General features: G+C 37.6%; 8 protein-coding genes, 1 long non-coding RNA gene and 1 pseudogene across 19 annotated transcripts; 5 read left to right on the top strand and 5 right to left on the bottom strand.

Annotated features, from left to right (window-relative positions):
* Positions 1 to 3,690: 3,690 nt before the first annotated feature.
* LOC145984245 (putative cytochrome P450 CYP44) lies at positions 3,691 to 33,668 on the bottom strand. Of its 2 annotated transcripts, none has more exons than XM_083117837.1 (10): positions 33,640 to 33,668; positions 23,373 to 23,611; positions 17,239 to 17,467; positions 15,474 to 15,664; positions 14,653 to 14,851; positions 12,480 to 12,651; positions 11,658 to 11,824; positions 11,013 to 11,091; positions 6,473 to 6,629; positions 3,691 to 5,433 (listed from the first exon to the last, which is right to left on the bottom strand). In XM_083117837.1, the coding sequence occupies exons 2-10, from the start codon at positions 23,569 to 23,571 to the stop codon at positions 5,279 to 5,281; spliced, it is 1,548 nt and encodes a 515-aa protein (XP_082973963.1). In that variant the 5' UTR covers positions 23,572 to 23,611; positions 33,640 to 33,668; the 3' UTR covers positions 3,691 to 5,278. The 2 variants fall into 2 exon arrangements, with proteins under 2 accessions (XP_082973963.1, XP_082973964.1); XM_083117838.1 differs by lacking the exon at positions 33,640 to 33,668 and adding an exon at positions 33,487 to 33,597.
* Positions 31,012 to 95,039, top strand: LOC145984246 (uncharacterized). 2 transcript variants are annotated; one of them, XR_014441293.1, is made up of 5 exons: positions 31,012 to 31,099; positions 71,092 to 71,178; positions 73,555 to 73,638; positions 85,207 to 85,270; positions 94,968 to 95,039. It is a non-coding gene; the product is annotated as an uncharacterized LOC145984246 (long non-coding RNA). The 2 variants fall into 2 exon arrangements; XR_014441292.1 differs by having other exon boundaries at positions 31,029 to 31,236.
* Positions 95,040 to 113,221: 18,182 nt separating this feature from the next.
* LOC145984243 (putative cytochrome P450 CYP44) lies at positions 113,222 to 169,404 on the bottom strand. 8 transcript variants are annotated; one of them, XM_083117832.1, is made up of 11 exons: positions 169,347 to 169,404; positions 162,009 to 162,129; positions 151,127 to 151,330; positions 148,530 to 148,758; positions 145,600 to 145,790; positions 144,340 to 144,538; positions 136,840 to 137,014; positions 135,332 to 135,498; positions 125,970 to 126,048; positions 119,623 to 119,782; positions 113,222 to 113,910 (listed from the first exon to the last, which is right to left on the bottom strand). In XM_083117832.1, the coding sequence occupies exons 3-11, from the start codon at positions 151,308 to 151,310 to the stop codon at positions 113,753 to 113,755; spliced, it is 1,542 nt and encodes a 513-aa protein (XP_082973958.1). In that variant the 5' UTR covers positions 151,311 to 151,330; positions 162,009 to 162,129; positions 169,347 to 169,404; the 3' UTR covers positions 113,222 to 113,752. The 8 variants fall into 8 exon arrangements, with proteins under 8 accessions (XP_082973958.1, XP_082973957.1, XP_082973955.1 ...); XM_083117831.1 differs by lacking the exon at positions 162,009 to 162,129 and having other exon boundaries at positions 169,347 to 169,398; XM_083117829.1 differs by lacking the exons at positions 162,009 to 162,129; positions 169,347 to 169,404 and adding an exon at positions 169,135 to 169,337.
* On the bottom strand, positions 161,014 to 161,442 carry LOC145983821 (uncharacterized). Its single transcript, XM_083116866.1, has one exon. It carries the CDS (start codon positions 161,440 to 161,442, stop codon positions 161,014 to 161,016), a length of 429 nt encoding a protein of 142 aa, XP_082972992.1.
* LOC145983820 (uncharacterized) lies at positions 168,417 to 234,939 on the top strand. The gene is made up of 4 exons (XM_083116865.1): positions 168,417 to 168,517; positions 195,667 to 195,995; positions 225,915 to 226,062; positions 234,798 to 234,939. The coding sequence occupies exons 2-4, from the start codon at positions 195,710 to 195,712 to the stop codon at positions 234,937 to 234,939; spliced, it is 576 nt and encodes a 191-aa protein (XP_082972991.1). The 5' UTR covers positions 168,417 to 168,517; positions 195,667 to 195,709.
* A 13,823-nt stretch (positions 234,940 to 248,762) lies between these two features.
* Positions 248,763 to 349,074, top strand: LOC145984242 (uncharacterized). The gene is made up of 20 exons (XM_083117828.1): positions 248,763 to 249,111; positions 255,139 to 255,240; positions 263,907 to 264,146; positions 265,801 to 265,905; positions 271,660 to 271,839; positions 280,611 to 280,771; positions 284,608 to 284,834; positions 292,471 to 292,647; positions 296,666 to 296,823; positions 302,227 to 303,139; positions 323,339 to 323,525; positions 328,210 to 328,345; positions 331,306 to 331,630; positions 333,166 to 333,334; positions 338,006 to 338,294; positions 338,872 to 339,374; positions 342,477 to 342,791; positions 344,319 to 344,482; positions 345,892 to 346,249; positions 348,590 to 349,074. Exons 1-20 carry the CDS (start codon positions 248,983 to 248,985, stop codon positions 348,783 to 348,785), a joined length of 5,034 nt encoding a protein of 1,677 aa, XP_082973954.1. The 5' UTR covers positions 248,763 to 248,982; the 3' UTR covers positions 348,786 to 349,074.
* Positions 349,075 to 367,556: 18,482 nt separating this feature from the next.
* On the bottom strand, positions 367,557 to 416,085 carry Spt-I (serine palmitoyltransferase subunit I). 2 transcript variants are annotated; one of them, XM_083117826.1, is made up of 10 exons: positions 415,564 to 416,085; positions 388,642 to 388,749; positions 385,799 to 385,897; positions 383,473 to 383,635; positions 379,511 to 379,643; positions 378,845 to 378,974; positions 378,046 to 378,243; positions 375,236 to 375,347; positions 374,324 to 374,577; positions 367,557 to 370,821 (listed from the first exon to the last, which is right to left on the bottom strand). In XM_083117826.1, exons 1-10 carry the CDS (start codon positions 415,609 to 415,611, stop codon positions 370,657 to 370,659), a joined length of 1,410 nt encoding a protein of 469 aa, XP_082973952.1. In that variant the 5' UTR covers positions 415,612 to 416,085; the 3' UTR covers positions 367,557 to 370,656. The 2 variants fall into 2 exon arrangements, with proteins under 2 accessions (XP_082973952.1, XP_082973953.1); XM_083117827.1 differs by having other exon boundaries at positions 385,799 to 385,894.
* A 25,012-nt stretch (positions 416,086 to 441,097) lies between these two features.
* On the top strand, positions 441,098 to 454,486 carry LOC145980942 (uncharacterized). Its single transcript, XM_083114028.1, has 2 exons — positions 441,098 to 441,212; positions 452,484 to 454,486. The coding sequence occupies exon 2, from the start codon at positions 452,493 to 452,495 to the stop codon at positions 453,444 to 453,446; it is 954 nt and encodes a 317-aa protein (XP_082970154.1). The 5' UTR covers positions 441,098 to 441,212; positions 452,484 to 452,492; the 3' UTR covers positions 453,447 to 454,486.
* Positions 454,487 to 491,665: 37,179 nt separating this feature from the next.
* LOC145983819 (uncharacterized) lies at positions 491,666 to 492,085 on the bottom strand. The gene has a single exon (XM_083116864.1). The coding sequence runs from the start codon at positions 492,083 to 492,085 to the stop codon at positions 491,666 to 491,668; it is 420 nt and encodes a 139-aa protein (XP_082972990.1).
* A 76,930-nt stretch (positions 492,086 to 569,015) lies between these two features.
* LOC145984587 (U2 spliceosomal RNA) lies at positions 569,016 to 569,187 on the top strand (annotated as a pseudogene).
* The last annotated feature ends 7,529 nt before the right edge of the window (positions 569,188 to 576,716 follow it).

The raw sequence follows: 576,716 nt of genomic DNA, 5'->3' as shown, positions 1-576,716 counted from the left end.
GGATTATTGTCGTGATTATTTTTTTTATTATTTAATTTGGCTGCCTCATTATAGGTATCTGACACCCTCGACTCAAGGTTTCTTTCCACCCCTTTCTTCATCTTCTTTGAAATTCATGCAAGTTAATCATAAGAACTGCATAACTGATCTTGAAAATTTATATGTTGGAAGAGAACTTGTAAATAGTGCTAGCCACTAATTACATCAGTTCAGTAATACTATAGATCTTTTCCAAACCTACAAAACAGTTACATTAAAATTTGGCCACCTCTGTATGGTAGTGATTGTGATTACTTGTCATTAATTAGAACAAATTAAAAATTGCAATTTTAGAAACATTGCATTATTTGAAGATGACAGTTATGTAAAAAAAACTGTGATAGAATAAAGAAAGTGACACATCAAATTACCTGTGGAGTGGTTATCGCAATGCGTTATGACCCCAAGGGTCCTGGATTTGAATCCCTGTCTCAGCATGGGTGTTTTTGTGAGTGTCCCTTCATCATTGCTATTAAGGCAAATAAGATGTTTTTTTTTTCTTTATTGTTTATTACTTTGATCAGGCTGAGATTTATGTGGAGGGCCGGTGCTGAAAATATCAAGAACTCACTCCCATCTATGCACAATTTCAGTTAGTCTATAGGCCTTTAGCCCAAGTTATGCCAGATGGTTAGTTATACTTTTTAAAATTCCATATTCCTAATATCTTTTTTTCTTATATGGCTGATTTCAAAGCAATTTTTCTCCATTGAAAGCTGGGAGCTGCAACCCTCCAAATCCTCCTAAAGCCTGATGAACTCTTCATCATATACACATACCTCATAATTGGGAATATCCAATGAAACTTACTAAGCCTGTTGATTGCTTCTAATCATAGCAGTGTTCATTAGATTACATTTTACAAAAAGAGTTCTGAGAGTTCCTTTAGCTTTCCAATGACAAAATTAAGGAAGTAGAAAGAAAAGCTTAAATTAATTTCATTCAACAAGATATTTTCTCTAATCTTCGTAAACTTACTTATTAGAGAAAAGTTAGCCAAATGACAGCAAAGCTTGGTATGGGATGAATTAAACTTGTGAACTTTCTAGTATCTACAATATTCACAAGTAAAATACACATGGAGTGAGGACCAAATTACAGAACCGTTTACATTTCTCTAATTGTATATATGTATTGAATTTGATTGGGTGGGCACAGGAATTTTTGGGTGGGTGCTTGCCCACCCATGCCCACCCCTGCCGCCGCCCATGGTCGATCCCCGGCGGGGAGATCTGGGATCTTTTGCACCTGTTCAAACTGTTCCAGCACCCACCCACCGTCGTATCAAGTGGGTACCTGGAGGAAACTTTGGGGAGTAAAGGTAGCCAGGAGCATGGTGCTGATCACATCACCCCCACCTTCTGCCGTGATCAATAAACTCCACACCCCCTAGATGCCTTGGCTTGGTGCTAAGCACAGGGAAGCACTTTACTTTTACTTTCACTTCCTCAAAAATCTGTTCCAACATATCAAACTGTCACGAAAATACGTAGACCATGTGACCTACAATTTAAAATATAAGTTTAAAACCACAATGGAAGTATTAAGTTTCGGTATATTTGCAGAAAAATGTTCTAAAACAAAAACGCGAATTTCTGGAAATGTAACACTAACAAGTAAAAAAAAAATGCCAATTTTTGGTGCCATAATATATCGGTATCTGTCACGTGAGATTGATTGATTTAAAATTTTTTGGTGCATCATCACTTATGGTCATTATGCAACCTTCAGTATATGCGGGGAAAATTCCATTATCTAAAACCCTTACCTTAAAATTAAAAAGATGGTATGGAACATAACTTTCCCAAAATAACTTCCAAGATATCAAACTCTCACGAAGAGGCATAGGCCATGTGACTTACAATTTGAAACAGTACTCTAAAAACACCATGAAGGTATAATTTCAGGTATTTGCCAGAAAATGCACTAAAATGGAAATATGAATTTTGGGGAAAATAACACTGAATAGTAAAAAATAAAAAATACAAAAATACACCAATTTGAAAAAGAGAGCAAAAAATCAAGGTTCCGACCGATTAGGTATAAATAAAACAAGAATATCAGTAGTAATTTATTGTATTAGTATCAGTGAGTCCTAACCTAATTTTCGGCATAATCATCACCGTTGTTCTGGCATTTGTCGTAGCATGGCACTAAATTTTGTATGCTCATGGCATATGTGTCTGACAGCAAAAACTGGAACTATCTCTACCGCAGTGTAGCTGTCAAATCCTTGTCCTGCCAGAAACCTCTTCAGTTGAACAAAGAGATGAAAGTCGGTACATGCAAGGCCAGGGCTGTACAGGGAGTGGTCCAAGATCTCTCACCTGAAGTGATGCAAAGGGCCCGCATGTATTCAGCTGTATGGGGTTGTGCACATTGGATTGGCCTTCTATGAATTGTCTGCACCATCGTCTGACCATACTATCACTCGTGACGTCCAGTCACACGATTGCTGGTGGCTCTGTGCCAAATTCTGAGCTTGCAAAAATCTGATTACTACACGTAGGCTACATCGAAGTCTGTGGGATACTGTATGAGAGCTCCAATCTTTAACCTAGAACTGTCCTAAAATGGCTGCATTGCAACTGTACCAGATTACAGCTACATGCCACTTGTTCCTGCCCGCATGTGTGTGTCGCTCTCCAGCCACTAGTGCTGCGTACAGTCACCATTGGAGCTTTTTTTAGGATGCCCCTCGTATTTGAGCTTTCAGATGCTATTATTAACAGAGTGCTCCTGTTTTAATGTTTGGTTAGCTAAATCAGTTACCTATACAATGCAATTCTATAAATTGCTTGCGTTAAATTTCTAATACCTACATACCTTTTCGTCAGCATTAATGGTATAACTGCATCTTGTCAGTTTCACAATACTTCACTTGGATATACTGTACTGTGGCAGAAATCCCATTGAAAATGTAAGGAAATATGACACTTTCTTTTGTACAATTCAATTGTTTCACTTATGCAAGAGTTAAGTTGTTTGCTTTACAGAGAAGAGAGAGGTAGCTTTATGCATCGAAAAATGAGTTCGCACTCATGGTTCTTGCAAGCAGAGGGTTTCAAACCTCAGTGAAAATATAAACATATAAATCCGAGAATGCATAAGGAGACTCATAAATTACAAAATGTATTTCTTAATCACTCTTCACTCTAATCTCATTTAGTTGTAACTTAAAAAATATTTTATTTTAAACTTACTGTGTATGATAAAATTCCGTAATCCTTCCCTAGCTTGTGAATTGTAATAATTTTCGAAATTCACTATTTTGCAGTTTGAATTCAAATCATAGAGAATAGAGAAATTAAGCCAATTTCATAGAAGATAATATTGGTACTTGACAAATCCATACCTGGATCTGTATGAGTTTAAAATTTCCATTTGCAAAAACATTGATTTATTTTAGTTTGTAATTGTCAGGGGAAAATGTTTATTTTGTCCTGGAAAACCTGGAAAAGTCAGGGAATTTCATTTCTGCTTATTTGTAGCCACCCTAAGTAAAGTAAGAGAATGATTCAATGGTATAGCAATGGCATGGTATGCCAAACACCTGACGAAGCCATATTTTTACTCAATTTCTGATTCAACTAGCATTATCATGTGAGGAAAAGGCAAATTTACAGTTAACTGAAGAGTAAAATTTGAAAATTACACTATAAAAATATATTTTATTTAAGAACTTGTTATGACAGATAAAGCTAAACATAAATATAAAAAATAATGTAATTTTGTACACTTCAGTGTCTCATTTTACATACCAATTCAGTCTTCTCTTGATACATCAATACATACATTCTCAAAGTGTGTAGGTGTAAAATGTCACTCCACATAAATAGTAAAGGTAAAAAAGGTAAAATAGTTCACATGTAAAATCTCATATCACATATTATACACATTGTAACTTTTAGTTAGCAAAATCTAACTTTAAAATATTAAATTGTTAAGTATTGTTTACAATAATGGAGGTTTTTCTATGATACAGAAAAGAGAATGAGAAAAAATTTATGGAGATTAAAAATGACCTTGCATTTGTAAATTTAGAAATCGAATGAAGTTTTGTACATTTATCAGGTCAAATGTAGCCCCTCTTAAAAAAAAAAATAATAATTTTGTATTCAAATTCACTTAATACACAAAAGTTACCACCAGTGGCATAGCGGCTTCCCCCGCAATGTGGGAGAGCCCCGAGTTGTAGGGGCCCCGCAATGTTTTGCACTCCTGAAATTTTATACAATTTCGGAAATTCAACCCATAGTGTCGATTATTTTTTTAAAATTCGAAATAGACAAAATGTAGATCAACAATGACAAAATTTGAACTGGAAATTCACTGAGGTGAGCACTAAACAGAAACACACGATCTGTGAACTTAGAATACATATCAACAGAGTTACTGAAATTTACGAGTCAGTGTACACCACAAATAACTTCATGACTGTTTTATTTATTTATTTTCATGTGGAAGGTGGTCAAGTAGGTTCCCAGGAACATATCATAAGACAATGTATGTGATAATAAACAGGGGCATACTGGCCCGATCAAAGAGGCCCTGGCAACGTAACCTGTGGGCCCTCAGAAATGCCATATTAATTTACTTGCTCGCAGATCACCTAAAATAGGGAAAAAATCCCTCATCTCACACCTTTATAGATATACCGTGTGTCGGAATCTTTTAGAGTATAAATTGTCTGCAGTTATGAATCCAGTAGGAAGATTCAGTTGCTCAGCGAGTCTGTTTTTGATTGCCACACAAATAAGGAAACTTGGTAATTTGAACTTTTACCACTAATATTAGTTTTATGTGTGGTATTTAAAATGTAACTTCCCACCAGATATTTTCAAAGGGGGGCCCAAGCCTTTTCATATTCAAATAGGAACAGACATATTTCCAACATGGTCCACACCTGTTAAATATTACAGATTATTTTCAATTTTTAGCAGTAGTGTAACAAGGTAGTTCAATTTTCTTTTAATTGTTAATTTTAATTGTAGCTAACTGTTGTACGTCTGTTAACCTCTGACGTCATTGATGATACATATACATTGTAGTATTTTCGTTATTTTTTTTTTTTACCAAGGGGCCCCAGTGCACTGCGCTACGCCACTGGCTACCACCCAATATATTTGAGTTGTATGATCAAGTTTGAACACACACATACATGGACAAGAAATATTGTTATTATTATTATTATTTACAATCATCCATGTTGAAGATGCCATCAGCTGTACACTTCGAGTTATCTTCTGATTAATTTGATTGTGACAGGCCTATCTGGGAACAGCAGTGTGTTGAAGGTTTGTCCTAGTTCTTGTTCTTTGGAACATGTCACTTGGTAATTTTGCAAAATACGAAGAAGACCAACATATATATTTTGAAGTGCAAAACGACGACCTGTTAAAGAAGAAAATAATTGTGGAATTATAATATTGTAGAACCCACTAGTTTACATAATAGTCATTTTGTGCTCATTCAAACAGAAATGCTATAAAAATTAGAAGGGTAGGTTAGAGTGGCATACAGGGGATACCAAAAGTTTTTGACAAGATATAATTCAATGATGTAGCTTAGTTGTTCTCTAATTTAGACTGGATGATATCCTATTGAGAGTTCCTAATTGATAGTAAAATAAACTGTTACTATACATTTTTTTATTGGGCCTCTCCAATGGTGCAGTGGTAACGTCATCACCTTGTAATCAAGGGGTTCCAGGTTCGATACCCAGTGGAGGCACTTAGTGGTTCGGATCCCACCTTAAACTGTATGTCCAGTCCTGATTACCCTTACTGTGCATAAAGTGGACTTAACACATCAACTCAATTAATTAATTAATCACTATACATTTTACTGGGACTATTGAAATAAATAACCGAAAGTACCATCTTGTTAGAAGACATAAACAAATAAAAATAAGGAAATTTATTTTTAGCACCGATTCCTTAAAATTTTAATGATAACCTTCCTCCTTGTGAACTTATTCTTTGGACTTTCGAAGTTCATTTTGCAAGTTTTCCCAGAAATTGACATTTTCATGATGCGAACATTGAGTTGCACCTGTTTGAAGTTTTAAGTCCACTTTATGCACATATAGGCTAATTGGGATTGGGCCTACATTTAAAGTGGGATCAGAACCACTGTGTAATGTGCCTCCACTGGATATCAACCCTTAGACCCCTTGATTACAAGGTGACGACGTTACCACTAAGCCATGGGAAAGCCTGAGCTCCTCTTGTCATCTCCAAAAGAAGTAACATTGAATCTGAATTGGAAAATGAAGAAGAGAGTAACGAAAGGGAATTTTGCTAGAAAAAAATCTCCATTTTCGAGTACTGACTTCAAAAAATTCAACACTTAAGTGGTTCAAGATCTAACATAAAATATTCAAGTGATTTCAAGTAACATGTTTCAAAAAAATCTTGCTTCTGATGCTTACCAACACACATCCTGCTTCCATGGCCAAATGGGGTAAGAATGAAACGATTCGTAGTGTCATCATCCTTACGAAGCCATCTGTCTGGTAGATACTGCAGTGGTTCTGGGAAATACTTCTCTGACTTCAGTTGACTTGAGTGATTTAAGTCTACACATGTCTAAAGTAAGAGAGAAATTCTAGTTAATGTCTAGTAAAAGCTTATAAATCTGAATATTATAGTGATCATATTCCATATATACATGGTAGCGTCAGACTACCATGTAAGAGACCTGGGTTTGATCACCGGCAGGGGAGAACCGGGAATTTTTCCACCTGTTCACCCACCCAGCATCGTATAAAGTGGGTACCTTGAGGAAATTCTGTGGGTAAAGACAGCCAGGGGTGTGTTGCTGATCACATCACCCCTACCTTCAGCGTGATCAAGAAAGTGTGGGGCCCTAACTCCACACCCCCTATACCTTCATGACGTGGTGCAAAGCACAGGGGAACACTTTACTTTTTACTTTTATATGACATATTACTTTCAAGCTTCCATAAGTTGTGGAAGCAACAATACTCTCTTGTAATAATATTAAAATCCACATCGGTTTAAGTTTAAAATTCTTATAAGCTAGCTATCAAGAATGCAGGCACGGCTCGTGCATTATTTTCCTGGGGCCTCACTGAAGCTATGTGACACATATTCACTTTCCACAAATAGACTTTTTTCGCCAAACAAAAGGATCGAAAAGTAGGGGGGGGGGGGTAGGGCTTAAAAGATTTGTACAGATTTTTTTCACCAGGGAGATTAAGGTTACATACTAGAGGTGTGCAAATAAATTTAGGGCTAAAACCAACTACAATAAATTGTGCCTGTATAAAAGAAATTTGACGTTTTATTTGAAAATCATGGACGTCCCCAGGATTTGTTCCAGGGAGGTACAAGCAAGATCATTTTTCCAGGGGGGGAAAAAAGGCACATTTTCCCTTGTAATAGTGCCTCAAAAAACACTCCTTCAGCTGATATTACCATGTCCCTGCAACGCCGTTATAATAATTACCATAAATTAGTGTGACTGAAATGACATTATATGTGTGTAATAAATAGTATTTGGTTTAGATTCATTTTCCAGGGGGGACTTGATCCCCCTTTTCCCCTTCCGAACGTTTTTACCAGCAATTAGAAAACAACTACTTAGAACTGGTCCTACAATTATTATTATTAAAGGAAAATGGCAAAGTTTGGTTATGTTGTTTAATTACGTTAATTATATGCATTTTTAGCTGCCATTTCTTACCTGCGCAGACAGCAACACCTACACTGTATGAAATGACGTATCATAGTCCATCCCTCGCTTCACTCACAGCATCATTTAATACTTTCCAACAACTATCGAAGCTCTTCAAAAAATAACAAACTTGATACATTGACACCGACAGGGTTGGTCACGTCTTCATTTCTTATCTAAGATCGCACCATTCTTTTACTTTGACATACCCAAAGTGTTTCCACCTTTAAGGAAAAAGTTTCAATGCATGTACGACCTATTTTGGTAATGTATCTCTTTAATTTTAATTCATCATATCTAATTCCAGCTTTCATTCATTACTACTCATCCTTCTCTGCAACAATTTTGTATTTATTCCAAGAAGTTTGGCACAAAAATGATACTAAGAGAAGATTGAATATGTAATGAATGTGCTTCAAATTTGAACCCCACAGAGTAACAATGAAAGGGAGGAAGCAGCAAGGGAGTCTCACTTGCAGTGAGGAAGGTGTCTTCTGCTGCAGGAGAGCATGAACTGCACATGTCCGTTTGCCTGATATGAAGGTTCAGCAGTATCCTCTTCCATGTATTTTGCCCATATAGCCACCCCAAGCTTCCGCCTGCCGCCAGAGCTTTCACTATGGCATGAGCTCCCGTGTAGGGGTTCAACTGAGGAAGCCGGCCGACTCACAGTTTCTCCTTCTCAGCAAAAGAGTTCGCCATGTTAGAGACACAAATATGTGTACTTATTGTGTAGAAATTATAGCGAAAAATTGTAAAAAAGTGTAGACATTGTCTATTGTTCATTTTCAAGGTGAATACCGTACATTACTGGGGGTTCACTGATCCCTGTGCACTATAAAGCCAACTGTGCCTGCAAGAATGTTAAAAAATTACTCATCCCTTGACTCTAAAATATATTACAGGTTATGTTAGAAATTTATATTTATGTAAGTGCATTTTCAACTTGTAGGTGTAGGATTCCCCACTGGATTTCAACTATACAAAATTATTTAAAGTCCACTTTAATATTATTACCTTATTTTAAATGGCAAACTTAAGGCTGTAGAAAAGCCATTTCTTCCACTCAACCATAGGCATAGTTAAAATTATACATGAATATATTAAACACAAATACACATATCACACTCATACTTGGCGAATTGGATCATGTCAGAATAGTACTACATACAAAATTTGACTGTAATGTGCATCCCCTTTAACAATGAAAGATGAAAGGCTGATGTAAGCATGTGTATCACAATATCCTTTCAACGACTGCTTCCAAGTAGCAATCATCCATCCTTACCCCAATCCATCAATATGGAAAATATGGCAGAGGGCCTACATATCAGACAAAAATGCAGCCCCACCCTCTGACTGAAACAAGGCTATTCAGTAACATTTCCAACCAACCCCCTCTCTACCCCTCAGCCCAATTCCCAACCCTCCATTCTTCTCCTCACACTACCCTCCCCAATCACACCCTGCCACTCACAGTTTTTAACAAGCCTGGCCAGAGAACCACATTTTTTCTGTACCAACTACATCTTTGATCTGGGCCTGGCAACTTTGCAGGTTGAACTTGCACTTCTGTTTCTGCCATCTTTCTTTCCTCTATGACTGAAGATGCAGCTTGCAACTGCGAAAATTTAAATGTTTCCAGTGTTTCCTTCTTATTTGTTATTACCAGTATATTTCCAGAATGACAACTGTCGCAACTGTTAAAAAATTATTTTTCTGCAGGTCTAGAATGCTCACAAGTGGCCAGTGAAGTAGGGTAGAAAACTAGACAAGGTGAAGTTGATTGATTGATTGATTTAGTTTATTTTACTTCGCGTTTTGTGCCTCTTAGCTAATTTGCGAAGATGGAGATGAGTGATGAAATGATGAAAATTGATGAATGGACATTCACAAACAACCAAGCCCGACCGGGATTCAAACCCAGGACCCTTGGCATCGCAGCGCGATGTGCTAACCACTCGGCCACAGGGTCAGGCAGACAAGGTGAATTGAATTTTAAAGTTCTTGTAAATGTATCCACAATAGTGCATAATGGTGCTCAAACTATGGCATCTGCACTAAAACACTTCCTTCTGCTGGATAGTCCATGTAACTACCAAGTTATATTAGCAGCAAAAATCTGGGTCTGTAGTAGTATTCAAACCTAGATCCACTCACACCCAACCAAAGATTCCCACATAGATTGTGGTTAACAGTGAAAGTAGCAACAGGTTTGAACCCTTGTAGGGGCATAGATTTTCACAAGCACATTAGGGATCTACTTGAAAAGAAGTAGTGAACAAAAGTTTGACAAAATTTATGTCAACTTTATGCTCAGATAAGCTAATTGGTTTTACAAGGAATAGAACTCAAGATCCCCTGGTTACAAGATGGCAGTATCAGCCACTAGGCTATAGGGAAGACCCATATCACCCAAAGAAAGGCAGCCTGGTAGACCTTGGCCCTAAATGAACTAATACAGACTATCTCTGTCCCCCATAACTAGTGTTGGGAGATATATCGTCCAGATGATATATTGCGATAATGAAAAAATATCATCCAGGCGATATCAATTAGATAATATATATTCACGACATTTTGGCGATATATATCATGTCAGCGACATATCATCACAATATTTGACAATATATTTCATGTCAGCGATATATCATCATGATATTTGGCAGTATAAATTGTGTTGGCAATATATCGTCATGATATTTAGTGATATATATCATGGAGATGATATATCGCCAATATCACGATAAGGAAAAAATATTGTATCGTATCATCTGTGATGATATTTCCTTGACGATATATCACGATATCAAATTTCCGATATCATCTATCCATACCCATAACCAGATGCCATGCAGTTCATCTTAGCAATATGTGGGATACAAAAATGGCATCAAAACTTGTTAGAGAATTCAAAGATGACAGCCATTTCATCCTCTTTGGAGGGAGGATTGATGTTTGGACTAGGCACATTCCATGAAGAACATTGCCACACTGAGTATGTGTGTATGTGTGTTGGGGGGGGGAGCAGAAATTCTTGGTCCTCCTTCCTTGATCACCTGTGTCATCAGTGCACCTCTGCCCAGCAACTGGATAGTACTTATGAAGTAATACGAACCAAGCATGCAATGTATTTCAGTTTGATGGTGTGTTTTGTATTATTAGCAAAAAATCTGTAACAGAGCTACATGAAATATTCCTAATGTTTATAAAACTTGCAAGGTAACTTAAAAATATCTATAAAACAAATAACTATATGCACTAGAACTAACCCCTGCAGGAATGTAGTATCCTCCAAGAACCATATCTTTTTGTAGAATCCGAGACACTTCAGTTCCAAGAGGAAACATCCTGGAAAAAATTACAATGCATTAAACAAGTTTCGATGCTGAAAAAAATTGATATTTAAATCAATATCAGAAAATGATATCATGTATCAGAGAAATCTTTCAAAAACTGTTATTACCAAATTACATCATGATCATATTTGTAACAAAAATCATTGATGTCAGAGTCATTGCAACTAGCATAACTCATGATGAATAATATATTCAGTTTAATAATTGTAAAGTTACATGAAAAAAAATTAAGTTTTCTATACTCTGTCTCTGGAATCTGTGAAGCAATCCATGTATAACGGAAGAGAAGGGGAGAAACCAAGTTGGTGGAGCAAAGCAGTGTGCACTGCTGCAAATTGCAAATGACTGGTAGCTGCACTCACAAGTTTATTGGTCAAGCCCTTTCGAATCACTACATGTGCAGAAACTTATTTTCGTTTGTTTGCTACAGAGTTTCCCAGGACAGAGTGTAACTGTCACATAATTGAAAATCATAACGTAATTAAATAGTTACATTAGTACAACATTGTTTGAATTTTGTGTTGATATCTACTCTTATCCTACTGATATACAACTAACCTGAAAGTTTCTTTTACAGCTGCTTTTAAATATGGCAATTTATTCAGCACATCAACAGTAACCGGGGAATTCCTATCAGCAGCTGCATCTATTTCCTCGTGTAACTTTTCTTGGACACGAGGATTCTTTGCTAGAGAATAAATGCTGTTTAGCATGACAGCTGGCACCTGAAAAAAAAGGGTAAGTTGATAACAATCATAACAGGTAACATACATTTTACTTCATTTTCTAATCTCCTGTTATTGTTATACTGATCAATATATTAACTTATCTAATTTTAATTTTTAAAATAAGCACCAAAAATTAAGATCATGTTCTGTTTTTTTCTGTAGCTTGAACTCCACATATTTCCAAACAACATTTATAATGCTTGGAAACTATAAAAGTTTAATATTGATATTGTATCTATATATAGGATGAACTGACTAATTTTCCGTCAGTAGTTTCGTCATAGTTATTACTCAACTTAATTAATCCATATTTTAGGTTTATGTTATGCAAAGAGAAGTATATAGTTTAGTTACTTCAATACAAGTTCAAGTAACATAAGCAATACAAAATCAAGAGTGCACACATGCTCATTCTTCAAACATATATATTAGTATGTATTTGCTTACTTAAAGAACAGAAAACATTTTTCACCAGAAATACAATACAAAACTACCAAATAATAATAGTTAAGATACACTGAATGCAAATATAGTGTAAATGGAAATAAAAATTCACAAATCTTCACAGTTGGTGTAGATTAACAATTTTGTATGCAATAATAATTCTTTCTGAAATACATATACTTATTAGCATCAAATGCAATTTACTTACCGTTGAGAGACCTTCAGATATCAGTGAGTGAGCCATAAAGGAAATGTCCTTAACAGTGAGATTCTCACATGACAACAGGTAGGACATAAATCTGTACTGTCCTTCAAGTTTGTTTGATTTGTTCAAGTTGTTGATCTTTGTTATTGTCCCCTTTATGTGTTCTCCAGCAGCTCTAAAAAGCAAATAAAAAGAATGATAATTAGATGTAATGAATGACGAAGTATTCACAAAGGAACACCTGAGATAGGCCAGGACATAACCTAGAACCTTCAGAAGCAAAAATATGAGTTGACCACACAACATGGCAGGTGCCCTGTTACATTAAATAACTCCATCACAATGAATTCTATGTACAGTGTATGTTTATCTAATGATACAAGGGGCATTCAATAAAGATTTCCCCTGACCCACTTGCACTGGGCTGTGCATTTAAATTAGAATTCCTTATTTAAACTTGTTATATTAACTTTAGTTGGCCAACGTTGGGCCAACCATACTAAAAATGGTTGGCCAAATGTAAGAACATACCATTGGGCAATGGTGATTTTGGCCGAGGTTCCAACTTTGGGCCAACAGGTGATTTTTACGTTGGGGCAAAGTACTGAAAACTAAAGTATATGTAGGTATGTGTTGTGATATACATAATTTATTGTGAGGTCAAATATAAACTTTAGTTCTACCTTCAAGTGATAGCACAAAACACTTTCTACACATTTTAGGGAATTTAGTCTGCCCGTAGCATTATTTATTTTATGCATATAGGTAATGGACCACTTTCACAAGAATATATGTAAGAATGTTCATGTTCTACTACAGCTAAACAGACAAATGATAAGCTAGTACCAAAACAGAAATATTTTTCATCCATAGTGGCTGACAAAGGACTGGTAAGTGACTACAAGTTATGAATAGCATCTACTTTCATTTAAAAAATATTATATATTTTCAGTATGTGCTGTGACTGAAATATTCGGAGAGAAACACTGTTACACGTAATTTATTTTACACTCTAGGATTTGCAACACACTATTCAATATGGTCTTAACAGGAGAAGGTAGTTTTTAAAACTATTTTTGACTCACTGTTCCATGGTTGGGTAAGCATTGACAACAACTGTTTTCAGGTTACTTGGGACAGTCAAAATATAGCCCTCAGAAGTTGAAAGATGTCACTTTTTGTAAAACCTTTGTACAGCTCACCGATCACGAGAAGATCCCCAAAGGAGGGGAGAGGGCATGCAGAGGGACAGGGGAAGACCGGATTATATTTGCAGATTTTAGGGGTAGCAGGAAGTCTTCCGCTGCGGTCATTGTCGTTGTGGAAGTGCTTGTGCGTGGGTGTTTAATTATGATTTCTTTGGGATTTTTCGTGGTTTTCGTGGTGTTGTAAGAGTTATGGTAGTTATACATTATTTAGCCGTGTTGTGTCGGAAACGTTCGAATAAAAGAAATGATCAACAGTGTCAATATGAAACAATCATCCCGAGAATTTTCATGTCAAACCTAGACCGACATTGTTGACATTTGTAGCTTTGCACATTGTAAGTGCAAATAAATGTTCTCCGCTTTCGTAATTCTTTTTATATTTTTTTCTTTGCCATTTGCTTAGAACGCCAGTACTGTAACAGCCAATTCCGTCGTTGAAAATATCTTAAACATTGTAGTTAGTACAATCGGCAGGCTCATCATTTAAAAAAAAAAATCAAAAAAAAAATCGGTGTACTCTGTCAAGAAATCAACACCAGATTGACGATGATCATACCTTTACCGCTAATGTGGATACCCCCTGACCGTGCGCGGACAGTGATTTGAGCGTAGATGTGAATCAGCGCTTGTTTCTGACCCAGGGTGCACACCCCCAACCCTAATAGTGGAGTCGCCTACCGCTACGTCATTTGACTTCCGTCAGGGATCTTCTCCTGAGCGGTGGGCTGTACTGGATTGGAAGAATTGGTGAAGTCATACAACCCCTTCCCATTTACTAAATTCCTGGTTGCACCATGGTATAGCTGCTGACATTATGTGAAATTTCTCTCATTAATTTGTTTGTTCCCACATATAGCTTTGAGTGGTGCACTTTCAAAAATGTTAAGCATGAACATACTACACTAGAGAGAAATTTCCACAAGTTATCTCCATAAACTTAACTTGCCTACTTCAACATGTGTACTTACTTGTGGAAGTACTCTTCTGCTTGTTCCAATCTTCTATAAGCCTTTACAGGAAAATACTTGTACAAGGGTGTAGCAACTTTGAGAATGGCATTATAGTAAAATATATTTTTGTTAGCTTCTATCCATCTCTGAGCTTTTTCTTCAGATTCACCAACATCCATACACCCTAATCTACTTTCGAACAAAATTTCTCCAGCACCTGAAAGTGGAAAAAGATTATTTATAACCATTTATTTTGTGTTTGATGAAGCTAGATTGTGGTGAAATATGATGAAACTACAATAAATCTTCTGCACTTGCTAAATTTAACAAAACAATAGAATCAGGAAGCAGCATATTGCCACTGGCTCCCTCCTCTCTCTACCTCCCCCTTTCCCTACCCAAGACATGCAATATTCTACAAACACCCATGGGTTACTAGTGATAATTCTGATGTTCAGAAAACGTTATCACATAATCTCAGGGTGTGTCACAGATTAATCAGTATTGTATCAATATTAGTCAATCTAGACATTTCAGTGTATCAATGCCAATAATTTTATGGATCTGACATTTCTGTAAATAACCTAGTGCAATATTCTGCCATTTTGTTATCATTTATAGATATAAATATATAATCCACATGACCTACTTTTTTATAAAAAGAAGTGGATAAATACACAACTTTTTTTTATATTTTATTTTTAAAATTTTAAAATTTCATATTAGTACAGCCTTAAAATATAGCAGTCTTGATACTTACTTTTCAGACATACTTTTTAACTATCTAATGTTAGAAATATTTTAAATCAGACAAAAAAAAGCATGAATGGTATAATTACATTCTAGAAACCATCTTGAAGCTCTGGTGTGGAAGTCTGTTATTTCTCCATTCTCCTGTCTACCTTCATTTGTGTATCTCACAAAATCGTTTGTAACTGAATCTACTTCTGATAAGTAGTGTTGTACTTCAAGAGGTTTGAGCATCATTTTTTGTACTGCACTCCGCATTGTGTACCATTCTTGTCCATTTCTGTAAAAATAATTTAAATATTATTTTGACACCAGACTTACATGACTACACTACATGTTAATAATGCTAATTCTATAATATAATAGTAGCTCTACTAAATTCAATAGCATTCATCGAAAAATGCAGGCTTGACCAGGACTTGAACCCGGGTCTATGACAGAGTATGGCAGAGACCCAGGTTCAAGTCCTGGTCGAGTGCATTTTTTGCTTAAATTTCTCCTGTGCGTGTCAAATCGTAGGTAAATTCAATAGATCTAATCTATAATCATACTTTATCATAAACTCAATTTTATTGCAGTCAACCTTAGAGTTCTTCTGTGTTGTCATGGTGATTTTAAACATGAAGAAATAATGCAAGAAATGCATAAAGGTGTACCCCCTCGAGAATTACGTTGATTTTTTTGTTAAATGACAGATTTTGATATTTTACATAATACCTAGGAATAAAATTGGTTCCAGTGTGCGGAAAACACAAATAACAGATATATTTGATCCCAAAGTATGGCCTGTGTAAGTAAAAACTTACCATTCCCATCTCAGAGTACTTTCGCTGCTTTTTATTAGTAAAAACTGGTTGTATGCACATTCAAAATAGTTAAAGAACACATGCAAAAGATCACACCATCCTAACTGAACAAAAACGTTGAAAATTGCTATCAACACCAAACCTAACAGTCCTACCAATAAATCTAACACTCCTAATGATAATTTCATTTCTATTTTGGTTTCATGCATTTTCGCGACTGGCCCCATGGCCAGTATAATTTTGTTTGTGTTGTCCTGTGTTTTGTCCTCATTTGTGCTGAGTGCTCCTTTACAGCCTCGGTTTTTAATGAAAGTCAGAAGATTTTAATATTTTATGATTTTAGTTCTGCAACGTTAGAGTTGTTATGTGTAACTATAAGGGGCTGGACCCTGTATAACGTGATGGGTGCAAAATAGCCTTAGTGCTGACGCACACAAAATTTTAAATTCAAATCAAAATCAAATCATGCATTTTCAGTCCTTCGTGTTTGATTTACTTTATTTTATAATACATTTATGAAACGGTAGGTAACATCCCAACTGCTGCTGTTGTGGAATGTTGTGTTGAGTACTATATTCACTGGCACGAAGCATTTGGGCTGTTCTGCTTCACACTAAGGAAACAGGTGTACTTCACTTCACAATAACACATTTCCGCGAGCAAAAAACAACTCAAAACGTTCAAAAACAGCATAATCTTCATAACCATGCAAAATATTTCACTTTCTTGAGGGGGTGCAGAGGGTCAAGGGTACCAAACCACATTGCACCTTGATGGCAAAATGGCTGCCATATTTAAACCACATGGTTGAACTACAGACCCAGAGTGTAATCACACACACAAAAGTTTTTAAAACAATGTTTAAGAAACAAATGTTGCAGTAATATCTCCACTCACCTCTCTAACATCACCCAAAATTGCTTCAACATCCCTTAAATTTTTTCATACAAAGGTCCAATTTTGGATTCTAAATTTACCCTTACACAGTCCAAATGGTTAGTAGCCTACTAACAAATAATTAATAGCATTTAGTAATTCAAACACTTACAGGTTTCCAAGTCCAACGGAATGATTCTTCTTCTGACGATATACAAAAGAGCCCTCCTGAATAGGTGGAACAGCAGGAGACTTTCCGGTATTATACAACACAGTTTTTACATCTTCCAAGTCAAAAATATGAATGACTTCTTGTCCTGCAAAATTTTGTCGAACAACTGGTCCATATTTCTTATGAAGATCTTGTAAAACTTTGTGATACTGTTTGACATCATAAGGACCTGTTAAAATATACCTTTGTGAGTTTCAAAAGTTAAGAAATCCGACTACAGTGGACTCTTTTTAATTCAAATTCCAAGGGGACATGGAAAGAATTTGAATTCTCACAGACATGTATCATTAAAGATGATTTCAAGGGGCATAAACTTCTGTTGGAATTATGAAGTAATTCGAATTATGCAAGTTAGAATTAAAAAGAGTCTGCTGTAATTTAAATTAAATTATCACCTAGCTACTTCAATTGCCAGAACATTGATACAAAATAGTAATATGCTGGATTTGAACACTGATCAATCCACATTGTTAACTCATTATGGTGTGAGTGAAGTGAGTGATAGTAGCAAAACTGTGCATAAGGGCAATGTAACCACAATAAAAGGTAATGGTGAAAATGAAGAAACAATTGAAAACAATAAAGGTACCCTTCGAAAATCTACGAGGGAGAAAAAAGTGCCAATAACACATGATAATACTTTTTTATGGGTAAAATAACTGGAACACTGGATGGTATGGTAAGCTCTAAAAAGTCAGAAACCTTGAACATATTTCATCAAAATGTTCAAGGCTTAAATACGGATAAGAAAATGATGTTAGAAATCCACCTATCAAATTTCTCAGAAAAAATAGATGCACTATGCCTCACAGAACATTGGCTAAAGAAAGAACAACTCAAATATATAAATATCCCATGTTATAATCTCATATGTAGTTATGCTAGGCCAACCATAAGTAGGGGAGGGTCATGTATATATGTGAAGAATGACATAGAGGCAAATGAGTGCACAAAATTTTTGCATCTAAATTTAGAAAAACATTTCGAAGCATGCGTAATGGAATTACCAAAACATAAACTGGTTATTGTATGTGTATATAGAACCCCAGACAGCGACTTAAAAATATTCATAAAACACCTGGATATCATCTTAAATTACTACCAACAGAGTAACAAACTTGTAGCGGTTATTGGCGATCTAAATATAGACTTTCTAAAAGGAAATCTCAACAATAATTTAAACACACTCCTTAACATGTATAATTTAGAACACATGGTCAAGCAACCCACAAGAATCACCAAATACACAGAAAGTGCACTTGACCAAATACTCATAAACCAACACCTATGTAACTGTGAGACATCTGTATTTGACGCAGGTTTCTCTGACCATCAAGCTCAAATGTTTTCTTTATCACCAACCACAGTGACTAATCCAAAACACAGTACCAAAAATGAAACACAAGTTGTAAGTAAAAGGTCATTCAGCAAACAAAATATTAATTATTTTCATTATTTATTAAGCAACGAAACGTGGAGTGATATTCATGAGTCCAATGATACAGATGAAGCATATAAATCATTTCTAAAAACGTTCACTTATTATTTCGAAATAGCTTTTCCCAAGAAACAAGTTAGAACTTCAGCAACCCAAAAGAACCACTGGATAACACCTGGAATTATTAAATCTAGTGAAAGAATGAGATATCTAAGCAGAATCAGAAAAAATGAAGATGCCACAGCTGATTTTGAAACATATTTCCACAAGTACAAGTCAATCTATAGGAAAATAATAAAAAAGGCTAAGCAAATGCACAATGAGAATACCATTATAAATTCCGAAAATAAATCTAAAACAATGTGGCAAATTTTAAACACAGAGCTACATGGAGGCAGCAAAAGAAAAGAAAATATTGCACTACAACATAATTCTGAGACTGTAAAGGAACCTCTCGAAGTTGCAACATTATTAAATGAATACTATGCAAATGTTGCGAAAATGTACTCCACCCCCAACACTAGTACCAGTCACAACACAAACAACTTAAAGAAATTAGGAACGTGCACCAAAACAATGTACTTGCATCCAGCAACTACTATGGAGGTTGAAAAAATCGTACAGAAACTCAGACCTACTTGGTCGTGTAGTGCAGATGAAATCCCCACTTATGTTGTCAAACAATGCAAATAATATATTGCAATCCCACTGTGCCACATAATCAATTTGTCCTTCACTGCAGGAGTTTTTCCACAAAAGCTGAAGGAAGCAAAAGTAATTCCAATATACAAGAAAGGAGATAGAAACAACTTAACCAACTACAGACCAATATCTCTCCTCTCCCCCTTCTCGAAAATTTTAGAAGCTACCATGAACAATCGAATTGTATCATTTTTAGAAAAACAACAACTTATTTCAAATACTCAGCATGGCTTCCGCAAAGGGAAATCAACTGAATCTGCTGTGTTTCAATATTTGGAATATATAAGAGAAACATTAGACAAAACGGGACAATGCACGGGACTCTTTCTAGATTTAACAAAAGCCTTCGACCTAGTACCCCATGAAAAACTATTACAAAAAATAAAACACTATGGCATAAGAGGCATCGCACATGATTGGCTCACATCCTATCTTAGCAGTCATATGCAAATAGTCGAGATTATCCACAGAAAGGATGACGGTGTGCAATCTAGCTTTGTCTCAAAACCCTGCACAATATCAAGTGGAGTTCCACAAGGTTCTATTATTGGACCATTACTCTTCTTAATATATATTAATGATTTGCCATTAAATTTAAATTCAGCAAAAACGACTCTTTATGCAGATGATACAAGTGTAGCCATCACCGGTGGTAAGGAACAAACCCTTAACTCTAATATCAAACATGTAACAATCAAACTCAGCAAATGGTTTTCTGACAATAATTTAGTATTAAACAGCAGCAAAACTGTGGCTGTCAATTTCCATCACACAAGGAACAAAATGATAAATGAACCAAATGTTACATTAGGTAATATGACAGTAAATCACGTTAAAACAGTCAAATTCCTGGGAGTATGGATTCACGAAAGCTTAAAATGGGACCCACACATAGATCACCTTTCCGCAAAACTAGGTAAAATTATATTTGCCATTAATACACTGAAAACAATATCAAACTTAGAAACATTGAAAATACTATATTACACTATGTTTCAATCTTTATTAACATACGGTATAATCTTCTGGGGAAATTCCACTAATAGTAATAAAATTTTTGTGCTGCAAAAGAAAATTGTCAGAATAATAGCAGGAGCTAAGAGAAATACACCCTGCAGAAGACTGTTTAAAAATTTAGGCATATTACCCTCACCATGCTTGTATATACTTCATCTGCTGATGTATGTAAAAACTGACTTAGACGATTCCTTCAAATGTAACAACTCCTCACATACATATTATACAAGGAATGGCAGCAACCTCACAATACCATCACACAACACCACATTATTTGAGAAAGGACCTAAATACATAGCTGTTCACTGTTTCAATAACCTTACAAGTGACATAAAAATAATACAATCCGCTACCTCATATAAAAAGCATGTAAAAAAATACCGTGCGTCCATTTCGATCTGCAGCCGAGAGATCGGAAGAAGCGTGGCGGGCGGCACTGACGGAGATGCCGACATTTGCGGCCTGAAATGCCCGCTTATTTTTATGGACATATGCAGACATTTATATAAATATTGCAAAACGAGCACTAACCTGTGTTATAAGAGTATGGTTTTAATTTTAGTAGCTTAGTGACTGTATGTGCCGATGATTTTGACACGCCCACCTCTTGTGAAACACGGCGTAGAGGTTTGTTTGGAGAACGTTCTAACGCTGCACCAATATCATCGAGTTTTGCTTCGGTTAGAATCCGTCGTTTTTGCTTAGGTGTTTTAAAATTTAACGATACAGTTTCTCGTAATTTAAGGACAAGATGTCTAACCGTATCTCTGTGTGGAGTTGAAACGCATGGGAATTTCTGTACAAATTACCTACACACATGGCCGTATTTAGAGGGGGGTTTCTAGGGTTCAAACCCCCCCCGAAACTTCTGACATGTTGGATTAATGGAAGTTCAGAAACCAAAATTGTAACAATTTTTTTTTTCCGAAGCATCACAAAAATACATGGAGACAACGTTGAAACGATCGAGCTAGAATTTTCATACATTTGGAATTCTGAAACTTGAGTGAAACAGGATTTATTCTCAGAATCGTAGCCCACCCGCGACCCCTCCATTTTCACTTCTGCTGCCATCTTTCCAGTGTTGCTCCTGCGTCACAAGGAATATAGACTGTAAATTCCCTTATGATTGTCCCAAAATTCCCTTTCCAGCTTTTAAATTACCTGTCCGATAAAGTTCAAACCTAGGATCTCCAGTTTTGTAGCGCATTACGTTCGCGATTGAGGTTACAAAAATTTTATTTTAAAGTCAAACAACAAAAACTTTATGACTAAAATTTCCATCTAACTTTTAAAGCTTTTCTCTTGAAGGTATCTAAAGTTTAATGACGAAGTATAATAATTGTCCATTTCAGTACACACTGTATAAAAAAAAAAAAAAAAAAAAATATTGTGCTGGATATTCACTCATCTGTTGGATTGAGTAAGCCCCCTCAAGAATATAACAATAATATAATAATTATTATTAGTAGTATTATTATTATGGAATAAAATTGTTTTATTATTATGAAATTTTAATTATTATTGTGCAATTATTGTTATTATTTCTATTATTCAAATTTCTGGCGACGCCCATGGGAACAATTATGAATGAACCCCCCCCGAAATTTTTTCCTGCCTACGGTCATGCCTACACACGTCTCGACACGAGTTTGTTTTCACGTAGGTACGTGTCATACATAAAAAAATCTTTGTTCTAACGTGAATCTTGCGGCTGGCATTCCAATCGTCTCACTGACACGTCACACATACACACTACAATAACACAAACAAGTAACTGCAAGTAACCAAGAATAACACTCTTGCGCACAGTACGAAATTAACACGCTCTTGGTTTACATTGCTCGCCACTATATTTACAACTCTGTCTTCATCTAGTCGCGAAGGAACAAAAAACTCGAGCTCGGAGATTTCGGATTGCAAGGAAGCTCACGAACACTATTGACTTTTAACGGTTTCTTCTACAGCGTATGATACAGTGTTACACATTCAAAACCTCCAAACGATCCCCATCGGCACAAAACTCTTTCAAGGATATAAACTTAAGCAGGACGTTACTGGTCAAAACTATGATTAAAATGTTTTATTATCTGTGGCTCTTAACATCGTTTCTAAAGCGTATTTATTTGTGCATATAAGAGCAGAACTTGGATGAATTACAGAAGAACTTTTGCGTGTTATAACACAGGTTAGTGATCGTTTTGCAATATTTATATAAATGTCTGCATATGTCTATAAAAATAAGCGGGCATTACAGGCCGCAAATGTCGGCATCTCCGTCAGCGCCGCCCGCCACGCTTCTCCCGATCTCTCGGCTGCAGATCGAAATGAACGCACTGTACCTATTAGATCATTGTTTTTATTCTGTTAAAGAGTACCTGACAATAAATTGCAAATTGTCACATCCTAAATGAACTCCTAGGACATGTATATGTATGTATTGATTTTATCTATTATATGTATGTAAATTAATGTAAACCTTGCAACTAACAGCATGAACAAGGAGAATCAATTATAATGTAATCAATGTTTTTAAATGTTATGTATAATATCTTCATACTTGTACCTATTTGAAAATAATTATTAACTGTAATGTGCTGACATGTTCCATACCATGTGTGGAAAACAACACCTGTACAATGGTCAAAGGAATGAAATAAATCATATCATATCATATCATTCTCTACATATAAAACATTTTTATGTGCAACAAAAATATATAGCTAAACAAAACTTCCTCTTGTTTTTAGATATTGCCTCCACATTATTTGACTTATTTTTATAGGATGGTTATTATGATGCAATCTTTATAATTTTCATGTCTTATTTCTAATTAAATCATATGTAAATTAAAACCAATGAACCATAACTAAATCTAACTCTATATTGATTTTATGGTTCCATATTGTATACATACCTAAATGATACAGATACGAGGTTCCAAAAATAGGGATTTTTGTAGGCCCTGGAATTTCATAGTAAGGTCTCACTTCATCATAACTTTTAGTAAACACCTCGTCATTTATTGGAATATCTGCTGCTAATGTGGAGCGATATTTCTGGATAATTTTCTTATAAAGCGTCCGTTGTATTAAATTCTTGGAAATTTCCTTCATTTCTTTCTTCAACGAATCTTTAGATACTTTTCACTTCAACCTATAAAATAAAATACATGTAAATTATTAATTAAATGTAGCTTTGGAACATGATCAATTTAGAGGAATTCATGTAATTTTGTTTTGGTCTGTTTCTCTGTGGCATAACGCAATGCTGAACTCGTTACAACTTGACATATAGAAAATGTTATCTTTGCAACTTCAGCTTCAGCAGAACATGTGTTTGCAGAGGATTGTAAAATAGAGAACATTTCATTGTTACAGTCCCTCTGTGGAGGCACATTGTGCTTCGGATCACACTTTAAACTGTAGATGGAGTCCCGATTAGCCTTTCTGTGCATACAGTGAACTTCAAACTAAACTTCATTACAGCCCAATAATATATTTCGTCTCGTGATCGACAGAAAAATCACCGAGGTATTTCAATTTGAAACAAACAAACAAACAACACTCATATTTATTAAAAAAAATCAACCCTACCATAATCTCATTATCAGTGAAAGGCGGTCATACCATGCCGCCCCATCGTGTTCTGGCCAACGCCGCAAGCAGGATTTTTCTCGGGGGAGTGGCAGCAGTGCTTATAGTGAGGGAAACGTAATTCTTTCTCCCAGTCTTTCACGGCACCCCTCTTCCATGTTTTCACGCTACAATTTCACTATTTGAATTATATGAAGTTTTTCCAGATATCTCCGGTGGGACAAGTGTCCCCTTTGTTCTGAAGTCACGAAAAATGCATTCGTTGTTATGTAGCCATTGAAATTTTCGTGACGTCACAAGTCGAAGGACGGAGCGATTTTCCTTCCAAAATTAAATCGAATTAGTTCATAGGTCATAAGCTGACGCTGAGAAACATTGTATTTCATTTTGGTAGAGGTGTGCGGGACAGAATTTTTTGGGTCGGGACGGGATCGGAACTGGAATTTTTTTAAATCCCGACATTCGGGACGGGAAAAATTCGCAATCGCATAACATCTTGTGTAATAAGTTGTAATATAGTGAGAAACCCTCCTAACGTTTTCGACTTTAGATGGCGCTGCTGATAAAGGATGAGCCCCCCTCCGCTTCGAAAAAAATCGTGGCTACGGGCCTGGAATAAAACCTACCAAGTGTTTTTTTCAATAGGTGACGGAATCGAGTCTCTTCGCCACCTCTTTTTAAAGTGGAGTGATTAGAGAGAATTCAGAGGAGAAATTTGATTGAAAGGATTATGCGCACGCGTGTGTATGTGTGGGAGAGAGGGGGAGAAGGGAGAAACATAGAGGAGAAAGGTAAGTAATGAAAAAATAAGAAAATGGAAACAAGCAAAAGGAAATGGGGAAAGAAATACAAACGAAGTCAGGGGAGAAGGGGAAGAAGGAGAGATAATGCATGTTTGTGAAACTCATCTATAATTTATATCTGCCCACCCTAATTTATCAATGGATCCTGCCCACCCGGTCAAAATTTTCTGGCGCCGCCCCTGGAGTAGCAATGGAAGAAACTCCCCAAATTATAAAGAAAACACATGTATTAAGTGCAGAAGCGCATGATACTTATGATTACACTATGCTATGCCCTAACTATGGCACTATGCCCTATCCGATAACTTAATGTTAACGCATGTTTTCTTTGTATTAAGCAGATATTTTCCCTTCGTATTTTTCGTTACAACAATTTTAAAATTATAATTCCTGTAAATAAGAAAGCCCTAGAGAGAGACATGAAATAGAAGATCAAATATTTTTTGCAATAACTATTCTTTTCGATAAATGTGTATATATAAAACAGAGGGCCATATTTACTAGCCATGTGGAAAAGTATGATATCACGTAAAAGAAAACAGTCACTTATTAAGAACAACTATAAAAATAAAACTATAGTCGCGCGGAATTATTATGTATTATTCTTTACCGGATTCACAACTATATAGCACTTAAATTGTGAAAATTGCAAGTGACGTTAACAAGTGCTGTGCAAATTTTAAGTTTTTTTTAGTTCCCATATCTTTTCTGTTGTTGACGATCGTCTTTTTAACAATCTTAGTTTTTTAGCACTGCTTATGCATCTATCATGTTCACACATAATTTCTGAGGTTAAGATTAAATTAAACTTGCACTTTAATGTAATAGCTGCATGTTCAGCATCAAATTCCCCATGTATTGAATTGGGAGAACAATTGCCCATCAAAAGCGTGAGGACACAACAGGAGTGCTGCCACATACAATACCTTGCTTTGACCAGGCCCATTCTGAACCAAGTTTGAAATTGTAGCGTGAAAACATGGACGAGGGATGCCGTGAAAGACAGCAGATTAAGGCTGTGTCCGAAAGCTGCAAGACCATACTTGAAGCGAGCATACTTCGAGAGCATACTCGCAGTACGGTCTTGAAGCCTGTAAGCGGAAAGCTTTCGAACTGCACTTCGACTGCAGCGCCAGCACAAGTGAGGAATGCAACAAAAGTTGCTTCGAAACTAAAATTATCAAACATCGACTGTATGTGCCACTCTTGTTTTCCGTGAACAACACACACATGACTCGGCGTGCAGTTTATATAACACAGCACGTTATTAATTATAGAAATATGAAAGAAATTTGCTCTTTCAAATTAATTTTCACAAATTCCGCAACATGGTTTACGATCGCGGAAAAAGAAATTGTTTTCTCACTTTTAAACACTTCTCACTATAGAAGAAAGAAACCACGCATATATGAATAAAACCAATAAATAAAATTACATAGTATTTTAAAAACTTGTTTACTTACATTTCCACACAATGGAAGAACTACAACTACCAGCTGATTGACTTCCGACGTCCATTTTTTTAACAAATGAAAAGCAAGCACAGATCGCAAGTGTGCACCGCTCGTGTGCTGCGTCCTCTGGTCTTGTACACTCGTTTGCTTGGCGCTTTCGAACTGCACTAGGTGACGTCACTTCCGTCAAGACTGTACTTCAAGTATGTACTTTGTACCTTTTGGACACAGCCTAAGTGCCTATGCAAATTATCCAAGTGCTGGGGATGCACCTTTCCCCACTTTAAACACTGCTGCCCCCTCCCCCGAGTAAAAATCCTGCGGGCGCTTCTGAACGTATGTACAAAATTATTAATCTTAGGTGAAAAGAGTTTATAATATTACATGCGTTTCCTTGTGATGTAAACACGCATCAACTCCCCCCGAGATCGAGAATGTGTGGGGCCCTACTCCCACATCCCCTAAATGTGCCTTCATGGCACGGAGCTATATGCACGGGGAACTTTACCTTTACGATGTGTGAAATATATAATTTCCTGTCGACATTTATTTTCCAGGTGCTGTGCCCCCCCCCCCACCGGGCGAACGTTTATGCGCACGCGCAAACACACACACACACACACGCACCCTGTCCCAGCTAACTGTAGAGCAGGGCCGCGCATATCGACAGAGGAGGAGGAGGAAAATCGAGTGGTGAAAGCGCAGCAGTCCGTACGCTAAATGCACGGCTTGTCAAAATTTGCTCCTGCAGTTTTATCCTTAATATTTCCCTAAGAAATTCTCAAACCAATCGTACGCACCTGGAGACAAACATACGGTCCGTTTGCCATGTGCGTTGTTCAAAAGTTTGCAACGCTGCATAGGAAATCGGGTAACTCCCGTCCGTCATTACACAACCCCGTTTCTCTCTCTGTTCATTGGTGGAGCCGTCTCGCGTCACTACTTCCGCAAAGACTTGTTCTCGTTCGGCTGGTCTACAGTTAGCTGGTACGGAGTTTAATATCACATCCTCCACGCTTTTCCTTCTACGTCGACAATGCCCCGCTGGTTTCAAATTACAAAAGTGGAGCAGTTCTGACAACTTCGTATCGAGATTGAATGGAAAATATATCCCATTTGAAAAGGGGGGGGGGGGGAACTGGACAAATATGCATCCCGAAAGTTACGGGGCACTGAGTTCATTTAATAAAAACCGGGATGTCTAGAAAACGTAATCACCAGGGAACGGTGTTGGATACATAAATGCATATTTACTTATTTTAATGAAAATATGGAATTAAATGTGGACTTGCAATTGTGAAAAATATCAACTTTCCTTAAGAAAGCAGCTCAGTTAGCTAAATAAAATGCATTAGACTTACATTAAATTCCTTGTAATGCGAAATTCAAAAATAAAATGTTACCACCAAAATAGTGGATTACCAAACTTTTATTGTAATGCGAAATTCAAAAAAAAAAATGTTACCAAAACAATGGCTTACCAAACATTTATTTAAGTGCTGAAATGTGAATCTTCTCCTGTTGTCGCTAATGACAGAATTTATATTGACTGAAAATGCCCACAATATTGCATGAAGTAATGGGAGTATAATTAAAATATGCAATCTGGCAATTAATTTCACCGCGAAAGTTGAGATTGCATTCTCTATTGTTGACAAGAAAGTTGGAGTAACAGATGTATTGTCTATTGTTAAGATTAAATATAAATAGATAATACAAAACGAACAGAATGCAGAAGAAGGAACATGTAGTAATAGCATGAATATGGAATGTTGGAAAACTTTTGAAATGTGGAAATATGTAAAAATAAATAAACTTTGTAAAATATGTGCTAAAAGCTAATATATATGTAAAAATATGGGGAGAAAATAACATTTTGGGGCTTATATACCACGATTAGCAAAGATAATACAAAATAACATTGATTTTAGCATCATATGAAGATATGTAGTCACATATAAATCTATTCCCTGCTCAACATACGCATTCAGGAAGGGAAACTAAGATAAAGAAATAATGGAACAAAGCGATAAAGGGATAATCGTGAAGAAAGAAAGAGGGAAGGGAAGACAGAAAACAGAAAGAAACAAGGGGAAAGGAAAGATAAACGAAAAATAGAGAGAAACGGAGGAAAGCAGGATAAAACTAGGGAAATGAGAAAGAAAGAAATAATCGTAGAAAGAAGGATACAGTAAAAATAGTAGAAAGAAAAGGGAAGAAGCCGTTAAAGAAAGAGAGAGTGGGAGAGAAAAAGAAAAAGAGAGAACGAGAAAAATAAAGAGCGTAAGAAAGACAGAGCGAGAAAGATAAAGACAAAAATAGGGAAACAGAGGAAGAGAAATGAAGAAGGGGAGAATCATGTCTTTTATCAAGAGAGCAAAGCCACAGAATATACAAATATATTTGTTCTGGGGCACTCGGCAGTACCTAAATCTGTAATGTGACGCTGTCCTACTGTGTAGTTGCATCCAAACAGATAAAGTATTGCTTTTATGCTTTTATTGTATAAAAATATGAACTATAGGCCTGTACCGTAACGGACATTTATGGCATAGAATGGTTTATTTTACTTCGCTTTTCTGCCACTTATGACTAAGCTCTTTTCAGTTCTTACGGCGTGCGCTCTAGAAGCTGGCAGGGGAAGTGGGGAGCGGGGAACAAACCGCTGACCAACCAGAGAACAGACCACCTAGCGGTGGAGCCGAGAGTTACGCAGTTGCGGGAGGAAGCTGCAGCGCTAACTTCGTTCTGTACATTGCTGTGTTGCCAATTCACCACTTTGCTGATGGTGTTTTGCCCCTGTGTTGATTCCTGTTTGTTATGAGCGGAATGTAGGAATAACATGCGTCGGAGTAATTGTTGTCGCGTCGTGTATTGCCTAACTGCTTGTTTCTTCGATAAACGTGTATGTGGCATGTGACGTGACGTTAATTTGTACTCTCGTTGTTCCATTGGGAGCTTTGTGTTTATCAACGCAGTAAGTAGGATGGCGAACAGGGAGGAGGTAGTTCGTAGCCAAGGCAGGAAAATAATCAGTAGGATTCATGAATATTTTTAAAAGGAAGCAGGAAACAGTGGTCCCTTGGTAAGTGTGCACATGTGCACAAAGTGCAACAGAGAGTGTCGGAAGCTTGTGAAGTGAGTAAGCGAACTGTGCAGCGTATTGTTAGGGAAGGCCAAGACAGTCTTGAGGCGTCGGGTTCCACGTCATTTGAATCACCGCACAAACGAATCAAAAGGAACAGTATCACAAAGGCAATCGACGGTTGCGATAAAGATATAATAAGTAGAATTATCCTCGGCTATTATGTAAAGGGTGAATATTCAACACTGAACAAGTTTTCGTTGATTTGCATACACAAATAAACTTTCAGTGGGGAGTTTCGTCGGTGTGGAGGATACTGAAGTCTATGGGGTTCAAGTACAAAAAGAGCAATTAGGGTAGATGATTTCTGATGGAGAGAGTCGATATAGATACAGCCAGAGTGACGTTTTTGCGAAAAATGCATCTTCTCAAAAATAAGGAACCTTTGCCCTATATAGATATTTTATTTAGATGAAACGTACATACATCAGAATTACGCTCCAACGAAAATCTGGCAAAATAAAGAGGGTACATGGGGTTTAAAGGGCCCGTGGGTAAAGGTGGGCGCATTATTGTTTGTCACGTAGGTTCCAGTCACACTGGTTTTCTACAGGAATGTAAATGAGTTTTTAGGCCAAAGGCAAAATCGACGTCTGATGACTACCATACTGATATGAACGCTAAAGTATTTACACAGTGGTTTCTGCAGTTTTTAGATACGCTTGACGAAAGGAACATCAAAGACGCAGTGATTGTAGTGGACAATGCTAGCTACCATTCGGTACAGTTTGAAAGAATTCCTACAACGTATACACTTGATATACACTTATCGGTATTCTACAGACAACAAGATGGGGATAATACGCATACTCAGGCCATACGCGAACCATGGGATGTCTGTATTTCATGGTTCTTTCGATTTCAACTCGCCTTTCCCGCTACTCTGACAATGCTGCAGTCTCCTCTCTAATCGGCCTGTCTCGTTGCGCTGGATAGGTCGTTTCCCCGCTCCCCACTTCCCCTGCCAGCTTCTAGAGCGCACGGCATAAGAACTGAAAAGAGCTATAATTGCGAAGACGGGGATGAGTGGCCATATGATGAAATTCATGAATTGACACTCACAAACATCCATGCCCAGGCCGGGATTCGAACCCGGGACCCCTGGCGTCGTAGCGCGATGTGCTAACCAATCCGCCACTGAAGCAGGCTTTCAATGTGATCGTTACATCCCAGAAGTGTTTGTGACTGTACATTAAAGGGGAAACAAATACAACATAAGTTATCATAGAATAATAGTATTTATCAAATTATATATATATTTGTTTTTGTTTTCGCATTTTATGGGGATGTAAGGAGTGACCTCGCTTCTGCGTAGTATACCCCGCCCCGATAATTCAATATTGCAGGCCAACGAGGCTCTGGCGCCTAGACTCACAGTCAAAAACTTATGTTGTGTTGTCCATGTATGTGCATGGTTATCCAATCAGCAATTTTCTCTTAGAGTGAAACACACGTATCTTTGCCGTTGCGCAGATAGCAATTTTCGTTTCGTCTCCCTCTCTCTCAGCATCACGTGTTCTACCCTGCTCGCCAACCTTCGTCATTGTTGCCAATTGTCATTCCATTACAGGACACACTCGCGCAAACATCATTGAAAACAATTGAATAGCGCTCCAGGTCGCGGTTCACAGCGTTCAACAGGGACGGTAATGTGGCAATATAGCATGACGTAGTGGTTGCTTCTTTTATGCAGTGCATGTTCATTGGCTAGCTAGTAACTAGTGTTGCTAACTGTATTAATGAAGCACTAATTATATCACGGAAGAAGAAAGGCAAAGTGGCGGTGAGTTTTGTTGGATTGGAAGCACCATATTTTTATTTTAAGTATTTGACTGGTTTGAAGTTGTGTGCGTGTATTGCTTGTGTGTATGTGAAAGTGTATGTGTTTGGTTAGTATACGTTAAATTCCATAATGCCCCCTGCACTACTATTGTTCATATTTCATCACTTTAGAATTGCTCCAACGAAATAAATTATGTGGATGCATGACAATTTCAACTCTCGGCTCCGGCATGTGTTCTTGTAGAAATTGTATGACGGAAGCTGTTATTTATGTTGCTAATGTGATGCATATTGCTTTCTTTGTTAAAATTGGCATGCTTTGATGAGTGACAAGTTTATAACAAAGGAAAAAGACGCGCGGCTTATTGTCTAGTGGCAATATATGAACTTCTTATTCTTGTTATTGTTGCGAAAGCCTGCATCGTTTGTAAATGTACAACTAAGGCAGCCGACTGCCGCCCATCACAGGCAATAATACTGCTTAAGGAGTGTTTGTGGTCCAATTGCCGCGGTTTAACACATTTGCAGGTTATTTGTTCTCAAACCAGTGGTAGTGTCAGTCGTGTATCAATCACATATCGCCTCCCCGATGGCGCAGTGGTAGCGTCGTCGCCTTGTATCCAAGGGGTCCCGGGTTCGATACCCGGTGGAGGCACAAGTGGTTCGGATCCCACTTTAAACTGTAGGTCCAGTCCCGATTAGCCTTACTGTGCATAAAGTGGACTTAAAACAACATATCAATCAATCAATCAATCAATCACATATCGTTGCAGTTCCAGTACCAGTGTGGACGGGCTTATTGGGAGTGAACAGTTAAAATGCCACCAGGTCAATTAATGCAATGGAAAAATATTTTTTTTTTACTTTATTTGAAATCACACAAATAATTAATCACTATGAAGACGTCTTTTTTGCATCATTTTGGGTAATTTTACGTATGTGTTAGTCCATATTTAGCGAAGTTTTAGTTCATATGTATGTACAGTCACGGACACTACTGGGTTGTAACGAATCCATTGAAAGTTAATGAGATTGTTACATTTCAGAACTGTCCGTGACTGTACATATCAATTCCAGCCCTGGTTATAATGCATGGCGTTCAAAACTCAACGTTAGATAGAGCTGATTTCTGTAACAGCTGTGCCTCGGCGCACTGTAGCGATTTTTCTATCGAACGGATTAGCAACACTGGTTCTCGCGGCAGAAACTCGTGGGTTACACTATAATACTATTCGTCCTCATCGTTGCGATTAGCCAAAAGTGGAAGAAATGCGACGTTGAATAAACTAAATCAATCAATGAATCTTATTTTACGGGTAATCGCGATGAATGATGATTAGATTAAATTGATAAAGAGCCTCTCGCATACGAACAGCTATGCCAGTACTCGAACCCGGAATTTTCGGTAACGAGCTGGTGAGCCGATTACTCAACGCCCTCGGCTACCGAGATGTCATATAATAGTCTCTATAGCTATAAACACTAACACTTTTGAAATTCTAGTTTAGTTTGAGTTTGTTTTTCTGATGTTTTTGTTTTTTTAAGTCCAATTTATGAGCAGATAGGCTAGTCAGGACTGGACTTTCAGTTTAAAGTGGGAACCGAACAACTATATGTCTCCACTGGGTATGGAAGGCAACGACGTTACCACTGCGCCATAGGGGAGGCCCTTTCACTTTAGAAAAGAAGTTCATATGGTGAAATTGATTCGCAACAAATTTTAATTAACACTATCTATTCTCTTTCTATATCAGAAATTCATGAATAAAACAAAGTTGTGTTATCAACGTCAGGACCTGTGCGCAGAAAGCCGTGAATATACATCCTCGACTGTCCGTTTCAAATGTTTCCTTTGCTTTATCATTCCCAACAGTTCTGCACACTTTTACGAGCAGGCTTTATTTGTTTATTTATTTATTTATTATATATTTATTAGGTAAATATTATTCGTCTATTTACTATGAAGTTGTTAAGTACAACAATTCTTTGCTGAGTTCATTGTCTTGAGTACTAAATTAATTTTTGTTAGACAATCAACTTTGCTATTAGAATGATGCATGAGTGCAGCAGCTGACCGTATTGACTTATTTCCACTGGCGCACGCACCTGTTTTATGTAAATAATATACATAGAAATCTATTTTTCATTTTCTTCTTTCGTCACATGCAGAAAGTTTGTTACAATACTATAAAATGTGTCAGTAAATTATTTTAAAATAATAGAAGCACTACTTTGTAAATCCAAAATGTACCTGAACACTCTTCCTTCAGTATAAATAATATCTTCATTTCTGAGGAAATATTAAAACTTAGAAAAAACACACGTAAAACAAACTAAACATAAAGAATATACACGTCTCGAATTGCACCAGTATAAGAAGCACTAATAATCACTTGCTACCTACCTACTAACACTTGGAAACTACTTATGAACGATGGGCGGGGTTTGAATGCTGTATAAAAGGGGATTTATTTATTTTTTATTTATTTCTTTTTTGGAAACATTATATTCTTGCGTCATGAAAAAAGGCACATTAAGACGTAGCCGTTTGCGTCACTATGCAATACGAACAAGAAGCAAACTATGCAAAGCCAATAAAAATTGAAAGCCTTATCACCTGAAATCTAAACTATATGGCGATGAGCAGTATCTATGCCGAAAGTTGGTAGTGGCCTTTGTAACATTTTGCAACAGGTGTTATCTTTGCTATGAGCTGACTTTTTCAACAGATCACAGTAGAGCGACCCTTGCATCATTTTAGCATTGAGGATAAAGTTTCGATAGAGAATTTTGCCTCAGATGAAATGAGAAAAGTCAGTCTAAAGTGATCTTATAACAGACAACTGGAAACCATTTCTTCATGCAAGGGGTGTAAGAAATGACCCTTACAGAAGACACCCAAATGTCAATCTGTCTTCCACGTAGTACTGCATTTTCCACACTGGCATGGCTCACGGCCAGTATAATCCTCCGTGGGGCTCACGTTGTGTGCTGTCCTGTGTTTGGATTGTTCTTTCCTCCATTTAATCTTATCACCCCTCATCCTCATCTTCGAGATTAGCCAAAAGTGGCAGAAAAGCGAGTAAAATAAACGAAATCAATCAATGTTCATGCAACATCAGTTCTGCAAACGAACACTGACGCTAACTTCAAGGGCGGGTGAGCGGGGTTTGAGGATATAGATTAAATGATTATATTTCTTTATAATTTACATATTATATATTACAATAATATCAATTAGTAGTATTTATTTTCTTCATATTGATACACTTTTGCTCTTTGTATGGTTGTTGTCTGGGGAAGACAAAAGTACGTTATTCTAACGTCGCTTATGTGTGGTATCATAATAGCCCATTAATCAAGGCAATTAGACGAGGCGTTCGTGGCCTTAATTAAAGATACAAACCCAGAATTCAACTGGAGTGTCTTAACAAAACCACAGGAAAGCTCGGTAGATATGGCCAGCTGCGGGATTTGAACTCTAAGGTCGTTTGGTGGTATTTTTTTTCTTCCCAGGAACCTGCCCCCGTGGCGGAGTGGTTAGCACATCGCGCTACGACGCCAGGAGTCCCGAATTCGAATCTCAGCCTAGGCATGGATGCTTGAGTGTCCATTCATGAATATCATCATGTCATCACTCATCCTCATCTTTGCAAATTAGCCAAAAGTGGCACAAAACCGAAGTAAAATAAAGCAAATGAATCAATCAATCAATTCTTCCCAGGGAATGGGGGTTACAATAATGAAATTTGAGCATGATTTGCTGCCTTGCTAATCAAATTGTTTGAATATGTGCATATGAACCACTCATGGCTAATTTTATACGTTAATTTAAGCTGCCACTTCCTTGTTTGGGAAGTTTACATTGGAAGATAAGATGCGATTGCGAATGGTGCAAACTCGCCCCAGTTCTTGTGGGGTCAGATTTGCACCGTTGCCAACTGGGATTTATAGCTTCTAAGATCATAAAAAAAAATCCCCTTCAAGGAGCTTTCTGGCCTCGAAGATATCTACCTCCAAATCAAGTTCCTCTGATGTAGACAATTGATTTTGATTGATTGATTTGGTTAATTTTACTTCGCTTTTCTGCCACTTGTGGCTAATCGCGAAGATGAGGATGAGTAATGATATAATGAACTGATGAAAGGACATTCACAAAGAACACCCATGCCCAGACCGAGTTTTGAACCGAGGACAATTGGCGTCGTAACGCTCTGTTCTAACTACTCCGCCCCGGAGGTCGGCTGCATTTATTTTGTTACCAATAAATGTACATCTCACTGCATGGAACTTGCTTACTATGTTATGCCCCGAGGGATTAATTAGCCTTTCCTTGACTCAGCTTATGTAAATCAGGTTCATCAACAAATCTCCAACCAATTAGCATGATAGTAAATGGCGGTCCTTTTCTTTGATGTATGAAATTAAGCAATGTCACTCCTCATTTCATCTAAGATGGATTGAAATTAAAATTGTGGGTGCGTCAAACCTCAGACGTTGCACTCGTCATATTATACTGGCCCCAGCCCCTTATTTAACTAAAATCAAACAGTTTTGTCTCTCAGGACTAAAAGCTCCTTAACCAGGTTAAAAACTGAGGCCGTAAAGGGGCACTCAGCACAAGGGCAATACACAACCCCGCAGAGGATTATACTGACTGTAGGTCCAGGCGCCAGAGCCTCGTTGGCCTACAAGACTGCAGTTACCGGGCGTGTACTACGGAAGTGAGGTTGACTTTTGTGTGTCTTACTAGAAGCGCCAGCCCCCGTGGTGGAGTGGTTAACACGTCCCGCTACGACGCCAGGGGTCTCGGGTTCGAATCCTGGCCTGGGCATGGATGTTTGTGAGTGTCTATTCATCAATTTCATCATATCATCACTTATCCCCATCTTCGCAAATTAGCCAAAAGTGGCACAAGAAGCGAAGTAAAATAAAGCAAATCATCATCATCTAATCATCATCTTACCAGAAGGCCACCTCTTACACCCCGCATCTCATCGTGTAGTAGTAGTAGTAGTAGTAGTAATACATTTACCTATTGTATTATATTATTTTATTTATATATTACATATTATTTAAATCTTATTAACCTATTGATTATATACGTTATTACAGTTCAGACCCCCCAGAAATATAATTTTTTCTATGTCTCTGGTATATTATAAGTCTTCATGTACAGAATTAACATTATTACAACAAATATAAACTGGAGAAAAACATTGATGTCCTAAAGTGCAATTAGAAATGAATTGCAACAGAGCGTGGATATTCTAAATTTAGCACGCAACGAAATCTATCTTCCTTGTCTTATAGTATAGTACATTTAGACCTAAATTTGGCTCGAAACGGAAATAAATATTAGAAAGCTAATTCCTTCTGAAATGCGTTCTTTAGGTCCGCCTGTACTTCCCTAGAAAAATCCCAAATAATCCTGGATGGGGAACACCCTTAAGTTTTGAATAAACGGCCGCCATCTTGGATTTTTCAAAAAATGCGATAACTCAGTAATGGACAATCATAGGGAGGTGCTGTTTTGCGCTAAAATGCATGGTTTGTGTAGTATAATCGATTATAACATGTATTTTCTAAAGAAAGTCCAGTTTACGGTAAAAATTTAATGAAATTAATAAGAATTTTGATAAAAAAATTGAATGTTCAGAAAAAAAAACGGCATTACCATTATTATTAATAGTTTTTCTTCTAGTCAGGTGTTAGTGATCGTATGCGGTTGTTGGAAAGCTGAAAAGAAGATGGAGGATTATCTGCGGTGAAGGCGGGATGGTGGACATTGACAGTCTCAATGTGACAAGAGGGTTACAGACTTTGGGGAATCTCAGTAGAGAAAAGATGGGATTGTGGGAAAAATTGAGGGCGTTAGTCATGTGCGAGTGCATGTACAGTGCAGAAAACGTTATACCAGACATGGAAATTACGTTCCTGTAGGAATAAATGCAAGAAAACCCCTCCTCAGAAGTGACCTACATCCCTTCGACTGTAAAACGTGCTGTCTTTATTGCGGGGAGACGGTTGATAAGGAAGCTTGCAACAAGCACCCACATCGCCACCCAAAAATATGCCAAGTGGAAACTACAAAAAATGTCAAGTATTCGGAGTATGTGCGCAAATAGGTGCGACAAGGGGGGGGGATAGTTCTAAATCGCATTAATAGCGAATGTGACTTGATTGCGGACGAAGCGTAATATCATAAATAGTGTGATGCACGATTTTCAAACGTTGGTTCAAGTATGCCAGGCGAGCCATCTGAAAATGTGGTCGGAAGACCTGTTGACGAATCCAAGTTAGAGGCTTTCAAAAATTTCCTCAAATCACTGGTATCTCGAGTCTGCCACGGTCTTGATAAAGAAATGTGCTGGTCGGAGGATTCACCTATCACTCCTGCGAAAGCTTCCACTGCTTCCATCACCTGGAGACTTCCTGGCATGGTGCAAATCCAATGCGCTACAACGCTAGCAGACATATTTCGGCCTTGTGTCAAGCCACCGCTAACCTTCATAGATCGCATTAAGAGCTGCTCTATGGTCATGTCCGTCCAAACGCCGCACCAAAACTTATCCGATTGCCGAACTGTAAAATAACCTTGACTGACAAAACGTTCAAACTCTTGATCCGACAAAGTAGTCTTAAGTTTAGACATATTCTGGAGGTAGAGGTGGGCTGATTTAGCGTAATGAATATGGCCAGCTGCATGGAGGAGAACTAACATGCGTTGAACGGAGAAGAGATGAAGGTTCCAGTCGCCTGTTCTTTCCGCTCTCACGAAGACATGCATTATAGAAACTTGCTTGAAATACTGCAGCCATAATTTAGCAGTACGACTTCTTTCTTCAAGTGTCTTCATCGCACTGGATACAGCACTCAGTAAAGGTTTGACTTTGAATAGGAAAGATTCTGCGGAGGAGGACAAGTTTAACACCTCACTGTGAATTCCCCTGAGAGTTTGGACGTCAGAGCTGATCAAAAGTCCGCCTTCCTCACAACATTCCAAAATCAAATGAGCGATAGCTGCCTGAGACAGCGAATGAGCTCGTAATGCTCTTGTGTAAGCATGCCCATTAGCCATGTGGACAACAGCGTTCTTGGCAAATACCTCACCCCACATTTCTTCCATACCACTGCCACCCATGATTTTGCCCACCGCACCCATGTAACCCATAAGCGGACGAAATCCACCTAATCTCACGATTACCTTGGACAGATCATCCGTTTCGTCTGCCTGGTAGACTATATCCATGGCCTTAATAAAAAGTGGCTGATCAAATGTAGCTATACACCTTTGTTGCCGCTTCCTGCATTCTTCTACCGCGAAACGAAGACAGGTGTTAATTGGGTTTGGTTAGAAGGTTGAAGATTGACGAAGGGCAAGGGTATCACTGCTGACTTTTCGTGGGATCTTTTTCCTGTGGCATTCTCCATGAAACCACTCCATCCCGTATGAGGTTCTTCAGATGACTCGGGACCCGCCATCCAAATCCATTGGTATCAGGTTCCGATTTCTGCATCCATCGGCCGCAATTCCAAGGAGAGGACGTCTTCTATTACCAGGCGATTCAATCCATGGTTCTTGGGCCGGTCGTGAGCGACGATTGGGATGAAGCCAAACTTTCCAACAACAGTTGCCGTTGGTATAATCTTCGGTCGTGGAACACGAGAACTCGTCTGAACAGCTGAAGAACGTGTCACACACTGCACTCCTCCCATCACATGAAAGGTTCCATGTCCATCCACAGTTCGAGTGTTATGATCAGCATTATCGAAGACAAACTGCACAAATCCATGTTTCTGAACTTCACTTGAAGTGTTCGTTGTCACGGAAGTTTCATACTTACAGATTTCACTGTAGGAAACAGAGCAGCCTAAATTATGCAGAAGGTTAATTAGATGTTATGATCGGAAACGCCTATGAAGAAACACTCCAATACCAACCTGCACAGCTGACACAAATGAACGTGGACGCACCGAAGAAATGATAGAGTGCGCAACACTCAACACCTTCTGGTTGCAAGGTGGACCTTTTACTGGATTCATTAGACCAGAAAGCAGATGAGTGAGCATCTCACCTACTTGATTTTCTCCACCTTTCGATATTTCTTCGTAGGTTGGATATGTCGCGCAATTATAAACTTTAGATCTTATCTCTTCTTGGAGAATGGTAATAGTCGCCTACCACAGCGTCTTTTTTTCTGTCGCTGTACCACTTGTCCGTTAAAATCCTCGATGCAACGGACCTAAAAGAAACAACAGTCCCGAAACATTTCTTGCTGGATGACATAAGAACAGTATTGCCGTAGCGTGCTGATAAAAGCTCCCGCAGACGCATTTCACTGTATAACTTGTCACTGTCGGTACTGAACTGTAAGAGCATCTCCATATGGTCAGACAGCAGGTACTGGCAGTCATCGTTGTCATCCAGAAAGTTGCATGATGTGCACGATTAGCAATGAATTGCCGGAAAACCCAAGGTATGTTCTCGACGGTGGAGATCTTTTGCACAGAGTACATTGGCCCCGTCCAGCAACGTATGGTGATGTGTGCAATGCCTACTTAGTTTACCGAAATTACGGAACAAATATCATCGTAGTATTTGACGGATATGAACCAAGTACGAAAGATGCAGTGCATATGCGACGAGCTGTAGGGAAATCAGCTGCGAGGGTTGATGTAACTCCATCCAACCCCGTGATAATTGCAAAAGAGAATTTCTTGTCAAACGTTGGGAATAGAAGAAGTTTTTTGAGACTCCTTAGCACAGAATTCCAGAAAGCAAAGTTCCCAGTTTTCCAGGCCCCTAGTGACGCGGATGTTTTGGTTGTTGAAACGGCGAGAAAAGAATCTGAGTCAGGACGATCAGCTGTTGTAGTTGGCGCGGACTCAGATCTACTTGTACTCATTGCTGCCTTGACGCAACCCCAAGGTGCCGTGTACATGTTAGTTCCGGGAAATTCTACAACCGTTAGAAAAGTTTACTGCAGAAGAGAGTTAGACGAAGGCCTTGGTAACAACACGAAACACCTACTTTTCCTACACGCTTTTATGGGATGCGACACCACCTCTGCTTTGTACAGAAGCGGTCCAATTTCAGGCTTCAACAAGCTGGAAAATAACCGTGAACTACAAACGCGTCGCAGGATTGTGTTGAAGCTGCAGGAGAGCAATTCTTTGTCCATTTGTACGGAGGTAAACGTTCAGAGGGACTTGACAAAACCACGTACAAGAAATATGTCCAGACCTTTGGTAAAAAACCTCCAGACTACGTTATGGATCTTGCGAGCCTTCCTCCTACTTCAGCTGCCGCCCGCTAGCATAGTCTGAGGGTATATAACCAAGTCCAGGCGTGGAAAGGTAACGTCTTTTCAGCTAAAGATTGGGACTGGACCGTCGAACAGGGACACCATAAGCCTGTCACATCCACTTTACCCCCGGCGCCAGACAACCTGCTGCATCTCGTGCGTTGTGTGTGCAAAGGAGACTGCTCCCGAAATTGTGAGTGCATGCGAAGTTGGCTGACATGCACCACTATGTGCAGCGAATGTGCGGGAGAGTCCTGCTTCAATCGGAATATTCTGGATTCCGAGGATGAAGACGATATCGAAGGCAACTGCGATACCGAGGATCATGTCGAAGCCAAACGTACCAGCGCCTCCACTAGAGAAGATTATGCAAAACGAAGACGAGTTTAATGAAAGACGGAAATTTGTCAGACATCAAGCACTACCTGTTTATGTATTCGTGTTCATTTTTCATTTTGAAATGTTTCCAAACAAATTCTACAATTCTTTACTGAAAAAATGATGTTTTTGTATGTTTTCAAACCTGTTTTATGCAATAATATGTTAATAAATTTATATCAGCTCTATATTTTACACTTTTGTTTGCAGTAATAAGTTCCTTCTTCCAAAACTGAAACGTTTGGCACCAACAGCATCTCCCTATGTTTGTCCATTACTGAGTTATCGCATTTTTTAAAAAATCCAAGATGGCGGCCGTTTATTCAAAATTTAAGGGTATTCCCCACGCAGGATTTTTTGGGATTTTTCTGGGGAATTACAGGGGGGCCTAAAGAACGTATTTCAGAAGGAATCAGCTTTCTAATAATTATTTCCGTCTCCAATCTTATTTTACCTATACTATTAGGCGATTCCACGATAATCCTTTCATCTTAGCATCAAGAAAAAGACATGTAGTTGGAAACAGGTTTACCAAAGTTCGCTATTCCCTCACGTTACAAAATTTCAAGTTAACACTTAAAGTATTGTAAAGTAACCGTAAAAGTATCTGTTGATAATGTTACTTGTATTGCAAAAATATTACAGTTATAGTTGCAGCTATGTACTATTAGAAGTAGCTAGTTAGAGTTAGAATTCTGTATCATACCTAGGAAAATATTGATAAGAAATACTACACTAAATTAATTTTAAATTTTATCATTTATTTTTTTTAGCCTCCCCGATGACACAATCGCCTTGTAATCGAGGGGTCCCGGGTTCGATACCCGGTGGAGGCACATAGTGGTTCGGATGCCACTTTAAACTGTAAGTGCAGTACCTATTAGGCTGTGTACACACAAAGTGGACTTAAAACAAAAATCCACGACCATTATTTTACCTTGGCATTACATTTCCCCTGTATCTTCTTTTCGTATCCACCGTTCATTTACATCGGAAACTATTGGGCACACTACATGGTATTCGAACCCAGGATCTCTGATTTGAGGATATCATGTGAACACCGCAGGGGCGGTGCCAGGGCTGTGTGAAGGGTGCTTTCGCACCCTGTCATTTTCTTCAGCACCCCCTTCAGCACTCCGTTTCAGAACCAACTTTCAACCGAAAACATTATTAACTCGTGAATTGCCACGTTACGTTATGGTAAAACTATGTCGTCATGGACGTCCGCAGGATTTTTTCCAGGGAGGAGCAAGGAAGGTATATTTTTCCAGGGGGGGCAAACAAGGCACATTTTCTCCAACAAAAGTGTTGTTCCCTAAAAAAATATTGCTTAAATTTGAATTTATGATGTTCATGCAATAATTAAAGCATATTATTGCGGCTAAAATGAAATTATTTGTGTGAAATACATAACTTTTGGTTGACTTTCATTTTCTAGGGTAGGCCACGGCCCACCTTGCCCCCCCCCCCTTTGGCACTAGGTTATCCTAGGCTATAACCTATAGGGGCCTGGATAAGCTTTGTTCCTCTCCAATTACAAAACTTGCTTCTTCTTCTTCTTGAGGCGCTACAACTTCATGTATTGAAAGTTTTGGCCTTCTCAACAACATCTCTCTACTTTTTCCTATTCTGGATGCTCTTCATCTAATTCTTTACTTTCATGTCTTTCAGATCTTGAATTATTTCATCTTCCCATCGTTTCTTTGGCCTGCCGAAGGCTCGTGTCCTAAGTGGTTTCCATTTATATATTTCTCTTACTAATCTTTCATCAGACATTCTATTTACGTGCCCAAACCATCTTAGTCTTTGTGATTTTATGAAATTTACGATGTTTTCATTCGTGATTAACTCGTTGAGTTCTTCGTTAGTTCGTATTCTCCAATTTCCATCAGGTTCTTTCAGAGGTCCATAAATTCTTTTTATGATTTTCCATTCAAATATTGAGAGTTTCTGTTTACAAGAGTCTTTGAGGGTCCAAGTTTTGCATGCATATGTGATTACAGGTCTTATTATGCTATGATAAAGTCTCAGTTTTGCAGATTTAGATATTAGTTTGCTCTTAAATAGAGCTAAGTTGGCAAAATAAGCTTTATTACCCAGAATAATTATCTCTCTAATTTCTTCTTCAATTGTGTTGTCGCCATTTACAACTGATCCAAGATATTTGAAAGATCTCAAATTCTTCTATTCTCTCTTCGCTTATAACTAGGTCTTGTAATCTGCTTTTACCTTTTACACATGTGAGATATTTCGTTTTCTGCATATTAATTACGAGACGCATTTTCAAAGCTTCACTTTTTAGCTGTTCAAATATTTCTATTAATGTATTTTTTGTCCTTGCTGTTAAAAGGATATCATCGGCATAAGCAATACATTGTTTTAATCTTGTTGATATGTTTCCTCTCAATTCCATCGTTTTAATACAGAGTGTATCACTATACTAAACAGAGTAACAGATAAAGGATCACCTGCTTAACTCCACATTCTACTTCGAATTCTTCACTTAGTTCCCTGTTTATTTTGACTCTTCCTTTATTGTTGTTAAGGTTAACATAATTAGTCTAATGAGCTTAGATGGTACTTCATATGCTTTTAAAGCATCTATTACTTTGTTCTTATGCACTGAGTCAAACGCATGGGCAAAGTCAATAAACAAGTTGTAGAGTCCAATATTATATTCATAGCTCCTTTCAAAAATCTGTCTTACTATGAATATATTATCTATAGTTGATCTGATGGCTCGGATTTCCATTTGATATTCGTCGAATTTGTATTCAGTGCTTTCCATTAGCCTTTTATTTAGTATTATAGCCAGTATTTTATATGCAATGTTTAAGTAATTGACCTGTTATTATCACAACTTAAGGGCATGCGATACAATTTCCACGGGAGTCTTCCCAAGCCCTTCCGTCCATGGCAGTGTGCCAACTTAGCTCTCTTGGAGCCAGATCTGGCTCTTTCGTGCACTCTAGCCGGACCCTGTGGCCGAGTGGTTAGCACATCGCGCTGCGACGGCAAGGGTCCCGGGTTCAAATCCCGCTCGGGCTTGGTTGTTTGCGAATGTCCATTCATCAATTTCATCACTCATCCCCATCTTCGCAAATTAGCCAAGAGGCACAAAACGCGAAGTAAAATGAACTAAATCAATCAATCAACCTTTCGTGCACTCGTTCGGCTGTGAACTGGGACGCCCACCCCCCGTGCCCCAGTATGATGCCATCTCTGGTTCCGACCCCCATAGACCACTTTTCGTCATAATTATACATTTTGCACGTGACGTGATATTGTTATATTGGCTGCGTCGCCCCACTCTATCTTATCTCTCCAGCTACTTCTTTATAGCGCAATGTTAGACGTGAAATTGACATAATATTCTCATTAGGGAATTCTTTACTTTCGATTTCATACCACCATCGGTGGATTATTGAGATGGGCGATGCCGCCGGATCTAGATGTTGAAAACTAAGAATAAATTGTCATCAATTTAGAGTTAACGATAATAGCAGTGCCCCACCCATTTGACAACTAACATTACCCTAGAAGGCACTTTATCCAGCCATCGTAAATCTAGCTCCATGAGAGTCAGTTTTAACTCCACTTAAGGTGAAATTTAGTTCTTTTATGCCCATCACGTTTGGCAACATTGCCAGGAGGCAAGGAAAAAATCATTGATCATATGGGAGTATGATTTGATTCATTCTCTTGTGAATATAAAACTTCCGATGGAATAGAAAGAGATGTCAACGGGAAGAGGGCAGTTTGAAGATGAATTTCACCAGCGGAAAAGTCGAAACTTCCATTTGATTAGCCGTAACTTGATGTTGAAGTTGATTCCCCATAAGGAATACATGGGATTCCGAAAATTATTATTCATCATATTTTTCAATCATCGTGTCCAGCTTAATAATCAACATAACAAAATGTTTGCACTTGCAACATGGAGAGAAATTCATACTCTTGGATACACCCAGGGTTTGTTTTAGTAGCAGTACCCATTCGGGCGATATTGAAATAAATGCACAATTGGTGCGTAATTGTATCTCCTCGCCTTAATCTATCTCCCTTTTTGAAAATTGGGCACACAATACCGTCATTCCATTGAGTTGGTAACTTTTCGTCATTCCATACACTTAATATCAGCTTGTGCAACTTCTGTTTCAATGTTCTCCCTCCATTTTTAATTAAATAATTCTGGAGAAATGTTGTCTGATCCTGCAGCTTTGTTTGTTTTTAGATTTTGTATTATGTGGCTTATTTATTTCATTCCACGACGGATGATGTAGTTCTTGTTGATAATTGTCGTTCTGTTCTATTGGTGCCTGCATACCTGTTGTTACATTATTGTTAAGAATCATTTTAAAGAATTTCTTCCATCTATTTAGGACTAGTGCTTTTTCTCAGATTATGTTACCTTCTGTATCTTTACGCATCATTGGCGGGGTAAGGGGTACCTTCCACGTAGGCGCCCAAAAGTCAACCTCACTTCCACGCAGTACACCCTGGACTGCATTTTGCAGACGAACGAGGCTCTGGCGACTGGCACTATGGCTAGTATAATTTTATGTGTTGTCACGTCCTGGGGTGAGAAAGAGGCATACAGGGGCGAGTACCTGTGTGGTGGGGATCGTCGGCCTGTCACTCTACTCTACCTAGCTTATCCATATACGGAGTTCACGGGAAGAGTAGGAGACATACCTTTCTCTGGTATGCCTACGGGCTAACCTTGCCTATTTTAGTACATAAAGTTATAAAGCTAGTGACTTCATTATAACAACGTTGACGGGGGAAAGTGTAAGTGCGAGAGGTATTCCTTAATGGAAAGACAAAAGAGATGGGAGTGTCTGTGTATGCGTGGGGTAATACTTACATTAAATATGATTATCCCAGACGTCTCTTTCTACTGTGGTGGCAGGGGTGCCTCCTGCATACGCACGACTGCTCCGGATATTCTTAGTGCTTAATCTTAGAATAAATCTTTAGTCTATTACCTTAATAACAGTCACTGTGGACTCATATGATATTGGTAATCATGGGGATAACAGATAAAGCAAAGTGTTGGATTTTATAGCTTTAATAAGCAACGAAACAAATAAAGAATAGAATTAGATGTAATACAAGGATCAAGACATACAAGCTTTTAAGGCGTAATCATGATTAAAAGATGATTACATTGACCCCTGGGGGTTTTGTGTTCAGTACATTTAAGACATTATGCTAACGGATATGAATCCTTCAGACTCTATAGTGTAAACAAGAATATAAGGGCAGGCGTACGAATATGGCCCTTCTGACATTAGTTCACTTGATACAAACATAGATCTCCTAATAACGGAGGTGTGTCATTATACCAATTAATCTACTGATTATAATCCTAACTAATTCTGGGTGTGTATGTTAGTGTAAATAATGGTGTATGTAAGTGTTGTAGTGTATGGGTAGAGGGTGTGCCATACTTGTAATATAGGGGAGTTTGTCCCCTGGAGGAGTAATCTATTTATCATACTAAGTACTAACTAAACATTTATAAAGATTATGCATGCATACCTTCGTTAGAAGAGGCTGTTACCACCGAAGAATCTCAGCGATCGTCTCTGGTGAGGGTGTCGATGAGGGTAACAGACTGAGCTCAAAAGCTTTAAGTATGACGTTTTAAAGTCAGATTATCAGCAAGTGGGAGGTTCCCTATTCTGTGCAGTGTTCGCCCACGGGTCAAAAGGAGGGAGGATAGTGGCGGAATGGAGGGCAGATCCACAAAAAAGGAAGAAAGGGGGATTTATGCCATATGTGCGTTGGTGTTCATGAAACTTAACACTGGCAACAATAACTAACAATAGCCAAACCGCTCACGATAAGCGCATGCACTCAGACGTTGTTGCCACATTTTCTTTACATTTCTTGTAGTTGCAAGGCCCTTCTCGTTATTTTTGCGCCATAACCACGTGCGGGGTTGATTTTTTTAACTAGTTGTGTTGTGTTATTTCTTTGTTGTGTTATGGTGCTGTTTTGTTGCTGTATTATAGTGTTGTGCTTTTAGTTTTTTCTTAGACTTTGCATAATGCAAGTTATCACTCACGGCTGCTAGTGAAAATCACAAGTATGAAGACAAAACTGCAGGATATTATTTCCTTCATGGAGAGCAGAGGTGCCCATCCCCCCCAAAAGCCAATGTCGCATTCCCCCAAAAAATCATGTCATGCGTCCCCCCAAATCATATCATGTGTCCCCCCAAAAAAACATCATTCGCGCTCTCAAACCATATCGTAATCCCCACAAAGTATTTAATTACGACAGCGTGTCTACCGAAAGTAACTTTTTTATTAGCTTTACAGAACACTTTACTTGATCTGCCCCTCCTCCCTAAACAGGGGTGCCCATCACTCAAGACCACCCCTAAAATCGTTCATCATAATCCCCCGAAAATAGTTTGGATGAATGTGTAATAGTTGATGTCTATTTGAATGAAATACCATGTAACATTGTCCATATTTTTTGATTGTTCGATTTTCGAAAAATATTAAAGCTAGCACATTGATTGGTTAAATGTAGTAAATTAAAATATGTAAATTTGTATATAAATACTATTTTTGAGTGGGTTTATAAAACTCAATTTGAGTATTTAACACAAATTGTTACACAACTTAAGATAAAGATAGAATAATTCAACCTTGGCAAACCAAATAATATGCTCCAGCCGTATGGCAGATTCAATTTGTTTCACGAGACATTACAGAACCCTAGCTAGAAATTCTTAACCTCAGGGCGATAATATAACAGGGTTCCTCTTTCAAAGCACTCAACCCCACCCCCTTTTCCTGGGACAAATATAATTATTTTAGTAACAAACCATAACCATTACAACAATTACTTGGATTTTATCTTCAGTGCAAATTTAAAATTTTCCGGTGACAAGTTAGAAATGCGAATTCGACATATTTTTGTTCCAAATGATGCACCTGCTTTAAATTAAGCAGTATACCAACACTACGCATTATATTTTAAGAAGTGATGTTATTAATGAATATCCAGAATATCGCTTATGTCTTGTAATGCAGGTATAGTTATAAAAGTTTACATTCACCTCACATTCATGATTGTGAGTGAATCGAGCAAGGAAAATGTTTACATCCATTTCTTTGCAGGCTTTCAAGAATATTAATTTAATGGGGTGTCAATACTTTCTTAAGATCCCGAGATATTTAGACTTTTCCAGCTTCTCTTTTGGCACGTTTGGGGTCGAAAACGTGTAGATACAATATCGCTAAATACAGTCTCCAAAATTTAATGTTCGAACTCTCTCTCCACTACAGAAATCTCTCGACAATTTAAGATTTAACACTTTATCAAGAGCTTCCTATTTCCTCCTTTAAATTTAATACTCAATCCTACCACCAAAATTTCCATGCTCATTTTAGACAGCATTACCTCCACCAAAAAAAAAATTAATTCTCAGTCTCCACACCACAATTTCCGCAACAGTCTAAGACAATAGTAATACACAAGAAATGGATACTTCCCTCAATTTAATGTTCAATCCCCCTCTAACTAAAATACCAGCCATAATGTAAGACCTAGAGTTGGATACTGCCCCCCCCCCCGTTTAATTCAGAATCCTCCCTGAACCCTCATGTCAATTAAGGCCTAATATGGAAGAGTTGGATATTTCTCTCCCCCCCCCCCTTTTCGATAATACCCTTAAACACTTCCTTTTTAATCTTTATCTGTATTTCTTTTCTCTATCCATATTCTTTAATTTTGTTTCTCTTTCTTTTTGTTTACCATTTCCTTCTGCTTTTCCTCTTTATCTCTTCTTCAATTTGGCAACATCGCTTTCCTACTCCAGTTTGTTTGCTTCTACTTCATGAGAAAACCGCCCACTTGGGTGTTTCTTTTAACAAAGTTAAGTCCCGATATGCGCAGATCGCTGCGGAGCACTTCCTATTACGTCATCATCCCCACCACTCTTCTACGTACTGGTCTGGCCTTGAGAGTACGAGTGGTGCCAACTCAGCAAAATTAAGCTAAAACAAATATGACAAACGATTTTTACTGAGTGGATTTACGGTGCCGGCTCATATTAGTTTATCAGTGGTTCATTTGATTTAATCCGGTCTTTGAAAATGCGTGCGGTGCACGGATCGTAAACTGTAGTATTACGCAAGCGCGTTAAGGTTTATAACGAAGAGAAACTTCTGGGCGAATGACTTCATTTTCTGAATGCGACATCGAGCAGTGGCCTGTTTTTTTTTTTTTTTTTAAAAAAAGCCGAGTGGGGTGGGGGTTCTTTTGTTTATCGTACAACAATCACTACGAGAAGGCAATCTGATAACACGCTTGCCTGTGTTCTTTTTTAAAGCATTAAAATGTTCTTGCTCTTTACTCTTGGCTGCATATTTTTGAAATGCAAAAATCAAATCATGCCGGGTCCAACGAAATCCACAATCTGCTCTGGAAAGCTCCTTATAGGACAGGCAAGATAAATTGTTTACAATGTTGCAACATATTTGCGAAATTAGAAGGAGTTACATAAACATAAGTATAATGTTGTCGAGTCCACAAGCGCCGCCACGGGAGTATCTAAATGGATGGTTTCTCAAGTTTTAAAAGAATTGGATTTGATTGCTTTGTTGTTTTAAGTCCACTTTATGCACAGTAAGGCTAATCTGGACTGGACGTACAGTTTAAAGTGGGATCCAAACCACTATGTGCCTCCACCGGGAATCGAACCCGGGACCCCTTGATTACAAGGCGACGACGCTACCACTGCGCCATCGGGGAGGCCAAGTTTTAAAAGAAGGAAAAGAGTCGTCGGCGAAAGGTGAGCTGAATTTCTGTACTCCTACAGGTAGAAAACAGCCCAGGAAAAAGCGAATACAAATTTCGTTGAAAATCCTCAGACCGTTCCGCTCCCTCCAGGTTGCAACACTGCGAACCAACGTCGCTGCAGAGAATGGAGAGGGGAAATGTTGTGCGAGATTCGCAACAGTTATTTGCAGCGTCTTGTTTTTAAATTGTCAAGGTATAGCAAGAAAGCTGCGGAACCAAAATGATATCCGGTTTCATCTGACTTGCATGTCTGGAGCGGTTAGACATCAACTAGCCTTTGACCTTGCCAGTATGATGCTGGCAAATAATGCCTTTACTCAAAGTTCGTATTACCACATGTGCACAGGCAGGGGTCTAACAGGGGTCCCATTATGATCACGATTCAGTTCCGAAGTTCTTATGAATTAAATATGGCATGCTCAAATATAAGTTGTAGGCCCTTAAAAAAAAGTCTACCTAGGGAGCGTACAGGGTGATCACTGCCAGAGAGGACTCGGTTTGAAATTTAAAAATAAAAAAAATAAAAGGAATGTCCGAATTTCTGGAGGTGACAGTGTGTTGTCCTGTTTTTTGTCCTTGTGTGTGCTGAGTGCCCGTTTACAGCCTCAGCTTTTAACAGAAGTCGGAATCTTTTAAGATTTTTAGTTATGCAACGTTACAGTTGTTATTTGTAATGGTAAGGGGCTGGCCCCCGTATAATGTGACGAGTGCAAGATAACCTAAGTGCTGACACACCCAAAATTTTAAATTCAAATCAAGACATCATTGGCGATTCTGTTTGCTGTTGTTTAAAGGATTGTATCTCTGAAAAATTTTCTTGTTTCATTTTTCTTATAATTTATTTCAATTTGTCTGATTTTATCATTCAACCATTTCTTTTTCCTATCTCTACACATTTTATTAGCTTCTTTCCTTTTTATATTATATATTTCTTGGCTGGCCCTGGCTTTTATTTGCATTGCTCTTTTTCTTGTTTTGATCTTTTCTTGAAAAATCCTTCTGCAATCTGCATTTTTGGGGATTTTTCTTTCTTTTTGTATAACTTCTTTAGCTGCTTCGTTTATCGCAGTGTGTATGTTACCCCATTCTTCATTAACATCTTTACTTTCCTGGAGATTTTTCATGTAATACTGCTCGATATTCCTTCATTTTTTCTGGTTTTGCAGGTTTGATTTATCCCATTTGCTATTTTGCGACGATTTTATCTTATACATTGCAGGGATAGTCTGTTTTAGGATAACTCGCACCAATATATGTTCAGAGTCAATATTTGTGTCTCTTAAAGATCTTACATCATTTATCAGATCCTATTTGATGCTGTTAATCAACACATGGTCTATCTGATTAATAGTGCTCTGGTCAGGTGATATCCACGTTCCTTTATGTAAGTTATTCGCTCATGCTGGAATTGGGTGCTCATAACTATCAGGTTATTTACAGCTGCCAATTCACACAATATTTCTCCATTCTTACTTGTTACATCACGTAATTTGTGCCTACCTGATATTTTACTATATGTTTGTTATTTTCCCAGCTTTGCATTAAAGTCACCTAATACAATCATTACATCACTTCTTGGAACATTGTCCACCATATTTTGAATATTTTCATAGAAGCTTTCTTCTTCTTCATCTTCAATTGGTGCGTATGTGTTGATTAGGGTTATATTGTTATACTTGCCCTTAATTCTCAGTTTACATAATCTTTCGTTGTAAGGTACAAATCCAATTATGTGGTTTTGTTTCTTTTGTTTACAATAATTGTACTTCCAGCCTGTCCTCTTTTATACTTTGCACCACTATAAAATACTGTGTAGTCCCTTTTATTTATTATACCATTTCCACTCCATCTGGTTTCTTGCAAAGCAACTATGTGAATTTGTATTTTCATTATTTGCTCAGACAATTCTTGCATCTTTCCTGGCTTCAGGAGTGTAACATATTCTTAGTCCTTTTCACATGCTTTCTTCGGCATCCATGAATCTGTCCGGCTTTTCCTTGATGAGAATTTTTAGCGGATGGTATTTTTATGGTGCTAGGGTGCTGGCTTTGTTTTGGTTTGAGTTGGTGTTTTAAGTCCACTTTATGCACAGTAAGGCTAATCGGGACTGGACCTACGGTTTAAAGTGAGATCCGAACCACTGTGCCATGTGCCTCCACCGGGTATCGAACCCGGGACCCCTTGACTACAAGGCGACGACGCTACCACTGCGTCATCGGGGAGGCCCGCTAGGGTGCTGGCCTCGCGCCCAACCCCCATACCTTGGAGGACCAGGAAATTTTTTAGGGTTATTTCAGGAAGATTGGCTTCTCTGCGCCTATTGAGCTCCTCCTGCCCTTTGGTTTTCTGTTAGGGTTTTCCTTCCCTTAGCCTTTGGGGATCCCTCCCCTCCCTGCAAGACAGCAGTAGCTGAGATTATTTAGTGGCAGCTCTTCTCGCCATATCGCAAGATTTTCTTCGGAGCCTTGCAGTATTTACCGAGATGCAGTTGCCACTCCACATCTCACTGCCTCCTCCAATCCTGCTGCTGCTTGTCCGCGACTGTTTCCAGCTAGCCAACATAGTATCTGCTCGCCGTTCCCCTATCCGCAAGGTGGGGACACGCCTGGTGGTATGCAGCTCTGCCTCTGGGAAGGTAACCCAGCCCAGGTTACAAAACATGCGCTTTAAGAAAAATTAAGCAAGTCACTATAGTAGTATTCAGTTACATTGGCATATTTATTTATCTATTTATTTACTTAAAGAATTCAGATACAGTACTGAAACACCATTGTATACTGAAATTGTAGCAAGAAGAAAAAATAAAAATAAAAACAACAAAACAAAGCAATACAAGATGGCAGAGGAAAAAAGAAAGTGTTACACGTACATTCTTAGCGATTGTCGGAAACTGTGTTCTGACAAGAAAATATCAATATTTACAATATTTTAATATCTATTATGTAAGTGGGTAAGCCTATAGTAAAGAGACCGCTGTAGAAGGGACAGCCTTGTAGCGGGAATGAGAAAGAGCATTACGTTACGGTTGCGGGTTAGCCTTCTCATAAAATCCTAGTAAAAGTTGATTGGTATTTGATGTAGTGGGTAAAGGTTGCATGCATGTTTCATGTTTTCTTCACTTTCAACTTCGCACCCCCAAAATTTCATCCCGCACCCCTCAGCATCCCTAAATAATTAAGGCTGGCGCCGCCCCTGGATCACCCTTAGGACACGGATACAAGGGGAAAAGTGAAAGTGGGAGTGAATGTCTTGGAAGGTGTGCCACATTTAAAATAACCCTAAATATCACATGCAAATGCATATTTCGGGTTAAAGTCTGTTGTGTGAGCGGTATGATTGATGAACTGTTCGATTTATCGCTCCCCTGACGTCGTCAATCCAAGGAGTCAGTGTTCATAAAACTAGATCCTTGAACATGGCTTTTTTTTTTCATCCATTGCATTTAGCTCTTATCTACGACAATTTGATAACACTGAAGAATAGCTAAAGGTTATCAGTGCAAAGTTCATTGTTCATCTACTACGCGTGTGGCGAAGTTCCACTGACATTATTGTGAAATGCGTAACATGACCTTGTAACGAACACTTCTAGTTATTTCCTCCTGAAAAAGGCGGACGTTTGCTGAAATGGAAGGAGATGTTTTTCATTAAACCAACATAGATGGCCTACATGATCTAACGGAAGAAAAGAAGAGCTATGATCCTATGAAAGACTGATTGATTGGTTGATTTTCTTCCACTTTTGGCTAATCACGAAGATGAAAATGAAGGGTGAAAAGATGAAATCGACGAGAGGACAATCACAAACACACATGGACAGCACACGACACAAGTCCCACTGGTCACGAGTTCAGACGTCAGAGCCTCGTCAGTCTGCAACAATGCAGTCCAGAGTGTAATACGTGGAAGTGAGATTGACATTTATACTCTGTCCCGGGTATATCTAAAGCAAGCAAATGAAAACAAGTAATGGCGCGAGACGGCTTCACCAATGAACAAGTGAGAGTTAATGGGATTGCGTGGAGGAGGGAAACGCGACTGCAGTTACCAGCCTTCGCAGCAGTATGTACTGCTTCGCTCTGCCCACTCGTCCCCCCCCCCCAATCTGTGCCGCTATGAGCGGCCTTGCTCCACAGATACCGGGAATAGAGTATAGATGCCATCAGAAAGGGTAACCCGTTACAAGGTATGAAAGAAGCAGAGAGAATGTGAGAAATATATGAAGGAAAATAAAGAAGTGTGTGTGAGAGAGAGAGAAGAGGGGAAGGGAGGGAGGGAGAACAGGCTAGAAAGAAGATACGAGAAAAGTAACTGATTGACTGATTTGTTTTTTCTTTTTACTTCGCTCTTTGCCCATTTCTTGGCTAATCGCGAAGATGAGGATGAGTGATGGTATGATGATATTAATGGAGGGACACACAATGAACACCCAGGCCGAAATGTGAACACGGGAATCCCGGCTTCGTAGCGCGCTGCGCTGAAAGTAAAACGAGTTACAAAAAAGGCAGAAGGGAAGACAGAATGACAAAGCGATTTATTTTAATTCTAAAGCTTTCCAGTTACACTTTTGAACCTCCGTGCGTCCAAAAGAGAAAAAAGAGAAAAGCTTCTCCTCAGTGAAGGCCCCCTTAGATGGGGCTCAGAGCTAATTGTTGCATCATAGAAGAAGGAGACGCAGGGGCTGCGCCAGGGGAGGAGGAGTGCTAAGAGGTGCTTGCGCACCCTTTAATTTTTTTCCGCACCTCCTTTTCAAAACCACAAAAACTCTTAACTCTTGCTGTGTCATATTGTAACTTTATAGCACCCTTCGTAACTTGTGTCTGAATGTTGTCCATGACGACTTTCTTGGAGTGTAACACACAATATACGTCATTGGACTGTTGCATTCAAATTTCCAAAATGGAAGTAAAACAACGTAAAGTAGCCCAATTCGAACAATCAAATTTCCAAAAATATGATTGTTGTGGTAAAATGAAGCAAAAATGAAGCAAGTCACTAATATTCTTCAGTTTCATTGGCTTATTTCGCATAGAAGCGTACTAAAAGTTTTTGGTATTTTATACAGTGACTAATGGTTCCTTTATTTTCAACATCGCACCCTCTAAATTTCATTCCGCACCTCTATATGATCAATCCTGGCGCCGCCGCTGAGGACAAGCCACGATTACTGAAAAAAGATTTGATTTTGAGCTAAATTGCTTGATATGTTTCAATATGGCTCTTGGATTAATCGCGATAATAAATTGACGTTGATTGATTTTATTGATACAATAATTTAATGCACGAGTCCCGAATTCACCCAGATTTGATAATAGAAGGGTGATGCTTGACGAAATGCTATACTCTGGAATGGATTAGAAAGCCTCTATCTCCTTTGTGAATCATACAGTTTAAAATACCTGTACAAACTTGTTCAAACTTGTTCAAACTTAGGGCCTCCCCGATGGCGCAGTGGTAACGTCGTCGCCTTGTAATCAAGGGGTCCCGGGTTCGATACTCGGTGGAGGCACAAGTGGTTCGAATCCCACTTTAAACTGTAGGTCCAGTCCCAATTAGCCTTACTGTGCATAAAGTGAACTTAAAACACCAAATCAACCAACCATTGTTCAAACTTACTCAAACATGAAATATTTCATGTGAATAGAGCACGATCAAATGCTGTGGACATTCACCTCTCTGGAAATTGAGTATGTTCTACTATAATGCCTCGGAAAAACGTAACAAAACATCTATATATGATCTATGCCAATTGTGAAATTTAAAAATCTCAGTTCAACTATCAAACAATAACACACAACGCTTATTAAACATAATAAATAACCAGCATAACACTTTGTTTTTGAATGCATTATATATCACTAATTCAAGTTGGTGTTTTAAGTCCACTTTATGCACAGTAAGTTTAATCGGGACTGGACCTACAGTTTAAAGTGAGATCCGAACCACTATATGCCTCCACCGGGTATCGAATCCGGGACCCCTTGATTACAAGGGGGCGACGCTACCACTGTGCCATCGGGGAGGCCTATATAGGACTAATTGTAACGCAAACTAATCATCAGCACATTGAGTTCGTCATCAATAAATAGAAAAGGGTGCAATCAAAACAGAGCCGCCGTGGTCCAGTCGATATAGAATCTGACTAGCATTCGGGAGCCCCGGTTTCGATCCCCGGGGTGGGTAATTTCAGGTGGGAATTTCCTCAGCAATGGCCCTGGCCCTGCATGGGACTGCTGGGGGATTCACTTCTAATGGACACCTAGGGGCAACCCTGGGGTGGGGTAAGGGAGGTCGGAGTGCACAAATGACGAAGACTGTGAATGTGTGGACCCTACCTTCACATACCCTCACATGCCTTCACGGAGTGCTGCAAAGTGTGCATGTGCGCACGACGGTGTAAGGGGAAGGCACCCAAATGTCAACCTTACTTCCATTCCACTGTACTGCATTTTGCAGACTAACGAGGCTCTGGCGTCTGCACTCAGTCAGTACAGGTACAGGAAGGGTCAAAAAGATGTGTACCACTTATATGGCAATTTGAATGGATGATGAGTTATATGTTTATATGCCTTGCAAGTGGACATGTTATATGGAAACTGTAGTTGATATGTAATTGATATGTGTTACTTGCTGGTGCTGTCATTACAGGTTTGAAAGTGTAGGTTGCAGGTATAATGGCATATGGCAACACGGTGGAGTCTGTAAGAGAGGAGGAAGGTGGCGGCTTGGGTGGTAGTATGGGTCAGTTGCTGTGGTGCGTAGGAAATTTCGGGACTGGTTTGAGAAGGGTCCTCCATCATGTCTGACTGTCCGTCGGATCTACACCTGTTCTGTTGCAGATGACTGCAGAGGAAACAGTGAACGGAGAAGAACTGTGCGTGTAGAGGAGAACATTGTGCGTGCCCAAGAGTCCATGGTACGGGGTCCCAACAGGTCAACCAGACGTCTGTCACTGGGGGTGGACATTTCACGCACCAGTACCCGACGAATCCTTCATTCCGATTTGGATATGAAGCAGTACCACCTGCAAATTGCAAACCTGGCATTGTCAGCAGAGAATAAGAAAGCTCGTGTGAAAGCGTTCCAGATTTTGGTTGAAATGACACGTTGCGATCCCGATGTTCTCTTCTTCTTTTCGGATGATGCTACGTTTCACGTCTCTGGCAACTTTAACAAGCATAACTCTGTGATATGGGCCACAGAACATCCGCACGAACTCCGAGAAAACGTACGGAATTCACCAAAAGTAAACGTCTGGTGTGGTATCTCTAAACTGCGCATCGTGGGTCCATTCTTTTTTGATGAAGTTACCGTTACTGGCAAAGGATGCCTCGCCATGCTGCGCACTTTCACGGAAGAAAACATTTCACTTAACATCTTGCAATCAGGTGTCTTCCAACAAGACGGTGCAGCAGCCCACTTTGTTCTGGTGGTTCGACGGTACCTGGATGACACATTTGGGGTACGATGAATTGAAACAGCTGGGCCCTTGATATGACCAGCACGGTCTCCCGAAGTCACGCCGTGTGACTTTTGGTTATGGAGGATGGTGAAGAACCTTGTTTATATTGTGAAACCGAGAGACCTCCACGACCTTCGTCAACGAATCACCAACGTGATTCAGTCCATTCCCGTCTCTATGTGCCACCGAGTTCTGGAGAGCACGATTCAACGGTAGCATGTGTGCATTGAGAAGGGTGGCATCCAGGTTGAACGTGTTTACTGAATGAACGGAACTGAACTGAACTGCACTGCACTGCACTTCATCCTTGAGATACACTGTGTACCATTCACATACCTACATACATACATACACATGTGTAAATTACAGTGAAAATAAATACCTAAAAATATTCTAACCGTAACCTCGACATATCCACTTCCGTGGTGGTAACATCTTTTTGGCCCTCCCTGTATAATCCTCTGTGGGACATTTTCTCTGTACTGATCAAGTGTATTTGTGGTTGTCTTTTCATCCATTTATCACCATTCATCTCCATCGCCGCGATTAGTCAAAAGTGGACGAAATGCAACTTTAAATATACCAAATCAATCTATTTCATAGCACTTAGAAAGTTGATATGGTAGTTTTCAATCCCAAAATGTTTCATTTTTGGTTCAATGCAGCTAACACCGTGAACAACAACGTTGTTCTTTGTAAAAGTTTCAAATACATCTTCCTGTAAGTGGAAGAAATATTTTTAATCAATTTAATCACCTTGGTATTGTTGTGATTATTATGATTAAATAAGACGGATATTAGAAAATGTTAATTTTATTACCATATCGTTATTTGAAGATGATACATAAAAAAATGTGATGAAATAAAAGAACACATCAAATTACCCATGTATTTCCTGGTATTCCCATGTAGGTCTAATTAGTCCTCAAGGCAATACCATGGTAATATACATCTCTTAGAGCACATTTTCTACTTTGATAAAATGACACATGAGATTTGTTCTGGATATTTTCTCTCCAATGGCATAACGCTATCATCTTGTAGCGAAGGGTTCCTGGATTGGATGTCCGGTGGAGGAACAACAAACTGTAGCTCTAGTTCACATAAGCCTGAGCATAAAACTGTACTTAAAAAACGAAAAGAAAGTATTTTGGATATTTTGTGACATAGCCTTTATAACACCATTAAGCCTTGTTTCCATGATTATGAAAAATTAAATATGCTGACCAAGGCAGTAATTTATTTTATTAAAAACATAAACTAATTATGTTTTTAATAAAATAAATTACTGCCTTGGTCAGCATATTTAGTTTTTCATAGCCTTTATATTTTTTTTTTACCTCAGCTGTATTTACAGATTCTGTTGAAGTCTTCGCCTGTATCTGATGCTCCTAGACTCTTTAATAGTCCCTCTGGTGCGTCTCAGATGGCCTTGACTGAACCACCCCTCTTTTTAATTCTATGCAAGTTATTTACAAGATAACCACATAATTTTGCAAATAATAAGAAACATTTAAGTGTAGAAAGAGAACTCCTACATTACGTATTTCGCTTTCCAATAGCAAAGTTAAGGAAATTGAGAGAAAATTTAAAATTAATTTCATTTAATAGGATATCTGCTACACTATCCATAAACTTTGGGCAGGTCATGTAGCACGAATGATAGAGGAAAGAAGAGTTTACAGAATTCTTTTTGGGAAACCATGGTAAGAGACCTGTAGGAAGGCCAAGACGAAGATGGAGGGATAACGTTGAGATGGACCTAAATGAAATTGTTAGGGATGGAAAATATTGAATTGATCTTGCTCAGGATGGAAGGCTTCTGTTGCTACAGCCTTAAACCTTCAGGTTTAACAATGCTAGAGAGTGAGTGAGTGATTCATAAACTTACTCAGTAAGCGGTAGTCTAGTCCGTCGTCTGACTGTCACGCTGGAGATCCGGGCTCAATTCCGAGGGTGGGGGGTGATCAAAGGTCGGAATTTGCCTGCCTTACCCCGCATAAAGTAGCTCTGGGAGTTCCCATCCTCAAATAATGGGTACCTGGGGGCAACCCGGGAGGTAAAGGCTGCCGGAGGTTAGTGCTGATCACATGATTTCGAAAAATTATTACCGAGATCGAGCATTTGTGGACCCTAACCCCACATCACCTCTATATGTGCCTTCATGGTGTGGTGCGAAGTGGAACTTTACCTTTACTCAGTGAACGATATTTCTCCAAATGACACGAAAGTTGTTATGGGATGATAATTGTAAACATTTCCAGTATGGACAATCACATTGTATTCAAGGGGTCCTGCGTTCGATACTCGGTGGACAGTGCCAGGGGGTTGCGAAGGGGTATTTGCGCTTGTGTGTGTGAAAGAGAGAGAGGGGGATAGAGAGGCAGATTGCCCCGAATTAAATCTCATCATCATTACTCACCCTCACCTTCGTGGTTAGCCAAAAGTGGCAGAAAAGCGAAGTAAAGTAAACCAAATCAATCAATCAATCATCATATCATCACTAATTCCAAAGTGGCAAAAAAGCGAGTCTAAATAACTAAAATCCGATCCAAGAAATTCAAATATAAAAGGCCGAGAACTTTCGTCCCGCGTGAAACAACTTCTCCTTCGCCCTTAATGAGGACTTGATGGAATGGTGAACATGATGAGCGGCTAGAGATAGCAACAGCAACTCGGAGAGATATGAGCTCTCATTTTCATGTGATTAAAAGTTGTCAAGTTATCAGAAACCGAGTAGGTGCTTCCATAAACACATACGCCTGCACGTCTCCTCGATGGTGTACAGTTGACTCCGTCGCTTTGTAATCAAGAGGTTCCGGGTTCGATATCCGGCCAGGACACATAGTGGTTCGGATCCCTTCTCAAACTATAGGTACAATTCCGATTAGCTTATCCATGTAAAAGTGGACATAAAAAGCAAACTTTACACTTTGCGAGTGTGTGTATGTGTATGTTGTCGTCAGGAAAAGAAATGCTTTCATTGGGGTAAGAAATACATCTGGATGAGGAGCGTGTTTTGCAGGACGCGGTTGACAAACAGACTTATTCGCTTGATTTGGTGTTTTAAGTCCACTTTTATGCACAGTAAGGCTAATTGGGACTGGACTTACAGTTTATAATGGGATCCGAACCACCATGTGCCTCCACCGTGCATCGAACCAGGGACATCTTGATTACAAGGCGACGACGATACTTATTCGATTTCTCTTGGAGTGGTATCACGGACCGTAGTATGTTGCCATGGGCGTACGGAAGGGGGGGGGGCAAGGGTGGGGCACGGCCTCCCTTGAAAATGAATGTCCTACAAAAAGTATATATTTCGCACATAATTTCATTTCAGTCAGTAATTTATGATAATTATTATAAAGGCGTTGAAGGAACATGATAATTTCAGACTGAAGCAGTGTTTTTTGAAGGGACATCACTATTATGGGGGAAAATATGCCTCCTTTGCACCCCCTTGGAAAAAAAATTGCCGTACTTGCCCCTCCCTGGAAAAAAATCCTGCGGACCCCATGGATATTGCCTTAAAAAAAAAGGACTGTCCTGCAATAATCAGAACTCTTTGTTATCCCCAAGCAGGGAAATCGGAACCACTCATCATGGAGGGAGGCAATATGGCATCAAATGAACATGGGCTGAAGTTTCCGCTAACAGCAAGAACAAGAAAAGAAGTACTTGACTGACAGATCGCTAAGCAGATTTGGAATGGCAGTTTCGTCTTTTCAAAGCAAGTGCAAACGTGAATTGTCCCTCGTAGGAATTTCCTCTTCCTGTTTCCAGTTCCATCAGGTTTTCTACAGATACACTCGCTCATAAATAGAGACCGGATGTTTAGGCACTAAAAACATATAAAATGGGCAGGCAAATAAGCACTTATAATTTTCAAAATAGGCAGTAAAATAGGCATTAAAATACAAATAGGCAATAAAAAGGCAATGAAATTTAACTCAAAATAATGAAGATAGACATACAAAAAGAAATAGGTGTTTAAAAAATATAAAAACATACCTTTACATTCTTTATAGTTGCTTAAAATAAACCAGGAGCTCATCATTAGAGACAGCAGTCCAATATTGTACTTAATAAATCACTGCAAACAGGAGTCACGTCAGCCCAAAATTTTCCAATACAGCGCCATCTATCACAAATCCAACAAAAAGTTTCAGACAAAACCTACGTATTTTTGTGTGGAGAATCCGAATCTGCAATAAAAAATGGGGGTTCCCATTTGAGATTTGAAAGTTGCCTCTCGCCCCACCCCCAGGAGGTGGGGTGGGGTGGAGTTTGGCATCATTGGATGAGCCCCTTCGAGACGAACAAATTTTATTCAGAACTTTTTTTTGATCAGATGCGTACTTTTCGAGATATTTCGTTGTGTCAAGCTAAAAAAACTCATGAAAAGAGATTTAGAAAAAAATGGTGGATTTATGAACTTGCCCCCCACCCCCACTCCGAAACAAGTTCCGACGTCCCTGCCCCCAAGTCAATGGTGGTGTTGTAACTCAGAAGTGTCCGTAACTGGGGTGTAAGACGTGACCTTTTGAGAAGGCACTCAAATGTCAACATGAGCCACCTAGTCGGTAGAGCGTTTGACTGCCATGCGGGAGACCCGGGTTCCATTCCCAGAGTGGATGATGTAAGGTCGGATTTTTTCCGGCCTTGCACCCGCATAAAGTGACTGTGGGGCTCACCCAGCCTCAAATCAATGGGGGTACCTGGTAGGGGGGTAAAGGCGGCCGTAGCTTGGTGCTGATCACATCACCTCTAAAATTTCCGAGATCGAGAATGTGGGGGGGGGGCTTCCCCCACATCCCCTTATGTGCCTACATGGCATGGTGGTAAATGCACGGGGAACTTTACCTTTTTTTATTTTATTATTTTTACCAAATGTCAACCTTACTTCCACGTAGTTAACCCCGGTAACTGCAATGTTGCAGGTCAACGAGGCTCTAGCGTCTTGATCTATGGCCAATGTAATAATCTGTAGAGCTGTGTGTTGTCCTTATGCGTGCTGAGTGCCCCTTTACAGCGTCATCTTTTAATTAGGCAAGGAGATTTTAATTCTCAGAGAGAGAGATGATGATTTTAGGTACGGTACGGTTAAGGGCTGGGCCCCGTATAATGTGACGGGTGCAAAATAGACTAACCGCTAACGCACCCATAATTTTAATTTCAGAGATTCAAGTGTCCGTAACTCTTCCTTAGGACAGTACAGTCAACGAAGTTAGTAATAAGTTGTGTTTTATACAGCGTATATTGATACACTTGAACGTTGAATTGCATCTTCTGCAAATATGCTGTATAAAGAAATAAACTGCCGTAGTACTAAGTCAGCTGAGTGTACAATGACCAATTTACAAATTTAGAATTTTTAAGTCAACAAGTGATGATAAACGTAATATTATTTGAATCGAGCATTCATAGTCTCACTTTCACGTTTCACAGTTTGCAAATACATATATCCTGAATAAGACAACTTTTTAATTCTTCACATTTATAAAACTCATCGGTAGTAAACGCGATATGAGTTTTATAAAACTCATCGTTACTAAACGCTTTGTATTCAAATGGATAAAAAAAATATGGATGCTTAATTATCATCTGCATTAATTAAAACGAATGTTCACATTACACTCTTTAATCTTTATTCACGAAAATTTACACTAGAAGAGGATACATGATTATTAGTTTACTAATTCCCATACCCGCCAATCGCGGCGCCACGGTAGTTTCTAATTTCTAATTGGAAGTTCACCCTCTTATTTGACATACATAAGCAGACAAATTTGACAGAGCAAAGATGGACAAGAGTGTGGTAAATTTAATAATTTTAATTGTAATATGTAATTAATATTAATGGTAAATGTCATTTTGTTTATTGCATCATCATTAGATAATTGCCGTGATCCTGTTAAATCCATTAATTGAAAAGGTATGAAGAATGATTAAATGTAGCTCGAATGTTTTGCTGCTGCCAATTCGACTTCATAAGAAAATACAATTATGGACGTTATTATTGATAATTTTCACATATGTTTGCATTGTCACGTTGAAATATATGTTTTGGATACTTCCGTGTATACTCAAATTTGATATAGTAACAGTGATATGGTATAGTTTGTGTTTTCAAAGAATTTTGTAACAGTTCGTGTTTAATCAAGATACCGGCTGAGCAGTTCATATAAAATATAAAGAAGTATATCTATCAACACTCGATATATGCCAATGAAACGTTTAATTATGTGAGAAAGGAAATATGTAGTAAGGTTTTTAAAAGTTGAAAGTTTTGATGTGTTATGCAACTTCCGAGAATGGAAAATGGGGTTAGTTTTTCAAATGAAGCCCACTGCCAGTACCGATGCCAGAATCATGTTACAAGTGGGAGCAGAATTGCAGATGGTATGAAATATTGAAAGTTGATCCACAACATTATCATTATTTATTAGTTCAGCACAGGATACATCTCCCAATTATGATGCAGTTTTTAATAATTCGTTCACTGTCCCTCTTTAGCTTCATTCCTGTGGATTGCATGATTTTTTTTTAGAAAAAAACTATTATTCTTGATAATATAACATTCTGTACTTGGGCCAAAACCCTAATCAAATTGAATATCATTAGAATTAGAAGAATTACATTCCCATGAGTAAATTTATGAACATGGAAAACGTTGATCAGACAGCCCTCGCCCCATGTAGGGCCACAACTAGGGAGGGGCAGGTGGGGCATGTGCCCCAGGTACCATGTTATGTATGGCATTTAGCAGTCTTGATGCCAGAAGAAATTAATCAGGAAAGTTGGAAGGGTGGGATGAACTAGTGCCTGGGAGCATTCATACTCTAGCCTTGCATCCTCTAGCATCCCCGCTAGTGCCGAGAGAAGGTATGGAATGTTGGTAGTGTGTGTGATGGAGGCATATACACCATGATGACATGCTCGGGTGAGTCAGCAGACACACATGGAGGGTGAAATTACTAAATACTGGCACATTTGAAATGTGATTCACTGTCTTGAGTTTTTGCATATGTGACTGGCGCATATATCTTGTGTTGCTAGTCCTTTTGCTATTTACATACTGCAGTGGTTCCCAAAGCGTGTGCCGAAGCTGGCTTACAGGAGCTTGCGAAATGTTCCAATGTTTTCATTGAAATGACACTTACTTGTTGGTCTACACATGGTTTTAGAACTTTTTACGTACAAAATGTTTCTGAATTGAAATATGTCCTTATTTTTTAACTTCCGGCAAGCAACCTAGCCACACAAACTATGTGCTGCATGTGTTAGGCCTACATTCTGACTTGGGTGTAGCAGAGAAATCTTGAAATGCTAAAGGTACTGTAAAATGAAAAACTTTGGGGAACAATTGACATAGTGGAATATATGTGAGCTTACGTCACACTACCATGCCCCTTTGCATAAACACATTGATTGACACAAGAAAGGACAAGTGGCCCTCACAAATTCAGGATAAATTCCTGATTTTAATTGCTGAAAAAGTAAGGCAAGACATATTGTACTATGAATTAGAGGCCAAATATTTTTCACTCATGTTTGATTGCAGAACTGATGTAAGTTATAATGAGCAAATGTCCATTCATTATGTTGAAAAACGTGAATCTGACCCAGAAATCTTAGAAAGCTTCATGGATACTTTATCATCACTGATGGGACACGTCTTGGACTTACAGAAGAAATTCTCAAAAATGCAGAAAGTGATGGACTAGATATGAAGAATCACCAAAGATAAAAATAAGGACTCTTCAGGAAAACAAGCTGACATATTTTGTTCCGAGTGCAACCCACTATCAACTTATACTGGGTGTCAGTGTAGGAACCGAGCACTTCAATGTTTCTTGGAATTTGGAGGTAGCGGCCTTTCCACCCCTCACAGGTCACCAACAGGCAGGGTTGGGTGTTGCTGTTGCACCCAAATTATATTTCCAGCTCGAGAAGTTTGTAACCAGATTGAAGAATGACCACTTGTGTGGTGGTAAACCACATATATGCAAGCAGTTACAAGTTGTCCCGAATCAGAGCGCAATACATGCTAAAATAAGTATAATGGTGACGGGATGGCTATGTAGATTATCATATCTCAGGACAAGTAGTATTATTTGAAGCAAATAACTATTCTACTATTGAGATAGCCTAAAACATGCAATGTGTTAAAAGTAATTATATTCACAAACTGTGATTTCTTGAATTGCACATTATTTTTCTCGATTTTGTGGAGACTGATTTTGAGAATCCTCCTTAGGAAACGATGCCCTCGCGATGGCGCAGTGGTAGCATAATTGCCTTGTAATCAAGGGGTCCCAGGTTCAATACCTGGTGAAGGCACATAGTGGTTCAGATCACACTTTAAACCATAGATTCAGTCCCGATTAGCCTTACTGTGCATAAAGTGGACTTAAATCTTGCCTCAACTCCTTAACAAACCTTTCGAAGAATAAAAAATTTAAACAAGTAAATACATTATTGTCATTTTAAGGTAAATTATCATTTTGGGCTATTTTTGGTTCATATGAATCTGCCTCGTCCTCCTCCATGGCCATGTGTTGTAAGGCACTGTGCTTTGGGCACTGACTGTGGGACAACATGGGTTCAAGTCCACCTGGGTTCTCGGCCTTTGTATAGAGCTGGTGGCAACCCACCATCATAAGGAAATTGGGGAGCTATGATTGAGTAGCATAACCCGATCATAAAAATCTCCAATAACGGCGGGGGGTTGACGTGCTGACCACACATCACCCCATTACCAGTTGAATATCTCCACACCTTTAGGTAGGATTGTGGGAGGAAGACTGGCAGTCTGGAGATAGGCCAAGAGCCATTGAGCCACGGGTTATTATTATTATTATTATGAATCTGCCTCGCTCAATAAGTTTATTTTATTAAGTCAAGCACAATAGCCAACTCTTGGAATGAGTCACTCGAAAGACATACATGTGTGGTTGCACACATATTTAAGCATCTAAAGAATAATTATATTCTTGTGGTAAGGGGTCGTTGTCATTTAACAAACTTTATTGACTTATTCTATCAGCATTTTTGAAAATATTGTGCCATGCTGAACTTAACAAAGGCACATTGATTGCTTAATGATTGCTTTGTGTTGCAAAGCAGGTTCAGTTTTTGGAGTATTACAAAGCTTTACACAGACCGTTCAATAAATTTTGAGAATATTGATGTTTTATCAGAGGAACCACCCCCAAATAAATTTTTTGCAGAGTTTGGAAATATTCCCTGTGGTACATTTGTATTTAGCCTAATTTCATAAACGTGTCATTACTATAACACTAGAAATTGTACTTTTCATCTCCTACCATTGATATCCCTTTACTCTACGTCTCTAACTTAGAATTCATCTTCCAAAACAAAGTGTTCACTCTTGCTCTGGTTTCCCATAATTCTTGGTCTTGTGTTTGCTACTGTAATATGTTTCTAGAGCAAGGTACTCACAAAACCAACTGAGTTAACCAAGTTCTTCAGTGACTGTTAATAAGTCAGTGAAAAATATTCATGGCCTTTTATTTTATTTTTAATATACGCAAGACAGTCATAGCCAAGATCATAGCCCAGAATAACAGCTACAAAGATGATATTAATGATGAGAAATTTCTCCAGGAAATGGAAAACATTAAAGTACTGTGCTTTAGAAGGTGACAAAAATTGAAAATTGCCTCGCCAGTACCCATCTTGAACCAGATTTATAAACACAATCTGGAAGAGGGATTTCCAAAAGTGACAGCAGCATTAAGAATAATTCTCACCCTTCCAGTGTCTGTTGCCTTTGGTAAAAGAAGTTTCTATAAACTAAATCTAATAATATTTTTTTAGAGAGAATCATCCCAAGTAACCAAAAGTGGTTGGGCCAAACGTACTGAAAATGGTTGGCCCAATGCAAAAACATACCGTTTGCCAATGGTAATTTTGGCCATGGTTCCGTTGGGTCAACATGTTGTTTTTACACTAGGCCAACTTATGGTTTTACTACGTTGGCCCAACATATGGTTTTACTATATTGGCCCAACATATGGTTTTACTATGTTGGCCCAACATATGGTTTTACTACGTTTGCCCAATGTATGGTTTTACTACGTTAGCCCAAAGTGCTAAAAACTAAAGAATGGATAGATTTGTTTTCTGATATACACATAATTTATTGTGAGGCCAAATGTAAACAATAGTTCAAGTTATTGATGAAAATAAAAAAATACACAGAACTTTCTCAGTCACATGGTATCATTGTTTTCAAGGCACCATACCTTCAAGTGGTAGCACAAAAACCTTCTAGAGACTTAGTTTTCCACTTTTCATGGAATTTCGTCTGCACATAACATTGCTTAACCACCTTCACAATAATACCTGTAAGAATGTTCTTGTTCTACTACAGCAAAAGAGACAAACAATAAGCAATTCCCAACACATCTTTCATGCATGGTGGCTGACAAAGGCTTGGTGAGTAACTGCAAGTTAAAAATAGCTTCTACTTTCATTAAAAATACATTATATTTCCAGTATGTGCTGTGACTGAAATATTCGAAAAGAAACATTGTTACATGTCACTTATTTTAAACTAGAATTTTCAGCATTCTCCTGAAAGTTGTCTTAGCATTAAAAAGTTGTTTATAAAACTAATTTTCACTCACGTTTCCATGGTTGGGCAAACGTTGGCAACCACCGTTGGCCCAAGGTAAGACCAACAGCAATTTGCCAACCAACGTAAAGCCAACCTTTCCCACATAAAAACTGATGTTGGCCCAACAGTGGTGGTTAGGGGAAAGTGGGGGAATTGCGACCACCTAAGGGAGATTTTAAAAATCTCAAAAACTGTACACAGTGAAACAAAAAGAAAATGTGGGCCTGAAAAAGCAATGGTTGTAGTACATCTCTGCGTATCACTTTACTCCCTGTCGTTAATAGTTATATCTGTAAACATCAAAAAGTAACAATGTGCGTGTGTCTATACAGAAACTATATCTTTAAGTACTTATATTTATTAATATGAAGATTCAAATTAAATTGAGCACAATTTTGCACAAAAATGCACACATGGGACGATTATTATGAGAAACGTGTTTGCACCCTTCATGTTCCCCATCACAAACAGCGTGAGCGTCATTACCCGATAAGCGCCATATTATGTTATTATTTTTTTCGTCTCATGAAGAACCTCAAATGTATACTTTATAATAATTAAGAAATAAACAGGAGATACTATTATTATATCTGTAAAATTTTCAAGACTCTAGCTTAAACGTTCCGTCTACTTACCTTTCACTTTTTCCTTCCTAATTTTATAAGAAAATATGACGAATTCGTTTTTCGCACCCTGCTTCTTAAAAGTCAACTCCACATGTGCCGCCTTTTGTTTGGTGCCTCGTAGTACTGGGTTCTAGATGTCAGCACAGGTTACTCTTCAATAACACCCTCCGTAACGACTACAGAGGGGTGAGCGCCATTCCCCCACCTTCCCCTACTTGGGATGGGGCAACAGAGACAAACAAATTTTAGTATAATCTCCATAGAAAATAAAGTGAGTATCCTCAATTCATTACAATGATAAAATAAAAATATTTGCTGCAAAGAAAGTTCACAAAGTAAAGCTCAGAAATGTTGTTGTTTCATGCTGGAAAAGTTTTATTTTGTTAATCCATGTACTAATCTCTCACATTATGTAGACAATGTTGAACCAAATTAAGATGCATACATATGCTGTATCTGACATAGCCATGCACATTCTTGGAATCAGGGTACGCTGTCAAAATGTCAGTTTGTACGGGGTGACAAAGAAGGATGCTGCAATGATGTCCCAAGCACCAGAAAGCCTAAGATGTGGGTTAGATATGTATTATGACCACATGAGGACCACAAACTACCAGATTTCCTCCAGCATCTGAATAATATTCATCTATCAATTATGTTTATTACTGAAAGGGAATAAGACAAATGCCCATCATTCCCAGATGTCTAAAGCTGTTTGTTCATGATCAAATAACTCACAAACAAGTCGTTGAATTGAACCCTTAAAAGGAAATGATGTCTGAGACCATGTCATTCTTCTTATTGGATGCAAGGTTAGGTCCAATAATTTCTATTTAGGAATGGTTCTAAATAACATCATCCAAGCCTTACTGTCAACCAATCAGGGCACATGCTATTGAAATAGATTATCGAAAAGAAGCATCGAGGTACAGAATCTTATTTATTTCTATCCTGTGGTGAAAAGAAATCGATGCAGAATGTGTAAACATGTGTTTGTGACTTGCGAGAGAGGAAAGGAAAGGTGGTGGAAAATTCTTGTCTGTATTTATTTCATCGCAATTGTGAACAACAAAGAATGATGTATATTTCTCAGCAGTGAGTAATGTGGTAATAAAATATATAACCAACCATAAAACAAAATATTTTGTGTTGATCTTAAATTGAAATTTAGATAAACACACAATGAAAAACAACTACCTGTATATCTGTGGAAAAGAGATTTTTATAAAATTACATTATTGTGCTCACATTGTTTTTCTGGTGCCTCAGATTACATTTTGGCTATTAATACTGAGAAAATACATCAACATCACACTTCTTTCGAGTTTCTAATATGCCCTACATCTTCCTTTGGAAAGAAAATTATTATCTTTCTTATGGCTAATCGCTAGTCTATGTATTTCTTTTCATGCCATACACACTGCCATGTTTTGGTAAAATGTGAATTGATTTGGTGTTTTAAGTCCACTTTATGCACAGTAAGGCTAATCGGGACTAGACCTACAGTTTAAAGTGGGGTCCGAATGACTATGTGCCTCCACCGGGTATCAAACCTAGGGCACCTTGATTACAAGGTGGTAAAATGTGAGCTTGTTCCAATTTTTATTTGATCATGTACATGTGCAATTTCAGACCATTCAAGTTTTCCAATAGGAATGCTGTTCAATGACTTTCAATTGCTGATTTCAGCTTTCAATTCAATGACTTGTTCAGGATTCATTTGATCGTGTGCAAACAGCTTTAGGGGATAGATCTGGAAATCAAATACTAACAGATGTGTATCAAAAGCCAACACACATTGGGAGATACCTACGCTGCAAATCAAACCACTCCCAAGAGTAAGACCATGACAAGCCAATGCCTAAGCCCAAGGGCCAGAGGAATCTACTCAAAACCAGCAACACTCAATATACTGTGGATACAATGAAAGTCAATTGTTATCCACCAACCACAACTAAGAGATCCATCAGCAGCCAAGCAGAAAAACAGCAGTATAAAAAGACTGACTCAAAAGGCACCATATGCATGTCACACCTCTTTGGATTATCAGAAAAAATTTGCAGCAGTGCTTCAAAATTCCATCTTAGGACAATATTCAGCAGTGTAGAAGACACTAAGAAGAAGAATATGAAACGCCAAACCAGAAAACCCCTTACAAGCTAGCAGAAAACTGCATGTTAAACATATCGTGTGAAGGTGGGCGAGCTTACATAACAGAATCTGGATGCCTTGTGGAGAAGAGAATAGATGAACACAAGTAGCACACATGCAAAGGTGAAATAGAGGTTGAAAATAGCCACACATGCATGGAATGAATCACATAGAATTCAGTGGAACAACATGACAGTACTGCACAAAGATGCAAATCAACCTTCCTAGCAACAATTGCATGATTTATCATTACAAACCAGTAATTTATCCAGTCATCCATAGATCCTTCAATTTTCTTTAAATACTTCCTTTAGTTTTCTTGAAAAATCTCAAACCTAAATTTGCATTTACACCCCCCCCCCCCCAGGAAAAAAATTATGCTCTCATATTGAAAATACAAATGCCTGTTTTAAAGTGCCTTTAATATACGAGATGTGTAATTTATTTAAATTATATTCCAGATGAATAGCACAAGCTCCAAACCTGAATCCCCTAACTCCAGTCTAGCAGAAGGTGACACCTTACCGTCCATCAGCGATACAGCCTGGGTAAGTGTTCCAATTTACTTTTTAAAATTTAATTAAAGAGCAGGTACAGCTTCAACTGTCACCATTTATTAACCTTGATCTAAATTCCTTCAGCATTCCTGGTGGGTGGATCACATTTAACATTTCCCTAAATACAAAAATGCATAATTCGACTAAAAGCAAATTTATTTGTGTCATTTTTCTACTTTCTGGGAAGAGGGAAGGGTGCGGACTGATCAACCAGGGGGTCATATGCCCCCTATCCCCTCTTGTTCCATCACTGTACGATCCCCAACACTTGTTTCACAGGTGCACATGAAACTAATAATTGTTTGCATGAACAAAAAAATATGAATAAATGTGTGCAAAATACAAATGAAATATAAGGAAAATCCTTCTATGTAGTTACCATTATTTTCCAAGCATAGTATCAAATACCATGGAACAAAATTTGTATACTCTCTGCATAAAATTTTGCCACGTGAGAATTCAGCCACTCCAGTACTGGCCCAAATTCTTCAAATAGCTGACGCACACAGGAGACCCGGATTCGATTCCCTGGGCAGGTGATTTTAGGTGCAGAAAGATGTGATAGTCACTAGATGCAAGGTCAGAACTGTAAGATAGAAGGGGGCATTTAGTTGTGAGGTAGGAGACAGTAGACTCTTAACCACAAATAATAAGTTACTGTATTTTGTCGTCTCCCTGCATGTTCGCAAAGTACACTAGTGTTCCAAACAAGTGTTCTTGGGTTACCAGCCAGCTTAAATCAGTGTTGGCTTCCAATGTTTCAAATGCATACATTGCTCCCACCATCAGGGAATGTAAAAAATGAGACCAGTGTAGGGTTATATACACAACTATGATGGGGTGGAGCTTGGACGCGGTCTTCCTATTGGCTCGTTCTGGATCCTGGTGTTCTTATTGGCTGGTGTTGTGTTTTTACCGAGGAGTTGGTTCCAGGCATGACTGACCTGGAGTCCCATATCCACAACTGCAGCTGAGTCACACCTGGAACTTCGAAATGTTGGAAGCTAATGCTGATTTAACCCGGCTGGTAACCCTAAAACACTTGTTCAAATCACATCACCAGGAAAGCTATAATTCCTATTTTAGACTAGTGTTTCTTCTTTGTGAACATGCGAGACTACAAAATACAGTGATAACTTCTTATTTGTGATTAAGTGTTTACTGTCTCCTACATCATATATATCTATATAAATCAAATAAGGATAAAGGAAACACTCACCAGACAGTGGAAAAAATTCGAATTTTCACTAACTATATCATAGCATCTTCAGTGTAGAAAGAAAGGTTCCGTCTCTTTCATCACGATGTGGATGAAAAATTAATTTCCCTTTCTCTGGTGGTGGTCCAAAAATACATGTGCTGCTGTCATTCTTTGTGATTTGTGAACAGACTGGGGGAAACAACTCAGGGATTGACATCACAGTTCCGACAATGATATGTTTATTGAAATATTAGGTAGCATGTAATCTGTTTGTTACCATGTGTATGTACTACATTCTTAGCCCAATCTCTTCTAATAAGTCTGTAATGATGATCTCTAAGATGCCATGCTACTAGTATAAAACTGCAATTTTACCTTGGACTGAACAGCAATCTGAGACAGCACATGCAGCACTTCTGCTCACACATGATGCCAATAATTTGAATTTCATAGTAAAAGTAGGTATTGTCTTAACCCCAGCTTGCATTGGGGGGGGGGGGGGGGAGCTGCAAGGTGCACCACCATTTGTTTTTTTTTATTTTTCAACAGCGAATATTTTCATAAAAAATGGAAAATAAATCCATTTCTTACCTAAGGTTTGCCAATGTTTATGTATTACTTTTGTCTACAAAATCATAAAAAAACAGGACATCTGTGATGGTATAGTGGTAATGTCATCAAGTCATCAACTTGTAATCAAGGGGTCCCAGGTTCAATATCCATTAGAGGCACATTGCACAGTGGTTCAGATCCCACTTTAAACTGTAGGTCCACTCCCAATTATCATGTATGTGCATAAAGTGGACTTAAAACAATTCAATCAGTCAGTCATAAAGGTGACATACATAGAACCCCCCCCCCAAATCGCCACCACTGTTTGTCTATACTAGGTCCCTTGGCTAAATTAAGTGTTAAGCACAACCAACTTTCTGCGTAATCAACCTTCACACGTGGAGGAAAATCAGTTCTATTTCTCATTCCACCTGCTGAGCAACAGGCAAGTGTCACTTCCCATAAGCTGTATAACAGTTCTTTCCTGACCTAGTGTTAGTTCTTGCCTAGCCAATGTCTATGAATTGTAGTATGCATCAACTACACATTACACTGTCAATTTCAAAAATAGCTTTAACATTTAAGAAGTGTAATTTACTGAAATCATATTCCAGAGTGAGGCTTCGATCATCACTTCAACACCGAAGGCGGTGAACAAGTTTGTAAATTCGAGCGAAAGTGCAGCAAGTTCATCTGAGGTAAGGAGTCCTTCTTGATAATGTTAACATTTAGCAGATAAGAGCTTAACCCATTAATGCCCAGTTTCCTCATTTGAGGACATTCACTCACTCACACACACACACACACACACACAAACTCACTTGAGGACCAACTGTGTTTACAAAGAACAGTACAAAAAATGATTTATTTGTGTATTCTATCTGATATACCTTATATAATATTTTTAGATAAGAAAACATTAAGTTTACTTAAATGAGGATGCTGGGCAGAACAGCTATAATAATATGCTGGAAGGATTTTTCCTTCTGTCTCATAAATCATGATTTGTTTTCCAACATTGTTTAGTCAAAAGTTGCAATTTCACTCCAAGGGAGATTTCTAGAGCTAAGCCGATACCACCATTTGCCGATACCGATACCATGACCGATTCCTACAGATACCGATACTTGTATAATTCCAGTATAATATAACAAAGGCTAGTTATCAAGTCATATTAACTCGTCACATCACTGGGCACATATCTAAAAATACATTTTGGGAGCCAGTGTGATTCAAGTGTCTCAGAAATATAATAATAAAAGTGTTTCTATTTAATATGTTAATATAATTATAGGTTGATTCATAATGATATGTAAATTAATTAATTAGTACTTAATTTCTCCAATGCGTATGGAGTATTTTCGTATGTAAGCACAGACTAAGAAAGACAACATTCATACCTATTTTGTTTGTTTCTTGACTAAAACATATTGTTATTACATAAATAGTAAAAAGACGCTACAAAATCAGAGATAAAACAGCAAATATTCATTATCTAGCTTACGTGTAGTAAAGACTGCTATAATTTGTGTAAAAACAACTGTCATGGCAAGGAAATTAATGTCAAACAAGTAAAAAATATTGAATATTTATTGAAAAACAAAAAGAATGATGGTACATCCATTTGCTGAAAAGTAAAGTTCCTGATAAATATTTTATGTACATTATTGTAATTACATAAAGGCCGCGTCTGCTGCCACGCACGTGTCAGCAGTAAGAATAAGCGTCAAATTTGCTGCTGCCACGTAATTCGTCTGCTAAGATGATGTTACAAATCTTAAGAACAGATTAAGACGAGAGAAATGCAAGTTTTTGATTAGTGGGAATGAATGTACAGGTAATTTAGAACCTTTATCTTTAGAAAACATTTAGCGATATTATTTTAATGCTAACAGAACTTAACCTAACTAGGTTTATTATTAGAAGAATGCTGAGGGACCTAATCTTAAAATATTTTTGTGAAAGTAATCGCTACAACTTCACAGTATGTGTTACAGACGTAATTGCATACATAGCATGATGAAATCACGATAAAACAATGACCGAGTCTACTGCCACGTGCATCTTTTTTGAGGTTCCAGCAGAAAAAGAACGTGGCAGCAGACACTGCCTTACATAAATCTTTAGAGGGGCCTCACCTTGTACTCAACAGATCCTGGGTTCGATACTCAGTGGAAGCACATAGTGGTTCGGGTCTCACTTTAAAATGTAGGTCCAACTCAATCTTCCTTAGTACTGTCATTCAAAGCTGTATGTTCCCAATCTAATCTCGGCGGAAATAAATAACCCTTATTAGCCGATACAAGCAGTCACACAAAAGATTGACACTGAAGGAAAGAGGAAAAGAAGAAAATGCTGAACGTAGATAAAACAAAGCTAATTTCACAGTGACCTTCATCCCTCTTTTCCAAGAACTCCGCAACTACCTGACCCGGCATTAGCATGGCAGGTGGTTTACAAACATCCACTTATCTTATCAAGCAAAAATTGGCAATGAATGATTTATCTCCCACAACCTTAACTAAGCAGTTACATGTCTTCATGGTCACATTTGGGTTCAGCTTTCACTTACCCATGCTTTTGATCTTGCCATCTGCTTCCCAGGAGGGTGGGGTTTTACCCAGTGTTTTTAGGGAAATCTATGAAACTTCCACTGCTGCTCTCCCAATCTGTCACAAGGAAGGGTGAACGAACTTTTAAAAAGGACAAATGTTGAGACGAGCTGTTGCCTTTTCCCGCTTTTGTAGCCACTGAATTTTTTTGGTATTGGTAAAAGAAAATCAACTGATACTCACTGTTGCCGATACCGCTGGTATCGGTATCTGGTCAGCCCTAGACATTTCACACCAAAGCAACAATTGTCAGGTAGTAAGTGACAGGCGACATTGAGATTTCACACTGAAGTGGAAATATCACAAAATAAGGAGCTTAAGCTTAAGAAGCCATCTTTAGATACTAATTTATATATTTGTCTTTTATGTTCAAAAGAGCTCCCTGCTTGCGGTTTGGTGAGAACTAACTCACCCACTTTCTCCCTGTCTGTAAATGTATAAACAGTGTGCTATTTGTTTTTCACATGTTATGTTCATCAATATGTTCCAATTGTTGACTTGTAGGTAAAAATTAGAAGGTGTACTTGAAACGAAACATTACGGAGACAGGATGTTCTCGTCAGTTTGGAATGCAGACCTTACAAATTCCATTACTTGCCTCATCCGTGGAAAGGTACCAGCCTGACAGACGGATATGAATCGACAGGTATTGGAATTTGTATAGCGAAGCAACTGAACCGATCTGAGAAGATCGGAAGGAAATTTCGGGATGAGTATTGGATTTGGTTTTGGTGTGTGAACATCGAGGAAGACAGCGCAGGACGGAGGCGTCTCTCCGAACATAGAATGGTCTGAGCCTTGTTACAAAACCTCGCTAGTACCTTTTCTTACTTACATCCCGGTAATAAAATAAGTAAAATAAGGGAAGGAACAAACATGGTTGGAGGTATGGGCCTTTTTTTGTAACATTTAGTTGTAGGTGCGAGTTCCTTATAGGAAATATGTGGTTCAGAACACGGGTTAGGAATGCTAAGGAAAAATGAACACGAATTAGAGTTATCTTTAACGAGGATTCAACAGCTGGCGGAACAAACGTTTCCGATTTCACCGTCTCGTCCAGTCACCAGGGCAAGGTCGCGATACATACAGCAGTTCTCCACCAACACTGCACATTCCACGGACTGTGCTGCCATTATTCCTTCCACCGTTGTCAAGAATACTGAAGTCATGGCATTGAACATACCAAATTTTATTCAACCTGAAAAGTTTTCAGGGGCAAAACCCTTAGAAGTTGATCAATTTTTCACAACTTTTGAAAATATGGCGGATGCATTAACTTGGACCCCTGCAAAAAGAAAAGATTTCTTGCCTTTATTCCTCACTGGAATCGCTTTAGATTTAATAACGGGAATAAAATCTCAACCAGATTATGCAAATAAGGAGTATCAAACACTAAAAACAGAAATTACCAACACTTTTAGGGACATTGGTCAACCTCTCCTGGTTGAAGATTTCTTAAAGGAACAAGTCCAACAAATTCAGCAAACCCCGCAAGCTTACATCTTGCGTAAGCATGCCTTGATTCAGAAATATCTCCCCCAAGCATCCATGAATCAGGTAATTTATTACATTGTGAGGGGATTACGTACGCAGTACCTTCAAGTAGCTTCCGACAAGAATTTTAATTCGGTGAATGAACTTCTACGGTTCATCAACAACTTACAAAGAAAACAAACCCTTTTGGAAGAGCAAGCATACAGAGAAGCTAGGGAATTAGCGGCGCTTAAATATACTCAAGGTCTAATTGCATCAACAAATCAGATAGGATTGCAAAACGTAGTAATCCAACCTCCCATAAAAGAACCTCAAACTAGCTCAAATAATCAACAGGAAATAAACAGTCAACTGCAAACAGAAAAAAACTTTGTAACACAAGATCAATTAAAAGATTTGGAAATTAAAATGAATGAACTCCAAATTAATCATTTTCAGAATAGTGCACAAACGTTCAGAAATAGATCACAGCCTACTAGAACTAATAATAGATTTCCTGCACGCCAAAGATATAACGGTCGGAATAGTTCACATTCCCAAAGAAGTAACAATATTTTTAGATCAAATAATTCAAACAATGGTTACCAACGTGGGAACAGGGGACGTTCAAATTACCATAGAGGAGGTTATAGGTCATTCCAGAAACAACACCCTCAACAAGCTCAGAGATGGCAACCCTGCCAAAACTGTTGCCCTCAAAGTGAACAACATACAGCCCAGCAATATAATCAACAAGTATATTACAATCAGACAGGTTCATCGGAACAACAATCACCTAATGCCTCTTTAAACTATTGAAACCCTATGAACGTGGGAACGGTCGTCAGGGGAAAAGTTCGCATACAGTTCCCATAATTAAACAGAATAATCTTAGTTTTCTAGAAGCAACAGTAAATAGGAAACCTTGTAAAGTACTTGTAGATATAGGTGCAAATTGTAGTATAATAAATGACAACTTGGTTCCAACAAATGCAAAAAGAATAAACATAAATTCAACCATAGCAGGCATAAGTGGAAATTCCATAACTGTCAGACAAATTGCCTTCATACGATTACGAATCGGTGGGAAATTTTACTGTCACCCGTTCAGAATAGCTAATACAAAATTCCAGTATGCAATTTTGGGCACAGATTTTTTAAATCTACATAAAGCAAATATATCGTTAGGAGATAATACGATCTCATTGCAGAGATTAGCGTATTCACCAAAATGGCAATTTTCCAGTGACGAAAGCAAAGTACACACCATTCCTGATCAAATATTTCAAATGTTAGATTTAAATCAAAGTTCAACATTTGTAGCAAAACATAAAATAACATTAAAACCAAAATCCTCAACTTACTAGGTCGTTCAAGTCAATCGGGGACTTTTTTTTAAAAAAAATAGAAGAACAAATTTCAAAGTGTGGTAACTGGATTTATTTTTCCACATAACCTCCTGCTACAGTTATACACTTATCCCAGCGTTTAACTAACGCCTGGAATGCTTCCGCATAGAAGGATTTATCATTACGGCGGAACCATTGTAGGACAGCATTCTTCACTTCATCATCAGTGTTGAAATGTTTTCCTCCAAGCAATTCCTTCAGGGGTCCAAACAGGTGAAAATCACTTGGCGCTAAGTCAGGACTATAGGGGGGGGTGGTAATATCTCCCAGCCGATTTCCTGGAATGTTTGGAATGTGTGTTGAGCGGTATGCGGTCGTGCATTGTCTTGCAAAAAGAGAACACCCTTTTTGATGAAACCCGGATGTTTCTTCCGTAAACTCTTATGCACATCACGCAGAACACGGCAGTAATACTCACTGTTGATAGTGACACCATGGGGTAAAAAATCAACGTGAACATTCCCCTGTTTATCCCAAAAGACACTTGCCATAACTTTACCAGCAGACGCAACTGTTCGAAATTTCTTGGGAGGTGGTGATTCCGTATGCTTCCACTGCATCGATGCTCTTTTGGATTCTGGAGTGAAATGGTGAACCCATGTTTCATCACATGTCATGATGCGATTCAGGAAATCCTGGCCTTCCATGTCATAGCGGTCCTTGAGTTCTCTGCAGACTTCAACTCTTCTGTGTCGGTCAAAAGCGGACAGCTGCTTTGGGACCCACCGTGCACTCACTTTTCGGAACAACAAATGATCATGAATTATTGTGTTCACTGTTCCTAACGACAGATTACACACCCTTGCAATTTCACGACAGGTTATGCGACGATTGTCCAGGATCAGCTGCTCCACGCGCAGAATGTTTCCAGGAATGATTGCCATGGGCTGTGATCCACCACGACCGGGATCGTCAGTAATAGAGATACGGCCATCTTTGAAGCGCTTACACCATTCAAATGTCTTACTGCGACAGAGTGTCTCATCACCGTACTGAGCCTGAATTCTTCTGTAAATTTCTGCAGGTTTTCTGTCCTCGTTCACTAAAAACTTCATCACAACACGCTGTTCCATGTAGACATTCACACTGTTGTCCGCCATCTTGAATAACGATCTATGCAGAAACGCGGGAAATGAGCGCCGCCTACCAGTAACAGCACACAGTTGCCAGTTCCTACTACATACAAAACCTCCAGCCTAGGCATCTATTTAAACCTGGAAGAAAAAAAAGTCCCCGATTGACTTGAACGGCCCACGTATGTAAAACTACGGCTAGAAAACATCCAGATTGGTACTAAATATAACACATTTGAACCGAATAAAGAATTGTTGGACTCATTAGATATTTTAGCACCTTATGCATTAGTTAATGAAGAAGAACCCCACATTTTGCTAACAAACACAAAAAATTATCCGTTAGTAATACAGAAAAACACTCCAATTGGTTCAGCAGGAAGTAACCAAATAATTTCTGAAATTTATGACACTAACGTCAATGCGAATGCAAATAGTGGTCATAAAGTACATCATTCACTCGAGCAAGGTGACGAAAATTTAGACCAAGAAACCTTAAAACGACTCACTAAACATAGGAAATTTTACGACGTTAAACAAATTGATATAAATCCAGAACTAACAGAACACCAAAAGCTCAAAATTCAAAATTTAATTTACAATTATGCAGATATCATGTATAGGAATCCTGAGTGCTTTTCTAAAACAAACACAATGGAAGCACACATAGATGTTGCTGAATGTGTTCCTCCATTTGCTAGGCAAATTCCCATACCCATAAATTTAAGGGAAAAAATGAAATAACAAGACTTCAAGAACAACAGATCATTGAACCTTGTGAAAACTCGCCATTTCGTCATCGCATATTCTTAGTTAAGAAACCAAATGGAACCTACAGACTAGTTTCAGACTTTTCAGAAATTAATAAAGTAATATACAATGTTTCATATCCCACTCCAGATTGCAATGATATTTTAGCACGTCTTGTAGGCAAATTTTTTTACACTACATTGGACATGGCTCAAGCTTATTTTCAAATTCCAATATCAGAAGAATCACGTCCAGTTACCAGCTTCGCAATTCCAGGTTGTGGTTCATTCCGTTATAAATGTTTACCTATGGGCATGAAGACATCCAGTAGTTTTATGAATAGACTAATGGACATTGTATTTAGTGGTCTTCCCGACAATCAAGTAGCCACCTATTTAGATGATTTGTGCATAGCAACTTCCACTTTTGAAGAGAATTTCTCCCTAATTCAACAAATATTTGATAGGATTAGGAAAGCAAACATGACAGTTGGAATAAAGAAATGTAAGTTCGCATTTTCAGAAACCATCGTTCCACGCTTCACCATCTTCCACATATGAAAATTTCAGGAAAAGATTTTACTTCCCAGGATTAAAACGATGGGTGTACATGAAATCAAAAAGTTGCCTCGAATGCCAGATGTCGAAGAGAGATTTCGGACCAAAGAAGCTCACCCTTCAGACGTTCGAACCGATCGCCACCCCAGCCAGGAAGTGGGTCATCGACACGTGTGGTCCACTGCAGGCCACAGCCAACCACGGACATCGCTACGTTCTCATCTGCGTTGATCAAGCGACCAGGTACATGGTAACGACATCTATACCTTCAGTTGACGCCGAAACGATCGCCAATGCATTAATGGAACAGATCATTTTGCGATTTGGTGTGCCAGACAACATCACTCTTGATCATGCACCAGCGCACACTTCAAAAATTATGGAACAATTGAGTCAAATATTGAACGTCAGACTCAGATTCGCAAATACAGACTTCCACGAAACAGTTGGCCTCGCCGAAAGACATATACAGAAATTAAAGCAAAGGCTGAGACCGTATGTAATGAAAAGATGTGCACAGTGGTATCTGTATCTCTCGGCCATAATGTTTGCGATAAATTCAGAAGTACACACAGGAACAAGATATTCTCCACATTACCTTATGTACGGTTACGAACCAAAGAATGCGATGGATTCATTGCTAGGAATAGATCCAAATTCGTTGCAGCACTCTAACAAGGAATGCCTAGACATATTGCAAGCGATGCGTGAACAAGCACAGGAAAATCTCCAGAAGAAATTTAAAACACAGAAAAAGTACTCAGACCAACACACACGGCATGTTGAATTTCAACCTGGACAAAAAGTGCTAATTTTAGACACAGTTCCGAAACGAAATGTACCTAAGCACTTCGCCAATTACTTCAAAATACATGGTACAGTTCTTGAAATGGAAAATGCGAACAGCATACGAATTAGCTACAAGGACGGCCGAGGAAAGGATAAAATTGACACATTTTCCATAACAAGAGTCAAACCCTTCTTCGAAGAAAAGGAGAAAATACAAGATGAAAATGATAATATCGACGAAATGTCTGTAGAACAGTCAGAAGTCAAAGGGACATAATTCCACAGAAAGTCAAATGGGAAAGGACGTTGTCATTCCATCATTTCATCGTCATCATCGCGATTAGTCAAAGGGGAAGAAAAGTGACTCTACAAAACAAGCAGTCCAATCGAAGCATCCATGTTTAATTAAAACCTAAATGCATTTATTTTGTTAAATCTTATCAAAATATACAGGAACTGTCCTCTTCAAAAATAGAATTTCGTGATAACCACGCCAAACTGTCCTTAGTTGAATAAACTGGTTTCTTTTCATGAAGATTGCAATACTCGCCTCCTCGACTTGGAAGAGAGCGATATCAACAAAACAGGTACATCTCCTATTGCAGCGATCAAGGAACGAAGTAGCGTGACGTCATCGTGAAAGTGACCTCAAACTAACAACAAGCAACTAGCAGAAGTGACAGAAGTTTCGCATGTAAGCAGTTTCTCCAAAACTCACATCATCTGCAATCGAAGATTACAGTGAAACACGATTATGCAAGAAACTTATATAATAGAGCCATTAGAACATTACGAGAATAACGAGCATTAAGATATTTAGTGTAAATTCTCTACAACAATATATACATACGTATATTGAAGAGTATACACTCCTGTTATAATTTAAATGAAATAGTGCACAAGTTATATTAATATACAGTATATATGAATTTACGCTCGCAATAATAATATTTCCCTTATGTGAAGTATAATGATGCTAGGGACAGGTTTTATCTTCATAGATAGCCATTTAAGTATAGTGTGCACTTGAGCGTATCTGATATCCCTTAGTACACAATTTCTGGAATTCTGGTGATTCCATATATATAACGAATTCCTCATAATACATATGAGTGAGAACAGTAAATGAATTAATTTTCATAAAGATTGATAATTCTTGTGTTTCATTGCAATAATAATCATCATAATAATAATGCACTGCCCTTCGAAACTGCGTCACATACAGCGACAGCGATACTTTAATAATTGTAGGGACTATCTTATTTTTATTAATTACGGCATGTTTTGTTCGTAAAATTAAAACCTGTTTTTGTTGTCGTCCCCTTGCACAACAAACAACCAGTCGACAAAAACCTACCCCTCAAGCTCCCAGAATAAATGTCACAAATGAAGAACAAATAATTCCTGTAAGAATAGCACAAAATAGACATATCAGACCATCAACGGCACCACCCCCTATTCCTTCTTCTTCCAAAGAGCTGGCTAAACAATGTTGTATCAATATCCCATCACATCACTTTGACAGTATCTGTTAAGGCACATCACCACCGACTTGCACTTAGCCAATGGATTAGACACCCTGTCCAGCAGGCAGACAGTGAACTTCTAAAGCTGCCCTACACTTGGCTGAGTACATGTCGATTGGTGTATGTCCAATATCCACTACATTCCTATCCTTATTTTCTCTTTCTCCTTCCTTTCAATGGCTCAGACCACCTCTAACAGGTACCTACAACACCAGAGCATCGTCAAAGATCGACAGAGGAAAACTCGAGGACCAACGCCGCCACATTGTCTTCCACCTTCTACAGCATACAACTCCACATTTAAATCCAATTTCGGAGCAAACCCCTCCCCCTCCCCCCCCCAGATTTTGATGGACGATGGACTTGCCGTATTGGAGAATAGAAAGATGAAAGACAAGTCAAGAAGAATGTTCCCGGAGGCTACACTTTGTTTGGACAGGGCAAAGAAGGAACAGCATTGATTGAATATGTGTCTATTACATTCAAATTGATACTGCTAAGACAGGACAATGCATCCAAGAAGAACCTTCTGTCTTAGTTGAGGAAGTTGGAGAAGAAGTGTAAGACGTTTCTCACCTAGGACAACATGTGATTCTTCCACTGTGATCTGATTCCCAGCTTACAACACCTTAGTATAACAGGCAAGTATTTCACGAACTTGGAAATCCTTCCCAGCAGGACCAATTAGTAGCATTACATGTTCCAAACACCAATTCACCAGAGCATCCCAGCTGCCCAGGATGTCATCAATCGTTACAAGTTGAAACAAGGTGTGAAAATGAAGAAGTTCGAAGAACTGGAAACGCCAAGTTCACCACTTCAGTCCCTATTGAAGTCCCAATAGACTACATAAAATACAGGAACTAGATTCGTCTCAATTGTGCTACGCAGTGAGATACATTTCTATGCATGGACAAACGTGAACAGTTCAGTACACGGGAAATCGAAATGATACTGATATGCAATCATTGCGTGAATTATTTTCGAAGAAACTGGTACCCTCAAGATGATAAACAAAGTGATTAAGTGAAAATAAACACAATGATACGAAATAATGTCGTATTGAACCCTTAAGGTTTGCACACAATGTGTTTAAACAGTGAATATTCTCTAAGTCATTACATAGTGTAATTATGGCATACAGTGTAAACTAGGCCTTATCAAAAGTGAATATTATTTCATTCAGATTTGTAAATAATTATAAACTTTGGTTCCAGGATTTGACTATTTGCGTGTATAGTGCATCATGATTTACGTTTTCATTGGCGATGCAAAGAACACCAGTGATAACGTAATATTAAAATAATCAATTTAAGGGACAAAAACATCGTAAAAAGAAACTATTGTGCTGGTAATGGTTATGGTTATGGTTATATATTATAATGAACTATACTAATTTTTATATTCATATGTTTAGTTAATCAACTTACTGCTATTTGGTTCTTAATGGGTATTTAGTTGTTTATGCATTATTTATGCATACTAATAAGTATTAGGAATGGGTACTGGTAAAATTTTTCTGCTTACCAGTCTTCATAGTTTCTTGATGTACTACTATATTGTTTCAAAGGAATTGCTAACATGTATGAACCAATAAATGATACACTCAGACAAGCGACCATCGGAGATGACGCTCCTTGACAGGGAGGTATGTTGACTTGTAGGTAAAAATTAGAAGGTGTACTTGAAACGAAACATTACAGAGACAGGATGTTCTCGTCGGTTTGGAATGCAGACCTTACAAATTCCATTACTTGCCTCATCCGTGGAAAGGTACCAGCCTGACAGACGGATATGAATCGACAGGTATTGGAATTTGTATAGCGAAGCAACTGAACCGATCTGAGAAGATCGGAAGGAAATTTCGGGATGAGTATTGGATTTGGTTTTGGTGTGTGAACATCGAGGAAGACAGCGCAGGACGGAGGCGTCTCTCCGAACATAGAATGGTCTGAGCCTTGTTACAAAACCTCTCGCTAGTACCTTTTCTTACTTACATCCCGGTAATAAAATAAGTAAAATAAGGGAAGGAACAAACACAATAGTACTTCTTCCATTCTTATATTATTTGTTTCAGATCAGTTTGAATTCAACCATTGAAGCAAGTGATCAGAATACTCTGAAAGGAGGGAATATGCAAGGTAACTTTAAATATATTTTCAATATATGCATGTACTCATACGAAAACATTTTTCACAAAGCATTATTTCAGTAAAATAAAATCTCTTTCATATTGAATAGTGCTCTGTTTTACACTTTTTAATTTTCAACTTTCTTTGCATGTAACTACAAATCTGTTGCACATGTCTCTCATGATTATTGATATTGCATGACCACCAGTGGCGTAGCGTTATAGTATGCCCATATGCCCAGCATTTCCAGATTTAAAATTTCAAAAATGCGTAAATGCTGTAAATATAAATTAAAACCTGACTAATTTCATACATGTTTGACCTTCATGGCATTATAATAGCTATTTTTCGCGATCCACTTGCAACGCTACACAAACAACACTCGTTCTAGCATTTTTTTTTTTCAATGCCTTTCCTGGCCGAACGCCGGGTAGATTTGGCATAAAGGACTTTATATTTCTTGCTGTCTATCTGGAGGAAAAGCTTGGATCTCTACAGCATGCGCACAATGCTCTCTTGAACGCCGGCGTATGGAGCAGAGAGTCACGTGATTGGTTCTATGGCTCATGTGACACTTCCTGCCTTTCTGAAGCAGATGAAAGATGCAGAATTCCTACTCATGCTGTGTGATGCTACAATACACAATATTGACTGACGTAACTTTACCAAACTCAAATATACCACTTCTTAATAACCACTGCATTGTATAGTTTATCACATGAGCAGCGATGTGCATTAAAAACTAAAAGATCAACACAGTTGTTTTTTTTTTTTGTTTTTTTCCAAATAAGTTGGTGAAGTCCTCATGGTAGAAGTTCAGCCTGTGGTTGTTCTACTACTTAACCCGCAAAACTATTCTTTTATTATTATTTTTTTTTCTATATCAAACTGCTTAATATTGTGTTTAGCATTCATTTGAAAACTATTAACGTCGAATGGTCTCTGGACAAAATTATTTTAAAATGTTTATCAGCACTCTCAAGATGCAATAAACAGTGGTCTGAATTACTAATCAGCACTGTTACATCAGTAGAGTGTACGATAGTTGGATCATCCATCCACCTCTGTGTCAGAGTGTTTTGCACAGCGCGCCAAGATGACAGAGGTCCCTGGTTCGAATCCCGGCATGAGCATGGGTGTTCTTTGTGAGTGTCCCTTCATCAATATCATCACTCATATTCATATTCATGATTAACCAAAAGTGGTAGAAAAGCAAAGTAAAGTAACCAAATCAATCAGTAGTTGGATCAGTAGCGCTTGTGATTCAGGTAGGTTTTTAATGACTTGCATCATGCCAAAAGGTACAAAACATTTGTTGCATAGTGAGGCATCTCATTTTCTAGCTAAAATATGTATGGATCATGTTTTATTGAAAACACCAGCTGACTTCAGGCAAATAAACAATACGTGTGGCGATGAATTCCATAAGTAAATTATTAAGTAAAAAAGGGGCGACCCTTCCTTCGGACTTGGTTCCCACCCGAAATGTCCATGCTACGCCACTGATGATCACATGAGTGTACAAGTCTTCTGATTATTGGGGGCAAAAGCCTTGATCAGAATTCAGTTGGGGAAAGAAAACCTCTTTCCATCTCAGTGTTTTATTGTATTGATGGATATGAAACAGGGTGTAGAGTGTGTCCGAACCCACCAAAAATGGCATTAGTGTAATTTTATGGTGCAATTTTATTTCTGTAGATTTGGAACTCATATTTACTTGCCAAGTAAAGGAAAGCCGAATTTAAACAAAATTCACGAGTCTTCTAAAACTTTTACTACCACTAAAATTTTCATAGCCCACCACCACCACACACACACACACATTTGTAAATAAAAGACACATATATTTACAAATATTGGATAGCATAAACACTGTTCACTCAACATCTGAATAAACTCCTGTAGCAAAATAATGATAAAGATCATAATCACACAACCAACACTCAAAAAACACAGATATGGGCCAATTTTGTGGATTTTTCTTGCCAAACTTGCAGATTATATTCACGTGACCAAATGTTTGCTCCAATTGGTTGTTACCACAGCATCAGGCAGAGAAGCAAGTTGTAATTAGAACACAGTATAGTTGCCAAAACCAGTCTGTCAGCCATCATTTCTAGCCTGGTAGACAGTCCAGTGCCAACAAGGGCATTCCAGTAGGAAATCCAGACCTGTGTGCTTCGGCCTTCTTTTGGTTGGTACAAGAGTTTTAAACACCTCCACTATGTCACTGATACAAGCCTGCACTGCAAGATTTTGTTCAACGTAAGGTAACATCAGATAATTTAAACGGGTATCTGATATTGTTGATTGTATCTAAGGGAACGTTCAGACCGAAGTGACATGCTACATGGCAATTTCACACCACAGCCAGCGGCAAGCAATACGTGGTATGGGCACCTTCAGTCTAAAGCAAAACATTCACCATGCATGCACGAACAACAGACCGAGGCAACATGAGCCACAGTATTGAGAAAACAGCTTAGTCCAAGTGACAAGGGGTACGTGCAGCTTGTCAGGTCCCTTCAGTTTGGAAAGTTGCATTTATTTCTGAATGGTCGGTTTCCAAGTGACTCGTGTCTCTTATCACTTTGGTCTGAAATCTCTCTTAGAGAACACTCTTTTACACAAACAACTTGTCACAGGTAAAACATAAAACATCTTCATTTCTTCAGCACTACAAAAATTTGTAATTGTTGCAGTTGAGGTAGTATCAGATCTCCTCATCCACCTAAGAAATTTCCTAGGAAGTAGATTATCACTTGCAGAGCTGTTTTGAGGAAGAGCCAGACCACCAGCTGTGATGGAATTATTCTACATTAGAAGATATCCAACTTCCGTGGTATCAATATTGTCTGCCCCCTTATATATCCCCTCTCTGTGGTTCATTCTAATTTACATGTAAAAATGATTTTATGCAGCAGATTATAAACAACTACACATAATTTATTAACTTCCAATATATTAGCAATTTATTCTTCAGTAACACGCAAATAACGCAACTAACAAATAAAGTATGTGGGAGTGATAATGACAAGCAATTTGCTGAAGAACGATTACATATCATATAATGCACCCTCTTATTTGATTGGGACTTTCCATTGGCTTGAAATTACATCAGTTTTCTTTAAGAGTTTAATATTGTTTTAACTGGTGCTACCTGCAGTCGGATCTGCCATGCTGTTACTCATGGGTGAGCATGGGGCTCACCCCCACGTATTGTCATATTTGTTTGCTAAATTTGACTCAGATCAGGAATGTTATGCTATACATGTGTATTTTGTTTATGAATAATACACATTTGAATGTAAATAAAATCCCATGGATGAGCACCATGCTCCCTTCCTGTCGTGCCTCCAACACAACTGAAACATAAGATGGCTCAGAAAGCATTAGCGATGACTCATATTTTGGATTATGGTATATTATTGAAGAGAATACTCGGAAAAGAAGGTAAAAAAGAGTTTGGCTCTCACACTTCACAAAGCTGGAATTCCAAGCATTTGAAAATTAAAATAAGCACAGCGCTCACCTGCGAGTAATGGTGGGTTAATACCCACGATAAGATTTCCTCTACACTAAATATCTAAGTGGAAGTATAAGGGGACAATCGTCAAGACTACTAGAAGGAGAGGCTGGGGCCAAACACGCTTCTTTTCGCAACTGGCGTGGGTGTGATGTCATCAGCGGAAGAAACCCAGATGAGGCTTTACCCCACACGGCTGACACATTTTGTTCTTTTCGCTCCTTTTTTCTTGTATTTCTATATTGTTGGGTTGTTGCCCTTTATAATGCCTTCAGAGTGAGGCATGAGACATGTGATCTGCGACGAAGAAAAGGAAACAGCAAGTGATAATATATAACTGAACTGAACGCACATAACGAGACTTGTTAGTGAATTGCGATACCAGTATACATCAGGATTCATACACTTCAATTGGGTTATATGAGTAATTATTAGGGGAAAAAATGAATATTGTAATTCATAATAAAGATTCTCACGAGTATATACCGAGTTCAGTTTTGGTTGGGAAGGTGGTCCTCAACAACATAACATCTTAATAGGGTCTGTGGTAAAAAGAGTACCCTGGAATTTTTAGGAAAATAGCGAATCAATATACAAATTTTACACCAAATTGCTAATTTTTCCCCATCAAAGTATAATGTTTGACCCTGCTACATTACAGAGGTCAATTGACCATGTAAGATCAGAGCTGCTGCATATCCCCCTCCCCCCGAATTTAATATCCAGTCCTCCACTAAAATTTCCATACCAATTTTAGGTTCACTGTTGGTATTGAAGAGTTAAATATCTACCTTGTCCAAATAATTTAATTCTCAATCTCCACACCAAACTAAGAGCAATAGTGATGTTCAAAACTTGGATATCTCCTAACCTAGATAGTCGAAGCAAAGTTACCAAATTGAAGATGTTAAAGTGGAAACAGCTCCTCTTTCACTCCTAAATATGTGCAATAGATAAGTTTTTCATTTCTGCATATTATACATATCCATAACTTTTGTTTTCTATAATTATTCGTTTAACAAAATGCATGGCCAGGCATATTAACTTCAATTTTACATGAAACTTTACGTTTCACTGAGAAATGTGATGACCTAAAAACAACCGATGCAATATAAATGTTGATAGCTGTGTAATCCAATTCTGAAGACATGCGTTACCTCAGATCCTAAGTGAATCTTTATATTCTGTCCCAACTAGCTTCTGGGCATAATGAAGGATCCTTTTTGTTCATAAGTTCTGCTTTGGTTCCGCTGTGAAACCAGACCGCAAAGCGATCTGTTCGCCAGGTGAAGTCATGCTTTCGTCAAGGACCACGTGATCAGGTATGGCCCCAGCCTTCTCCTTCTAATAGTCTTGGGAAATCGTATGAAGGAGAAGTGAAACTGAATGGAAAACTTCTTCTCTCATTTGAAAGGAAGAACAAAAACTGGGGCAAAATTATTCTGAGCAGTAAATTTCTTTACTAGAAACCAGAATGTCTGGCACCCCTACTTATAAAGCATATTTAATCAAAAGTAAAATAAACTTACTACTTACTTCTTACTTCTTCTTCCCCTTTGTGCTGTTGAGCGTTGGGGTCCTTCAGCCATCTGCTAAAACTCTTCCTATCTTGTACCATTCTCTTAACTTCCATTAGTGCCTTTCCTCTTTTAGTAACCATCTCTGACAGGTATTGCTCCCATTCTATGTGAGGTCTTCCTCTCCTTCCTTCTGGTCTCGCTTCCATTACTTGTTTCGGTTTTCTTTCTTCTCCCATTCTCATGACATGGCCATACCAGCCCCGTGTTCTTCTCTCTATTATCTCTTCAATTGATTCTACTTGTAGCTGTTCCCTGATTCTATCTCCTCTGTTTTTTCCTACGACACTTCTGAGGTATTTCATCTCTGTTGCTGTTAATCTACTTTTATGATTATTTTTTAGCATTAAGCTTTCTATGCCATAGAGCTTTGTTGGTATAATTATGGTTTTGTAAATCCTTAATTTACTATTTTCTTGTACCTCCTTTTTTCCTACTATTGTATTATTTATTTGGTAATATACAAGGGTTGGATAAAAAGTAATGGCAACACTGCTGTCCCGTGAAAGGGGTGAGTCACAGCACCACAAATGTTTTGTGGCTGATAAAGGAATGTCAGACAAGGAAGTATAGTGAGTGGGAGCGATCGTATGTTATTCAGTCAAAAACAGCAGTGCTTTGAAGCAGAGGACGAGAGTGCAAGCGCCCTAACAATATGTTTAGGCAAGAAGAACAACGTCTCTCAGGCAGACGGTCAACGCAGCCTACTACTGCACCTTCTTGTAATACCACCTTCATCTCGCATTAAGAAGGAAGCGACGGCAAGTTCTGGCATGGTGTCCCATCATCATGCTTGACAATGCAAGGTGTCACACTGCGAACACTGTAACGGTGCTCCTACATAACTGGTAGTGGGAGGTACTGGAACATCCACAGTATTCACCGGTATATGAGACCGTGTGATTACGACCTTTTTGCCAAAATGAAGGAACCATTGGGAGTGAAGCACTACGACACACGCGAAGCCATCATACGTGCTATAGGGCGGTCACTGCGGGGCATCAACAAAGATGGACTCGCTGATGGTGTACGACACTTTCCATACGTGTGGCAGAAGGTTGTAGAGATGGGGGGCGATTACATTGAAGGAATATAACACATGCTCCTCTGCCAATACAGTCAAGTACCAATTATACCATGCCATTACTTTTTATCCAACCCTTGTATTTTATTTGTTTTTTGAACCCTGCTATTTATTTTTTCTTCTACTTTTCCATCTGCTGATGTTCCCAAATATTCATATCTATTCACTTGTTCTAGCTGTTCTCCTTGCCATTTTATTTCCAATCTCTCTTCATTTCCATGCTTTGATATATGCATTACTTTACTCTTCTTTGGGTTCACTATCATTTCTGTATCTTGTATTGAGCTGGCCCATTCTATTACTGTATTTTGTAGTTCCTGTTTTGTGGCTGTTATTAATGCTATGTCATCAGCATACAGAAGTGATTGTACATAAACTGGTTTCAGTTTCCTATTTCCAACCTTACATTTTCGTGTTCTTCTTCTACTTTGTTTATGTATTTGATCCATTAGTATTATAAATAGTAAGGGGCTGAGGCTATCTCCTTGTTTAACTCCTTTGTTCATGTTAAATTCTTTTGATTTCTCCCCTCCTATTCTCAGTATTCCTTTAACTGTCTTGTAGACACTTTGTATTCTTCTTACTAATTTTTCTGAGCCTCCTATTTTCTGTAACGCTGACCATAGTTCCTGTCATGGTACTATATCAAAGGCTGCCTTTAAATCCAAAAAGGATACAAACAGTTCTTTTTCTCTGCTAAGAAATTTATCTATGGCTTGTTGTAGCGTGAAAATGTGAAAATCTTGCGTTTGTCTTCCTCTTCTGAAAGCTGCTTGTTCTTCTTCTAACTCCTCCTCTACTTCATCTCTTAGCCTTCTTTCTAAGATTCTTGTGTATATTTTTAGAGCTACTGAAGATAGACAGATTGCTCTATAGTTTTCACATTTTACAGTGCTACCCTTTTTGTGGATTGGTATGATCATGTTTCATTCCCACCTTTGGGTAATTTAATTCTCTTCCATGTTTCATTACAAATCTTCCACAACCATTGTACAACTTTCTTTCCTCCCATCTTTATTAGTTCTGGGTATACTCCATCTGCTCCTGCTGCTTTTCCTAATTTCACTCTCTTTATTGCATCCTCCACTTCTTGCATTTTTATTTCATCTCTTCCATCCTCTTCTACATTTGCACTCTCTATTGCATCTTCTTCATCCATCTACCCATTTCCATCTCTAAATGTGTTTTCGTAATACTTACTCCATGTCTTCAATATATCGTCAGTTTCTGTTTGGATCTTTCCTGATTCATCTTCTATGTTTCTTATTCTCTTCCCATATTTTCCTTTCATTGCTTTTACTGTCTGCCAGAACTTTCGACTATTCCCTTGATAGTTTTTCTCTATTTCTAACCCAAACTCTTCCCAGGATTCTTTCTTTGCTTGTCGGACTGCTTCTTTTGCTTCATTTCTCCTCTGAACATACTCATTCCATTTCTCCTGTTTTATTTTCCATGTACTTCTTCCATGCTTGTTTCTTCCTTTTAACTATTTCTTTAACCGAGCTATTCCACCATCTTGATCTTTTCTTTTGATCTCTTACAGTTGTTAAGCCACAAACGTCTGTAGCTGTTTTAATCAATACTCTTTTTAGAATATTCCATCTCTCTCCTAATTCTTCTTTATCTTGGTTCTGGATACTTAGCTCTCTCTCTTTGTTCAACTCTTCCTTCACTTGCCTTTTAAATTCCTTTTGCTTGCATTCTGTCCTTAGTTCTCCTATTTTAATTTTTGTGTGCTTTACTTTTTGTATTTGTTTAGGTTCCTGAAATCTTGTTTTCATTATTAGTAATTTATTTGTTTGTTTGGGTTGGTGTTTTAAATCCACTTTATGCACAGTAAGGCTAATCGGGACTGGACCTACAGTTTAAAGTGGGATCCAAACCACTTGTGCCTCCACCGGGTATCGAACCCGGGACCCCTTGATTACAAGGCAATGACGCTACCACTGCTCCATCGGGGAGGCCTATTAGTAATTTATGCTCGGTGCTTAGTTCTGCACTTCTGTACACTTTGACATCTTGTATTTTCTGTGTAAGTGAAATAATCTATTGCACTTCTTGCTCTTCTCCTTTCTGCTACAAATGATATTTTATGTATTGTTTTATGTGGAAAAAATGTATTTCCTATAAGCAAATTATTGTCTATACAATATTCAATCACTCTTTCTCCATTGCTATTTTTCACTGTTTCTGCTGTATGCTTTCCCATACAATCGTTCCCCTTCTCTGATTCATTTCCAATTCTGGCATTCCAGTCTCCCATGATGATCACATGTCTAGCAAAGTCCTTAGCCATATTCATAGTATCCTGTAGGTTGACATAGAAAATATATTTTTCACATTAATTTGCATCCTCTGTAGGTGCACAGATCTGAATAAATGATATCTTCTCCTACATTTCCATATCTACTCTTAATATTCTTGATGTAACTGGTTCCCAATTTACTATTTTCTTTGTTCATTCTTCTTCAAATATTATACCTACACCTTCTTTTGCTCTTGCTTTCTTATCTACTCCTGAGAATATTAAGGTATATCCCTTATTCATCAGCATCTCTCCTGCTCCTTTCCTTTTGGTCTCGCTTATGCCTAAGATTTTAATCTTGTATTTCTCCATTTCTTCTATTATCTCACATTCTTTTCCTGTCAGAGAGGTTATATTTCATGTTCCAATAATCATTTTCCTTTTCTTGCCTTGTCGTTTCCATTTGATCTGTTCGGCATCTACCTTATGTCTTCTCTGAATAAAATGAATTTCGATGCCACGTGGGTTATTAGCCCTACGGTGCGTCTAGCCGAATGAAGGGGCTGGCTTCTTATGGCTTTCCGGCCTGCCAGTTTGGAGGGTTTACTCCCTCGCAGTGTCACAGACATTCTGTTACTCCAACTCTGCCTGTAACTGTTTGGTTCTAGACTCTTTTGGACTGATGTCCTCATCCACTCTACGCCAGTACTGAAGAGGCCGCTGCCCCTCTTCAGGGATTTTTATCGACTTCCCAGTCTAGATCCACAGTGTTTAGCGAAATCAGGGTCACCTCGAGAAGAATGTGTTCATCGAACACTCACTGTGGGTTTTGGCAAGGGAGAGGTTATATGTTCACTTCACCTTACCCTGGGTCGTCCCTCGACCCCGTAAAATAAACATTAATTAGTAATCAATGGGCTGAGGGGTACCTTCCACTGATATCTGATTGACAGTGAAAGTGTGAACAGCACAAAATTACCTCCAGTCCTTCACATTTCAATCAAACTTTCAAAATGTGCATGTGACGCCATAACAATTTCAAAATGAATTAAACTACAGAGGTTGTTCTCATCTCACTTGAAAGTAAACAAAATGAAGAAACATACAAGGAACTGAGAAAGTAACGTTCACTTTTGAAAAACCCACTCAATTTGGAAACTGGATAGTTAAAACTTCCCTGGTTACCATGTAAGCAATTTTTGGTTGTACTGTTTGGAGTATAATGATTTTTGGTCTAAGAGCTGCAAAAAAAAATCTTGTATTTCTTCTTACAGCTTTTGCAGATAGCAGCACATGTGACTCCAGCAAGTAGATCATATCCTGTTGTTTCGAGAGGTAGAAGGCAGATATGGATTGTAAGTTATGACTGTGAATGTGTGTGTGTGTGTGTGTGCGTGCTTGGGATGGGACATTAATTGGGATTTTCTTGGCTAATAGTAAAGGCATGCCCATATATCATTTTAACAGAAAAATTTAATATAATCACACTGATCCAATATTTCTATAAATAATCTGTAATTGAGTGCATTCTTCTGTCATTTAAGTTTTTGTTTTTAACCTGAACTCAGTCACTCTCACTGGAAATCAAACCTGGGTCCAGTATCAACAAGATGAGAGCATTAACCATTCAACTATGAGGGAACCCTGTATTTTTTAATAAATGTAAAGTTCATAATTCATATACCATGATGTAAAATAAATATCTAACATAGTATTTCTTTCCCAAAAAGGAAAACCCACCAGTCCTACATTAGGACTGGAAAGGGGAGTAATAATTCAGATTCTTCACACAATATTTACCATGATATAAATGGTTATAACGAGGGAACAGATTATTTTTATGTAGTCAAAATGTGTTAAATACGTAAATACATATTTAATTACTTCACCAAAATACGGAGTTAAATATGGACTTATAAATTTACATTTTTAATAATAAAAGCTACATGAGCTACATAAAATACAATATCGGCATTGTAACTATTACCGTGGCTGTCTTGAAGAGAAACCAGAAGCGAATCCTGTACATGTGCCACAAAATCATTGCTTCTGGCAGTGCTGTCAGGTGTGCAACTAGTACTGAGGGTGGAGTTTGCAATGGGCTACTCAACTTGGGACTCTCTTCCAACATTGCCAAAATAACATTTGCAACAACCAGGGGCCAATGCTAGAGCCCTAATGCTCTATTGTTGACAACAATTGTAAATAAACAGGAATTTCAAGTGTTTTACAATAGCAAAAGCAAACAGTTAAGAGGTATAGAATTGAAAAAAGATAAACAAAATGCTATTGTTCGGATGGCAGAACTTGTAATTAACTCAATAAGAGGGTATTCAAAAAGGTCATAAACTTTCATTTGTTTAATGTTCCTTTGTACTTTGTCAGTTCAGTTATATGCAAGGAATTCACCAACTCTTTGAGTCACAAGGGGACATGTGCAGAAATGTTCTGAAATATGGAAATAATGCATAAATATAACTGAAATATGGAAATAATGTGTAAACATAACTGAAATATGTAAAATATGACCCAAAACATAATATATGTACAAATACTGAATATAAAAATTCAATTTTTCGCGTCTACATGCCATGATGTGCAAAGATAATACAAAATATAACTGATTTCAACTTCATACATGAATATGTATTTACATATAAATCTGTTCCGTGGTCATAACAGTATCAGATATCAGGGTTGATAAATTTTGCTCTTATTATACAGGTGTTTTCTCACCATTAGCATTTGTTATTAATGTATGAAAAATATATCCTCTTTTTCTATGTTTCATATGCTTAAATTTCTCACATAGTTACCAATTTTCTAGATACTAAGAAAAAACACACATTATTTCACCTTATTTTGCCTGTAATGCCTCCATTTTTCAATGATTATAAAAATTCATTGGTTGTATCCAATGCAGGGCTGAGCCAATACTGATGCAGATGAACCGGTATTGGCCAATAACAGAATACATCAGTTAGATTTTATTTACCAATCCCAGCCAATTCTTTTGTGGCATTTTAGTCTTTTGTGAAGTGTGCAAAAATGCTGCATAACACCTTCATGGAGTCTAATTATCCTGGAAATTATGCAGCATGCAAAGTATCAATTTATTTTGCTCCAATATTATGAGGGAAAACTGTATTTTGTGATTACTTAAGAGGTGTTTTAATATTCTGATGTAATCTTTGGATATTTTGAAGCAAAACTCTGATAAACTGGTTCTTGTAATTGGAGTGGAATATTCGCTCACTAATTTTAATCAGCATTTTGAACAAATTTTAATTGTTACAAGTTTCAAGCATCGGTATCAGTGAGAACTGGCAAGAGTATCAACATCGGTGTAGGTTCAAAGTGGTATAGGCTCAGCCCTAGTTCTATGCAACGTAATTTATATTTGATGCCATTTTGAGGTGGTCCAGTTGATAGTGCATATGACTGCCATGCATAAGATCTAGATTTGATTTTTTAATTAATTTTGAACTAACATTTTTTATTCTTCTTTCCTCAGGTTTTGTTTTTGATGATGATGTGTAGCGTTTTTCAGTTCTCCATGTTGTGCCTTCTACGTAAGACACTTGTAAAAGTAGGTGTTATGTAAACTATATATGCAAATTTTGTTTGATTACAGTTAACTTGTTGTTTTTTTCTTCATAGAAACTAATATGCCTTTTCAGATGGCAATTATACATGTGAGGTGGTAAATATAATATTCAATAAATAATCAAGGGAGATGATTTTATTTGATTTGCTTTCTTTTACTTCGCTTTTTGTGCCACTTTTGACTAATTTGCGAAGATGGAGATGAGTGATGATATGATAAAATTGATGAATGGACACTCACAAATATCCATGCCCAGGCCAGGATTCAAACCCAGGACTCCTAGCATCGTAGCACGATGTGCTAACCACTTCGCCACAAGGGGCTGGCTCAAGGGGAAGAGTATAAAAATGTGTTCACATGGTGAACTGTTATTATTCAGTGCAATGGCACCTGCAGGGGGGGGGACACTTACCCCCTTGAGATATGTGGAAAAAGATAATATAATTTGAATGGTGAAATTGTAGCAAGACCACCAGTGGGAGCACCAAAATATCAGTGCTGATCCAGCATCATATGAATTGGGGAGCTACTTGAAAGCAATGGACCATATTGGTGTAACGTCATGCTGGAAGATTGAGTCCAAACAAAGTGGTCACATGTTTTTCTCCTATTCAAAGCCATTGAATTTTCCATCGGAAGTGGTAGCTTTAACAATCGTGACAGCAGTTATGAAACAAAATTGTGATACATATCAGTATCAGATCAGCCCTACTTCTAAACTAATTAAGTAAAACTCCTGAAATAACTTTCAATTCACTTACAAGAACAGATGAGATTTTTTTGTGCATTGTGCTGTGGTACGGTGGCAAGTAGTACAAACCAAAGTGCAATGTTATGAATCACCCAAGTCACCTTGGCCTGCCTAGCTTCTCAGAACAATGCACAACATCTAGAACCAAATTTTTACATACATGCTTAGAAATGCCTCCCATCATTAATGCTGATATTGTTCAGTTCAGGATCTAGATGAAATTATCACCCCCTTAACATCAGAGAGACATTCGTGTAAAATTGAGGCTTAAAAAAACAAACAAAAAAGAATTAATTCCATGTCAAATCAATGAAAATGGCCAAATTTGCCACTATCCTCTCTGATTTTGACCATATTTTGCAGCATTTGTTGTCTCAGCTCCAGTGAGCATGCTAGTAATTTTTTCACAAAACAACCCATATATTTTACGTTAACAGGATTTTGAAAGCTTCAGTTTTTCTAAAATGACTTACATTTTTTCCAGAACTGTATCTCATTTGTGAGCAGAATCTAATATTTTGAAAAGGCTGAGTTAGAAAATGACATGTTCAGTAGAATTGAGTGAGCAAGTGCTACAATCTGATCACAATCAAAAGGGGTTGTGGCAAATTAGTCAATTTTTCATTGATTTTACATGAAATGACCCATGTGCCCATACTCCCATGTTTAATGACTTTCAATGGGAAAATTTAAGCTTAGATCAAAATTTATGCTATTTAAAATTCAAAAAGGGCTCCTACACATTCAAATGACTATTACTCTTGCCTTTGGTGCAAGCTGCTCGAGGTTCAATTCCTGGTGGAAGACCCCAACATTTCAGCATTGACCCAGAATCATCATGAGGACAATTGGGAAGCTATTTGTAAAAGAAAAAGTACCAGTATCCAGTTTTGAAAGTCTGAAAATAGTGGTGATGGGACTTGAGCTGATAACGGATCACCCAATGAAAATTTCCTCAAAGGGGAGAGTTTAGTTTTAGTTTTAGAATTAAAAAAATGATAATTTGTGCATTTGTTATGGTGATACAGCTAGGTAAAAACGACCAAAAATAGACATATGTGCCTTAGCTACAAGGGTGACGATAGTGCTCTGTAATGTATTTCCCTCCTGAAAAGTGTTCTGTAACTCAAAAAGTTTGGGAACCACTATTTCTAGTCTATAAAAATTACTCTTTTGATTGGAATTGATTATAAGTTCCTCCATTAAATTAGGAATGTATGATATTGAAATTTGATATCAGCGATATATAGTCTCCACGATATATATCATGAAATATCATGACAATCTATCACTGACACTATACGTATCACTAAAATATTGTGATGATATATCACCAAAATATCTTGATGATATATCACCAACACAATATATATCACCAAAATATCATGATGATATATCATGTAGTTGATATTGCCTGGACAACATTTTTTTCATTATCACAATATATCATCTGGATGGTATATCCCTCAACATTACATTAAATAGTACTCCTTTTGCAATTTCCCAAGGATGTCAACAGACCAAGTCCTCTGCACAAGTAGGGACTCGAAAGGGCTCGACCAATGAACATACGAGAAGGAAAGGGATTGCATGGATGAGTCAACATGGCTGCAGCTACCAGCCACTTGCAGAGGAGCAACACTGCCTTGCTCCATCCACTTGCTCCCCCCCCCCCCCCCACACATTTTTATCCTTATGGATGACATTGCTCCACAGACTTCTGGGATCTGCAAAATAATATAACAGTTATTTTTAGTGGTTTTTATTTTTCCTGCAATGTTTCACCCTGGTTTCCCAGAACTTTTATCAAGCTTACACCAAGATAAACACACACAACCTCACATGGCTAGTTCCTCTACACTTCTGGCGTGTGTTATACAGTCAATGGCAAAGATAATAGTAGGCAAATTATCCAGGGCTATTTTCATTCTTTTCTATTCTACATCCTGTGTTGTTTTAAAGAATGGAATTCTGTTGATGTGAGGCACATGATGTTCTCCTCTTATCGACATTTTTAGTTCATTTCACAATCATCAGATTTTGGAAAACAGGCTTGAGGGAAATGGTGATGGACTATATCATTTATTTTGCTGTTGGGTATACACACACACACACAGGTTGTGTGTGTTTATCTTGCGGTAAGCTTGAAAGTTCTGGAAAACCAGGACGAAAAGTCACAGGGAAAATAAAAATCACTCAAAATAACTATATTATATTATTTTGCATCTACGGAAAGTGTTATGCGAACCTTTAAGAATAACATAAGAATTTGCACCTAAGAATGTCAGGCACCCCACAGTCCTAAGCAGCAACTTATGCATTATCCTGATTGCTCATATTTATCTGCTGTCCATTGCACATGCAATAAAGTCACATAAGGGTGTAAACTAAAGCTGCACACCTTCTTGTTTAACTGTAACCCCACCCTTCCTTGGGGTTACCTCAAGTATTCAATAAGTCACTGATGCGGTGCTGGGTGAGCCTCAGGGACACTTATGTACAGCGTGTCCCGCTTATACGTATAATAAAAGAAAAATTCATAACTTCTAAACAAACTGTCAGAATGCTGTGATTGTTGTTTCATTTTAAAGAATGACTCAGAATTTTTTTTTAGCAACACATTAACTGGTAGTTCTGCATGCGTAGTAGCCAGAATGTCTTGAAAACTGATATTATCAGTTTCTCAGTAGCCATTTGTGATGTGGTCACCACAAGAAAAGGTGTTTTGTGTTCTAACGTTGTCTGAAGTGAAGTCTGTGACACTTGTGCAGAGACGATTTCGTGCACGTTATGGTTTGGGTGCTAAAGAAGTAGTTCCATCGTACATTTCAATAAAGAAATGGGAAAAACAGTTACGCGAAACCGGTTCATTTCTCAAATCTCGTTAGAGACTTCCTGGACGAGCATTTCAATGGAAAATGGATAGGAAGAGGTTCGGATTTTATTGAATGTCCCCCACGGTCACAAGATCTCACCGTGTGTGATTTTTTGTTGTGGGTGTGTGTTAAGGACAAAGTTTACTGTACACGGGTTAGAGATTTGCAAGACTTGCGTGAAAGAATTGTGGTTGCAGTAAGCAACATTACCCCGCACATGCTTCAAAACGTGTGGCTTGAGGCTGACAACCGGTTTGACATTTGCCGTGCCACTAACGTTTCACATGTGGAAGTGCGCTAGTTTTCTTGATTTGTAAAAAAAAATTTCTGAGTTGTTACATGTTTGTACAAAATTTGGACAAAAAATATTGGTAAATAAAAAAGTTGTGATTTTTTATTTTATTATATGTATAAGCAGGACACGCTGTAGTATGTACAGAAACTAACTATGTAATAAAAACTAAATTTTTTGTTTAATGGCATAGCAAACAAAAATACAAATACAATAATAATAATAATAATAATGAGCAAATCTTGTGCATTGAACATGCGATTTCCACTTCAAGTTCTTTGGGAGTCTTATCTTTTCTGGAAGTTATGTCAATTAAATCAAGAAGACAGGTGGACAGGCCATGTGGCATGAACGGGAGAGGAAAGAAGAGCTTACAGGATTCTTGTTGGGAAACCTAATGGTAAGAGACCTGTAGGAAGGCCAAGATGAAGATGGAGGGATAACGTTGAGATGAACCTAAAGGAAATTGGGAAGGATGGAAAAGATTGGATTGATCTTGCCCAGGATAGGGGCACATTAAAGGCTTGTGTTGCTGCAGCCACGAACCTTCAGGTTTAACAAGGCTAGGGTGAAGGAGTGGAGTAGTTCTTCCTTTGCGAAACGTCTGACTCCATTCCTTCATCAGTGACAGAGATAATCAAATAAACAATATTCCCCATACACTGCCGTTATTCGACGATGAATGTCTCGTGTACTAGCATCTTCTCCACCAGGAAATGCATGATTGCTTGCTGCTCTTCCATACTGTCCTCCATGATATGGCTCTCACACGCACTGCTACACACAAGCCTGCCATCTACCAGACGACAATAGAACCTGCTTCCAGTGGCAGGAGTTTTGTGGAGCCACGGCATCTACATGTCAAGATATACGAGCAGTCATTTATCCACATCCCCTAACACCCTCCCAAATTTTGACGAACACCTCCCTAAGCAGAAAAGTAGAACACCCCCCCTGTAGGGGTGTGGGGTGTGAATATGGATCTTTATATCAACAATAGAATGACAATACTTCAACATTAACAGAAACGAACCATTTGTATCTCTACAAGAAGCGTAGTCCAACGGACCTTTTGATCAACTAAAACCAAAGTGTCAAGGAAGGAGGGTGGAATGTGCAGAATGGCCACTTCCTGGAAACACTAGCTCCCTTGACAAGGCTTTGGTCAGCTCTAGGGAAGGGACATTGCCATCTGGAAAATGTCAAACTGACCTCTTGCCCTCTTTACAAGGAGCACATAGTGCACACAGTGTTGACAGTTTTGCGTATGAATATCTAAATAAATATTTCTTAAATATGTTACAGATTTGTAAATTCAACCCCTGAGTCAATAAAATTTACATTTTGTTGCATTTCCCTTTCGATTGGTTGATTTGGTGTTTTAAGTCCACTTTATGCACGGTAAGGCTAATTGGGACTGGACCTACAGTTTAAAGTGGAATCCGAACACTATGTGCCTCCACAGGGTATCGAACCCAGGACCCTTTGATTACAAGGTGACGACGCTACCACTGCGCCATTGGGGAGGCCCTTTTCCTTTCGATTCTTTCCTGTGAAAAATGTACAATAAAAGTAAGGGATGAAATTGAATGATACAGGTTTAACTCCTTGTAGTGAATTCTATTACTATGGTTAGCAACACTATTTTTCTGTAACTTGGGCGCGATAGATGATTTTGCAGTGGTAAAGAAGAGAACAGTCAAATGCCTAAGTGTAGTATCTCAGTTCATGTGTTGTCGGTCTGCTTAGTGTAATAATATCTCAAACTTTATTGCAAAACTGGCTGAAGAAAGTAGAGAAAATGAAACCAGACCGAAAGAAATCGAAAGTGGTGAGTAGAAAAGCAGTGACACTATATATAGGTATAATTTCTTCCAACGAATATTCATAAAGTACCAATATAAAATTCAGGGCCGTATCAAGGTTGGTGGAGGCCCATGGGCAAAATGTTTGGTGGGGGTCCCCATTTCTTAATTTTGTTTTACTAGTTGCTTTATTAGCTAAATATGTTAACCACCAATTTTCAGCAGTTGAAATGGTAGACCTGATTTTAGAATCAGTATTCATTCACAATCAAACGTATCGCAGATAGGTTTGCAGGGAGAATAGTGCAGTAAAATAAAGTTACAGGATGAAAATTATAGCGCTATAGCACCAGTAATATTCTGCGTCTAAATGTGGTTGTTTGTCATTCGTGTGCTTCAAGGCAACTCTTCCATTCGAGTCCTGCACTCATATCTACTGAGCGATAGGTACATGTAAAATTGTAATACTGATCTCTTTCCTACAACCACAGACTGTGCTACAACTTCCCCATAAAACACTTTAAAATAGTCTCAAAATCTCTTACTGAACTACTAGAGTAATAGGTATCAACATTTACACAAATATTTTCATGCAACATTTCAACATATACCCTGAAGCTAAGTGAATTTCAAGTAAAATGTTCACACGTCGCCACTAACAATCCATGACAATTCAACAGCAAGGGAACAAAAATTCAATAACCAAAATATTTCATTGATAGAGTAGCAGTATGTTTCATTATCGTTAGGAACTGGAACAGCATTGCCAACTTTTTACGATTATTTGTTATTTCCGTTATGTTATTCAACGTCACTGTTCTTCCTATTGAAGTTAATCGCGATGATGAGAATGAAAAGATGATAAAGCTCTGCTTAAAGTTAGTTGTCCCGTAGTTCACTGATGCACCGAGAGAGACCTCTAGTATCTCCACAATATTTTTCCCTAGAAAAACTCACAGTTCTAATACGATGTTATCACCAAAAGATAGTTGTGTACTGTGTACGATTATTTATTATCTTAATCGTATCTGAGAATTGATTGATTGAATAAATTTGCTTTATTTCCACATCACAGCCAAATCAATCCATGGTATAAAGTAGGGATGGCCAAACGGATCCGAAAAATCCGGATCCATTCGGATCCAGATCCAAAAGTTCTGGATCTGGATCCGGGTCTGAAAGTTCTGGATCTGGATCCAGATCCAAAAGTTCCGGATCTGGATCCGGATCCGAGAGTTCTGGATCTGGATCCGGGTCTGAAAGTTTGGGATCCGGAACCGGGTCCGAAAATTCCGGATTTTTTGGATCCGGATCCGAGAGTTTCGTATCTCAATCCCATTATAATATTACCACACCTTAAACGGTATTATGATCTTCGATTACACAGAAATTTTTCATTAGTTAGTCCTACAAGAATTTTTTCAAGTGTTGTTCCTAAAACACTTTGCTACGCATCGGCTGACACACACGTGCACAAAAATAATCTTACTTGTTTAACATAAAATGTCAGAGGTGATTTTGTAAATGCCATTGAAACGAATATGTATTCATTCGAATGTATTGGAAATGGAAACACGCATAAATGTGACACATTCCATTCCAGAATGAAACCTTTAACACATATAACAAAATAGAAATGTTATACAAAAATTATGCAATTGTTCTACACTTACAGTTTTACAAATTTAAATAAAACATTATAATATATGCAGTGTTATATAATTACAAAGTGTAAGACTAACAAGGGAGGTTATCTAAGTGTCCCCCTCCGATTTCCATTAAACTTGGCAGGCGTATAGTGGGGCCCAAAGGAAGAAATACGTGTTTTTTTTTTTGTTTCAGCTAAAAAACGGTTTTAGGGGGCAAAACCCCCTCAAATGTCAAGATTACGACAAATTGAAGTGAGGATCTGACCCCTGTGTCCCTCCGATTTCCATGAAACTTGGCAGGTCTATAGAGGGGCCCAATGGAGGAAATACGTTTTTTTTGTTTCAGCTAAAAAACGGTTTTAGGGGGCAAAACCCCCTCAAATGTCAAGATGAGGACAAATTGAAGTGAGGATCTGACCCCTGTGTCCCCTCCGATTTCCATGATACTTGGCAGGTGTGTGTATAAACGGGCCCAAATGAAGAAATACGTGTTTTTTTTTTGTTTCGGCTAAAAAACTGTTTTAGGAGGCAACCCCCCCCCACTCAAATGTCAATATGAGGACAAATTTAAGTGAGCATTTGACCTATGTGTCCCCCTCTGATTTCCATGAAACTTGGCAGGTGTATAGTGGGGCCCATGGAAGAAATACGTGGTTTTTTTTTTTTGTTTGTTTCAGCTAGAAAACGGTTTTACAGGGCAAAACTCACTCAATTGTCAAGATGAGGACAAATTGAAGTGCGGATTTGACCACTGTGTCCCCCTCCGATTTCCATGAAACTTGGCAGGTGTGTGTATAAACAGACCCAAATGAAGAAATACGTGCTTTTTTTTGTTTCGGCTAAAAATCTGTTCTAGGGGGCAACCTCCCCTGAAATGTCAAGATGAGGACAAATTGAAGTGGGGATCTGACCCCTGTGTTCCCTTCCGATTTCCATGAAACGTGTTAGGTGTATAGAGGGGCCCAAAGGAGGAAATACGTGTTTTTTTTGTTTCGGCTAAAAAAACTGTTTTAGGGGGCAAAACCAGCCTCAAATATCAAGATGAGTACAAATTGATGTGTGGATCATCTGACCCCTGTGTCCCCCTTCGATTTCCATTAAACTTGGCAGGTGTATAGAGGGGCCCAAAGGAAGAAATACGTGTTTTTTTGTTTCAGCTAAAAAACTGTTTTAGGGGGCAAAACCCCCTCAAATGTCAAGATGAGAACAAATTGAAGTGGGGATCTGACCCCTGTGTCCCCTTCCGATTTCCATGATACTTGGCAGGTGTGTGTATAAACGGGCCCAAATGAAGAAATACGTGTTTCTTTTTGTTTCGGCTAAAAAACTGTTTTAGGGGGGACCCCCCTCAAATGTCAATATGAGGACAAATTTAAGTGGGCATTTGATCTATGTGTCCCCCTTCGATTTCCATGAAACTTGGCAGGTGTATAGTGGGGCCCAAGGAAGAAATGCGTGTTTTTTTGTTTCAGTTAAAAAACGGTCTTACAGGGCAAAACCCACTCGTCAAGATGAGGACAAATTGAAGTGGGGATCTGACCCGTGTGTCCCCCTCTGATTTCCATGAAACTTGCCAGGTGTGTGTATAAACGGGCCCAAATGAAGAACTACATGTTTTTGTTTGTTTTTTTGTTTCGGCAAAAAATCTGTTCTAGGGGGCAACCTCCCCTCAAATGTCAAGATGAGGACAAATTGAAGTGGGGATCTGACCCCTGAGTTCCCCTCCGATTTCCATGAAACGTGGCAGGTGTATAGAGGGGCTCAAAGGAAGAAATACGTGTTTTGTGTTTCAGCTAAAAACTGTTTTAGGGGGCAAAATCCCCTCAAATGTCAAGATGAGGACAAATTGAAGTGGGAATCTGGCCCCTGTGTCCCCCTCCGATTTTCATGAAACTTCGCAGATGTATAGAGGGGCCCAAAGGAAGAAATACGTGTTTTTTTTGTTTCAGCTAAAAACTGTTTTAGGGGGCAAAACCCGCCTCAAATGTCAAGATGAGGACAAATTGACATGGGGATCATCTGACCCCTGTGTCCCCCTCCGATTCCCATGAAATTTGACAGGTGTATAGAGAGGCTATATGCCCCCTGTTTCTTCCTATGCCATATTTACGTGGTTTCGGGGTCAGATCCCCACTTCAATTTCTCCTCATCTTGACATTTGAGGAGGGGGGCTCTATACACCTTCCAAGTTTCATGGAAATCGGAGGGGGAGACTTTGACCTCCCTTGTAAGTGTATTAATTAATTACAAATCGCACACACACACCATATATATATATGTGTATGTATATTATATATATATGTGTATTAGCAGGTAACAATATGGTATAAGCACATTCTTACTTTCCAAAGAAGCGCATGTGGGATGGCAAAACGGATCCGGATCCGAAAATTTTTTGGATCCGGAACCAACCGGATCCGGATTTCGGATCCGCAAGGATCCGAATCTGGCCATCCCTAGTATAAAGTGTACTGAGCTTCAGATATCTAGAAACAGATCGACTGACAACTGTGTTAAAATTGGATCCAGAAGAGTGTAGACATACGACAATATTGAAGGTTTTTTTTTTTTTTAAATACAACTTCTTATGTAATTTTTCACAAGCATAGCCAGCTGGTTAAAAGATTTTTTTTTGGTGGAGGCCCTTCACAGCTTCCTTTTGGTGGGGGCCCCAGGGCAATTGCCCCAGTTGCCCATAGGTTAATCCGGCCCTGATAAAATTTACTGACTGAGTATTCGATATAAAACGGCAAGTATTTCATGAAGAACCTGTGTGATTCATTCACATCTACAGTTAATGTATGTGACCATTTTTGTGGCTCTAAGAGTTCTTACCTTTGTAAAATAAATTATGTGTATATTAAAAAGAGAGTTGTAAAAAGGATTAGGGGGAGGGGGTCTGGGGTGGTTGCCTGGACACTAAGGACAATTGGGGTGCCGAATAAGCAAAACAGATAAGAATAGAAAAGCGTTAATGTTGTAGTGTTTTGTGAAATAACTGACACCCAATTAAATTAAAGTTATTGTCAGTTTGCAAAAGATATAGATTTAGCAAAAATTGTCTTCCTCTTTTTATCTAGTTGGTTCCATGACATAATGACATATTTAAATTTTTTCAACTTTTCAGAAGAAACAAAGGAAGTATAATGAATTAAACATAAAAAGAAATTTAATTTACATTAAGTCCCAAATGTACACTGGTGTGCAAAACCTAAGGACAAAAGTAAGTTTCGCATGCTGTGTCAGTTACAAGCGGCATAGATCGGTGAAACTTGAACCATACATACAAAGTAATGTTACAGTATGATACAGGAAAGAACAGAGAAAAACACGTGATGATCAGAACAGAAAATGACATTTTTACGCATAGATCGGAAATTACACGGAAGGCACTGCGACTCATGATGGCACCGTGACATTACAGAAGTAATGAAATGGTCCTTAGAAGGGTGTGTGATCACCACGGACAGTGATGCATGCTCTGCAACGTGCTCCCATGCTGCTCACAAGGCTGGTAATGAGTTCTTGTGGTATAGTAGTCCATGCCTCCACCAGCACTGTTGTCAACTGTTGGATGGTTGTTGGTGCATATGGACATGCTGCAAGACGTCTCCCCATTGCATCCCACACGTGCTCGATGGGATTCAAGTCGGGGGAACGGGCAGGCCAGTCCATAAGCCGAATATCCTCTCGTTCCAAGAGCTCCGCCACTTGCGCTGTTCTATGCGGTCGCGCATTATCATCCATAAAGATGAATTCGGGGCCGACTGCATCTCTGAAAAGACGCACGTGGGGAAGGAGAACAGTGTCACAATAACGTTGACCGGTGACTGTACCGCGTTCAAAAATTTGGAGGTCGGTACGCGCACGCAACATTATGCCTCCCTACACAAGAACACCTGCACCACCAAAACGATCATGCTCGACAATGTTCCTAGGTTCATTGCGTGTTCCCACCTCTCGCCAGACGAGTGTACGTCCAGAATCACTACTCGAACTGAATCTGCTCTCGTCTGAGAAGAGAACGTGACCCCACTCCTCCTCAGTCCAGTCCTGATGTTCTTGGCACCACCGCAAATGGTGCCGCCGATGCGCGGGTGTCAACGGAACACAACGTAATGGCCGTCGGGCAAATAGACCACACCCATGCAGTCGACGTGTCACTGTGGATCGTGAGATTGGATGAATCGCGGTCCTGTTAAATGTGTTTGCAATTCCACCCGCTGTTTGACGTTGATCCCTGCATGCCTGTTGCACAATGTAGCGGTCGTCTGCTGCTGTAGTTGACCGTGGTCGACCACCACCTCTTCTTTGCACAGCAGTGCCTGTGGTTCGGAACGCTCTCCATGCACGTGAAACAATGCTGTGGGCAATCCCAAACTCCTGGGCCACACTCATCACACTTCGTCCTTCTTCCAGTTTCCCGATGATTCTTCCCCGTGTGAATGCATCCAAATGTTGTTTCCGGGTCATGTTGTTGTGAGTAACACCACCACAATGCACCTTAACAGCCCTCTGACTGACACACACTGTCTCGTCCCATTCATTCAACTGCTTCGTGTTGTTGGAGCTGACCCATTCGGCGCAATGGTCACGCTGGCGTCATGCCATGCAACTTCTTGGTCCCTGTGCATGTGTAGTCAACCTCTGGCAACATGCTGCCAGGCTTTCATTCATTTGCACCAACTACGAAATATTTTATGTTACTTTATCTATCTCGTCCTTAGGTTTTGCACACCAGTGTACATCTGACCATAGGCGCACCAGTGGGGGCACGATGGTGCTTGCCACTGCCTGCTGGAAAACGTGGAGAGAGAAATTTCGTTTGGTTCATTGTACTCTTTGTGTTGGAAAGTAAAAGAAATGCTATTCAATTTTTAAATAATTGAAAATAAAGCATTACCTTAATTTTGAAGTGGAAATTCCTTGCCTTCCCTTTGCAGTTAACATGCCATGCGTTTATTTACACATGGTATTTAAGTTTTCTTTTAAGGCAAAGAGGCACATGACTCCTAATTCCCTCTAGTCTCTTCTTCAGTATTTGAAAGATAAACTCTCAAAGCACCAAGCATATTTTCCAAATTTTTGTAAGGGTATAAGACTTCAATATGAAATTCCTTGACCGATTTCGTTCAAAAGCAATACCAGATATCTATCAAACGTGCATCCCAACTTCCCACTATATTTTAAAGTCTTCATGGCCATGCTCTAAATATATAGAGTTTCATCAGATATTTGAAAACAGCAGCAGAATTTGGAACTCACTCGCTACATAGAACTATTAAAATTATATATATATATGCATATTTTCTAACTGAAGCTAGAGCAGGAAGGAGCAGGGGCATGTGCTGACGTAAAGAGGACACTGAATGGCCAAAGCAAGATTGTAAAAAGTAAACATCGTGGAATACTGTTGCTATGTTTAATTAATAATATGCATAATCAGCTTGCAAAGAAATAGTTCTAGAAATTTTCTTGCTCGCTTTGCTCGCAGTGTGATAATTTACTAGGGATGGGCCAATATGATTTTTTTTGCTGATACCGATAAAGTACAGATATAAAATTTACCGATACCGATAACCGATATTTTCTACCAATCCAATATAAAATTAGAAATGGTCCATGAAGAACCTAAAATGATCATTGATCTCCTTAATAAATGTGTGTTTCGAGGTGACTGCAGTGCAAAGGAAGTTGAATATTTAGACAAATTACTTTTTTTTAAAAGTAGGGCATCAAGATTATCCATAAAACTTACAACAAAATGGCAGAATTTTACACTAAATTATAAGATATTTATCGATATATCAGATCGGTAAAATAATCGGTTATTTTACCGATAAACCGATACAACGATATGCCTATATCCACCGATACCGATAGAGTATCGATTCATCGGTCCCATCCCTATAATTTATTCAAGAGTCATATTATATCTGTACTTATTACTACTACTTCAGACAGGCAAGCAAGCGTGCATGCGCCCATTCACTGATATGAATTGGGCACCCCCCAAGATGAACTCTTTAGTTACACCTATGGCAAGAACCATATAAATACAATTAAAAATATTGTGCAAATGTTTCTAATTTCTTTATAACTAGCTTAAGAATTGCATAAAATGATTCCTGGTAATAATATGTTTAAATTTTGTGTTTTTCACTGTCATCCTTTGTGTTTTATCTAACGATTGATTAAGTCAAGTACTGACCATTATCGGAAAGCAACATTCAAAACTTTAGACTGAAATGTTAACATTATCACAAAAATCTATTTTCCATCTTTTCCTGCATTTGACATTTTTTCTTCTGAAATGTTCCGTGTGGGAAAAGGGGGGAGGGGTAATCTCTGGAAACATCTATGAACAAATTGTTTGGGCAAACATTTTAAAAACTGTCCAAAATATGCACTTAACATCCCCAAACTTACAACCCCCCCCCCCAAGGGAAAAATCCTGGATAAACCCTTGTATACAAGGTGGCCTGTTTTCCACTGACTGACCCGTACACATTCTTGAATGAAACAGACTTGCAACATTACGCATCAAACATGCATGCTTTGTGCTAAATGCTTCAAGAAATAAGATGTGTATACAGCCACCTGGTCCTGCACCATGGCATGTGATCTAAGGCATCATGCTTTGAGCTCCAGCTACGGGACGTGAACAGGTTCGAGTCTCCTGGGGGAGGCGGCTAACAACTTTTCCTCCGAGATTTCAGCCTGTATATGGGGCTGGTGGCCACCTACCATTATGAGGAAATTGGGGAGCTACATATGAGTAGCGTGACCCAGTCACAGAAACCTGCAACATAACTTGTTCAATGACTGGGGGATTGTCGTGATGACTACACATCATCCTGTAACTGGTTGGGTGATCTCCTGCCTCCACAGGTGGGAGTGGGGCCATGAGTCTGTAGGTAAGCCCTGGCTCTCACTGGCTGTTGGACCATGCAGTATTTTTATTATTTTATATAAAGCTACCCGACCTCAGTCAGAAGAGCATACCTACTTAATTTATTGGCTTGATGAGAACGTAATTGACATGAAAAAGTGTGAGCCCAAACTGAGCAGGAGAGTGACTACAAGCAAAATTGCTGGTGAAGAATGGAGGGAACTAGAAAGCAAACTGGCATGGGGACATTGATTTTTTGAAAGATATGTCATTGAATGAAGAAGTATACGAAAACTCATCACGTTACTTATGTTCCATGCGATACAGAAAAAGTTAAAAAATACGGATGTGGATTTACATATTTGCACACAGTGTCATGCTGCATATACTGATGTATTTTTACGAGTGCTGTAGTCTTTTGTGAATATGCTAAGCAATGAATTGAACTGAAGAGATGGAGTTAACTCTCCAAAGTCAGGTTCACTTCAAATGCACATAAAATTAGAACATGATGTTAAAAACTATAAGCTCTATATCATGCTTTCAATTATTATCAATCTGTGTGACAATCATCAGGAACAAAATGTGGCAACATTATAACACACAAAACAAAAGAGTAATTAAAAACTATTTTCTTTAATATTGTTAACGATTGCTTACATTAATTAATCAGGTCTACTACCAAGACACTCATATAACATTACTAACAGTTGGGCTGAAAAGTTCGTAGGCTGACTCATAGATGGCGTTACTAGAATTAAATCCATGTGATTTTTACTTAGTACTAACCTTCAAAAGATATGTGTATAAATATCACAGCTGCCGGATAATTAGTTCGTGAGATATAGCATTGTGAGTGAAGCAGCTTTTGTTATTGTGAAAAAATGGATAAAAAAAAGCATTTCGTGTGTTAATAAAGCATTGCTTTTTGGCGAAAAAAAATACTGTTGAAGCCAAGGCTTGGTTTGATAAACATTATTCGGACTCTGCACCAGGAAAATCAACCGTTGAGAAGTGGTTTGCTAAATTTAAACGAGGCGAAATGAGCATCGAAGACGATGCACGCAGTGGACACCCCAAAGAGGCTGTTACCGACGAAAACATCAAAAAAGTCCACAAAATAATTTTAAATGATCGTAAAGTGAAGTTGATCGAGATAGCTGAGACTTTAAAAATATCAAAGGAACGTGTTGGACATATTGTGCATGAATATTTGAACATGCGAAAGCTGTGTGCAAAATGGGTGCCGCGCGTGCTCACAATCGATCAAAAGCAACAACGTTTTGATGATTCGGAGCAATGTTTAGCGATATTCAACCGTCATAAAATTGCTTCCCCATCCACCATATTCTCCAGATCTGGCCCCCAGTGACTTTTTCCTGTTTGCAGACCTTAAAAGAATGCTCGCTGGAAAGAAATTTAGCACTGATGAAGAGGTAATCGCCTAAACTGAGGCCTATTTTGAGGCTAAAGAGAAATCGTACTATAAAAATGGCATCGAAAAATTGTATGACCGCTATAATCGTTGTATCGCCCTCGAAGGCAACTATATTGAATAATAAAATCGAATTTTGTCAAAAAAATATTTTTTACTATGTTAGCCTACGAACTTTTCAGCCCAACTGTTATGTCAATGAACAACAGAAACTCTACATATCAGTACATTAATCAACGTGTATATTTTTATTTGGGCAGATAATAATATTTAAACAATCTCAAAATGTTTTGAAAATGCATGATATCACTCGATGCAGTAATCAAAAACCAAATGATTAACAGAATATAACTATAGAATATGAAATATAAAATTTTCCAAAATATACTTACATCTGTTTCTACTACAGTTATTTTTCACTGTTACTACAGAGGACAGCAGTATATTTACACCATACATGCATATATCTATCCCACACCTCTATAAAGTATAATATAAAATTACAAACATTCATAATACATTTGATTTACATTTTCATTGAAGTGAAAGCTAAATTTTCTAACAGATTACAGTCTACTTTTAGAAAAGTAAAAATATGTACAAAAAGTGATGTATTTCTATCCAATCACAATTATAATCACAAGATGTGGCAAGCGTTTGAACACATTTCTTCAAAAATATCATGCCTATGACCTAACTTGAATCCAAAATGGGAAATTGCGGTGATGAAATAACAGGTGCGAACAAATAATTTATTCACGAGGTATAAACTGTATTCTCAATGGTTCTTCAGGAAATAGCAATGTGTCGTAAACCTGCTCCAGTGGCTTCAACTCTGAATAGCTTAGTCTGAAAGACTGCAGAATTCTGCACAAAACAATATACAAGTCTTGTTCAGCAAAACGTCGGCCTGTAGGAAAGAAGTATTCAACCATTAAACTTGCTACCTGTATATTTAATAATTATACATCTGCATTATGACTGAATAATGATCAGTTTGACCTTATGCCATTATGTTTGATTTGATTTTTGTAATTTAACATCAACATTCTCCCCTCTGACTAATCGCAACAATGATAATGAGTGATGATATGATGCAAGTACACTCCAAAAGAAAACACATGCTGAGACTAGGATTCAAACCTGGGACCCCTGGCATCATAGCACACTGTGCTAACCACTCTGCCATGGAGGTTGCCTACCATTAGGAAATGTGAGGCCCAGTGTGAACTAAATCCTTGAGGAATTTATGTTTTGAAAAGTGGAAAGATGCACAAGGTTTCGCCATTAACAGTTGAAAAAATTCAACACCGTATAGAGATCATGAAGGAACACAACTTTTGCTGGTTGAGGCACTGTTTCAGCACTACAGATGCTCGAGAAACATTTTATCATGTTTGTATGCAACAATGCACTACATATTCATTGTTGCCACTGACATTTATTGTCTCTGTCAGATAACATATTGGTACCCTATTGCAATGGGATCTTGAGTTGTTGTTGTTTTAAGTCCACTTCATGCACAGCTCCTTCTTTATAAATTCTTGTATCACTAGATTGTAGAAACCCCTCTTCATTTAGCATACTTTTCAGTTTAGCAGCTTCTCAATAGCAAGCCCAGAAAAGTTCGAGAGTTTTCTCTTCCTGGATGTTTCGCCAGTAACTGTGAATTCAACGAAGTACTGAATTAGCCGGAATCGTTGAAACCAACACATGTAACTGGTATTCTTCAAAATTTATTGTGCATAAATGCATAAGATAGTATGCAATAAAATGTAGATACTTAAACGTACTTGCATAAATGCATTTTAATGATAATAATAATGATGATCATGATAAAGTATCATTATTTAATCTATTTCTGAGAATGTATTTCAGTCTTCAAGTGCCTTGCTTAGTATGGATTTAGGAGTCAAATAGCGAGCTTGAGATTTCTTCACATTTTCTTTTGGCATTCTGGATTACTGTGTATGGGTCTCGATTAAAATTATGAACACATCATTTTGCAAAGTTTGCTTTAGTTTTTACACCCAGGTAATAATGGGTGTGGTAATATATCAGGCAATGGTCTACCACCAGAAAAATTTCCCTTTCTCTTCAAAACTTCTCAAGTTCAGGCCTTGGGCGAAGTGACCCCCCCCCCCCCCCCCGATTCCCTTCAAATCAATTGAACCACAGTAATTTTGTCCAACTGTTAAGTATGATTTTTAAACATATCTGTTTGATACAAATTTGACACAACACAAATGAAATTCACTGGAATAGCTTGCAGCCAAAAATTAATTGTAAAGCAAGAAAAAAACTTTACAATATAAACATTTTTAGGCCGATTTAGATTGAAGGAAAGTATGAGATCAAAATGAGTAGCTCAGATGCATTCCTGTTCCCGAAAACCTAGGGCATTGTTCCCGAAAACCTATGAAGCATGCCCGAGTGCTCCCTTTCCCGAAGTGTCACAAAACATGCCGAGCAGTAGCGGCATACTATGCCTCTGCTAGCAAGGCTGAGACACAGCTTGTGGCTTTTACAACAGCTCAAAGTATTAGAAGAAGACAAGCAACTTCATGCAAATAGTTAGAATAAAACTGTAAAAATAAACTGACCACATAAACATAGTTAATAAATTAGTGTTCTTTTTCTATTTTAAGTACTTTATTTTATTTTATTGTACTCATTCCCTTCATTACATGGAATAACCACCCATGGCTAATCGGGACTGGACCTATAGTTTAAAGTGGGATCCCAATCACTATGCACCTCTACCGGGTATCAAACCCAGGATCACTTGATACATCGTTACCACTATGCTACTGAGGTAGGCCCAAGGAATGAGATCTCTTTTCCCTAATTTCATGCATTGTAATGTTACTTGCACATAGTAAAATGTTGGAAAGCACCTTTCTGACTTTTGAAAAACACATCCTATTTGGTCCTCTTCTTCGCATTTTAGAATACCAATTCAAATTCACAATCCCTAGACATATATTGGAAGCGTGAGACTCCTCAAAGCACAAGGCCCTGTGATGGCACATGTTGCACATTCCTAACAGTGTCCCTACCCATCCATATTCCTGATGAATAAATTTTCAGGACATTTGGACTACATGAGTGTGTCTATCTGCATTTTGCTTACTTGTGGGAAATCTGAAAATGTATCAAGCCGATATTGGTAATTAATTATGACTGATACCTTGTGATATTTGTATCAGTGAGTCCTAATAAATTTTTAATTTGCTTAGAAACAGGGTGGCCATGATAAAATTTAAGTACAGAGTATCCAAAAAGTCACACAACTCAGATACCTTCCTGAGGGTTGCAGCACCGATATTATCAATTTCCTGTGTAATGTTTCGTTTCAGCTCCTCCAATGTTCTGGGTCTTGTTTGGTATACTTTCCCCTTTAAGTAACCCCACAGGAAAAATCTGCAGATGTTAAATCGGGCGAGTGACTGGGTCATAAATCCTTGGATATTAGATGATCACCAAAAATTTCTCTCAGCATACGAAGAGATTTATTAGATGTATGGCAAGTTGCTCCATCTTGTTGTAGCCAAGCATCATGTTCGTCTTCTTCCAGGAGAGCAACGAATTGCATTATGAGATCCTCGTACAAAGCGGTATCCACTGTTGTCTCAAAGAATAATGGTACCATAATAAGACATTGCAATATTCCACACCATACACCGATTTTCGGAGAGTGCAAGGGTAGTTCATGCAACTGATGTGGGTTTTCTGTCGCCCAATGCCTGGAATTTTGGCTGTTTACATACCCATCCAATTGAAACCAGGCTTCATCGCTAAAAAAACTTTATTCAGTACATTGACACCACTTTGTTGAACGAATGATTGAAACCAATGACAGTAACGCAACCGTGCCAGGACATCCACTGCTTTCAATTCATGAACAACACGAACTTTATACGGGTAAAATTTCAATTTCCGTATAGCCTTGTGAGCAGTTGGCTTGCGTAGGTCCAATTCTGAGGTGAGCTTCCGAACAGACTTTTGTGGCGACGTCACCATTCTTTGTTCAACATGCTGCAGAACATCAGCTCCTAACACGGCACCCTGAACGTTGCCTGTCATGTACTGACCCAGTTTGGCGAAACCTTTGCACAAGATGAAAAACTGATGACTTATCTGGAGAGGGAGTAGTTGGAAACTTGGCACTAAATGCTTCTCTTATGCCAGAATATGACGATGTTCGGATATATTCTTCAACAATAAACACACTTTCCTGTGTAGAATATGGCATTTTGAAAACACAAACACGTCAGCATAAGTAGACACAATCTGGAGTGCCGTTTGCGGCAAACAGCAACCACCTAAGGCACAGAAAACATAACAATTGATACATATTCTTCTGTACCCACATTTCAGGGTTGCAAGGTGTATGTAATTTATTGCATATGTTTGAGAATAACCAACTTTCTCCTTTGTCGTTAAAAGTGCCTTAGTGTGATAGCCTGAGGTGAAACAAGTCTGTTAGTGACACGTGACAGCAACAGTGTTGCCAGTGTCCATTGTAATATTGTGAAAACATCGATTTTTGGAACAGCCCATTTATTCTCTTGTGCAATGTTTTTGAAACTTCGTCAAAGTTCTTTTTGTGTCAAATTCAATAGATGGCCATCCAAATTGTTTGTTGGTATTGTGAAATGTTGCAATAATTTACCTCAGTGAGTTCTGTGCATCAATACACACGATCTGCAAAAAAATTTTCCTCCTTTGGCAACACTTTGCTTATTTGTTATTAAAACATGCATGTTCTTACATATGTTTGTCTCTCTAAATTTTCCCAATATACAGGGCATTCTCTTGGCAGAAAGCATTTCTTCTCATTCCATTTCGCTATTCCGTTATACGGTCGTAAACACCGGTTTATGTGACTTTTCGGACACACTGTATAATTCCTGGTTTTCAAGGCAAACTTTCCAAAATTTCAAGGGAACAAGCAGATGTTTCATCTATTTCAGCCTATATGTATTACTGCCTCTCACCACCCCTCACACATACACACAAATATTATTATCAATATAAAGGGTCTGTGGGATTTCAATTTATCCAAAAATTCTACTTCAATTATACATATTTGAAATATTTATTTTAAGATGAGAGTTTACATTTGCCACTTCACATCTCCCAAGACTAGAAATACATCTACAAACACAAGTCACAAATGTAATGGGATATATTAATCTACAAAAAATTGTTAGCTGAATACGAATTTCAAACTCAAATTTACCTAATAAATTCAAGATATCTGATCTTACAATAACCTTCTGTCTGTCATATAGATTGTTCTGCAAAGGACACTAACAAAGCAAACAGACTGAGATAATTCTGTTTTCTGCAAAGAACACTAACAAAGCAAACAGATTGAGAAAATTCTGTTTTCTGCAAAGGACACTAACAAAGCAGGCAGAAAATTCTGTTTTCTGCAAAGGACACTAACAAAGCAAATGGATTGAGATAATTCTGTATTATTTTCCATACAGTTTTATTTTCCTCTTTTGATAAAAATAAAAGCTAAACAGTGATAAACTGGCTTCAGGGCATTAATAAATGAGATTTGGATTAATAAAACTTGCAATTTTTCATGTGTATGGAGAAAAAATCACGTCAAATTCATGCATAATTTCCATAGCCAATAATTCACACAAAATTCCCAGAATTCAAGGCCCGGTGAGTAATCACCCTGAGAAAGTAACGGCATGTAGCTATTTAAGGGAGGGCAGGGATATAGGCTAAGGGAGCTTTAAGACCGAAGCAACAAGTGGCACACAGCAGGTGACAAGTGACACATGTCATTTGGACATGAACCCTAAGTAATAAAATCAATTTTTATAATCAAACTGACACAAGCTGTACATGCTGCACCTCAATTGCTGCTTTGGTCTGGAAGCTCCCTGAGTCCCACTCTGCAAAACTGAATCTCAGTTGAAAGAAAACTTCAGTAAATGTAATTTCAGTTCAATCCAAATTAATTTTTATCAAATATGCATTTTCCATAACTAAAAATTATTACTGTCTTATTTTGCCCTGACATTTATTGAAGACAAGACAAAGTAACCATCAGTTTGAAAATAAATTACAGAATGGTGATATTGTGTATATGTATATATTTTTTGGTAACATCAGTTTGAGGGTACCTACACACAAAACTAGATATAAGCAATATTTAGAAACTGAAGGAACCAGGACATAGATAGTTAAGAGTTTAGCAAGGTGCCAATACAAAATTAGCAAATAATTTGCTACTGAGTATATTATAGATATTTTGTTCAAATAATCTTATGTATTTTAGATTCATCATAATTAATTTTGAAGATTCTAGCTTACATTTGTACACATGCACCTATATTATTTTTTGCCACTCCAAGGCCTATAAATACATGAAAATATGATAAATGAATCACTTACTACTAAAAAAAATAATACATAACCCATCTTACATTTATTTACTCCTCCTCCAAAATTAACTGGCATATCACTCAATTTAATCACACTGTACACCACAAAATAATCTCAAGTTCAAATCATAGATACTCAACGGCAAGCAAATAAAATAAAAGGTGCATTTTATTTTGTTTCATGAAGCACATAACTTGCTAGACTTTACCTGCACATGTCCTTGTCCCATGTCCAAAGGGTATCAGCAGATAAGGATTTATGCCTACTGCGGCATCACCTCTGATCCATCTTTCTGGCTTGAATTCATGGGGATTTGGAAAATACTCTTCAGAGCAAAAGTGGACAGACTGATTTAAATCAACATGAGTCTGGAAAGAAAAGTAAACAAAATTAACAAACAAATAAACAAATATTTAATGTAAAAATATACCAAATAAAAAAATCAAGGATTTATCTAAAGTTTCGCGTTTGTATTTTTGTTATTTTACATCACCTTTTTTTGCCACTTTTTGCTAATTACAATGATAAATATGAATGATGCTTAGATAAAAGTGATAAAGGGACACTCACAAAGAAATGCCTATGCCAAAACTACAACCTGGAACCTTAACAATCTAAGTCACTGAGGCAAAATTTACATTTCCTAATATAGTACTATGACCACCATTTCTTTACATAAATTGTATGAAATAGGTCTATGCATTTTTATTACAGAGTGACTACCTTCTCCAAGTGATGAACCTAGCGTTTATGCTATCTTCACCATGTCTCATGTTTCCTCACTGTGTGGGGATTTCGTTTGTAAAACACACGTTCTTTTGAAAAAATATATCTTTTTGTGGTGCTTGTTAAGTGCTTAAGTTCCCTACATGGGCGACCAGAAGGGAGGGCAAGGGGGGCCACGCCCGCCCTGGAAAATGGATGTTACCATAAATGTATATATTGCACACATATATCTCACTTCAGTCATAGTAATTTATGTTAATTATTGAAAAAAATGTTGCAGGAATATGATAAAATTCAATCTGAAGAAGTGTTTTTTGCGGTGCCAACACTACTATGGGGGGAAATGTGTCTCGTTTGCCCCCCTGGGAAAAATTACCTTGCTTGCTTGCCCTTCCATAGAAAAAAAATCGTGTGGACGTCCATGGGTCCCTATTCTCCTCCTACTCCTATTATCATCATCATGATGCTGCTGGTGGTGGTAGTGGTGGTGTTCATCTTTCATTGTTATTGTGTTTGTGATATTGATTTAACTTAAAAGACATTTACAATGTATGCAATACAACAACATAATTACTTAGCCGGTGAAATAGCTTAATCTGCTAATCTTATCCCTGGAGACAGTAGTCACACCCTTCTTATTATATTTTATATAACCTAATCACACAACACAGATGCAATCATATTTTCTCACTCGAGGTGTCATGAAAAAATCCTGATATTATGGGTGCTATGAAATGAATCAGTTTGGAAATTGCTCATTTACTGTGTAAAGACTTGCCACTCCGCTGTCTCATGATGTTAATGAATCAGTACAATTAACTACTATTTGTATTCTTTATGGATGCACTGATATGTAATCTTTAAATACAAATGATGCATGGATATAAAATTTTAATACATCTGTCCAACTCTGGGGGGTAAAGACAGACCACACAACCCCACCTTTGGCTGTGATCAAGAAATTGTGAGGCCCTAACTCCACACCTCCTATATGCCTTCCTGGCATGGTGCAAAGCATGTACTTTACTTTTAATTTTAATGTCCAATATGAAATATGGCAAATATTGGGCACTGCGAGCCTAAATTACGTATTTGCTCATCTCCTTAACCAATGGATGTAATTAGATATGACTTTCGGCAACCTCCATGGCAGAACAGTTAGCACAGAGTGCTATTTGACTAGTAATGTAAGTTGCGACGTTGGGATAAAATACACAACCTCACAGCATATATCAAGAACTTGTGTTTAGCAACACGCAGTTCTCATTCCTGCCATCATGACAGCTTCAAGGAATCTTGCCACATGGTAGCAACTTCTACAACTAACTCTGTAGAGGAAATAGTCGTAAATTATCAGCGTCAGTTCGTGTTCAGATATCTGGGGAAAAACACGGTTACCTTCCTACAATTGCATCGCCTTGACCTGGTGCAGTCTCGTACACCTTGAGTTGTTCTCGATGTTTCAGAAGCGAGGATAAGATGCCATTGTGTATGGCAGATATCATCATGTGGTTGGAGAACTTTTGATTTTACTACAAGTGGTAATGCAACAACGATTACTAATTACCACCTAGGTGCAACATTTCAAGGTACATAGGGTTAACCAGTGACACAAGAACGACATGAATAATAAGTTTAATAACGGTGCATTTTCCTCACTTGCAATTATCGACATACCCTGTGACCTATTTGGTCTAGGAATTAATTTGTGCACCTGGACAAGAGATCGCGTAACGAGCATATCGTCCCACAGTTCCGTGTATCCACACATGCGTTGAAAACTCCTGTCAGCGCGCATCGTTCGTAGTATAGGGCAGTTGATTGATGCGTCAACAACAGCATTTTGTAGTCAACTGAACATGGCGCAGTTCGTGCCAGATAAAGTGTTTTTGCGGGGTGTTCTGCTTCATTACTTTAACATGCAGAAAAGTGATACCGAAAGTCATCGTATTTTGGTGGAAGTGTATGGTGACCATGTGCTAGCTGAGCGAATGTGTCAGAAGTGGTTTGCATGGTTTAGAAGTGGTGATTTCGGCCTGGAAGACCAAGAGCGAGGTGGACAGCCAAAAAAATTTGAAGACGAAGAATTGAGAACATTGCTCGATCAGGATTCGTGTCAAACGCAGGAAGAATTTGCAGAAGCATTAGGCGTTGATCAAACAACAGTTTCCAAATGCCTCAAAGCCATGGGAATGATTCAAAAGATGTCACATTGGGTTCCACATGAATTGAAAGACAGAGACGTTGAAAGACGAAAAACCATTTGCGAATTGCTGCTTCAAAGACAGAAAAGAAAGGGTTTTTTGCATCGCATTGTTACTAGCGATGAGAAGTGGATCCATTACGAGAACCCAAAACGAAAAAAGGCCTGGGTGAAGCCAGGTGAACCAGGTCCATCACAACCGAAACGAGATATTCACTGTGCAAAGGTTATGCTGTGCATATGGTGGGATATGAAAGGTGTGGTGTACTATGAGCTGCTGCAACCGGGTGAAACTATTAATGGAGAACGTTATCGATGACAATTAATGCATTTGAAGCAAGATCTGGCCAAGAAACGACCAGAATGGGAGAACAGACATGATAAACTTATTTTTCAACATGATAACGCTCGCCCACATGTTGCAAAACCGGTCAAAACCTATTTAGAAAATGTCGGATGGGAAGTTTTACCCCACCCACCGTATTCACCAGACGTTGCTCCTTCCGACTACTACTTGTTCAATTGCATGAATAACGATTTGATTGGACAGCAGTTCACTTCTTCAGAAGATATCGAAAAATGGGTCTCTGACTGGATCGCTTCAAAGGATGCGGACTTCTTTCGCCACGGAATCCGTAACTTGCCTGACAGATGGGCGAAAGTGGTGGCTCGCGATGGACAATATTTTTCTTAAGGTATTTATGTATTTTGTGTTTGAACTACAGCTTCAATGTGTGCGTAAAAACCACACGAATTAATTCCTAGACCAAATAGATATCAATGTTCAACAAAACTGTTAACATAAACGAACACGAGAACAATTGCACCTTGCTTAAGATTATTTCTGTGAACTATTTTCTTGTTGAACTTACTGATAATCAAGTGCATGAATTCTGAACTTTGATATTTATTTATTCACGAGAATGTTAACTAGAACAGAAAACGTGATGTAACAAAACTCCATAAATTAAGATTTGATGTGCCTCATTCCCGCAATTGCATGTGAACTAAAACTGTGATTGAACAGAGCGAAAAGCAAAAAACTGAGGTTGCTATCACGTAAATCAATTCCCCATTGATTTAACCTAAAATCCCCTTTGATTATTACATTTCCTTAAAGTAGCTTCAATTATTTAAGATTAATGAATTGTTATGGTACTATAGTTATTGCATAAAAAAGTCGTAGAAAGTATGCTTGAGTAAAAGTGCTTGCAATGAGCACGTTTTAGTGCAAGAGTATTTAAACTCGTTTCTGAATCACTCGCATTATGCAATGCATGTGCTTGTTTGTTGTAATTGTAACCTAATTATGCATTACCTCGCTGAGCGAATTTTGTTGTGTTTGCATGAATGCATGCGTTACAGCATATGAAATTATTGTTGTTATGAAGTGAGTGCATTTATTCTGCAATTGTAAACGTACAATACAGAATATTTTTTTTCAAATGTTGGTAATTTTTTTGTGTTAATAATGTCCTAGCTTCTGGCAGCTTTTCAGTTTACAGTTCTCCAGGAAGAGAACTTCGGCTATGATGAAACCATTGTCCTCCCATGTAAGTCATTCTCCCAATCTGTCTTGCCAGAGAATGCTCACAGGCACAGATTATTTGCTCATAAAGTGCATGCACATGGGAGGATCGCACCCTGCCAGATATCTCTCACTGTTAAAGCTATTTCATATTTCTGTAAAGTGGCCTGCAAACTTCACAACTGTTGCGTAAGAAAAAGTACAAAACTGATTAACAAACAATCTGTAAGCAATGAAATATCTGCAATTCAGACAATATAAAAGTAAAAGCTATATATAGATGCTAATATGATGTTTGTTCACTTGTGAATAATACACAAGGCAGTGCAGTGTCCATTTCGCCAGTACAAGCGGCTGCTTCTGGTTGTGATTCTTATCTCCTTTACAGGGTTGGTCTGCGTTCAACTACCATTTTAAACATGAAATATATAACTCCCTAATCATGCAAACTGTGTATTGTTAATTAAAAATGAATCTGAAATGCTTGCCATTACATACCCCAATAGTTACACAACCGTCAGTATCTGTTTGAATGGTCACCTTTTAAAAATCACATCAGGTAGATGTCCGTTGCGATTGTAACTCTGTGATTGAGGGATTGCATCACACACACAAGCATATTTCCCATAATTGCATGCACTTCTTTCCTGACTTCTTCGTTTTAATGTGGCAATGTGTGGTACTTCAAATATCACCAAAGAAAATAATCACACACAGATAGATCTGGTAAGCTGGAAGGCCAGTTAATCGGGATATCACACGGATTCCGAAAACACTCTGCAAACTAACCATGGACTGGCAAGACATGTGTGCTGTGGCTCCATCTTGCTGCATGTAGACCCTGGCGAGATCAACATTTAACTGCCGAAGACGTGGAAACACAAAGTTCTCCAGCATATGCACATATTGCTCTGAGGTTACTGTAACTGCACTGCCATGCTCATTCTCGAAGAAATATGGCCCTACGATCCTGAAAGTTGCGATGCCACGCCACACTGTAACTCTCTCACTGTGGAGGGGCTTTTGATGCAACTGTTCTGGATTTTGATCACTCCAATATCGCATGTTTTGTTTGTTCACAGCACCACACAGCTCAAAATGAGCTTCATCAGACATCATCAAATTAAAAACACTAAGTTGCTGACCAAGGCAGATTTATTAAGAAATATAAACACTTAACAAGTAACGTTTCAACCTTGTATCAGGGTCTTCCTTACTTCTTAAGTGTTTATATTTCTTAATAAATCTGCCTTGGTCAGCAACTTAATATGGAAACAAGGCTTAATTATATTATCATCAAATTATGCAAGAAATTCCTCTCTTGGTTTTGTAACCGCACAAAGTCTACACAGAACTGTTTAGTAAAATCACAATGACGTGCTGACAATTCCTGAACAACCTGTACCTTGTATGGGTGGTAATGGAGATCATCGTGCAAAATACGATGCTTCTTCGCAGACCGTCTTGGACTCTGGTCGATAGATCGCCTTACCCTCTCAATGTTTTTAGGGTTTCATACAGTTCTTTCACTTCAACCATGTTTACTGTTGGTTACTCAAGCGGTTTGTCTAAACTCATCAATCCATATCTTTATTGTGTGTCGATCAGGAACACGGCCATGACGGCCTACTCGAAAATGTTGCCTGAATTTCCCCTGTGTAACTACGACACTTTCACTATTTTTGAAATACGTTTCCACAGTATATGCATGGTGAGCTGCTGACCAACGCTCCATCTTGAAACAAATGGCATAGAATGGTACAACTGGCACTGTGAATGCAATCCTCATTGCAAAGGCCAGCAGAGATACCAACCTCAGAAAACGGTAGTTGAATGCTGCCCAACCCTGTATAACTGTTTAAAAATTGTTACATATATATCTTGCTGTTGCTTAAAACTCACCAGGTAAATGAGATTGCTTAAAACTGTTCTTATATACCATGTGTTTCTTCATTTAAACATAAAATGTATTTAATCATAAAATAAATAGCATCCAATTTACAATCTCAAGTAAACATAAAATTAAAAATAATGTGAGCACATCTTTCACAAAGAATGTATAAATTCTTATTTTGCAAGAATTAATCAAAACACTTACTCCTGCTGGAACATGGTAGCCAGCTAAAATCAGGTCTTTTTGGATTATTCTTGAGACTTCAGTCCCTATAGGGTACATTCTGAAAACAGTAAGCAAACCAAAATACTAACCATAAAAGAATTGAAATGATAGGGTAAATAAATGTTACATTTCTTAATCTAATTTAGTACAATTACAACAGAAACAATAAAAACTAAATCACCCAAAGTAAGTTTTCTGAACTGATATGTAATCTTAAAATACAAATGATGCATGGATATAAAGTTTGTTTTAAGTCTACTTTGTGCTCAGAAAGGATAATTAGGTTGAACCTCCAGTTCAAATTGGAATCCGAACCACTGTACAATGTATCTCTGCTAGGGAAGTAACACTGACACATTTTACCAGTATGCAGAAGACATCAAGGTTAACAACTTCTCTTGAAAATGTTTTGCTCACTGAAATATTTTGTTTTGATGCTATGAGCCACCCAAATGCTGCAAATGTTATCATCACAGATTAATGGCTATCACTGATAGTTATAATTTATTTCAGAAAACAGCAGACAGACTGTATAAGTAATCAACGCAAGATCTGACTTCTACAATTTGAATATTTCTGGACAAAATATACCAAGGAACTTCTTTAACCCTTAGATGCCAGGCAGTTTTCCATGGTTTTACCCCAACATCAAGGCAGTCTTCAGTGCAAATGGTGTACTAGTAATCAAAATAATTTTGTATTTCAAAAATTAATGTTAGTAGTTCATGGTGGGTGAAGTAAATGTGATTATAATATCACACAAGTGGTGTTTCGTATTTCTGTTGCAAATTTAATGTTCCTTTCAATTAATTTTGAGTGCCACTGCCTTCATTAACAAAGGTTACAGTGTCTGGGATGGAGATGGTAGTGCGTCATTGATTTGCTTGTTCCAGGGTGGTGGTAAGGTAAAGGTAAAAGGTAAAGTTCCCCGTGCCATGAAAGCACATTTTGGGGATGTGGGGGGTAGGGCACCACACATTCTCGATTTTTGCCATTTCGGAGGTGATGTGATCAGCACTATGCTCTGGCTGCCTTTACCCCCGTACCCATTGATTCGAGGCTACCCAGCCCAAGAGCTGTTATACGTGGGGCAAAATTCCGACCTTAGATCACCCAGCCTGGGAATCGAACCAGGGTCCCCCACATAGAAGTCAGATGCTGTACTGACTAGACCACTGCGGCATGCAAATAGAAAACATTCTAACGGTTAATATGATATTCATAATGGCACAAGTGAAACCATCAATCACCTGCAAATGTATTTAGATATGCTTCTTCTAGGTTAGCTGAAAGACAATTTCTTCATATAAATTCACAGGATTAAATATATAAATGTCCAGGGTGATGGTAGTTTCAGTTTCCCCAATCAATTGTGCTAGTGGGTGTTGATTGATTGATTTATTTAGTTTATTTTGTGCCTCTTGGCTAATTTGTGGGAGGAGTGATGAAATTGATGAATGGACATTCACAAACAACCAAGCCCGAGCGGGATTCGAATCCAGGACCCTTGGCGTCGCAGCGTGATGTGCTAACGACTCGGCCACAGGGTCCGGCTGCTAGTGGGTGTTGACTGCTGCAATTTCTGCTGGCAATTGTTCTGGTTTCCATCATCTAGAGGTTCCGGAGGGTGGTTATTGACAAGGTGGGTTGTCTGATGCATTGTGCTTCTTGGCTTGACATGATTCATATTCCTTGGACAGGTGGAAGGGGAGTTAAACAAGAGGTCTGTATCTTTTCTTGCTCTCTGGTATTATTTGAAGAACAGATTGACAGGTTGGGTGTGCTTGTCCACTGTCTAAGTTTAGCATTGCTTTCTGATCGATGATAGCATGCATTTCTTTGACAATGTTCTCCATGAGGGAGCCACGAGGGTGAAGTATGGATGTGGATAGTGTGACCAAACATCCCATTTTGACTGGGACAGTCCCGTTTCAGATGCATGTCCTGGTCATCCCATCGATATGATTAAAAAAAAACACTATTTGCCTCATTTTATAATAGTTTATGAGTTAGCTTAAAAACCAAACCTGAATTTGAGACATTTCATGCTAAAAAAAATGTTGATGTGGCAAAATAGCTGGACTGCAAATCAAGTACTTCATAACAATCAAAATGTCACACTGACATCGAGGACATTCAAACAGACAGCAGTTTACTGTTCAAGTTAGCTCACGTCACTGGTTGTATTGTTTTATCTCTGCTTGCACAGTACACCTACTATCTGTGACAAAAATATTGAGCCCTCTGTTTACGTGCTTGTAAAATTGTACTCCGTGGGAGGGAAAAAAAGTCAAATAGAATTCATTGGAAAGCTTCAAGTATCTACTTTTAGACAAAAGAAAGACAAATTGATTTTAGCTCTGTCTGTTCTCTGTTCAAACAAAAATGTTCGTAAAAGTGTAGTTTTTTCGTGTGTGTTTTATGTAAGTCGAATTCAATTGTGTGTAGCTTCTTGAAAAACAGTCGTAAAAATATGAAATTTCTTGTGATTGAAGCTTGTTTATGTGTAAATATTTCGGCCATATATAATGTTGCTATCATTTGTGGAACAGCCAATATTAATGTTTATTAACAGAGTTGCAATCTCGGTAATGGTCAGCCCAATGGTGATGCACAGCATATCTAAATAATGAGCATGGAATAAAATTCAATTTTTTTGGCTATCTTTTCATATTCTGCAAATTGAAAATGACAGACAGAATTGTTTCTCTTGGCAACCGGCTTGTCCGTTTTTAGTCTCATTGCAGCCCTTTAAACTTTGCGTTCAGCCAGCATCTTTGACACAGAAAGTAAGCTGAAAGTTTTGGTTGCAAAGCGAATTGTTGTGCACAGAGAAGCATTGTTCAGATGCTGTAATTGACAAATGCAGATTTTATTTTATCACTCTTGTGTTCCTACCATATATCCTGAACTCGCACACATACATAAGCTTCCTTACATGCACTTTTTCTTGCTGTTTTCCTTTGTTATGAAGTTGCTGTTGCTGTACATCGCAGGCACGTTATTTTTTATACAGAGGAGATTGCAAAGCCAGCAGTCACGGGTTCGAATATTTGGTAAAATATTTCATTGCCTTCATCAAATCAAGCTCATCATTGCACTTACTCTTTTTAAATGAGCGAGATAAAATATATGGAGAAAATGACGTTTGTATAAAGATTGGATAAAAGCTAGAAAATATAACAATAACTAAAGTATACATAGAAAATGTCTTTCATTCATAAAATGATACATTGTTTATTCATTATTTTACACTGCCACAATGTTTTGGATCAGACCAATGGAACGCAATTCCAGTATTCCCACAGCGTAGACCATGTAGCTGCAGCGAAGCGGCAACACTGTGCAAGTCACCTGCAGCCTGCATAGTCTGAGATTGGACGCATCTCGCCATACGTCATCCGCGCATTTACCATATTAGGAGTGATCAATAATAATTTATATCTGTGGTCATACTTGAGATACACATGTTAAACTTCTGGAGTTGGATCAAATGTGTCATATAAATGGCTTTTTACAATTTAATTGAATTTGCAATTACGCATTTCAAGATTGCATGTTTGCCTAAAATTTCAATTTTTGAAGCATCTAGTGAAGATCTGCATTTGACTTCTTCCACAGAGATGCATAAACAATCCGTCTTCACGTACAAAAAATCTCAATATTATATCAATTGTGGATTATGAATTGTATGATGTTAAGTTCCCCGTTCTTGCAAACTGGGAGAAAAAACTACACTTTTTAGTGAATTTTTCATTATAATACAAAAATGCAACGAAGAATAATTTTTAGATGATGCTTATAAAAAATAGATACTTGAAGCTTTCCAATGAGGTATATTTGACTTTTTTCCACCCACAGAGCACAATTTTACAAGCACACAAACAGAGGGCTCAATATATTTGTCACGGATAGTAGTTGGTCTGATCTACAAAACAGCATTTCCACAATTCCCAATGAATTAGTAAATTCTAATCAGTAGGGTTAGGATTTTGATGACCTTAAAATTGCCAAAAAATGACCTTAAAAAATGCATTTATGACCTAATACATGCAAGAAAACGCCCTATAAACTTAGAAAAATGACCTAAAAATTCTGAAAGATTTGTAGAACAAATTTATAAACTACCAAGAGAAATTCAAATTACAAATTAACATTACAGTATCTATCACATGTTCATTGCGTATGGTAGTACAAGTAAGAAAGTTCACTTTTTGTCATCTTTTACACTTTAAGTATTGAGTTGCAGTACACAATGAAAATCATATGCAAATTTTCAAAAATGAATGATTGTCAGTTGTCGGACAACATAGCCTTGTACATGGAAAAACTTCTCTCGACTTCCAATGAACTTGACTTGAAATGAACAATATCACTTGCTGTTAAGTCACTTTCAATTCCATGGAGAGCAAATTATTTCCCTGACAAAATGTCCGATACAGAGCACAAAACTTTGTACCCCTTGTTTTTTAACAATAATCCGTTCGGCGACAATGTATTTACTGATAGAGGGGGAAATCACATTGTTGAGCTGAATTGTTACACAACAGCTTGTATCAACAATACTGCACAGTATTTCTTTGCTTCTTCAAACACAGTCTTTCAGAACTGGGCTGAAGGTAATGAGACAAGAGTCGGGAACCTCTCTCCTTCAAAGGGTTACATTTGCATGTAAAATGCCCCCTTCTTTCACCAAAATGTAGAAAAATTAAGATGACTTTTAAAAGGCCGAAAAATGACCTAAACTGTTTAAAAAGTTTAAAAAATGACCTTAACTTCAAACAATATCCTAGCACTACTAATCAGGGTGTCTACTATTTTGTGAAAACAAAATTCCCTGACTTTTCCAGGTTTTCCAGACCAAGAACAAAAATGTTGCAGACCAAGTCATTAGGGCAATTAATGTAAATGGACATGTATGTACAGTAGCAGCGATTAGAGGAGTGTGTGGGGGGGATTGTCCCCCTACTTTTTACCCCATCAGTATGGTCTCTTAATGCTATCCCTTATCTACCAAGAAAAAAATAACTGTCCTTGCCCCAACTCCAAAGTTTTGGCACCCAAAGGCGATATATGTAAGAAAATCAGAGCACTTAGATGAAAATTCACACTTAATCACACTCAAGTTTAAAACCGTAAACTGTAGTATATCAGATTAATCTTTTCACCACAAAGCATACTTTATCCTCTTGTACCTGTATATATATGGGAATTTACGAATATACTAGCAAGCTTTCATTATCACATTATGTGAAATTATTGATGGCCTCCCTTCACCCCTTATAGCCATCCGATCCACCCACACATTATAAAATAATTGTCTTACCAAATTTTTGGAGTTAATTTATTTCCATAACAATTCAGTAGTCACAAGAAAAACAATATATGTGTTTATAAACTGAATGTAATTTTGTAAAATAGTTTTCTTCCTTTAAAATAAATGCACAATTTGAATACTTGAAATGTTTTTCTAACATATAGAATTGGTGTTCATTAACATGTGAAAGTTTCAAAAGAACACATTACTCCAAAAAACAAAACTACACTATTTTCTTCTTTAATGCTTTTATCTCTTCATCAAATTCTTGGATTTCCTTTGCAGATGTCTCAAGGATTTTAGCTTTCATTGTGCTCTGTTCTTTCAGTTGTGCCATACTTGTTTTCCTCTCTTCTAAATGAGTCTTCTGAGTTTTTGTTATATCATGCTTCCTTTTCAGTGCTTCCTTCCACTTTCCAATTGCATTCCTTGGTGCATGGATTAAAGATATTGTTATAGGGACTGCAATCACCTCGAAACACACATTTGTTAAGGAGACCAAGGAACATTTCATGTTCTTCAAGTACCATATCTAATTTTATATCGGATCGGTAGAATATCGGTTATCGGTATCGGTAAATATTATATCGGTACTTTATCGGTATCGGCCAAAATTTCATATCGGCCCATCCCTAATTAAAATTTTCTGGACAAACAGTATAAAGGCACAGTTGTTACAGTTTTCAAGAACTGTCATCCACATCTGATTTAGCCGATCAACAGCAATGTCAAAATTTTTAATTCTTGCAATCACACTGTCATTACTACATAAGTCAGTATAGAACCGTTTTATATGATCTGCAAAAGGGCCAGAAAAATGGTGCTTTTCAACTAGGACTTTGGTCTTCACCTACTTTTCCATCCAAAACAGATGCTGGAGAGAGACATGCTGCACCATATGTGAGCCTATATGTTAATGGTGATCTCATACATATCTTCTTACACAAACATTGTAATATTTTCAGACAATCTTCACGAAAATGTAACACCTGAACATCAGATAGTTTCACAGATCTAAATGCTGCTCGGGTTGCAAATCCAATGTCAACTTCTTTTGCAGAACACACACATTCTGGATAAATTAGATTTAGTTTCAAAAGATCTTCAGAACTTAGAGCTTCAAGCAGAATGGACTTCTTTATAAACCTGGACATAAGGGATTTCAGTAGCTTGAGCAAATGTTCATAAAGGAAAGGTACCATTGAAACTGAAACCTGACAAGAAAGGGTTCTATATCAGCTGCAAGAAAGAAGTCTGAAAGAAAGCTAGCCTGACTGGTAACACAGGATTCCTCACTTGTGACTTAATAGTTTTCACACCTTGGTTGTTCCTTGGTACCAGAAACTCTGTCAGTATAGGTTTTCAGAAATGGTAAAAGGTACTGTGCTTTTTCCACCACACTTCCATTGTCTAACCACCAAATTGGACAAAACTTTTTTGGAAAAACTTATGATCCTGTAATTCTTGTGAAATCTGCTCTTTGAGCTGGAACATTTCTAAATAAATTGTACACTGCTCTTAAGAATACCACTATGTTCCAACCAGAACTCTGAAAAAATGCTTCGAAAGCACCATGAAGAACATGAAGTCCGCAGCTTCCTATTTCCAGGAATGTTGTACTTTCTGGCTCATTAACAGCCACGTTTTCCTTGAAAAAGGTGAGAAATTTCCATTTAACTGCTGGTCCATCCATGGATATTTGCACTATGTTTTTCAAATTGATACCGTTTACACCTTCTTGAAATACCAGTAGCAAGTCACTAGCTTTGGTGTGGCCCAGAAACAAAAATACAATTTTTTCCAGAAAAATTGTAAATTTCCCTGACTTTTCCAGAAAAATAAAATTCCCTGACTTTTCCAGGTTTTTCAGACTGGTAGACACCCTGCTAATATATTTCCAGACCAGAAGATGAAACAAAACTGTTCAATTAGTGGCAATGTGCAAGAGAAATCGTAACACAGCTCCAAAATGACTGAAAAGAAAATAACGTTTGTTGGATATATGGGTACAGGTTTCGTTAAGTTGGAAACAGACCACATAAAGTGTGACGTCCTTCTGAAATTGACCTCATTTGGATGTCCCATTTGTGGGCCAAAAGATTAAGGTTACCCTAGATGGAGTGGTTTGTTGCATTGAGGTGTTGTCAGAGGCCTGATCTTGGTAATCCTTGTTTAGCACCTTTTAGGTGTTCTCCAATTTGTTCTTGTACAATACGGATAGTCTTGCTGATGTAGTGGCTGTGGCATTCAAATGTGGTCTTGCATACGTAATACCTCTCATTTTTCGAGTTATGCTTAGCCATGTAGCAGGCAGTAAACATCAAGGAATGTGTTAACTTCAGCATAATGCAATTTCCAGTTATTGCAGAGGTAAAGTGGGGTGAGATGGAAAAAGTAGGAGGAGCTTAGGTGGACAGGATGCAGGTTGAATCTTGAACAGGACAGTCGGGGTTTTAGAGTTTGGGAAGAGAGTGGTGGCTCTTGGATTTGGGAAGACGGTTGTCGATTTTGATTTGGAAAGAGAGGTGAGTGGGAGTCTTCAAGAAAGAGACAGGTTTAGAAGACAGTCTATCTGAGTGAGTGAGTGAGAGTGAGTGAGTGAGTGAGAGTGAGTGAGTGAGTGAGTGAGTGAGTGAGTGAGAGAGAGAGAGTGAGTGAGTGAGTGAGTGAGTGAGTGAGTGAGAGAGAGAAGAGAGAGAGTGAGTGAGTGAGTGAGTGAGTGAGAGTGTGAGTGTGTGTGTGTGTGTCTGTCTCAACTTTGGACTTATTGATCATCTCTTCAAGAACGAGACAGGTAATATGCTTTTCTCTCAAGACAAACATTGCCAATGCAGTCCTTAGGTCATTTTAACCTGAATATGTGTGAGTCGGCATTCATTAACAAGTTGTGTAGATTAAGTTTATCTAGGTACCTCTGCAGATGAAGGATACAGCAAAGCGAGTGCTTACGAGCTACCACTTCCCCAAAATGGTAAGATCCCCGAACCTGTAAGGTTAATTACGACCTGTAGAGGTCAATCTTTAAGGTTCTTTATGCGTACACCAGGGGGTGCTGGTTTTGGTGGGTAATATCTCTTCAAGTTTGGTAGGGGCTCTTCTGATTTGGGATTCGGATTTGTGTGCGTGTCTGATGTTGAATGGTTTGAGTGCCTTGGATAGTTTGCCTGACATAGTGGGGTGTTATGCCATTGTGTTTGGGTTCCTTGTTCAAGTCATCTCTGAGTTGTGGGTGTCGGAACTGGGTTACAGCTTTTGTATAGCTGACACACTGTGTATCCCACTGTTTAGTCCTATCTCTATGATGTGTGCTATTTCACCTTTAGGGACATCTTCCCACAACTTACAGACTATCAGTGGTGTATTCTCTATGTTTACTGGTAAACCAACTTTCTTCATACATATAGTAATTTCAAGAAAGTTTGAAGTTGTTGGGACTTCTATTTTCATTTTACTTGCATGGCTGTATTGGTGTTTCATTTCTATTATAACTAATTAATATAATAAATATATACAATAAATAAGAATTGTTGTGCTTGGTCCAGGCACATAGTGGTTTGGATCCCACTTTAAACTGTAGGTCCAGTCCCAATTAGCCCATAAAAGTGGTCATAAAACAAAATTCAAACTCAAGAATTGTTGAGGTAAACCAGGTCAAATTTTCTGAATATGCCACTGCAGCCTATACTGAAAAAAAAAAAACCTTGCATCACATATTGCCTTTGGATTTTTACCATTACCTAGCTTGTCTGACAAAGGGGAATATAAATTATACAATTTTTAGTTTTTTTAATGATTCAATAACAACACAAATTACATCCTTACTGTGCACAATACAGTGGAACGCAATTTAACATTCCCGGATTTTACATATTCCAGCATTATTAATTCAATCTTCATTGCATTAATATAGCAAAATGACAAAACATTCCTTGATTTTAGATTTTCCCACATTTTAAATTATTTCAGCTTGGTCCCCTGAAAAACATAAAACAGAGGTTCCACTAAAGCCCTATGGTAAGGTTACCTGAATGTTTCCTTCACAACAGCCTTCAAATATTGCAATTTGTTGAGTTTGTCCACTGTTATTGGCTCATCCTTGCCAACTACTTCTTCTATCTCCTCTAAAGCTCTATCTTGCACAGCAGGATTGTTTGCAAGGCAGTACAGATTAAACAGGAGGCTAGGTGTTGTCTAAAATGGAAAGAAACAATATAATCACAGAACTGTTTAACTGTAAAATATAAATGGACATGAAAGTAAACTTTTTAAAGCATAATTGTGCATTATATAGAAAAATTAGTTACTTTGTCCTGCAATTTCACAATAATGTTCAAACTTTATAAAACCTGCTTTTAACATGTTTCAATATATACAGAGTGAACAAAAAAACACTGTGCACCTACACTACACAGGGTAAAACTTATCTTTGTTCCCTTTCTTGGTGTTTATATTACTAATTATGATCTAAGTGACCCTAGACACAACAACCACCACCATCCATTCCCTTCCTTCCCACTCCACCACCTCTCCTCCCATGTATTAAGGAGGTCATTTTATATCAGTAGTTTATTGGTATCAGCCAAAATTTCATACCTGCACATCCTTACCTTATGTGTACTGAGTGCCCCTATACAATATCAACTTTTATCCAAGGTATGAAGATTTTAATCCTCAGAGATGTATTGGTTTTAATTGTGGTAGGGAGTTCATGACAAGAATTGAAAAAATGGGGAAACAGCTCTGAAAAGGCAGTGCACATCCAAACCACTATACAAGCTCCGAACACTGAGAGAAGGGCACCTCATGACTTGAGAAAGGAAACAAAAATGTTGGAAAAATTTGAACTTTAGATCACCCATCGTAGAAATGAACCCAAGTCTCCTGCATCGGGACTCCAGTTTTTAAAGTATACATTTGTAATTTCAGTAAAGCTTTAGAACATATTTATTTTTTGCATAGAACTCTTTATAATTAAAAGTATAATAAAGAAAGTTCTTTCTGTGTGTTTGCTCTTCGAAAGCAGCTATTCTTTAGGAAATAACAAGCTTTATTTTTTTAAAAAAAAAGATAGAGATGATTAATATAGTACACAAAATATTAAGATGCCGATACTCTTATCGATTCCCCCCCATAATGATACCAATACTGGAAAGTTGAAATAATTAAAAGTTGTTCAAAATCTTGATTAATATTAGTGAGTAAGTATGTATTCCATTCTAATTCTATGCATCAATTTACCAAGATTTTTACTTTAAAATATTCAAGAATCACATAAGAATATTAAATTACATGTTATGTTATCTCAAAATCCAGTTCCTTCACACAAAACTAGTGCAGAATAAAAAGAAACTTCAAGTTTTGCATAATTTAAAAAGTACAGCTTGAGCTTTGTATGTTTGATGACCCCCCCCTCCCCCGAAATGTTAGAAAGGTATCGGCCTGTATTGGTAAATAAATTCCAACTGATACTTTCAGCTCAGCCCTACAAAATATATCTTACACTGAGAAATAAGTGATATAATATATACATACTGTGCTTAATCCATCTCCAAACAGAGATAAAGTTAAGATGAATACATCTTTCCTTGTTAGCTCATTCCTTGACAGAAGATAAGACAAAAAGTTGTACTGACCATCCCGGAGAGCATTTGAACTGGTAAGGTCCATTATTTTCTTTATTGTGTTCTCAATATATTCCGTGGCTTGCCTTAAAGAGAGAAGAAAGTTGTGATAATATGGAGGTAAAAATGGACAATTTCAAAAGAAAAGTAAAGTGTTCCCCTGTGCTTAGCACCACGCCATGAAGGCGTATAGGGGGTGTGGGGGTAACGCCCCACACTTTCTTGATCCGGTCCTGAGTGGGGGTGATGTGATCAGCATTACGCCCCTGACCGCCTTTACCCCCCAGGGTTTCCCCCAGGTACCCATGTTATTCGACGCTGGGTGGGCACCGGGGCCGCTTTCACCGTTAGAAAAGTGAAATGGACAATTTCACATGATAGAAATTATAACTAGATTCTCCAAAGCATATTGTACGAAAAAGTAAATCAAAAGGGAAACTTGAATTCCAATACCAAAATCCCCATTCAATTATTATAGTACAATATTAAACTCAATCATACAAAGGTGTACAACATTAATAATGTACTCATTACATCCTCCATTCTAACATCCACGAGCACCCTCTAAATACTACAGGCATAGGCCTGGCCTACTGATATTTTTTTTACAGACATCAATAAAGTGCTGGTTAAAAATTTACTGCTAACAACAAGATGGTAGTTGATATCAATAATAAAAAAAACAACTTAAATAATATATGTGGCCATGAGTGTGATGAATTTTTGCATAAGGAAAATAAAATGTACATTTAGGAATTCGTTTGCAAAAACAGGGTAAGTGATCTTTGAAAACCTGTACATTTGCAAAGAGATTTGATACTACAATATATTTAAAGAAACTGACTTCATAGATAAATGAAAGAAGACAAACATTACTTGATAAGTCATTCATGGTTCCATGTGCTTTTTTCACCTGGTGAAAGTAGTTTGCTACTGTTCAAAAACCTATAAAACAGTGAGTGAGTAAGAATTAATACTTCAATCTGTCAATATCTGTATTCCTGTCAATAGTTAGTTTTAAGTCCACTTTATGCACAGATAGGCTAATTGGGACTGGACCTACAGTTTAAACTGTGTACTAAACTACTATGTGCCTCCACCAGCCATTAAACACAGGATCCCTTGATTCCAAGGTGAGGATGTTGCCACTAAGCTACAACGGTGGACCGGTTTAAAGTTGGATCTAGAGATGGAAAATTCCGATCATTTTTGGGATTCGTTCATTGTGAACTAGTTCAGCACTGGGATACGTTCAAAAGATTTGTTCGCAAACAAATTAGCTGACCCGGTCAGAAATAACCAGGAGCGGTGCCAGGGAGTTGCAAAGGGATGCTTGTTCATTGCACAACCCTTTTTCAAAAGCCATATTAAACCGGAAACACTATTAACTCTTAAAAGTGTCACATTACGTTATTACATTGTTGTTTTAAGTCCAATTTATGCACAGATAAGCTAATCCACGCTAGACCTACAGTTTAAAGTTGAATCCAAACCACTGTGTAATGTGCCTCCACCATGTATTGAACCCAAGACACCTTGAATTGAATTGTTGTTTTAAGTTCACTCTATGCATAGAAAGGAATCAGGACTGGACCTATAGTTTAAACCACTATGTGCCTCCACCAAGTATGGAACCCGGGGTCCTTGAATACAAGGTGACGCCATTACCACTACGACAACAGGCAGGCCTTCACATTACGTTATGGCTTGTTAAACCATGTCGTCATATTTAGCCTACAATGTTGTTAGGTTTTGAAGTGAGACAGCTATTATATTGCATACAACAGACAATGCATTGGTTCTAATCTGAAATCGAAGCTTCATTTACTTTACTGCAATGGCGGCAGTCGCTACACTGATCAACGACTGTTGTGTTTTGTCATTATTGTTGTAAGATGTTTCTTCCTTTCTTTATTCAGCTATCCATTTTGTGGTTTTCGATAATTGCCTACAGTTTGTAATGAGGCGAATCATGACTTGATCCTCTTTTATTATATATGTTTAATTAATTAATTTAATTGGATCCATCGGGTTTTAGTGTCATGTATTTTGGTAATGTTGTGGATGTCTATGTATTCATGTACATGCGTATTCTTGGCCATTGGGTAGTTAGGTGTGTCTCTGGACAGCCAACCAGCGGAAAGTTTCCAGTAACGGTTAGGTGATTAGCGGGGCCTATAAAAGGAAGGGAACGGAGCCGACTGCTCAGATGAAGCTTGTTCAATGGGGGACCACATCCCACCCTTCCTGCCAAGTGTCAAGAAGGCTACAACGAATCAAATTCTGCAGGTTGCTAGCTGGCAGAAGGTGGACGAGAACGTCGCCATCTGCATCAGCAGACTTGGTGGCAGCATCAGCTGCTTTGTTCCCCTTTATGCCCACGTGACTAGGGACCCAGCAGAAGTGGACATCAGCACTGGCAGATAAGGACATAAGCCATTGGAAGTTGTGCTGCACTACTGGATGCCGGGAGTTCGGTAAATCCAAAGTTTGCAACATGCTGGTCGAGTCACTGCAGACAAGGACTTTTGCAGGCCATTGAAATCAGCGAAGTCCAGTGACTTGGTGATGGCATACAACTCTGCCATATATATGGAACAAAAATATGCAGCCAAGAGTAGAGCAAGAACATTTCAATGCTTTAAAAAAGAACACAGGCAAGCATGTTATCAGATTGCCTTCTCGTAGCAATTGTTGTACGATAAACAAAAGAACCCCCACCCCACTCAGCTTTTTTTTTTAAAAAAAAAAAAACAGGCCACTGCTCGATGTCACATTCAGAAAATGAAGTCATTCGGCAACACTCTTCGTTATAAACCTTAACGCGCATGCGTAATACTGCAGTTTATGATCCGTGCACCGCATGCATTTTCAAAGACTGGATTAAATCAAATGAACCATTGATAAACTGATATGAGCCGGCATTGTCAATCTACGCAGTAAAAATAGTTAGTCATATTTGTTTTAGCTTAATTTTGCTGAGTTGGCACCACTCGTACCCTAAAGGCCAGACTAGTACGTAGAAGAGTGGTGGGGAGGATGACGTAATAGGAAGTGCTCTGCAGCAATCTGTGCATATCGGGACTTAACTTGTCAGGCTATAATAAGGGAGTTCTCCTCCAAAAACCAGATGAGATGCTTGTTGACTATGTGCTCCAATAGCTTGAACACAAAGCTAGTTAAGGTGATTGCCCTGTAACTAGAAGCGGTGGTGCATTCTTTGCCTAGTTTCAGGATAGGAACAAAAATTGCCTTCTTCCAGGATATGAGGAATAGATCCTCCAACCCAAGGCTGTTGAACACAGCGAGAACCGAAAACCAGATGAGACGCTTGTTGACTATGTGCTCCAATAGCTTGCACACAAAGCTAGTTAAGGTGATTGTCCTGTAACTAGAAGCTGTGGTGCATTCTTTGCCTAGTTTCAGGATAGGAACAAAAATTGCCTTCTTCCAGGATATGAGGAATAGATCCTCCAACCCAAGGCTGTTGAACACAGTGAGAAGAAAAATCATAGCTCTACTGGGCAGATGACGTAGCATCTCATAGTGCATCGATCCTGTCCACTCCAGGAGATGTATTCTTCGAATCCTGAAGAGCATTATCGAACTCCCATTCGGTGAATGGAGAGTTGTATGGCTCGGTGTTTTGACTTCGAAAACCTAGAGGTTCCTGACGGTCCGTCTGATGGCGGAAATGTGGTTCATAATTTTCAGAGCTCAAAGCTTCAGAAAACTGGATGGCCAAGATATTTACTGTCTCCAGAATCAGTGTACAACATCCCATCATGCTCTACTGCACTCAGGGGATAAGATGCACCCACCTGGATGTGGCACACTTTGTCCAAATGGCTTTCGATGAAGCCTGCTTCGTCAACTTCTTACTTTCTCGAACGAGCCGACGGGCATTCTTAATGTAGAACTGCTGAAGGTTTGTGGCAGCGTGGTTCCTGTTCAATCTATCTAGGGCATGATTGCAGTCTCTGATAGCTACACTGATCTCCGCAGTCCACCAGGGGACTGGATGTCATTTCACAGATCCAATGGGATGTGGAATCGAAGCATGTGCAGCATCAAGGATGTATGACACGAAGATATCTAGGGTGTCGATTGCTGGCAAATACGATGCAAGATCGATTTAAGGTCCAATACATGCCCAAATGTACACCAGTCAGCCCAGCCCGACTGAGATGCCAGTGAGGGGGTTGTTCAGGTGAGTGCTGAAGATGTTTGAAAGTGAGGGAAATGATCACTCCTACAGAGATCACTATGAATGCTCCAAGAGGTGATAGGAGCAAGGCTGGGACTGCAAAAGGACAAGTCCAATGCAGAGTATGTGCCTGAGGATGGACTGAAATATGTGGGAGCTCCATCATTCAGCACCATTAAACCAAACACCTCATGGAATTGATCTATAATCTGACCCCAGGGTTCTGTACGAACAGAGCCCCACAAACGATGATAAGAGTTGAAGTTGCCCAAAAGAACCAGAGGAGATGAAGTTGTTCGAATACAGAAAGGAGGTCTTCTAAAGAAAATTGCTCCTCTCTCATGATGTATATACAACACACGGTTATGGGCTGTGGCAGATGAACGCTCACAGCAACAGGTTGGAAGGGGGTGGTTAGAAAGTGTGGCATCGAGTAGATGGAATCATGAACACAGATTGCTACACCACCATGAGCACGATTACCCTCAGGAGCTTGTCCATGCGGTAAAGTGTATATCCATCCATTCAGTATTGCTGGTTCATTTGGGCAAAAATGTGTCTCTTGGAGACAAATGATGGCACGGTCAAATTCAGAGATTAGAAGTTGTAGTTCCTCAATGTGCATGTGGAAACCGTTAAGGTTCCATTGGAGACAAGTGGCCATGATGTAAGGATTAGCATGACCTTCTAAGGCGTACTCTATTTGATATCCCTGTCACCTTTGTAAATTCCTCATCCGCAGTGTCCTCCTCTATCATGTAATCAGGCCGAGACAGGGAAGGCAAAGGGGATGGGGAAGGGGAAGTGGTGGTGGGTGCTTTCAGCGTCCGCTTTGCAGATTTCAGCTGTGCTTTAAGGTTCAGGGTGGTGGCCACCCTGACTGGAGAGTTGGAGGACTTGAAAAAATATTATTTTGTGTCTATAGTTATTTAAAGTTTTTATCAGCCGAGTAAATAGGGGTTACAGGATTCCTTGAAGTGGGGCGAGTCACTTCGGGAAGCAGCGTAGTCTGTGTTGAAGTGTTACTGGTTTGGACACCTACACTGCAACGGGTGAGAGCAGCAGCGGTGGCAGAGAAAGGTAGTTAGTGGTGTGGGTATGCTTTCTCGGAGGTGACATTTAGCTTCTCCGGCGGAAATCTTTTCGGTAACGACAAACTCTCATAAATTGTTTTCTCCTCCTGGTAGGTGGGACGACAGTCTTGATGCCAAACAGGATGATCTCATTTGCAATTTACGCACTTTGGCCCTGATGGACATGGTTCTGTGCTATGATCAGGGTGACTGCATTTGCCACAGATGGTGGCATTTAAAGCATCGCATGGGGTTCGGTATGTACGGATGGACATTGAGGCTCCCGCTTCTTTCTTCATGGTAACCTTTTCCACTCATCTGTCTCCTCATGTACTTTATCGGAAGAGTGGTCACACCGAAAGTAAGAATGAGAGAAGAGGTTGGCACTAATTCACTGGACTTTCTGGTCTGAAAGTTCTTCTAAGATTTCTTCCTCAGTGGCGTAAAACAGATCCCAGTGATGTACAACACCTGTGCAGTTGTTCAGTTGATGGTGGGGTTCCACCTGAACAGCGAAGTCACCCAAGTTCTTAATTTCAAAAGATTATTTGTCTGGCAACCTGTGTTTGTCCTGATGAAGAGATTCCCCTTACGCAGTTTTTTAATCTCAGGGACATCACTACCAGCAACATGGTCTAGCTGTTTTTTGACGAGGAATAGTGACAGGTCTGTCCTTCAGTGTAGCAGCTCCATTCTTCTTCATGTTGTCTGAGGTGTTCGGACATTCTGTTTGCTCGACTAATAATAACAAGATAACGAGGCACAGTTGTGATGTTACTTGTCTGTTCCAAACTTATCAGGCTCAAAGACCATGCACATTTTGGGGGTTGTCCCCCATTTAAAGCTTTTGTAGTAACCATATACATATAGATTTTTAGAGGGGGGTCCATAAAATGTCACCTCGACATGCCCTCTATGCCGAGGAAGGCCTACCCCCAAAAATGAAGCTACTCAAGGACCAAGCCTAAATCCCTGAGGCAACGTTCGCGACTGCAACTACCTCTGCAGCCAACACTGTCCCATCCACACGTGCAACAAACACTTTGGGATAGGTTTTTTTAATCGAGGTTGTCTCCTCTAGTAGGACCCTTACTTATAGGGAGGTCAATGGGATGGAGATGAATGACATGATGGAATGGTGAAAATGTGAGATATGGATATGAAGAATGAATGAACTGATGATATGTTAATGGCCTCCCTACTAAGCCCCTCACCTCCACAAGGCAGTCCTACATGGAGGGGGGTTTCCTATTGGAAATTAAACTGGATCAGAGCTACTGAGAAAGAAAAAGGAAGCTGCTACTGAAATTACACTTGATGAATGCATGTCTTAAAGCCCCCATTGTATTTAACTCACAAGGAAAGTGCCTAAAGTGAAATATATGATCTGTCTGAGTAGTGTAACAAATATTCATTATTTTAAGTCACTTTTCTACCTGTGTCAAAAGAGAAATGTAGCTCCATATTAATAGGCTCAATATATCGACACAGCAAAAGTATTATCTCAACTATCCTTCTGACATGCTGCTGTGGATTATGAAAGTGATCCACAAGACTGTGATTAAAACATTTGATACTGTAACATCAAACGTAAGTCCCATTTCACCTGCATTTGTTAATTATAATCAGCATTATGGATGGTCCACTACTGAAGCCTTTTCAACGATGCATAATTTTTTGAGTTTTTTATAAGTCCACTTTAAGCACATATAGGTTAATTGGGACTGGACCTACAGTTTAAAGTGAAATCCAACCATCATGTGCTCAACTGGGTATCAAACGAACTTATTATTATTATTTAGCGTTGCTTTTCTGTCACTTTTGGCTAATCACAACAATGAAGATGAGTGATGAAAATGATGAGGGACACTCACAAACAATACCCATGCTGGGATTCGAACCCGGAACCCCCTGATGTCATAGCACACTGTGCTAACCACTGAACCATGAAGGCACCAGGATTACATTGTGGTGATGCCACCAGATGAAACTTGAACTATGCCAATTTCATAATTTCAGTGAAAGTGGGAAGGAGTAATAATATAGCAGAAATTGATGGTATTACAATAACATTGTATACACTCATTCAATAAGATATTTACAAATATTTCTATAAAAAGGTAACATGTACCTATAAAAAATGTCCTCAGATTCTACCAATTTCTTCCATTTTGGAGTGGTTATGTATCTATATATAGGAAGAGAAAACTTTAATAATCCAGAAAGATGAAAGATTTTTCTATTAGCTTCTATCATTGCTTGTGCCTTATCTTCTCCAAAGCCACCACTCATACAGCCCAATCTTGTTTCAAAGCACACCATTCCTGCAGCTAGAAAGCACATTCAACTAAAATCACTACAAAGTCAAAGCAAGATGATCAGAGGACAAGGTGCAATTTTACAAAAAAAATAGTTAAAATAGAAATGTGCCAATATAAAGTGTTTACTGATAGAGATTTCAATTTATTACACTAATAAATGATCTTGATACCTCCTTTGTAGATAAGTCAAGAGAAATTTCAAAGTGAAATTGCATATTTACGAAATTTCAACAAGAAATTGAAGATAAAACAGGAAATTAGGGATGGGACAGATTAATCGGTATTCTGTATGATATAGGCATATCAGTATACCAGTAAAATTACCAATCCGATGTATCTAAACATATCTTACAATTTAGGGCAATATTGTGCAAATTAATTACAACTTTTATGGATAGAAACATATAATCTACATTCTGTACTTTTTTTAAAGTTAATGTCTAAATATGCAGCTTTTTTTGCATTGCAAAAGCTTGGTTAATCTGATAACATATATTTATTAAGGAGGTTAACTAACTATCTGGAATTTTATATAGGATCGGGAGAATATTGGTTATCAGTATCGGTACTTTATTAGTATCAGTATAAATTTAATATTGGTCCATCTCTACACGAAATAAATAAATAAAAGAATCCAGTTCTTACTTATCAGGCAACAGCTAAAGCAAATCCAAAACAAATAAAAAAAACAAGAAACATGACATGAGATTCTGAACGAAATTTAAACTTGTAAATTGCACACGCATGAGATAGCATATGTTTTGCAGTTGAGGTAAAAATATTTGATCTAAAAGTACACCATGCACATATAAGCATTCACAGCTACAATGAACACAAATAATAGATAATCTATGAAGCTCACAAGAAAAGTTTTACTTGACAAATGCAGATTGAAAACTTCACTGATATTAAGTATCATCCAACATATCCTTGTGCTTTAAAAATTACTAAGCTTGCACTACATAACCAGAATTGCTACTACATAATAATTGAAAACCAAAAATAAGAAGAAAGATGTACATGTCACTATAATTTGTCAAATAAACAGTGTGAACATACAGAAAACTTACACTCTAGAGACCACTTGGCAGCTTCATTTCTCAAATTATCAACCATTCCAGTTCCATCATGCTTCTTTTTAATCCGTTCAACAAAATCAGTTGCAACTGACTCAGCAAAAGGCAAATAATACTGAACTTCCTTTGGTCTTAGCATCATTTTCTGCACAGCACTACGCAGTCTATACCACTCATCTCCATTTCTGCAAATAAATAAGAATAATAAGTCAAAATGTATACATACATACATACATACTCACAATAAGAAAAATACTAAAATTATTAATTTGTAACATGTAAACCCACAGAAGTAATATGTTTGCCATTGTGTTTTTTTTCAAGGTATTTATGAACCACTGAACTAACTGAAATTGTACAGGGTGTACACAAATGAATATCAGAGTTTTTAAGTGTTGAGCATGGTCATGCAAGTAACATCAGCCGGTTGTATCCTACATGTGATGAAAGAGCAACTGTGGAAGTTTCGATTCTACATGCCCAAATTTGTTTACTCACTCTGCCGCATGACAGAGCCAATTGTAACGATGGCCGTGAATCCTAGGCATACGGCTTTTTTTTTGTCTTGGAATTTGCAAATTGTGTAACTCAGTAATTACAGTCAACAGGTCTATCAGCAAAGATTTGGATGTGACATCAACAATAGTTAATCAATAGTTTAACCTTTTGCTGCCCAAGCATCTCGAACAAGATACCAAAAAGTAACCCTCACGGAACCAAGCGTCTCAATCGAGACGCTGTGTCAAGGTCGTAGTTTTTACGTTATAACTTTTCTATTTTTGGCTAGAATTTCGATTTTATTTTTTTATATTGTTCCTAACACATGTATTTAACAGAAATGTTTTTTTGCATTTTTTTATGTCTTCATGAAAATGGAGGGGGAAAGGCGGGAAAAGGGACTTCTCTTTTGCATCTCTTTTCAAGGTCAATTTTTTGCCGACAAAGGAAGATTGGCTTTGTTGTTCTAAAGCAATGCTTTTCACTCCCTCCTGCTAAGTGCATTCGAAGGAAGCTTGTTTATCAGTAGCCGATGTCAAAATGAAAGTTTTCCGTGAGGGCGCAAGCAGGGGTGGGGGGAGGGGGAAGACTGGTTGTTGAATCTGCATTGTGAGAATGGAATTTCGAAGCGCGCTGAAGGAAACCTTTGTTTTTTTTTAGCACAAGTGTCCAAAAGTGGCAACAGGGGTTACCCAGCATTGTCTAAAAATAGAATTTCAAGCAGCTGCAAGAATTGGCGCTCATTTTTTACTATGTTCTAGCTTTTCGTCCGTGAATGTTGTGCGTAGGTGTCGTTTTGTGCCCAAGTGCAAGGACATTTTTTGGGTAATGTGAGAATTTTTTACAATAATTTTTGGGGGTTTTCTCCTTTCCCCTCCATATATACACCAAATTTGTATAAATTTTGCATTTTGTGCATTTTGACATTTTTTTTCGGGGAGGGGGGGGCAGGGGGAAACACCATTTTTTTAAGAAAAGTATTTTTGAGGGGATTTCCCCCTTTCCCCCTCCATATGTACGCCGAATGTGCATGAATTATATATCGTCTGAATCTGTGATTCATTTTGCGTACAACGGTATATCTTTCATATCTCTAGGGCATTTAGTTTCTGAGCTATAGTCATTTCAAGTTACCACTGCATTTTGAAGCTTGAATCAGTGGCCATTCCTTTTGGAGGTACAACTCAAGTTACATTGGTCATACGACAATGATGCAAATATTTTTCTGTTTCTTACATGCCAGCAATAATTTTTATGTGCATTTTGAACTTTACATATCCTTTTTTTCGGTGGGCAGGGAGGGGGAGGCGAAACCCCATTTTTTTTAAAAAAAAAGTATTTTCAAGGGGATTTCCCCCCTTTCCCCCTCCATATATACGCCGAATGTGCATAAATTATATATCGTCTGAATCTGTGATTCATTCTGCGTACAACAGTATATCTTTTATATCTCTAGGGCATTTAGTTTCTGAGCTATAGTCATTTCAATTTACCACTGCATTTTGAAGCTTGAATCAGTGGCGTGCCGACCATTCCTTTTGGGGTACAACTCAAGTTACATTGGTCATATGATAATAATGCAAATATTTTTGTGTTCCTTACATGCCAGCGATCATTTCCATGTGCATGTCGACACTGTCATGTACTTTTTTCTTGGGGGGAGGGTGGGGGAACCAAATTTTTTTTTCCGAAATTTTGGAATTTTGAGAGTTAGCCCCCTCCCTTCCGCCACATATACGCCGAATTTGCAAAAATTTCATATAGTCTGAATCTCTGGTTCATTCCGCATACAACGGTATATCACTCATCTCTCTAGGGCAATTAGCCTCCTATCTACACACTCATTTAATTGAAACTCTGCATTTTGCTCAAAATCGGCTCGGGCAATAGAGGCTTACTTGTGAAAAAGGCCTTGGGCGGCAAAAGGTTAATAGACTTATGTAGCCATGAAACTATTGAGATTATCTACACAACAGCAAAAGAAAACCACATGAATGTTGTGGAAGGAATATGTAATTTTTCAGATTTATTTATTTATTGAGATTCTACACCAAAATGTATCTTAGCAGTTTTTCAAAAGGAGAGGAAAATTCGACAGCAGCTCCCCCTGTATCAGCTAAAGGTCCAGCCAAGCCATATCTTCAATGAAATGCCTCTAAATATCATCTACCAATGAAAACCATGAAAATAAGCATGATTCCAAGATATTAATCATTTTTTTTAAATTTCCATCTACAATAGTATTGTGTGTGCATACAGCACTTTAATACTTTAACACATAATGTTTTATGTGTGTATTGTAATTAGTCTTCTTATCAATTATAGTGGTTAATAATCTACGTAGTTAAGATGCAAAAATAAATTGTATATTCTTGAAAGCTAAGCTCAAAAAATATTATTTAAAAAATAAAATTAAAAGAACTTACATATTCCCAAGACCTGGGGAAAATTCCCGTTGTTGCCTATATAATTGAGTTGTTTCTTGAAGGGGTGGAATGTAAGGCATTTTTCCTTCATTTTGATACACAACTTTAACATCTTGTGGATCAAAAACATGTACAACTACTCGACCTCCTAAGTTTTCCTTGACTATAGGTCCATATGTATGATATAGGGTTTCCAAAACTTTATGGTATTTTGAAACATTAAAGTAGCCTGTTAAAATCAAAAGAAGAACGTGTGATATTTTTTTAAAATTTTAATACATAAAGATTAATGATAAATTACAAAATTCTTAATTTTATTAATAATATTTTGCTAGTTTTCTTAATTTAATTAGTACATTTTATTATATTTTAACATAAATTGAATCAGTGGTGAATCTCAACTTGAATGATTTCTGAGATTTTACAACTTGCACAGACAAGCAAGACATGCTATGAAAATTTTCTATTCACTTCAGTTTAATGTGGGGGGGCTGCAGGGGCTCACCAAAAAAGGGCTTCCTTGAGAAAATTCCTCTTTTCTCCTTCCACTAACAAGGCATGTTTCTCTTTCAGTTTCATTTAAATTATTATTGTCATTGGTTATACAGAAATTGGGTAAGATTTTATGTTCCTAACGATAAAAAAAAGGTAAAGTGCTCCCCTGTGCTTAGCACCATGCCATGAAGGCATATTGGGGGTGTGTGGGTAATGCCCCCCACATTCTTGATCCGGTCGTGAGTGGGGGTGATGTGATCAGCATCACACCCCTGACCACCTTTACCCCCCAGGGTTTCCCCCAGGTACCCATGTCATTCGATGCTGGGTGGGCAGCCACTTCCAACTTTACTTCCTGGATTTGAACCAGCCGGGGATCGAATCTAGGACCTTTAGCATGGTAGTCAGATGCGTTACTGACTGAGCCACTGAGGCCAATGATATTAGATATTATTATTAGTTATATCCTAATGATATTAGTTATCGAATTGTAAAGAAACAATTTCAAAAGAGTATATTTCCTTTCAGATATTAAAGCATTTTCTTTGAAAATCCGTGTGTACGAATAAGAATGTTACATACTGTATGTAACACTAGGCATATAAATATGTATTTATGGACATAATTACAATACACAGCCAAATACATATTTTATAGAATAACAAGTACAACTGTCACGAATAGTCTCTGTTCTTGCATACCCTAAGTGTAGTAGGCATACATAAGTTGTTAAATTAAAATCTGCCAGCCTCCATGGCAAAGTGGTTATCACAGTGTGATATGGGTCCCATGTTCGAATCCCAGCCTGAGCATAGGTGCTCCTTGAGAGTGTCCCTTCATAAATTTCATCCTATCATTATTCATCCTCATCTTCATGATTAGCCAAAAGTGGCAGAAAAGCAAAGTAAAATAAACCAAATCAATTAATCAATGATAAATGTCAATCTAATTGGCAGTGGGTCCTGAATATCGAGCAGTATGCCACTGTCTTCATCAGCTGAATTTTTGTTGGACTAAACATTTGGAACTGGTGGCTGTATACATCATCCTGGTCATCCTCAAGTGCTACAGTGATATCATGGACAGTCAGTACACTCAAACAATAGAGTGGTACTGAACTAAGTGGTGGAGTGGTTAGCACAGTGAGTGAGCTACAATGTCAGGGATCCAGGGTTTGAATCCAGGCCTGAGCATTGGTGTTATTTGTGAGTATTCCTTCATAAATTTTATCATATAGTTACTTATCCTCAACTTTGCAATTATCCAATGTGGCTAAAAAGCAAAGTAAAATAATCCAGATTAATCAATCAAAAGAATGGCAAATATACTGATTAGGGCTGAGCCAATACCACTTTAAACTGATACCAATGCCAATATTCTCACCGATACAGATACTTGAAAAATTCAATAATAAAAAAAATTGTTCAATATATTGATGATTCATATAAGTATAAATTTAGAAAGAAATTTGCTTAAGAATATTCAAGAATTGCATCAGAATATTAAAATAGATGTTATGTAATCAAAATATAGTTTTTAGTGCAAAATAAAATACAGTTCGAATTTTGCATAACTCCGGGAAAATGTTGCGGCATTTTTGAGAAGCCCGTGAAAGACCAAAATGGAGGAAAAGTATTGGCTGGTATCAGTAGATGAATTCAAACTGATACTTTCTGATACCGATACCACGGGTATTGTTCAGAAGAAAAAAAAACCTTTGTCATACAAATTATGACTCAAAGTAATGCTTTAGAAAACTCAATTTATTTCCATTTCTTGTCAAAGTGGCATAGCTCCCTCTCTTACTAGACCCCTCAATTGTGTGTAATAGAATAATTAATTGACTTTTATGCGACAAAATTTGTATTCATCTTGTTCATCAGTTGTTTTTTAACAATCCTACAACATCTATTACAGCTTCCAGTGAGCAGAAAGTGAACTAACAGATGGAAGAAGGTTGTAATTGAAACTAACAATTCAAATCAAATTATCAACATGTACAGTTTCACAAATATCATTACGCTATACCATGTGTTACACATATGTCACACTAGGCAGATTAGGGTTAATAGATCACTAGTAATAATAAGAACAAATCATACCAAATTTGTAGAGATGCAAGTTTCCCCACACTGGCAGCTTAATTGGTCCTGGAATGTCTCTGAAAGGTTTTCTTCGGCAAAATTCTCTATTGTTGTGAGCGTCCACTGCACTAACATTTGAATAAGGCAGGGTGCTCCATGCCTTCATGGGATGCAATCGAGGACATCCTAGCTTCAATGCCATCTTGGTTCTTCAGTGGTCTGCTATGTTAAATAAAATAAAGGTGTCAGGGTGCAACAAATGAAAAAGCAAACCAAAAATTTCTTGAAAGTCTACATCACTACAGGCTCTGATAAATTATTTTTTAATTGTCATGAAACACTTTAAATATTTGGTCCACTTGCCCCACCATCATGCTGACCCAATTACAGCACAGATTTCATGACACCTTAACATATGCTCTGTAGTATGTTCTTTATTAATGTATACCAGCCTACAGTTTCATAACACAAAATATCAGATGAAAGTAAAAAAAAATACAATAAATATTAAGAATTTTATATTAAAATGTAATGTAAAATAAAGTAAATCAAGAATGAAGACCTGAAAACTTACGAAACTTAGGAAGAAACAAAGCTATAATTAGGAATATTAAGATTTATTGGTGTTAATACCTTGTTAGGTTAGGAGTGCTAAGTTTGGTGGCATTAACGTTTGTATGGGTAACCTTTCCAAACGTTCGTAGTTTTTAGCATGTGGAAATGAGTTATGAGTGAGTAATTAGCTATGATTTTTTGCAAGTTTTTTTAGGAATATAGGATGTAATTTGAAATATTCGGAAAATTGTAAAATAAGTTCAAAGCTTGGAGAAACTAATTAAATTTGAAACTTCACAAAGTATTATTTACTGGAGGAATTACAATTTTAAGAGTTTGAACAGTTTGCTGGTGACCCTCCGTACACATGAGAGAAAGTGGCAAATGTTGCATCGTTTATCAAGATTGTCTCTCATACGAATATCTGTCCAAGTTTTTTGCTCATAGACATGGTTATAGCCAAGAAATTAGTGATTTTATGTGGTATCAGTTATGACATGATGATATTATTCTTCGAACAGGCACATGTGATAAAGTTGAAAATTTTGAGTGGTTTGGGGACGATTCTGTTTCAATGAACGTTCGTTGTTTTTAGCATGTGGAAATGAGTTATAAGAGATTAATTAGCTATGATTTATGACGTCAGCAACTCACCTGTGGCAGCTTATCGTAGAGGTAAAGGTCGTAAGTAGAAACTCTGCATTTTAAAAGTATGGATGTAAACTAATTTTTACCTTCTAGTTAGGTTAGGAGTAATTTTATGTTATTTTCTTAAAATCTGCACGTGCTTAAAGTGTAACAACATTTTCTTCAAAAACAAGTGGTGAAAGTAATGATTTTCAGTTCTTGTTAGGTTAGGAGTGTTAGTTTTCATGGAGATAGTAATTATACTCTACAATTTTCCTTGTGTTTTGTGCATGTATCACGAAAATTGCTTTTAAAAAATGGTGAAAGTTGTCCGGGATGCGAGGAATTGGATGTACCATGGTCACATTTCGGGGCTAAAAATGTATGTTATTTGTGGTTTCCACATGTTGAAATAACTTTAAGACATCATTGAACATTAAACTTTGTTGGTTTTTCAAAAAAAGTCGAAATTTTTGAGCGCGTATGGTTTGTCACCAGCCCCAAGTTGTTTACTTGAACTATTGCACTTTGCAGAAAGCCAGTGTTCTTGGTTTACAGTAATCTCAGACATACAATTACAGCAGATTTTTGCATAAGGCTCAAAGGGAATTTGGTGCTTGAGCCTAGATATTATGTGATCAGGAGTTGGAAGCATTTATGGGCATTATTTCAATGCAACCAAATATGAATTTAGGGATGTTTCATCAATGTTAAGAGCCCTAAACCTGACCTCCCTACCTTCACACTCCACGTACATGAAGTAGAAGCAGTAGCAGTCCATATAAAAAAAATGAAAAGCTGACTGTAAACAAAGAATCATAATAAATAGAAATCAAACAATACAAAAAATTAATGCAAACCATGATGAGTTCGGAATTAAACAATTGGAACTTGGGGACTTTGCATGTGTTTTTTTAGCTATTTGAGTGTGCGTACAATTTTATTTACAAAAATGGTTAAAGTACTCTGAGATAGGTTTCTTACTTATACAGGCAGGGACGGCGACAGGGGTGGGCATGGCTGGGCAAGCGCCCACCCAAAAATTCCTGTGCCCACCCGATTGCCCACCCAATCAAATTCAATAAGTACATATACTTGGGGATATATGAATGATTCAATAAATGAGTGTATTCTGGTGTTCATAACATGTATATTTTACTTGTGAATATTATCTATGATGAAGTGTTCATATATTATCAACCCATAAAAAGCCAATTTTGTCATTAAAAAGGGAAAGTAATTACTAGAGCTATTGAAACAAAAACTGTGATCAAATTAATACTTCCATGATTAAAAGCCGCTAGTAGGCTTAGGAGGCTCAAAATTATGCAGGGTATGATCAAAATTAGATCAGAATTTAGGTTGAACTTGAGGACTGCAGCTCCGGGCCTCCACATACGTATATAAATCCCTGCCTGGGTATCTTTAATAAATCTCCAAATAAACAAATAAAAACCTCATCTTAGCGTTACTTTCTTCAGCAACACAATAAATTATTTCGACTCTTTAATTATTATTATTAGAATAATTTAATCAAGAAGACTTAGATGGGCAGGCCATGTGACGTGAATGGCAGAGGAAAGAATAGTTTACAGGATTCTTGTTGGGAAACCTGATGGTAAGAGACCAGTAGGAAGGCCAAGACGAGGATGGAGGGATAACGTTGAGATGGACCTGAAAGAAATCGGTAAGGATGATAAAGATTACATTGATCTTGCCCCGTATAGGGACAGATGGAAGGCTTGTGTTGCTGCAGCCATAAACCTTCGGGTTTAAGTATGATAGAGAATATAATAAAAAGTAATGTAAAGTGCTCCCCTGTGCTCTGCACCACACCATGAAGGCATATAGGGTGTGTGGAATTAGGGCCCCATACTTTCTTGATCTTGGTCGAATCTGGAGGTGATGTGATCAGAGTATAATATAGTTTTAATTAGCTCTGCATTGAAATTCCAGAAGTGTCCCTTTTTTATTTCATTACAATTTTTATATACATGTCATCTTCATATATCAATATGGTATGCGAAATATCAACTTTATATTCGTTCTACTAATAAGTAGGAATCACAATAATCACTACAATACCTAAGTAAATAAATTTTAATAAACCATTTATGTGTGGAAAAAACTACAGAATTATTCAATTGCTAATGAGTGGCTTATCCTATTTAGAAATCCTCGTTCCACACATAAATTTTGCCATATGAATCAGCCGAAAATGTCAACAGAATCTGTAGATGCTGCTGAAGTAAAGAAAAATAAAGTTATGTCCCGAAGTATCCAGAAGACGATTTTGTTAAGTTTGTTTTTAAGCCCACTTTTATGCTCATATAGGCTAATCGGGACTAAACCTACAGTTTAACATGTAGTCCGAACCAGTGTGCATTGTGCTTCCACCAGAGGAGAGGGAGTCGAACACAGGACCTCTCTATTAAATATAACGACAGCGTTATGCCATTGGGAAGAAAATATATACAGAAAGAACTCGCACCAAACGTGTCATTTTATCACCACAGAAGATGCGTCCATTTTAAGAGGGTGATTGCCTGCAAATATTTGAGACTTTCGGAAAACGTCATTGTTCACGTAATTAGCTGCCTTGATCCACTAATGAAACGCTGTGCAATTGAAACTACCACCTCAACTTTCTAAGAGGTATTAACTAACGAAACTCCATTTTTGGAAGAGTAAGTTCTGGTTGATTTGTTTTATTTTAAGTCATTTTTCTGCTAATTTTGATAATGACGACGGTAAGGTTCAATGGTGATTAGATGAATGTAACGAAGGGGCGAAAACAAACACATGCTGACACTCAAAATACAAACCCTCATAAATTATTACTTTGACAGTGGTTCCAGGCACCAGGGACTCGTTGCCCTGAAAGAATTAAGTTTCCAAGGTATGCTGCACAGGATAGAGGTTGACATTCTAGTGTGTTCGAAATGGTCATGACATACCTACAACCCAAGACATCTATGAAAAATAGATGAATTATTACTGGCACGGTGATCAACTTCTATGAATTCCTTGTGTCCCAAATAATTTTGTTACCTCAAAAAATATGTTCATGTAACCATACGTGTATTGTTTCTCCCGCATTAGTAACACGACTGTTCAGAAAAGGAATAGCAACTTAGCTAATAATCTCTTCAATTCTGAACAGATTTTTCAATTTCTCCCGCATTAGTAACACGACTGTTCAGAAAAGGAATAGCAACTTAGCTAATAATCTCTTCAATTCTGAACAGATTTTTCAATCTTACTTGTTTATTACTTATGAGTGATATTTTGTCAAAATAGCCTTTCATTAGCCTAGGAATACTTCATGGAGAATGGACAAAGAATTGGTTTTCCGTGTGTGTTTTAAATCATTCCTAATAAGACGTTAATTTTAATCCAAACATTCAGTGGCGGCGATTAGGATGACCAGGAAGTGGGGAATGCAGTTCCCCGCCACATTTTGCCACTTTTTGCCCCTGCACTATGGCTTCTTTATGATAAGTCTTTTCTACCAAGAAAAAGTATATTGTCCTTGCCCCTCAAATGTTGGCACCCAATTGCCGCTACTACAAACATTCAGATATATTTGTCAGTTGTATAAACCTTGAATGCTAAGAAAAGTGACCCCCAAGGAGTAAGACCCAAGGAGTAAGAAAACTCTTTCAGTCAAAAACTCGTACGTACGATGAAAATACTATGCTCAGGAACATGCATTTAAATTACGAGAAACTTCACGATTGTCTACCATCGCACTTTCTATCATTGTCGCCGAATACATAAAATGAAGCATGTGCCTTGTATTTGCAACACAAGCCTAAACCTAATTCACATTTATTTCACTGTATTAACATGCATGGAAGAATGTGGTTAGAATGTATGGTTGCGCTTGGGTAAACACTTCCTTGAAATGATTGTGTCCATCAGAGACAAAGGAAATGGAACAAGATGCGAGAATAGATAAGAAAATAATAAAGAGGAAAACAAGAAAAGGAAAGGAAAAAGAAGTAAGAGGAAAATCGGGAGTGTAAGAGAGAAGGAGATACATACGTCTTATATACATATATATATATATATACTATATATGGTCTTACATTTATACTGCCCACCCTAATTTACCAATATGGAGCTTCTGCCCACCCGGTCGAAAATTTCTGGCGCCGCCCCTGTATACAGGCCCATATTCTGGGATCGAATATTTCACATATTTGTGGTTACCATGCCCTGACACATTAAACATTACATCAAATGTAGAAATCTATCGATTAAACAAAATCATTGTTAAATCTTGAGTGGATAGTCAGTAGAGTTGCAAAAAAGCTGGCTTTTTTCCGATAAAAAGCTGGCTTTTTTGGGGAAAAAACTGGAATTTTGGCTTTTTATCAATTAGAGCTAATCTATTTAACTTGAAGTTACTGTTATGAGTTTACAGGTTTACAACTAGCTAAAAGAAATTTACATGATTGACATATATTGCATAACGGTTCAGATACAATTTTAACCCTAGCTTACTGAGGGGGGGGGGGAGTTGCAGGCCCACCACCTCTATTTTTTAGATTTTTCAACTGTTTGAAAATAAATTACATTGTTTCCTAGGATGTTCCCAATATTTATGTATTACTTTTGTTCATAAAAACAAATGTAACGTAATTATGAGGCAAAATGCACTTGGTGGGTATATCAGGTGCCATCTTTGAATGTGTTTCATTCGACAGTGTCATCTTAGAAGTAAATGCAACCTTTCGAACTGAAGCACCATAAGCTGCAAGTGTCGCTTGTCACTTGGCCTGTACCGTTTTCTCAGGGAACCTTCAGACCGAAGCAACAAGTGACATGTGTCACTTGGAAAGACTGTTTATGTTTAGCTACAAATTTCATATTGTAAATTGTATTTTATATTTAGAAATTAGGTCTATTTTACATTAGGGAGATAAACAAAAACCATGGTAGAGGAAAAATTAAGACAACTCTTGTATTTTCATTGATTTCAGACACTTTTGTGAAAAAAGCCCAACCAAAAAAGCCGTGGAAAAATCCAGTTTTTTTCCCCAAAAAAGCCAGGTTTTTTCCGACCACTTCCAACTCAAATAGTCAGTCAAGGGAAACTTCTTGATTTTTTTTTTTTTTTCAATATACATGGAAATAAAATGCTTACCCTGCAGTCTAACTTTACTCATAGCCTAACCTACTCTCATGGGACATAAAAATTTGTTTTTCGTTTTTGGTAATGGTTCCAAATGTCTAATGATTTTTTCAAAGTTTCATAGGAGAAAGATGAATATAGGAATATACAGAAGTGAAAAATCAGCCCAAGTTCCTTTTGTTTTATTCCAATTTCATCATGCTACGAATGCAATTTTTACATGGTTACATTTCCATTTACATCTGTTAGCACATACTGCGGAGTTTTAGTGATTACTTAAGATTTTCTTCAATATATGCTTTCACAGTTAGGTTAGATGGATCAGGTCCCTGAATGCATTCTTTTTTACTTCTGCATTCATTTCCACTAATCTACGATACTCACTGTCTCTTCTATCAACAGAGAATACCTTGTTCATGGGAAAGATGCATGCTTGCTTAAGGTATATATAAGGTATATACCTAAGGTATATATATATATATATATATATATATATATATATATATATATATATATATATATATATATACAGGGTGTCCGGCTTAAAAGTATAATAAAAGAAAAATTAATAACTTGAGAAGTAATTGAGATATTTATTGGCGGTTTGCTTCTACAAGTATGTTAACTCAAAATGTTTTTTTGCATACCTAATACACCTCGATATGTGCACCATTAGTGGCGTGACAGACATCTAATCTGTATTCCACTTTTCTCCAAGTGTTTTGCAGCATTGCAGGCGTAACATTAGCGATAGCTGCACGAATGCGATGGTGTAGATCTGGTAGATCACGAACTGGTGTCTGGTACACTTGATTCTTGATAAACCCCACAGAAAAAATCAAGTGGCGTAATGTCTGGGCTTCTAGGGGGCCAAGCAATCCATGGACTACCTCTCCCAATCCAGCGATCTGGGAACTCATGATCCAAGAAATCCCTCACAATGTTCGCAAAATGGCATGGTGCGCCATCTTGTTGAAAGATCACTTCACGAGGAAGTTGTGGCACAACATACAGCTCCAACATGTCGATGTACGTTCTTGCATTAACTGTAGGCTCCGCGAAGAAGAATGGGCCTATAACCCTGTCCTTCAACAATCCACACCACACAGTCACTTTCGGAGAGTCACGTTCCCACTCCAACACTACGTGGGGGGTTCACTTCCCCATATGCGGCAATTGTGCGTATTTACCTTGCCGGAAGTGTGAAATGTAGCATCGTCCAAGAAACAGATGAAATCGAGGAATGCCTCGTTTTCATCAATTTTTGCCAGAATTGTCTCCGCGAAGTTCTTCCGTCGTGGCCTGTCCTCGGGCTTGATTTTGTGACGAACCTGCATTTTGTACGCCTGTAGGCACAACCTTTTATGGACGACATCGTGTACTGTCGAACGAGGTAACTGTAACTGCCTACTTGCTTGTCGGATTGACTTACGAGGGCTCTGCTGGAAGGACGCTCAGATTAATTCAACAGTAGCCTCTGGAACTGTGTGCTTTGGCATGGCGACCCGACATCGTAAGCAAACTTCCAGCTTCCCGAAGCTGCTTGTTCCACTTCTTGATTGAAATGTAACTGGGAACATCGTCGGTTGGTCGCAGTCCATATTCACGCCGAAAACGACGTTGAACCAGTGTAACAGACTTTATTTCCGCGAGAGAAAGCATACAGAACACCTTCTGCTGTGGAGTCCACATGGCTACTGACGCGCATGTTTACGTGAACAAAGCAGTTACGTGCAGTTTCGCGCATGCGCACGCGATACCAACTGCCGCAAGCACACGTAAGAAAATATTTTGAGTTAACATACTTGTAGAAGCAAACCGCCAATAAATATCTCAATTGCTTCTCAAGTTATTAATTTTTCTTTTATTATACTTTTAAGCCGGACACACTGTATATATATATATATATATATATTTTTAACATAAATAACTTCTTTTTCGAAATCCAAACAGTACTCATTACTTTAAGAAAGGTTCAAATTTCATGTGACAATAATTGCCAAAATTCTACGATAATTAGTCTTTTTGCTAGGAGAAAAAAGTAAAGCATTCCCCTGTGCTTTGCTTCATGCCATGAAGGCGTATAAGGAGTGTGGATTTGGTGCCCACACTTTCTTGATCATGGCCAAAGGTGGGGGTGATGTGATTAGCACCATGCCCCTGGCCGCCTTTACTCTCCAGAGTTTCCTCCAGGTACCCAGTTCACATGATGCTGGTTAGGCACCAGAGCCACTTGAACAGGTGGAAAAAATCCCGGTTCTCTCCCACCAGCCCAGATAGCACAGACAGCTTGCCGCAAGCATGAAGCAAGCTTACCATGGCAATCTAAGTAGCTAGCAGCAAGCTTGCCACAGCAAGCTAATAACTGGATGCAAGCTTGCATAAAGCAATCTAGTTACCACAAGTGGAAGTTGCAGCAAGCTTGCCAAGGCATGATTGCATCAAGCTTTTCATAACTAGCTGTAAGCTTACAGAATGCAATGCTCGAAGTAAGCCATAATGTGTATCTTTAAGCTAAATTTATATATATCTCTATATAAACATGGCTGTAATATACATTGTATACACATATATGCATAACAGCAAAACTAGAAAAAATATGATGATAAATGTGCAAAGTGTAAAAGATCTGTAAAAAATGGAATTCTGTGTGACATGTGTGATGAATGGTTACACTTTAAGTGCGGCAACTTGAATGCCGATGAAGAAATCGACCAAAACAGTGAATGGTTCTGTCCGCAATGTGAAAACGGAGAAAAAAGTGTTGAAAATGAGGAACTCGCGAATCTTTTGCTGGTAGTGAATCTACTGTAAAGTGATATAAAGGAGTTAAAAAATGAAAATGAAGCCCTGAAAAACAGATTAGAAAGGCAAAGGAAATAACAAATACTACATCCTCATGGACTCAAGTGGTTAGGAAATCAACTAAGAAAAAAACATCACATTGATAGCATAAATTTCGAGAGTAAAAACAGATTTTTTGCACTACAAGATTTCCAGACTGAAGAAATACACCCAGAAACTAATTCAAGAACGTACAGAAGAAATGTGAAGTCAAAAAACACAACCACAAACATCTCGAAAATTGAAAAATCGAGTGTTAGTCAACCAGAAGTGCTCATCTATGCTGATATTGGTTGTCCAGCGAAAAGAATAGACTGTTGGGTATATGAGAACAGCGTTGCCACTTGCCGCAGGGGCGAGTAACGGACCTGCTGGCAGTGAAAGTACAAGACCAAACAAACGTGCGTGGCGCTTGAATCGCGGGTACGTACAAATTGAAGAAATAAGTTCACGGTAAGCTATTATTAAAAACAAGAAATAAATTCACAAAATTACATAAACTGAAAGAATAATTCTTAATGAACTTACTTTTCTCTCACATGTCACTCCAGGGGGTTAATTCCTTCCATTGCAGAATAATCACCAGAATCATTTTCTTCTGTCAGATCATCACTCTCGCTGGAATCTTCACCCAAGTGGATTATTATCTGATCAACGTCATCCTGCAATTCATCTGCATTCCACATTTCCTTCTCTATGTCCATGACATGTTTTACGTAATTTTGCCAGTTTTCAACTGTTACTGTCTTAAATGATTCATGATTAAATTTTCAATGTCTTTAGTTTCGAATGTAGTGTTGTTACACCGCACATAATGCTTAACCTGTGACCACACAAGTTCAATCGGGTTCAGTTCGCAATGATATGGGGGCAAACGAAGCACCTTATGACCCATCTGTTTTGCCATCTCATCGATCTTATACTTACTTGACTTAATTTTATGAATATTTGTAAGTTCCAGAAGATCTCTCCGTAACATGTGGTCATCATAACGAATGCCATGAGATTTCAACCATTCTCTTAAATCATTCTTCTTGCAGGAGGTTGTCGGCATTGGCTCTTGCTTGCGGCTACGATAAGGGGCATTGTCAACAACAATAACAGATCCCGGAGGGAGATTGGCGAGCAACTGTTCCCGAAAATACATCTCGTACGTTTCTCCAACCATTTCATCATGGGCATCTGCTGTATTCTTTTTGCACTGAAACACAAGTTGGGCGTTTTGCAGAAAACCGCGTTCGTTACCCGCATGCACTAAAGCATATCGCGCTTCGCAAGATGTTGGATTTTTTAAACCAGTGGAAAGACCTGCTAGAAAAGCTTGTTTTGCAGTTGTAATTGTCTTGTCTTTCCATTCACAATTGACTGAGGTTCCGGTGTTCACCCAGGATTCATCAGTGTAAACAATATTTCTATTTTCATGCCTAAACTTCCTAATCTCTCTTAAATATTTATGGCGAAGAGAAATTAAATCTTCTCTTTCCATTAACATGGATTTGTTGCCCCTTTTCTCATACGAAAAGCCAAGTTCTTTGAGAAAGACATGAAACGTTGATCTTTTAAAATTCGGTAATGTGGAGTCAGAATTAACAGCAACAAGAACAGAATTAAGTGTTGGGGGTTTGTTTTTAAAAAAGAATTCGTGAACTTTACGTCGCACAGCACTTCTGACAAAATCATTATATTTTACATTTCTACTTGTAATTGGCGATCTTTTCCTGGGCCGTTTCTTACCTGGTGTTTCAAGAGGACCTTGAGAAACCTCACCCCGAATTTTATACACAGTAGCCCGAGAAACTCCAGTTGCTCTCGCCGTCCCGCTGGCTAACCAACTTACACTGCGATCCAGATTTTTCTGTTTTAAATAAACAAAAATATTCATTACTATTTGCCTTTCTTTACTTTTGAGAACCTCACCACGCCTTCTCTTCTTTACACTACTTTCGCTCATATTTCACTATTAAAACCAACGGTTTTTTACAGCACAACACAACCCAACGCACAGATCCGCCACAGTCATTCCTCGTCTAAACCAACGGTCAGTCACCCTCTCCTTCCGTGAAATTTTGTCTACCGAAGTACTGGCTGAGGGAGTGGGGGTGGAAAGCAGGCGACAAAGCTGGGCTCGCCGTTCCCCTCCGTTCACGTGCCCCTGCACAAACAAAATTAAAAACACGCGCTGCTGGAAGGAACTTTTGCTGGTCTGAAAGCTTAACCAGTTCCAGAATAGCGTTTTACATTCGAAAGGAAAGCAAGTGTGTTCACCTTTGCGCTCAGTAGTGAAAACAATATTTAAAAAGAGGGAGGATGTAGGGAAAGTAAAAGCCCATTTGAAGCAACAGTCTATTCTTTTCGCTGGACAATCTATAGTCATGGCAGAGGAATGGCAGAAAAAGTGAAGAGTCAGCTAGGCGATGTTTCAGTGTTAGGTATTGTAAAGTTAGGTGCAAAAATTGGGCAGGTTGTAAGTGACCTAAAACCTCAAAACAAAGAAATCAGCAGCTGTGTAGTAGTAATGGCAGGTGCAAACAATGTAGCATGCAATGAAGGTCACGATGTGATATATACATTGGAAAAGAAACTGCCTGAAATAAGAAACTCTAAAGTGATCGTAGTTAATATACCAACGAGATACGATCTCATACCAGAATCGTGTGTTAATGTGGCCATAAAAGAGACAAACAAGAATATCAGACACCTGTGCAAAAACTTTAGTAATGTCGGCATTGTTGATGTAAGCAGGCTAGAGAGAAACAATTTCACAAATCACGGCATGCATCTAAACCAATCTGGAAAAGAAAAGGTGTCAAAAGCAATAGGTACGGTGATAACTGAATACATTATAAACCAAAGAAGAAAGTGCAATCCTATTGAACTGAAATGGCACCCCATAAATAATCAGGGAAGTGAAGTGGTAAATGGAAAGAAATATAGTGATGTGGTAAATAGCGGAAAAGGCTGTCTTGTGATGAATGGCGAAAAATGCAGTAAAATGGTAAGTGATGAAAAAGGTATTGAAGAAAATGAACATTACAGTGAAGTGAGAAAAGATGAAGTCAATGAAGTGGAAAATGACAAAAGAGTTAATGTAAAACAAAAAGAACCATCTGCATGAACATCCGATAGAATAAGGAGTGTCCCGGGCAAATTTAAAGATGATTTTTTATTGTAGAATGTAAAAATGCAACAAATATTGTAAATGTTAAACCTAAGGAACAAGGTCTTACACCCAATAGTTTCTCTCAAATAAAGAAGAGAGTTATGCAATGCAATATTGTGCATCTAAACATTCAAGGTATTACAGGCAAAGTGTTAGATTTAGAAATGCTCCTAACCGATGAATATTTAGATGCACATGTACTGTGTGTTACTGAGCACTGGCTGTCCAAAGATGAAATTACTTACCTTCAAATTCCAAATTTCCACCTAGCTAGTTTCTCATCAAGGTCTCTAATAAAACGAGGGGGAACAGGCATATTTACAAAAAATTATATAATTGCCACACAAATTGTCCCCAAAACTATGAGACCCATAGAAAAACATTTTGAAGTTAGTGTTGTACGTCTTACACAATATAATTTAATAATAGCATGTTGCTACAGAACACCTGATGCAGACTATACAATATTCATAAAAAATCTGTCAGTATTGTTAGATGAATTAAAAAGTTATACATGTGAAATTGTGGTATGAGGGGACCTAAACATTGATTTTCTAAAAAATACAGGACAGAAACTGCACTTTGAAGCCACAATAAACACTTTTGGCCTAAAGCAAATTGTAACTACACCCACGCGCATAACGAAAGAGACACTCTCCCTCATAGACCACATGTTAATAAGTGTACACTCAAAAGAGTTTCAATGTGAAAACATATCAGTCCACTTCTCCGACCATGAAGCACAATTTTTATGTCTCACATGTAAAAGAGAAGATACTGAATATCATAGAAAGCCACTAAAAATGCAGAAACGTAAATATGATGAAGGTTCTATACTCATGTTTATTGGAAAACTAAACAGCGAAAATTGGGAAGATATTTATAATTTATAATCTCTTTCTGAACAAAATTATCTTGTTACACAATGAATGTTTTCCACCTAAACAAGTAAACATATCCACTGAGTGTAAACCATGGGTCACAAACGGAATCAGAATCTCAAGTAGAAAACTAACAATGCTCCATTCTGAAAGTAAGGTGAATCCCAATCCATCTTTTCTGAAATATTACAAGAGGTATAAGCAAATATATAAAAATATACTCCTCCAATCAAAAATTCATCATAATGACCATAAAATCAATAATTCAAACAATAAATGTAAAACAATGTGGGAAATTATAAGAAATGCATCAACAAAACACCAATCTTTACGTAATAATATACGCATTAATGGAAAAGAAGTCCAACATCCCCCTAATGTTGTGAATGCTTTCAATGAGTATTTTGTAAATGCAGTTCCAAATAGAAGGAATGGGCTTATGGCTGCTCCAGAAGAATGTTCTACACACATAACAGTAAATGACAAATCCTTGTTCATTTCCCCCATTACTGAACAGGAATTAAAGATAATCTTCAGGCGTATAAAAAACAAACGATCTTCCGGCATTGTTGAAATACCAGACTTCCTAATTAAGAAATGTTATAGTTCCCTATGTCAACCATTACTACATATAATAAACAATTCCATTGAACAGGGTATTTTCCCAGACAGGCTAAAGATAGCTGTTGTTAAACAATTACTGAAGAAAAATGACCCAAAGGATTTATCAAATTACTGGCCCATTTCGCAACTCTCAGTCTTCTAAAAAATTATTGATCATGCAATAATGATGAGAGTAGAAAATTTCTGTAGTAAACACTCAATCTTAAGCTTGTCGCAGCATGGTTTTAGGTCTGAACGAAGCACGAAAACAGCATTAGCAGACTTAGTAGAATGTGTCACACAATCGCTGAATAATTGTAATCACACGGTAGGAGTCTTTTGTGACCTATCAAAAGCTTTCGATTCTGTAAATCACAAGATATTGCTGTGGAAACTTAAAAAACTTGGTATTCGTGGACTACCACAAAAGTGGTTTCAATCTTACCTTACCAATAGAAAGCAAATTGTAGAAATCGCTCACACCACAGCAAAAGGTTATGTAACACATCAACACTCCACCATGAAAAGTGTAACATGTGGGGTGCCTCAGGGAAGTATTCTTGGCCCTCTTTTGTTTCTTATGTAGATAAATGATTTACCAAATGTTATACCCGAGGCAAATGAAATATTATATGCTGATGATACAAATATTATAGTAACAGACACTTCCAAAGATGCTCTACAATCTAAGGCTAATAATGTATTAAACAAATTAGATGACTGGTTTTTAAATAACAATCTACTCCTCAACAGCAAAAAAAAAAATTACATTACATTTTCTACAATCCAAACCAGAAACCAAATAAGCCTCAATCTAATATCTGGGAATACACAACTAGAGCCTAAAAAAATTCAAAATTTCTGGGTATCATTCTGGATGAACACCTTAGCTATACAGAACACACAAACACGCTACAATCAAAATTAAGTAGTGTGTGCTATGCCCTTTGAGAAATGGTAGACATCTCAAGCACCCAAACTGTAAAGTGCCTTTATATGGCAAACTTTGATGCTTTACTAAGATACGGTATTATGGTTTGGGGTAACAAGGGCCACTCCAATGTCCTTTCTATGCTTCAAAAAAGAGCTATAAGAATCATAGCTGGAGTAAAGAGAACTTATTCATGTAGAACTTAATGTGCTAACTCTCCCCTGCATATACCGTGCGTTCATTTCGATCTGCAGCCGAGAGATCGGGAGAAGCGTGGCGGGCGGCGCTGACGGAGATGCCGACATTTGCGGCCTGTAATGCCCGCCTATTTTTATAGACATATGCAGACATTTATATAAATATTGCAAAACGATCACTAACCTGTGTTATAACACGCAAAAGTTCTTCTGTAATTCATCCAAGTTCTGCTCTTATATACACAAAACGATGTTAAGAGCCCAGATAATAAAACATTTTAATCATAGTTTTGACCAGTAACATCCTGCTTAAGTTTATATCGTTGAAAGAGTTTTGTGCCGATGGGGATCGTTTGGAGGTTTTGAATGTGCAACACTGTATCAAGATTACGCTGTAGAAAAAACCGTTAAAAGTCAATAGCATTCGTGAGCTTCCTTGCAATCCGAAATCTCCGAGCTCGAGTTTTTTGTTCCTTCGCGACTAGATGAAGACAGAGTTGTAAATATAGTGGCGAGCAATGTAAACCAAGAGCGTGTTAATTTCGTACTGTGCGCAAGAGTGTTATTCTTGGTTACTTGCAGTTACTTGTTTGTGTTATTGTAGTGTGTATGTGTGACGTGTCAGTGAGACGATTGGAATGCCAGCCGCAAGATTCACGTTAGAACAAAGATTTTTTTATGTATGACACGTACCTACGTGAAAACAAACTCGTGTCGAGACGTGTGTAGGAAATTTGTACAGAAATTCCCATGCGTTTCAACTCCACACAGAGATACGGTTAGACATCTTGTCCTTAAATTACGAGAAACTGTATCGTTAAATTTTAAAACACCTAAGCAAAAACGACGGATTCTAACCGAAGCAAAACTCGATGATATTGGTGCAGCGTTAGAACGTTCTCCCAACAAACCTCTACGCCGTGTTTCACAAGAGGTGGGCGTGTCAAAATCATCGGCACATACAGTCACTAAGCTACTAAAATTAAAACCATACTCTTATAACACAGGTTAGTGCTCGTTTTGCAATATTTATATAAATGTCTGCATATGTCCATAAAAATAAGCGGGCAATTCAGGCCGCAAATGTCGGCATCTCCGTCAATGCCACCCGCCACGCTTCTCCCGATCTCTCGGCTGCAGATCGAAATGGACGCACGGTACATTTATGAATGCTTAATTTATGTTAAGCAAAATATTTCCAACTTTGCCACAAATGAGGAAATACATGGCCTAAACACAAGAAATAAAGACAAACTTCACATAAAACACTGCCGCCTTACCTTATGTAAGAAAGGTCCCTTAAACTCTTCCATAGATCTCTACAATAAACTACCACAAGATGTGAGGAAAGAACCAAAATTGATGATATTCAAGCACAAGATAATATCAATGCTTCTGAAGCATGTTTTTTATTCTATAGCTGAATACATGGAAGCGACTTTTACATAAGACAAATATACATAATGTAGTAAAATCACATACTATTCTTGTAAAATTAAATGTCAAATGAAAGTGGATAATTAGTATCACCTAGAAGTAGGCTGCAATGTTCTATATCTTCTCATGTTATATTTTTTTGTGATTTTGATATAATACCTGAGTAAGACCCAATTTTTTACAATTTTTGGCTATATATTGTGTATTTGTAAAATCTATTAATGTAATATTGTATTGTAATATAAGTATTGACATGTCCTATATTACCATGTACTGTAATGTGTACACACCGGTAGTTCTTGGATGCAAAATAAACTAAACTAAACTATACACTGGTAATAAATTTTTCTTTGCAGTACTTAGCTCCTGATTACATAGTCTGGGATAAAGATATTTATCATGGGAGTTTCACTTTTATTCACAACTTTTACTTTCTGATCTTCATTGCAACTTCAATATTCACACATCTTTCGAAAGATAATAAAACACATTTTTTCACTAATTACAATCAAAGTTATCCTTATTTATGTTACTAAAACTTATGTTTATTTTACATTTGAGTTGCACTACCATCTAGTGTATGCCGCAACAAATAAAAGCTTTGGTGCTTTATTCACACTGTAATTCATTCCACTGTATTTCAGTTTTATTTCATTTTGTCACTATTGTTTATGTTTAATAAGTATCTCTATTGTTACATTAAATGAGTGTGTCTATTGTTTTATTTTTTAAAAAATGCATCCTTATCACATGCATCAGGCTTACGTCGAGCTTGCCATGTCAAGCTTGCTTTGACAAGCTAAAAAGAAGCTATCGCAAGCTTGCCCCAAGCTTATGTGCTATCTGGAAGGGATCGAACTTGAGTCTCTCACATGGTAGTCAGATGCTCTTATGACTGAGCTACAAAAAAAAAAAGCTCCCCTGTGCATAGCACCACGCCATGAAGGCGACTGACTTTTTTCCTAGGAGAATTTGAAAAAAATCACAAAACAATTGGAACCATTACCGAAAAATCATTCTCAAGCAAAGACGCAGTAAGTAATCATTAAAATTCCAAAGTATGTATTAACAGAAATCGAATCATGCAAAAAAAAAAAAAATGCCTGTGTGCGATGATGAAATGGGAATTAAACAATCGGAACTTAGGCCCATATTTTGTTATGTGTATGTAGGAAACTTACGTGATGTAGAACTGGTGCAAATATAATTACTAGATTGGTATTTTACAATTAGAAGTTGGGCTGTCGAGGCTCTTTGAAGCATTCCTCACGTGAAACATTTTGTATATATAATAATACTAATAAATGTCTTTATTAACATGTGCAACAGTGGAAAGAAAGTGCAGTCATAATAACGTACTGAAAACATACATGTAGTAACACTGTAAGTACTTGTATTTTTGTTATTTAGCGTCGCACTTATTCTACTTTTGGCAAATCGCGATGATGAGGATCAGTGATCATACACTCCCTAAGAACACCCATGCGTAAGCCAGAACTCGAACCTGAGAACTTCGGTGGTGTGAACACGTTAAGAGTGTAACTGTTAATGTAAGAGCACCAAACGTGGCCAGCACAAAATATACGACATGTTTCTCTTTCATACTTGCACGTCAAACGAGTAACCTACATAGTGTTCAAAAATTTTCTACCTAAAATAAAGAACAGACTATGTTGTTCTCCGACAGTTTCATTTTATAACTTATGACGCACTTGAAAACTCGGACTTTTACCCGAAGTATAGGTTCAAACGTTCAAAGATCAACCCCAGTTAAAAAAACATGTAAAAAATAATGATGATAACTTTGACATAATAACAAAACCGGTAAAAGTATTAAATAACAATAATGCAAGTTGGTCATACTCCGATTATGTGCCCTACGACTTCTTTCAAAAAAACAGGTGGGCGTTCTTAATTCATTCGATGTTCCCATGTTGACCAACAGGAATACTTCGTTCAAGCTGCTGCAAACATGTTGCTACCTTCTCCACATTTAATCCGCCAACAGTTGTGCAGACTTTGCGCGCTTTGGATGTGCAACACCGTTCATCGGTCGTCCAGTCATGTCCGTAGCCAGGCAGGGGCCAGGGGGGGCTCAGTCCACTGGTACTGCCGCCAGCCCCCTTGACATTAGGTAAAACTATTTTGTATTCTAATTTGTTTGAGGTGAAGAATGAAAATGTAGACAGAATATATTATTTTGTTCACAACTTCGTTCGTTCATCTTGTTTATGAGCAGAAGTCCAAGCAGCGACAAGTGTTTAGAAGATTCTCTAGACTTTATAAAGTTCTTTCATAGGGAGCCTTCTTTATCTGTACCTTCCCTACCTCTGTTGCAGCCTCTCGTTTGACAGAAATCTGCGACTTTGATGTCATCATTCACGTTCCTTCCGCATCTGCGTCAAATGTCAACAGATCCCAAGTTTTGGGAACGAAGGGGAGTTTTATTGCCTCGACCGGGGGTGGAATGTACGGTAGGCACTATAATTGAAGTGAATATTGTACATTTTAACATGTATCATATAAATATCTGTATCATCAAAAATACTATGGAGTATGTATTAAGGGATGGTGTCAGTAGCAGTCATTAGCACTTCAAGAGATGTTTTAGAAGATATAGAAAAAAAGTGTAGTATTTATATGACATTTCTAAATTTTATATTATACATTAACTTAATGACCACCGACACACATAATTTACCTTCATTTAATACTGTTAAACTTTTGAAAAATGGACTTGGTTTATGAGGCCCCCCTGGAGATCAGTTTTATCTACGGGCCTGCGTCCAGTGTTCTAAAAATAATTAAAACTGCCCTCAGCCGTGGTGGTCTAGTCGATAGGGCGTCTGGCTGCCACGCGGGATACCCGAGTTCGAGTCCCTGGGTGGGTGATCTAAGTTCGGAAGGTCGCGTAAAGAGGCTCTGTGGCTCACCCAGACTCAAATTAATGGGTACCTGGGGGCAACCCTAAGGGGCGTAAAGGCGGCTGCAGTGGTGCTGATCACATCACCTCCAAATGGCCGAGATCGAGAATATGCCCTCAGATCTCCTAAAATTGCCTTCGTGGTACAGTCACGGTGGCATATGCACCGTGAACTTGACCTTACCCTTACCACAGGTCTGTGCCCCTACCTCAGAAATTCAGCGTCGGATTTAAAAACGACGCAGAAATACCTTGCTACCTTTGGTTCAACTTAAATGTGTGGGTTGTGTCGGTTTGAATTCGCTCCGTGTCTGTTACTGTAAGTGTTGCCAATACATAAAGTATCTCTAACTTCAGAAGCAGGTTGTCTTCTAATTGTGTTTCAAAATTTTAGAGTACTGCAGGTATTTTAATTTACGTAGGCTATGTTCACTGCCATATTTTTGTTTATCTATTTCTTTCATAGCCGTCGTGTATTTCGCTCGTCCATGTGTAAAAAAAATTCGGCATCAATATTACACTGTACAGTGTACACTGTACCGGCCAAATTATAATATATTCTGGGTTTGTTTAGTTTTCTCTTCACAATTTGATTTATTTTATAAGTGTACTAATACATGGGTTACTTTCTCCTGCCACAATAACATATACAGATACGATACTCTGAGTTTGAGTTTTTGAGTCCACTTTGTGCACAGAAAGGCTAATCGGGACTTGACCTAGAGTTTAAACTCCACCGGGTATCGAACCCGAGGCACTTATACTCTTGTAATCCAGAGCCCTTGAAGCTCAGATTATCAGTTGATGTTATTCTTTCTCGTTAGTCAATTATTTATAAATTTATCAAGTCTGTTATAAGTCCACTCTTATCCTCAGATAGGCTAATGCCCATTGGACCTACGGTTCAAAGTAGGAAAACCACTGTGCAATATGCCTCCAACGAGGATGAAACCCAGGACCCTTTAGTTAAAAGTAATTTATCATTCAAGTTTTGGGACTGAGTCCTGTTCAGTTCCCAAAACAATGTTAATGTATGTAATCTGAACGATCAGATTTGAAGAGTAAAATGCATAAACAAATACTTTTAAAAAAAACAATTCTGTCAAAAGGTCTCGGGTTGATCGATCCCCTTTCGAGGCCGATTGCACATTAGGATCCAAAATTAAATTGTAGGTCCAGTTCCGATTAATCTGAGCATAAAATGAACTTAAACTGTAAAAAAATATTCTCGAACAGTCTTCAAAATATTAGACATAGTAATAAATCCAAAAACCTGGTAGTTTGGAAGGGCAATCGCTCCTATTCACCCTCCCTGAATTCGGGCCTGTATATATGTCGCCAACAAAAAGTAAACGGGGAAGTAGCAAAGGCGCCGCAGGAATAAGGAAAAATACCCACTTATTCTTTCTTTTTTCCGTTTTATCTTATATTTCTTGTATCTTCTTTCTAATTTCCATTTCCCTTTATTCATTCCTATACTGCCTCTCTCTTGATCATTTTTTAGCATTCTCTCTTCCATTTTCTGCCACATTTCCTTCTCTATTTTCTCTATCTCTATATCTTCCTCTCTTCTACTCTCTCTTTCACCTTACTTCTCTCTGTGTCAATTCTTTACTTCTCTTTCGCTTCTTCTGTCTTTCCTCTAATTCTCTTTCTTCCTTCCATTGTGTCTTTCTATTCTTTGTTTCTCCCTGTGTTAATTCTTAATTCCTCTTTTGCTTCATCTCTCTCTCTCTCTTATATTTCTCTTTATTTCTTCCACTCTCTTTTTCTTCTCTGTGTAAATTCACTTAACTTATTTTCTCTCTTGTGAAAAATTTCTGCGGATACCCATAGAAGGTGGGATGAAGTATATTTTAGACAGGGGCGTATATAAATATACTAGGCAACAGCTTGGGGCGGCAGATTTGTAGTGTTGCCCACGAGACGAGACTTTGGCCTGTCTCGTCTCGTGGAGTCTCGTGGAAATGCTGTCTCGTCTCGAAAATATTCGTTTCTCTTATGACACATGGTCAATCTCGTCTCGTTTCGAATTTTTAAAAGCCTGTCCCGTCTCGTCCCGTGGGCAACACTACAGATTTGAGGAAGTTGGAAGCTTCTAAGCTTGGACGTTTCATCATCATGTCATTTTAAAATGTATTTCTTTTCGTAGGGGTTTAAAGGCAGGGGCATCCCTCCAAGGCCAATGGCGCGTCCATCCAAGATCATGTCATAATCCCAATAAATTATTTACTGTAATTACGACAACCTGTCTACTACTACTGCTGCTACTACTGAAAGTCATTGCTTTTTAGCTTTACTTGGTCGCCCCCAAATTATTCCTTTCCTTCATCTGACGGATAAATATGGTGTACCTAGTAGCAAAGATGACTTGTAACTAGCTAAAGAAATGCATTCTGATTCCCCCTCCCCCTCCTCATCACACATGTTGCAGCATAGTGCCAAGGTGTAAAGTTTTTATACATATATTTTAGAAATATATACATATACATATATATATATATATATATATATATATATATGTATGTATATCTACATAAGTACATGTTGAATTTTATATTAAGGAAGAAATCCCCCCTCAAATTGTGATGATGGTTCGTGCCATTATTCCCCCTACCTGTGGGCACCCCTGTATAAAGGATCTGGTGCTGTGCAAATCCAGCTGCTAACAGTCGCTAAAACTAATTGCTAAGAGCTCGAAACCTGGCCCTCCTAACATAACCACACATTCATTATTAGAAATAAGCGGAATTGTATAGGTTAGGCATTGTTAGGTTAGGAGCTCCAGGTTTTTAGAGCTCTTAGCATTTAGTTTTAGGACTGTTAGCAACTGGATGTGTCTCGCACCAGACCGTATAAGAGTATACGAAAGACGAACTCATGTTGGGAGATAATAATTACTTATAATCAAATGGGAGGTAATATACATAGAATAACATGGGCAACAGTAGAAACATGAAATGGATCTTTTCTACCGACAATAATGAAGACTTGTTAAATTTGATGCGTGTAATCGCGCCAAGCGACACTGCAATCTTTAGCGGCCAGGCTAAGACTATTCTGCTTAAATTATAACGTTAAAGAGTGTTGTTGAATGATTGTGTAGTTTTCAGTTTTGATTCGTGAAGAATGGGTGACGTCCGAAAAATAAAACCCTTAGCGGTTTTCAATACTGAAATTGGCGAAAGACTGGACGATAAAAATAAAAATCTGAGGTAGTGCGACAGAGTGTGCAGAAATGTAGGCTATGTGCTATTTAACAAACGAACAAAGCACGCCGTGAAACACTCCTTACTTTTCTAGTACTTGGTGACTTCAATATGCATATTCTAATATCATTAGGATTGATTGATAGGTTGGTTTGGTTTATTTTACTTCGCTTTTCTGCCATTTCTGGTTAATCGCGAAGATGAGGATGAGTGATGATATGATGATATTGATGAAGGGATATTCACAAAGAACACCAATGCGCAGGCCGGTTTGAACCCGAGACTACTGGCGTTGTACCGTTCTGTACTAACCACTCCGCCACGGATATCGGTCCTGTTGGAATATCTGAAGGAGTCGCGAGGACAAGGAAAGTTGTATCGTATTTCAATTTGTCAATAAAAGGGTATTTATTTAATGTTGAAACTGATATGCAATTGTTAAATATAATATCCCGGTATATGTTAATATTACAAAAATAGCAGTTCTACCTAAAATTTATATAGACTAAAATAACCCCACGATGAGTAGACCTAGTGTCCGGGTACCAAGTCATCAATTGGGGCTCGTGGGGCTCGATCGCCTTAATGGATTTCTCTCGTAAGGCGCAGTGTTGCCAACTCTTACCCGAAAAAAATCACCAAAGTTTTTGGTCTAACCTAACCTAAAACAAGGAGCTGGCAACCTTTTTCTCGCAGTGTTGCCAACACTACACCCGAAAGTAAAGCTCGGTGGGGCTCGCCTTGATGGTTTGCTCTTGTAAGGCATAAGCCCTATTTTCTCGCAGTGTTACCAACATCTTACTCGAAAAAATCACCAAGGTTTTTTTTGTCTAACCTAGCCTAAAGCAAGGAGCTGGCAATCTTGCTTGAGGCTTGTTTTACAGTGCATAAAGCAAGGTTGCCAACCTACTGGTATTTTTGCCATAGCCTTTTACAAAAAAAAAGAGAGAGGGAAGAGTTAAACAATCGACAGCCTACCTACAGCTTTTTTTTGTCTAACCTAACCTAAAGCAAGGAGCTGGCAACTTTGCTTGAGGTTTGTTTTACAGTGCATAAAGCAATTTTTGCCAACCTACATATACTGGGCAAGGAGAGCCGGCACTGCCGTAAAAGAGAGAGATGGATGGGTGGTAACACTGCACGGGTTCAACGTCATCAAATAAAAATCGCCTTAATGTTTTTTTTTCTTGTAAGGCATGAGCTCCATTTTCTCGCAGTGTTGCCAACATTTTACTCGAAAAAAATCACCAAGGTTTTTTTTTGTCTAACCTAGCCTAAAGCAAGGAGCTGGCAATCTTGCTTGAGGCTTGCCTTACAGTGCATAAAGCAAGGTTGCCAACCTACTGGTACTTTTGCCATGGCCTTTTACAAAAAAAAAAAAGAGAGAGGAGAGAGAGAGAGAGGGAAGAGTTAAACAACCGACAGCTGCCAACACTCACCTACAGCTTTTTTTGTCTAACCTAGCCTAAAGCAAGGTTGCCAGCTCCTTGCTTGAGGCTTGCCTTACAGTGCATAAAGCAATTTTTGCCAACCTACACACACTAAACAAGGAGAGCCAGCAACAAATATGTACTGCCGTAAAAGAGAGAGAGATGGGTGGATGGCAACACAGTATGTGTGTGCGTGTGTGCGTATAATATGTAGCATTATTAACTAGAGTGTGTTGGCAATTTACTTACAACTAAAAAAAAATAGAGATGCCAACGTTGCTGTAAGATGAAAAGAGAGAGAGAGAGAGATTTATGGCTGGCAACAGTGGTGAGCGATGTCCTCTCTCTCTTCTGTGCAATATGATATTATGATGTTACTGTAGTTTTTGACTGGGATTACGAGTTAACTAAAAAAAAAACCCTGCAACTAGAGAGAGTTGCCAACACACACACGCTATTGTAAGAGAGATGGATGACTGGGAGGGGCAGCATTTCTGGCTATTCACAGTAGACCCAAATGGAGAGTTCACAAACCGAAAGTGAGGCTCGGTGAGGCTCGCCTTAATGGTTTGCTCTTGTAAGGCATAAGCCTCATTTTCTCGCAGTGTTGCCAACACCTTACTCGAAAAAAATCACCAAGGTTTCTCTCCACGTTCCGCGCCTTATTTATTACGCTGACGATGTTTCACAGCGAAGAAAACAGCACCAAAACCTAAAAAAAAAACAAAAAAAACACATCTTTTCTCTATGTTCCGCGCCTTATTTATTACGCTGACACAGCGTGATGAGTAAATGAATGTACCTTATCATAATTTTTTTATCCAAGTCCGGGGGCCATGTTTATATATTGTGACCTTTGTAAACCTCTCTCGGGAACGATGTGCCACACACATACACACACGCGTGCGCGCCTGTATTGTGACGCAAGCAAACAAACAAAATAATAATTGTTTTTTTTTTTAGGATCCCTGGCCCCTATATAACCTCGCCAGGGGTGCGTGGTGCCCAACCAAAAAAGTAAAGGTTCTCTAACGGCTGCGTTTCCGTACGGCCTTCGAATGTAAAATTGGTTCATCTGACCGTACATGCTGTTCATCATCAACTTCGCTGTGTTTTGTTTTGCGTCTATTTCGAGCAGTTTGCCCGGCGGCAAGGTCTTCTTCTCCTTGCAATTCTTGACTTTTTTTGATTTTTTTTTTACGCAAGGCCATGATCTTGCGGATGCACGTGGCATTGAGCGTGCCCCGTGAGAAATATATGTGAAGATCAGCTTCCGTACAACCGGTTGGATTCGTAATGCCGCGATAAACATCAACTTCCGTGCCGGGCGGAACGTCCGCACGCGATTATACAACCGTTTTGTGTGTGTTAAATTGCTAGCAGCTTTTTGTAGGTAAGTTTTGTTTTTTTTTGTTATTTTTTTTGCATGTGTGTGTGTGTTAATAATAATTGCGAGTTGTGTTAGTGAACAGGAAGTGGTGTTTTGATTAAACATCGAAATTTACGCTAAACAAAAAAAAAATATGAGCATACATAACGTGCGCTTGAAAAAACTATTCTTCATTACGAATAACATAAAAGCGAGGTAATAATCGGAGGGAGGGGAGGGACGATGATTATGATCATGTTAGTTTACTCATGGTGGATGGTATTGACGCGTGTACTCTAAATTGGATTTGCTGTTTTATGCACAGTAAGGCTAAGCGAAACTGGACCTACAGTAAAATCCGCCGGGTATCGAACTTTGAGATTAAAATTATACATGTACATAGGGGGAAACTTTATTTTTTTGAATGTGTTGATACTCTAAATTGGATTTGTTTTTTTTTATGTCTACTTTATGCACAGTAAGGCTAATCGAAACTGGACCTACAGTCACCAAAAAAATCGACAAGGGGGGAGATTTTTCGATAACTCTCTCACTGTTTCCAACGTACTTAGGTTTTTTGATAGACGACAACGATGGAGTCATCAATGAGTAAACATCTGTGAACTCGGTGAACAAGTCAACTTTTTTTTTCAGTACGTCAATATTTTTTTTTTATTTCTTAGTGAATGGGTTATGGATGACTTGCAACGACGAAGGCCTTCTAGCAACACGTACTTAACTTATGCCTCTTCCACCGAACATTCAACACAAGAGGGCTGTGTTAAATATACAGAACAGCGATAACAAGTGTTTTTTTTTGTGTGTATATTGGCTGCACTGCATCCTGTTTATTGCAAAAATAATCCACAGTGGGTTGGATATTACAAACAATACGAGTCCGAGTTTTGAAAGTGTAATGTCTGGCATCGAATACCCAGTGACTATTTCTGATACATCAAAATTCGAAACACGAGCACGAGATGCAGAAGGAAAACGCTTAATTATCAACGTGTATTCCTATACGTTGGATAAACATGTCGTGCATCCCCGTCAGGATAAGCGATGTCGACGATGATGATGCTCGTGTGATTAATCTTCTTCTAATTTCAAACGACAGTGTTCACTATTACTGTCTCAGGAATGTTATGCTCTTCCTTTTTTCTCTATAAAAAAGAGAGATTTGTGTTGATTGTTTGGTTAAAAAGAATTTCCTAATTATTTGTTTTTTGTCACAAGAATTGTTTGAATTTCAAACATTCCTAAGTGTTTGCTTAAAGATTGATGCATTAACCTGTTAAGAATGTCACATTAATAATACCGGCTCGGAAATGTCATGTCCTCTTCCTCTATAGAAGGTCATATAAATGTGCTAATTGGTTGGTTAAGGGGGATTTTTTGATTAGTAAATTGAGGTTATAAATACGTACGTATAAAGGTTTTGCTAATATGGAATGCTAAAGCTTAGTACTTGGCTTTCTCAGAGATTCGAATTCTATTAGGTTAAACAGCATAGAAATTTCACAGCAAGAATTCTCATATTTACTGACGATATTCTTAACAACCTGTGTTTTGATTCCACTACAAAAACTGTATACAAAATATGCAGTCCCTAGAATGAGATGGATGAGGCTTATGAACCTCGACCTATACAGTTGTACAATCTGGCAATGAATAGATGTTGTTTTTTTATTAAGCATGGCAGAGTGTTTTCGCTTATTTTAATATCAGGCAACAATGTTAGAAAGTGGCCCCAAGAATAAAATTTAAAATCACTAATGTGATATGAACTTTTTTTACTTGTGTGTATTTGAATATGAAAGTGAGGTATTTTGAATAATTGAGGGGGACAATCACAAGTAAGCTTGCAATGGTATTGGGAGGTGTCACGAGTTCAAATTTTAGACGATTTCTGTTAATCTGCTAAGGCGATATCAGTACGAAAAAATTTGTAAAAAAGAAGAGGCTAATGGCAACGATGAGGATGAATAATGATAATTATGATGAAATTGATGTGTGGCACTTAGAAAACAAAAACTTTAAAGTGTATTGCACCAACAGCTACAATTGTCCCCCTCTCCCCAAAATACAAGACAGTTAACAGAGGTGTGTATATTTGTTGGTTTACGAGTCTGAGGGCTTAAGTTAGTATATTCACTATAGCTATACATATTAAAAAAATGAAATGACCTGAGCAATAAAATATAACAATACCGATTCTAACTTTTTTGTTGGATGACGTAGTGGTAACGTTTGTTGCAATCACACCTCTGATGGTGTATAAAACTTAAATGTTTTGCATAATATGAAATATTGTTAATGGGAATGTGTTGTTTCTAATGTTAAATATAGAAAGCAGATAACAAGAAAAAAGAAGAAAAGAAATAATGTTGCAGGTAGATACGGAGCCTCAGCCCAAACACATATATGATCAGACAGGATGTCAACGATGCATTCATAACTAACATGTGATTATTCAAAAATTGAAATAGTACAGTGGGAAACAACTAACTAACTAACTCTCTATGTTTTTTTTTTAAACCGGCACGAATGAGAAAGGAATAAAAGAGATTTTTACAGGAATCTTGTTGGGAAACCTGATGGTAAAGGACCAAAACGAACATGGAGATGAATCTAAAAGAAATCTGTAAAGATTGGAATAGAATATATATAAATTTTGCTCAGGATAAGTACAAATTGAACTGTAACTACGAATTTTCAGAATCAAGAGTGCTAGAGAATTAATTAATTAATTAATATTTAATATAATGAAGGTAGTAATATAGTATTCTTATTGAGAAGAGAATTTCTAAAAAACTTATTTTTCCTCGTACGTTTACTAATAGCAGTTACATTTGACATGTTTGACTAATCGCGAATCAACGTACGGAAGCCGTTGGAAGCAGTTTGAAGGCTGAAATGGCTATGGGAGGACACTTATTATAATGTTAATATCTTAGTATAATGTTTTGAGAATTGCTTCTCGATAATGTTTGGTATATAATTTAATCTGTTGTTAGATAAAATACATAATTATCAGAATTTAAGGATGGAAAATATGAAGAGCGAATGAATGATACGTTTGACTAATCGTGAAGATAAGTATCACAGTACGTTTTATCGTTTCTTATATAAACGTTTCAACGTTTAAGAACGTATAAGAACGTTTACTGAAACGTTTCAACGTTTGTTTTAGCAATTAATATTAATTCAAACTTTTTTTGTCGTTTATCAGTGCTAAATTTGCTTTGAACAGTCTGTTTAAAGTGAAAGGGGCACTTCTCAGTACACCTTCTAAAATACTCTCGACATGTACTAGAGCAATATTGTCGAAAACGATTGTATTTATTAAAAGATAAAAGAAATAAACGCTCACATGATACTTTGCCAGAATAAGAGCAAACCAAATTCTACTATGAAATGAGAGAACGGTGACCTTTTCAGTGGAACAGGTGGACATATTAACTAAGCTCTGAATATTATTAGCTGAACCAAGAATACTTTGAAAAAACAGAAAATTCACTTTGTGATCAGAAAGATAAATAATCGAACTGCATACTCGCTCTAAAGCGAGGACCAAACTAAAGTGTTCCACCATCCGAAGTCCTTGATTACAATGTGACAATGATAGCCACTACGTTATCGGTGAACACTCAAGAATGTTTTGAAGTTAATGATTTAATCCACTGAACGATCTGAAATCTGAATGATTTTCAAAGATCTTGTTGAAAATAAGACAGTGGAATGTTAAGAGTAGATAAAGTTGATTAACAGTATATTTCCATCAAAATAGTTAAAGAGATGCCCGGCTGGGTAAATATAGTACTACTGCGCCGCAATTGGTGCAAACTAATGCTTCCGTCTGTCACTATGGAAAGACCAGTACACCAATTTCCTTCGGGTCCATCTCAATATTGTCATTCCATCTTCATCTCTGCCTTCCTGGAAGTCTACTATCACCAATTTTCCCAGCAAGGATGTTTTAAACGTTTCTTAAATGCGTGATACATTAGCATGGTCAAATTTCCCAAAAGGTGAGAATTTAGCAAGTCCAGAAACTTTTCATCTTTTACTCCTGTCATTGTCACGACGTCCTGATGGAAAATGTCCAATAGATGATTCACTGCATTTGTGAACGTTGCCTCTCTCTCTCTCCCCCCTCCAGTTGTTTCGTGGCTCCATTCTTCATGGTTACGCACGGTTCAGCATTCGATAGCCTTAATAGAATTCGACTTAATAGTTAGGCCAGCCCTCTGCCAATACACTGTCAACTTCTCCAACTAGGCTAACGCCAAGTCTCCGACATTCTTTACACAGTACTTCACGAAGATCATTTTTTTTGTTAATTTTCAGTGTCAATCTTCATTAGGATGCTAAATTGTTGTTTACAATCTAATGTTTCTGCAATGAATATGTATTCTGACTTACTCGTGACTTTCTGCATACCTTTGAGCTCTAGTGAAGAAAGAAAAAACACAACAACTTTAAAGTGATCGGACCTTTGAGGGTCATAGATCACGATATACAGTCACGGACACTGCCGGGTTGTAATAAATACATTGATTTTCAATAGAATTGTTGCATCAACCTCGTTGACTTTCAATCGGATCGTTACAACCCAGAAGGGCCTCCCCGATGGAGCAGTGGTAGCGTCTCAAACTTCAGTCCACTGGCACCCAATTGGAGGAAGGGGTGAATTGCTTTACCCTTAACAAAACTGGAATTTTTGCAAATTTTGGACCAGGCTGGTGCTACATGGACTGCCCTCCGAAGTTTCCTTGATTTAGTTTCTGTAATATCAGATGAACACAGATTATGCAGCTCAGTTTTACATCACTGGATATATCGCATTTACCACATTCCCGCCTTGCAGCTCTACATGTTCGAGTTTTGGTTTTAAGTCCACTTTATGCACAGAAAGACTAATCAGGACTCTGGACCTACAGTTTAAAGTGGGATCCAAACCACTTGTGCCTCCAGCGTGTATTGAACCAAACCGGGACACCTTGGTTACAAGGCGACGACGATACCACTACGCTATCGGGGAGGCCCGGCAGCTCTAAATGTCTTTAATATCTTCGATTCCAGCCACTTTGATGGCGAGATCGAAAGTCGACCACTTGACGCTCTCGCCATCAAAGTTCCAGATTTCGGGTTCCGGCCTATGCATGGGTCGATTTCATATCATCATCATGCTTGCGATTAACCAAAAATAGCAGAAAAGCGACGTAAAATGCAAACACAATATCTTCGATTCTTAAAAAACCTTTCGCAATGTGCATACATAAAAAAGGTGCAGACATTCAATTTAAGACTGCAAAAGAACAGGTTCTGCCTGGGTTCGATACCGCACGCTTCCCATTCCTCTCTATTTCCTTTCCTTCCTTCTGCCTTCCCCACTGGTGTCCGATTCCCCTGACAATTCATTCCCAAATGCCCGCGCCGTGGGCTCTGCTGGGCCGTTACTTACGCCACTGCGTATTATCGGAAGCAACTGCGGGGAGCTTGGCCAACACGCTCTCTCTAGGAAGCGGGAAAATGAAAAACTGGCCAAAATAAATTCCTGGAAGCAAGGATATAAGAATATATAATGAAAAAAGTTGTGTTTTCAAGCGGAGCCGTGTTCCAGCAGCAGTTTTCTTCGGTGCGGGAACGACTCCGGCTGAAGACCTGCATTCGAATAAACTTTCTCGCTTTCTCAGAAAGTTTTCAAAAAACACATCCTAATTTCTGTTGCAACCGGTCAAAATTTCAGATGATGTACAGTCACATACACTTCTGGGTTGTACTGGTAGATTTGGAGTCTTTTACGTCCACTTTATGCACAGATAGGCCAATAGGGACTGGACCTAGAGTTTACAGTAAGATCCGAACCACTAGGTGCCTCCCCGGGTATCGAACCTGGGACTTCTTGATTACAAGGTAACAACGCTACCACTGCTCCATCGGGGAGGCCCTTCTGGGTTGTAACGATCCGATTGAAAGTCAACGAGGTTGATGCAACAATTCTATTGAAAATCAATGTATTTATTACAACCCGGCAGTGTCCGTGACTGTATATCGTGATCTATGACCCTCAAAGGTCCGATCACTTTAAAGTTGTTGTGTTTTTTCTTTCTTCACTAGAGCTCAAAGGTATGCAGAAAGTCACGAGTAAGTCAGAATACATATTCATTGCAGAAACATTAGATTGTAAACAACAATTTAGCATCCTAATGAAGATTGACACTGAAAATTAACAAAAAAATGATCTTCGTGAAGTACTGTGTAAAGAATGTCGGAGACTTGGCGTTAGCCTAGTTGGAGAAGTTGACAGTGTATTGGCAGAGGGCTGGCCTAACTATTAAGTCGAATTCTATTAAGGCTATCGAATGCTGAACCGTGCGTAACCATGAAGAATGGAGCCACGAAACAACTGGAGGGGGGAGAGAGAGAGAGGCAACGTTCACAAATGCAGTGAATCATCTATTGGACATTTTCCATCAGGACGTCGTGACAATGACAGGAGTAAAAGATGAAAAGTTTCTGGACTTGCTAAATTCTCACCTTTTGGGAAATTTGACCATGCTAATGTATCACGCATTTAAGAAACGTTTACAACATCCTTGCTGGGAAAATTGGTGATAGTAGACTTCCAGGAAGGCAGAGATGAAGATGGAATGACAATATTGAGATGGACCCGAAGGAAATTGGTGTACTGGTCTTTCCATAGTGACAGACGGAAGCATTAGTTTGCACCAATTGCAGCACAGTAGTACTATATTTACCCAGCCGGGCATCTCTTTAACTATTTTGATGGAAATATACTGTTAATCAACTTTATCTACTCTTAACATTCCACTGTCTTATTTTCAACAAGATCTTTGAGAATCATTCAGATTTCAGATCGTTCAGTGGATTAAATCATTAACTTCAAAACATTCTTGAGTGTTCACCGATAACGTAGTGGCTATCATTGTCACATTGTAATCAAGGACTTCGGATGGTGGAACACTTCAGTTTGGTCCTCGCTTTAGAGCGAGTATGCAGTTCGATTATTTATCTTTCTGATCACAAAGTGAATTTTCTGTTTTTTCAAAGTATTCTTGGTTCAGCTAATAATATTCAGAGCTTAGTTAATATGTCCACCTGTTCCACTGAAAAGGTCACCGTTCTCTCATTTCATAGTAGAATTTGGTTTGCTCTTATTCTGGCAAAGTATCATGTGAGCGTTTATTTCTTTTATCTTTTAATAAATACAATCGTTTTCGACAATATTGCTCTAGTACATGTCGAGAGTATTTTAGAAGGTGTACTGAGAAGTGCCCCTTTCACTTTAAACAGACTGTTCAAAGCAAATTTAGCACTGATAAACGACAAAAAAAGTTTGAATTAATATTAATTGCTAAAACAAACGTTGAAACGTTTCAGTAAACGTTCTTATACGTTCTTAAACGTTGAAACGTTTATATAAGAAACGATAAAACGTACTGTGATACTTATCTTCACGATTAGTCAAACGTATCATTCATTCGCTCTTCATATTTTCCATCCTTAAATTCTGATAATTATGTATTTTATCTAACAACAGATTAAATTATATACCAAACATTATCGAGAAGCAATTCTCAAAACATTATACTAAGATATTAACATTATAATAAGTGTCCTCCCATAGCCATTTCAGCCTTCAAACTGCTTCCAACGGCTTCCGTACGTTGATTCGCGATTAGTCAAACATGTCAAATGTAACTGCTATTAGTAAACGTACGAGGAAAAATAAGTTTTTTAGAAATTCTCTTCTCAATAAGAATACTATATTACTACCTTCATTATATTAAATATTAATTAATTAATTAATTCTCTAGCACTCTTGATTCTGAAAATTCGTAGTTACAGTTCAATTTGTACTTATCCTGAGCAAAATTTATATATATTCTATTCCAATCTTTACAGATTTCTTTTAGATTCATCTCCATGTTCGTTTTGGTCCTTTACCATCAGGTTTCCCAACAAGATTCCTGTAAAAATCTCTTTTATTCCTTTCTCATTCGTGCCGGTTTAAAAAAAAAACATAGAGAGTTAGTTAGTTAGTTGTTTCCCACTGTACTATTTCAATTTTTGAATAATCACATGTTAGTTATGAATGCATCGTTGACATCCTGTCTGATCATATATGTGTTTGGGCTGAGGCTCCGTATCTACCTGCAACATTATTTCTTTTCTTCTTTTTTCTTGTTATCTGCTTTCTATATTTAACATTAGAAACAACACATTCCCATTAACAATATTTCATATTATGCAAAACATTTAAGTTTTATACACCATCAGAGGTGTGATTGCAACAAACGTTACCACTACGTCATCCAACAAAAAAGTTAGAATCGGTATTGTTATATTTTATTGCTCAGGTCATTTCATTTTTTTAATATGTATAGCTATAGTGAATATACTAACTTAAGCCCTCAGACTCGTAAACCAACAAATATACACACCTCTGTTAACTGTCTTGTATTTTGGGGAGAGGGGGACAATTGTAGCTGTTGGTGCAATACACTTTAAAGTTTTTGTTTTCTAAGTGCCACACATCAATTTCATCATAATTATCATTATTCATCCTCATCGTTGCCATTAGCCTCTTCTTTTTTACAAATTTTTTCGTACTGATATCGCCTTAGCAGATTAACAGAAATCGTCTAAAATTTGAACTCGTGACACCTCCCAATACCATTGCAAGCTTACTTGTGATTGTCCCCCTCAATTATTCAAAATACCTCACTTTCATATTCAAATACACACAAGTAAAAAAAGTTCATATCACATTAGTGATTTTAAATTTTATTCTTGGGGCCACTTTCTAACATTGTTGCCTGATATTAAAATAAGCGAAAACACTCTGCTATGCTTAATAAAAAAACAACATCTATTCATTGCCAGATTGTACAACTGTATAGGTCGAGGTTCATAAGCCTCATCCATCTCATTCTAGGGACTGCATATTTTGTATACAGTTTTTGTAGTGGAATCAAAACACAGGTTGTTAAGAATATCGTCAGTAAATATGAGAATTCTTGCTGTGAAATTTCTATGCTGTTTAACCTAATAGAACTCGAATCTCTGAGAGAGCCAAGTACTAAGCTTTAGCATTCCATATTAGCAAAACCTTTATACGTACGTATTTATAACCTCAATTTACTAATCAAAAAATCCCCCTTAACCAACCAATTAGCACATTTATATGACCTTCTATAGAGGAAGAGGACATGACATTTCCGAGCCGGTATTATTAATGTGACATTCTTAACAGGTTAATGCATCAATCTTTAAGCAAACACTTAGGAATGTTTGAAATTCAAACAATTCTTGTGACAAAAAACAAATAATTAGGAAATTCTTTTTAACCAAACAATCAACACAAATCTCTCTTTTTTATAGAGAAAAAAGGAAGAGCATAACATTCCTGAGACAGTAATAGTGAACACTGTCGTTTGAAATTAGAAGAAGATTAATCACACGAGCATCATCATCGTCGACATCGCTTATCCTGACGGGGATGCACGACATGTTTATCCAACGTATAGGAATACACGTTGATAATTAAGCGTTTTCCTTCTGCATCTCGTGCTCGTGTTTCGAATTTTGATGTATCAGAAATAGTCACCGGGTATTCGATGCCAGACATTACACTTTCAAAACTCGGACTCGTATTGTTTGTAATATCCAACCCACTGTGGATTATTTTTGCAATAAACAGGATGCAGTGCAGCCAATATACACCAAAGAAAACACTTGTTATCGCTGTTCTGTATATTTAACACAGCCCTCTTGTGTTGAATGTTCGGTGGAAGAGACATAAGCTAAGTACGTGTTGCTAGAAGGCCTTCGTCGTTGCAAGTCATCCATAACCCATTCACTAAGAAATAAAAAAAAAATATTGACGTACTGAAAAAAAAAGTTGACTTGTTCACCGAGTTCACAGATGTTTACTCATTGATGACTCCATCGTTGTCGTCTATCAAAAAAACCTAAGTACGTTGGAAACAGTGAGAGAGTTATCGAAAAATCTCCCCCCTTGTCGATTTTTTTTGGTGACTGTAGGTCCAGTTTCGATTAGCCTTACTGTGCATAAAGTAGACATAAAAAAACAAATCCAAACCAGAGTATCAACAAATTAAAAAAAATAAAATTTCCCCTCTGTGTACTTGTATAATTTAAAACACCAAGTTCGATACCCGGCGGATTTTACTGTAGGTCCAGTTTCGCTTAGCCTTACTGTGCATAAAGTAGACTTAAAACAACAAATCCAATTTAGAGTACACGCGTCAATACCATCCACCATGAGTAAACTAACATGATCATAATCATCGTCCCTCCCCTCCCTCCGATTATTACCTCGCTTTTATGTTATTCGTAATGAAGAATAGTTTTTTCAAGCGCACGTTATGTATGCTCATATTCTTTTTTTGTTTAGCGTAAATTTCGATGTTTAATCAAAACACCACTTCCTGTTCACTAACACAACTCGCAATTATTATTAACACACACACACATGCAAAGAATATAACAAAAAAAAAACAAAACTTACCTACAAAAAGCTGCTAGCAATTTAACACACACAAAACGGTTGTATAATCGCGTGCGGACGTTCCGCCCGGCACGGAAGTTGATGTTTATCGCGGCATTACGAATCCAACCGGTTGTACGGAAGCTGATCTTCACATATATTTCTCACGGGGCACGCTCAATGCCACGTGCATCCGCAAGATCATGGCCTTGCGTAAAAAAAAAATCAAAAAAAGTCAAGAATTGCAAGGAGAAGAAGACCTTGCCGCCGGGCAAACTGCTCGAAATAGACGCAAAACAAAACACAGCGAAGTTGATGATGAACAGCATGTACGGTCAGATGAACCAATTTTACATTCGAAGGCCGTACGGAAACGCAGCCGTTAGAGAACCTTTACTTTTTTGGTTGGGCACCACGCACCCCTGGCGAGGTTATATAGGGGCCAGGGATCCTAAAAAAAAAAAACAATTATTATTTTGTTTGTTTGCTTGCGTCACAATACAGGCGCGCACGCGTGTGTGTATGTGTGTGGCACATCGTTCCCGAGAGAGGTTTACAAAGGTCACAATATATAAACATGGCCCCCGGACTTGGATAAAAAAATTATGATAAGGTACATTCATTTACTCATCACGCTGTGTCAGCGTAATAAATAAGGCGCGGAACATAGAGAAAAGATGTGTTTTTTTTGTTTTTTTTTTAGGTTTTGGTGCTGTTTTCTTCGCTGTGAAACATCGTCAGCGTAATAAATAAGGCGCGGAACGTGGAGAGAAACCTTGGTGATTTTTTTCGAGTAAGGTGTTGGCAACACTGCGAGAAAATGAGGCTTATGCCTTACAAGAGCAAACCATTAAGGCGAGCCTCACCGAGCCTCACTTTCGGTTTGTGAACTCTCCATTTGGGTCTACTGTGAATAGCCAGAAATGCTGCCCCTCCCAGTCATCCATCTCTCTTACAATAGCGTGTGTGTGTTGGCAACTCTCTCTAGTTGCAGGTTTTTTTTTTTAGTTAACTCGTAATCCCCGTCAAAAACTACAGTAACATCATAATATCATATTGCACAGAAGAGAGAGAGGACATCGCTCACCACTGTTGCCAGCCATAAATCTCTCTCTCTCTCTTTTCATCTTACAGCAACGTTGGCATCTCTATTTTTTTTTAGTTGTAAGTAAATTGCCAACACACTCTAGTTAATAATGCTACATATTATACGCACACACGCACACACATACTGTGTTGCCATCCACCCATCTCTCTCTCTTTTACGGCAGTACATATTTGTTGCTGGCTCTCCTTGTTTAGTGTGTGTAGGTTGGCAAAAATTGCTTTATGCACTGTAAGGCAAGCCTCAAGCAAGGAGCTGGCAACCTTGCTTTAGGCTAGGTTAGACAAAAAAAGCTGTAGGTGAGTGTTGGCAGCTGTCGGTTGTTTAACTCTTCCCTCTCTCTCTCTCTCCTCTCTCTTTTTTTTTGTAAAAGGCCATGGCAAAAGTACCAGTAGGTTGGCAACCTTGCTTTATGCACTATAAGGCAAGCCTCAAGCAAGATTGCCAGCTCCTTGCTTTAGGCTAGGTTAGACAAAAAAAAAACCTTGGTGATTTTTTTCGAGTAAAATGTTGGCAACACTGCGAGAAAATGGAGCTCATGCCTTACAAAAAAAAAAACATTAAGGCGATTTTTATTTGATGACGTTGAACCCGTGCAGTGTTACCACCCATCCATCTCTCTCTCTTTTACGGCAGTGCCGGCTCTCCTTGCCCAGTATATGTAGGTTGGCAAAAATTGCTTTATGCACTGTAAAACAAACCTCAAGCAAAGTTGCCAACTCCTTGCTTTAGGCTAGGTTAGACCAAGGGAAAAAAATGCTGTAGGTAGGCTGTCGGTTGTTTAACCCTTCCCTCTCTCTCTCTCCCCTCTCTCTTTTTTTTTTGTAAAAGGCTATGGCAAAAATACCAGTAGGTTGGCAACCTTGCTTTATGCACTGTAAAACAAGCCTCAAGCAAGATTGCCAGCTCCTTGCTTTAGGCTAGGTTAGACAAAAAACCTTGGTGATTTTTTCGAGTAAGATGTTGGTAACACTGCGAGAAAATAGGGCTTATGCCTTACAAGAGCAAACCATCAAGGCGAGCCCCACCAAGCTTTACTTTCGGGTGTAGTGTTGGCAACACTGCGAGAAAAAGGTTGCCAGCTCCTTGTTTTAGGTTAGGTTATACCAAAAACTTTGGTGATTTTTTTCGGGTAAGAGTTGGCAACACTGCGCCTTACGAGAGAAATCCATTAAGGCGATCGAGCCCCACGAGCCCCAATTGATGACTTGGTACCCGGACACTAAGTCTACTACGATGGGATTACTTTGCAGTGCGCAGGAGTGTCCACGTAGACTTTCTTTCTTTCTTTTTTACTGTGTTGCAGGCCATTAATAACATTGTGCTAGCAGAGAGCCATAACATGCATCACGGAAAAGGCGTCATTTCAGCTTCATGTCCTCAGCTGTACATAGGAATATTTTATTTTATTGGTTTACTTTGTTTATTTTACTTCGCTTTCTGCTACTTTTGGCTAATCGCGAAGAAGAGTGTGAGTGATGATATGAAATTGCTGAAAGGACTCTCACAAAGAACACCCTTGCCGTGATTCGAACCCGGGATTCCTGGCTTCGTAACGCAACCGAGTTAAACACTCCGCCACGATAGTAGGCTGTACATGGGGGAATTTATCAAAAAGCGGCCAAAGTATCCCCAGTTTAATCTATCCCTTTATTGGAGCCCTTACTACCTCTCTAATTTCTTTAGATATAGTTTCCTATCCATTTCAGCCTCTTCTCCTTTCTTTATTCTCCCCCCCTTCTCTCTCTCTCTCTTTCTCTCTCTGTCTTCCTACATTTATCTTACTTTCGTCTACTCCCTTCTACTTTTCTGCATTCATGCGTCGATTCAATACTTCTTTTCTTTTCCTTTGCTTCTCTCTCTCTCTCTCTCTCTCCTGTCTTCTCTTTCTTTCCCTTCTTTTGTCCCTCTCTTCTTTATTTCTCTTATACTTCCTTCTTCTATCATTCCCTGCACATGACTTATTTTTCTACGTTTCTCTCAATCTCTACAGCAGTTGTTCTCAACCTTCGTGAGGCTTTGATTGATTGTTCATTTGGTTTATTTTACTTCGCTTTTCTGACACTTTTTGGCTAATCGCGAAGATGAAGATGAGTGATAATACGATGACATTTATGAATGGACACTCATCAAGAACACCCACGCCCAGGCCAGTATTCGAACTCGAGACCTCTGCCGTCTTTCGTGAGGCGTGGTGCTAACGTCGTCGTCTTGTAATCAAGAGGCCCTGGTTTTGATTTGATACCCGGTGGAGACACATCGTGGTTTGGATCCCACTTTAGACTGTAGGTCCAGTCCCGATTAGCCTACATGTGCATAAAATGGACTTAAACTATAGATCCAGTCTGTAATTAGAATCTGTCAATGAAAGCTGACTTAAACGATCTCAACCTTCGCGAGACCGCGGACCCGTATATCCATTATTTTCAAACATCGATGTTCCGATTTCAACAATTTTATTAGTACAAACTTTTCTATTCTTTTAAATTTATGGATTAATTCATATGCACCCTTGAAATTAAATATTAATAAATAAAGAAGGACATAATCATAATAATGGTTTGGTTATGTCTAGGCTTGTTGACAAATATAGAATTAAGTTTAAATTGGGAGGAACGAGGCATCGTCTACGTCTACGGTATATCAAAGGCAACAGATCCCGTTGAGGTAGCACTAGAAGAGACGATTCCACACAGGTAAAACAGCGACAGCGAAAAATCAGGCGAAGCCAGACCGGCTTGGTAGCTCGGTGGTTGTCGGCCTCAGCGCGCTACGACGCAAGGGGTCCCGGATTCGAATCCCGGTTAGGACATGGATGTTTTTGTTTGTCCGGGAATACTACCGCATAGGGGTGTTGTTTTTAAAAAAAAAAAAAAAAAAAAAGAAGAAAAGTGCTAGAGAAATGGCACGGTATGCCAGAGACCCGGGTTCGAGTCCTGGTCGAGCCTGCATTTTTCGCTTAAAAATCTACGGAGTTTAAACTAGTTGTCAACCACTGTATGTAATGAAAATCTTGTAGTTTCCTCAAGCGAACATCATTAAATTAATTAGGAAGTGCTGCCTTTCACTTTAGCATGTTGCAATTTCAACAAAATTGCAATTAATATTAATTGAGAAATCGACGAGTATATTATTATACTCGGAAAACTGATAACTATATTATTAATTTGAATTTAATTATGTTGGTTGGAGAAAAACTGTTTCCGGATAATATCTCGCTGCCCAGCGATTGAGAAACTCTGCTCTACAGTTTCCTTCGTATATCTTATCTCCTCCCTCCTTTAAACATTACGTCCCTATATCCCACTCTCCCATGGACCATATTAGTGTGACGTCACTGAGCAAGATCGAGTCCAAACAAAACTCGTCACGTGGTTTTTCCCCTGTGCGATAGCATTCGAAAATCTATCCCAGGAGGCAACTTTAAAAATTGTGATCCCCTTGCAAAACGTTCTACTTATGCCCATGAGAGATAGGGTGGAGTATATTTGGAACACAATTAATTTCGTCTGTTTTGTCTGGTAAAAAGGGGGGGGGTAGGAAAACTAACCATTAAGCATCCGACCAGCACTATGGCATCCATAATGCTTAGATATGTTATATTATTTATCGAAGATTTTTTCACAAAGGGCCCGCATATTTTACTTACAGGGGCACCACAGCACTTTACACTACACCTCTGTAGAAATGTTCTGTCTAACCCCAGTGTTAGAAAGCCAGCCCCCGTGGCGGAGAGGTTAGCACAGGCCCGTAGCCAGGCAGGGGCCGGGGGGCTGATCCCCCCTGGAACTACCGTCAGTCCTACCTGACACTGGGGTCAGCCCCCTTGACATTAGGTAAAACTATTTTGTGTAATTTGTTTGCAGTGAAAAGTGAAAATGTAGACAGCAGATAGTATTTTGCTCACAACTTTGGTGAAGGATAAATTAAGGGAGCATGAACAGCAGCTATTACATTCGTTCATCTTATTTCTAAGAAGAAGTGAAAGTAGCGGCAAGTATTTAGGAGATTCTCTTCTCTAGACTTCAGAAAGTTTCTTCACAGGGAAGCTTCTTTATCTGTACCTTCGTTGCTCCTGTTGCAACCTCCCATTTATACAGAAATCTGTGAATTTGATGTCATTATTCAAATTACCTCCGCATCTGCGTCAAAGGTTAACAGCTCCCAAGTTTTGGGAACGAAGGGGAGTTTTATTGTTTCGGCCGGGGAGTGGAATGTACGGTAGGCACTACGATTGAACATTCTCCATCTTTTCTTGTGTAATATAAGTATCTGTATCATCAAACGTAGTATGGAGTGTATAGTAAGGGATGATTTCAGTAGCAGCCAATTAACACTTGAAGTGATATTTTAAAAGATATAGAAAAATGTAGTATTTGTGTGATACTTCTAAACTTTATGTAACTTAATGACCACCGACCCCCCCATACACATAATTTACCTTCATTTAACATTGTTAACCCTTTGAAAAATGGACTTGAATTACAAAGTCCCCCTGATAACCCGTGAGCCCCCCCTGGAGATCAATTTTGGCTGCGGGCCTGGGTTAGCACATCGCGCTACGACGCCAGGGGTCCCGGGTTTGAATCCTGGCCTGGGCATGGATTTTTGTGAGTGTCCATTCATCAATTTCATTATGTCATCACTCATCCCCATCTTCGCAAATTTGCCAAAAGTGACACAAAAAGCGAAGTAAAATAAAGCAAATCAAATCAAACCCAGTGTTAGAAAAATCGAAATTGTAATTAATTGATATTCTGACTTCGTTTTGTTGACATCATCAACCATAATTTTTAATTATGGAAACTGACATCGTATAATTGGCATTTTCATTATGTGTCCGATGGTTCTGACAAAATAACAAATGAGATATCAAGAACTTAACATGTTTCATTGCTAAGTTTTATTTTGACAAGAACGTTTTCAATTATCAGACTTGGTTTCCTAGGTCGAGGCAAGCTTTGTTGCACTCAGGAGACAGGCTAGAATGTTGAGAGTGAGTCGTTCTGATTAGTGAAAATTAACGCACATTTGGAGAATCCAGTCCGAGGTGCCCTAGCATAAGCCAAGCGTCCGCATACTAGAGCTGCAGGTAGACACAAACAAATTAAATCTGGAAAACGATTTGGGAGAGCTATGAAATCATGTAATTAATTAAGGCACGCACTCTCCCTACTGGGATGCTTACTTTAACTTGCCGTTGAAACTTCTTCCAAATTAACTGTATCCATTTGAATGGAGACGTAGTTATTTGTTTATTTACTTAAAGTCTTAGATACAGTACTGAAAGACCATTTTATACTGAAACTGTAGCAACAAGGAAAAAATAAAAATAACAACAACAAAACAAGACGACAGACGAAAAAAAAAAAAGAAATTGTTACATGTACATTCTTAGCAATTGTCGGAAACTGTTCTGACAAGAAAATATCAATATTTACAGGCAGGTTATTATATAAGTGGGGGAGCCTATAGTAAAGAAACGGCTGTAGAAGAGAGAGCATTGTAGTAGGAATATGAAAGAGCTTTACGTTGCGGGTTGGCCGTGCGTGTACTCGTAAATGAAAATGGTTGACTAGGAATTCGGTTTTAATTTTGCCATTAATGATTTTATGCAAAAAAAATTCACGTCTGCTAGTCCGTGACGAGTGTGTGGTGACTGGATATTCAAAATAGACATAATATCTGTCTTATGAAGGTGTCTGAGAGAAGGTATTCTATGGCGAACAATGGCAAGGAAAAAGCTGAGGACAGAATCAAGCCTGGAAAGATTAGTTTTAGAAGCCATAGTCCAGATGGGAGAGCAGTATTCAAGAATGGGAGAGATAAAGGATTTGAAAAATATGCTAATGGCTGATTGATTTTGGATTTCAGGGAACCTGTACAGAATACCAAGGAGACGCATGACTCGTTTAGTAGTATATGTTGATTTGATTTGATTTAGTTTATTTTACTTCGCGTTTTGTGCCTCTTGGCTAATTTGCGAAGATGGGGATGAGTGATGAGATGATGAAATTGATGAATGGACATTCACAAACAACCAAGCCCGACCGGGATTCGAACCCGGGACCCTTGGCGTCGCAGCGCGATGTGCTAACCACTCGGCCACAGGGACGGGCAGTAGTATATGTAGTATATGTAATGTGATCATTGCAGTTTAGCTTTTCGTCGATGGTAACACCAAAATCTTTTTGAGAGGAAACCTTTTTGATGGGACTTTTTTCGAGAGTATAAAGATAGATCACTTTGTTCCTTCTTAAGGAAATGGTGCGGTAGGAGCATTTCTGAGGATTCAATTCAAGTTTCCATAAGCGATACCACAAAAGTAGTTTTGTAAGAGCTTGTTGTAGAATTAGTGAATCGCGTTCAGATGAAATTTCTTTGAAGAGTTTACAGTCATCGGCAAAGAGAAGTACAATTATGGGAAGAGAAGACAGTCTGTCGGGCAGATCATCCGTGTACAGTAGGAACAAAAGTGGGTCTAAGACACTCCCCTGAGGTACACCAGACAGAACGGATAGAAAATTGGAAGAGGAGCTAGAAAGGATAACACGTTGCTCTCGTGCATGCAGATAGTCTTTTAGCAACGATAGAAGTTTATCATGGAAATCCGGATTGTAATTTATGTAGAAGGAGATCATGGTTAATTTTATCGAAGGCTTTTGAAATGTCCAAATAAATAACGTCAAGCTGGGCATTGTTTGAGATAGACTGAGTAGCATGAGCAAGTAATACCGATAGATTGGTCAAGCAAGAGCTGCCTGGAAGAAAATAATGTTCAAGACGAAACGACACACACATACATATATGAGGGCGCCTGAGTAGCCGAGCATGTTGGGTGATCGACTCACCCTCTCGCTACCGAAGGTTCCAGGTTCGAGTTTTAGCCTGGGTTAAGATTTGTTTTTGGTATTTTCTTCTTCATCAGTTTCATCTTATCATCATAACGCTCGTTGTCGCAATTAACCAAAAAGTCTGAAAGCAATTTAACATGAGAACTATACAAATACAAACTTTAGTGTGTGCACGTTCTCCTAGGAAAGTGAACACACATATGGGGGGTTCGGAACACAAGTGACGTAACTCCACTTTTCGTGAAAATTGATTGAGTTACACGTATAACTAATAACTGTGAAGTATCAACATTTCAGTGCTACAAGTAAGTATATCCTAAAAATTATTGCGCCTAGAAGCTCAACTTTGCTTGTGCTCCAACAGCTAAACACAGTACTAAATTATTTAAATATGCCTTTCTCTCAAATCTGTCTTGAATGGAGTTACGCCACTTGTGCTTTGAACTCCTCATGTGTGTGTGTGTGTGTGTTTGTGTATGTATGTAGTGTGGTATTTCCAAAATTTCCAGAGGGAGAAATTCCAGTAACTACTGTTGACCTAATCATCGGGATATTACAACACATAGTTTCCACCCCAAGAAACCAGAAAGTAGAATAACCCCTCCTTCTCCTTCAAGTACCATCCTGTATTCATACATAGAAACACACAAATGTTTTACTACGGCTGAGTAGAAAGCATATTTGCAGAAATTACTTTTTATTCTTGCAGTAATTATTTATTATTCTTGCAGTAATTATTTGTTATTCTTGCAGAATATATCGCTCACTTACCACCAAAGAGAGGCCATAGTATTCAATGTTGTGGTTTACCTTGCTTCTGTACTTTTCGTATGTAGATGGAAAAGCTACACAGTACCAGAAAATGGAGAACTTCCAGTGTCGGAGTACTTCTTATGAAATGTGGAATGTCATTTCATACATCCACTGCTCAAAACTGTGCTTAGAGCGGCAGTACTGTAAGGCATTCCAGGTGTCGAAGCCCTTGAAAACAAGCAACAACATGTGTAAAGTATGCCTAGATACTAAAACTGCACCCAATAACAGTAGTATTGTGTTCAAAGGTCCATCACCAACAATGCAGGGTAAGTGGTAGGTAATATATAACGAAACACGAGCAGAGCATCACCATCCAGTGTGTAACACATTCCCACCCCAATAGCTAAGACATTTTCAAAATCATTTAGAGTGGAGCAAGGATCATACACAGAGAGGGGTTGGCTTACGCAGGATTTTTTCGAAAGGAGATGGAATTGTAAAGGTGGATATCACAGAGCTGCGTTCTAAGTAGGGGCGAGATATACAATTAAATATTTGGTAATTATCAATTGATTGATTGATTTGGTTTTGTTTGCTTCGCATTTCTGCCGCTGTTTAGCTAATCGCGAAAATGAAGATGAGTGATGATATGATGAAATTGATGAACGGACACTCACAAAGAACATCCATGGCCAGGCCAGGATTCGAAGCGTCGTAGCGCCCTATGCTAACCACAATTTTCTTATTTTTTATACATATTTTATATTTTTTAATTATTTTTTTAAAGGAAGGCCCCTATGCGCTAGCCTACCCCACACATCAAACTCATGTCAATTAATCGCAATACTCCTTTTTTAATTCAGGACAGACGAAACAAACTTCCATGTCCGAATCGGAATTCGAACCCGGTCTCTTGCCTTTGTAGCGCGCTATGCTAACCACTCCGCCAGGGAGGCCGGCGTGATTACCATTTGTAACCTTCGTTTTAAAAGTTGAGAGACAATAATTGTAACAATAGTCGGGGGTCATTTTAAGGGGGATGCATTTATCACTTTGGGTTTTCCCTAGTTATTCACTGCTTTCATTTGAAAATTTTGTTTGTTTTCAAAATGTTGCGAGGGGTTCTAGCCCCATCCCCATCAGCTCCTTCCCTTGCGTACGCAGTGCAGAGAACGATAAAAACACAGCAAGAAAGAGAGAGGGAAGAAGTATAAGATATAAATAAAGAAAGAAGTTAACAAAGAGGAAGATAAACACGAGAAGAAGAAATAAGAAGAATGAAAGATAGTAACATATAAAGAAAGAGAGAAATAGGAGAATAAGAAAATTAGTAAGGAATATAGACACACCGAAAAAAGATAGAATGATAGGCAGACAAAAAGAAAGAGATAGAAAAACAGATGAAGGAAAGTTTGTAAGGAATATAGAAACATAGAAATAAAGAAAGAGGTAGGCAAAGAAGAATAGATAGAAAGAAACAGATAGAGAAAGTGAGGAAATAAGAATGACAGAGAGAGAGAGAGAGGGGGGGGCAGGGAATAAGAACAAGGGAAGGAGAGAAAGAATCTTTGTATCGATCATTACTGAAGCACATTACACCTGAATGAAAGTATTTAGCCCACCCTTGAGCCCAAGCATACGAAATCCTTTAACAACACTATGATTTGATTGATTTGGTTTATTTTACTCCACTTTTCAGTAATCGCGAAGATGAGGATGAGTGATGATATGATGAAATTGATGATTGGACACTCACAAACACCCATGCCCAGGCAGTGATTCGTGCCCGGGACCCAGTGACGGCGCCAGGGAAAAGTGATTGGGAGGGCGGAAGGGGGGTGACAAAATATTGTTGGGGGCAGTCACATTAAAACGTCCGAAAACACTATATATAAATTATATTATTATTATTATATTCATGTATGGTGTTTTGTGTTTGTCCTTTAATCAGAGTGGACGTTTACTGCCTAAATGAATTTCTTGATTACGGGTTTATCTTCATATAATTCACTTTAATTCTTTTTTTTATTCGTGGCCGCATGTTACGTTGTTTCTAGTGGCCTATTTCAGTATTGGAAGACATTTATAATCGTCTCTCTTGACATGAAACTACTGATATAAATATTCAAGTCATAAGTTAATAATATAAATGACGTAAAAAAATGTTTTGGAATAAATGAATTATCTTAAGTATTAGAAACAACAAAAGTCACTTAGTGAAGTGCAATTCTCCTGTAGTAGAATTCTGCTGTATTTGCTTTAGTGGCGCAACCGCAGGGTGGACAGGAGGACATTGCTGCCCCCTCAACCTTGGACGGAAATGAGTTCTAAGGGGGGGAGGGCAAACATTGACGGCCAAGTGTATCTGCAGGGACAATTACCGCCCACAACTTCAAATTTTATGCAAATATAAACACTAATCGTAAAATATTCTTGCTCGCTTCGCTCGCAATCCCTTCTCTTCTTAATCTTATCAAGTTCAGAACGGTAGTTAGGGAGCGGTGGGAGTCGGCCCTGGGCGCCGAACGATCTAAATGAAAACAAGTTGTAAAATTGATTGATTGATTTGTGGTTTTAATTCCACTTTACTTACAGAAAGGCTAATCGGGACTGGACCTACAGTTTAAAGTGGGATCCGAAGCACTGTGCCGTGTGCCTCCACCGGGTATAGAACCTGTGACTCCTTGATCACAAGGCGACGACGGCGATGTTACCACTACACCATCGGGGAGGCACAAAATTTATAAAAGAGAAGATGCCATGGCGTCCCGTGAAATTATTTGCGCTCTATTAAATCAATATTCATTTCAAAAAAATGGAAAAAATTGGATCCAAAAATGTTCTTGCTCGCTTCGCTTGTAATTTATCATTGTTCTCTGTAATGCAATGTAAATTCCCAGACAGAGAAATAACACTTGTCTTAATTCATTTTTGTCTTAAATGCATGAACAATTGTTTTGAGGAAAGGGAGCGTGCACATTTCAGAGACAATTTATGTAATTTTTGCTGTTGGTTTATTGTGAGATGGATGAATTGGTTGTGTAATGTATTTAAATAATATATGTTGTATATAATATGTATTAAAGAAATTTTGAATACCCACACAATTTAGTGTCCACGTCGCTCCATGCTGCATATGTGTGAAACATACAGGGTGGGCACAAAGTCGCTTTCCCCAATAAATAGGCATCCTCGATGGCGCAGTGGTAGCGTCATTGCCTTGTAATCAAGGGGTCACGGGTTCGATACCCGGTGGAGGCACATAGTGGTTCGGATCCCACTTTAAACTGTAGGTCCAGTCCCGATTAGCCTTAGTGTGCATAAAGTGGACTTAAAACACCAAATCAACCAATCCCCAAATAAATGAAGAAATCAAATAACCTAGAACCTAGGTGACTTAACGATCTTTATTGTACTTCAAAGTGTCGTTTGTACTTCAAATACTGTTTAAACTGTCCCCCACCATGTTCAATGCGCAAGGTACATCTCCTCAGCACTGATTTGCAAATATCATTACACAATTGAGGATTGTCATCCAATCTCTTGAATGATTGTTCGATTAGCTGTTACAGGTGAAATAAATCCTGCGGTTTCTCGGAAAACACTTCGTCTTTGACAATACCCCACATGGAGAAATCGCATGGTGTGAGGTCACATGAACGTGGTGGCCAATCTGTCGTACCACGACGACCAATCCATTCATCGAAATGTTGATCCAAGAACTCACAACAACACTAAAATGAGGCGGTGCTCCATCGTGTTGTCACGTGAACGGAATGTTTTCGTAACGAGGGTTATTGACAAGTTCTGAAATCACAACGTCCTGAAACATCTGAAGGTATGTGTCACCGGTAACAGTTCCTTCAAAAGAGAATGGTCCTACCAGGCGCGTGCCCAGGATTTTCGTAAGGGGGGGGGTTATGAATCTAACACATTTTCCAGTTCACAGGTCAAATTTCTTGTAATAAATTAGATAATTAATATACTTGGATTTTACCCCCAATGAACGCAATCAATGTATTTGCTATGGATGCTTCATGTTTTTATTGCATCATATAAAAGCACCTGCTTGAATATTTCCAAATTATTAATATTTTATATTTAATTTCTCAAATATAATTTTTAAACAAAAAGTATGTGCACTCAACATTGTAACAACATTAAAGAGATTAAGACTACTTGATGTCTTAAAGACAGTAATAAATAAGGTACCACAGTTCAACAATTTAAATTCTGAAATTTAGGCATCGAGGTTTCTGTGCGAGTTCTGACAGTATGTCGTCACAAGTAACTTTTACATCACGGTGAATGTTCAGAGCAGCTAACCCATTTAATCTTTCTTCGCAAATGGTATTTCGAAGATAGGTCTTCAACCGCCTCAAAGTTGAGCATGATTTCTCATTTGATGTTGTTGTTACCGGGATCGTACATAATATGAGCAAACGTGTGTTTACCCAGGGAAATATTACTTCACTGCACATATCAATTGCTTCAAGAGCATTTACTAGACGTCTTTGCATTGCTGTAAGATGACGATACCACAGTTTCATTTCAGTGTGAGCGTCGTCGCCTTGTAATCAAGGTGTCCCGGGTTCAATACCCGGTGAAGGCTAATAGTGGTTCGGATCTCACTTTAAACTTTAGGCCCAGTCCCGATTAGCCTTACTGTGCATAAAGTGGATTTAAAACATAAATTCAATCAACATTGTACTTGTTGTGGAGATGGTTTTGCTAAATATTGTGTACATTTTTGGCATTGTATTATTATATTATTGGTCAAAACATTTGTTTGACAGTCGACAAACAAATACGAACCGCTTCAGTAATTAACATTTTCTACTACAGTGTCATTAATGTGTCATATTCATTTTCATATTAGGTCTATGGAGAGGAATTTTGTATAATGTTAACGTTATGGAACTGCGAAACCAACTGTTGAAGGGGCCACTCCCCCCTTCCGCTCCGAAGCCCAGTACCGCACCACAGGATCTGTCACTGAGCCCGACAAAATCTTGCCAGACAGTGCTCGAAATGCAAATTCGTAGCCGAAAAGGGAGGGGATGTTTGATCGATTTTGGAAATACGAGGGGTACATCCTTGTATGGATCAACATGGAGACAATACAGTAGGTGGAGGATGCTCAATATGAAAATTATTCTAATTGGGGTATGATTTGTGAAACTTTCTTAACTGAAGGCAGCATCCCCTACTTCGACCACTGATGCCAGAAAAGATGCTTTCAGAAAATGAATTTATTACTGCACACGTATATTACTTATTGTATTTGTTGCGTTTGTACAAGAGAAATATTCAGAAGATTTGTAAGGAATCTTTACAGTTAATAGGATGCCTATCTAGTCTATCCCGTGTCGTAATACAAACTTTATCCCTTTCCTACAAAATAATAAAACTGTCCATGCCAACCGTGATTTTATAATGTGGTTGCATACATATACACTAGAGACATTAGTGCCACTGCTCCGACGCCAGGGTTTCAAATACCTTGGTGGATCTATAAGATAGGTAATATCGTTTTTCGAGGGTTCGTGAACAAAACAAAAAGTAAATGATTTTAAAGTCCATTTTATATTCAGATACGTTAATCGGGACTGGTCTTAAAGTTTAAATCGGGATACGTACCACTGTGCAATGCACCTTCACAGGGGATCAAACCCAGGACCTCTTTGATTACACCACCATCGGTGTGGACCCTGAAATCATTGAGGAAACTTGTTCATCATAATGTTCTCTCGCCCTGCGAAAGTTTATTGGTGATATAGGGTGACATCCTACGCACGTCTTCCAGACATACACACGCGGGCACACCCCTCCCCTGCACACACACGATTGTATGCTTACAGCACATGCTGTGCCCTCCCAGAAAAAACAATTCTAAATCCGCCTATGGATATATCTATCAAATAATGAACGTCACTTACCTCGACAGTTCCTTGACATAATTTTGCAACAAGGTTTGCAATATCTTCTGTTATGCCTTCTTGTTGAATATCAAGAGTCTGAAAGTTCGCACGTTTCACTCTCGCAATTCGGATGGAATTCCTCTGAACTTAAATCGACCTTTTCTGACGTTCTATTTGTGGAAGGTGAAGCTTCAACTTCCATTTTTTGTTTCTTTTTGAAATAATCTAATAATGTATTTCTCCTCTTTTTTCTATCCATCTTTAGTTCCACCTCAAAAATCTATTACACGTGCAGAAACGTAACACACAACACGACCACTTCGACTTGCTACCTTGCAGACTGCAACTCGCTACAACCCCAGTGAACACCAGGACTTGGGAGAAAGATACCGGGCGGTCGAATGTCTGAACCATGCATCCAGCTTGGTCCAGCTCAAATTACGTCACCAGTGTTGACAGCAACCAGTAGTGTCAGTGTCAGTAGTGTTGGCAACTGCTAAATTATTTACGCACAAATTCAAGCGAGATCTTTCACACATGTTACAAGAAAATTCAATAAACTGAAGGCTGGAAATTGGTTGCGAAAAAAATATCTAATTTGTAAAGAGCACAAGAGTAAAACGTATAATATTTTGGCATATTAATTGCTTTTATTTTGTTTATGAAACTGACTGGGCCAGTTGCGCTATATAACGCATCCCTCCCTTCCTCCCGGCATGCTATTGTACAAAACATCGATTGCCTACTTCGTAAAACCATGCCTCACTACTGCCTGCAACAATTATTATTATTATTATAATTATTGATATTTTGAAATAAATATGCATCCAGGTGCGAAATAAGATTTTGACTTACTTTGCTACTAATTGTAGTGATTCAAATCTCACAGAACTTTGCTCTGCTGGTATAAATGGTATAAGAAGGGGAAAGAAAGAAAAGGGAAGTTAGCAGCACTGTCGTAACAGGAAAGGGAGGGTCATTCTCCTAAGAGGGTCATCGTGGGTGAAAGAAAGGGGAGGAGGGATTCCTTCAGTTCGCATTCCAAGGGTTGCGGCTCTTTTCTTGACCATACTGAGAAGGAAGTTCTCCTTCCTTTTCAGTGATTAAGGAATGAATGAATGCTTGTGCATTGCTGTAACTCAACTCCAATATTATCAAAAGTAATTGAAGGAGCAATACATTTCTCATTGCCAAATGTAAACATTTTACAATATTGGCAATTTATGAAATAAAATGTATTTCTGCTTTGAATTTTTTTAAATGACGAAACCAATGGGGGGGTTTTAACCCCCACCAACCCCCCCTGGGCACGCCACTGGGTCCTACGACACCACCACTCCAAATACCACCCCAAACAGTGACACCAGGGACGTTTAACTCTTCCGTCATAATTTCGTGTGGATTGGTATCACTCCAATAAACACAATTGTGTCTGTTTACGCGACCGTTCATCTTGAATGAGGCCTCATCTGTCCAAAAAATTCGTTTCCGGAAGTCTCTGTCAGCTGTCAGTTCCGAATGAGACACCACTCGCAGAACTCAACACGTCGGTCTGGATCACATTCGTGTAACGCGTGCAGAAGCTTTGGCCGGTAAGGTTTCATCTTCAAATCCTTCAACATTTTTCCTTACAGAGGTACGTGACATTCCCAGGTCCTCTGTGCGTCTTCTGGTAGACTTCTTCGGGCTGGGTACACAACTCTGAGTAACCTGTGCAGTGTTTTCTTCATTTCGTACACTTCGGGGTCGTCCGCTTCGCTGTAGATCATGCACAGAACCTGTAGCCTCGAATCGTTGGTTCAGGTTTCTCATAGCTTGACGTGATGGTGGTTCCACACCTGGAAATCTTCTCCTGAATTCTGCTGTCACCACATTTGTGTTTAGGTTGTGTTTCCACCAACCTTGTAACACGAAAACACGTTGTTCCTTTGTTAATTTGCGATTCATATCAAGACCTGCAATGCAAGATAACAACTTCATTCAGTAAACAACTCTCTTCAACAAACAGTAAACAAAACACGTACGAAAACATGGTTACCAGTCCTAGAGACACAGTAGTGCCAGTCCTAGTACAGAAAAAACGCTCGCTGATACCTAACTTATTTCTTCTCTTTCCTTACTTGTTTTGGGGAAAGTGACTTTGTGCCCACCCTGTATATGCATGAAAGTTATACATGTTAATGTAAAAAGGAATTATATTCGGAATGCATTTATCAATAATTTTCTGTCTTTCAATAATAGTTTGTGTGCTTGTTTTCTATTATTAATGTGAAATTGAACATGTTGAAAAAATAATTCAAATAGTTTGTTCGAACACAAATGGTTTAGCACTAACTTCTACCCTCTTTTTGCATAATATACGAGGGTAATGACGTCTTTGATACTACTACTACTAATAATAATAATAATGTTGGTTCCGGGTTCGTATCCCGGCTTGGGCATGGATGTTTGTGAGTGTCCATTCATCAATTTCATCATATCATCCATCACTCATCCCCATCTTCGCAAATTAGCCAAAAGTGGCACATAAGCGAAGTAAAATAAAGCAAATCAATAATAATAATAATAATAATGTTATAATAATAACATTATTATTATTATTATTAGCATTATTATTATTATTATTATTATTATTATTATTATTATTATTATTATTGGTACATTTATCATAGTACTTGCCACCCCCAAACAAAAATTCGTGGTTGCGCTTCTGATGTGCTTTGGAGAACACATTGCACACCTTCGGTACGTCCAGGACTTGATATTTCTTCTTAATTGCAAGGACAGCCAAATGAGGCAGCTGGCATTCAGCATCCTGTTTCGAGCAAAGCTTTTCAAAGGTTTCAAACAAGAAGAGGCTCTTTCACACGCTGCATTGGAAACTGGGATTGTTACAGAGAATACAGCTAGAGTGTGAATCTTGTTAAATGGCAATTTATACTTTCCTAGGATTTCGAAGAAATCCATTAAGTGGAGTACTTTCGTTCCATCTTCTTAACGCTGAAGAGTTTTGGGCATAATCCACGTTTCGCCTTTCAGGGAAATGTTATCATAGGGGGGAAAAATATGAGAAAGGTTAGTGTTATCTCATAATTCAATAAATATTCTGACCCTGGTGCACCTATTATTCTACCACTCCAACGTATGTTTGTGCTACACAATTACAGGTACCTATGAAGTTCTTGGGAAGAGGTTCTTCGATTTTGATATGTACGAGAAAGAACGAACCTGCATCTATAGATTGAAGAGTGGCAAATCCTAAAAAGCGTGCTTTTGCCTGATCGCTATACAAATATCTGTCCTGTTTCTTCTCGCAATATCTTTTGTTTCATCTGACATCAGTGGGAATACTTTCGCCTCTTCCACTTCCTGGCTTATTTTGCTGAGAAAAATGTGGACATTTACGCAGTTTAATTTGCTTTGAATCGAATTTTGAGTGTAATTTGCATTTTAAGGTTCAAGTTCAATACATTTCTGAATAATATTCCCTCATTTTGAAATCAACTTCAAAACTATCGAAGAAATTCCCTTTGTTAAGGTTTGCCTCAGACTCATCATCTCGAAAATCAAGTCTCCGAATAGTAAGAAACCGCGATGCATCCACAACAACTGTCATGTAGTGTCGGTTTTCTTGGATCACCTTTGGTCCCGGGTTCGATATCCGGTGGAGGCACTTTAAACTGTAGGTCCAGTCTCGATTAGCCTTACTGTGTATAAAGTGGACTTGAAACACCAAATCAACCAACCAACCAAATCTTGAATCACCTTTGAATGTATTTTACTAATTAACGTTGTCACTAACGACCCACGCCACGATTAGAATAATCGCCCGCCCCCTTGACCCCCCTCTGGCGTCGTCACTGCCGGGACCCTTGGCATCGTAGCGCGATGTGCTAACCACTCCGCCACGAAGGCTACCGCAACACTACGGAACAAGAGATACGTGGGAGACCCAAAAGAAACAGGAATTTTGTAATAAGATTTGATTGATTGATTGATTTAGTTTATTTTACTTCGCGTTTTGTGCCTCTTGGCTAATTTGCGAAGATGGGGATGAGTGATGAAATGATGAAATTGATGAATGGACATTCACAAACAACCAAGCCCGACCGGGATTCTAACCCGGGACACATGGCGTCCCAGCGCGATGTGCTAACCACTCGGCCACAGGGTTGGGCATTTTGTAATAAGAAAATGTGTATTTATTTTTTGGTGTTACAAATTTAATTTCTTTCAAAGCACTGTCCATTTGATGCAATACATCGGTCTAAACGTGTTTTGCACTTTTCGAAGCAGTCCTGAAACTCTTGCAATGTGATGCGTTTTTAATTCCTCCGTCGTTTTTTCTTAACCTCTTCCACGTCCTCAAAATGTTTTCTTTTGAGGACTTTTTCATTCGAGAGAATAAAAAAAAAGTCGCACGGAGCCAGACCAGTTGAATATGGTGGTTGGATAAGCTGATTATGGTGTTTTTTTTTTTTTTTTTTTTTTTGTTGTTGTTGTTAAAAATTGTTTCACAATCAAGGTTTGTGCACTCTCCACTTTTCCCCAACTCGTGGCGTTGTAGTCTCATCCCCTGGCAGCAACTTCAGAACACACCGGACAAATCGACAACTTCGTCAATTGTTCTGTGACTGTTTTCCAAGACCAGTTCATGAATTATCGCAATGTTTGCATCCGTTCTGGAGATCGAGGGTCGTCCTGAGTGAGGTTGATCTGCAAGTGACAATTCACCATTCCTGAAGCGGAAAAACCACTCGTAAACTTGTATCTTCCACAGAGCAGCTTCCTTGTAAGCTGTTTAAGGCTTTACATCTATTTCCCCTGCCGTTTTCTCCAACAGAAAACAGAATTTCACAGCCGCACTTTGTACAAACTTTTCAGCCATCACAATAATCGACGAACAAGCGAAAGGCGCTTGACAAAAAAAAAATTACTACGTTGTCACGGTATCTAGTGACATGTGAAACGCAGTTCGATATAAATTATTTTTGTTTATTGATTCATTTATGTTCAAATATAAAAGTGTGAGGTTCTTTATTTTGTGGATAAATTTGTATCCGAGCCAGACGTCGGGAGTTGGGGACGGGTTTTTCTTGAGTGACAGCGGAACTGTCTTTTCGGCTTAGAACATGACATATTTGCACTAACACGGAGAAATAGAAAGGAATATTTTCGTCGAGACCGGGCTTCAAACCACAGCGGGGAGCGATCCCAGGTTTCACGGATGACCAGGAAAATCAGCTGGAGCCCAAGCCTGCAAGGATCGAAGACGCGCTGCCGACCGCGCGTTTCAAGACAATGGACAGAGGTCATTTCCACCCCCTCAGAAAGAGAAGCGAAGCCACCTTAGCGTCCTTCCCAACGGACAAATTCGAAAGTGACATATAAACAAGAGTACCACGATTCCAGACACAGTTTTGACCCGGATTTCATAGAGAGAGCAGCTCCGCGCTACACTCTCGCGTGATTATTGTTTTGTGTCCGTGAACTTTGTTTCCTTACGTACCGTGAGCGAATTGCAGATAGAGTGTGCGCCTTATTTTGGTGAAGATTACGCGGTGATTTGTTTTTGCCAAGCGTGGACTACATAATAATGGAGGGCTAAAGAAGATAGAGAAGGGAGTACGTCGACTCCCCTGACGCCTGCAACGACGCCGAAGCCAGTCAGACGACGCCAAAACCAAACACTGCCCAAAGCCCGAAGGAAGCTTCCAGATCGACGTTCCAACCAAAGCCCGAAGGACGTTTCCAGATCGACGTTCCAAGCGAAGCTCGTTACCAGAGAGAGAGAGAGGGAAGGACGATTCCAGAACGACGCCCAAACGAAGCCCGTCACCAGAGAGAGATGATTGCAGATCGACGTCCAATTGATGCCCGACACTGGAGAGATTCCTGACCGGCGCGTGACCACGTACATCCGACGCTAGTGACAAGAGGAACGTCCGAAGTACTAAGGAGGTGCAAGTACACCATATCGTCGCAATTGTTCTTCGTCGCGATCGACCACGGAGAACAATTTCGCCACAAAGGAACAATGTGCAAATCCCGCGTCCCGGAGAGATGAATGACCACGCCATGTAGCAGAGTCCGGTAGAGTATACTTCAGAGGGTCTATGTCAATGTAAACGTGCATTGTTAGTATCAACACCGTACTGTTAACGCCGAAGTCTCACTTATTTGCAAAGTTACTCAGGAAACCCCGAACCTAATTTCCGTGTCTGACAATTTTTGGTATTGTTGTAAAAAAGGGTTATTTCATGTTCAGATGTTCTAATTTAATTGTCTGCATTCAGCGTTAGAAGCTCCATTTCATTTCTTTAGTATTTAGTGTAAATTGTCAAAGTGTGCTCCATTTCTTGTGTAACCGACCGCCCCGTCGCGCCATTTAATTTGTCAATACTTGACTGATGAGTCCTTTTTAATTGTGGAAAGCGTATTTTTTATTGCAAGGTCGTGGGCATGAAGTAGTATTATTTGTTGCATAGTGGTTTTTGATGTAATTTTTGCTCGCGCCGACGATTGATTTGTGTATTTCCGGCAGCTGGAGCCAATTAAGTTTTTGCATCCCTATGTAATTGTGTAGTTCTCATTGGACGAGAGAGGCTTAAGTGTATTACCCCCGTCCGAGAAACTTGTTAAATGTCGTGTTTACGACTGGATGCATACGTTCATTAGAACGAAAGATTTAACCACGCCGACCCAATTGTCTTAGTTAACCGCTTTCCGAGGGCTGGCATTTAAGTTAATTTAAAAGAGCACAGGAGCTGGCAGACAAATGCCCTAAATTCACATTAAGGTTTAAAACAAAAAGGGAATGATATGTTAATGAGATCCGTGATTTGTATCTATACTTCATATGTAAAAATACCTCATGTGTGTGAAAGAGAGAAGAGTGAATGTTGTGAGCGTTTGTGGAGGCTTTGTAAACAGTTGTTGATTGCAATATTTTTTTTGTTGTTACAATATATATTCACTTTTTACCGTTCGTCAGTGTTGTTATTTGACGTTTTTCAGGTATCGGATAATAATAATAATTCCCTTTATTACATTATTACATTACATACTGAATTTGCATTATCATATAATTTAGACAATTATCAACTATAAACAACAATCATACACAAATATGCAGCTATTCAATACATGTAATAAGGGGGGGAACCCCCGAAGTAAGCCCGGCTCCTCCCGCCTACATTCGAGGGTATGGTCTTATTGTCCTGGTTCCTAAAAATATACCAGGACGTCAGTTGCTCCGAATTTGACGGTTCCCCCGACTTTATTTCCTCTATTTATTACTATTTGCATTTTAAAATAGGTATAATAATAATAAATTGTAATGTTATACAGGGAATATATACATGATATAATTGATGTATACAATACTTTATGTGATATTATTTCTGTTCTGGAATCCAGAACAGATGACATGACATTACATTACATAACAATATTAATAATATTATTTTAACAACATCATGAAGAACATCCTCAATAACATTCTCGATAACGTTTCCCTGGCAGTGAGACAAGCATGCATAATATTGGAGTCGCAGAAGATTCCGTTCCGGCATTCCAGAGCGGTTTGATGTACAAGATTATTTTCCTCATCAAACCCACAGAACCCAACTCACAAGTCCAGAACCCCAGTCTGGCATACCAGAGCAGGGAGCCCAAAGAAAGGCCGCATCCTGCGCCCACACTGATTGCTGTTCATTAATTAGAAAGATGAGATAAAATTAAAATTTTGGAGTGTGATATTTGTATTTGTATTTGAATTCTTTCGGGTCGTTACCGCCGCGTGCACAACTGCTGATCTGGCACACGTCCATGCAAGAGTGCAGCGCCTGCATTCCAGGGAGGGGACAAGGGATCACGACGGACAAGGAGCAATGTCCGTGTGAAGAACGATGCTTTATTGTCGTTGCTTCTCTACATTATAAAATGGCATCCTATCACGCCCGTCTCACTACCAGGGGTCATAACTTTTTGTTTTATTACATTATTATTTAATTATTTAATCAATGTAACGGGAGTGATTAATGTTTATGAAACTAAAAATATCCCTTTATTACCTTCACCTGTTAAAATTATATATGTTTAAAGTACAAGAAATATAAACATTAATATATTACATAAGAAAAATAGAATATGTTTAACCATGCTAAGCGTACAACTTGTGTAAGTTAATTGAACGAAATGAACATATTAGATGTTGTTAAATTATAATCTTAAATTGTAATTCTAATCTCAGTCCCGAGTTCAACTCCCAGGGAGTCCACTGGCTTCCAGCGGTGATTCATTTATTTGATCTAATTTGATCAGATAAGCTTTCTTAAGTAAATTAAAAATCTCCAGAAGGGAAGCTCCCGGGATTTCAGTTTCTTGTTTTGGGATTATTTTTTTTAATTATTTTTTTTTAATTTGTTTCTTTAGCATTTTTTGGTCCTCCCTGGGGATCGAGCTGAGATCATTTACTTAACACTGCTGTTCCTCCTAACGCCGTTCCATCCGTCTCATGTACTTCCTGTGTCGCTCCCCAGGCGTGCGGGGTGGGCGGATTCTTCTTCTCTCGGCCGCCTCCTTCGTCCAGCGGCGACATCGCAGCAGCGACGCCCCCACGCACCCTCCGGCGACTCCTCTTCGGGGAGGGGCTCGGGGGGGGGGGCGCAGGGATTCCTCTCCTCGGATTCCCTCTTGGTGTTTCGGCGAGGGCTGGGCGGGGCAGGGGGGCAAAAGGTCGCCGGCGATTATCTCGCATGAATATCTTCAGCTCCGCATCGGACACCGTGTCTGCCAGAGCATTTAGTTTATCAAAATATGGACTCCTTAGCAGATTGTAGACGTCCGTGTGCGGAAGTTCCCGCCTCGCTGCGATGATAATTTCGTCCGAAGCTTGGCAGAAAAATACCTTGTGCTCTGGGGTGTCGATTTCCGTCGTGCAGGACCTGCAGAGATCGTTGTCTCGTCTCTCCGTTTTTAAAAGATGGGTGCCGTATGGGCCGTGGCCCGTGAGAAAATGGATCAAGCCCCTTGAGAACCCCTTGTTTTTATGCACCAAAGGCTCGTTCGTGTTCGGCATGAACTGGTAGTCTCTCCTACCCTTCTCGGAAGAGCTCCATTCCCTCTGCCAATCCTCTCTTACTCTATGCTTTATGTCACGGAATGTTGGGTAGAAGTTTCCTAGCATCTCGGTTATCTTTCTTTCGTTGCCCTTCCTGAAAAAGTAGGAAAGGGCCCGGAGCTTTATAATGTAATCCAACGGCAAGGTGCCCGTTACTGTGAGCAAGGCTTCGGTAGATGTTGTTCTGAACGCCCCGGTTAGCCTGAGCAGAACCTTTCTCTGCGACGATCTGAGTCTATGCACGTATGTCGATTTCCCCAGGGATGTCGATGCCCACGCAGATGCACCATACGATACTATCGAGTCATAAATGGAGACCAAGTACGTTTTCCAGGTTGAGGGTGGCAGATGGAATTTGTTGGAGGCTATCGTGGCCACCTTGTTCATTATTAGTTCTGCTTTAGAGGTAATGGTTTCGATGTGCCTCTTGAAAAGCAGCCCCTCGTAGAGAGTGACTCCGAGATATTTTACTTCCTTCACTCTTTTGATGGAATTATTATTTATTTTAATTGTAGGGTTTCTGTTAAAACTTAATTTTCCTTTTAGTAAAACAAAGTTGGTTTTATTCGCAGAAAGATCCAATTTGGCTTTGTTACACCATTGCGTCAATCTATTAAGAGCAGTAGAAGTGCGTGATTCAATCTCCCGTCTGGAATTTCCAGTTATCACCAGCAATAAGTCATCTGCATACGCAATACACTTGTGTACTACCTGTAGGCCCTTCATGACTTGGAGACATGGTTCGAAATTAGCATTCCACAAGTGTGGACCGAGGACCGTTCCCTGTGGGCACCCTTTAGATATAAGTTTGTTGATTTTTCCTTCTGGAAGAGATAAAAACACTCTCCTGTCGGTGAGGTAGTCAAGTAAGATAGTGTACAGTGTCCCAGGACAGTCCAAGTTCCGCAAAGTTTAGAAGAGGTGGTGCCACCAGAGGTTGTCGAAGGCCCCCGATATATCCGCCAGCACCGCCACTGCATATTTCTCGTCAACCAAGCCAATCGTGTTTAATAGATTGTTTATAGCGTCTTCGGTAGATCTGCCTTTCGTGAAGCCGAATTGAATGTCTGAGCTGTTTGTTAAAGCTGTGAATTCCAAAAGTCTTTTAGTCAGTAATTTTTCGAATATTTTTCCCAATATGTTGATAAGACAGATCGGTCTGTACGACTTGGGGTGCGTTTCCTCTTTTTTCCCGTCTTTTTTAATAATAATAAGTTCAGATTCCTTCCAAATTTTCGGAAATTCCTTAACAATGAGACATTGATTGTACAGAGATGTTAGGAAAGGGGCGATTGCCGGGGTTGCCATTTTAATGATTTCGGCAGGAATTTTGTCTGGACCCGGCGATTTTTTGCTTCTTGTGGCCGTGATTACAGTTATGACCTCCTCCACACTGAAGGGAAGGAGGGGTCTGTTGTTTTTTTCTTTATAATTGCTTCTGATGTATTTATGGGTGTCGTTATCTTCATTTACGAGTAGTATAAAAGTATATACTACTGGGACGAGAAATGATGAACCCCCCTCAGGCAGATTTGACTACACTTAAAACTTGCTCAACATGTCCATATGAGCTTTTTGCTCAAGTGTGGTACTCCGTCTAATCCAAGATTTTTGTAAAAATGCCCTCGGGAAGTTCCTGTGAAATGATGAGCCCCTTCAGATTGATTTGTCCACACTTACAAAAGGCACTTCTGTCAGATTGTTGTCCATAAGCTTGTTAAAAATATGCCCCTCTTGATATTTTTTTTGCCCACACCTAAAACTAAGCTCTTGCATTATGTTATGCAACAAATTATGATGCAAGAGTTTTTGCATTGTGCAACAAATTATGATGCAAGAATTTTTGCATTGTGCAACAAATTATGATGCAAGAGCTTTTTGTATTACATATCAGTTAGTATTGTGAGAGTAGCTGAGGAGTACAGATGTGTTGTTGCAGTGCTCCTCTTATTTAAAAAAAAAAAAACACAAAAATATAGCAGATTTGTATAAATTGAATTATAGGTTTGTTTGATTCAATATATAGAATTTTCTAATATATTGAACAAAGGGTTTATATTTGCCCTAGTTTGTTATACAAGATCAATACATGACACATGGTATTAGGTCAATGCCTTTCCATGCACATCACGACATGCCTGTGCAGACATGCAATTGTGAAAGGTCAGTGCTTCAGTGGATCAATACTTATTCTATCTTTGTGCATGTAGGCTATCCTGTACAACCTGTCATAGGTTTATTAAGTATAGAGTTTTGATTTGAACCCCAAGAAATTTTATATAAATACCAAAGCCAAAAATATTAACACACATACACACACACACACACACACTAAGTATACAAAGCACACTGCTGAACCCCACTGATATTTTTTATTAAGCATAGAATTTTGATTTGAACCCCAAGAAATTTTATATAATAAACAACAAAAATGCCAAATCAAAAATATTGTAATCAATGCAATAAAAATATATCCAGCCCCAATTGGGCTAAGCACCAAAAAAATTGTAATCCAGACAAATGCAGAACTCCCACAAAAATATGCCCTAAATGCCATAGAAAATATAGCATGGAATACTTCACATATAAACATAAAGGTACTTGCTCTGCACAGTCATCAATATTGCCAAACAAAATTGATTGGAAATATTTGTGTGATTGCCCTGTATAACTTAGATTGCAAGGCCAATTTTTGTATTTTTTTAGACCAGGAGCTGGATCCTGTGCACCAGAAACAGGCCATAAGATGTTTATCCACTAATTATGTGAGCATCATGGAGCACACAATATACTTTACAATTTTAATCACAGAGGATGATGAAAAATACAGTGTTGTTCCCTTATTGCCCAAGCTGTGCTGCAAGTGCAACAACAAAATTAAATCATGTCTATTACCCAGACATGACAAATTATGAGAAATACATGCACCCTATAGATCCCAAAGATGAGTGGGTTATCACAGACAAGCTGGATGGATCTCACATATGCCTTGTGTATCAGGAGGGATCACCCACTGTGCTGTGCAGCAGGAACACATACAATGTGCAAAGCAATTTCTGTGGCCTGGAGGGCTATGCACAGAGCATTCACCCTGTAATGCAGAAACTGTTCAAAATTATTGATACAGATTTGGATGATACAATTGTTGTACATGGAGAAGTGATAGGGCCCAAGATCCAGAGCAACATATCTTACATACTTGATGGATCACAGGTTTATGTCTATGATATCTACAATGTAACAACAGGAATGTTTTTTAGGCCCTGCATGAGAATTCTTGATATGTTGAGAGAGGCTGGGTTCGAGAATACAATTGAGGGCAGAATAGTGCATTTAACTGATGATTTCTGGGCAAACATAGAATCTGAGAAATCAATATTGTTTCCCCACCTGGATCAGATAGAGGGATTTGTGTTTTGTCACAACACAGATTCTCCTGAAATTTCAAACGGCAAATTCAAGTATAGCATATTCAAATACAAAACCCAGTGGTACAAGAACAGGACACTGTCTGGAACACCTGCAAAAATAACAAAGGAGCACTGCAGCAGGTTTTTGGGAAAATATGACATAGTACAGCACCTAAAGAATACAGATGAAATTGTTAGAAACAAGTTTGTAGAAGATCTGCTGTTAAAATCCCTAAGAGATTACATGGATGAGTGCAACATAGATTCAAGCCAGGTTGCAGCTTTGAACAGTTACATGAATACATTCTTCAAACTGCTTGCTGACAACAAGTGTCTTGTTAAGAATCAGGAGAAGAAAATTCTGAAGCAATGGACAATTGCTCAGATACAGAACCCATATGTTGATTAGTGCTTGTTGTTATGTTTCTAAAATTAAAAAAATCAGAACAATCATATACAAGAATATTAAGACACTCTGTACAGTTGTATGCAGGGTAAGAATATATAGGATACAGTAAAATATTTATTATAGAACAAGCAGCTGCTTAATATATTTTCTGAGTCAAACCCCTGCATGTCTTTAATCAATATGCACTTAAGTTAAAAGGCATAGGATCAATTTATTAATTGAAAAGTATTGATGTTCTCTGAATAGGATTGTATTCTCTCTGATATTTATGCATGTTGTCTTATATTCAAATATTGTACAGTGCCTATATGCCTGTACAGTTTTAAGCAGGCATATGCCTTACAGTTTTAAGCAGTCATATGCTTATACAAGTGTAAAATATAATATTAAAAAAATTATAAGAATATATAGAATTGTATGTGCCTAACATCTAAAAGATTCCCTATAGTTTCTGAAATAATCAAACAAAAATTATTTTTCAAAAATGTGTATAATAGCCTAGGGTTCAAATCTCAAACCCACATGCATTAAATAGAATTATGTTTTTTTTGAAAAAATTATAGAGGCATAAAACATAGAGAATTGTATACTCATAACATCTGAAAAGATTCCAGGTTTCTATCACCTATTCTGAGATAATCAAACAAAACATGTATAACAGCCAGGAGGGTTCAAATCTCAAACCCCCGTGCCTGTCACATCATTATTCAAATATATGAATAGAATTATGTTTTTTTTTGAAAAAATATAGAGGCATAAAACACAGAGAATTGTATACTCATAACATCTGAAAAGATTCCAGGTTTATATCACTTATAATTTCTGAGATAATCAAACAAAACATGTATAACAGCCAGGAGGGTTCAAATCTTAAACCCCCGTACCTGTACAAGCATAAGTGCAACTGAACATACACAGGTACATATTCATAGGGATTCTTGCAATTGTACTCAGCCACATCTGCTTCTGACCCATATCCTGTGAATACACAACAATTGTACAGGCTCAAGATTATATGTGCCAGAAGCTTTGCTTGTACAGGTACAAGCATAAGTGTCTGTACATATACAGGCATATTTTCATAGGGCTTCTCACAACTGTACAGGCTATACATTCTCTGTGGCCCTACAGTCTTGTGCATTATTCTGTTTAAGAGCTTCTCACAACTATACGGGATATATATTCTCTGTGGCCCTACAGTCTTGTGCATTATTCTGTTTAAGAGCTTCTCACAACTATACGCGATATATATTCTCTGTGGCCCTACAGTTTTGTGCCTTGTTCTGTCTGGGATTCTCACAACTGTACAGGCTATACAAATTCTCTGTGGCCCTACAGTTTTGTGCCTTGTTCTATCTAAGAGCTTCTTACAACTGTACAGGATATATATTCTCTGTGGACCTACAGTTTTGTGCCTTGTTCTGTCTGGGATTATTACAACTGTACAGGCTATACATTTTCTGTGGCCCTACAGTTTTGTGCCTTGTTCTATCTAAGAGCTTGTTACAACTGTACAAGCTATACAAATTCTCTGTGGACCTACAGTTTTGTGCCTTGTTCTGTCTAAGGGATTCTTACAACTGTACGGGATATACATTCTCTGTGGCCCTACAGTTTTGTGCCTTGTTCTGTCTAAGGGATTCTTACAACTGTACAAGCTATACAAATTCTCTGTGGCCCTACAGTTTTGTGCTTTGTTCTATCTATAAGCTTCTCACAATTGTACAGGATATACATTCTCTGTGGCCCTACAGTTTTGTGCCTTGTTCTGTCTAAGGGATTCTTACAACTGTACAAGCTATACAAATTCTCTGTGGCCATACAGTTTTGTGCCTTGTTCTATCTAAGAGCTTCTCACAACTGTACAGGCTATGCAAATTCTCTGTGGCCCTACAGTTTTGTGCCTTGTTCTGTCTAAGAGCTTCTCACAATTGTACAGGATATACATTCTCTGTGGGCCTACAGTTTTGTGCCTTGTTCTGTCTAAGAGCTTCTCACAATTGTACAGGATATACATTCTCTGTGGCCCTACAGTTTTGTGCCTTAATTGATTCTGGGCCGCTTATACTTATGGGTGTGATCCAGCATAGGATACAGAACAACATACTTAAATTTTTAAAAAAATCAATAATTTTGTTTCTCTGATATCTCTGAAACTATTGATGCTAGAGACATGGGGCTTGGTGATTTCTCATATGCATGCCAAAATGCAACTTTTTGATCTCTACAATTTTTCAAAAAAATCTTGTTGTTTTCTAGATCCTGAATAACTTGCCTATTTTTCAAGATAGAGTCATGAAAGTTGTGTATTTCAACTCTGCATGATGTTTAGAAGTTTTGTGAAAAAATCGATAATTTTTTTGATTTTTGTGATTTCTCAAAAACTACAAGTGCTGGAGACCTGGAATTTTTTCAGGTTGATTCTGTGCATGATTCTCTATGTTTTAGGTCTCTATAATTTTTTTGATAGATGCAATATTTAAGCTGCAAATGTCCAATTTATGTGTGTTCTATAAATAGAATTTTATGAAAAGTGCAGTATTAACAGTATTTTGAGAACTATGCATTCTGGGCCACTCCAGCAAGGAGATATCAACTTGTGGTGCCTTACTGAACAACATACTCAAATTTTGAAAAAAATCAATAATTTTGTTTCTTTGATATCTCTGAAACTATTGATGCTAGAGACATGGGGCTTGGTGATTTTTCATGTGCATGCTAAAATGCAACTTTTTGATCTCTATATTTTTTCAAAAAATCTTGTTGTTCTCTAGATCCTGAATAACTTGCCTATTTTTCAAGATAGAGTCATGGGAGTTGTGTATTTCAACTCTGTATTATGTTTAGAAGTTTTTTGAAAAAATCGATAATTTTTTGATTTTGTGATTTCTCAAAAACTACAAGTGCTGGAGACCTGGAATCTTTTCAGGTGGATTCTGTGCATGATTCTCTATGTTTTAGGTCTCTACAATTTTTTTGATAGATGCAATATTTAGGCTGCAAATCCAGTTTTTAAGAATTGCATGTTGAATTTTTACATATGTTATGTCTGGAAATGCAAGTGATACTGCTTACAGCCTGTCTATTCATTGCTTGTACAAGTTTAAACATGACTACTGTACTTATATGTTTTCAAGAAACATAGGATTTTGTATCTCCGAAACGTTTCAACGTTGTTTTCGCAGCGAAAACAACGTTGAGAAACGTTTGAGAAACGTTTGAGAAATCACAAAATCAAAAAATTATCGATTTTTCAAAAAACTTCTAAACATAATACAGAGTTGAAATACACAACTCCCATGACTCTATCTTGAAAAATAGGCAAGTTATTCAGGATCTAGAGAACAACAAGATTTTTTGAAAAAATTATAGAGATCAAAAAGTTGCATTTTAGCATGCACATGAAAAATCACCAAGCCCCATGTCTCTAGCATCAATAGTTTCAGAGATATCAAAGAAACAAAATTATTGATTTTTTTCAAAATTTGAGTATGTTGTTCAGTAAGGCACCACAAGTTGATATCTCCTTGCTGGAGTGGCCCAGAATGCATAGTTCTCAAAATACTGTTCATACTGGACTTTTCATAAAATTCTATTTATAGAACACACATAAATTGGACATTTGCAGCTTAAATATTGCATCTATCAAAAAAATTATAGAGACCTAAAACATAGAGAATCATGCACAGAATCCACCTGAAAAAAATCCAGGTCTCCAGCACTTGTAGTTTTTGAGAAATCACAAAAATCAAAAAATTATCGATTTTTTCACAAAACTTCTAAACATCATGCAGAGTTGAAATACACAACTTTCATGACTCTATCTTGAAAAATAGGCAAGTTATTCAGGATCTAGAGAACATCAAGATTTTTGAAAAATTGTAGAGATCAAAAAGTTGCATTTTGGCATGCATATGAGAAATCACCAAGCCCCATGTCTCTAGCATCAATAGTTTCAGAGATATCAGAGAAACAAAATTATTGATTTTTTTCAAAATTTAAGTATGTTGTTCTGTATCCTATGCTGGATCACACCCATAAGTATAAGTGGAATCAATTAAGGCACAAAACTGTAGGGCCACAGAGAATGTATATCCTGTACAATTGTGAGAAGCTCTTAGACAGAATAAGGCACAAAACTGTAGGGCCACAGAGAATGTATATCCTGTACAATTGTGAGAAGCTCTTAGACAGAACAAGGCACAAAACTGTAGGGCCACAGAGAATTTGCATAGCCTGTACAGTTGTGAGAAGCTCTTAGATAGAACAAGGCACAAAACTGTATGGCCACAGAGAATTTGTATAGTGATTGTGATTTGGTGTTTTAAGTCCACTTTATGCACAGTAAGGCTAATCGGGACTGGACCTACAGTTTAAAGTGGGATCCGAACCACTTGTGCCTCCACCGGGTATCGAACCCGGGACCCCTCGATTACAAGGCAATGACGCTACCACTGCGCCATGTGGAAGGCCCTGAGAGAATTTGTATAGCTTGTACAGTTGTAAGAATCCCTTAGACAGAACAAGGCACAAAACTGTAGGGCCACAGAGAATGTATATCCTGTACAGTTGTAAGAAGCTCTTAGATAGAACAAGGCACAAAACTGTAGGGCCACAGAGAATGTATATCCTGTACAATTGTGAGAAGCTTATAGATAGAACAAAGCACAAAACTGTAGGGCCACAGAGAATTTGTATAGCTTGTACAGTTGTAAGAATCCCTTAGACAGAACAAGGCACAAAACTGTAGGGCCACAGAGAATGTATATCCCGTACAGTTGTAAGAATCCCTTAGACAGAACAAGGCATAAAACTGTAGGTCCACAGAGAATTTGTATAGCTTGTACAGTTGTAACAAGCTCTTAGATAGAACAAGGCACAAAACTGTAGGGCCACAGAAAATGTATAGCCTGTACAGTTGTAATAATCCCAGACAGAACAAGGCACAAAACTGTAGGTCCACAGAGAATATATATCCTGTACAGTTGTAAGAAGCTCTTAGATAGAACAAGGCACAAACTGTAGGGCCACAGAGAATTTGTATAGCCTGTACAGTTGTGAGAATCCCAGACAGAACAAGGCACAAAACTGTAGGGCCACAGAGAATATATATCGCGTATAGTTGTGAGAAGCTCTTAAACAGAATAATGCACAAGACTGTAGGGCCACAGAGAATATATATCCCGTATAGTTGTGAGAAGCTCTTAAACAGAATAATGCACAAGACTGTAGGGCCACAGAGAATGTATAGCCTGTACAGTTGTGAGAAGCCCTATGAAAATATGCCTGTATATGTACAGACACTTATGCTTGTACCTGTACAAGCAAAGCTTCTGGCACATATAATCTTGAGCCTGTACAATTGTTGTGTATTCACAGGATATGGGTCAGAAGCAGATGTGGCTGAGTACAATTGCAAGAATCCCTATGAATATGTACCTGTGTATGTTCAGTTGCACTTATGCTTGTACAGGTACGGGGGTTTAAGATTTGAACCCTCCTGGCTGTTATACATGTTTTGTTTGATTATCTCAGAAATTATAAGTGATATAAACCTGGAATCTTTTCAGATGTTATGAGTATACAATTCTCTGTGTTTTATGCCTCTATATTTTTTCAAAAAAACATAATTCTATTCATATATTTGAATAATGATGTGACAGGCACGGGGGTTTGAGATTTGAACCCTCCTGGCTGTTATACATGTTTTGTTTGATTATCTCAGAATAGGTGATAGAAACCTGGAATCTTTTCAGATGTTATGAGTATACAATTCTCTATGTTTTATGCCTCTATAATTTTTTCAAAAAAAACATAATTCTATTTAATGCATGTGGGTTTGAGATTTGAACCCTAGGCTATTATACACATTTTTGAAAAATAATTTTTGTTTGATTATTTCAGAAACTATAGGGAATCTTTTAGATGTTAGGCACATACAATTCTATATATTCTTATAATTTTTTTAATATTATATTTTACACTTGTATAAGCATATGACTGCTTAAAACTGTAAGGCATATGCCTGCTTAAAACTGTACAGGCATATAGGCACTGTACAATATTTGAATATAAGACAACATGCATAAATATCAGAGAGAATACAATCCTATTCAGAGAACATCAATACTTTTCAATTAATAAATTGATCCTATGCCTTTTAACTTAAGTGCATATTGATTAAAGACATGCAGGGGTTTGACTCAGAAAATATATTAAGCAGCTGCTTGTTCTATAATAAATATTTTACTGTATCCTATATATTCTTACCCTGCATACAACTGTACAGAGTGTCTTAATATTCTTGTATATGATTGTTCTGATTTTTTTAATTTTAGAAACATAACAACAAGCACTAATCAACATATGGGTTCTGTATCTGAGCAATTGTCCATTGCTTCAGAATTTTCTTCTCCTGATTCTTAACAAGACACTTGTTGTCAGCAAGCAGTTTGAAGAATGTATTCATGTAACTGTTCAAAGCTGCAACCTGGCTTGAATCTATGTTGCACTCATCCATGTAATCTCTTAGGGATTTTAACAGCAGATCTTCTACAAACTTGTTTCTAACAATTTCATCTGTATTCTTTAGGTGCTGTACTATGTCATATTTTCCCAAAAACCTGCTGCAGTGCTCCTTTGTTATTTTTGCAGGTGTTCCAGACAGTGTCCTGTTCTTGTACCACTGGGTTTTGTATTTGAATATGCTATACTTGAATTTGCCGTTTGAAATTTCAGGAGAATCTGTGTTGTGACAAAACACAAATCCCTCTATCTGATCCAGGTGGGGAAACAATATTGATTTCTCAGATTCTATGTTTGCCCAGAAATCATCAGTTAAATGCACTATTCTGCCCTCAATTGTATTCTCGAACCCAGCCTCTCTCAACATATCAAGAATTCTCATGTAGGGCCTAAAAAACATTCCTGTTGTTACATTGTAGATATCATAGACATAAACCTGTGATCCATCAAGTATGTAAGATATGTTGCTCTGGATCTTGGGCCCTATCACTTCTCCATGTACAACAATTGTATCATCCAAATCTGTATCAATAATTTTGAACAGTTTCTGCATTACAGGGTGAATGCTCTGTGCATAGCCCTCCAGGCCACAGAAATTGCTTTGCACATTGTATGTGTTCCTGCTGCACAGCACAGTGGGTGATCCCTCCTGATACACAAGGCATATGTGAGATCCATCCAGCTTGTCTGTGATAACCCACTCATCTTTGGGATCTATAGGGTGCATGTATTTCTCATAATTTGTCATGTCTGGGTAATAGACATGATTTAATTTTGTTGTTGCACTTGCAGCACAGCTTGGGCAATAAGGGAACAACACTGTATTTTTCATCATCCTCTGTGATTAAAATTGTAAAGTATATTGTGTGCTCCATGATGCTCACATAATTAGTGGATAAACATCTTATGGCCTGTTTCTGGTGCACAGGATCCAGCTCCTGGTCTAAAAAAATACAAAATTTGGCCTTGCAATCTAAGTTATACAGGGCAATCACACAAATATTTCCAATCAATTTTGTTTGGCAATATTGATGACTGTGCAGAGCAAGTACCTTTATGTTTATATGTGAAGTATTCCATGCTATATTTTCTATGGCATTTAGGGCATATTTTTGTGGGAGTTCTGCATTTGTCTGGATTACAATTTTTTTGGTGCTTAGCCCAATTTGGGCTGGATATATTTTTATTGCATTGATTACAATATTTTTGATTTGGCATTTTTGTTGTTTATTATATAAAATTTCTTGGGGTTCAAATCAAAATTCTATGCTTAATAAAAAATATCAGTTGGGTTCAGCAATGTGCTTTGTATACTTAGTGTGTGTGTGTGTGTGTGTATGTGTGTTAATATTTTTGGCTTTGGTATTTATATAAAATTTCTTGGGGTTCAAATCAAAACTCTATACTTAATAAACCTATGACAGGTTGTACAGGATAGCCTACATGCACAAAGATAGAATAAGTATTGATCCACTGAAGCACTGACCTTTCACAATTGCATGTCTGCACAGGCATGTCGTGATGTGCATGGAAAGGCATTGACCTAATACCATGTGTCATGTATTGATCTTGTATAACAAACTAGGGCAAATATAAACCCTTTGTTCAATATATTAGAAAATTCTATATATTGAATCAAACAAACCTATAATTCAATTTATACAAATCTGCTATATTTTTGTGTTGTTTTTTTTTTAAATAAGAGGAGCACTGCAACAACACATCTGTACTCCTCAGCCACTCTCACAATACTAACTGATATGTAATACAAAAAGCTCTTGCATCATAATTTGTTGCACAATGCAAAAATTCTTGCATCATAATTTGTTGCACAATGCAAAAACTCTTGCATCATAATTTGTTGCATAACATAATGCAAGAGCTTAGTTTTAGGTGTGGGCAAAAAAAATATCAAGAGGGGCATATTTTTAACAAGCTTATGGACAACAATCTGACAGAAGTGCCTTTTGTAAGTGTGGACAAATCAATCTGAAGGGGCTCATCATTTCACAGGAACTTCCCGAGGGCATTTTTACAAAAATCTTGGATTAGACGGAGTACCACACTTGAGCAAAAAGCTCATATGGGCATGTTGAGCAAGTTTTAAGTGTAGCCAAATCTGCCTGAGGGGGGTTCATCATTTCTCGTCCCAGTAGTATATACTTTTATACTACTTTTACGTTATCATCGGGAAGTAGAGTGTTAAGTAGCAATTCCGCTGTGTCTTGCAGGTCCTTGGTGTAGGTGCCGTCCTCTTTCTGCAGAGTTGTAAAACCAGTTCCAATCTTTATCTTGTCCATTGCAACCCTATAGGGGAGACCCCATTTGTCATTTTTTAATTTTGATTCGACAAAGCGTTTCCAGCTATTGGTTTTAAAGTTCTTCAGCTCGGCTTCGTATCTGCTCTTGGCCCTCCTGTAGAGATCTAAGTTTATTACCCTCAGAGCGTGTATTCGCGTCCTCTGGTACAGCTTACGCGCTTTCTTCATGACTTGCTTTAGGTTTTTAAGTTTTTTGGGCCAGAGCTTACCAGATTGTCTCCCGCTGGACGATAATTTCGGGGTTGATTGATCTATTGCATTTTTTAGTTCTTCTGTCACGTATTTTGCCCATTCATGCACGGTCTTCGTAAAGTCCACCTGCGGTGGGAGATTTATTGCTTGCATAAGAAGCCTATGATTAGTTTTTTTTCCAGTCGTACGTATTTTCGGCATTGCTTGTGGGTTCGTTGATGTCGGTTAATAAACAGAAGGTGATTATGTTATGGTCACTCGTGGTTTCCATGTCGAAGACCTTCCACTCTCGCACTTTTCCTGAGAGTTTGTTGTTTGATAAAGTGATGTCTATGTTGCTGGACGCCCCCGCTCTTCCCCTGTACGTTGGCGGATTTCCAGGAGCATTTTCGACAAAGAGGTTGTGGCTCGCAATAAAATCTTCCATCAACTCTCCGTTAGGATCCGTTGTGTCGCCGTGCCACCAAGGGGAGGAAGAGTTCGCATCCGCAGTTATCAGTAATTTGTGGATGTTGTAGGCATCGCATGCTTCCCCAATCTTGTCAAGAAAAATTTCGAGGTTAGTGCTGAATTGACAATAACTATTTATAAGGATGAACGTAAAGTTTTCTAGGGAGAGTTGTACACAATTAATGTGCGAGTTCGAAAATTGAGCTATTTTGGTTGGAATGATGTTCTTGTTCATTAAAATTATAGCAGCTTGTGGTTTCTCGCTGTCATGTAATACTTTTATTCCTGACGGTACGTATGGTATTTTACTATTAATAGTATACGGTTCTTGAATGGACAGAATATCAATTTTATTTATATTTGCGAATTCAAATATTTCCTGGGTAGCTAGTTTTGCACCATTGAGGTTGGCCTGTAAGACTCTTATTTGGCCGTTCATGGATGCCTGACGATCTGGTAACATTGCGGCCATTCTTTATGGTGGATAAACGCAACGCAGGTACCGGATATTATGCTATTAGTGTGTTATGATTGTTCGAATCTACATATCAAAGGTAAACAAAGCAGTGTAACATTTCAAGGTATTTATCCCCGCCTCGCAATAGTATGACAATAAACGACCGTCTCAGTACCGAACTTGAAAACTGGACCGTGAGTCACGACCGGATTCCCGTACACATAACGACGTTTGGCCCCGTGCCGGGGTATGATTGACACGTCATTTCGGGGACCGGGAGTGCACTCGTTACAACGTGGCACCAGGCAGACTGATGCAGAAGAGTCCCGAAAAAGGTATCTAACGGCCGAAGCATGTACTACAACGGACCTGCCCACCAGAGAACGATTCGGGTTTCTTTTGGGTCCCCCTACGTATAAGTACTTATTGACAATTCTGAAAAGTTACTGATTTGTGTTCAGCATTTCGCGACTTTTAAACGGCCCTTATACTACAAATTCAGTTAAGATTTAGGATGACAATATGGATAGACAGAAAGAGAGAGAAATAAATAAGAAGTTGGCATGAACGGTATAGAAACCCTGCAGATCCAAGATTGAGGTAAAATTTCATTCCATCGCCACGTTTCTTCTTATCTAGTTGGGATGGAGCTGGGGAGTAGTACACGACTGAGGGAAGAAGTCACCCTTGATCCCCCTGGTATCCTCAGTGGCATATTCCTATGATCACCAGCTACCATTATTTATGATGCCATTGTGACCAACAATTTAAATAATTATCGCAAGTTTAGTATCCAATTAATTGAATTACGATTTTTCATTACAGGTGTATATTTTATTGCATATTATATGTAATAATATATGTATAATAAGATAATTTATTCAAATAATTTGCTAACTACTTAAAAGGATATGTATATTTATAAAATAATCTTGCAATAGTATGTAAATTGCCTATCACCGTGTTCATTCACTTTGTTCTGCAAAATGCCAGGTTCAAGTATTAAATCAAAAGCATCTATAATATCCAGCTCAACATAAGCACAATTTTATTCCTTAGAAATATATAGAATGTAGAAAAAATAACGAAATTGGCCATGTTATCTTTGCAATCGATTGTGTAAAGTGATTTTTTTAAAAAAACATTGCCTAGTTAGATTTTAACTTCTGCAATGAATATGATAAAGTAAATGCAATTTATTTGTTGTCGACAGTTATTTGAAGACATTCAGTGAGTGTAGAAAGAAATAAACATAATACATAATGTTACAAAACAAACACAAATTTCCTATTTCATTTCCGAACTTGGCAACTATTTGAAATTGCTTTCATCACCTAGCTAATCATTGACACGTTCTAGCTAAAAACAAAGTTAATGTGAATGGATTTCGTTTATTATTATTTCATTGTTCTACAGAATATATTGTTTTCTTGCAGTTCGTGCTGAAGGTTGCTTTGTAGACGACGGCGACGAAAGGCTCTTGAATGGAAAGTCAAACTTTAAACCAAATATTACTAACACAATTGACCTCTGTAAAGATTTCTGTAAAAAGTACAATTACAAGGTCTTTGGAGTAGAGTACGGGTAAGATATAAGATATAAGATATAACATTGTCGGACCTTGTGGCCGAGTGGTAAGCACATCGCGCTGCAACGCCAGGGGTCCCGGGTTCAAATCCCGCTCGGGCTTGGTTGTTTGTGAATGTCCATTCATCAATTTCATCATTTCATCACTCATCCCCATCTTTGCAAATTAGCCAAGAGGCACAAAACGCGAAGTAAAATAAACTAAATCAATCAATCAATCAAGTACATCATTGTACTAAAAAGAAACGATATACAGGGTGATTCAAAAGTCCCTTAACACCCCGTATAAAATATAAAGGAGTCAGGCTGGGTACAAATGGTCATGGTAGAAATAGGTTAGGTCTATGGGGAACCATATTGGTGTGTTCCAAGAGAACGTCCGCTATATTGAATTCAACTCAAAATTTTTAAATGGGGGAGTGATATGATATTCCAATCAGGCTAGAATTCCACAAGAAATGCAATGGTGAAGGTTTTTCCAACCTATCTTTAATCAGGAAAAAGTTATGACAATATCTGACACTTACAAAACCTGCTCAATATGTTGTCCTTTTTCCTGAATGCATACTCGTAGGCGTCTCTCCCACGCACGCAGATTATTTTGCAACGTAGCAGGTGTGATAGCGTTGCAAGCAACAACTATGCGTTCTCGCAGATCATCAATATGACGGATTTTCACTGCATATACCATTACTTTCACATGTCCCCCACACAGGTAAAAGTCCGATGGCGTTAGGTCCGGGGAACGTGAAGGCCATTCAACAGGCCTCTGTCTGCCAATCCATCGTCCGGGAAATCGAGCATGAAGAAACTCTCTGACAATGTTGCCATATGGTGGTGGTCACAGATTAGAAATAGGTTATACAGATGGCACTCTTCCTATACCTGCCGTGGAAATTGTTTGTCGTCTGCTAGCGTGATTCCTCTGCCTGTCGTCGCAGCGCTAAGATCACCGAAAGCGTGATGTCACATGCTTTCGTCATGCCGTTACCATGGCAACGCACTGCATGCTCGGCATAGGCGTGCGCAGACCCTCTGATGGGGGGGGGGGGCAAAAGCATTGAAAGTTCAGTCAGGAAAAGGAAAACCTCATTTTATGTCACTGTTTTAGTTATATTACATTGATGGGTATATATGTGTGTGTGTGTGTACACACACACACACACACACACACACACACACACACACACACATATATATATATATATACATATATATATATACACACACATACATATATATATATATATATATATATATATATATATATATATATATAACATATCATTTAAATACATTACATAATCAATTCATCCTCCCCATAACAATGAACAGCAAAAATGATATAAATTGTCTCTGAAACGTGCACACTCCTTTTCCTCCAAACCAAACTGTTATAACAGCACCTGGCTAAAGTACTTATTTGTTCTTACTTCTCTCTGGTAATTTACAATAGATTAGAGAAAACATATTGCGATCGAAGCGAGCAAGAAAATTTTTCGATCCAAATTTTTGAAAATTAAAAACAGTATTGATTTAATAGGGCACAAAAACTCATGGGATGCCATGGCATTCCTTTCTACATTTTTTCTCATTCATATCGTTTGGCTGGTAGCGTCATTGCCTTGTAATCAAGGGGTCCCGGGTTCGATACCCGGTGGAGGCACATAGTGGTTCTGATCCCACTTTAAAAACTGTAGGTCCAGTCCCAATTAGCCTTACTGTGCATAAAATGGACATAAAACACCAAATCAATCAATCAATCAATATTGTTTGGCGCCCAGGGACAACTCCCGCCGCCCCGTAGCTACTGGTATGAACTTGACAAAACTGTAAGAAAAGCATATATTGCGAGCGAAGTGAGCAAGAAAATTTTACGAAATGTATTTTTATATGTATATAACTTGAAGTCGAAGGGGCAATTGCCTCTCTGTGCCCTCTCCAGTGCTCCTTGCCGTCTGGAAGAAATAATGCAAGAAAGACGTGAAAACTAATTCATTTTGAGTATCCTCTTGTCCTGCTACTCTCAGATTCTACTAGTCTTGCTTTCTTTTACTTCAATGTTCGCCCCCCCCCCCCTAGAATTGATTTCCGTCCAAGATTGGGAAAATGCAATGCCTCTCTGCTCCCTTGTAGTTGCGCCACTGCATCCCCTTCCCCCGTAGTTGCTTTGAACTTTCATCGGCTTGAAAATACTTCATTGTCTCCTGTAATATCGTTTAATACTCGTAACAGCGATAAGATTCCTCTACACTAAATTTCTAGGTGAAAGTATAATAATGTAGGGGCATGGAATTTTTGGAATGGGGGACAAGGATGGCAACACCTCCCCCTTCGAAAACGAATGTGAACCTAAAATTATATATTTCACACGTATAATTTGATTTCAGTCATAGCAATTTACATTAATTATTATATAATGGGGGGCGCAGGAATGCGATAATTTCACATACAACCTTGGTAAGGGTTGCCATATTTATCTTTTTGCCAATACAGGGCACACTGAACGGGTACATAAAAACCAGTTACACTAACACACAGGTGATATACTATTTCATACATTTAAATTCACATTACATATTACATTGAAATAATATATAATTTTCCACCGGAACAAAAAGAAATTGTACAATAAAGGATATTTGACAACCCTATCCAAGAGTATGCATTTCATAGTTTTGAATTTTTGTATGTGTATCTTCATAACACATGGTAGAAAAATAAAACTAACTAACTCTCTAGCCTTCTTATACCCGAAGGTTCATGGCTGCAGCAACACAGGCCTTCCATCTGTCCTGAGCAAGATCTATATACTCTTTTCCATCCCTACAGATTTCCTTTAGGTCCATCTCAACGTTATCCCTCCATCTTCGTCTTGGCCTTCCTACAGGTCTCTTACCATCAGGTTTCCCAAGAATTCTGTAAACTCTTCTTTCCTCTCCCATTCCTGCCTCATGGTCTGCCCACCTAAGTCTTCTTGATTTAATTATTATAATAATATCTGGACATGAATACAAATTATGTAGTTCTAAATTATGTAACCTTCTCCACTCACCTGTCTCCTCATCCCTATTAGGTCCAAAGATTTTCCTAAGGATCTTATTTTCAAAGACTCTCAATTTCTTTTCCTCTTTCAATGTAAGGGACCAAGTTTCGCATCCATATAATACTACAGGCAAAATTACTGTTTTGTATATTTTAACTTTTAGTTTCTTAGATATTAAACGAGAAGACAAAAGTTTATGAAGAGAGAAGTAACATGCATTTCCTGAATTAAGCCTACTTTTTATTTCCTTTTTAATATCATTTTCATTTGTTAGTATTACTCATAAGTACTTGAATTTCGAAACTGGTTCAAACGAGTTGTTATCAGTAATTAGATTTTGAATATTTTTAACACTTGGTTTCGGCCTGTAAGCATATATTTAGTTTTCTTCTTGCTAACTTCCAAACTTATCTCTTTAGCTGCTTTGAAAAATATTTTAGCATTATTCTTAAGTGTATTTATATCATCCCCTAATAAGTCTACATCATCTGCATATGCTAGCAACTGAGTCACACCGTTTAATTTTAGTCTTTCGTTAGTTTCTTTTACATTCGTAACAGCATATTCCAAGGCAAAATTAAAGAGCAATGGAGATAATGCATCTCCTTGTTTTAACCCATCATGATTTGTAAATTTGTCAGACACATTAATACCCACACAAATTTTACTTTCTGTTTCACTGGTGCATACGTTTATCATACTAACAAGCTTCTTAGGTATTCCAACTTGACTAATATTTTATATATAATTTATCTCTGTTAACCGAATCATATGCTTTTTCGAAATCACTGAATAAGCTGATGGACACTTTGGTTATATTCCCACTTTTTCTCAAGTGTCTGTCTGATGAGAAAAAAATTATCTGTAGTTGATCTGTTACGTTTAAATCCACATTGATAATCACCTATAATTTCATTAGCATATGGGGTTAGTCTTGTTAAAAGAATGTTAGATAATATTTTATATGTTGTTGAGAGTAGAGAAATTCCACGGTAATTATTGCAGTTCATTTTATCACCTTTCTTAAACACAGGAACAATTATGAATTCTTTCCACTGTTGGGTAGAAAAATAAAACCTACAACAAACTGTACAGACTATACAAGTATGTTTTCAGAACTGTACTGTAAAATAAAACATTTCAGGCTCCATTGCATTACGTTAGTAACAGAATGCAATTTCTGATCATATTAGTTGCAAAAACTAGCAGAATCTATCATGAAAAAATTACAGGCTTCAACAGGTGGGTTTCATGTGATGTCAGGATTTGCACAGCCACCATGTTCATGGCCAATTTTGTGTCATGTGCAAAAAAAAATAGTGAACTTCTGTTTGAACAACATTATATATAATGAATAATAATTACTATAATGGCAGAAAAGTGCATTGAATTCAGGATTCAAAAATGTGAATATTGCACGAAGTACATCATAAATAAGGTTCAAATCTCCAGCCCACTTGCTTGGTGCTCAATCCTGTTGAAAAACTCCGGAAAAGTACCATCCTCCGTAAGTAAGGATGGGAAAACTTTTTCACGTAACAACTCCAAGTAGCCCTCAACATTTAAGGTTCCGTCAATGAAAAATGGACCAATCATTCGCGTTCCGCAAGTTCCGAACGATTGATAGTTGACTATGACTAACACCACGTTGCGGCGTGTGCTACGGTCATAGGCGTAGTTAGGTAGGGGCTAGGGGGTGCTAAGCCCCCCAGAACAAGCCATTAGACCCGACCAACGCATGTGACATATTCATAAAATAATTAAGGAAAGAGAAGCTGCACAGAAATTAGGTAACTCTCATGAAACTTTCATGTGTTACTCTTGTGGTGTGGCAGTCACAGATATGGAAAGAATTTCAAGTTATGTCCTGATGTAGAATATAATAAAAGTTGAAGTGCATGTAACTTTTTACGGGGACCACATATTCCGAACAAGATTTCAAAGAAAATATATCACTGTTATTCCTTTTGATCTTCCACCTTGGATAGCTAGGCAAAGATTGTTACATTCAAACAATAGCGGCGTTGAATTACATAAATGAAGCCTTTGAACAATGAATTCCTACAATTGTTTTTTTTTCGAACATAAAAAAGAGAAGATATCATTGTAGAGACTTGAGTAGAATAGCAGTTAATAGGGAAATGGCGTCAGTTCAAAGAAGTGAATTTAGTTTCTGTTGATTTGTATTGCATGGAACATTTAAAGACGTACGTCTAAATGTCGCGTGAATGTATCGCGACCCTGAAGAAGCGATTCAATCATGCGTAATTGTTTTATTAAATGGTGATGATCACTAGAGTTATGTAGCGAAATCACTCTTTTCCAAGTCTTTCGTGTACGTTGCACCAATGTGTATGTAGATGAGCCGGTTGATTGGTTGAAATTGATGAATGGACACTCACAAACATCCATGCACAGGCCGAGATTCGAACCCTGGTATCGTAGCGCGATGTGCTAACCACTCCGCCACGGGACAGATTTGGCGGGATTATTTGGATTTTCCATTGCTCGAAGGTGGTGCAGTTGAACGTTGCGTTCAACTCTCTTCTGGTGACGGATGAATCTTGTGGATCACTTCTAGGGATGCTTGGAATCGCAGGTATCTCTTGGAGTCTCAGGATAGATTCATTCTTCTGGAGCTTGTTGTTTCAAATAACCCACAGAAAGATTATCGTGGAAGGATACATGCTTAGGCTGGTTAAGCAGCAAGAAATCTTAATCATCTTTTCGAGATTGGAAATTATCGGCAATCATTCTTTGATGTTGTGCTCATATATTTGTGAAATTAAGGCACAGATGAAAGAATGATCTAATAGAGAGTTTATTAATAGTAAAAGTCAGGTGTCGAGCAAACAAGCTTAGACTATTGAATTTCAGAAAGAAATTTAAAGAATGCATAGGCAAAGTGACGATCACATAAAAGAACCTGCTTTTAAAGTCAAAATCGGTTTTCTTTTGAAGTCACCTGGCCAGGGTTATAAAAAAGTTATTTGGTCGACGATCGTCATTTAAAAGCCTAGTTTTCAGGATAATTGAATAATATCTCGGGTATAGATAGCAACTTTTTGTGCCCTTCATGCCATCATTTATTAGTGCATATTCTTTGTTTTTATATTTTGTTTAATTCATCCCTTGTTTGCAGGCACTTATGTTAATTCTTTTAATAAAAAAATGAATTTAAGCCTACATAGAAATAGCGCACCTTTCGCGATAATTCAGCAACTTGCAAGGTTTTCAATTTTGTAATAGTCCGTAATTCTTCGTTTCCTTAATTCACTTCTTCAATAGACAATTTCTTCAGATCCGAAAGCGCCTTAATACTTAGTGTTACAGTTTAGTGTATTTAATTTTAGAGTCGCATATGTATCTACATATAAAAATACACATTATTTCGTTAAACATTTTTTTTATACCTTGCTGCTCATTAGAGGTTGGCAAAACTTATACGTTACTGTTCATTCTTATTTGCTTTACGATTTGCCAATAGGCGGTACTGGACTACAATCTGGATCAACGGAACTTAGAATGGCGTTGATTTCTGTTAGATTAGATCTTAAGCAATTAACATCCAATTATAAGCATGCATAGTATATTGGTAAAAAGAAGATCTGCATGCGAGGTTAAAATGAATGGAAACTAATTACAACCTACTAAATAGTATTCTATTCTGGGGAGCTCTTTGCAAACAACTATAAGATTTTTAACATTAATAGTGATTGACATAATTCTGAGATCAATGATTTTTATTTTTTTGGCAAACCAACTAAGTTCATTCCCTCTCATAAATTCATAAATCGAACCCTGGTTAGGTGTTCATTTTCAGATGACGTAGATGTATTACATACCTACGGAAAACTGCCAGTGTCTTCGGCTAGAGCTGCAATGAGAAGTATAAAAACATGGCTAAGGTCAACCATGGGCAAGTCAAATTTTCTTCCATATCACTGTTAAATATAGAAAGGGAAATTGTAGTTGACCAGACAATGATTTTTTCAGCAATTTATACTGATGAACAAAAAACAGTGCACTTCTATTGAAGTTTTATAAGACAAATACGTAATTGGTGTAATATCTTAAAGTTTTCTTCTGAAATCTAGTCGCAAGTGGTTCTCAGTTGTAGTAAAATTAGGAAAATGCTAAGTTTCGTTGCATAAACATGAAGGAAATTTAAATTTTTACAATTCCATTACCTATGTAGATTGTGCTATTAAATGCCTTGCAGAATTACACGTAATTTGCTCAGTACCACGAACACAGGATTACCCATTAATATTATCTCATATTAAAATTATACCTTCTTCATTCTAAAGAAAAAATGTGTTCTTTAATAAATTTGCAACCATCTATAATAACGTATTCATTCCTTTTAACGATTCAATTTCCTTTGGATAGGATGATGTGGGTGGGGATCACCTGTCTGTCTCCCAAGGAGAATGCCCGTGATGATTTTTGTAATGGATAAAAGCATGAATAAAGTTATCCCCAGCTAGCGCCCCAAAGCTGACGGGCAAAAATACGCCTATGGCTACGGTTTGGGGACTTTGCAAATTAAGCCAGGAAAGCTGTGATTGTTACTTCGTCGGTGGAAGTTCTGGAACGTCCTCATAATCGCCTGTCGCTGACTGATTCTATTTCCTGGAAGTTCGGAGCTGTCACATTCGACGATGGATCTCGTTGGGGGTGTCGTTGATTAAATCATTTGCAATGGCATGTGAACTTCTCTCCGCAAACAGCAGTACGATATCCATTCATTTCCCACTCGTTAGGAGCATTCTGGCACCGTTTTATCACACCTGGAAAATCATACATTTGTTACAATCATTCAGTCATTATTTTTACTGGTTAAAGATACGTCGAAAGAACATCACCATTGCATATCTCGTGAAATTCGAGCCTGTTATGATGTATCACATAACCCACTTCCCAATTAAAAATTTTGAGTTGAATTCAATATGGCGACCACCAATATGGCGGGCGTCTGCTTGGAACACACCAATATGGTTCCTCCTAGGCTTAACCTGTTTCTATCATGACCAATTGTACCCAGCCTGGCTCCTTTACATTTTATAGGGGTGTTAAGGGACTTTTGAATCACCCTGTATTCTTCTTTCTCTAACCCTTATGCATTTACAACGTAATGTTAAATGAAAAAACAATATTGGGATGGGCGTTGTTTTAAGTCCACTTTATGCACAGAAAGGTAAATCGGGACTGGCCCTACAGTTTAATGTTGGATCCAATAAAATTAGCGCATATCAAACTAATATTAATATTCAAATTGTATAGGGAGATTATTTTATTGGTTATAATTTTAAATTGTTTATTATTAATAAGTAATTATTAACAATTAACTTATAAAAATTAAAATTGTTCCATCCTTGGATTCCAGTAAGTTTAATCCCAGCCATTATTTCTGTATATATAACCTATGGTCATGGCTGAAAACCTAGAAAACCTGGAACTGTACACACACAAAAATGTGTTTTTAATAAATTACAGCTCTACAAATTTGCACGATAGATTATTTTAATATGTATTATTATGTATTGAATATACTTTTAAGCAAAGTTCAGAGGCTTCCGAGATTCAATTCCTAAAATGGATGTATTGAGATTTTACCCACCAACAAGTCAAGTTTCAATTATTATAAAATGCTTTGTGTGCATCTGTTATTTTTCCCCCACAGGTATCAGTGCTTCTGTGGTAACACCGTACCAAATATGATGTACAGGAAGACTGATTTTGAGTGCAACATGCCTTGTGAAGGGAACCGCAGGAATACATGCGGAAGCAGTTTTCGCATACAAGTTTACTCAATTTTGGATTAATACAACAATGGTGTTGTATTGGAATAAATGTCTTATGCAATCTAAAGTGCCTTTTCTTATTTTTGGATCTTCTATTGTTCTGAGGTTATGGGAATTATGTTGATTCTATTGGCCTATAGCCAGGAGTTTTTGTAAGGCGTCAGACGTTGATGTACAATTCATTACATATAATACTAATTCTAGTTAGTAATTGATTATTACTTTTCTGCCGCTATTCATGCCAAGAAGAAACTCGCATTTTTTTAACCTTTAGGGAAATCAGGTGATCTTAATACGTCTAAAGTCGGCCTCCGTTTCGGAGTAGTTAGCACAGCGTACTACGACACCAGGGGTCCTGGGTTCGAATCCCGGCCTGGGCATCATGTGTGTTCTTTGTGAGTGTCCCTTCATCAATTTCATCACATAATCACTCATCCTCATCTTCGCGATTAGCTAAAAGTGACCAGAAATCCCAAGTAAAATAAACCAAATCAACCAATCAATCGCCTGACCGGAACCTCAGAGATACATATATACGGGCCACACACCAGCTTCCGTGACGTCACAGGATTAGTCAATTATAGTTCATTTACAACATTTAACAAAGTGAATTATAAGAGTATAATATTTATTTTTCTGACTGAATCGCCCTTTCTTATTCGTTCAGAACGTTGCTTTCACCTCAAGAACATTTCAAATGTTATACGGCATTAGAAAATAAGTAATTATTTTGATAGAGTAAAATCCAATATTTGCCGTTCTGCATAATGTACCTTTATTTTTTAAATTACCAATGGAAAAAGGCGATAAAGATAAAATGTTATGCTACATTTGAAACTTACTCTAAATTCGTAAAGAATTATCATCGTTAGTATGTAATTGATATTGAATTGCTGCGGAATAAACACTCACATTTCAAGTTATGCATACAAAATAATTTTATAGAGTTTCGTACAGAAGGTTGATAAAAGAGCTCGTAAGATTGGAATTTCGTAGTAAATAAACTTTCTAACTTTGGAAACTCAATTCCCGTGTGTAATTTTAATACATTTTTAATTTTCTGGAAATCCGGGAAATATTTGGCTGCACAAGTTTGACTGGTTTGGTTGTAGGTTACATTTTTTTAAAATCCTTTCTCGTATTAAAAATTTTACATCAAGCAAAGAGAGGAAGTGTACACACACTAATGCAACAAGCGTACTAGCCTAACCTTTTCGAAATACCTGGATGCTAAGAACACTAACCTTATATGATCTAACAGTAATTCAAGCTTATGAAAAGGGATTTACGATCACACGGAAAGAGATAATATTAATGTAAGCAACTTACTTTAATTAAGAAGTCTAAAGAAAAAAGCAGGAAAGCACAACAAACCTCATGTTCTATCAGAAGAATATTGTTAGAAGATTGGATTGATTTGGTATTTTAAGTCCACTTTATGCACAGTAAGGCTAATTGGGACTGGACCTACTGTTTAAAGTGAGATCCGAACCACTATGTGCCTCCACCGGGTATCGAACCCGGTACCCCTTGATTACAAGGCAATGACGCTACTTCTGCGCCATCGGGGAGGCCCCTTTATTGTTAGAAGACTTTCGTATTCTATGTAATATCCTTATAATTATATCCCTTTCGGTAGACAAGCTAGATAAGGTAAAAATCAAGAGATAAGTAGTTTTTTCAGGATACGGTGTAAGTTTTAGGAATATCAGCGTGTGTTTCATTCATCCCAATCAACGACAATTTACTTGTAACTGTACCTGGACGTATATTGAAAACGTACCATGCAAACTTCGCTGACATGTAAGTTGATAATTATATTTTCCCCTCGTACTTGTGATATTTAGAACAGGTTGAGATAAAATCTCTCTCTCCTACTTTTACACAGAGCATAAATTTATATAAAGCAAATAGGTTACATGAAAAATCACAATGACTGACTGTGCAAGTGTACGAAACGAATCGTTATTCTTTTACTAGTAAATCTTCACTCTAGCAACTTGTCTACATATTTTCGTTCTACATTTCCAATTACCTTAAGCGTGGGTGACACAAGTACACATTTTTATATAGTTCGCTAACTACATCGCAATAATTATAAAGATCTTCCTGTTTTTGACAGAAATAATCGACAAAGGGAAAATATAACATCCATTAGCTACTGAGTACAAAGGTATAAAATTGTCCACAATGTATTTGTGAAATAGATTATTAAAATTGTACAAAGTCGTAAAATTCTATTGATGTACATTATATTTCTTTCACGTGATGTATACCATCAAGATCATAATTGTTGTAAACCGGAACATAGCTTGAAGAAGTAAGTGAATCCTGTACTGTGGCTAGAAAGTAAGTAAGATCTTTAAGACATGATTTTTGAACTTGGAACTACACAATTCAGTCAACTTATGAGCAATAATACGGACATATAAATAACTATCAACATTTTTCGTGTTAAAAAAAGGAATATAATTAGTAGTTACAAGTTTGGCATCCGTGTAAATAATATTACCATACACAAATTCTTAAATGTCGTACTTCGCACTGGTTGAACATACTTTTTTCTAATAACATGTAATTAAATGTTGTATTACATTCAATCGCATAAATTTACTTGTAACTGATCAGGACATAACTGTGTTAAATTTGCGACAATAATTATTATTCTTACTCTGAAATAAATACATTTACAGGAACTCTTTTTCGAACAACTCGCTCAGTCAAATGCATGTACGTACAGGTGTGGCCAAAGTCAGGACCGGGCTAAATATATTACAAACTGCCTACGGGTTTGATCTAAAGTCAAATGGTATCAATGTTGGGGAGGGGGAGAACGTTATGACGTGGTTGCAGTCGCCGTCCACCATCTTGGCGACGGCCATATTGGATCCAACTTTTGTTATTTCAAAAGGGTGATATATCAAATTACACCCTCTTTCAACGAGGAATCGAATGGTGCAGGTCACTTCACAATAACTGTAACGGTGTTGCACTTAGGAAAAATATTAGGGTCGGATTTGAACACCACAACAAACACATGCATAGCGAGGGAGAACAGCTGTGAACCACAAAAACAACAGACAATTACCATCACAAAACATGTTCCACATGGCCACCGTCAGTGACGTAGATAGGTTGATCAGTTCGGGGGGGCCCAAAACTTAAGATTTTTTTTCTATCAAGCCATTAAAAACTAACAAACTATTAATATACCATATAGCCATATAGGCCTACATAAGTATATGTACAGTGTATATATATATATATATATATATAAAATCTTGTTGGAAGAGAACATTATTTTCTCCTGTAGCCCCAATAAATTTACGGATATAGACTCGCAAAATCCACGGCCATTATTCGGGAATCTTAATGCAGAATAAACTTATTAACTTAATGGAATCTAGACAGTCTTTAAAAATCCATGTATTTGCTCTTATGTTAGATTTTTGAGACACCAAGAACAATGTCATTAGTCCTTACTCCTTAGTTTTGTAAATTTGCTCGAAGAAAATTGAGAAGTAGAGAAAACTCTCTTCCGTGGGTTTAGATATAAAAGGGTGCTGGTATCAGGTGTACGTACAAGTATGACAACGGTGCGAAAATGAAATGTTTGTGTAATGAGCTCAAGATAGGCATTCCATGTATATTGTTAATACCAGAATCGAATCCGGCGACCTTTAGTGCAAGGCGACACCCTTAAACACTATTCTATGGGACATGCACGAGTCTTTTGTGGCGTCGTACTGTACACATTGGAGAATGATGACGATATATATCAAATTTTATGCACATATCTAGTTTCTTAAAACAAACAAAATTCCCGCGCACTCAAATTATTGCGCTCTAGTCTTTCAAGGTTCGATCATCCCTGGTAGAAACTCCAAAATTTCTGTGATGGCCCAACATCATGAGGACAATTGGGAAGCTACTTGAAATCAATATGTAAGCGAATTCCACTCTCAAAACTAGATGGGACTCGATGTGATGACCACGCGTCACCGAATGGAAAAACACTTCGGAGGCTTTGTCCTTCAAAATTAATTTTACTGAATAACTGTACTTTTCTTTAGAGGACCTAAACATGGCTTTTTTGCACAGTACAATGTTGTTTTCTTTCACCCTACTTTTATAGTTTTTCATTCAAAGGATTCCACTCCCGAAGCATGAGCATGACGCACTACTAAACAAGAGGTCCAAGCTTCGGACCTTGGACAGGTGTGGTTGCATCATGTCTCGCATCGCTATTCCTTCGGATCATCATTCAGTCTCATCGTCGCATTTAACACAAGAGGTAGAAAAGCGGCGTAAAATAACAAAATAGAAACTATTGATTGATTTGGTTCATTTTACTTTACTTTTCTGACACTTTTGGCTAATCGTGAAGATGAGAATGAGTTAAGATTAACTTGATGAAAGGACCATCACAAAGAAGACACATTCTCAGGCCGGGATTCGAACACGGGACATTCTGCTTCGTAGCGTAACCTGCTAACCATTCCACCACGGAGTTGTCGGCCCAAATAGAAATGTAAATTAGAAAATGCCGTCTTGAATTTGCAGGAACCGAGTTCACCAGCAAGTGCAAAAGATTTTCGCTCCCACTAGGATAGGCAAATAACAGAAAATGCTTGATAAGTAATTTGGCTCTCCGTATTTCATGATGTTATTATGTAAGTAACTATTATTCGCTATATAACTTTGGATTAATTTTATTTGTATGCCTAGTCAACTTTCCCGCTTCAGCAGCCACAGCGTCTGCATTTGTGGGTGGAGGCCAGGGTTGATAAAGATCCAGGAATTTTAAATAAATTCAATTCCGGTCCAAGAGAGAAAATCAGCAAGCGTAAATGGGTTCTAGACCGTAATGAACCTTTTCATTTGTAAAGTTTTCAATTCGGTCCAGGAATATTCTTCCCAGGTGAATTTCAATTCGGTCGGGAACCTTATTTCTTGATGAATTTAAATACTGTCAACGAACATTTTTTTTTCGGATCAGTTTAAATAGGGTCAAAGTTCCGTATTGAAATGAAACAATTCGCAACTTGGTACGAATTTAGATTGTGCGAGAGAAAAGGTTCCGGCCCCATTACGGAATCCTATAGAACAAACTAGGATGTATGCGTTCCCTAATCTTTAACAATCCCAGGGTTGTTAATGGTCCAGGTATTGTAAATAAATTCATTTTCCATCCGGTTGAGAAAATCAACAAGTGTAAATGAGTTCTAGGCCTCAACTCGGTCCAGGAACCTTCTTTCCGTATGAGTTTAAATACGGTGCAGGAACACTTTTTTTCGGTAAAATTTAAATACGGTCCAGGAACCTTGTTTTGCGGCCGAATTTAAGCACTTTGTCCAAGAACCTTTTTTCCCGGATCAATTAAAATTCGGTGCAGGAATTTTTTCCGATTCAATTTAAATACGATCCAGGAACCTTTTTTTAATGGAACAATACACTACTAGGACCGAATTTAAATTGTGCGAGAAGAAAGGTTCCGGTCCTGCAACGGAACCCAATAAAACCCATAGAACTTATGGGTAGATGGACCTTTGACAACCCTGGTGGAGGCTAAATGAAGAAAAATCACAAAATATGCAGAATTTTGAAACATATTATTTCTAGAGCATGCACACTACTATATAAAGTTGACTACATACCTCGTTTCCTTCCTTAATTGAAATGTGACTTCATCACATGTGAGATCAACCGCTCTGGGAGTCAAACGCGGTGGTAGTCGGACACCAATTTAGAAAGTCAATGTGTTGGACATTTGGTCGATCAGTCGATCCTACTTCAATTTTTTCGAGAGGAAAACAAGCTGGCAGCTTCACACTCAAAATTTCACTTCGCCTACACCCGTGGCGGAGTGGTTAGCACATCGTGCTACGATACCAGGTGTGCCGGGTTCGAATTCCGGACTGAGTATGGGTGTTTGTTGTGTCCATTGATCAATTTAATCATATCATCATTCATCCCCATCTTCGCAATTAGCCAAATGTGGCAGAAGAGCAAAGTAAAATGAACTAAAGCAATCGAAATTTCACTCGCAATGCATGAAAATGAGATCTCAAGCAATCCGTGATCCTACCGGAATCTCACGTTTACAGAAGCTAACTATAAAACCACTTCTTGGATCAAACTGTTCTTCGAACTAGCTGACAGTCATCAATTGTCGACCAATCAACACAGTAGGGCAAAAGAAGCAGATGTTTCTTGAAAATGAGTGGAAAGTTACCAAGGGAGGAAATAAAGTTGGTACATTACAACCCTTCATTGCAGGTTATGAGCACAAGGGTTGAGTGTGGGAACCTGAAGGAACCGCGACATCTTTGTCATTCATCTCCCACCAGAAAAGGGACAAACAGTAGAATTTTGTCTCTTGCAATTTGAAAAGCCTATGTCCATGCTGAACCATAAAGTAATTAACCCAGAAAGTCCTAGCTACCTGCAGTGCGTTTCGGCGCGGCCGATAACCAGAGCCAGATGAAGAGAAGATTTTGTGGGAAGGGGTGACCTGGCTTAGGCCCCCTGGTGAGCATGAAGGGAAGTGTGTTTTCAAATGGTCCCCGACTTCCCAGAAAGGGACGGCCCATAAAATCACTGCATTTCCTACCAATGCATCCGTTTGTGTTCAACCAAAGTGCAAAGTGTATGTCACCGTAGGATCCGAGCGCTTCGAGTTCTGTCGGTTGCGGGACTTCTTGAGTCTTTTGTCAACATGGTGCCAATCAGAGTTTCTTTCTGCCAAGGTCGTTGCACCTATGAATCGGCTCTTGAGCTTGAGTGGCAAAAGACATGTTGTACGGAGGAAAGTTGCACCGGAAAAATTACCTTCTTAAATACGATGAAACATGTAAAACGATGAAACCTGTAAAACATCTACAAATATTTATTCGGGGGTGGTCCCTTTGACAAAACATCAATACTCTCAAAATTCTTCGAACGGACTGTGTAAAACATTGCAATACTCCAAAAACTGAACCTGCTCTGCAACACAAGGAAAATGCCTCATTTAGCAATCAATGTGCCTTTGTTAAGTTGGTAAGTTCAGTATGGCACTACGTTTTAAATAATGCTGATGGAATAAATCAATAAAGTTTGTTAAATGACAACGACTCCTTACCACAAAAATATAATTATTCTTTACGGATATCCCCTATAACGGTTGGGGGTTCGACGTGCTAACCTCACGTCACCCCATTACTGGTTAAAGATCTCCACACCTCTAAAATTTTAGGTAGGATTGTGGGAGGGACTGGCAGTCGGGAGATACACCAAGTCCCTTCCAGGGTTGTCGAACCACGGGTTATTATTTATTTATAGCTGCTTAAATATATGTGCAACCCCACAGTCTTTCCTGTGACTTATTGCAAGGGTTTGTTATTGTACATGACTCAACAAAATAAGCTTACTGTGTGAGGCAGATTCATACGAACCAAAAATACCCAAAATAACAATAATAATAATAATAATAATAATAATTTACTTCAAAATTACAAAAATGTATTTACTTGTTCTTGTTTAAATTTTCGATTCTTCGAAAAGTTTGTTAAGGAGTTGAGTTGAGTTGGTGTTTTTAAGTCCACTTTATGCACAGTAAGGCTAATCGGGACTGGACCTACAGTTTAATGTAAGATCCGGACCACTGTGTACCTCCATCCATGTATCGAATCCGGGACCCCTCGATTACAAGGCAACAACGCTATCACTGCGCAATCGGGGAGGCATCGTTGTTAAGGAGGATTCTCAAAATCGGTCTTCACGATATCGAGAAAAATATGCGACTCGAGAAATCGTACAGTTTGTGAAGATATTTACTTTTAACACGTTGCGTGTTTTAGACTGTTTCTGTAGACTGTTTAGACTGTAGAATAGATATTTGGTGCGAATAATACTACTTACCCGGAGATATGAGGCATCCTGTCACCATTATACTTATTTAGTGTATTGCGCTCTGATTCGGGACCAGTTGTAACTGTTTGCATATATGTGGTTTACCGCTGCACAAGCGGTCGTTCTTCAATCTGGTCACAAACTACTCAAGCTCAAAACATTCTTTGGACGCAACGTCAACACTCAACTCCCAACCCTGCCTGTTATTGACCTGCGACTGCTAGGGGTGGGAAGACCGCTCCCTCAAAATTTCGAGAAACAAAGAAGTTCTAGGTTCCTACACTGATATCCACTATAGCTAGAACCAGGAAAACTAGAAAGAAATGTGGTTTTGGGTTCGTGCCACTCAAATTAAGAACAGTGTTTCTAACTAAAAGAGAAAATTACTGAAAAACTATTTTGCAATATTTGTCATGAAAGTAAAATTTTCAGCAAATGTAGAACAGTTTGCCGGGGCCACTTGAACGTTTCGGGGGGCCAGTGCCCCCCCGTGCCCCCCGTGCCCCCCCTAACGACGTCCCTGGCCACCGTTCTCTTCTAAGCACTTCCGCAAACGTTTAACTCAATGGTCGTGCACCCTACGAAGCACGTCAGGTGCAGAGATGGCCATTTGACTTCGGTCTTGCGAGGCCCGACCTGCGAGTTGAATGTCGGTATCCGACCTCACACAGCCTCAGCCTCCGACCTCCAACTCGACCTCCGGCCTTACAGGGTCTCAGCCTCCGAACTCCAACTCGGCCTCGGACTCACACGGCCTCAGCCTCCGACCTCCAACTCGGCCTCAGCCTCCGAACTCCAACATAGCTTCCGGCCTCACATAGCCTCAGCCTCCGAACTCCAACTCGGCCTCGGTCTCACATGGCCTCAGCCTCACAAGGCTTCTGGAGACCGAGGCTGAAGCTGAAGCCGGGCCTCATGAGCCCCCCCCCCCCCCCGGAGGCTGGATATCTCTGGTTAGGTGATACTTGTGCACATGCCTCAGTGATTCTCCTTTTCAAGTGGGCAACACTATTAATTTTACACTGGTACACAATAGCCTTCTTGTGGTCTCCCCGATGGCGCAGTGGTAGCTTCGTCACCTTGTAATCAAGGGGTCCCAGGTTCGATACCCGGTGGAGGCACAAGTTGTTCGGATCCCACTTTAAACTGTAGGTCCAGTCCCGATTAGCCTTACTGTGCATAAAGTGGACTTAAAACAACAAATCAATCCAATCCAATCCAAAACATATGACTAATCCTTTGACGTCATCAGTCCTTTTAACATCACATGTTGTGAGCTGCGGCCCGTATACGGAGTAAGTATACGCATCTCGGAGGCCCTGGCCCTCAAGCGCCGTTGCCGTTGCGCCACGGGTTATTATTTATCCATCAATCATGCAAATGTATAGTCATTCTCATGTATAATTAGTGTAACCTTTACGAATTTCAATCAAGGGGTATCTTTAGAAAGTTTTGGTTTCTTTGTTAAGAGCCATTAATTTGTAATTCAGACAAAATGAGATAGTTGCATTATTTGTTTGGCTTGATTTTTATAGGCGTGGTACTGATCACATCACCCCCACATTTGGCAGTGATCAAGAAATTGTAGGGCCCTAACTCAACGCCCCCTATACGCCCTCATGGCGTGGTGTACGTACACAGGGGAGTACTTTACTTTATTTTACTTGATTTATTTACATGTTGAAGCAGATCATGAGAAATTTGAGCAATTTTGAGACCCTGAATATTTGTTCCCTCCCTGTAGAAAATGGTAAATTTCAAGGTAATACCGTCCATTTTTCATGAAAGGTGAAATATGAGTAAGTTTGGAGAGCTGTATCTTTGGAAAGCAACAACACCCCAAATTTCTATTTTCATATACTGTAATATAACCCTCCTTGCTTATGAACATTCACTTGTTTTGGTTGGGCATTATTGCTTTCCATTGTTAGGCGCCAACAAAGAGTGTCAAAAATGCAGGTTTTGACTGTTTTGGCCTTTAATATCGTGGTTAAGCAACAGTACCTCAAGATTTGTTTACTAGGCATTGAAGCTCACCATTAGGACAACTTAATTGAAATAGCACTTTACTTGGATATTGATGCTGTCAGCAGATATAACCCTTTAATACTCAACAACTGCAAAATTCGCAACTTATGAATTAGGATTATCTCAAAACAGCATCAGACAAGAAATATACTAAGTATGTTATATTGAAACTGAATATATGTACTAACACAAGGAAATGAAAAAGACACTGGGGCTTCGTCCCATTTTCGAGAAAGAAAATAAAATATTAAGAAATGTCAATGTAAATTATCACACTTCCTCCCCTATCAGAAAGTGGAACAGCCTTTTCTTCTCCATTTCTTTGTTCCAAATGGAAAAGTCCATATCTTGACAAGCTGTGGAACAGTTTTCGTTTTCCTTTCTTTGATTGATAGCGTAGTGGTAACGTCACCTCCTTGTAATCAAGGCGTCCCGGGTTTGATGCAAGGTGGAGGAATAAGTGGTTCGCATCCCACTTTAAACTACAAGTCGCCAGTCACGATTAGCCTTCCTTGCATAAAGCGGGCTTAAAAGCAAAGCTCTACCAAACTCTATATACAGCAGCGTACCAAGGATTTTCGAAAAGGGGAGGTACCTGCATTTTTTTAGTGGCCAGCCATAATTTTGCCATTTTTTCCTGCCTTTGACATGCTTTCCACTGGGCCAACGGAGAGGGATTATGACCCCCACCAACCCTCCTCTCTGGCAGATATGTGGCGTTCTTGAAGACTGTGACGGGGATTTTGAATGGTAGAACGAAGAAAAGAGGCTGGTGGATGAATCGATGGGTGGCAGTGGTGTGCCAGGATTTTCGAAGGGAGGGGGGTATGCATACTTTTTTAGTAGTCAGTCCTCATTTTGCCATCTTTTCCTGCCTTTGGCATTTCTTTTTAGGAATACTGGGCCAAATGGGTGGTTATGACACTCACGAACTTTCGTGTGCACTCCACTGTTGGGTGATGATATTGCTGATGAGTTGTGGACAAGAACAATTAGATACAAGAACCAACCTGAAAGAGATTAGTAGATTATTTATGAACGTCATTCCTAGGCACTATACCAAACACCGACATTTTACGTACGTCCTTCGACATTTCTTCTTATGCCATGTCTTTTTAATATAAAGCTTTGATTGGCGCCCTAGGCTTCAGCCCTCCTTGCACTTCACTACGGGCTTGCAATGTGTTCTATTGTGGTCGTGCCTTAAGATTCTATTCTCTTCTTCTGTATTTCTTTCTTCTGTTTATCTTTCTTCCTCTATCTCTTGCGCGTTCATCCTTCTCTCTCTCTCTCCTTTCTTTATTGCCGTCTTCTGTTTCTATCTTTTTCTACACTATATTCCTATTTCTGTAGCTCAACTAATCTGTGATATATATTTCTCCCGCTCTCTCATGGGTCTCCCTTATCGCACAAAACTTGAGCAATCTATCGGTTTGGTTTTATTAGCACAAATACACTGATTTTTTAAATTTATGTTAAGAGAACTAAACCTAGCTAGCATAACTTAACAACTTAGGCATTTAGCCTAAAATTAAAAGCATTCTCCCGTTATGTCGGAAGAGAACGCAAGGTTGCTCTAGTGTGGTGCGATGAGGGAGATCCCTCTATTACCCCTGTATGTGCGTGGTGCTGTGAATCTTGTTCTATTACTGTAAATGATTCTGGAAATATCTCGCGTAGACTATTTCCTATCTTCACCGAGAAGTGAAAAACACAAACTGCACGATTTGAAATATTATGCCGAAAAAACAACAACAGAAGAATATGAACTGTTTTGAGCATTTTTGCGGTTGTCTTTTTGCGTGAGCTCATGTAGAACTACCACCATGGTCGTATTTAGAGGGAGGGGGTTAGAGTTCAAATCCCACCCGAAACTTCTGGCATGTTGGATTAATGGATGTTCAGAGACCAAAATCTGTAACTCATTGTCAAAAATTTATTTGCAGCTTTACAAAAATACAACAGGGAGACAATGCTGAAACGATCGAGCTATAATGTCCAAACATTTGAAATTCTGACATTTGAGCCAAACATGTTTAATTCTCGGAATCGCAGCCCAACTGCGACCCCTCCACTTGCACTTCTGCTGTCCTTTTTCCAGTGTTGTTCCTGGGTCAGACTGAAAATTCTCTTATGATTGTCCCAAAATTACCGTTCCAACTTTTAACTTCTCTGTTTCATAAGGGGTTCAAATCTCCCTTGATAAGAGTTGAAACCTAGCATCTCCAGCTTCGTTGCAGTTTACGTTCACTATCCTTCACCCAGCGGTTGATATAATACGAGGCAGTCCTATAAAACACATACTTGTACGTATAGTGAGTGCATAGAGGTTGTAGCTAATGCTGTTTGCTAAGTATAGGTCTATAGGAACAATATGAGCGTCGGAAAGTGGGATCCAACCGGTCCAAAGGATCCAGTGGCGCAACCACAGGATGCAGGGGGTGCATTCACCCCGAACCTTGGACTGAAATGAGTTCTAGGGGGGCAAACATTGACGGCCAAGTGTACCTGCTGGGGGCAATTACCGCCCACAACTTCAAATTTTATGCAAATAAAAATACTTTTCGTAAAATTTTCTTGTAAGTTGTAAGACTGGTTTATTTATTTTTAGTTTTAAGTCGACTTTACGCACAGAAAGGCTAATCAGGACCGGACCTACAGTTTAAAGTGGGATCCGATTGTGCCATGTGCCTCCACCGGGTATCGAATCTGGGACACTTTGATCACAAGGCGACGAAGTTACCACTACACCATCGGGAAGGCACAAAAGTTGTTAAAGAGAGAATGCATTGGCGTCCCGTGAAAGTATTTGCGCCCTATTAAATCAATATATATTACAGCCTGCAAAAAAATTGGATCCAAAAATTTTCTTGCTCGCTTCGCTCACAATCTTTCACTGTTCTGTAAGGCATTGGAAATTTTCAGACAGAGAAATAACACTTGTCTTAATTGAGTTTGTTTTAAATGCATGAACAATTGTTTGGAGGAAAGGGAACGTGCACATTTCAGAGACAATTTATGTAATTCTTGCTGTTGGTTTATTGTGAGATGGATGAATTGGATGTGTAATGTATTTAAATAATATATGTTGTATATAATATGTATTAAAGAAACTTTGCACACGTACACAATTTAGTGCCCACGTTGCTCCATCTTGCATATGTGTGAAACATATATCGTGCATGAAAGTTATACATGTTATTGTAAAAAAAATGATATTTGGAATGCATTATCAAGCATTTTCTGTCTTTCAAATATAGTTTGTGCGCTTCGTTTCGATTATTCATGTGAGTGAAATTAAACGTGTTGAAAAAATATTCAAATCATTTGTTCGAACACAAATGCTTTAGCACCAACTTCTACCTCCCTTTTGCATAATTTATGAGGGTAATAACATATTTGATACTACTACTATTACTACTACTAATAATAATGTTGGTCCCTGGTTCGAATCCCGGCTTGGGCATGGATGTTTGTGAGTGTCCATTCATCAATTTCATCAATCATCACTCATCCCCATCTTCGCAAATTAGCCAAAAGTGGCACAAGAAGCGAAGTAAAATAAAGCAAATCAATAATAAATACTAATGTTTTAATAATAACATTATTATTGCGTATTAGCATTGTTATTATTAAAATTATTATTACTATTATTATTATTGGTACCTTTATCCTGGTACTTGGCCCCCCCAGACAAAAATTCGTGGTTGCGCCTCTGAAAGAATCACCCCCCCCCCCTTGGAATCGATATCATTTATTAAAAGTTATAAAATAGCAGATTGTTTGTTAGTTTTGTTGTTAATAAATAACGGTAAGAAAGTTCAGTTACCATACTTTACCATATTTTTGTCACAACTACAACAACAATAATAAAACTGACAGTAAAGCGGAAGTGTGTAGTCTGTGCACCAATGAGATTCCGGAGTTAACATTTGATGGTGTGGGTAGGTGTCGTTATGGGTGGAACTTTATGGATTTAGAAATGCGTTAAATTGGTGGTCTTATTGGAACTTCCATACGAAAATGGGGAGTTCAAGGGGAAGATAGTACAAACGGAACCATTTGCGTGTGGTACGTAATTGATATAGGATCTAAGGTCGCTGACCTTAGTTTGTCGTAGATGTGAAGTAAGGATCATTCAAGATGGCTACCAATGTAAATTCAACAAAATCACAGTCCCAGTCAACTCCAAGTAAATCGCCTCAGCATCAGCAACAGGGACAATCTTCAAATTTTGAGACTCTAGACAAATCGACAAGCAACACGTTAAAGGTAATGAATTTACTTACTTTCCAAGTAATTTTAGCGTGTGTATGGACCTTGAAAACTGTAAACATCAGTTGGCGATATATCGGTTTTGAGATTATTCAGAAGCATTAGTATTTAGGGTGTAGTGTATGATGTAAGTATTTTTATGAAGTCGTATGTGACGTACAAAAGTCTGCCTAAAATGTTCAGTGAAACTGAAAGAATATATATGTTCAAGTTTGCCGAATGATAGTACTACTACGTAATTTATTAATTGTGCTTAGTTTTGCAACTAATTTAAGTTATACAGATGAGTATTACTCATTTTCATGATAAATTAACATGTCAGTGTTTCAGGATCAATAATTTGCATAAATGTTTACCCCCCCCCCCCGCATATTAACATACCGGTACCATCATCGGTGTTGACTTTTTACATTGATTAACAACAAGGAGTTAAAGAAATTCGAATGTGATGATAGGTTATTCTTGTACGCATTAAACTGACGGTACTACTTCCGTATAGTGGAGACACCAGGAAATCGTTTATTTCACACTTTTTTACATTGCTAACATACAATTCTGCAGTGCGGAAAATTTCTTTAGGTGTAATAATGAATTTCTAACGGAAATAATGTCTATTTCTTCCATTTACGAGTCCTTTTCTTGGTTCTCTAACACGCAATATGTCGATAACGTACTGGTTCCTCACGCGATTTGGCAGTGTTTTGTCGATTTGGAGTGTGAATGCAGTGTTTCAACCTTATTCATCGAAAAATACCTAATTTTGTGGCAGAATTTAAAATTATGCTAATAGCCACAAACCATTGACGTTACCCCCACAAATCATTTCCAGTAAGGTTAGTTAGGTTCGATTAGGTTAGGCAAACATAGTTAAAAAAACTTCACGATGCATCCTAGACATGTCATATTCTTGCGAAAACACGGCGTTGTTTGCAACAGTTATTGGGGGTTGCATCATCTAAAACACGTGAACATCGTGTTCACGTGCAGAAAGCAAATGGCAGCAACAGCAATTCTGTGTCGGAAAGATATTTTCCCAGAATAAAACATGAATTGGCGTTGAAAAGGATAAAAACTACATTCCTGAACCTCAACAATGCTACAGAAAATGATTTTCGTAAGTACTTTCTTGTGTAAAAAGTAAGAAATCCGTCTCCACTATATGGAAGTGTTAACAAAGTAACAGATCGGCCCCACTTCCAAATGATACAGGATGTTATATCTTCAAAATAATAGTGGTGTGATATATTATTTATTAGGTACTTGTTTACTATCCTTCGGACAGATTTTGTACATAGCCCCACGAACCATTTCCGGTAAGGTTAGGTTAGGTAGGGCCACGCATAGGTTACAATAGTTAAAAATTGGTTTCGAAAAAAATATTCGTAGCCCCACACACCATTCTCACATAGCCCCACGAACCATTGACGCATAGCCCCACAGGTGTCCGAAGGATAGTAAACATTTACCATTTATTAAGTAAATTACCATAATGGCTCTGAATTAGGACGTATTGCTGGATGCTTTTGAGTAAGGTGGACTGGTTAGGTTTAGTGTTCGCAACATTTTTTACATTCAGAGTAGTGTTAAGCTACTTGGTTTTGAGTGCCTAATAATTTTCATACTTTCCATCCTCTTCTGTAAAGCAGGAAGTAATGAGGAGATCCATTTCTGTAAACAAGGATATATATATTGCATACCCATGGTTAGGGATAGGCTTGGGATCTTAAATTATTTTTTTTATAATGAATTATACACTACTGGCCCAGTCTAGTTCGCTGCATTTTTTTGACACACTGTGCAGTTCAGGTATATCCAGTGTCAGGGTGGTGAAAGGAAATGACGTTCGACCAACTAGACTGAAAGCAATTTTCAAGTTCAGAAGATTCAGCAAATGCCTGTCTGCTGCTTTAAACAGTCATTCGATTAGTTAGTACTCACCACGTTACCATACACCACACATACACTGACCCAGAATGTAGTGCAAATGGTGCAGACACCAAATACACTACTTGATTCCGAATCAACGAACAAGATAACTCTGTGTTGACCCGTGTAACCAACTAGACACTTCGATGCAAAGAGAGTCAAAAATTGCAGCGAAGTAGACAGGGCTATTATAACCACTTAGAACTTTGGTAGTCTATTATTGACAACAATATGTATTGTGCATAATGCACACACTTAGTGCCCATTCAACTATGCAATTGCAACACTTGTATTTTTCTAAATTTACAATATTAATTATATGTATAGTCAACCACTTTGTTTATTCTCGGAGCAAAGTTACAATAAGCAGGCTACATTCATACAAATATATTTGCTTTTGTAAAGCTGTTTCTCTGAGGCAATCCTTTATATATTCTTGCCAACCTCCATAATGGAGTGGTTAGCACGATGCACTACCATACCAGGGGGTTGGGATTCGAAATCTTACCTGGGCACTGGTGTTGTTTGCAAGTGTCCTTTCATCAGTTTATTTTTGAATATTTTCATATATAAAGCCCACCTATTGACTGGCGGCCTCACTCCCACCCGGGGTGGAAGATAGTGTGACCAGTTTTGTTAAAGTAAGATTAAAGGTCTGAAGAAGTAAACCTTGTTTTTTTTAGACACACTGATTTTTAACACTTTATGTCATGAAAAGTAAGTTTACCAAGTGACTCATTCATAAGTTGCCTCTGAAGTGTTCCTTTCTCAAGGAAAGTGTTTATTCATATGCATCAGATAAAGAAAACTACAAATTGAAATGCATTCAAACTTAACCTACTTCAATGGTTATCATATTTATGTGGTAAGGAGGCAGGAATGTAATTATAATGCCTTATCATACTCATACATAACTCGTGTATGAGGAACCGATGAAAAAAAAAACATTTTGCACAAAAAACACAACTTGTAGTTACAAAGCCTGTTCAGTATGTGCTTATAGAAGTTTATGGAATTAGATTCATGTAAAAACTGCAGGTGCATCATGATCTTACTGGAATTACACAACAGACACTTGAGCTGCCATTTAATTCTTGAACTAGGGCCTCCCTGATGGCACAGTGGTAGCGTCGCCGCCTTGTAATCAAGGGGTCCTGGGTTTGATTCCTGGTGGAGGCACATAGTGGTTTGGATCCCACTAAACTGTAGGTCCAGTCCCGATTAGCCTTACTGTGCATAAAGTGGACTTAAAACACAAATTCATACATTTAATTGTTGAAATTAAAAACAGTTTGATTTGCATTCAATGTTATTTTCATATATAATTTGGGACCCTTGACCCTCTGTACCCCCTAGAGAAAGTGAAATATTTTGCATGGTATTTGAAGATTTTGTTGTTTATGAAAGTTTTCAGTTTATTTTAGCTCTCGGAAATGTGTTATTGTGAAGTAAAGTACGTCTTCTGTTACCTTAGCGTGCTACTTTACCATGAAGAACAGCCCGAAGGCTTCGCGCAAGTGAATCTAGCACCCAAAATGATATTCCACAACAGCAACTATCACTTTACGTAGTTAGGTTAGGATTGCTATGTTTCATACCAATAGTTATTATTGACGTGTTCTTTCGCTATTTGAGTGTGCATACAGAAGGTTTTAATAATAAAAAGCAGCGAAAGCACTCCGAAATGGCAGGCTTACGCAGGTCATACTTTGTGATTAAATTATCCCTGCTATTTGTGTTTTCGGCACACTGGAACTAATTTTATATTACGTAAAACATCAAAATCTGTCTATTAATACAAATTTCAACGTAATTCTCTAGGGGGTACGGTGGGTAAGCCACCTCAAGAGTTTGAACCCAGGATCAGAATTTGTAAGTTACACATAAAGAGTTGTCCTAGGTGATGTGAAAAATATGCATGCCTAAAACATATTTAAAAAAATGCAGAACATTGTAGCAAACCAAAAATTCATAGTTTTTTCATTGAATGAATTTAGTAGAGCCTGCCTGATAGCATAGTGGTATCGTTGTCCACAATTAAGGAGTTTCGGGTTTGATCTGTGGAGGAAGCACATTGCCCAGTGCTTCGTATCCCATTTTAAATTTTAGGTGTAGTCCCAATTTGCGTAAGTGGACTTAATACAGACTTTGAATGAAGATGCATTCTACAATTGTGACTGTTTAAATTATTCTGTTGAAGTGAGTGAAAGGAGGCATATGAAAATGGTTTTTGTTTCTGTTGGTGTATGTTTTATGGTAAAAAAAATAGCAACACATTTAATGAAAAAAATAATTATTTTTCAATGTGGGCTGAGGATGCCAAGACTGCTTTGCATTTACAATCTAGTTTCTAATAATATTTACTCTCACGTTGAATTGACAGCTTCTGTAAGAAAGTAATGTGATAATCATATTCATCTCAGCCAAAGATTCCCATATCTCATTTGCTTTTTGACAGTTGCAGTGAATGTTGTTGAGATTGAAACAAACAGTGAATCCATGTAACATAGGATTTTTTATTTTTTAATAGAAATTCTGAAAATGTATTAGTTTGTGTGCCTGAACTATTCAATTACTGAAGATTGGAGTTAAAAATTTTGCAACAAATATTAAGAGAAGAAAAATTGTTTGTACTCGCAAATTCATCTTTCGGAAATGAATCCTGAAACCATGGAATTTTACTTGAATTTTTTTTCTAGTACTAATCATGTAATAATTTTCTGGTTTATATTACTTTGCCAATTATGATTTAACAGGGTATCTGCCAGTCTGGAAATCGTGGAAACTTCAGGGAATTTGCCTTTTCTGGAGATGTTAGGAAAATTTACTATGTTTCTGGAAAACTCAGCATTTTTGTAGTAGTACGCTAAATAAGTTTTTGAACAAAGAAAAAAATTGCAGCAAGAAGTTCTAAATTTGTTGTGGACAAACTGTACTTCAATTTGATACACTGAGTATTATCAGTAGTTAGATTAGAGATTCTATATTAAATATTCTGGGAAAAGGGATCATGTTTTGAACTATTTTCATCTAGAAAGCTACTATAGTAAGTGGCTATTGAAATTTCCCGCTTGGTTGTTGCAATTTTTTGGGTTGTGTTTTGTAGATATTGTTGGAATTTATACAGATTTTATTATTAATTTTACTGCATGTATTATTTATACTATAATTATGTTTTTTTTTTTTTAGTAAAAAGTATTGTTTGTTGACTGTAAGTCATCCTGCCATTACCACTTTTACATGTGAAGTGAGTAATCTAAAAACTTGGTTAAGTGGAGATTCTGTGTGTGGTGTTGCTAAAATGTAGTGACCTTCTTACAGACACCTTTAAATAGAGGGTAATTCAAAACGAATGGTGCAACTTTACACAGTTACTATGATGTTACTATTTATGATTGAAAATCAGATAAGGCATCAATATAAACAAAAACTCTGGAAGTTTTATTCCCACTTAACGGGCTTATTCTGCTTAGCTGATGCTCCACCAGGATTGCCAGTGTCGCAAAATGGCTAATGACCCATAGAAGGCATATTGTGTGTTGAAGCTATCAAGAACTGATTCAAGCACAATGGTGCAAAGACATTTCCGCAAGCTTTTCGGTAGTAATGCATATGTTTCACGGTTCTGAAAGATTTGCCTAAGTTACAACTGTGAATTGTTAGTGCCTTTGAAACTGTTCACAATGACTTGCTGTCTCGTGCATAGCAATTACTTGATTATCGTTTGGACCTTTTCCACATTGCACATGGTTCCCATGTTGAATCTTTATAATGTGAGTAAAACTTCCAGAGTTTTTCTTTATATTGATGCCTTGTCAGATTTTCTATCATAAATAGTAATGTCATAATATCTGTAAAGTTGCACCATTAATTTTGAATTACCCTGTATATAAATTTCTCTAATGGCTTTGGTCTGGATACATCAGGAAATTTTATTTTTACGAAATTGTAGACACCCTGTTTAACATCAGATTAACTTACGAAGAAATATGTGCAGAATATTACTGGTTACTTTCACTATCATGCATATAATTGTATTGCATTTGTTGACATCTTTCTTTCTATTTTACTGAATATGTTTTTGTTTATTTTTTACAGAGGAATCCTAAAATGGAACTCAGCAAAAATGATCTTTTGAAGCTTCTGAGCTATCTGGAGGGAGAATTGCAGGCCAGGGATGTAGTAATCGCAACTCTTAAGGTACGTCGGCTGTCTTCTGTTAGCATGCTAATGTATAGTGGAACCACGAGCAAAACAACCTGCGCAGACCTGCGACTCCTGTGCACCGTACTCCCGCGAGTAGAGGAGGGGGAGAGTGGACCATGCTTCCTTATGGCCCGAGGTGGAGGGAAGAAGGGAAAGCTGCACGGGGACTTTTCGTCCCAAGGTTTTTTTTCCTTGTGGTCGATCTATAGTAAGCAGATGTTGTAAGATCACTGTAATTTTGTGATGTTTGGCAGAGTATGTTAAAGTGGTAGAAAGTTCCAACCTAAGTTTAACTTAACTATTTCCTTCACATAACATAGGGTTACTAGGTATGTAAACTTAATGCTTTTGGTGAATTTGGAAAGACCTGGTTTATATCCAGCATGGTTCAGATTTTTCTTACTTTCTTAAGCAGAATTGTCGCTATCACCTCAAAACTTGTTGTTCATAATTCTGTCTCTGTTACCATTGTTACAGTTAATAAAAACAATTGAGATTTTTCGACACATCATATTTCTCGGTAGTCTCTTGTGGGTAAAAATGATGAATAAGGTTCTTCATTGATTGTGTCACATTGAAAAGAAATAATAATAAATGTGAAAAGACCAAATAGATCCTGAATTCACTGCTGTGCTTTACACAACACCCCTCCCCCCTTCTAATAAATGCGATACTCTTTGTAGAAACGCAAATACAAAAATTATGTCTGTTATTGTAATCACACTAGAGCTAATAAATTAATGATAATAATAAATGGGAGATTTGTGTTGGTGTTCTACATCTATAAAAACTGAATATATGATTTATAAATAATTTTCGAAGTTAAGAAATGCAGCAATCACAAATAGGTTTGCAAGGCTTAATTTTACAGTAATACCTTTCTTTGCAATAGGTCTAGTGGCAGAAACCTGCTAGACATTAACAGAGGTGAGCAGTATGACAGAATGCTATAAGTAGTATACACACAGTATAATAAGCTTTGATATATGTGCACAATGACTCAGTGTTGATAAAATGTACGATACTGCAAATTTAACGTAAATGTGTGTAAAGATTTAATATCTTATTGTTGCCTTATTAAATTTCCTAATTATTTGCAATATTTTCTTGTAAATTGGTATCCCACTCATGCTTACTGAAATTGGACTGCACTCAATTAGATATCACAAGGAGAAGTTACTCTGGACCTTGTGTTCTGATTTGGAGGCAATGAACATGACTGTGTGCATGTGTGTGTGGGAGCTTGGAATAGTTAACTTCTAGTTTGAACCAGATTTTTAGAATTTCATCAATTTGCCACTGAATAGACATTTTGTTTCAAAATGTTTTAAGTTGTCATTACTGCCAATCACATTAGTTCCTTGCCATAGATGCTGCTGTGGCAGTGTGTTGAGTAGTCTACTAATGATCTCTGTTTGTGGGAGTTTTTTCATGTGTGTTCATCATAATCATTATTGTGGGTAGTGTATAGAGGCAGGAGAGCCATGTGAAATAAGAAAAATATTAATGCGGGACCTGGAAAGGCCAAGGCTATATAAGGTATTGCTGCATTTCTGCATTTGGTAGTTGCCGCGTTAGCTCAGTTATTAAGACATCTGAGCCGGACCCCATGGCTGAGTGGTTAGCCCATCGTGCTGCGATGCCAGAAGTTCCAGGTTCGAATCCCACTCAGGCATGGGTGTTTGTAAATGTCCATTCATCAATTTCATCACTCATCCCCATCTTCGCAAATTAGCCAAGAGGCACAAACCACGAAGTAAAATAAAACAAATCAATCAATGAATTAAGACATCTGACTACCATGTGAGAGACCCAGGTTCGATCCTCGGTGGGGGAGAACCGGGAATTTTTCCATCTGTTCAAGCTGTCCCAGCACCCACCCAGCATGGTATAAAGTAGGTACCTGGGGGAAACTCTGGGGAGAAAAAGCAGCCAGGGGCATTGTGCTGATCACATCACCCCCACCTTTGGCCATGATCAAGAAAGTGTGGGGCCCTAACTCTACACCCCCATACACCTTCATGTCATGGTGCAAAGCACAGGGGAGCAATTTACTTTATTTATGCATTTGGTGAATAAGTATTTTTTCATATGTTTACAATGGGTTTGTATTTGAAAATGAAAATCTGTAAATGTGTGTCATTTGTTCCTAGGATGAGTGCTTTCATATTCTAAAAAATATTTCATGATCATGGTTTTAAGAAGTTAAAGCATTCCAGAACAGACTGGAGATGCATTTCAAAATGCCTGGAAAACTGAGAAATTTGATTTTACAAAATGGATGGGACCCTGAAATGCAAATCTTACTGTAATGTATGGGAAAAATCCTTAATGCAGATATGATAGATGTAAATCCTTAATGCAGATATGATAGATGTAAATCCTTAATGCAGATATGATAGATGTAAATGGAGTTGTTCACTTGGTTAATCTTCCACGAATCATGGCTGCTAATTGATATTCTTCCACTAGTAACCAGCGGTGTGCATTCTGGGTAGGCTAGGTATGCTACGCATACCCAGATACAATAACAATAAGTGAATGTGAGATTGTAACATGCATGAGTGATGTGAATAAAAGTTTTTCATTCTTGCTCTTTATGTTCTGTGAGGGTGGGCATGCCTCAAAAGCACAGCAGTCTCTTATCAGGCCAAAGGCCCCACAGCAAGTATAGGTTTATTGAATGTGCTGCTTTTGGGTCTTGCAGTGAGAGTACGAAAATGCTTAATCTAGTGGCATTGGTCTGCTGGCACAAGCATTGTGACTTGCTGTGCTTGGCCATTGAATGTATTCTACACACTGGTTTGTGGGATGGCGTGATTCCATGCACTCTTTACGTAGTTTTCACTTTCTGTGTGTTGTGAGAGATATTGTGCTGTGTGGCAGAAAGTGCGTGTGTTATTGAAGATGTGTTGTTGAAACCATTTAGTTGTCACACTTTCAGTGGTATTAATTTGATTTGGTTTATTTTACGTCACCTTTCTACCTCTTTTGGCTAATTGCAAAAATGAGGGTGAGTGATGATATGATAAAATTGACGAATGGACATTCTCTGCAGTAATATTTCACATTTTTGGAGAATGTATAGTAACTACGACCTATATAAATTGTTTTCATTCTTTAAATACTACATTATGACCGTGACCATTTCTTATAAGATTTTATGTTGCTTTTGTGTGTGCATGTGTGTAGTGCAATGCCTTTTTTTAATATGTACTTTCTACTGCTGTAAGTTCACTTTTCAGAGTTTCGGATGCCATTGATTGATGCCCGTCAGGATTGTCTTATGTGGAAAAGGTGCACATATAAAAAGTAGAATTGATTTATACGGTATTGCCTGATATTGTTTAATTTCCTTGTCATGATTCTCCCATAAGTTCTTAACCCTGAGGTCGATTTGCCCAAGTTATTGTATTCGGTTAAAAAAATTTACCCTCCCCCTCTTTTCCTTCTTTGGTTTTTACCTTGATAATGCACCCTAATGTAGTAATGTAATAAAGGGGTCCCTTGTTGATACCCGGAGGATGCACATAGTGGTTCAGATTCCACTTGAAACTGTACGTCTGGTCCCAATTAGCCTTTCTGTGCATCAAGTTGACTTAAAACACAAACTCAAACAAACAAATTAATGGAAGACTTGTCATGATATTACTTCGATTTTTCAGCGAAAAATGCAAACTCTACTAGGACTCGAACCAGGGTCTCTGGCATACCGTCCATTGCTCTACCACTGAGCTGGCCTGGTTTTGCCTGTGTGGAATCATCTCTTTTAGTGCTACCGCAATGGGATCTGTTGCCTGGTTCCTCCCAGCATAGAGATGTCAATACCTTAATTTAGGCACACACAGGAGATGTACACTGGAAAATGCAGGCTCGACCAGGTGTCTGGCTACCGAGTCGGCTGAGCTAATGGTCCTCATTTTTGTGTAACTTCCACAGTTCACATTGTTAGTGGTTTCTTTTATATTCTACATTTTGAGCGTGCATGTTATTTGTTCTTTTGGTTCTGTTTTTATAGCCAGTTTCCACAGGCTCCTCTGCCAGCAGTGTGTTTCCCGGGACAACTTCATTTCTTGTTCTTTGTATCCATTTGATTTATAACCTTCTGTGATTGAACCACAGTATTCCAGTCGTTTCCTTTCATCTTCAGCCACGTTCTGTGTTTCACATCAAGATAGTTCCATAATCCAAGTGAATGCCATCAAAAACGTTTTCCTTACAGCTATATTCATGATGGTAAATGATTGTTTCCTTTGGTGAAAGCTTTTCTTTGTGTATGCTACAATGGCGATCTCTTTCCTGCATGTTTACTATCATTCATTGTTGTCCTCCTAAGATACTTCCATGTAATTTCTATTCTGCCCTATTGTTATGTCTTTGGTGTTGAGGTTTCTTGCAGCATATCATAATCTTCGTCGTGTTTACATTTATTTCCCCTCTGGAGGACTTCTTCAATTTCATTTATCATCTGTAAAGTCGTGTTTCATCCTCGTGTATTAGTGATGTATTATCTGGAAATTGGAGTATACTAATTTCATTTCCTCGAATTCTAACCCCTTCAATATGTATCCTGAATAAACTTGGTTGTCAAACTCCAGTCAAGTATTTTTATCCTGAGTTCTGGTGTTTGTGGCAATGTTCAAACTCTTGTGTTTCTATCACAAAAGAACTTGTGTTAGCACTTTGGGTGTTCATATTTTCCTCGAGATGTCATTCAAAACATGGTAAAGTCCTTTTAGCATGTGTTTGGAGAACTGTGTCCTGGTGAAAATCTGCTGGTTAATCTCTGATAAATGTGTTGCATTTATAACTGCATAACTTTTGAAAATTGATGGTTTGAGTAATTCTGACGAAGCAGCAACTGACCAGGAACTAGACAGTAACTTACAAGAAGCAGGCAGTGATGATTCCATATCTCAGAGTAATTTTTGAGTCTTGTTTTATGGATAAAAAGCTTGTCCTTGCAACTTAAGAAATAATCACTCCACTGCATAGAAGGCCTGGCCATTCCACCAGTAAGATGTGAGAAGTGTCCCAGAAATCAGCATCCTTCTGCCTGATGGTATCACTTTGAAATTCTTACTGCGTTGCTTCAAAGGCACAACACCATTTCGTTACATGCTGCTTTGAGAATACACCTTCGCCATAAACTTCCACCAGTTCACTATAAATCCGGGCAGCTGAAACCTTTTTTGTCCACTAAAAACTAATAACAACCCCACTTACACCCTTCATCAATTTTCCAAATGTACATCCATTTTGAACAGTCAATGCACAGATATTTCCAGTCATAATGGGACATGCCTGTATGTGAAATGTGATATACACCAGTGCATGCACATATTAATTTGACTGCTACAACTACACTAAAATGTATGTCCCTTGTAACATGTTTCTTTATTTATTTATTAATGCCTTGTTTTAAATGGCGGAGTTTATGCAGTACAAAGCCTTTTCTTCCACTCAACCATACTCATAAAATTATAGATTACATTATTATATTGAACACAAAGTACATCAAGTTATCACATATGTCCACACACACACACACACACACACACACACACATTATACTCATAGACACAAGTCTTAACGCCCTGAATATAACACACAAAATACAAAATATATAATACTAAATATGGAATGAAAGAATGCAAAATTTAAAATCGTATTTAAGTAACTGCAAGGTATTTTAAGAATTCATTCACTTGCATATGCCCTTTAGTCTGCTTGACAGGGGAAGATGTAACGAGTACTCTGAAGAGAGTGGCGAACACATCTGCTAAAGGAAACAACGGAGCTTACTGTTCTATGCTTGCTGACAACTGATTCCGCAGTCTTACAGCTGATACGGTGAAAGAGTTGGAGAAGAAATTTGATCTGTGGATGGGGATAGAGAGAGATGAGGAGCTGCATGATCTGGTCTCATGATTGTGAAATTCGTGAAGAAATTGGAAGCGAGAGAGGAGATAGGAAGGTGACTTGAGGTTGAGAAGTTTGTAAAGTAAAATCAGAGTGTGTAGCGTTCATCTTTCTTGCATATGTAGCCACCCCAATTTGAGAAATAGGTGAGTGATATGTGGTCCCAATATTTTAAATTAAAAATGTATCGTACGCAGGCATTTTGAACACACTGCAGAAGTCTAGCTGATGTGGGGAGGAACTTACCAATGCATCTTATAGAATACAGAGATGCAAAGGCTTTCCTACATTGCAACTTGGAACTCATCGACTCGGTTAAAATTAAACTCGGCCATTTCTGTTTTGTGGTTTGCTATAGTTCTAATAGTAACATTATAGCATCATTGTTCATTGAATTAGAGATAGAGAAATGCATATTTAATTCATCAAGGGAAGAATCTCGAGTAGGATCTACGTTGTGTTTCACTCCTAGTCCTAAATTTCTTAATTTATTCCACAGCATTTGGGGGTTGCCTTGCATATTTAATAATTCATAAGAGAGCCTCCTCTTTGTGTTGCACACGACCTGATTACATCGATTTCTCAACATGCGGTAGTTATTAAAACTATTTAATGTATTTGGAGATTTGAGGTGCTTATCAGATTTAAACCTGCGGTGAGCCGAATCGTGCTCCGCCATAAGTGTGAGAATGCTGTCGGTCATCCAGGGGGATGCAGGCCGCGTGACGCATCTTTTCTTTAGTGGAGCATGTTTGTCAAAAAGGTGTAAGATTAGACTATTTAATTCATTAAGCTTATCGTTAATATTAGTGAAGCTGTGTATTGAATTGCATGGGGTTCTTGTAGCATCTTCATTTAGAGAAGCGAGTTTAATTTTCTTTATATCGCGGTATTCAATTATGTTTGGCTTGGATTTCTGAGCATTGAGTGAGTAAGCAAAGTAAATAACGTCTTGGAACGAGAGACCGCAGGCGCTCGTTTGGCGATTCGAGAGCAGTCTCCTGTTAAGATGACATCTAGCCATGAATGCGAGTTAGCCGTGTGGAAGGTAGGATCGAGCTTCAAAATATTTAGATTGTAAGTGGAGATAGCAGCTCGGAATTTATTTGCTTCAGGTTTGTCTGTTTCTAAATGAAAGTTCAGATTGCCCAGTAATAATACATGCGAGTACATGGGAATGAGTGTAGCCAGTTCCTAAACACACATGATTTGAACACATCACACACACAATTATTCATATACAGTGTATCATAAAAGAAGTCTCATATGCTCTTCATTACACTTCATACTCAGTTCGCACTGCACCCCATCTCAAGAGAGAATGTCAAGATCCTTGGGGGAAGATATAAGGTGGCGACGACCTCCGTGGGATACGAAAATGTGTTCGTCTTGGCTCCAGGCATTGCACGTCCCCACGCGATCCTTTGCTGCCTGCAAGACCCTCTGTCTGTAGGGGGTTAGTGACTCCGTAATTAATAGGGACGAGTTCTTTAACAGCTTCTTTGATTTCCACACCTCGTTCCTGGAGCAGTAACTTACGAATTTTACAATGATGGGGCATTTTTCCGAACTCAAGACTTCAGCAGATGATCTTTTCGGAGGGCCAAGCCTGTGGCACTGGTCAATGTGCTGGAACTGCAGCTTATTTTGAAATGTCTGGAGCACAATGCTGTCCACGTCTTTCTTGGGGGTTTCTTCTTTCTTTCCTTCCTTGATGTATAAGCAGTGATGACATAAAATCCATGTCTGACACCTTTCCTTGTGCATAGTCACTTACCTATTCATCCAATTTGATTATCACTTTCTGGTTTCTATGTGTAGGCTGTGGATACTTCTGTCCTTAAAGTCGATTCCTGTGTCCCCCACCCCTGTTTTTATTTTTTTTAAGAATGTAGGACATTATATTTTGTCCGTGTTGTCAGGTGCTTTTTCGAGACCTACAAAGGCTACAAATGTTTCCTTATCTTTCTTGATTCTTCCCTTGGTCAGGAGTTGTAGTGGAAGAACAACCTCTTGTGTCCCACCCTTCCTTCTTATTGTCACTATTATATGCTTTCAAGCTTGCCTCATGTTTCACATATTTTACAGATTATTTATTACAGTTCTATGTCTATTTCATATAACTGCTGCTGTGGTTATGGCCCTCTCCTGAAACCTTTACTTTATGCAACAGTGCTAATGCTTTGTCAAATGCTATTCTCAGTATACTGTCTCCTTCCTGATCCACCTCTATGGCATTTTCAAGAACAGATTGGATTAACATGTTCCCTGCCAGGGTGTTTCACCAAAGTGGGTATCGAATTTCATTTTGCAAATTTGCGAATTTCACTTTTTCCTGTAAAAAAATATAACAGCCAAAACACTTTATGAGCACTCAACTCCCCACACCTTGTCGGTCATGCCTTATGTGCATTATTGTTGTACTCATGACCCCATCATGCTAGGAAAACAAAGTTCAAGCCACACATTTCTGTCATAATGACCAACATGGTGTGGTTGGTGTGCACCAGTTTTTGTCGTTATAACCGACGTGGCAGAGAACGTGTTAAACTTATAAATTTCTGATTGGAAGCCTTTCAGTATATTTCTGTGAGCGTGTGGTTGGCATGGCACAGTACAACACCAGTGGTCCTAGGTTTGAATCCCAGCCTGGGCATGTGTGTCCCTTCATCAGTTTCATCAACATCATTAGCATCATGAACATTGTCATTAAGTTGAATTTTCTTTTCTATTTACAGTCTGAGAAAGTGAAGCAGCTCTTGCACCAGGGAAGGTACAGGTCAGTGTCTATAAATGACCCCCTGGCTGCATTGCAGCGAGACAGCTATGCAGCTTCTGAACCTCGGGTAGATGAAGCCCAGATCCGGGCTTTGGCAGATCATCAAATGGCTTCTCTTGAAAATTTAATACTTCAGCAGAGACGAGCTCAGATTAGAATGGCAAGAATTCTAAAAGATGCAGAAGACAGACACAAAAAGGTAAGTTCAGTTTGTTCTGTTGTACTTGAAACCTGTGTGAAATGTTATTGACATTGTAGGTGCCTTGGTATGCTCTTAACCTTTGTATACCTGATGATATTTCAGTTCTATAATTTTTGTTATTTCATATAGATGTTGTTCGTATGAGAACCAGAGGACCGTATCTCCAAAAATGCGTTTTTCAGGTTTGATTAAATAAAGGGCCCTATTTGGAGTCAGATCAACATATTTCCACTTCTAATCCTTAGCAGTAAGATTGAGTCTTGTATCTCCAGTTTACTGACACATTTTAAGAGTCAGACATATTCCTAAGGATGCATTATTTTTTCTCTCCTGTAAATTAGATAAATTGGAGTTACGTCCCTCTGGTTCTCATATGATGATATCAGGGTCCAACAAACTCAAACTGCAAAAGTGATGTAATGTGAGACGATCTAAATCAATAATTTTGTCATGTAGAGTACTATTTGTGTAAACATTATAATCAGGAACAATCTGCATCCATTGGAATCTCAGAATGACAGGGTGGTTATGAAAACCTTTGGTAATTTTTTTCTTGCTGCATTCATGTAAAATTGATCAAGGAAAATTTGATAAGCAACAAATATGTAGACAGTCTTCAGTTTTTGTGTAACCTTCTAATGGTTCATTGAAAAGTAATGCCACATTAAATTATTTAAATTTGCATGCTTGTCTTGGTGTTTTTTTTTAGAATTAAACTTTCACGTAATAATGAGATTAAAAGAGTGTAAGAGGTGACCTTTTGAGATTATATCCAAAAGTCAGCTTCACATAATACCCTGATAACTACAGGGTGCAGCTCTTGCACCAGGGAAGGTTCAGGTCAGTGTCTGTTCCATGTACTTCATCTTATAACCAATCATCACACGTAGCCAAAAGGGACATAAATGTAAAGTTAAATAAACTAAATCATTCAATCAAGAATGAGATGAAGAAATTTCTGCCATTCATCCCAAAGTATGATGATTATGAAGTTCAATGTAATTGAAAAGAATGGTGTATGATGTACTTGAGTTTGTTATCTTGAGAGTACTAGTAAAGCAAAGTCTGCCTCAGTGCCTGAGCACATTGTGTGTGATTTTACTCATCTCCACACTGAAGGTTCCAGGTTTGAGCCCTGGCATGGGCATTCCTTTGTAAATACCCCTTCATCAATTCTATCTAGTCATCATTCGTATTTATCATTAAGAGTTAGCGTAAAGAGGCAGAGGCATTACTTAAAAAAATACAGTTATAGCAAAGTGTTTGACAGTAGGACAGTAAGAAAATCTTCAACTCATCAGAATCAATCTTGAACACACTAGCAATTTAATGATGGGGGAATTTACATCTAAACTTAATGTAAAAAAATATATACAGTGGAACTTTGATTTTGTTTTACAGGGAATCAAGGAAACAAAGAGAATTAAAATTCAAAAAAATGTTATAACATTTTTCTCCTTTGGGACCATGAAGATTGAATGTATAACTCAAGAAAATGTAAAATCGGAGAATGTAATCATGAATAAAGTGCAATGGTTCACAAAAACAGTTGTTAATTAACTATTCTCAAGTTTTAATAAATCATATTAATCCGTGAGAATAGGTGTAATTTCGGTTGGTATGTTTTAGTATTGATTTTCTTTACTTACAGGTTGTTCAGGAATTAGAAGAGGAGAAGAGAAAACATGAACATGATACAGCTCAGGGTGATGACATCACATATGGTCTAGAGAAAGAGCGCACAAGATTGAAACAGGTAATCAACTCAAGAAGATAAGATTTTTTCTAGCAAAACTTTGAGTATGTTATTATTCTGCAGTAATAAAGAAATTCTTATATATAACATGAGACCAGAATATTCAAATTTTATAACAGTTTTCACAGTATAAAAAGTATAAAAAACTTATGTGTGTGAGTATAATAGTCGTAACACTCCTTCCAGATGACGTAATTTGATATACGTGATAATCGAATCTCTTAGTTTACTTGGCAATAAGTGTGGTCAAATTTATTGCAAATTGCCTCTACTTTAACCCCTTTCAGGGAATACATCTAATTACAGGTCACCCTGTCTTGCTCCCCCCCCCCCTCTCTCTCTCTCTCTCTGTGTGTGTGTGTGTGTGTGTGTGTGTGTGTGTGTGTGTGTGTGTGTGTGTGTGTGTGTGTGTGTGTGTGTGTGTGTGTGTGTGTGTGTGTACAGGGTGTTTCATAAGTTTATTTACAACGCTTGGGAGGTGATTGTACGAGTGAAAATAAGGTGGAAAGTTCATGTAATGAAGTTCCGGAAACGGCTTTGTTGCCGAGTTATTGACGTTTGAAAACGTGGGAAAATGATTTTCTGAAGTGAATAATGGCAAAACGGGTGGAGAGAAGTCGTTGGTGTTGGGCGGTCCACTAAGAAATTGGGTATGCTCTTGTCAAAGAATCATGTGGCAATGTTGTGCAATGTCGGCGCAAGGGATTCCCCAAAGGACACGAACGAAGATGTTGACGGGAGTGGGGTGGGTGTGCGTTCAGTGTGAGCTGGTATCGACGAAAATTGGCATGTGTTGAATGGCACCAAAAAACAAAGAAAATTTCCTGAGCGAAGGGCACCATGACGTAAAAACGAAAAAAATGAACAGTCATAGGTTGCATACCCTGAAGGGCAGATGGGTGTCCGTGTGATCTAACGTTAAGTACCACATTTCCCGCTAGGGGCGCCAACAGTGTAGGTTTCCTCATGAAGGAGCGCACGTGTCTGTGCAATTCGTGCTTCAGGTGCTGTGCCAGCAGCAGGTTGTTAAACATTCATGGTTGACGTGAGGTTCTTGGACAGTAGTTTTGGGCAAACATTTGACCTAGCAGTGTTACGTGTTAATTCTTAGCCACAGCCCATCGTGTTCTGTGAAGTGTACTAGTGTTAACGGCCATAAGCACTTGTAGCCCGGTGTAAGGAATGGCTGCATACACTTCCCAAGAGCTGGCGGACATGCATCTGATTTATGGGGAGGCTGGAGGTAATAGCCGTGCTGCAAGGTGTCTGTATTTGGCACGTTTACCAAATAGGGTGTACCATCGCACACCTTATTTCAAACTGTAGACACTCGACTTCGGGAAACAGGATCAGTGTTGCCACCTCGTCGAGAAGTTGGGCGAAGTGTGCGAACACGACAGTTTGTGTTAGTACAGTGATGGATCATCCAGGCACCAGTACGCGTGCACTAGCCCACGAACGAAACACCTCCCATGTGAATGTGTGGAGAGTCCTGGCAGAAGAGGGGATGCACCCGTACAAATTGAAGAAAGTGGAAGATCTTTTACCTCGGGACTTTGCCCCACGTGAGGACTTTTAATGGTTTGTTCATCAAATTGAAACTATCCCCAATTTTCAGAATACTGAACTATGGACTGATGAGGCTATCTTCACGAAAACTGGTGTGTAGTAAAACAGTCATGTGTGGGAACATGAAAATCCACATGCACTGCTAGTGGCACATCATCAACACAGATTTGCAGTGAATGTGTGGTGCGGGATACTGCATGACCATTTGATTGGACCGTACATTCTCCCTGTTCGCCTATGTGGACCCACTTATCAAGCATTTCTCAGTGAGGTTTTGCCTGAACTACTAGAGGATGTGCCCTTGGCACAGACAAAGACTGTGGTTTCAACATGACTGTGCACCCCCCACATTTCGATCGGAATGTGCGCTCAATACCGTATTCCACAACCAGTGCATTGGCAGGGGAGGGCCTGTGCCATGGCCACCTCGATCGCCTGATATCACGCCCCTGGTTTTCTTCCTCTGGGGAGAGATGAAATGCCTCGTTTACGAAACACCTGTCATGTCAGCTGAGGACCTCGTTGCCCATATCAATGTAGCTGCAGCATCGATAGCCGAAACGCCAGGGTTGTTGGGTTGCACTAGACAATCCTTGTTTCACTGTTGTCGCCTCTGCTTGGAAGTACATGGTGGACACTGAAAACCGTCTGTGATGTGGTTCCCTTCACATCTCCATTAAGCATACTGTGTGCCCTTCAGGGTATGCAACCTATGACTGTTCATTTTTTTCGTTTTTATGTCATGGTGCCCTTCGCTCAGGAAATTTTCTTTGTTTTTTGGTGCCATTCAACACATGCCAATTTTCGTCGATACCAGCTCACACTGAACGCACACCCACCCCACTCCCGTCAACATCTTCGTTCGCGTCCTTTGGGGAATCCCTTGCGCCGACATTGCACAATATTGCCGCATGATTTTTTGACAAGAGCATACCCAATTTCTTAGTGGACCACCCAACACCAACGACTTCTCTCCACCCGTTTTGCCATTATTCACTTCGGAAAATCATTTTCCCATGTTTTCAAACGTCAATAACTTGGCAACAAAGTCGTTTCCGGAATTCCTTTACATGAACTTTCCACCTTATTTTCACTCGTACAATCACCTCCCAAGTGTTGTAAACGAACTTACGAACACCCTGTATATACTAAAGATAAAAAACAACTGAAATATAGTGTATAGTTCTCAAGAAATGGCATGTTTTAATTGTGCAGGTCGAAATATCGACCATCTGGTGTTAAAGGGTATACATGTTGCAGTCAAATTTCCGACCATCAGGCAGCTAATGGTTAGTGCATTCTTGTGCATAATTTTCAATTCATTTCCAAAAAGTACTTCAGTAGATTAAAAATATTTTGTGCGCCTATGCTCTAGTAGTATAGGATATAAATTATAGCTGAGCTGATGCCAATGTATTGGTATTGGGTGATACCAGTGGTATCTGTATCAGAAAGTATTGGTTGGAATTTATTTACTGATACATAACTACCAATATGTTTCCAACATTTTGGTCTTTAACAAACTCTGCAAAAGTGCTGAGACACACTTTCGAGGTGTCTAATTCTAGGCTGTTCAGGAAGAATCACTCGTCACAAAATTCAATTTTACAGCATTCAGTTATTTGACTTCTTTTAATAGCAGTCATGATGTACATGTTGGATCATCACTGTGTAGATCTTTACATATGCCCAACATAAAATTATACTCACAAACTTTTACTCTGATAAGCTTACTTTCCATTTTTCTGTGCAAATTTTTCTTCGCGAATGATTTCGCCACCTGTCTGGTGGCTTCGTCAGGCATGTACTGTCTTGCTGCGGACGATATGGTTCCTTCTTCCGCGTGTGCTCATGGTGTTGCTAGTTGATGGGGTCCTTTCAGTTTCTGCCATTCTGGTGTGGGTGTAGTGCTTCCTTCTTTTGCTGTGCATGGGGATTTTGGCATTGTAGGTGTTGGTTCTCGGTCTTGTCGTCTGCTTCCATAGAACGGTTCATGCACAGGTGGGCTTTTTTTGCGAATTGTTTAAGTCCCGTGCTTGATTTCTTGTCTTGCGAGGGGAGCAGGTTGGGTGGGTGTGCATAACAGGTGTGCCGGTTAATAATTCTTAACGAGTGGTAGTCCGAAGGGGCTAAGTCTGGTGAGTATGGTGGGTGGGGCAAGAATTCCCAGCCAAGTGCAGAAATGGTGTGTCTCACGCCTTTCGCTGTGTGTGATGAGGCATTGTCGTGCTGCAAAATCACTTTTCCGTGTCTTGTCGCCCAATATGGGTGCTTTTCGATCGATGCATGGTTCAAATTGATGAGTTGTTGATGGTAGCGAACAACATTCATGGTTTCACCTGGTTTCAGAAGCTCATGGTACACCACACCCTTCTGATCCCACCAAATGAACAGCATTTTCTTCCTTCCGGGGGTGTCCTGATTCAACCCATGACTTTTTGCATTTTGGGTTCTCGAAGTACATCCATTTTTCGTCCCCAGTCACTATCCGATGCAAGAAAGACTTTCTTTCATGCCAAGAAAGCAACACTTCACACACAGTTTTTCACTATTTCATTTGTCTGTTGTTCAGATGATGTGGGACCCATTTTCCTGCCTTCTGAATCTTTCCCATGACATGAAGGCTATCAGATATGGTTTGGCGACCAACGTTTAACTTCTCTGCCAGTTGTTATTGTGTTTGCGTATCGTCTTCATCCAACAGTGCTTGCAATTCGGCATCTTGGAATTTTTTCAGCTGGCCCAGGCGATCTTTGTCTTTCAAGTCGAAATCACCACTTTTGAATCATCGAAACCAACGCACACACGCATCTTGCGTTAGGACATTGTCGCCATACGTTTCCACAAGGATACGATGGCTTTCACTCACATTTTTCTTTTGATTGAACAAGAAAAGCAGGACGTGCCACACATGCTCCTTATTTGGTTTGAAGGTCAACATGTTTCCCACACAAACCCAATATCACAATCACTCACACTCGGTTGCACATCCACGGCATTTTGACATATACTGTCCTGGCAACACACTGACGTAACAGTTGAGACTATGCACCAACCCTTGCTTCCAGCGCCATCCAGCGACGAAATTAAGAATTATTAACCGGCACACCTGGTATTTCTGACAGTGGGAAGCCAGGTTTTATTGAGGGCACTGGGGTTAGTGTTGAGGTTCTTTTGAGAACATTTCCAAGGTGGATTTGGCTTGCATCACTATTTTGGCAGAGTCTATGTTATGGTTTTCATCTATGAGATGGCAGGAAAGGCCTGTTCTTCTCCTCCTAAGTCGGTGGTCAGCATCATGCTCCTTGAGCCTATCATCAAGTCTGTGCTTTGTCATACCTACATACATGCTTCCACATGAGCAGGTGATCATGTAGATGCCACTTCTTGCATTAGTTTTGGTGTAATATAGTTTGAAATGGGATAGGTGGGATGCTATGGAAGGAGGGGATTGGTCTGCTATTTTGAAACTGTGCCTGGTTTGAACTTTCTTGAATTTTCTTGGTTAGACCAGGATGTCGGGAGAGGCCAAGGATGAAAGAAAAATTAAAAGTAAGCTTATCACAGTAAATTGCCTATCTCCATGTAACCGCCAAACAGATATCTTTAGATACAATTATAAAGTTTTGTTTAATCGATTCAGAGGGACTTGCAACAGAAACTCACAGTGTGTGACTTGTGCTTTTTCCTGAACACTGCAGAATTATCCAGGAAATTATACAAAATTTGAAGTTTATTTTTAATTTGCACTAGTTCTGTGTGAGAAACTGAATTTTGTGATAACATGTAATTTAATATTCTGATGTAATTCTCAAATATTTAAAGCAAAATTCCTGGTAACATGATGCTTGTAATTAGAGTGGAATATTTAAACAGTGCATGTAATTAGAGTAGAATATTTAAACAGTATAATATTAATCTATATTGTGAACAACTTCTAATTATTACAATTTTCAAGCACCGGTATTGATATTTGTGGGAATCGGTGAGATATCTGTATCAGTTCAAAGTGGTATGTATCAGCTCAGCCCATATATAAACGTATTATAATATAAGTGAGTGTCTGGATTGTGAAAACTTCAAAGTTAATATTTTAAAATGAAATTTAAATATTATATAGTTATCAGTAAGCATTCTTTGTATTTATTCATGCAGTAATAACTATCACTTGTAATTTTGTGTTAGGAACTCGAATTGGAGAAGCAAGGAAAGAAAAAACTAGAAAAGGAAGTGAAAAAAATTGCAGACACATTGGAAGAAGAAAGAAACAGGCAGAAACAAATAGTTTTATTGTTATTAGCAGAAAGGAAAAAGATAATAATGAAGTATGTTGAAGAAAGGAAACGGTCAGAAGATCTGGCTCAGGTATGGCATTCATTCCAATTACATGGTAATTTTTAATCAATAGCAATCATTTCTAAGCAGAAGAAAAAGTATGTACAGGGTCTGGCAGAGGAGTTAAGATGGTTTTGAAATGTGAATAACACACCTAATTTTCAAAGGTACAGAAATACAGGTTATTGTATGCCAATTGCCATGGCAGTTCTTTATGACTTGTGACTTCCATTTATGTGTACACACATTCAAAGCCTCTCCCATAAGGTGCGGACGGCCCGTTTCAATATTTCACCATCAATGTTTGCAATTTCATCTCTAATTGCAAGTTTCAGGTTGTCTAAGTGTGCGAGGTTTATTCACATACACTTTGGATTTGAGGAATCCCCACAGAAAAAATCACATTGTAAGGTCTGGTGAGCGAGGAGGTCGAGGTATGTCACCAAACCGGGAAATGACATGTCCTGGAAAAAGTTGACGAACAGCAGCTATAGAGGATCTAGATGTGCGAGCCGTTGCTCCATCTTGTTGGAACCATATGTCTTGCTGATTTATCCTATGCCGAAGCCGACAAAGTTCCGGTAAAACAAAAGTATTCATCATTGCGATATAGCATTTGGAGTTCAGTCACACAATCTCCATCTTCATCTTTGAAGAAATACGGGCCGATGACACCAAATGCAGCTACACCACACCATACCATTACTCGTGAACTGTGAAGCGGCTGTTCATGAAGCTCCTGCAGGTTTTCGTTTGACCAATATCTAAAGTTTTGCTTGTTTACAGATCCATTTAAATGGAAATGTGCCTCGTCACTCATAAGAATAATAGTTTCCTCGGACATTTGGAGCATCCTTTCAGCAAATCTTTTACGATTGACAAAGTCATCATCATGCAGCTCCTGCACAAGCATAATCTTGTAAGGGTGAAATTTTAGATCTAGATGTAACATTCGTCTTACAGTTCGATCTGAAATACCCTACGCTACAGCATGCTGGCTGGCAGACTGTCTTGGTCTCCTAACAATAGCTTCCCTTACTCATCCTGTGTTTTCTGGTGTCCTTACGGTTCGAACACAGCCAGGTGGTGACCTATTTATAGTTGATGCTGTCAATGTGAAGTTCTGCAACCACCTGAGGATAGTGTTGCGGCTTGGTACACGACCATGGCGTGCCACATGAAAATGACGTCAAAAAAGATGCTGCTTTTTCAATACAGATTCTCCAGTCTTGAAGAATCCCTCCACAACAAACGCTCGATGTTCCACATTCCAGGGCTCCATGCTTACTGGGCTGACAAACAGTTAAGCAGGCCACCAACTTCTCACTGGATCGCTGATTGTTGATTTGAATTTATTTCAATTGTTCAAACGGACAAAGCACTGACTCAAGATCTTACGTAGGTCATTTAAAAGGAAAGGAAAAAGGCATTCGAATGTGTATAGAAGTAAATTGAAGGCATCATTTTTTTTTACACGAACTGTCGTCGTAAATAAAAATGACATACAATAACCTGTATTTCTGTAGTAATACATTTCTGTACCTTTGAAAATTAAGTGTGTTATTCACATTTCAAAAACGTCTTAAGTCCTCTTCTGGACCATGTATAAATTCTTCTTTATAAGTTGTTCTAAATTTGTCATTATACTTATATATTATGGAGAAATATTGGAACATTTCCTAATTTTAGAAAATGTAACATTTAACACACTTGCTAACTTTCAAATAAATAAATATCCTAAATTTGATTTAACCATTCAATTTGAAAAAGATATATGTGAAATTAACTCAACTCATTTTCTGCACCTTAGAATGTATGGCTCAATTAAGTAAAAAGCATACTGCATTTACAAATGTCCATTAACTAAATGAAGTGAAGGTGTATGATGTCATGTGTGATTTGGAAATTCTGTAAGAGGCCTATTTTCACAACTATGATACATTATTGATGTGGAATTTGAAAATATATGGTAGAGCAGTGGATTGTGTTGCAACATAAGGAAGATTCAATTAAAACTTTACAAATGTAATAAATTAATTTCTCAATATTATTATATTATGTCATTCGTAAAGTAAGTTCCACTGATGAAAACCGTGGCGCTGCAAGTGGGGCAGTATGAAAGCGCATGTGCCTTGTGTAGCCACAACCGTGATGAAGTCTGAGGCAAGTTGGTCAGGAGAGTAGTGCGTTGTGGTTATGTTTCGGACAATCCAAACTCCCACCACGTGTGAGGTGTGGTCAGTTTTCTGGATGCACTTAATGTTCCAGCTGCGGAGATCCACAGTCAGATTTGTGAGGTGTATGGAGAAGGAATAATGAGTGCTTCAATGGTGAGAAGATGGGTGAGACAGTTTCGTGGTGGATGGGTTAGTGTTCAAGATGAAGAACGAAGTGGTCGACCATCTGTTGTCAATCCCAATTTGGTTCGTTTAGTGGAAGATCAGATTTGGAAGAACAAATCATTCACTTTGAGCTGTCATTAGAGTTTCCACAAATCTCCAGAACTGTGCTGTATGAAATTGTAACAGTGAATTTGAAATTTTGCAAATTGTGTAACCGTTGGGTCCCTCACCAGCTCTCTGAAAATGCCAAAAAGGAAAGAATGGGAAGTGCATTAGAGTTTTTGAAATGGTATAGTGAGGAGGGGAAGAGTTGTTGGATCGAATTGTGACTGGAGACGAGACATGGGTTTTGCATGAAACCCCAGAACAGAAACGAAGCACCATGGAGTGGGGGCATTCCGCGTCACCGTGGAAAACGCAACCAAAACCAAAGCTTACAAACCAAAAAATCATGTGCACTGTGTTTTGGGATAGGCATGGAGTATTGCTTGTGGAATTTGTGGAGTGTGGACAGCACATCAATGCTGAAACCTATTGTGTGACACTTCAAAACCTGTGTCGTGCAATACAAAACAAGCGACGAGGCATGCTCAGTTGGGGTGTCATTCTCCTCCATGACAATGCTCGTCCGCATGTGGCAAATACAACTCAGGAAATCCTGACTACTTTCCATTGGATAAAACTGCCACACCCTTTTACAGTCCTGATCTTGCCCCATCTGATTTTAATTTGTTCCTCCACCTTAAGGCATTCCTTGCTGGAAAACATTATGGTACTAACGAAGAACTGAAACGTGCAGTTTTCCAATGGTTGTCCATTCAAGCGGAAACTTTCTATGATAGGGTATAACGAACTTGGTATCTCTCTCTGTGATGCGTGCTTGAATTCTTATGGTGATTATGTGTGAATGTTGTACCATGTATATATTCTCACCCACATAAAGGCCATGATATTACTATTTATATGTTTCATTTTATTGCATGATGGAACTTACTTTCCGAACGACTTAATATTTCAAGAAGTTATCTTGAAATAAAGAAATTGTAATGTGCTAAATATCATTGGGAAACTGATAACATTACCAAAAATTGTAGTTTGAATGTTGGTTTCATTGTTCACTGAATGAAATCCAGAATGATGGCCCAAATTTTTGCATTTTATATAAAAATGTTTTAGATGAAATTTTCCCATATTGTTCCTGTCATCATAATTTACCAATGTTTGTCATATTTGCTTGGCTACATACAAAGGAAAAAATTGTAATTACATAAAAATCCAGGTGCTACTTAGTACAAAAATGTGGGTTTGGGGTGGGGGTCACATTTCCAATCAAGTTCAACTTTTCCTGCTTTTTGACCAAAGAAACTAGATCATGAGGCGTCAATGGCTGGTGATTGAGGTGGTTCTTTGTGATATTTGGACTTGAACTAAGTTTGAACAGATGTGGCTAATTGTGATTCACAGAACCACAATGATGATTGGTGAAATGAAATGCAGTGATATGACACAGTAAGTAGCATCATCAGAACCTAGACTGAGTTCTTCGCAGTCTCTTGACCAGCCCTGATGAGGACTCCGAGAGTCAAACCTTGGACAGCCTTTTAAAGTGTCTTGTAATGATTCTGTTTATTTGCTTTGCGTGTTTCTTAATAAGGATGCAGTGATGTCTGATCTGAATACAAAGAAGCTCTATGATAAATAACCATCTGTAACATAACATACTCTAGCAGATGTATATTGCACTTGAGTATTAAAGTTGGATTGTAGCTGCATACTTTTGTACAACTAATTTGCGAATGTCCTGTGTAACAGTAATGGTGTGACTTTATCACTAGAGACCGGATTTTAAGGGGGGAAATTTTCCTCTAAAAAGGGGAAAATTATGGAAGAAAAAAGGACTAGTTTTTTTGCACTCCACTAAAAATAACTATTTTAAATGAAAGCGCAATATATACCATTCATATATTGTGCTTTCATTTAAATATTTTTAGTGGAGTGCAAAAATAAACTATAGTCCTTTTTCATTTCCTTTTTTTTTGAAGGTAAAGAAAGTATAGCAAATAATCTTACCATCCATTTCAATGAAATCTTCCTTGCAACAGCTTTCCACATTCCATAGCTTCCTGCCACTTGTACCTGGCTTCGCCATTTCACTGACACCTAACTGTCGCAGTTAAGTTAAAACTATTCTAAGAAACTTCACAATAAAAGTCTAAATCTAGCAGATAAGTACACTTTCAACCCAACTGGCATGCTGTTTACAATACATTTGTTGCTGCGTAAGCCCAGATCACATTGTTTCAATAATTGCTGCAACGTTCTCCCAGCACTCATGGAGGGAAGGGAAGATAGAAGGAGCTTGTTTTTCCTTTCCTCTAAGCTGCACCAAATAGACAATTGTTTAATGTTTTGTTTCTAGAAAAGACAGTCATACAAAGTTTTTGTTATCTTGTCAATAAAGGGCCAAGGAAGATGTTTTTAAAAGGGAAAAAAAATGTATTTGAAAAAGGAAAAAAAGGTGAATGTAGGCTGAAAAAAAGGAAGTCAAAAACCATGTTAATCTTGTTAGTGAAAGATAATTACCGTATTTACGCGTGTATGGTGTGCGGGTGTGTATAATGCGCACTCTGGTTTTGGATGGGTAAAAGTGACAAAAAATTATATCTCATATATAATGCGCAGTACAATCCAGTTTCAAGAAATGGCTTCATTAGTTGTAGGTTGTAAATCTGTTGCTATGCTGATCAATATAAATCAATGTAAAAATATATACTTTTTCTTTCCATGACTAATGTATAAAGCCCGGATTTCTATGTAATTACATATTTTTTCTTTTATATGTACAAGCGTGGAATTAAAATATATTGACGAATTACGTCAGTAGAGATGTCACAGTGAAGTTTTATATTACATATTTTTACATATTTTACTAAATGTTATATATTCCTAAGATATGAAATATTTTTTACATAAAACAGTCCTTAAGAGGAAAATCCAATGAACTTTTGGCTTACTAGTTAAAAAAGTATCTTCTCACTTCCCCTCCCCATTTCCAGGTCTAAAAAAATATAGTAACTTAAAAGTGCGATTTGCCTTCGTTGTACGTACATAGCAGTTCGTTGATTCACCGCATTGTAACAATTACATCAAGATTCGACAGTGTTTCAGTTTCCAGTTTGTAACATGGAGCGGCAAGCAACACACAGCGAACGAAGAGAACCAACAATGGAAGGCGGCAAGTACAACGCTGAGAGGCACTTACCTTTCATCCGTACATTGTTGTAATCGTTTTGATTTTTGCAGCCGGCGGCGACAAATCTTGAATGAAGTATTGTTAACTCAACCGTAGAATTTCGTATATATATTTCGTCGCCTTTTCATTTTAACCATTGGAGTTTTAAGAAGAGCTTGCCTCAGTATTTAAACAGTGTTTTAGCTATAGAAAGCTGGAATGGCTCCGCCTACCTCCTCGTTATCTCAAAAGTTGCGATCTTGGATAGCAGTCGATGATGCATTTACTACGAATGGTAAAGTTATTTTTTGTCGAGTGTGCGATAAAAAAGTTGGGTGCACTATGAAGTCTCAATTAGATCAACATGTTCGCACTTCACTTCATGTGAAAAACAAACAACTACGGAGTGAAAAGAAGTAAGTTTTACTAACCCAGATGCAAGAGGATTCTTCATTCAGTGTGTTTTACAAGGAAATGTGCGAAGCAATGATTGCAGCAAACATCCCTTGGTATAAAATTCAAGTACCGAAGTTCCGGGATTTTCTGGAAAAATATTGTGGCCGTAAACTTCCTGACGAGTCAACCCTTCGAAAGCGACATCTTCCACATTCCTACAAAGAAACTTTAGAATCAATTAGGGCAGAAGTAGGCAGTTCCTATGTGTGGATTTCCATCGACGAAACAACTGATGCTTTGGGACGGTATGTAAGTAATTTCATTGTTGGAACGCTAATTGCTGATTCTCCATCTACACCACATCTCATTGCATGCAAAGTTCTAGAGCGTACTAATCATTCCACCATAGCACGATTTGTGAATGACAGTCTTAAATTGTTGTATCCGGATGGCGTACAAGAAGAGAGAGTTCTTCTCAAGTTCACAGACAGTGCGTCATACATGTTAAAAGCTGCTACGGCACTTAAAGTGTTTTATCCTAACTTGATCCACTTTACTTGCTTGGCACATGCTCTCCATCGCATTGATGAGGAGGTGAGAGGCAATTTCCCGGAAGTCAACCAACTTATTTCTTCCACGAAAAAGGTGTTTCTGAAGGCACCACAACGTGTGCAAGTTTACAAGGAACAATTGCCAGGTGTACCACTTCCTCCTGAACCTATTCTTACTAGATGGGGCACTTGGATCCGGGCAAGGAAGTTTTACAACGAACATTTTGAAGAAGTGAAATCTGTGCTCGACTCATTTTCGGCAGACTCAGCTGTATCGGTACGCACTGCTCAAAATCTCTTCAAGGACACCAAACTTGCTTGCGATATGGCATACATAAACAGCAATTTTGGTTGGATTGATACAAGCATAAAAAAACTTGAAACTGTTGGGCTTCCTCTCCTGGAAGCCATGGATATATATGAGGATGCAAGAAAGAAACTGTCTGCTGTTGGAGGAGATTGTGGGAGAGAAAGCTCGAAGAAAATTTGACGCAGTGACTGAAAGAAACCCAGGCTACGTCAGCTTATTTACAGTGAGCCGCATTCTCAATGGTGAAACAGTTAACCCTCCCAATGATATTTCTCCCGACCACATTCACCTCCTGAAGTACGCTCCGGTTACTTCTTGTGACGTGGAGAGAAGTTTCTCTGCGTACAAGAACATATTATCTGATCGGCAACAAACATTTACTTCTGAACATTTGGAAATGTACCTGGTAACATATTGTAAGTTAAATAATTAAATACAGTGCCTGCCCCAAGATCAAAGGTAACCTGAATTTTTGTAAGTGCTTTTTGAGTGAAAAATTTTGGGCAACGAAAATTTACTACTGAACATTTTGAATGGTACCTGGTGACATTGTATATTAAATATTGAATATATTCAAATTGTGGTTAATATTTTTGCTCTATAAGAACATAAAAAATACTTAATGTAAGCATTGTAATATTGTAACTTCAATTTTTGTAAGTCTTTTTGAAATAAAACATATCCCTTTGTGAGGAAAAAATGTAACAAAAATAGGAAGTAACGTTTGGAATAAATATTTATAGCACATATTTCATTATGAATTTACATATTTTTTACATATTTCAGACATTTTTATTACATATTTATGTACATATTTTAGGTGTTGATATTACATAAAAATCCGGGCTTTACTAATGTAACATTTATACGAGGCCCATTCAGGACCTTCCAAATAGCAGTTAGCTGCACAAGATTTCTTCCATTAAGGAATTTACACAATCCATGTATGTCATATTATTTGGCCAGTAATACATTTTAATTTTTATTATCTTTTTCCATATGTTGGACTTCCCTTTAAAAACCGGTCTCTACTTATTATCCATCCAAGGTATAATTTAGGTGCACCTTCTCTTGTATATTCATATTCATCATAAACAAAACTGAATATTTTTTTGACTTTACGTTTGTATATAATAAAAGCAGGTGGAGTTAGATAAACATTAGATATAGTTTATCATTCTCTTCACATGTTTTTTTGCTGAAAGTCTTATTGCCGAGTTTGCAAAATGTTGATGGTAAACTTATTGCAAATGATGTGTGTTCGCACATTTAAGCTGACCACTTCATATTTTTTCAGTGTGTAGGTATATTTTAAAATCTCTGTACTCTCATGAACAACCATGAAGCTGTTATATGTGGTGTGTGTTTTTTGTATGTAATGTGCTTTGTAGAGTGGGTAACATGCATAATAGGAATGAATAGGGAGAAACATTATGCAATACTATTTAGTATGGCTGAACTGTTACCGATATTGACTGATACTTTTCCTGCATTTTGGTCTTTCACAGGCTCCACAAAAATGCCTCTTGACACTTTCGCAGTGTCTAATTGTCCTAGAAATTATGCAAAATTCAAAGTTTCTCTTTCTCTTGCACAAGTTTTGTGCAAGTAACTTAATTTTTTGATGACATTACGTGTTACTTAGTATGCTAATGTAATTTTTGTGTATTTTAAAGCACAAATGTTGGTCAATTGATGCATATAATCTGAGTAGAATAGTTTCATACTATTGTTAATGAATATTTTGAATAACTTTTAATTATTACAATTTTAAAGTATCAGTATTGGTGGGAATCGGTGAGAGTATCAGCATTAGTTCCAAGTGGTATCGGCTCAGCCCTACTATTTAGCTTTAACATTGTTCTTGCTTCTTTATTTTATAGGTTGTATGTATCATATTTTATGTCATGTTTGTATAATTTTAATTGCAATCAGCATCTGAATGACACTTTTTTTTTGGTTCAAATTAGATTTTAACAGAAGAGAAGGGAAGAATAGACTCAATGGCAGAAGGCTTAGAGGAAGAAAGCAAAAAGTCTTTGCAAATGGAAGCAGAATTAGAAAAACAGCTTGCCCAGTTCGATATGGAAAGGCAGCAGCTAAAAGCAGCTTTCTGTAAGGAAGAGAAGAGGTATGTAGTTTCCATATTCAGAAATGTTTTTTCTTTTTTATTTACTGCAATTCATTTTCTTCTGTGTTATTTGAATGCATAAAGCTGAACTGAACTTACAGCATTGCCGCATCGCTGCACTGTCATGTGTTTGCTTCAGTCTGAATGTTCTCTATACGTAACAAGATTGTTAGCTACTTCATCAGAGATTTAAGATTTAATTTAGCCTGTGAATCACAGAACAAATTGCAAGTACTGTTGTTGGAAAAAGGCCGGCTTTTTGATAGAAGGTTCCTTTCATTATCATGAATGGGCTTCTGGAGTGGATTAAAGTAATGCTTTTGCCTTGTAATAAGAAGGGGTCTTGTAGCTCAATCCTCAGTGGAGTCAGAGTGCTTCGGATCTCATTTCAAACTAGCTCCAGATTTCTTAAATAGAATTTTTTTGCCATTTGCAGCCAATCTTATTTGCTTCAGCTTTAGTTTTAGGACCAGTGTTTTTCAACAGTGGGGCCTGAAAAAAGGTGCATTGCACCCAGGGTTGGCGACTAATTTAAATATAATTTTATATTTGACAGCAAGTCTATACATAATTGAACTATGATCATGCCACTGTTGATATATTAATATTAATTAAGGGTGCATATTAATTTCCATATAAACTTTAAAGATCAGAAAAGTATTTATGAGTGAAATTTTTGGGTTCAAGGCATCGATTTGTAAGAAATAAATTTACTGGGCTGTGGTCTTATAAATGTTGAGAACCACCGCAACAAGCAGCCAAAATACATCACTAGTTGCACTGTGTCCAGGTTTAGTGACAATTTGACCAAATTATACATGATGTACTGGAAAGCCAGAATACAAATATATTTTACTGAACACAAAATTTAATGTAAATATATTTGATACTAGATTTTCAAAAGGTAGAGCAGTATTTTATTTTTTGCTTGATGTACATGTTCGAATAACAAATTCAAACATTGAAAATCATATCATACTATTAGGTTCTATTAAAAATGCATACAAAACCACACTAGTTATGTGAATATGTTTATACTACATAGATATATCTAATAAGCCTACCGAAATATGAAGATGATAATTGGAATGAACCACCCATTCAAGAAAGCCAGCTTTTTTTGAAAACTCTGTTTATGTCTAGCTATGAATTTCATATTGTAAATTGTATATAGGGATATATAAGAATACCATGGAACAGGAATATTACTGCCAATTCCTGTATTTTCATTGATTGGAGACACTTGTGAAAAAAGCAGAAAAAAGCCATGGAAGAAACTCAGTTTTTTTTTCCAAAGAAGCCATATTTTTTCCGGCCACTTCCAACTCTTATTTTTTATACAATTAATTTTGCCTAGGTCAGCATTTGAATGTTTTATTAACATGAAAACAAGGCTTAACAGTGTTTATACTCTGTACTAGTGCAGAAGATGTTCAAATTTTAACAAGTGCAACCTATAGTTTTTCTCTTGGTACCGTATCAAAGGCTGCTCTCAGATCTAGGAAGGCCACACAAGCTTCTATTTCCTTATTTAATGCCTTTTCAATGACTTGCCACAGTGTAAATATATGATCCTGTGTCTGACGATTCTTTCTAAATGCAGCTTGCTCTTCTAGTCTGTTTTCCACTTCATTTCATAATTGAATTTCCAGAATTCTTGTGTAGACCTTAAAAGCTACTGAGGATAGGCATATAGCTCTGCAATTCTCACACTTGATTGTGCTACCCTTGTAAATTGGTATTATTATATTTTTCTCCCAGTGTGTTGGTACGTTGTTGTTCTCCCATGCTTCTTTACATATTCTCCACATCCACCGTATAACCTCCTTTCCTCCATATTTGATAAGCCTTGGGGATATTTCATCTGCACCTGCTGATTTTCCAAGCTTTATCTTTTCTATTGCCAGCTCTACTTCAAACAATTCTATTCTATTTCCATCTTGGCACCCACCCTGCTCTCTCTCTCTTCTTCATTACCTCTCTTCCTTTTCTTGGTTCTGTTTGAACATTTCTCCATAGTATTCACTCCATAGTTTTAGTACTTCCTCTTTTTCTGTTTTGATGTTCCCTTCTCTATCTTCTATATTCCTTATTCTCTAGCTTCCCCGATGGCGCAGTGGTAGCGTCATCGCCTTGTAATCAAGGGGTCCCGGGTTCGATACCCGGTGGAGGTACAAGTGGTTCGGATCCCACTTTAAACTGTAGGTCCAGTCCCGATTAGCCTTACTGTGCATAAAGTGGACTTAAAACAACAAATCAATCAATATATTCTTTATTCTCTTTTGATATTTCCCTTTAAGGTTTTTGACTGTTTGCCAGAATTGTTTAACATTTATTTTAGTTTCTCTTCAAAAATCTTCCCAAGCTTCCATCTTGGAATGTTTTACTGCCTGCTTGGCACTATTTCCTTTTGTACATATTCATTCCAGTTATTTTATGATTTATTTATGATATACTTTTTCCAAGCTTCTTTCTTCTTTTTAATTTCCTCTTTAACAGCATTGCGCCATCATTTTGTTCTTTTCTTTTGTCGTATTGTGGTAAGTCCAGACACACGTTCTGCTTTTTAAGCAGAGTTGTTAACACATTCCATCTCTTTTTCAATGTATTTTCCCCATTAATTTCTTCTTCTCTTATGCTCAGTTCTTCTTTCACACTTCTTCCAAATTCTGATCTATTCTCTGGGATTCGTAGTTGGGCTATTTTCATTTTTGTGTATCTTTCTGCTTTCTTGGTTCTTGAAATCTACTGTCTCTGGAGATTTGTGTAAAACTGGTGTTATTCAAATTCTTCTGCATCTTTGGTTGGGGCATATATTTGTATAAGTGCTACTTTCTCTTCTAGATCTAAATTTACTCTTATTATTCTGGAGCTCACTGGTTCCCAGTCTATCAACTTTGCTCTGTAATTTGTTTCTAGAATAATTCCTACTCCGTCCTTAGCCCTGTTTTTCTTACTTATTCCTGAGTAGAAAAGTGCGTAATTCTTATCCAGGATCTTCTCTACATTTCCTTTTTTCTTAGTTTCACTAACTCCTAGTACCTTCATTTTATATTTCTCCATTTCTCCAACTATTTCAGTTTCTTTGCCTGTTAAAGAAGTAATATTCTATGTTCCAAATGTTGTTGTCCTTTCCTTGCCTTGTTGCCTCCAATGAATCCATCCATATTCTTTCCATTGATTTCTCTGAATATTTATTTGTTGTTTCACTCTGAGTGGGTTATTGTCCTATGCCAGGCTAGCCTAATGGAGGGGCTGCCCCTCCTCTTGGCCTCTAGCTTTGCCAGATTTTCTTTTGGGGTTTCTTCTCCTAGCCTTTGAAGATCCCCCTTCCATCTGCAAGGCAGCAGATCCTCACTTTTAGACTCTAGTAAGTTGCCTCTTCTGCCGTCCGTGCTGAGAGAATTTGTTCTCTGCCACTTCCGCTGTTGAGGACTTCACCGTAACCCTGGCTAGGGACCCTTACAAGGTACTACCATCCGGAGCCAGATGGACCAAGTTTTTTTTAAAGAGGTATTACTCCTCTAGGTTCCTCTGCCTCATCCGTTGAGATGACCATCCATCTTCTTCCGCCTTTGGAGCCATTGATTGACCAGTAGGTTGCTTCTTAGTCTGGCTCTTCCCCCCTAGCCTGCCTGGCATGGGTGACCTTACTGGTAGCTAAGCTACCATTGGTAAAGCCTAGGGGATCATCAGAACATGCAAGCCCCACCACCAACTACAAGGTCATGCAACCCCAACTAAGTGGGGTCGTTGTACACATTTTTTTGTCATTAGTTTTCTCTGTTGGTAATATTAATATTTAATGATTCCATATTGTTTTTTTTTTTTTTCAGGTGTAAAGAATTTGAATCTGAAGTGGAGAAACTAAGAGGTGAAGTGGATAGTGTAAGGAAGCAACTAGCTGAAGCTCATCAAGTTGCTATGTTTCAGGCAGGAACCAATGTTAGTCCACCTAGAGTAATTTTACCTCGCACTGGCAGCACAGCTACTCCACCACAGCCACCAGCAAAACCATCTATTATTCCACCTCAAACATCCCCACGTCCTGGCCAGCCTTCAGGTAAATAGACCATATGATTTGAGGAATATTTAAAAAATATAAGTAGGGACACAAATTTCTGGTAAATAAAAACTGAGGAGAGCGGTAAAAGAAATGTTAGATCGGTGGTATATACCTGCGGTGAAATTTTTTTTTCAGTACTCTCTTTTGAATGGTGAGAGAATACAAGAAAAAACAACCTGTAAATTAAGTTTTGTGATCAGCATTTGCTTGTGCCTTATTGAAGAGAATACTATTGCAAATATGTTATATATTCTCAAGTCTAACAATGAATCTATTCAGAAAATGGTGAACACTCATTTAGTTGAATTTCAGACTCAAGCGACAGGTGAGACATGTCTCTTAGAAACAAATCTTCATAAATAAATGCAACATTTCAAACCAAAGTGACATGACAAGTTGCATGTGTTTCTCGGACTGAACCATTTTTTTATATGGTGCATGGTATCTCCTTGGTCTGAACCATTTTCTCAATATGGTGCATGGTATCTCCATGGTCTGTTTTGCTTTAGACTGAAGGGACCCTTGTCACATGAGTATATTACCAATCAGTTCAGGCCTGTGCAGGCTATCATACTACTATGGTGTGAAACATTGTTGTTGATTGGCTCAATCTTAACTGGCATGTGCCTGGTGTCACTTGCCACCTAAGTCTGTTGTTTGCGCATACTTATGAATAGGAACCTTGAATTATTCCAAATGTGACAACACCAAAAAATGTTAATTGCTGCAAAAAAAAAAAAAAAAAAAAAAAAAGTGTTGATGTATGTGCATTGCATGTTTGTGAGATCATTTTCATCCATTTGAAATCACGAAATAACACATTTATTTGGCATAAAATGCAAATTTAATCTTTTGTGAATATCAACACATTTTGTGCTTTAAAAACTAAAAATAACATGAAAATCCACCACTTGTGTTTTGTGTGCACGCCTACCATATTTACAGATGTGTAATTTGCTTGCTTTCCAACATTTTGTGCAAAGGAAAGTATGGTGTGTGTGTGATATGAAATAATACCAAATGCTACTTGAAACCACATGTAAAAGAGTTTTCCATGTTTTTACCTTATTTGGGAACATTTTGCACCATCTAGGAAAATGGCGAAGACCTGTGGGGAAATCGAATGTTCACTTACAGCCGACGGGAGCTGTAACTGGTAGTTACTTGGGATGGACGATATCGGAAATTTGATATCGCTACATATCAAGAAAATATCGTCACAGACTAAATTATATTTTTCTGTATCGTCAAATCGGTGATATATCGTCTCCACAATATATATTGCCAAAATATCGTGATGATATATCATCTAGTTGATATGGCCTGGTCAATATTATTTTCAATATCGTGATATATCGTCTTGATGATTTATCGCCAAACACCTGCGGGAGAAACATTTTACATCACCGAGTAAAGTGAGGCAGTTCTGACGGACATCGAGTGTGCATCTGCTGTCACTTGGAAGCCATAAATGGCATTTGTCGTTCGAGAAAAGTTTTGTTACCAAACGAAGTGGCGCAATTTGATCCGTCACTGTGGCTTTTACGTATTTTGGAAATCTGGATGTAAAGTTTCCTGTCCACACTGTACTTCCAATAGACTGTAATTATTGGTTGTATGACCAATCAGCATTGGGCATACATGCCCACACACAAATAACCACAGGCCAACCTAAGTACAAGGGCCATTAGGTTGGCATCCGGGAAAGCTTGTGAGAGCTATTTTCCCAGAAACTTATACCCCCCACCCCCAATTAGAATCATGGGTCATGTTTACCAACCAGTTGTCACTCATGGGAGGGGTAGAAATGCTTTATTTATAAAGAACCAACCATTGTTAGGCTAACAGTAGCCATTTTGGAGAACAAAAACCATGTGCTCCAAATCACATGTTTACTAAATCTTTTATTCTTTACTGAAAATCAGAGATAACACTCACCCATATGTAAAATAATGCCTAATTTATTAAAAGTAAACTCATTTGCAATTATCTGGCATAACTAAGCCAGAAAAGCTGAAAAAACACTTTTGTTTATGCTTTTTAAGCAATTGATAACTCTGCCATCTGGTGGGAGAAAGTGGCAATTCTCCCAAAGACAAGGAAAGATCTCAAAGGACTCCAGCTGGCCAATGAGAAGCCGTCAAGGCTGTGACATCACAGAGGAGACTTTCAGATGGCCTATTGTGTTCTGAGCTTGCTAGTCAAGCTCACTTGTATTACAGACCCACCTGAGAGCAGGTCACCTGGAAGTTGCTGGTAAAATCCAGTGTGTGAATGGCCACCTGTGCCAGCAACAAAGGTTACATGAAGGGAACAGGGATCTAAGGTCCTGTTACAGTAAACACAGGCCTAAGTGTGTGTGACCAAGTGGGATATTTTGTCCACAAGTGCATTTAAGGATCCCAGTGAAAATTCAGCAAAATAGCGAGTTTTGTGTCCCTCATCCCATGTGGAAATCCAGACCACATGGTCGGCAGAACTGACGCCATAGAAGCATCCATAGGATATCAGAGAATATCCAAGTTGTTCTTAGCCATCCATCCAAGAAAAGCCAGGAAAACTCATTTATCACTCCCCCAAAGCCTTTGTTACATCAAGGAAGCACATAATATTAAATTTTTAGTGTGGTGTACCCCAAAATTATCCATGTGTCGGGATGTGGCGATAAAGAGTGAAATAGTGTGTGTACGGCCCCAGGTATGATTGATATAGTGTGAAAACGGCTGATATGTAAGTACAAAATCTTTTGTATATCTTTTTTGTGTCTTGTACAGTGAAGTGCTCATGTTTGGTGGCAGCTATGCCACAAGCGGTGTTCTTTTCAATGAATAAATATGTCGTTTAAAGGTGTCTGACCTTCTATCATTTTAGTGAATCATAAGCCTATTAAGCCCTCCTCTAGTTACCGATTATTAAAGTTAGGCTAAAGTTCGTCTGTTGCTTAACAGATATCTCAGGGGATATCTGTTACTATACGGAACACCACACGTGGAATAGGGTCTGCGTGTGGCCGCGTAAAGCGTGGTTCTCTCTTGTTTTTGATATATTATATATTTAAAGTTAACCTTTTGTAAAACCAACTTTAAATCAACATAATATAAACAAGCACCAAAACCATCCCCTCTTAGTTGCTATTATTTCTCGCACCTTCCTTCTCCATTATTTGTGACCAGGACCAATTATAGACATTACAAGGCTGATATGACAACAACAACTCTGCAGGCATCTTTCCTGTAGCATGGCAAGGTGTAAACCTGGCTATTCTTATCGCACCTTCCACCGCTTCTCTGAAATTGAAACTTCTTCCCAGATGGCAATCTTCCAACCACCTCTTCCTCAGAGTGCTTTTAACGTTTTGTACCCACTTCTCAGCTAAACCATTACTGGGTAGATGATATGGTGGTGAATGAATAATTCGTATTCCTAAATTAGTGCAAAATTCTTGTATAAAAAAGGAAAGTTAAAAATTGTACTTACGTATGTCAGTATATTGTTCCTACTGTAGAACGACGTTTCAGAGATTGACTATCTCCTTCAGGTTCATTAAAAAAAAAAAAAAAAAAAAAAAAAAAACTAGGTACTTGGCATAGTACTGCGTCAAAAATGTAATATGAGGATTGTGGTTAAGGGTTGGTTTGGATACATTTAAAACATTATGTTTTTGCTATTAGAAGTACGTAAAAAGCATGTCGTTCCCTAAGAAAACTTGTACAATAGACCTATTCACAAGTAAAAAGTTAAAAATCTAAAAAACCTGCTTGAAAAAAATGCAACTTGCAGGTTTTTTAGATTTTTAACTTTTTACCTGTGAATAGGTCTATTGTACATGTTTTCTTAGGGAACGACATGCTTTTTACGTACTTCTAATAGCAAAAACATAATATTTTAAATGTATCCAAACCAACCCTTAACCACAATCCTCATATTACATTTTTGACGCAGTACTATGCCAAGTACCTAGTTTTTTTTTTTTTTTTATGAACCTGAAGAAGGAGATAGTCAATCTCTGAAACATCGTTCTATAGTAGGAACAATATACTCACATACGTAAGTACAATTTTTAACTTTCCTTTTTTATATTTTGGATTTGTGAGTAACACGCGACTAACCTACAAAATGGTATAAAATTCTTGTAGCTTCCTTCCCAAAAACGGTGGTCTATTATCACTTGTGATTGCACTAAGATTTCGAAACATTAATTAAGACATTTTATTGGTTTTTCGTTAGACGTAGACTTAACTTCCCAAACTTCTATCCATCGTGGGCATGAATCAACTAACAATAAACATGAGTGACCAGCGAAATGAAAGAAATTGAAATGAACTCCTTGAAATGGCTTATCTGTTTGTTTGCTCCCAAGGTACATATTTATTGTTCAGAGCACTGTTCTGAAGTGCTTGACACTGTTGACAGCTAATAACTTCTCTTTCCAAGTCAATATCGATTTCCGACCACCAATACATAGATCTGGCTAATTGTTGTAATTTCCACAAGCCTTGATGATTAGGGTGCAATTTTTTCAAGACTACATCATTTAATGATCTTGGAATAACTAACCTATTGCCCTATATCATGCATTCTTTTTCAATCACTATTTCATGTCTTCTTCGGAAAAAATGTGCAAATGGTGAAGCTTGTTGATCTTTGTTTAGCTTTACTGGCCATCCTTCAGTAAAACATAACTTTATCTGTTGCAAAAATAAGTCTTTTGCTGTTTCTTCCTGAATACTTTTCAACAAGATTGGTTCACATTCTAAGTGAAATATGTACTCATCTCCAGGTACATCATCTTCAGATACTTCCTTTAAGGGTAATCTTGATAATAGATCTGCTACTTCCACATGCTTAGTGTACTCAATTTTAAAATCATAGGTAGATAAAAGCAAAGATCATCTTTGACGTCTACTGTTATCCGTAGAAGGAATTTTAGCTTTCTACCCAAAAATATATTTCACAGGAAGAGAATCACTGGACATGGTAAATGGTCTTCCATACAAGTATTTGTGAAATTTCTTCATGCCATGTATAAGAGCTAAAGCTTCCCGCTCAAACTGACAATAGTTCTGAGCACCAGTTAATGTTGCTGAAGAACAATCTACCATGTGTAAATTACCTTTGTACATGTTACACAATTGACAACCTATTCCTACAGGACTTGCATCTGTAATTAGTACAACTTCTAAATTCGCATCGAAAGGAAAAGTAGCATCTGCTTTCTGCACCATTTCCTTTACTAACTCATATTCCTGTTGATGAATTTCAGTCCATTCCCACTTATGTCCTTTCTTTAGCAACTTCATGCAAATGAGGTATGCACATTGATAAGTTGGGTATATGCCTATGATAAAATGAAATACCTCCCAAGAATGACTTTAGTTGACTGACATTACAAGGTACAGCATATTTTAATATTTCTTCTAAGTTCTTTGCAGATGGTTTAATTCCTTCACCGGAAATGCAAAATCCTACATACTCAAATTCTGTAGCAGTAGAATTAGCCCAACAATATCTATGTTCTTACAGGTTCGCATAACCACTTTTTATAGATGCAAAATAATCTAACACGGTTACTTTTAGTAGTTTTTATTTTATTTTATCTGCGGCTTCTGTAAAGTGTAGAGTGACTAGTCATGTGCGGTTGTGTTATTGTATGTATATCTTAGTGTAGCTTCAAAAAGTTCTTGGAAACAAGAACGAAACGTCGCAGATAAAATAAATGAAAACCTCTAAAAATAACAGTGTTAGATTATTTTGCATCTAAAAGCAACAAGTTTTAAGTATTCCAGTAATAACATGAATGAATCTAGGAATATTTAATATATTTTTCAGTAACTTTTTATGATAAAACTTAATGTGTGTGCAGGTTGGAAATTTTCCATTGGGCTTGTCTAAAAATGCCCTCTTGTGTAATTCTCTTTGTTTAGCTTCGGCCCCACTGTTACAGAGCATGGGAAATGTTCTGCGCTGTGCCATGGTTTGGCATGGTACATGGCCTCAGAAAGGCACGTGGAATTTTCCACTTGGAGGTTCAGGGTGGCACGTTTCCAGCATCAGTGGGCGTTAAGCTTAATGTAGCATGGTTGTAATACAATACTTATGTTCCAACATTTATAACTAAACATTTTTATGGTTGATGAGGTAAACATGGTTTTAATTTCGTGTATACAAACTGCAACATGGAAATGTGGATCTTTACATACACAATAAACCATCCAAATTGCTACAATGTTCAAATATCAGTAATGACAGGTAATGCCAAGAGTATCAGCATAGCATCAAGTTCAACCCTAGTCGAAACATCAAATTTTGATCAGATAATATTAATTAGCTATGGATCAATATGAAATTTTGGAGCTACTGATAACCGATATTCTACTGATCAGATATAAAACTCCAAATGGCCCTTGAGGAACGTGAAAGATTCATTGATCTTACTAAATGTATGTTTCAAGGTGAGTGCAATGCAAACGAAGCTGTAGATTTAGACATTTACTTTTAAAAAAGGTAAAAGGAAGTAGTATGTTTCTATCCACAAAAGTTATGTTATTAATTAATTATACAAAATGACAGAGTAGTGCACTAAATTATAAGATATTTAAAGATATATTGATAAAATTGTCTGTAATTTTACTGATACGCCAATAGATAGCCGATACTGATAGATAGGGACATTGAATTTTCACGATGTGCGAAATCGCGAAATCTGAAAAAAAGATGCAATTTTGAACATGCTGCATGTAACTACACCCCCAATGATGAAATATGCATGAGTTTTATTTGCAAAGTAATGCGATATGTGTGCCTTTCCACGAAATGAATGCTTTTCTCGCGAAATAACCGTGAAATATCATCAAATTAAGTAGAATACACACACAACCCGGCAATCGAGGTTGTGCGCACAAACTATCTATTTGTAATGAAACATTTGCCTAAAGTTACCTACAACTTGCATCTGAAGAACGTTTTATCTTCGATCACATCAGGAAGATGCTGCAAATTGGGATTTCACATGCACATAATCTCAGTTCGAAACTTTGCTCCCTGTGAAGCTGCATTCCTTTCTTCCCCCGAATGTCTACTTCCAGTTTCATTGAACTTGCTAGCTGTAGCAGCGATAAGATTAGTCTGTTTCCCCACATCAAGGGAAACAATGGTGTCATTTGTGCTCCGTCATGAATGAATTTTGTTTATCATCATGTGATTTTCAACATGTGTTTGTGTATGTGCAGTAGTGATTATTTTATTTGTTGGACAGCAAGGATATCCTTTAAATACATACAATGAATAAATCACTTTAGATATGCAATTTAGAAATGAAGTGATTTTGTGTTGATGTTTTCTTTTTGGTTGGACAGCTAAGTACTTGTGTATGTGTACAGTATATAAAAATGAAGTAGTTTATCAATTTATAGCTCTTTTGTATGTTGTTTCCTCTCATAGTGAAAAAGTGCATGTCATTTTTTTTTCCACAGCTGGTATATACCACTGATGTAACATTTTATTTACCGCTCTCCTCAGTTTTCATTTACCATAAATTTGTCTCCCTACCGATAGAGTATGTATTAATCTGTCCTATCCCTAACATTAATGTAGTTCTCTCATTTGCACCTTCATCTTGCATTATTTTTATTAGGTCCTGGAGTTCCACTCACTCCACCCAAAGTAGGTCCCTGGGGCCAACCAGGGTCCCCTCGTCCTGATGGAAGCATTTCACCACCACCTCCGCCTGCTGGCACACCAATGATGAGCAGTGTTGCCAAAGTGGTTCAGCCAACAGCAACAGTATCCAGTGTTCCAGTTTGTGGTCCTAGTAAGTTTTACACACTTTTTAGGAGTAGTCAGACCCTGATTTTACGTTTTTCAGGGGCCCATTAATAAAAAAAACGTAAAAAGCGGGAAAGCATAAGGGAGGAGTGAAACTCGAGTGTCTGTAAGAAATGACTACACAATCGACTTTTTAGGGGGTATATTGTATCAAAGATTATTTAACAGTATGATAATGAATTTCTAAGGACAAGAGCAAGACATGCTGTGAAAGTCAATGACGGATTAACGGGACCCACTTTCGAGGGTAGGGACGGTAGATGACTGCTTCTAACTGCCGCCTATTAGGTTCGGTTTATGCATCTGATCGTGTTAGATCTCACTTTACTCTGTAAACTGGTAATTACTTGCTATTTTTAGAAGTCCCGGGTAATTTGAGGGGGGGTGATCATTTATAGCTGGATGCCAAGCATCTTTATATACTGTAATCAAAGTGTCCTGAAGACTTGCAAAATGGTTCAGATTCCACTTTGAGCTGCATATGTATTCAGTCCCGATCAGCCCAACAGCATGAAGTGAACAAAACAAGCTTGGTCAAACTTGTGCATTTTTAGATGTCGCAATAAATTATCAGTGACGTGTGCAGGATTTTCGAAAGGGGGAAGGGGGTTATGTGTACTTTTTATAGTAGTCAACCCTCACTTTGCAATCTTTTTTTTTTAAAAATACTGACCCCCCCCATCACCCCCTTTTGGCACACCACTGATTGTTGTTTACATCCATGTTAATTGACGATTTATTATTGGATTTAGTAGTCTTGCAGAGAGCAAACACCCCTTCCACCAATAGTTAACATTTTTCCTTTTTTTTTCTTTCTTATTTTATTTTGTCTTCTCGTCAACGTTTAATATTGCATGATTTGTTTTCAGCACGTGGATGGTTTAGATTCCCAAGGTGTTTATCAGAAGGCAGAAAAAAATATAGCTTTTCTTTTTCTAACTCCTCGCTTTGTGTCTGGTACTCATGTTTCCTAATCATCAAAACAAAACAACCTTGGGGGAGGAGATTCAAAACAATGCCATTTTTCTTCCCTTCAGATAGATCTATCTTCTACGTTGAAAATGCGACATATATTGTGAAATATAGAACTATTTCTCTTTGTGTGGTAAGTGTTTACCGTCTCCTTCATCATTTTATTTATCCACCCTTCTGGCACCTATTCTGATCCTATTCCTGCGTGTATGTATGTATATATATTTATACACACACACACACAAAAATGGCGTAGGAGACAGTAAACACTTATCACAATTGAAGAAAAGTTTGATATTTCGAGGTCATGACCTCATTTTCACAGTAGTTAGAAAGTATGGAGTACAAAAGCGTAGAGGCACAGAATACTGACGCCAGCGTCCGTCAGCACAGTGGTGCCAGAAACAAGTGATAGAAAAGATCCTTTCACCAGTGTTTACTGCGGGATGGATGGATGGATGGTGGGTGGGTGGGTGGATTGTGGTTGGGGTGGAATGGGAGAATACTTATTGGGTGGCTAGGTTGAGTCTGGGGGGTATGGTGGCGTGCATTCCTGAAATGTAGGTCCTTTTCCATCTCCTGTGGGTGGAGGTGTCAGTGTGCTGGGGTAATAGATGTAGCCATAATACACCTAACGTAAGATCAAGGTGAAAGCCCTATTATTAGGGGCATGCATATTTCGTTTTTGACGAAAAAACGAAATTTGAAAAAACACATTGTAGTGTTAATTTTTCATATTTTTGAAAGGTGTGAGATGCATTTTGTGACCATATTTTGTCACGAAATAATGCGAAATGAACTGCAAAAAGCGAAATTAACTCTTAAACACGAAATTCAGGGTTTATTCACCGACGCGACACCTTCTGGGGTCTGAATTATCCTGAGAGTTATGCAATTTCCGGAACATTGATTAATTCGTCTGTTAATATTGGAGAATCAAAATTGGACTCCTTTACACAGAAATAAACTCAATGCTATGATAACTACATAAATGTGCTATTAGAAGTGAAATGTTAATTCTGTGGAATAAGTGTAGTTTTTAAATCAAATTTAGGATTATATTCACAATTTTAAAACCAATGTGTCTTTTTATATACCACTTTTCATCCATTTTTTCACCGCTATAACACCGATATTTTATTTTATTTACCGCTTTTGAACCCGAAATTGATTGTTTTTGTACCGAAATTTTGCTTTTTTATTTACCAAAAATATGTGCCTCTACCTATTATTTAACACAGCCTTTTGCCGGGACCTGACTGGATGAACGTATTAAGTGGGAAAAAGTATAAAGCGGGAACGTAAAATTGGAATTTGACTGTAATTGAGCAATTTTTTTGAGCCTGCATAAATTTCTAAGCAGTCTTTTTAAATTTAATGCATTTTGCTCATGTTGCTGAATTGATATTTAATAATTCAAACCTCTTTTGACAATATACAGTGAAACCTCGATTTTAGGTTTTTCAGGGGACCAAGCTGAAAAAACTTAAAACTTGGGAAAATGTAAATTTTAGGAAAATTTGTAACATTTTGCTATGCTGGGACCATCAAGATTGAATGTATGATATGGGAAAATGAAAAATCTGCGATCATAAAATCAGGGTTCCACTGTATAATGAAAGAACTGCTGCCACTAGTATTAAAGCTTCTTCAACCAAAACATTTTGTGCTTTTCTTGCATTGAAATTACTCCATAGGTATCTTTGCATATTAGTGATATTTCAAATTTGATAACAATGAATGACAATTTCAGTGGAACTATGTGAAAGATTTACTTTACTGTAGAATATAATAATAATAATAATTGTTAGTTACAGCAGATAATTCATACTATTATAAACAGTTTGAATTGTAAATATTTAGCTTGGATTGACATGCACATAAAATTCAAATATGTGTATAACTACAGCACTTTCATTAATGCATATAGTGGAACCATAACTTTTTCAGAGGGTCAAGGTGATAAAACTTAAGATTGAATATATAATTCAGGTGAATGTAAAATTTGAAAACTTAAATTTGAGGTTCCATTGTACAGGGTTTCCACTGATTTGGAAAACATGTTGCTAAAATATAGGGCTGTGCCTATATCAATGCCAATCTGAAAGTATCAGTTGAATTTGTTTACTGATGCTAGCTGATACTTTGACATTTTGGTCTTTCGCAGGGTCTGCAAAAATGACGTGTCACACTTTCAAGAAGTCTAATTATCACTGAAATTATGCAGAATTTGTAGTGTCCATTTAACTTTGCACCAATATTGTATGAAAAACTTTCTTGTGATTATTATTATTATTATTATTTTATTTTGTTAATATTCTGGCATAATGCTCAATATTTTGAAGGAAACTTTCAGTGAATTGATGCTTATCTTTTGAATGGGATGCTCTCCCACTAATATTAATCAATATTGTGAACAACTTCTAATCATTACAATTTTCAAGCATCGGTATTGGTAAGCTATCGTCACAAGTATGGGCATCAGTTGAGTGATATCAACTCAGCCCTAATTCTCAAGTTAAAAGAAATACTTAATAATATGGTGTTCTCAACCTCATCTCAGGGTCATTTTCATTTGGAAAAGGACAGAAGAGATTGATGTTGACCCTGATATGGGTTCGATAACTTGGTTTTAAAGTACCTGCTTCAAGGTGTCAAGCATAAGTTAAAGTAAAGTAAAACATAAGAAATGGTATCCAAATTTATTTTAAGTTTCCCAGAAAAACCTGAAAAAGTCAGGGAATTTAAATCTTTGCAAATTTTTCTCAAAATTATTGGGAATCCTAGTGTATTTTAAATGTTCATCATTTTATCCAGTCCCTGTAGCTTGACATTTTGTGATATAGTGCTAACAGGAGAACTATTAACATAAGTGGTGAAATATCAACATCCTTTATCAGTCATCTTAACTTGGACTGACAGACATTGTAAGTTTGTAATGCACTGTAATCTTAAAAACAGAAGCAGCTTAATTATTTTCCTTGACTGTGACTTTAGACTATAGAGATTCTTAAAACTATTTTTCTTTGTAGCTACTGGAATTGCTAGATCGGTATCTCCAGGACAGGGTCTGAGAAATATAGCATATGCTCCAGCCACTGCTCAGGACGCTCGTACTGGAACTTCAGGTCGTGGAGAAACATCATCGTGGTCAGCAACTTCACAACCTTCAGAACAGCCTAGTCCTCAGGTGAGGTTTAGAAATGATCATATTCATAGATTTCTTAAATTCTTATATTTCTCTGAGAAAGCATGCAAGATTTATATATTTATAAAAGAGCCTAGAAATTTTAAAGATCATATGTATGGTTTAGGAACAATTCATTATTGCAACCTGGGTTCAATATGCAGTGGAGGCACATGGCACAGTGGTTCAGATCCCACTTTAAACTGTAGGTCCAGTCCCGAGTAGCTTTTATGTGCGTAAAGTGGACTCGAAACAATAATTCATTACTGCAACCATCTGGAAATAAATGTTAAAGAAAACTAAAGAATTGTGTGATATAACATTGACATCTGCCTGAAAAACATATCCAGACTTTTTTGATTAGTACAATATGCTGCAGAAATGTTGAAGGAATATTTTTTGACCTATCTCATTCATTTCAAGGAGGAACAACCAGTGGAAACTGGAGTATTACTATCAAACAATAATTAAATAAAAATATACAGGGTGGCTCAATAAGTCCCTTAACACCCCCGATACAAGGCTACTGCAGCGCTCCATGTGGAAATGATCACGACCAATCATTGCCAGGCCAAGGGGGAACCACATTGACACCACCCATCTTGATGTCCGCCATCTTGAATTCAACTTAAGAATTTTAAATGGGAAGGGGGTGATATGATATATCAAATCTGGCTAGAATTTCACGAGAAATGCAATGGTGAAGATGTTTTCGACGTATCTTCAACCAGCAAAAAGTTATGAGTGAATTCTTGTACCAATTTGCTCCCTTTCGAGGTGTCAGAAATTAACATTGAAATGTCTTTAGCGCTTTAGTAACGCATCGAGGTCAAAGTGACGTCTAGGGAGAGAAGTTTGCATGCCATTCTACATGATTTTAATCGGATACATCCTCGAAGAGCTGCGAATTATGAATGTTGTCTAGAACAATTACAGCTACTTCCGTTGAATGAAAAGTCCTCCACAGTGACAATGCTAATGTTTATCTTCATGGTGAAGTTAATAAACAGAATATGCGACACTTGTCATCTCATAACTAACGTTGGACAGAAACTGTCTCATAACGTTCGCATAGTGTTCTGGTGTTCCGCCTTACCGAAAAAGAAACTGTAAAAAGTACCTTCTTCCGTAAGCAAGGATGGAAAATCCTGTTCATTTAACAAAACCACGTAGTCCTAAGCATTTAAAGTTCCGTCGATGGAAAATGGACTAACCAATCGTGTTCCACACAGCATGCCACACCATTAACTTACCAGCACTAACCATTCGGCTGTGATCTATCCAAAATAGGTTTTCAGATAAAAAGAGTCTAATGTTCTGTTCATGGACTTCATTTTAAAATTAAAATGTAGCCTCGTCACTGTGAAGGACTTTTCATTCAATGGAAGCGTGACACTTTTAATTGTTCGAGGCAACTATTCGTAATGTGCAGCACTTCGAGGATGTATCCAATTAAAATCGTGTGCAATTGCATGTGAACTTCTCTCCCTAGATGTCACTTTGATCTCGATGCGTTACTGATGCGCTAAAAACATTTTAATGTTAATTTCTGACACTTCGAAAAGGAGCAAATTGGTACAAGAATTCAGTCATAACTTTTTACTGGTTGAAGATAAATCTAAAACATCTTCACCATTGCATTTCTCGTGAAATTCTAGCCTGATTTGATATATCATATCACCCCCTTCCCATTTAAAATTCTGGAGTTGAATTCAAGATGGTGGACATCAAGATGGCTGCCGACCACATGGGTGTTGTCAGTATGGTTCTCCCTTGGCCTGGCAACGATTGGTCATCACCATTTCCATGTTACGCACTGCAGTGACCTTGTACAGGGGGTGTTAAGGGACTTATTGAGCCACCCTGTATAATAAACACTTGCGTGAGTGAATGTCATTGTTAAAACAGTCTTGTAAACGACGTTTGGCAGAGCTATGCTCTGCTTCTTCAGGTTTCTTTTTTATCAGCACATAAAATACTTCGTCATGTGGACAAATCCAGGATTAGGTAAAAAGGTTTCGGATTAAAAGATGTAAAATTACATAACTGTTAAAAATGCCGTAAGGACTTGACAATACTTCTAGAGGAGCTTTGTTCCCATCCTACCTACACGGCTGACTAACTGCTGTTATGTACATGTGTTACATTCCTTCCAATGAGAGCTCTATCATTCCCGATGCGGTGTGAGTCACTTCTGGCATGACATGGAATTTCACAAACTCGTAATCGTTCTTACCCCATCGTTTAAACATTTTGATCCATTTTTCATGCAAGTTGCCGTCATCCCTATTTAATTTTCCCCCCTGTCTATACAAATGCATGCTGCCTCATGAACATTTCCATCGGGTTGTTTAAAAACTCTCTTTACCACTTCTCTTTTTCTAATTTTATGTTTCTTTTCTATAACATGCTCGGATAGCCCCATTTTCGGTACCAGTTGTTTAATATCCTTGTCATGCTCATCCCAGCGTATTCTCATGTTTCTTCCAGTTTGTCCTATGTATTCTTTATTACATGAACAAATTATCCTATATACGCCCTTCTCATCCCTGTCCTCGTTACATCCCTTACCATCCTTTTTGTATTCTGTAAAATACTTCTCAATATTTCAGGGTGCTCTCATTCCCCCTCTTAATCTGAAGTCTTTTAGGATTCTATCTTAACTTTTCTGACATCCCTTTTACATACGGAATTCCCACACATTTGTATTCTTCATCCCCTTTTTCTTTGATTTCACTTTCTACATTTCTATCTCCTTCTTTATTCAAAACTTTGTGGGCCCCCTTCTTTATTCTTCTCATTTCCTCGGTTTTATAACCATTTTCATTATCCAATTTTCTTCTTTCTCCCTTTCTTCCCTACAGTTACAAAGTCTACCAGCTCATATGTACAAATTCATAAAAAGATTATTCTTAATTTTGTTTGCATGTTCAGAATCTTTGTGTATATATCTATCCCCTGCCAGTACTTTGTGATAAACCCCAGTTAAAACTCCATCTTTAACTCGTTCAATCCTTAAATCCAAAAAGTTAATTACACCATCTTTCTCCTTCTCACTTGTGAATTTTATTCTACTATCCTGTTCCCCCAGAATTTCAAAAATACGATCCAAAATTTCTTTTTTCTGATAATCAAAATGTCATCAACATACCTACGAAAGTATTTAATATCATTATTAACTTCATCTAATGCATCCCTCTCAATGAAATGTAAGAATATACTGAAACTATTCCTGACACAGGGTTACCCATAGCTAATCCTTCTTTCTGTCTGTATATTTTCCCGTTGAAACTAAAACAATTGTATCCCGAAACAAGTTGGAACCATCTAAGAAACTCCCAGGCCGTAACAACATCAATCTCCTTATCCATAACCCAATGTTGAAGACAGTCTACAGCTTTATCTCGGGGAACACTGGGATATAAGTTAATGACATCAAAGCTCCGAATTTCATCCTCATTTATATTTATTTCATCTAATCCTTTCCTCACTTCCCAAGAGTTCTCAACGCTGCATTCAGTCTACCCCCCTAACTCCCTTAATCTCAATACTAAAGTTTTTGCCAATCTATACCCCGGGTGCGTGTACATTGGTATAATTGGTCTCTTTAATTATCCCTTCCTTATGCGTTTTTGGTATGCCAAGAAAAGAAACATAAAATTAGAAAAAGAGAAGTGATAGAGTTTTTAAACAACCCGATAGAAACGTTCATGAGGCAGCATGCATTTGTATAGACAAGGGGAAAAAAATAAATAGGGACGACGGCAACTTTAATGAAAAATGGATCAAAATATTTAAACGATGGGGTAAAAATGATGACTAGTCTGTGAAATTCCATGTCATGCCGGAAGTGACTCACACCGCATTGGAAACGATAAGAGTTCTCATTGGAAGGAATGTAACATATGTACGTAACAGCAGTTAGTCAGCCGTGTAGGTAGGATGGGAACACAGCTCCTCTAGAAGTATTGTCAAGTCCTTATGGGGCCTCCCCGATGGCGCAGTGGTAGCGTCGTCGCCTTGTAATCAAGGGGTCCTGGGTTCGATTCCCGGTGGAGACACATAGTGGTTCGGATCCCACTTTAAACTGTAGGTCCAGTCCCGATTAGCCTTACTGTGCATAAAGTGGACTTAAAACAACAAATCAATCCAAATCAATCAATCAAGTCCTTATGGCATTTTTAACAGTTATGTAATTTTACATCTTTTAATCCAAAAGTCAGTCGGTAACGCGTCTGACTACCATGCTCAAGGTCCCGGGTTCAATCCCCGGCCAGTTCAAATCTGGGAACTTTTCTAACAGTGGAAGCGGCCCCGGCGCCACCCAGCGTCGAATAACATGGGTACCTGGGGGAAACCCTGTGGGGGTAAAGGTGGTCAGGGGCGTGATGCTGATCACATCACCCCCACTCACGACCGGATCAAGAAAGTGTGGGGCGTTACCCCCACACCCCCTATATGCCTTCATGGCATGGTGCTATGCACAGGGGAACACTTTACCTTTTTTACCTTTTTAATCCAAAACCTTTTTACTTAATCCTGGATTTGCCCACATGACGAAGTATTTTATGTGCTGATTAAAAAGAAACCTGAAGAAGCGGAGCGTAGCTCTGCGAAACGTCGTTTACAAGATTGTTTTAACAACGATACTCACTCACGTAAGTGTTTGTTATACGTATATTTTTCTTTAATTATAATAAAGTGAGTAAACGCACTATCTTAAAATGTATATCAAGCAGCATTAAGAAATTCAGATGTATGTTAATAAGAGAGAAATGATATAGATATGGTGTAATAATTTCACAACCTTTGTCCTCATTAACTCTCTTTTAATTTCTATTGCCCCATTATTGAAAAAAGGCTTGCTTTTATGCTGCTCTACATCTGTTCTTCATTTTTGACACATGTTATTAGACAGAATTATTCCAAAGAGAGAACTTTTTTCTTAGCAATGCAGTAGTGAGATCTTTAAATTTGCTTTTTCAATAATTGTATGGTAGCACACAGATTTTTGATTTGCATAATATTTTATTCAATAAAATTGTAAAGCTGTCTCTTGTGCATTGCACTGTGTCATATAGGCATGCAAGGATTGTGGATTTAGTGCTGTGATATTTCTCTAATGCCACAATGGAAGGCTACATTCGATGAGACAGAAATTTAATGCTCATAGAATTTTTCCTAAAAGTGTCAGCATGAACTAATCAATTGATCTGGAGAATATTTAGTTACTATAGCATGCCTGAACTTTAAATTGGAGCCTATAAATTTTCTCTCTACACTATGACTTAATGCAAAATTATTGAATGTGATGTTTTTATTATTCAATAAGCTTGTATGTTATTCAACTCTCCTCCATGATATTTTAAAGCTACTTCCTGATAGTGTTGTTTGTCTGTACACTAGGTTCCTGTGGAAAAGTCTGTTGCCCGGATAGCACCAAGTGCAGAGAGAAGTCAGCCGCAAGTTGTGCAGGTCACACCACGTGTCAGTCTCTCTGCCTCTCCAGGCACCAAAGTTTTCACCACAACCCAGGGAGGCAAAGTCACGTTCCACGTTACAGCTAATGCTGCTGCTGCTTCCACAAGCATTCCTCCTCCATCACAACCGCCTGTTTTACCAGGACCTTCAAGTACCACGCAAACTGCTTCTACTACCGTTCCGCAGGCTCCCAAAAAACCGTTGCCCTTGGGAAGAGGTGTTCCTCCGCCTGTTCCTCCAAACAAACCTGTTGTGCCCCCAAAGAAAGAAGTGGTTTCTAGAACAGTTGTGCAGACTGGAAGACCCGACATAGCTGTGGATCCAAATCAACCCATCAGCTTTGAAGTGAAACCGCAAAAGGTCGGACCCCAGGGTGTCAAATTTGGAATAACTATATCGAAGGATAAGATACATATTACAAATCCTCAGGCCACTTCCTCCAATGACATTGTGGTCTCCCAGGGAGGGTTGGCTAATGCATCATTACCCAACCCGGGAACTACCAGTGCACTGGACAGCAATCAACCAATCAGACGGGACCCGCAGGTGGGTGCACCGAGCGGCGAAGTATCACAGTTGCCTCAGTCCCCGGTAGATATCCAGAGCACCAGTGTGGGTGCTAAATGTGAAACCCTTTCTCTCCCTGGCTCAGTGCCTACCCCATCATCCTGTCCTGCTAGCTCTAGTAAATCCAAAGCTACCAATGATGATGCTCGGAATGGCAGTGTTGTGGCACGCCGTGAGGTTGCACGCCCCGCCTTGCATGAGTCACCTGGTCTAGACATGCTTGGACAAGAGTTAGCCGATTTTCAAGAGATGTTGGTTAGCATGGCTACAGGTAAAAGGGCTTGTTATCTTCCACATTTTGACTATGCCAAAGATAGAAACCTGAAGCCATTGTTGTTTTATGTTTTTGTGTTGCTTTCAGCAGTTGGTGTTTGAAATTTAATGGCATTATTGAATGCTTTAGCTGAATGATTGTAAGCATGCAATATTTTTTATTTTTTAATTGTCAAGTGGCTTCAGATTTTTATTATTTTGCCATCATACTTGTAGTTTTTCATACATGCATAGTGTAATTAAATTTCTGCTTGATTGTAGTATTGCAATCAAATGTCTTGTAAGGTTATTGCTGTTTAAGTGTGGGCATGTGTGTATACACAAAGAGCATTGGGTCACTGCATGGTCATTAAATGTAAAGCACTGTCTCCAGATCAACTCCCATACTTTTCCACTGTAGTGTGGTGAAATTTTGAATTTTCTTAGATTGCTACATTATGAAATTTGACTTGCAATTAAATCACATCAGCACACTCCAGTGGTAATGTATTTTAGCTGAAGAGTTGCATGTTTAGTATGTGTGTGTGCGTAAGTGTGTGTGTGTGTGATTGTGGTCCAGTACAAATCATGACTGAGGAAAACTGTGTTGCACAGAATATTCTAACAACTCAGACAGGAAGAGAATTCTTAATGTCCTAGTTTCTAGTAACTTGTAAAGTTCAATGGAATCTCAATTATTGTTGTTTCAGGCTATTGTATTAAAAAGACAACTTCATGAAGAAAAATGATGAAGTTTGTGTGACTGCTCACATTCAGTTTTCATTTACATGACTGTAAGTAGTGATTTGTGAAATATGAACATTAATTAAATTCAAATAATGATACCTAATATTTACTCATCAATGTGAGGCACAGTTATCAGATTCTTCAGTAAGTTTGATTTTTGGATATTTCTTTAAGTGTAATCATTTTGCATGCAATTTGTATTAACTAATTAATTTTTTTCTTCTTTATTATGAGTTAAACTAGCAAATGTATTGCAGTTCTTATATCTGAAGTTTCCTTAACTGGATAGTTTTGTTCACATTTGTTTTACAAAATATTTAATACTGTTTGAGGTAGACAGTGGGGAATTATATTTCCTTGTACATGTTTTATTCTCTTCATGAATTTGTTAATTTCCAACATTCAATACCTTCATTGTTCTCAGATGAGGTGTAGTGGTCCTTAATAGGTTCATGATGAGAAAAGAAAACTTGTAAAAAGAACTTTTATTTCATCAGTGTGTTTTACACTACACCACACCACATTTCAAAGTTGTTTGTTTTAAGGCTCCGTAATACATAACATTGTAATTTCAATATTAATAATGGTAATTTTAGCAACCCATAATTGGTTTGGATTGGTATTTGACATATTTTAGAAATAACATTCTGCTAACTTACTAACATGTCCACTTTTCAAGTTAAAATTCACTATGCAAGAAGGAAATATTTTTTTCTATGTCATACTAATTTTGATGTCCTCTGCCTTCAGGTGTATGTACACACCATGTAAGCAGTGGGCATTGAAAATAATAAATTATGATGGAATATTAGCAAAAGTTAATACATTGGAGCCTTCATCTTATGCTCCCAAACTTTCCATTTTTTCCCCATATTATACGTTCAAGTTTCCTAGTCCCAATTCAATAAAATAATTATTAATTTCTTGGACTCTTAAGATATTTAGCCATGGTCCACTGAAGAGTGTAGGTTCCGCCATACTTTCTGCTTGTTTATTGGATTCTATTAGTTCAGGATATCTTAGAAACTCTAAGAAAGGATGTTTATGTATAAAGAAAATTATTTTTTGAAAATCAAGTATATCCCGGATACATTTAAAAGTGATGTTGTTTAAAATCAATTTTGTGGGGGGAATATTGGTATGAAAGCAATGTAAAGCAAGTTCCCCATGATCTAATAGTTGGCATAGTGTGTTGCCAAACCAGGAATTATTTTTCATTCATTGCATCCATTTTGTTAAATTAGCAGTATATTATATATACATTCTATGTTCAGTTGTGAAACCAAAGAAGCAGCATCATGAACACTATTATGAGGATACAGGATTACTTTCAGAAGCATGAAAATATGTAGGCATAGAAGTTAGTATAAGAAACAGTCTCATGTCCAAACCAGGTCGAACAATTATTTTACACTTACTTTCCTTGTGTTTATTGTTAGTTCCAGTTATTCGACATTGTACAATCAGCCGCAAGGCTTACAGTTCTCAAATTGTCCATCCCTATTTTTGTTATTTTTATCTTCTTCATTTTGTGTTTTTAGGGAATTCAACTGTAACTGTGCTGTACCAGAGGCTGTGCTCTGCTTATTTATGCTTTTTGTTTCAATTTTTGATTCTCACGTTGTGAAAGACAGAATGAATGAACTTTGTGAACTACATCTTTGGTGTCATTTAGTGCCAGCGCAAATAATTGGCATTTATCTCCTGTAGACTGTTATATGTAGCAAGTATGGCTCATTACCACTTGAAACAGCATCTGTGCTGGTTTCTTCTCCCCTTGTTTGAAAGTAAGGTATGGATGAACCTCTATAGCTCAAGTTGGAAGCATTGTATAACTGTTTTATTCTAGCTGCATGGTAGGATCCTTGCTTGTATCAGTGCCCTGTTGTTGGTTGTTGTCTTGTGATGATTTCTGCTGTTGTTTCCAATGTAGTTATCCTGTTGCATTCATGTTGTGTCTGAACTCTAGTTCAGCAACAGTTGGCAGTGTCAACATACTTTCAGTCCTGAGCCACAGAAAATGATCCATACCTACCTACTTGAAAGTTACAACTTAGGACTGATCCAATATCACTTTGACCCATACCCTGAGGTACTGATACTTGGTGTTCATACGTTTTTCAGAATGGTTATGTTAAAACATAGATATGGGTTGATGTGAAATGTTAACATTTACCGTTAAAGTGCCATTATAAACACACACACAGGAATAACATACATTCTATTGAACCTGTATAAAAGGGGCGGGACAGGTGATTTTGTACTCTATGCTATTGACCAACATTGGTGTATACAGTGGAATCCCGATTTTAAGTTCCCACATTTTACATTTTCCGGCATTATACATTCAATCTTCATGGTTCCAGTATATCGTTTTTTTCTTTTCTTTGGTTTTATTAGCGCAATTTTTATTCTGCCGTCGAACGTCAATAACACAAAAGAATACTAGCAGTAAATTTTTATATCTAAGTATTCATACACCACAAAATACAGTATTAATATTTATTAAAGGCCCAGGCACCTGATGTCTGTGGTTTACAAACGATTCCGGAATACACAGATTAGTCAGCTTCCGGTGTGAATTTGTTGAGATATTTGACCAAACTTAGTTCTTAGAGGTTATTTCACAGAGTACTTACGTCTTTGATGTAACTACTTAGGTATTCAATTCACTTGACGATAAACACGCTGAAAAACACTAACGGTGAACACTTAGGGGGAGTTGGGGGGAAAGCACAAATCTTGCTGATACCAAGTTCGACGTCTTCAATCTTCTAATCCTCCTGTCGTTGGTTCATAATAAACATGTAGCCTCTCTTCTCAGGTTCTGGTAGAGATACTGCACAGGCCGATAGTTCACTCCCAGTTTATTCTTTAGACACGATCTCTCTTTCCGGCAGAGATCATGACCGTTAGTTCACTTACAGTTCGTTCTTTAGACACTATCTCTCTTTCCGGCTGAGATCATGACCGTTAGTTCACTTACAGTTTTTCACAGCCCGCGAAACCAATAACCAACGTAACACTGATCCTAACTGTATCAATGCTTGACTCGGACTGTCTTCTCTGCAACGCACATCAACCGTTCCCCAGAAAAGACGTTAACGTCTCTTGCTGCCCTTTTTTCCCCAGCGAGGGCGGGTCAACTTTTATAAGGGGTGCGTCAAGATCGGTTACACCAGCATAGCAATATGTTATAAATCTTCCCTAGAATTTACATTTTCCCACATTTTAAGTTTTTTCAAGTTGGTCCTCTGAAAAATGTAAAATCGAGGTTCTACTGTATTACTTTGGCACCAATTTGCCTACATTGATTTTCCCCGCATTTATTTCTCAACAGCTGAAGACAAGAAAAAGCTTGTACCCCCATCCCCCTATGAAAGTATGAGCTAATAAAAAAATTGATCTACCAAAACCCCTGTTTCTAGTAAGTGGTAGGTCTGAAAAAAATTAATATAAAGTAGTACCAATATAGATGTAATGGTACTGATAACATAGTGCAGAAATCTCATGCATCACAACAAATCTGTACTTGTTAAAATCAACAAAAGAGAGACAAACAGCACAATAGAAAACACTTTTAATTAAAAGTTTTTCCAAGCTTTCGATTGCATCTCCGAATCATCATCAGGGATGGTCAAGTGACGACGAAGTGGACACGGTTGAAGTTCTGCACAGGCCAAAGGAAAAATAGAATGGGATGTTAAGGAAGGGGTGCACATGATCAAGAATGCAAATAAGTTCAAGGTCAATTTATGTGGAAATCTGTATTTATCATGGTACAAGACAGTCAAACTTGGAAACCCTTCTCCCTCAGCCACCAGCATCAACAAACAAGAAATTACCAACACTGCAAGACCACAACGACAGAGACAGCGAATAGCGCCAGCAGAACTTCAACCATGTCTACTTTGTCATCACTTGACCAGCCCTGATGATGATTCCGAGATGGAATCAAAAGCTTGAAAAAACTAGTGGTTTTTATCGTGCTGTTTGTGTGTTTTGTGTTGATTCTTAACAAGTATGTTGCCAGCACATGTTATTTACTGTCATAAAACAAACCTGTAGTTTGAATGTACTGTTCACCTTAGATAGGTTTAACTTACAAATTCAGTGCTCTCTTCCTTCATTGTTTAAGACTTGTAGTTCAGGTGTAAAATATCCCCACTTCCCCTTTCTTGTAAAGTGTTGAAATCCACCTGAAGGTACTAGTATGTTGTCTCATCATGTTGCAGTTTCACAGCTCTGTTCCAGATAAATAACAGAACCCATTTAAATCATTACTAGTGAGTTTCTATGAGAGTAGAAAACTTCTTACGTCACGTGCCGGCAACATATTTGTTAAAACACTAAAATAACAACAAACAGCACGATGAAAACACTTAGGAGTTCTTCCAAGCTTTCGACTCCTTCACGGAGTCATCTTCAGGGCTGGTCGAGGAAAGACTGAGTGGATGTGGTTGTAGTTACACTGTCGTTACTTGATGTGTCCATCGGCAGATGTCGTTGTGGTCTTGCAGTGTTGGTAAATCTTTGTATGTATGTATTGTTGGTTGGGGGAGATGGCTTCCTCATTATATATCAAGATGAAGAAATGTTTGAGATTACGTCAACAGCTGCAACCGGGTATGTGACTCCATTCAAGTTACCGCAGAAAAAAAACTGAACCTTAAATTTCCTCGACATCACCATATTCAGAGAAAACAATTGTTTCGCAACCAAAATCTACCGCAAACCCACAGCAGGATCCCAATTCATACATAAACATCCCAACCACCCACCCACCAGGTCAAAAAGACAACATGTGGAACAACTTCATCAGAAAAGCCGTGCACTAACAACAACAACAACAACAACCAAGTGCTACAAGAAGAATTGGACATTCTAAGACAACATGCCTCCCTTAATGGCTACAGTCCCAGTGTAATAGACCAGAACCTGCTAAAGGGGGGGGGGACAGAAAAAAGCCAGAAACCACCTTCCCACAGACAAAGAAGAGGATCCCCGACTATGGCTATGGATACCATTTGTGCCAGGCCTTTCCACCAAACTCCGACGCATTCTGGAAAAACGGAATTACAGAATAGCATATAAACCCGGCAAATCCATAGGACAAAACTTAGCAGGCTTCAAAACTTACGACAAAGACCCCTTAACAAACTCGGGCATCTACAACATCAAATGTGAATTCAACCAAAAATACATAGGACAATGCAAAAGACCCATCAAAGATCGTTTCGCCCACCACATAGGATACATATGCAGGAAAGAGAGTTCTGGTTTATCCACATTATAGAAACCAACCACCAACTTCCACAGGATTGCGTTTCCTTCATTGCACAGGCGAAAGGAAAAATAGAACGGGATGTTAAGGAAGGGGTACACATGATCAAAAACACAAATAATCTCAATGACAATTTATGTGGAAATCTTCGTGGTACAACACAGTAAAACTCAAAAATCCATCTCCCCAACCAACAATCCATACATACAAAGACTTACCAACACTTTAACGACATCTGCCGGCGGACACATCAAGTAACGCCAGAGTAACTACAACCGCGTCCACTCAGTCTTTCCTCGACCAGCCCTGAAGATGACTCCGTGAAGGAGTTTAAAGCTTTGAAGAACTCCTAAGCATTTTCATCGTGCTGTTTGTGTGTTATTTTAGTGTTTTAACGTTTTACAAATAGTGAGTTTATGTTGAATACAATCACTTGATGATGACATGCCAAAAGTTTGGAGTTGAAATCCCATCCAGGTCCTGGGCATTTCACTATTTATTTATTCTTTCAATCAATGACCCTTCATTCTAAAGTAGCTGATTGGTTTCTTAATACTTTCAGGTATTTTTAGTTAAGTTGTGTAATTTGAAAGTAAACTCGTAGAGACTAACATTGATTTATTTAATACTAATAAAATGTATTTGTGTGTACACTTTCCCTGCTTTCTTGATATAACTTTCAAATATTTAAAAATTGTTTCTTCTAATAGTAAGATGTAATGCAGGATACACATATTCACAGTTATTCAAGTTGTTGATTCTCATAGCCTAATTTCTTGTCAAATATATTTTTTTTCACATTACTATGCTTGAGTGGCTTCTTTTTAAACATTTTGGAGATGATAGCTAACACTGTGAAGTTTGTTTCTGTGTATTTATTGCAATACTTTGAAATTTATTTACAAAATTAACCATTTATGAAATTTATTGATCAGTGTCAATATTTTCAGTAAATGTTGGAATTATTTCCTTAATGCTTGTATGTTAGTAATATTGATAATTCTGTTCTACAAGATATTAATTTGTGCAAAAATTAAAAAGTGTAGGCAATTTCTTTAGTAAGCCTCAGGATTTGTGGCTACTTATTTGCTCATGGTACGTATGTACGCAGTGCAGAGAACGATAAAAACAGCAAGAAAGAGAGAGGGAAGAAGTATAAGATATAAATAAAGAAAGAAGTTGACAAAGAGGAAGATAAACACGAGAAGAAGAAATAAGAAGAATGAAATATAGTAACATATAAAGAAAGAGAGAAATAGGAGAATAAGAAAATTAGTAAGGAATATAGACACACTGAAAAAGATAGAATGATAGGCAGACAAAAAGAAAGAGATAGAAAAACAGATGAAGGAAAGTTTGTAAGGAATATAGAAACATAGAAATAAAGAAAGAGGTAGGCAAAGAAGAATAGATAGAAAGAAACAGATAGAGAAAGTGAGGAAATAAGAATGACAGAGAGAGAGAGAGAGAGGGGGGGAGAGTGAGTGAGTGAGTGCCATTCCTGGATTTTGCATATTCCCACAATGTCATAAAACTATCCCGTATTTTATGTGTTGTCATCCTGGTCCCTGAAAAATGTAAAATCCAGATTCCACTGTATATATTCAAGTTGTGTCCATGCTACAGTGTGTTTCAAAAGTCACGCAACCCAAATTTTGAAAATTTATATCACGGAAACTGTAAGATATATTTACACAGAGTTTTCTGCATTATAAAGCCTCATCCATGGAGATATTTTTCAATGCTTAACATTATCAATTTATTCCATACAGAAAGTTAAGTAAATTAATTACTGGCGGAAGGCAGCGTTAAAATTTCTCCAGAAATTCACTTTTGAGTGAAAAACTATGTAAGAAATTATCGAGTCATAATTAGACGTCTGGTGACTGATACCATGTCATCTGTCATTTGCATCTAATAATGATCATGTGCAGCATTTGATGGATTTATGACTTGCAATTTTACGGGTCGAGTGAAAAAGTGCCATTTTTGGGACTTATCTCCATAGCTGGCAACACTAGCAGGTCGAAATTTTGTCACCAGATGTACACAATAGGTGCCTAAGTATTGCCCATACATTTGCGTGAAAAATCAAAATCCTAATTTTGCACCGAAATTTTACTTTTAAGTGTAAATTTACACGCACCTGGCAACCCTGCCATCCAACACAGCTGACAAGAGCTTGTTAAGAAATGGTAAGAGTGAGTCATAAATCCGGCTACTACAGGTCTACTTCTTTATTATGATTATAATTTGGACATTAAGTGTTCCGATTAAATCAATTAACTAATCATGTAGGCTATCACTAGGTTAATAAATTTGTTATAATTTATCCAAATAGAAGCAATTACAATATTTTATAAACATTGTTAATTTGCTGAAAACATCTGAGAATTGATCTTCAACAGTAAATACCAACTCTTAATAATATATGGTATCATTTGTTATTGTTTAATATTATTGATTGTTATCAAGTCTGAGAACAGAAACAGTCTGACAACAATAGTAAATGCTGCGACTCTTCGATGATTTCTTACATAGCTTTTTCACTCAAAAGTGAATTTCTGGAAAAATTTTAACGCTGCCTTCCGCCAGTAATTAATTTATTTAATTTTCTGTATCGAATAAATTGATAATGTTAAGCATTGATAAATATCTCCATGGATGAGGCTTTATAATGCAGCAAACTTTGTGTAAATATCTCTTACAGTTTTCGTGATATAACTTTTCAAAATTTTGGTTGCGCAATTTTGAAACACACTGTAGAAAGCTACCTAGGGAAAGTTGAGTTAGGACCTCACACGTTGTTGATCTCAACCTTACCATGCAAAAGTGTGTAATATAGTTATGATGATATGAATTTTATGTTCGTGGAGAACTCCCCAATTAGAACACCCATTAAAATATCTATTCTACTCATAAAACTTGAGTAATTGTCAAGTTTATTGGCCAATAATAGAGTACCTGAATGAGAGGCTCCTTTTTTCAGTTATGCTTGCTTCTCAATCACCTTTTAATTCAGAAGACTGTTGACTCGTAAGTTGGTGCTTCTCAAAAACAGATGATATTGTTTGAGTTCACATTCATCTGGCAGGGGTCAGATATTTGCTTGTTGAAGGCTAGGCTCTGAACATGGGAAAGTGCTGTGTCACTTCAAGTAGCAAGAAAAAAGAAACAAACCACTGCCAGCCAACTGCAAATTCTGCAATGATGCAATACCACCTGCATTTGAGAAATAATCTGCATAAAGCAGAGGCACCGGTTCTCAGAAATTTATAGTTGATTATGAAAAGGAATGTCTGCTTCAGGTATGTTCAATCATGTTTCCCATGCTACATGAAATAATGGAATGTTGGTACATCAGATAAATTACCAATAATTTCACTGATCCAATATATATGTAAAACTAGTTAAATGAGACAGGGATCATATTAAATTTAACACAATTTTTTTAGTACCTAATACAGGGTGTTTGTTTCACTCTTTCGGCCCCTGATTTTTGCTTATAAAAATCAAACTATTGGTCATAATGTAATAAAATTTGCTACGGACATACCTTGGTGTAGAAGAAGAAGCAAGGTGATGTCAATGGAGCTGGTGCCAAAGTGTGTCTAGTCCTTGTGTGGGCATGTGTGTGCATCTGGGCAATTCTACCGTTAATTCCCAATTGTACGGACGTGTGTTTTCAGTCTGAGTTCTTGGCCAGTTGGATGATGAGGAACTCCATAATGGCTATTTTCAGCAGGATGGCACCACTTTCCACACTTCCAATGCCAGCATGCAAGAAATTGTGTCATTTGAAGATCAAGTCATTTCCTAAGAACTTTGGCCTGACCTGGATTTCTTCCTATGGTGCATGCTGAAAGGAAAGGTCTATCGCAACAAGGCACATACTATCGTGGAACTCCCAAGACAGCATTCGGAGGGAAATTGATGCTGTGACTCCAAATGTGTTGGTGGCTACCTTCTGTAACATGGGGAGGCATGTGTAGGCATGCATTGATGCTAATGGTGACCACTTCCAACACTCACTGTGACCACCATACTCCATACACCAAGGTATGTCCGTACCAAATTTCATTACATTATGATCAATAGTTTGGTTTATATAAGCGAAAATCAGGGGCAGATAGTGAGTGAAACACCCTGTACATTATCATGTGTTTTACAGTATTAGCATCCAGTAGCTACATGTATTATTTGGAAAAATGCAAAATTCAGGAATTATTTCTAAATATATTGATGTGAACAAAGATAATCTATTCTACACAACTTACTATTTTTTCTATTCATAAATTTGAAGCATAATTGATTTTGCTGCATATCTGGCAGCTTCCTCAGGTACATACTATTTGGTTGTGCACATGATGTTGTACCTGAGGAACCAACAAAGTGCCCACAGTCACCAGTACGTGCCTGAGAAAGTTACCAGAAAGGCAGTGAAATTGAATTTCACTTTTTCCACATGGAGCAATGAGTAGTTGTGTAGAGTAGAAAATCCAGGATTGTAAAATCATTGTACCACTGTAGTTGTGTCAAAGTAGCTTTATTTTTTTGTTAGAAATGTCTGCTTTGTGTTTATTGTCTCATTTCCATTGACAGTGTATTTTCATTCCGACAAAAGTGTGTTGCTGTGGAATAATAATTGCAGTGTCATTATAACACCTACTTAACTCTCTGATTCGTGGTAGTTGACTACCGCAGTTTCGCAAATAACATTAATTAATTTTGCTTTTACTTATTTTTCTTGGTGTAATGTTGAGTGAGTCACAGTTACTTCAGCATGGACTAAATAACATTGGGATAATTTGGCTTTTTCTGTGTATTAACTAAATAATTGAGGTTCCATGATATAAGTTAAGATTAGAATAGAGTATCATAATAACTAATGGCGTGCCTTACAGGTTCCACACATCTTATCTGCTTGGAGGCTTCTGAGGTAGCAGGAACTACTGTTTCATGTCCTTATGACAGGCCAGTTGTTGCATCTATGTTTAATAGTTAACATTATTTGGATCTAACAGTCAAGAGAGTTTGGCAAGCATACCCTTATTGGCTATAGCATAATTAGATAGCTAATGAATTTTATTGCAATTAAAAAAAGGACATGGTTTTGAAGCTTGAGTTTGAGAAGCATTTTGGTTTGATACTGCTTTGAATTCCAGCCCCATTATTTTGCATCAACCTCTTTGTCTTTTATTGTTTTCTAATGCTGCTATTGTTTTTATTAAGTTAATAATAAGAAAATATTGTTAGTTCAAGTAATTGAAAGCAATCCTATGTCCCAAGAGAGAGAAGATATAATACATTGTGTGAATTGAGTTGAGATCGAAAAAGTTTCACAGTGGAACATTGATTATGTTTCCAGATTTTACATTTTTGTGTCTTCATTGTTCTGATGGAGGAGAATGTTATAAAATTTTCCTATGTTTTAAGTTTTTCACCTTATTCCCTTAACAAAACATTAAAATCAACATTCCACTGTATTCTTTTCTCCAGTATTTGTTCTTAAAATTTCAAAATGTTAGCTGATTGATGTGCATTCATAATTGTGTATTTGTTTTACTGTTTATGGGTGTTTTTTATTAAGCTGAGTGGAGTTAAAATTGGGGTCTAATTACGTAGGACTGGAAATGAAGTATGCAAAGGTTCACCTGTGTAACCCTTAAGCACTGAGCATTGCAAATTTGGGAACATGCTGTGACTGATAATGTTCTGTTGATTCATGTTTCTACTGACGAACCTTTGTGTGTCATGACTGACTACATTGCTACCTTACATAGCCAGGTGATGTAATAGGGAGTGGTTTTTAACTGTACAACTGTTCTTATCTATGTCCAGGGTGGCTACTCACTGGGAATTCCAGGAATTCTGCGTGAATTATTTGATCTGGGAATTATGCGTGAATTCTGCTTGAATTTTTCTCTGTAGACGTGAAAAATTGCAACTTCTATTATTCCAAATCCCATTGAATTTATACGTATTTTAAAATTCTCTGATGCAAGATTTTCACAGTATAGGTTCTATTTTTATTGAAGAAGGAAAAGAATCAATCCATTTACTTTTTTAATGTCCTTTGCAGAACAGTCTATGTGACAGACGGAAGATTATTGCAAGATAAGTTCCCCTGAAGTTGAATAGACAAATTCGAGTTTGAAATTAACAATTTTTCGTAGATTAGGATATCCCGTAACATCTGTGATGTATTTAGAGTCTGAATATGTGAAATTGCAAATGTAAACTCCGTACCTTAAAGTAAATATTTTAAATATATATATATATATATATATATATATATATATAAATCAAATAAGGTAAAAGGAAACACTCACCGGACAGTAGGAAAATTCAAAATTTTCGCTAATTTATAGCATCATCGGTGTGAGAAGAAACAGAAGACGGAACCGGAAGTTGGGGTCCTGCAGAGTTGCCAGGTCCCCATTGAAGAAGAAGCGGTGCGTAGAACGAAAAAAACACTGTTTCGTCACTGTTTTTTTCGTTCTACGCACCGCTTCTTCTTCAATGGGGACCTGGCAACTCTGCAGGACCCCAACTTCCGGTTCCGTCTTCTGTTTCTTCTCACACCGATGATGCTATAAATTAGCGAAAATTTTGAATTTTCCTACTGTCCGGTGAGTGTTTCCTTTTACCTTATTTGATTTTTACTTAGCCCTTTTGGCCCTCCTTGCTTTTATCCATAATATATATATATATATATATATATATATATATATATACCATTTAATTGAAATGATTTAGAATTTTTGGATACATTGGAATCACACAAACCCTTTATATTATTAATATATTTGTGTGTGTTTGTGTGGTGGTGAAAGTCGTAATACGTTGAAATAGAGAAAACGTTTGTTTGTTTGTACCATTGAATTTTTGGAAAGTTCACCTTGAAAACTGGGAATTATACTTGAATTTTATCATGGTCCTAGAGTGGCCACCCTGTATCAGAAGTTTTGCAAGTGAAAAGAAATTAGGAATTTTTAGAAGCATGAAGCAGCTAATATTTATGTAGGGTTTGTAACTTTCAAGTTCCGGCATTGTATATGGGGAAGCAGAGGAAACTTTTTCTAATAGCTGATATGTGTGGATCTTTATGATTCATAATTCTGCCATTCTTAGTTTCAGAGATAATAAATTTTGTTTAGGGTAGTGACAGTCACTATGCATGAGAAGTGAAGTTCTGTTTTTCAGAATTGAAAGTGACAAGTGTTCCATTCTTCATAAGAGTGTGAATAATATAGCATCCAATACCTTGTACTATTTCCAACGTAACATCCCAGGATTGTCAAAGGGGTATTATGGTGGGGAGGGGGTTAAAGTTAATAAAACAAAATTGTTTTCTCATAATATTTTCTTCTAATTGCTCAAACATATGGGCACTACAGGATTATTTGTCTGCGTGCGCTGAATAAAATTATATATGATTCACAGGCATCGTGATAACTTGATTGCCTTGTAATCAAGGGGTCACGAGTTTGATGCCTATGGTGGTTCAAATTCCTCTTGAAATTGTAAGTGCACTCCTGATTAGCCTATCTGTGCAACCATTCAGTTTGTGGAGGCATTCAATTTTAGTTAGACTAGAAAATAATTTCAAATTTTGCCCTGAAAACAGCCCTGGCATTACAAATCAGCATCTAAGGGTTCAATTAAAAAGGATAATAGGTGGTTCAGCACAATATTGGTCTTGTACATTGTGATCTAGAGCTTCTCAGAGCATAAGATAATGCCACCATGAGCAGAAATGGGTTGGAGTATGCAGAGCAGGAAGGAAATGTAAACTTGCAATTTGAACAAATCGCTAACTAAGCCTTAGTGAGGTATGATGGTCCAGACAGTAGGACATCTGATTGCAATGCAGTTGTTGCACGTTTCGTTGCAGTTAGCCATCAATAACCAGCTGAAATACACTTTCGAATTATTCGGTTAACACACAATTCACAAAGCTGAATTATGTTACCAAATCTGTGAGTTTGAGTCCTGGTTGAGCCTGCGTTTGTGTGCCGACATTTCTACATGATACATCTCCTGCATGTGCCAAATTAAAAGGTAATGTAGGGAATGAGCAGCGTGAGTTTTCCCACACCCTTGACTACTTAACATGCAACTTTCTAGGTTGTAAATAACTTACATTATGATGTATACATAATAATAATCTGTGGTGCTACAACCCATTAAGGGGCCCAGGCATACCTACTGACTGCTGGCCTCACTCCCACCTGATCCTACTTAATCGCTCATCCAAGGTGGGAGATTGACTAACCAGTTATGGGGTGAACCCCCAGTCATTGTAGGTTTTCATGACCGAGTTATGCTCATTCGTAGCTCCCCAATTTCCTCATGGTGGTGGGTGGCTACCGATCCCATACACAATCTAAAATCTCAGGAGAAAAGTTGTTAGGCTCTCCCCAGGAGAGACGACCCTGCACGCATCCCATAGCCGGAGCCCAAAACATGACACCTTGAAGCACACAGCCACAGTGCGGGATGTGATCTATACGTATTGAGGTTTGTAAGAAGCTGCCACAAATTTCCTAGAGGAGGAGGAATTTGTGTTGGCCCAAATTCTAAATAAAGTTTAGAATTTAGAAGATTTTCTTAGTTCCTTGTAGGAGGGCTGCCACAGAACCACCATTCTCAGGGGAACTTCCCTACTCTGTCCTCCCTGTGGTGTCTTTTTTTCTTTGTTCCTAAACTGGAAGTAATTATACAGCTGACTTGTGATGTTTGAAAAAAGATTTGCCATACTTCACAAAATCTAAGAAGACGTTTGGTCTTTAGTAAGAAGAAATGCTTAAAATTATGTTTCTTGCAACAAGAAATTCCACTCAAAAAAATTTATACTGCAAACAAAGTTACTTTGAAGTCAGGACAGTACAGAGTGGTCTGAAAATTTATTTAAAAATATCTTCAAAACATTGAAAAGTCTGAGAGTGTGCTTTGGAAAATTGAGCAGGAACCCTAAACATTAAAACAGAGGGTGCATGTTCTTAAATTTAGTGTGGTTGAAAAATATGCACTTATGAAACAAATTGTTAACTTTTTTCTCATTTTAACACACATGCTTTAACAAATGTAAGAACACCTCTTGTGAATATCTGTATGAGCTTTTGTCAAGTCCTTACCCAATAGATATTTACAATGTATTTTTCTCAAATTAGAGAATTTTATTTCAGCAATTTTGTAGACCAATAAGGCGAGAGGGAAGTATTGGGATGCAAGAGTATTGATGAGAACATTATTATGCCTCGTTTCTATAAGAAAGTTGAAGCAGTGTGGAATATGCTTGATATTACACAGATCTTACTGTTTAGTCTATATTTTTATGAACATTCCTTAGTTCCTTCGCATGAGCATTTGAAATATGTTTTGAAATTCCTTTTGTTCCTTTCCAGCATTATTATGTAGCTTCCTTTTTATTCATTCTGTTTCATAAGAGACTTAATTTTATCCTTTTCTTGTACCAAAATAACTTTTTTTTGTTCAGATTATATTTGCATGTCGATGTATTAGCAGTACTGTTTATCTTATATATTTTGTAATTAGCTTGAAAATCAATCTTCGGGATTGTTTTCTTAGTTTCCAATGGATGGAAGAAAATTGAATGACAAAAAGGTAAAATGTTTATAAGAAGTTTAGTGCACACTTTAGCATGATAAGAAAAGCAATGAACACCCCATGTAACCAGGTGCCGGTGGTAGAGTTTATGAAATCAGAAAAAACATATTTGGTAATTTTTTCCAATGTAGCATTTCCATAGTTAAACAAAAGTTCCTGCAGTTTTGAATTGCTTATAATGTTTATGTAAAAATTTGTGTATGCTATGCATTGTCAGCATCATTACACTAATTGAGACAAGAGTCAAATTCCATTTGTTATCCAGGTTTTCAGATCAATGGAATACTTCTGAAATGGAAAAGTAGCTAGCAGAACATGGTAAATGGCAGAGAGAATAGACCCAAGATTGCATCAGCAAAATGGAGTGGTCAACCATTTCCTGATGTTCTAAGAAGTGAAGCAGTTGCATTGTTTGTCCGTTGGAACTTCCTTCAGTTTCAGATTTAAACTGCATCTAACATCACATGGATATTATTTCCTTTCAGATTAAAAATATATATTTGTGGTCTCAACTAACATTTGTGTTGCACTTCCCTTTAACGATAATAATGAACATTTTATTTTTGTGCAGCTTCTTTTATCTTGTGTTCTACGAATGAGTTATAATTACTTTATTTTCCATGTCTTTATTTCTGTGATATATTTTGATCATATGTGCAACTAGTGCAAACGTGTTTTTTCCTTCCCTCCTAATATATCAGACATTTTAAGTTGTTTGCTGACCACCTTGGCAGAGTGTCAGGGATCCTGAGTTTGAATCCTGTCTTGGACATGGACGTTCTTTGTGAGTGCCCCTATAAAAATGCTTGAGAGAGAAGATAATGATATCATCTCCAGGTTTTATTGCCATTTGGGTATGGTATTTTATGTAGATTTTCTCATTTTATGTGCTTATCCTGGTATAAAGAAGAGGAATCCTATCTTTATTTTACTTTCATTATCACCTTTTTTTAAAAAATTTAAATCAATATGTTAGCTTCTGATAACTTTCTTGTACAACTTTCTTGTACTTGATTCTTTTCATTCCCATTTGTTATATATCAAAATATCAGTTCTGGCAGGTACATGGAGGAAGATACTCTATTAAACAACTTATTCATTGTTTCACATAAAGCACAAACCAAGAGAGTTATAAAAGCAAGAACAAATGATCTTGTCAGATGCATTATGAGAAAATAGAAAAATATGTGCTGGCTACACATTATTGATTGAAAGTTATCACAAAATTAAGAATGTGAATAAAATAAGTAAGATGTTTCCATCATCATGGAACGTAGTATAAAAAAAAGTATTACGTATTCGAAAATGAAACTAAAAACATAATTAATGATACGGGAAGTACAGTACATAAATGTTGGTTATGTCTGTAGATATAAATTTTATAAAGTGATGTCAGATGCAGACAAATCTGCAAGTTACCAAAAGAAAGAAGAAGAATAAAACTCAAATTGTATGGATGATGCGGTTGCTTCATTTTGTAGACGATGAAATGAATGGTCACTCCACTGCTGAGATCTTTGGATCTAGTTTCTGTACCTTCCAACCTAATATTCATGTCATCATCTTTTACCATTCCTAATTACCTTTCCATCCTGGAAGAGAGGTTGCGATTGATCTGAAAATTTTTGGATAATGAAAGAATGGTATGTGTTTTAAATATTGTCTGAATTAATGTCAAAATGCTTAGTTATCGCACATAATAAAATTGGTTTTCTTACAGTTTGTTTAAAGATGCTTGGAAACCTGTATGAGCTTCTCCAAATTCCATAACATTAAGTGCACAAAAATGCTTCTGACGCCTAATTTCATGTACTTTCTAGTACTATAGATTTTCCATCTTCTGCCTGTATTTTTTAGTACTTTCTGTGGTATTTAATGAACCTAGACAGTATTTTTTTTACCCACATCTGAAAGTAGCTAACCTCTTGCAACAAGTGGCACTCATATCCAAGTATTTCCAAAGAAAAAAATAATTGCTATGATGCAAATTGTATCTGCAAGTACTTGTTCTTTAAATACTGAATGTGATTACTACATACATACCATTGGACAGTGAAAATAGAACACTTATGATCCACAAGGATATGATCACAGCAACTTCATAAAATCAGAATTGCACTGTACGAGATTGTATCCAATGAGTTGTGCATGCATAGTTACATCACAATGCTGCTTCTGCATTTCAAAATCCCAATGCACATTAAGTTCAGAAATTGAAGACATTAAATGTAAGCTTATTTTGCATGAAAATATTTTCCAGGTCATTGCACATAGATGCAGGCTTATTCATTGCATCTTGTTTCGGCCCAAAACATCGCAAATGTAGTAGTTTGTATTGGTTTCTTTTTCATGTGTATAGTTTTATTTTCTAAGATTTACAAAAAAAAAGCTTTATATGTTATGAAGTTCAGAATCCTGTTTGCATTTTCAACTATACTACATAAGCATCATTGTAATTCAATCAACAATCAAACCTAACTTTAGTTTAATCATAGCAATTGTGTTCTGAGATGGGGACTTCTAGAAAGCGAACTTTTGCAGCAGCTGACGACGATGAAATAAGACAGGTGAAGACAATGATGAAATGAGATAAGGATTGTGTCTTCTATTGCTTCAGTGGACTACATACAAACACTTGATTTATAGTGATCATACACCATAAAGGGCCAAATCATATGCAAGAATGTTCCTCTGTTCACTCCATAACAGACTCTCAAAATTAATAACCAAATATAAAATTGAAAGAAAATTTCATGAGGGAAGACATTTTTTTTTTCATTGCAAGTGAACAAGTTGTAATGATCAAATTATTATTCCAACATGTTGAATATTATATTCCAGTGAAAATAGTGCCTTTTCTACAAAAGAGATGATACTTAATGCATTGCATGTCTGGATCCTTTTAAAAGTATTAAGAAGTTACAGGATGGTGTGATATGTGGGATATATTTGCATGGAACATTTCAATTGTACATGGAAGAAACTCCAGCCAAGAAGAAACTTCAATTCCTTTGTATTCCCCCTTTCCCATCTTGTTCCCAAACAACAGGAATTCAGTGGACATATGTTGCATGTAAGTACACACACATTCAGTAGGCAAATGATGAATTTTAATATATACAAATTATAAATTGTGTGTCGAGAAAAGAGATGAAAGTTCAAAGAAATGTCATTTTTTATTTTGTTTGTTTTTGATGGGATTGAATATCATGCTAACCTCCTGCTTTGTAAATATAAAATGTTTTTAAAATGCCACTTTCTATACATGTCCTCAGATACACTTGCTTTATCTTCCTAACAACAAAATTTATTGTCACAGATTGGGAAACAATAGTAATTTACGAAACAATAAATGTAGAATTTTTCTTTTTTTATGGCTCTTATTTTTAAATGTGCTGAGTAGTATTATCCATATGTAATATATGTTAAATATTTCCAACTAGGGTCATTGGCAGTCTTTTCAGGATCATCATATGGAGGCTGAAGTGTTGCGATTCTGGTGAAAAATGAAATGTACTAGTGCTCATTGACTTCATTTGCAGCACCTTGTCCATTCTTCATCCTGACTAAAAAAGTGTATAATTTGAATGTACATTTCAAGCTGCTATATTAGTTCTAGCTATGTAACTTTAAACTGATTTAAGTGTACGATATTTTGCTCTTCTGTGGATGTATATATTGTGATATATAGTGCAGGAACTAACAAGCCAACAATTTGAATTGATGCAATTTTCTTTCAGGCACACCTTATATTCAGGGCACTCGTTAAATTCAAACCTCTTTGGGATTGTTATATGATATTATGTAGTTTGTACTGGTACTAATTAAGCACATTGAGTTCCGAAGTACATTCTTGTGGGTAGTTTCCAATTGGTATTTTTCTAATTTCTTGCCAATATCTAGTGTGTAAGTAGTGAGAGAGTGGATGTAATATTTTTTCAAAGGGAAGTCTCTAGCATCATGTAAGGTATGGTGACACTGTCAATTTTCATGTGTAGTGTATAAAACCTGTCTGAAACTCGCATAGAAGGGATATTGGTGGAGGATATTGGACCAAATTTTCAGAGGGAAATGTAATAGTCTCTTACTTAAAATATACTTGTAAAGAGAAAATTTTCAGGTCCGTGTGTTTGTCAGGTGGAGGCTTTTGCACGATTTCCAAGGGATAAGTGCTTTTGGCAGAGGCCAGTGCAGAGATTTGATGCAGTCAAAAGTGCTCCACAGTTGTGTATATATACACACCACATAGAATGTTATGAATAAGATTTTCTAAACTTAATTCAAAGAGATTTAGTGTAATATTCACTTTAAAAATTCTGCATCTTATGATGAGCATTCAATGGAAATATGTATTTCTACTATCTTTACTAGTCATAATTGTACAATAAAACTTAGGGAAGTTCTGGACAGTAGCCCTATTGCTTGCATTTGCCCGTGCATGAGTACACGAGTGCAATGAAAATATTGTATTGAATACTAGTTTGTTGGTTATCTGTAGATTAAGAAGACAGGAAAGGCTTTGTTGTGTGATTGTGTATTCTTTTTCTGTGCTAGGTTCCTCTGACATAGCTGCATCCAGTACAAACCCCTTCCCTGCTCAAGCTGCCAGCTCTGTAGATGATTCCATTTCCCCCTGTGTGTCCACCACATCTGCTGCTATTACCGATGATGAAAAGAAAGAAAAATTGATGAATTGCTGTGTTTCTGTTAAATGTCCTGTCCAAGACGACTCAGCTAAAACGTAAGTACATAATTTAATAATGTTCTTTGCATCTGGTATAGATTGTTTTTGTTAGTTATTTTCTGTTGTAAAAGTCAGGATTTTTTTCTATAAGTGTGTGTGAAAACCAATACAAATATTTTACTCTGTGTTTTACAGATTTGCCAGTCTGTCTGCAGTTTTTAACACCAAACTACCAATATTGAATTCAAATGTAAATTTTAGGGATGGGACAGATTAATTGGTACACTATTGGTATCAGCCGATATAGGCATATCGGTGTATAGATAAAACTACTGATTATTTTACCGATCCGGTATATCTATAAATATGTTGTAGTTTAGTGCAAAATTCTACCATTTTGTTGTAATTTCTATGGATAATCTCCATGCCCAACTTTTTAAAAAAGTAAATCTGTAAATATGCAACTTCTTTTGTGCTGCAGTAACCTCAAAACATGCATTTATTAAAAATGTCAACAAACCATTCAGGTTCTTCAAGGACTATTTGAATTTATATCGGATAAGTAGAATATCAGTATCAGGCAAAATTTCATATCGGCCCATCTCTAGTAAATTTTCAGTATTTTTTTAAAAATTACATCAACATTTTCACAGGAATGACCAAAATATTTGGATGCAAGAGAAAAAGCATATTATGACACACATGCACAGTAAAGAACTTTGCAGACTTAAGCTTGTTCTGGAACATTAGCACATTTCCTCTTTTTTAGTGATACACAGGTAGGTGTATATTAACAGAGTAGATCATTAAAACAGAATATCACAGATTATAGTAGTATTTTAGAATATGAAATGTTTTAGAAGCCTACTCTTTGAGGGGTCTTAACAACCAATACAGAAATGTGTTGAAATGTTGAACTTCCAATCACTGTTTTTAGTTTCCATATGTACCTTCATTTCAGAGATGCTCTGCATCCTAAGGATGGTATATTTGTTTCTATCTAGTAATCTGTGAAGAGTCCCCAAACAGGATATGTTTGGGGAAGGTGTTGTATGCTTGGTTATAGTGCAAAGTAGGATTGCCTAGCAGGATTATTATCTGTGTCCTAGGCTATGTCTGAATTGGCAAGTGTTCCATCCCGTTCTCTCCCATTGATTTTGTGTGCCGTCGAAGTCATCTGAATCTACATGTCCCCTTGCAGTATGGTTGGCACTTTTTCCGCCAGGTGTCAACCCAAACATTACCCACTGCACTCTAGGGTGTAGGTGCACAGTGTGGAAGCAGAAGGCTGATGCCAACCACACATTACAATGATTTCCATCTATTTACTACTCATATTGAAAATTTGACATGTGATTTCTTCAATTATAATTTTTATCGATAAAATGTCCCAGTATCTCAGAGTTTTACATAGTCTTTTCAGTAAATGTTGTCTCTGCAAAGTGAAAGTTGGAATATGGCTGCCAAGTGCAGGGTCACAGCAAGTTGAAGCATGCATCCATGTTTCCCCTCCAACTCCAGGTGTGCTGCCAATTCAGACAACGGAGGTAGGCTGATTCCCCAGATGGAACTGTGCTCTGGGCAACATCTGCTTCCAATTCAGATGCAGCCCTAATCTCCACCTTGTCTAGTTGTCTAGGCAAGACCTGTTTTTGGGCGTGTGGACAATTTTTAATTTTGATTTTACAGGAAGCAAAGTAAGGGCTAGGGAGGGTTATCTTTGCAGTGGCTAAGAGTTGTTTGGGGTTGACACTTGGAGTAATAACTTCAACTTCAGGGACTAATGACAGGTGACAAGATAGATACAAATATGTACACCATCCTGAGGATGGAGACTGAACCTGATTCTGAAATGTAGGTACACAGTGTTTAAAAGTTCAACAGTTCAACATAAATCAGAGTCACCAATGACCAGCTGGAGAGAACAACACAAATGTGTTTAACATTAATATCCTCTTCAGTTTATGTGGCCTAAGGTAATAAAGAGAAGCCCAGTTGAACTGGTAATTGAGCTTGTAGAATTTTGTTGATTTTTTTTTATTTCTTCTTTTTTGCATCTACTTATTACACAATTTTAATTGTAAGTTTTCCAAATTTTACAAAATTTCCAGGATATTTGCACTTGCTCACATGTCTCTCTCAGCATTTTGCTCACATGTCTCTCTCAGCATTTTGCATTCCTGCAGGATACCCAGCATGGAATATTATCAGCTAGTATCAGTGATATTAAACCACTGACTTTGGTTGGTACCAAAATGCAGGGTGATTTAGAAGCAATGGTACAAACTGTAAAAGCTGAAAATATGCATTAGAAATAGCAAAAGAGTCACACTTACACTCTGTTCTGGGAATCTCGGGAGTGAGCAAACTAATAAAAGTCTCTGCACAAATAGTGACTTGAGAGGGCTCGACCAATTAACATGCAAGAGGGAATGGGATTGCATGGAGTGGGGGAAAGCTAGCAGCCATTTCCAGAAGCATGTACTGCTTCACTCTGCCCACTCGCTTTCTCCCATTCTCTACGGTTATGCATGACCTTGCTCCAGAGATTCCCAGGATAGAGTTTAACATAAGTTTGTGAAACTAGGAGATGTATGAATGTATTGTCGTGATCTGTCACTGGCGTACTTGGTGAAGCCCATGCTGTTCCCCTTGCACATGTGTTCACTAGCTGCCATCCAACTTTTGCACTTTTCTTTGCAAGAAGCAAGTAGCATTGCAGAGAGGTAGTGGAGTATGCCTTATATACTGTGTGTTTAGTAATCACTTTGTAAGTAAGGACTACATTTTTTTATATATGATTCTCTACTAGTACTGCCACCTAGTATGTGCACTAGTGGACAACTGTTCAAGGAGAACAGCACACGTTGAGCATGGGTATCAGCAAGTACATCAATCGGTATCTGATCAGAGCATGGTGCTGATCACATCGCCTACACAATGGTTGATACCGTGAATGTGTGGAAGCCCTATATACACATCCCCCTATGTGCCTTAATAGTATGTTGCAGTGTGTTGGGGAAAGCTATATATTTTCCGAAGATGTGGCAATTATGTATGTATAATACTGTGGTTAGCATTTTCTTGCTGTGAGGTGGTCATGAGAAACTTGTTCATTTATGAAAGAAAAATAAAACATTATTCTGTACAATATGCACAAGAACAGTCATAATTAGAAATAAATTTCAAGACAAAGACGAAGTGACATTATTGATGGATTAGTTGGTAGAAATTTTCCAACAACTTTTTAGTTTGTACTTTGAATTCCTTGGTGCATCAAAAGTTATTCTTAATGTTTTGCCAGGAGCTTCGTATTTATTTAGTAGTTTATTTACAGTGGTTAAAAGGTGGAAAAAGTGTTGACTTGATAGCGTAGTTGATTGAGCACTGTTCTCTAGTAAAGTGGGGCATAGGAGAGACACTAACATTCAGAGACAATCATGGTTGGATTCCTCAGAAGAAATATGACATGGTATGAGTGATGAATTGGAAGTTGGAGAACGAAATTAGCTGTAGTTAGAAGAAATAAGATATTAGAAGATAAGAGATTAAATAAGATATTGAAATTCCTTTGTTTCTCATTCTAAAAAATATATATTACATTAAATACAACCAGACTTGGTCACCAGAATACATATGCATTAGCAAAATTATAAGATAAAACTGTAATTAAAAGATAAGAAAGAAAGAAACAAACAAAAGAAGTTGCAAAATTTCATGATAGGTCATTAGGCCCTACATTAAATGGGGCAATGGGTTGTAATTAATTTGCTATTTAAAGGAAAAATCAATTGCCTTTTGCAGATTCACTTACCCTCAAACAAAAGTGTTATTTTGGTGGATCATAATGACATATGGAGGTGAAATTTTGAGGTGCAAAGGCAATTTTTTTCTTATTGTAGTAATCATTATTTTTGGCCCACCCTAATATGTGTAAACTCTTCTCAAGCTTCTTAAAGCGGAATAACTCAAAATATTTTGGTGCACTCTTAAACTTAATTTATGTTGAGACATTTCATTTAATGGATGTTTGGAATGATATTCTATTTACTCTGTGAAATCAAGTTTAAAGGGTTTTAATGTGCAAGATGAAGCTAAATGACTTTTCATTTTGCTAAATGACATTTTTCATTGAAGAGATCATCTTCTTTTACCACTTTACGTAAGTGTCTAGTTTTAAATTCAACAGTCTTTCCGAAATGTTAGTTCTGACGGGGCATGGACAGTTTTTGTGTGTGTTCAGAAGTCAACAGATGGTGAATTTCTTCCCTTCTAAATTACTAATTGTTGCCTTCAGAACTATTGAGAATGAAGAGAATGTGGTGCTATACTTAATCTTCAATAACTTGGCACAGTTTTGTATTTACTCTAATACTGATTGTTGAAATGGTTCAAAAATTACCATTGTACTCTTTTTACATCTTGACACAATATGAAGAAACTATCTTCCTTCTTCTGCTAACATTTCATTTGTCTTGATCGTTTTATTTGTAGTGTTTTAATAAATAAATTTTTGAGCAGTAGACAACAAAGGTTGCACAACCTTAAAAATATTTTTTTGATTGGGGTTTGTAATTTGATCCCAATGTTAATATGTGCTTATTGTATGGCATATATTAGCATAATAAATTGCTTCAGAAATTTTAAGAGCAACTATATTTATCTTGTAACTTTTTTTTTTTGCACTATGCTATTATGACAATATGACTTGTGGAATGAAAAGTAATTTTACTGCTTTCAGCTCCCAGCATTGCATAAACTTAAATGAACAGGATTCTTTAGGCCGAAATCCTCTTTATTATGCACTTCTTCATGGCAATGAGGCAGCAGCTGCGTTCCTCATAAAACAAGGAGCAACACTTGGAATTATCACAAAAGTGAGTTTTAGGAATGTGCATGACACTTATCTTAGGAATTGCAACGATTTTGTATGTAGGAGAGGCAAAAGTTTTCCAAAAAATCAATAGCGGTAGTGAAGCAATTTCTAGAAAGTGAATGTTTATGTATTCTTCCTCTTGTCTTGCATAACAAACAAAATGGGGATTCTCTCAGTGTTGTATCACCTATTCATAATTCATGAGCTTATTCTGAACCATACACTAGTTATGGATGTAATACCTGTTCTGAGGATTTTAATCACCAGATTATCTGATTGTGAATTATTCAGTGTGTGATTACTGAACTGCATGCTTTCCACAGGTGTTTACAGTTGCGGTCACTTCTGGCTTGTAAAAGTCACATTGTGAATCATTGGTTAGTTTCAACCCAGAAGTGTCAGCAACTGTACATATATGTTTAAAACTAGACTATGCTAATGGTAATGTAAGTAATGTACATTATATATGTGTGTATATTTTCTTAACCGTTCTACAGCTGATCTTCATGGCGAAGTGGTTGTGGTTAGCAGTGTGTGCTACAATGCTAGGGGTCCTGGGTTCGCAACCCAGTATTGATGTATTTTGCAAGTTTCCATCAAATCATCACTCATTCTCATCATCTCAATTAGCCAAAATTGGCAGAAAAGCAACATAAAATAACCTAGTTGAATCAATTAACCATTCTACTCTATCCACAAATAATATCATGCAGAAGAGGGAAGGTTCATCATTTTGATTGCCTTCTCTACAAAATCAAAATCGTTTTATCATCCTAACAGTAGAAGGTAAAAATATTTGTGTAGATGAACTTCAGTGCATTATCAGTGTTTTCGCATGGTGAAAGAACTGCAAAGATTATTTTTACTCTTCCATCAGATGAAAACTAAAAAGGCAAAAGAAAATATTAAGTAACAAAATTATTGTTATAAAATCACCATAGGTTGCCGTGCAAATGCTATATTGTTTGAAAGGAAAGCAGATGGAATGTTTAGTTGTAGCTATTGCATCATAAATAGTTATTTAAAGTACAGTGGAACCCCGATTTTACGTTCCCTCATTATATGTTTTCCTGCTTAATATGTTCATCCAGTCATTCCCCGGCAAAAGGCCATGTTAAATAATAGGATGTTCACCTCAATCTTACATTCGTTCTAACTCCCGTTTTCCGAGCTGTGGCGATGTCTTAAAATTTGGCAAAAACCTGTTCTGTTGACCATGCGAGTTATCCCTCCTTTTTCTTGCTTTCGAAGCTGTCCAATAGTGAATAAGAACTGCACTTCTTTAACACTCAGTGGTGTGCCCAAGGGGGGATGATGGGGTCATAACACCCCCCCCCCCTTTTGGCCAGTATTTCTGAAGAAAAAAAGAAGAACGTCATAGGCAGGAAAAGATAGCAAAGTGAGGGTTGACTACTATAAAAAGTATACATAACCCCATCAACCCTTTCGAAAATCCTGCACGCGTCACTGGTAAATTCTTGTGACATCTAAAAATGCGTAAGTTTGACAAATCTTGTTTTATTCACTTTATGCTTCATGTAAATGGAGATCCTGCACAATCAAATGCATCAACTGAATATAATAGGCGGCAGTTAGAAGCAGTCTTCCACCATCCCTACCCTATGAAAGTGGGTCCCATTAATCCACCATTGACTTCCACAGCAGGTCTTGCTTTTTTCTTAGAAATTCATAATCGTATTTCTATCCTGTTGTTAAACAATTTTTGACATAATATACCCCTATAAAGTTGATTGTGTAGTCATTTCTTACTGACACTTGAGTTTCACCCCTCCCATAGGCTTTCCTGCTTTTTAAGTTTCCCGCATTTTAAGTTTTTTTATTTAGGGGCCCCTGAAAAACGTAAAATCGGGGTTTGACTGTATTATTAAAATAAAGAAAAACAAAGATTTATAGGAATTTATTGTTTATTGCCTAACTTCTACTTGTAGTTAATTGATAATAAGAGCTATTCAATTTGTAGAGGCATATGTTGTTTTGTGTATAGATTCATTAAACAACAAAGTGCATATTTGCCACACACTTTTGTATCTAAGCCAAACTATTTTCCATGTTAGATGAATACCCATAGTGTGTGTAATAAAACAAGAAACAGAATCCTTATTATATGCCAGTCACATGGTTAGTCATCTGTCGTATGCATATATTTATACATGGACATCAACCATGGCTCAAACCTGGGTCTTAGGCTTATCATGTCATTTCCGTACCAACTGAGCTACCAAGCCAGCCGTGGTTTTGCCTGTGTGGAATTGTCTCGGTGCTATTGCAGTGGGCTCTGTTACATTTGAAACACTGTTCATATCGATGGGGTCTAGTTTCTCCCAGTGCAGATATGTAAATTACCTTTCTCTTTGTCATACACATGATATGTCTTTGTAGCAGTGTATTTGAACATCATGTGCTTCAAACTTAACCCTTAAGTACTGTAGACACTGATAATCTCACAACTAACATGGAGGGGCATGTCAGACCTCTTGTTTTGATTTTTAACTGTGAACTCACTGTTTTCGATTTCTGATACATGTCACATGACCTAGGTCAATTTTCAATGACAGTTAAACAAACTTAATGTAATTTGGGAAGGGGTGCGAGAAATTAAAAAAAAGATTTATTGATTTGGTTTATTTTACTTCACTTTTCTTCCACTTTTGGCTAATCACAAAGATTGAGATGACATGATGAAATTGATGAATTGACACTCACAAACACCCATGCCCAGACTGGGATTCGAACCTGGGACTCCTTGCATCATAGCACGATGTGCTGACCATTTTGCCATGGACGCCAGCTAAAGTAAGAGAATCAGGTTGGTCAGAGAGATGGTCCATAGTAGTTAAGGGTTAAAGAGCCAACAGGCACAGGAATAATTTTAATATTTGTTCTAAATAATATTTTCCTTTGTGTGCAGCTATTTGATGTAACCTTTCTCTTCTTCTGTAGGATAACTCTACAATCCTTCATGCAGCAGTAATGTCTGGCAATGTTCAATGTGTGCAAGTAGTATTAGAAGCATTAGCTAAGCAACTTAATCATTCCTCCCAAAATTCACCATGCAGTGCAAAGGAATTTTCAAATTTATTTACACGAAAGGATGATCATGGAAAGACACCACTGCATTTAGCGGCAGTATTGGATCATGATGATTGCCTGCAGCTACTTTTGTCTTACTTCTCAGATTGTTTTCTTGATGTTCGAGACAATGATGGCAGAACAGTGTATGATGTAGCATCAAAAACCTGCAAAGCACTCTTGTATTCATTGCACGGTAAGTAATTAAGGAATGTTAAAAAATTATATTGTTATTAATAGAGACCGGATGTTAGGCACCACTAAAAATGTTCAAAATAAGCAGGCAAAAAGGCACTTAAATAGCCACTAAAAAATTGCTACCAAATTAAATGCATTGTTGAACCATGTCCTATTCAATTAGGACAACACACATGAGTAGACGTGTGAATTTACAATTCATATAATGGAGCTGAATCCAAAGAAAATAATACATGCTTGACATTCTGATCAGAGCACTATATCATTGTTACATGATAGCTCTTGGCAGTCATTAGGAAATAGTCGTTGATCACACATGACAACACATTTTTCAGTACTGAAAATGATCTCTCCATGTCTGCTGGTGACTGGAGTGTATTTAAATAGCATAGTGTTTCGATCAATATCGGTTGCAACCTTGTTTTCATCTGTAATTCCTGCATCTTTTAACCAATGAAAATCCCAATTATCAGCAAGAATCTGCTGACATTTTTGTGGTATACCTGCAACACTGGGAACCACTTAAATGACGCATTGAGAAAATATTGGCTACTGTACATTGGAATTACTTTAATGCCATGCCAAGTTAATTTTGAAAATCAGGTAAATAGGTGTCATAGGCACTGTACATTAAAATAGGCAAAATAAACTTTTGTATGTGAAATCTTAATTCCTCGACATGAACTTACATTTAAATGATATTTATGAAATCTGTAACAATAAAAAATAGGCATTTTGCCTAACATCCAGTCTCTAGTTATTAATCTATCTTATCTCAACTTTCAGTAATTTTTTTCAAAATGTATTTCACATTAGGCAGACACTGCAGAAATGTGATTGTAATGATCGAGTAAGGGGGAAGTTAACATACAAATGTGCTCAAAAATGTTGAAATAAGAATTAACGGATAATCATGTGGCAGAAAATTCAAATATTTACTTTGCTTAAGAATGGAAGGTCATATAACTTAGATGTATACAGGATATCCTCAATAATATGAAATTCAAGGAACAAGAAATGTCAACTTTGAATTACCCAGACTCTTCAATGCAATGTCTGTTTTTCAGGTGAAACTAAATGACTATACACTACTCCCAACATTGCTGCCTTTCCATGTCGGAGTGGTTAGCACATCGCGCTAGAATGTTCTGGGTCCTAATCCTGGCCTGAGCATGAATGTTTGTGAGTGTCCATTCATCTATTTCATCATATTATCACTAATCCTTATCTTTTCAAATTAGCCAAAAGTGGCACAAAGAGCAAAGTAAAATAAAGCAAATCAATCAATTACTCCCAACATCGAATTTTTTGTAATTGGCAAGAGCTCACAAAATAAACACTATGGGCATAGAGCTTCTAGCTTGATGTAAAAGTCATTTGTACTTGGAGTTATGCACAGAATGATGATTTGGGGGGGGGGGCATGAACAAGAGTGGTGTATCACATTTTTTATTTGATAATTTTGAGTTATTTTAATTTTTAATTACTTTTTCTTATTTTTATTTCTGTAAATTATTTTTTCTGTTCTTTAAGGTGACCATGAAAATGGTGGTGGGCATTATTGCTCTGTATTAATGTGTCCAGAAAGACATGGCAGTCAGTACCAAATAGGTTGTCTTACTGTCGACAGGGAGATGACGTGGCAAGCTCTAACCAAGAAGTTAATTGGACTTGCTTCCAATCATTGGGAGATAATCTCAAAGTAATTATACTTACAATTCTTTCTAAATTTCAAAAAAAGAATGCCTTATGGTTTAGTTCTTCAACTGTTGTTATCATATGTTGGTAGCTTATAGTGTGGTTTATTGTGCCAAGGTGCATAAAGTGGACTCAGACTCACCATGTAAGGTTCTCGTTTTAGTTCTTGCCTAGTTGTTCCTTTGCGAGTCTCCCTTCATCAATTTTATCTAATCATCATTTATTTGTGGCAGGGCCAGCACTAGGTGTGTGCGGGAGTTGGGCATATTGCAATCAATGAACAACAAAAGTATATCTATGTTCTTCTAGAACGTAGTATATCTAGAATGTGGTGGATGTACAAGCAAATATGTAGGAGAGACGGGGAGAAGCATCAACGAGAGAATTAAAGAACATAGGAGAGACATTAAAGAGGAAGATCCAAGAACAGCATTGAATGAGCATATGTTGGCATATGGGCACAGGATTAAGAAAGTACAAATGAAGGAGAAGAGGGAAAATTAAATAGAGAGAAAAGTGGTGGAGACAAAGCACATATGCATAAAAAGGGGAGAGAAAATGAACAAAACAAAGGGGAAATTGGAATGAAATGGGTGGAACTGATGAAAAAGCAAATTGGTAAAGTTTCCAGAGCCACCTTCAATTTTCTGCACAAAAATGGAAGATTTCAACTTGCCAGATGAGTTAAAGGAGAAAGGGAGGGTCAGTGCCACCAGATGGAGGAGGGGAGGGAACACAAGAAGAGTAGGTTACAGGATGGAGGGGAGGCAGAGAAACACCTGCAACGAGGAAAAAACAGTTTACCTAGGAGGAAATAAAGAGAGAAGGTATTCATTCCTTCAAAGTGTAGAGTGACTAGCCATGTGAGGTTGTGTTGTTGTATGTACATCTTAGTGTAGCTTGAAAAAGTTCTGGGAAACAGAACAAAACATCGCAGATAAAATAAAATAAAAACTACTAAAAATAACTGTTAGATTATTTTGCATCAACAAATGTATATATTTCGTTTTATTATCTAAGAGCAATAAGCACATTGAAGGTTAAAACCAAGAATTTTTGCAGGCTAATAAAAGTTTCTAAATTAGTGTTTATTTTCATTTCAGGCATGCCACTGGTGTGATGTTAATTATATTTAATTCCAAACCTGGGCATGTTCAATATCAATCAAACTATTATTTTACCTATCAAAGTGGTAATTTTTAATCATATCCAATAATCTTCTCTATCATAATTCTCTTTTATTTACTTCTCTATGAATTTTAATACTGTAGTGAATTTGTTGTTTTTGTTGTTTCATGTAACATAATATTTTCAGTTAATGATTTCATTCTAAAATTTAACGGATAGTGCATATTATTGAAATATTTGAACATGGCTTTTATGCATTACTACTTTGTTTAGAATTTGATTTCAGTAATTTTTTATATTTTTAAGTGTGTCAAAACTCAAAACAATCCACGAGGCCAAGAAAAATAAATTAGTTGCATAATTGGAAGCACGAGCATCCTATAAGCTCATAATCAATCATACATGAACAATTCTTTTTATCTGGTGGGACTCCCCTGAAATGCCGGTTCTCAGGCCAGTGCCAGAATTGCCCTCCCTAGGGCTCGCTCTGATCCAGGGGTCCAGGGTTCAAATCCTGGCCTGGGAATCCTTATTATTTGTGAGTGTCCCTTCATCAATTTCATCGCATCATCACTCCTGATCTTCACGATTAGCCAAAAGTGTCATAAAAGTGAAGTACTTGTAAAATAAACACATTAATCAATCATCATTTATCCTCACCACCAAGTTCAATCAAAGTTGCAGAATAGTAACACAAAATAAGAAAAATACTAATGGAAACTAAATTTTTTCACGTAAATTTTAGTGTTTCATAAATTCCATTTCTTTGCTTTGAGTGATTGAATGAGTGGGTTCTAATGGATTAATGAAAATTCCCATTCAACTCTTCCTGTAGACATGTTAACCTGTCTTTTTTTTTATCAAAGACTCCTTGACCTGAAGTTTGGTCTAATAACACATGCTACCTTCTGTATAATGTACGAGGGGATATCAAAAAGGAATTGAGTAAAAATTTTACAGCCAAACTGAAATATACATTTTGAAGGTTGAACATTACTCTGCTTTTCCACATACATTCACATTTATACATTTGTCCCACTGTGACGAAAATTTTTCGATGCCCATGAGGTAGAAATTGTTCAGCTGAACGCGTAACCAACAACACACGGCTGTCACAACTTCCATGTCGCAGCTGAAGTGTTTGCCAGCAAGGTGTTCCTTCAGTGGGCTAAAGAGGTGAAAGTCTGATGGGACCAAGTCTGGACTGTATGCTTGAGAATTTCCCAATGCCAGGAATTGACTTTTTGTGTCACTGATGCAGTCACATGGGGACAAGCATTGTCATGGAGAATGTTGAACTCCTTCAGAGATTTTGTTGGAAGTTTATGGTGCAGAGCACCTCATAGATGATCCAGTGTGGCACAATATGCAGTAGCATTTACTAGCATTTACAATTGCTTCTTTTACCCGCAAGTTTGTGTTTCCCTACCATACTCTGTTGCTTTCATTCAGGGGTGTAATGTAAAACCCACGATTCGTCCCCAGTAACAATATGGTCGAGGAATGCATTTCCAGCCATATGGTACCGGAGCAAATGCTCAAGACTATCCCATACGGTCCTCTATATGCTGTGGTGTAAGCTATCTGGGGACCCATCTCGCTGACAGTTTGCGATACCCAATTATCTTCATGGATATGGTGTATGCACTGCCATATGAAATGCCCATTGCATCCACTATTGTTCGGATTGTTGACCACCGGTCCTCCTGAATCAATGCCTCCACAGCGTCAACATTGCTGTGTGTTGGATGTGCGAGGCAGTCCAGAACGGGGTTTCATGGAAGACATTTACATGCCCTGCATTGAACTTTGCACACCAGTTACAGACATTTGTGAATGTCATGCACGTGTCACCATACACTGCACACAACTCACGATAGATTTCAGGTGGTTTCTATCCCTTGGACCACAGAAACCGAATCTCACACTGCCTCTTGGCTTGTGTGAGGTGCACACACCTGCCATCTCATGGAAAGATGGCGAAATACATGTTCTTCCAAATGTAAATTTCAGTTTTTGTGAATACATTTCCATTTGGCTGTAAAAAATTTACTCAAATTACTTTTTGATATCTCCTCGTAATTAGTAGAAGAAAAAAAGTTCTTAAATGAAAAATGTAGTTGGTGGCATAAATTGTTGAAGTCTTGATCTAGAACTCAGAACTGTTGTGTGTTGAGAAATAGTGCTGTCAAACTGCTAGTTAAGTGAATGGGTCATAATTAGGGCTGAGTTGATACCTCTTTGAACCAATACTGTTACAGATGCCTGAAAATTGGAACAAATAAAATTTGTTCAAAATATTAGTTAATATTTGTGTGTGAGTATTCCACTCCAACTATGAGCATCAATTTCCAGAGTTTTGCTTTAAAATATTTAAAAATTACATCGGCATGTAAAAAATACCTGTTATGTAATAACAAAATACAGTTTTTTTTCACATAATAATAATAATACTAACCGGTGGTGCAACAGCCCATTAGGGTCAGGGCCTACCTACAGACTGCTGGCCTCACTCCCACCTGCCAAGGACTCCAACCAACTAGTTACAGGGTGACATGTGGTCAGCACTATGAACCCCCAGTTGTTGTTGTTGTAAGTTGTTGTACTCACCGATAATTTTAGAAACCGATACCGATATTTAACAGATTCCAATACATAAGATTATTAAATAGAAATGGGATGTTATTTTCTGCATGACAAAAATACATTTGGTATGTTCATTTCTTTCTATTGCATATCATATGTATATACATACATATTCTCAAGAGATGTGAATGTACATTTGCATCTAGAAAAGGTTATGTGAACCTAGAGATTTAACATTAGTACACAAGCTGTTTTTTGAAATGCAAAATGAATCCCTGTTCTGCTTGATTCAACTTCAGAAATACGAGATTTGGAAGCACTTCAGGAAGTAACATACTTCTTCTCTTATCGCAAATCTGTTCAGCAACACTGAACACTCAATCACTGAATACTGATGCAGCAAGTATGCCCAAGTATTTTCTCAGCACTTGCTTCAGGTTTGAATACTCATTTTTGAATTTCCTATACAACCGCAGATCCTGGTTCAGCAATGTACTGTTTTATTTCCGATTTATAGTTAGGTTCATCCTCTGAATGAGAATTTGCAATAATTTTATTACAAAAACTCTACAATAATGGCGAATCATAACCAAATTTTCAATAAATCTTACAAAACTAAAATATAAAACTTATTAGAAGGTAAAACTCTAGTATAATCTGTACCGGTTTAAATATCGGATTTTTGTAGATTCCGATACCGATATGTCAATTTCGGCCGATTTTCATACATCTGTAATCGGCTTCGGCACATCCCTACTGGAAATTATCGATCGCTATTGGTAAATAAAATCCAACCTATAGTTTCCAATAGTGATACTATTGTTATCGGCCAATACCAATACATCGGCATTAGCTCAGCCCTAATCATAATGTATACACATTCTTAGATACACAATTGTAATATGTTTATGTGTGTATTGATGTACATTCTGATGCATGTAAAATGGTTTTATCTTTTTAGAGGGCTTGAATTAACAAAGAAAGAGAAGAGGAGAGGCCATTGTAGCGCCAGTGACAATAAATTAAATCAAGAATTGGGTCTTTCTGCAAAAAGTATTCTGAGATTTGAAATAGGTGACCACCATTGGATTGAAAAGGCAGTAGATGATAATGAGTTACTTCCATGTGAAGTAATATCTAATACGGCAAAGAAAGAAATAAGAATAATTTTATCATGCAAATCACAACTGGATGGACTGGCATATGAAATATTAGTACCCATCTCTTTGTTGCAGAATTATACTAGACTGGTAAGACTTCAATTACAACCTTTATTTTGTTTGTAGGTGTCACTCTAGGTTCATTTAAAATGTTGAATGAAACTTCCATTTCATCGTCATTTCACATAAATGGATACTCTTTGTCTGTAATAAATATATACAAAGGGGTTTCCCTGATAGCATAGTGACTTACATTGTCACATTGTAATCAAGGTTTCCCAGGTTTGATACAGAGTGGGGGCACAATGCAGTGCTTGGACCCTCCTTTAAATTTTATATCTAGGCCCAAGTAGCTTATCTTAGCATAAAATGCTTGAATTGAAAAATCTGAAAACTGTACAAAGTTGCATATTTAATGAAATCTGCATTATTTTGTAATTAGAAGTAGAACTACTGAAAAGTATAAAGATAGTATGTAACTATTTGATATTCAGTGACTGATCTAGTTCCAGTTTTTTTCACAACTGTGATATTACTAAATTGTTTTCCATATTTTACTTCCTTCAATGCATATGTTGATTTTTAAATTTGTGGATAATATGAATACCATTGCACATAACATTTTGAAGTGCAAATATTTATTGGTAATTGGTGTTTTATTTTTCAGATTGAACAATATAAGAACTTGGTTTTTTATGGACCCAGACTAGTAGGTAAAACGAGGCTAGCCACTAGGTTGGTTGAGCACTTGTTGTGGAAACATCGTTCGGAGAAGAGAAGAATGATTGTGTGTTTCCTGGAATTCAAGAAATGCAATTTGGATGAGACAGAAAGAGTTCCAAATGGTTTGAAGTCAAATATGGATGTTGGGCATGAGAGTGCCCCAATAGAAGTGGTACTGAATCATAAAACAAGATTGAAACTGAATGAGGTCACCGGTGCTTTGGTAGAGTGTGGATTGTTACTGACTGCACCCACAACAGAAGAAGCCAACATTCCTGTTGTTGTTTTGGATAATATTTGCAAGGATGTCTGCACCTCAGATATAGGAATTTTAATTACTGGATTAGATAAATGTGGAGCCACAAATCCTTTGAAACTTGGAGAACAGCAGAATGTCTACTATGTAAACCCATCATCATACATTATTGGGACGATGGATACTGCCGGGTGAGTATTACAAAGTGTTTCACACAAATGTTTCTATATATATACACAAGGGTCATTCAGAAAGTATAGAACGTTTTGCCATACAAGGATATTTATTAGGACTGAGCTGATGCTGATGTATCGGCATCGGCAAATACCCGTGGTATCGGTTGGAATTTACCGATACTGGCTGATACTCGTCCAGCATTTTGGTCTATCGTGGGCTCTGCAAGAAAGCTGCATTGTACTTTCAGTGTGTGTCATTATCCTGGAAATTATGCAAAATTCGAAGTTTGTTTTAATTTTCCACCAGTTTTGTGTGAAAAAAAACAACTAAATTATGTGATAACATAACTGTAATTTAATATTCTGATGTAATTTTTGAATATTTTAAAGCAAAAATCTTGGTAAATTGATGCATATAATTGTTGTGGAATATTCACCCATTAATATTAATCAATATTTTGAACAACTTTTAATTATCACAATTTTCAAGCAACAATATCTGTATTGGTGGGAATCAATAATATCGGTTCAAGGTGGTATCGGCTCAGCCCTAATATTTATAGCAGAAACAGAAGATACAAGTTTTGCCACATACCTTTACCTACTTCTCCACGTAGTCGCCTGAAGCACTTGTACCTCAACACCTGTTTAACTATTCCTCCCTCATACCATGTGGCTGCCTACTGATTCAACCAGTCCATGACAGCCTCCTGTAGGTCCTCGTCACCTGCAAAGTGTTTACTTGCAAGGCGCTCCTTCATCTTCCAAGAAAAGGTAAGAGTCCAAAGTTGCGTCGATTCTCTTGAATTATGTGGTCTACCTTTCGTTTCGATGCATCCATGATGACAGATGATTACCCTGATCACTCCGTGTCACGAACATCTCTTAGCCCATTCTTATACATTTTCCACCATTTCCGAGTACTTGCCACGTTCATAACTCCTTTGCCATGGATTGCATTGAGTCTCCAATGAATGCTGCGGGGTTTTAACACTTTCTGCCTGCAAACAAGAATCGCCACACACCTTATGGTCCATGAGATGTGCAATTGGTATATTCATTGTTACAGCTCATTACATACTCAACCACATGATCATGTCAGCATCACCAACTGCACCAGACAACAACTTACACCACAGTGAATGAATGAATGAATGACTGGCTGCAATGAAACAGTTGTGTGGACTATGTACGCAAAACATTCTTTACTTTCCGAATGGCCTACGTATGTACCAGATGACCCAAAACCCAGTGTTACAATAGTTGTACATTCAGGAGAGAATTGCCTTTGTTAGGAATTTATACTGAAAAACACACTGGAAGTCCTACAACTTACATCCCTGTATTGCTTCTTGCCAGTCTCTGTAGCAGAATGGTTAGCACACTGTGCTAGAATGCCAGTGGTCCCGGGTTTGAATCCTGGCCTGGGCATTTTTGTGTGTGTCCCTTCATCAATCATATCATCCATCACTCATCCTCATCTTTGCGATTAGCCAAAATTTGCAGATATGTAAAGTAAATTATACTCAATCAATCAATGTATTGCCTCTTAATTTTTACCATTATCTGGCTTTATAATGCAGGTGTGTGTTAATGATTCCATATAACAGTGGCAATATTTTCCTGCCTGTACCCAACTGGCCTCTTAAAGATTATTCCAAGATACCATCAAAATAACTGTCTAGAGAAACTTTAATAAGTTTTCATAACTATTACTTTATTTCATTTTTATTTTGCAATGTGCATTCATGTTTTTGGGATGCTTATTGTGTGTTACCATAGCCATTGTTTATTAAATTAAAAGTAACATACCTTCTGTGCATATCCTCTTCCACATGGATGATATTTCAGCACTGTTGACTAGTGCCTTTCTCTCAACAAAGATCCAAAAGGGAAAGAAAGGTTAGGAGTTCAAATCTTGCATGTCACACACAGTAAAATTTCACAATACATAGTGTGTTATAACTGTTGGCTTCCTGTCAATAAGTCCAACTTATCCACAGTTAGGCTATTTGGGACTGGACCTACAGTTTAAAGTTGTATCAGAACCACAATGTCCTCCCCGATGGAGTAATTGTAATGTCACCTTGTACTTAAGGTATCCCAGGTTTAATGCCTGGTGGAGGCACATAGTGGTTCGGATCCCACTCTTAACTGCATGTCCAGTTCCAATTAGCCTAACTGTGCATAAAGTGGACTTATAAAAGATCACATGGATGCTGTTGCTGATGCACTCACATCTACTCTTGTAGCAGGAAGGCAATGGCGTTTTGCCTCTTAACCCTACAAAGGGTTCCTCATGCACATTTGTTTTCTTATACCAGGCTGGATTACTCATTTGAACAGACATTGCCAGATGTTTCCAATGCCAATCAGAGGACTTGTACATCAGTGCCTATCATGCTTTCCCTCTACATTCGTCATTCTGGGGCTTCATCCAGTTGTTAAACTTTGACCAGCCTCCATGGTAGAGTGGTTAGCACAGCATGTTATGAAGCAAGGGGTCTCAGGTTCGAATCCGGGCCTGGGCGTAGGTGTTCTTTGTGAGTGTCCGTTCATCAGTTTCATCATATCATTACTCATCCTCATCTTAACTTTGCCCCTATTCCAATTTCATTTCCACCTTTAGTTGTATGTCCCTGGCCTCACACATCTTCTGAATGGTCTTGCATGCTGTTATGTTGTTGCAGTGGAAAAGGATATCACAGAATGTACATAGTAGGGATGAGCTGATATGAAATTTTGGCTGATACCGATAAAGTACCAATATAAAATTTACCGATACTGATAACCAATATTCTATCGATCCATTATAAAATTTCAAATGGTTCTTGAAGAACCTGAATGGTTTGTTGACCTTAATAAATGTATGTTACCAGATGACTACAATACAAAAGAAGTTGCATATTTAGACATTTATATTTTTAAAAAGTAAGGCATGGAGATTATTCATAAAAATTACAACAAAATGACATAATTTTGCACTAAATTATAAGATATTTATAGATAACAGATCTGTAAATTATCAGTAATTTTGATAATTCTGATAAGAGTACCATCCCTAGTACATAGCTTTATTTTCATATAATAATTAATTAATGCTTTTTCTATTCACAGTGCAATTGGTATTGATCTAAATCTGTACCAGAATCTGCGTTGGGTCCATCTTCGTTGGGATGTTGAACCAGTTTGTGGAATGCTAAACCATACATTAGCAAGAGAGTTGTTACATGCAAATGGAGGAATCCTGCCACCACCGTATGATTCTTCATACAAGCTATTGCAGTGGATTACTTCTGTGTGGGTACGGATGAATGAAAGCTTTGTTGGTCTTGGATTGCCAGATTCTATATTGGGTCCCCATCTGCTGTCAGGATGCTTTCAGTCTGACGAGCATTGTGCACCAATCTCAAGGCAGCACTCAGTCTTGAGGTAATTGTTTTTTAGTATTACTTTAAAAGTATATGCATCAGAAAACTCGTGAAGTAAGGACATGATAAATTGCACATGTGAATTTTGCAAAAGTTAAAAATTATACGGCTGACATATACCACTTTGAACCAAAACTGATTTCAATGCCGATACTCGTACCGATTCCCACTGGTACCAATTTTTCAACATTATAACAATTTCAAGTTATACACAATATTTATAATGTTAATATATTTAAGTATTTCATTGTAACTATTACTAGAATTTTGCTTTATAATATTCATAGGTTCACATATTAAATAATGAACATAATATAATTTGCTGTCATTTATTACCTTTACCACACAATGTTGGTGCAAAATTAATAAAAATTTTACATTTTTACATGATTTCCAGGATATTTATACTGTGAAAGTGTTGCAAGTTATTTTGCTAAGTCAAGAATACTTTTATGCCAGAGAAGTATTGGCTGGAATCAGTAATTAAATGTGAACTGATTCATTCTGCTATCTGTATCAGCTTAGCTCTAACATTCTTTTTTGGTGCTTAACCCTTTCCAGACGATCTTGAAAGTATGGGTTTTTTCCCAGTAGTTTGTTGTTTTTCTGAAAATCACAGAAAATATGTTAAGTGTGTTATTTATAGGGGCATGCATATTTCGTTTTTGACGAAAAAACGAAATGTGAAAAAACACATTGTAGTGTTAATTTTTCATGTTTTTGAAAGGTGTGAGATGCATTTTGTGACCATGTTTTGTCACGAAATAGTGCGAAATGAACTGCAAAAAGCGAAATTAACTCTTAAACACGAAATTTAGGGTTTATTCACCGCTGCGACACCTTCCGAGGTCTGAATTATCCTGAGAGTTATGCAATTCCCGGAAAATGGATTAATTCTGCTGTTAATATTGGAGAAGTAAAAATGGACTCCGTTACACAGAAATAAACTTAATACTCTGATAACTACATAAATGTGCTGTTAGAAGTGAAATGTTAATTCACTGGAATAAGTGCAGTTTTTAAATCAAATTTAGGATTATATTCACAATTTTAAAACCAAAATGTCTTTTTATATACCACTTTTCATCCAATTTTTCACCGCTATAACACCGATATTTTATTTTATTTACCGCTTTTGAACCTGAAATTGACTCAGTTTTTGTACCGAAATTTTGCTTTTTTATTTACCAAAAATATGTGCCTCTAGTTATTTATTAACATTTTTTTTTCTGAAATCTACATGAGGTCCTGTTTCAACAGATATTTAACATATCACATTTTTTATACGACACCAGGGGTCCCAGGTTCGAATCCTGGCCTGGGCATGGATGTTTGTGAGTGTTCAGCCTTATGCATTTATCTCATCTATTTCATCAGTTACAGTTTGACTACCAACAATATTATCATTCTTTGTATGATTTCCTCCAATTCCATCTTATTCTTCAAATATTGCTCTCTCTAATTGGTCCATATGTTTCCCTTCATATTTTATATTGAATTTAGTTTTCAATGTTGATTCATTTGACAGGTTCATCCAGAATGTTTGGAATTCTCATGTTGTCAGTGAAGTACGAAGGAAAATATTTGCGACACCACATTCATCAGCAGAACAGCAAGAAAAAGTATTATCTGTTGCACTTGGGGTAATGTTACTACGTGTTGTGGTTCCAAATGCACCTCTTTCAGTAACAGGTTGGTATATTTGCATGTTACAATAAAATCATTTATATTTGTTAGTAGTGGGGTTATAGAATGTTGGCAATTTTACTGTAAATATTCTTTGGGTTCATTAGTCTGCCATTTTGTTATTTTTTTTTAAAAAAAATATAAAGTGCACACATTTAAATGTAATTGTCATTGACTCTTAATTGATAAGTAACTAAATATATGTGGTTTAAATGTTTCTTCGTTGTAAGTTTGGAGCTGCAGTGGTGTAGTCAGTAGGGTGTCTTGACTGTCACATTGGAAACCTAAGTTCAATTCCCAGAGTGGGTGATTTAATGTCAAAAATTTTTCCAGCCTATTCCTTGCATAAAGTAGCTTTGGGGTTCACCAAACCTCCAATAGATGGGTGCCTGGGGACAACCATTGGGGGTAAAGGCAGCCAGAGAATAGGGCTGATCACATCTCCTGTACAAATGGCAGATATGGCCATTTTGAGGCCCTGCCTTCATGGCATGGTTCAATGTGTACAGGGAAGTTTACATGCACTGAACCATATTGCAGGTTTCATGGGGCGGGAAAATCAGTAATTACATTTATACTTAGATTAACGGGGGAGTATGTGGACGAACTATAGTAATTAGACTTAATTATTTTCAGTTTATTAGGGCATTATTACTAGGGCTGAACAGTTACTCTTACCAATTCCCACTGATATCGATACTTGACGTCGTTGCCTTGTAATCAAGGGGTCCCAGGTTTGATACCTGGTGGAGGCACTAGTGGTTCGGATCCCACTTTAAATTGTACGTCCAGTCCCGATTAGCCTTACTGTGCATAAAGTGAACTTAAAACACCAAATCAACAAATAATTGCAATAATTAAAATTTGTTCAAAATATTGATCTATATTGGTGTGTAAATATTCTTCTCCAATTATATGCCTCAATTTACCAAGAAATTTACTTCAGAAAATTCAAGAATTACATCAGAATGTTAAAATAGATGTTACGTAATCACAAAATATAGTTTTACATGGAAAATTGGTGCATAATAAAAAGAAAGTTGGAGTTCCTGTGGAAGTGTCGCACAACATTTTTGTGAGCCCCATGAAAGAACAATATTCTGGAAAATATCTGCTGGTATCTGTACATGAATTCCAATCCATATTTTCCGATACCAATACACCGGCCTCGTATCAGCCCTAATTATTACCCATTTTCTCCCCCTGAGGAAATCCATTTCTATCAAAGTACATTAATAATTAACTTACAAATATGTATAGGAGAATTGGGTAGTAGTTGTTCATTTTTAAAAGAAAAGGGTGGAACTTGTAATTCCACAAATAGTTCTTAATTGTATATTTTTGCTCATAAAACCTACTCTCTGCACAATTGGCTTTGAACCATGACACTATAACTATTTTTGGCCTACTTTCAGAGCGCCACTCATTTCTGAGAAGTCTAACTGGTGGATCAGAGCTGGATTCTGCAGCCGTTAGGAGAAAATTGCGTGGCAGTTGGGCAGGCTCAACAGCAGAGGAAAGAAGAGAGTATTTGCATGTAGGAGCTAGGTCTAAGTGCGAGAGGAAGAGATCCCGGTCCTCTTGTTCGTCTCCTGTTGGAGAACAAGAGAAATATCATCCCAGTTTCACAGCCCTCACGGAAACATCACATATAAAAGACATATCAACGTCATCATCATCAAATTCATCAGACTCTTCAGAAAGTAGTTCCCACTGTCTACAAACTGACCTAAATAAAACCATTCATCAGGATATGCCTTCTGATAGTAGCAGGTACGTTGCGGTTCTTTACACTGAGTGCTCACTGAATTGCAACCACTTACCTAATACTTGGTTGGTCCACCTGTGGCTCGGCGGATGGCCTGGACAAGACGTGGCATGGATTCCATGAGATGCTGATATTTCTCCACAGGGATCTGACACCTTATATTCCTGATGGCATCCCATAATGAGCCAACTGGCATCAGTGCAGGATGCATGGTTCAAAGAGCTTGTTTCACAACATCCCACAGATGTTGGGATTAAGACAGGGGGAATTAGGGGGCTAATTCATATGCTGCGTTTATGTGAAATGTTCCTCCAGCCAAGCAAGTACAGTCCTGCCTCGGTGGCACTGTGCATTGTTCTCCTGGAAAATGCCGTCCCTGTGTGAGTAGAAGTGTTGCAATGTGGGGTGCAAGTGGTCCCCTAACACCTCTCAATACACAACGGATGTCACACGGTGGTCCATACACACCAATCGTCCCAGTCCATGCCAACAGAAGCAACCCCACACCATACATCTGCCCCCACGTGCTTGTACAGCACTCACCATGGAGGAAGGGTCCGTAACCTTGTGCTGTTGGCACATGCACATGCCCATCACAGTGGTATAGCAAATAGCAAAAACCATAATTCATCAGACCAATACACCCTTTTCCAATCGTCCACGGTCCAATCAGCATGTTCGTGGGCTCAGGCGAGATGAAGTTGGCAGTGACGCTTCGTGAGGAGTGGGTCATCTGCTGTGGAACTTCATGCATGCCAGTTTGTGCCACACAGTATCGTGGAATGTGGGTGTTGTGCATCCACTGTTGTATTGGTCCCATAATTCCTGGATGCTGATGGGTGTGCTCAGCTGTCACGAGCTCTCCCCGCAGTTTCACCTTCCGTACGCCCTTGCAAGTCTGCCTCTTGGTGGTTGTTGCCCCATTTTCTTGCTACTGTCTGTACACCTTCACTACACTGGAATGGGCGCATCTGACCAGTGTCGCTGTCTGTGTTATTGATGCACCTGGTGCTTGGGCACCCACAATCATGCCCGTTTGGAACAATGTTAAATCCTGACCACCTCCCATTTTAACATGTGCTGTTTGACTAACCTGTAGTGTTGTGTCTATACATTTACCACAATACTTCCAGTTTGGGTGGTCATGTGATCAGAGCAGCTGCTGGGCTGTTCCTTGTTGTTGTTTTTTTGGGGGGGGGTTGCAATTCAGTGAGCACTGTGTATATATGCTCAGCATTACGATCTTTTGAATTAGGCCTGAACTGATGATAATCACTTTTGATTTGATTCAGACAATGGTGATATTAATACATTGAAACAATTTTGAGTTGTTTTGAATAGTTATAAATGTTACAATATGTGAGATTGCCATTACAACTATACTGTATCAATCTTCCACAGTTTTGCTTATATATATTCATAAATAAGTAGGTCCACATATTTATGGTGAAAAAAGAATCAAGATTTCAATACAAAAACTGGGCACATTTTGGGATCAAAGTGATATATAACATTGCATTTCTGTGTTAAAATGGTGGAGGCACATAGTGGTTCGGATCCCACTTTAAACTGTAGGTCCAATCCCGATTAGCCTTACTGTGCATAAAGCGGACTTAAAACACCAAATCAACCAACCAACGGTGTTAAAATGGTAAATACAACCCTAAGTTTGGTTTAAAAGCTACATTTATTACACAAATAAACATTTCCCTTCTAATAGCACATTTATGTATTTATCAGAGTATTAAGTTTATTCCTGTGTTAAGAAATCAAGTTTTGCTTCTTAAACATTTGCAACAAAATTAATCAATTTTCCATGAATTGCATAACTTGCAGGATAATTGAGACTTCAGGAAGTGTCATGTCGGAAAATAAATTCTAAATTTCACATTTAAGAGTTTATTTTGCATCATTTCATGACAAAACATTGTAGGAAAATCCACCTCACACCTTTCAAAAGCATGAAAAATGAACATTACAGCATGCAATTTTCAATTTTCCAATTGTCAAAACCGAAGGTAATCAGAGTATTAATAACTGTCATTTAATAATGTACTTGCATTTTGTGTTTCTTCATACTATTTCAATGCCTTTTCATCCTTGTTTTGACTCATCTGACTACTGTATGGTGTGTGATTGTTTCACACATGGGGCACATTTGTAAGTTCACTTTTGCTCAAATTAGCTAATTGGAACTATTCCAGTAGAATCCAGAGACCCTGCAAATACAAAGGACCCTGTTGCCTTATATTATTAAAGAGGCCCAAAGGGCATGATAAAGATCTATTGTCTTATGATAGAATGTTGTAATAAATAAGCTAATTAAGTAATTGTTCTCATTTCAGAGACAATGATGAACAGGAAGGGTGTGGTAGTCTCTCAGTTACTGAAGAAGCAGCAAGTGATAATTCTGAGCTGCCCGATGAACCAGCTTTCAACACTTTAACAATGGAACTAGCCAAACTGGAAGCTGCTCTTAAAAAGTCTGTCATTGGTGATAATGGTCTGCGTGTTTTAAATGTGGCTCTTTCTTCAGATTAACTTGCCATTGCGTGTATCCACTTGTTTATCTTCAAGTTCTTATTTTTAGGTCATTGTGCTTGTGTTTGCAGTTGTTTTATTTGTTTGGCAAGAATTCATATTATCTGATAGTATACAACATTAACATGTGCCTTTTTACTTGTGTCTTTTGTTAATAATTTATTTTGTTTTCGTTAAACATTTGTTTAAAAAAATATTAATTATTGGATCTTGCCAGAAGATAATGTCAGAATTGGAGGATTTGGAAAATTAAATAAGGATAGTTCTTTGTGTATCGAGACATTATGTACTCGCTTCTCCATGAAACTTGTTTTTCCTTATTGTTCTATTAATTTCAGTGGCCACTGCCACCATCCTCATTGGAACTTTCTGCACTAGAATAGAGCAATAAGAAGAAAAAAAAGATTTGCAAAGAAGTGAGTACACAGGTTCTCAATACTCATTGTCACTGCTTGGGCCCAGAAAAAGTGGATAAGGAAACTCAATACATTTTCAATACTCTGATGTGAAGGGGCTAGGACCCTATATTTTTAAGTGATACTTTTTCTATTTTTTTGTGAAAATTTGCATTTTCGTGTAATGTTTTGCTGAAAAGAAAAGTACTGACTTTTCGTTCCACTCTTTTCCATTGCTCTCTCACCTACATGTCCCAGTTATCGTAAAAGTATAGTCACGTGCATCTTCACATTGTAATGATCCTTTCGACTTTCAAAGCCGATATGATTGTTACAATGTGTAACTGCGAACCCCCCTGTAAGCTGCTTCATTAATCCCAGTGTAACGTGAATGGGGGAAGTATAATCTTTTCTTGATTCATTAGAATTTCACGTGATATTTTTTAATCTTATTATTATTATTTCATGACTGCTGTAGTAGCCACTGTCTTCTTATATAATATACATTTCTTGGTGGCCTACTGCCCTACCTGAAAATGAAACACACCATTTTTGTATATCCAATCTATTGTTGAAGTATGATTCCCAAAACCTTGTGGTCATTGCACACTACTCATCCATGTTCGTGGATTTAATTTTAACAAGAATAATTTTTCATGAGATTCCTTTAATGAAACTGAATGTGCAATAGGAATGAATGGAAAGTTATTTCTAGTGTGTAAGAGAACGCATTGTAATTTAACTTAATATCACTTCAAGTCAGTGGTAAAGCAAGAGCTGCTCAGAGTTGAATGTGGCTGTTGATAATTGGAAGGAGTTGCTTATAACTTCATCTCCGGTCCTAAGGTCGAATTGATTGATTGATTTTATTTTCCTTCGCTTTTCTCCCACTTTTGGCAATCTGCAAAGATGAGGATGAGTGATATGATGAAATCGATGAAGGGACAAAGTAGAGATTATGTGGAATCTGGCAACACTGCATGCAGTGACAGCCCACATTTCCAATACAAGTTAATATCAATTATTATTTATTATTATTGTATTTTACAATCACTTACACATTTTAATCAAAGAAATGGCATATTTTTTATGGAATCCAAAATAATGAAATGTTAGAATGTTGTATGATGTGGATGTCTAGGTGCTAGGATTTCCAAGTACAAATCATGGACAAGGCATGCATCATCATTCTCTTTCTTCCTTCATTTGTGGATTTTTAAAATGTATATTTCAAACAATAATGATACTGCACTAGCTGCTACATAATGTATTTCATAACACTCAGTCTTTAAGCTTATCTAATCAAAAATATGGAGGAAATACATAACTTTAATTTGAAAAAAAATGTGCTATATATTTGTATGTAAAATCACTACAAATAAGAATAACTCATTGTTATATGCCCTTTTAGTGAAATTTTGTTATTTTAAGTTTGATATCACTAGTAGGCTGGAATAAAACATGTAACTACTATCTGTGACAAAAATATTGAGCCCTCGGTTTACGTGCTTGTAAAATTGTACTCCGTGGGAGGAAAAAATTCAGATATACCTCATTGGAAAGCTTCAAGTATCTACTTTTTAATAAGCATTATCTGAAAATTAATCTTAACTTTATTTTCTTACTATAATAAAAAAAAAAACACTGAAAAGTGTAGTTTTTCTTTCAATTTTTACAAACTGGGAACTTAACACCATACAGTTCATAATTGACTGTACATATAATTTTGAGATTTTGTGTACTTGAAGTTTGATTATATTTTCACCTTTGTAGAAAAAATCAAATGCATATTTTTACTAGATACTTCAAAAATTGGCATTTTAGGCAAACTTGCAAACTTGAAATGCATAATTAGCATATGAACGTTGTCTCCTTCGATACCCGGTGGAGGTACATAGTGGTTCGGATCCCACTCTAAACTGTAAGTCCAGTCCCGATTAGCCTACCTGTGCATAAAGTGGACTTAACGGTAAAAAACAACTCAACTCGGCTTTATATGAACATCATTTTCCCAGTATTATTTTATGTCGCACATTTAAACAGATATATTGAGTGCAAGGATGTTTGATGAGGATGATTTGAATCAAGTCGATGAGATATTCAGTCTTCTCTGTATACAATAATAACACACCTCACCTCCTGTGTACAGCGATTTCATAAGAAAGGAAAACAGCGAGGTGCGTACTAGCAATAGCAACGCAAAAAAATTAAATGTAAAAAATTGCACATTTGAAGCCTTCACGCCAACTAATATTTTAAAATATATTTAGAGCAAAAACGCAAGTAAATTGTGTTTATCTCGCAAAATTCACTTAATCATCGTGTCGAATAGTCGTGGTGGTTTAAGCATTTAACGTGTTGCTATACATTCCACCTGAAATATTGCGCTTATATTTTTGTCTGTTTCACAGCTGCAACTCTTGTAATAAGCAAGGAGTTGTGGGTTCATTAAGAATTTAATTTTTTTATTTTGATTTGATTTATTTTACTTCGCCTCTTGTGCCACTTTTGGCTAACTTGCAAAGATGGGGATGAGTGATGATGATATAATGAAATTGATGAATAGACATCATAAACGTCCTATGCCCAAGCCTGGCATCGCAGCGCGATGTGCTAACCACTCCACCACAGGGTCGTCGGTTCATTAAGAGAGACAAAAGGACTAAAAACTAATAAATAATCAATAAATATAATGAGTGAAAGGTAAAAGTATAAAATGCTGTTCATAATGGATTCTGTTGAACTGGATAATTAAAATAAAAATCGTGTATCTTTCTTCTCACCACATCTTGCAAAAACTCGCCCAATAAAATATTGGGTTGATGCAAATTTTTGTTGTTCCCTTTTTCTTTACATACCTTTTCCACTGTGCTGACGTAACCCCCAAACATTCCACCGTGCACTTGACATCTTGGTTTAATCACTTCACAGAACCACCATCACTCAATACTGTGCGTACGAAAAACACGCAAACTTGTGAGAGGCCGACTGCCTGGATAGAATGCATGTAAGAATTATCATGACTATGTGGGAATTCAGGCAATAATTCATTACAGGAATGTAAACACAGAAGTGACAAAAGAAAATTTCGGCATCTCTACAATGCTTTCCTTTACGCAACACATTGTTTTGGCTCATTCCCCATGTTAATGCTGCCTGGAAGCGGAGTTCAAAGGGCAAGCGGCGACGCGTGGCAACAAAGCTCACTTGTTCTTAGCAATGATGTGAATTGCGTGGGAACCGGTTGCCAAGAAAAACAATTCTGTCTGTTGTTTTCACTTCTTACAGTGTGAAGGAATGAAATATGGAAATTTGATTTTTATTCTATGGCCATCATTTTGATATGCATTTCATAACCATTGAACTGGCCATTTCAGAGATTGCAACATCATAATTAATCATTAATTGTGGCTGTTCCACAGCTGATAGTACCATTACATTTGGCTGATATATTTCCACATAAACAAGCTTCAATCACAAAAAAAAAATCATATTTTTACGACAATTTTACACAAAGCTACACACAATTGAATTCGACTTATGTAAAAAATACATGAAAAAACTACACTTTTACAAACATTTTTCTCTGAATAGAAAACGGACAGAGTTAAAATCACTTTGTCTTGCTTTTGTCTAAAAGCAGACACTTGTAGCTTTCCAGTAAGGTATATTTGACTTTTTCCCTTCCATGGAGTATAATTTTACAAGCACGCAAACGGAGGGCTCCATATTTTTGTCATGGATAGTACATAAGATTCTGGGCTCTATTAAAAGATAAAAAATAAAATTAGTTTCAGTTTGTTTTTAAGTCACTTTATGGAAAGATATGCAAATTGAGACTGGAACTACAGTTTGAAGTGTGATCTAAACCACTATGTATTGCACCCTGAATCTTTTGATTACCATCATGGCATTGGGTAAGCCCAATAAAATGTGCATGCGTGTGTGTGTGTGTGGGGGGGGGGGGTTGGGGCTTATGAAAAAATGAGGAAGGAAGAAGAGAGAGTGAGTGAGACAGTGGTAAATGTTGCTTTTGTGTGTGTTCACTGTTGAGTGCCATACATCAAATTCAGTTGTGCTCGGGAATATTGTGAATGAAGGATATGACAATTTTTGTCCAAAATGGCTAGTCAGCTCAATATTTTCAAAGCTTTTAAGATGCAGTGTGGGGATGATAATGACAGTGTAAACACACAGATTGAGTTAATTACATATCTTATGAGTAAGGCTGAATCCAGTACATTAGCCTGGAAGATAGTTTCTTTTGGTTGGTGGAACATTTTGTATCCTCGTAAGTAACCAATTCTTATTTTACAAGATCTGAGGAATGTATCCAATCGTCCCCTCTCTGCATACCCCACTGGCTAAATCAGGCTACATCAAAGAGTAGTATCTTCAATCAAATTTTAGGTAGTTGGCAAGTAAGACATGAAGTAGGTAGTGACCAAGTGTGCACCTGACTAGGTGACCCTAGAATGATCTGATCCTTTTTCTGCAAAACCCATTGTCTGAGTATATTAACTTCGTAGGCTTATTCCCTTGTATCTCTATCTCAACTTGTATGTTGTCGGTTCTTGTTATCGTAGTGTAGATCATTGGATTAAAAGTGTGGTAAATTATATTTTGTTGTCATAGATGTTTCAAGTATAAGATATATGGGTGTATAAGTAGTAGTGTATATCTTTCTTCTGTAGAATAGTAGAAATCCATGTGAATCATTCAAGAATTGTTTTATAGTATGAGACGATGGCTATTGAAACATAGAAAAAGAATATAAATATTAGACAAGCATGTCCACTCTTGCGTCTTGATAGATCTCGTCTAGGGCATCATGTAATGTGTAGAATTTTATTCACATCAATATTATTCGACAGAAAAGACTGGATATTAGAAGAAAATTGTCTTCCATAAAACTGAAGGGTATAATTTCTTTTTCAAAGAATAAAGTGATAGTTCTGGAACCAATGTATAAATGATAGAAAACTTCTATTTTTGAGATTGCCAATAAGGGAGTAGAGTAGTGCCTTTGTAGATAGTCTTGTCAGTTCGTACCTGTTTTATCTACATAGGAGTTACCTATTCATAGAGACTTCTCTGATATTTTGCAGAAATTCTGAAACCACGTGGTAAAATGGGGCAGTTATAATGCAGTGGTGGGTAACTCCAAACACTACAAAACTCACACTACGGTATAATGGTACCTATACCATATACATTTAGAGTAGACTTTACTATTCACTAGCATAAGCATAGATAGATTACAGTGTGTGTGTCATTTGTAATAGCTGTGCGTGTGAGGTTAGAAAACCTGTCAACACAGGATTTACATGTAAATAATATAAACATTTTAAACTGTTAGCTCTTATCATTACCATCCTGATCACATGGTTAATATTAATGTGCTAAGAAGGCAAATGTCCAGTTTATTTGTTCCCGGTTCAGTCTGATAGAATTACAATTGATGACTGCTTACTTTCTACCTCATGGTGTATATCTTGCATGTGATTGCTTTAACCAATGTTGTTGTGAAGGTAAGATGGCTTACACAATACAATACAGGATGGATTAATCCAGGACAATGAATGATAACTAGCCAAACAACAACTTTGCCAGCTGTCATACAATTGGGATTGCTAATATTCTACTTCTCATATCCTAATTCCAGTGTCCAATTTCAAAAAATTATAATGTGAAGCCCCAATTTTATGTTCTCTGCATTTACATTTTCCTGCAACTTTGAACTTGGTCCCCTGAAAAATGTAAAACCAAGGTTCAACTGTGTTTAAGAATTGTACGGAAGCCAATGTCATCTGAATTGTATGAAGACTGATTCTAGTATAACTTCCTTGCCATGTTTCTGTATTTACTACATAGACACACATGTTATACATACGTGGAAACTTAATTGGTCATTATCCATGTCTTTTTGCATACTCTATTTTCTACATCGATCAACAAGTATATTTTTGCCAATGCTGGGGATCAAAACTGTATGACATGGTGTAGTAGTTGCCTCTGCACCAGATTTAATGAAAAATCACAGTTGATTATAGCTTCAATCCTTGCACCAGCAAAAATAAATGAGGGAACACACACACTCTCAAAATGTAGTGATAGAATGTAGTAAGTAAAAAGATAGAAAATTGGTAGAGGCATGCATATTTCGTTTTTGACAAAAACATGAAGTGTGAAATAACACATTCTAATGTTAATTTTTCATATTTCTGAAAGGTGTGAGGTGCTCTTTCCTACCCGGTTTTGTCACGAAATGATGCGAAATGGACTGCAAAATGCGAAATAGACTCTTAAACATGAAATTTGCAGTTTATATACGGCAAATGTGCTATTAGAAGGGATATGTTTATTTTGTGTAATAGTGCAGTTTTTAAATCAAATTTGAGATTATATTCACATTTTTTAAAACCAAAATGTCATTTTGTATACCACATTTTCACCGCTATAACAGCGAAATTTTATTTTATTTACCGCTTTTGAACCGAAATTGACTCTGTTTTTGTACCGAAATTTTGCTTTTTTATTTACCAAAAATATGTGCCTCTAAAAATTGGTAATATCCAATTAAAATTGCATGCTAATAATAAAGAAGATTTGTCACTAGCATTCAGACAAATATTACACATATATATGGTCCATGCAATTGTCATTAATTTCTTTCCACACAGTGTTGTCACAGTAAGCATTTTGTTGGCATTACTAATAAAAATTGACAGCAATAATAAAATACAGCAATGTGTGTTCACAGGAGGGTCTCCCCGATGGCACAATGGTAGAGTCGTCGCCTTGTAATCAAGGGGTCCCAGATTCGATACCTGGTGGAGGCACACAGTGGTTCAGATCCCACTTTAAACTGTAGGCCCAGTCCTGATTAGCCTTACTGTGCATAGAGTGGACTTAAGGCACCAAATCAAACCAATGTATTTACAGGATTGTGCATCATGGTTTTCAATGTATTCAAGTTTTCATTTGCTTTAAATGCTTTAAGTGAAAATTTAACAGAAAATCTACTCCTTTTCAGTGTATATAAAATCTATCACATCATCTGTAATTCTGTTAGAAGATGTTTGCTTTTTTGGTCAATGGCATTTTCACTTTTGTTCAAAAATGCAGTGGATGGATGGGTACCTAATGATACATAAAAGAATCCGGGAAAGATCTAAATAGTAAAGTAAAGCTGAAGTAAACTTAAGCCAATTTGGTTCATTGGTTTGGTTTATTTTACTTTCATTTTCTGCCACTTTTGGCTAAATGTGAAGATGAGAATGAATTATATGAAATTGGTGAAAGGACACTCGCAAAGAATACCCAGGCCAGGATCCGATCCTGGGACCCCTGGTGCTGTAGCATCCTGCATTAACCACTCCACCATGGAGGCTGGCAGAAACGTTTTGGTTACAGTAATTGTAAAACTGGTAAATTATTAACTTCTGTATTTATATCAATTACACCAAGACTAAGAAATTTATAATACAATGCAACTGAAGTACAGCGGTGAAACTCCAAATTTACATTCCTGTGCATAACACTCAACCTACTTGTTCCCAATAAACAATATACTACTGTATATTACATTTCCCTTATATATATTTTTTTTTGCTACAACCAACAACTACAGCTTTATGCGGCTCTTTTTAAGTGTGTGCTGAATAGTGAATAAAATTATACACATTAATACATTTTAACTATTTTCTCTGCTTTGAATGTTAGTAAACCTCTATACACAAATCTATATATATTGATTGATAATATACATGGGTGCGTGTGTTTGTGTGTGAATGTGAGAGAGAGAGTGAGAAAAGCATGAATCAAAAATGAAGATTTATCTTATTACCAGCATTTATCCCTTTATGTTGCATAGGCTCACTACAGGTTGTGGTAGAAAGCTATTACATCTGGAATAGCAAATGTTTGTTGTATATGTTCATGTAGTGTTCACAGGCTTAGAATGAATGAATGATTTACAATTTAATAGGTGCATGAGGATAAAATCTAATAAGTAATGATTCCAAAATTGTTAGTATTTTTCGTTATAATTATTTCTAAGTATAAGAAATTTCTGACAGTGGAATTTCCAGCTAAAAAAAGTGAAACATGCTACAATAGAGTAGAGGGGGCTTGAATAATGTATTTATACTGTGTGTTCTTTTTCAAGGCAGTGTAACAAATTAAAATAAATTTATGACGTACTCTGGCAAAAGAAAGTAAGTTTTACTCAGTTGATCAAGCAAATGAAACATTAAAAGGCACATGTTAATAATGCTTTCTTTATTGTTAAGTGTAGCATTTTGTAAGAATGTATAAACCTGAATCGTGAGACAGGAACAATAGACTCCATATTTATCATGTTGTGCAACTGTGTTATTTATTTTTTACATTTATTTATTGTATATTTATTAAGTTTATTTAGTGTTGTGAGGTGGAGAAAATACCCAAGTATAACTGGATTAGTTGATTACAGAACATCGTAAACGATAGTTCATGGAGTTCTTGCTTGTATCATGCAGTGCCATGAACTTGTAAGGATTGATATAACTTGTACTTTTTCAGAGGCACTCTTAAATGATCGGTATTGTGTCTTTTGGAGTCTATTTCAGCACCAGTGAACCTTCAGGGATTGAGTGAGGTTGATAATTTATTCTAAATTTTACCTTGGATGGAAGTATTTTGGTTGTTTATCTTGGCGAGATGGAAAAATTACATCATGTCATTCATCTTTATCATTTTTCTAATAAAGACATGCTGTTCTTGCATGTAATATGATGTTGCGGAAAGCGGGCAGCAGTTTGTGTTTTCCTAAACAAATTACACAACATATAATAACATAAAGGCTTGTTTTGAAGGGGAAAAATATGCACTTTTCCTACAGGCACTATAATGGAGGGTGACAATCAATTAAAGATCAGCACACGGGAACACATTTAACAAGTTTCAAAACATCATTGTTCACATAGCAGGTTAGGTGTAATTTTATTAAGTGTGTGGATTTTTAGTGTATATTGTACTAAAGTAATTATTATACTGTGGCTTCCACCAAAGTGTCAGCTAAAATTCAAGCCAGTTTTTCTCCCCTATAGTGGAGAAAAATCAATATTCTAAAACTCTGAATGAATGCCACAAATTTGGTTGGTAGTATGTTTCCGGAGGAAAGTATAAAGACAACCTCACCAATTACAGAGCTGTTAACATCAACTCTGAAGAAATATGGCAACTGGAAGGAGCATCTTAAATAATTTTAAGCTTGTTTTCTCTGTTTTAAGATTTAAAATTTAAGAAAAACATCATACAATCCATCATGGCACAAATGTCTTGAGAATAATTATTTGACAGGTACTTCACATTTAAAAGTAGCCACATAATTTAAGTTTTTTCAGCATATGTAGCCAAATTCTATATTGAACAGGAATAGAAAAACCTTATCTCGCCTTCCATATTAATAATTTATCCTTCTGTTATTACAAGATCAACAGACAATAACAAAATGAGAATTGTGTCTTGCGAGCTGTTGTGTGCATTTCAATCTATGAAGATTAGAATATGACATTGACCAAATACTCAACAGTATAGATAGATGTTGAGCAACATCTATTTCAATAGCATTTCAAGAAATCCCTGCTTGATAAGTATATGTATTTTTTAAAGGCAATTTAAATTTTTTCAGATTAGATATAATTTTCGTAGCCTTGTATTTGTGTAACCCTTGCTTCATTCTTTAGAAAATTTAAGATAACATGATAGCTGTTGTAAGTCAATCGTGTTTGGAAATGCATTTAATATTGTTTTATATATATATATAGTCATGTGTAAGACTTGGCATTAAGACTGGACAGAGCAGCTGTCATAGACAAGCTACGAGACATACAGAGGGAAATAAATAAATATATATATATATATATACATATATAAATTATTCTGTGAATAATTGTCTACCTTCAGTAACAGTACTTGCTTTTTTTATGGTGCCAAATTATTTTCTGATACATATAGTTGTGCAAGTACTGTTTTTGCTGTGTAGATCATAAATAAGTGTATAAAACTTTAATGCTGGCAGCTTATAGAGCAGTAGCTTTACCCTCCCCCCCTCCCTCCTTATAAAGAAAACTTTGTTGCAATAAGTCATAAGACAAGGCGGGTGTATGTATAGTCTCTCTTGTATCATGCAAATTTCTTGTATTGTAGAAACAGAGCAGAAAGGTACTTTTCTAGCCTGAAAGCTCTGTGTGGTATGTATACACATTATGTGTAACAGTGAAATAATTTCATAATGTACATTAATGTAATGTACTGTGAGCTGTGAAAATATTGTAGAATACAATGTAAATACATTTTTCAATAAATAAAAAAAATAATAATTTCAAGCCACAATTGAATCTTTTTTTTTCACACATTTTTCCTGGATGTAATGATTAAAGAACAGTTTTTTTTATCCTAGTGTTTATTAAAATGTTCTTATATTGTGAAATTGTACTTTTTATGCTACAGGAAGTTAATGTACAATTCTTGCAGATAGAAGGTTCACTGGGATATATTGTTACTTCCTGTAACATTGAAATGTTTCCTTGAAAGCATGATATCACACATTTTTATTTGAATTTTTCTGGTTTATCCTGGTTTATGATGGTCCTATTTGCACTTCTTACATAAAATCGAGGGCTCCTGTAGAACCAAGTGGTTAGCACTCTCACCTTTGGTGCAAGTGGCTCATGTTCAAATCCTGATGGGAGATCCAAATTTTGGTGTTAACCCAGCATTGTGGGAGCAATTGGGGTCCTACTTGAAAAGAATCCAGCGGTGGATTGGCTTTCACTCCATGTCAACAATGCAACACTTCCAGGCATGCTGGCTGCCCACTATTCCCCTAAGTCTTATAAGTCAATAAACACTTGCTTATTTTGAGAGTGGTGTCGTCATTGTTTCAACAATGGAGCAGTTCTGGGGGGGGGGGGAGATTGAAAGGAAAATTATATCATTTGAAAGGAACGATGAAAACTGGAATAAATAGTCATTCCAGGGGCCTCCCTAACATCATCACCTTGTAGTCAAGGGGTCAGAGTTCGATACCTGGTGGAGGCACATAGTGCTCCAAATCCCACTTTAACAGTAGGTCCAGTCTCGATTTGCCTAAATGTGCATAAAGTGGACTTAAAACTCAACCTCAAATAGCTGTCCCAAAATCATTTTTCAGGAGAGTGAATTCAGTTTTTGAAAACTGGAATGCTGCTTTCTATATTTCCATTCATAAATTCTCTCTACTTCTTCTTCGCGATTATCTTTGACAAGAAAATAACTAAAATATCACAGAATTAAATAATTGAAATTCACGAAAGAAATCTAGTCTCTTCATGCTCAGTAACCCCTTGTACAGGAACAATAATTAAAATTATTGGAACCAAAGTTTGGGAAATACACGTTGCACGGTTGATGCGGAGAAGAGATGATTTTATTTCGGGTTGGAATAGCAAGCAAACTAAAATGAGTCCTGCACAAATAGGGACTCGGAGAGGGTTTGACCAATGAATGTGTGAAAGGGAATGGGATTGCATGGAGGGAGAAATGCAACTGGAGCTACCAGCCGTTTGCACCACTCACCTGCTTTTTTCCCCTTCTCTGCTGCTGCACATAACGATGCTCCACAGTTTCCTGGGGCAGAAAATGTTTGAACGAGCTGTAGGCTTCAACTTACATGAATATTTCACTGTGTGAGTGACAAAGGGTCGAAGAATACTTTGTAAAAAGAATGGAATTGGAACTCCTTTTCTCTTGAACAGCGGCTAGCCTATTTCCCTGCAAACATATAGTTTCATGAGTGTTACGAGGGGGGGGAGGGGGCAAATGGATCAGTTAATCCCCTGGAAATTGACACTGTTTACTTAAAATAATTTTAATCAAAAAAGCTTATTTTGTCGGGAATAATAATACATTTCCAGGAAAAAGATAGTGTAAAATTCAGGAACAAGGTCAGATCTTCAAATTTTATATTGTACCACTTAATCCAAAGAATAAAGATATCCATGGTTTTTCAAAATTTCAAAAATGAATTTTTTTATGAGTGTGTGAACGTATCCCAAGCACCATGACTAAAATTTCATTTTTTTTTCTGGAAAGATGAGTGTAAACAATAACAAAATGGAATAACCATGGATTTAAGAACACTAAAAGTGGGCATATTGAGTAATCACTTTCTTAAAATGCTGCTTGTATATTGATAATTAAGGTATGTTTCCTAAAAAACAAGGAAATGGAACCCACTTGGGTCCCCTTTAGAATCACCACTTCCAGAGGTATCAAAATACTACAAGAATATCAGCTCAAAACCTCAAATGGCAATTAGCATGGTCAAAATTTGATGAACTGCTTCCTGTAAGCACTACAGGCCCCTAGCCAGGAATTCTTTGTAGGGGGGCCGAAGTCAATCATAAAGGGGGCACTTGCCCACCTCCCCCAAAAGCTATAAGTAACAGAAAAGGGATGATATCTTGAAATTGCAACAAAAAAAAAAAACTTCGAGCAACATAAAATAGCAATATTTCGATAATGACCTTTCCAGGCACCATGGCATTCTCTTTAATTTTTTTTTCATATAGATTGTTTGGCTCCCAGGGCCAACTCCTGCCGCCCCATAGCTATGGCTCTGAACTTGGACTATAAGGATAGCAGAAATTGCAAGCGAGAAAATTTTACAAAATGTATTTTTATTTGTATAAAATTTCAAATCGAGGGGGGCAATTGCCCCTTTCAAGTACCCTTGGCCATCTGGAAGAAAAATGCAAGGAACACGTAAAAATGAATTTCATCATGAGTATCCAATTGTCCTGATATTCTTAGATTCTCCTAGACTTGTTTTTTTACTTCAATATTTGCTTCCCCTAGAATGGAAGGTCCAAGGTCGGGGGAGGGAATATGGCCTCTGCCCCCTGTGGTTGGGGCACTGTCTGCGAATGTCTCTTCATCAATTTCACATCATCATTCATTGTTGCGATTAGCTAGAGGTGGCAGAAAAGCAATGCTAAGTAACAAAATTCAAATATCCCCTCCCTCCCTCTACTACATGAATCACTATTACCAAAAGGTAGACTTGGGAAACAAAAATTTAAGCAGTTCCAAGTTCATAGCAACACATCCAAGAAAAACATTCGGCACCTTTAATACAAGACTACTCAAAATGTCATAACTTTTCTAGATACTGAAAATTGTGAAATCATTTCCTGAAGTTTGAATCTGGAAGGGAATTTTTTCTCCCCAATCCTGATATGACATTATACGGAATCCCATACACCCTAATAAATCACAAAATCAATAAGTGTCTTTGTTTTGTTGCTAGAGTAACGTAACACATGATATAATTGTAAACATTAGTGAGAATTTCAGGTACAAACGTGTTCTGTATTTTTCACAGGGGGGGGCAAAGGATGCTCTCAGGAGGGGCAGTTGCCCCCTCTATCTACGGGCCTGAAGCACTATTACAAGGTTTTCTATTATACGAGGGGGGGAGTGAAATGAAAACGTTAAAAGTTGAAAAAAAATTACAGGTCAGACTGAACAGCTCAAATTTGCATGAGGTATTGACTGTTACTTGCAAAAGGAGCTCAAGGCTGCAACACTGATAAGCGAGCTTCAAAACACAGTTTGTATGCCTCCTGCATACACATGCACCAGCGAAGAGCAGTGGTTTCTTGCCCTTTGGAAGCCTAAAACTTACAGACATTCTATGGGAAATGAATATTCAATGTGTCTATGCATGCTTACCATGCCAGCAAGTTTACAAATAGAGGAAGAAGTTCGGCAATAGCCTTACTTCCCACATAGATGAGTGAAAAGATCTTGATGGTGGCTCATAAGTAGACCTCGGATTTTAGTTTTTTAACCTATTTTTTTCCTGTACAGGTATGTAAGAAATAATAAGTTATTTCAGCGTTTTGCAAATCCAAAAACTGATGAAGTTTTATAGTGCCTAAAAAATCCTATTTTGCTTGTTGGAACCTATTTTAGGTTTATGCACCTAAATCAAGCCTTTTTTTTTAGGTTTTTGTATATATTTTTAAAGGTTCTACAGGATTTTTTGTCACAGAGGCATTTGCTTTGTTTGGTCACGGAAAAAATCAACGACGAACGTGTTTGAAATGTACTCTCTGTTGATTTGCCTCCCTGATTTTTCAAAGCTCTAAACAAAGCAAAATGTCTGATGCCACTGTTACCTGTACAATCCAAAGTGGTCTGATCTGTGTGGTCTTGCTTACTTTCGCGTCACTTAGGTGCTTTGTGGCATTCACGCCTTGCAAACTAACATTTGAGCATTGAAGTTTTCACCACTGACGTTTTTTTTTTTAAATATTATTTTCAGCATATAAGATGGTCCACACAGACAAAATTGCGGAATTTGACTGTGGATAGCATGAAAAAAGATTGTTGCCTAACTATACGGTGAAGAATGGATTTTAATAGCAAATTTCCAATGGTAAGTTCTGCCATCACTAGTGTGAATTTCAGGATATAGGTGACTATACCTAATCAGCATTTTTCAGGAATTTTGAACTATTTTAAGTTATTTTAAACCTACTTCAAGATTTTTAGGACCTATTTTAGGATTTTTAGAGCCTATTTTAGGAAAACCTAAAAATCCGAGGTCTACTCATAAATGACTGCGCACACACACATTCCAAATATTCTTCTTCTTGATATATACAGACAGTAACTCAGACTTGAAAATATATGTGTATCAGCAATGGGTCTATGCTAAAGTGCAGCAAAATTGTGCTACTTCACATGCAAAAATCTACTACATACAAACAAAAAAACAAATTAAGATTCTCATTTGACTGTCCCTTGTATTTAACTGCAAGTAATGATCTAAAATTGCAGAGTAATTAATATATTATGCTCTAACATTGTAGCTTACCGAGCAAGCCCCAATTTTTAGCTTCTACTGTTTTGCCTGTGGTGGTGGTAAAGCAATGGCACAATATGGCAGAGACCCAAGTTCTAGTCCTGGGCCATTTCATGTGAAATCAACCAATGAAAAGGCACTTTTCAACCTCGCATATTTTTGTTAAAAACCCTAAAAACACAAACAGCATAACAAAAAAAAAAAAAAAAATTTAGAAGTTCTTCCAAGCTTTCGATTCCATCTTGCAATCATCAGGTCTGGCTAGGGGCGACGGAAGGGACGCAGTTGAAGTTCTGCTCGCACTACTCACTGTTTTTCTTGGAAGATGCTGTTGCGGTCTTGCAGTGTTGGTAAGTTCTTGTATGTTTGGATTTTTGGTTTGTGTTGTACCATGATAAATAAAGATTTGCACAGAAATTGTCATTAAGGTTATTTGATTATCTTAATTATGAAAGAACCCTTCAAGACCTTTCCAACTCCATTCGAATCACTGCTATAGGTGCCTTGATTACCGAAATATTGCAATTTAAAGTTAACAAGATGTTGGGGAAAATGGTCAAAATCGCACAGTTTGTAACACACTAGTTTCGGAAATACAAAAGATATGGATCTGCAACCTTGCATATTTTCCTATGTTGTTCTTTCATTATGCCAAATTTCAATTTAATCAAAATATGTGAGTTAGATAATTTACGTCACGTGCCGGCAACATATTTGTTAAAAACACTAAAAAACACACAAACAGCATGATAAGATGCACTTTAGAAGTTCATCCAAGCTTTCGATTCAATTTCGGAATCATCATTATCATTAAGATTATTTGATTATCTTAATGACAATTTATATGGAAATCTTTATTTAAAATGGTACAACACAGTAAAACTTAAAAATACATCTCCCCCAGCCAACAATCCAAACATACAAGAACTTACCAACACTGCAGGACCGAAACAACATCTTCCGGCAGACACAGCGAGTAGTGCCAGCGGGTACCCTCGACCAGCCCTGATGATGATTCCGAGATGGAATCAAAAACTTGGATGAACTCCTAAAGTGTTTTTTATCATGCTGTTTGTGTTTTTTTGAGTGTTTTTAACAAATATGTTGCCGGCACGTGACGTAAGAAGTTTTCTACTGTCAAACTCTCATATTTTGATTAATTTGAAATTTGGCATACTGAAAGGACCACATGAGATAGGAAAATATGCAAAGTTGCAGATCCATATATTTTGTATTTCTGAAACTAGTGTTGCAAACTGTACGATTTTGACCATTTTTCCCAACATCATGTTAACTTAAATTGCAATATTTCGGTAATCAAGGCACCTATAGAAGTGATTGGAATGGAGTTGGAAAGGTCTTCAAGGGTTCTTTCAGATGAGACATTGATGCCTATGTCAGGGTAAAAAAATAATTGAAGGTGGTGTAACTTACTGGCCGCGGTGGCTCAGTCGGTAACGCGTCTGACTACCATGCTCAAGGTCCCGGGTTCGATCCCCGGCCGGTTCAAATCCGGGAACTTTTCTAACGGTGAAAGTGGCCCCGGCGTCCACCCAGCGTCGAATAACATGGGTACCTGGGGAAAACCCTGGGGGGTAAAGGCGGTTAGGGGCATGATGCTGATCACATCACCCCCACTCACGACCGGATCAAGAAAGTGTGGGGCGTTACCCCCACACCCCCTATACGCCTTCATGGCATGGTGCTATGCACAGGGGAACACTTTACCTTTTTTTTTACCTTTGTAAAGAAAACTTTGGTAGCAATTTTCTCAAAAATTGGTCTTTCAATTTTTTAAAAAAAATTATGTCATACATACACTATTGTCCAACAACTTTACAAAACTTAAAAATGAGATGCCAGTGAGAGCTGGAGTTATATTAGATTTAGGTTAGGTTAAAGTAGGTTAGGTAATGCATGATAACATATTTTGATAAGACAAATTCCTAATATTCAAAAGTAAAAGTCTAACAGAATTAACATACATGAATATGGTGTTTAAATTCCCAGTGATTAGGAATACAGGGTGATTCAAAAGTCCAGTCCCATAAGCAACTCTGTTATTAGTGTATGTAGCAAAAAATGGAAAGATGGCAAAGTTGTTTCAAATAGGTGAGTTTCAATCTAAAGTGCTTGAATTTTCAACCTATTGTGCTCCGTTTAGGCTGTACAATGGTACGATCCTTGTTGGCAGCCAAAAATTCCACATGCTCGGAAATACAAAAGATATGGATCTACAACTTTGCAGATTTTCCTATATCATGTGGCTCTTCCAGTATGCCAAATTTCAACCGAATCAAAAAATGTAAGATTGAGGACCTTGTTGATTTCACATGGAATGACCTCCTGTTCTACCCTCTATTTTCAACTCAAATCTCTTCATGGTACAGTGGGATCAATGAGTATTACCATGCAAAATTATCCATCACCATGTTTGTGCACTTTATTTGACCCAGCAAGAACTTCAAGAATTAAAAGAAAACTCAGAATAAGCTGTTGACAACTTCAGCACCACGATTCATAAAAATCTATCGCTTAAAAAACTAGCCATGTGAGGTTGTGTTTTTGTATGTATATCTTAGTGTAGCTTGAGAAAGTTCTGGGAAACTAGAACGAAACATCGCAGATAAAATCAATAAAAACCACTAAAAATAACTGTTAGATTATTTTGCATGTTAAAAAACACACAGGATGTAGAGAAAAATTAATGAAAATAGTCATGGGCAATCTGCACGGTAATACTCATGGATCTCATTGTAAATCTCCTGTGTTTGCAGAAATGAAGAGAAAATGTTCTTTGTCCATGGAGATACACTGATTTGATTTTGCTCAAATGAAATACCAGACCAGTCCTTGAATTTAAGTTGAAAGGCTCTAAATATACACAACAGTTGTCATAATATTGGCTACTTCTAGCCACCTCAGTAGCCAAGTGAATTACACGGTTGACTTTCACAATCTTGTCACCATAGTTCCCAGGTTTGAGTTGAAGTTTTGGAATGGGTGCTTTTTGAGTGTGTCTTTATCTAATCATCAATCATTGTTGCAATTAGGCTAAAGATGCAAAAAACTGACATAAAATAAGGACATTTAAATGTAAAAATAGAGGAGTGTTATACAATTACAAGAACCCAGGTTCGATCCCAGGTGATACTTCTAAAATTTACATAATATTGAAAAACGCCTAACACGTGTAGGTGTGAATTGTGCACTAGCAGTTTTTTTGGTGGGGTGCGGTCTTTATTTGTCCTTTGCGGACAATCAATACAAAGCACCTTTACTTTTTGTCAGTTTTCAAGTCAACATTGAAAGCAGTATTGATTGTTCTGTGCGAGAGGAGTCTCACATATTCCAGCAGAGACCAACATGCCTGTTGCTGAAACCTACATTTCTTTTTCGACACCCTAACCTTCTCCTGCAACTTTGGAGGGCAGAGACGTGCCATAACATGCTTGACAAGATCCAGTTTATTTCCGTATGAAAATACACTCTTTACTGCTGGCAGAAAGACAATTTTAATGCAAAAAATACAGTTTATGTTAATGTGTGGATATTTTGTATTAATACTATCAAAAATCTTCTCAATTTGTAACAAGGAAATTATACATAAAGAACTAAACAAATTACAAATATATGGAAAAACTAACATTTGTTCAATTGCAAAACCCCCTAAATAGCAAATTTTGTCTTCACAGCATACAAATGCGTAACCTACACTAATTCAATATATACATATTTTTTCAACTCCTTTGTAATGAAGTAACAGGAAATAAGCTTTAGTATATAAATCAGAATGTTTACAATGTAAACATGATAAATATTCATTTCTTAAAAATACATACAATGCAGTTTTTATCACAGAAAATATCTGCAGATTCAACAAACAGTTAAGAAATTCTCACTTGTGTTCTCTTCCTTAAATATGACCTCCAAAGTTATAAATAGAGTCTTTCATATTTTCTGAAATTTTGCACCATTTTCAAGAGTTAGTTCTTCATATAAAAATGACAAAAGTGAATTTAAACCTCAGCTAAGCATTGATCGAACTCCTCAACTTCACTGTGGTTATAATTATTTTTCATGTAGTCAATTAACACTAATGCTGCTATTTATCACTCATACTGAAAATGATTTTTTTCACACCTTTATTAAAAAAAAAGTTACATTACACAAAAACTGAGTGTGAAAAAAGAGGAATACTGAAGGGGGAAATCCCCCTGGCATTAAATATTGTTACAGTTTCTTATGTTATTATGTACAGCATGGTAACTCAACATTTTTCTTATTTAACGTTCTTAACATGAAATTGTGTACATAATTCTCTGCATATGATTGCAACTAAATTACATTTCCAAAGCATATAATTATTACCATATATACATGAATAAGTTTTTCTTAGTTGCAAAAATTCCTGTTCTTTGTTTCTTACTACATCAGAATACAAACCTTTTCTATTTCCGGCCTCAGAGTATACCCAAGTATTCAAACAGAAATAAACTGTGCAATAATAAAATTAGGAACACTGCACTATTATTGTAGATCCTTACCTTAAAGTAGCATGTATTGCCAAAATACACTGTTAGGGCAGATTTGTTATGACTTTGTCATCATGGTGTCCCCGGTTCAATTCCCAATGGGAGAGAATTCGGTTGGTTGGTTTGTCCACTTTATGCTACGATAGGCTAATTGGGATCAACCTATAGTTTAAAGTGCAACTATGTGCCTCCACTGGGTATCCAACTTGGGACCCATACACCTTATATAAACATATACATGGTTACAATGAACTAGGGTAAATGTTGGAAATCAAAACTCACACATAGATAATGCACATACTTCTGTTAAAATATAATATGAACTTCTATAATTAAATTATACTGAAAAGAGTAGTAAAAAAACTGGTTGTATCTAAATAATAACAAATCTGGCCTAGGTTCTTTTTTTTTTTTTGCTGTTAATATATGGATAATAAAATGATAATGTACTTTTGACAAATTTAACTTTCAAATATCTACAACGAACATTTATGTAAAATACCATAGCATTTCTTCCATAAATTAAGATATCAATTTTGTGTGAAAACACTCAGTGTATCCAACTTGCACCTTATGTCAGCATTCTTGCATTTAGATATCAAGGCTATTATTTGTATTTTGTGTGTGTTGCCCTTTCACAATACGTATTTTTTGATTTGTAGGTGGTTGAATTCAGTTTGGTAACAACTAATGACATAAGCTCTTGAAGAATCTTTTTATAAACTACTTGCAAAGTAGATTCATTGGAAAGACAGCCCACCAAAATTCATATCACAAATGAAATTGTGTGCGTAATTTACTATTACGTACAGATACTTGAAATTTGTGGGATTCAATGTTAGTGCTGTTTGATAATGAACAAGTTTAAATGAACTGGTAGATAATGTGAAAGGAAATTCATTCCATGACATTAAAAAGCTACATTGCATGAAATTGACCACATGTTTTTTGTAACTCTTTTACAGTTGTTTCCACACTTACACACTGATTCTAAGCACACACACATTAGGGTGAAGTGGACAATATTTTAACTCATAAAGTGTCATTCTGAAAGTTCCATACTTCAGAACAAGTGCACAGAGTATTGAATATCCAGGTGTGGAGACTATTAAAGGTGAATTCACAGTGTCTTTATAATTATGGAATAAGTTATATACACATGAATACCACCCTACATGCAACTACAAAGTACTAAAATAACTTCCTGGAAAAATAATCACTGAAAAACTGAAGCATTGCTCATAATTGTAAACACTGTACACACAAAACAAAAGCATTATGCTAAATCAAAGTTGATGCAAAAATTACTTTTCTTCATGATTTAGAAATAATAAGAAAAGAGAATTATGTGAACCCACAGCTGATGCTTGTTTTTTAATAATTCAGAAATAAAACAAAACGAGAGCATTATGCTAACTCAAAGCTGATAAAAAAATGCAATTTCTTCATGATTTAGATTGATTAAACAAAGGGAATGTTTTATGCAAGAATATGAACAGCAAGGTGACTTACTCTCAATAACATGATAAATAACCTGCGAAAAATGATCTTGCTTGTAAAGGTTAACTTGAAATGTGTATTGTGATGCACATTTTTGTAATGAGTAAATAACAAAACAAGTGCTTCTTGTATTCTAGATACTAATATCAAAATAAATTGTTAGCTTGAACAGGACTATCAAAAATGTGTTTTCTTGAAAATTAAAAAGAACATCTTATTTAAAAAAAATATGAATATTCAATGTGAAGATATTCTGGATTACGTTTATAACAATTGTGTAGAACTCTCAAGCAATAATATATTGGCAATGTTTCAAAGTCTATTACGTTGCATAGATCATGCAATTGAGCATAGAATACAGGAGGTTTAAAATATATACGTTTTACATGATCACTATTGAAATAACTGTGTGTCCAGGTCCATACTTTTCCACGGTGGATGTGACGTGTTTATTATCAAAAGAGGAAGAATTCCTTGCAGGGACAATCCTTTAAGTTCTGTCCTCTATTGTTCAATTCTTACACTCCCAGGAACAATAAATCTCACAAGAACTCCACACATGCTTTTTCAAGGATTGATGCAGCAAACTTAATTTCCTCTTCAGTAAGGATACGATTTACAGTGACACGAATGCTAGGCTCTGGAAGAAATTTTTCTGACTGTTCTAGGTATGCTGCTGTGATAAATGCCACACCATTCTTTAGACCCTAAAATAAGAAAAGATGAAAACTCATCAACACTACTAAAAAGGTAACAGTATCAAAGAATGACAATTGATCCTGAAATCATGCTGCAATGTATAGACCAGATTTCAAAACTTACAATAACGGCACTTATATCTCAGATCAAATTTGCTTCATTACTGGAGGCATACATATTTCGTTTTTGGTGAAAACACATTGTAATGTTAATTTTTCATGTTTCTGAAAGGTGTGAGGTGCATTTTCCTATCCTGTTTTTGTCACAAAATAATGCGAAAGGAACTGCAAAATGCGAAATAGATTCTCAAACATGAAATTTAGAGTTTCATTTACAGACAACACTTTCTGAACTTTGAATTATCCTGTGAGTTATGCAATTCACGAAAAAATTGATAAATTCTGCTGTAAATATTTGAGAAGCAAAAATGGACCCCTTTATACAAACTTAATACTCTGGTAACTACATAAAAGTGCTATTTGAAGGGATTAGTTTATTTTGTGTAATAAGTGCAGTTTTTAAATCAAATTTAAGATTATATTCACAAATTTAAAACCAAAATATAATTTTATATACAGCTTTTGATCCAATTTTTCACTGCTATAACACCAAAATTTTATTTTATTTGCCGCTTTTGAACCCGAAATTGATTCTTTTTTGGACCGAAATTTTGCTTTTTTATTTACCAAAAATATGTCCCTCTACTGATTACCTTATCCTCAGATATGACAATAATAATTTTACAGCTCAGTTCACTACCAATGTAATGGTATCAGCTTATATTTGCAGGTGTTTCATTGAAGGATCAACTCATGATCTTGAGACCAAATGTTTTTGGCTTGAGTGAAAGACTTTTGGGAAAATTTTATTCAGTTTGTTCTTTCATTTAGTTCATAAAATCATCATTTTCAACCTTGTCATTGCAATCAATGAGGTAAAAAAGCTATGGATAATACAAAGTATCCATTAATTCAAAGTTCTATAAGCTTAACACCCACCAAGATCAAGGAAATGTGGACAACAGAAGTTCTGTTGCCACTTCTATTGAAATGGTGCAATGCCCATTACAGCGAAATGCACGAAAAAAAAGTACAGAATTTCCATGCTAGAAGTGTCATGTTTCTGGGGTGGAAAATTTCCATTAGCTGCATCACCAAATGCCCTCTCGTGTGATTCATAGTCTCTTTGTTTAGCTCCAGCAAGCGTTATGCTCGGTCCAGCTGTAGGCGAGCATGGAAAATGTTCCGCGTGGCGGCGTGGTTCGGTGCAGTACATGGGCAGACTACCCTTGGAACGGCACATGGAATTTTCCACTCGCGAGGTTCGGAGTGGCACGTTTCCAGTCTCGGTGGGTGATAACCTTTACATACCTTAGCCGGATAGGATTTTTAATGTATTTTACAAGGAGAGGGCATGGCTAGGGAAATTAAGTTTGGGACAAGACAAGTGCGCACTAGCCAGCTACTTCCGAGAGAAAGTTGTTCAAAGTTTTGAAGCTTTCCAAGCATGCTTCAAAATGTAAAAAAATTGTCTGGCTGCCAAGTGGCCTGGTGGTAACACACTCACAGCCTGAAAACACACTCACAGCCTGAAATTTGTGTGTTCAATTCCTATGGATAACATCTTCACATTTTACCTTTCAGCAACAAGCACCATGAGAGCCTTTCTCGCTATCCTGTGCACAACAGGTTGTATAACTACACAGGATAAATAGTCTTAATACTTGTTGGGAATGTTTGTACCCATGGAAGATACACAGTCAATTTTCTAGTATCAAAATTGCATGGTGTACTCTAATAAATACAGCATATGTAAAGTTTCTTTAAAACTCGCATTATTATTATAAAGTTCTTGCCAAGTTTAAAATGTCCATTATAGGAATAATTTATACTCTAATTTAATTCCAATTGGAAAACAGATGAAGTCTTGAAAAGTTTAGACAACTCAAAATCGTATATTTAGAAGTTGAAATTTTTTGGTAACAAGTTAATAAGGTTTTCATGTACAAAGTATGAGAAAATTGTTTCCAACTTAATTAATGACAATGAGAGATTACTGAATGTTAATTAATACCCAATAAAATCATTAAACATAATCTTTCTAAAAATATTAAAATTATAAGTTGATGAAATTCCTTAACCCTCCGTCATCCACGTCCTCATTGAAGCACAAATGTCCCGCGTGCGGAACTCAAGTGTCACCTCATTAAAACCAACGCTATTTACATTAATTACTGATGCAAATCAAGGTTGAATTACACTAGCACTTACTGGAAATCAGGCGAAATATACATGAACGCAAACATGTCTATTTCGGACATCTTCAACAGCTATTAAAAGAAAAGTAAAATAAATACAAGTGTCTCATTGAATTACATGTTTACCTAGGTAGTAATTAAAACTTTACCATATAATGAAGGCACTAAAAAATTAACTCACCATTCACAAAATTATCAATGTATTTTCAAAAAATGTTCAAAGTATTTTTAAAAAAATTTCAATGTATGTTTTTCAAATCTAATTGCAATCGTACAACTTATATGGGCGCAGAAAGGAACAATTTGTTCCCAAACTCTGTCAAAATCTTACTCACTCGCAGAAAAAGCAATCAAATGTAGAAAACACACCTCAAAGAAACCTACAAAATATTTTTAAAATGTTCAAATCTCAATTTGTTTCTCCTACGTTTACGAGGTATATGCAAGAAAGGACATACTGACTCAAATATAAGGAAACAAACGTTGTCACTTTTCAATATCGTTATTTTGACAACTCTGACATTTTATATGGGTACTGAAATAGTTTCTGCATTCAGATAATTTGCATTCTGAACAACGTACCATGGTTTTATTATTCTTATTTCCTCCCAATTCAAGGCTGGCGTGCTGTGATTTAAGATATGAAACTATCTTACGCACGCGGTACTGAATGCCGCCAAAGGGGGACCGATGACTTCAGAGGCGTGTAAGCAACTGAAAGAACGACAGAAAAAAGGCACCAACGCCTCTATGTTTTCGGGCGAATAGTGAAGATACGTTACATAGTGCTTTCCCGACCATTATTGCGCTTGTAAGGAAAGTAAATAAACATTTTTAAAAAAGGTGGCAGTCAGTGCCGCCATGCAGGTTATGGAGGGTTAAAGATATTCTGGATTTCTAGGAATAAATGTAAAACACAAAATATAAATACAATGAATGTGTAAATGATATATTCACCCTTTTTTTTATCAATGTATGTGGTCACAAATGTTCAATGTTTTTTTTTAAAGTTCACTTTATGCCCAGAAAGGCTTATTGGGACTGGACCTACAGTTTAAAGTTGGATCCGAACCAGTATGTGCCTTGACTAGGTATCAAACTGGGACCAAAATGATTGATGGATTTGGTCTTAGAGAAAGAAAATTACTTCCCTGCATTACATGTAAAAATAATGTATATCTCGGCACATGGAAGTTAACATCTTACAACATATTCTGTTTTATTCACAAATAAGGAAAAGTTGTGCAACTTACAAAATCCACTATTTTTGTCAGTAAGGCCTTAGCTTCTTCTCTGGATCCTAGTGGCATTGAAATGTGAAGATGTTTAACTGGTGAATCTGGATGTGCCTTGAGTGATAAACCCTTGAAATTACTGAATGTCTCGTGAACAAACCGGCATTTGCTTTGAAGCTCCTGGAATATTGAGCTGTCCTTCTCCATAAGATCCAGGGCTGTGATTGCACCGGCTGCCAACAGCGGAGGAAGGGAAGCAGAAAAACAATATCCTGGGAAAGAAAATTAATATCTTTATAACATACTGCCACAATTAAATCACAAATTTTTCATTGCTTTCTCATTGTATTTACATTCTTGACTATTTTACATAACCCAATTTTTAAATCAAGAATAGTGTTGTTGTACTGAAATTCAGTGGCATATTCTGTACATTTGACCTGCTATATGACAACAATTCTTATTTATTGTGTATATTTATTATGCACCCCGTATAGATTAATTAGATATAATAGAAATAAAACACCAATATAAGAATGCAAGTAAAACAAAACAGAAGTCCAACAACTTTAAATTTTCCGGCAATTACTATCTTTATGGAAAAAGTTAGTTCACCAGTAGTAAACATGATAACATGGGAGAATACACCACTGCTGAAATTTTCAAGATTTGTTCTCCACAATTATGTGGCCCTAAGTATAGTGAAACCTCGATTATACGTACCTCAAGGACCTATGGCTAAAGCACTTAAAATAAAATAAAATGTAAATCTGTTCGTAACATTTTATTGTATTTGTACATGGAAAATTAAATGTATAATGTGGCAAAATGTAAAACTCAGGAATGAAATGTAAGGCATAGAGGATGTTTGAAAAACAAAAATATATGTGAGTGATCAACAAAAACACTTGAACAAAATAATAAACTAACCCAATCCTGACAGTCGCTGGTGTTCCACAATAAAAGAAGTTCCAGCACAAAAGCCACCAGTAGAACTAAATGCCCACTCTAAGCTGCATGATATTAAGTCCACATCTTCGACCTGACAAATATAAAGGAATTTTATAAATATGAATCTGCTTAAGTTCTAGTACTGTAAGTATAAAAACAATTTTCAGTGGTTTCATTAAACTGAATACACATCAGCATTCTCAGTATATAAATTTATCATTTAAGTTTACATTTGAAACTAACGAGAGCAGGTATTGAACAAAACGCACACTTATGATGTCAATTAGATTGGTTTTATGTAGTCTTCTATCTTATCAACATCGGTACAACTCCTACCACTAGCCAGTGGAGGCACATAGTGGTTCAGATCCTACTTTAAACTGTAGGCCCAGTCCCGATTAGCCTTATTGTGCATAAAGTGGACCTCAAACACCAACTCAATCCAACTCTACCACTAGCAGCAGTTGTAATACCAAAAGCACTAGAATTGTGTGTGTTCCATACACATGCGCAATATGGAAAAAATAAAGTACAACATTTCAAGAGAAGCTACATGTAAAAATATCATGCTTTTATGAAAAAGATTTGAGACATGTGCAGTACATTGATATGTTGATTAAAGAAATTTAGTCACCAAAGAAACCAAAGTTCTTATCAATATTATCATTTGTATATTGCCAAACATAGCTGCCTTGTAATCAGAGGGTCCTGCATTTGATACCCATTACAGAAGTTTGAGCTGGTTCAGTGGCAAAGCATGTCAAGTGGATGATTTTTTATTTAGCAACTAAAGTTTTTATGTTTTAGTCTTGATCTGGCCACGGATGTAATTTCTGAATGTCCATTCATCAACTTCATCTAATCACCAAGCATCCTCACTGACAAAGTTAGATGTCCATTAGATTTTTTGGTGGGGAGGCATGGAGGTAATATAGGCACATTCTCAACTTTGGTCACCTTTAGCTTCAAAACATGCACTAAGAGACTAACTCTATTTACCCTAAAGTAGAAGTCTATTGCTTGCTAAGTAATCATGGAAAATGTGTGCTTAATATTGTTACCGTATTTACTCATGTATAATGCGCACTTTTTAACAAAATTTTTGCTCCCAAAAACTGTGGTCCGTATTATGCACGGAATAATTCAGACAGCCAACATGAAACCGTACAGGATCATTCCATGATTTTGAGACAATTGCATTGATTTTTCATATTTACGGAACCCTATCTGTTATATATCATTGTAAAGCTTAAAACCTGCAGTTTCTGAATATGGCAACAGTATTCCACTGGTGCTTTGGATGAAAGAAAACAATAATTAAAATGTATTAGTGGCCAATATATGGAGTGTGTAAATTCCTTAATGGAAGATATCTTGTGCTGCTAACTGCTAGTTTGAAGGTCCTGAATGGGCCTCGTATAAATGTTACATTAGTCACAGAAAAAGTATATATTTTGAAGTTCTTTTAGAAAAAGGATAAAAGGAATGAGCAAAACCACGTATAAAAGTTTGAAGGCCATTTGACATGTTTTTTTCACGTTGTAATGGAATGTTCTGCGACACCAAGAAAAGCAGTGCAACCTGGTGGAATTCGAGCATGCACCTTCTGTCACATGGAATGTATATCAGCAGTATTTGTTGGGCGAGAAATAATAGAAAATAACTTCCTGGACACTGAAAATCCATAATGTAATTTTGATCTCGCTTTCTACTATTACAGAATAAATACGGTGGTTAAAGAGTGAAAGCTTTGGGATGCTAAACACAGTAGAGGGAAAAGGGGAAGGTGGCATGGGTTGGAGACTTATTGTTTACACAAGAGGATATTCTCCTCTTGGTCTACATAGCAACAGGTGACTCATTGAATAGGTATGATGTTATTCACTCTTGATCAGCATAGCAACAGCTTTACGACCTACAACTAAGGAAGCCACTTCTTGAAACTGGATTGTACTGTGCATTATATACGAGATATAATTTTTTGTAACTTTTACGCATCAAAAACCAGGGTGCACATTATACACGCACGCACACTATACACACATAAATACAGTAAATTAACCAAGTCATGGCGAGCTGACAAAATGTTAATAGCAAATTTCTCCTTCAAATTAAGTGCAAACTACAGGGCAATATTCATCAAAACTGAAAAAAAAATACACTTATGGGAGGTATATGCTATATCACTAGAAGCAACTAAAATTATGCTTCAATCTCACTTGAAAAGCTGGACCTACAGGTAAGGTAAAGTTCCCCATGGATATAGCACCTTGCCATGAAGGGATGTGGGGGTAGATTCCCACACATTCTCAATCTCTGCCATCTTAGAGGTGATGTGATCAGTACCATGCTCTGGCCACCTCCTCCCCATACCCATTGATTTGAGGCTGGGTGAGCCCCAGAGCCACTTTATGTGGGGACAAGGTCAGAAAAATTCTGACCTTAGATCATCCACCCCAGGAATCGAACCCGGGTCTCCTGCATGGCAGTTACATGCCCTACTGACTAGACCACCAAGGATGCACTTCACATTTTGCAAGTACTGAAAAATTATGGCTTGTGTGAGGCTTAAATACACCACCTTTAATCATGAAATGTGCACATTGATTTTTTTGTATTATTATCCTCAGTTTATTGCATTCAATCTGTACCAAAACTATTGCTATTAAGATGAGGATAATTAGCCTTTGGTTTTATCCACTTCACTATTCATTAAAATGAAAAAAATAATCATCCTTAAAAAAAAGGGTTAAATCAGCCAACCCTGTGTAGAAATATAATTTACTTACCGGTATATTGAAGTATTCAGTCAAGCCTTTTCCAGTTTTTCCCATCGTGCCAAATGATATGTGTTCATCAACAAATATCCTGAGTTTATATTTCTTTCGCAGCTCTATCAACTGTGGCAAAGGTGCAATATCTCCAGTGTTCATGTAAATTCCCTCCACAACAAGGAACCTCCGTGTAACTTTTGCCTTCTTTGGGTTCTGTTTAAAAGAGAAAAAATCAATATAACATCCTGGCAATGGATACAGAAAGCACTGGAATTAATCAGATACATAGTTACTTTATCCAATAATCTACATCTTGATTTTCATTCCATAATCAAGGGTGATCTGTCTTTATATTTTTTGAGACTGCTATTACAATCTAGAAAAAAGAAATCAATATCTTCAGAAACATTTGTACTGGCCAATGATTTGTTCATTGTTAGAGACAGTAAGCCTGGAGTGTCCTGAAAGTTGATGCAATAAAAGAATGAGAATCCTACAGCTTAACTGTAGAATGGGATTTACAGCACTAGTGGCTCAGAGATTTTTAGAGAGTGATAAATTCAAGGACTTGTGGAATGAATTTCCTAACATACATATTAAACTGAATGTACTAATCTCTTCTGTTTTTCTGATTTCTTCACACATTAAATACACATAGTACTAATACACGACACATGCTTCACCTTGTGTGGATTCCTTTTAAGAATATAACACTAGATGCAAGTTTGTACATGCACTAATGCAAGCATATTGTATAGACAATAACTAGACACAATCAACAAAATTCAACAATTCGCATTCTATACTTGCACACCTTTCTGTCCTCCTCTGCTTGCTCCAGAAGTAAGCTCTCCAAATGCTCCATATCATTATGTTGAAAGAACTTAATATCGCTTCTTGATGCATCAAGACCCTTCTGAATTGCAAAATTCACATCTGTATCTCTGAAAAAGAAAATGAAGAAACAAAAATAGCAAATAAAAATCTCATTTCAGGCAATGTGATCATAATTCTCTAGGTCTCAGGTAAGAGAAGGGCTGGTAAAGGGATTTTAACTCAAGAAGGGTAAACAATGATAGCAGAAGGCATGAAAAATGAGGAAAATACTCCAGAAGAAACTTACATGTAATGACTTCTCATAACATAGTTCCTTCCTTTTAGAAGAGAAAAGCTTCCATTCATTGTTTCATCCCAACCTTAACTGTGATTAAATGAAAATAAAACATTCAATATAATAAGGCATGGATGTATATCATTGTGTTTGTCCGTCACCCAGTTCAACATCCATCCTCATTGTCATGATTAACCCTAGACATAGAAAAGCAAGGCAAAAGAATGAAATAGAACGAAGAGATATATACAATATATGTATTACCCAGCTACTGCAATTAGTTAACAAATTTTCATACAATGGATTCAAATACAATATTTCATTTGACCTAATTCATAAAAAATATAGTATGAACTACACAATACTTACACAAATATCACATCCCCTCGTTTTGCATATGCTGGAATGGCACTAGCAATGGTCGAAAAGCCATACGAATATACCACAGCTTCTTCAGTATTTAAAAATTTAGCTAGTCTTTCTTCTAGATCCAAGTGGACATCTGCAAAACAAGTATTTTCATTACAACTCATAAAATATACAGCATTTTTTTCTTCAAATGTTCTTAGGTTGATGTATAGGAGTCACTGATACAACACATTTTTCTTTTTCAAATTGATCATAAAAACTTTGAAGTTTTATAGTTCTCTTAGCAAATATCTCTGCACATGAAGGTCCATTCCATAGTGCCTTGCCTGTAAGTCTCATGCAGTACAATATTTTAAGATTTTATTTTGGAAGGGCTCACATGAATCTGTCTCCTTTACATTTCCCATCATATAATATGTTACAGTATATTTACTATGAAAAATGGCTGAACCATAGCAGTGGTATGACTCAAGTTTAATCAATGACAGGAAACAATATTTGCAGGGAGAGTCCAATTATTTTGGAAATTATAAAAAAAAATGATAAATTTTAAAATTAATTTGCAACAATATTGTTTGACAAATGTAGATTTTGCGATAAGTATTCTGAACAAGTTTCAGCTGAAAATGTGGGAAAAAATGCAAAATGAAACTGATCAAATTTCTTAAAAAGATAGGTTTCAATCAGGGTTGTTAAAGGTCCAGGAAGCAGGGGGTTTCATGACGTTCCTGCGTCATGGGAATTTTTGGGGGGAACAACATTTTATACCAATTCTATCAATCTTCACACAAAAATGGGGGGATCATATAGTTTGATTGACTTTTTATTGATTTTTAGTTTTGGTTATTATATATAGTTTTTCTACCTACCTGTGGGTGATCGCAGGGATAGGGTTGAAATGAAACACCACCTCCTATGCCTTTAGAATCGGTTTGGATGCATGGGAAGGGGGGGGGGGGGGTGGTATTTGCATTAATACAAGATTAGTCGAGCAGACAGACTGTGCAGAATAAGGTTGACTAACAATGGCAATAAGCCTAAAGTATCTAAAGTAAATATATATTGCTTAAATATGTCTGTATTATACAGTGACACAACCCCCCACCACCTTCGACGGATGTCAATTCTATGGTAGCAAGGGGGGACAAACATTGATGGCCAATGCAGGGGGGGGGGCACAGAGGAGCAATTACCACTTCAATTTCAAATTGTATGCAAATTAAAATTCATTTTGTCAAATTTTCTTGCTTGCTTCGCTTGCATTATCTGCTTTTCTTGTTTTTGTCAAGTTTAGAGCTGTAGCTAGGTGTGGCAGAAGTCCACCATGGGTGCCAAATAATCTACAAAAAGTTGTAAAAGACAGAATGCCATGACGTCCAGTGAAATTATTTGCCCCCTATTAAATCAATATTGTTTTCTACTGCAAAAATTGGATCTAAGAATTTTCTTGCTCGATTCACTCGCATTCTGATTCTTTTCTGTAATTTAATGTATTTAAATAATAAATGTTGTGTATTTGTATTGAATACATACTCAATTTAGTGCTGGCGGCGTCGTCGTCGTCGTCGTCGTCGTCGTCGTCGTCGTCGTCGTCGTCGTCGTCGTCGTCGTCGTCGTCGTCGTCGTCGTCGTCGTCGTCGTCGTCGTCGTCGTCGTCGTCGTCGTCGTCGTCGTCGTCGTCGTCGTCGTCGTCGTCGTCGTCGTCGTCGTCGTCGTCGTCGTCGTCGTCGTCGTCGTCGTCGTCGTCGTCGTCGTCGTCGTCGTCGTCGTCGTCGTCGTCGTCGTCGTCGTCGTCGTCGTCGTCGTCGTCGTCGTCGTCGTCGTCGTCGTCGTCGTCGTCGTCGTCGTCGTCGTCGTCGTCGTCGTCGTCGTCGTCGTCGTCGTCGTCGTCGTCGTCGTCGTCGTCGTCGTCGTCGTCGTCGTCGTCGTCGTCGTCGTCGTCGTCGTCGTCGTCGTCGTCGTCGTCGTCGTCGTCGTCGTCGTCGTCGTCGTCGTCGTCGTCGTCGTCGTCGTCGTCGTCGTCGTCGTCGTCGTCGTCGTCGTCGTCGTCGTCGTCGTCGTCGTCGTCGTCGTCGTCGTCGTCGTCGTCGTCGTCGTCGTCGTCGTCGTCGTCGTCGTCGTCGTCGTCGTCGTCGTCGTCGTCGTCGTCGTCGTCGTCGTCGTCGTCGTCGTCGTCGTCGTCGTCGTCGTCGTCGTCGTCGTCGTCGTCGTCGTCGTCGTCGTCGTCGTCGTCGTCGTCGTCGTCGTCGTCGTCGTCGTCGTCGTCGTCGTCGTCGTCGTCGTCGTCGTCGTCGTCGTCGTCCCCCCCCCCAGACAAAAATTCATGGTTTCACCTCTTCCGCAAATTTGATGACAAAAATAATTTGAGTAACTAATTTGGCATAAGTGGGGGGGAGGAATGTTCTTTCTTTTTAGGGGGAGTGCATGATGGTCCTTGGGGGGGGATGGGAACCCCTGCCAGGAACCCATAAATTCTAATGGGTTCCTGGATCGTATTTTAATTGTTCCTGGACCGTACTTAAATTGATGCGGGAAAAAAGGTTCCTGGACCGAACTGAAATTCATTGTGGAAAAAAGGGTTCCTGGAACAAATTAAAATTTATCCGGAGAAAATTTTCCTGGACCGTATTTAAATTGATCCCGAAAAAGATTCCTGGACCAAATTGAAATGCTTTAAATATAAAGGTGAACTGTCTAGAACTCATTTACGTTTGCTAATTTTCTCTCCCAGTCTGGGATTGAATTTATTTACAATTCCTGGACCAGGGTTGACCGATCAAAAGTTGTCTTCTAAAAATGTCCGAGAGTACATTTTACATTGGAATGTCACACTGCGATTGTAGAAAATGTAGTGCAGAGAATATATCAAAATGCTGTTGTTCTCTCATGGGCCAGGATCAAAAACTTCCTTGTCGAAGAGTTACTGTATATAACGCAATGGACTATATTAGTGTGGTGACACATCGAGTTCAAAGAAACACATCACCTGTTGCTCTGGCATCCGATTCCAATCCAGGAACCACAGCCAATAGGAGCCGTCGATGAGGTAACGTGAGGCTGCTGTGTACCCAGCAGATATCACAACAGGGATGGGCAGTGCTGCTACAACCAAGGTAAGGAACGCGTGCGAGAGAATGGGGCTACATGGAGAGGGGCCACGTGACTGCAGTGTTTGTGTTTACCCATTTCTACCTTGCAACTTAGATTCTCGAGACAGCCAGCACCTGGATTAGTCTTTCATGCTCACAAGAGGATAATTGTTTCTTGTTAGGTCCGTATTCGATCCAAGTTGCGTATTGCTTCATTTCAATGCGGAACTTGGACCCTATTTAAACTGATTCAGAAAAAAAGGTTCCTGGATCGTATTTAAATTGATCCTGGAATAAAGGTTCCTGGACCGAATTTAAATTGTTCGGAAAAAAGGTTCCCGGTCCATATTTAAAGTCATCCGGAAAAAAGTTTCCTGGACCGTATTTAAATTCATTCAGAAAAAAAGGTTCCTGACTGTACTTAAATTGATCGGGAAAAAGGTTCTTTACGGTCCAGAACCCATTTATGCTTGCTGATTTTCTCTCCTGGACCGGAATTGAATTTATTTAAAATTCCTGGACCTTTAACAACCCTGGTTTCAATATCCCACAAAAAAAATTGATAAAATCATGTACAGTGTATTAATACGGTATATGCCAAAATATACAGTACTGAAACTCGCGCACCTCGAACGCTCATGTGCATTTGTCGATGGGGAATAGCTCCAGCCGCTCGTGTTCTCAGTAGTAAAAAGGAAGTTATAACTCGCTAATAGTGTGTATGTAGTGTTTCTTTCAGGATAAATAAACTCACAGATGACAACAATGTAATGTTAGTCTTTTAATTTCAGTACTGTATATTTTGGCGCATACTGTATAATGTGTCCTCTGAATGAGGATATTTTCCACGAGAATGTAATGCAAAGCACTCACCAACAGTTCCATAAAAACCTCTTGGTCCACATGAACCCACACCATATTTACGAAGGCACTTTATTGCTGAGGCTTCTATTTCTTCATTTTCGGCAAAACCAAGATAATTATGTGTAGCCATGTTCAAACAGCGATGTCCATCTATATCAATATACTTTCCAACCTGTCAAAAAGCACAAACAGTAAAATAATTATATAGATATAAATATTTTAGCAGGCATGCATAGCTTATGCAACATGCAATATATGCATCATACATGTTGCATAGTACGAGATCCCTTTCACATGTTTCTTTTCTTTTCCTGGTTCTGATGCATGCATTTGATCACACATCAATGAAAGCAAATTACTTCTTTCATTAACCTTTCAACACCGGATGGTTGATATATTGACCAGTAGTGCACGGAAGCAAATAACGAGCCATTTCTTGAAAACTTCACAGAATATTTCAGTTCTGTCTTTTTATATCTTTAGTACACATATGAAGGTATGGCATACTTGAATTACTTCAACCGTTTTTAATTTTGTGGTTGTTTACTTGCTTTCTGATTTTACTCTTGCTTTGATTGTAGTAACCTGATTCGGCTTGCGAGCTCTGGGTTTATGGCACCAGACCGACCAGTCACTCGCAAGTCTTAAGTTAGCTAATTTGTGTACTGTAAAAAGATTAACACAAAAGGAAATAAACTACTAATATCTAATTTTTACCTTGTATTTGAAAATAAATCTTAAATTCCAATATTCACTACATTTTACACTATAAACAGTGGTATCAACTTTTCTTCTTATGCTGTTCTTATTCCAGAGAATGTGATGTGGGATTATAAAAGTATTTTCGCGACGCTCAGATACAGTTTGAACAATCGCGGGGAACTGGCAACGCGATGCCCGAAGGCACTACTGCTAACCGAGGAAATCTTTAGGCACAGAGAAAGTTGATGTTACGCCTTTTCTGTTCCCAACTGCACTCTTCTCCTTCTTTTTGCATCACTCACTCCATTGCAACTCTAAGGCTGTGATTGGTCTTTGCATAATCACACCATGGAATGTTAACCAATAGCATTCAAGCTCTTACCCGCCTAGCTACAGCTTCTATTGCGACACTATGCAAAACACGCTCACTGTAATCCAACACTCTTCCTACACACTATTCCTGTTCCTCGTAATCACCCTTTCGTCCTACGTGTGCGTTATTTTACGTGACCCAAAGTAATCGGTCACATAACCAAACAATATATCCATAAAAGGTAAAAAAAAGGGTAAAGTGTTCCCCTGTGCATAGCACCACACCATGAAGGCGTATAGGGGGTGTGGGGGTAACGCCCCACACTTTCTTGATCCGGTCGTGAGTGGGGGTGATGTGATCAGCATCACGCCCCTGACCACCTTTACCCCCCAGGGTTTCCCCCAGGTACCCATGTTATTCGACGATCCATTGTTACTATTATTAACAAGTGCCATTTGAAAAAGTCCTCGTTTTTTTTTGTTTGTTTTTTTGGCAATTTCCAACAATTAAGGGTCCAGAGGAGAGACAGGGGCAAATGCCCAATGTTCGGAATTTGCCTGGACCATGAGGCAGAATTAACATGCCATTTCTTGAAAACTATACACGATATTTCAGTTCTGTCTTTTTCATTCATTAATGTGCCTCTAAAGGTATTACATACTCACAAACAATACAACCATTGTGACTAAAGGGTGGCTACTTGCCAGGAATTCCTTGAATTCTAGGAATTATGCATGAATTTTTCTCCATAAACGTGAAAAATTGCAACTTTTATTAATTCAAATCCCATTTAATTTACACATATTTACAAATAGCCTGATGCAAGTTTTTCAGTTTAGCTTCTATTTTTAGCAAGGAAGGAAATGAAAGCTGCGTGGAAAATAAAACAGAATTCTCTCAATCTGTTTACTTTGTTAGTGTTCTTTGTAGAACAACTTGACAGACGGAAGATTATTGCAAGGTAAGATATCCTGAACTCGATTAGGTAAATTTTTAGTTTGAAATTCTTATACAACTAACATTTGTTTGTAGATTAGTATAACCTATTACATTTGGGTCTTGTGTTTGGAGATTTGAGCCTGAGTATGTGAAACGGCAAATATCTTAAATATTTCAATATATATTAAATGTTATTTTATTTAAATATAATAAAAAGTAAAGTTCCCCCTGTGCTTGGCACCATGCCATGAAGGCATATAGGGGGAGTGAAGTTAGGGCCCCCACATTTTCTTGATGAAGGTGGGGGTGATGTGATCAGCACCAAGAACCTAGCCACCTTTACCACCCAGAGTTTCCTCCAGGAAATAACAATATTCTTACCCTTCCATTGATAACATGAGGGTTCAAAGCTGGATGATTCTGTGGAACATCTCCAACTAATGGTTCAGGCGTCCATTCGTTGATCAATTCCTCTTTCTCCTAGAACAACGAAACATCACTGTTGACAAACTAATGGAAAGCACACTGAAATAACTAACTATAACACTAACAATAATAATTTCCATTTGCTGATGTGACTTAGTTCCAACAATCACTAGTTATCATGTTGATCTCACTGAAAGGACATGCCATTTTACATGCAAACTATACAGAGAAATGTTTCTACACAAGATGCCATGAATCAATAGTAATGAATGAGTACAATTTAGATATTTGCAAATAAATAGGTGGCTTTGAATTTCCCCTTCTGTGATTTCTGGGCTATCTCACCATAACTACTGTACTATACAATTTGAATTGAAAAACAATGTGGTTTTACGTGAGGTGAAAGTGATACCATGATAAGTCACTAAGTATGAAAGTGTATCATTAAAACAACAATAGCAAAAAATAGGCATCACAAATGTCCTTCATGAGTAAGAGAACAGTGTTTGCCAATAGTTCAGTAAAGAATTACCCATTTTAGGGGACTGTGTACATACAGCACAGCGCATGATATTTATAAAAATATACTACTACTTAAATAGACACAGCCATCTTCAATCCCAGCTCTTTCGTTCCTTTAAAAAATAACAACCTAAGGCAATGGGCAGAAGTAATAATTTTCAACTGCTTGACTTGCCACTGGAAAGAGTTTTTACAATATTTACATAAATACAAATGTGTTAAATCCTTTTATAAATCGAAACAAAAATGACAGACCAGGGTCGAAAGTTCCTGTAGTAAATTACAAATGCACTTCAAGAAATTCCCTATTTTTCTTACACAATTTCTTCACTAACCTCTTATCTGTAAGAAATTAATAAAGCATCCACATATTTTCCAGAATGTATTATTTATACTGGTGTAGAATTCAGAACACTGTAACTGCTGTCATTGTAATCAAAGTTACCCCTTTGGGCAAGGGTAAAAAATAAAAAAATTGTGATGTTAAAAGTTTATATGGATACAGCATCAAGGCAGTGGCTGATGGTGACTTCGCATGTCTGTGTTTCTATAAGTGAAGACAGACTTCTATAAAACATAAAACCCCTCACCCTTCCCATCATAGTAACCGTGGTTACAAGAAGCCTTCCCTGGACTTCGAAGAAGCAGGTCTCTGGCAATGGAATGGCAGTTTAAGCACATTTTCTAATCAATGTTCTTTCTGTGTTTTAGTGTATGGGGATCAGACTTCACAAATAGCCTTGCTAGGTTAGAATATACATATCGTCATGTGAGAACTAGAGGAAGGTAACTCCAAAAATGTGGTGTAAGGTTTTTTAAACATATCTACTCACTTTGAAGAGCTCTGTTTGGACCCAGATCAATGTATCTTCCCCCAAAATCAGTAAAAATGAAGATACAGGTCTCCACTGAAGAGAAGAAGTGTAGATATGACTCCAAATAGAGTTCTTCGAAGTGAGCAGGTGTGTTATAAAAAAAAAAAATAGTTACAATTATTTTTCTGGTTCTCACACAATAATACAGATCAATCCATTGAAGTGTAGAACGCCACATCAGTGTTTGCGCTATCAGCAAGCGAGGCAGTCATGGGTGTACGCTGGCACTGTAGACTGTCGGTAAATCAAGTGTGCAAGTTTCCATAACTAGTTTACACAGTGATTTATTTGTGACATGGAACTTAGACACATGGGAATCTTGTTTTAAATCATCTTTGAACTTCAGGTGCCAATTGAGTTAACAAATGTGAAGCATAAATAAATACATGTGCAGAAGAAAACAGTTGCTGAGCCATAACACAGTTTGTGGTTGAATACACAACAAAACACACAATACATAACAAACACCCTATCAGTTCACAGTTGCCAGACTAATAAACAGGCCACACAATACAAAACAAGGACCCTTATCACTTCACAGTCTCCTGTCTACTTTCAGGACCTGAAAAAACTGTTTCCAGACCCTCTCGCTGCATAACATTAGTGGGTGTCTTAATAAAAATATATTAAAAATGTGTACGCACTGAAGGCGACTAGTTTGAACACCTTGTTTTATAACTCTGGTAAGTAAATGACTTTTTAAAACAATTACAGAAGCAGTTGTGTCCTTGCTTCATCGACACTCTACGATGCCAACAAACGGCCGCAAGTGTCTTGCTTGAACGCAAACACTGGTGTGGTGGTCTACACTTCAATGAATCACTCTGTATAAAATATGTAGAATAGGAGACAGCAAGCACTTACCAAACAAAGAAATAATAAGTTGATATTTCATGATATTTTCTTGTGTGAACATGCAGCCAGCCAGAAATATAGATCTCATCTTTCTGTGTTTGGTAAGTGTTTACTTTCTCCTACTTGCATATTTACTTATCTGCCCTTCCAGCTCTTTCCTCATCCTATCCTGTGTTATACATATGCATTTGCTCCTTAATGTCCTTTAAGAGTTTTAAAAATGTAGACCTTTTTTATGTACACATATTTATTGAAAAATGATTATTTATACACAAGCAGATTTAGAACAAAAATTGTAACAAATGAAAAATACCTGTGTTGACGATTACGAGTTTACAAATATGGTGTATCCCAGGGCACTGGGGAAAAAAACTTGACATCAAACAAAGTTGAAAAATTCAGATTTGGAGATAGGATTCATTAAAAATGACTATTGTTAAATCATATACAGATAACACAGCTCACTCTTATCAGTATTGGTAAATTTTCTATCTTTATATTAAAATAAAGTAATCTACTTTGCTAGTGTTAAATAATTCTATTCACCTCTTCAGTAAGACCTTGTAGTTCCTGTGGGTTGTAACTTTTCCTGAATATCAACCACAGTACCCATAGCATTAGGAAAGCTTCTAACACTAAATGGTATACAGGAGCCTGTAAATAATAAAAAAATACAATCATCACAATAATACAATTTATGAATTTTGCACTTCACAACATACGTGCAGTACCAAATGAGGCAAGGTGATACATCTATAAATGCAGAAAGAAGAGTAAAGGATTTTAGTACGTATCAGTGTTGAATGTACAAATACATATTTTCCTCAGGTATCTAAAAGTCTGACATTCTTCAACATGACCACCATCATAACAAAATATATAAATACTTACGAGAGGATAGTGAAAAGTCTTGAGCCTCACAGGGAAGGGGTGTTTGAGCTACAGTTTCTCATTATGATTTCTCTACATAATCACATAATCTCTATAATCAACCCCCAGATCAATGCACTTATGCATTCTGTGCTGCAATTTGTTTACAGTCATCTGGTAGAATGATTTGTCCTGAGCTTCACAAATCTGAATGACCGCCTTTGTTCATGTGGAAGTGACGTCCTCGAAGTGAATTCTTCATAGCAGGGAAAAGAGGAAAATCTGACAGGTGCAGGTTGGGGAAATAGGTGGATGGGGAAGTGCGGTGAAGCTATCATTTCATGAAAATCTATTGATTAAACAAAATTGACACAATTCCAAGGAGGTGGGGGGGGGATGCAATCTGTCAACATACCTATCACAACCAAATTTCTCCCAAGTAATATTTCCTGCAACTTTCAAATGTGAAAATTATTTTTTTAAAACTTCAAAGTAAAATTCACTCTAATTTCCAGTGTTCTAAATGGATCATTGCACATCAAAACAACACAAAAAAGATTTTTTTATCCACCATCTCATAATTTGATGAAACTTGGCATACACCCTTCCATTATGGTTAGAGCACTTCGAAATGTCATTAAATCTGCATTGTCTGTCACTCTTGAGACCCTCGGCACAAGATACCCTTGCTTACATTATATTTTTCCTCCTTAACCAATGATCAGATATCTCTGAAATTTTACACAAAGTTCAATGAAATTATGAGGATTTCTCAAAAAAATACATCAAGCCTAAAAAAAATAATAATGTACCTGTAGCCTAATTTTTGTGGTGGAGAAACTAGGTTTAAAAAAAAACACAATTTTCAGCATGTGGGCATGATGGAACCAAATGTTTTTGATGTTGAAAATTATTGCAAAGACATGGTCCTTCTCTACAAAGAATGAAATATTTATGGTTCTTTTACTCCTTGTGATGATTTTTATTTGTTTTTGGGCATTGTGGAAAAAATGGCCTGCTGGATAGGAACAATGGAACAAAGTTGTTCACCTTAAAATGTAATATAATATTGGTTATTTTACATACATACATACATATATTCTATGTCATCAAAAGTATCTGGACACACCACAAAAACATGTGTTTATCATAGACAGCAACACAGTACTGCCATCTACCACATGGAACACATGGTCAGTGATCTCAGTAGTTTGCAGACAGCGCAAGACAGCAGTATGGAACGGTCTGAGGAACTCACAGACTTTCAACGTGGTTGGGTGCCACTTGTGTAAGAAGTCTGTGCACAAGATTTCCACCTTCCTAAACATCCCTAGGTCCACTGTTTCCAATGTTATTGTGAAGTGGAAATGTGAAGGGACGTGTACAACCCAAAAGCATGCAGGCCGACCTCCCATGTTGACCTCCAGAGACAGTCGAGTGTTGAAGAGGATCGTACAGCGTAATCGTCCCAACTAGAGACACTGAACTAGAGATGGTGATTAAAGAAAAATCACATGACATGGACAAACTTGTAGAGGTGATGAAAAATTCAATAAAATGCACCTCAAGGAAGAAGCAAATCCAGATGTTAACTATTTCTGCTTCTCTTTTGTGGCCATAAAGAAAAAATGAAGAAACATTTAGTGTACCAGATTCTTCAGTTCACCAGGCACAGAAGCCCTTTGAAGAAAGAGGAATTATAGCTTTACCAGATCCCAAAGGTAGAAGAAAGCTTATCCATCCAGATCCCAACTATAAATAAGGTTCTAAACTTCTTTGATGGAAGTGACCCAAATGGATTTCCACAGATCGAACTCACTTGATCAAAACCACTTCAACACTAGCAAGCAAAATACAACATTTGATTCCTCATTCTTTCACAGCAATGTCACAATCTTCCTTCCTTAAAAAATTAAAAGAAAACCATCCATCACACACTACCATTATTCTACTAGATTTCAGTGAAAACTTTTCATTCATCATCCAAGATGAGGTACAAGGGTACCAGTGGATCTCATCTCATTGCATTGTTTCTGATGATTTAAAGCATGATGTGAATGTGGTACACAAAAGTCAGGAAATAGTTATGAAATATACAAAAGATAATTCTCGTCCCATCAAACAGATACATTACTTAAGTGATGATTGTGCAACACAATAAAAAAATAAGTTTAACTTCCTTAATATCTGTCATCATCTGGACAATTTCCAGATAAATGCACAGTAGTCTTTCTTTGAGTCAGAATGCGACGGTATTGGTGGATTTGAAAAAAAGTCTAGCTACAAAAGAGCTATCAGTGACACCTTTTTGACTGTCATCATGTGACACTCAGGCGGTACTTTACATTAATAACACAAACAAACAATGATTATAATATTTACATCTTCGCCAGGGTAAGTGCCAGTGGTCGGAGCCCAAGAGAGTGTATAGGGTAGAATATTTACTACAATTATACATAAGAGAAGATGAAAAAACACTCAATGTACATTCACTCACTCACTCACTCATGCTTCGGCATTTCAAAGACAGTATTAAGTAATCAGTGGCGTAGCATGGACATTTTGGGTGGGAACGCCAAGTCCGAAGGAAGATTAATATATATTAATAATTAATAATATATTTATGGTAATAGTCGCCACAGGTATTATTTGCCTGAAGTAAGCTGGGTTTTCAATAAAACATAATCATTGCATGTTTTAGCTAGAAAATTAGATGCCTCACTAAGCCACAGATGTTTTGAACTCTGGTGTTCTATACCTTTTTTTTATATCTTTCTGCATGACACAAGTCATTAAAAACCTACCTGAATCACAAGCGCCTCTGCACAACAGTAGACGTCATTGTTGTGGGCGATCCAACTACTGATTGATTTGGTTTATTTTATTTCGCTTTTCTACCACTTTTGGTTAATTGCGAATATGAATATGAGTGATGATATTGATGAAGGGACACTGACAAAGAACACCCGTGCTCACGCCGGGATTCAAACCAGGGACCTCTGTCGTCTCGGCGCACTGTGAAAAGCAGAGTGGATGATCCAAATATCGTACACTCTACTGACGTAACAGTGCCGATTAGTAATTCAGACCACTGTTTATTACATCTTGAGAATGCTGATAAACATTTTAAAATAATTTTCCCCAGAGACCATTCGATGTTAAGAGTTTTCAAATGAATGCTAAACATTTCCATTCACACAATATTAAGTAGTTAGATAATAACGAAAAAATACAATAAAAAAATAATAGTTTTGCGGGTTAAGTGGTAGAGCAGCCACAGGCTGAATTTCTACCACGAGGACTTCACCAACTTATTTGACAAAAACTGTGTTGATCTTTTAGTTTCTAATACACATCGCTGTTCGTGCGATAAATTATACAATGCAGTGGCCATTAAGAAGCAGTATATTTGAGATTGGTAAAGTTACGTCAGTCAATATTGCGTATTGTAGCATCACATAGCACGAGTTGCATGAGCGCGAAGAGCGAAGAACTGGGTAGGAATTCTGCTGCTGTCGTCTGCTTCAGAAGGCAGGAAGGGTCACATGAACCAATCTCGGTAGACCTCTCGTACGCTGGCGTAAGAGAGACCATTTACGCACGTGCTGTAGAAATAGAAGCTTTCCCTCCAGAAAGGCAGCAAGGAATATAGAGTCCTGTACGCCGAACCTGCTCAGCGTCTGGCTGGGAAAGGCATTGAAAAGAGATGCTAGAACGAGTGTTGAGAGTGGAGCGTTGCAAGCGGATCGCGAAAAATAGCTATTATAATGCCATGGAGGTCAAACATATATGAAATTAGTCACGTTTTACTTTATAATCACAGCATTTAAGCATTTTTGAAATTTTAAATCTGGGAACACCGGGCATACTGGCGTACTATAGCACTATGCCACTGTAAGTAATGCAATTTTAGCTTCATGCAATGATTACATAACGTGGTATTATTTGTATTTTTTGCATTTGCTTTTCCTTTTATGAATATCTTATACTCACGTAGTAGTTTAAGCATGGATGAAAAACACTACTCCTTTATTCAAGTATAATTCAATGTTACTAGTTTTACTGTTACATGGTTACTATTATGGTTCAGTTTTTATCACCATTATTTAATTACATCGGCAATTTATATTGCCGGATAATCTGCAAGTTATTTCGCAAAATGGTATAACGGAAATTCGTACTCTGATTAAAATAGTAATCTTATCACTGATATGATTATCATAATAAGCAATGTCAATGAGTAGTTGATAATTCGCGTAAAAGTGAGAGTTAGTTCAATTGGCGTTATTAATTTACGATGGGTGAACGAAGCTTCTTCATTTTCTCATGTCACACATGATCACTCGGCTTACCTTGCCGGATCTATTTGGTGTATTCCTCCTAGGTGATGTTTGTGGCTGGTGGCGTGATGAATCAGACGGCTTCTATTTATGCTATATTCAAAATGTTCATTATGATAGCCTCTTGGTCTAGGCCTTGTTAAACAATACTCAAACCATGATGAAATTATTGAAAAAGTCCAATTCCATTACATTGCAAGGGATGACATAGATTTAATCCACTCTTCCCTGGAAACCCATTTCAAAGACTTTCAGACACTCGCTGGAACTCACCATTTCCACAACTTTAAATGAGCATTAATAGAGAATCCTCCTTCACTTTCAACATGTGAAGCCCTTACACTCAACCCCAACTCTACAACTTCCTGTGCATGCTGATGATCTGTAACCTCGATGTTTTATCACTGGCAAGAATGATTATCTGTGGTACTTTGGGATGATATCAGAGATTAATCAAGATGTAGGAGATGCTTTTGTAAAATTTCTTCACCTGAATGGACCTTCACCTTCATTCTACTGGCCTAGCCATGATGATTCTTGCGCAATACCATTTCCTCACATGCTTGGTATTGTACAACCCCCACAGACACTAACTAGCAGAAGATACTTCTTTCCAAACGAGTGTATATTTTTGAGGAAGAAAAAATGGAAAACTTACAGGTGATACTCAGGCTACAACAAGGAAACTGAGGAGCATTTAACTTGTAAGGGACTAAACTGTTGTAATAGCACAGTCTGTGTTATGTTAAGTTTTCACATTAGCTTAATTGTTGTTCCTTATTGTTATTAATGTATCTGATGACAAATCTGAATGCATTTATTATTTCAAGATGGCAGGCAATCATCATTCCTTTCTTTTCTTTTGTTAGACAGATATGCTTTTGCATGCAATAATATTCTGGTAATGGTTCAGATTGTTTCATGATTCTTTTCAAATTCTCCTAGAGAAAGACTAATTATTGTAAAATTTAACAATCATTGTCACATGAAATTGAATTTTCCTTAACCCTCGCATTACCAAGCAGGGTATTCTGACTACCCCAGGTTGATTTTTCCCTATAATAATTTTATCTGAAGAGCTACATACTTGTGGTTTCATGACTTTGTCCTAAAATGATTGAAATTGTATTCACACTCGTGACTGACTCAATTTTTTTGTTTTTATAGTTTTTATTGACGGGATATATTGGTGGGGTTGTGAGACTAACCTGCTTGGTATGAAATGTCTTATCTTCTTATTTGTCAAAAATGAAGGTTTTACGAAATATGTCTCTCGTTCATCTTCGTTATTTAATTTTTCCATTGTTGAGTTTTACCATACATCCATTGTTTAGCTCAAATAACATATATTGTTCTCTATTGTGTCAGGTTACTATTGTTGAGTTGAATTAGAGTGCGCATACATGGCAACGCTGCACTAGTGTCACCATACGGTGTTTATGTTCAGTTCAAATACTTTTAATAATTTGACAAACTATATTTCAATACTAAATAAAGATATTCATTGAAAATAACAGAATCTAAAAACAAATATTAGACTAAATCACAAAATTGTATTGGGGTAGTCAAAATATCCCGCTTGGTAAAATAAAGTTGTCGAAAAGCTTGGCAACGAGAGGGTTAAAGTAACAAGCACTGTTTGGATTTCAAAAAAATGTTATTTATGTTAGAAAAAAAAAACAAGTTTAAAATTACCTTACGCAAATATGCATGCTTCCCATGAACAAAGCATTTTCTATTGATAGAAGCGACAGTAAGTATTGTAGACTAGTGTGAATGGATGTAGAAGTAATTTGGAACCTTCCTGAAACTAATCAGCACAGTTTTCATTTCGAGGAAGTCCAATTTATTGGTAAAATAAGATGTTAGAAGTACTGGGCCCAAAACTCACCATTTCACATGCTGGACAGATGCATTACACAGACTACTATCACTATTCGCCTCTTCCTGAATGTTTGCAGGAGGTTCAAAGGGGTGTCGTGTTTGAGATCAGCAGTAGTACGATCAATAGTAGAAAGCATTTAGGGTCATTATTAAAATGCTAAGGGAAGTAAACCTGACCTGCCTAACGTAACTACGGAAGCTGTATTGAAAAATATCTTCAAACATTTTGGCTGCAAGAAGAAATTACATATCTAAACACTACACGGTAAACTAAGAGATTCCGTGAACTGGTACCTGAAACCCCTTCGTACCTCACACATGTGACCTAGGTTGGAGGGGCAGCTCGTAACCAAGACGATAGTAAACGAAAGTCTGTTGGCAAGGTCACATATTACATAGAATTATACCCACATGTTGAAAATGCAGACTTTTGTACTACACACCCATTAATTTATTTAATTCATGTAATGTTACATTTTAAGGTGCACAACTTTATTCCACTTATCTTTTTCTGTACGAATATTGTACAAAATAGCTACCAGCCATTTTTTCCACAATGTCCAAAAAAGTAAAATTTTTGATATGAGTAAGAAAAACATAAGTCTCGTTCTTTGTAGAGAAAGAGCATGTCTTTGCAACAATTTTCAACATCAAAAACGTTTGGTTCCACCATGCACACATGCAAAATAATCTAACACAGTTATTCTTAGTGGTTTTTATTTGATTTTATCTGTGACACTTTTTCAAGCTACAGATACAACAACACAACCTCACATGGCTAGTCACTCTACACTTCTAAGGAATGAATGTTTGTCCTTATTTCCTCCTAGGTAAACTAGTTTTCTCACCTTGCAGGCGTCATATCTGGCTCTTTCTCCCCCTCCCCTCCTGTAACCTATATGCACACATGCTAGAAATTCAGGTTTTCGTAACATAATTTTTCCACCACCAGTTCTTGCAGCTTCAAATTTTACGTGATCGCCACACTACTGCTACTGAAGTAAGGAATTGGCTTCATCATGTTCGAGGAACCAACATTAGTATGAGAACAGTAAGGAGAAGGTTGAATGATGCCAATCTCTTTGCTAGGAGACCTGCCACGAGCCCTGAACTTACCAGATAATATCGGGTGGAGCGCCTGCATTTTGCATGGCAACACCAGGAATGGACGCTGCAACAATGGAGCACAGTATTGTTTACAGATTAGTCAAGATTCAGCTTGAGATTTCCTGATGGCAGAGAGAGGGTATAGAGAAGGATTGGAGAATGATATTCCCCTTGCACACTGTCTTCCAGAAGAGTATTTCAGGGAAGTTCTGTGATGGTGTGGGCAGGGATAAATGTGGCTGCCCGTACAGAATTGGATTTCGTGATGAATGGCACCCTCAATGCTCATCGCTACATTGCAGAAATCCTGGGAGAGCATGTTATTGTCTTTGCACCTTTTGTTGGGGACGATTTTCTTCTGATGCACGATAATGCACGTCCCCATGTGGCCCAGTGTGTCCAGCAATACTGGAATGAAATGGGCATTTAGTGAATGGAATGTCCAGCTCGGAGCCCTGACATGAATCCTATCGAACATTTATGGGATATTTTAGGGAGACGTGTCTGGCAACGTGTACCCAACACTCTGGGAGAACTTCACGATGTTCTGCAAAAAAAAAATGGGACAACATTCCTGTGGAAACCATTGAGGGTCTGATCAGGAGTATCTAAGGGAGGGTGCAGGCAGTAATCCATGCCCGAGGTGTCAATACGCACTTTTGATTATCAATTTGTGAACATTACAGTACAAGAAGTTGTTAATGTCACCAACTTGAGGTGACAAACAGCATACATTTTGTTGCAAGAGCAAAATTTGTTTGTTTGTTTAATATCTGTTCCATTTGTTGATCATTATGTATGCCTTCACAGCAATGAATGTCAACAATGTAAACCATGTAAACTAGTTTCAGAATGTTAACAAAACAAAAAGATTACTTCAGGATTTGTTTAGTTTTCATGGTTTCTGAATATTCATGGAATAAATTGATTTTGATTTCAGAAAAGGATGTGTTGCTTTCTTTTTGCCTCTGAGTGTATAACAGAAGCGTGCGGTAAGGAAAGGTGGGGCAAGAGCCACTTGCGTTGTTTGTTAAAACACTTTTGATATCTTAAGTCCGTGTTTTTCAATGCCTTTATATACCTTAGAATGGAATTTATTTACTATAAGATATGTACATTACAGAATTTTCATTTCCCCTATTTCCTGTTCTATTGGCTTGAAACATAAACTGGCTGCACCCTTGACGATGCTGGGCGATGCGGAACGACTGACCACGTTAGAAGAAGAGGACTGCTCGCCTTTCTCCCCGCTTTTTGAGTGACTTATGCAGTTCTTGCATGGTCACTGTCCAGCCCGGTTCACGAAGAAAAAAGGCCGAGGGCAAGCAACACCAAGACCGCATCTGTCTTTGGCAAGGGTGTTGGAAAGAATTCATCCACACGGGCCACAGTGTTGCTAACTTCCAGAATTTTCTGTGCATCCGTAGCACCACCTCAAGCGGTACGATTTTCATGTTTGAAACACTATAGTAATTAACAAATTACATTATGAAGCTAGCCAGTGATCACCAGTCGTGTGCTATTTATAAGAAATAAAATCACAGCCAGTACTTGAACATATCCGTCATGTAGTCAGTTACTCGGAAATATGGAGGGTATGTAACACTGCAACTGCAGGTAGGGTGAAACGGAAGAAGCGTGGGTGCTGCGGATGCGTGTTGTTTTTTACTGTGATATTGTGCTGTGTTTTTCTGTTCTTTGTGTAGTGTTTTTGTACCTGATGTAAAAGTATGATTCTACATTGAAAATTTCCGCCATGGTTGACATACCAGACGAGCCATCGATTTGCAGTGTTGGAGGTAAGGACTTGATTATTAGGGGTCTTCTTTCAAAGATGGGAAAATTTTCATTAGGCAGTTTAAAACATCTCAGTACAACAATATTATCTGGTTATGTGGCAGCAATGATCTTAATAAATTATTTTGTTGGCCATGCGTTTTATTCAATACAAATGTAGGACCATGGAACTCGGTGGTGTGCCCAAGGGGGGAGGGGGGGGGGGTTGATGTGGGTTATAACCCCCCTTTTGCCAAGTATTCCTAAAAAGAACGTCAAAAGTAGGAAAATATGACAAAATGAGGGCTGACTACCAAGAAAAAGTATACATAACCCCTCCCTTTCGAAAATCCTGAGCACGCCACTGATGAAACTATACAGGCTATGGTGAGTGACTTGAGCAATTTTTATAATGCAGTGCAAAGACATGAACATTCACAGAATCACATCTACGCTTGCATTTAGTAACTGAAGACAAGTCATGATTCATAATTCTAGCCAAGTAAGAAACCGAAACCATTCCGTTTATTTAATATCAAAACTTTATGCTAATAGGATGTTTCTTATTTTCAGGGTTAAAGAAGAACGTAATTTAATTTATAGTTGCCCTCAAATATCAGGTAAATCATAATTTTCTTCATGGTTGGAATTTAACCTTTTGAGTCCCAAGTATCTTGATCGAGATACCCAGTGTCAGGTCGTAGTTTTTACGTTATAACTTTTCTATTTTTGGCTAGAATTTAGATTTTTTTTATATTGTTCCTAACACATGTATTTAACAGAAATGTTTCTTGCACCTTTTTTTTTCTTCATGAAAATGAAGGTGAAAAGGCGGGAAAAGGGACTTCTCTTTTACGTCTCTTTTCAAGGGAAAAGATAAATTTCAAACATTTCAACAATTTTTTAAAATAATTTTGGGGGGTTTTCTCCCTCCCCCTTCATATATACGCCAAATTTGCACAAATTTTGCATTTTGACATTTTTTCGGCAGGGGGCGGGGGGAAACACCATTTTTTTTAAGAAAAGTATTTTTGAGGGAATTTCCCCCCTTTCCCCCTCCATATGTACGCTGAATGTGCATAAATTATATATCGTCTGAATCTGTGATTCATTCTGCGTACAACGGTATATCTTTCATATCTCTAGGGCATTTAGTTTCTGAGCTATAGTCATTTCAAGGTACCACTGCATTTTGAAGCTTGAATCAGTGGCATGCCCACCATTCCTTTTGGAGGTACAACTCAAGTTACATTAATCATACGACAATGATGCAAATATTTTTCTGTTTACTACATGCCAGCGATAATTTCTATGTGCATTTTGAACTTTTCATATCCTTTTTTGGGGGGCAGGGGTGGGCGAAACCCCATTTTTTTAAAAAAAAAAGTATTTTCAGAGGATTTCCCCCTTTCCCCCTCCATATGTACGCTGAATGTGCATAAATTATATATCGTCTGAATCTGTGATTCATTCTGCGTACAACGGTATATAGTTCATATCTCCAGGGCAAATAGTCTCTGAGCTAAAGTCATTTCAAGGTATACCACTGCATTTTGAAGCTTGAATCAGTGGCATGCCCACCATTCCTTTTGGGGGTACAACTCAAGTTACATTGGTCATACGACAATGATGCAACTATTTTTCTGTTTCTTACATACCAGCGATAATTTCTATGTGCATTTTGAACTTTTCATATCCTTTTTTTTCGGGGGGGGGGGGCGAAACCCCATTTTTTTAAAAAAAGTATTTTCAGGGGATTTCCCCCCTTTACCCCTCCATATGTACGCCGAATGTGCATAAATTATATATCGTCTGAATCTCTGGTTCATTTCGCGTACAACGGTATATCACTCATCTCTCTAGGGCAATTAGTCTCCGATCTACACTCATTTAATCGAAACTCTGCATTTTGCTCAAAATCGGCTCGGGCACCAAGGGGGTTACATGTGAAAAAGGCCTTGGGACTCAAAAGGTTAAAAGTTATATCGAAAGGCTGCTTTCCTTCTTTAAAAACCGTGCAGAGAAGATTTGATTTTGCAGTATGTATGCACATCACACACTCAAGCCCCATACGTCACCATTACGCACATTATTGTAAATGGGTATGTGTCTAGACCTATATTATATTTGAAATTGTTATACTTAACCGAAACGAAAAATTCACCCATCGGTTGCCTATCACGAAAGGTCACGGCACGCCCCTGGTGTATAATGTAAAAAAGTGTAAGAAAGGGTATATTGTGCTGAGGGTCTCAAGAGTGCCAGACAACACATTTTAATGGCAATTTGAAGTGCTATACAATTAAAACAGATTGAGATAAGTGAAAAAAAATCAGGGGGGGGTAGATGGAGGGTGACATGACCTCATTGAAACCATGTGGAACAGCCAAAACTGTAACCATTCTCTTATGTGAAATTGGTATATACCACTATACAATCGGAACTTGCACCTATGCATGTGAAAAGTAAGAACACATGAATTGAGTACTTTTTACATTTATAACGGGTCCTCCGTTCAGCCTTGGGCACTTTGACAGCGGCACGCTTAACGGCCGCCAACTCCCATCAAATCCCATGCAATATCTCCGCTATGAAAGCCGCTAGCTTCGAAATGATTTCAAGTTCTCAGAATTATAGTTACAATTACATTCGAAATAAGCATGTTAATTGTCACGAGCATGAGGGACGTTGAAAATGTTGTCCTCGTGCATCCACTCGTTTTTGGCATGTTTTTAGGAAATTTCACGTAGCTATGGTAACAAGACATGCTAAAAGGGAACCTAAGTTTCCTAACACCTTGTGGCACCAGAGTGCCAACTGAAACACATGGCTTTGAGCATAACTTGTGGATTTCATTCTTAGCCCCATTCCATTTCAGTAACTTTCCAATCTCAGTTCAGTCGTATTTTATTTTAATTTAATTTCTTTTTTGGGTGTGTCAGCACTAAGGCTATTTTGCACCCGTCATACTATATGGAGTCCAGCCCCTTACCATAACTAAAGTGGCATAACTGTAATGCCGTAAAACTAAAATCTTAAAATTTTCTGACTTTGGTTAAAAGCTGAGGCTGTAAAGGGGCACTCAGCACATATAACGACAAAACACAGGACAACACACAGAATTATACTGACCAAAGGGCCAGTCGCCAGAGCCTCGTTAGTCTACAGTCCAGGGTGTACTATGTGGAAGTGAGGTTGACAATTGGGTGTACTACTACGTGAAAGGTCACGCCTTCAGTCGTATTATGAGAGTAGGTACGTGTTATAAGTGTTCTTGCGATTTTCTATTGCTTTATACAGTGTTTATTAAGTGTATAGTGTTCCAAGTGTTATTTGTGTTTTGCTATAGTTTTAATAATGGCACACACGCACACATTACAACAAAACGTAGGGTCTCCTCGATGGCACCTTGTAATCAAAGGGTCCCGAGTTCGATTTTTGGTGGAGGTGCATACTGGTTCGGATACGACTTTAAGCTGTAGGTCCAGTCCCAATTAGCCTTACAATACAACGAAACGTTTTATGTACGATTCGTATCTCATTACAAATTCTTGAAGGGATGTTCGTAGACGATTTTCAACAGAATTCTCAGGTGTGCCTGTTCCACACAGAAATACCATGCGAAACCTTGTGAACAAATTGAGAACGAGAGTCAGTTAAATTTCTGTAAATGAATCATGGGGAATGTTAGTGGTGGGGTAATTGATCCACGATTAATATTCTTCTCTAAGGAAGCAAGGTTCCATTTACAGGGGACAATGGAACCTTACTTACGTTGTGAAATCATTTTGAATAAGGATATCTAGCCTATCTTTCTAAATTTAATTTTATTTGATTTATTGAAGGATTGATTTAGATTATTTTACTTCACGTTTTGTGCCTCTTGGCTAATTTGCGAAGATGGGGATAAGTGATGAAATTGATGAATGGACATTCACAAACAACCAAGCCCAAGTGGGATTCGAACCCGGGACCCTTGGCATAGCAGTGCGATGTGATAACCGCTCGGCCACAGTTAATTTTATTTGAAAAGAAACTATTCTTTTTATCACATTTTGATAAAAATAACTGTCTTTATCTCTCCTTTTCGAGCAGAAATGGGACCTATCGTCCATTGTTGAACTCGTTTTGAAAAAAGGATATCTAGTCTTTTCTAAATTTAATTTAATTTTCTTTGAAAAAAACTCACTATCCTTCAATATTTTTATCACACACTGTGACTTTAACTCTCCTTTCCCAGCAACATTGGAACCTTTTGTTCATTGTTGAACTTGTTATGAAAAGGGATATCTAGCCTTTTCCAAATTTAATTTTCATAACTCACTGGCCTACAATACTTTTATCACATTTTGATCACAAGAAGTGTCTTCCTTCATCTGTCCTTTTTCATCATTGAGAGAGAGCTTTTGTTCCATTGTTGTACATTCTAAGTTTCACATTTGCAGCCTTGTTTAAATTTAACTTTCTTTAACAATCTCACATTTCTGCAATGTTTCTCTCACACTTTTATCGCATGTTGTGCCATTTCCCAGTTTTCCGCCAAATATAGCGAAATCAACCGATTCAGTGTGCATGGCTACATGGACGTAAGTGTTTCGCACTCATCTCGTAACTCGAACCAGAGACATCTCAATCCCTAAACTAACGTGGCTTCTTCTCCCGTTCCTCTTTTGTCACCCTGACTTATCAGTTAGCGTTAGTAAGGTGTTTATCTATGGGGGAAATTGTAAAATAAAGTCAATGTAACAAACCTTCAGACATTAGAAGAACTGAAGAAGAATATCAGGAGAGAAACTGTAGCAATTTCAGAAGCTGAACTGTTGCATGTAAATGGGTATTTCCGAAAAACATGCCAAAACCGTGTGGATGCATCACGACAACATTTCCAGCATCTCTTGTGACAAGGTACGTGCTTATTTTGATTATAATTGTAATTGACACTTTAATTATTGTAACTGTATTTGTTGCAGGAATGAATTTGCAATAATTATCATAACATAGTAGGTCATTACAGTAAAAATTGGCATCTCTGAGAGTCTGATCTGCCACCTTCCAAAATATTTTTCTTAATTATTAAGGGCCGTGCCCTCCCATCCCTATGCTTTTAACACCAGTATTGCCATGAAGCCAGAAGTACACCCAGCGTAAAGAAATTATTGTGGTTTAGTGAAACAAAATTAGGGGACAGTGCAAGTAGCATCAACTTAAATGAGACTGTGGGGCTCGAACCCACACATTAATTTGCCTGTTATATATTTCTTTTAGAAATAAAGTGTCTGTGAATAAGAAAAGTTTTCATCATTAAGTATAATTACTAACTGTTTTCAAAATGATACATAATTTTTATATGAGACTTTTCAGTGTCCTATATAATTTACACCATCAACGGTCATCACTATTACCAATCTAAGTGAGGTTAAATAAGGGCTTATAAACAGGATGAGGATTGATAGGCACTAAAAACTTACAAAATAAGCAGGCAAATAAGAACAAAATAAGTACTAATCGTTCTACACATCGCCCTACAATGCCAGGAGTCGCAGGTTCGATTCCTTGCCTGGGCATGGATGTCTGTGAGTGTTCATTCATCAATTTCATCATATCACGTATGTCCATCTTCGCAAATTAAAAAAAGTGGCACAAAACGTGAAGTAAAATAAATGAAATCAAATCAAAGTAAATGTGCTGAACATTTTTCATTATTTTCATGGATTAGACACTGAAAAAGCTGTTATCTTCGAAAGAAGCACTTGTGACTAAAACAGTCACAAAAGAACACTATACCTGTGAAACATGAATACCACTACTCGGGCACATAGTGGTTCTGGTAATTTACAATGCATTACAGAGAACAATGACGTGAGCAACAAAATTTTTGGATCCAATTTTCTTGCAGGTTGTAATCAATATTGATTTAATAAGACACAAATAATTTCATGGGACGCCAATGCATTCTTTCTTTTACAACTTTTGTGTCTCCTCGATGGTTTTTGATTGATTGATTTGTTGTTTTAAGTCCACTTTATGCACAGTAAGGCTAATCGGGACTGGACCTACAGTTTTTAAAGTGGGATCTGAACCACTGTGCCATGTGTCTCCACCGGGACTCCTCGATTACAAGGCGACGACGTTACCTCTACGTGCCTCCTCGATGGTGTAGTGGTAACATCGTTGCCTTGTGATCAAGGGGTCCCGGGTTAAATACCCAGTGGAGGCACAGTGGTTCGGATCCCACTTTAAACTGTAGGTCCAGTCCCAATTAGCCTTACTGTGCATAAAGTGGACTTAAAACACCAACTCAATCAATCAATCAATACCACACAGAAATGTCACGACACAATTTTTAAACATAAACGCCTACATTATCTGGCCAAGGAACAAGAAAAGGCATTTTATGGCAAATCGTTAGCCTATTATTGCATAAAATTTAAAACAAATTTCCTAAAACCATTCCAAAAATGAGTGGATGCACGAGGACAACATTTCCAACATCGCCCGTGACAATTAACGTGCTTACCTTGAATGTAATTGTAACTATAATTCTGAGAACTTGAAATCATTTCGAAGCTAGCTGTTTCCATAGCGGAGATATCGCACGCAATTTGACGGTAGTTGGCATCCAGGCAGCTGTTAAGCGTGCCGCCGTCAAAGTGCCCAAGGCTGACCAGAGGACCCTGTACAATCATTTAATTCCAACAAAACAGCAAAATCTCCATTACAAAAATTAATTTCCATGTTTTATTATAAATAATGTATGTGCAAATAGAGCAACTAGATATTATGCAATCATAGATACACAAACCAGTCTGTGCTGGAGTATACACATAATATTATGTTTTATTTTCAAAATGCGACACAAATTTATTTACATGAAAAACAATCTGGTACTTGTGCCTATTTTTTACATACAAGTACTCATGATTATTTGTATTTTCCAGTCAGAATAAGAAAAGCTTTCATTTGTGATTCACATTTACTAACAATCACTTTTTTATTATTACATACACATATTTCTGCCATATCTTTCTCTTAGAACAACACCTAGCACACACATACTGCAAATGGTAAACACTAAAAACAGTAGGTACATGGTGAGGAAACCCATTTGTGGTACAGGAAGGTTACATTAGGAATTTTTGAATTACAGTTAGTGGCATGATCAGCTCCTTCAACACTACATGCATTTAAGTGACACTGTCACTTCCAACACTCCACATGTAACACCTTTGAGATTAGTATTTAAACCCGGGATTTACACCACACCAGCTTGCTGTTAATTTTCACAGGGCAATTCTGCATGTAATTAATGTTATGTGACAGAGTGGCGCAAGTATGCACTTAGGAATTGTAGCTTTCCCGGTGACGTGATCCAAACAAGTGTTCTCGGATTACTGCCCAGGTTGAGTCGATGTTGGCTTCCAATGTTTCGAGTGCATACATTGCTCTCATCATCATCATTCCCTGATGATTCCCATCGACTTAACCTGGCTGGTAATCTGAGAACACTTGCTCACGAGATTATGTTTAAAGACTAGTGCTCAAGTGCAGGGATGTTCTACCTCCAGTTAAGAAAATTTGTGCAAGCATCCCCCACCTGCATCACTGTCTCCATATTGAACCATATGAACATCGCCACTCAACTATCCCCAAACTCGACCAAGCATACCATAGCTACAAACTTCCATTTCAAGCACTGGCAAAGACCCCTAATAAAGTTACCCTTATAGTAAAGGAGTCGCAGTGGTCTAGTTGGTAGGGCATCTGACTGCCAAGCGGGAGACCCAGGTTCGATTCCTGCAGTGGGTCACATAAACTCTGAATTTATCCAGCCTTGTCCATGCATAAAGCGGCTCTGGGACTCACCCATCCTCAAATTAATGGGTATCTGGGTGGTAAAGGCAGCCAGAGTGAGGTTCTAGTCACATCACCTCCAAAATGGCTGAGATCGAGAATGTGTAGGGCCCTACCCTCACGTCACCTAAATGTGCCGTGCCTTCATGGCACGGCGCTATATGCACAGGGAACTTTACCTTATATTGATTGATTGATTGATTTAGTTTATTTTACTTCGCGTTTTGTGCCTCTTGGCTAATTTGCGAAGATGGGGATGAGTGATGAAATGGATGAAAATGGACATTCACAAACAACCATACCCGACCGGGATTCGAACCCGGGACCCTTGGCGTCGCAGCGCGATGTGCTAACCACTCGGCCACAGGGTCGGGCAACTTTACCTTATAGTAAAGGAAGCCATAGCATTGTGCTGATCACACTATTAATACTATAATCAAAATCAAGAATGTACACAGCCCACTTTCCATCCCCTCTATGTGCTTAATGTCACTGTATTTTCTTCAGGTAACTTTGCAGGGATACTGCAGCATGAGCACATGTACTGTAAAAACTAATTCACTATTTATTTAGTTCTTCTTTGTAGCTGATCAGTGAAGATTGATTCATATTGAATTTTAGGACTTTTAACCACTGTTTCATCCTTTCTATTTATTTCACATGTTACACTATATCCATGCATAGACACCTTCACCAAACACAACCTGTGTTCCGGGACTACAGACAGATGAACAGATATATACAAATACAAAACCCTGAAGTCGGAGACAGATTGGCAACAGTTCTGATAGTTTAATGATTTTTTCCAAGTTTCATGGGAGAAAGACTAAGGATTGCAGAATTGTAGAAATGATTGTTACAGTAAATCTGAGCCTTCATCAAAGTAAGTACCACTGATTGGAGTTCTGAAAAGTGCAATTAATTAGAAAAAGAAGTGGTGGTAGTAAAAAGTACATTACACAAGTATCCGCACTTCCCATTGACAAGACATTTTTCATTCATAGAAGAAAGAGCAAGTATCGAATAACAGTGGAAATGGTTGTGAACTTAAATTTGAAGCTTTCTGAAAGTAATTAACACTGTTTGCAGTTCTGAAAACTCCTAGTATTTATCAATAAAAAAAAGATGCAAGAAGGTACCTTGTGCAAATATCCCCACTTTCCATTGACAAGGTGCCGGACCCTGTGGCAGAGTGGTTAGCACATCGCGCTGCAACGCCAAGGGTCCAGGGTTCAAATCCCGTTCGGGCTTGGTTGTTTGTGAATGTCCCTTCATCAATTTCATCACTCATCCCCATCTTCGCAAATTAGCCTGTAAGCCTTGTTTTGTTGTGTGATTTCTTATGTATACATGCACAAGACATACAAAATACGTAGGTTCAAATTAACAACATAACTTTAATGCCTGGAAGCCATTCACGTACATCTTACACACGGTTACTATAACAACCAATCAATAACATGCTATAGAATACAAATTCTTCTTCTTCCTCTTATCATGCGTCTATCATCTCCTCCTGGAGTCTCTTTTTTTTGTTTTAAGTGCTGGTCTCACCGTATCTATCAGGAGGTCTCCTAAGTCTATTCGATCTTCTGATTGGTGTGTGCCCAGCGTCTGTATATGTTGGTTTTGGTTATCTCTTCCCTCTGCATCCTCCGGCTGTCCTTCTGGTATCGATTCATGGTTTGGATCAGGTAGATCTGTTGATGAGGGGTTTGGTTCACACTCACGTTTTCGTAGCCACCTGACGTGTACCGTTCGTGTCGATCCGTCGAACAACTGCACTTTATATATCAGGCTGTTGCCAACTCTAGACAATACCATCCCTGGTACATGCTTCGGAGAATTTACCTTCGGGGTCTGCACCCAGACTGGATCATTCGGAAGATATGCAAGATAAGTTTTGTCAAGTCTCTTCCTCTCTTCTCGGCCCCACCATGATCCAAGAAATGGTGGGCGATCCACTCGCCTTTCCCGTTCAGTCATATATTTATGTCTCTTGTATCGCAGTTGGTCACTTTCCCTTGATTCAACATCCTTATCTCTCATTGCCTGTGTTCGAAAAGTTTCTTCTCCAGCTGTGCCCTCAAACCTTCACTTTCCGGTATTTTAGTATTAATATCTGCGTTATAATTTCGTTCGGACCCCGTATTTGTGAACAATGTGTTACATTGTGCTAACAGTTTTCTCCAACCCGGATGAATACTGTCCAGCCATGAACGTCCAATCAACGGATAACGCAGTTCTTCTTCACACAATATAACCGGCAATTTATACAATACATCATTCAATGATAAATCAACCAAGGTTTGACCTTTCAACTTTAACTTATCATTATTCACGCCTCGTAACGTTAGTGAAGTACAATGTGTTCGCCGATGTGGAAACAATTGTTTGAAAGACTTGTTATTAAACAAATTAACCGTAGATCCAGTATCTACTTCACATTGTAAAATTCGCTTATCAATACACAAATCAACTACGCATGGTCCTGCCGACACAAGAACATTAGTGCCATCTATAGCTTGTGCTCTTGGCTTGAAACTAACACTCCTTGCTTTTGAACGAGTGAGTGTTGCATCTTCCACTTGTGAATTGTCTGTGCTTGATGAAATAGTGCAAGTATTATGTTCTGGCGGATGAGAATCATTAACTTCAACGTGCAATAAAGACAAACCATGAAATTCATTATGTATGCTTTGTTCACCAACAATAGCGTCTTAAGGTTTAATATTAGACGTAGATATTTGATCACTTGTAATTGTCTTACTCGCAACTCCACCATTATTTTTCCTAAACTTGCATTTTACATGCCAATGACCTTTCTTTTTGCAAAATGAACATATCGAATATTTTGCTGGACAATGTCCAAGATCATGTCTTCTGGAACATCTGTCACATTCTTCGGTGCTTTTATAACTTCTATTCTGAGGATTGACAAAGTTCTTTTTGTGCGCTTGCGAGGACTGGAAACATGGTTTAAATTTCTGTGTCCCAGCAAATGCAACTACATTAGGACTATAATCTTTTTCACGATGTATGAACATTTGTGTTTCCCGTTCAATTAATTCCATTTCAAGCACAATATCTTGACATTTTGCTGGAGTCAATGTAGGTTCAGATAGTAATTTCTTTCTAATGGCGTCAGACCGAACGCCTACAATTATTTGCTCTACAATGGCTTCTTGTAAGTACTGACCAAAACTACATTTAAGTGCTTGTTGCTTCACACGTACCATAAATCGTGTTGCATCCTCGCCGCTTTCCTGCATGCATTGCCTGAACTTAAAACGTTCCACATATTTGTTTGTTCTCTGGCCATAATGTTTAAGCAGATTGTCCTTGAGGGTCGAATACGTTTGACGATCTACTGGTTCAGGTGCAAGGATGTTCTTCAGCACTTTGAAAGCTTCAGACCCTATAACTGCAATCAGTATGGGTACCTTCCTGGCTTCATTAACATCATGAGCCAAGCAAGACTGTTCGAACCTCGTTAAATAATCTTCTATTTCTTCCGAATCTGGCCGGAACTCAGAGAATAAATTCAAACCGAACATATTCATAATTGTGGTCAACTAAATATCACAATATCTTAAACACAATCCGTATCACACGGATTTAAACTTTGTTCTTGTACAATTATTGTAATCTACGCCGTAGACACAATTTGTATCGCATTGATTGAACCTTACCGTTGTGCAATTATTGTAAATAGTACACAAACCGTGTAATCTTGGTTCTTACCGTAGAAATTGATCAAGCCGACACAATTTCTGCTTGCATAAACCTATGCTGGAATGATGATCGTCGCGTACTCTTCGTGACGTCTTCATCCATACTTCTTCTTACGAAGAATCACCAAGAATATCCTGTACGACTGCACCATAGATGTAAGCCTTGTTTTGTTGTGTGATTTCTTATGTATACATGCACAAGACATACAAAATACGTAGGTTCAAATTAACAACATAACTTTAATGCCTGGAAGCCATTCACGTACATCTTACACACGGTTACTATAACAACCAATCAATAACATGCTATAGAATACAAATTCTTCTTCTTCCTCTTATCATGCGTCTATCATAGCCGAGGCACAAAACGCGAAGTAAAATAAACTAAATCAATCAATGAATCCATTCACAAGGCATTCCACAGACTACCGCTAATAAGGCTCGAAGGGGTGTCTCACTTGAGAAAGCTCTAACAGCATGAAAGCATTGAGGGAAATTATTGTAATGCTAGAAGCCCTAAACCTGGACTAAAAATTGTAACATCTTTAATTAAAAATATTATTCCTAAAAATAATAGGATTAAGCTATGAAATATTGGAGAACAAAAAAAAAACTAATGGAAATAAATGACAAAATAACAATAAATGTTCACGAATGCCTAACCTAACCACGAAAGCATTTAGAAACATTATTTGAATATTAAGAGCCCTAAACCTGACTCACCTAACCTAACTACAAAATCCCTTCACACCAATCACCTAGATGGCAGCAGCAGTTCATAACCAAGATGGCAGTAAATGACTGGTTGGTTGCAAGAGTAGAATAATACAGTAGTATTTACAAGAATTCTCAAGCAAACATGCAGTAAGCAATCGCTAAAACTCCTAAGAACGTGTTAACAGACATAAATAGAAATCGAACCATGAAAAAAAAATGCCTGCATACCATGATGAAATTGGAATAAAACAATCAGAACTTTGGCATCAGTCCCTGAAATGTAGGTATAAATAGAAAGTAAGAAAGAATGGTTAAAAGTCCAAAAAATCAACACTATTCATTTAACATTACTGGCTTTATGTGCCCACTAAAAAGTTCTCGATTGAACCATATTAATATTCCTAAAGGTAAACGTAAAAAAGGCAAAGTGTTCCCCTGTGCATAGCACCATGCCATGAAGGCGTATAGAGGGTGTGGGGGTAACGCCCCACACTTTCTTGATCCGGTCGTGAGTGAGGGTGATGTGATCAGCATCACGCCCCTGACTGCCTTTACCCCCCAGGGTTTCCCCCAGGTACCCATGTTATTCAACGCTGGGTGGGTGCCGGGGCTGCTTCCAACATTAGAAAAGTTACCGGATTTGAACCGGCTGGGGATCAAACCCAGGATCTTTAGCATGGTAGTCCGACGTGTTACCGACTGAGCTACCGCGGCCTCTCCTGGTATGTGAAATACACATAAAACAATATTATGCTAATGTGATACTTTAAGCTATATTGCACTTTTATGAGTCTGAGTTCTGTATGATGGATGAATTACGTAAGGCATACAGGAGACTGGACAGAATTTATAAAATGACTAAATTAATGTTTGAGGTTTGCAGAACATGAATATGGCAGTTTTTAAGCCATTGCAAGCTGTAATTGAGGCAAAATGACACACAGAAAAATATCTAGCCTAACCCATCTAACTTAATCAGTTTTGATTAATTGTGTCTATATGTACACTAGGGAAAGGAACTTTAGGTAAATAAATGTTTTTTCTGTGATAAGATAGAGACCCTCATTTTTGCCAAAATTCTGATCATAGCCTTATATGTCAACACAGCAAATTTTATTTTACATAAAAACACATATTTTCCAGTTTTCCGTATGTAAATACATATTTTGCGAATTTTCATTGTAAATACATAAAATCGCTCATTGACTTCATCTACCTCGAAATCCTCGAAGGAAAAATGTGTATTCTCCGCACCTCTTTCATATCGAGAGTGCTAGGTTTGTTTTGTCTTTGAGCACCCTCGCTGGCAGACTTCTGGCACCTCGCCTACGATCCTATTGGGAGAAAATAGCTGTAAGTAGCTGGGGCTGGCTACACGTAACAATAGCAAGGCTTTTTAATGAAGCAATGCAGCTATTGTGGCCGGAAGGCATAAAATTTGACAATGTTCTTCTCTTGACAGATGCTGCAGCTTACATGCAGTAGGCCTTGCTGTTAGCTACCCCAAAATGGTGCACGTTAAATGTGTGACTCATGCGTTGCATAGAATATGTGAAAAGATAAGAGCTCTTTATCCCAATGTCGATGAACTGGTTTCAAATGTGAAGAAAGTTTTTATCAAGTCGCCTAGAAGAATAGACATTTTTAAACAAAAATGTCCTGAAGTTCCCCTTCCCCCTACACCTGTAGTTACGCGATGAGGCACTTGGTTGGATGCAGATGTTATGCCCAGAACTTTGAAAAAATTGTATCTGTTGTAAATGATGTCGATAAAGAAGAATTCTGCAAGAACTGTTGATGGAGCCCTCCTTAAAAGTCGAATTGGCATACATCTCAAGAAACCTGTCCTTTCTCTCCAATTCCATACGAAAGCTTGAATCGTCCGCGTATAGTAGAAACAAAACTGAAAGAATTCACTGGATCTAACGCACGAGTGCAAATGTCTAAACGTACAGAATTTTTTGGGAAAAACCAAGGTTTTCAAACTTTGTGCCAAATTGCACGTGTTTTGAAAAGTGAAGTAGAGGAAGAGGAAGCTTTGGAAAACTTCAGCGTTAGTGACATTTCGTGCTTCAAATATGCAAGAATTGTTTCTTGTGACGTGTAGCGATCTTTCTCACAATATAAGATGCTTTTTAGAGATAATAGTCACAGATTTACAATGGAGAATTTGGAAAAGCTATGGTGATCCTCTGCAACTCTTCCAAAAAATAGCTCGCTAAGAGGTAATCATTTAGAAACTAATTTCAGGTGTTTAAAATGCATTTTATAGTTTGTTTTTGTTACCAAATGTTTTTTATTTTTGTCACATATTTTCCTGTTTTTATCACATATTTTCAACATTTATGACACATAAAAAATAAATATTTCTGAGTTTTTTAGCACATAAAGTTCCGTTCCCTACACATAACCATGCAGCCAATTTATATGATGTTAACTCTTTCGCTGCGGAATTCTTTGGCATACAATATCCCTTGGCTGCGTAATTAAATTTGAAAAAATATTATTTTTATAAAAAAATAGTTTTCAAAATTACATTGAATTATATATGAAAGAGAACTTACAAAAGTCATTCCTTACACTGGCAAACTATTCTGTAGTCCCTAGTGGTATGATATTTTGAAAAATTTTGAAATTCCCGCACCTAGATCAATTTTGTTTTGCACTCTGCTCCATGATGTTACGGACGGCGGTACAAATTCTTCATCAGACACTACACAATCACTGTCACCACTTGAAGTCTCATAAAAACTGTCGCTATTATCGTCACAACTTAATTCACCTTCTGATTCTGAGTCGGCAAATAACAGTTGAGTAACATCATTATCAGACAAGTGTTGACGACTTGACGAAGCCATGTTGTTTACATTCGAACATGCATTTGAAACTGACATGTCAGAGCACTCAACGCTCGTATGTCAAAGAATTCTAAACGGAGGCGTAATTAGCAACATTATATGGATAAAAACAAAACTACAAGTTCAAATAGTTCAAAATACTATCAACAGATGTCAGAAGGCTACTAAAAGCGACGTACTTCGGAAATTCGACACACGCAGCGAGTGGAAGTATGAACTCGCAATAATGCGACTTCCGCAGAGCAAGGCACCTTGCGTGATGTGCATAAAAGTGACGACCTCAGCGAAAGAGTTAAGCAAGTTTTACAATAACGAAAGTTACAACCTGTGGTGAGTAAGATGAGTTATCTCACGAAATGTATAAAAAATTGATATCCACAGGTAGGGGCAAAGAGGAAAACTTTACATTCATAATTAGGGTTTGGAAATTAATGACATAAAAATTAAGACTTGATATTGATTGTATTATTGTTAGTAGAGATAAACAATCTACACGTTAAGTACTCGGTACCGTCGATGCTCTGTACCCCTGTGATAAGGTGATGATTTGTGTCATTTATGAAGATTATGTTCGGTAAAAATTTACTATCCTTCGGACACCTCTAATTTTTTCGTTTCATCAATTTTTCACATTCGTACTTACGTATCTGCTTCGCGGAACATTCCTGAAGGTGTATCAATGTTATTTTGATGAAATTAATTGCAATTTTTCACATTACCAGTAAGTCTTTCTGATAGGCCTTTTCACTTGCCTGAGATGAACTAACCTAACCACGCGCCAATGGTTCGCAATAATTTCAATTTCTAGATCCTGATACTAACACGACACCAAATTTTAACTATGTTTCCTAATCTAACAGAACTAACCTATCCATGCACCAATGGTTCGTGGGGCTAGCTAGCTATTCTCAGTCGGAGAATTAATTTTCAACGAACAACATGAATTTCAGCTATGAAACATTCCCACATCACACAAAACACCTTCCCGATGTTCGACAATGCTACAGGAACTTATTACGGTAAGTAGTTTCTTCTGTAAAAATAAATAAATGTGTCCGAAGGATAGTAAACAAGTACCTTATGTTCTATACAAAGGATTTGTGCTGTTTTTAGCTTTAGGAGATGTATTACAGAGGAGTAATGAGTGTATTTTGATGATGTCATTTTCATCGTTGCCATCTGCATGTGACATGAAGGAACATGTTGTTACGTTATTTGTGTTTTGTAACTTGGGAGCCATGTTGGAAATATCTGAGATTGAAGGTTGGCAATCCTGGTGTTATGCCAGGCCGCGCGAGATTTACTGCAGACGATGTTTCGGTTCATGTCACATGATACTGGGATTGTGTTTGCAAGGTGGGCGTGCATTTCTAGTGCTATTCTTTGAAAATGCATATTGGGGAGTGCATCAAAATTTTCAGTATCGTGGCGTTCTTCGGCCAGGCAACCACATAGAAGAAAGTGCCTTGTTTTAAGGTTAGTACTTTTTAAAATTATATATTCTCGTTCGTATTGGAAATAGTTGTGGCATGATCTTACAATACCGGACGGTTCCCCAATTTCTTTCACTGTTTGCTTAGTCAATAATTTAGGCCTCATAATCACGAATCTGCAGTTAAAATTTGGTGCTGACTTCATGCACGGGTAGCCCCACAAACCATTCACGGTAAGGTTAAGTTTGGTTAGGCAAACAGATAAAATTTGGGGTCGTAGTAATGTCAGGAGTGTTATTTTGCTGTTGTTTGGGAATTTTTTAGGGGAAAAATGAGCAAGAGTGGACCGGAACAGGAGTTTCTTGTGCTTGCGCAGGTCATACTTTGCGATCAAATATCTCAGTTATTTGTGGCTTCCTAATGCTGGATCCACTTTTATATTACGTAAAACGTTGAAATCTGTCAATTAAAAAAAAAATCGACGTAATTCTCGAGGGAGTACAGTGGGTCGATGGCCTCAAGTACTCCACAAAAACAAAACTATCATTTCTGCAAATTTTTCACTTCCGGCTGGCTATTTAACGTCGCTTTTCTACATATTGGGGTTAAACACAACAATGGTGAATAAATTGTTACATGAAACAGACATTTAATCTAGGTACAAATAGAGAATGCAAGGTGGTGATTTTTTTACGCCAATCGATAATTTGGAGGGGGGAGCATTAACTTATTACAATATCATTACAGGTATGCCAGAAAGAAAGATAAACGTCTTACTAGTTCCATTAATAATTATCCACACAGGTTCGAACAATAAATGTTGCGTTCTACAACAGGAAATCTGATTTTAACAAGAACTAAGAATTTTTAAAAAAGAAAAATCGCAAATGACACTCACCTGAATAATTGTTCCAATCAATTCATGCAGTAGTAGTTTAAGGGCCATTGTCTTTGAATTTATAAACCAAATTTTCTAACACTTTCCACGTTTACAACATCTACATGCAAGTCAAGTCCTGCCCTCATTTGGAAACTGGACCATGTTAAAAGAACATATCTGATCTTTCCTACGTTATATTTTCAATTATTAACAGGGAGCAATAAAATTCTTTCCCACAATAATAACACACGGCGAGAAGAAGGAACGTAAATTTTCATTCGATTTTACTTGTGTTCAAATTGCATAAGAACAGAACACCACCTGTTCATGAGCGACGTCACTCCCACAAACTTGCTACGAAACGAAAAAGAGTGCGAGGGAGGGAAAGCAACATGTTATTCGATAAAACGGACGGAAGCTGTATTCGTAGACACCACTCGTATGTGACAACATGAGCTTACGCAGTCTATTCACACTCACTATTTTGTACACAAGGTGTCGAAAGCTCCAAGCACAGATCATATATCCCCTCCATCCAAGGTGGAGTTGATCACAGGGGTCTCCGTTATCGCACAACACTTGAGCAACATCGCATTCTGACGTCATATGATTATTGAGAACGTTGTTAGGTTAGGTCTGTTATGTTTGGTTCTAGTAGCATAAATACACTGAAAACGTATTATTTATGCTAAGAGAACTAAACCTAACTAGCTTAACCTAACAACTTAGGCATTTAGCCTTAAAAATGAAATTATTGTTCAGTGACGTCAGGACGCAAGGTTGCTAAAGTGTTGTGCCATAACGGAGACTCTGATCCTCTCACAGATTAGCTGCGGCACCGTGACTGCTCCCTCCCCTATTTCTAATCTGTGCCCTGGTGTACCCAGCGCCGACATCTTTTGATCAAAATTGAAAGTTCAATCTATTCTATGGTTCAATCTTACCGCGGACGAGCGGCTAGCGACAGCCTTAGCAACTTGGGATGCAAAGCAGCACCAAACTAGGCCTGCCTAACCTATCCACGCAGGCATGGCATGTAATAGAAGAAATAAGCATGTAAATAGTTAGGCAGGTTAAGTCTTGTTTATTTGAGCTATTTTACGCATACGTGGATAGGTTAGGCAGGTCAGGTTTCTTGCTGTTAGCATGTATTTCCAAGTTTCTCTTCTGCCACTTTTGACTACTCGTGGCGACGAGGATGAGGGATGGGATGATTAGATGACATTGATGAATGGACTCTGACAAATACCACACATGCCCACCAGGTCGAAACTCGAACCCGGGAACTTCGGTGCCGAGTTCACAATTCTACTACCGCAATCGGCCACCGAGCCAGTTCTGTTTTGTAGTCACGGATACTCTGGATTAGGGATGGCCAAACGGATCCGGATCCGAAAATTGCGGATCTGGATCCGGATCCGATAGTTTCGGATCTGGAACCGGATCCGATAGTTTCGGATCTGGATCCGGATCCGAAAATCCGGATCCGAGAGTTTCGTATCTCAATCCCATTATAATATTACCACACCTTAAAAGGTATTATGATCTTCGATTACAAAGAAATTTTTCATTAGTTAGTCCTACAAGAATTTTTTTCAAGTGTTGTTCCTAAAATACTTTGCTAGGCATCGGCTAACACACACGTGCACAAAAATAATCTTACTTTTTTAACATAAAATGTCAGAGGTGATTTTGTCAATGCCGTTGAAACGAATAGGAGTATGTATTAATTTGAATGTATGGAAATGGAAACACACATAAATGTGAGACATTCCATTCCAGGATGAAACCTTTAACACATATAACAAGATAGAAATGTTATACAAAAATTATACAATTTTTCTACAGTTACAGTTTTACAAATTAAAATAAAACATTATAATATATGCAGTGTTATATAATTACAAAGTGTAAGACTAACAAGGGAGGTTATGTAAGTGTCCCCCTCCGATTTCCATGATACTTGGCAGGTGTGTGTATAAACGGGCCCAAAAGGAAGAAATACGTGTTTTTTGTTTCGGCTAAAAAACTGTTTTAGGGGGCAACCCCCCCTCAAAAGTCAATATGAGGACAAATTTAAGTAGGCATTTGACCTCCGTGTCCCCCTCCGATTTACATGAAACTTGGCAGGTGTATAGTGGGGCCCAAAGGAAGAAATACGTGTTTTTTTGTTTCAGCTTAAAAACGGTTTTAGGGGGCAAAACCCACTCAAATGTCAAGCTGAGGACAAATTGAAGTGGGGATGTGACCCCTGTGTCCCCCTCCGATTTCCATGAAACTTGGGAGATGTATAGAGAGGACCAAAGGAAGAAATACGTGTTTTTTTTTTTTTTGTTTCGGCTAAAAATCTGTTCTAGGGGGCAATCTCCCCTCAAATGTCAAGATGAGAACAAATTGAAGTGGTGATCTGACCCCTGTGTCCCCCTCCGATTTCCATGAAACTTGGCAGGTGTATAAAGGGACCCAAAGGAAGAAATACGTGTTTTTTTTTTGTTTCGGCTAAAAAACTGTTTTAGGGGCAAACCCCCTCAAATGTCAAAATGAGGACAAATTTAAGTGGGCATTTGACCCCTGTGTCCCCCCCCGATTTTCATGAAACTTTGCAGGTGTATAGAGGGGCCCAAAGGAAGAAATACATGTTATTTGTTTCGGCTGAGAAACTGTTTTAGGGGGCAAAACCCGCCTCAAATATCAAGATGAGGAAAATTGACGTGGGGATCATCTGACCCCTGTGTCCCCCTCCTATTTCCATGAAATTTGGTATGTGTATAGAGAGGCCCTATGCCCCCTGTTTCTTCCTATGCCATATTTACGTAGTTTGGGGGTCAGATCCCCACTTCAATTTCTCCTCATCTTGACATTTGAGGGGGGGGGGTTTGCCCCCTAAAACAGTTTTTTATCTGGAACACAAAAACACGTATTTCTTTCTTTGGGCCCCTCTATACACCTGCCAAGTTTAATGGAAATTCGGAGGGGTAGACTTAGACCTCCCTTTTATGTGTGTTAATAATTTACAAATCACGCACGCGCGCACACACACTATATATATGTGTGTATGTATGTATGTATATTTTATATATATATATATGTATATTAGCAGGTAACAATATGTTATAAACACATTCTTACTTTCCAAATAAGCGCATGTGGGATGGCAAAACGGATCCGGATCCAAAAGAATACCGGATCCGGATCCGAAAGTTCTGGATCCGGATCGAAAATTACCGGATCCGGATCCTAAAGTACTGGATCCGGATCTGAAAATTCCGGATCCGAAAAATTTTAGGATCTGGATCCTTAGGATCCGGAACCAACCGGATCCGGATTTCGGATCCGGGAGGATCCAGATCTGGCCATTCCCTACTCTGGATTGTAACACTACCGTTGACTTTCAATGGTATCGTTACAACCCAGAAGTGTTCGTGACTGTACGAGTTTTTATTTCCGAACTCGGGTGGTATGTGTAATTTATCCACACACACAGTGGCGGCGATTAAGGGTGAAGTTCCCCCTTATCTTGCCAGAATTAAGAAATAAAATTCCGGGAAATTTCTTTACATCCTTCAAAAAATATTCTGGAAAAGTAACCTATTTTAGATGACGATGCAACATTACCGTTTTTCCGAATGAAGTGTCTTGGATCTAAGCATTCCGATTAAACTTTCTTCCTTTTTATCTCTTTGATGCGATTTGATAATATTTTTATGATCCTACACCGAAAACGTGGAATAACGAAAGGCAATAGAATGAAACGACAAACTGAAATACTCCCATCGATTTATGTCATATTTAGTATTCAGCAGCTAATTTCTTCAGTGTTGCTCAGATAGCTGATTTCTTAATTTTGTCAAGGGATACGTCGATTTTTCAAGGGAAAATGCAGGCTCGACCAGGACACGAACACGGCTCTCTTACGATCCGTGCCATTGCTCTAACCACTGAGCTACAGAGCCGACCTGGCTTCGCTTGATTTTTCGCTGGCGATGTTTTACCAGTGTGGAATCCTCTCTGCAAGTGCTACTGCAACAGGATCTGTTGCCTTCGAAACACTGTAGACGTCGTCGTTGCCTGGTTCCTCCCAGCGTCGAGACGTCAATTCATTTAATTAGGGACACACATTTTTCGCTGAAAAATCTACGTAGTACATCTCCTGTGTGTGCCTAATTTAATTATTTGTCAGGGGATGTTCGGAAAAGTAGTTAAACCTATCTATAGATATTGTGTTGAAAATAAATATGTTGCAGTACAAGTTTCGGATTCTCGGTTTCGCCTCGAATTTACATAACTATGCGAGTTATTCAGACATACAAAGCGGATATATCATATATTCAGGATAAAATTCAATTTTTCGAGAGTTCACAGCATCGAAATGAGGCATCAAGCAGAAAAAACATTTTTAAGAAAAAAGGGTTTGCTTCAATGACCTATATACGTTGCGAGACATAATGTATACATTGCTTATTCTATTTCATGACTTGAGACGAGATTAAGAGTCTCTTCGCCCTTTAAACAGGCTTCAAAACATATCTTTGAAGTAATCATAACATTCTAAATAGGTAAATGTATACCCTAAAAAAAATATTTATGTAAATTTTGCATTATAAAACAAGAAACCCATGTTTGCTGTTCTAAAATGGTATTTCAGATGTTCTCCTATACATACATACGTACACACACACACACACACACAATATATATATATATATATATATATATATATATATATATATATATATATATATATATATAAATATATATATCCATGCCCGCATGTGTGTGTGGAGCTCGAATTTTGTACCCCGCCCTGAAATGAAAAACTTTCCTGCCCCACTGAACTTATAGTAAACACCACTTCTAGCAGCTTTCATAAGGTTCTGATTTTTACATATTCATGACATCCACCGCATGTCATAGTCAAATTTGAAGTCCAGCATTTATTTTATGGCTTTGTAAAACGATTGGGTCATTACACGCAAGTCGCATTTGAAATATGAACTGGGAGCACAAATTACACCTATTTAAGTAATTAACTTTCACATTTTTTTTGTCTTGACCTGTATTAAAAAGAAAGAAAAGAACGACCCAACATTAGCTTCGCTCAAAGACGTCTGCACCTGTCTCACTAAACAATAATCGTCGTATAGTTTGTCCATATTAGCATCAAATTTTAAGTTTTCACAGAGGCTCTCAAAGCTATAGGATCCATATGAACTTGAAACTGGACTCCGAACTGGCCGTGACAACAACGCGAATACCGATACACACTAAATCCCATACTACGAAGCAAAATTGGGCGAGGGGAAATAAAGAAGCCCTGGACGAGATTAGAATGTGCGAACCCGTTCTTTAAATTTGAAGTCTTAATGTGAATGTGAATGGATACAAAATCTTCAGACATATGCCGACCTCCGTGGCGGAGTGGTTAGCTCAGCGCGCTACGACACCAGCGATCCTGGCTTCGAATTCCGGCCAGGGCATGGGTGTTCTTTGTGAATGTTCCTTCATCAATTTCATCACATCATCACTCATCCTCATCCTCAAGATCAGCCAAAAGTGGCAGAAAAGCGAATTAAAATAAACCGAATCAATCATCTTCAAGTATACGTCATCAAAAGTATGATCAAATTTAAATAAGTAGTTACTGAAAAAGAATTATATTGAATAATTTCACTCATTCTAAATGTCTTTCACTGCTTTCCCTGGAGCTGAATTAGTTTATGATTTCTGAAGAGTCAGAGTTGAGGCAATATGCTGTATGAATATTGCTCTCCTGACAATCGTTCTTGTGGCATTAGTAACTTCGTTTCTCAACCTATGGAGCCCGACCCACTGCTGGCTCCCGAGAGGGTGTTTGGTGGGTCGCGAAGTCGGGCTCGAAAATTTATTTACTGTGCCTTTAAAGATTATTTGCTTTAACAATTTAAATTCAACCCGTGTTGTACGTATAGTCTAAACTGTACATTTCTGTAATTCGCGCTCTACCATTGCTTTTTACCGTCATATCTCTGATGCTTAACTCAAGGGAATCGGATATCTGTCGTTTTCTTTTCAGTCGCAGCAATGAGTTCTTAATTATCTGTGTCACATGCGTGTGACTTAAGGTGTTGCTTGCTTGATATCTCCGACCGCCTTTGTGTGTGCTTACGATTGTCGAGGGGTGTCAACTGTCATAATTTCACATGGCTATGGTGACTGCTTGGATTACAAAGCTAACCGCATAAAGAAATGTTTTCAATTTCAGCACGTGTATTTAGTTAGATGTTAGACTAGAGTAAATTAGTATTTTAAATTACATATTTACTTTTCTAGAATGAAGTATGTGTAATTTATTTATGCAAGCGTAAAAGATGGTTTCTTAAAGTACTCGATGTTAACAAAAATATGATTATAAACTGGGTGCACACCCCTACAAGAAATTCTGCAGGCACCCATGCTTATGGTTCCCATGAAGTGTAACATCCTCAGGGCCGGATTAAGGTGGGTGCTATTGATGCTGCAGCATTGGGCCCATTCCTGAAATAGGCCCAGATGAAAACAGACGAGAATTTTCCGAAAACTGAACAGTTTTCTGTTGCTATATTAACCTGGAAATAAATCTTAGAATGAAATTTGGAGCCCCAATTTCGGACGCCTAGACACAGCGTTACTTATTATACAGTTACTATTATTCTTTGCGCTGTGACGTAACTATAACGTCGTTGTGTTTATTGTTCACCGAAGATTTCAAGCATCAGGCCCAATTTCGTCTTAATCCGGTCCTGAACATCCTTCAAGGTGGATCCCGGGCTGAAAAAGGTTGAGAACCACTGCTCTACATTCAGTGTGCATTATTGTCTAATGCAAGCGTAAACATTCACTTCCGAATTCCATTAAAACTCACAACACGAACAAAAATCACAGATTCGATACAAGGAGATGATATTTTATTCGTAATTTAACTTATAGCGGCGTGGCTTCTAAAATCAGATGACCACCCCCGGTTTAATATGCTACACATTTGACGTATGCATTCAAATTGTAACGTTGAACTAGAATTTAAAGCCCGATGAGAACAGACTGTTTTAGTATTATTGTTCACAAAAATAGTCTTTTCCATCTAAATATTTTTCTCGTTTTTTTATTTTTTAATTTCTTTTCTGCAAGATCCATGGGGACGCGAGGCCACTGGCAGTTGCCCACTTTGCCCACCCTTGCTATACGTCTCTGTAAAGTCTCGAGACTTTGACGCAACAATGCCTTCGTTTTCGTTCTCTACAGCTCTTCCTTCGTTTCTCTGTCCCATTCTTCTTTTCTTTATCTGAATTATCATTCTCCTTCATTCTTGGTCTGGTTGTCTCTCTCTCTCTCTCTCTCTCTCTCTCTCTCTCTCTCTTTCTTTCTTTCTTTTTTTCCTGCTCGGCCATATCCCTCTCTCTTTCCATTTTTCTTTTTTCTGTCTCTTGTATTCTCTTTCTCCGTTTACCTATCTCCTATTTCTTTCTATATCTCTACCACCTTTTTTTACTCCAACGCTTCCTTCTTTCTCTGTATTTCTTCTTCTGTTTTTGTATCTTCCTTTTCCTAATCTTTGATTTTCTTTTCCTATCTTCTTTTTCTCTATCTGTGTTTTGTCCTTATGTATGCTGAGTGCCCTTTTACAGCCTCAGCTTTTAACTGAAGTCAGAATATTTTAATATTTTAGTTAACGACATTACAGTTAATTATTTAGGTAAGGTAAGGGGCTAGATCCGGTATAACGTGATGGGTGCAAAATAGCTTTTAAGTGCTGACGCACCCAAAAATTCAAATTCAAATTCAAAATTCGAATAAAACCAAAGTGGTTAATGTAAACCCCCTTAAAATGTCTACAGGGTATCATTGCTTTGTCTTTGAACAACTTCTAAAACGAAGATTAAAAATGATAATTATGAAATATTTTATTGTGTACGGCTCCCTCCCCAGAACGCAGCTTTGTAATTTCCATCTTTTCAATTCCAGCCGGCTCGGGGAAGAGATCCTGTGCGTGTGCAGGATGGTGTAAGCATCCCAACATATTGAATACGATGACTTGGTTTCTTCTTTCTCCTTCCTCGGTTATGTAAGTGACTTGTAGCTTGCTTCACACAATGTGAAAGAATAGTAATTGTGCAAAAACCAATTAACAGAGCCAGCTGAAAAACTTTGAATTTCTAAGGTAAAGTTGCTTAATCGAATTAACACCATGAAACAGTGGATTTTCGCTCTTATGAAGGCAACGCCTTAAGGTCATATGTGTTGCACATATGAAACTATATTGTGGAATCATGTGTTTTTAAACTTCGCTGAAAGGATATTACTGCTGTTCAGTATAAAACTAATATGAATTTATTTTTTATATAGTATTGGAAACGATAATGTTGAAATAACCGATGCACATCAGGAAGTCTCAAAACATCAGGGATGAGTCATGGTAAAATAACGTGTGGAATGAAATTTAATGGGAGACATAGGATATCCAGTGAAGGCACATAATGGTTCGGATCCCACTTTTAACTGTAGGTTCAGTCCCGATTACCATTACTGTGCATAAAGTGGACTTAAAACACCAAATCAGTCAATCAATCAAACTAATCCACTTTAAACTGTAGGTCCAGTTCAAAGTAGCCTGTCTGTGCATAAAGTGGACTTATATCAAGCAACAAATCAAACCAATCGATCAATTAGCATATGTGCGCAAAATTGATTTTTTTTGATTTAGTGGCGCTCTTTATGTTTCCTGATCTTGTCTAAGCTTAGATGGACTTGCTTACAGCAATAAACTGAATGAGTATTCGCCAGCCTCCCTGTAGCAGTGGTTCGAGTAGGGCGTTACGAAGCTAGAGTTACTAGATTCGAATCACGGAAAAGGCGATGAAATTTCATTCTGTTCCTTCTATCATCCATTTAATTTCGCTATTCATCTTCATCCTCTGGTGTATTCTGTCTGGTGTCCCCACCCCCCAAGGCCAATGGAGCCACCCCCCTCAGATCATGTCATAATCTCAAAGTATTTAATTAAAACAGAGTGTCTACTACTACCCTATCACTGAAAGTGACTTCTCTGGTGAATAATAGATTTGCTTAATTTTACTTAGCTTTTCTGCAACGTTTGGTGATGAGTGATGAAATTGATGAAGAGCCACTCGCAAAGAACACCCATGACCAGACCGGGGTTCGAACACAGTACACCTGGCGTAGGAGCGGCCTTTGATAACCAGGTCAGAAGTCACTTTCTTTTTCTTCATCTAATGGATGAAATATGATGAACCTGGTATCAAAAGTGACTTCGAACCAGCTAAATTAAATGAATTACAGGGAAACGGATATATTCTCATCCTCACACTTCCCACCCTGTATCATCGCAATTATTGCAGAATGTTGCCAAGGTTTACATACATACATGTAAAACGCTTTCACAAGGGATATCAAGAGTCATGTTGACTGCCGTAACTAGAGGTGTGCGGAACGTAAAAAATTTGGTCGGGACGGGATTGGGAAGGAAATATTAATAATTCTGACGTTCGCGATTGAAAAAAAAATCAATTTCCCGACCAGGTTGAAAAGTTTTCGGGACGCGAAATTTTCGAAATTTCCAAAATCTCGATTTGTACATATTATTTCCCCTTCAAGTGATTGTTTTTGCACTTCTGGAATAAAACTGTCAATTTCAAGAAATTCCAGATACTCATTGTGCAGAAAATATCAAGAATTAACTTCTTTTAAATAAAATCCTTTGGACTTTCTCGGCTGTTCGGGATAACAAGGTACGTACCACGAAGGACAGTAGATTAAGTGGTCTCTGTTTTATACCTCTGCATTGTGAAAAGTACAAAGTGATAGATGTTTTTTGGAAAGGAAACAAAGCGATTCAAATTTCTATTTAAATAGTAGACTTGAGTCTGAACTTGTATACGAGAGTTGAATGATTTGCTTTATTTTACTTCGCTTTTGTGCCACATTTGGCTAATCTGCGAAGATGGGGATGACTGATGTCGTGATGAAATTGATGAATGTACCCTTACAAACATCCATGCCCAGGCCGGGATTCGAACCCGGGACCCCCGGTGTCGTAGAGCGATGTGCTAACCACTTCGCCATGGGGACCGGCATATACAACGGCAAAGTATTTTCAATTCAATAGGAATTTTATGATTTTTGAAGTAGTAGTAAAAGTCTATATGATTGAAGGGCAAGATATGAAATCTTACTCTGTCCCCTTTGTGAAAGAATCCTGTGAACACCCATGGTTGTATTTTTAACACAATTTTAGAGGATGTGGGCACAGAGGAGATAATGTTTGCTCAATACAAAGAATCGGAAAGGGCATAGTGTATTATAATATATATCATGCGCTTTCTCACTCAGGCCCGTAGCTAGAGGGGGGCAGGGGGCAACTGCCCCCCCTGAGAGCCTGCTTTGCCCCCCTGCGAAATGTACAGAACACATTCATACCTGGTATTCTCACTAATCTTTACAATTATATCCTGTATTACTCTAGAAACATAACAAAGACACTTATTGATTTTGTGATTTAATGAGGTGTGTGGGATTCCGAATAATGTCGTACTAAGATTGGGGGGATCCCTTCCTGATTCAGACTTGGAGACATTATTTCGAAATTTTCAGTATCTAGAACAGTTATGACATTTTGAGAAGTCTTATATTAAAGCTGCCTAATGTGTTTGGATGATTTTCTTGGATGTGTTGCTATGAAGTTTGAACTACTTATTTTTTTGTTTCCCAAGTCTACCATTTAGTAATAGCGATTCATGCAGTAGAGAGAGGGAATGGATATTTAATTTTTGTTACTTAGCTTTAGTTTTCTGCTACTTCTAGCTAATCGCGACAATGAGTGATGACGTGAAATTGATGAAGAGGCACTCACAAACAGCGCCGCAACCAGAGGGGGCAGGGGGCATTGTCCTCCCAACCTTGAACGGAAGTCCATTGTAGGGGGGCAAACATTTAAGTAAAAAAAGCAAGACTAGCAGATTCTAAGAATAGTAGGACAAATGGATACTCAAGATGGAATTAGTTTTTTCTTCCAGACGGCCAAGGGAACTTGCAGGGGGGGGGGGACACAGAAGGAATTTTTATTTCAAATTTTAGTAAAATTTTCTTGCTCGCTTCGCGGAGGTGCTCGAGTGCTTTCCCAGTGACATGTCAAGACGACGTATTCAATAATAAGCAGGCTTTGGCAAATTGCCAATCAATAGGAAAGGAAAGCCTTTTATGAACTTTTTACAGAACAGCCGACGCCAAGACGGCCCCTTTCCTTTTCATATTCAAATAAGAGCCGAGATAAATGGCCAACATTGTGCACATCTGTTTTGCGTTACACGTGATTCTGAACTTTTACCTGTACTGTGTTCAGGTAGCTGATTATTCTTTTAAGTGTTAAATACTTGAAAGGGGCCCCAAAACTCAAGTAGGAGATGAAGCCCAATGCCCTAGAAGCCAATAATAAGTTGTACGCCCCCTTCTGTCTTACAGGTTGGTTGATTGGTTGATTTGGTGTTTTAAGTCCACTTTATGCACAGTAAGGCTAATCGAGACTGGACCTAGAGTTTAAAGTGGGATCCGAATCATCATGTGCCTCCACCGGGTATCGAACCCGGGACCCCTTGATTACAAGTATTGAATCTTTTCTCAGTGTGTTATGCTATTCCTTTAAAAATAAGGTTTGTTTTATGCAAAATTCTTAGAAAAGTATGTTCAGTGATATATGGGGAAAAATATCATCGTTAAAGTTATGATTAAGAGTATCGAGGTGCACCAACTTAATTCCTCGCTCGTGTGACAACTTTCGAGGGTCAAGTCTTTCCAATAGACTTCCGTGTTGGGTGACACGTGACCAGCGAATCGAGTCCCATCGCCGCTCTATTTCCTTCTGTAGATTCCAATTGATGTTGTGATACTGAGACAACAAGAAACAATCCAACCTCAAGCATTGAAGTCACAAAATTGCTGTTGTATATTTGCTACTATTAGTATTAGTCGACGAATGTGGCTTTTTCTTTGAATATTTGACTTTCTAAGCGAAGGGAAGGTTTTTGGTGCTGAATCGCTTCCCACCTCGAAGCTCAAAAGAGTAGTCTTTGATATATTTTAAATAATCCTCCAAAATTGTATTTTTTGAATGCATGCATGTGTAGGCTAATTGTTTTTCTTTAGCATTGTATGAAGCACAAAAATACAAAAGATCGTGCATTATATATTTTTCCGCCTGAAGAATCCTCCCTTCCCCAAGAAAGAACCATGGCTTCGCCACTGCGTGAAGCAAAATAAAATATTCCGAATGTCCTCATACAGTTATTTCGATATGTATTTTATTTCTTGTGCAAGTTTGTGTGTTGGGGTGGGGGGTCTAACTATTGTGCGTCCGTTTGTCCTCTCTACTATCAACAATGATATGTACAATATGGAATTTTCGATATTTTTTTTCTTTTCTCTAAGGGGCTTCACAATATTTTACTTGCGCGGAATGGGGGTGGGGGAGTGGGACACAGAAACTTACTAAAGTCACTGCAGCATAATTCATCCGATTGATAACGGTAGCGATACGGGAATTTTCGTCTAATCATATTCTGATTCGAGTCTGACGAGATGGCTAAGTTATTCTCATCTGTCGAGGGAAATTATTAACTAAAATTATTTGAGATCCCAATTTCCTGTGAGTTAGACAGCAAATGATGCCTGTGAATGGAACCAACAACTATAAATAAACCATGCTTGATTGGTTTGGTGCTTTAAGTCCACTTTATGCAGAGTAAGGCTAATTGGGACTGAACCTAGAGTTTAAAGTGGGATCCGAACCACTATGTGCGTCCACCGGGTATCGAACCCGGGACCCCTTGATTGCAAGGTTACAATGCAACCAGGGGAAACCCTGTTAAACAATAAAATAAGTTAGACACCCTACATTCTAGTTAAACTCAAGTCCCCATTTGTCTTGTATTTTTGGTTATTTTATTTTAATTTTCTGCTGTGATCTTAGCTCGCGTTAATTTGAAGAAAACCCTTAAAATTTGGCAACGCCATCTCCTGGTGGGGACTTGCGAACCTCCTGGAGAGAAACTGAAACTAAGGCGCAGTGCGCTCTCCCCAACGAGGAGTATCAGAAGAGTGCTCAGAAAACTACCGGTGCTCAGTCAAGCGTGGTGAAGGGTGACGGCCGTAAGGGGGATTCTTCTGGATATAAAATTATCTTCTCTGTGTTGAGGGTGTTGATTTATGGCTGATTACACGCTTGCGCAATTTATTGATTTTGAGTGTTAAGTCCACTTTATGCACAGATAGGGTAATCAGAACTGGACCTACAGTTTAAAGTGGGATCCGAACACCTGTGTGCTCCCAACGGCTATTGAACCAGGTCTGGTGCGGGGCACACCCAGCTTTCATTACACGCCAAAACTAATTGCTAAGAGATCTAAACCTGGCCCTCCTTATCTAACCTGGTCCTTCTCGATGGGTGGTGGGTCGTCACCTTGTAATCAAGGGGTCCCGGGTACCAGTGACGTGCACTGAGGAGTAGTTGGTCTAGCAGAGATATATTAATCAATCTCACATCCCTAATTATTTTCAAATCACAATATTTATTGTCTTCTTAAAGCCACAGTTCATATGCAACACTTTCTTTTTTACGGGCTTCTCGTCCCTCGGTGTGATCCGCGGGCAAAACTGGCCTAGCTCGCTCTTCTTCCGCCTTAGCAGTTCCAGGTAGAAACGGGTTTCCGAAGGAAAAGGGAAGATTTCTGCCTCTACCTCCCTTGCCCCCTCGCCCCCGCTGAAATGGTTGAAAGCCCGTGGTTTCAGGTCCGCCAGTCTATCTCCTATAGGACAGATAGGGGATTGGTTTCCCTTGATTCTTTGTAAATCCTCTAAATAACTCAAGGGGAAATTTTCTGCAGTACTTGCGTATGTTCTCTGTATTTACAGTACCTTATGGGATATAGTTTTATTATTTATGAAATGGGAACGTGTTATGTGCAGACAATAATGTTATGCTTTCTTTCTTTTTTTTCAAATATGGAATTTATAATGATTTAATTACAAATATTTGCTCAGGCTCTCTCTCGCTCTCGTTTTAGTAGTGTTTTATTTAAATATACTAATCTTTTGGACTCCAACGGATGTATTTATTTGGGCAGGAGAACGCACGTTCATATTGTTGTTCGTTTGGTTTATTTTACTTCGCTTTTCTGCCACATTTGGTTATCGCTAAAATGAGGATGAGTGATGATATGATGAAATTGATGAAGGGACCTCGAACAATCCATGCCGGGATTCGAACCTGTGATGAGCGTGCATTCTTGTTCCTGTGTTGTACTCTGTAGTGAATAATGAAATAATTTGAAATGAAAAATGTATCTCAGAACTCAAGAAGCCAAATGACTTGAAGAAACTACAAAAAAAGTGTGTTTTGTTACCTGTTTTGTTTCTGTGCATAAAGTGGACTTAAAACACCAAATCAACCAACCGTGGGGGAGTGGTTATCACAGCGCGCTACGACACCAGGAGCTCCGGGTTCGAACCCCGATCTGGGAATGGGTGTTCTTTGTGTTTGTCCCTTCATTAATTTATCATATCATCTTCGCAATTAACCAAATATGAGAAAAAAGCGGCGCTAAGTAACAAAAATCAAGTCAAATCATTGATTGATTGCTTGATTTGGTTTATTTTACTTCGCTTCTCCGCCCCTTTTGGCTAATCGCGAATATGATACAATATAATTGATGAAGGGACACACTCAAAGAATACCCATGGTCAAGCCGAGATTCGAACCCAGGATCTCTGGCTTAGTAGTCAAATCAAATATTTTTTATTTTCGAATGGGGATGGAGGTTACGTGTACTTTTTTAGTACTCATTCATCATTTTGCAATCTTTTCCTGTTATTGACGTTCTATTTTTAGGAATACTGTGTCCTAAAGGGGGGAGGGGTATGACCCACACCAACCCCCCCCCCCCTTGATCACGCCACTGATTGCTACCCCAAGTGTCGACGTCACCGCACGTCACTGCCGGGTACCCGGTGGAGGCTCATAGTGGTTCGGATCCCATTTTAAACCGTAGGTCCAGTCCCGATTAGCCTTACTGTACGTAAAGTAGACTTAAGACACCAACTCAATCAATCAATCCTAATCTTACCACATATGCATTGTTAGACCTAAGCGGCATCGTAGGTTATGAATTGTTAGGTTTAGGCCCAGGGTGAGAGCTCTTGGCATTTAGTTTTGGCGTTTGTTGCAAGCTTGGTGTGACCCGCACCAGATCCCTATTGAAGCAGGACCTATTACTTACAAGAAGCGATCATACTACGGAATCAAGGAGGCCCATATACAATTCATTAATTTCATGCAAAGAGTCATCCGGTAAACTGGCAAAGCAGGTTTTATTCGTAGGTAATATTTTCCTTTTTTATTTGAACTGTTGTAATTTAAGTTACAACATGAATAAGTTCAGAAACATGTATTAGATATAAGAGAGTTTTGCTTTTGGAAATGTTATATTGTGAGCTTCTCTGAAAAATATATTCTAATGACTTATACATTCTTTTTTCTTCTCTTAACCTGCAGGCACTGAGACTGCTTTTCTCGCTTTGTGCTCTTATTCCTTTCAAGACACATTAGTTACAGAAATAGAATATTAGAAACGTTTCTTGTTCGCTAATCGTTTAAAATTGAATTGTTTCCTTGGTTATTAACGTCAACAGCTTGCATAGAATGACTTTTTAAACGCTCTGCCATCTACCGGCAGAAATATGCAATCCTCTCTTCTACACTCCACAGTTCCTTTTCTCTATAATTCCAAACAAGTTGAAGCTACCAGTACGCGTCTAGAATTCAATTTCAGGGGTTATCCGAACCAATAATGGCCGATAACAACAACAACAACAACAATAATACTAATAATAACGACAATTAAATAGTAAAGTGACAATAATAACATTTATAATCCTAGATTAATAAGATTAAAATAATAATAATTATATTTAAATTATTATTGCATGAATAGATAAAGAAAGACGTATATTCTTTCTCTGGCTTATGTGTAGTTAATATAACTCATATTTGTATAAAAATAGTTGTCCTACCACGAAAGATTTCTTTTATATTTAAATTTGGAATTGGTTAGCCTTTGGGGGGAGGGGTCCGGTCCCCATGGACCCTCCTAAATACATCCTCGGAAGCTACATGTACGAGGGCCGATCAATAAGTCCTCGCCCTAGAGTAGAAAGGAAAGACAGACGATCATGATTTTCATTTTATTTCTCAATGTAATCCCCCTTGACCTCAATACACTTGGAAAAATCGATGTTCCAACATCTGAATGCCCTTATAAAAACAACTTTCTTCAAGGCTGTTCAAATACTTCTCTACCACACACATGACATCGCCATCACACTCAAATCTTTTTCCCCGTAAGTGATCCTTCAAATTCGGGAATAGGTAAAAGTCACTGGGGGCCAAGTCTGGGGAATAGGGTGGATGATGTATCAATTCGAAGCCTGCATCATGAATAGCGGCTATTGCAATTGTTAACCTGTGCTCTGCAGCATTGTCCTGATGGAAGAGCACTTTGCGTGACAACTTTCCTCTTCTTTTCTTCTTGATGGTTTCGCGCAAGGTTCGGATGAATGAATGAATGAATTGGTGTTTTAAGTCCACTTTATGCACAGTAAGGCTAATCGGGACTGGACCTACAGTTTAAAGTGGGATCCGAACCACTATGTGCCTCCACCGAGTATCGAACCCGGGACCCCTTGATTACAAGGCAACAACGCTACCACTGCGCCATCTGGGAGGCGCCAAGGTTCGGATGAGGTTGGCGTAATACTCACCCGTGATGGTCTGTCCACGTGGCAAATAGTCAATTAATAAATTTGCTTTAGCTTCCCAGAAAACCGATGCCATAATCTTCCCGGCGCTGGGTGTGACACGGAATTTACGGGTGCATGTGGAACGATGGTGTTTCCACTCCATAGATTGGCGTTTTGTCTCAGGATCGAAATGATGGATTCAAGTCTCATCCATGGTTCCATATTGCCCATAAAATGTTTCTGGATTACGCGTTATCCTGGCCAAAAGTTCTTGGGAACAAACCATTCGTTGTCTCTTCTGAGCCACAGACAACATTCGCGGCACCCATCTTGCCGATATTTTTTTCATGTGTAAAACATCGACCAAAATTGACTGGACTGTGCCATATGACAACTTAGTCTCGTCTACTATTTTGCGTATAGTCCCTCTCCGATCAGCCATAACAATGTCATGGATCTTGTTGACGTTTTCCCCACTAGTCACTGTGCACGGGCGAGCGGGACGTGGTGCGTCCTCACATGACTCTCTGCCAAGCTGGAATTCACGACACCATCTCTTCACAGTTGAATATGAAGGGGAAGAGTCACCTAACGTATTCACCAAATCTTCATAAATTTGCTTTGTGTTTAGTTGTTTTTTCAGAAGATACTTTATCACTGTGACAATGTCACAGAACGCTTCCTTCGCAAACCTGTAATTAGAGAAGCAAGTGGTTTAGAAACTTGAAATAATGCATGTAAACTTACTAAAGACTACCACACAACATATTAAATTTCCAAAGTTGGATCGGATCTTCTTTCTAAGTGCTTCGGGGCGAAGACGTATTGATCCGTCCTCGTATTACTCTAATATTGGGTTGCTATACGTCCCGGAATTTCCGGGAGAGTACTGAATCTGGTCCTAGAATCTGGTGAGAACGCAGAAATGAATTAGATTGATTGATTTAGTTTATTACTTCGGTTTTCTGCTACTTTTGGCTAATCGCGAAGATGGGAATGAGTGATGATATCTGATATGATGAAATTGATGAATGGACATACACAAATAACACACATACCCAGGCTAGGGTTCGAACCCAGGACCTCTGGCGTCGTAGCGGGATGTGCTAGAAACTTACTCATTTTAAAAGCTGAAGCTGTAAGGGTGTACTCATCACATGTATACAGGGTGACCACAAAGTGGGCGTACCCCTGGCTTTTCGTCGGTGTTGTCGATTTGCAATCTGGCAGGAATAATTGATAACTTCTTCTGGACTCGAGGTCAAGGTGCACACTCATAGAGCCGCCACTGAATCTGTGAACAAAATATTGTGACGAAAATAATTGTACTTCCAGAAAGACATTCTTGTAACAATAATTTCTTGCAAGTCAGAACCAATGTATTGGCAATGAACAAGACTGCTCAAGTGTTCAGTAATTGACTACTATTGGTGGCAGTATTGCTTTGTAATTTTAATGGAAAAACACTCCACCTCATAGGCGCCGACTCCATGGGGCTTAGGGGGGCTCGAGCCCCCCCCCCCAATGTTAATGATATGGGGGCAGAGCCTCCCGAATAATTTTGCTTAAGAGGATCTAATGTATTAATTTTTTTTCTTGTAAAGTTTACTCCGAATTGTGCCACATGAACTTAACTTTAAACACAGATTAGAAATGTTCTAGACCATCAACTTTGGGGGGGGGGGGGAGGAGGAGGGACTATGACCGGAGACAGCAAAACACATGACTTATTACTATATACTAAGTATGTAATTATTATTTACTATTATACATATATTAATCAGAGACATAATGAATTTAGCCAACGACTTGTTAAAGACTGTTTGGGAATCCCCTAAAACAATGCAAATATTTAGGAATATTATTGATGTGAATGAGGAGGCTGGCCACACTGGACTGCGACCACATTGCCCTCGTCGGTGGACGTTGAGAGCCTCCAGTGTGCAACAGATCTTAAAGAACTATGAAAACCTTCTAAATTTCTTGAGAAATTTTCTGAAGAAATTTGTACTTACGCAGGATCAAAACGTGCTGGATACCTGGAGACAATGCTTCACTTCAAGACATTTTTCTTTCTCTCCCTCTACTCCCATGTGAAGGGTCAAATTAAAGAGGTAAACTGTAAGATTCAGTCTCCACGCATTGGTGCTACAGAAGTGGAATCAAAACTAAAATACTTGACTGACATCTTTCAAGAAAAGCGAATGTGTTTTGAACAGTTCTGACTGAAATGCACAGAGGGCAAACCGAGTCTCATTGATGAGCCAGAATTGCCCCAGCAACGTCACGTCCCTAAGAGACTTGAAAATCCTGATGTTGCCAAACATCACAAGTTCTACACTCCAAAATAGTATTATAAATCAATATACACTGACGTGTGTGACACAGCAAAATCATGTGTTAAACAAGGACATGAATCTACAGGACTACAAAAAATAACAGCCGTAGAGAAAGAATGCATCTCAACTGTGAACAATTGCACAACAAACTTTCAGCAAACGCGAGCATTCTTTCGCCAAGATTTGGATGTCGATAGACTCTCCTTACACATGTCCATGCTTGGTCATATCGCCAAACAGAAGAAAGTGCTTCTAACTGCCATGCGTGACATAAGGAAGTTTCTTTTGGAAGACAGCACCCTCCAGCAGCTTCTGCCTGAAGTTGCCAAATTCATAATGGTCCTCCGCACTGTGCCAATGACGACAGCCACAGCCGAAAGGCCATTCAGTGCTATTCGCCGACTAAAGACATATTTAAGATCTACAATGAGGCAGAAGAGACTAAGCAGTTTAGCGGTACTCCACATACATCAAACTGTGCTTGAAAATTTGTACCTGAGATCGCTCGTTAATAAGTTCATAAAAAAATAACCGACTGCGTAGAGCAACTTTTGCTTTATTTTTAAATCATGTTCATATGTTTTTGTTATGTATGTCACTTTATATCTTAGTGTACATGCTATTTTTTTATTATTGCAAAATTAAATTTAAAAAGTGAAATATTGTATCAAGAACAAAAAAGTAAAACTATTTTCCTGCGATTTGTGTTAACATTTATGTAAATAATTAAATAAAACTGCTAAATATTGTAAATATTCGTTATTTTATGGGTACGTCAACACTAAGGTTATTTGCAACCCATCACATGTCTGTTGCGGACATTAAAACACACCCACGCCCTCGCCGGGACTCGAACTCGAGACCTCTGGATCAAAGCGAGTTGAGTCGACCACCCAACATGCTCGGCTACCGAGGCCGGCATAAAAGTGTTAGGTTGGTCTCTTAATGTAAATACATACTTCTCAATAAAAATGTTAATTGTTATCTAAAAAACAAATGAACAGACACAAAAGACATAAAGAGACTTAGAAACATTTTCTAAACGTTTTTCATGTTACATTTAATTTGCATGAGGAATATAATAGCTGCTTAAAAACTCCTATACGAAGACGTAATTTTTATTTTTTTAAAAAAGGGATGGAGGGAGTCATTCATTCATTTATTTCAGTGATCAGAGCCCTCCCCAATAATTTTGACAAGTCGGCGCCCCTGCTCCACCTAGTGGTTGAATTATAATAAATGCTGCCACTGTTCGGACATAATGCATCTGCAAGAAATGAAGCACTCGTTCTTGTACCGGAATTTTAAGATACTTGTGTTTTTATACAGTAACTATAACTTCTATGCTATAACTTATGACTTTCTGTTGTCCCTTCCGCGGCACGACCAGTGTTGCCAATCTCCGAATGCAGGATTTCCCATTTACCAGTGTAAAATTTCCCCTTTTCGACCTAAATTTCCCTCGATTTTCAAAACACATCTGAAGCTGTATCTTTGTATTACTATAACTGTTAATCAGGACCGTATATAAGGGGGTTCAGTGGGTTCAAACCCCCCATTGAATAAAATACTAGACACTGATCATAGTTTCATAATATAATTATCCTAAAATAAACATTTGAATCTTGAAATAAAACACTAATGTATTGAAAAAATCCCAAAACCAAAAAAAAATTTCGTCTGCGGCGCAATGATTGTCGGACTTTGAAACCCACCCATTGTCAAAGCTTAGCTAGGGGCCTGCTGTTAATATTTTTATTTTGACGCCTGTTTTGCCTGAGGAACAAACTTTATTATTATTAAATATTTATGAAAATCATAAAAGTGTGAAGTAATGGGCAGATATTCTCAAACAAAAGAAGGTAACAGGGGTGCACCGAAGTAGGGTCGGGTACTCTACGTTTTTCAGATTTTCCTGGGCAAAAAGAAAGAGAACATTTTCCCAATCGCCTCATACAAACATTTCTATGATATTCAAGGATTTAGGAAACAATTATTATTACCCAATAGGTTGCTAGTTTTCAAAGTAAAAAAAAATACTCGCTTTTCTCACAGTGCAAATATTTCTGAGACAATCACAAGTTCAGCAAACAATGTTAGCTTTATGTTGCTAATGTAGCGTGTACTTCTCAGCATTTTCGCGTTGACATTGTGTTTTTATCCTTTAGCATGTTTTCCAGATCACTTTTTCCTCAATTCAAAACAACATCGCATGCTATGAACCTACACTTACACTCGTTACCTTTAACTGGTTGTAGCCAGCCTTTGAACTGCGGGTCTTCCTGCCACTCAATACGAATTTTTTTCACATGTTTCCCAGATATATTTTCATCCCACGACGTTTTCTAACTTTTTGGGAGTTGCAGGTAGTTTCGTATCAGTCACCTCTTCCATTCTCCTTGCAACGACACAGGACACACAAAGTCCCACACACAGGGAGAAAGAAAGCTTACTGAAAGAAAAGTGTCACTGTTGCTAACTATTCATTTGGAAAAAGTACACGCTGAAAAAAAATATTTTCGAACTTTTTAAAAGAACGAAAATGTGAGTTTAAATTTCCCTGTTTTTTAGCTATTTTTAATTAAATTTCCCTTTTCCCTTTTCACCATCAAATTTCCCTGTGCCGAGGGAAATTTCCCTGCTTTTGGCATCACTGGGCACGACTAGCAGAAACAAAGAGAATAGAAAGCCCTGCCTGCTACACGCCTCGCTGATACATGACGTCAACGTATGTCAGAGGCAGTTTTCACTTCAGTGACGTCAGAGGTGAATTTCAGTGATGTGTGAAGGCGTATTTATCAAGAACCAAAACAAATATCGCCGAGATATTTTGCTCATCTCATTTTTGTGTCATAATCCGTAAAATGAATGGATTTAAAACGTTTTTTATGTCGTAGTGGAAAGGTCCATTACTTGAACTTTTCCCAGAAATCTCGGGGGGGGGGGGGCGAAAGTTTGCCCGTCTATGGTTTGCCCTGCAGGCGTCCTTGCTTCCATTTCCGAGAAGCAAAGAAGAATTCATTTTCAAATTTACCGCCACATGTTGGCTGCACATTTTGATGCTCGGTGCAGTGTCAGAGTGGTGCAAGGAAATTACGTTCAATCTATGGTTCAAGTTCAGAAGATTCAACAAATGCCTGTCTGCTGCTTTAAACGGTCATTTGATTAGTTAGCACGCATCACGTGACCATACATACACCGGTCCGGAAGCAGTGTTACCAACAGTACGAGAGAAAACGGGCTAAATCGCACCCAAAATGGAGCTAAAATTCACATCCAAGGGGCTAGATTTACAAAGGTGCGGCTGCGTACTGAAAAAAAATCTGGTTCTTAATTCTTGGGTGTTCTTTGGTGCAAAATTTCTGAAACCGAAGCACGCACGAACTAGGCTCTGGTCGAGCCTCACTGTTACGAACGATTCGTCGATTCCGTACCGCATTTCTGTGAACTTTCAAGGACCAGATGCAATGCAACTGAACAAAGATTGGCATTTCCTGGAATCGACGCTATCCGTAATTCGCCTGGGGCTGCACAGCATGCCAAAACAAGGGGATGTGACAAATTACACTTGCTACCTGTTCCCCGGGAGGGGTCGCAGGACGAGCTTGCAGTTGCAGAGGAGGGTCGGTTATGTGAATTCTTCCTTGCGTGTTACTGAAAATACCAAAAAACATTTCATTACTGAAAGGGCTAGATTTGTAGCAAGATTTCTCTCTGTAGGGCTAAAAAGCCCCTTGGAGCTTTTGCTGAATGTTGTGGCTGAGTACGTACTCAAAAGGGCCAGTTCTGGCCCCAAAAGAGCCAACTTGGCAACACTGTCCGGAAGGTAGTACAGACGGTGCAGAGACACCAAATCAGGGTTGGCATCATGGGCGTACGGAAGGGGGGCCGTGGCCCCCCTCTGGAAAATGAAAGTCAACAAAAAAATATGTATTTCACACATATAATTTCATTTTAGCCACAATAATATGTGTTAATTATTGCATGAACACCATAAATTCAAATTTAAGCAATGTTTTTTAGGGAACAGCACTATTTTTAGGGAAAATTTGTCTTCGTTCGCCCCCCTGTTTCCTACCCTGTAAGTTTGAGACTGGTGGAAGTATCTGAATACACAATGCGTGATTTTGATCTTGACTTGAATTTTTTTCTTTTTCGATATGATTCATTGGTTTGTATAACTGAATGAAGCGCAGACGCTTAAGCCCATATCACACGGAACTGGATTTCTAGTTGGAATGCTCTAGTTGGCGATGAACTGACTTTCTGGGTAGTAATCATGGCCGCCAGGCTGACTGCTTGACTGGTTTAGAGGAATAGGACATGTTCTAATTGCTACTAACTTCTTCGACTAGATTCTGTGGAACAGCCAATCAGAGCAAAGTTTGGCCATGTGAAGATAATCTGTGAGTTTGCAAAGTAGCTTTTTTTGTCTGTGGTTTCCGACTGCATACAGCACGAAAGGCATGTCGAGTTACACCGTCTATGGTGAGTGTACGGTGTTTACAATTGAAAAAGTTAAAATATTATTCCATACGTGTTTAGTAAACGTTGTGAAGTATGTCTTTTATCAGCGCCATTCTTCTCTACCTAAAACCATTTAATACGAAGCGATATTCCTCTCGGTTAAATAGTTATCGTATTTTAAAAGTGTGAAGTGATACGTTGTTTACATCTCGCGCGGCCGCCATTATGGGAACGAAAGACTATCAACAAGTACGGTGTAACAAGTACCGTGTGAGGCGAAAACTAGCAAATGGGTAGCCAGTCCAGCGTCAACTAGAACATTCCTACTGGATATCCAGTTCCGTGTGATAGGGGCTTTACTTTTGGTAACACAATTTTGTACTTTCGATAGATAAACTGATCTGAAGAATCTATTATAACACTGCAGGTTGTTTTCTCCTATATAAACTGTTCAGGCAGCAGGAAATATTTCACCCTTATTTTTCCACTACGAAGATAGTAATTCTTTAATATTTAGTTTCTTGAAATTTAGATGAATATGAATCCTAACCTACTTCAGCAGTGGCGGAAAAAGGGGGTTATTACTCCCTACTTTTGTCCCTACAGTAGAGGTGTGCGGGATACCGAAAAGTTGGTACCGGGATAGGGGGGGGGGGATCCTGTCCCGATCCCGACTTTTCGGGGTCCCAAGCAGTAGGGACATACAGAATGGTCATTTTAAAAAGTCGTCAATTCTCGACATTTTCTTCATTGTAAATTTATGTCTGGAACGTATCGGAAATTGTTAGTTTTTGTACCAGAAGTGCAAAAACAAACACTTAAGATGAAAATTACGTGTAGAATTCGAGATTTCAAGAGCTTCGAGAAATTTCGAACATATCCCGTCACGAAAATTTCCCGACCTTGTCGGGAAATTGAGAATTTTCCCCGTCCCGAATGTCGGGGTTTAAAGAATTTCCCCTCCCGACCCAAAAAATTCTGTCCCGCACACCCCTTCCCTGCAGTATGGTAAACCTTGTCTCCAAAGGGATATAAACTGTCCTTGCAGCCACTGTACTTCAGTAACATAGTTTCATAAAAATGATTTTTTTTCCTAGGGGTGTCCGACAGAATTTTTTTGGTCGGGACGGGAAATTTTTAAAATCCCGACATTCGGGACGGAAAATATTTGCCATTTCACGACAATGTCGGTACATTTTCGGGAAGGGAAATGATCGAAATTTCCCGAAGCTCTGAAAATCTCGAATTCTACAAGTAATGTTAATCTTAAGTGCTTGTTTTTGCACTTCTGGTACAAAAACTAACTGCTCGGGAACCCGAAAAGTCGGGAAATTTTTTCCAGATCCCGGTCCCGACCCTTCGGGATCCCGCACACCCCTATTTTTTTCTTTAACGACTTTAAGTATAATTTACTGGGAAAAGGTTGACTTTCTTTTGTTTAAGACACATGTTTAAAACAAAAAAATCATGTTTTAAACAAAAAAACAGTCTGTTTGTTCTTTTTTAAAAAAACACAAATTTTGCCAACCCTGCACCAAATACAAATACAGTACTTGACTCCAAATCAACGAACTAGACGACTCGGTGTTGCACCGTGCAACCAACTAAACGCTTCAGTGCAAAGAGAGTCATAGCGAGTCAAAAAGTGCAGCGAACTAGACGGGGCTACAAGCTCCGACTGTTATTTTAGGAAAATCTATTTGTCCCTCAACGAGAATAACAAAGCATATCTTATAGAGAATAGCAAACATTGCTATTTTAAGAAAGCAAACTAAAATATTTAATTTTTATTTTTATCTTACATGATCTGATGCAAAATAATATACATAGAAAGCGAACAAACGAAGCGGTACTCATAATTGCAATTTGTCGAGAGGTACGGATTAATTGCAAGACCTAAGGTTTTGTTCACAAGCGGGATAGCGATCGTCTGCATCACAGTGCCGTCGAAACGAAATTTCGAAGATCTTCACAAGAAACCTTTGAAGCAAGCTGACATAACGGGATATTGTGATATTAAATATTATAAATATACAGTGATATGTAAGTGGTAACTTTTGTTTATCCGAACCATTGAATTTACCAAATACCATACTAGCAATAATCTTCGAAGACTTCAGAAACAAGCATGATCGTTGGAAATAGCCTTGCACCTTTGTTTTGTTTGTTCAAAACTTACATATAAGCTTTGTTTTTTTTTTTTCTCATGTGGAGCAGTGTGGCCTTGCTTCTGATAGTGTTACATGCTCGTTAGCATATACTAAGCATGTTTTCTGGTTACTTACTTTGTGTCTGTGTGTGTGTGTGCAGAACGATTTTTTTAATCCCACTCATTTATGCTTACGTGAATAGAGGGTAAAAATTTACTATCCTTCGGACACCTCTAATTTTTTCGTTTCGTCAATTTTTGACATTTGTACTTACGTATCTGCTTCGCGGAACATTCCTGAAGGTGTATCAACATTGTTTTGATGAAATTAATTGCAATTTTTCCCATTATCAGTACGTCTTTCTGATAGGCCTTTTCGCTTGCCTCAGACGAACTAACCTAACCACGCGCCAATGGTTCGCAATTATTTCCAATTTCTAAGTCCTGATACTAACACGACACCAAATTTTAACTATGTTTCCTAACCTAACAGAACTAACCTATCCACGCGCCAATGGTTCGTGAGGCTAGCTGTTCTCCGTCGGAGAATCAATTTTCAACGAACAACATGAATTTCAGCTATGAAACATTCCCACATCACACAAAACACCTTCCCGATGTTCGACAATGCTACAGGAACTTATTACGGTAAGTAGTTTCTTCTGTAAAAATAAATAAATGTGTCCGAAGGATAGTAAACAAGTACCACGATGGTGGCCCCACGAACCATCACGGGGACGAGGTATGCCTACTAGGTTAGGTTAGGCCTGTTAGGTTAGGTTCCATTAGCACTCCTTTCGTTCAATTTAGCATATACGGACAACATAGGAATTACAAATTCCATGGCATCTTCCACATCCGGCAACAATTTCACGACGCATCCTCGACACGTCATCTTGTAACAGCAGCAATAGCGCAAATTTTTCTTTCGTGCAGAAAGCAAATGGCGGCAGCAGCAATAGCGCATCGGAAATAGATTTTCGTAGAAAACCACATACATTCGCATTAAAATGGATCAAAACTACATTCCCAAACATCAACAACGCTACAGAAAATGGTTTGCATAAGTAAGCTTAGGCCTGTTATGTTAGGTTCCATTAGCACTCCTTTCGTTCAATTTAGCATATACGGACAACATCGGAATTACAAATTCCATGGCATCTTCCACACCCGGCAACAATTTCACGACGCATCCTTGACACGTTATCTTGTAGCAACAGCAATAGCGCGTCGGAAATAGATTTTCGTAGAAAACCACATGCATTCGCATTAAAATGGATCAAAACTACATTCCTGAACATCAACAACGCTACAGAAAATGATTTGCGTAACTAAGGTTAGGCCTGTTAGGTTAGGTTCCATTAGCACTCCTTTCGTTCAATTTAGCATATACGGACAACATCGGAATTACAAATTCCATGGCATCTTCCACACCCGGCAACAATTTCACAACACATCCTTGAAACGTCATCTTGTAGCAGCAGCAATAGTGCGTATTGTGCTCTCGTGCAGAAAGCAAATGGCGGCAGCAGCAATAGCGCATCGGAAATAGATTTTCGTAGAAAACCACATGCATTCGCATTAAAATGGATCAAAACTACATTCCCAAACATCAACAACGCTACAGAAAATGGTTTGCATAAGTAAGCTTAGGCCTGTTATGTTAGGTTCCATTAGCACTCCTTTCGTTCAATTTAGCATATACGGACAACATCGGAATTACAAATTCCATGGCATCTTCCACACCCGGCAACAATTTCACGATGCATCCTTGACACGTTATCTTGTAGCAACAGAAATAGCACGTCGGAAATAGATTTTCGTAGAAAACCACATGCATTCGCATTAAAATGGATCAAAAATACATTCCTGAACATCAACAACGCTACAGAAAATGATTTGCGTAACTAAGGTTAGGCCTGTTAGGTTAGGTTCCATTAGCACTCCTTTCGTTCAATTTAGCATATACGGACAACATCGGAATTACAAATTCCATGGCATCTTCCACACCCGGCAACAATTTCACAACACATCCTTGAAACGTCATCTTGTAGCAGCAGCAATAGTGCGTATTGTGCTCTCGTGCAGAAAGCAAATGGCGGCAGCAGCAATAGCGCGCCGGAAATAATTTTCGTAGAAAACCACATGCATTCGCATTAAAATGGATCAAAACTACGTTCCCCGAACATCAACAACGCTACAGAACATGATTTGCGTAAGTACTTTCTCCTGTATATTTTAAAAAATTCATCTCCGGTATAGTAAAGTATTACCGATTTTTTTTAATCGACAGGTTTCAATGTTTTACGTAATAAAGAATTGGTTCCAGTGTGCGGAAAACACAAACAATGGAAATATGTTATCCCAAATATGGCCCACATAAGTAAAAACCTACCATCTTGGAGTATGGCCCAAATTCCTTTTGTTTGATTGCTATTTCATACTAGTTTACTATCCTTCGGACAGATTTCTTCATTTCTACAGAAGAAACTACTTACCGTAATAAGTTCCTGTAGTATTGTCTAACATCGGGAAGGTGTTTTGTGTGAAATTCAGGTAAGTTTTCCGTATCCTGGAAACGGATTCCTTCAAATTTAAAAGGGTACTACTTTACTATACCGGAGACACCTATCAATGATTTATTTCACAATTTTTTACATTGCTAACGTACTATTCTGCATTGCGCAACATTTCTTTATGTGAAATAGTGAATTTCTAACAAAAATAATGTATATTTCTTACATTAATGAGTACTTACTGTTGTTCCTCATTTCCCACAAACCATCCACCATTGACGGTAGGCCAAAAATTCACCATAGCCCGACGAACCATCACAGGGACGAGGTATGCCTATTAGGTTAGGCCTGTTAGGTTAGGTTCCATTAGCACTCCTTTCGTTCAATTTAGCATATACGGACAACATCGGCTTGTAGCAGCAGCAATAGCGCATCGGAAATAGATTTTCGTAGAAAACCACATTAAAATGGATCAAACCTAACATTCCCGAACATCAACAACGTTACAGAAAATGATTTGGGTAAGTACTTTCTCCTGTAAATTTGAAGAAATCCGTCTCCGGTATAGTAAAGTGTTACCTCTAAAAGTTTGGGGCCCATTTGGGGGCAGGTTACTCCAGCCAATTTCTAACATGCCTTTAACAGGTAGTCTATAGAAAAAGCCGGAGCGGAGGCGGGGCCGCGTTAGTGGTTGGGGGCAGTAGGTCAATTACATCAGGGGCGGAGCCCGGAATCGGTGGGAAATTTTGACTGTAAAATTTCAAACAAAAATAGTGAAGAATTGCAATTACTTTGATCAAAAAAAAGTCCAAACGAATAATTTATAAGGATAGTAAATTTTTATCCATCATGCTACATATGATTTTTTTTACATGGTTCGATTACAATTTTAGTTTGTGTTAACACATACTGCAAAGTTTTAGCTACAGCGCCTTGAATAATGTAGTGTGGAAAACGACCCAAGAAACTAGTTCCCCAGACGGATGAGAAACATAGATGGCAGTGTGATCAATGTCGGTGCTAATTTTCTTATGAAAGTAATGCGGCTGGTAAATGTTTACTATCCTTCGGACACCTATAACTTCTGAGTTTCATCAATTTTTTACATTTGTACTTACCTATCTGCTTCGCTGATAATTTTTTAACGTGTATTCATGTTTTTTTGATCATTTTTTTTTTAAAAAAAGTGTTTTTGTAACTGAAGACCGTACGTTTCCGCAAATGGTTTGTGGGGCTATGTGTCAATGGTTTGTGGGGTTATGCGAGAATGGTGTGTGGGGCTATGCAAGAATGGTGCGTGGGGCTACGCGTATTTTTTTCGAAACCAATTTTTAACCATTGTAACCTATTGTCACCCTACCTAACCCTACCTTACCGGAAATGGTTCGTGGGGCTATGTATGAATGGTTCGTGGGGCTATGCGTCAATGGTTGAATTTCCGCTATGAAACATTCCCACATCACACAAAACACCTTCCAGATGTTAGACAATACTACAGGAACTTATTACAGTAAGTAGTTTCTTCTGTAGAAATATGTCCGAAGGATAGTAAACTAGTACGACAGTTATATTTGTGGAGTGATTTGCAGTCACGAAATGGCATTAATTTGGAAAGAAAAGTAAAATAAAATGAATAAATAAATAGCATGCGTGCGTAACACAAGAAGAAACATCGCAATGTGATTACGGATGTCAGGTCTTGGACTGTGTTTATTTTTCTATGTTATTAGAATATAAATAGTGTCCTGAGAGATCACCGAGGCAACAAACCACAAGCGTCGCTTGAAAGCGAGCAGTCGGAAATCAATGCAGCCTTTCGAACCGTAGGGACACAAGCTCTGACTGCACCGTTTCCTCAAGGAGATTTTAGACCAAAGCGACACGCGACAAACTATAGGAGGATTTCACACCAAAGCAACACGGGTCATTCGGTCAAGGCAACTTTCATACCGAAGCAACACACGTTGCTTGGAAAGGAGCCAATCAAGAGCAACATTTCACATCGTAGCGGCATGACGGGAAGCACAGGCCAGCATTTGGTTGGTGAAATCCTCAAGCGATAAGTGTCGCTTGTTGCTTTGGTGCGCAATCTCAGTAAAGCAAGACACTCATTGCATCGCGTATGCGTGAACAACAAACCACGGCAACATGTTGCAAGCTATTGAGGAAATGGCCCAGTTTGAGCAACGCAGAAGCGACAAATCGACACGTGTGGCTTATCATGTTGCCTAGATCTGTTGTTGTAATATGCGGTTTATCATGTCTCCTATCTGTTGTTCGCAAGCAACGCTTGCTAATAGACTGAAGGCACCATGTTGCTTGTCACTTATTTGGAAACTCCCCCTGTAGCGCGTCGCTTCGGTCTCAGCACCCTTCCTTTAAGGAGCTTTCCGACCGAAGTAACAAGTAGCACGCGAATACGCCATATGAACGTGTCGTTTGCTGTTTGGACCCTCATGTGCAATGAATGTTATTTTACAGTCTGAAAGTGTGTGTCACTAGTGTGACAGTGTGAACATCCCGTGTCGCTTGTCCCATTGGTTTGAAAGTTGCCTTACACTCATGTTGATGGCACTAAGAAAGTTTTGTGGGGTTCCCCTTGTCGTTTCATGCAATCATCATTATCATCATCGCCGCGATTAGTTTAAAGCTGAAGAAAAGATACAGTAAATATAAAAAATACAAATGCTTCAGTGTGTATATCTTTAAAAGAAATGATGATGATGATAATAATGAACCTAATTCATACACAAAAATTTAGTTGCCAAGAGCATTCCATGCATATTTTTTCTCCCATATTATTAACGAAAGTATGACGATAACAGGATGTGGTCGACTGTCTAGAATGTTCATTAATATCTTCGCGACCACTGTACCAAATATCATAGCAATTATCACATTAATAGAATTGCTTCATGTAAAAGAATCAGACGTTGCAGCAAAAACTCCATTTACTTCCATTATAAGCAGATGAATACCAAGCGCCGGGTCCAACACCAGCGCCTCTAGCGGATCATTTTGAGTGGAACCAGCCAGAGAGCGCAGAACCGTGCTGTTTTCCACACTACGTTATTCAAGGCGCTGTAGTTTTAGCGAAGTGTCTTGCTGCCAATTTGTTTGAAGATTTTGTTCAATAAATGCTTTTGTCGTAAGGTTATGTGTATCTGGTTTAGTTCTCGTAGCATTAAAATAATATCCCTAAATGCTTTCTACCCTACATGCTTTTCTGTTGCTTCTATAAACAGAGCATGACTCATCCATGGGAAGCGGGCATGCTTCGTAAGGTAATTTTTTTCCAACTTAAATAACAAAGGTAAAAAAAGTAAAGTGCTCCCCTGTGCATAGCACCACGCCATGAAGGCGTATAGGGGGTGTGGGGGTAACGCCCCACACTTTCTTGATCCGGTCGTGAGTGGGGGTGATGTGATCAGCATCACGCCCCTGACCGCCTTTACCCCCCAGGGTTTCCCCCAGGTACCCATGTTATTCGACGCTGGGTGGGCGCCAGGGCCGCTTCCATCGTTAGAAAAGTTCCCAGATTTGAACCGGCCGGGGATCGAACCCGGGACCTTTAGCATGGTAGTCAGACGCGTTACCGACTGAGCCACTTAAATAACTATTTTTCAAAATCAAAACATAGTTATTATGCGATATTGCCCGAACACCTCTCACTCTTTTATTTCATTAATAGTGTCAACTTTTCATATTACGAGTCATTATTTGTCTTTCTTGTTCCGCTTGGGTAACAGACAATATGGTGTGCACTTGTCATGGATCATTGCGGGTCGTGCTTGTGTTTTGTCGATTTGGAGTGGGTATGCAGTGTTTCAACCTTCCTAACCGAAAAATACCTACTTTCGTGTTCGTTATGTCATAACATACCATTGATGGATAGCCCCAAAAAACCATTCACGATAGCCCCACAAACCATTGACGGATAGCCCCAAAAATTATTCATGATAGCCCCAAAAAACATTCATGATAGCCCCATGAACCATTGATGGATAGCCCCATGAACTATTGACGGATAGCTCCAAAAACCATTCACAATAGCCCCAGGGACCATTTCCGGCAAGGTAAGGTTAGGTAAGCATAGTTAAAAAAAAAGGCACTTTTGGAAACACTGGCGAGACCACGTGACTTTCGACGCTCATGCCATCTGCAGGTATATAATGGAAACAATGGCATAATGTTGTCACTTTACAGAAAATGCAAGTTCCTTACATACAAAGTGATTATTTCTTGTTCTGTCGCATTCTATGGTGAAGTTTTCAGTTTCCGCAAAACAAAATACCTCGAAGAACTTCGACAATGCTACAGAAACTGATTTCAGTAAGTAGTTTCTCCTGTAAATTTGAAGAAATCTGTTCGGGCGATATCGCATATTTACCCAAAACACGGCTCATTACATTAGCCAACAGTGACACAAAAGGCGAAGTAAAATAAAGCAAATCAAATTGACTTAGCAAATCACCTATTGCTAAACCCTGTGAATTACACCATGCCATGAACACACAGAGAGCATAGAAATTGGTTCCCACACATTCTTATTCTTGACCTTAATGGATGTTATCAGCACCCCCCACCCTGGGAATTGGACCTGGGTCCCCCATGTCGCAGACACCCAACCAAAGGGATTGACCTATTGTGGGCATTGTTAAACTGTGCATGTCATGGAGCCCAATGATGAAGCCACATTGATCAGTCCATCCACCTTTATCAAACAAGGAAAGTTATAAAAAAATGTTCTTCAGCCTAAATATGCATTTTCTATATTATTATTTAGGACCATAATAAATGTGACTACTTCTCACAAAATTTTTGCATTCCCATTCTGCCTCCCCATCCATATTTATTTCTGGTGTCATTATTGAATGAAGTCTCTATATTAAAAGTTCAGATTTGATCAACAGTGTACTTTGCAGTTCACAGAATATTGTTTGAGTTTTTGTTTTAAGTCTACTTTATGCACACATAATAATCAGGACTGGACCTACTGTTTAAAGTGGAATGCTTCCTGACCATCACAGAATCGATGATGCCAAATGAAAATATTGACACAACAAAAGGCTACATTGCCGTAAGCAGTTTTCAGCACTTCAACGGTTTCTGGAGGGGTTTTACCCAGTATTACACAAAACAAAAAAATGTTGGAAGCGGCCCCGGTGCCCACCCAGCATCAAATAACATGGGTACCTGGGGGAAACCCTGGGGGGTAAAGGCAGTCAGGGGCGTGATGCTGATCACATCACCCCCACTCACGACCGGATCAAGAAAGTGTGGAGCTTTACCCCCACACCCCCTATACACCTTCATGACATGCTGCTATGCACAGGGGAGCACTTTACTTTATTACACAAATATCAATGGTGCATCAATGGTTGTACAAACTAAAACTACCAATATTGCAGACTTCTTGAACTTGCCTCTCTACACAACAAACATATTAACTTATGCAAGGACAAAATAGATTTTTTTTAAAAACTTGAAAAATCGTCTGTTATTTTTGTGGCTTTTTATACGTTCCCATTTAAATATTTCATAACTTGAGGATGGGGGTCTGCCAGTTGCATAAAGTAATGTCACCTTGTAATCAACGGATTCCAGGTTCAACCCCCAATGAAAGCACAGTGGTTCAAGTCCCATTTTAAGCTGTAGGTTCAACACCAATTAACGTGTATGAGCATAAAGTGGACTTCAACGAACACAATTTTACTGCCACAAAGCCAGATTTTAAATAATGTCATTTGTGGCAAATCTATTTTAGTTTCTGCCACAATGCACTAGGGCAGTGTCTCTCAACTGGCAGGCTGTGGCCCGGTACCAGACCCTGGCATGAATATACCAGGCCACAGAAGTTCATTAAATCAAATGGTTGCCAAGTATTTTAAACAAAATTTCATATTTGTCAACAAGCCTAGACATATATCATATTCCATTATTTATTAATACTTAATTTCAAGGGTGCATATTATGTATAAAGTTTTAATAAAAATAGAAATTAGAGTGTTTTGAGCAGGCATTGATTTTTATGAAATGAATTTACCATGCTGTGGTCTCACAATGGTTGAGAACCACTACACTAGGTGGCCAAAATACACCACATTTTGTTCCATGACCAAGTTTAGTGGCCATTGAGTCAAATTGTACGTGATACACTTGAAAGCCAGAAAACAAATAATTTACGCCAAATACAAATGTAAAGGAGTTTGATACTAGATTTTTGTTTATAGACATAGTTCAAGAAGAAACTATCATCTGTATATAAACTGTATACATGTTTCTTATCTTAAATATACAAAATATATATATATTTTTTCATGTTGCCGGTTTTTGAGTTATTGAAATTTGAAAATTGACAAAATTGGCCGAAAACCGCTCACCGCTGAAACTTGAAATACAATTTGCAAGAGACCTGTTTTAACTACAGGGCTGGGCATGGTCTCATTTTAAAGCTTATGAAGACTGCTTTCATTTGATATATAACATGCTTGGTTTTTGGCAAAAAAATAAATTTTGAAAGTTTTTCAAAATTTTATTTTACAATTTCCAAAAAACGAAATTTAAAATTTTACATTGTGAGTAAGTGGGGGTACTGACATGGTCCTACCCTGGAATAAAACGAACGAAGGAGCGTAACTCCGGGCTCCTATACTCGCATAATCCAGTATTCTAAATTCTAACTTTCTGGTCGCTTATTCTCAGTTTCCTTTAGTATACAACAAGTTTGGAGCTTACTGGCAATAACTGCATCGGACGTAAATCTAAAAGCAGCTAAGAGTGAGATATACTCACGCGAACTATTTAATTGGAATTTGAACATTCGATTGTTAAATCCGTTGACTCTGCCACGTCGCTTGCCAGTGGTGATTTTTGTGCATAACGCTGATTTACAGTATTTCATATTCTTCCGGCCTAATGCAGTGTCAACAGAGTTTTACAACTTCACTGAAGGTCGCTAGCATGATTTGCTTTTAAGAAGCTCTTTTCCAGTGCTTCAGTGTGTTTAGCTTATCAATTTATGATGCCCGGGGTCCTGGGTTCGCTCATGCAATATGATATATACTGTTTAATTAAATTGAATTAGAATTTTTGGATACATTGGAATTCCACAGACCCTTTATATTGTTAATATATTTGAATGTGTATCTGTGTGGGTGGTAAGAGGCAGTAATACATAAGGTTAAAATTGAGAAAATATCTGTTTGTACCCTTGAATTTTTGGAAAGTTTGCCTTGAAAACCAGGAATTATATTCGAATTTTATCATGGTCCTAGAGTGGCCACCTTGATTTTGTATTTTGAGGTCCCATTTTCTTTTTGAATTTATTGAAGTTTGAGGCAATCAGCTGCCTTCAGTGTCTGCATGATATACCTACATATAGTCTTGAAATTAATATCGTATCATCCTACAGAATGATGGGGATCAAAACCAGTCACTCCCACAATAAATCAATGGGTGATGTAACTTATTCATCATTCATCCTCAATGATGAGAGCACTCGTCATTGACATGACAAGTCAAATGGTTGGCAGTGCGAAAGGCACAACCAAAGCTAAATAGCTTAACAACTAGAAAAGACAATGGTCACTCATTGGGTTTTATGAACCTTCGAACCTGAATCATGGCTGGGTTAGGATAATTACCTGTCTATCTGAAGAGTGATAGTTGGTACAAAGTAACGTCGAATAAAATAAAACTAAGACCTCTGTAGGCTACGTTGCTCATTGACCAGGATTCGCCTCACTCTCCCTCAAGTCCTTTCTCCAAGCTCCTCTCTCTCCTCAATCCAAATCAAAAGTCAGTCCCTTCTCAGTCTGCCTCACCTCTATATCACCCAGGCCATGGAGACCTTCCTCCATGCCGAATCGTGATTTTTACTACCTCCATTGCAAACAGCTGACTCCATAAACCTGATGAAACTTCCTATATCCTGAATTCAACAGGAAGTTTGCATAGCACAACACTGTGCATTATTCACATACCACAGAGGTTGAGACAACTGAAGTAAACAAGTGAATGCCCTGGTCAACATGAAGCATCCAGAGAGAGTTTAAATAAAATATAATCTTATGGATTAATATGATTTGTTAAAAAGGACTTCCGCCGTGGTTAATGATTATATTTTAGTTAACAAAGTAAATTACTTTCAGATGTATTGGGACATTATGTAATGTATTTATTTTACAGCGTGAGTCAAAAGTCAGGTTACATAGGGATTTATATAGTATATATCTTCAATGTGTGCACCTTGAATTTCAATGTATTTGTGCATGCAACGCTTCCAGTTCTCCAGAACCTTTTGCAGAACGTCCAGCATGATTATGTCTGCACAATGTATTCCTTCAGATGTTGGCTGTTCTGAATCTTAACTGAGTCGATGAGTGCCTTTAAATGACCCCAAAGGAAATAATCCATTGGTGTGAGGTCTGTAGACTGTGGTGGCCATCAAAGGAACCATGGAGACCGATCCATGCACCAGGAAATTAACCCATTATGAGCAAGGGCACCATCCTATGTAACCTGACTTTTAACTCACCCTGTATTTGTGGGGAAAAAATACCACTTTTTATTATCATTTGTTTGTTCTACTTGCGATAGTTAATAGTTAACTTAAAATAATTTTTTATTTTTGATTTTATTTCCTAGAAATCGAAGATGCATCCACAGAAGAATTTCACTGTTGATTTAAAAAGATGCAGAGATGATGAAGCACTTCCTGAAGATGCAGAAGTGAAGAGACAGCGCAGAAAACAAGACAGTAAGGAAAGTGTTGAAATACACATAAACGCAAGTGGTGGTGGTGTTGAAAATAGTTGTGGGGGAACAGTGCTCATGAATGAGGAGAAGAATCTGTCAGATTTGGATGTTGAAAATGTGAGTGAGTCAGTTGTGGATGAATGGTTGTCATTTCCTAAAACTTCTTCATCCCATATGCAATATAAGTTTAGTTGTCATATGTTAGAGAGAGGTGAAGTTAGAAGAGAAATGCACAAATCAAAGAAGCCCAAAATGGATGAATCTTGGGATGAAAATTTCATTCAGATAGGCGATCCAACTGAAGAGGATTCTACTCCTAAAAGCAATAAGAATGAAGTAAATGTGGATCCATCCCATTTGTATATATCAAGCCTCGCAAGTGATTTAGTTGTGTATGAACAGTCAATCGATACAACCTCTTCTGTCCACTCTGGTATGGTAAAGGGATTAGGAGTTCGTAAGAAAATACCGAAAACTGAAAAGCGGAAGAGAGATCCATTTTGGGATGTAGATTTAATTGCTCCTTATGATCCTCAAGTTGAAAAACCAAGAAGGTCAACTCATAGTGTTGCTGTAGTGCGGTCATCTGGATCCAGGAGAAATAGGCGGCCCAGCATTGAAGAGCGTAATTTCTCTGATGAGGAAGGCTCCCTGATAACAATTGATGCCATGGTTCATGTGGATAGTGAGAGGAAAAGTGTGCAGGCAGATGCAAACAGAGATGCCTACGACAGTTCATCGAGCACTGATAGTGGAAATTTGTCGAATGATGGTAATGCGGATCTGTCAAGTGTAGAAAGTGCATTGCATGATTTGCAGTTGTCTGGAGATGAAAATGGTAATATGTTCTAATGATGTTGACATAGCTATTTATGGCCTAGTTTTCCTTATCCGACACTTAGTGAAACAAATACATGCAACATTTAAAATGAATGTTATTAGTAAGAGCATCGATCCATGAAGCATTAGTGTTCAAATATCCAGATCGAACCTTTATTAAATAAGAGGAAGTTCGTGTGAAGATGTGCCATACTGTAAAATTAGATGATTCTCTAATACAAAGTAATGGTATGGTAATATTTTCCTAGTCTCTGTGATAAATGCCAAAGCTAAGTTAATGTAAATATTGCATTGGTAAACTTTGTCATTCTGAAAGAAAAATATTGTGATTGATATTAAGTACAAAAGTGAACTGTAGTTATTAGGTTAGCTATATCAGCAATGTTTATAGTTTTATATAAAATTATATATTGAAATCGTCCTTGTGCCAAATCTGCCAGATATTTCTTGAAATTTTACATAACATGTTTTGACGTTAGAATTTTAACTTTCATATGTATTGTTGAGGTTTTTATAATGTAGCTCCATTAATAATTGTTGAAACGGGGCTTCCATTTTTTAAAGATTGTATGTTTTCTACATAATTTAGAATGTACTGATACGAAAAAATGTAAAAGTACATACTTAATAAATTTCAAGATTTGTGTTGTATTTTAAATTGGCTCATCAAAAAATGATACCCATACCAATTTTAGTCTGTGATACTAATAAGATACTTTAATATAGAAAAGTATAAGTCTATTAGAACATGTGCCATTTATTTGTAGGAGATTTGTTTATTGTGTAGTTAATATTGAGTCTCTAAACACACTAGTCAAGGAGATATGCTCATGCAAGTGTGTGTAAGTTGTGTTACACAGGGTGTCCAAAAAGTAATGCAACCATGACTTTGAACATGTGTAAGTTTTGTACAAGATGCAATGTAAGGATTAATCTTACACTGCGTATTAACTTTGTCTATGTGAATATCTTTCAAACAAACAAGAAAATCATGCTCTTCCTGAATGTTCAGTATGTGAAAAAGTTACTAAGGTAGGAATTGTAGCTTTCCTGGGGACGTGATTCAAACAGGTGTTCTCGAGTTACCAAGCAGGTTAGATTGGAGTTAGCTTCCAACGTTTCGAGCACATACATTGCTCTCATCATATTCCCTGATGATGAGAGCAATGTATGCACTCTAAACGTTGGAAGCTAACTCCAATCTAACCTGGTTGCTAATCTGAGAACACCTGTTCGAGTTACTAAGGTGTAAGAAAAAGTTTCTGTGTGAAATAAAATCAAACATGGATGAAAGACAACTATGGAGGCGCTTGCAATAATTTTCAATGTGTATAATAAAGAAAGAGTTGAAATTTACCATTGAAAAAGATAGGTAGCTTACGTTTTTGTATGATAAATTTTAAATATTTTCGTTCATCTGGGTATTGACTGAATAACATAGCCACAGGTCTGGCATACATGGTATTGCCCTCGTCGGTACACCTCTTAATTAAAAAAAATTAAAAAGAAATTAAGAAATTATGAATGTGCTGTAATTAACCCCAAATATTGCCTGTAATGCATAAAAATTGATTTTTGTTCTATCCATTTCGATAAATACCCACAGACACTATCGATACACACAAAAAATTAATGCAAGCAACTCCATAGCTGTCTTTTATACATGTTTGATTTTATTTTGTACAAAAAAAATGCCTTATTAACTTTTTCTGCATACTGAATGTTCATATAGAACATGGTTTTCTTATTTAATGTTTAATAGGATGTATTCACATACACAAAGTTATTACCCAGTGTAAGTTTCATATGTCATGTCATTTCATAACATTTTTTGTACAAAAGTTATGTACGTTCCGCTTCAGTTGCATGACTTTTTGGACACCCTATATATGGCAGGATTTATTATTAAATGTTAAGAGTGGCAATTTTGTGAAGTATGCTTTTAATCAAGTTCATGATCTCATGAATCAGAATTCTACTGGGATTTTGAAACAAAGTATATGTTCCTTTTTTTGCTCAACATTTTTTTATTTGTGTGATTTAGTTGTATTCAGTAGTTCTAATTTACATTTATTTTTTGATGAAAAAATCCTCGTTTTAAGTCTGATGTTCATTGTGTTTATGCAGTAATTCAGATACTCCACCATGTTGAGTCCTTCTTCCAAGCAGGTTGAAGTGTTGGCCAGTCCTTTGGTTGACTCCAATTTGTCACTTTCTTCACTAGCCTATTCTGATGCCTTGACCTTCAGTATGAATGGTGGAAATGAATCAAGGCAAAGATTTGTTTATCTTCCTGCTGCTTTTAAGATGTTTAGTCTGCAGTTTTGCACAACCATTGTCAGAATATAAAATTGCATTAATACTTATATATTTCAGTATTTGTGCATTTCAGAAAAATTGCTTGAATTTTTTAAGTGCACTTGAAGTGCATCCATTTTATGGAATGTTTTAGTATCAAAATTTTGTTATCAGTGTTCCATTAGAGAGAACAAAGATGATGCCTGTTCTTGTGTGTGTGTGACCTTTTTTTCATTTAATTTTTCATAATTAGTTAATATAGTCTTTATTTCCATTGATTAGAAGGTGTGAAAGTTCCTAATATTTTATTCAGGTTACTAATATTTGTTTGTTTTTGTTTCTGTATAAATTACTTTTCACCTATTATAGTATTAGCATAGCGATTGGTTTTTAATCCTTATTTTATGCACTGTTGCCATTCATTTTTCGGGTTTATGCCTTTCATAGTGTTTCATAATAATATAATTTCTTATCTGTTCATTCGAAATTTGTTCATAATTTTCAGAACTTCATGCAAAATCCTGTATCACTTAAATGTTGCTTGTGTCAAATTAGGTTTGTAAGTATACGAGTCATGTTATATGAGAGTCAAATTTTATTGTATAAAGTACAGTACATGTTTAAATAATCATTTATTTTAAATTTATATAAGCTGTTAGTTTTAAGAATTTTAGAAAGAAATAGTTCAACATATTAAATGTGTCAATATATTTTTAATATCAACATTTCATTATAAATGTTAAGCTGAAACTTTGAAAAAAAGGTGTGCAGTGTATCTTTTCTTGTGGAGATGTTCACTGGAGCTGTATCTAGTAACATAAAAAATCTGTTTTTGATTATTAATGTGTGTTAGAATTTTGTACAATGTCATTTTGTACTTTGTGCCAATTTCAGTTCATTTCATAGGTCATTATTAGAACATGTTTTTCACAAATATGATAAATTCATAATTATAAATATATTAAATTTTTAATATGTAGGACTAATTTTTGAACATTTAAGTTACAACTACTTGTACTAAGCCACCAGTTTTTTTCATCTATATATACACTGTGAAGACTGAAATTATCTTATGTTCTATAACATAAAAGTATTACAATTTTGTATTGTGTTATGGTAATTAGCATTCATTTGTACTATTAATTTTTTGTTTATTAAAGTTTATATATGTAATCAGATTCTTCTATCAGTCAATATTAGTCCTCATAGACTGCCAACTTCAAATACATTTTAGAGGTGAACATATATATTTTTTCAAGACTGGCTTCTGCAAAAATAAGCGGTTTGATGTGAACAGAACTTTTCAAGGTGTATGCACACATGCATTCATTGTTTCCAATGCAGTTTCTACGTACAAATTTAGAGTGGCAAGGCTCTTTCTGCCCCAAAATTCTCTAAGAGGAGCAGACATTAAAACTTTATGTATGTATTTGAATTTTTAAATGCTGCTTGGGGCAAAAAAAAGTAATTGCTACTCTAAATTTGGCACATATGTAGAAAATGCATTGGAAGTAATGAATGCGGGTGTGCATATGCTGTGAAAAATGCTGTTCACATCAAGCCAGCTATATATTGCACACTAATTTGGGCATTTTTCAGTTTCGCAATACCAATAAAAGATATTCCTCCTTTTTTCTTATGGAGGACAGCATTATGTTGGTAATAAGAGTATTTGCACTCCATCTTTCCATGAATGCTAATTTGTTCAGGACTGGCCTTTCTTTGTAATCTGTTTTCCTGACTTCAATGTGGAAATGTAAATATTCTTATTATTTTGTTAGCACCCATACATGCTTGCTCTTTTCAATGTAAGGATCATTAAATTAATCCTAATTTTAATTAACTGGTTCAAACCCATGGTGAAAATGTAGCATTAATTCATGTTACAGAAGCTGTTTTCTTTAGATTGTCCTACTAATTTCAGTGGCCACTGCCAACATCCTCATTGGAACTTGTTGCGTTGTTTCTTTGGCACGTATGCTATTGTTTGTTCCTTGATTGCCACTAGGTGCACTGTTGTTGCCTGCACCTGTGTTGTCTGCTGTTCATCAGTGTTAATTGCTGCAATAAGGGAATCCATGCATGGTGTGCTTGTCCACTATGGATGTTCAGTTCAGGTTGGAAGTGTGTAATGGCAAGAGTTTCCTTGATTTTGGTTTCTATGAGAGTGTAATGTACACTTTGTTTATGACATGTACTTTTTTCATTTTATGGCTGTTGTATTTGATGTAATTTGCAAGACTTGTGGCAGATTTTTTTTTATTTCTAAAAATTTTTGTTTCACGTGTTAGGTGCTGTTCAATTCTTTCATTGAGCACCTAACAGATGAAGGAAAAGCCCAATCTACCACCTGATTTTTAAACATATAAAATACAACAGCCATAAAATCGAAAAAGTATGTCACACACAAAGTGCACATACTTATAGATACCAAAATCATGGAAACGCATGCCATTATACACTTCGAACCCAAACATCGATAGTGGACAAGCACAGCATGTGTAGATTTCCCTACTGCAGCAATTAACAATGCTGAATGGCAGGCGACGCAGGTGCCGACACAACTGCACACCCAAGACTACTAGAAGGAAGAGGCTGGGGTCAGACATGCCCATTTCCGCAACCGGCCAGGGTGTGACATCACGGATGAACAAAATCCAGCTGAGCCTTTACCCCATACAGAAAGAAATGTGTTTACTGTTTTGAAAGGCTGATTTGTTTTGTTCTTTGTGCTTTAAAAGGCTCTTTTTTCTCCTAATTCTTACTTGTATGGATGTGAAGTGTTGCAGTCTATGTTGCATTTATAATGCCTTCCGAGTTTGGTGTTACGACGTGCAAAAATAACAGGAAAAATAGTAAGAATATTAGTTTTCACAAATTCCCAAAAGATACTGTTGTTTGTGCTTCGTGGGTTGCGCGATGTAAACGAAAAGACCCGTCCAAACCTGAAAACAGTAGGGTTTGTTCAGAACATTTTTGGGAAGAAGATTTTGAAAGAGATCTGCAAAATGAATTGCTGGGACTTCCTCTTAGAAAGAGACTAAAATCTGGCATTTTACCTTCGCGTAATTTACCTCTTGTTAGGAAGTCCACCCGGAATGACCGACAGGAGACGAGGAAGCGTGTGAAGCAGTTGGTGGACAATGTGCATCCCAAGGAGAAGCAACGGACAGAGGAGACCTGTCACAATGATGACCCCATCAATTTTGTACAGGAGGAGAATAAACAATTAAGAGCACACATACAACACTTGGAGGAGAAACTGAAAGAAGAAAAGTTATAAAACATAACACTTAACAGCACAACTTTTGACTTTGCGGAAAACACTTAATCCCATTAAACAACAAGAAATCATCTTCAATCAAGTTCGAGGAATCCTACAGAAGTGTTTCTCACCAGGCCATATTGACTGTTGGCTCACCTGCAAATCGAAAACACACTGGAATCCAGAAGACGTGACAATTGCTTTGTCACTCTGGAGTTTAAGTAAAAAAGGTACCTTTTCCTTAGAGAGAAACTACATCACCCCTTCCCCAGTGTAAGCAGTCTTCATCGGTGGTTTCAATCGATCAAGTGCAACCCAGAACTTTTGAAGCAAGACCTCCGAATATTAAAAGCAAAAGTGGGATCAATGAATGTCATGGAGAGGCTCTGATGAGTACTTGTGTTTTATGAAATAAAAGTTTTACATAAGATGTGCTACGATAAACAAACTGATAACATTTATGGCCTGTGTGATCAGGTGTTAGTTGTGATGGCAAGAGGCCTTGTGGGAAATTGGAAGCATCCTATTTATTATAATTTTGATGTTCGGCTCACCAAATCTTTATTTGTTAATCTTGTGCAGCAGTTGGAAAGAGCTGGTTTAATTGTGGTTGCCTCGGTATGTGATCTTTCTGGTGTAAATAGAAGATTGTGGAACAAGTTTGGATTAACTATTAACAATACTTGTTGTGAACACCCGTGTGACAAAAGCAGAAATATTCACTTCTTTGCAGACATTCCTCATATGGTAAAGTTGTTAAGGAATCATTTTTTGTTGAAGGGGTTTGTGTTGGGAATGGGGTGCACGGTGACAAAACAGGCATTGGTAAATCTTGTGGAGATTGATTCCAATGAAATTAGTACGTGCCATAAGTTGCGTGAAAGCCACTTAAATGTAAGCAGAACAAACAAACAATGCGTGAGATACACCACTGAACTTTTTCTGAAAATGTATTGAAAGCTGTTCATTTTGTATATCCACAAGAAAATAATGTAGCATATTTTCTCCTGGCTGTAGACAAATTTTTCGATGTCTTGAATTCTTGTCTCCCCTTTGATTTAAAAAACCACTGAGAAGCGGTTTCGGAAATCATGTAAGTGAACAGACACAGGTTCTCCAACAGATGCTGCTACTAGTATTGGGAATGAGAAAAACTAATGCAAACCATCTGCTCCCATTTCAGGAAGGTATAATAATATCAGTAACATCATTATTTGGCTTATTTGACCATGTAAATGATGTGTACGGTGTGCGATACATACTGACAAGTAGACTTAATCAAGACTGTCTGGAAAATTTGTTTTCCCACATACGTTCCATAGGCAGGCAGTATGACCATCCAACTGAGCTCAATGTAAAATACAGAATGAGAAAATTTCTGCTAAGTGCCAGTGTTCAGGCAAACCCAGACACCAATGTTTCAGTTACAGATGACGACATCTTCATTTCATCTGAGTGTTCCAGTGAGTTACTTCAAAATACACATAGCCTGAGCAATGTGAACGACTGTGAATTAATCCAGGAAGATTCTGAATAATTTCAAATAATCAGTCAATATGCAGACATTGAAGGGGTCAATGATAAGTGTTTGGCAAACAATTTAAACATGCCAGAGGAAGGTTTGCATTACATAGCAGGGTATATAGTGTTCGGAGAGCATAGAAATCACCCAGAATTAACAGCAAACGCAGAAGCAGAGAGTTCGTCTGAGGAGACACATAACTAGGGAACGGAACTTTATGTGCTAAAAAACTCAGAAATATTTATTTTTTATGTGTCATAAATGTTGAAAATATGTGATAAAAACAGGAAAATATGTGACAAAAATAAAAACATTTGGTAACAAAAACAAACTATAACATGCATTTTAAACACCTGAAATTAGTTTCTAAATGATTACCTCTTAGCGAGCTATTTTTTGGAAGAGTTGCAGTGGATCACCATAGTTATTCCAAATTCTCCATTGTAAATCTGTGACGATTATCTCTAAAAATCATCTTATATTGTGAGAAAGATGGCTCCACGTCACAAGAAACAATTCTTGCATATTTGAAGCACGAAATGTCACTAACGCTGAAGTTTTCCAAAGCTTCCTCTTCCTCTACTTCACCTCCTTCCAAAACACATGTAATTTGGCACAATGTTTGAAAACCTTGGTTTTTCCCCAAAAATTCTGTACATTTAGACATTTAGATCCAGTGAGTTCTTTCAGTTTCGTTTCTACTATACGGACTTCACCAATGGAAGCTGCCAAAGTGTTCGCGGACGATTCAAGCTTTCATATGGAATTAGAGAGAATGGACAGGTTTGTTGAGATGTATGCCAATTCGACTTTTAAGGAGGGCTCCATCAACAGTTCTTGCAGAATTCTTCTTTGTCGAGATCATTTACAACAGATACAATTTTTTTCAAAGTTCTGGGCATAACATCTGCATCGCGTAACTACAGGTGTAGGGGGAAGGGGAACCTCAGGACATTTTTGTTTAAAAATGTCTATTCTTCTAGGCGACTTGATAAAAACTTTCTTCCCATTTGAAACCAGTTTATCGACATTGGGATAAAGAGCTCTTATCTTTTCACATATTCTATGCAACGCATGCGCCACACACCATTTTGGGGTAGCTAATGGCAAGACCACTGCATGTAAGCTGCAGCATCTGTCAAGAGAAGAACATTGTCAAATTTTATGTCTTCTGGCCACAATAGCTGCATTGCTTCATTAAAAAGCCTTGCTATCGTTACGTGTAGCCAGCCCCAGCTACTTACAGCTATTTTCTCCCGATAGGATCGTAGGTGAGGTGCCAGAAGTCTGCCAGCGAGCGTTTTCAAAGACAAAACAAACCTAGCACTCTTGATATGAAAGAGGTGCGGAGAATAAACATTTTTCCTTCGAGGATTTCGAGGTAGATGAAGTCAACGAGCGATTTTATGTATTTAAAATGAAAATTCGCAAAATATGTATTTACATATGGAAAACTGGAAAATATGTGTTTTTATGTAAAATAAAATTTGCTGTGTTGACATATAAGGCTATGATAAGAATTTTGGCAAAAATGAGGGGGTCTATTTTATCGCAGAAAAAAACATTTATTTACCTAAAGTTCCTTTCCCTACACATAACTGGCTGTCTTTCTTATCTAGAGGACTACTTTCACATCCCACTGATTCATTTTTTACTGACATGAAGAAAATGAACCTCCACTTTCTTCAATTCCATGGCCTTAAAAATTTTTGCTTAAGGTCGAAAGTTGTTAAACGTGTTTGTGACATAATACACACAGAACTTCCACACATTCCTCCAAGTGTTGTTCAAAGATTCAAAAGACTCAGAACTGTAATCCGAATGAGGAAAGTTAATGAAGAAGTGAATATTAATAGCAGAAGGAAAGTCAACAGATTGAAAAAGTTGAAGTGAAACAGCTCCTCCCTCACCTCTAAAACAGAGGACTTCATAAGTATAACAATAGGTAAGTCTGCATTATTTATTATTATTATTTTACGCATTCAACATATTTTTTTCCTTCTGCCCTATCAAAATGCGTTACTAGGTGTATTAACCCCAATTTTACATGAAACCTAATGTTTCCCAGAGAAATGTGATGACATATAAACTACCGATAAAATGTGTGTGTAAATGGCTGTGTAATCCAACTGTAAGGACATATGTTATATCGGATCCTAAGTAAATCTGTGTATTCACTCCCTTTTTAGCTTCTGGACATAATTGCTGCTCTTTTTTATTCATAATTTTTGTGTTGTTTCCACTGGGAACCCATGGTGGGGAGCTATCTGTTCGCCTGATGATGTCACGCTTTCGTCAAGGATCACGTGATCAGGTATGGCCCCAGCCTTCTCCTTCTACTAGTCTTGATGCACACCTAGTTGCATTTGAGGAAAAGAAATAGCAAATGTACCAAGCAACAATGCAACAAGTTCCAACAAGGATGGTGTCAGTGGCTGCCAAAATTAATAGGACAAGTAAAAAACAGCTTTGTGAAAAATGTGAGTATTAAGTTCCTCTGTAATTATTTACTACTGTCTCTCACATTTCGCAAAATAGGAGTAAGATATTTAAGTATGCATGAAACGTGGATGGTGACATTGGTCACCAAAATGAATTGGATAAAATAAACAGATTCGCAGATACGTAAGCACGTTTTGTGTGTATATTAATAATTTTGCAATTTGTTAAAATAATTTGAACCCCTCCTTTGATTTTTGTTTCTTTACTTAGAATGCAATAGCGTATGGTCACATTGGATCCAATTTTGGCCAAATTTTTACTCTAATGTGTTGGACTAGTGGACATTCTGGTGATGAGGTGGTCAGATCCATCCGGAAAATTATTAGTGTACTAGTCGAGTTTGATGAGCAGACTGTATCAAAATGGCCAATGAAGTGTTGCTGTTGGGAAACCCTTTTATGAAACTTAATATTGCAATAATCTTATGAATGTTTGGAGAATTTTTATTCTTGTACATATTTTTAATAACTAAAAATGAAATTTAAGCCACAGTTTTCTGGTTCTCAGTTGTAATACTTTACATTCATCAACCAAGTCAATAAACTTTTTATTCTCCTCTGTTGTCACCCAAAAACACAAGAAGCAGTGTGGTATTTGAAATATTTCCAGTGGGAAAAAATTCTGGTAACTTCTCTTCAATCATTGGGATATATATAAATTGTATATACACAAGGGTTTAAGTCATGGTATAAGTCATGGCAACTATTTATATTTCGAGAATGTGGGTCCTGCATGAAAATCCAAATGTACAAATGAAAGGATCAGTGTATTGGAATGTGGCATGTATATATGAACAATGCAGATATGAGACATGGACATTTTGGAACTGGTCAGTTCACAGACAATCACTGATGCTTCCGTACACTGATGTTTTCCAGTTGCACAGTCCTTATAGTACGTGGCTGTCCCTGGCTGGGTCCATCTTTCACTTTTCCAGTGTCACTGAAATGCTGGACAGTACGATACTTGAATCACTTGCGAGTTTTGAAGCTTCTAGAGAATCTTGAAGATTTTAGCTGACTTTCCTATCTTACAGGCTGCTAAACAGCCACATGGTTTTCGTAACTGCCCCATTACATTATGAAAGCTAAAGACAAGATATTATATCACTTCTGTAGGTGAATTAGCAATAACTTTGAACACCATGAGATAAGCCACCTCCCAAAGTTTGTGACGGTGTTTGAAATTTATTTTGTTATTTTGTGTACTGTAAGGAAGTGTGAAAATTCTCAAAAGAGACTTTACTCCTTAATTATGTGCATAATTTTATTCTTTATTGATTGATTTGGTTTTTTAAGTCCACTTTATGCACAGTAAGGCTAATCGGTACTGGACCTACAGTTTAAAGTGGAATCCGAACCACTATGTGCCTTCACTAGGTATCGAACCTGGGACCCCTTGATTACAAGGTGATGACGCTACCACTGCACCATTGGGAGGCCCATTTTATTCTTTAATTTGTTTTGTTATTGGCTGATATAAAGTACTACACACAATTTACTAATAGACCTACTGATCTGATATAAAATTGCAAGTGCTCCTTGAATGTTTGATAAATGGTTCATTCACCTCCTTAATTAATGTATATAACTGGGTGATTGTGGTGGTTTTTGCCTTTGGAAAGGAACTACCTATTTAGACATTTACTTTTTAAAACAATGACATTAATTATATATTCTTATTCATTAAATAAAATAAGATGGCAGAATATTGCACTGAATTACAGATTGTTTATAAATATATCAGATCAGTAATATTACTGATAAAACAGATGCACCATAGGCCATTGTAAAATATATATACAGGGTGTTTCATAAGTTTGTTTACAACGCTTGGCAGGTGATTGTACGAGTGAAAATAAGGTGGAAAGTTCATGTAATGAAATTCCGGAAACTGCTTTGTTGCCGAGTTATTGATGTTTGAAAACTTGGGAAAATGATTTTCTGAAGTGAATAATGGCAAAACTGGTGGAGAGAAGTCGTCGGTGTTGGGCGGTCCACTAAGAAATTGGGTACGCTCTTGTCAAAAAATCACTCGGCAATGTTGTGCAATGTTGGCGCAAGGGATTCTCCATAGGATGCAAACGAAGATGTTGAGTGGGGTGGGTGTGCGTTCTGTGTGAGCTGGTATCGACGAAAATTGGCATGTGTTGAATGGCACCAACAAAAACAAAGAAAATTTCCTGAGCGAAGTGCACCATGATGTAAAAACGAAAAAAATGAACTGTCATAGGTTGCATACCCTGAAGGACAGATGGGTGTCCGTGTGGTCTGACGTTAAGTAGGGGCACCGACAGTGTAGGTTTCCTCATGAAGGAGCGCACATGTCTGTGCCATTCGTGCTTCAGGTGCTGTGCCAGCAGTAGGTTGTTAAACATTCATGGTTGAATGTAAAGACGTGAGGTTCTTGGACAGTAGTGTTGGGCAAACATTTGACCCAGCAGTGTTAGGTGTTAATTCTTAGCCACAGCCCATCGTGTTCTGTGAAGTATACTCCCCATAAACACTTGTAGCCCGGTGTAAGGGATGGCTGCATACACGTCCCAAGAGCTGGCGGACATGCATCTGATTTATGGGGAGGCTGGAGGTAATAGCCGTGCTGCAAGGCGTCTGTATGGGGAACGTTTTCCAAATAGGGTGTTACCATCGCACACCTTATTTCAAACTGTAGACACTCGACTTCGGGAAACAGGATCAGTTTTTCCACCTCATTGAGAAGTTGGATGACCGTGAAGTGTGCGAACACGACGGTTTGTGGAAGATTTGCTAACTGCAGTGATGGATCATCCAGGTATCAGTACACGTGCACTAGCCCACGAACAAAACACCTCCCATGTGAATGTGTGGTGAGTCCTGGCAGAAGAGGGGATGCACCCTTACAAATTGAAGAAAGTGCAAGACCTTTTACCTCGGGACTTTGGCCCACGTGAGGACTTTTGACAATGGTTTGTTCATCAAATTGAAACTATCCCCAATTTTCAGAATACGGTACTATGCACTGATGAGGCTATCTTCACGAAAACTGGTGTGTTTAATAGTAAAAACAGTCATGTGTGGGAACATGAAAATCCACATGCACTGCTAGTGGCACATCATCAGCACAGATTTGCAGTGAATGTGTGGTGTGGGATACTGCATGACCATTTGATTGGACCATACATTCTCCCTGTTCACCTATGTGGACCCACTTACCAAGCATTTCTCAGTGAGATTTTGCCTGAACTACTAGAGGACGTGCCCTTGGCACTGAGACAAAGACTGTGTTTCAACATGACGGTGCACCCCCACATTTCGATCGGAAAATGCGCCATTTCCTCAATACAGTCTTCCACAACCAGTACATTGGCAGGGGAGTGCCTGTGCCATGGCCACCTCGATCGCCTGATATTACGCCCCTGGACTTCTTCCTCTGGGGAGAGATGAAACGCCTTGTTTACAAAACACCTGTCATGTCAGCCGAGGACCTCGTTGCCCATATCAATGTAGCTGCAGCATCAATAGCAGAAACGCTGGGGTGGTTGGGTCGCACTAGACAATCCTTGATTTGCCGTTGTCACCTCTGCTTGGAAGCACATGGTGGACACTTTGAAATCCGTCTGTGATGAGGTTCCCTTCACATCTCCATTAAGCATACTGTGTGCCCTTCAGGGTATGCAATCTATTGCAGTTCATTTTTTTCACGGTGAGCTGAAATAGACGACAATAGATTTTTCACCTCGTCAGGTGTAGTGGCAAGCATTGTTAGGGAGGAGGAACAGATTGGCTTTATGTTTGGCAACACTGCAAGGGAGGATGATGGGTGGAAGTTACTGTGAAAATAAGCGTTGAGGAGTTCTGCCCTTCGGTCACCTATCACACTTTCACTATCATATGTAATTTCAACTGGAATCCTACTATTTTTTCTTGAGAGTATTAGATTAAAGAAGCTTTTTGGGTTTTCCAGGATTGTTAGAGTGGTCTTGTCTATATGTTCCTTGTATTTTTTCCAAAGAAGATCCTTTGAGTGCCATCACAGAGCAGCAAAGGTGTTGTGCATGTGTTCACTCGGGAAGTCCTTCCAAAGTTGCCATGCTTGTGTCTTGTTGGCCAGTACATCCCACACCTCGGAGTCGAACCAGCACAGAAATCTATGAAAAGCTATTTTCCCTGTAGGCATTAGGTTCGTCACCGATGCTTGAATGACAGCTGCAAATAGGTCAGCTGCATTGTCGATGGTTCCATCTTCCAAAAAGCCCCAGGGTAAGGAGTCGAGGGAAAGTCTTATCTCTTCCCACGGCACTCAGTTCCACAGGTAGCGCTTCTTCTGGATCTGGGGTCGATGTCCTCTTCTAGATGGGGGGGGGGGGGGGGATGGAAATAGACACGTCCAGACTGTCATGGTCGGAGCTCAGGAGGTTCTTGCATGGTGTGATACTAATTTCGTTCAGGGTGGACAGAATGTAGTCCAGGTTGCTGTCCTTTCTGGTGTTGAACAAATTGTGCTGTTTTAGGTTCAAGCCACAAATGAAAGTTTCAATGAACCACTTATTGTTCGCACAATTTGCTGTTCCATTCTCAGGGTCTTGCCAGTCAATACAAAGGTTGAAGTCACCGAAAAGGGCAATGTCCCCGAGGGAAACTGCTGCAAGGAGAGAATTTCGACATTCTTCCAGGAGGAACAATGGACTGTTTCTATGCAGTCTGTAGAAAGAGAAAAGGAGAAGATTTTTTGAACCGGTAACTGAAACCTCGACCCAGAATATCTCACAATTCCGTTGCAGGTCATGACGTATTTTGCTTGGCCATTTTGCATTCACACGGATCATAACGCCCCCACTATGAGTCGCACAATCATTTCAATATATAGTGAAATGGCTTGCAAATGGCAGCTCACTGTCACAAACATTTTCCATTAGTCACGTTTCAGTAAATATTAAGCAGTCATATGCCATGAGTTCACATGCAAATGTAGCACAGTCAGCAAGCTTATGCTGACTTAATGCTCTGTGTATTTTGCTAATACACAGATAAATTTGGCATCGTTTTCACAGGTCCCGGATTTACTTGTATGTCCCCACAGATCACAGGCATGCAGAGGAGGTGAAAGTACCGGACTGGGGTCCCCTTACCTGTCGAGCGCTGTTCCCTGGTGCTGGGTGAAGCCAATGCAGAGACATCCATTTTAATGATACCACTGAAAATTAATTTTATCCTTACAGTGCTAGAATTTAAGCAGTTTCATATTTTATATTTGTCAGGTTGAAGATGTGGACTTAATATCAAGCAACTTAGAATGGACATTTAGTTCTAATGGTGGCTTTTGGCTGGAACTTCTGATATTGTGGATCACAAGCAGCTATCAGGATTGGGTTAGTTTTATTTCTTTCCTCAAGTTCTTTTGTAGTAATTAACAATTATCTGATTATGCCATGTGTGAAGACGTAATTTTAGTGATTTAGAATCGGACTGCATAAACTTTGTAATAGAAACTTGATGACATACATATATTTTTATTTTTAAGGTATTTCCTATGCCTTATGTGATTTTTGAGTTTTAGAGTTTCCTACAGTATACATTTAATTTTCCATGACCAAATGAAACAAAATATTAAGAATATTTTCAGATTTGACATCTTTAATTTTAAGTTCTTTAGTGATAGTTCCCTGAGGTACAGGCACAGACACTTCTTGGGTTGTGTAATAATACCATTAGCCTTCAATGAATTTGTTACAACCCAGAAGTGTCTGTGACTGTACATATAATTGAGGTTCCACTGTATTTAGAGCCACATAACTGTGCAGAATAAATCTTTAAAAAGTTCAGAAATATAAATAAATTATTTTGAATTCAAATTTGGTATGCAAAGTAAAGGTAAAGTGCTTCCCTGTGCATAGCACTACGCCATGAAGGCACATAGGGGGTGTGGGGGTAACGCCCCACACTTTCTTGATCCAGTTGTGAGTAGGGGTGATGTGATCAGCATCACACCCCTGACCGCCTTTATCCCCCAGGGTTTCCCCCAGGTACCCATGTTATTCGACACTGGGTGGGCGCCGGGACCGCTCCCATCGTTAGAAAAGTTCCCGGATTTGAACCGGCCGGGGATCGAACCCAGGACCTTTAGCATGGTAGTCAGACGTGTTACCGACTGAGCCACCACGGCCAAAGTAAAATATCTAAAATAGTGAATAATGTAAATACAATGAGATAGTGAAAAAGTTCAATTATAGAATTGTGATTTAATTAATTGGGACAGTACATTATATATACACCACGTGAGGCACCTAAAAGTACCACCTGAAATAGCGAAGAAATCAGGAACAGTAGCGATGTGAGGTTTGCGGGAAACAATAATATCAAATGGGGCTCGTAAATCGGAGGTATGGGGTGGGTCGAGCAAAGTCATATTTTTTTTAAATGGAACGATATACAATAACATGCATAATATAAAAGAGCACACGCAGAGAAACACAACGCTGTTGGTCTCATGCATCTACTGCACATAGGAACGAAGATATGGCCATGTGAAAATATGTAAACAAACTAACAAGTGACCCACTTGACCGTCAGTACCACGGCATGTAAGACTTCTCAGGTGCCTGACAGAACTGCCTTTACGCAGAGCAAGTTTTGATAGCAGGTCCACGAGATCGTGTTAGTTCATAGCAAGCAGTCGTAGTGGTAAGAGTGAAGATTATGGTGTTCAAAAACATAGAAAAAGCGGACATGATCCTGATTTATGGGGAATGCCGAAAGAATGCCTCAGAAGCCTACCCTGTGTACGCAGAGAGATATCTGGACAGACGACAGCCATCTCGACGTCTGTTTGGTAAGTTATTTATTAAATTAAGAGACACCGGAAGTGTAACACCACGAGCACATGTGTGGAACAAGCCAACTACAGGTGAGGCAGGTGCAACAAATGTTCTCACCACTGTTGCTGTGAATCCGCACGTTAGCTCCCGTGAAATTGCCAGGGATGCTGGGATGAGTCAGAAGTGTATTGCGCATTCTGCACACACACAAGTTTCACCCATATCATATCTCCCTCCATCAGGAACTTCACGGGAATGATTTTGTGGACCGTGTTCGGTTTTGCACATGGATGTTATGACACGACACACCCGATTTGTCACGTATCCTCTTCACTGACGAGGCAACTTTTACCAATCATGGAAATGTCAACCTAAGGAACATGCACTATTGGTCCGTGACAAATCCACATTGGCTTCGCCAAGTGGAACGCCAGCGCCCATGGAGTGTGAACGTGTGGTGTGGTATAGTGGGTGAACATCTCATTGGCCCTTTTTTTTATACAAGGGACACTGAATGCTGACCGATACATACAGTTTTTACAACATGAACTGCCTGTACTATTGGAGGATATACCACTTCAGACAAGGAGGGAAATGTGGTACCAACATGACGGGTGCCCAGCTCACAGTGCAAGATGCGCTACAGCATGTGTGGAAAATACATTTCCAAATCGTTGGATTGGACGTGGAGGGCCTGTCAAATGGCCGGCTCGTTCCCCAGATTTGACACCGTTAGACTTTTTCCTGTGGGAAAAGCTGAAGGACATTGTCTACCGGGATGTGCCAACAACTCCAGAGGATATGCAACACCGCATTACTGCAGCCTGTAGGGACATTCCCTACGAGATGCTACATTCTGTGCAACGATCTTTGCGTGGGCGCCTCGTTGCCTGTATCGCAGCTGAAGGCCACCACTTTGAACACACACTTTGACAGGTTTTCGCTTCTTACGCAGTGGTTCTTCGACATACTGTCATGGTCATTTTCATTATGCTGTAACACTGTCAAATGATTCGTGCTGACGATGTCTACTGTATTTTTTCTTCCTTTAACACGTCCTGTCTTCATCTTGTCCAATGGCTTCCGACATCTCATACTTGTACATGCCATGGTACTGATGGTCAAATGGGTCACTTGTTAGTTTGTTTACATATTTTCACATGGCCATATCTTCGTTCCTATGTGCAGTAGATGCATGAGACCAATGGCGTTGTCTTTCTCTGCGTGTGCTCTTTTATATTATGCATGTTATTGTATATCGTTCCATTTAAAAAAATATGACTTTGCTCCAGATGCCCCATTTGTCGATATTTTTCGACCCACCCCATACCTCCGATTTACGAGCCCCATTTGATACTATTGTTTCCCGCAAACCTCACATCGCTACTGTTTCTGATTTCTTCGCTATTGCAGGTGGTACTTTTAGGTGCCTTACGTGGTATATATATATATATATATATATATATATATATATATATATATATATATATATATATATATATATATATATACACACACACACACACACACACACACGTGGGTTAAGTCATAAGCCATGGCAACTATATTTTATCTCGTGATCAGGGCATAACACGAAAAATGTAAGATATATGTTTGAAAGTGTATGGAATGTACTTTCGAAAGAAGCCACCAGATGGTGCATATGAACAACAGTGGGGTAGTAAACATGCAAACAAGTTCAGTCAGTGAGTGAGAGCATTCGAAAATGGAGGTCATGAAGCAGGAGCAATGTTTGTACGTTAAAATAGCAGTTCTCCATGGCAGAAATGCATGGAAATGCTATACAGAGCTTCGGGAAGCACTTGGTGTGCATGCAATGCCCTATGAAACAGTGGCGAGGTGGGTGGAGGCCTTCAAACGGGCCAGAGTGTCGACTGCTGATCTGTCTCTCGCAGTGGGCATCCTGTGTCCAAGGACAAAGATGTACGGGTAATGGTAATTGAATGGTGTTTACATGAGGACAGGTGCCGTGCCTTAATAAAACACAAGTGGATAACCTGGGTGAATACTTTGAAGGTTGTTAAACAATGTAGTCTTGTGTACTTGTTGTTCATGCCATAATAAAACACTGTTGTCCAGTGTCCTGTGTTCTGCCTCTTCCCTACGAGAGTCTCCTGCATCCAGACTTATCTGCTAGCTTCATTCGAAGGTACATTCCATACACTTTCAAATGTATATTTTTGTGTTGTCCCCTGTTTGCGAGAGAAAAAAATAGTTGCCATGACATATGACTTAACCCTCGTATATACACACACATACATATATATACATATATATAATCAAAGAAGGTAAAAGGAGACACTCACCGGACAGTAGAAAATTTTAAATTTTTCTACTGTCCGGTGAGTGTTTCCTTTTACCTTCTTTGATTTTTACTTAGCCCTCTTGGCCCTCCTTGCTTTTATCCATATATATATATATATATATATATATATATATATATATATATATATATATTCTTCTTTCCAAGATATTATTTTTCCGCTCCCTTCCTCCGCTGCTAGCAGCCAATACAATTACAGCTGTAGATCTTATGGAGGAGGACAGCTCAATATTCCAGGAGCTTCAAAGCAAATGCCGGTTTGTTCACGAGACGTTCAGTAATTTCAAGGGTTTATCACTCAAGGCACATCCAGATTCACCAGTTAAACATCTTCACATTTCCATGCCACTAGGATCCAGAGAAGAAGCTAAGGCCATACTGATAAAAAATAGTGGATTTTGTAAGTTGCACAACTTTTCCTTATTTGTGAATAAAACAGAATATGTTGTAAGATGTTAACTTTCCATGTGCTGAGATATACATTATTTTCACATGTAATGCAAGGAAGTCATTTTCTTTTTCTAAGACCAAATCAATGAAACATACGTGGCCATATATTTGTCAAAATATGTGAATATGTCATGTAGATTCCCTACAATGTTTAGTCACTTTATATTGTATTAGTACATACAGTATTTATTGCTGGAACCTGCAAAAGTTTCAAGGAATTTCATAAACTTAAGTAGTTTCTATTATTTTTAGAAAAGTTGAGGTTTGACTGGACCTTTGTCTGCCACCAGGGCAGCTGTTTCCGAATTTTCCTCTCCTTATGAAAAAACCACTGATATATATGTTCCAAAATCTGAAAAAAATCATCAGCTTAGAATTCCTTCTAGAGCATTGATGTGAATTTTAGTGTGGTTTGCTTTCCCCATTATCTAGATATTATCAATATTTTGTGGCTACATAGGCCTATTAAGCTGATAATATCTGTTCATGATGGATGCGGTAAACGTGGTTTAAAATTACTTATGTGAAATTTAGAAATTTCATATAAGTGATAATATCTGGACAAGAGCAAAAGCAAACCACACAAAATTTCATGTGAATGCTCTAGAAGGAATTTTAAGCTGATGTATTTTTTCAGATTTTGGAACATATTTTTTCAGATTTTGGAACATATATCACAGTGGTTTTTCACAAGGAGAGAAAAATTTGAAAACTGCTGTCCTGGCAGTGGCCAGAGGACCAGCCAAGCCTTAACGTATGCCACATGATTTTCTTGATATTAATTAAATCCAGAATGTATCATTGATTAAGTCGGAATCAGTGTTCTGATATTTTGTATTGTATTTGGTTATTTAACCACTTTAATTGCAATGACAAGGTTGAAAATTATGTTTTTTTGTGAACTATTTGAAAGAACAAATGCAATTAAATGCTCATGTTGTGGCCTCCACTCAAGCCAAAAACCTTCGGTCTCAAGATCGTGAGTCGAACCCTCAATGAGGCACCTGCAGATATAAGCTGATACCAATGCCTACTCAGCTCTAATAATATTACACTGGCCAACAAATTTTAAACAATTTTCGGTAACATGGAAAGCAAGTACTGTTTTATACTAATTTTGGGATGCTGATTGCAGATATGAACTAGAAAAACACCCAGCACGTAAAGTTTTTTATTGTTATGGTAATCTGTATTTTTCTCTTTGCCATATAATTTATGTGTAGATTTGACCTGTTACAAACACCATTCAGTAATCATTTTACATTGTTTTCTTTGATCTCTACATGTAGAGTATGTAAGAAGATAATATACAAGCACAGTTAAACACTAATATGAAATAATAGATATAATTATATAAATTAACATAAAAGTGAATAGTCGCAAATGAAATGACAACAGAAGTCCAAACATCTTTTTGAGATTTTACAAGTGACTCAATCTCAATCAATCTCACGTCTCTAATTATTTTCAAATCACAATATTTATTGTCTTGAAGCCTCAGTTCATATGCAACACTTTTTTCCATGTGCTTCTCGTCCATCGATGTGATCAGCTGGCAAGGCTGGAAACCCTAGCTGGTTCTTCCTCTGCCTTACCAGATCCAGGTATAGACAACTGCCCAAAGGGAAAGGTAAGATTTCTGCCTGTACCTCCCTTGCCCCCCACTCCAATGGTTGAAAGCCCATGGTTTCAGGTCCTCCAGCCTATCTCTTATAGGACAGATAGAGGATTGGTTTCCCTTCGATTTCTTTGTAAATCCTCTAAAGAACTCAAGGGTAAATTTTCTGCAGTACTTATGTTTTCTGTATTTACATAACCTTTTAAATGTTGTACAATATGTATGTATAATATGAATGGGAACGCACTTGTATTATGTGCAGACAAAAATGTTATCATTCCTTTCTCTTTTTTTCAAATATGGAATATATAATGATTAAATAACAAATATTTGCTCACGCTCTCTCTCGCTTTAATTTTAGTAGTGTTTTATTTAAATATACTAATAACACAGGGCCGCAAATTGAATTCAATTTAATGTTGTTTTTTGTTTAATAGGTGAACTTTATTATTTGTGCCATGCTGATCACGAATATGAAATTCGTTTTTCTCTATCACGCAAGGTTTTCTTACAAATCAAATTTCAAAATTTGGGCTTTGTCCAATATTGCATACTGTTTTATTATAATTTTTCTTTTCTTCAATCAGAATAAGAAGCTTATCACACTAAACGCATCAACATGTTTATTTTAAAATGAATATAGGCAGACACAAAGGACACATATAATATAGAAAACGACATATAGCAGTATATAATATACACACAAGAAAATCATTACACAATACATATTTTTCAGTTCTGTTTAGCATGCTTTCTTCTGTAAGCTTTCTTAACAATCTTGTGATTTTCTTCTGACGTTTCTCTGTACAATGCCCAACAGTAGTCAGCCAACATGCTAACACTCCAATGTCCATGATACTTTTTCTCCATATCCCTCATGTCCTGATGGAACCGTTTGCCTTGTTCCTCACTTAATTCACCGAGATTTTGTGGAAAGTTATCAAGGTGTGAATGCAAAAAATGTAATTTGAGATTCATGTTGCAACCCAGCTCTTGAAATTTAAGTAACATATTCTCAACAACTTCTCTGTAATCAGGACTTTTGTGGTTCCCCAAGAAGTTCAACACTACACTTTTAAATGCTATCCAAGCATCTCATTCAGCTACAGTCATTGTCTCCTCGAAATCTTTTTCATTCATTAATTTCCTAATGTCTGGTCCAACAAAACACATCCTTTCACTTTGCCGTACGACAGGGATGGAAATTTGTTGCATATGAACTGAAAACATTGTCATTCCTTGTTAAGTGCCTTCACAAATTGTTTAATCAGCCCTAATTTGATATGAAGAGGGGGAAGTACAGTACAACTTTCTCAGGACTGACTAAATGTTGTTGTACGATGTTCTTTGAACCCGGTTTCAACATTTTCCGTATTGGCCATTCTTTTCTTTCCCAGTGGTAATATCGTGCCCTACTATCCCACTCACAGATGTAACATGGTCTTTTTGGTATATCCACATTGTAGTACAAGTAAAATGCTCAAAACTTTAAGATCACCACTCACCAACTAACCATGGTCCTCATATTTAATTTTGTTAAGAACAAGTTGCATATTGCTGTAGGTTTCTTTTAGTGACACAGAATGAGCAATATTACATATTCCATTATGTAACAGAACAAATTTTAAACTTGTTTTATTCGAGTGAATGAATAGCCTCCAATCATTTCAAAGACAAGGAAAATTTAACTTAGTCAGCAAACGAGAGAATCTTGTTTCGAGAAATAAGACACAAACTCTTTTTCTCGGTGTCTGTACCAGGAAAATGTTGTTCCACGAGCCAGCAAGTTCTTTTCGTTAAGTCTGGAACCAAGAAGCTCAGCTGATTCTTTAGATAAATTTAGGTCTCTAACTAAATCATTGAGTTCGCTTTGAGTGAACGGTGTAGGGTCACGAGATCCGTGAAGGGGGTCATAAATGTCATCTTCCATTTCACTTCCTTCCACTGAATCACTTACTGAACCAGGATCAGTTACACACTCAAGACTTGATGGAGGTGTCAGTACAGGCAAGTCTGGACCGTGCAACACAGGTCTCATTGCAGAGGGAATATTGGGATACACTAGCCTCTTCTTGTTTCTAATATTTCGACCTACAATTTCACAGGAACAGACGTAACAATCATTGCTGTGAACCTGAGGCTCCCTGCACACCATGCGTATTGCAAATGGCATAGATGGCTGCTTTCCCGTGCTCTAGTTTCATAAAGATTCCACACATGATCTACATACCTTGTGTGGGGCCCACGATTTATCTTGATCTCCTAGTTTCTTTTTAAAGTATGCATAATATGCTCTTCTTACAAAATCTGTAATTTCCTGTCTCTGTACGTGGGGAACAATTTCACCGCAGATGTAGCAAAACATATCTGGGCTATTCAGACAACCATGAGATGCCATGGCCACACCATGCAAATTAGGACTTTTGAGAGTTACATATAAAATTAATTTCAAATGATATATCAATGTTTTACATAGTATTATTTTCAGCATTTAGGCAAGAAACATATTAATTAATTTAAATAAAACAAAACTTCTCTGTATTTAAAGCTTGTTCGTCTTTATTACTTGTTGAATAATTTTGAAACGTACCAGTGACATCTAGTGACAATCACTTCAATTGCACTGAAACGTGCATACCACAACCCACATACAAAAATCGTGAATTGTAAAAAATTATTACTTGATGTGAGAAAACTAATACCAGTTTCAGCATCAGCAAGTTCAAACGCATGTAAAACACCCAAAATTATAAAAACAACAGAACCCATGCGGCCCTGTGTAATTTGGCATCCAATAAAAAAAATGGGTAAGCTAAACAGTCATAAATACGGATGTATTAATTTGGGCAAGAAAATGTGCATTTTAATTGTTGTTGTTGGTTTGGTATATTTTACTTCACCTTTCTGCCACATTTGGTTATCGCGAAAATGAGAATGAGTGATAATATAATGAAATTGATGAAGGGACCTCACAAAGAACAATTCAGGACGGGATTCGAACCCGTGATGAGCGCTCATTCTTGTTCCTATGTGTTGTATTCTGCAGTGAATAATTAAATAATTTGGAATGAAAAATGTATCCAAGAACTCAAAAAGCCAAATGAATATTATTGAAGAAAGTAGAAAAAAGTGTGTTTTGTTTCCTGTTTATCTCTTCTAATATATTGAATTTTTGCCACCTCCCATCGCTTTTTCTAGCTGTATAGATTTAATCGTGATAAGTAGCTAATGAGCTTATGGAAGTCTTCTTCTTCTTCTTTTCCCTTATGCCCACTTAGGCGTCGGATCCTTTCAGCCACTTCTTAAAAGAAGTTCTATCCTGTGCCAGTCTTTTCACTTCGTCCTGTGTCTTCCCTCTCTTCTGTGCCAGTCCATAAATGTACTGGATCCAGTTCAACCTGGGTCGTCCCCTTCCTCTCTTTCCTTCTGGTCGGGCCTCAAATATTTGTTTTGGTTTACGCTCTTCCTCCATCCTGATAAGATGTCCCAGCCAGCCTAATTCCCTCTTCTCGATGATTTCAATCAGTGGTTCCTGATTCAGGCATTCTCTTCTTATTGTTGTGTTTCGTATCATATCTCTCCTTGTCTTTTCTACAGTTTTTCTTAAGAATTTCATTTCAGTAGCAGTAAGTCTGCTCTCCAATTTAGTTTGCATTATCCAGCTTTCTGATCCATATAATAGCGTGGGGAGATAGACTGTTTTATATATTTTCATTTTTGTTTCTTTACTAATCTCCTTTTTACCTATAATGGTGTTACTAATATTATAGTACAGATTATTTGCTTTCTGAATTCTGTGATTAATTTCAGAGTCAATTTTCCCATCTGCAGTTAGTATGGTTCCTAAATATTCAAACTGTTCTACTTGTTCTAAGGTCTTATTATTCCAATGAATGTGCATCCTTGCTGGTTCTTGTTTAGTGAAGTGCATGACTTTCGTCTTGCTAACATTGATTTCCATCTTTCGTTCTTTGAATGCTCGGCCCCACTCTAGGACAGCATTTTGTAGGCTGTTGCTATCTTTTGCTAGGAGAACAATATCATCAGCGTATACTAATGTTTGTACCTATACCGGTTTCATCTTATAATTTCCAATTTTACATTTTCTTGCATTGCTTTATAATTTGATCCATGAATAATACCGTGCGTTCATTTCGATCTGCAGCCGAGAGATCGGGAGAAGCATGGCGGGCGGCGCTCACGGAGATGCCGACATTTGCGGCCTGTAATGCCCGCGTATTTTTATGGACTAATGCAGACATTTATATAAATATTGCAAAACGAGCACTAACCTGTGTTATAACATGCAAAAGTTCTTCTGTAATTCATCACACAAATAAATACGCTTTAGAAACGATGTTAAGAGCCACAGATAATAAAACATTTTAATCATAGTTTTGACTAGTAACGTCCTGCTTAAGTTTATATCCTTGAAAAAGTTTTGTATCGATGGGGATCGTTTGGAGGTTTGGAATGTGCAACACTGTATCAAGATTACGCTGCAGATGAAACCGTCAAAAGTCAATGGTTTTCGTGAGCTTCCTTGCAATCCGAAATCTCCGAGCTCGAGTTTTTGTACCTTCACGACTAGATTAAGACAGAGCTGTGAATATAGTGGCGAGCAGATGTATACCAAGAGCGTGTTAATTTCGAACTGTGCGCAAGAGTGTTATTCTTGGTTACTTGTCGTTACTTGTGTTATTGCAGTGTGTGTGTGTGTTGTGTCAGTGAGACGATTGGAATGCCAGCTCAAGTTTCACTTTAGAACAAAGAATTTTTATGTATGACACTTACGTGAAAACAGACTCGTGTCGGGAAGTGTGTAGGCAATTTGTACATAAATTCCCAAGCGTTTCACCTCCACATAGAGATACGGTTAGACATCTTGTCCTTAAATTACGATAAACTGGATCGTTAAATTTTAAAACACCTAAGCAAAAACGAGTGATTCTAACCGAAGCAAAACTCGATGATACTGGTGCAGCATTAGAACGTTCTCCAAACAAACCTCTACGCCGTGTTTCACAGGAGATGGGCGTGTCAAAATCATCAGCACATACAGCCACTAAGGTACAAAAATTAAAACCGTACTCTTATAACACAGGTTAGTGCTCGTTTTGCAATATTTATATAAATGTCTGCATATGTCCATAAAAATAAGCGGGCATTACAGGCCGCAAATGTCGGCATCTCCGTCAGCGCCGCCCGCCACGCTTCTCCCGATCTCTCGGCCGAAGATCGAAATGAACGCACTGTATGAAAAGAAGAGAACTAAGTCCATCACCTTGTTTTACACCTTTTCCCATATTAAATTCTTTGGAGTATTGTCCATTTATTCTAACCATTTCTTTAACGTTCTTATATAGACTTTGAATTATTCTAGTCAGTTTTGAAGTTACTTGGAACTGATGAAGGGCCTTCCATATTTGTCCTCTTGGTACTCTGTCGAAGGCAGACTTTAAGTCAATAAAAGCTGTAAATATTTCCCCTCCTCTGCTTAGTATCTTCTCTATTGCGTTCCTCAGGGAGAAGATTAGATCTTGAGTTTGACGATGAGGCCTGAAACCTGCTTGTTCTTCTTCCAATTTATCTTCCACTTGTTGCCTTAATCTTTTTTCTATAATGTGTGAATATAGTTTCTGGGCCACTGGCGCTAAGCATATTGCTCTATAGTTTGAGCAATCGAGGGTACTTCCTTTTTTATGTATAGGAATTATTACATTCTGTTCCCAATCTTTTGGTATTCTCTCTGTTGCCCATATTAGTCTGTATAAGTCCCATATCCATTTTACTATTTCCTTTCCTCCATATTTTATAAATTCTGGATGTATATTATCCCAACCAGGTGCTTTACCAGTTTTTAAAGATTTAATTGCCTCTTGTACTTCTTTTAGTTGGATTTCTTCCTCAGCTTCCACGTTCTCATTTTCTTCCCTCGTGGGTCTTTCTTCATACAATTCCTCTTCTTCTTCTCTAAAGGTTTCCGCATAATATTCATTCCACGTATCTAAAATTTCCTTCATATTGGTTTTCACCTCGTTATTCTTGTTTTGATATTCCTTATTTTCTTTCCTCGTTTTCCTTTCAGATTTTTCAACACATGCCTAAATTTTCTTGGATTATTTTTATAATTTTCTTCTATTTCCTTTCCAAATTGCCCAACCCTGTGGCCGAGTGGTTAGCACATCGCGCTGCGACGCCAAGGGTCCCGGGTTCGAATCCCGGTCGGGCTTGGGTGTTTGTGAATGCCCATTCATCAATTTCATCATTTCATCACTCATCCCCATCTTTGCAAATTAGCCAAGAGGCACAAAACGCGAAGTAAAATAAACTAAATCAAACCAAACCAAACCAAACCTTTCCAAATTGTTCCCAGGTTTCCTTCTTCGCTGTTCTCACTATCCGTTTTGCTGTATCTCTTGCCTGTATATAAGCTTCTTTATCCTCCATTGTTTTGGTCTTTAAGTATTTTAGCCATGCTTTCTTTTTAATTGCAACTTTTTCTTTCACATTATCGCTCCACCACCTTGTCTGCTTCTTTTTATTTGTTATCTTTACTATTCCACATATTTCTGTTGAAACTTCATTGAGGCTTTCTTTCATTACTTTGCATTTATTTTCCACATTCCATTCTTGTCCATGATTTTGTTATTTTTCTCTAAGTTTTTCTTTCGGTTTCCTCTGAAACTCCTTTCTTTTATTTTGGGTTTCTAATGTTGATATTTTAAGTTTAGTAAGGTTTATCTTAATTGGTGCAGGTAGTGGTTTGAATCGGGTCGTCATTACTAGTAGTCTATGTTGAGTACTGAGCTCGGCGCTGCGAAAAACTCTTACATCCATTACATCATAATGGGTATTTTTTGTATATACACAGTAATCTATTGTGCTCTGTGCTCTTCTGCTAATTGCTTCGAAGGTAATTTGATGTATTATTTTATGCGGGAAGAATGAGTTTCCGATGCGGAGCTCGTTATCAATACAGAACTCCAGCATTTTATCTCCATTGCTGTTTCGGGTCTTTTCTGCACCATACCTTCCCAAACTTCCATGTCCTCGTCTAATTTCATTTCCCACTCTAGCATTCCAATCTCTCATTATAATAACGTTTTCCGTTACATTTCTAGCCTCATCTAATATTTGTTGGAGGGAGTTGTGATATAGTTCTTTCTCTAGTTCATCTTTATCCTCTGTAGGAGCGTATACTTGTATAATGGTAATCCTACGGTTTAATTCCAATTCCAAATTCAGTCTTATTATCCTAGAGTTAACTGCTTTCCAGTCAGTTACTCTAGTGTTCAGTTTTTCGCTAACAATAATTCCTACACTTTATTTTGCTCTACTCCTTCTTTCTACTCCTGAATACCTGAGAACATATCCTTTTTCCATGTCAACCTCTCCTGATCCTTTCTTTTTGACTTCACTAATTTTTTTAGTTTGTATTTCTCGATTTCCTTTACAATCTCCACTTCCTTTCCTGAGAGGGAGGTGATGTTCCAGATTCCAAATCTCATAGTCCGTTTTACCTTGCTTTGTTGTCGTTGTTTACTCTGTTCGGCTTCTATTCCTGTGTTTCTCTGAATATGTATTATTTCACTTCATGTGGGTTATTAGCCCTACGATGAAGCTAGGGCAGTGGGAGGAGTGCTCCCTTTAAGCCTCTGCCCTTGCTTGGTTTTCTTTCTGGGTTTGCTCCCATAGCCTTCGGGTCAAAACCCTTACCACGAGGCAGTGGGGTTGTGGCTCTTCCGCCTCTTAGGATGTTGGGACTCTACAGTCTTTTCCATCTCCAGAGCCGTTGGCCAGTTTTCTGTTAGGGTTCCTTCCCTTAGCCTTTGGGGATCCCTCCCCTCCCTACAAGGCAGTAGGGGCAGTGCTTATTTAATGGCTTATGGAAGTCACGAGAGATAATCATAAACAGAGAACTCTAGACTCCTGATTTCACAGTGCCCTGCAGATGCACTGGGAGTAAATTCTTTCTTTAGCGTTGCTTTTCCATCACTTTACCTAAATTCTGCCATGATGATGAACGTTGATTAAATTAAATAGATGAAGAGTGGTTACAAAGGAACACTCATGCACAGGCCAGGGCTCGAGCCTGGATCCTTCAATGATGAGATCGTGAGATGGAGAAATTAGGGAAATCAAGCAATGCAATTTTTTTGGAAGAAAGTTAATCATATTCAAATATGGTGTTTCAAAAATCCAATTGAAATTTACATACCACTGAGTAAATACGCAGCTTGCTTTACCGATACTCACGTATCCGAATAGTTAAGAGCTTTTCACTCGTCTATGTTGTCGGCCGACCTCCGTGGGGGAGTGCAAGTGTTCCCAGATCGGTACCCGATGGAGGCACATAGTGGTTAGGATCCCACTTTAAACTGTAGGTCCAGTCCCGATTAGCTTTTATGTGCATAAAGTGGACTTAAACACCAAATCAACCAACCATGGGGGAGTGGTTATCACTGCATGCTATGACACCAGGAGTTCTGGGTTCGAACCTCGACCTCGGTATGGGTGTTATTTGTGTTGTCTCTTCATTAATTGTATTGTATCATCCTCGCGATTAACCAAATGTGTCAGCGATGCTAAGTAGCATAAATAAAATGAAATCATTGATTGATTGTTTGATTTGGTTCGTTTTACTTTGCTTTTCCTACACTTTCGGCTAATTGTCAAGATGATATGATAAAATTGATGAAGGGACAAACACAAATAACACCCATGCCCAGGTCGGGGCTCAAACCCGGGATCTCTGGCTTAATAGTCAAATCAACATGTTTAGGATTTTCGAAAGTAGGTGGGATTAACGTGTGCTTCTTGTCAGTAGTCCTTCCTCAATTTTCAATCCTTCCTTTCTTTGACGTTCTATTTTTTGGAATACTGGGCCCTAAAGGGGGTAGGGGAGATTATGACCAATACCAACCTCCCTTGGGCAAGCTACTGATTGCTACCCCAAGTGTCGACATCACCGCACGTCACTGGATTTTATTTCTTTCTTTTGTGTGGCATAAGGTCATCCTTCTGCAGAAACCAGCAGTAACCTCCCATCATCCCTGGATCCCATCTTCCCTGGTAGCGTTCTTCCATCACTCTTAATGTTCTGGTGAAATCTCTCTCCTTGTTCATCACTGACATCGCCCAAGTTTTGTGGGAAGATGTTCAGGTGCGAATGGAGAAAATGGATTTTCAGTGACATTTGACATCCCAAATGTCTGTAATTTTGCAGAAGGTTCTCCACTAATAACTGCCTGTTGTCCTCCTTATGCTTTCCAAGGAAACCTTTCACCACAGATACAAGAGATTTCCACGCTGCAAATTCCTTAGCCAAAAGTCTGGTTTCAAAATGTGTATCGTTCAACAGTTTTCGGATTTCAGACCCAACGAAAATTCCTTGTTTTAACTTAGCATCACTAAGTTTTGGAAATATTTTTCCTTCCTTGTCCATTGCTTTGACAATTTTTTTCGTTAGTCCCAGTTTAATGTGAAGTGGGGGCAACAGAATTTTTTGAGTGTCAACCAATGGCTTTGACTTGATATTAGCTTCACCTGGAATGCATTCTGTCCTCTGTGGCCAATCTTTCATTTCATAGTGCCTCTCTCTTGCTCTGCTGTCCCACATACAGAGAAAGCAGCAGTATTTCGTGAATCCCCTTTGGAGACCAAGTAACTCTGCTATTACCTTATATCTGCCATTTGTGTTTCTCATACTTTCATAAGATTCTTGTACACCTACAGAATGTGCTATGGGAATTTAAGTTTTTTTTGTTTCCATTGTGTAATAGCACGTCTTCAAACTGAACTTCGATGAATCGATAAATAGAGGCCATTCATTTGCATCATGTGCGAGTCCCAAGTCTTTCATAAGAACATTAATATCATTACAATAGCATAGAGAATTTTCTATGCTAAAGTGCGACAACATTACATTTCTCTTCCTAAAATCTGACACTTAAGTGTTTGCAGCCAGTAGATGCGATTCTTGCAAACGCAACGCTAAAGATTCAGCTTTTTTCTTTGGACAGGCAGGTCTCGAACAAGATCATTTAGTTATGTTGCTCAATGAAATGTGATCCCAGGATCTGAAGTATCACACATAATTGATTCAGCACTTTCACTGTGGTCAGAATTCTCCTCTTCGGTTGGAAATGTCCATTCATGTGGTGGTGTAGGAACTGGTAGATGTTCACCATGCGGAACTGGCTGCAGAGCCGATGGAACATTTGGATATTCTATTTTACTTTTTTTCTTTGTAGAAACACCTTCAATTTTGGTTTGACAAAAATACAAGTAGCAGTCTAAGAGATGACTTTTAGGTTCATGCCAAATGACTGGAACACCAAACGACATATGTTTGTTCTTTCCTTTTAGCCATTCAATTAAGTTAACATAGCATGTGATACAGCTTACGTGTGCGGTTCACTTCTTGTCCTGATCACCAACTTGACAGCCAAAATAATAATAATATGCAGTTTTGAACGTTTTTGTCATTGAAATGCACTGAGACTTAGTAACAAACTGTCCACACATGTAACAGAACACATCAGGGGAATGATTTCTCCATTGCTACGCCCCAGCACAGCACCAACTGTTTGCCTGCCAAAACTACTTGTCAAACCATTGTGGGACGTTTATAGTGTTGCCAACATTCAAGCAAAATATTCTCCATGAGCTACAAACATCACTTATTCGGAACCTCTTAAGGCAAAATAACAGACAACTTGTACTGGAGGTGGAAAATTTTCACCTACAATTCAGCACAAAAAATACAATAAGAATCAGCTACTTTCATCCATGTTACCATACCCTTGTTGGCCAGTGTTAATATTGTGATCTGAGGTATGACAGCATCCTTCATTTGAATATCAAGTAATCAGATATCATGAAACATAGTTTTAAGTGCCATTATTGTACATTTTGAAATCTGTCAATACATTACAGCAAACTATAATCAAATAATGTCTGGATTAGGGTTGAGCCAATAGCACTTTGAACCGATACCAATGCTGATACTCTCACCGATTCCCACCAATACCGATACTTGAAAATTGTAATAATTAAAAGTTGTTCACAATATTGATTAACATTTGTGTGTAAGTATTCCACTCAAATTAGTATATGAATTAATATATGAATCAATTTACCAAAATTTGCTTTAAAATATTCAATTAGTACACCAGAATATTAAATTACATGTTATGTTATAAAAAAATCATTTTTTAATACAAAATTGGTGCAAAATAAAAAGTAATTTTCGAATTTTGCATCATTTCCAGGATAATTAACTCTGCGAAAGTGTCCTGCGACATTTTTGCAGAGTCTGTGAAAGACCAAAATGCCAGGAAAGTGTTGGTCGCTATCGGAAAATAAATTCCAACCGATACCAATTCCGATACATCGGCATCGGTATCGGCTCAGCCCTAGTCAGGATTAATGATAATTATCATTCTTTGATACTGTCAACTTGTTGTTGTAGTGTTGTTGAGTTTTCGTCTTTTCTTATTTCAGGGTCTAAAGAATGGTGTGGCGTTTATCACAGCGACATACCTAGAACATTCAGAAAAAATTCTTCCAGAGCCTAGCATTCGTGTTACTGTAAATCGTATCCTTACTGAAGAGGAAATTAAGTTTGCTGCATCAATCCTTGAAAAAGCATGTGTGGAGTTCTTGTGAGATTTAATGTTCCTGGAAGAGCAAGGAAATGAATAATGCAGAATAGAACTCGAAGGATTGTGTGTGCAAGGAATTATTCTTCTTTCGATAATATACCCATCACATCCACCATGGAAAAGTATGGATCTGGATGCACAGTTATTTCAATAGTGATCACGTAAAATGAATATAGTATAAACCTCCTGTATTCTATGTTCAATTGCATGGACTATGTAATGTATTACACTTTTGAAACATTGCCAGTGTATTATTGCTTGAGATTTTTGCACAGTTGTTATAAATTTAATTCAAAATATCCTCATAAATTGATCATATTTCCAAAAGAACACAGGAGCTATAACATTTTAGATAATTATATACAAGCTAACAATTTATTTTGTTATTATTTTTGAGAATATATTAAGCACTTGTCTAGTTATTTACTTATGACAAAAATGTGCATTCACTGATGTATGTTAGTATGTGTTTTGTTGTTGTTTTTATTTCTGAATCCTGAAGAAAAAATATTTTTTGTATCAGCTTTGAGTTAGCATAATTTTTTTTTGTGTGTATACAGTGTTTACAATAATGAGCAAGGCTTCAGTTTTTAGTGATTTTTTCCACAAAGTTATTTTAGTACTTTGTGGGTGCACATAGGTTGGTATTCATGTGTATCTAACTTATTCCATAATTATAAAGACACCGTGAATTCTCCACACCTACATATTAAATTCTCCATGCACTTGTTCTGAAATATGGAACTTCAAGTACATTTTGAATTAAAGTATTCCATCTGCTTCACTCGAATGTGTGTGTGTGCTTAGAATCAGTGTGTGAGTGTGGAAGCAACTGGACAAGAATTACAAGAAACATGTGATCAATCTCATGCAATGTAGCTTTTTATTCCATGGGGTGTACTTCCTTTCACAATATCTACCAGTTCATTCAAACTTGTTCTTTATCAAAGAACATTAAGATTGAATCCTATAATTTCCGGGAGCAACGGTGGTTTATTTGCTAGGGCATCTAACTGCTGTGCTGGAGACCTGAGTTCTTTTCTCAGGATGGGTGATCTAAGGCCGGAATTTTTCCAGTCCTGTCCTGTGCATAGAGCGGCTCTGGGGTTCAGCCAGCCTCAAATAAATGGGTACTGGGGAAAGTTGTCTGGAGCATGGTTCTGATCACATAACCCCCAAAAGAATGTGTGGGAGACCCTACCCCCACATTCCCCTATATATGCCTCATGGCATGGTGCAAAGTGCACAGGGAACTAACTTTACCTTACTTTTTACCCATAGATTCCAAATAGCTGTACATAGTAGTAAATCACACACATAATTTCATTTGTTGTGATATAAACTTTGTTGGTCTGAATTTCCAATGAATCTACTTTGCAAGTACTGTTTTTCAAATGTATGTTCAAGAGCTTATGTCATTAGTTGTTACCCAACTGAATTAAACAACCTACAAATAAAAAATATATATATATTGCAAAAGGACACCACATACAACATACAAACAATAGCCTCAAAACCTAAACACATGAATGCAGACATTAGGTATAAGTTGGATACACTGAGTGTTTTCAAATAAAAATGAGATCTCAATTTCTGGAAGAACATGTTATGGTATATTATATAATTGTTCATTGCAGATGTTTGAAAGTTAAATGTTTGTTGAAAGTACATTATTACTTTAGTACTAATTATTATACATATATATATTAGCAGCTAGCCAAAAAGAAATTTGTTATTATTTTGATACAACCAGTTTTTTACTAGTTTGTGGTGGATAAATCTGCTACTCTATTCAGTATTATTTAATTATAGAAGTTCATGTTCTTGTTATATATTCTATGTCTTATGTATTAATTATGTGTACTGTGATGGCTGTGTGCAAGTTTGATTTTCAACATTTGTTCTGTGGTTGTAGTGCAACATGCATGTGAGCCAACATGGCATGTCTATAGAAAGTGTACGGCTCTAAGGTTGGATACTTGGTGGAGGCACATAGTGGCACTTTAACCCTAAAACACTAACTCTTACTAGGAGGAACGTGTTCACAAATGCCTCATAAATTTTATGATTGTACTTTATTTCTTTTGAATCTAAAAAAAATTCATGTTTTTTTTTTATTCTTTCTCATTTGTTCATAGTACTGAGAGTCTAAAAATATAATTTTGTTAGTTTCTCATTTAAATTTATATTTTTGTTTAAAATTGTTCTTACTTAACACAACCCCAGTAATTCAAAGTTTAGGGTCATAAAGTTGATTTTAAAAAGTTATTTTGCAAATTAAACTTCTTAACTAAACTTCCTAAACTTCTTCGTCTAATTAAACAAGTACAAAAAATGCTTTGTAATAAAGTAAATGTAAAATATTTTTATATTTATCAATTAGATTTTAAACTGAATTTACGAGAAAATTTATGTCTTATTGTAATTTGTTTTTAGAAGGGTATTTGCATTTTATAGGCATTCATGTCCCCCCAATCATGATTGATTTTGTTAATTTAGCGTCGCTTTTCTGCCACTCTTGAGTAATCGCGATGATGGTGAGAAGGAAGGGACAATCAAATACACATATGGACTCTGCACAAAAGAAACTCCTACAGAGGAATATACTGGCTGCGAGTCCAGACACCAGAGCCTTGTTATCCTGCAAAAAATGCATCCTAGTGTGTACTATGTGGAAGAAAGCTTGACAATTTAATAACTTGAGTAAAGTTTGCTCCTTACACCCCAATCAGTTTATGAATCTACATTGCCTGTGTCAAGAACAAAAGTCTTCAAAGCAATCCTCCTCATTACCATTGAATTAATTGGTCTAACTCCCATATCCTTTTCACAATGCACTTGTTGTATTCTGTCACAATTCACATGATCATTGGTCCTCCTAGCCATTTTAACTTACAACAGATCTAATGCAGCCCCATAAATTGCGTAGGTAAATTATACATAGTCACGAACAGCTTGTAAAATTTATGATGGCACACTCTACAGATTAAAACTTAATGTGTGATCAATGTCATTTTGTTCATATACATGTAAAGAGTAATGATATTGAAAAATATCGTGTTACTGTCCAGTGCTATGCAAACTTATTTAATAAAGGAATGAAAAAGCATTATACAGTCGCTGTAGCTCAGTCATTAGGGTGTCTGACTACCATGTGAGAGACCCAGGTTCGATCCCCGGCGGGGGAGAACTGGGACTTTTCAACCTGTTCAAGCAGCTCCGGCACCCACCCAGTGTCATATAAAGTGGATACCTGATGGAAACTATGGGGGGTAAAGGTGGCCAGGGGCATGGTGCTGATCACATCACCCCCAGCTCAGCCGAGGTCAAGAAAGTGTGGGGCCCTAACTCCACACCCCCTATACGCCTTCATGGCACGGTGCAAAGCACAGGTGAGCACTACTTTTTTACTTTATGAAAAATCCTTTACACTATGAGTGATAAATAGCAGCATTAGTGTTTAATTGATTTAGTTGTTGTTTTAAGTTCATTTTATGCACAGTGTAGCTAATAGGGACTGGACCTACAGTTTAAAGTGGAATCTGAACCACTATGTGCCTCCACCAGGTATCGAACCAAGGACCCCTTGATTACAAGGTGGCTAAACTACCACTGGTGCACCATCGGTACATGAGAATTAATTATGATCACAGTGAAATTCACAATGCCCTTTCAATGCTAACCTTTGGTTCAAATTCACTTTTGGCATTTTCGTTTCCAGAACAAACTCTTGAAAGTGGTGCAAAATTTTGGTAAATATCGGGTGTCCCACTTAAAAGTGGTACGACTCACTGACTGCTTTTCATACTAGTTGAATTGTTTTTTCATATGTAAATACTGCAGAGTTTCAAGACATGTGTCATCATATAATTACATTTTCACATCTTATGTTAGGTTAGGTACACTTACTGTGTAAAACTGTAAAACTGTCTGGTTTATAACAAATGCTGAAAGTGCCATCCACCAGCATCCAGGCATTGCTGCGCTCGCAGTACAATGTTCTGAGAAACACGTCGTAATTCTTCAGGGGAGATGTTATTTATCTCGTTTGTGATGTTCTCTTTGAGTTGGTCTATCGTATGAGGGTTATTAGTGTACACTTTTCCTTTCAGAGCTCCCCATAAATAAAAATCACAAGATGTTAAGTCCGGCAATCGCGGAGGCCAAAGGTTTTTGCTGACAAGCCTGTTTTCGGGAAACACTTCACTTATACGGGTCATACTCTGGTTGGAGGTGTGGGCAGTGGCACCATCTTGTTGAAAGACGCCGTGTCTTTTTTCATTTTCTGTTAACTGTGCATAGAACGACTCAAATATCTGCAGATATCTTTCGCTGTTGATAGTCTCTTTAAAGACAAAAAAATGCATGTGCATGGATTATTTTTAGATTTCACCAAAGCATTTGATTTGGTTCAGCATGACATTTTACTAGATAAAATGGACCATTATGGTATCAGAGGTTTAGCAAAAAAATGGTTCACCTCTTATTTAAAAGACATGTCAGTATGTAGATATTAACAAAATCAAATCTGACCAACTGTTCCTCAATAAAGGTGTACCGCAAGGCTCAATTCTAGGACCAGTTTTATTTTTACTCTACATAAATGATCTTCCAGAAACCTTATCAGAGTCTCAAACAAAACTTTTTGCGGATGATACAAATATCATAGTAAAAAGCCTGGAATATGAGCAACTTCAAAAGAATTCCATTTCAACAACAACGCAACTAAACACCTGGCTAAACAACAACAAGCTTTCCCTGAATGTTAATAAAACATTTCTAATAAATTTTAATCCAGCAAAACAAATAAAAAACTTAAATGTGATTATTAGCAATGAAGTTGTCAAAGAATGCAATGCAATAAAATTCTTAGGAGTATGGATAGACACAAACCTGTCTTGGGACATGCATATTACTAATTTAACTCAAAAGTTAAGCAGGCTCTGCTACATGATGAGAATTTTGAGAAATCTTTTAACTTTGAATGATTTAAGGACAGTATATTTTGGACAGATTCAACCTGTATTCACATATGGTATCTCTTTCTGGGGCAGTTCACCCAAAATGCAGAAAATTTTTATTTGGCAAAAACGGGTATCAAAAATTATGAAGAATGTATCCCTCTCAAACCCAACAAAACAAATTTTCAATGAATTTCAAATATTACCTCTTCCATGTTTGTACATATTAGAAACGTTGTACTTTATTCATACAAATTCTAAAATCTTCTCAAAAAATCGGGACATACACAAGTACAGCACTCGTATGCATAACTCCCTCCACCTTTCTACTGTCCGCACATCCAAAACACATAGTGGTTTAGGATTTCAAGGTGTAAAACTCTATAACAAGCTGCCAGAGGAATTCAAGAATCATAATCCAACCAAATTTAAAATAACAGTAAAAAGCTTGCTTATGAAGTATTTGTATTATAGCACAGAGGAGTACTTAGATCATATTTTTCATTAATAGACATAACCTTTGACTTTTCTTGTATTTTTATGTTCACTAATAGTCATAACCTTTGATTTTTCTTCTATTTTCTATGTTATTCCATACTCTCTTATACTTTTTAATATGCATAAGTATGTGTTAATTCCTTTGTACTCAAAGTCATACATGTAATTTTATTTTATACTCTTTATACTTTTTAATATGCTTAAGTATGTGTTAATTCCTTTGTACTCAAAATTATACATGTAATTGACCTATCTCATATCATAGTGCTATTTGTACTCATATGATCAAGTGGATGGAAATAAATCTTATCTTATCTTATCTTAAAGACAATTGGTCCGATAATGCGTGTTCCCGACACTGCACACCAAACGCCTATCTTCTCTGGGTGAAGAGGTTCCTCATGCACGACGTGTGGGTTATCCTGTGACCAAAATCTACAATTCTGTGAGTTGATGTAACCAGAAAGATAAAACCAAGCTTCATCTGTCATGAAGAAGAGCATAGGATCCAAGTAACCATCAGCAATCAAAGATAACATCCAGTTGCAATAAGTAACTCGTTTAGCTTTGTCTGGTTCTTTCAATTCATGCACTACGGTCACACGAAATGGTCGGAAATGGAGCTCTTTCAGTACACGATGGCATGTTGTGCGGGATACACCAACTTGTTGAGATAATCTTCGTATCGATTTCTTGGGGCTTCTCAATATGTTACTGCGAATTCTGTCCATTACCACTGGGGTCTTCACTGTGGGACGCTACTTCTTCAAAACATTTCTAACGGATCCTGTAGTCCTCCATTTGTTATACATCTTTTGAATTGCATTGGTTGTGGGAGGCTTCATACCGACGTATTTCGCCACAAACATTTCTTTAGTTTCTTTAATGGACCCTGTCTTTATGTAAAATTCAACAATATCTATCCGGTGTTCAATTGCAAACTGCACCATTTCTCCGCAAACTTTTGCACAACAATCTCCGTAAACAATCACTTTTAAACTGTCGAACGCAACTCAACAATATTCAACAATTACGTGTGACTTCAAGTAATGCGATATTTCAGTGTAGGCAACTACATTAATCTGATTCCACCCATTTATTTGTGAACGCCAGAATGAATGTTAGGCGTACCACTTTTAAGTGGGACACCCAGCATAAGAGACCCTACTTATAATTTTTGAGGTTGTGTTGGAGAAAGAGATTACAAATGAGAATTTCTTAACTGTTTGTTGAATCTGAAGATGTTTTCTGTGATAAAAACGGCATTTTATGTATTGTTAAAAAAATCATATGTACACATTATATTTTGATTTGTATACTAAAGCTTATTTCCTGTTACTTTGTTAGATAGAAGGAGAATATATATGTATATAGGGGAAAATGGGGTAGCCCCGGACATGTTCACACAGTGATGTGCTTCTTGGTAAGAAGATGCAAAATTGTTTTAAAACAAGCCTGAAATATTTATTTGGAATGTGATCTTTATTGACAAAGCAAAGTTATCGAAAGAAATGCAAAAAGAAGTACATAAACAAATGACAATACAGATCGCTACATTTTACATATTTTCACATATTGGCGGGTACCACCGGACACTTAAGATAATTGAAAAAATCATATTCTACACTTGGAAGGAACAATAACAACACCTACCCAGTAAGTTTACAGTAATCACATGTGTAATGGATATCAGTTGATTCGATATCGGTGCAGTTGTCATGGGCCCAGCCATCGCAGGATTGACACTGAATCCAGCCTTCATTGAACGTTTCACCGCAAATGATGCATTCAGTTGTGCTTTCCTGTTCGTCTGGTCGTATTTCCTCTTTGCTATTGTCACAAGCAAGCTGATCGTGGCCCATTAGCTTCTTGCGACCTTCCTTTGCTAGTACATGTGTTGAGGTCACCTTTCTTTCAAGTTGCTTCTTATATGGTGAAGATGTTAGTATCTCACTCACTGCAGTTCTTCTTGTTCGTGACGCTAAACGTCTCTTACGATTTTCTGGAAATGGTGATAACTTTTCAATAATGGAGAGCCCTTTGCTAGTTGATGGACGAGGAGATTCAGGTTCCTCGGTGACTTGTAGAGAACATGGATCCACTGCAGACGATGGAGAAGAAGCAGCCCCCGTTGCCTCCACCGCTGCTGAAGTTGAAGGTTCTGGATCTTCACAGGTTTGCGGAGTGTAACATCTTTCAACACGAGTCACGTTTGCGGGCAGGTAGTCAATGTCTGTGAATATGTTACGGTTGAATGGATATATTCCAGTGCACGCAAATCCATTGAGAGCAATGTCCATGCGAAACACCTTACGGTATGCCTCTGCAACAAGGTGCACTACATCATAATCGGTTATCTTTACTCCAGCATTCTTGCGCATCCACATCGAACAAGCTTCATTGTATGCTCCTTTAAACGGTTTCATAAAAAACCTGTCAAGGGGCTGAGTCTTGTGCGTGGTATGTGGAGGAGTACTGAGCATATGAATACTGTGATCCCTCGCATATTAGATCACTTTCAAATCCTTATGACTGCAATGTCCGTCAAGAAGTAGCAGAACTGGAACGCTATCACACAGTGTCAAGAACTGCTACATTTTGTCCGGTGTTACCCTCCAATTGCCTGTCCGGCACTACCCGACACGTACCATTCGACAATAACATGCCTCATACTAACACACAGTCAAATATATACTTGCGGTTTCACGCACGATTTGTTCAAACCCTAACCAGTACACTGACAACTATTTGTGTTTCATTTACTTACCTTTATAATAGCAATGATCTTCCTTAAGTTACTTCGGGACGAACACCGCATACGCAGAAACAGAGTGGCTTGCAGCACGTCCGCAATTCTTCACCGACCAAGTCCTACTACTTGCACGTGCAGGGGAGAACAAAGTCCTTTCTTTTTCTGCTGATACAGTGTTGCTAGCTCATACCGCAGTTTCGGAAGTCACACTGTCCGATGTTACCCGATGTCCGGGGCTACCCGATTTTACCCTATACGATATCTGGTATAAGGAACTTGGTACAAAACGAAATTTTTGTGGTACATTTCGGTACAAAACGAGTACTATTCGATGGCAGTATCAGAACCTCAATTTTCGAATTTCGAAAATACCATTTCACTTGAACCCGGTATTTTGGTATACGATATCTGGTATAAGGATTTTGGTACAAAACGAAATTTTTGTGGTACATTTCGGTACAAAACTAGTACTATTCGATGGCAATATCAGAACCTCAATTTTCGAATTTCGAAAATACCATTTCAGTGGAACCCGGTATTTTGGTATACGATATCTGGTATAAGGATTTTGGTACAAAACGAAATTTTTGTGGTACATTTCGGTACAAAACGAGTACAATTCGATGACATCATAAAAACGTCGAAATTCGATTCTCGGGGTTTTATCGTTTCACTGGAACCCGGTATTTTGGTATGCGATATCTGGTATAAGGAACTTGGTACAAAACGAAATTTTTGTGGTACATTTCGGTACAAAACGAGTACTATTCGATGGCAGTATCAGAACCTCAATTTTCGAATTTCGAAAATACCATTTCACTTGAACCCGGTATTTTGGTATACGATATCTGGTATAAGGATTTTGGTACAAAACGAAATTTTTGTGGTACATTTCGGTACAAAACTAATACTATTCGATGGCAATATCAGAACCTCAATTTTCGAATTTCGAAAATACCATTTCAGTGGAACCCGGTATTTTGGTATACGATATCTGGTATAAGGATTTTGGTACAAAACGACATTTTTGTGGTACATTTCGGTACAAAACGAGTACAATTCGATGACATCATAAAAACGTCGAAATTCGATTGTCGGGGTTTTATCGTTTCACTGGAACCCGGTATTTTGGTATACGATATCTGGTATAAGGATTTTGGTACAAAACGAAATTTTTGTGGTACATTTCGGTACAAAACGAGTACAATTCGATGACATCATAAAAACGTCGAAATTCGATTCTCGGGGTTTTATCGTTTCACTGGAACCCGGTATTTTGGTATACGATATCTGGTATAAGGAACTTGGTACAAAACGAAATTTTTGTGGTACATTTCGGTACAAAACGAGTACTATTCGATGGCAGTATCACAACCTCAATTTTCGAATTTCGAAAATACCATTTCACTTGAACCCGGTATTTTGGTATACGATATCTGGTATAAGGATTTTGGTACAAAACGAAATTTTTGTGGTACATTTCGGTACAAAACGAGTACTATTTGATGACAATATCAGAACCTCAATTTTCGAATTTCGAAAATACCATTTCAGTGGAACCCGGTATTTTGGTATACGATATCTGGTATAAGGATTTTGGTACAAAACGAAATTTTTGTGGTACATTTCGGTACAAAACGAGTACAATTCGATGACATCATAAAAACGTCGAAATTCGATTGTCGGGGTTTTATCGTTTCACTGGAACGTAGATTTTCGTAGATTGAATTAGCATACGTTATACATTTGTATGCTGTGAAGACAAAATTTGCTATGTAACAAGTTTTCAAATTTTGTTTCAGTTGAATAAATCTTAGTTTTCCCATATATTTGTAAGTTTTTAGTTTTTTTATATATGTTCTTTGTTACATATGGAGAAGATTTTTGATAGTACTCATGTGAATATCCACATACTAACATAAACAGTATTCTTAGGGTTACAATTTTCTTTCTGCCTGAAACAATCAAGGTACATTTGTACAAAAGTAAACTATCTTGCCAAATTTCGTGAGACATATGTCTGCCCTTCAGCTGAGTGTCCTGGCCCCCTGTTTTTGGAAAGTATAAATTATCAATGCACAATGTCATCATTAGGGCCTGGATTTATAAGCACAATCAAACAGTAAAATAAGCAAGTTAATATGCACAAAAAAATGAAAAAAATAATCAACAAAATAAGCATAAACAAATACAGGAAAATCTGAAAAAACATTTGTTTATTAGATCTCTTTTCTTATTCAAAGCTGTTACAGTATGTAAGGAAGGTCATCCTGAGATTTTCTTGTGTAAAGCTCCTGCGTCTGTCAGTGAAGAATGATTTGTACAGTGAAAAATTTCTTTCCACGTAGCATGACATCACGGGCGCATGTAAAAACACCACAGTTCTTCTTCGGTGAATTCCTCTTCAATGTCTGTTTCTTCACCAGAAATATTTTTATAAATTTGATACAGTGTTTTTGTAACCGGGATTTTTCAGTAATACCTGACTGAGCTTGTCGGACACAATTTTAGCAACACCGCAGTGGTATCTCCTGACCCTGAACTTCAGGCGTTGGCAAAGAAGGAATGTTAACCCCTCCCCCTCTCATTTCTGTGAACCAATCTCACAAATTTTCTCCGTACCTTTTTGGTGTAAATTTATAAATATTTAGAAAAACATTAAATTACATAAATTATTTTAAAATGAAGTAAATACTTCATTTAAAATATTAATATATTTGAAGGGTAAGGAGAAGTAAGGACTGTTTAAACGAGAAAATTAATGTTCAATACTTCTCCATACAATTAATTTTTAAAGCACGAGTTTGCAACCAAAGGGGTTGGTGGAACTCCTATCATCCCTACAAAAAACACCGTGCACATAAGAATGACCCGTTCATTGAAAAATCGCTAAGATGCACATTCCTGATTTTTCCCCTTACCCTTCATTTATCCTTCCAAAAAGTAAATTTTGAAAAATCAACTGCTCATTACTTGGTTACTTAAATTCCAGCTCTATTCTTCTTTCTTTAGAGAGAAATGCGCTGATCACCGCCTCATAAAATTTGGATTTATCCCCTTCTCACAGCTTAGAAAGTAATTCTTTCTCGATGGAGATAAGACTTAAATTCGTCATCCAGTTCTGAATTTGAGTAGATCGGCAGAATGTGTGGATCCTCTTCAGTGATGAGAACGATCTCTCGATAGATGACGTCGTGGAAGGAATTGTTGCGATCAACACTGCTAATTTATATATTTCCGTAAACCCACCCACTAGATTCGTGTCCAGTAGATAATTTACAATCTCAATTGGTGTTTTATCTGATCCTTCAGTGGAAACATACCAAACATAAAGTTCATTCTGCAGTTTGGTTAAATTAAACAGACAGCCATAAATTTCCTGCAATTTATGTACGAGATGGTGAGGAAAGTTTTCTCTTTTATTCAAGTAGCCCCGTTTCGTGGGATTTAGTAAATCAAAATATTGCAATTTTTCAAATGATGCGAATCTAATTGTTATCTGGTTGCTGATATTATCAATGATTTCAGCGTAAAGCCTCCGGCAGTGGTCTTTCTGTGATTCGTTGTTCAGTCGCCTTCTTTTCATTTCAACAACCTCTTCCTCTTCTACTGCACCAGTTATAGAATTCAATAGTGTTTCGAAATTCTCACTTTCCTTTTTCAGCTGTTGTTGAAATTCAGTTATTTTATTACTGCAATACAAAATATCAACATTTTTAGACTGCAATATACTGAATAACAGTGACGTGCACTGAGAAGTAGCTAGTCTAGCAGAGATAGATCAATCAATCTCACGTCTCCAGTTATTTTCAAATCACAATATTTATTATCTTGAAGCCTCAGTTCATACACGCGCTTCTCGTCCCTCGATGCGATCAGCTGGCAAGGCTGAATACCCTAGCTGGCTCTTCTTCCGCCTTACCAGATCCAGGTACAGACAACCCCTCCAAGAGAAAAGGAAGATTTCTGCCTGTACCTCCCTTGCCTCCTTGCCCCGCTCCAATGGTTGAAAACCCATGGTTTCAGGTCCTCCAGTCTATCTCCTATAGGGCAGATAGGGGATTGGTTTCCCTTAGATTCCTTTGTAAATCCTCTAAAGAACTCAGGGGAAAATTTTCTGCAGTACTATGTTCTCTGTATTTACACAACCTTTTAAACTTTGTACAATATGTATGTATAATATGGGATGTAGTTTTATTTGTATATGAATGGGAACGTACTTGTATTATGTGCAGACAAAAATGTTATGGTTTCTTTTCTTTTTTTAAAATATGGAATATATAATGATTAAATAACAAATATTTGCTCACGCTCTCTCTCGCTCTCGTTTTAGTAGTGTTTTATTTAAATATACTAATAATTTGGCCTCCAATAAAAAAAATGGGTAAGCTAAACAGTCATAAATATGGACGTATTAATTTGGGCAAGAAAACGTGCGTTCTAATTATTGTTGTTGGTTTGGTTTATTTTACTTCACCTTTCTGACACATTTGGTTATCGCGAAAATGAGGATGAGTGATTATATAATGATATATTGATGAAGGGACCTCACAAAGAACAATTCAGACCGGGATTCGAACCCGTGACGAGCGCACATTCTTGTTGCTATGTGTTGTACTCTGCAGCGAATAATGAAATAATTTGGAATGAAAAATGTATCCCAGAACTCAAAAGTCAAATGAATATCATTGAAGAAAGAAGAAAAAAGTGTGTTTTGTTACCTGTTTATCTCATCTAATATATTGATTTTTTGCCACCTCCCATCGCTTATTCTAGCTGTATAGATTTAATCGCGATAAGTAGCTAATGAGCTTATGGAAGTCACGAGGGACAATCATAAACAGAGAACTCTAGACTCCTGATTTCACAGTGCCCTGCAGATGCACTGGGAGGAAATTATTTGTATTTTTCCCCCTTTCTTTGGCTTTGCTTTTCCATCACTTTACCTAAATTCTGCCATGACGATGAAGGTTGATTAAATTAAATGGATGAAGAGTGGTTACAAAGAAACACTCATTAACAGGCTAGGGCTCGAGCCCGGATCTTTCAGTAACGAGATCGTGAGATGGAGAAATTAGGGAAATCAAGCAATGCAAATTTTTTGGAAAAACGTTAATCATATACAAATATGGTGTATCAAAAATCCAATTGAAATTTACGTACCACCGAGTAAATACGCAGTTTGCTTTACCGATACCCACGTATTCGAATAGTTAAAGCTTTCCACTCATCTTTGTTGTCGGCCGACCTCCGTGGGGGAGTGCAAGTGGCCCCGGATCGGTACCAGGTGGAGGCACATAGTGGTTCGGATCCCACTTTAAACTGTGGGTCCAGTCCCGATTAGCTTTTATGTACATAAAGTGGACTTAAACACCAAATCAACCAACCGCGGAGGAGTGGTTATCACTGCACGCTATGACACCAGGAGTTCCGGGTTCGAACCCCGACCTTGGGTGTTTTTTTGTATTTGTCTCTTCGTTACTTGTATTGTACCATCTTCGCGATTAACCAAATGTGACAGCGACGCTAAGTAGCATAAATCAAATCATTGATTGATTATTTCATTTGGTTTGTTTTACTTCGCTTTTCCTACACTTGTGGCTAATCGTCAAGATGGTACGATAAAATTGATGAAGGGACAAACACAAATAACATCCATGCCCAGGTTGGGGTTCGAACCCGGGATCTCTGGCTTAATAGTCAAATCAACTTGTTTTGGATTTTCGAATGTGAGTGGGATCAACACGTGCTTCTTTTCAGTAGTCCTTCCTCATTTTGCAATCCTTTCCTTTCTTTGACTTTATATTTTTAGGAAAACTGGGCCCTAAAGGGGGGAGGGGGATTACGCCACTTATTGCTACCCCAAGTGTCGACATCACCGCACGTCACTGCTGAATAATACGTCTGAAAAGGCAAGCAAGTTGGATAAAGCCTTTTTTAAATATATATTTTCGAAATTCTTCAGGAAGCTAGAAAATCCTCTTGAAGTCATTGCAGACAAATGATCGAAGTCTCCACTTTCACTAACATGTTCAAAAAAACATAAGCAGACCACTCATTACAGAAGATCCATCGTATGTCTGGGCAATTAATTTATCCCCACACTTATAATTATGCATTATTTCAGTCACGTGACTAAAAAGAGCTCCTGCAGTTTTATCGGCGCTCATGTCATGAAATCCAAGAAATCTTTGAATGACTTTTTTCTGTGAGGCCGAAAAAAAAAGTAACACGGTTGACACCTGAGATTTATTGCTAATGTCTGATGTTTCATCGACCATGATAGCCACAAAGTCTGTGTTTTGAATTTCATTGTAGATTTCATCTCTCAGAACATTCGAAATTGAATTTATTAAATCATTTTGAATGCCTACCGAAGTACCACGAAAACCTGTAGAATTTAATAAATGTTATTTTAATGAGGGATCAAACTCGGCACTTGCAATAAGGAATTCCATGTAATTGTCCTTACTTAGAGATGCTGCATTTTCCTCATGGCCTCGGAATGGCAGTTCTTGCTTTGCTAAATAGCAGACGGCGTTAATCAACCTCTTTAATATTTCCCTGTTCTTTTTTTTACTTTTTCACTGTGTAGCTCTATTTCAGCTTATCGTTGAGTATCCAAAAGAACGTCAATTCTAGTAGGGGTGGCAACAAAACAAAACTACTCAATTTAAAGAAACTAGAAAGATGCAATTCAGACTCACTGTGTTTTTTCACTGCAATATTGAGATGATTCAAATCCGCATAGTACCCTTGATAATTCCCAACACTTTTTTTAGTCGAGAATAATAAACATGTCCAACAGTAAAATTTATTCACCACATCACAACCGCAAAGCCAGTCTGAAATTGCATAGAGTTCTTTTCGAAAATGTCTCTCAAAACCTTTTCCAGCACCACTTTTTCCTTTAACACATGTTGACATCGTGAGATTCGGACATGGTCGAGCATTGTCAATCACTTGTTTCTTCTCTGAATACGAAACGAAGAAAATGAATTATTTAAATATTTTTGCACGCCACTTTCACTATTCTCCATCTTAAAATAATCACATCACTTCACACCACACGTTTAAAAAATAATGCACAACAATCACGAGCTTAACAACGCGGAACGCGGGCTGAATGAAAGCCAAATCGTTGGGAACAAATACAACGCCTTGAGAAGGTAACCATGCTGGTGGGTGGCAGGGTGCGCATGCGCGGTCATCCTATGATTTGGCAGTGGTAAGACGTTGCATTTCCTCTCCAACGTCCTGGCAGTCCGGGACCGACCTGCCTGTCTGACAACCACTGCGCGCTGCGCCGCGTTCGAAAACTACGGGGCGCTCGAAACTGACAATTGAAGAAAAACGCTCAAAATCGTAATTTATAAAAGTTGTAACGGTATATTTTGTGCTTTTAAGCTGATTCTCAGCAATATACACAATATACACTACCATACATTTTTGAATCCTTGTCCCGAGGTTCAAAACTTGCAGTACCTGAAGTTCTGTGGATGCTAGTTTAGGCAATAGACACGTACTTCTTCAAATTATAGCTAAACGCCCATTTCCTTTTAGATATATATAGGTTTATTCATAATATATTTACAGAAGTTAATTCTTGGCCGTTATTCACAAAATTACATTCCGGTGTACCCTGTCCCCCCTTCCCGAAGAGAGTGTGTAGACTCGCGTAGCCACCGGCTCCACGAGTAAAAAAAAATTAACCCTCAGTACCAAAAAAGGTGGCTGAAGGTATGTGTGTTGTGTACCCGGTTTCCCACATGAAATAAACTATTGGAATAATGTGAAAAGAGCAAGTGTGTGTATTAAAAGAAAGAAAGTTAACATCCCCGTCGGTTCACATAGTAAGGAAAGAAAGCTCGCCCAGCCGCTCCCCTCAGAGAAAAAGATACCTCTTACATTGCTGTACTCCGCCAAATATCTGACACCCACTGCTCCCCTGCCCTTCCCATTTGTTGTTGTTGATTGATGTTTTAAGTCCACTTTATGCACAGTAAGGCTAATCTGGACTGGACCTTCGGTTTAAAGTGGGATCCGAACCACTTGTGCCTCCACCGGGTATCGAACCCGGGACCCCCTTCCTATTTATAGGCCCCGCTAATGACCATGGCCGTATTTAGAGGGGGGGTTTCTAGGGTTCAACCCCCCCCGAAACTTCTGACATGTTGGATTAATGGAAGTTCAGAAACCAAAATCTGTAACAAATTTTCAATTTTTTTTTCGAAGCATCACAAAAATACATGGAGACAATGTTGAAACGATCGAGCTAGAATTTTCATACATTTGGAATTCTGAAACTTGAGTGAAACAGGATTTATTCTCGGAATCGTAACCCACCCGCGACCCCTCCATTATCACTTCTGTTGTCATCTTTCCAGTGTTGATCCTGCGTCACAAGGAATATAGGCTAAGTTTTTAAAAGAATAACTGGTTCCACACTTTTCAAAATTCCAAAAAATTAATTTTAAAGTCAAACAACAAAAGCTATATGACTAAAATTTCCATCTAACTTTTAAAGCTTTTCTCTTGAAGGTATCTAAAGTTTAATGACGAAGTATAATAATTGTGCATTTCAGTACACACTGTATGAAACGTAAAAAAAACAAAAAAAAACGAAACTTGTGCTGGATATTCACTCATCTGCTGGATTGAGTAAGCCCCCTCAAGGATATAACAATAATATAATAATTATTATTATTAGTATTATTATTATGGAATAAAATTGTTTTTTATTATGAAATTTTAATTATTATTGTACAATTATTGTTATTATTTCTATTATTGAAATTTCTGGCGACGCCCATGGGAACAATTATGGATGAACCCCCCCCGAAATTTTTTCCTGCCTACGGCCATGCTAATGACCTAAACCGTTACTGGAAACTTACCGCTCCCCAACGGCCAAGAACTCGAACGTACAAGAATACATAGGCATACACAATTTATAACATAAAAAAGGATCCAGTAATGATCGCATCATTACAAAGTACAGATACTTTCTTCTTTATTTCATTTTCCTTTGGCCGTTGACACACGACTGCAACACCGTGAGTTTCTGAAGACAACGTTACTGAAATTTCATCAATGAGAGAAAGCGAATGTTGCAATGGATTATTTCGAGCTTTCAGCTGTTATAATATCAGGTAATTTGGAAAAATGATTTTGGATGTACTGTATCTTTCTTGGATGCCGTTTCTCCCATGCAGCTATTTAGAAGCATTGATCTCGTCATCCCAATGCCGTCGTGTGATTGAAATAGGATTGAAATATGACAGATTTGGGTAAAATACGGTATTTGAAACCAAAATCATAAAATAAGCAAGCATAACAGTTTCCTGCAGAAATAAGCATTTATAAGCACTTTTAACCTTAGTTAAATAGCTCATCAAGGTATGTAATTCGAAGTATAACATTTCTCCTTACCATTAGAAGTCTGCAGGATTTAAATGATGATGAAAATATAAATGAAACAGACGTAAATAAAAATTGGGAGCACATACGTAATGCAATAGAATCAGCAGCTAAAGAAAGTGTAGGATACCATAAACCGGGAAAAAGTAAGCCATGGTTTGATAATGAATGTCATAATCTAATAGAAATAAGAAATCAGGCTAGACTTAGGTGGTTAAATAACTCTGATGATACAAATCTAAACAATTATAATAGAATAAAGCGAGAAGTTAACCGCACGTTTAGAAGTAAAAGAAGAAATTACTTGAAAAGCAAAATTAACGAAATTGAAACAAACAGCAAAAATAAAAATATCAGAGATTTATATAAAGGTGTAAATGAGTTTCGAAAGGGGTGGCTACCTAAAGTAAACTTGATAAAAGATAAAGACGGTGATTTTCTAGTTGACCCAAGCGATATTCTAAATAGATGGAAGAACTACTTTAATGACCTTTTAAATGTCCATGTAGGAGATAAATCAGAAGTAAATGAAGTCCACACAGCAGAACCTTTAGTTCCAGAACCTAACTTGACTGAAGTTAAAGATGCTATTAAAAGGCAAAAGAATAACAAAGCACCTGGCATTGATTTAATACCAGCTGAGTTAATTAAATATGGTGGAAATTCATTAATATGTCAAATTCATAAATAAATTTGTTTAATATGGAATAAAGAAGAAATCCCTCAACAGTGGAAAGAATCCATAATTGTTCCTGTGTTTAAAAAAGGTGATAAAATGAACTGCAATAATTACCGTGGAATTTCTTTACTCTCAACAACATATAAAAAATTCTCTAACATTCTTTTAACAAAACTAACCCCATATGCTAATGAAATTATAGGTGATTATCAATGTGGATTTAAACGTAACAGATCAACTACAAATCAAATTTTTCACATCAGACAGACACTTGAAAAAAAGTGGGAATATAATCAAAATGTCCATCAGCTATTCATTGATTTAAAAAAAGCATATGATTCGGTCAAAAGAGATAAATTATATAATATATTAGTAGAGTTTGGAATACCTAAGAAGCTTGTTAATATGATAAAAATATGCACCAGTGAAACAGAAAGTAAAATTCGTGTGGGTATTAATACGTCTGATAAATTTACAATTCATGATGGGTTAAAACAAGGAGATGCATTATCTCCATTGCTCTTTAATTTTGCCTTAGAATATGCTGTTAGGAAGGTAAAAGAAACTAAAGAAGGACTAAAATTAAATGGTGTGACTCAGTTGTTAGCATATGCAGATGATGTAGACTTACTGGGGGATGATGTGAATACAATTAAGAATAATGCTAAAATATTTTTCAAAACTGCTAAAGAGATAGGTTTGGAAGTTAACAAAGAGAAAACTAAATATATGCTTACAGGCCGAAACCAAGTGTTAGGTAATAATCAAAATCTAATTATTGATAACAACTCGTTTGAACCAGTTTCCAAATTCAAATACTTAGGAGTAATATTAACAAATGAAAATTATATTAAAGAGGAAATAAAAAGTAGGCTTAATTCAGGAAATGCATGTTACTTCTCTCTTCATAAACTTTTGTCTTCTCGTTTAATATCTAAGAAACTAAAAGTTAAAATATACAAAACAGTAATTTTGCCTGTAGTATTATATGGATGTGAAACTTGGTCCCTTACATTGAAAGAGGAACATAAATTGAGAGTATTTGAAAATAAGATCCTTAGGAAAATCTTTGGACCTAAAAGGGATGAGGAGACAGGTGAGTGGAGAAGGTTACATAATTTAGAACTACATAATTTGTATTCATGTCCAGATATTATTAGAATAATTAAATCAAGAAGACTTAGGTGGGCAGGCCATGTGGCACGAATGGGAGAGGAAAGAGGAGTTTACAGGATTCTTGTTGGGAAACCTGATGGTAAGAGACCATTTGGAAGACCAAGACGAAGATGGAGGGACAACGTTGAGATGGACCTAAGGGAAATCGGTAGGGATGGAAAAGATTATATAGATCTTGCTCAAGATAGGGAAAGTTGGAAGGCCTGTGTTACTGCAGCCATGAACCTTCGGGTTTAAGAAGGCTAGGGAGTTAGTTAGTTAGTTAGTCATTAGAAGTCTGGAAAAGAATATGCATATCGCTTACAAATCCGGGCTCTAGTCATCATTATAGAGTACTGCATGAGACCACTTTCACTCCCTCATACTCATTCGAGTCTTCCACCCTCGAGCATGCTACATTCAAGCGCAAACAATGAAATATCATTTTAATGTGAAAATAATCGTAGATATATAAATGCAAAATATCCGCCTTGGTAGTTTCAGCCCATAATCATATATGTCATTTTCATATGTCACTGTGTTTTGATAAGATAGACTAAACTACATTTTAACCTGGAGATGATGACTACAGTATGTTCACTTAAGTTTCAATTTCACTGTATCTTCTCCTTCACGATCCATATATGAAGCTCACTACCACACACATATTATATACTGCTGGGCTTCGAGTATATACCACTCGTTTTACCTGTCAGAGCGTTATTTGCTTGAGCGAAGCAGCTCTTAATTTGGTACACTATCTATCATCGTCCATGCGAACTATTTGGCACTCCAGTGAAATGTTCTCCCTGCAGCACTCTACATCATTGTTACCATAATCAATATTCTCCATTAATTTTCAAACTTTTGCGAATGCTTGTGTAGTTCCTATCTGCCACTCCCTTCTAAAGACCTTCTGCCACTGCTACTGTCCTGAAGGTTAGTCTGATCCTACTTTTAATGAAAATCAATCGATAGGTTTTAAGATGGTGAACTTGAAACCTACAAAATATTTGGTACAGTTGATATTTTTTCATCGGTTTCTCACAAGGGCTGAATGAAAGAAGCTTGGATCATAGGATTACCCAAAAGTGGCCTAGTTTGATTCCTGAGAATCTCTCTTGTTGTGTTGTTCGATCTCTTTGGAAGATTTTTGAGCAGACTTGCAACAGGAGAGGGCTGAGGAGATCCTAAACAGCTCTGAAAGGTTCATTGATTATACTAATTAAATTTAAAGAGTAAAATAACACAGTCCTGCATGGGTTTGGATGACTCACAGATAGTGTTGCCCACGAGACGAGACTTTGGCCTGTCTCGTCTCGTGGAGTCTCGTGGAAATGCTGTCTCGTCTCGAAAATATTCGTTTGTCTTATGACACATGGTCAATCTCGTCTCGTCTCGAATTTTTAAAAGCCTGTCCCGTCTCGTCCCGTGGGCAACACTGCTCACAGATGACTGTTGCCCCTGAATAATTTCAGAATGCTGATTCCAAAAATGAAATCCATTTTTACCCATCACGTGTAGTTTTTTCAGAAAATAGCAATATATTAACTGCCTTAATTTCACAATAAAATGTGTAGTTCCATGATTTCGTCAATAGATGGCTCTGCTTAGATGATGGTAAGATATTGGTTTTTTACAACACAAATCCTTTAATTTCAAACTATAAATGCACATAGAATAGTAAGCATTTAGTGCACCTTCCATCTTCACAAGACACTTTGATATGAAAATTGTAAACTTTGATTCGAAATCCCTCATAAAAATTTCCTTCACAAAATGTCCAAAACTCAATGTTATAATGTAGTGTGTTAATTGAACTTTATGACGTGGAGAAAAATCATGATCTAGGGAAAAATCCTGACGTGATGGGAAGAAATACATGTCATGTGCATGATCAGCATTCAAAATACTTCCAGAATCATCTATTGCTTTGTAAACATCCGAAATTTCCTTTGTTTAAATTTATTTTATTGCATTCTTTAATGGATGTAATGGAATTGTGAATATGATAATTTTGATTGTAAAATTGTGAAAAATCCTGACATGATGGGGAAAAAATGGACGTCATTTTCGTGATCAGCACTAAAAATACTTTCAGATTCACTTATTGATATGGAAACAACCTAAATTTCCCTTGCATAAATTAATTTGATGCATTAGGTAATGGATGCAATGCAATGGCGAATATGAGAATTTTTATTGTGAAATTGTGAAAAATCCTGACTTGATGGGAAAAAATGGATGTCATTTCCGTGATCAGCATTCAGAATACTTCCAGAATCACGTATTGATTTCAACTCATCAGATTCCTTTTTTAAAAATGCAGGGTGGTGTAATCATAAATTTAAGGTATTCAAATCTACTTTATGTAACAAAGTTAATTTGGTTAGCATCTACAGTTTTGCTGGAGGCAGGCCCGTACACAATGGGATGGGGGAAGGGGGCCATGGCCCCCCTTGAGCCATGAAATATTTAAATGCAAACCTATAAAAATTCCACAAATCTCCTCATACGTGTCTCCTTTACTTCTCCTACCATTCTTTTTCCATCACTACATCCAGCCATCATCACCTGTCAAGAGGTGATATGTTTAATTCCTTTGGAGAAATCTTCCAAGATAAGGACTGTCAAATTAATTTGTTTTTGTGTGACTAGTGACCCTACTATGTGTATGTAATCTTTCTGTGTGTAGTATATTTTATCATTTTAGTTTAGTTCTTCGTCTGAGGAAGACCCTGATACAGGGTTGAAACGCTACGTGTTAAGTGATTTTACATCTTAATAAACTGCCTTGGTCAGCAACTTAGTGTTTTTTAATATTACTATAAATCTAATCTCACTTTAAAAACTGTAGGCCCAGTCTCGATTAGCTGTCCTGATAGCAATAAAAAAGAATTCTCAATTTGCAAATTCATAATATTCTCACAAATTGAGCATCCTCTTGGATATAAAGCTGTTTACTCTATTATGACACACCCGATAATTTGCTATGTAATTGGTCATTTATCACTTTCATGTAACAAAAAACAAACGCAGAGCCGTGAAAAACAGTGAGCAGGTGGTGGACCTTATAAAAGGTCTGAAGGAGTCTGGGGATAAAACCGCAATGTTTAGCCTAGACGTGAGAAGCATGTTCCCGAGTATCAAGTACTTCGAAAGAATTTAATGAAACCGCCACTGGATATTTTAAAATATCACACCGTTTGGGCAGGTAAAATGTCAATTACAGAAAAAAACTGAATTGTTAATTGTTTGAATTGTTAAGTCCACTTCGCACAGATAGGCTAACCGAGACTGGAACTGCAATGCAATGTGCCTCCACCGGGTATCAAACCCGGGACCCTTGATTACAAGCCACTATGCCATCAAGGAGGCCTCCAGCCAGACCCGTACCCAGGATTTTTTGAGGGGGGCTAAGCCTGAAACCATGGATGTGTATATTTATAATGAAATATGTGTCAATTATTAAATAATTAATTAATATCATTAATCATAAATAAAGACATTAATTTTGCTACATTTTATTGTCATAACACAAACTCTTCCCCTCTTCGCATTCTTCCAGTTCCGAATCTCCCGAAAATTCTGAACCATGCCAAAGAAAGGAACGGCAGAATAAGACAAACTAGGGACTACTACCCAGAAAAAAATGGAAGAGTCCAATTCCTACTTAAACTGTTCATAATCGAATTTTCCGAATGTCTGACGTCAGTTCCATGACTAAGTTTAACGGGGAAATAAATTCAGTATCTGCAGAGAGGTACCTCGAAGAGATAAATACTTACATAGATTTAATGAAAATGCCCATGATATATCGGCCAAACCCAAGGCTTGGTATATGGCAAATGAGAGGAGATGGAAAACATTTGAACATTTCCCCTCTATGACTACAGAAGTTTTAACCCCCATGCTATTACCAGATCCAAAGAAAGAGAGAGAGAGAGAGAGAGAACAAGAGATGTATGCAGTATGCAATATTCAAAATATATGTACAAATTTTACACCTTAAATGCACCGTATTTAATCCATTAGATGAAGAAAAGAAAGCGTTTAAGGGTATTATCGAGGTGGGGGGGGGGGAGAAATATCCAACTCACATTTTAGGCCTTAATTGACACATGTGTTCTTGGGAGGGATTCTGAATTAAACGTTGGGGGGGGGGGGGGCAGTATCCAACTCTGTCTTAGATTATGGCGGGTATTTTAGTTAAAGGGATTGAGCATTAAATTGAGGGGGTATCCAATTCATGTATATTACTATTGTCTTGGGCTGTTCGCGGAAATTCTGGTGTGGAGACTGAGAATTTCTTTTTTGAGTAGGTAATATTTACTCTTCAATATCAACAGTAAGTCTAAAATGGGCATGGAAATTTTTGGTGGTAGGATTGAGAATTAAATGTAAAGGGGGAGATAGGGAGCTCTTGATAAAGTGTTAATCAAAGATTAGATTGTCATGATATTTCTGTAGTGGAGAGAGAATTCGAACATTAAATTTTGGAGATTGTATTTAGAGATATGGTATCCACACGTTCTCGACCCCGAACGCACCAAAAGAGAAGCTGGAAAAGATTAAATATCTCTGGATCCTAATAAAGTATTAATATTCTTGAAAGCCTGCAAGGAAATGGATGTTAAAATTTTCTTGTTCGCTTCCTCGCAATGATCTGTTGTGAGAATGATGGTTGACGCTTGACTGAGGTGAATGTGGAGTTTTATACTACAGTTGCATTACAAGACATAAGCGATATTCTTGATATTCATTAATAACATCACTTCTTTAAATATATGATGCTTAGTGTTGGTATACTGCTTAATTTAAAGCAGGTGAAACAAAATTATTTCGAACCCGCATTTCTAACTTCTTGTTACAGGAAAATTTTACTTTAACACGTTAAATTTGCACTGAAGATAAAATCCCTGTAATTATTGTTATGGGTTAATAAAATAATTATATTTACCCCAAGAAAACGGGGGTGAGTTCTTTGAAAGAGGAACCGTATTATATTATCGCCCTGAGCTTAAGAATTTCTAGCTAGGGTTCTGTAATGTCTCGTGAAACGATAATTGAATCGGTCATAGGGCTGGAGCATGTTATTTGGTTTGCCAAGGTTGAATTTTCTATCTTTATCTTAAGTTGTGTAACAATTTGTGTTAAATACTCAAATTGTGAGTTCTATAAACCCACTCACAAACAATATTTATATTTGCACATTTAAATAATTTAATTTACTACATTTAACCAATGAAAGCCGTAAGTTTTTTTTCGAAAATCGAACAATAAAAAAAAATAGGACAGTTTAACATGGTATTTCATTCAAATAGACCTTAATTATTACGTATTCATCCAAACTATATTGGGGGGGATTATGATGAACGATTTTAGGGGCGATCTTGAGTGATGGGAACCACTGTTTAGGGAGGAGAGGCAGATCAAGTAAAGTGTTCAGTAAAGCTAAGAAAAAGTTACTTTCGGTAGACATGATGTCGTAATTTAATACTTTTTGGGAATTACGATATGGTTGAGGGCGCGAATGATATGATTTGGGGGGGCGGGGAATGCGCCATTGCCCTTGGGGGGGATGGGTACCCCTGTACTGGAGCGAGTACTGGCTCCAGTACTCTTCCCAGTTGCTTACACGAGGAGAGTAGCTCGCTTTGCTCTACTCGCTCCAGCTACTCTCCCGTCTACTCGACCAATGTAAACCAGGATTTACTGATCTAAACGTTTAGTTGACATGCAAGTTAAAAGCAGAGCTGTGGTTGAGGGTATACGGCGATATACGCCGCGTACCCTCGTCTGGTTAACCTTACCCTTCTGCTACTATGTACATACTTTCTTCAGGGGTCGGAAGTAGAGCGCTACTTGTAGCGTCGCTGCTGTAGATAGTTACAAAATTTGTAGCTGTAGCGGCACTACGTTTCGAAAATTGTAGCTGTAGCGAAGCTACAAAATTCCTATAATTGTAGCGAAAATGTCGCTACAGCTACATTTCTTCTCAGCATTTTGAGATAAATTTTGAATTTGGCAACAGCGTCAAAGGACAATAACGCTTACTTTTACAGGAGGTTCATAAAAAGAAAATCTATTACATGGAAATACTGATAATCTAGATTGTAAATATCTTTATATTGCAGATTATAGATATCCGCATAATTTATTTTATTAGTATATGAACAATTCTAATATCCAGATAGCTAACTGACATATATGAACATATTCCGGCTAAAACTACGTTTTTTTTAGCTGCATCGCTATTTTGGGGAGAACTTAGTTTGCTAAATTTATGTATTTACCCTACTTTTATATCGCTTTTCTGTAACTTTCGCTAATCATGACAATGAAGAATAATGAGTGAGAATGGGATCATCCCAACTAGGCAAGTTTCCTAGTTTTTGTTTTGAGTCAGTTTTATGCACAGATAAGCTATTCGAGACTGAATCCGAACCACTATGTGCCTCCGCCGGGTATCGAAACTGGGGAACTTGATTAAAACCCAACCCAACCCATGGCGCGACAGGCCTCGAAGGGTCTTGGCCTATCTCCCGACTGCCAGTCTCCCTCCAACAATCCTACCTAGAGGTGTGGAGGTATTCAACCAATTATGGGTGACGTGGGGTCAGCTCGTCGAACCCCCAGCCGTTATAGGAGATATCCGTGACTGGGACTTTGATTACAAGGTGATAAAATTTCCACTGTGTCTTCAGGGAAGCATCCCCTACAGAAAAACTTACATAAAGCATCGCTCCACCTGCTTCTCATTTATACCATAGAAACATCCGCAGGCTATCCCCAAGATTCGAGCAAGCTACTAACATTCCATTTAAGAGCTAAGAAGATAAAATTGATAAATATCACATTTTTATGTTATTTTCCTTTTGCACAACACATTATAGTTATTTTCGATACATGAGTAGTGGTGTTGACTGTACAACCAGGACCGGAAAGGAAGAGCTCTCCTCAAGCAGCTTTGGCTATACTTAAAACTTGCTCAACATGGCCATATGAGCTTTTTGCTCTAGTGTGGATCTCTGCCTAATCCAAGATTTTTGTAAAAATGCCCTCGGGCATTTTTTTCAGAAAAGAAGAGCTCTTCTCATGCAGATTTGCTACACTTAAAACTTGCTCAACATGTTCATATGAGTTTTTTGCTCTAGTGTAGCACCCTGCCTAACCCAAGAGTTTTGTAAAAATGCTCTTCGGAAAGTATCAACCCTCCTCAAGCAGATTTGGCCATATTTACAAAAATTGCATCAGCCAGATTTTTGTCTATAAACTTGTTAAAAATTGATATTGTTTTGGATTTACTTCAAATTAAGCCAAAAACCCACACACACATACATATTTATACCCCCCCTTTCCTCCCCCTCCTCCTCTCACATACATACATACATATATACCTACACATACACACATGCAATGCAAGAGCTCTTGCATCATGCTGTGCAACAAATTATTATCCAATATTATGATGCAAGAGCTATTGCATCATGCTGTGCAACAAATTATTATCCAATACAACAAATTATTAGCCAAGTATTGTTTTCTAATTGCTTAATTATAACATAATATGATGATGTGTTATATTCTGATTGGTTTATTGTTTCAGAATTTTTAATCTGTGCTTGGGGTATATAAAGAGATTTTGCATTGCATCAGCCAGTATTGTGAGAGTGGTTGAGGAGAGCAGATGTGTTTTTACAGTGCTTCTCATACTTACAGGCCTGTTTGGTTTAATTTCTTATTATTCAATTTCAGATATATTGAACAATATTTTGTATAAGAAAATCTGATATTTGTTACATCCAGCTTGTTTTGTTGCAATCTATTCATATTTAGGGTCAAGCTTATATTTCTCCCAGCCTGTTATACAAAAATCAATACATGGCAAGCCTATTCTAGATACGCATGTCTGTACAGGTATTTGCGGACGGTCAGTGTGAATCAATATTTATTCTTTTTTCCACTTGTGGGCCATTGGCCTTACAACCTGTCATAAGATAGGCATAGAGTTTTGATTTAAAACCCAAAAAATTATATAATAAAACCAAGGATAAAAATTAATAATAATATTAATAATATTAATATTAAGTATATATACTAAATATACAAATCACACAGCTGAACCTAACTGTTAAGCATAAAGTTTTGAATTGAAACCCAGGAAATTGTATATAATAAACAACAGCAAAAATGCCGAATCAAAAATATTGTGACCAATGCAATAAAAATATATTTAGCTCTAATTGGGCCAGACACCAAAAGATTTGTAACCCAGACAAATACAAAACCCCCACAAAAATATGCCCCAAATGCAATAGAAAATACAGCATGCAATACTTCACATATACACATAAAAATACTTGCTCTGCACAATCATCAATACAACCATCTACATCTGGTCTGAAAAGAAAGCATGAAGCACCTCTTAATGCCAGAGCAGCAAAACAGCCACGCTATGAACCCATCCGTAGCAGTTTTAACGGCCAATTAAGGGATCACCGGTTTGTATCAGAGCCAAGATGTGGTATTAATAATTTTTTGAACAGTATAAATCCTAATGTGCAGGCAATTCTTAATGCACAAAATGGCTCTTATAAGCTCTCCCTCAAATTGTTTACACAATATAAGAAGCCAAATGGCACAAAATTTACACAGCCCCACATAACAGAAACTGTACTGGTATATTCAAATGCAAATTCGGACAAAATAATAAGCAGTTTGATGGATCAACTGAACATTAAACACTCTGAATTTGCAGCAAAAGAGTCTGGATGGAGCCTATGTGGCTCTCCACACAAGTTATATGTTAATATTTCTGAATTCACTCCATTACAAGGATCTACATATCTGCCATTACCTACCAATATCAAAAACAAACAAGCCGTGGTTAATATAAAAAATAATGACCAGAAATGCTTTTTGTGGTGTATTTTAGCTGCTTTATATCCAGTTTCAAGGCATCCTGAGAGAATAACTTATTACAAACAACATGAACATGATTTTGACGATGCAATGGAGGGTTTAGAATATCCAATGTCTGTTCAGAATATTGATAAATTTGAAAAAAAGGCCAGGGATATCAATGGCAAACAATTATCTATTAATGTATTTACTTGTTCCACTGGCAATTGCTTGATAGATCCTCTCAGAATCAGTACACTTGATGATGAATCTGCTGTTCCGATTGATCTGCTCTTAATTGAAGGGGATGGCACATATCATTATACTCTGATAAAAAAACTTGAAGCTTTAGTGAGAACACAACTAGACAAAACTCATACAATATTCAAGTTGTGCAGAAGATGCTTATCTGTATTTTATGGTCAAAAAATGGTGAAGGGGGTTCGGGAAGAGAGTGCGGAAATTGCTAAAAACAAGTTAATTGAGCATCTGAAATACTGTGGCAACCATAAACCTGTTCATATGGTGATGCCCAATCCAAGTGAAAATTGCAAATTCAAAAAGTTTGAAGCCTTGTTGGAACACCCAGCATATATTGTCTGTGATTTTGAATCGAACCTCAAATCTCTTGCATTCTGCAATCCAGATCCTGATGAATCTTCAAGTACACCATACCAGCTACATGAACCTTCCAGCTTTTGTTATACAGTTATACGGGATGGTGTAGCTAGTGAGCCATACTTATACATGGGACCAGATGCCATCAAAATATTTGCACATAGAATAGAAAATGAGTGCCGTGACATAGCATCTAATTTCTTATTAAAATCAAAACCCATGTTGCCTTTAACAGAGGAACAGATTGAAGATTTCAACAATGCAGAAAAATGCCCGGTATGTGATTCTGAATTTTCAGATACAAATATCAAGGTGAAACACCATTCTCATACAGATGGTAAATTCTTAATGGCCCTGTGTAATAGCTGTAATATTAAGATCAAGAGACCAAAATTTATCCCCATATTTTGCCATGGAGCATCCAATTATGATTTCCATCATCTGATCAGATACGAGGGGTTTGACAAGCAGAATTTAAATATTTTAGCTGAAAATGATGAGAAATATATATCTATTAGCAAGATAATTAAAGTTAATGGTGTTCCTATTCACATAAGATTTCTTGATTCTTACAGAATTTTATCGGCTAGCCTGGCTACACTGGCCACTCAATTATCTGATGATCAATTCAAAATCACATGTGCCTTGTTTCCAAATCAGGACCTGAAATTAATTAGGCGGAAGGGTGTATATCCATATGACTATGTTACAGATTTTTCTAAATTTGATGAGTGTTCCCTGCCACCACAAGAAGAGTTTTACAGTAGAATCAGAGGATCTGGAATCACTGATGAAGATTATCACCATGCCCAATTGATGTGGAACAATTTAAATTGCCAGACATTTGGTGATTATCACATGGCATATTTAAAACTTGATGTCACCCTCTTAGCTGATATATTGCAGGCATTCAGAAAATCTTCTATGCAAAATTATAAACTGGATCCAATATATTTTTACAGTGCCCCGGGCCTAGCATGGGCTGCAACGTTTTTGAACACTAAAATGCATTTGGATCTGATCTACGATCAAGATAAGTATCTGTTTATGGAGAAATGTATAAGAGGGGGGATGGTGCAATGTTCTCAGAGATATGCCAGAGCAAATAACAAATATATGCCTGATTATGATCCAGCACAGCCATCAAATTATATAGTGTATGTAGATGCAAACAGCCTCTATGGTTATGCCATGATGGATAAACTGCCATATGCAGGGCTTGAATGGGTTGAAAATTTCAATATTGAAGATCTTAAGGATTTTGATGACAGTGACTATGGCCTATTCTTAGGGGTTGATCTGACAATTCCTGATGATTTGCACAATAAATTTTCTGATCTGTCCCCAATTTCCGAGGTTCAGTGCTCACCTGGCTCTAAACAGAAGAAGCTCATGATGACTCTGGAGCCAAAACAAGGCTATGTCATATATTACAAAAACCTCCAGTTCCTGATGAAACATGGTGTCCAAGTGACCAAAGTTGGCAAAGTTTTGAGGTTCAGGCACTCAGAATGGTTGAAACCATACATTGATACAAACACAGAGCTTCGAACATCTGCAAAGAGCCAATTTGATAAGGGCTTGTTTAAATTGATGGTGAATTCAGTGTATGGCAAAACAATTGAAAATGTCAGAAAACATACCGATGTTAAAATAATTACTGACCCCAGCCTGAGCAAAAAATTGGTTGCAAAGCCTAATTTCAATTATAGAAGAATTTATGATGAGCACATGGCACTTTTCAACATGAAGAAAACAAAGATTAAGTTTGATAAACCTATTTATGTAGGGGCTGCGATATTGGAATTGGCCAAATTACATATGTTAACATTGTATTATGATGTGTTGAAACCTTTTTATGGTGATAATATAAAATTGATGTACATGGATACGGATAGTTTTATTCTTGATATTAAAACAGAAGATGTTTATCAAGATATGTTACAGCCTGAATTGTTTAAATATTTTGATACCAGTGAACATACAAAAATTCAACACCACCACAACAAAAAGGTGCCTGGCAAGTTAAAAGATGAGACACTTGGTGATGTTATTGTGGCATTTGCTGGGTTAAGTGCCAAGGTGTATAGTTTTAAAACATGTAGTGGTGTTGCTGCCAAAAAGGCCAAGGGTATTGGCAAAGTAACTGTTGAAAAAGACCTCCAATTTGAAGATTATGAAAATTGCCTCAAATCATGTGGCACAATCAAAACATCAGAAAATAGAATTCAGAGTGTGGATCACTTATTGACTAGCAATATTGTAAGAAAAGTGGCTCTGGACCCACATGATGATAAGAGATGCATTTTATCATGTGGCATACATACTCTACCATGGGGGCATTGTGATTTGAAAAATGGAAATCAATGCCCAATTACAGAGCATGATTTGAAATAAATAAACATGCCTATGAACTTATTTGGGTTCAAAAAACAGGCTATTATGGACCTACCAATACCACAACCCTCTTCTGATATGATATCTAAACTGAGTGGTTTCTTAATTATTCATCTGAACAGCATACTTACAGATGTTGATGATGAAACAGGTAAAACATTGTACATATTTAACAATAATTTAAATCATTACCAATTACCTGTAGGTGGTCAATTGCAATTTATTACAACCCCTGAGGGTAATGTCAAGATTTCAGTAGGGAGAAATATTTATAGAATTAAGCACTCAAACATGATTTCTGGCACTGTATATACTGTTTCTGCTGGTGACTGCTTATATATTGAGGTCCCTGGATCTTATGACAAGCTTATACCCTTTTTTATAGAATTAAGAATCAGATACTCAATAATAAATAACCAATAAAACAAAATGCCTAATGATATATTTGGCCACACAAGACATGAAGATCACAGTGATGAGATTCTGATGCTTGATGTCAGAGTCAAGAAATTAAGAAGTGATTTACAAGCTTTACAGACCACACTCAATGCCAGTCTTCAATTAGAAATTACAAATTTACAATCACAATGCATGGACCCTCTTCTTAAAATTGATTCTGAACTCAAAGTGCTGCTTCAGAAATATACTGATCTGGCAACATTGGATAATTTTCAAAGTTTAGAAGAAGCTGTAGCAGCTCTTCAAGCCAAATTTAAGACCCAGGCCACCAACTCTGAGCAATTGAAACAGCAATTGGAAGAGCAGATTAATAATGTCCAGACACAGCTCCAAACAATTGTCAAAAGCATAAAATCACAAGAAGATTTTGATCTAGTGATTTCCACTCTAAAAGAACAGATTCAGTCACTCCAGATACCTAATCTGGACCCTCTGAACAATGCCATAGCCGAGGTTAAAGAAAAAATTGAGACACTTGAAAATTTTATGAACAATTTGCCATCTTCTGATGCTTTGAGTGCAATAACTCGGAGTGTAGCAAATATCAAGCTGCAACTTGAAACATATGAAGATTTTGGAAAAATTCAAAGTACCATAACCCATCTTGAGGGTACAATAGCAGCAGTGCAAAATGATTTGGCAAATGTACTAGAATCCCGCCTGCCCGGTATTGTAGACACACTTGTCAGTGTCCAGGAACAGATCACAAAGCTTGAAAACCTCAACACTGAATCTGAGCTATCTCATTTTCATCACTTGATCGATGATATCCAAACAAAACTTGAAATTTTACAACAATCCACACCCACTCAGGCAGATATAGCCCTGCTCCAAAATGCTATGCAAAATGTGGCTGATGCTTCTGAATTAAACAATGTGAAATTGGCACTTGAATCTTTCCAAAATACAGTATCAAATCTTCCCACATCACAGGAACTTAAAAATATAAAAAGGGCAGTGAATCGCATATTGAAATCAGAAGATATCAAGAATATCCAGGCAGAGATCAAACATCTCACTCAGACAGTGGCCACTCTACCAACTAATCAACATATTAATGAACTGCATGCCCTGTTTGAGGATATCAGAAGACAGGTCCATGATCTTACTGCTCAAAATTCAAAATTGGCAGTTATTGAAAATTTACAGCAAATTGTAGCTAATATCAAGCAACAGCTAGTGACCATGGAATCCAATCAAGCAAATGCTCTGTCTGTTTTTGCCACACAGCTTCAAGAGATTGTGCAACAATACAAGAAACTTGTTGTGGACATAAAAATCAAGCCAAGCCATGATGATGTTGTTAGGACCATCAATGAGCACCTTGAATCTGTAACAAGCAGATTGCTTACAGCAGAAAAAGAAATAACGGGCATAATCGAGAATCCAAAACATACAGTAATTCTTGAATTGTACAGCATCCCCAACAAAGAATATGATTCACCATTTACACCAGGTGGCAAAATATATATGCTGTCCCCTGCACAATTTTATTACCAGTTTTTTGTTGGGGGCACATTGAGACCAATCAAGATCAAATATTGGCTTCAACCACAGGCACACCACTACCCCACCTTATCAATAACAAATGCTGACAACAAAGTGAAAATCACCAGTGTAGAATTGGAGGATTTTACAGATCCCAATACATTAGAAACAGTCTAACTCTAACTCTTGGGTTAGGCAGGGTGCTACACTAGAGCAAAAAACTCATATGAACATGTTGAGCAAGTTTTAAGTGTAGCAAATCTGCATGAGAAGAGCTCTTCTTTTCTGAAAAAATTCCCGAGGGCATTTTTACAAAAATCTTGGATTAGACGGGGTTCCACACTTGAGCAAAAAGCTCATATGGCCATGTTGAGCAAGTTTTAAGTATAGCCAAAGCTGCTTGAGGAGAGCTCTTCCTTTCCGGTCCTGGTTGTACAGTCAACACCACTACTTACATGTGATAAATTCCTATTTTTTAAAAAGTAGTCTGTGACAGAAATATTTTTATATGACCTCGTGTAAGACCTCGTTTCATTAATCTTCCACGTGGGCAACATGGATATTCAATAAGAAAATTATTTAAAGCATAGTTTACCCTCCAATTATTGCTCCTTCTTCCATTATTTCGTTATTAAAATCTGCACGGATGGTAAAACATATCAGTCTGTTAAAAAATGAAAGATTTATTCTCAAGAAAAATATGTTTATATATAAATAAAAAAAGTAAAAAAGTAAAGTGTTCCCCTGTGCATAGCACCACGCCATGAAGGCGTATAGGGGGTGTGGGGGTAACGCCCCACACTTTCTTGATCCGGTCGTGAGTGGGGGTGATGTGATCAGCATCACGCCCCTGACAGCCTTTACCCCCCAGGGTTTATCCCAGGTACCCATGTTATTCGACGCTGGGTGGGCTATATAAATAATCCTACCAAATCTTATTTGTGTGTAGTTGTAACCACCAATTTGCGTATCATCCTAATTGCAATACGCATCTATCAAATTTGAATTGATTTACCGCTTACATAGGTACGTTACTCTCAAACACTATAGTAAAAATAAATATCTGAAGTAACACTGTTATCAAAATTATCGAATGGCTGGTATAATGATAATAAATAACAATCTATTTTCCAAAGTACAAATATTATACATAGGGGCTTCTTTTGAATATCCATGTGGTTGTTTTAAGTTTTTTATTCAGAAGTAGCGCAAGAATAGCGAAGTAGCGAACAGGAATAGCGTAGCGAGCTACATTTTGGTGAATGTAGCAGCTGTAGCGAAGCTACATTTTGGACGAGTAGCTGTAGCGAAGCTACTTTGAAAATGTAGCGCTCTAATCACCCTCTACTTAAGTTTCGTTTACATTTATTTATGTAATTTCGCCATTACTCCAGTGAGCTTTTTACGGTCAAATACTTCTGGTTTCACGTAGTCTTGCCAACTTTAAATAATAACATTCCGAGAGATTTCTTTACATCTTTCACACAACCCTTTATGTTCAGGAAGACTAACTTCAAATTTTAAGTTTTCACAGAATCCCCATGCACTTGAAACTGGACTCCGAACTGGCCATGACTCAAACACACGAATTAAATATACGTACATAATGTGTATAATGAAGCAAAATTGGGTGGTTTCTCTATTGTTTTCTTTTCTGTCTGTTGCATTCTCTTTCTCCGTTTACCTTTCTTCTTATGCCTTTCTTTACTCTATCGCTTCTTTCGTTCTCGGTATTTCTTATTCTTTCTCTCTTTTCTGTCTATTACATTATCTTTCTCCCTTTATCTATCTTCGCTGTTTCTCTATCTCTACCATTATTCACTCTTTCCATTTCACTCTATCTCTTCTCTTTCTTTCTCGGTATTTCTTTTTCAGTTTCTGTATCTTCCCTTTTCTCTCTCTCTCTCTCTCTTTATTTTTATTATCTTATTCTTTCTCTTCCTTCTGCGTCGGTCGACACCTCTATGAAAACGTAATTTTAACTTTCTATTTCTGCCTCTTCCACTTATTTACTTCAACAATGACTCATTTTTCACGAGTCTTCAAAAGAATAGTGAGAAATTTAATTGTTTGGTTTGCAATAACAAATGCTTTCGCTCGGCAAATGCATATATAAATAAAACAAAAAATAAAATAGGCGTAATGGTAAATCTCGTCATTCTGGGAGATAACAAAGCTTGTCCGGGAGAGTGAATTCGATTCCGGGAAGTTGTCAAACTTAATGTCACGCGATCGAGAACATTATGTTGAGAAGGGAGAGGGTGAATGCATGATGCACGTTTGCGTTTTATCGTCATAATTGTCGACATACTATAATAATTTTGTAAAAATGTGTGCAGTTAATTTTAGCAGAACCTTTTGTAGCTTGGTTGGTCTGTTCATGCAGGTCTTGAGTAAAATGAGATCTGCCTTTTTTATCAAAACTTAACATGGTATGAGATTTCGAAGTACGGAGTAAGCCCAGTTCGAAAGATTGAACCCTGTTCTTCTGTCTTTCAAGCAATAAGTGGCGGACTTTAAAGGCTCTCATCTTTAAACGTAACAATTACAGGATGTTGTATTTGAGTTTCAACAACGGAGGGAATGAAGGAATGTGGTTTTCCAAGCTTTTCATATTTAGTATAATTAGCAGTATTATTAAAGTTATCAAGAGTGTACAAAGAGTTGTATCGAGAGTGTTTATTCTTTTTCGTTATCGTTAATGCACACTTCCATGTAAGCAAAGCAATCTGATAATTACATGATTTCGTATGCTTATGAAGTGTTACATTATTTGCAAATAGTAGAACTTCAGGTTGCATAGCGATTTTCTTTTACCCGACTCTCACAAATTGAACACTCAGCAATGGTCTCTGATATCCAGGGACGTCGGAACTTATTTCGGAGTGGGGGGGCAAGTTCTTAAATCCACCAACCAATTTTCACAATCTATTTTCCTACACATATTATATATATATATATATATATATATATATATATATATATGTGTGTGTGTGTGTGTGTGGGTGTGTGTATGTATATATGTATATTGTGTGTGTGTGTGTGTGGGTGTGTGTATGTATATATGTATATTGTGTGTGTGTGTGCGCGCGCGTATGTATGTGTACACACACATACATACATGCATTCATACTTAGGGGATGGGAGATGAACTCCCTACCAAGACAAAAACCTATAAAACTTTCTTAAAATCTCCAAATGTTTGCTAAAAGCTGAAGATGTAAAAGGGGCATTCAGCACACGTAAGGACAACACATAACCCCACAGAGGATTATAATGGCTGTGGGACCAGGCGCCAGATATTTTTTGGGAAAAGTAAGCCATAATTTTTCCTTGTAGGGCGGTCAAGTAACCTTTGAACTTCCTTTTGGGCGCCCTACAGATATCACCTTGTAACTAAATGGTCCCTGGTTCAACAGCAGGTGAAAGAACTTGCCAGTGAGAAGTACTGTAATATTCCAATTTATAATGTAGCATTACCTCGATTTCGTATTAAAATAATGAGACATTTTAGGGGATATCCGGTGCAAAGAAAAATATTACGTAAATACGTCTTGAAGTTTTATGCTTGTGAATTATGTTGATTATCTCGAGATATCGTCTTGGGGATGTTATCAAGTTTTCGGGGCTGATGATAAGAATGAAGCTAGCTCTCAAAAGCCTATTTATTTAGCCTGGGCGACATCCAGGGGAAAGGGGTGTAAGGGGTGACCTTCCACGTAGTACACCCAAATGTCAACCTCACTTCCACGTTAGTACACCCTGGACTGAAGACTAACGAGGCTCTGGCGACTGGCCCCATGGCCAGTATAATTTTGTTTATGTTGTCCTGTGTTTGGTCCTTATTTGTGCTGAGTGTTCTTTGCAACCTCGGCTTTTAACGAAAGTCAGAACATTTTAATATTTTATGATTTTATTTCAGCAACGTTAGAGTTGTTATGTGTAATGGTAAGGGGCTGGACCCCGTACAGTGTGAAGGGTGCAAAATAACCTTAGTGCTGACTCACCCAAAATTTTAAAATCAAAATCAAATCAACATCCAGGGGAAATTATCTTTTTCAATTTTTGTCGCATTTTCATTTCTTGAGTTAATCGCGATATTGGCAATGAATAATGATTAGATTAAGTAGATAACGCTACAACAACAACAACACACTCATGCATGGCCCAGGATCCGAACCTGAAACCTCCCCTCCTCGATTTCAAAATATCAGATGCAAGCGCAAGGAAAGTCAAATTCTTGCTTGCAGGTATTAAAAGCATGTTCCTTACAAGCACTTTGCTATGTAAGTGAAATTCGAAAGACTCACTTCCAGTCTACGACTTCAAGACCGCACTGCAAGAGCATACTCGGAGGATGCTCGCTTGAAGTATGGTCTTGCACCTTTCGGACACGGCCTGAGTACACCGACCTCTGCCCCCCCCCCTCCCCGGAGTATTGTTACAAGCGAGCGCTCCTGTAGAACTTTAAACAGAAGTAGCAAATTCCTATGGGGAAGGGGAGGGGAGACAATTCACGTTCCACTTTATTTGAAGAGGCCAAACTGCCATTCGTAATCGGCTTAGGAATCTTGTCAGTCACGTAGTTCCTGTTCTTGCTGTTAGCAGAAACTTGAGTCCAGGTTCATTTAACGAGTGTAAAAATATTTTCTCAAAATTTCTTCAGAATCAAAAATAAGTTAGAAAAATATAGTCTCATTTTTTAGGGCGCGACTGGGGGGGGAGACCATATCGCCCCCCTCGTTGATAAGTGGGGGGCATGTTGCCCCCCTGCCCCCCGGTTCCGACGTCCCTGCTGATATCTGTGCATCGTGAAAGAGTACAGAAAGACAATGAACTGTGTATCAACAAAATGTTATTTGTGTATGGAAAGAATATAAGGTGAATCTAGTTTCTATTTAAATAGTGGACTCCAGCCTGAACTTGGCACCAACGTCAAGTATTTTCAATTCAATTTCAATGTTATGATTTATGTAACAACAGAAACAATATTTAAAGGTAAAATATAAGTTCCTGGAAAGATATGAAATCTTACTCTGCCTTATTTTTACACGAAATATCGAATTCTACATGTAACTTTCATATTATGTGAATGTTTTTGCATTTCTAGAGTAAAAACTAACAATTTCCGAGAAGTTCCAGACACTTACAGTGCAGAAAATGTACAACTTCTTAAAATGTCCATTCGGTGTTGCCCGACTGTTTTGGATCCCGAAAAGTCGGGAAATCATTTCTCGAAGTTGGGATCGGGACGGGAATTTTTTTTCCAAAATCCCGTCCCGACTTTCCGGGACCCCGCACATCCCTACAAATTACACAATCAGAAGATTTTTCAAAAATGTTAAAAATATGAAGACATTCATCCAGCCTGTACTGATTTTGGTAGATTTATTATCCTACTTTTATGTTCAAATTACAAGTTAGAAAAGCAGTTAGCATACTTAATAGAAAGTAACGAAAGTGATCCTGAAGTCACATCATAGATATTCTTATTGCCTTGGATTGTTTATTTTCTCCCGTCCGCATCTTGAATGTCAATTTGATTTATTTTTTGTTAACTTAGCTTTTCTTCCACACTTAGTTGAGGCCGCGGTGGCTCAGTCGGTAACGCGTCTGACTACCATGCTCAAGGTCCCGGGTTCGATCCCCGGCCGGTTCAAATCCGGGAACTTTTCTAACGGTGGAAGCGGCCCCGGCGCCTACCCAGCGTCGAATAACATGGGTACCTGGGGGAAACCCTGGGGGGTAAAGGCGGTCAGGGGCGTGATGCTGATCACATCACCCCCACTCACGACCGGATCAAGAAAGTGTGGGGCGTTACCCCCACACCCCCTATACGCCTTCATGGCGTGGTGCTATGCACAGGGGAACACTTTACTTTACTTTACTTTTTTACTTAGTTAATCGCGACGAAGAAGATAAAAAATTGATGAAGGGGGACTCGCAAAGAACACCCACGCTCAGGTCGGAATTCGAACCGGGGTCCTCTTGGTGAACGTCGACGTTGCTGTTACGTTAAGGTAGGGAAAGATGTAATAGAACCACCATCCACTCCCCTCTTCTTTGAAATGAATTTGACCTTTCCCCAAGCGCAGGGATTGGAGGCCGGGTTTTTAGATTAGTTATGGGATACTGAGTATCTCGAACATATTTTCCTGAATCTTTTCCCGCCATTCTCTTGTAACATTGGACACTGCATTGCATTAATAATTAAAATGCAAGGCTTTCCTGTAACCGTATAGTTTCTTTTCACTCAGCAAATCAGAAAATTCCCTCCATCTGGTGAAACACTTTAGTGGTAAGCAACACTGCAGAGTGCTGTTTTCCCGAACCTTTACTTCGGTTGTACTGACACACTAGATCGGCTCCGAAGCTGATGTTTAACTGAAACAAGTGTGCCAGTTTCTCTAAACAGAAGTGTACATTGTTCAGCACATATTTTAACCCTGGCTATTGCCCATTTCTGTGGGATTTCTGCAATATCGAGACTGTCAAATCAGTTAAAATTTTCCTCCCTCGAGTCTTCTCAAAGGAGTAGCCCCTCGTGGTTAGCTCATCATGTGCCCCGTGTTCGAAACCCGGAATGGGCATGCGCGTTTGTGGGTGTCCATTCATTAAATTTCATCATGTCATCACTCATCCCGATCTTTGGAAATTAGACAAAAGTGGCACAAAAAGCGAAGAAAAGATAATACAAATAAATCAATCAATCTTCTCAAAGTAATTTGGTTGTAAAAAATGCAGTGCAAGATAGCTAGGGAAGTTCTGTAACGTTCTCAAGTTGTTTGACACAAGATTGGCAAAGAAGTATCAATGCACAGTAGCGTGACTTGTGAAATCGTATACACTAATAGTAGAAACTTTACTGTTGTCCATTTTTGGACCATTCTGTAGTAGAAATGAAACCAAGTTTCGCTGAACACAGTCAATACATTGAAAGATTGTAACAACTTATTCCAATATGAAATGCCTATTCCTCATTCATTGGAACAGTGTGTCAAAATGTTGGATGGCCTGGTTGATATTTTTTACATTTTCAAATCTGAATGAAAAAATGTGGCAAACAGTAATTAAAAAGACATGTCCAGGGTCTGCATTGTAGGCAGTAGAAAATTGTGACAAGCTTTTGTACTCAAATATGAACAATTTGTTGGTGATCTTGGCTACACTGCCAGTTTCTCCTCAACACCCGAGAGGATGTGTTTAACGTTATGGAGGTTGAAATAATTCAACGGGAGATCCTCGACTAATGGACCTTGCACTGTTAAGTGTACATACATACGAATATTAAAATAACACCGATGATATTATTTTCAATTTTGTAGCAAGGAGGAAGAGAATAATTCTAACATTGTAATTATTTTTTAAAGAGAAGCTGGGATTAGCTATTTCAAAGCATTTTCTGCTCATTTTATGTAGAAAAGTTAGACGTTAGTAGATAGACTTAATTTAATAAATGTGTGACCTTTCATGTGGTGGCAGAGTGGATTTTGATATCCAGATCATACCTAGGGACGCTATACGTCCCGGATTTTCAGGGACAATCCCGGAATGGTATCATTTGTCCCGGTGTTCCGAATAGTATCTTCGGGATGCACAAATGTCCTGCAATCAGGTGGGAAAGAAAAAATGATTAAGACTGTACTTTCCTGAACTTTTTTTGTATTTAAATGCGTGGACGTAATTTTAAAATGCTCATTTTACAAAACGATCTAAATCTACATTGAACCACTACTTCTCCATAATCAGAAGCGTGCAGTAAGGAAAGACGGGGCAAGCGCCGCTTGCGTTGTTTTTTAAAACACTTTTGATATCTTAAGTTCTTGTTTTTCAATGCCTTTATACACATTAGAATAGAATTTATTTACTATAAGATATTTACATTGCAGAATTTTCATTTCCCCTATTTCCTGTTCTATTGGCTTGAAACATAAACCGGCTACACCCTTGACGACGTTGGGCGATGCGGCACGACTGACCGCGTTAGAAGAAGAGGACTGCTCGCCTTTCTCCCCGCTTTTCGAGTGACTTATGCAGTTCTTGCATGGACACTGTCCATCCCCGTTTACGAAGAAAAAAGGCCAAGGGCAAGCAACACCAAGACCGCATCTGTCTTTGGCATGGGTCTTGGAAAGAATTCGTCCACACTGGCCACAAGTGTTGTTAACTTCCAGAATTTTCTGTGCATCCGTAGCACCACCCAACGTGGTACGATTTTCATGTTTGAAACACTATAGTAATCAACAAATTACATTATGAAGTTAGCCAGTGATCACCAGTCGTATGCTATATATAAGAAATGAAATCACAGCCGGTACTTGAACATATTCGTCATGTGGTCACTTACTCGGAAATATGGAGGGTATGTAACATTGCAGGTTACTCGGAAATATGGAGGGTATGTAACACTGCAGGTTACTCGGAAATATGGAGGGTATGTAACACTGCAGGTAGGGTGAAAAGGAAGGTTAATAATTTAGAAGCGTGGGTGCTGTGGATGCGTGTTGTTTTTTACTGTGATATTGTGCTGTCTTTGCAGGCCCGTAGCCAGGAATTCTTTGTAGGGGGGGGGGGGGGGCGAAGTCAATCCTAGAGGGGGAAATTTTTTAATATATTGTGTCGCATTGACAGATATAGCAGGGTACACATGTCCCCTCCCCCAAAAGAGATAAGTAACAGAAAAGGGATGATATGTTGAAACTCCAACGAAAGAAAAAGAACTTCGAGCAACATCTAATAGCAATATTTCGATAATGACATTTCCAGATTGCCAAACAATATCAAGTTTATCATAAATAGGCTAATAGGGATTGTATCTACTTGATATTTACAGGTCGATAATGTTCATAGACGATTAATATGTACAAACAGCTTTGGGCTTCTCTGCAGAACTGATTAAGGTAGCCCTTTATAAGTCATGCTTCATAATGATTCCCTCTAGTTTCCAGTATGCAATATTTTTACGCACAAAGGAATCTAACGATAATCCAACAACACCATTGTGTTGTGTTATGCAAGAAAAATCGAATTAATTAAATAATAATGGTTACATATTATCTACACTTAGATAAATTGTGTAAAAATTTGTAATAATTTTTTTGTAGTTGCTAAAACATTAAAACATGGGTCCCTAAGTCCACCACGGACTCTTTATTTCCTTCAAAGGGGAGACTCTTGCATCACTACAGACAATGTTTGCTTACTGGCTACGTTAACCATTTTGCAAAATATTGTGTGAATTATAGGTGAAATACATGTGTTTGACACCTGACAAACAAATAGGAACCCCTTGATTGATCAACGAATGACTTCTTGGATTACAGTGTCATTAATATTTCATATTACGTTTCATAGAAAAAAATTGTTTTAATAGGGTGCAAATAATTTTACGGGGCGCTATGGAATTATCTTTAATTTTTTTTTCTCTTCATATATAGATCGTTCGGCTCCCAGAGCCGACTCCTGCCGCCCCATAGCTAGCTATGGCTCTGAACGTGGACTATAAGAACAGCAGACATTGCGAGAGGAGCGAGCAAGAAAATTTTAAGAAATATATTTTTATTTGTATAAAATTTGAAATAGAGTGGGGGGGGGCAATTGTCCCTCTGTGCCTCTTGAAAGTGTCCTTGGCCGTCTGGAAGAAAAATGCAAGGAACACGTGAAAACTAATTCCATCATGAGTATCCAATTGTCCTGCTATTCTTAGATTCTCCTAGTCTTGTTTTATTACTTCAATGTTTGCTTCCCCTAGAATGGACTTCCGTCCAAGGTCGGGGGGGGGGGGGGGACAATGCCTCTTGCTCCCCTGTGGTTGCGGTACTGTCTATGAGTGACTCTTCATCAATTTCACGTCATCACTCATTGTTGCTGTTAGCTAGAAGAGGCAGAAAAGCAAGGCTAAGTAACAAACATCAAATATCCACTCCCTCTCTCTACCACATGAACCACTATTACCAAAAGGTAGACTTGGGAAACAAAAATTTAGGCAGTTCCAACTTCATAGCAACACATCCAAGAAAAACTTCCGAACACATTAGGCACCTTTAATACAAGACTACTCAAAATGTCACAACTGGTCTAGATACTGAAAATTGCGAAATCATTTCCCGAAGTCTGAATCTGGAAGGATATCCCCCCCCCCCCAAATCCTGATGCAACATTATACGGGATCCCATACAACCCTAATAAATCACATAATCAATAAGAGCCCTTGCTATGTTGCTAGAGTAACACATGATATAATTGTAAAGATTAGTGAGAATTCCAGGTAGGACTGTGTTCTGTATTTTTCACATGGGGGGGGCAAAGCTGGATCTCAGGGGGGCTGTTGCCCCCCCTGCCCCCCTCTAGCTACGGGCCTGGTTCTTTGTGTCGTGTTTTTGTACCTGGTGTAAAAGTATGATTCTACATTGAAAATTTCCACCATGGTTGACATACCAGACGAGCCATCGATTTTCAGTGCTGCAGGTAAGGTCTTCATTAGGGACCTTCTTTCAAAACCATTCACTTCGAGAACATATGGTGTAAACTTGGAGCTTGTGATTGTGAACCATGAGCGACCGTGCATAACAAAACCAACTAAGAAAGATGGGAGAGTTTTCATTAGGCAGTTTAAAACATCTCAGTACAACAATATTATGTGGTTATGTGGCAGGAATGATCTTAATAAATTATTTTGTTGGCCATTTGTTTTGTTCAATACAAATTTAGGACCATGGAACTATACAGGCTACACTGATTGAGCAATTCTTATAATGCAGTGCAAATACATGAACGTTCCCAGAATCACATCTGCGCTTGCATCCAACTGAAGACAAGTCATGATTCATAATTCTAGCCAAGTAAGAAACCGAAACTCGTCCGTTTATTTAAGATCGAAACTTTATGCTAATAGGATGTTTATTATTTTCAGGGTTAAAAAAGAACGTAACTTAATTTACAGTTGCCCTCAAATATCAAGTGAATCATTATACTCTTCATGGTTGAAATTTACAAGTTTATATCGAGAGGCTGTTTTTCTTCTTTATAAACCGTGCAGCGAAGATTTGATTTTACGGTATGTATGCACTTCTCACACTCAAGCCCGATACTTCACTATTATGCACATTATTGTAAGTAGGGATGTGTGTAGGCCTATATTATATTTGAAATTGTTATAATTAACCGAAACGAAAAATTAACCCATCGCTTGCCTATCACGAAAGGTCACGGCACGCTCCTGTCCATAATACAAGAGTTAACGAGATACAGAAGGTACTGCAAACATCTTTGACTTCACGGTGACGCCGCCGTCTGCTAGCAGTGCTGAATTTCAGTTACTATTCTCTTTCATTGTATAGTAACCTGCTTATTATAAAGAGTCAGTGCTTGGGTGCCTATATGTTCAGTCCGCAGTTTACAAATGAAGTTCCCATACAATGTGAAATGTAAAGGACAATTATGTTATACATATGTACAACTTTATCGGGTCCAGCCCCCACCCCCGCTCCCTAACAAGCTACCGGTCAGTAGTGTCACGGATTTTTACTTAATGAAATATGAGAACCCTAATTGAAACAAAAGTTGAACCCCGCCCCCTTTCGTGAGCTATATATACGCCTATGACTGGACGTAAAGTTTAAAGTGGGATCCGAACCGCTATGGGCCTCCATAAACCAGAAACCCTCGATTACAAGGCGACGACTTTACCACTACGCCATCCAGGAGGTCCCATACACACAATTGTTTATTAATTTTGACATATTTAAAATAAATTCTTAGTGTAGTATTTGGTTCGAGCATGATTTCAGCAATGCAGTTTTTATAAACTACTAGCTGATTACCCGGCGTTGCATGACCGTGGAATTATTTATCCCAATCTTATATTAGACAGAAAAATAATGAATTCTAACTATAGTGTAAAATGTAAGTAATTTTATTTCATCCTCAATGTCATCAATAAGCTTAGCGACTCCGAAAACTATAAATTCGACACTAATATCGGTCGTTTTCGTTTTATATGTCGTACCCTTCCCACCCCCACCCCTATGGGTGCCAGGGATGTCTTGGAGTTGAACGGCATTGAGAGTGTCACTATTCATCTTAGCGACCCCGTAAACTTTGGATTCTACACTAATATCGGTCGTTTTCGCAACACTAACTCATATCAGCCTGAAACTTAGACAACCCGAGAAACATCATCGTTGTGCGGGATTGCATAGAGTCACGGATGTTTGTCTGTGCGGAATTGAATATCTGTTATTTTCGATTATTTTTACATGTCACCCCTTCCCACCACACCCCAGGGGTGCCAGGGGTGTCTTACAACCACAGTATTTCTTTCGAAGATTACAAGTGATACGTGTACCAAGTTTGGTTGAAATCGCTCTAGGCGTTCGAGAGTTATGCCGGAACAAAGAGTGAAGTATGTGGCACGGAATTTGTTTATGCACATAAACAGACACACAAACACTGAGTGGTTAGAACGTTTTTATCATCAATTTTGATGTTTGTACTTTCAGCTTGAATGTACGATCCTAGGTTTGACATTTGAGTTGATGATTCTACTTCTCAACAATAAAAGTGACCAGCTTCTCTTCTGTACACTAAATTGTGTACCATGCTTAATAGTTAGTAAATTACAACAGACGAACGAAGGAATTGTGAAGTAAATACACAATAAACGTTTTTGCTTACTTAAATATTTTATGTATGCATATATTTCGAAAGTAATTTTACAATAGTACGAGTTAACAGTTAGGAAATAAAAAAGAATTATACGTTCTGCCATCTTTTGTCAAACTTTGTACTAAGTTAGGTAAAGTGAACAAGGGGAAACGTGTTATATTGCGAAATTAAGTTGTTGTTTCTTCTCAGCACAAAAAAAGAAATCTTACAATTACAATTTTCTTACTCCAGATAATTAATTAATAATCTATCATTACATCTATGTGTGTGAAATCTCCTTCCATTACTCATGTCTTCCAATTATGTTCCGAGAAGGAAATAGTTATTTTCTGCTTTCATTCAGTAATATCTCTTCAAAGGAAAGTTTTTGTTCCGCTTATGGATTGGCGAGTTAGGGGGAAATGGGCTGCAACTACTCCACTTCTAGAGGTTTGAGAGAGCTTTCAGACAGAAGCGACACGCTAAATGTGCCACTTGGAAACCAAAATTCAGAAATAAGTGTGACTTTTTGCACCGAAGCGCCACGACACGCTTTAAATGTCGCTCGGACTGGGCCATTATCTCAAAATCGTGCATTGTGTCGCCTCTGTCCCAAATGTTCTTCTGCAGACTGGAATTGGCTCGTGTCGCTTCGGTCTGAAAGCTTTCTAAAACTAACATTTCAGTGAACAAATGTATGGTGGATGCGGAAAAACAAATGTATTTTTTCCTGCTGCGAATCCAGGGGCCGTGGGTTTAAAACTGTCTCAACCCACGTAGAGAACCCCATGTCAACTTCCATGGAGACGAACCAGACAACTTCCAGAATAATGGAGAAAATTATGGGGAAATTGGTATGTACAATGACAGCATGTGTCTGCCAACTTCCCCATGGGGAACTCCATGTGGAGAAGCAGATGGGAAAGTTTTAATGTGTAATGTTTCTATTGTAAATGAAAATTTAAGTTCTGTATAATATTGTTTGGGTATCGCGTTGCAAACAAGTGTCAGACAGTGTCGTATGTGAAAGTTAATTATTGTCTTTCACCACCACGAACTGTATGGTATTGATTGATGTGTATTTTAGGGGCCACTTTCAACTTTAGTTAATCGGAATATAGGAATGAAAACTGATTAGACAAACAAGGACAAAGAAATATCCGCCTAGGCCGGAATTCGAACCCAGATCCTTCGGTAACGAGGATATGACTCGAGCATTAAAGCAGTCTTCCCCGAGTGTATTCATAGCAATAATAAAGAAAGTTTAGTGAAAATGTACTAAAGTGTCTGAAATTGACCAAAATGCTATTTTCGGTTGAAGAGCAGATCGAAATAGCTAAATAATTTCAGTAATGTTGAAGTTCATATTTTGTGTTTTATCAGGGTCGCTACTATTGAACGCAGAATATTGTTTTGGCGTGGCCTGTAATTATAAAAGTGACCGTCACATTAGCTAGGTTCTAAGTGGGGGCGAGATAAACTATAAAATATTATTTCGTAATACCATTTCCAAAGTTGTTGAAAGAGAAAAATTGTAATCGGGGGATATTTAAAGGGGAGTTTGCATTTATCACTTTGTCCCCCCCACCGAGTTCGTTACTGCTTGTATTATGAATTATTTTTCTCAAAATTTCAGGAAATATTGTACACCCGTCAGCCCCTCCCTCCCTTGCGTACGCCAGTGGTTGACACTGATCACTCTGACATGGAGGCCTCCCACATATACAATGTTCCCTCGTTTTGCAACGTGAAAGTGTCAAATTCAAACGGAAGATTTGTACATTCACACCAATCAAAATGGCCTCAATGTGGCAACTCTTACTTGATCAATCGGCTCCCGTGGGGGAGTGGGAGTCGCCCTCCGTTGCGGAGTGGTTAGCACAGCAAGCTACAACGCCAGGTTTTCGGGGTTCGAATCCCGGACATGGCATGGATGTTTGTGAGTGTCCATTCATCATTTTCATCATATAATTCAACCCCATTTTCGAAAATTAGCCAAAAGTGGCACAAAAATTAAAGTAAAATGAAGCAACTCAATCAATCTTACTTGATCAAAGTGCCAGATTGATTCCACGTCAAATCACCCAGGCCATGTAACCCACCGATTCAGATGTTAATTAAACTTGGTGTATTTGTTAATACTAACAAGGTATGAACACATGCAAAATTTTTCTTCTCTACACATCGTAGGCACCGAGAAACAGCAGGCTAAAGTTTCAGAATTTTGCACGCAACGGTCATGGAATTTGGTAGGATGGTAGAAGATATGCAGTAACTTACATATGTCAAATTTTAACCCTAAGTGATACATGGTATTCATGCAGCAGGGTTGCCAACCTTATAGCAAATGTAACATTTAAGTGCTTATAAGGTCAAATAAAACAATTCATAACTTTGCTTCCAATTATGGTATAACTTCCATCTTGTACTTGTTATGACGCTAAGGGAGCATAGTTTTCATAAAAATATATTTTGGTATTTGAAAATATTGAAATTTCCACATCAAGGTCACATCATGTGACCTTTGACCTTGCATATATAAACATATGTATGTTCAATTTTGTGGGGAATGAAGTATGTTACACAGTTAAATGTAATCTCTGTTTAGTGTAAATTTCATTTTTGGACGACTTTGCAAACGGGAATAAAAAATAATTTGAAAGAAGTATGCCCTATTCAATGAAACACCTTATATACTAGTCACTGAAGGGAGAGAAATATCGAATGTCAGGATTAATTCCGTGGAAGCTGAATTTTGGTCTGTTGTTAGAACACTTCGAGAAGTGCATGTAATATCCTAGAAGTCCCCGTCCCTCTCCCAGGTGCCCCCTCATTAAACCTCAGTTCCTGACCTACGAACCTACGGCCTCGTATAACCCTGTAACTAATGATCATAAACAGAATATTATTTTTGGTCATGATTCTCATTCGATGGACTATAAAAAAGGTCCAGTTTTATTTTTTCTAATGTCAGTGGTTTTGCCATTGAACAAAATTCAGCTGTTACGGAAGCATTTCGATTATTAGATGTTTTCCCCCTTCATTGATGAGGTAGGTGTTTCATTCAATGAGGCATACTACTGCCAAATTATTATTTATTCCTGTTTGCAAAGTTACCCAAAAATGAATCTTACACTAAACAGAGATTGCATTTAACTGTGTAACATACCTCATTCCCCACAAAATTGAACATACATATGTTTATACAGGGTGACTGGTAATTAGATGTATTCCCTGAAAGGGGTTAAAGTAGAGACAATTTGCAATAAATTTGACCATATGATACCCCGTCCGAAAATTAGTAGTTTTCGAGAAAATCTAATTTCTATTGTTTTTTTTTTTAAAATGACAATTTTCCACATAAAAAGATGAATTGAGAAAAAACTGCTCATTGTATGGAACGTATTTCAGCGTTTTCTGATAGCTAACAAATAAGTGGTTCGTTGAAAAAAAAAGTTTTCCCAACTAACACTCACATGTAAGTACCGGGTGGGTCTAAACTTACAAGTGATGACAAAAAATGCTCTCTTAGTTTACTTGGCAACGTAATAATAACAAAAATGGTATGACACGAAGCGTACAAATTACTTAAATTACTTCCTTGTGTCATCTGCTATCCAACAAGGTACAAATGTTGCTAACATTCACATCTGTGTACAAGAAATAATACTTCATTCATCTTCATATGGAATCAATGAACATTACAATTAAATAACATTGCACGTCTTGCTCAAAGTGGGCACCTCCGTTACGAATGCAGGCACGCAGGTTTTTACGGACATTTGTTCTCTTAACTCGTGATGTGATGGTGTCCTTGATGTGTTGACCAGCTGTTAAGATCCTCTCCCTGAGTTCGTCTTGCGAGTTTACCGGTGTCTTGTAAACTAAGTCTTTCATGTGGCTCCAAATGTTAAAGTCGCAAGGCGTCAAAGCGATAGGGGGATCGAGCTGGGCAGTCATCATGTTAAATCATGTCACGTCTTGTAGCTAGAGGCACATCCTCCAACAACATTGCCATCCCGTTCCTCAAAAAATGTTCATAAGTGATGCTATTTAAGATTTGGGGCATGAAAAATGGCTCGATCAAATGATTGTTGATGACGCCCATCCATACTTCTGCCTGGGCGTGCGACAGTGGCTGGATGAAAATTACCTAAAGAAATGGATTGGCCAAGGCGGCCCGATTCCCTGGCCAGCTCGATCCACCGATTTGACGCCTTGCGACTTTTACATTTGGAGCCACATGGCAAGACACCGGTAAACTCGCAAGAAGAGCTCAGGGAGAGGAACTTAACAACTGGTCAACACATCAAGGACACCATCACATCACGAGTTAAGAGACCAAATGTCCGTTAAAACCTGCGTGCCTGCATTGCCTACTTTCAGCAAGACGTGTAATGTTCTTTAATTGTATTGTTCATTGATTCCATTACATGAAGATGAATGAAGTATTATTTCTTGTACACAGATGTGAATGTTAGCAACATTTGTACCTTGTTGGATAGCAGATGACACAAGCCAGTAATTTAAGTAATTTGTACGCTTCGTGTCATACCATTTTTGTTATTAATACGTTGCCAAGTAAACTAAGAGTGCATTTTTTTTGTCATCACTTGTAAGTTTGGACCCACCCGTTACTTACATGTACTTGTTATTTGGGAAAAACTTCTTTTTAACGAATCACTTATTTGTTAGCTATCAGCAAACGCTGAAATAAGTTCCAAACAATGAGCAGTTTCTTCTCAATTCATCTTTTTATGTGGAAAATTGTCATTTCCTAAAAAAAAAAACAATAGAAATTAGATTATCTCGAAAACTACTAATTTTCGGACGGGGTATCATATGGTCAAATTTATTGCAAATTGTCTCTACTTTAACCCCTTTCAGGGAATACATCTAATTACCAGTCACCCTGTATATGCAAGGTCAAAGGTCACATGATGTGACCTTGATGTGGAAATTTCAATATTTTCAAATACCAAAATATATTTCTTTATGAAAACTATGCTCCCTTAGCTTCATAACAAGTACAAGATGGAAGTTATACCATAATTGGAAGCAAAATTATGAATTATTTTATTTGACCATTTAAACACTTAAATGTTACATTTGCTCTAAGGTTGGCAACCCTGCTGTATGAATACCGTGTATCACTGACGGCTAAATTTTGACATGTGTAAGTTACTTCATGTATTCTACCATCCTACCAAATTTCATGAAAATCTGAAATGGTCGGGTTGGAAAGTTAATTATTTTGTGATAATTTGTCATGGAATAACCCATATGAATGTACATAAAAATTGTTTCATTAAAGATTTATTTTTAGAAGCAGTGATAAAGCATTTTAGAACATATTTTAAGCTTGAATTTGAAAAAAAAATTGGCATGATAACTGCAGTGCCCTTTAGTGATAATGCAATTTTAGTAACGTCAGATGTTGACACAAAGAATCAACACTATTTACAATACAATATTTTTTTCTGACTCTCAGTGCAAAGGAATCTTGATGAAAACTTTTAAATGGGATACACATATATCTATGAACTTTAGAAAAAATCAGTGACATGTGGATTTTACTCTGAGAAACAACTTTTTTCTGCTAAGCACTGCGGGTCACCACCATACCTCGGCAATGATCGATGCGCGCAAGATTCTGAAACTTTAGCCTCCTGTTTCTCAGTAACTATGAGGTGTAGAGAAGAAAATTTTTGCATGTGTTCATACCTTGTTAATATAAACAAATACACAAACTTTCATTAAAATCTGAATCGGTGGGTTGCATTTTGAATTTCTTCTTGGTGATTTTGATGTGGAATCAGTCGCCATATAAAACCTTCAGCAACGTGGCTTGTAGTTGCAATCTTGTCTAAACCGGAAGGAGACTTGTACCGCAAGTAAAGTAAAACTAAAGCTACATTTCTCGATGGACGTGTCTTGTTGAATCCTCCTGTGAAGCGAGCATATCAGATTTGAAATTTGGGAGTGCAATGGCGTTGGATCCCTTGCAGATTTCTAGCCGTGGGTATAAGTATCTGTGCACAAAAAAGCATCACTCGAACACATTATCTCTCTCCATCCTGGGAAACTGTAGCAAATATCTGAACAACTGTGATATCAAATAAATGTATCTTTGTGAGCTACGTTTAAAAACATGTTTACTGGTAATCGAGAATCTCATACAAAATCTCCAGAAGTAGCGTAATTTGACTCCTGTAGTCAAGTGAGTTATGTTTCAGGTTTATTATGGGTAGAGACCGGATTATTAAGCACATCTCTCTCGGTTGGTCCCCCTTGACACATTCACTGTGGGTTTGGTATCAGCACGTTTGGAACGGACGGCTGTAGGAAACTGAATCCTATACAGTGGTTTGTTGTGTGCGAGGTGCCTTCGGCAGAACGCCTTGCTGTGAAGGGACATACAACCATTACTGCTTACTTTGGAGCAACTGTTTGCTAATCACGTTTGCAAACACTGGTAAGAACTCTGCTTATTTAGAAGCAAACTGTGCTACAATTCTCGTTTGCAGCACCTTGTACTCTGCTTATTTAGAAGCAAACTGTGCTACAATTCTCGTTTGCAGCACTTTGTACTCTGCTTAATTAGAAGCGAACTGTGCTACAATCCTCGTTTGCAGCACTTGTACTCTGCTTATTTAGAAGCAAACTGTGCTACAATCCACGTTTGCAGCACTTGTACTCTCTTTATTTTGAAGCAAACTGTGCTACAATTCTCGTTTGCAGCACCTTGTACTTTGCTTATTTTTGCAACACCTGAAATAACTCTGTCTCCTAATTGTTTCGTCTTTGAAAAGGATTACTAGGTTGCCTCCCTTCGCTCACCATGCATAAAGGGCTCTAGAGACAGGATAATCCAAAAACAAGACCGAGGCAACTCAAGAAGCAATTCAGCCGATTCAAAAACATCCAGGAATCGCTCTCGATCTCCTCTTCAACTACAAAAGAAACAAAAATATCAAGAACAAGCACGCATATCAAAGTTCAATTCCAGAGATACTGCACAAACCGATGGTCGCACTGAAGTAAATTCTACTGTCTACAACTTCCTACTGCAACACTACGACCCCAAGTATAGAACTTCTAAGCTACTTCTTCAACAGTTGCAAAAATACCTCCCCCGAGCACAAGTAGAACAAATTATATTCACCAGAAATGGCATCATTATAAAATCAAAAGATCCACAATTTCTCTCCACTCTGAGAAACAAAGTTTCGTTTGAAATTTTTGGACCACAGGCTGCTCTTTCCCAACTGACACCCAAAACCACCAAACAACCACCACCTCCAAACAAACCACCACACATGTCAGTGGTTATCAGAGGCGTAGATCCAGAACTCGCTGATCAAGAAGTATTAGAAGAACTGCGTTTGGAAGGCCATGAAATCATAAAATGCGTTCGAATACAGAACAATAATGGTCCAACTTTCCTGATGCGAGTCATAGCAGATTGTTCCAACACGATCGATCGCTTACTTCATGAAGGGGCTTATATATATCGCCAAAGACACAGGGTTGAACCTTCACATTCAAAAGCTCCCCTTCCATTACGATGCGAACGCTGCCAGAAATACAACTCCCACACTACGGCAAATTGCCCCGAAACACCTATCTGTGGCTATTGTTCTGGCCAACACGCAACTAAAGATTGCACGAATCTAAATGCACCACCCAAGTGTAACACGTGCAAACAGGCTCATCCCTCATATAGCTACCGCTGTGCTGCACGCCCAAACCCCGAAGCCTCACGCCCTGACCTAACTGTACCATTAAGAACTATGGACTCTACAACTCCACCACAGAACTCTCTGAAACAACCAGTGACTGTTGAAGATCTACTTAGATTTCAAACATTAACCCTACAAAATATCCACCCATTTCTACGCCAACATATATTACAACAAATAGTACAGACAGCTAAGACTCTTTTTCGTGTCCACCTGTTCGCTACATATTCTGGTCCACATGTACATTTTCAAATTGTACCACTGGAAAATTAAGTTTAGAAACCTAACTGTTATTTATACAATTATGGCAGGCTATATACAATATAATTTCCTATTTATGAACATCCGTTCTCTACCGAAACATAAAGCTATATTCCAGGAACTTCTCCTGGAAGAAGACATTCATTTCTTTGCACTGAATGAAACCCGTATCCCCAAAGCCACACCCCTTTACATACCCAGGTATTCCTTGCTACATACACCTAGTCCTACAATGGCGCAACGATTATGTGGTGGAGTAGCCCTAGGGATCAAGCCAAAATTTCCCTATAGAACAAATATATTACCACCTCAATTTCCATACCAAGAATATTCTATTGCCACACTTTATCTCAAAAGCATAAATGTGACATTGGCTACTGTATATATACGACCTACTAGCCCTCTACCTACAGACTTCTTTCTTTATATCGCCTCTACATACCGTCATTACTTCATACTAGCTGATATTAATATACATAGTCGAACAAATGCAGAACGAACAGCTTTCCATACTACCATCGATAACAATACTACAGGTATATTTCAAGATTTACCATCTGCAACTCGTCCAGAGAGCAACACAACCCCCGATGTAGTTTTTGTGTCACCTTCCTTAGCTGACAAAATTAACATAGAAGTCCTTGCACCGATAGGAAGTGATCATGCACCAATTAAAATAACCCTGCCAGTGCACCACTATACTCAACACAAACAGGTTCCTCCAAAGCGGATCTACGATTATAACAGAGCAAATTAGGAAGGTTATCGAGAAGATCTCTCCACTATCTTTCAAAATCTCACCCCTCCAACGAACTCTGACGAATTAGATAAGGCTGTAGAAAACATCACGTCAGAAGTCAAACAAGCAGCAAGCACACATATACCACAGATAACTGTGAACAGTTTTAAACCTAAACTACCACCTAAATACCTTCATCTAGTGACTGCATCACGTCGTGCCTATCGGGAATACGTACAAACAAGGAACCCTGAATGTCTCCGAGTTCACCGCCAATGGATAAGAACTGTCCATAACTACATAAAGGCACACAGACAGCGTCAGTGGATCGACACTTGCAATCACCTTGATGCTGAAAGCCATCCTAGTAAATTCTGGAAACGATTTCATATGCTTACAGGAAAACATACAAGTACTACGTATCCTCTTCTTTCACAACAACAAGCTCTTACAAATGATTACGAAAAGGCAAATGAATTTGCACAGATTCTCCATGACACATTTACTCCTCCGCTTCCGCTTGCCCCTAATAGCAGATTAGAATCTCAAATAACAAGGAAGGTACATCCTGAAAATAGACAACTGCAACCCAGTCCTCATCATACTATCAACGCAAATCACCCTCTTACTACTTTAATCACCACAGATGATATAACAAACGCAGTCCGCAACTAAGGAAATACTGCCCCAGGGTTTGATTCCATCACATATGTCTTGATAAAGAAAGCTCCACTAGCAATGTTGTCATTTCTCGCCGTGATATACAACTTAATCCTTCGCTCTGGATATTACCCTGTCGAATGGAAAGTGTCGAAGGTTTTCATGTTTCCGAAGCCTGATAAAGATCGTACAGACCCAAAATGCTATAGACCTATACAACTAGTAGTATAAAAGTATATAGGATGAGGACACTTATAGCGTAGAAAAGAAGAGCTCATATGATTAAACAGCCCGATTTGCCCACACTTAAAATTATGCCAAGATGCCTATAAGCCCCAATTCTTCAAGTGTGATATGCTCTCAATCCCAAGAATCTTGAATCCTAGTGTAGAAAAGAAGAACCCTCAATAGACAGATTTGCCCACACTAAAAATTATGTCAAGTACCCATATGATTTTATTGTTTATAGTGTGTCATTCTGTCAAAATCCCAAGAATCTTGAATTCTAGTGTAGAAATGAAGAACCCCCCTCAGATAGATTTGCCCATGTGTGTAAAAGCTATATCTCTCAGTTTGTTGTCCATAAACTTGTCAAAAATATGCCCCCCCCTTGATTTTGTTTTGGCTACACTTAAAATTAAGGCAAAAAGTCACTCTCACCCACCCACACCCATTTATATTTACTTCCGGTCCGGTAATATGCAAAAATCTTCTAGAATTGCTCTGTGACTCTCTCATTTCTTACATCATAAACATATGATTTTTCGCCTATAAGAATAACACTACATATGGTGTCATCAGGGAGTGTATCGTGGAATTCACAGATAATTTTAATGTTTGTCCTGTCGTTAACCACAACTTGTTTCCTTTTTGAAGTGTTGATGACAAACATGGGTCTCTGTGCTTTGAATTCATCTGGTGTGTAATACATGTCAGTATTGCCAGTAGTGACCCTTTTGTATGCTGTAAATGCTTCATATAATTTCAGAAAATCATCCTTGGACATGTCTAAATTATAATTTTCTCTAGGAAACACCTCATTTCTGCCATTTTTAAGATATATGTTCTTGATGTTGCAGCTATCAAACTTACTTGAATGTTTTTCCTGATTATTGTGTCTTGCAGTCTGAAACAGTACCACCACAAAATCCGGCATGTCATATTGTATACTGGAGAATGAATTTGTAGCATCAAACTCATAATAAGTACCAGTGGCAGGCTTCTGTACACATTGATATGTATAAAATTGTAAAGGTACTTGTGGATTTTTTATTATATCTGCTTTGTATTTAAGAGCATAACTGGCTTCATATTCAACAACTGGAATTCTTAGCTCCATAGTCTGAATAATGCATTTGCCTTCATCAGGTAGGGTATTGGGCAGAGCTTCCCCTGTAGAGTTTAATGTGCTGTACCTCATCAAAGCATTATTATCATTGGCAGCTCTTCTAAATGTGATTCTTAAACCACCCTTCCACATAATATCTTTGTAATCTGAGAAGAATCCTGGCAACAGGCGCATGGGGAACAGCACTGTGTGGCTCTTGGATAATATTTTATCACCAGCCTCAAATCCACTTATTTTGTAGTAAGAAGCCTCGGTTTTGGATAATTTTAGTGTAGCCAAAACTGTGGAGGTAATGCCGGGATAATCTACTCTGTTTATAACAACACCATGTTTTCTGATCTCAATTTCAGAGAACAGATGTGGCACAAAATTGTCCACCAATCTTATATTTGAATTTGCCGGATAATCTGTACCATCGAGCTTTACAACATCAAATTTGATGTATAGATCTGCTCTGTGGGGGTGTATAAAGCCATCCCCTACATCAAGATCAACCTCAATTTCTGTGTTGGGTTGATTTAAATTTGCAAATGTCCTCCTGTTTGGAGGGAATGATTGTAGCTCATAACTCTCAATATTTTCCATTTTTTTTGTATGTATTTTTATTTAAATATTAATCTCTATGATAGCAGTTGTTGTGGCTCCAGCAAAATCAACTAATTCTTCTTTTTCATTAGTGACCATCAACTCAATATAATCTATTCTATTATGGCACACAGGAAAATATAATGTTGGGGATGGAGTGTAGATGATTGGCTCCATAAATTCAGAATTAGGTTTAAATGTTGCAATGATGCCAGTTTGTTTGTGAGTGCCTATGCCATTTGATTTGGTGATCATACCCTCAGCCACATTACAGTGAATATTCAGAGTCTCTATGGCTAAGAATTTAGGTATATTAATAGCAGTGTGTTTGATGGCTGGTTCGAGTTTTGTGTTGTTCTCAAAGCCTAACAGCTCTCCTATAGTACCCAGATCCACTGTCTCTGTAGCAGATACAATCTCTACTCTGTGAGTGACAGAATTTTGAGTTAAAACTATACCTCTGGGTAACTGAGCATTTAGAGTAGATAGATTATATTGCCCTGGAGTGATGAAAATTTTTTGATCCCCAACTGCAATTTTGTTGTTGTGGTGTGTAATATTAGGGATCAAGTACATGCCATAAAATGCTCTGAGAGCTATTGTTTTGGGATATACTATATCATCATGTAATCTAAGTTTCAATATTGAATTTTGGCTGGTGAGATGGAATACCCCCATGATGTTTTAAATACCACAAGGCTTTTTGAAAATCTTCAATTGATGGTTTATTTATTTGAGACATATATCTAAGAACAGATAAACACAAATGTCCACAATTAACATCTTTGAAATTTTCAACACGGGCATTATTGTAATAAAGATTAGCTGATTTTAGATATTTTATTAAATTTTCAGGTGGATCACCTCCAAATGAATCAAACACAAATGCCTCATCTTTTAAATATTTAAGATAACAAATCCAGTGAGTGCCCTGACTTTTGTACTTATCCAAATTAACAATGCCACACTCTTTGTTGAGTGGTTGTTCTGGTAAAGAATCAGACATGTACACACCTCTAAAATTTTTGATGCCCAGTGGCTTGATTAAAGCTTCAATATCTTGGTTTGTAAGCGGCTCTTGTTTTTTTAAAACTTATTCATGGCTCTCTTAACACCTTTGCCTTGTTTCTCCATGGCCAGGTTATGGCGCTTCAATTCATCTAATTCTGCCCTATTCTTCTTGGCATCTATTACTGTTTTTGCTATGGCAGCTGATCCCCCAGCCAAGCTCCCAACAGCCCCAAGTGCTGCTAAGATGGCTGGGATAGTAAATATAAAACCCCCCACATGTGATTTTTTTCTAGATTGTTGTAATTTTTTTAATTGGGGGGTACTAAGCAACAATTTCATACCATGGCCCTTTGCAAGACAAGAATTTTTTTTCTTCCGCTGCTTTTTGGTTAAAAGACTATCAATAGTTTTAAGAGATTTAAGACCTGCATAAGGTGTTTGATACATAACACCCTTGGCCTTCATCCTAGGTTTATTATATACATATTCACAGCCCCCACCCCAGTTTTTGTTTGGTGTTCATAGCTATGGTGGTCCCCAATGCTGCTATTTTCTCACTCAAAGAAGCATCTTTGCTTACAAATCTAGCAAATGCAGCCTCTTCTAATTTCTTGTCTGCAACATGTCTCTTGTCAAGATCAGTATGTGTGTTGTATGCTATGTCATGGTCTCTGCAAGCAGCATCTAGGGGATTAACACCAGGATCACCTCTGTTTAATCTATGGTCCAATTTTGTACCGGGACCACAATACTGATAGCCTGGAATATGTAGTTCAAATGGCAGGTTGTTTATAATGTCATTAACCAACCCCCGACCCTCAGAAATATTCCAAAATTTAGGTGGTAGAGTATTAATAATTTTTATAAGATATCCAATCCCCTTAGTGTCATTCACTATAAAATTAGACAATTTTGTGCTTATCAAGTCCATAATTCCAACCTTTTCATTGTAAAAATTGTGGTTGCCAGCATTTTCCTCCCCAGCTATCACCAATAACCTATCTACAAGTTTCCTGACATCATCAACCCAGACAAATTCTTTAGGCAGGGTGTTGTATTGTTTGATTCCACTGCCAGTCTTGATCTGTGACCATATGGGCTTGATTAAATTGTTGTATTTTGCTCCACTGCTAGACTTAACTCTTTTTTGTGTGGGATCATTGTTCTGGTATAGAGCATCTGATTTTATTAATATTTCTTTGTAATGCTCATAATCTTGATCTGTATAGGTGCCAGGCCTTTTCCTAGTCATCAGTTCCCACAACCCAGGTGTGCCGGGATATTTAACAAAACCACCTCTTTGTCCAAGATGAGATTCTGAATATACAATTATATCATCTCCCATAAATGTTACTCTGAAATTGCCAATTCTATGTATGATGCTACCATCACGCTCTGTGTCAGCATATAAGCCAAAAACCTCATCTTTGTTGTCTTTAGGTGTGCTTAAATATTTTTGAGCAAGAAGACCCAATTCAATAGGATCCTGACTAGCTTATATTCTTCGAGGAGCAACAGGACTAGGTGTATGAATACTGGAAAGTGGGGTGATTGGATAATCTAATATGTTCCTTGCAGCTACAGGTACAAGCTCTGTGATCAAATTTTGATTTTGCTCTGTAACAGTTTTGATATTTTTACCTAATTCACTAATAGCATCAATAATAGGCTGTTCTGTTTGTTTGTGTTGTTCATAAATTCCTCGGTTCTCTGATTTCCATCCCTTAAATCTTTTTACAAGATAATCTCTTAATTTAAGATCATCAATAATTGGCCTTTTCATGGTTATTTATATATGTTTCAATGTCTAGAAAATTGTTGATTTTATTTCTGTATTTGCCACTATTGGGTTTTCTTGTCATATCAATTGTGACAAACCCATAACTGTTTTGATTCCAGCACCTACTGCAAAACTTGGAAAAATCATTGTAGCTCAAGTCACCACCTACATATTCATCATGTATGTGTTTGAGGTTGGTATGATCTTGATGAAACACACATATAAAATTGCTGTTGTCTCGGATCAGCTGCTTCGGAATTTTAGAAAAAGTCTGTGCCAGGTAGAAACAATCAATGTTTTTGTGTCGCCCCTGTGTAAAAAAATTTCTAACCTTGTTTTGATTATCCAGTATAATGTCATCAAACACAACAACAGAATTATCAAGACATTCATGGAGTGGCTTAACATCTGATTCAAAAGTGGCAATATCCAGTCCATCATATAGCTTCATCAGCTGCTGATATTTTAATTGTTCCAAGCTCTTAGAGAAAACATACAAGTGCCTGTTTTTCCAGTCTAACCAGTTGGGTGCCAATAAAAAATTATCAATCATTAGTGTAGTTTTACCAGAAGCTGATGGCCCAACAATAAGACATCTAATATTATCAGGCAGCAACTTGCCATTTCTCTTAATCTGCTGTTCAGGTTCTGGCAGCCTTTTTATAACATCCCAGGTGCTCATATTATCACTTTGTCTGCATCGATCCAGCTGTGTTCTGGAAGTCCTAGCCATTTGACAAATAACTTGTTGTCTTTTCTGCGGATGATTTTTTCTATGAGATATGTGTCAGGCTGTTTAGTTTTGTTGAGTTCTTCTTCATAGAACCGGCCTTTGAGAATTTCTCCTCGGTGGTCTTTTATTATATATGTGTTAAGGGTCCCAGGTTTAACTTGAACCACTGTAAATAATTCAGTGCTCCAGTTTCTTGTAAAGCCTCTTTTGAATAAGTGCTTATATTTACTGATTCTTACTTGATCACCCACCTTGTATTTGGCTTTTCTTGTTGTTGGCTGGTATCTAGGATAATAAACAGTCCTGATCAATTTTTGCTCATCAGATGAAGTTACTTCAGAGGGTTTCATGTTGATTGTGGAATGGACCGAGTTGTTATATTTATGTAGAAGTTCTGGAAGAATATTAAGCCATTTATAATTACCTTGAAGTGTAAATTGTTTATACATAAGATTTTTTAGGGTTTTGTTGAATCTCTCTACAATTGAGGCCTTGAGATCACTGTAACTCGAATAATGTTGTATTGACTGGCTTTTAATAAATTGTTGGAACACAGAATTATAAAATTCTTTGCCATTATCTGTTTGCAAATAGCGCGGTGATCTTCCACTCTGATTGATGATTGTCCTGAAGGCTTCTGTAACACATTTTCCAGTCTTGGATTTGAGTGGCACAGCCCAGGCAAATTTTGAAAATGTATCTATGACAGTGAGTAGATACTTGTAGCCCTTGTTGATTTTGTCTAAGTTTTTCAGCTGTCCACTTGCCATCTCAATCAAGTCGCACTGCCATAAATCATCTATGCCTTTTGTGACTACTGGCAGTCTCTTATAATTATGTCTGGCTTGTCTGTGTAATTCATCAACAATAATTTGTCTAGACATAATATGAAAACAAGATTATTGCAACTATGGGGTGTTCAGCAGCTGATACTACAGGATTTTCTAAATATAATTTGTCTCCTATTTGTATATGAAATTCCAGAGAGCCATCATCTTCAGCATAAGATGTTTCTAAAGTATTGGGATCTGTAAAATCCTCTAACTCTACACTGGTGATTTTTGGTTTGTTGTCAGCATTTGTTATTGATAAAGTAGGGTAGTGGTGTGCCTGTGGTTGAAGCCAATATTTGATCTTGATTGGTCTCAGTGTGCCCCCAACAAAAAACTGGTAATAAAATTGTGCAGGGGACAGCATATATATTTTGCCACCTGGTGTAAATGGTGAATCATATTCTTTGTTGGGGATGCTGTACAATTCAAGAATTACTGTATGTTTAGGATTCTCGATTATGCCTGTTATTTCTTTTTCTGCTGTAAGCAATCTGCTTGTTACAGATTCAAGGTGCTCATTGATGGTCCTAACAACATCATCATGGCCTGGCTTGATTTTTATGTCCACAACAAATTTCTTGTATTGTTGCACAATCTCTTGAAGCTGGGTGGCAAAAACAGACAGAGCATTTGCTTGATTGGATTCCATGGTCCCTAGCTGTTGCTTGATATTAGCTACAATTTGTTGCAAATTTTCAATAACTGCCAATTTTGAATTTTGAGCAGTAAGATCATGAACCTGTCTTCTGATATCCTCAAACAGGGCATGCAGTTCATTAATATGTTGATTAGTTGGTAGAGTGGCCACTGTCTGAGTAAGTTGTTTGATCTCTGTCTGGATATTCTTCATATCTTCTGATTTCAATATGCGATTCACTGCTCTCTTAATATTTTTAAGTTCCTGTGATGTAGGCAGATTTGTTACAGTATTTTGCAAAGATTCAAGTGCCAATTTCACATTATTTAATTCAGAAGCATCAGCCACATTTTGCATAGCATTTTGGAGCAGGGCTATATCTGCCTGAGTGGGTGTTGATTGTTGTAAAATTTCAAGTTTTGTTTGGATATCATCGATCAAGTGATGAAAATGAGATAGCTCAGATTCAGTGTTGAGGTTTTCAAGCTTTGTGATCTGTTCCTGGACACTGACAAGTGTGTCTACAATACCAGGCAGGCGGGATTCTAGAGATTCTTGTACATTTGTCAAATCACTTTGCACTGCTGCTATTGTACCCTCAAGATGGGTTATGGTACTTTGAATTTTTCCAAAATCTTCATATGTTTCAAGTTGCAGCTTAATGTTGGCAACACTCCGAGTTATTGCACTCAAAGCATCAGAAGATGGCAAGTTGTTCATAAAATTTTCAAGTGTCTCAATTTTTTCTTTAACCTCGGCTATGGCATTGTTCAAGGGGTCCAGATTAGGTATCTGGAGTGATTGAATCTGTTCCTTTAGAGTGGAAATCACTAGATCAAAATCTTCTTGTGATTTTATGCTTTTGACAATTGTTTGGAGCTGTGTCTGGACATTATTTATCTGCTCTTCCAATTGCTGTTTCAATTGCTCAGAGTTGGTGGCCTGGGTCTTAAATTTGGCTTGAAGAGCTGCTACAGCTTCTTCTAAACTTTGAAAATTTTCCAATGTGGCCAAGTCAGTATATTTTTGAAGCAGCAATTTGAGTTCAGAATCAATTTTAAGAAGAGGGTCCATGCATTGTGATTGTAAATTTGTAATTTCTAATTGAAGACTGGCATTGAGTGTGGTTTGTAAAGCTTGTAAATCACATCTTAATTTCTTGACTCTGACATCAAGCATCAGAATCTCATCACTGTGATCTTCATGTCTTGTATGGCCAAATATATCATTAGGCATTTTGTTTTAGTGGTTATTTAGTATTGAATATCTGATTCTTAATTCTATAAAAAAAGGTATAAGCTTGTCATATGATCCCGGGACCTCAATATATAAGCAGTCACCAGCAGAAACAGTATATACAGTGCCAGAAACCATGTTTGAGTGCTTAATTCTATAAATATTTCTCCCTACTGAAATCTTGACATTACCCTCAGGGGTTGTAATAAATTGCAATTGACCACCTACAGGTAATTGGTAATAATTTAAATTATTGTTAAATATGTACAATGTTTTACCTGTTTCATCATCAACATCTGTAAGTATGCTGTTCAGATGAATAATTAACAAAGCACTTAGTTTAGATATTATATCAGAAGAGGGTTGTGGTGTTGGCAGGTCCATAATAGCCTGTTTTTTGAACCCAAATAAGTTCATAGGCATGTTTATTTATTTCAAATCATGCCCTGTAATTGGGCATTGATTACCACTTTTCAAATCACAATGACCCCATGGTAGAGTATGTATGCCACATGATAAAATGCATCTCTTATCATCATGTGGGTCCAGAGCCACTTTTCTTACAATATTTGTAGTCAACAAGTGATCCACACTCTGAATTCTGGATTCTGATGTTCTGATTGTGCTACATGATTTGAGGCAATTTTTGTAATCTTCAAATTCATGCTCTTTTTCTACAGTCACTCTGCCAATGCCCTTGGCCTTTTTGGCAATAGCGCCACTACATGTTTCAAAACTGTACATCTTGGCCCTTAACCCAGCAAATGCCACAATAACATCACCAAGTGTCTCATCTTTTAACTTGCCAGGCACCTTTTTGTTGTGGTGTTTAATTTTTGAATGTTCAGTGGTATCAAAATATTTAAACAATTCAGGCTGTGCTATATCTTGATAAACATCTTCTGTTTGAATATCAAGAACAAAACTATCTGTGTCCATGTACATCAGTTTTACACGATCCTTATAAAAAGGCTTCAACACATCATAATACAATTTTAACATGTGTAATTTGGCCAATTCCAATATCACAGCCCCTACATAAATAGGCTTATCAAACTTAATCTTTGTTTTTTCATGTTGAAAAGTGCCATATTCTCATCATAAATTCTTCTGTAATTGAAGTTGGGCTTTGCAATCAATTTTTTGCTCCGGCTGGGGTCAGTAATTATTTTAACATCAATATGTTTTCTGACATTTTCTATTGTTTTGCCATACACAGAATTGACCATCAATTTAAACAAGGTCTTATCAAATTGGCTCATTGCAGATGTTCGAAGCTCTGTGTTTGTATCAATATATGGTTTCAACCATCTTGAGTGCCTGAACCTCAAAACTTTTCCAACTTTGGTCACTTGAACACCATGATTCATCAGGAACTGGAGGTTTTTGTAATATATGACATAATCCTGTTTCGGCTCTAGAGTCATCATCAATTTCTTCTGTTTAGAGCCAGGTGAACACTTAACCTCAGGAATTGGGGGCAGATCAGAAAATGTGTTGTGTAAATCATCAGGAATTGTCAGATCAACCTCTAAGAACAGGCCATAGTTACTGTCATCAAAATCCTGAAGATCTTCAATATTAAAATCTTCAACCCACTCAAGCCCTGCATATGGCAGTTTTTTCATCATAGCATAACCATAGAGGCTGTTGGTATCTACATACAGTATATAATTTGATGGCAGTGCTGGATCATAATCAGGAATATATTTGTTATTTGCTCTGGCATATCTCTGAGAACATTGCACCATGCCTCCTCTTATACATTGTTCCATAAACAGATACATATCTTGATCCTGGATCAGATCCAATTGCATTTTAGTGTTTAAAAACATTGCAGACCATGCTAGGCCCGGAGCACTGTAAAAATACATTGGATCCAGCTTATAATTTTGCATGGAAGATTTTCTAAATGCCTGAAGTATATCAGCTAAGAGGGTCACATCAAGTTTTAAATATGCCTTGTGATAATCACCAAATTTCTGGCATTTTAAATTGTTCCACATCAACTGGGCATGGTGATAATCTTCATCAGTGATTCCAGATGCTCTGATTTTGCTGTAAAACTCTTGTTGTGGTGGCAGAGAACACTCATCAAATTTAGAAAAATCTGTAACATAATCATATGGATATACACCCTTCCGCCTAATTAATTTCAGCTCCTGATTTGGAAACAAAGCACATGTAATTTTGAATTGATCATCAGATAATTGAGTGGCCAGTGTAGCCAGGCTAGCAGACAGAATTCTGTATGAATCAAGAAATCTTAAGTGAATAGGAACACTATTAACTTTAATTATTTTGCTAATGGCAATATATTTTTCATTATTTTCAGCTAAAATATTTAAATTCTGCTTGTCAAACCCCTCGTACCTGATCAAATGATGAAAATCATAATTGGATGCACCATGGCAAAATATAGGGACAAATTTTGGTCTCTGGATCTTAATATTACAGCTATTACACAGGGCCATTAAGAATTTACCATCTGTATGAGAATGGTGTTTGACCTTGATATTTGTATCTGAAAATTCAGAATCACATACCGGGCATTTTTCTGCATTGTTGAAATCTTCAATCTGTTTCTCTGTTAAAGGCAACATGGGTTTTGATTTTAATAAGATATTAGATGCTATGTCATGGCACTCATTTTCTATTCTATGTGCAAATTCTTTGATGGCATCTGCTCCCATGTATAAATATTCTTTACTAACAACACCATCCTGTACAATCACATAATAAAAACTAGAAGGTTCATGTAACTGGTATGATGTAATTGAAGGTTCATCAGGATCTGGGCTACAGAATGCAAGGGGTTTGAGATTTGATTCAAAATCACAGACTATATATGCTGGGTGTTCCAACAAGGCTTCAAATTTTTTGAATTTGGCATTTTCATTTGGGTTAGGCATAAGCATATGAACAGGTTTATGGTTGCCACAGTATTTCAGATGCTCAATTAACTTGTTTTTAGCAATTTCTGCATTCACTTCCCGAACCCCATTTATTATTTTTTTACCATCAAATACAGTCAAACATCTTCTGCACAACTTGAATATTGTATTGGATTTGTCTAGTTGTTTTCTGACTTAAGCTTCAAGACTGCGTATCAGAGTATAATGGTGTGTATCATCCCCTTCAATTAAGAGCAGATCAATCGGAACAGCAGAATCATCATCAAATGTACTGATTCTGAGAGGTGCTATCAAGCAATTGCCACGGCCAGTAGAACAAATAAATACATTAATAGATAATTGTTTACCATTGATATTCCTGGCCTTTTTTTCAAATTTATCAATATTCTGAACAGACATTGGATATTCTAAACCCTCCATTGCTTCATCAAAATCATTTTCATGTTGTTTATAATAACTTATTCGCTCAGGATGCCTTGAAACTGGATACAAAGCAGCTAAAATACACCACAAAAAGCATTTCTCATCATTATTTTTTATATTAACTACGGCTTGTTTGTTTTTAATATTGGCAGGTAATGGCAAATATGTAGATCCTTGTAATGGGTTGAATTCAGAAATATTAACATAGAGCTTGTGTGGAGATCCGCATAGGCTCCATCCAGACTCTTTTCCAGCAAATTCAGAGTGTTTAATATTCAATTGATCTATCAAACTGCTTATTATTTTGTCTGAATTTGCATTTGAATATACAGCTACAGTTTCTGTTATGTGGGGCTGTGTAAATTTTGTGCCATTTGGCTTCTTATATTGTGTAAACAATTTGAGGGACAGCTTATAAGAGCCATTTTGTGCATTTAGAATTGCCTGCACATCAGGATTTATACTGTTCAAAAAATTCTTAATGTCACATCTTGGCTCTGATTTAAAACAGTGATCCCTTAATTGGCCAGCAAAACTGCTATGGATAGGTGGTGCATAGCGTGGCTGCTTTGCCGGTCCAGCATTAACAGGTGCTTCATGCTTCCTTTTCAGACCAGATGTAGATGGTTGTGAGGGCAATATTGATGACTGTTCATAACAAATACACTTATGCCATTTGTAATAAGCCTTGCTTAATATTTTATGGCATCTTGGACACATTTTTGTGGCCTTTCTGCATTTCTTAGGGTCACAAATATGGCGATGCCTAGACCAATTAGAACTAGATATATTTTTATTACACTGATTGCAATATTTTTGATTTGGCATTTTTATTGTTTATTTATATAAAATTTCCTGGTCCAAAAAAACAGAACTATGGATAATATGCCAAAACAATTATAACAGCAATTAGTGGCTGAACTGGTGCTTTTATACCCAGACAACAGCAATAACTAGGCTCTGGTGATCCCCAATATAAAATAGTTTTGCTCTTTTATGCTGTTGTACAACACACTTTACCAGGTTTCAAACCTCAGCTGTATATCAGCTAGCAGTAAATATTCTCAAAATCTCACGTGTGGAGATATTATTTTGCCTCATGTATTTCAATCTTACATATTTTATCAGGACTCAAACCCAGAGCTCTTGTTTACAAGGCAACAATATTAACACTTTGCCATCAGAGGAGACCTCACATTTTACCAGGGCTCAAACCCAGAGCTCTTGTTTACAAGGCAACAATATTAACACTTTGCCATCAGAGGAGACCTCACATTTTACCAGGGCTCAAACCCAGAGCTCTTGTTTACAAGGCAATAAGCCATGGGACTATGTCCATATTCTATTGAGCATCAGAACCCAGGAGTTATGAGCTCTATATCAGCTAAATACAATTCAAAGTTGGACTTTGAACTGTGCAATGAATATTCTGTAAGTCTCACTCGGGTATATATTATCAGAACAAGGCAAAACCTGAATCCAATTCAGGCATATATGACAACATGCAAGAGGCCAATGTTCTTTTTACTAAGAATTTCCCTTGGAGTCAATAACATGATGGCATGTATGGGGAATTTTCCCTGAAAGGGCACAGTGTAGATTTTATCTCATGCATGCAAGCATATAAAATCTCCCAGGCGTGTATAATTTATTGCTGGCCGGGACATGAAACTGATCAAAGATTAGAAAAAACATGAAACCAATTTGCTTGCCTGCCCTTGTCCTATTGTATTGATCTGTAAGTTGTAGAGGATAAGAATATAAGCATTTTTGCCTTAGTTTTAAGTGTAGCCAAAACAAAATCAAGGGGGGGGCATATTTTTGACAAGTTTATGGACAACAAACTGAGAGATGTAGCTTTTACACACATGGGCAAATCTGTCTGAGGGGGGTTCTTCATTTCTACACTAGAATTCAAGATTCTTGGGATTTTGACAGAATAACACACTATAAACAATAAAATCATATGGGTACTTGACATAATTTTAAGTGTGGGCAAATCTGTCTATTGAGGGTTCTTCTTTTCTACACTAGGATTCAAAATTCTTAGGATTAAGAGCATATCACACTTGAAGAATTGGGGCTTATAGGCATCTTGGCATAATTTTAAGTGTGGGCAAATCGGGCTGTTTAATCATATGAGCTCTTCTTTTCTACGCTATAAGTGTCCTCATCCTATATACTTTTATACTACTACAACTAACGTCAACACTCGGCAAAATCCTTGAAAAAATTTTAGTCCGCCGATTACATTCTCACTTATTGTCAAATAATTATCTCCCGATACACCATGCCGGATTTAGGCCACACTTTAGTGTCTTGGATAACCTACTAAGACTCTCAAATCGAATCTATAACCAGTACAATACATCTAAACCCTCTTGTTTAATACTATTCGATCTTGAAAAGGCATTCGATAAAGTGTGGCACACCGGCCTCATATATAAACTGCATAAGTTTCGCCTTCCTTTCTGTTACATTCGATTAATTTTCAACTTTCTTACCAACCGAATGACATATGTAACAATAAATAACAATCTGTCTCACCCTATCTTCCTGAACGCCGGAGTACCGCAAGGATCGGTATTATCTCCATTGCTCTACTTACTTTATGTCGCAGATATGCCAGTAGAATTGGAATGAGATAAAAGCAATAAATCATCATTTTAATTGACATTAATGTTTTTTTTATTCATTATCGAGGGGTGACGCTATTGTTAATTAATCTAGCGCCACGTGTCGTGGGTGGAGGAGGAGATGAGTCATCGATGACTCATGCACACGTGTGAGTTTGAAATTAATGGTTTTCCATTAGTGCACAAAAGACACTATTATGTATTCCGTTTTCGGCCTAAGCTAACACTATTGTTGTATTTTATTAATGCGTTTCTGCCGGATATGAGTCATGGGTGCTTTATGCACACGTGGGAACTTGGAATTAATGGTTTCTCCATTAAGGTACAAAATGCACTATTATGGAGTTCGTTTTCGGACTATTCTAACACTATTGTTGTATTTTATTAATGCGTTTCTGCCGGATATGAGTCATGGGTGCTTTATACAGACGTGGGAACTTGGAATTAATGGTTTCTCCATTAAGGTACAAAAGACACTTTCGGCCTATTCTAAGGCGTCACGTCCGGCCATTTTGGCGTCGGTGGTGAGTCATATTTGGTATAATTAAGGATCCGGATTTACCCGTATTCAACCGGTGCCGACGCGTTCGATCGGAGGTAGAAGATATTATAACACATGTTCGCTTTAAAGGCGAAGAAATTGAACGATGTATCCTATATGAAAACGAAGTATGCGAGCAGAATCCATGTTGTTAATATTAACCTGTTACGGAAGAACCTGTTATGTGGTTGCATTCATCGGCACCCCCAAACCGCGCGCGTTCATGGACACGTGAGGGGGAAGAAAGGTTCTCTATTGTTATGGCCCCTATCGCTTGGTCTTCTTCCGAAGTTGAATGGAAGTCAAGTGTCGCCAAATTTTTACACACGAGTATTGATTTTCTTTGAGGTTCCAATTTTATTTGGTGGAAGTAATCTACGCGGTATTTCTGCCGCCTTTCGTAACATTGCAAAGACTATTTAACCAAATCCGTAAGGAATTTGGCTGAACTAGGAACATTCAGTTCCAGTATCTACAAGTTAAAGTGGATGGCATCCACTATTTGCCCTTATTTCGGGGTTGCGAACCACAGTCCATTTGATTATTGCCTTATAAACATCAGGATTCACGTAAAATTGACCAGATGTTTTTACTGTTAGAGACAATATTTCGCATTTTTTGTGTATTTTTACTCAGAAAACGCTATTTGAACGATTCAAGCAAGAGTTCGCATGGGAATTTAGACAAACAAACTGTGTTTCTTCAACTTTAGCTGAAATTTAGGTTTAATTTGTTTACTCTAATATCACAATTTCTTCTATTCAGGCAACATTTTTTATTAAATTTTGGACTCACAAAGACATTTTTCAACTTTTAACTTGTTATTTTAAAAGTTTATTTCCATTTTTTACTCTAATATCACAATTTCTTCTATTCAGGCAACATTTTTTATTAAATTTTGGACTCACAAAGACATTTTTCAACTTTTAACTTGCTATTTTAAAAGTTTATTTCCATTTTTTACTCTAATATCACAATTTCATCTATTCTTGCAGAAGTGTTTATTGCAATTTTGACTTGCAAAGATAATTTTTTCAACTTCTTTTATTATTTTTTCTATTTATTGCCTTTTGTATCTTATATTTTTAATTCTTAACTTTGAGTTTTGTTCTTTATTTAAAAAATTTCTCTAATCACTAAGGAAGAAGTACTTTTAAGTAAAACTGTACCCACAAACTTTATTATTACTATTATTATTATTATTATTATTATTATTATTGTTGTTGTTTTTGTTTTGATGTAGTTGTTGAATCTTGTTGTTGTTGTTAGGGTTTATTGACTTCCACTACGCTATTTTTGGTTTGCTTCGTAGGAAAGTTTGTTTATTTTAGAGTTTCCTCGGTATTTTCTTACTGTTAGGGTAGGTAAAGTTTCTTAAATATATGAGTAGGGTTCCATATATTCTTGTTCTTGCATGTTTTTCATATGATGTGATCACAACAACTCTCCAAGTGCTTTTACTGCATGTTTCCATTTTTATTGAGGCTTAGTGATTCCTAGAGCCACTTTATGCATGAGAGAAAGCTTGAAAATTTCGATCTCAGATAGCCGTCAACCTTATGTCAGAGTATTTTCGAGTATATTTTAGACTTATTATGGGGCAGTAGAATATCACGGCTTGCTTATTTTTTAAGTATGTTGCGCAGTTATTGTATTTTTGCTTTTGCTTTCTAGATAAACTGTATGAAATGTTTAATATTTGTACTTTTTTTCGCACTTATAAGAGGCCAAACTTTTACTGTAACTAAAATTATTATGTCTCTAGGCACTGAAACCCCTTTACCAAGAGTACTCTAACTGAATGTTTATTAATATTGTTTCTTTCATCCCTTAAATATAACTACTGAACAATATAATGACAAATCACAGGACAAGACGATGTTAGCAGATGACTACGTGGCTCTTAAGTCCACCTGCCAAACTTTTCTTGCCATGCTATTTACCCTTATAGTCTTTTATTCGGGGTACGTTTCAAGTACTATTGACTTTTTGAGTGTTTGATTAACACCAGGGGTTATTTGTATCTGTTATGCTGTATTATTTGAGGCTTCTTTTTTTATTCTACAATCACTATATGTCCCTGAGAACTAAATTTCCACTGACTGAAGCTTAAAGCTTACGCTCTACAGCATGTTGAATGGTTAAGCACTGGTCAATATGAATTTTACAGAGGCTAGTAGGAGGCATAGGAACACACGCCAGAGCCTTATTAGCATGCAAGAAGCATTTTCAGGGAGTACTACGAGGAAACGAAGTTGATTTTTTGAGTGATTTACCAGTTACACAGCCAATATTTGCTATTTCAAGTAACTACAGGTACCAAAACATTTTACAGCCCAACACTAACTAGACTTCAATTTATATTTTATTAGGTGCTAAATGTAGCAAGAACACTGATTGTACATACTTTTGAGAATCCAACTATTTCAGGATTTTTTCTATGTAAGCATATTTTTATTGATTACTAACTTTAACAGACCAATCAGGAAGACGCCAAAATTCACTAAACTTAGTACTATAGTGTATGTGATTGCATGAAAAGTAGAAATTATAACAACCACAAGATTTCGCTTTTTTTGCTTTTGGGACTAATCGTGACGCTGAGGATGAATGGATGGCCAAAAATCTTAAGGACTGGATGTATTTTACCACTACAGACGCCTATGTAGAAACACTAGAGTACTGTTAGCTTTCAAAATTGAGGTTATACTGTACTGTTTTTTTAAATATTTCGTATTTGGCACGCTTAACAAGTTACATTTATATCCATTTCAGGACAAATATTGCTAAAACTCTCAAATTAATGTGTACAACTTTATATTTCTGCTATCAAAGGAATTAACAACCCTATTTTACAAACAAAGGGTATTGTTTACACTTTATTTACTTCAATCTGAGACTAATATTTTACAGTAATTGAATCATTCAGCCCTAGTCAATATTTTACTGCATCAGAAAGTTTGTTATTAATCTAATAAGTATGCTATTTTGTGCTATTCTAACGCAAACGTTGTTTAATTCACTGGTTATAATGCAAACTTTTGCACAAATTCGATATATTCACTACCTTCAAACCAAACAATTGTACTTATTTAGCGCATTTCATTTATATTTCTTGTAATTAACTTATGTTTCTTATAATTAACAATCTAAACTAATTACTTTGGCATGTTAAAAACCTTATTTTTTACTATTTCCTATTCTATCAGGTTCTATATTGCTGTTTTTATCAATTTATGTAAGACCACACTCTGGTAAATGCCTATATATTCTCTTTTATACACACGCACGCACGCTACACACACACTCACACACACACATTTACACACTTATACGAACATACATCTGACGTTTTTCAATATTTTGCTATGAAGTTTGCATCCACGCTATTCAATCAAGGGCAGGCAATGTAGTATTTATGAGTATTAGTAATCCAAAAGTGGTGTTTTTGGTGTCCAAGTTCAGATGAGAGTCTGCTATGTGCCTTTTGCAGGGGATTGCATGTGAAGTGTATCCATATTGAGCATTATTGAGTGTGTATGCTTCCAAGTTTTGCTGTTATTTTCCTATAATTCTGCGAGACTGTAGAGAGTTCTCCCTTTTCAACCAGTTTTCTTTCATTGATTGGATACTTTTTGGGAACTTAGCAGTTTTTTATGTTATGAAGCAGATTGTTGTAGAATATTTTGCATGGTCTTTTGTGATATTGAGTGGCTGCTCTAACGGTAGTAAGTATCTTTCCTTCTTGTGTTGATGTTCTCGTGTAGGTTTCCTATTTTCGGTCAAGTTGCAGTAGGGAACTTAGCAGTTTTTTATGTTATGAAGCAGATTGTTGTAGAATATTTTGCATGGTCTTTTGTGATATTGAGTGGGTGCTGTAATGGTAGTAAGTATCTTTCCTTTTTGTGTTGATGTTCTTGTGTAGGTTTCCTATTTTCGGTCAAGTTGCAGTACTTAGAATAATCGCTATTGTCTTATTGATCTACGAAGCTCCTTTGAATAATCATTTGCATGTGACCCTATACTCCACGCTGTACTTTGTTCTGGGAGCTATCTTTTGAAGCCTTGGCATTCTGCTAGTACAGCATTATTATCGTAGAGGTAAATTAGTTCGTGAAAATATGTATTTTTCTGATTAACTATAGTCGCTTAGTTGTTCTAGCAGGTATAAGTAGTTACTGGTGATGTTGTTAATTTTCTATTCGCACGGGCTATGTATGATGTAGCGTATTTGTGTTGGCTGTCCCTTTTATTCCTATGTTGTTGAGTTTCTCCATAAGCATGTCCTGTTTTACTCTATTCTATGCCTTGTTGCTGCTAGATATCTGAGGTATGTTGCTGGTTCATATCTGAGTTAGCTTGTTTGACTATCTATTATTTTTGCTATAGCTGTGGCTATTGATGTCCCTTTCTGAATTCCATGTTGGTTTCTGTTTATCCTTGTTGCTGCTTGTTATCTGAGTTAGGTTGTTTGACTTCAGGAATATCCTTTTTTAACTTTATTGTTGATTGCTTTTTTGTTTATTTCTTTATTTGTTTTTATTTGTTTACTGAATCTATTTGTTTTGTGTCTTGTAATATTATTTACTATAGTAACAAAATTATTTTTAAAAATTGATATTTATCAACATACTTGTATATTTCTTGTTCAGTATTTGTCAAAGTTTAATTTATTTTGTCCGCTATCTTTAGCAAGTAACACTATTTTGAAATTTAATATATAAATTCCTGAAAATTTACTGTAATTTTATATCAACTAACATATTTATTTCAACAATAATAACAAAATTGTACAAAAGTTCAAATAGCAGAAGAATTGTACTCTTAAATTATTAACTTTGAAAGAATAGTATTTTTAAAACATTAACTTTGTAAAAATTGTACTTTTAAAACATTAACTTTGTAAAAATTGTACTTTTAAAACATTAACTTTGTAAAAATTGTACTTTTAAAACATTAACTTTGTAAAAATTGTACTTTTAAAACATTCACTTTGAAAAAAATGTACTTTTACACCAGAAATAATCAAATATATGGGAAAGAAGGAGAAGTTCTGTTGCTCAGAATAATAAATGTGGGATGGAAGGAAAATAATTTTGTTACTATAGTAAATAATATTACAAGACACAAAACAAATAGATTCAGTAAACAAATAAAAACAAATAAGGAAATAAACAAAAAAGCAATCAACAATAAAGTTAAAAAAGGATAGTCCTGAAGTCAAACAACCTAACTCAGATAACAAGCAGCAACAAGGATAAACAGAAACCAACATGGAATTCAGAAAGGGACATCAATAGCCACAGCTATAGCAAAAATAATAGATAGTCAAACAAGCTAACTCAGATATGAACCAGCAACATACCTCAGATATCTAGCAGCAACAAGGCATAGAATAGAGTAAAACAGGACATGCTTATGGAGAAACTCAACAACATAGGAATAAAAGGGACAGCCAACACAAATACGCTACATCATACATAGCCCGTGCGAATAGAAAATTAACAACATCACCAGTAACTACTTATACCTGCTAGAACAACTAAGCGACTATAGTTAATCAGAAAAATACATATTTTCACGAACTAATTTACCTCTACGATAATAATGCTGTACTAGCAGAATGCCAAGGCTTCAAAAGATAGCTCCCAGAACAAAGTACAGCATGGAGTATAGGGTCACATGCAAATGATTATTCAAAGGAGCTTCGTAGATCAATAAGACAATAGCGATTATTCTAAGTACTGCAACTTGACCGAAAATAGGAAACCTACACAAGAACATCAACACAAAAAGGAAAGATACTTACTACCATTACAGCACCCACTCAATATCACAAAAGACCATGCAAAATATTCTACAACAATCTGCTTCATAACATAAAAAACTGCTAAGTTCCCTACTGCAACTTGACCGAAAATAGGAAACCTACACGAGAACATCAACACAAGAAGGAAAGATACTTACTACCGTTAGAGCAGCCACTCAATATCACAAAAGACCATGCAAAATATTCTACAACAATCTGCTTCATAACATAAAAGCTGCTAAGTTCCCAAAAAGTATCCAATCAATGAAAGAAAACTGGTTGAAAAGGGAGAACTCTCTACAGTCTCGCAGAATTATAGGAAAATAACAGCAAAACTTGGAAGCATACACACTCAATAATGCTCAATATGGATACACTTCACATGCAATCCCCTGCAAAAGGCACATAGCAGACTCTCATCTGAACTTGGACACCAAAAACACCACTTTTGGATTACTAATACTCATAAATACTACATTGCCTGCCCTTGATTGAATAGCGTGGATGCAAACTTCATAGCAAAATATTGAAAAACGTCAGATGTATGTTCGTATAAGTGTGTAAATGTGTGTGTGTGAGTGTGTGTGTAGCGTGCGTGCGTGTGTATAAAAGAGAATATATAGGCATTTACCAGAGTGTGGTCTTACATAAATTGATAAAAACAGCAATATAGAACCTGATAGAATAGGAAATAGTAAAAAATAAGGTTTTTAACATGCCAAAGTAATTAGTTTAGATTGTTAATTATAAGAAACATAAGTTAATTACAAGAAATATAAATGAAATGCGCTAAATAAGTACAATTGTTTGGTTTGAAGGTAGTGAATATATCGAATTTGTGCAAAAGTTTGCATTATAACCAGTGAATTAAACAACGTTTGCGTTAGAATAGCACAAAATAGCATACTTATTAGATTAATAACAAACTTTCTGATGCAGTAAAATATTGACTAGGGCTGAATGATTCAATTACTGTAAAATATTAGTCTCAGATTGAAGTAAATAAAGTGTAAACAATACCCTTTGTTTGTAAAATAGGGTTGTTAATTCCTTTGATAGCAGAAATATAAAGTTGTACACATTAATTTGAGAGTTTTAGCAATATTTGTCCTGAAATGGATATAAATGTAACTTGTTAAGCGTGCCAAATACGAAATATTTAAAAAAACAGTACAGTATAACCTCAATTTTGAAAGCTAACAGTACTCTAGTGTTTCTACATAGGCGTCTGTAGTGGTAAAATACATCCAGTCCTTAAGATTTTTGGCCATCCATTCATCCTCAGCGTCACGATTAGTCCCAAAAGCAAAAAAAGCGAAATCTTGTGGTTGTTATAATTTCTACTTTTCATGCAATCACATACACTATAGTACTAAGTTTAGTGAATTTTGGCGTCTTCCTGATTGGTCTGTTAAAGTTAGTAATCAATAAAAATATGCTTACATAGAAAAAATCCTGAAATAGTTGGATTCTCAAAAGTATGTACAATCAGTGTTCTTGCTACATTTAGCACCTAATAAAATATAAATTGAAGTCTAGTTAGTGTTGGGCTGTAAAATGTTTTGGTACCTGTAGTTACTTGAAATAGCAAATATTGGCTGTGTAACTGGTAAATCACTCAAAAAATCAACTTCGTTTCCTCGTAGTACTCCCTGAAAATGCTTCTTGCATGCTAATAAGGCTCTGGCGTGTGTTCCTATGCCTCCTACTAGCCTCTGTAAAATTCATATTGACCAGTGCTTAACCATTCAACATGCTGTAGAGCGTAAGCTTTAAGCTTCAGTCAGTGGAAATTTAGTTCTCAGGGACATATAGTGATTGTAGAATAAAAAAAGAAGCCTCAAATAATACAGCATAACAGATACAAATAACCCCTGGTGTTAATCAAACACTCAAAAAGTCAATAGTACTTGAAACGTACCCCGAATAAAAGACTATAAGGGTAAATAGCATGGCAAGAAAAGTTTGGCAGGTGGACTTAAGAGCCACGTAGTCATCTGCTAACATCGTCTTGTCCTGTGATTTGTCATTATATTGTTCAGTAGTTATATTTAAGGGATGAAAGAAACAATATTAATAAACATTCAGTTAGAGTACTCTTGGTAAAGGGGTTTCAGTGCCTAGAGACATAATAATTTTAGTTACAGTAAAAGTTTGGCCTCTTATAAGTGCGAAAAAAAGTACAAATATTAAACATTTCATACAGTTTATCTAGAAAGCAAAAGCAAAAATACAATAACTGCGCAACATACTTATAAAATAAGCAAGCCGTGATATTCTACTGCCCCATAATAAGTCTAAAATATACTCGAAAATACTCTGACATAAGGTTGACGGCTATCTGAGATCGAAATTTTCAAGCTTTCTCTCATGCATAAAGTGGCTCTAGGAATCACTAAGCCTCAATAAAAATGGAAACATGCAGTAAAAGCACTTGGAGAGTTGTTGTGATCACATCATATGAAAAACATGCAAGAACAAGAATATATGGAACCCTACTCATATATTTAAGAAACTTTACCTACCCTAACAGTAAGAAAATACCGAGGAAACTCTAAAATAAACAAACTTTCCTACGAAGCAAACCAAAAATAGCGTAGTGGAAGTCAATAAACCCTAACAACAACAACAAGATTCAACAACTACATCAAAACAAAAACAACAACAATAATAATAATAATAATAATAGTAATAATAAAGTTTGTGGGTACAGTTTTACTTAAAAGTACTTCTTCCTTAGTGATTAGAGAAATTTTTTAAATAAAGAACAAAACTCAAAGTTAAGAATTAAAAATATAAGATACAAAAGGCAATAAATAGAAAAAATAATAAAAGAAGTTGAAAAAATTATCTTTGCAAGTCAAAATTGCAATAAACACTTCTGCAAGAATAGATGAAATTGTGATATTAGAGTAAAAAATGGAAATAAACTTTTAAAATAGCAAGTTAAAAGTTGAAAAATGTCTTTGTGAGTCCAAAATTTAATAAAAAATGTTGCCTGAATAGAAGAAATTGTGATATTAGAGTAAAAAATGGAAATAAACTTTTAAAATAACAAGTTAAAAGTTGAAAAATGTCTTTGTGAGTCCAAAATTTAATAAAAAATGTTGCCTGAATAGAAGAAATTGTGATATTAGAGTAAACAAATTAAACCTAAATTTCAGCTAAAGTTGAAGAAACACAGTTTGTTTGTCTAAATTCCCATGCGAACTCTTGCTTGAATCGTTCAAATAGCGTTTTCTGAGTAAAAATACACAAAAAATGCGAAATATTGTCTCTAACAGTAAAAACATCTGGTCAATTTTACGTGAATCCTGATGTTTATAAGGCAATAATCAAATGGACTGTGGTTCGCAACCCCGAAATAAGGGCAAATAGTGGATGCCATCCACTTTAACTTGTAGATACTGGAACTGAATGTTCCTAGTTCAGCCAAATTCCTTACGGATTTGGTTAAATAGTCTTTGCAATGTTACGAAAGGCGGCAGAAATACCGCGTAGATTACTTCCACCAAATAAAATTGGAACCTCAAAGAAAATCAATACTCGTGTGTAAAAATTTGGCGACACTTGACTTCCATTCAACTTCGGAAGAAGACCAAGCGATGGGGGCCATAACAATAGAGAACCTTTCTTCCCCCTCACGTGTCCATGAACGCGCGCGGTTTGGGGGTGCCGATGAATGCAACCACATAACAGGTTCTTCCGTAACAGGTTAATATTAATAACATGGATTCTGCTCGCATACTTCGTTTTCATATAGGATACATCGTTCAATTTCTTCGCCTTTAAAGCGAACATGTGTTATAATATCTTCTACCTCCGATCGAACGCGTCCACACCGGTTGAATACGGGTAAATCCGGATCCTTAATTATACCAAATATGACTCACCACCGACGCCAAAATGGCCGGACGTGACGCCTTAGAATAGGCCGAAAGTGTCTTTTGTACCTTAATGGAGAAACCATTAATTCCAAGTTCCCACGTCTGTATAAAGCACCCATGACTCATATCCGGCAGAAACGCATTAATAAAATACAACAATAGTGTTAGAATAGTCCGAAAACGAACTCCATAATAGTGCATTTTGTACCTTAATGGAGAAACCATTAATTCCAAGTTCCCACGTGTGCATAAAGCACCCATGACTCATATCCGGCAGAAACGCATTAATAAAATACAACAATAGTGTTAGCTTAGGCCGAAAACGGAATACATAATAGTGTCTTTTGTGCACTAATGGAAAACCATTAATTTCAAACTCACACGTGTGCATGAGTCATCGATGACTCATCTCCTCCTCCACCCACGACACGTGGCGCTAGATTAATTAACAATAGCGTCACCCCTCGATAATGAATAAAAAAACCATTAATGTCAATTAAAATGATGATTTATTGCTTTTATCTCATTCCAATTCTACTTATGCCAACATTCTCTCAGGTGTCAACATACCAATACGCAGACTTACCATCAATAGTGCAAAAACTCAAGCCATAATATTTCTTCCTACTGGATGTCGTTCAAGGGTACAAAGAAATCCAAGTATGTTAGATCTTAAGATCCGTGGCACACGCATAATTCCTACCAACAGCGTCAAATATCTTGGTGTCATATTTGACACAAAACTAACATGGACACCACACGTGCAGAACATCAAAAAGAAAGCCAAAAACAGACTACAGCTGATGAAGAGACTTGCCGGCACGAATTGGGGACTTCGAGCAAACATCCTCCTAAATACCTATATGGCCTTTCTTCGACCCGTACTTACGTATGGACATACAGCATGGCTCTCAGCAGGGGACTCGTTCTATGAACGACTACAAATCATAGAGAGACAGACATGCACGTCGACTGGCATACAGAATCAAACTACCAAGTCCAACTCGACTCTTATACACACGAATAAGTTTTCCACATATAACACTTCACCTAGAGGCATTGCGAAAAGAATATATAAATAACAAGATGGCCAAAGAACACCCACCGTTGGTTCACACAATCCGTGAAGATGCAATACACGACTGTTACCCATACAGATTGTATACTCCATTACAACATCTTTTAACTCTGTATACTCTGACTTCGGGCCCAGACATCCCGATTATGAACTATACACCATTCATCATCCACCACAATTACGACCACATTTATACCCTTCATATTGCAACTAATAATCAAACTACAAGAAAGGGTATTTATTTACTAACATAAGAATGAAAGTAGGGTGTAATATAATATAGCAATAAAAATCCAAGGACATTTCAAGACTAGGTTAATGTTCATTTCATAATCCCAAAAATAGAAAAAAGTGCACTTAGCCTATCTATTACTATTATTATATATTTAAAGTATCTAGCACGTGCCGAAGAGAGGGACATAACCCTCTAAACGGATGACCGGGGAAAAAAAAGATTATTAAGTACTTAAAAACAGTAATACAATTATATTAGAACATATTTGTACTGGTATGTATCATATACTAAAAGTAAGAAAAACATCATGCTCACCCACTCTCAAAGGCGTATAATTCCATTTTCCTATACTTTGTTATGTAGCATGTTTGTACTTCATAATTGTTTCTTGTTAAATAATTTTAAATGTGTTCTTTCTTACCAGCTTCATATCTGATACGACCAAAATTGCAGATTTGCCTCACCCTCACAATCTACCGGCTCGGCATTGCAGTAAACCTCATGCAATCTAACAAAACTGAATTACCAAAAATCTGTTCACTAGTCACTACATTGAATTGTGCAATAAAGGGAAATCGAATATAAAGTTGACAACAGTTAGCAATATTTTAATGAAAGTAAAAATACTCGACAGCAATGTCAATGGCGTGCCCAAAGGGGAGTTGGTGGTTGGTAAACCCCCTTTGAGTATCATTTTCAAAAGTAATTACTTTAAATGCTGGAAAATATGGCAAAATATAGGGCAAACTACTAAAAAATTACTCGCAGCTCCCTACTTTTCGAAAATCGCGGGCACGACACTGCCTGAAAGGTTTTTTTTGTTGATACAACGGGCTGGATGTTTTCTATTTTAGTCCCTTTTACGTAGCTTTTCTACTCCTTCGGTTAATCGCGACGATTAATGAAGAACTGGTATAATGGTTGAAAGGAGAACATGCACAATTATCAAACCTGAACCCTCTGTCTTCGCTGCGCTTGACACCACTAGCCAGCGGCGTTCCCAGGATTTTCATAAGGGGGGGTGGGGGGTTAAGTACACTTTTTTTTTGGTAGTCAGCCTTCATTTTTCTATATTTTCCTACCATTGATGTCTTTTTAGGAATACTAAGGCCAAAAGTAGGGGGTTATGACCCCCAACGAACCCCCGCAGGATATTTTTCGGAAGGGACTGCAATTGTAAAATACGACATTGCATAGATACATTCAAAGTAGGGGCGAGTTAAACTATAAAATATTTCGTAATAACATTTTTAACTTTCGTTTGAAAAGTTGTTCAGATAAAAAAACGTTATTGGGGGGTCATTTTAAAGTGTTTTTTTTTTCATTTACCGCTTTGTTTTTTCCAGAGTCCTGAAATTTTGAGAAAAATCATTTAAATAAAAGCAGTAGACCAATCATCCCCTCCCAAGCCTGCGTGCGCCAGTGCTCCACACTGACCACTCTGGCACGGATGCCATGGAATATGTCCTCATTTAATAGTTTACCCTCAGCCGACCTCCGTGGTGGAGTGGTTATTCCTGCACGTTCACACTGAAGATCGAGCGTAGTGCTTTGTCTGGTTCAGTGAGTGTCTGCACAGGTTGCACCCTGTAGTCTTCAGTAGCAAACGCTTACACCGTCGAGTTGGGCATTTCCAACTCTTCGAACAGAGTTCCTGGGAATGCGCTGGAAGGCTTTGCGAACTCTATCCACTTCCTTCACCAAACATGATGGGCGACCAGTGCTTTTGCACAGTCAACCGTTCTCCAGGAAATGCGTATATTTAACGCTTAATGGAGTTCTTATCAGGTGGACCAAACCCGAACTGGAGCCGAAAAACTGCGTTGATCTGTGATCACAGATGTTATTTTCGCATATGCTAAAACACAAAACTCTTTCTGTATTTTGGTCAACACAATTTGGTGTGTGTAAACAGTTCCCATGCGCACGATTGGTATTTCAAACGGTGGGTATTTCAAATCAGGTAAAACTCCTGCAGTCTATTTGCAATCAGTGATTGTTACTTGTCTCTCCGCAAGCCCGATTAGCCAGAGCGAAAGAGAAGAAATAGGTACAATCTTTTCCGGATAACCTATACTTTTAAATCTGTTCTTTCAACTTAATATCTGATACGGCCTGCAGTGTAGGTCCAGTATATTAAACTATTTTTTGAAAACAGGTGAGGTGGTCGAGACTTGCCACACCCTCACCAACTGTCCGCCCGACATTGCAGATTGGCAGACCTCATGCAATATAATAAAATTGAATTACCAAAATCTGTTTATTACATTTTGTCATGTGTAGTAGTTGTGCTGTCTAATGTGTTTGTGTTCGTCCTGTGTAGTAATTGTGCTGTCTAATGTGTTTGTGTTTGTCTTGTGTAGTAGTTCCTCCATTCATATTGGGGGTTAGGGATAGAGCAGACAACTCTGCACTGTAAAAAAAAATGTCAAGAAACAGCAATATAAGGCCATGGATGTTCCCAAGGTAAAATATTTCGGAGGTAAAATAGTCCCCCATTCGGATCTCCGGGTGGAGACTACTTTGGGAGGTCCCTGGACTAAGGATAAGATCTACGTTAGGAATAAGGATATTAAATTAGGCACCTGGAATGTTCTGAGCCTTTACCGGCTTGGGGCATTTCAGTGTACAGTTAATGAGATAGTTAAGTATAAATTAGATGTAGTAGCTGTCCAGGAAGTTAGGTGGCCAGGAGAAGGGAATTGTAAAACTAAAAATTATACTTTTTTCTATGGTGGTACTGAAAATCATAATTTTGGAACAGGCTTTTTCATAAATAATAGAATTATCTCGGCTCTTAAAACAGTAGAATTTATTAATGATAGGATATCATATGCAGTTTTACAGGGTAGGTGGTGTAAAATTATTTTAATAAACATTCACCAACGGAAGATAAAGATGATAATACTAAAGATGATTTTTATACAGAGTTAGAACAGGTCTTTGATAAATTTTCTCAGTATGATATGAAAATTCTGTTAGGTGATTGTAATGCACAGATTGGCAAAGAAGAGACATTTAAACCCACGATTGGTAAAGAAAGTCTTCATGAATTAAGTAATGATAATGGTATAAGATTGATTACTTTTGCAACCTCAAAGAATTTAATTGTGAAATGTACCACTTTTAAACATAAAGATATCCATAAATATACCGGGTCTTCTCCAGATGATAAAACTCATAATCAGATAGATCATATTCTCATTGATAAGAGAAGGCATACTAATATAATTGACGTTCGTACACATAGAGGTGCTGACTGTGCCAGTGACAATTATTTAGTAATTGCTAAATTAAGAGAAAGACTCTCAGTGATAAATCATAAGAAACAAAATCTAAAAGTTCTAAAATTTGATACAGGAAAGTTTACTGATGAAAGAATTAAGAAAGATTACCAAATTAAACTGTCAAATAGATTTGATGTTTTGCAGGATTTAAATGATGATGAAAATATAAATGAAACAGATGTAAATAAGAATTGGGAGCACATACGTAATGCAATAGAATCAGCAGCTAAAGAAAGTATAGGATACCATAAACCGAGAAAAAGTAAGCCATGGTTTGATAATAAATGTCATAATCTAATAGAAATAAGAAATCAGGCTAGACTTAGGTGGTTAAATAACTCTGATGATATAAATCTAAACAATTATAATAGAATAAAGCGAGAAGTTAACCGCACGTTTAGAAGTAAAAAAAGAGATTACTTGAAAAGCAAAATTAACGAAATTGAAACAAACAGCAAAAATAAAAATATCAGAGATTTATATAAAGGTGTAAATGAGTTTAGAAAGGAGTGGTAACCTAAAGTAAACTTGATAAAAGATAAAGACGGTGATTTTCTAGCTGACCCAAGCGATATTCTAAATAGATGGAAGAACTACTTTAGTGACCTTTTAAATGTCCATATAGGAGATAAATCAGAAGTAAATGAGGTCCACACAGTAGAACCTTTAGTTCCAGAACCTAACTTGATTGAAGTTAAGGATGCTATTAAAAGGCTAAAGAATAACAAAGCACCTGGCATTGATTTAATACCAGCTGAGTTAATTAAATATGGTGGAAATTCATTAATATGTCAAATTCATAAATTAATTTGTTTAATATGGAATAAAGAAGAAATCCCTCAACAGTGGAAAGAATCCATAATTGTTCCTGTGTTTAAAAAAGGTGATAAAATGAACTGCAATAATTACCGTGGAATTTCTCTACTCTCAACAACATATAAAATATTATCTAACATTCTTTTAACAAAACTAACCCCATATGCTAATGAAATTATAGGTGATTATCAATATGGATTTAAACGTAACAGATCAACTACAGATCAAATTTTTCACATCAGACAGACACTTGAAAAAAAGTGGGAATATAAACAAAATGTCCATCAGCTATTCATTGATTTCAAAAAAGCATATGATTCGGTCAAAAGAGATAAATTATATAATATATTAGTAGAGTTTGGAATACCTAAGAAGCTTGTTAGTATGATAAAATTATGCACCAGTGAAACAGAAAGTAAAATTCGTGTGGGTATTAATATGTCTGACAAATTTACAATTCATGATTTAATTTTGCCTTAGAATATGCTGTTAGGAAGTTAAAAGAAACTAAAAATGGACTAAAATTAAATGGTGTGACTCAGTTGTTAGCATATGCATATGTTAGTTGTTAGCATAATTAAGAATAATGCTAAAATATTTTTCAAAACAGCTAAAGAGATAGGTTTGGAAGTTAACAAAGAGAAAAGTAAATACAATCTTACAGGCCGAAACCAAGTGTTAGGTAATAATCAAAATCTAATTATTGATAACAACTCGTTTGAACCAGTTTCCAAATTCAAATACTTAGGAGTAATATTAACAAATGAAAATTCTATTAAAGAGGAAATAAAAAGTAGACTTAATTCAGGAAATGCATGTTACTTCTCTCTGCATATACTTTTGTCTTCTCGTTTAATATCTAAGAAACTAAAAGTTAAAATATACAAAACAGTAATTTTGCCTGTAGTATTATATGGATGTGAAACTTGGTCCCTTACATTGAAAGAGGAACATAAATTGAGAGTATTTGAAAATAAGATCCTTAGGAAAATCTTTGGACCTAAAAGGGATGAGGAGACAGGTGAGTGGAGAAGGTCACATAATTTAGAACTACATAATTTGTATTCATGTCCAGATATTATTAGAATAATAAAATCAAGAAGACTTAGGTGGGCAGGCCATGTGGCACGAATGGGAGAGGAAAGAGGAGTTTACAGGATTCTTGTTGGGAAACCTGATGGTAAGAGACCTGTAGGAAGGCCAAGACGAAGATGGAGAGACAACGTTGAGATGGACCTAAGGGAAATCGGTAGGGATAGAAAAGAATATATAGAACTTGCTCAAGATTGGGAAAGATGGAAGGCCTGTGTTGCTGCAGCCATGAACCTTCGGGTTTAAGAAGGCTAGGGAGTTAGTTAGTTAGTGTTTATTACATTTGACTTGTGCAATCAAGGTGTAGCGGATACGATTGATTGATTTGGATTATTTCACTTGGCTTTTCTGCCACTTTTGGCTAAACGCGAAGTTGAGGATGAGTGATGATATGATGAAATTGATGAATGGACAATTACAAACACCCATGACCAGACCAGGATTCTAACCTGGGACCCCTGGCGTCCGTAGCGAATACGAGGTTGAAAATTAAAACATTACGTAAAATTTCAGTAGAAGATAAGAATACTTGCAGTGACGTGCACTGAGGAGTAGCTAGTTTAGCAGAGATAGATCAATCAATCTCAAATCTCTATTATTTTCAAATCAAAATATTTATTGTTTTGTTGAAGCCACAGTTCATATGCAACACTTTTTTTCACGCGCTTCTCGTCCCTCGGTGTGTTCAGCGGCCTAGCTCGCTCTTTCTCCGCCTCACAGTTCCAGGTAGAAACGGGTTTTCAAAGGGAAAGGGAAGATTTCTGCCTCTACCTCCCTTGCTCCGTTGCCCCCGCTCCAATGGTTGAAAGCCCGTGCTTTCAGGTCCTACAGTCTATCTCCTATAGGACAGATAGGGGATTGGATTCCCTTCCTTTTTTTTTGTAAATCCTCTAAAGAACGAAGGGGAAATTTTTCTGCAGTACTTCTGTTCTCTGTATTTACACTACTTTGGAACGTCTTATGTGCAGACAAAAATGTTAGGCTATGCTTTTTTTAAACTATGGAATATATAATGATTAATTAACAAATATTTGCTCACGCTCTCTCTTGTTCTAGTTTTAGTAGTGTTTTATTTAAATATACTAATCTCTTGGCCTCCAATAAAAAAATGGATAAGCTAAACAATCATAAATACGGATGTACTTATTTGGGCAAGTGAACGCGCGTTCCAATTCTTGTTGTTGGTTTAGTTTATTTTACTTCGCTTTTCTGCCACATTTGGTTATCGCGAAAATGAGGATGAGTGATGATATGATGAAAGTGATGAACGGACCTCACAAAAAACAATTCAGGCCGGAATTCGTGACGAGCATGCATTCTTGTTCTTATGTGTTGTACTCTGTCTGCAGTGAATATTGAAAAAATTAGAAATGAAAAATGTATCCCAGAACTCAAATAGCCAAATGAATATCATTGAAGAAAGTAGAAAAAATGTTTATTTAAAGGTGTGTTTTGTTACCCATCGCTTTTTTTGGCTGTATAGATTTAATCGGAATAAGTAGCTAAGAGTTTGGAAAGTCGTAAGGTACAATCATAAACAGAGAATTCTAGGCTCCTGATTTCACAGTGCCCTGCAGATGCACTGGGAGGAAATTATTTGTATTTTCTTCTCTCTTCCATCGTTTTACCTAATTTCTGCCATGACGATGAACGTTGATTAAATTAAACTGGTGAAGATTGGTTGCAAAGAAACACTCATGCAAAGGCCAGGGCTCGAGCCCGGATCCTTCTGTAACGAGATCGTGAGATGGGGAAATTAGGGAAATCAAGCAATGCAAAATTTTTGAAAAAACGTTAATCATATATAAAGATGGTATTTCAAAAATGCAATTGAAAATTACTACTCAGGAAAAATGCAGTTTGCTTTATCGATACCCACGTATCCGAATGGTTAGCGCCTACCTCACATATTTGTTGTCTCCCGACCTCTGTGGGAGAGTGCAAGTGGTCCCGGATCTGTACCCGATGGAGGAATATAGTGGTTCGGATCCCACATTAAACTATAGGTCTAGTCCCGATTAGCCTTTCTGTGTATAAAATGGACTTAAAACGTCAAATCAACCAACCGAGTGGGGGGGAGGGGAGTGGTTACCACAAAGCGCTACAACATCAGGAGTTCCGGGTTCGAACCCCTACCTGGACATGGGTGTTCTTTGTGTTTGTCCCTTCATTAATTTTGTCGTATCATCTTCGCGATTAACCAAATGTGTCAAAAAAGCGAATCAAATCAAATCATTCATTGATTGATTGTTTCATTTGGTTTATTTTACTTCGCTTTCCGCCATTTTGGCTAATCGCGAAGACGATACGATAGAATTGATGAAGGGACACACAAAGATCACCCATTGCCAAGCCGAGATTCAAATCCGGCATCTCTGGCTCAGTAGTCAAATCAAATCGTTTTTGATTTTCGAAAGTGGGTGGAAGTTATGTGTACAATTTTTTGTACTCATTCCTAACTTTGTAATTTTTCCTGTATTTGACGTTCTTCTTTTAGGAATACTTGGCTCTAAAGGGGGGGGGGGATTATGACCCGTTGGGCACGCCACTCATTGCTACCCCAAGTGTCGACGTCACCGCACGTCACTGAATACTTGACAGGTCTCTTTGTTGATATACAACTATCTGAATGTTCTCTATTTCATGTCCATTTACGTCGTTTTTCTACTTCGGTTGATCGCAGCGATGAATGACGAACTGGTGTAATGGATGAAAGAGTACATGCACGATGATAAATAGGCCAGAGTTCGAAACTAGACCCTCTTTCTTCGTAGCACTTGACACCATTAGTGTACGCGATTTTTTTCTCAGAGGAGGCTGAAATTGTAAAGTGGTTATCGCATAGCTGCTTTCTAAGTAGGGTTAGATACACTATAAAATATTTCGTCGTTACCATGTTTAACCTTCAAAGACAAAAATGGTAATCTGGGGTCAATTTAAATGGGTTTGTATTTATCACACTGCTTTCCCCGAGTTCTTTTCTACTTTCGTTTGAAAATTTTGATTTTCTCACTTTCAGAAAGGATTGTAGCCCCATCAGCTTCACCCGCATATGCCAGTGGGATCGGCCAAACCATGGCCCGCGGATAAGATCCGGCTCACAAGCTTCCTTGTGTTGCCCGCATTAGGTCTGATAAACCTATTTATTTTTAGGCATTATTTTGGTGTAATATGTCCGGGGATAAATTGCTGATGTAGTAGGTTAGCCCTGCATAGAAAAAAGGTACTGATTAAAATATTCTCAGCGTTGATTAAAAGTATTAGTTATAAAATAATACATCGTGTATAAATACTATTGTATTAACGATTCTCTGTATGCTGTAATAATTGTACTCAGTACACTTCATTCATTGTTTTCAGCAGTGTAAGTCCAAGAATTGAACTGAAAATGTGGAAGCGGAAAAAAAAAAGATGGGACAATATGCTTACTCTCATCTTTGGAGCCCGGATACCATGAAGGATCAGAGCCGTAGCTGTTGGGAGAAAACGGGGGCACAAAACGAGCAAAAATAGAAGTTCGGAAGGAGTAGATGTCGCAGTGCCTTATCAGTTTGCAAAGAAAGAAACCAAAGGAAGATGCCCGCCCATCTGAGGCCTACTCCTCGGAACCGGACCCTTTGACGGAATTGAATGTCGTGATTGTAAGGTAAGTAAATTGTCTCTTAATGCGTCCATGCACTTTGCCTTGTTAAGTGCGCGGTAACTGCTATTCTCCGGGAGTGGCCGGCTTCGGTGCTCTGCGTCCGCTTCACCTAGCGACCAGGAGGGCCGGAAGCGCGTCAATTGGTGGGGATGAACCCACGAGCAAAGTGACACCGCCGAGAACCGAACCACTTGAAGATGCACCTGTGACTGTTTTCAAATTGTAAAATATATAATCACTTCTTGTGTAAAAGAAAAAGAAAGAAATGTCATAGCATACTGTTTTGTTGCGTAGCAACCAGTTGTAAAGAAACAATTGAAAGAGATAACAAGAACGTTTTTGCATATAGTTCGAATCATAGTAATTTGTGAATTATTTAATGTATTTATTCATTGCAAATAATAAGTATACTCATCAGAGAACAGTGTTGTGATTTTGAACTATATACATTACTGTTATTTCATAATTTGCTGTGAAGTAGAACAGTGATTTACTGAGTATAATGTAAAATGCTCAAGCCTCTACGACACTAGCAAAAAGTGGCGACCGTGAGACAGGACTCTGAAGTTAAGCAGTTCTTCGGATAAATGATGTGAAATATAATCTCAGTAGGTCTGGGATTGATTTAAGTGTGTGTAAGTTTTTTTTACGTTAATGAAAAATGTCTTCCAGAGATTCATCTAAATCTCGTAGCAGATAGAAGACTGCTATGCAATACGAGGGCTCATATCTAGCAACGTTTACAAACGTTCAAGGTCAAGAAGTAAATTCTGATGATAAGACTGATACCAGTACTCGCAAGGTGGAATGTTGTGGTGATACGAAAGCTGACATCAGATTTGTTCAGTGCTATAAATGTCTTTCATGGTTTCACTTTTCTTGTCTTAAGTTGTCAGTTGTACATTGGTCTATTTATTC

Source organism: Lepisma saccharinum, chromosome 2 (assembly GCF_977018435.1).
Source record: "Lepisma saccharinum chromosome 2, izLepSacc3.1, whole genome shotgun sequence".
Lineage (NCBI taxonomy): Eukaryota > Metazoa > Arthropoda > Insecta > Zygentoma > Lepismatidae > Lepisma > Lepisma saccharinum.
This window is presented reverse-complemented; position numbering and strand designations above follow the sequence as displayed.

What these genes read in the sequence shown, in the direction of transcription:
- Spt-I (XM_083117826.1), bottom strand. Translation starts at nt 415,611, where the DNA reads ATGGCCCTTAAACTACTACTGCATGAATTGATTGGAACAATTATTCAG. An exon ending in TGATTGGAACAATTATTCAG is followed by an intron (nt 388,750 to 415,563) that starts GTGAGTGTCATT and finishes TATTATTTACAG; the next exon opens with GCTCCTGTATACCATTTAGT. An exon ending in TACAAGGTCTTACTGAAGAG is followed by an intron (nt 385,898 to 388,641) that starts GTGAATAGAATT and finishes TCGTTGTTCTAG; the next exon opens with GAGAAAGAGGAATTGATCAA.
- LOC145984242 (XM_083117828.1), top strand. Translation starts at nt 248,983, where the DNA reads ATGGCTACCAATGTAAATTCAACAAAATCACAGTCCCAGTCAACTCCA. An exon ending in AGGCAGCACTCAGTCTTGAG is followed by an intron (nt 342,792 to 344,318) that starts GTAATTGTTTTT and finishes TTCATTTGACAG; the next exon opens with GTTCATCCAGAATGTTTGGA. An exon ending in TGCACCTCTTTCAGTAACAG is followed by an intron (nt 344,483 to 345,891) that starts GTTGGTATATTT and finishes GCCTACTTTCAG; the next exon opens with AGCGCCACTCATTTCTGAGA.
- LOC145983820 (XM_083116865.1), top strand. Translation starts at nt 195,710, where the DNA reads ATGTTGTGGTTTACCTTGCTTCTGTACTTTTCGTATGTAGATGGAAAA. An exon ending in TCCATCACCAACAATGCAGG is followed by an intron (nt 195,996 to 225,914) that starts GTAAGTGGTAGG and finishes GTTTTCTTGCAG; the next exon opens with TTCGTGCTGAAGGTTGCTTT. An exon ending in GTCTTTGGAGTAGAGTACGG is followed by an intron (nt 226,063 to 234,797) that starts GTAAGATATAAG and finishes TTTCCCCCACAG; the next exon opens with GTATCAGTGCTTCTGTGGTA.
- LOC145980942 (XM_083114028.1), top strand. Translation starts at nt 452,493, where the DNA reads ATGCATCCACAGAAGAATTTCACTGTTGATTTAAAAAGATGCAGAGAT.
- LOC145983819 (XM_083116864.1), bottom strand. Translation starts at nt 492,085, where the DNA reads ATGGACAGAATTCGCAGTAACATATTGAGAAGCCCCAAGAAATCGATA.
- LOC145984245 (XM_083117837.1), bottom strand. Translation starts at nt 23,571, where the DNA reads ATGAAGGAAATTTCCAAGAATTTAATACAACGGACGCTTTATAAGAAA. An exon ending in GCAGAAGAGTACTTCCACAA is followed by an intron (nt 12,652 to 14,652) that starts GTAAGTACACAT and finishes TTTGCTTTTTAG; the next exon opens with AGCTGCTGGAGAACACATAA. An exon ending in GATACTACATTCCTGCAGGG is followed by an intron (nt 6,630 to 11,012) that starts GTTAGTTCTAGT and finishes CTCTTACTTTAG; the next exon opens with ACATGTGTAGACTTAAATCA.
- LOC145984243 (XM_083117832.1), bottom strand. Translation starts at nt 151,310, where the DNA reads ATGGCATTGAAGCTAGGATGTCCTCGATTGCATCCCATGAAGGCATGG. An exon ending in TCCCCAGGTCTTGGGAATAT is followed by an intron (nt 145,791 to 148,529) that starts GTAAGTTCTTTT and finishes ATTTATTTGCAG; the next exon opens with AAATGGAGATGAGTGGTATA. An exon ending in TCTGAGGACATTTTTTATAG is followed by an intron (nt 137,015 to 144,339) that starts GTACATGTTACC and finishes TCTCTCTTTAAG; the next exon opens with GCAAGCCACGGAATATATTG.
- LOC145983821 (XM_083116866.1), bottom strand. Translation starts at nt 161,442, where the DNA reads ATGGTTGGAGAAACGTACGAGATGTATTTTCGGGAACAGTTGCTCGCC.